This window comes from Leucopleurus acutus, assembly GCF_964270905.1.
Source record: "Leucopleurus acutus genome assembly, chromosome: 2".
Lineage (NCBI taxonomy): Eukaryota > Metazoa > Chordata > Mammalia > Artiodactyla > Delphinidae > Leucopleurus > Leucopleurus acutus.
Window position 1 is genome coordinate 60,487,848 of NC_139143.1, and position 463,819 is coordinate 60,951,666.

Genomic DNA, 463,819 nt, shown 5'->3' on the forward strand with positions numbered 1-463,819 from the left:
GTGGGGAATCATGAAACAACGCCATTTAAGAAATCTGGCTAAAAAGAATACAAAAGTGACTCCATGGAGGGGGAGGCGGTGCTCCCACCTCTCCCATTGTTGTTCCCTCTTGCTTTGTTGAATGCTGAGAATCACTTTTAAGAATTTGTGTGTTGCACGGTTGGGCTGGTTCCTTTTCTGAAGCCCTCCCTGGCTCCCTCTCCTTCAACTGCAGTCATGAGAAAGCACCGGCTTCACAGATACAAGGCTGCTGAGTGCTCGCCTCCCCTTGTGAGTGTGCGCGCGTGTGCACACGCGTGGTGTGTGCATGTGTGCAGCGGCTGTTTCCTTCTCTCCTGCCTGCTTCAGTTCAAGCCCTGAGGCCCATCTGCTGGGTGCAGTCTTAAGGGAACACCCCGTTGGCACTAAGGTGAGGGCTTAGATCTTTGCAGCCCGGATTCATGGATCCCCTCCCTGCCCGGCACTGGAGTGGGTCCCCCATTAGCTACAGAGTTTGCCTGTCTCATACTCCACAGGGTTTGGCAGCTTGGAGTTGAAAGCCCTCAGAGACGACTGGATCCTGCCCACCTCATTGTTGGCCAGTTTGAGCCGATGCCGGAGCAAGCAGGAGAAAAGGTCAAGCCGCACCTTGCCAGGTGGGGAAAGCTGGTTGACCCGGTCCCTAAGCTCGATGAGCTGCAAGAGGGCAGAGTCCTGGGAACCTTGAGTATACGGGTAGTCTAACTGGAGAATTAAGTCCCGGATGGCATCCGGGTCAAAGGGCAGGCTGTAGCCAAAGACCTGCAACGTGTTGATTTTCATGTAGCCCAAGTTCTTGGAGGGATCGGTCATCTCCAGAGGCTCGTAGTAGATCGTCTCATTGGAGCTGTCGTCCAGGGACTTGATTCGGCTCCGTAGGTAAACATGGACTGTCTCAAAGAAGGTCTTCCACCTGTTGCCCAAGGTAATAGTCCAGTTTTGGCACTGGGCAGCAGCATCCACATTAGTCCTTTCCCAGTCTGGGAAACTGCCCTCGTTCACGGGCATGAACCAGCTCTCAGAGTGGCTGCCCCCAAAGGGGTTGACGTAGATGGCCATGACAGGCTCCAGGGTGCTGTTCCTGGTGAGGCAGATCTGCAGGGACAGGGCCAGCATCACGTGCACCAGCCCGGGCTTGTACTTGTTGCTCTTCAGGGTGAGCAGCATGCGTTTCCTCCAGGAAGGGTCGAACCAGCTGCCCAGGCGCATGTCATTGCTGATGAAGATGGAATGCACCTCGATGCGGCTGTCCCACTTCTGCAGCAGGTACTTCAGCTCCAGGTCCTGCAGGTCTGTCTCCAGCCCCAGAAAGCTCTCCAGCGACTCGGCCACCTCGGGGCGGCACAAGCCCTGGGCGAGCACGTAGCCTGGGTTGCAGCTCCCACAGCGTGTGCTGTTGTCTGGGGCACAGTGGGCACAGGCGGGCCCTTCGCCCAAGGCACAAGGGATGGGGCCCTGGCAGGAGGACTGGTCGTAGGGGCAGGTGCAGCTGTGGCTCTGTTCCAGGAAGGTGCCAGGGAAGGTGCTCTCTCCACAGTAGAGGAGGGACTGGATACGGTTCCACCAGTAGGACAAAGACCTTTGGGAGGGGGGATAAAAATGAAGCACGAGTCATAGGAAGCCACACACTGCTGCTTCCCTGAGGGTGGCAGGAGATTTGACTAATAGGTGACAAGGAAGATACAAGCCCCAGGTTCTCTGAATGACAGAAACCCTACTTTACCACTTTGGGATAACCAAACAAGTTCCTTCCTCCCTCCAAGGTACCACCTCATTCCCTTATTCAAAAGCCTACAGAAGATCTGCAGCGCCTTTCGTATCCAATCTAGTTTTCAGCCTCTTAAATAAGATCTTCCAACAACTGGCTCTCCAAACTTTCCAGTGTCATGCCAACCTCTTTCCCCCTTCACAGTCTCTGTCCTTTCTAGAAACCTCCCACCAAGGACAGGACTTTTCTATGGCTGGCGCCCTCTTAAGGTTTAGACTTCAGCTCTTAGGATACCTCCTCAAAGAGGTCTTCGGCTACTCCCCTGTCCAAAGCACCGCCCAGTCCCTCTCTGTCACATCACCCCGCTTTGATGTGATTCACAGCAATGTTCATTACCAAAGTGGATTGTGTTTATTTATTGTTGACCTGTTCAGAGATGGCTTCCCTGCATATGCCGTGAAAGCAGGGACCCTGCATTATTCCCCAACATATTCTCAGAAACTAGGATTGTTCCTGGTGCCTGGTAAGCATTTCCTAACTATGTGTTGGAAAAAAAAAAAAAAAAAAAGAACCTTTCTCAAATGCCCTTGCCGGTCTGTCCTCTCACTCATATGTCCCTCGTTACCTGTGCCTCAGTTAGAAGTGCACCGCTGGGTTGCTGTGAGGGCAGCGCCCCCTCCTGGAATGCTCTGGCTCACACGTACCAGCCCACTTCCATTTCCTCCCACACAATCTGGCCAAGAGGTCCTTCTCCTGGGTGGCTTTTCTCTCTGACCTTTACTATTATTAGACCATGCCCTTGATTTACGGTCCACGAACATGCTTTTAAGCGGCTGCCACATAATAATTTTATAATTTTGATGTTCCTGTATATTTATTGTATCTTCTCAATTAACAAATATCCCTCACTGCTTAATATTAGGACATGCGAGGTGGACTTAATAAAGGCTTGTTGGATGCACGTGTGAGTGAGCGGATGGATGCATGAGGGCCTGTGACAATCCAGCCCCACTCTGTTCCCGAGGGCACAGGCCCTCAGCTCGCTTCCCTCCTATGACTCAGAGCAGAGTCACTTGTTGGAAACAATCTATTGTGTGTGTTTCTCATCATACGCAATTGGTCTGAAAGCTTTAACTCCACCCTTTTCTTTCCTAAAAGACGTACTAAAATAGAAATGAGTAAGTGAGAATTAGAGTATTATTAGAATAACATTCGAATCGACTATAATTTATATAAAAGTAAAATTAGCCTCTCTGTTTTTTTCTCTCTCTCCCACTTCAGATGCAACTCATAACTGAGAGTGACACGCAAGTATGTCAAGATAATAGGAGACTCTAACAGGCCGCGTGTGCGTCAGCATTCCCAGCTCTGCTGTGTTGGACAGGGGCCCTCCCCGGCCTCAGTGGCTGTCATGGGTGACGTGCTCTGGCTCGGGCATCTGGGGTGCTCACCTCTCCTTGGGCAGGCGGAAGCGGGGCTGCCGGTGACAGCGCTTGCAGAGGTTGAAGAGCCGGCGGACGATCCGATGGGTCTTCTTGAACAGCACTTTCAAGCTGACTCCCAGCTGCTGGTAGCGGTGCTGGAGGCTGGTGTCCATGGCCCAGAACTGGGAGATGGCTGTGGAGTTCAGGAACCTGTCGTCTGGCAGCCGCTTCAGCAGGGCCTGGAATTCCTCTGTGGGTAAGAACACGAGAGCTGAGCTGAGGGGCACCTGAATGGGTGCCCATCAGGAGGACCTCCCCCCTCCCCCCAGACCCAGCCCGCCCTTCAGTCACTGTATGAGGAAGGAGGCTTCACATCCACCCTCCCGGGCCCTTTTCTTTCTTTCTTTTCAAACAGCCTTATTCAGAGATGATTGACATACCTTAAGATACGGATTCTTTCCCAACCTTCCTGTTTCTAATATGCTTCTGAATTTCAAAACACATCTCTGTCACCACCCACAGGGCCAATGACCTTGGGATGCATCTCTCTTGCCCTTTATACCGCCTTATAATTCATGCACAATCTTCTTCAATCACACCACCACACCCTTAGGGAAGGTGTGAGGCACTCATGAAGGTGAGGGCGGACAAGACTGGCAAATGCAGACACAGAAGAGGGAGCACCCAGCTCAGAAGTCTTCTTAGAAGCCTTTCAGTCCCTGAGACCAGCCTCTTCCCTCCATGTCCTTCTCTCTGACTCTAGGACACCTTTCCTCTCTTTTGAGATTTACCTCTTGGCCAGACACCCATTCTTTCTTGAAACTAACCCGGAAGCAATGTGCTTTCTGGTTCTTAGCTCCTACTGCAAGTCTGAGTCCTCCTCAGAGCTTCCTGGGCACAATGTGTTTTCTGAATTCACGCTCAGATCTCTGTCTATGCACCTGCTTTTACTTGGAGCCTGCAGCCATCACGTCTCCTGATGGGGGTCTGGACAGTCCTCCTTCACTCACTGGCAGTAATCCCTAGTGCTGAAAGCCCAAAGTCCTTTCCCACACACTCTAGCGTTACCTAACGCATCCCACCACCATTGGTCCAATGCAGCTGGGGGGCCGGAATATGATACTCTCCTTAGCAACTGAATGCCTTGTTTAAGACCTGAGATGGCAATGCCTGGGGCCTCAGTTCATTCCGATTTCTCAAGTCCCTGGTTCTTCAGCCCCCACCCAGATGACTGGAAAAATCACACCTAGTAATGACATTAACAACTAGTAGTGCGCGCATAGTTCTTTTTATGAAACACTTAGGTATACAAAACAGCACAGAGAATAACAAGATAAACTCCCATGTGCCCACCACCTAGAGTTTGCCATTTTGCCATATTGAATTCAGATTTTTTTTTAAAAGAAATATGGCAAAGCAAATATACTTGAAGGCCCTAAACTTCCCCCTCCATCTTTATCTAGATGTAACTACTCTCTTGAATGTTTTCTTTATTACTATCATATATTTTTTAACGTTTTCTAAAAATCTATTTATCCATAAAAATATTAAGTATTGGCTAGTATGTTTTAAACATCAAATAACTAGTACTAAATATGTATTATATTTAATATGTTATTACAGTATTACATATAAATGTTATTTAAATACAATTATGTATATATAATACATAACCTTTTTCATTTGCTTTGTTTTATCCAGTATTGTTGTTTTGAGATATATCCATATAACTATTATTCATTTAATACTGAAATGTATGAGTGTATCACGCAGAGTTCTTTATACTTTATCTACATTGCCCCATATGGGCCATCCATCCACCTATTATTATCATTTTCCCTCATTTACAGATGAAGAAATGGAGGCACTGAGGAGCTTCAGGGCTAAAGCAAAGTTAGACAAAGGATCAGTAATAGCGTGTGTTAGGTCTGTCCAAGATGTTATAACAAAATACCACAGACTGGGTGGCGTATAAACAACAGAAATGTATTTTCAGAGGCCGGAAGTCCAGGATCAGGAGGCTGCTGGCAGGTTCTGCCAGAAGGCCCTCTTCTGGGTTGCAGATGGCAAAATTCTTGCTGGGTCCTCTCATGTTGGAAGAGGTAAGGGATCTCTCTGGGGCCTCTTTTATGTGAGCACTGATCCCGTGCATGAGGGCTCGGCCCTTAGGACCTAATCAAATCCCAAAGTCCCCACCTCCTAATACCATCACCTTGGGCATCAGATTTTCCACGTATGAATTTGAGGGGATACAAACATTCAAGCCATAACACGGAATAAGAACTCAAAACCAAGCCCTCTGAATCTCAGTCTCAAGGTGACATTGGTATCAGTTATACCTGCAATAAGCAATCACCAGCATGTACTCGGTGCCTCCTAGAAACATGCCGTGTGCCTCATTCATTCAACAAATATTCACTGTGCACCTCATGTGCAGGCACTGCGGAATCTGTGGCAAACAAGACAGACAAGGCCTGTGGCCTCAATTATATTTACCTTAGCTTATTAAGTCCTTGAAACGCATCACTTTGGTAGGTATTAGGTCTGTTTGCATATACAAAAAAAGAAAATGAGTTCAGACTTGGGGTGGTCATATAACCTGCTGGAGGTCACCCAGCCAGTTAAGTGGCTGAGCCAGGAGCCAAGCTGAGCGCCCCGGGTTCTTATCCCGTACCTCTCAGCCACCTCCCATTGACAGGGAGGAAATCTGGGCTGACTGACTGCTCACCTGACTCCTCAAACTGCTGGTTGTGAGTCGCCCAGGAGTCCTGGATCTGCAGCAGGCTGTCCTCCATGGCCTGGATGTCAGCGTCAGGACAGTTGCATTCTGGGAAGGTGGGGCTGCACTTGCACCAACAGTCATTCTCCTTGCAGATGAGCTCGCCCTCAGAGCTGCACGTGATGTAGCTGAGCGCAGCGGTCACGAAGCGCTCCCGCAGGTACTCGGGCAGCAGCACCTGCAGGCCTAAGGAAGGGACGAGTCGGGGAACTGCCGGGCAGGGCCAGGGAGTACTCGGTTTCCCACACCCAAGGCTGCAGGATCCCCAGCTGGGGTTCTGCTGACTTGTGCATGCTGGGCCCAAGAATGGCCACCCCAGGCCCCGATCCTGCTGAGCTGGTTGGGACACAGGGTTATTGCTGTCCCAGTGACAGATGGGGCACGTCAAAGCTCAAGGCTTAGTCAAACCCCTCACATCAGCCAAATTGAGAGCGTGCATATCATATGAACGGGCTTATTGGCTACGTGTCAGCATTTCTAGGATGGAAATGGGAAGATGTTTCAGGTAAACGAAGAGCTTATAGCCCTCGTGGGGGAAGAATCAAGGCTTGATGGGCTTTTTTTGCTCTGCCTCCAATTGCCATCCTGTTTCTAGCTTCTCTGAGGTGAGAGGCAGGCCTCCTAGGATACTTCTGAATGCTGACCCTCCTGGGCCTCCCACCTTAGCCCCGATGACCAAGGAGGCTGTCCTGCTTAGGAGGTAGGGACAAGGTGGTGTGGGTACACGGTGGCCAGGCTCTACAGCAAGCACTTTCCATATACAACTACAAGCAACACTGTGGTCATACTGAGGCTCTTGTAATGAGGAAATCCCAGTCCAGGAAAACTACAAGCAACACTGTGGTCATACTGAGGCTCTTGTAATGAGGTTCTTGTAATAAGGAAATGGTGACCTGCCCAAGTCACAGTGCCGGGAAAGTCAGCTTGGTGTCAGACCCTGTCCTTGTCCCATTGGGTCATACTGCATAACTGGGACTGGCTGCCTATCTCAGGGTTTAACCCTTAACGCGATGTGAAAGCAAGATGGCGACGGATGCCCCAAGTTCAGTTGAGCCTGGATAGATATGAATGTCTCTCAGCTCTCTTTTCTAATTAGCTGCCTCTGGTCTTGAATATAACCCACTAAATTGCTCCAAGCTTCAGTTTTCCTACCCATCTGTGGTGGATATTGGTTCACCAGCAGCAGAATAGACTCCTAGTTGGCTTCAAGCCACACAGGGCGGCTGTTGGAAGCATATCCAGAGGTGAATGAAGGACGGGCATGCCTTTGGTTGCAGCCCAGCCCGGTCGAGGTCAGACCTGCAGGAGGCTCTCCCAGCAGGGACACTGGGAGAAACTGTGCCAGGAGAGGGAGGGACGCGAGGACTTCTGGACGGGATGAGCTCCCCTTTCATCAGATATCTGCCAGCTCTTTCTTGTCACACCCTTGACCTTGTCCTTGGCAGGAAATCAGAGAGCCCAAAGTATGTAACCCAGTCTCGGCAGACCTCAGAATATAACTTAGAATTGCAGCCGTGGTAGATGTTTGTTGTTCTTGTTTGTGATCTACCTCCTGTTCTGAACTGCTGCTAAACCTTCCTTTCTTGACGATGTGCCCACAGTGGCACTTGAGCAGCCCTCCCCATGCACGCTGTCCACGTACGCTTGCTTTCAACACTCAGCCCTCTCCAAGTCCTTTCCTTTCACCTCCCCCGTTAGCTCCCTCCTCCTCCTAACATTTCCTATTGCTACAAAATAAGTGCCCCGAGCAATGTCTGCATGAGTGATGGGCTATAAAATTAAATAGCATAAACTATTCCAAATGAACCACCAGACACTCTGAACTTCAGCCCATCCAGGGACCTAAGAGAAGAGGGATGCTAATTGCATTGGGCGGCTTTAAATACAGGAGTCTTTTCCTCCTTTTTGTATGCTTCTTGATGCCTAAAGCATTGAGGGGTTACGTCTGGCTCAGGTTGCCTGGAATTTGTAATCACAGATCCTGGGTGATGGCTATCGATTTTATAATACCAAGACAATAATATCCTAAACAGAGTCCAACTCAGGCCTTAAGAAGAATGAACTTTTCCCATTGCCAAACAGCTCTGTCTGAATCAGTTTGCATGGCTCTGCCCCCAGGATGCTTGGGGGACAGACAGCAGGAGCTGAGTGCCTCCCCTTATCTCCCAGCTCCGGACCTAGGGTCGTTCCCCTTCCTTTTGCTTTTCTGTTTCTGCCTGTTCTGTCCCCAGTTAAGGCTCCTATTCTTCTCAAACTCTTCTCCTGGCTTTGATCTCCCATTGAAGACTGCAGACTAGTAACAGAAAGCAGGGAACACTCTCAGGGTAACCAATGGTCCCACAGTTTGTGTGGCTCTTAGTCAAGCTAGAGACGGTACCCCATAACCACTCTGCAAAGGCCAGCTACTCCCCAATGTGTACTTAGGATAAAGCAGAGGGTTCTTTGGACAACAAAGGAGATCGCCGACGAGATCAAGGTGTATGATGATGGATGTGCTGTTGCTGTAGGATAGTGACAGAGGTCCTGGGAAGGATGGGAGGTGGGAGGATTTGGGTGCCCAGTGGTTTGAGCAATGGTCGAGGTGTAAAGTGAACCACGTCAGAAGTTTTCTCAAAAGAGTGATGGAAAGTTGTGAAGTACAAGTTCCAGAACTAGTGGTAGTTCTTGTCTTCAGAAGGGTTTAGCCAAATGGGGCAGGCAGGACTTTTTCCTTCTGGTGATCTAAGTTGTTGTTGTTGTTGTTGTTTTTTACCGTGTATGGAAATTGTAAACACGTCACAGGGCACCTTACCGAGTAACTGCACTTTGTTCTCCGGACTCTGTACCAGGACAGAGCTGACTGAGTCCAGGTTGTCGTAGTTGCTGCAGCCCAGGGGACCGGTCCTGGTCTCCGTGACCTAGAGAAGGAAAGGCAGGGGGTGGGTTTATATAACAAGCTGAGACCTTCCCTTTGCACTTCCCTTTTCCGGTCAGCCAATCTCAGGCTCTATGTCCTGTCCTGGACCAGCCCAAGGAAAGGCATGTATCTCCCTACCCCAGGAGCATAAAGCCACTTTTTCCCTTGTTCTAAGACAGGGAGTATCAGTGGTATAGGGCTGGCGGCAGGAGTTGTACATAATTGGAAGCCTTTCAGAGGGAGCCAGAGGGAATTTGAGTCTGGGAAGAGGAAACTCAACGTAGGCAGTGGAAGCTGGAACCTTTGTGTTGGAGTTCCCCCTTCTCCTCCCCCAGAGGAAGAAAGGAGGGCAGATGAGGATGCTGTCAGCCCGCTGGCAAGCCCAGCTGCATCCACTTGATGTGATGCTCACAGGCTTTAGGGATCCCGAAGATGAAAAGCACTAGAGAAATATGAGTATTATTATTAATATTAAACATTTAAATCCCACCTCGGCACTGAGACGTCCTTAGAGAAAATCAGCCATGGGCTTACTGCATATTTTAATAAGCATATTAAATATACATAAACTCTTATAGCTATGTAATATTCCAAAACACCACAGTCATTTTAAAATATTATAAAGTTGGCCTATCGGTTTTCCCCTGATGTTTAAAGTCTAAGATGAAAAATGGGGAGCTTTAAATGCACTGAAATAATTATGTAATAAGAATGATGGGGACCCGAGGCCCTTTCTTCTCAGGATCTCCAGAGGCTTTGCCAAAAATCAATCAACCAATCAACGAGTATTTGTTGGGCAGCCACTGTTCAATTCCCTACCATTTAGCAAACCTTCATAGAGTGCCTTTCTCGGAGTTCTTCAAGGAAATGGGCCCTGAGACCTCTGACCTTCTCTCCTAGCTCCGGGCACCTCGGCTCCACAACAAGCATACAACTTGCAGTTTTCCATCCTTTTCTGCGAGTATTTAGTTAAAGCCTGGGTCCTCCACACACTAAAGGCTCTACAGAGGTAAGCTCATAGTTATTTTGCTCACGAGGTTGTCAACAGGGTGCCTGGCACATAGCAGGTACTCAATAAATTAGAGAATGTATGAGTAATCTGTTCCAGGCTTCGGGGGGTGGAGAGGTGTGCACAAAGGTGTACAAGTTATGTAGTGTGTCCTCCAGGAGGTTACACCCTGTGGGGGAGGCAGGTACATATCCAACTGACTGATACACATCCACATCGAGCAGGTGCGAAGTGCCACGAGGAGCCCTGAGGAAACCACAGCTCTAAACAAGGGAAGGAGTTGCAGAGGGGACACCAACTGAGTTGGTCTTTAAAGATGAGTAGAAAATGGACAAGAAGAGAAGGGAGGGAAAGTACTCTGAGAAAAAGAAGGGGCAGCATCCCTGGTGGTCCAGTGGTTAGGACTCTGGGTTTTCACTGCTGAGAGGCCGGGTTCAATCCCTGGTTGGGGAAAACTAAAACCAGGGATTGAATGGCACGGCCAAAAAAAAAAAAAAAAAAGAAGGGGCAGCATGATCTACAACCCATGGGCTGGAAAGTGTGTAGTGTAACTGTCTGCCGTCCTACTAGTTACCGTGGTGAATACCAAAGTGTAAGTGACATGTTTAAAGAGAATTTCGTATACTTGGTCTTAAAAAATACACATGGAAGAGAGTAATTAAGTGAGAGATGGTATGACGCAGACTAATACAGTAAAGAGAGAGACGGGAGAGAACCTTGCAGCTTAAAGCAGTCTGAGAAGGCTTCATGGAGAAGGTGACCCATAAATTGGTCTTGAAGGATGAGGAGGGGTGCGAGGGAAGGGGGGATTGGGGAGAAAAAGAGGTAACTGCAGACCAAGACCAAGGGGAAGCAAATAGACACAGTGCATGAGAGGCAGCAAGACCCGGCATGGATCGGGGACGGGATCAAGGCCATGACAGAGGCAGGAAACCTCTGCACAGTTTCCAAGTTCATCCTCCAAGATCATGCCATTTAACCTTCCCACTAACTCGGAGACAAATCCCACTCCTATCATCACTCTTCAAAGAAGGAAACCAAGGTTCTGGGAGTTACAGTACCCGAGACCACAGAGCTGCTGAGTAGCTGAAACAGGGTTTTGACTTTTTTAGTCCTCAGACTCCAGTTCAAAGCCCCGGGCCTCCTGTGAGGGCACGTCAAAGGGCTGCAGAAAATTAAAATGAGGTAAACCCATTTAGATAATATCACCCTAAAAAACAAGTGTAAACAGACCAGTTCATCCAAAGTAGTTTAGTGATCTGCCCTCTGTTCAGAATGTGAACATGGGCTAAGACAAATTGTATACACTTTAGATATTATCATCCCACATTACAGATAAGGAAACCAAGGCCAGATAGGTTAAATGATTTCTTCAAGGTCACACAGCTAGTCACCTGCAGGGCTACGATTCATTTGACTCATTCATTTATTCTTTCACTAATTTATTCATCTATTACATACTCAAAGAGAATCCAAAACTCACAGTAAGACAGCCACTACCATAAGGAGTTTACAGACAAGGAAACATGTTTCTATAATCCTGGTGCTCCACGTGAGCCTACCTCCCTCCACAGGTGGGCACTTGGTGCTGAATAATGTCTCTGTATTGAGTGAGTTGGTGAGTGGCTAGTTGTCAAACTGCAGTGGGAAGGCAGAGTCAGGCTTATGTCAAGGTAAAATCTTCTTTATCCACACAGTGCAAAAATTCCTATAAGGAGAGCTATGGCCAAGGACTAGCCCAGCTATTCTGGGGAACCCTGTCTCTCTTGGAATGGGATGGGCTGAAGGGCAGAGTGGGATGCTGAGTGTGGTATTTGGGAGATTTGCCTGTCCCCACCTCCAGGTAAGCTGGCCACCATACTGTCCTGAGTTCTGCCCTGGCTTTTCTATCCACCCACTCCTGAGTTGAACACTCACCAGCAACAGGTGAGAAAGCTACACACCTTACGCAGAAGTAGGACGACCCCCAAGGGGGCAAATATAGCACAGCCACTTTCCTCCCCTTTATCCTACCACTATGCCTACCTATCTACCACCAACCCATCTGCTTCCCAACCCCCGCCCCCGCCACCACAATCTTGTTCAATATTCTGGGGCCGGCTCTGATGCGATTTTCTGACCTTTACTTTGCTATTTCCAAAGGTCAGTTCTACAAGAGGATAATCAATTAGGTAAGTCATTGAAAGGGTGTGAGTAGCTCCACTTTGTTAATTGTGGCACAAGGACAGGAATGAAGAAGAGACAAAGACCATGATCATTTCCTGTTAGAGGAAATGACTCAAGCCAGATCTCCACGAGTGAGGAAGGCTCACTCAGGTTTTACTAGATCCCAAAGTCATTGCTCTTTCCCCTGCTACTCTGCTCTGAGCCACCTCTGTCTTCCCTAGAGAAGCAAGGAGGTGGGAAGGAGAAGGGGAGCTGGAGAGGGTCCTCTTGCAGACATTGCCTGAGCACTGACTTGATAAGCAGGAGGAGCTGAGGACCCCTGCCCCCGAGTGATGAAAGCCCCAGAGTCCCTGGCAGGTTGGAGCGGAGAACCCCGTGCCTCTTCCTGTAGAAGAGGCAGACAGCTTTGGTGGATTCTAAAGAGGGCCCCCAGAGGTAATGGAAAGTGCAGCTCACTCAGGCGCAAGCATTCAAAGAGCGCCTCAGATAAGCTTTCAGGAGAAAATAATTGTGTGCTAATTGGCCTGTTGATAGAGACAGTCCTGCCTTCAGAAAGCCCTGATGGATCTCAGGTTCATGAGCACATCCAATTTTCCATAAATGCCAGATTGTGCAAACCCTCGTTCCAGTGAGCCTGTTCGCCTCCCCCTGCCCTTAACTCCCTGGCTGCTCTTGTCCTACCTAGGGGGGCACCTGCGAAGCTAAGCTCGAGTGAAATGGGCTTCTAATTGTGAGCGATAGGGCCGGCCAGGAGAGCACGGCTGACAGTGTGTGTGATTCAAAGAGCTGCAAATTGAATCCCAGGCTGCTACAGGGAGAAATTTGGACAAGTCACTTTAAGAATGCTTGTGAGAACCACTCCCTCTTGCCATCCTGCAATCCACGTGAACTTTTATGTGGGCTCTTTTCGGGCAGCTCATGAGCATCTCAAACCCTCCTCACTAAGTCCCTCCTCAGCCTTCAATGAATCAGAGGGTGAGCTACAACTAGGAAATAGGCCCCTCCCTTCCTTCAGGGCTCCGATCCCTTCCTGGGAATTATGGACAGGATGAATATGTATTCAGCCCTTTACAGTTTTCAAAGTGTTTTCATGTGAACTATATCATTTGGTGTCACCCCCCATCCTACGGTAGAGTGAGGGGTGATATTTACAACACGTTATTCACAGTATGTATCAGCAGGTAGGACGTCACTCATCAGGAGAGGTGTCAGCCGTAGTGCCAAAGCAGGGCTCTGAGGGTCTCCAGAGTTACATTAGTCCTTTGGTTACTATTAGGGGAGATCCCGGGGTTCCAGGGGAGAGATAAAGGTGGTTAGGCTGGCACACAGCAGATTGGGTGAAGATGATTTACCAGCCTGTATGGAAGTGTTTTAATATTTTAATAACTGATGTGGTCATATCAGCTGAATATAAGCCCTGGGTACAGGTGAGTAAAACAGTTGGTAAGTCCATGTCATGGAGTTCAATAACTAACTTCCCAAGACCATAGGAATAGTAAGTATCAAGGCTGAAACCCAATCCCCGGTCTTCTCACTTGAGTAAGTTCGTCTCCCACTAAACCAGGTAACCTGCCTTCCGCTATCAGTCAGGCATTTTATTGAGTGTCTCACCGCACACCCGACACTGTGAAGGGACCTGGAACTGTATGCATGTGAAAAGAGTCCCCACTGATCTAAGCCCTGCTGTTGTGTGTGGGCAGGTGGAGATGGGCATGTAAACAGCTGCAGTCTACTGTGACAAATCCTGCAACAGAGGTATGTACTGACCAGGGTAAACCTTGCAACAGAGGGGGATGTTCAGTGGGGTCTCGGGCATGTGTTGGATAAACAAAAGGGGGCAGGGTGCCTCTTTCTCCACATTAGTGAAAAGAAGTTGCTAACAAAGGGTAGAAAGTAAGAGCACCTTTGCTTAGAGAAACAAGCAACAGGAAGATACGCTCGAGGGTCTTTCCTTCACCAAGGCTGAGCAAATGGGCAGAGCCCCTCCCCTCCACCTCACCTCCATCCAGAGCAATGACCACACTGGAAACCAGCTCAAGCCCTGAGAAGGCATGTTCAGGAGAGGGAAGTAGGTGGCAGGGGCTGCAGTACCAGCAGAGGAGTGTGAGTTCACAAGGGTGTGCTGCAGGGGACCTTGCTGTCTGGATCTGCAAACGCTGTGTGTTAAGGCAAAGAGATGGCCTCCTGTGGAACACCATTACTATCAGGACAAAACGGTCAGGTCAACCCTATCGAGGGAGCAGCACTGTGGCACAGGATGCCAACACCTCCCTTTGCTCCTTAGTCTAGGGGTGCGTCCTTGGACAGGTCACTAAACTATGTGGAGATGAGCAGAGGGGGGAGAAGACACTAAATGCCTTGTTTTTTTCATGGTTCTCTGAATTGCAACCCATGGGGAGAACCCACGGTGTTCCCAAACAGAAACAGCTACAGGTCAAGCAGCTCAGCGGAAGCTGAATAATCCTCTCTCATTCCACGTGGGACCGAGGAGTTCCGAGACGAGGCTTCCGAGGATGGTGGCCCTTCTCTGGAGGAGACGGGCAGTGGCTCTAGTTCTAGAACGTGCATCTACAGGCACTATAACAGACGTGGATTCGAGCGCCTGCCCACCTCTCACGCTGTCACCCACAGTCCTTGCTAAAGAAGTGAATCCAGTGAGCCATGGTTGAGATTACGTAAGCCCCGCTCTTTGTGTTGGCCTGAGATGAATCCTGAACCAGACTCTTTGGGGAATTTAGAACTGTGATACTGAGAGAAAAAAGAAATTTAAGAGTTGATTACGGACGCTTACAAAATTCGGAATAAATAATTATCAAGCACCTACCATGCACCAGGAACTGAGGATACTACAATGAACAAGAGGAGAGCACTGGCTGAGAGACAAAACAGATTGCGTCCAGCCAGGGCCAGAGTCAGCTTCAGAGCAAGGCAAAGCTAAAGGTGGGCTGAGGCCACCGGTGCACAGAAAGTCTAGAACAAACAGAGGAAAGAACAGGAGATGCAGGAAAATGAAGCAGAGATGAAAAAGTAGAGGCGTGTTCCAACAAGAAACAGAGCAGCCTGGGAGTGTTACTGTTCTGTCTACTGTTCTGGATTGGATCCAGTGTCTTGTTCTTAGAGACCTATGGTATCCTTCACCAGAGTTCTCTTAACAAATCATCTTGATACTGCGTCCACCTTGTTTCTTTCAACTTAACATGCTTATAGGCACTTGCACACACACTGAGAAGAGCCCAGCCCATGTGAAAAGTGGGGTCAGTGACTCATTCATTCACTCAGCAAACCTTTACTCATCATCCATAATGTGGCAGGCTCTGTACTCTCACTGGGAACCAGAGATGCCTGAGACCCAGTCCCTCCCATAAGAATCTCATAGTTTCAGAGGCTCTCATGTTAGCTAGCAATCAGTTCAAATGATAATCCGCATGAGGGAGGCATGTGTTTGAAACACTGAAGAGGAACATTTAACTACCTTGGGAGTCAGGAAAGGCTTCACGAAAGAGTTACCTTTTTGAGCCAAGCGAAGAAGGGTTAGGAAAAGCCACTCAGGTGAACAGATGAGGATTGTAAGCAAACAAGACAGCAGGTACCAGGAAGGGAGACTCAAGAGCATGGCATATCTGAACAAAGACTAGGAGGTAGACAGGACTGGCTTACATGGAATAAATGGTAAGTGAAGGGTTGAGGGGGGAAACAAGGGTTGAGAAGAGTGTAAAAGGAGCATTTGGAGCTGAAACTAAAAAGACAACAGGGACAGCAGGTCTTCAACTGCCTTCCCATTTTGTTGAGAAGAGGAATTATCCCTTTTCAAGGTCCACTTGTGCCGTGGCTCATGTCCTCTATACATTTTCTAATTTGACCTTCCCAGAAATCCTTCACGTCAGAAATTATTCTGATTGTTCAACAATTTTAGAAGGAGCAGATGGGGGCTCAGAGAAGTTTGGTAACTTGATCAAAGCCTTGCCATGAGCAGTGGTAGAGCTCAGACTCGCAGGTTCTTTCCAATGCCTCACACTGCCGCCCTGGATGGAAGGCGGTGGTTTGGGCTCTGTCCCATGTAGTCAAAAACCACTGAAGGATTTTAAGCAGGGGAATGATACGATATGACGATGGGCACTCGTGCGAGCAGCATAGATCGTGAATCAGGGAGCAGAGCTGAGAATGCAGATGGGAAGACTAGTTATGTGAGAAAATCAGGTAAGCGTGATGAGGTTCTGAATTATAGGAATGGCCGTGGGCATGACGAGGAGGCAAAGGGTAAGCTGAAGAGAACATGCAAGGGAGTGATTATAGTGATGGACCAAGAGATCTAAGTTGGGCAAAAAGACAATGAGGCCATGGAGGGATGAGAGAAAGTGAGAAGTTGGTCAGGTCAAAGGACAGGAAGGGACATTAATGGGACCATAGAGTTACTGATCCAGGCCTACCTGTCACAACTTTGACACAGTCCGCTAGAGGACTGAAGGGTGAGAGGGCTTCCACCGAGTTCTGTCTTCTTGGTAAAACCCACTCTGTGCTACTACAGTTCTTTTTACATCATTTTAAGCTGCCTAAGATACCAGCCTCCCAAATGAACCCTAGCCTGTCTGAACTTCCATCTTCCTCCTCTCTCAAGCTCTCACTCCAGACACTGGCCATCCCCCAATCTGACCCCTTTTCTTCACTTAACCTCCATCATGCTCTCTGGATCTCATGATCACTCCTCAGCAAGAACATCTATAACCTCAATCTCTTCTCAAGAGTCCGCTTCACCTTTTCATTCTAAGCACAACCTAGCGGCTCTGGAGGATGTGGTTTCCCCTGCCGTCCTCTCTAGCAGTGGCTGTCTGCCTTCCCACACCTCACACTGGCATGAAGTGAGGTGGGTCTTCCACTGTGATATCCTGAACACCGGTCCTCCTTCCTCTCCAAACATGAGGACAATCACCCACGACTCCTCCGTGTTGCCGTCTATTTTTCTTGTCACTCCCCCTCCCTCATTGAGGATTTTCAGTATTTAGCTTGCTCACCACCCTCTTTCTTACCACCACCCGGGTCTGTATCATTCCTGCTGACGTCAGCATCCATATAGGTGATCCTTTAATACCCAGCCTCCCAGTCCCCTGGCCTCCTCACCTCCTTACCTTGTCCCCTATCCAACCCCATCTTAGGCTCCCACGCCCATGGCCGTGCTCCAGAACCTGACCCTCTGTAATAGCAATATAAAGCATTACACACTTGTACCTCCTCTAGTCTCTTCCCTATAACAAGTCATCAAATCTACTGAGACTCCCAATCTTTGGACCTGGCCAACTTTTCACTTTCTATCATCCTATAATGGTCTCAGACCCCTTGATCCACCACTGTAATCACTCCTTTCTATATACTCTCAACTCCCTCACACACACACACACACACACACACACACCCCTTGGTTAAATCCAGCTCTGCATCTCTCCCATGCCTGTCTGAACAAGACGTGCTGAATGTAGCTGATGAAACTCACAACGCCGCTGACAGGCCTCATGTTGTAATTAAGACCACGAGTCTCAAATGAGTCCTTGGTGCCGCCCAACAATCCAGGCCATATATCTAGTCATCTAGTCAGTTGATGACCTTAACGCTCTGAATGACCATTTCATACATTCTTTTCTCAACAATTCCTTCTTTCATTTAGCCATGGACTTTGCTTGTTTCATCAAGGAAACGGGATAAATCAGAAGAGAACATCCGCATCGTCCCATTGCCACATCTGCCATCCCACTGCACGTGTGAGCTGTGTGCTCTGTACAGCCTCCGCCTCCAAAGCATGAAGTGTTCATGGTCCTGTGTGAGACCTGCTGCTCCACTTGTGCCTGGAATAGCAACCTCTCTCACCACCTCGATTGCTTCTGCAATTATCTCCTGTCTCTCTGCACCATCACTTTCCCCCTCTCTACTGAGTCATTTTAATCAACATACCAATATTCTGGAATATCTCCCGTTTTAAAAACAAAAACACAAGCTCCCTTGATCCCCCATCAGTCTCCAGCTATCACCTATTTTTTCTATTAGCCTTTACAGCAAGACCTTTAAAGAACTGTCTCTACTATTCTGATTCCTCACTTTGTTCTCTCTCTTGAACCTTCTCCACTCAGCCTTTTATACCCTTCATGCCACTGAAGCTACTCCTATCTAGGTTACCAGTTACCTCCATGATGCCAAGTTGAAGGTCAGTTCTCAATCTGACTGCTCAACAGTTGCCTGCTCCTTCTTTTGTGAATCACTTTCTTCACATGGCTTTGTGATCCAGCTTTGGTTCTCTTCATACCTTTATGCTCTGTCTCAGCCTCCTTTGTTGAATCCTCCTCGTTTGGCCCATTTCTGAAAATTGACGTGCTTCACAACTCAAAGCCCTGGGGCCACTTGATTAGCTGCATTCAGTCCTCGAGTGATCTCATCTCCTCCTTTCCCAAAGTTTTAAATACCAACTACATATGTGGATATATTTGTAAGCCAAACTTATATCTCCAATCATGACATTTCTCTTTAAATCCTGGTGTTGATAACCAACTGCCTGTCAGATATCTTTAGTTAGACATCTAATAGGAATGTCAAATACGATATGTCTAAAACTGAACTCTTGATTTATTTCTTTCAGATCTGCATCTCCCCCTAGTGTTATCCTCAGTTAATGAAATCACTGTTCATCAGGTTGCTCAGGCCAAAAATCTCACGGTTAATCTTGACTCCTTTCTTCCAATTTCTTAGCTAACACTCAATAGGCTCTACCATCAAAACCTGGACCTGTGAATTTCTCACCACCTGTATAGCACCAGCTTTGTCCAAGCCACCACTGTTTCTCACCTTGACCAGTGCAGTAATGACTGCATTGGTCTCCAGGATCCCTCTTTCTCCTCTCTTCCCTGATCGGTAATACCCTCATGATCCAGGCCCTGCGACCACTGGAGCCTCATCTGCCACCTTACCTCCCTTTTGACTCCTTCCAGCTACACTACCGGTGCTCCTGGATCATACCAAGCACACTCCCCCTTCAGGGCAATTGCCCTCACTCCCTGCTCTGTCTAGAATGCATTCACTCAAGATATACATGTGACTCACTCCCTTGCTTCATTCAGATCTCTGTCTGGTCTTCCCTAAAGTACCATGTCCCCATCACCCTCTATCTCCTTCCCTGACTTCATGTCTTTACACCATTAAGCCCACCTGACACTGTTCATGTATTTAATTATGTCTCCACCACTAGAATTTCAGCTTCGCGAGGGCAGGGACTTCATATGTTTTGTTCACTCTTGGATTCTCAGTATCCAGAACAGTCCCTGACACATACAGGTGTTCAATAAGGTTGGGATTGGCACACTACTATATGTAAAACAAATAATCAACAAGGACCTACTGTAGAGCACAGGGAACTATACTCAGTACTCTGTAATAAACTGTATGGGAGAAGAATCTGAACAGGAATAGATATGTGAATATGCATAACTTTGCTGCACACCTGAAACTAACACAATGTTGTGAATCAACTATACTCCAATATAAAATAAAATTTAAAAATTTAAATACTTATTGAACAAATGAATGAAAGAATGATAAAACTTCCTTGTGAGTCTTGGATGGGATGAAAGCAGGATGTGAGACAAGACTGAACCTCCTCAGCAACCTAACTTTATATTTAGAAGTAGAATATCCAGTGTTCTCAAGTATCTTCACTAGTCTTCCCTCAAACAACATGAACTGTCCTAGAAATCTTCTAGATGTCAGTAGAGAACATGGGATGAAAGTTATAGTTATTCAAGTTACAGTAACTCTTGAGCTTTTTCAACCATACATGAAATCATATCACCCCTCTGCTTGTTTTCTATTGCACTTTCTCACAGCCACGTGATCTGGCTCCAGCCTACCTCTGAATTCCATCTTGGACCAGCGTCTTTCTTGTTCATCTCACTGCAGTCACAGCAGTCTTCTCTGTGTTTCACCAAGGCACCACGCTGGTTCCTGCCTCAGGGCCTTAGCACTTACTGTTCCCCCTGCCTGAACACCCTTCCCTCGGATCTACACACAGCTGACTTCTAAGGATTCAGATCTCAGCCTCGAAGTCTAAACCCAAAGTGCCCTCCCTCGACCAATCTGGCTAATACTCACTGTTCCCCCCCCCTCTCTTACCTCAGGAAATCTGTACCTACGACTCGGTCTTTTCCTTATATCATTATCTGGAATTACTGGGCTGATGTTTTACTTGTGTATTATCTTCATCCCCCACCAGAATGTAACCTCTGGAGAGCAGGGCCCTTGTCTACCTTTCACCACAGTCCCTCGGCTGGAGCCTGCCTTAGGGTAGAAGCCACGTGACTATTTGCTGCAGAAGGAAGACACAGACCATGTTTTAGGGCTGGTTTAGGGTTGTGCCCACATCAGAAAGCTGCTTTCCCACTTCCATCAGTCAGGCCTGGCTCACTTGGAGCCATTTAACACCCAGGCCTCCCTCTGCTTTCTCTGCCTGTCTGCCCTCCCTCCCCCAGGACCTCTCAGGCCCTTACCTTGATGGCCCCTGTGGCTATCTGGATATGGTGCAGCCGTCGCAGGGTGCTCTCTCTGTCGATGAAGTAGGAGGCTGCCAGCTGGTGCAGGATCTCCAGGGACACAGCAGAGCCGTTCCCACCGCCCCCGACTATAGGGGCAATTCCTGCCACCTCTGACTTTCGGCTCAGTTTCCGCTTGTCCACAAAAATGGTCAGGGACTCTTCTCCTACAGCAAACAACATGGGTGCACTGGTGAGGCCTTCAGCTCCCTAATCCCCTACCAATAAGAATGTGAAACCCTTCGCCAGGGGAGACCGAGCTAAGAGGGAGCCCACGGCCCCTGCTGACGGACCCTTCTCATCCATGCCATGTTCAGAACAATGTCATCAGACTGCGCCACGGGATAAGGGCACCACTGCCTGGGAGGCCCTCCGCCTCCTCCCTGCTTCCGTAATCTCCCAAAGCTCATCCCCCGCCCCTCCAGCTTATCCAGTTAACATCCTCTATTGATCTCTGTCTCAGGCAATCTACCTCCATGGGGAAGATAAAATTCTCCGTCTCAAGTTGTTTATAAGAAGTCACCGTGGCTATTTCTGCTCCCTAACAGAGGGCAAAAGCCTTGCAGCTCAACCTCCCTTTTCCCCATCAAACACTCAGCGCCTACCACATGCCGGCAGCTGGCCTGAACCCTTGGAGAGTTCCTTTTGTCCATCAGACAGTGAGCTAAATGTTATAATAAATCCTGCTTTCTCCTTTCCAGGGCAGAGAGAATGCTGCCTATTCCCAGCTCTCAATTCTGCGCTGGGTCCTAGCCATAGGTTGCGCCGTCCCCTAGCCATAGGTCCCCTTCCACCTTGGCCTCCATCCAGCCCAAAGTCATTCTAATTGGTTTGGCTGGTTACCAATCTCTATAGAGTGGAAGCAGAGAGGTCAGGGACTCAGTGGACATTTACTTCTTGGCCTACGGGTCTCACTATTGTAGCCACAGCCAATATTAAGATATGGAGAAACCTCGGGGTTAGATGGCTCAGTCAAAAGAAAAGTGGGAGCACTTCTGGCAAGTGCTTAGTAGGAGTCTGTCTGTCCCCCAACCTCCTTACCCCACATCCCCTCCCCAGGAGGATGCTTATAAGCAATGTTCTGGGGTGAATTTGGATGTCAAGAGATTACACTGTTGACAAATGCACCAGAAAGAAAACGTTTCCCAGTCAATAATAGGCCAGGAAGAATAAAAGACCCAGGAAGAGTTTGAAGCTATAGTCAATGGGTCTTAAAGCTATTTTCGATGAGCTGGCAACCAATGAGTGTAGGATCGTGGTATTGCTTACCTCCGAGGGTGGCAGAAAGTAAGAAGTGAGTGCCGTACTTTTTGATCAGGTTTTCGGTGACCTGTTGCAGGTTGGGTCTCCTTCCGAGGAGGCGGATGTTCCGGATAAACTCTGGGGCAAGAGGCAATGGCAAACTAAAGAAGTCCTTCCTTTCTAGAGCCAGGCTGTTCACTTTCCAACGTGCAAACTCCCTGGAGGAAAAGTCGAGGGACAAGGAAAAGCTCACTGTATTTTGGAACAAGAGGCATAAAATCGGAAGCAGATAATGTTCTTCCTCCACTTGCAGCCCCTCATCTCCTGTCAGCATACATCTCTGCAGATGGAGGGACCACTGCCTGAAAGAGGCCCTCTGGTCTCTGATTCCCAGTCGGTAAGAAGGCCCTACCTCAGCTGACCTCCATTAGTACACGCTCCCATTGGAGAGTGGCTTATTCACCTGAAGGCAGTCATGGTAGTAGTGTAATGGGGAAAAACAAACAATGAAAATATTGGAAGTGGTTTGCTGAAATAAGATCTAGTCACAACTGCAACTCAGTGGATGAGTCACCTCATGGCCTCTGTTACCCATTTTGAAAGTCAGGAGGTGGGTTTAGAACAACAGTTCTCAAACTTTTTGGTCTCAGGACCCGATCACACTCTTAAACATGATCGAGTCCCTGTATTTAGGTGGCTTCTATCTAATGATAATTACCCCTTTAGAAATTAAAACTGAGAAAATTTAAATTTAGTTATCTATTATTTCATTTAAAGATAACAGAAATAAATCCATCATATATAACACAAATAACATATTTGTGTGACAGTCACTGTATGTTCTGGAACAAAACAGATTTAGTAAGAAGAATGGCATTGCTTTGCCTTTTGGCAAATCTCTCGAGTTTCTGGCTTAGCAGGAGAGAGCTGCATTCTCATATTTTCTTCTAAGTTCAATCTGTTGTGATAATTGTGGATATTCTTCTTCGGTACCACACGAAACTCAACAAATGTACTTTCTTAAAGGTTAATTACAGTGTGGAATCTGAAACCGTATCAATAAGCTTTCATACTCAGTTACATTAAAATCCAGCGTTCTATATTGTACTTTGAATGGATCTTTTTACTCTTTATGATTGTGTAACATCATGTATTGGTCATCCATCTGGAAAATATGGGACCACTGAGTTATTCAGATCTTCCACATTTTGACACTTTTTATTATATAATATCAAAACATCATATTTGTTAATATCCCCACAAATCTCAAGAAAAAAGTCTTTAAATATTGGAAAGCTGTCAAGCTCACGATGACAAATACAAGTTTTCCAAAATTTCAATTTTCATTTGAAAGCTTAAATTTTATCATTGGTAACAAGTACTGTCAGTTACTTTCCTCGAAGAGGCAGGCTTGCTTCATTCTTTTTTTGTTTTTTTGAGAAAATGTCTGCCAAACACTAAAATCTGAATAACCATAGATTGTTGGTTGTTCTTTCAAGAAAAATTCAGTCCCATGAAAAAAGTGGCTAGTTCAACTCACAACTCAATCACAAATGTATTTTTCTCTGAGATCATCATTCTTCAGTAACCTCAAACATGCTTTATATGTACTTTTCATCTCATCTTACAGAATATTAAAAAAGACATGTACTCATGGGTCAAGATCCAATAAAATTAATAAATTTTACTGCTTCAAGGACATTCATGAAGTTAAGCACACATGTATGTGTGTGTATGTTTAGGTACGTCATGATGAATACCTGACTACTAGTGTCATTTGGTGAGACTGCCCTTATTTAAGTTAAGATGCCAGCAGTTTCATTCACCATTGCTTTTGCACCTTTATTGCAAATGTCAGCATGGACATCCTGAAAGGAACTAAGAGGATGTACATTTTGAGAAGCTCTATTCTAGAAGATGGCAAAGTTCCCTTCTAGTTCCATCTGGAATTTTAATCTTCATGCTTTACTCCTCACTGAAATATTTGTATTTTAAAGGGTGAGATTTAAATGATCATATCCACTAGTAAAAAAGGGGTTTTCCATTGCCTCCCAAATTATACTAGTAAGGATCGGCTCCACTGCCTTAGAAAACCACAAAATGTAGTCTTCTCAACTTTCTCACCCATCCCAACTCTGCTCTTCATGACAGGGCTAAACCTTGGTCTAAACTTCCCCCAAAATCCATGAAGTACAAATGACAAGTCCACAGAAAAAAATAAAATCATTCAAAATAAATAAATAAAAATCCATGCCCATTTGAGGCTACAGAACTCCCCTATCTAATTCTAGAAACTAAGACAGAGAACGGGGGCATGTGCCAAACATTACCAGGGAAACAAAGGAAAAGGGATAACTAATAATTCAGGGTTCTGACAAATTAAAATTCCCACTGTGTGGCTTTATTTATCTAAGCAGGTAGTTCATAATAATGCATTATCTTTTATTTCCTTTGTGGAGGAAATGCTAAACTTTAAAGTACAGGGTATTTGTCAAAATATTTTCTATCCCAAATCCCACTGCAGCATAAAGAACAGTTGCTTGAACTCATTTCTTATTGGCTGGATGGCCAATCAAAGACATAGAGCAGCTTATTAAACAAACAAACAAACAAAAAACCACAAGATCCAACCATGTTCTGCATACAAGACTCACTTCAGCTTTAGGAACACATACACTGAAAGTGAAGGGATGGAAAAAGATATCCCATGCAAATGGAAACCAAAAGAAAGCTGGGGTAGCTTACTTCAGACAAAGTAGATGTAAAGCCAAAGGTCATTATATAATGATAAAGGGATCAATTCATCAAGAAAATATAACATTTATAAATATTTATGCACCCAACATAGGAGCACTGAAATATGTAAAGCAAATATTAACAGATCTGAAGGGGAAAATAGACAGTGATACAATAACAGAAGGCAGGGCTTCCCTGGTGGCGCAGTGGTTGGGAGTCTGCCTGCCGATGCAGGGGACGCGGGTTCGTGCCCCGGTCCGGGAGGATCCCGCGTGCCGTGGAGCGGCTGGGCCCGTGGGCCATGGCCGCTGAGCCTGTGCGTCCGAAGCCTGTGCTCCGCAACAGGAGAGGCCACAGCGGTGAGAGGCCCGCGTACCGCGAAAGAAAAATAAAATAAAATAACAGAAGGCAACTTCAATACCCCACTTTCAACAATGGATAGATCATCCAGACAGAAATCAGCAAAGAAACATTAGACTTAAACTATATGTTAGACCAGATGGACTATATGTTACACCAGATGGACATAACAGATATTTATAGAACATCCCATCCAGCAGCAGAATACACTTCTCAAAGGCACATGGAACATTCTCCAGGATAGATCATACGTTAGACCACAGAACAAATCTTAATAAATTTAAGAAGACTAAAATCATATCACACATCTTTTCTGACCATAATGGCATGAAACTAGAAATCAATTACAAGAAGAAAATGGGAAAATTCACAAATATATGGAGATTAAACAACATGCTCCTGAACAACCAATGGGTCAAAGGAGATATCAAAAAATAGAGACAAATGAAAATGGAAACACAAATACAAAAACCTGTGGGGTGTAGTAAAAGCAGTTCTAAGAGGGAAGATTATAGCTATAAATGCCTACATTAAGAAAAAATAAAGATCTTAAATAAACAACCTAACTTTACACCTCAAGGAACTAGAAAAGAAGAACAAACTAAGCCCAAAGTTAGTAGAAGGAAGAAAATAACAAAGATCAGAGTGAAAATAAATGACATAGACACTAAAAAGACAATAGAAAAGACCAATGGAACTAAAGGCTGTTTTTTGAAAGGTTTAAAAAAAAATAGGCAAATTGTTAGTTAGACTAAGCAAGAAAAAAAGGAAAGAAGGCTCAAATAAAATTAGAAATGAAAGAAGAGACATTACAACTGATATCACACAAAGGATCATAAGAGACTACTATGAACAATTATACACAAAATTGGACAACCTAGAGAGAATGGATACATTTCTAGAAATATATATATATATATAAAACCTACCAAGACTGAATCATGAAGAAATAGAAAATCTTAACAGTCTAATTACTAGTAAAGAGATTGAATTAATCATCAAAAACCTCCCAACAAACAAAAGTCCAGGATCAGATGGCTTCAATGGCAAATTCTACCAAACATTTAAAGAAGAATTAATACCAATCTTTCTCAAACTCTTCCAAAAAATAGAAGAGGCGGGAAACTTTCATACTCATTTTATGAAGCCACCCATACCCTTATACCAAAATCAGACAAGGACATTATAAGAAAATAAGATTACAGGCCAATATCCCTGATAAACATAGATGCAAAAATCCTCAACAAAATATTAGCAAACTGAATTCAACAGTACAATAAAAGGATATACACCTTGATCAAGTGGGATTTACTCCAGGGATGAAAGGATGGCTCAACATCAAATCAATCAATGTGATACACCACATTAACAAAACAAAGGATAAAAATCATATGATCATCTCAATAGATGTAGAAAAAGCATTTGACAAAATTCAATATCCATTTATGATAAAAACTCTCAAGAAAGTGGGTATACAGTGAACATACCTCAACATAATAAAGGCCATAAATGACAAATCCACAGATAATATCATACTTAATGGTGAAAAGCTGAAAGCTTTTTCTCTAAGATCAGGAATAAGACAACATTGCCCATTAGCACCACTTTTATCCAAGATAGTACTGGAAATACTAGCCAGAGCAATTAGGCAAGAAATAAAAGTCATCCAAATAGGAAAGGAATAAGTAAAATTGTCCCTATTTGCAGATGGCATAATATTATATATAAAAAACCCTAAAGACTCCACCAAAAACTGTTCAAACTAATAAATTCAGTAAAGATGAAGGATACAAAATAAATATACAAAAATCTGTTGCATTTCTATAAACTAATAGTGAAATATCAGAAAGAGAAATTAAGGAAACAATCCCATTTACAATTGCATCAAAAAGAATAAAATACCTAGGAATAAATTTAACCAAGGAGGTGAAAGACTTGTACACTGAAAACTGTAAGTCACTGATGAAAGAAATTAAAAAGACACAAATAAATGGAAAAATATTCCATGCTCATGAACTGGAAAAATTAGTATTGTTAAAATGTCCATATGACCCAAAGCAACCTACAGATTCATTGCAATCCCTATAAAGATTCCAATGGCATTTCTTACAAAATAGAAAAAACAATCCTAAAATTAGTATGGAACCACAAAATACTATAAATAGCCACAGCAATCCTGAGAAAGAAGAACAAAGCTGGAAGTATCATACTTCTTGCTTCAAATTATACTACAAAGCTATAGTAATCCAAACAGTATAATATTGACATAAAACAGACACATTGGTCAAAGGAACAAAAGAGCCCAGAAATAAACCCACACATATATGGTCAATTATTTTATGACAAAGAAGCCAAGAATATTCAATGGGGAATGGATAGTCTCCTTTGACATAACTGGAATGATAATGGGAAAACTGGATAACCACATGCTAAAGAATTTAACAGGACACCTATATTACATCATATAAAAAATCAACTCAAAATGGATTAAAGACTTGAACTTAAGACCTGATACTATAAATCTCCTAGAAGAAAACATAGGCAGTAAGCTCCTTGACATGAATCTTGGTGATGGTGTTTGTTTCTGGCACCAAACCCACTCTCCCTGCTTTGTTGTAGGCCACACCTAGACTTCATTAAGTAACAAAGAATTTCTGTCATATCACTTAGTTTGTTAGGGGGTGAAAAAGGCAGGTATTCTTCCATTTTCCACAGTTTCTTACAATGGTGATAGCTCCTCACTGAAAGGAAAGGCCGCTTTACCAAAGAGGTGAATCCCACTTTAATTAAATCTAATAAATAAAAATTGGTTCTCACATTGCTTGCTTAGTGCACTTCATTCAGGACTGCTGAACAGTATCTCCTACGAGAAGCTTTTTCCCTGACCATCCCATCCAAAAGAGCACACCTACCTCTGCTTCCCCACGCCCCGCTTTACATATCTTTTTAGCACTTATACTACCTGACATAATATATATTTTTAATTCTCTTTCTCTTCCATTAGAACATAAATACTATGAGGTTAGGATTGATTCTTTCTGTCTTATTCAACAGCAACAGAACAATGCTAGATGTTGTAAAACAGAACAATAGTAGATATTCAATAGATTTTTGTTGAATGATTGAGTCTCTCATTTATTTTATCTATTTAAAATAAACAACCAGGCTTCCCTGGTGGCGCAGTGGTTGAGAGTCCTCCTGCCTATGCAGGGGACGTGGGTTTGTGCCCCGGTCCGGGAAGATCCCACATGCCGCGGAGCGGCTGGGCCCGTGAGCCATGGCCGCTGAGCCTGCGTGTCCGGAGCCTGTGCTCCGCAACGGGAGAGGCCACAACAGTGAGAGGCCTGCGTAACACACACACAAAAATAAATAAATAAAATAAAATAAACAACCATTATTTCATGTCACAGCTCTCCGAATCATTTAGTTGTTTGCAAATTATTGAAACTAGATAAAAAAAGTTAGTGATGGGAATACATAGAAGCAACAACCAATTAGTGATTGATGTGAAATAAAAGCAAAGCATTCTAAGTGTATATACATATCAATGAGAAAATTAGATTTGATTTATAAAAATGTAACTTACGGGCATATTTTGTGCATTTTTTATATATAAATCAAGGCACTGAAGGTATTTTTTTATGCTTTGGTAAACTGAGTCTGAATCCCCTTCCACTGTCTTCAGTGGACATGGACAACTTCCAATGACAGTCCACGTGCCGAAGTGCCGCGAGTATGGAGCGCCCATTCAGACTCTGCTGTGCTTTACACCCCATGTTAAACATCAACAGCTCCAATCCCCTATACTAGGTCTAACAACAATTTCTGCCACACTCATAGTGTTAAAGAGCCCCAAAGAGGCAACAGTCTTGGAGTTCTGTACTTTTCCTTAGTCTTCATCTTCCTTTGTCCAACAGACTTGACATATTTGATTGTATCACAAACCAAACAAAAGTTTTGAGTGTATCTTACTCAAGTGAATGAATATACTGAAGCTCAGAAAGCTAGGTATTTTGCCTGATGTCACAAAATTACCAAGAGAGAAATTTGGGCTGTTAGAATTAGAAGAAACATTTGAATACTATTTGCCAACCTCTTTCATGTTATCATGTACATTGAAAATTCTCTGTATGTGATGCATTGGGATCAATGAATGAGGCTTCTCGGGCCTGAGGAGGCAAGCACAGGGAGTCCTGCTACCCCAGACGCTGCCCAGTCACCCCAAGGGCTGAGGGAATCAATATATGGACACCCCTATCATCCATCTGTAGCACCACCACATGCCAGCAGGCAGGGCAGGTGAGAACATCTGTTCCATTCCTCTTACATTATAAGAAAATCAGGAAACAAAGAGGGAAGTGGTTTGCCTAAAACAATATAACCATTTGGCACTAGAACCAGAACAAAATCTAGTGTCCTAACCCTATCCCAGTGCTATTAACAACAACTATGATGGTGGTGACAATAGTAACAATGAGACCCGGAGAAGTTAAGAAAATAACTTGCAAAAAGTCACACAGTGAGTGGCTGAGCTATGACCAAAACCCAGGTCAATACCATATTGCTGTTTCTATAACACTATTTTCCTTTGTGTATAGTCGATTAAGTGTATTTTATTTCATTCTAATGCTTTTTAAAAGTTTACTATCTTTCAACAAAGATATTTTCATTACCCAGAACACTGAATTCCTTTAATTATCTACACAAAACAGGAATGTACTGTATATCCAAAATGTAGTGTAACATACACACCAAAGCAAAACCTTTTTTGGATGAAGGTAGTTTCAATATACCCATTTGCAGGAGGAGAAATTAAGACCTAGACAAAAAATCAACTCCATACACAGGGTACCATGCAAGGAATCAGAGATAAAGGCCTGATTCCAGCTCCTACGGCTGCTCTGAAAATCATAACACAGAATAACAAATGACTTAGAAAATGAATGATACTGTCTTAGGAAGGTTTTTATGAGCCAGTAATAAAAAGTAATGGTTAACATTTAATGAATTCTTAGCATGTGCCAGGCATTCCAAGTATCTTGCAAGTATTAACCAATATAATATTCAAAACACCCCTATCAGAGGTAAACTATAATTATCCTCATTTTACAGACAAGGAAATCGAGGCACAAATAATTTGCCAAGTAGGTAACACCTGGTAGGTGGCAGAGTCAGGACTGAAACACAGGCTGTCTGGTCCCAGGATCCACAGTATTTACCAACGTGTTATACCACCTCCCCCGTGAAAGTCAAAGGGGCAATCACGAGTTTGTGAGTGGAAGAAAGAGTGTGTGTGTGTGTGTAAGTGAGGGGGTAGGAGAATTTCAGTGGAGAAATACACCCTCCCGAAACAAATAACCAAAACTCGCTTCCATAAACTGGTGGGGTGTCGACTCAGAATTAGGCATAAGGCCTCAGCTGGCTGCAGGAAGGTTCAGGCTCTGAGGGCACCCAGTGGTTTTCTCTTCTACTTCACTCCGTTTCCTGCCTGCCCTTTGGGGCCCTTCACTGAATCAAAATAATGGAGGAAACATCTGTGAATGGAGTTTGAGCCAGAGTGGTAAAAAAAAAAAAAAATGTGCTTAGAGAACTTATTAACCTGGTTCTTTCCAGCAACTGAAAACCTCAGAAGGCAATACTGGAAGGCAGCCTGAGCTATTCAAATAATAAATGTTCATTTCCGATTTTTCATTTAGTAGTTTTTTTTTCCATAATAAAATAATCAGGGCTCTTTTTTCCCCTAGGAAAAGGATGTTTTCTATATAACAATTATATTAACACATGCTACTTCAATTAAGCCATCATCTTTGTTTCAATTAAGACATCAAGTAAATTTTCATTTCAATTTAGCCATTTCTCCTAAAATCTTCTCCCACTGTGTTTGTTTCACAGTCAACAGTATGAGAAAGCAAACATTTTAAGCACTAGGGAAGGCCATATGGAAAGGGCCCTTAAAGCAACAGAGGTGACTACATAAAGAGCTCACAGGTTAAACCAAGGGTGACCAGAGCTCTCCAATGTGGACCCTGCCTGCCGTTAACTGAAGCACTTCAAAACGTTGCTTCAGTTAAAGGCTATAATTAACAGAAGTTTAGGCCACTTTCTATTGCATTTTCGATTAGCCTAGAGTGAATCGCAAATATTTTTGTCAAAGGATTAACATACCCATAAAATTATTAATAATCAAAACAAAGTTTAGGAAAGGTACAATCCCGATTGGAGGGTAAAATCCAGTGTGTTATTAGGAGCGAGCGTACACACCGACACCGAGAATATTGTATACATAACAAAAAATCTCTATCTGTATTCTGAAGTGATCGTAGTTATCTCTGTCCCAGACCGCTAAACACTAACAGTCCGGTTGCCAATACAGGATGCTTCTGGTTGCACGTGAGTTTAGAGATTTTCCGGAATCCAAAGGGGCCTGTGACAGGAAGGCGGGACCAAGCCCCACGCCAAGCCTCAGGCAACGGGAGCTTCAGCAGGGCTTGGGGGCCAGGCCAGCTCTGGATCTGAAGCAAAAGGGTCTCCGATTGGAATACTAAATGGCTACAAGGTGTTCCCAATTTGAAAGATGTAAATGAAAAGGAACGCCTCCACGTAGCAGCTACTGACTCTAAGGTCACCAAACCCCCTGCAGCACTGCGTTCCTCCACCATACACGAGGTCAACAAAAACTGCCACTGAGAGCCAAGAAAGACAGAAAGAGCACAGCCGGGGGCTTCCATCCAGGTGCGGTTTCCAGCAGCCACACGCTGAAGAACCACTTTTCGGGCTTGTATACTGAGAACGTTGACCCAGCCCCCTTGAAGAATCATGACCCATGAAGCTTCCCTCCCTATGAAACCTTAAGGAGGAGAGTATTTCTTTAAAAATCCATAGTTTAATCAGAAATAGAATTACAGATGTAGAAAACAAACTTATGGTTACCAAGGGGCAGTGGGGAGAGGGATAAACTGGAAGATTGGAATTGACACATACACACTACTATATATATAATAGATAACTAATAAGGACCTACGGTATAGCACAGGGAACTCTACTCAATACTCTGTAATGGCCTATATGGGAAAAGAATCTAAAAAAGAGTGAATATATGTATATGTATAACTGATTCACTTTGCTGTACACCTGAAACTCACATATAACATTATGAATCAACTGTACTCCATTAAAAATTTTTAAAAATTAAAAAAATAAAAATCCATAGTTAAAAAAACTATACCTCAGTGAGGCTGAAACCTAGTAGTAATGAACACTGCAACCTACAGTATGGGTAGTTGCACTGAGACCTTGTGCTTACAGCCAGATTACTTTTACCAACTTTCCAATAGACACGTCTTTCCCTCTCTGTGTGAGAAGCACATTTCGGCCCATTTCCCAGACCATCAATATGGTTGCCATTTGGAAAAATCACATTTCCTGTATCCTGAGTATGCAGCTTGACCCACCACGCTCCGCTGTGGCACCCCTGCAGGTTTGCACCATCCTGTCCCAGTGTCGGCGTGCCCCTGAGTGCTCAGAGCTCATTTGCTCCCCTTGAGTTAGAATCCAGCCTGGTTTACCAGGGAAGGATTCAATGCTGTCTCCAGCAGAGAAAACCAGTCATCACCTGCTCACTCAGGCAGCTGTTCTAGGAGAGGTTCTGGTACTACCTGAGAGGCTGGGGAGAAGTCGTAAGACCACCACTGAGCCCAGGATGCCCAGCTCCAGGCCCCACTTTAAACACAATGGCAGAAGGAGTGGACTGTTGTGGTCAGGAATGTTGCCCTTCTCTAGTCTTCTGATGTATTTCCAACAACCTGTGTTTTGGAGGTACCCTCCTCCAACCTTTAGTGCTGAAAGGGACTGAGCTACCATCCTCTAAAAGGTTGTTTTGATATGAACCATACTTGTAAGAAAAAAAAAATGATTTTCCTTGAAAAATGAAGGGAGACACAGGACAGGTCATTAAGTAAAATATTTAAGAACTTTGGAGCCAAAAAGATGGATTGGCCTTAGGCCAAGGACAAAAATAGGTTTCTTGTCATTTTTACTGTGACTTGACTTTGTCTATGTAAACTGTCAACCAATGACCATTGGCAAATTTCTCCCATACCAACCAGTACTAGATAAATACAAATGTCTTTGTTCTCAGAGCGCACCTTTCTCCTGGAGAGTTGTTTTTTCCCAACTAGCTTCACTCGCCAATTTGATGCAGGAGTCTCAATAAACACTAAGACTTGGACTGCTGATTTCCCTAAAGAGTTCTAGGAAAGGCACCTTCTCTTTCTTCATCTTTCTAACAATATACCTTGCATCCAGGACTAGTACTCTCTTCATAGAACTCCATCCACCAAGCTAAGACAGTACCATGTTTTCTTTTTTTTGTTGTTGTTGCGGTACGCGGGCCTCTCACTGTTGTGGCCTCTCCCGTTGCGGAGCAGAGGCTCCGGACGCGCAGGCTCAGCGGCCATGTCTCACGGGCCCAGCCGCTCCGTGGCATGTGGGATCTTCCCGGACCGGGGCACGAACCAGTGTCCCCTGCATCGGCAGGCGGACTCTCAACCACTGGGCCACCAGGGAAGCCCATAGGGCTCATATTTGCCTTAGAAAATTCACATGAAGGAGAATAGCCAAAGCCAACATATACATTGAGCGATGCCAGTTGTTTACGTCAGTGACACAGCTAAGATGGTTTCATGTTCTTGAGCTGGAAATTTTAGAGCTGAGGGATATATCATGCTTTGGCTCCTGTACAGAAGGCAGTATTTCTAGATACAGCACATCATCAGGAGATTTCCATCTCAACCAGAGATTACTATAATGCCCTTGCCTATTAGAGTCTTTACTGCTATAATGAATAAGACATGATTAACCTGAGCTGTAAAAAGAAATTATAATAAAACCATAATCTCTTATATTGGTGTAAAGCTTTCCTTTAGTTTTTTAAAAAATAATTGCACACAATTCTTACACAAGCTCGACAATTTTATCAATGCAAGGACCTCAAGAAAGAGGAAGTGGAGTTATTACTACTCAACTATGAACCTTCTAGAAGCTAACAAATGAAGAGACGGAGAAACTGAAAAAAGGGACCAAGTCTCAGCTGATCAGTGGTAGGGTCTGATGAGAACCCACACCACGCCACAAATGATTTTCTGTCTTTGTCTATGACCTGTGCTCAAGTTCAAAGGCCACTGTACACCTTTGTCATACTTCCCTGGAAATTCTTTTGCCTCGTTTACCACTGTGGCTGGGAGAAATCCCCAGGCAGAAAGGCTTTGATCCAGGAGCATTTGGGTAAAAATATCTCAGCCCCTGCAACTCCAAGAAGCACAAGAGGAGAAAGAAGGCCAGCCCTCCCCACCATGCCCCAGTGCCCCGGCCCACCCACTGGAAGAATTCAAGAAGCCTGGCATGGAGGTAATTTAGCAGCCTGCTGTGTTCTCAAACAACGGCCGGTAAACAATGATTGGCCAATTTCATTCTAATCTTCCCAATTTTGCTCTAATTAAAATCAAGCTGTAGCTTTCAAACAGTTTAATTAAGGCTGATTGGGAGAAATGGGGAGGGGTGACTCAAGCTTAAAGGAGGAGGAAGAGATCATTCTTTGGCGAATCTCATACTGCCCGACAGGCTCAGGGGCTCGGAGAGGGTGTTGAGAGCGGTGTGTTTGTACAATCAACAGGATGTACAGCAGACACACTGCAATGAAGGGCCAGTGAATCTATGAGGCCAGAAGGAACTGAAAACGGAGCTGAGACCTGTGTTTTCTGAGGCACAGAAAACCCCAGTTCTGCCCTGACCTCCCAACCTGATCCCCACAGCTCATCTTTTTAACTGTGGAGAAAATCGCTTTGTTTACTACTCTTCACCTCCCGTTGTGCTTGTCTTTGCCTAGCAAGCTGACGGCCCATGCCAGCTTCTCCCCAGCAAACATCCATGGGCTTCCCATTATCTACTCAACCCCAAGAGAATTCCCCCTCACTGGCAGTTCCTCCCATTATTCTGCAAGTTTATTCCTCTTGCAGTGAGATAGCCCTTCTGGTATTTGGGTGTACTTACTTTTTATATGGACTACTCTTCTTTTTTTTTTTTTTTGGTACATGGGCCTCCCACTGTTGTGGCCTCTCCCGCTGCGGAGCACAGGCTCCGGACGCACAGGCTCAGCGGCCATGGCTCGCGGGCCCAGCCGCTCTGCAGTATGTGGGATCTTCCCAGACCGGGGCACGAACCTGTGTCCCCTGCATTGGCAGGCGGACTCTCAACCACTGCGCCACCAGGGAAGCCCGGACTACTCTTCTTTAGATTAACTATTTTTAGTTCCTTCAATATAGTTCCCAGATCTCTAGGCCCTTATGCTTTAACTTTCTCTGCTTGCAATCTAGTTTGTCAATGTATTTCTTTTTGAAGATGACAACCACAAGTAAACACAATCCAGTAGACGTGTTCTGAGCCACCAAGAGTACCCTAGGATACAGTATCTGAACACATCAGTATCATCATAATTATCATCATAGTGTCAACTTACTGAGTCCTTATGTTGCCAGTCATGGGACTGGATGCTTTACATATTTTTCAGTCATCACCACAATCTTGCAAATGTCAGTGGGGTAGAATCCTCATTCTTACCTGTATTAGAATGCCCTTTGACATGTAACTTTGCAGTAACTTTGCAGTAACTTTGCAGTATCACTTCCTCATATGAAGGGAGCTCATTTCCCTCCCCCATTGATATTGGGCTTAGCTATGTGACATTGCTTTGGACAAAGGAACATGGACAGAAGTGACAGGTGCCAATTCTGGGCCCCCAAGTGCATGTCTCCACTCTCTCTCTCGCATCCCTGCCCTCACCATGAGAACTGTTCCCTCCATGAAGCTGTAAGATGCTGCCCTTTCAGCCTGAGACCCATAATAAGCATCGCTGGAGTAAAGACCTAATGGCCCCTGTGCAGACCCACAACCTGGAGCATAGCGAACTCAACCAACCTACAGATGCTGAGTGAGAAAAATGATCATTGTTTTAAACTACTGAGTTTTGGGGATACTTTTATATCGATAATTGTGGCAATAATTAACTGACACACTGATACACTCCACGAGCTTAAGTCTCATTTTATGGCTGAGCAAACTCAGACGGAGATAATTTAAGTGTCTTAGTCAAGGACACATGACCAACCAAAAGTAAAGACAGTCTGTGATCTTTCTACTGTACCTATTTCCTTTATTAATACACCTGAATATTGCATCCCTTTTTTGAGAGAAAAATATCCTTGGCTGACAGCAATCTCATGGTGAACCAGACCCAGCCCCCCATCTTTCCAACCCCAGATATTTTTTTTCCACAGCTAATCCAGGACTCCTATACCCTATATTTGTGAAGTCGACATTTTGAACTTAAATTTAAGGCTTTGCATTTCCCCTTTTTCTTGCATTTCCTCACTTGTGGCAGAGACTGGAAAATTGTTCTCGAAGCGATTTCATTTTCCTCCTGGGCTCACAGATGGACAGTTTTTCCCAGCTTCCTCTGCATTTAAGTGTAGCCACATGACTGAGTTTTGGCCAGTTTAATGTGAACCCAGGCCTAGCCCATAAGACTTCCCATAAAATCTTTCATGCTCTCTTTCCTTGTTTACCAGGACCCAGAGGGGAACTCTGAGGACCTAGGTGGTGACACAGTGACTGGATAGATAGAAGGGGTCTTGTTTCTGAATGACTTCATGAGGCAATCTCCTTTTAACCCTACCACAAATTGCACTGGACATAAGCAAAAAAATAAACTTGTATTAAGTCACTGAGATTTGGGAACTGTTTGTTCCAGCAGTTAGCCTACTCTGACTAATTCCACCTGGATCATGTCAATCTCATATTGCAGCCTGGCAAATAATCTTCACTCCTGACATTATAGCCTATCCGGATAAAGGTCCCTTTCAATTATCTGATTTTATTGCCTATGTGGTCAAACATCCATGCTCCCATATCTCCCCAGTTCAGTAACATTCCCATATGGGGTCTCTCTTCCTTGCTTTGTGAGTCTAGGTGGAAATGCTGTTGGTCTTGAGGTCCTGACTTTAACATTATGGGATTACGGTGTATGAGCTGTGTTCTACAGGGAAAGCACCTGTCACAGTTAGGAATTTATCTGGGACTATCTATAACTATAAAATCAATGAATAGATTAACTCCGGCTACAGCTAGGGAGAACAATATGTAGATTTTAAGTGATAAATTTGATTAATGCATGAAGATTGCAGTAGAAAGAGTTTGATAAAGTAAGGCTTCCCCTTCTTTGTTCCATCTTTCTCAATTAATCTCTCTTCATTTTCTCTTCTTCCTCAAGATTTTCCACTCTATTGTTTTCCATATTTATTCTCAGGAGACCTATCACAAGAATAAGCACCTATCTTGAAATAAACCAAATTTATTTTTTAGTTATCACCAAATAATCCTATAAAGAAATTCCTATTATTCTACCCATTTGACTGATGAGAAATAACTTGTGCAAGATCACACAGCTGGAAGTAGCAGAACTTCCATTTAAACCCACAGAGGGGACTTCCCTGGTGGCACAGTGGTTAAGAATCCGCTTGCCAATGCAAGGGACACAGGTTCGAGCCCTGGTCCAGGAAGATCCCACATGCCACAGAGCAACTAAGCCCATGAGCCACAACTACTGAGCCTGCGCTCTAGAGCCCGCGAGCCACAAGTACTGAGCCCATGTGCCACAACTACTGAAGCCCGTGCACCTAGGGCCCGTGCTTTGCAACAAGAGAAGCCATGACAATGAGAAGCCCGTGCACCGCAACGAAGAGTAGCCCCCACTCGCCGCAACTAGAGAAAGCCTGCGCGCAGCAACAAAGACCCAACGCAGCCAAAAATAAATAAATAAATTTATTTTAAAAAATAAATAAATAAGCCAACAGAGTATGATTGCAGAGGGTGGAACCTCAACCACTTGCTTTCTGCTTCATCTAATTCGGTCCCAGAACACCCTACTCTTACAGAGTGACTTCATTCTTTTATTATATCTTTACATGTGGCAGACATTTTTGCCTGGAAGAGCTCAGAGCCAAGTGAAGAGCAAATAGAGATAGGCAAATAAATAATTAATTAAATGCACAAAATAAGTTCTAAAGCAGAAATATGAACAGACTGATGGGGAACCAGAATTAGGAATAACTAACTTGCTTGCGGGAGCCAAAAAAGAAGCTATAGAGAGGTGATATTTAAACGGGTTTGAAAGGTGAGTCGGAGCTCAGATGGTAGAGAAAATGGAAAGAGCTTTGCAGGAAAACGGAATAGGACGTGGAAAGACAAGTGGGATCTAAGGAAGGCTCTGTGTCTAGGAAAATCTGGAAATGTTCACTGAGACTGGAACACAAGATAAGCAGGAAGAAATGATGGGGCATAATCAGTGGCACAAGGTCAGTATTCATGGAATATTTGTTGAAATAGTAAATGGATGGATTTAGAAGAGACTCTCATGCTAAGAAAACACATTTGGATTTTATCCTTTGGGCACAGAGGGACCAAAAGAGGATTTTAGGCAGGTTGAACTGGAGAAGAGAGAAAAGGCCAAGTGGTAAACGATGAAGCCAAGACAAGAGAGAAGAGTCTGGCTTTGAAAGGCAGTTCTGAGATGGAAGCCACATAAGGCAAATGGAAGATGGGGAAAAAGCATGAGTTACAGTGGTGGCCTGTCATGGTAGGAAGCACAGGAAAGCATATAGAAGACATAATAAGTGTCGTAGAAAACAGGATGTGTGCAGTTCTGGCTATGATTTTACCACAAACTAAGTCTAGGTGAACAAAATCAAATCATGTGGGAGGTGCAATTCTTTGAGAAGCTGAGAAAAAAGTTTTCTCAGGATTTTTTTTCTACATTTCACTTGAATGAAAAACTATATTCTCTCACGATAAATCCAGAACATATTTCCCACTTTTCTTGTAAAACTGATGCTTCAGGTTCCAAGCAGAATCACCACATATTCTGAGGTAAGCCCGTGACCTTGAACTACTATCACTCATTTTCAAGAACTGCACAGAATGCAAGAAGTTAAAGAAATCTGTGGAGAGGAAAATGCCTGGTCTGACAAACTCCAGGATGGTGAACTGACACTGATCTGTGACAAAATTCTTGAGGATTTTGAAAGGTGAGCACGCAAGCAAGCAAGCTCTCCAGGAGCCGGAACTGGTTCAGGAAGAAAACCTTATGTCAACATCAATTTCTCATTTATTATCCCTTTCTTTGTTTACCAGGACCCAGAAGAACTCTGAGGCTCTGGGTGATGACAGAGTGACTGGATAGGAGTCTTGGTTCTGAATGATTTCATGAAGATCAAAGAGGGAAAAGAGAGAGTTGGGAAAAAAGAAACAAGGACAGTTTGAGAGAGAGACTGTGAGAGGGGAAAGAGAGAGAAAAGAACATCTGGAAGGAAGTCACGGTGTGCTACTGTGTCTAAGAATAACTGCCTTCAAATGTCTGGAGACCTTTTGCAAAGAAGAGGAATTTACACTTATTCTAGAGAAACAGGAGGAAGCAGAGTGAGGACCGATAAGTGGAATTACGGAAGGAAATACTGAGATTCAATTTCATAAAGATCTGTAGAGTGTTTTGGGCTGCTGAGTGGAAGTTGGCTTCAGAGAACACGCAGAACTGGACCTGCCCAAGCCGAGGCACCTTCTTGGGGATCTGCAGAGTGGTTGTCTGCCATGGGTAGAAAATAAATGATTTTGAAGTTTCCTTCTGGAACCCTTCTGTGCTGTTGGTGGGAATGTAAATTGGTGCAGCCACTATGGAAAACAGTATAGAGGCTCCTTAAAAAACTCAAATCAGACTGCCATATGATCCAGCAATCCCACTCTTGGGCATATCTCCAGAGAAAACTCTAATTCAAAAAGATACATGCACCCCAATGTTCATAGCAGCACTATTTACAATAGCCAAGACATGGAAGCAACCTAAGTGTCCATCGACTGATGAATGGATAAAGAAGATGTGGTGTGTATATATATATATATATATATATATATATATATATACACACACACACATACATATACATACAATGGAATATTACTCAGCCATAAAAAAGAATGAAATAATGCCATTTGCAGCAACCTGGATGGACCTAGAGATTATCACACTAAGTGAAGTAAGTCAGACAGAGAAAGACAAATGTCATATGATATCACTTCTATGTAGAATCTAAAAAATGATACAAATGAACTTATATACACAACAGAAACAGACTCGCAGAAATAGAAAACATATGTTTACCAAAGGGGAAAGGTGGGCGGAAGGTATAAATTAGGAGTTTGGGATTAACATATATATACTACTATATATAAAATACATAAACAACAAGGAGTTACTATATAGCACAGGGAACAATATTAAATATCTTGTAATAAGCCATATGTAAAAGAATCTGAAAAAGAATATATATATATATATATATATATATAGAACTATAATATAATGAACTATACTTCAATAAAAAATAAAAATAAGGGTTTCCCTGGTGGCGCAGTGGTTGGGAGTCCGCCTGCCAATGCAGGGGACACGGGTTTCAGCCCTGGTCCGGGAAGATCCCACATGCTGCGGAGCAACTAAGCCCGTGTGCCACAACTACTGAGCCTGTATTCTAGAGCCCGTGAGCCACAACTACTGAAGCCCATGTGCCTAGAGTCCGTGCTCCACAACGAGAAGCCACCACAATGAGAAGCCCACGCTCCACAACGAAGAGTAGCCCCCGCTCGCTGCAACTAGAGAAAAGCCTGCATGCAGCAACAAAGACCCAACGCAGCCAAAAATAAATAAATAAAATAAATTCATTAAAAAATACAGTTTCCTTCTAATTCACAGATCCGAGCACCTTGGTGCTGTTCTGCCATCCCATGTCCCCAGGCTTCCCTGCATCCTCAGACACTGTTTTTGCAGCTCTGGCCTCTTATTCCAGGCCAACCACTAAATCTGGTGTTCTCTGATTTAGTCTCCTGGCCTACAGGCACCAGAATGGACATTGCCCTACTTAGTGGTAACAGAAGGTAAAAGAATGTATTATCAGGTATTATCAGCCTCTAGAGCCACATCTCTTCTATCAAGTCCCACCTGAGCGTGAATTTCCAGATGGCCGAGGCTGGCATTCAAGGACTTGCTTAGCCTCCCCTCCTCTCCACGTGGTCTTTATCAGACTCACACTTTAGAACATAAACAGAACGCAGCTAAGCAAAGCCTGGCTCACTGTGCTGAAGTTTACCTCTGTTACTAGTAAACCAACTACGTGACCCCTGTCGAGGGATCATTAGGTGTTTACGTGCCTCTGTGGATCCAGGAGAACTCGCTCCCCAAAGAGTCTTCCTTCCTCTTCCTCCTCCATCACCAGCATGTCCCCAGATGAGACACAGACTCTCCCAGCACACAAGGAAAATGAGAATTCTCCCAGGCACCAAGGCTAGTAATGAAGGGCTTGGGGCAGCGCTCAATCCGGCTACCTCATTTTTCTCCCACCAGTGAGACTTCTTGTTCATTCTGACTCATTCTGACGTCCAGAGCTTGCTTGTTCTTTGCAGGGAGAAGGAGAAAGAGGCACATTTCTGGGCTCAGGGGAGAGCCTGGTGTGGTGGCAGAACCAGGGAGCGTTGAACAGGTGCAGAGGGGAAAACACAGCAGGCAGAGGGAGCTGTGGCAGATCCTTGCACCCTCTCTAAGCCATGGTCCGAGTACAGCAGCCCCAATCTGCCCACCCTATACCTACAAATCCTAAAGCTGACTTGGAAGTCCCAGCCTCTAGGTCTCTTTCACTGCTTCATCTGATTCCATGATGTGCTGAGGATGCAAAGGGTAAGTAGGAGTGACCCAGAGCACGTACCAATCTTGTCGTTATATGAAACTCCAAATTTGCAAAGTAGCCCAATAAGCAGAGGTTATTTGCATCACCAAAGGTTTCTTCTTGTTGGATTAAAATATTTCTTGAAATAGAAGATATTTCCAAGTGGATGTCTGTGTTTTATAAATCAGTAGCTACCTGATCCTCAAGACAGGGACTAGAGATTGACTTAGCACTGAATTTTTATAAGCCATTGCCAGGCAAAAAAATAAGATACTGAATTTTGGAAATAGCATCAAGTGTCCCTCGAGCAGAGGATTTGATTTACAGAAATTCGATTTATGCTGCACCCTTATAGAAATACACTGGCAGTGCAAAGCCAACACACACAAAATTCTCTGTGGGTGACCTGCTTCAGGAAGGTTCATCTGTAGCTTCCTCCCACAAAGGGTTCCCCAGAACCCAAGTGCAGATGGAGAACTCTGGTGGAAACAGAGAACTACAGAGTCTTTGAGTGGGATGAGACACCTTCTAGCCCTGAGACCCATCTTCTCCATCCCAAAGGTCTGCTAGAATGCCAGAAGGAAGAGTAGGAGGGGCAGAGAGCACAGGTGGTTACAAGCAGAGGCACCATTTCTCTTGGAGCATTAAGAATCCCAGGCTCAGGGGCTTCCCTGGTGGCGAAGTGGTTGAGAGTCCGCCTGCCGATGCAGGGGACACAGGTTTGTGCCCCGGTCCAGGAAGATCCCACATGGCGCAGAGCGGCTGGGCCCGTGAGCCATGGCCGCTGAGCCTGCGCGTCCGGAGCCTGTGCTCCGCAGCGGGAGAGGCCACAACAGTGAGAGGCCCGCGTAGCGCAAAAAAAAAAAAAAAAAGAATCCCAGGCTCAGATTATGTATTTGATTCAATAATAATCATTTAATGGTCAAATCCGCTATTGTATGGGTTGAGTGCTGGCTCTTCCTCTTACCAGTTGTGCGACACCCTCTAAAACTCAGTGTCTTCATCTGTACAACATGTATACAAAGAGCATCTCCCTTGTACACGTCTCATAATAATTTTAGCATATATGTATCATATAATTATGCACTTAGTAAGATGTTGGGTATATTGTGAATACTCCATATGTATAGTCACTATTATTTATTATTGTTATTAATATGTCACAACATAGAGGAATGCTTTGCTTTCTTCTAAGTTATGCATTTGCCCTCCCAAAACAGCCTGTTTTCTTTGCCCCCTTGCTCCCATAAAGAAACTGGGGAAATTGGTGAGAGCCTGCTGCCCTGTGGTCCACACTTCACTACTGTGTAGTCAATGCCTTGAGATCCCTGCTCACAAAAAGCTTTTGTCTCTCGGACATCCACGCCCTCCAGTCAACAGGCCCTCTGAAGGTTTCCTCCCGCTCAGTTCGTGGAGCTCCATTTGAGGTCACCTGCCCAGCCCATCCACAGGATCCAGTGATGCCTTTTTCAGTTGCTTCATATAGGATTGGGCAAATCAGTCCGAAAGACCAGAAGGCTCCAGTTGTCTTTCATCTGAGTCAGGGATAGATTGTGGGGATAGAAATCTTCGTCTCAGACTCAGGTCCAAATCGTCATCTCCAGCCCAGCTCTATGGTCATAAATCTGTTCCACTTGCTTTGAGCAGCCTTGCGAGCAACACTCACCTGCTTCTAATCCTGGAGTCGAAGATGGATGCTTGGCACGGGAACCAAACTCACACCGAGCGCTTTGGTCTGCTGCACAGACCTCAGCCCACTTCCAACCACTTGCTCCCGGGGGTCTGTCTTCCTTGAGGGCAGAGCTCCCTGAGGCCTGGGCCGTGTCGCATTCACAGCTGTGTCTCCAGCACTTGGGGAGTGGCCAGCACACAGAGATAATAAACGTATGCTGACTGAATAAATGCCCCACCACATGCCACTCGCTGTTCTAAGCAATGGGGACTGAAATCATTTTCTTGTGGGAGATGTGGAAAGCCCTGAGGGGGGATAAATGTGGCAGAAGCTGAATAGAGAAAAAAATTGAGAATCCCTGACCCAGAAGAAGCTGTTCTCTTGAGGAGAAAAAAAATGAAAAGACCACGCGGCTAGCCAGTGTCCCTTTCTGCCTGCATCTGTGTCGCGACGGTTTCTAGATGAAGCCTACCTCACTCCTTTGTACATATATATGTCTCTAAGTAGCAATTCATTCATGAATAAAATTAATTATTTCTCAAAGCAAAAATTAATCCTCTTTTTCTCTGCCTGACAGACTCAAGATCTCTCTACTAAATCTCACCTGAAAACAAAACTGAACTAGCTTTCTCCCCTTGGCCTTCCTGGATTTTCCCTGCTTTTCTTGCGTGTTTTTATTTTTACATTTTCTCTTCACAGACCATCTTTGCAATCCTATTTCAAGCCAGGTGGATGACACGGAAATAGTCCTAGAACACACAGGAAAATTTGGGGCGAGAGTCATTTTGTCCTGGGGGAACGTGGGACTGACATCCTGAGAATTCATTCTGATATGGCATCCATGGACCAAATCTATCCATCAATCACTGAAAATGTGCTAAATATCTTCTTCTCCCAGAGCCTGAGATGCTACATTCCAATGTGTTTTTTCCGCTTATGTGTGCTGTCGCTCACACTGGACAGCTAAACTCCTGGAAATCAGTAGAACCTTGTTTTCTCTATCTTTTGTAGCCGTCAACAGTGCCCAGAATAATGCTTTGCACAAAGTAGATGCTTCATAAATACTTGCGAGAGGACCAAGAAAGCAAACACACGGTGTGGGAAGCTTACTCTAAATTCAATTTTTTAAGCCTAAGTGATGCTGGATTTTCAGTTGAACTAGGAGCTTTATAAGACCTCAAAGCACTGCTTACCATTTTCTCACCAGGTGCATATTCACACTCCATGTTTCCAAGGTAGAAATGCAAGGAATTGCCTTTGGTCCTACCTTCTCCAGATATGCAATTACTTTTACTTCATTTTACTCACTGCCAGTACAGGAAAATGACATGCCCTCCGGGTGAGAGGCTTTTAAAATTGCACCTTGGAAGAAATCGGTGTCTAGGAGACCCTTTTGGCATTCTGGAGTGAGAAGATATGGCAGAAACAACACAGTGGGGCAGAGCAGGTGGAGGAGGGACATTCACATGCTTCTTGGCATTTACACTGGATGCATGGGACTGGCTGCTCAGTTTCTAAAGCACACCTGGCACTCCCACAACTTGGGTTATACTGCTCCTGTGTCCACAGCACCATTCCCCAAGCTCTCCACTTGGAGATCTCCCACTCAGCCACATCAGAGTCTGGCCGATGCATCCCCTTTCATTCTGGCCTTCCTTGACCTTTCTGTGCAGAGTGACCTCGCACTTTCTCCAAATGTACTTGTCTGTGAGTTCCACCAGATCAAGAACTGTGTCCTCCCCATTCACGGTTCGTTAGCAGAATCTTGTAGAAGCATGAGCACAGAGTCGGCCTTCAATACAATGGATTGAATGAGTATTGCTCTTCTTACGCTCTTGAATCGTTCATTGTATGTTTATGTGCTCTTTCTCCTTCCTCGAAGTGAGCAGCACACTTCCTCATTCGCATAGGTCAGCGGCACTGGTGCGGATGTTTCCATGTTAAGATGCAGACAGGATGCTGCATAAGGATGAGTATCTGCAAGGCCCAATCCAAGGGCCCACACACCCTTTTGGGGCTCATCATCCAGACACTTCTGGAATAAAATTCCTTGAGTGAAGGCCTTCTGCTGGGTCTACAGCCTAGATTAGATAGTTTATGTCAGATATTCGGCTATACATTTAGCCAGCACTGAACTCTTGAGGAAAGCAAACTCTAGACGTTTGGTTCTGTCCCTCTCCCACCTCCTTACCTCTGTGGACTGAGAACTAGTACCTGGGACCAGACTACAGGCTCATCACTCCGCATTGCCTCTGATTTCACTCTGATTTGTTTTGCTCTAGTTTGTGTACTGTTCCTTTCTCGCCTTCTATTCCGACAAACTCCCTTGTCAAAATATAAACCCAGTGAGAAGGCCAGAGATCACCCAGTTTGCTTGGGTGATGGTCGTTTCTCCAGCCGAGCTCACCTTCTCCCCTGCCTGTCCCATCCACCTGAGAATCACAGCTTCCCTTGTGGTGCCCTGCAGCTGTGTGATAACACAACCTTTCTGTACCTCTGTAGCTGTAAGGAACACCTAGGAAATCACTGGGATTTACCCAGACAGACTGAGGTTGTCTTTGGTTGCCGTTTATTTATGTGGATTGTGATCTCTTAATTGGAGACGGTGCCTCTCCCAGGGTTCACTGTTTATTCAAATCAGTATTTGTTAGTCCCTGAGACATGGGCCAGATGATAAATCAGCTCTGGAGTTCCTTCTGTGATTGCTTCCACAGCTGCTCTCTGCCTCCTCACCTCTCCATCTCCCAGGAGGCACCCATAGGCTGGTTCTAGGCCCTCCAGCCTTTTCTGCTTTTAAACTTTTCTCCCAGATGCTGGATCTTACGAGTTCATGTGCCTTGGCACTAATAATTCCTAAATTTAACCTCCCATGACTACTGTTCTATTTCATTTGTAACATCTTCTGTAAATATTCTCACGACCTCAAGTGCATCATGGGGGATGCTGCCTTACCATTAAGCCTTCTGTCCTTCCCCACCCTGGTTATTCCTGCTCTCCTTCCACCTCCCAAGCACTTAGTATAATCAAGCTTTAATACTGTCATACTGTTCATGTGGGGCTCCTGTTAAAATGCAGATTCTGGGGCTTCCCTGGTGGCGCAGTCGTTGGGAGTCCGCCTGCCGATGCAGGGGACGCGGGTTCGTGCCCCGGTCCGGGAAGATCCCACTGGGTCCGTGAGCCATGGCTGCTGAGCCTGCGCGTCCGGAGCCTGTGCTCCGCAACGGGAGAGGACACGACAGTGAGAGGCCCGCGTGCCGCAAAAAAAAAAAAAAAAAAAAAAATGCAGATTCTGATTTTGTAGGTCAGGGTGAGACTTGAGGTTCTGTCATTTTTTACAAGCTCTCAGGTAATGCCAGTGCTGCCGGTCCACAGACCACACTTGGCGCAGTATGGATAAATAATTCGGTTTTGCCCTTTTCTCACTTCTTTCACATGTAAGCTATTGCCAAACCTTATTTTTCATCCTGATGAATTATAAACAGATTATCTTTTCTTAGGGTAATTGCTCTGGTGCCTGTAGAAAGGTTCTCTTGCCTTAACTGCCCTCATTCAGCACGTCATCTGATTCTACCCCAGCCTGCCCTACTGTATGTTTCCAGATGCACCTGCTAAAACACATTCCTGCTTCAACATTGCCTACCTTTGGGTACCACTCCAACCTCTTGGTTTTAAGCTATGTTCTACTTTGGTTCTCAAAATTTTCAAACTTTGCCCAGAATATGATCAGAAAATCATGATCAGAATATGATCACATATAATATGAAGATAGCTACTTATTTTTTTGGTTTGTTTTTTTCCTCCTAAAAGACTTCTAACATATCCCTAGACCCTTCTTTTCTAAAAGAGAGGCAGATGATAGAAATGGAGGTATTAGTGACTAAGGTCAATAATCTGGAATTATACCTGGCCTTGCTTTTCTCCCAACCACCATATTATACTCATTGTTCTATACGATCTCTAACTTTATCTCTTAATTTTAATTTATTCTTTCCGAGTTTTAAGTGTTTCATCATAGTGACTTGGATTTTTTCCAATCCCACGATTATCTCTCTATTAAAGCTTTAATACAAAAAGAAATTTTTAAAAAAAAGACTGCTCATTACTTTGATTTGTAGCAAAGAGAGAATGGAACATTACTGCTAGAGCGTTTTGAGAAACCATATTTACATTTGCATCAGCTCAATTGAGGTGCCTGATTAGGTTGCGTGTTGTGATGAAGATGCACTTACCAGTCAAAGGGAAGCGTGGTCTAGAGTAATGAGCAGGAGACTTCAAGTCAGGAGCTCGGAGTGCTATTTCTGGCTGTGACTGGCTTGTGACCTTGAACAAGTCCATCTCACTGCCCCGAACCCTAAAAACCCCCATCTGCCTCACAGGGCTGCTGGGAGAGGTTGATCACTTAAGGGTTTATTGTAACTGGGGGCTATAGAGTGGGGCAAAGGCAAGCAGTTGGGGGTCACAAATGGAATCCGAGACAGGATCTCTGCTCTTCCAGCTCTTACCACTAGCCTAGTAAGAGACAGTGTCTGAGAAGTGGACTGATTGCTCAGATCTTGGTCTGATAGGGCTTGAGAATATGCTGAGAGGTCGGCTAATGGAATTTAAAAGCCTGCCCAAAACTGGGTGAGATGGCCAAGGCCATCCTGTTATTTAGGAAGTTTTAACAAGAATGTTTATATTGTCTCTCTTCTCGTAATGGTGCCATCCTGAGATTGTTCAAGTTACCCCTGGGACCAGGCAGCTGGCAGTGACCAGTGCCCAGCTTCTGTAGGACATCTTAAGAAAGGTCTGCTCACTTGGCAACCCCTGACTTTATAGGAGAAAGATCATTCCCTGTGGTGACTCTAAAACATGCTGGAAATGATCCAGCTCTTTCCGGCGGTCCATAAGACCAGTAAGAGTGTGCCCCAGAAAACATGCATTCATTCTCCAGTTGAGTTCCTCTCCCAGCAGAGAGAGAGATTGAGGAATTAAGGTTAATATGCTTTAAAAAAGCAAGAGAACAATTTTTTTTTCTCCTTCTAATGTACGTTGTCAAATGCTGTCATTATCAGATGTCATCATGAAGATGGTACCCATGGCTGTCATCTCATTATAATTTTTGCATTGGTTAGTATTTGTTGAGGATACTCTAATAATAGGTAATATTTATTAAGCACCATTCTAAGTGTTTTACATCAATTCACTCATTTAATTTTCACATAAATCCATTAGGTGGGCGCTATTATTGTCCTAATTTTACAAATAAGGAAATTGGGGAACAAAGAAATTTAATAATTAACCCAACATCATACAGCTAGTAAGCTGCAGCCCCAGGATTAGGGTCCAGGTCATCTGGCTCCAGAACCTTCACTCTGAGCATCTATGCCTACGAGAATACAAACTTACGGAGAGAGCAACCATCTCTGGGGACCCATGGTTAGAGAAGCCAGAGCTATTCTAGATCAACCAGTCATCTACTCCAACAGAGAGCACATTCTGATTTCCATATAAGAATAGGTGGGGTTCAGAGCTTAATGTTAGAACCTGGTTGTGTAATTGCTATAATATGTCCACACACAGATAGAAGAGAAGAAGGATCTCTGTTCTGCTGTTAAGAGAGCTTCATGTAATTCTGTACCGAATATTCTAGCCCCATTGGAAAGTCTTATTCTCCCCCCACCACAGCTCACCTCCCTTCTTACATGGAAAGCACATATGGATACCATATGATCTCCATGTACCAAAAGCTTTCTAAAAGAATTGAATAAAAGACTAATCCTGTTCGAGACCCAATATTTCACCACAGAGCATTTCTGATATTCTCTGTAAGCTCTTTCTCCCTCTGCCCTTCTGGAAAAAATGCCCTTCTAGTTATTAGGGATGACTAGACCAGTTTTCTGTGACCTGCTCTAGTCACAGTAAACAAGGTCTTGAAGTTGCTAGAAGGAATTACCACTAGAGACAAAAGGGAAAGGGATAAGAGTGAGTTCCCTTGGGGATAATATAGAGCCCTACAAGTACCCATGGATCCACCATGTTGCTTAATAATTAAAGGCAGGACTCCCAGAATGCTCCTGGGGCAGCCGTGTGTGACCATTCTCCCATTGCGCCGCCATGGGGTCGCAAATCGCAATGCTGCATTCCTGTCAGAATGACTGGTTACTGTTTCCCCAAGTACAGGTTCATGTGCAATAACTGACCCCAGAGAAACAGAAAGGCACAGTGTAAGAGCCTGTCACATTAAATGATCAAAAAACCATTACGGGGCTTCCCTGGTGGCACAGTGGTTGGGAGTCCGCCTGCCGATGCAAGGGACACGGGTTCGTGCCCCGGTCCGGGAAGATCCCACATGCCGCAGGGCGGCTGGGCCCGTGAGCCATGGCCGCTGAGGCTGCGCGTCCAGAGCCTGTGCTCCGCAACGGGAGAGGCCACGGCAGTGAGAGGCCCGCGTACCGCAAAAAAAAAAACAAGAAACATTACGGACTGATAGAACGGTTGATGGTGCAGAAGTGATTCCGGACATTCCCCGTGGCCGGCTCTGAGCTGCTGCTAAGGCATTCAGTGGTCGCCAGCCTTGGGGCTGGGGCCTGATGACAAGAAAAACCTGTGGAGGGGTGAAAGAAACTGGTGCTTTATCGCTTCTAGTTCCTATAGCCCTTTGAAGTGAATGATGGTATTAGGATTCCCAGTCTGACATTTCAGTTCCAACATACTTCAAAAAATTTTTTTGGTGATAACAGTGCTTTTGAAAGATTTGGGATAAACAGAAAAGTTTGAGGTGAATTAAATCTTGTTTTCCAGAACTAGAGGGATTTGCTGCTTAAATACATTCTAGGGTGGATTTTCTCTTTTCCCTTTTTTTCTTTTTTTTTTTTTTTGGAGAGATGGAAAAATAAATTCTTTGATAAAGAGAAGCATCACCCTGAATTTACCTTATAGAAAATTCGTGGGGGACACAGGTCTAATTTCTTATATATTTACTGAGAGTCAAGTTAACCTCTTTTACCGGAGCAGGTGTTAGCTCAGCCACTCCCAGCGCAAGCTGGCCGCTCTCTGCCTCAGTGGCCCTGTGTGAATTTACACTACAGTCTTTGGAGGATGGCAAGAATCAGAGCCGCTGAACCGGAGAGTATGAACTGCAATCCCTTCTAATACCAGACTGGAAGAGAAATGCCTTTTGTTTCTATGGACCTCTGCACCCAGGAAGCACCAGCCCCTCAAATACCTCATCTTTCTCGTTGTCTGCATCTGCAATGTGGGAATCGTGTACCAGGAAAATGTCCCCTGTAAATGGCTGCACTTACCATTTGGGACTCTCCCAGTGCTCAATACCTTAAAACCTTATTTCTGAGACTCCGTACTAACCTAAACAGACTCAGTGGTGTTGCAGAAGAAAAACAAAAGCCTCTTAGAAACAGAAAAACATAGTTTCTTTAAATATAATTTAAGAACCCAGACTTCAGAGTCTGACTACTACGAGCTAATCCTAGCTTCACCATTTACTAGCTGTGTGCCCCTCGGCAAGTTCCTTAACTTCTCTGGACCTCAATTTCCTCATGTGTAAAAAGGGGAGAATAACTGCTCTTCCAAAAGAAGGCTATTAGAAGGATTAAATGAGTTCATGTACATAAGGCATGTAAAGGGCTAGATCCAGCAAGAGGGCCAAAACTTTTAGTATGTTCACAGGACTAGGAATGCACGTGCCCAAGGTTACCAAGAGCAACCTCTAGATGGCAAAAGAATAGGTGATTTTCTGGTTCTGTTTCTCTTTGTGCTTTTTCATTCTTTCCCTCTCTCTCTCTCATTAGAAATGAATCTGTAATCGGAAAATAAATATCTCTAATAAAAGAAAAAAATTCTAGCAAAGTTCCCAGGTTTGTCTGAAGACTATGGTCACAGTGAGGAGGAAGAGGGGGTGACACTAAGGCAGGGACTGAGAAGAAGGATGAAGGGGAAGGTTGAATTCAGGAATGCACTCAAGGGAGCCCTGAGGGTCTCCGGGTCACCTGAGGTGAGGACTTTGACGAGCCTTGTGCTTCTGAAGTGTTGGTCCAGCAGCCAGGAATTTGTACCTGGTTCATCCCTTGTCAGATGGGTCAGACAGGTCACATGTTTTACTTTCAGCTCTGATGCTCCTGAGGACAGGCCGAGGGGCAGGGACGATGCAGCCCATTTCTTTGCACAAGGCCAACTGTGGCTGTGGTGTTGACAAGGGTGAGGGCAGGCCCATCCCTGCCCCTGCGGGGCTCCCCCCACCTCTAAGGCAGGAACTGGAGCTGCCCTTCCTTCATTTGCATATCGAGTTAATTACAACTCCTAAAAGTATCTCACCCATTATTTAAAACCCGGCCCCAGCCTTCCACTCTGACCTCCTGCAGCAGCTCAGGCCGCATGCTGAATCCAAGCCGCCTGATTTGTCCTCAATTTATAAGCAGCACAACCTATAAATAGAAACCCTTTTGCTAAGTTCCCCAGGAGGCATCAGCAGGTTTTCCAGCTTGTATGTGTTTTCTTCTTTTTTTAAAAACCAACATGGCAAGCTTGTTCTCCCTGCCTGCTGGTCCTCCAGCTCTCCCCTAGTGCAGTCTGCGGCCTGCCAGCTGGCTTGGCGCCCTGCACAGACCCAGGCTGGCTTCAGTGGGACGCCCCACTCACCTGTAGATCCTGTATCTGGTGGTAAAACCCTGGCGGTAGCGCTCCACGAAGTCGGTGTACTCCTGCGTGCGGTGAAATGGGCCCCGATCTGTGAGCAGCCAGTCCAGGGGCGGCTGGCCGGCCGCGGAGGCATGATGCTCGGGGACCGCAGCGGCCGCCGTGGCCGAGACAGCCAGCACCCAACCGGGGAGGGCCAGTGCCAGCAGAGCTGCCCATGGGGCTGCCGCCACCGGCCGAAGCCCTCTAAATCGAGTGCCGCACTGCCACCTCATGCTTCTCCCAGGCGGTTGGTGTCTTCATTCTCTCGCCACACTCTCCCGCTCTGTGCCGCTCCACCAGGGCTCCTGGAACTGGGAAAGTACAACACGGAGATGTCAGTTGCACACCCTGGTCTGACCGCATGGTCCTGTGAGCATCAAATCTCCTTGGGCAGGGCCCATTCTAGAAATCCTTTATCCTAGTAACACATCTTCCTTCTAGGCATTGAGCTACGTGTTGATGTATATTTCATTTAATTCTTAAAACAATCCTACAGGAAACACCACTGTCATTTTGCCGATGAGAAGATGAGGTTTAGAGATATGAGGAAAGTTGCTTAATTTCACGCAGATTTCAAGTGAAGAAACCAGAATTTTGACCTCAGGGGGTCCAACTCTAACCTTTATACTGTGTTGCTTCCTTGTTTCCTTTGTAGACCCAACACCATCGGCTTGTCTTCCTCTCTCAAAAATGTTCACCGTGTTTCAATAATAGCCTCATAGACTGTGTGCAGCCTCTAGAGGCTTGATGTAAAGCAAAGAGAAGCCCCCTTTTTCTGATGGTGAATTGGGGGCAGAATAGTGAAGTCCCATCACTGTTATGAAGCTGGGTGAACTTGGGCAGATTACTTCCCTTCTCTGAGTTTAGTTATCCCTTACGGAAAATAAAAATGGAGAACAGTATGGTTCCTAATACTACTAAAAATAGAGCTACCATATGATCCAGCAATCCTATTCCTGGGCATATATCCAGAGACAACCATAATTTGAAAAGATACATGCATTCCAATGTTCATAGCAGCACTATTTACAATTGCCAAGACATGGAAGCAACCTAAGTATCCATTGACAGATGAATGGATAAGGAAGATGTGGCGCGCGCGCACACACACACACACACACAATGGAATATTACTCAGCCATAAAAAAGAATGAAATAATGCCATTAGCAGCAACATGGATGGACCTAGAGATTATCATACAAAGTGAAGTAAGCCAGACAGAGAAAGACAAATATGATATGATATTGCTTATACGTGGAAGCTAAAAAATAAATACAAATGAATTTATTTACAAAACAGAAATAGACCTGCAGACATAGACAACAAACTTATGGTTGTGAAAAGGGAGTAGGGGAGGTATAAATTAGGAGTTTGGGATTAACATATACACACTACTCTATGTAAAACAGATAATCAACAAGGACTTACTGTATAGCACAGGGAACTGTACTCAATACTTTGTAATAACCTATAAGGGAAAAGAATCTGAAAAAGTATACATATATACATTTTATAAATAAAAATACTTTAATATATAAATAACTGAATCACTGTGCTGTACACCTGAAAGTAACACAACATTGTAAATCAACTATACTTCAATTTAAAAAAAAACAAATGTAGGATTATACTATATTTTAAAAAAAAAGAAGAGAAAAGAAAGAGGATTGACTAGATAATAGTCAAGCTTTGGACTTCCTGCTTTGAACATCGATCTGTTCCTTTACAAAAGGCCATGCAGGGATAGAGTTACAGTGGGAAATCACCATCATCAGAGAACAGATCCGTGGACACAAGGATGGCCGTTGTGCTCTTTCTCCTCACTGTGTGGTATGGAAGCTCTCTGAGGGCAGGGCTGTGTATCCCCCTACCCTAGTTCCTGAGAGCACACAGTAGGCCTTCAGAGACGCTTCTTGAAGAAATGAATGAGTGCTTTCTTGCCCTGCCCTGCCCTCTCTGAGTTGAGGGACAGTGCCAGGAAGGGAGTAAGACTTTGGCCTTCAAGACTCCTGGCTGACTCAGTACTGTGGGGGTTCTTGCAATCGAATTCATTTCTTCAATCTTCAATGTCTAGCACATGCTATCAGAGTCTCACCCATCTCCCCTCACCAGTACCACCTTGGTCTGTGCTAGAATGACTTCCAATCCCCAACACGTGTAATCTGTGGCTCTGAGGCCTTTCTCTGGCTGCCAAAGTCCAGAGATGAGCTCCCTGTGATGAAACAAGGGGTGTCAATTCACTGGTACTTCCAGACTTCTGTAAGGCCAGGTAAAGTGGGCTTCAGCACTTGACTCACTCCCATTCCCCAGGACCCCGCGTCACTCAGGAATGGCTCCCGTTTAACAAAACCACCGACTTCCCTTGGACCAATGCAAACCCTGAAGAGGCTGCCCCACAGGCTGGGGCCAATTCTTAATCCTGGTTACTCCCAGCCTAAAAGCTGGCCTGAGTCTGACAGATCTGAGCCTCAGCATTTGTACAAGATGCTTTCAAAAGTGTTGCAGTGCCTGCTGGTAAGGATAAAGGGACAGAAGCATGGGTGCATGGACCTTCAGAGTCACTCCTCTACTATGGTTAGTAGGTACTGACCATCTACTACGCACTGGGTAATTCTTAGAAGTTTCCCCAGTTAATTCTAATTCTAATAGAAAGTTTCTACTATAAGCATTATTATTGCAAGTTTACATTTCCCTGAGACTCAGAGGTGCTGGGCTAGGAAGATGCAAAGGTAGAATATGAACCTAGATCTGGTTCCGTGTCCAGACTTTTCCAAAGAATGCTTTGCTCTCTAAGGCGCTAGAGTGGGCCCCAAGATAGACCCATACTTAATGAACTGGTGGACAGGGGGGCTGAAGGACAAATAGTGAGGCAACATCTGCCCTACCAGATCTTTAAACCTATTATAAAATTCCAGTAAGTAAGTAGGTGATACTGGCACACAAAGTGGGTGGGCAGATCAATGAAATAGAACAGCTAGCTCAGAAATAGACCTTATTATATATAAGAACTTGTGTGTGTGTGTGTGTGTGTGTGTGTGTGTGTGTGTGTGTGTGTATGCATCACAGATTAAATGGGTAGGGAGTAGACTATTTTATACATAATATTGGGAAATTAGTTCCAGATGGATTAAGAAGTTAAATATAAAAAATAAAACCATAGAAAGAAGACACATCTCCAAGTGTTTTTATAATAAGCAGGTATTACTTTTAAACTGGGGAGGGGGGAAATTCGTGCTATAAACTAAAAGGAGGAATCAGCCTTGCACATGGAGGGGTAGGCATTTATTTTTATGGGATGTAATCTGATGAGGATGCCCAAAATATTTCTCATTTAATCATCCATGCATTCGTCGCTTGAGAAACGGAAACTGAGGACTCCTGAGTGCCAGACACTCTGCTAAGTACCAACAATATGAAAGCAAGTGGTCGTTACATTGTCTGAAACACTGCCTACCATTAGCGATTAGTTCCTCTTATAAAATATTGTTCTCTTTCTAAAGGCACATTTTGGAGACTGGGGCTACTTGACAGAGCAGGTCAAGGCAGCAAACACAGTAAGGTGGACAAGCAGTGACACAGGTAGGACACTGCAGAATGCAGGTTTCTAAAATGGTCCCCAAGATTCTTGAGCCCTTCTGTGTGTGCCCTTTATAATCTCCTCCTCTTGAGTGCAGGCAGACCCTGTGAATATGATGGGAGACTCCTTCCATGATCAGGTTACTGATCAGTTGACTTTGGGTTAATCAAAAGGAAAAGTACCTTGGGTGGGCCTGGCCTAATCAGGTGAACCTCTAAAAGAAGGTGAAGTGTCAGAGAGACAGGATCTAGCTGCCCTGGAAGAAAGCAAACAGCCATGCTGTGTACAGTCTATGTGGGCCATGCAGCAAGGGATTGTGGGTGGCCTCTAGGAACTGAATACAATTCCCAGTCAACAGCCAGTAAGAAAATGGGAACCACAGTTGTACCACCCCAAGAAAACCAATTCCTTTTTATGGCTGAGTAATATTCCACTATAAAATTCCACTGTGGTATATATGTACCACATCTTCTTTATCCATTCATCTGTTGTTGGACATTTAGGTTGTTTCCATGTCCTGGCTCTTGTAAATAGTGCTGCAATGAACATTGGGGTACATGTGTCCTTTTGAATTACGGTGTTCTCAGGGTATATGCCCAGTAGTGGGATTGCTGGGTCATGTGGTAATTCTATTTTTAGTTTTTTAAGGAACCGCCATACTGTTCTCCATAGTGGCTGTATCAATTTACATTCCCACCAACAGTCCAAGAGGGTTCCCTTTTCCCCACACCCTCTCCAGCATTTATTGTTTGTAGATTTTTTGATGATGGCCATTCTGACCAGTGTGAGGTGATACATCATTGTAGGGTTTTTTTTAATTTTATTTATTTATTTATTTATTTGGGGCTATGTTGGGTCTTCGTTTCTGTGTGAGGGCTTTCTCTAGTTGCAGCAAGCGGGGGACACTCTTCATCGCGGTGCACAGGCCTCTCACTATTGTGGCCTCTCTTGTTGTGGAGCACAGGCTCCAGACACGCAGGCTCAGTAGCTGTGGCTCACGGGCCCAGTTGCTCCACAGCATGTGGGATCCTCCCAGACCAGGGCTCGAACCTGTGTCCCCTGCATTAGCAGGCAGATTCTCAACCACTGCGCCACCAGGGAAGCCCCCATCATTGTAGTTTTGATTTGTATTTTTCTAATAATTAGTGATGTTGAGCATCTTTTCACATGCCTCTTGGCCATTTCTATGTCTTCTTCGGTGAAATGTCTATGGAATATTACTCAGCCATAAAAAGGAACAAAACTGGGTCATTTGTAGAGATGTGGATGGACCTAGAGTCTGTCATACAGAGTGAAGTAAGCCAGAAAGAGAAAAACAAATATCGTATATTAACACATATATGTGGAATCTAGAAAAATGGTACAGATGAACCTATTTCCAGGGCAGGAATAGAGATGCAGAAGTAGAGAATGGACATGTGGACATGGTGGGGAAGGGAAGGGTGGGACAAGTTGGGAGATTAGGATGGAAATATATTCACTACCATGCGTAAAATAGCTAGTGGGAACAAGCTATGAAGCATAGGAAGCTCAGTGCTCCGCGACGACCTAGATAGGTGGGATGGGGGTGGGGGGGGAGGTCCAAGAGGGAGGGGATATATGTATACGTATAGCTGATTCACTTCACTGTACAGCAGAAACTAACACAACATTGTAAAGCAATTAAACTCCAATCAAAAAAAAAAAAAAAGAAAAAGAAAACCAGTTCCACCAACAGCCACATGAGCCCGGAAGAGAACTCTGAGTCCCAGATGAGAACTGCTTTCCTGACTGACACCTTGATTTCAGTCTTGTGAGACCCTGAGCAGAGGACCCAGCTAACCTGTACCTGGACTCCTGACCCACAGAAACTGTGACATGATGAATTCATACTGCTTTATGTCACTACGTTTGTGGTAATTCCTTACACAGCAATTGAAAAATAATAGACACATAAAGGACTTCGCTCCCATTCTGCACACCTTTGAGGGTTCTTGGTGATTTCTGGAAGAGACTAGCGATTATTCTCCGCATGAGAACCATACAACATCAACCCTGCCTGACCCTTCAAGGTCAAAGTCCAGGTCTCTGTTTATATGAAAAACTTCAGCTCTCATACAGAGTCAGTCTTCAAAAATACGTGATCAATCAATTCCATGCATTTCCTAGAGGCGTCACTGTGAGCCGGTGACAGTGTGTGGCCTTGGCCCAGCCACTGAGCCTCCTGGCGGCCTGTGCTGTAACACAGGGGTGGCAGCCGCCCCCTCCCCTGGTAATCGCGGGTTTCTAAGGACAGGTGAGAGCGTGTGTGTGAAAAGCTGTGTGCTCTTTGAAAGAAGCGAGCTATATTAAGTCAACGTGTGCTTCTTGTCATTCTTTGTTTGTAATTATGCTTTTTCAGGGTTCACAATGTGCTGGAACCTGCCTGGTTATAGAAGTATCAGCTTTAGAATCAAATGGTTTTGATTGCTGGGCCGGGTCTGCTGAGCACAGCAAGAACGCCTGAATTCAGTGCTGACGGCGCCTCTAAAAAACCTGGCCTCAGAATCATATGGTTTCCGTTCCACTGGTTTTTCTCAGGATCTGAAAACATTTTGACCAAAAAAAAAAGGTTTCAATATTTTCCTTAAAAAAATACCTAGAACACGTTCCTTCACCTTTAAAAAAAAACACAAAATAATTGCTGCATTGACAGTTGCATAAAAATTAGACTTTTTAAGGATGGCTTTTGGGCATTTACCGTTTATGTTCCACAAACAATATTGTTATAAATTTTGTAACAGCAACCTGTCAAGCAAATCTTAACCGTCTAGATTCTCGAGTCTTGTGCTGGTACTGTTAATATTCAGCAGGTTAAAACAATTCTCGCCTTCCCCATGATGCTTCTATGTATCCATTTTGTCCTACAACTGGTTGTGAAAGTAAATCTCTATGTTACATGTGATTGTATTAAAGTCATGGCTAAGCTAGCTCCTTGAGGAAAACAATTAGAAACTTACTTGTGAAAGCCAAATAATTTCACTTACTTAGACCCTACTCAAGACAGAGTTCTACACCTACACAAATTATAAATCAGCTTTGGCCCAAAGGTACAAGTAGAATAAGTCATGGCTTTTCCTTGGTGAGTACATTAGCTCGTATCTGTTCGTTAAGCCATGAATTCAGTGGGTTCCAGTTTTGTCAACTGAGAAAATCAGGTATAGATTAAGTCACATGAGAAGTGGGCAGCGCGGTCTTCAACAGGGGAAAGCTTGTAAGAATCACATCTCCACCAAGATTGTCACCCAGCTGAAGACTTCTGGGGACTCTTTTGTGTCCTCCTGTTGGTCTCCATCTCCATGTACGCTAGGTGTGTCAGTGGAGCAGTGAGGATCTGGGGCATCAGCTGCTCAGGTACTAAATCTTGGCAAGGGAGATAGAAGTACAGTTTCCTCTTTGAAAAATACTGTGCAGGGGAGGGGCTCCATGTTGGAGGAGTTAAGGCTATGGCTAAGCTGTTGCTAGAGGCCAGAAGAAAAGGAGAAATAGATGTGAAATTAGTATTATAATTAACAAAACTGTTAATGTTGTTAACAATTATCATGAATCAATACCAGCAGACATCATTTTCTGTTTGTGTGGTCATTACTACTTATGAACCACAGATAATAAAATGACGCTCGATCTTTGTTTCTCAAAATGTAGGATCCCCTTTTAACAGATGAGAACACTGAGGCTAGGAATAGATAAGTGAGTTGCACAAGGTCATGTGTGTCAGTGGCAGATCTGGGTCTACCTACTCTAGCTCCTATAGTATTTACACTTCACTGCACCACTTACATGATTTACAGCTATAAAAACACGCGGGCTTTGCCACTTACAAGTCACTTCCCCTGGGAGCCTCCCTTTGGTCGTCAGTAAAATGATTTAAGAGGTGAGATGATCCCCATGGTCCTGCCCAAAACAGAAATCCCTTAATTCTATGCAAATAAAAGGGGCACAAATATGAGGTGTGAGGCTCTGAGATTTTAGTCTTCTTTGGGAGGAGGCTTTGTGTTTCAGAAAGGGAGTGAAGCATAAGACAAGTGAGGGATAAAGCAGACGTTCTTGCCTGTTGGAGCAGTGACATTTATTAAGATGATTAGGCAGTGACATTAAATAAGTTTTCAAGCCATTTGAGTGGTTAATTGGCCAACTCTACTGAAGAGATGTTTTCTTGAATAAATCTGAGGGTGTCAGTAGTAAAAACTCACAGAAAGTGTTATTTGTTCTTGTCATCTACAACATCTGGACACAAAACCTCCTGTTTTGACAAGAAAGGGAGAGGAGACCAGAGACATGACAGGACATCCTGGGGTGAAGGGTAGATGGGGGTGCTATCCATTCAGATGAAAGACTTGTATTCGGCTCTCTCGTTGGGATGATCTGCCAGCCTCAACAGACCCTAACCACAGCCTCTTCATCCCTATAATATGCTCCTCGTTGCACTTCAGAGAGTTTCAGCAGTGCCCATCATTCCCCGTGTGCACCCGGGCAGATGTCACACCCCAACTGCCACTCTCCTCTCCAGGCTCTGGGATGTGACCTTCAGTGTCACCCTCAGAACTGGCCTGGACCTAGCAAGGTACACTGGATGCATTCCCCCACTGCTAGACTTAATACAGGTGAGGAATAGGGATAGCCTCCCTGCACAGAATCAGGTTAACAATGTTAAGGATGATTTGTACAAAGGTAAGCTCTATCATGATTTACTATTTACTATCATGATGACTAAATGTTCTTGCATTCATCTGAGACCTTTAAGAGGAGAGACTGGGAGAGGCTAAGGGACTTGCTGGAGACAATTCCACAAGGAAGCAGAAATGAAACTCGGATATTCCGACTCCAAAACCTATCACTCAGGTCTCCTCACCCTCCCTCACCTCTGTCCATGGAATAGTCAATCAGTTATTAAACAGTTACTACGCACCAGGACTGTACCAGGTGATGGTGGTAAATCTGATGAACAAGACAGACCCAACACTTGCCCTCATGGAGTAGCAGCAAAACATAGGACTTTAGGATCCTGTAATGAGCTTAAAACAATAATATTCTCTCTCTCTCTCCATCTCTCTCTCTCTCCATCTCTCTCTCTCTCCAACTCTCTCCATCCCTCTCTCTCTCTCTCACACACTCACACACACACACACACACACACACACACACACACACACACACACACACACACAGCTTCAGCTACATTAGATGTCATAGGCTCCACCCCCTCAGGGCCCCCAGTTTATAGGTTTCTGCTGTGTGATAACCAGCCCTTCACTCATCAAGGGCGGATCCATGTGTCAGCGGCAGAGGTTTCAGACTTGCCTGCCGGGTGTCCTTGGCACTTTCCTTGGGGTGACAAGCTAACTGACAGGCTTGCCCAGAGTCTCGTGTGATAAAGCCTGGGTCACCATGTGCAGACCAGGGTGGGCCCTGCGGCCCAGAACTTCCCTTGAGGTCACAGGGGTCTCCAGAAAGCACTGCCAATCAAACAGAATCTCGAAATGAAAAGTTGCACATTTCAAAGCCTTTAAAACCTGATCTCCATGCATATTAACCTTCCTCAAAACCGCTTCCATTATACTCCTGCATTATGAGACCCCAGCAGCTCCCTGTGGCCTGAGAACACATCTGCCCTCCTTCCTTCCCCAGGCACCAAGCCCTCCATCAGTAGCTCAGCAGTGGAGGGGTTACAAGCATAGACCATGGAGCCAGAACACCTGGCTTCTCACGTTGGCTGCACCTCCCCTGGCTCAGCTTCCTCAACTGTTTAAAAAAAAAAAAAAGGAAAGAAAAAACGACAATAATAATAGTGCCTCCTCATGGGGTTGTGGAGATTAAATGCAACATTTGTAAAGGCCCTGAAAAGTGCCTGGCCCACAGTGAGTGCTGTGTGTGTGTTCACTGTTATTTCTTCAAAGGCATCAACATGTGGGTTTTTTGTTTGTTTTGCTGCTGCTGTTGTTGTTGTTTACAGGTGAGAAGCCTGAGAAGATAAAGTCTCTGTTAAAAATGTGTCCTCATTAGGCCTCAGGGGTCTCCACAGGTCACTCCAAGTGGCCTCAGGGGTCTCCCCCCCCCCCCCCCGCCCGGGTCTCCCCCCCCCATAGATAATGACTGCAGAGGTGGGCAGTCCTTTTGCTTTTTATCTGTGGCCTCTGTCACTTGATCCTTGATACTCTGGCTATGGGCCCCACTGTTTACTCACTCCTGCCTTCCTTTTTTTTCTCCCTGAGTCTATATCTGTCTGTTACATCTTTGAGGCTCTTGTCCTCCAAGAAGCCTGTCAAAGCTAGACTCTGTGTTGATTACTTTGTTACTTTGCCTTCCTACAGCTTCTGGTCCCTGATTAATTTCCACCTGATCAGATCATGGAACTGGGGGAAGGGGTGAGATCCTAGGGATTACTTGGCCTAGTGGGTCTCAGCAACCTGGAGTGCGTGTGTGGTACGCGTCAGTGTGTGTGTGGGGGGGTGAGGTACGGAGACAAGGAAAGAGAAGAGAGGAATGATTGATACCTTGGGTTGGGGTGTATTTCTATATTTTATTATAGAATAGTTTGAAAATCCCCAAGAAGATTTTGAAGTAACTCTCCAGTGTGAGCCAGTGATAGAACCCTCTTCACATTGTTTGATAGTTGAGAAAACATAGGGCCACAGAAGTGCAGTTAGTTATTGTGAGTTATTCACGATTTGGGGGCAAAAACAAGACTTGAACCTGGGTCTCTCAATGCTAAGCCTAGAGCTCATTCCATCTTTATTTCACATGTGTCAGAGGTCAATTGAAATTTTCAGAAGCCAGAATCCATGAGTTCCAGAGTTACCATTGTCATCATCGACAATTATGTTTTGATACTAGTTATTATGTGCCAGACATTGGTCTCAAAAACTTTCCATTCATTGGCTCATTTAATTCTTGTAAAACTTTATGAGGCTGATGCTGTTATTATGCCCATTTTACAGAGGAAGAAACTCAAGAACAGAGAAGTCAATGATGTTATCCCAAGAAAGTCCTTTGGACAGTCCAAATGACCTTTTAACCTAAGATCCACAGATGTGAGTCTCATAAGGGAGCTGTGCTCACAGAAGCACAGCTGTATCCTCTAGGTCACTCCTATTTTTAAAATTTCCTATATCCTCTAGATCACTCCTATTTTTAAAATTTCCATGGATTGATGAAAAGTCTAAAAATCTTAGAGAACAAAATCAAGATGCACCTAAATTTCCTGGCTTGGACAAGGATGCTAAAGCCTTCTGCTTTGGAAGAAGCCGTGTGGCTCCTGTTTAGATGGCCTGTCAGCATGGCCTTATAAGAAGGCAATTGTATCTCCCTTGTGATGTCTTAAAAACCAGGCTTCCCTGGTGGCGCAGTGGTTGAGAGTCCGCCTGCCGATGCAGGGGACACGGGTTTGTGCCCCAGTTCGGGAAGATCCCACATGCCGCGGAGCGGCTGGGCCCGTGAGCCATGGCCGCTGAGCCTGCATGTCCGGAGCCTGTGCCCCACAACGGGAGAGGCCACAACAGTGAGAGGCCCGCGTACCGCAAAACAAAACAAAACAAAACAAAACCATAAGGTCAGGCATGTTCCTCCAACCTGGGCCTTGGTGGACAACCCACAATTGCTGGTTTCCTCTGACTTACGGTGCTCTTCCCTTAGACCCCCAAACCCAACTGAGCCTGTACCCAAGTTCCCCATCCTCTCCTTCCTGCCCAATCTCAGGGTGTCCATCTTAGGTGTAAGGGGCTTGCACCCTTGCTGGCTCCTTCACCCCCTGCTCTCAGCTCCCTACTTTCTGTCGTAGGAGACAGACCTCCAAGGATTGGCTGCCCCTTTGCGTAATTCTGAATTGTCCCACCAGCTCTTGATATATCCCTCTTTATGTACTCTGTTACCACGATTGCCTGAATCATGCCGTTTGGCCCCTGCCCCTGGCTATGCCAGTCGCTCTCCCTGGATCCAGCTACTGAAGCTGGCTTGGTCATTCCCTCCCCATCCCTGGCAGACAGCTGGTTCCACCCTCCAGAGAGGAAACCTTCTCTTTTCCTGCCTCCTTTCCACCAGGCTGGCTTCCATCGCCGAAGCCCCAGCTCACTTCCCAGCAGAGCCAGCCTCTGTATACATAGGCTAGTTTGTTTCTTTCAGGCCCGGGAAGCCGAAATAAGCCTAAGCCAATCACATGGGAAATGTCCACCGCTGTGCAGTGTGCAGCACGGAGGCAGGGCTGACGCGGAACTCTCCATCCTGACCCACAGCCCTCACAGTTACTTTTGCTCCTGGCTTTCTGCCACGCCTGTCACTGAATCTGAACTTTTAGCCCAAGCTCTGCCCTACTGGGGCCTTGGCACGGACCAGAATGTAAAATGACAATGCCCTGGGCTCTGCCAAACCGCGCAGAGCTCCAGAGATGTTACAGATGCAGCTGTGACCAGCAAACCACATTGTTTCCCGGAGTGTGTTTGTAAATATATGAGTTGCCTGACAGCCTGTGGAATTAAATATAGATGCTACATCCCAAACTCTAGCTAAAATAAACTATATGCTGCTCAATGAATGTCAATAGGTACACTGAGAATGAATCATTATCTCTTTTTGTAGCGTGGTCCAAGGAACCCATCCCTAAGTGGTTTCTCGGTTGTTTGTTTTTTGATGAAGGTGACTTTTTCTCCCACAGGTGTTTGACTGGTACTGGCGGGCAGCTGGGGGGAGGGGGGAGGCACGAGGAGACAAAGTGGGTGCAATCAGTAGGTTTGCTGTGTTGCGTGTTGTGTGTACAGTAGGGTGGCAGGTTACCAGGTAGACAGGGGAATTACTGTCAAACTTTTGAGATTGATGGCCTAAGGGCACCATTTCTAAAAGTAAGGTCTGAGGCTCACTGGTCATTTGGAAAGACTGTCTGAGGGGAAGCAAGCTTATCCAACACTGTGAGTCCTCTCTTTAGTTCTCGAGCCAAATGACTCACCTTCCCGTGCATTGATTAACACCGGTGGCCTGTATAGTACCAACCTCTTAAATTAATAATGGCAGGTTACCAGAAGCTGGTATTCCTAAAATCAGCACCCTGCAAGAGGTTACTAGGCACTCGTTCTCCTTCAGGCTTCAGCTGAGAAGGCTCATTGCCATGCAATCCTCTGTGTTGATGCAAAGCTCACCCTGCACAGATCACCAAAACCCCTACTCTGTGAGGTGGTGCAAAATGAGAGGCGCTTTGAATGTAGGGCCTGTTCAGTGTCATCCTGAGGAGTTGAGGTTTTTACTTGTGTGGATCATTTTAGTTTGTGTAATTGCCTATTTTGTTTGGTTGGTTGTTTTTGATGGTCCCCTCCAATTCTTTAACAGCAAGTTCTCTCTCCAGTAAAAGGTGGAACTGTAGACTTCGATAGACTGCAGTGACTTGGGCACTATCAGGGTATCCTTGTGCAAAAAGCTTTCAGAGACTTCAGTGGAAGAACTAGAACAATTCCTTAAAAATCTTAATTCACACTTCATTCTGGCTCACACAGCTACTGACTACCTAAACTATTTTTGAAAAATTTAGCCCTTTGTCAGATGGGGCAATAAATTTCCCACTTCCTTTCCTTTTTTTTTTTTTTTTTTGCGGTACGCGGGCCTCTCACTGCTGTGGCCTCCCCTGCCGCAGAGCACAGGCTCCAGACGCGCAGGCTCAGCGGCCATGGCTCACGGGCCCAGCCACTCCACGGCATGCAGGATCTTCCCGGACCGGGGCATGAACCCGCGTCCCCTGCATCGGCAGGCGAACTCTCAACCACTGCGCCACCAGGGAAGGCCCCCACTTCCTTTCTTTTAGGAAAGTTAATAAATATCTACTCATTATTCCAACTAATGTTTATTGGAAAAACAACATCCCATTTAGCTAGAATGTAAAATGCAGGAGGCGAACTATGGGAGAAAAGACTAGAAGGTAGTGCTTGGATTTCTTTGAAAGAAAGGAGAGTGCAAATCCTTGTTATAATTTTCTTATGGCAAGTCTTATTAGCCAAAGTCACATTAGGAAGACCCTGTGCTGACCAGGATTTGCATATGTCCACAATTCAGTGGTAACTAAGGCTCAAATCAGCAACTTCTGACTCAAAACTGAGATTAAATGATTTTCAGCCCAATTTTGAATTGTGCCATTGATTTTCAGTCCAAATCTTTGCAAAAATACTATAAAGTAACTTTGTTAAGAATTTTTAAAATTAAATCAAGTATTCCATTTCTCAAACATGGTAACAGAGAATATAGTCAACACAAAGCCAAGCATTTACTTCAGTGGGTCTCAGCTGCTGTGTGTGTGTGTGTGTGTGCGCGTGTGTGTGTGCGCGCGCGCACATGCGTGTGTGAGATTTTGACCCCAGGAGACCTTTGTCAATTTCTGGAGAAATTTTTGGTTCTAACAATTTGGAGAGGGGTGCTACTTCTAGGGGGTTAAAGCCAGGCAGCTGTTAAACATCCTATAATGCACAGAACAGCTCCCCACAGCAAATAATTCTCTGACTCCAAACATCTGTAGTGCTGAGGTTGGGAAGCTCTGACTTATGCCAACCAATTCTAATAAGCCCAGGCTCATAAAGTGTCTCTGAGTAATAGAAGATCGACTTTTTAGGTAAGTTTTTCATGTATATCTAGTTTGCCAACATTGTCATGGTGGCAAAGACCAAAATCACTCACCTTCACAGTCCCTCCTTCTAGGCCTCCTGCTTCATGCTTAATTGGTCCTTGATAACAATAACAGTCAAGCGGTACAAGTCCTATTTATTGAGTGCTTATTTCCTACTCGACGCTGTGTTTAGCACTTTACTTGCAACAGGGCGGGTATTACTGATCCCTGAACAATTAACATAAGGAAAATGAGATTCTAAGAGATTAAGAAACTTGTACAACTTCTGCTTTCCTTCTTTCTTTCCTAATTCAATCAAAAAGCCAATAGGCAGGCCTGTGTGATGGGGGCAACCTAGTAAGGGCCTGAATCCATGTGAGGTAGGTGGTTGAAAGGGGTAGCGGCCAGTGGAGTAAGGAAATTGGTTACATACAGGGGGATCTAGCCAGTAAGTAATTATACTGAGGATAACAGGTGCTAAGTTTCTCATGGTCAAGGAAATTATAAATAAGGAAAATACAAAAGCTAAAATAAACCCTGTGGCATGGCCTTGGGATTACAGGTATGAACTTGTGGTTCTAAATATAGGTAGAAAAATAGAGGGATATAGAGATGAAGAGACAGAAAGATTTTGGATTTCTTTGAAAGAAATGGATAGTGTAAATTTGTGTGTGTGTGTGTGCATGTGCTAAATACAATATGATATTCTGGATTGAATTCTGGAACAAAAAAAGATAATAGTGGAAAAACTGATGAAATCTAAGTAGTTTATAGTGTAGTTAATAGTACTCCACCAATGTTAATTTCTTAGTTTTGACATATGTTCCACAGTTACATAAAATATAAAAATTAGGGGAAGCTGCCTGAAACTAGAAATCAACCACAGAAAAAGAAATGAGAAAAAATGATTATATGGAGACTAAACAACATGCTACTAAAAAACCAATGGGTCAATGATGAAATCAAAGAGGAAATTTAAAAATACCTTGAGACAAATGACCATGAAAACACACCATACAAAATCTATGAGATGTAGCAAAAAGCAGGTCTTACAGGGAAGTTCATAGTGATACAGGCCTTCCTCAAAAAACAAGAAAAATCTCAAATAAACAACCTAACCTACCACTTAAAAAAATTAGAAAAAGAAGAACAAGCAAAACCTAAAGTCAGCAGGAGGAAGGAAATAATAAAGATCAGAGAGGAAATAAATAAAATAGAGATTAAAAAAAATCAATAAAGCCAAGAGCTGGTTCTTTGAAAGGGTAAACAAAATTGACAAACCTCTGGCCAGGCTCACCAAAAAGAAAAGAGAGAAAACCCAAATAAACAAAATAAGAAATGAAAAAGGAGGAATTCCCTGGTGGCACAGTGGTTAAGAATCTGCCTGACAATGCAGGGGACACGGGTTCAGTCCCTGGTCCAGGAAGATCCCACATGCTGCAGAGCAACTAAGCCCGTGTCCCACAAGTACTGAGCCTGCACTCTAGAGCCCGCGAGCCACAACTACTGAACCCGCACACCACAACTACTGAAGCCCGTGTGGTCTAGGGCCTGCGAGCCACAACTACTGAACCTGCATGCTGCAACTACTGAAGCCTGCATGCCTAGAGCCCATGCTCCACAACAAGAGAAGCCTGCACACCGCAACAAAGAGTAGCCCCCGCTCACCGCAACTAGAGAAAGCCCGCGCACAGCAATGAAGACCCAATGCAGCCAAAAATAAATAAAAATTTTTTTAAAAAGTAATGAAAAAGGAAACATAACAAACAATACTGCAGAAATACAAAAAGAAATCATAAGCGAATACTATGAACAATTACATGCCAACAAATTCAACAACCTAGAAGAAATGGACAAGTTTCTAGAAACATACAGTCCACCAAAACTGAACCAAGAAGAAACAGATATTTGAACAGACCGACCACTAGAAGTGAAATAGAATCTGTAATTTAAAAAAAAAAAAAAAAAAAACGCCCTACAAACAAAAGTCCAGGACCAGATGGCTTCACAGGCAAATTCTACTAAATATACAAAGAAGAACTTATACTGATCCTTCTCAAACTCTTCCAAAAGATTGAAGAGGAGGCAACACTCCCAAAGACATTTTATGAAGCCACTATCACCCTGATACCAAAACCAGATAAAAATACCACCAAAAAAGAAAATTACAGACCAATATATTTGATGAATATAGATGCAAAAATTCTCAATATTAGCAAACTGAATCCAACAACACATAAAAAAGATCATACGCCACAACCAAGTGGGATTCATCTCAAGTTCACAGGGATGGTTCAACATATGCAAATCAATCAATGTGATACATCACATCAACAAAAGAAACAACAAACAACACATGATCGTCTCAATAGATGCAGAAAAAGCACTTGACAAATTCAACATCCATTCATGATAAAAAAAACCTCTTACCAAAGTGGGTATAGAAGGAACAGACCTCAACATAATAAAAAGCTATTCATGACAAACCCACAGCCAATATAATACTCAACATACACATACATACACACACACACACATAAGCAATCTTTCCCAGTTCTGTCCACCCAAGTACATCCAGTAGAGTTCACCCTGCTTCAAACTCTTGTTTTCTCAGTCCTGTTCTCCATTAAAAGGAATCAGGGATCCTTGGAGAAATGGATGATTACAGGCCTGTGTCAGTTAAAGTATAAGATGAGTCTGGAACAATTTTGTGACAGAAACCTTGTGTGTGCTGACAAATTTTTAACAACTACATCTTTGGAGGAAAAAGTTCTGGTTGTAGCATTTGCCAGTTTCCATGGAGTAAATAAACACTCCCAATTGCTTAATTCTAAGCTACTAACTTCATGTCAGTTAGTACTTGCAAATTTCCTGAAAAATTTAGAATGGACTCTTAGAAACCAGTGTAAGCCAGCTCCAGCAAACCACTGGATTAAAAAATACCAAAGAGGGCTTCCCTGGTGGCGCAGTGGTTGAGAGTCCGCCTGCCGATGCAGGGGACACAGGTTCGTGCCCCGGTCCGGGAAGATCCCACATGCCGCGGAGCGGCTGGGCCCGTGAGCCATGGCCGCTGGGCCTGCGCGTCTGGAGCCTGTGCTCCGCAACGGGAGAGGCCACAACAGTGAGAGGCCCGTGTACCGCAAAAAAAAAAAAAAAAAAAAAAAAAAAAAACCAAAGAATGATGGGTGCATGTCAAAAGGACACAGAGCTGCCTTGAAAGCCTTCCTCTCATGAATCCTGGGACAATTAGTAATGGGTTATATTCCTTTGAATAAAATAGGAATCCAAGAAGCCATATTATATTTATATAATAAATGTAGGGAAAAAATAATAATTTCTAATTGATTATATAATTAAATAATTTAGAATAAAATTCCTAATAAATGTAGAAAAATAATTAGAAAAATCATTTATATATATTGTAGAAAAGTAAATATAGAAAATAATCATAATTTATAATTGAGATATAATTAAATAATAATTTGTAATAACTTAAACAGAAGAATGATAGCATTAGAAAATCATAATTTAGTAATTATCACCGTTATAATGCACTCAGGCAAGAAACATAAATCACTCTAAAGTAGGAGGTAAAATTTGGTGAAGAACATGGTATCTCATAGTCTCAAAACATCTCCCTTGAAAATACTTATTAATTATAGAAAGAAAAAATAACTTTACAGTGAACAAACCTGGCAGCCACCATCTCACTCAAGTGATCAAAGTCAACATCACCGGAAATTGGACAAATACAAATCACGTCCACCTGACAGAATCCAATGAGATCACAACATCACTTCCATGACATTCTGGCCAAACATTCATAACTTGAATTCAACATGAGGAAACATCAGACAGACCTGAATTAAGGGACATCCTACAAATAATAAGCCTGTAATCTTCAAAAATATTAAGGTTATGAAGGTCTGAGGAACCAATCATTCCTGATTGAAGGGCACTGGAGAGACATGACAATTTTGTACCATGTGCAATCTGGGTTGGATCTTCTGCTGTAAGAGACATTATTGGGTCAGGTGCAACCCTTGAATGGGGTCTCTGGGGAAAGGGCACATAGGAGTCCTTTGTACTCTTGTATACCTTTCCTGTAAGATTGAAATTATTGTAATGTACAAAGGAAAAATGAAAAATAAAGTTGTACATTGTTCCTCAGCTCATGCAGCCCCCACTGAACCTCTAGCTGTTCTAACTTTGACACCTATGCCATTTACCAGCCCATGATTCTAAAATACGTTTGTCTACTGAACTCAAGTAGAGATGTCTAATACATAGTTTTAAGACACACCCTCATTGTTCACAGCTTAGAAGATACAACTGGGGACTTGCTAAGGTGGCTGTATCCAGTGTTGTCCAATAAAAATATAATGCAAACTACATAAGTATTTTAAATTGATTAGCAGCTACATTCAAAAGGTAAAATAAAATAGATGCAATTAATTTTAATAATATATTTTATTTAACCTAATGACCCCAAAATATTTTCATTTGAACATGTAATTAATATGAGAAAATTATTATCAAGATATTTTAAAGTTTCTCACACCGAGTCTGAAATCTGGGGCGTATTTTACACTTACAGCACATCTCAACGTAGATACAAATTTTTCATCAGAAATACTTGATTCTGTATTTAGATTTGAAATAATTTACAGTTGAAAAAGATTCATAAACACAAGTTATTTTAAGCATACTTAAATTTTTTTTATAATAATTGGAGTATATGCGTTTTCACTTTTAAATTAATCAAAATTAGATCAAATCTGCAAACAATTTCTTAGTTGCATGAGCCACTTGTGGAGTGCCTAAGAACCACACGTGGCTAGTGGCTACCTATTGAACATGGCTGGATAGGTCCACAGTTCATCTGCTCCTGTATATCCCTGTGTACGCACATTGCTTACACTATTCCCGTAAATGCAGACACACTATAACTTTATGAGGATCAGTATACTCTTTTCTTCTGCTGCCTTAAGCATGAAGATTTTGAATGAAGCATGCTTCCACACAGCCGAAGGGATCAGGAGTCCTGGCTCCCGGCTTTCTACTTCCAACTACTAAATTAATCTCCCTTAAATCATGGCTTCTGGGAGTTCCCTGGTGGTCCAGTGGTTCAAATTTCACCTCCAGTGCAGGGGGTGCAGGTTCAATCCCTGGTAGGGGAGCTAGGATCCCACATGCCTCACGGCCAGAAAACCAAAACATAAAACAGAAGCAATATGGTAACAGATTCAATAAAGACTTAAAAAAAAAAATCATGGCTGCCTATGAACTAGAATGTAAGTGAATAAATATAGAAGGTACATAGCAGAATGGTACCACAAGGGAAGGTTCTTTACAATTGAAAAGCACTAGACAAATGTTAATCGTTCGGGTTATTTTTAATATTAGCGGCCAGAACAAGTGGACAGAAGACGTTGCTATCACAAAGACTTTGAACAAGTCAGTGAATTGGCTGTTTTGACTTCTCTATAAGTATAATAAAAGGATGCACTACCCACTTCCAACCAACCCTCACACACCTGCACTGCCAAATTAATTAGAAAATATTCACAGAATGCCTTGATCTCCTGAGAGAAAAGTGTTGCAAGTGAATTTATACTGATAATTGTTGCCAAGTGATGCAATTATGGATACATTTTATTGTCTCTGTTACGATTTTCTTTTTCCAAATTTTCTACAAGACAATGCATTAGTTTTACAATCAAAAAAAGAAAAAAAACTTTTCTAATTAAAAAAAAATGAGTGTAAGGCATTAAGAGGACTCTTCTGTCTCCGTTTTTCTCATCATCTATCCGACAGAGCAAGACCCAAGTCTTAGACGTTCTGACTTGAGAGTTTCAACCACCAATCAGAACAGCTGGTCAGACAATCCTTTCATTTCCAGCCATCTCAGCGCCTTACACTTGGTTGCTTCACTTGTGTGAGGTGGAGCTGGGGTTTAGTCGGAACAAACAGAAACGATTCATCATCACACTCATTCACAAATGTCGCTCCTTCAGCCCTCAACTGGCCCCGCCACCCTTTGATAGTCTGCCAACTCTCCAGCCTCATGCTCGCTCAGTCCTCGGCCAGGCAGCCTGTGGGGATGGCCAGGCAGCTCCTGGAACCGGCACTGGTGATTCAGCAGGACAGGGCTTTCCTTCTCACCCCATCCATCCTCAGTCTCTGCCCTAATGAGCTGCCCGAAGGCTGAAACTGCCCTCCTCACATCGCAGCTGGCATGGAGGGTCTGGGGAGCAATTACCCATGTGCTTTCTGTTCTCGCTGTCCCCTGAAGTTTCAATTAAAGATGTTCCCAGTTCTTGTGTTTTGGTTCTTTTTTTCATCCTGACTTAGAACGCTCCCCTCCCCAACAGGGCCACCCCATACTGCATTTCAGATTACCCTTGCACAATACCAAGAGACACCATTCACACCGTAATCTAAGTGAATGACTTAGACCTGCACGGTTGAGCAGAACACAACCTGTGTGGTCAGTCACATCTGGGCCCTTGCCAGGTCCTATGTTTTCTCTTAACCTCCAGAATGACGATTAAGCTTCCCCTTTTGTAACACAGCACAGTTGCACGGAAGTAGGGACCATACGCAAGAAAAGACTCAAAGGGCAAAGGAAAAAAGGTAAATTTGTCTGATCATGAAGGACATAGCTGGGTACCACGGACACACCCCAAGAGTAGAGTCCCCAGAGGTAGCTTGCCAGTATTAAAACATTTGAAGCCATGATGCAAATATAGAACGTTGTGGAGGAGGGTCCAGAGAGTCATGCGCGCGGTTTATAGACTCAGTACCTGGGAGGTATTTCTCTGAAGGGCGGTTATCAGCAGTTAGTGGGTCATACCTGCTACTACATTGGGGAGAGGGGATGGTAAGCACACTTCTTAAAATACTTATCTTCCCATTTTTGCTTGTTCAGTTTATTTCGGAGACACAAAACTATCACTCCTCAAACTGTCTCCACACAGTTCTTGAAGCTAGGTACATACAGCCCCACCCCCGAGTCCACAGACATCATTAAGCTTGGCTTCTGCAAACCCACCACAACTTTCCAATCTCCAAACCGGAGAGAATTTTTAGTACCTGTGGCGACTACTTACTGAGTAATAACTGGGTGCCAGATGTTGTGCTCATTGCCTTACAGACACTGTCTCGTTTGATCCGCAGGACAATAAACAGCGTTGTGTTCTCCTGTTATTTTCTTTTTATGGATCAGGAAATTAGGAGCTCAAGAGATTAAGTAATTTCTCAAGGTTGCAGAATTTAATGGCCAGGGTGGGCTGTCAGGATCCAGAGGCCAGGTTGCAAACCCTTGGCTCGACCCTCCTCAGCCTATTTCTCCCTCAAGGCCCCATTTCTCTGCAGTTCTGGCCACTGCCCGCCCCTCCACCTGACTTCTCTGTCCCCTTGTGTCTGTATTTCTGCCTTTTCTTCCTTCTCCTGCTTCCTCCTCCAAATGTGGCTTCCTGATCCATTCCCCTCACTTCCTGTCATCCTCCATCCATTCAGTGTGGGCCTCTTCTAAATGATACAGGTAGAGAAAAAAATCCCAGAAAGATAGCTACCACATCAGTAGCTGACATCTGGAATTCTAGACTTACAGACAGATAGGTCCCTTGTTTCATACAGGGAGCACCCGAGTCCAGGGTGTGGTTACAAAATGTAGGTTTATGTAGCCTGCTGGGGGGAGATCTGGGACTAGAATCAAGACAGGTCTTTGCTACTCAGCCCAGAGACACTTTACTGCACCCCACTCCTCTGACAAATCTATGGTTCCAACAAACCCCCAAGGGACACCATTTTCCTCACAGGACTTCCACGTGCCTGTCCTTTCATATCTGGATCCTAAGGCAACCCTTATTTTCAGCAGCCCCATTCTTCCCCTTCAAAACCTCTTCCTGCCCTGCATTTCTCCCCTCCCTTTGTCTCAGGCTCTGAGCTTTCTCTGAGCCTGTCTTCTGTCTACCTTCCCACCTGAGATCTGGGTTTTTCCAAGGTGTTAGCCACTCCGGCTCTAGGTAACATCTTTCCTTCTACAGGGTTGTTTTCAGCGGGATATAAAGGCCATTAGCAAATCAATAAGCCTTTATTTAGAAAAGGGGGAGGGAGGGACCTGGAGTTTTTAATTCAGATCTAGCAACTCCTGGGGCATTATCGAGAGTATTCTAAAATTAGGCCTTTGAAAAGCATAAGGCTGCCACGGTTGGAACTTCATAGCTTCCTGCCCATAAACAGGGGCAGCTTGCTATGGGTGGGATCATTAGCTGAAATCTCCCTCTCCTGCAGTAGTTATGTCTTCTTCTAACTGGAGTACCATATGTGATATCTATTGCTGTGGGGTTATCTGTTTCTTTTATTCTTGCCTTCTCTCTCTTCTCTCCACGCAGCTCTTTCCTGGGCTCAGCATCTGTCCTTTTTCTTCTTTCCAGGAATTTTGAATTTCCATCCATCAGTGTGTTTCTATCTAACACACCAAATACTTCTGTCAGTACATCAAGTCTCACTTGTCAGTGTTGCCACATTGAGCCTTCATAAACACATATCTTTCTGATATATTTACAGAGGTGATCCTCCAAAAGTCAGCACATGCCCTAGGACCCCTCGTGCTTTCTATCAACCTTTGGGGACTCCTATCATTGTCCTGTCCTTCCTCCTGTTCCAGTCCCACTCTCTCCAGGCTGAAAACAAAGACACAGTCCTGCGGGCAAGTGTGTGAATGGGACAAGAGTAGTGATGGTTTGACCACATACTTTAAGGCCAATGCCATGATGTCTAAAATAGCACAATTAAGATTTAACCATATTTAACACTGGAATTCTGCATTTCCTTTGATCTAGCAAGTCTACATCTAGACAATTATTTCAGATATGCACAAAGATTCAGCTACAAAGATGTTTATTGTTCGGCAACTGGGAGAGACAAAGAGCCACTTATGTTTCTAAGGTATATTAATTATCTATTACTGCGTAATAAATTATCAGAAACTTAGTGCCTGAAAACAATAAAGAACGTTCACTTTCTCACACAAATTTTGTGGGTCAGGAATTTGGGTGGTTCTGGCTCTGGGTCTCTTGTGAGGTTGTAGTCATGATGTCAGCTAGGGCTACAGGCATCTAAAGGTCTGACTTGGGACAGAGGCTCCATGTCTAAGTTGGGTTATTTTCAAGGCTGACAGGTTGGTTGGTGCTGCCTCTTGGTTGGAAGCCTCTGTTCCTTTTCATATGGACCTCTCCATGGGCAGCTTGACTATCCGCACAACACGGAAGCTGGCTTTCCTCCGAGTGAGTGATCCAAAAGAAAGCAAGGCAAAAGCTGTAATGCCTTTTATGACCTAACCTTGGAAGTCACACACCATCATTTCTGCTGTGTTTACTGCTCACATAGACCAAGCCTGATTCCCTGTGGGAGGGGGTTACACAAGGGTTTGAATACCAGAACTGAGAATCCCTGAAGACCATTTTGAAAGCTGGCTACCACAGATGGGGAAGACTTCAGCAAGAGAAGGAGTCACCAGGAATTGTTTGTACTGTGAGTCTGAGAGAAGAACAGATCTGGTCTGGCCCCGTTAGTTCTAGACTTCTTTCTCTTTGTAAGCTGTCTGCCTGCAGTCGCTATGCATTCTGCCTGTTCTATCATCCAATAAGTGAGCAGAGCAGGCTCTGCTTCTGTTGCACAGTGGTTGGTTTGGAGAGGTCGCGATGGAAGGCTTGTCTTGTCTATGCCAGATTTAGTTCCAGATCTAGGTCACATTCTCTACTCATCTCTTTCAGAAATAAAGCTGATCTTTGCCCATGTCTTATCCCTAAATTGGATCCCAACTTTTGAGTGCTTGGTTGACCCCTCACATTCACAATTATGTCTTATATTTTATAATGTTACCTTCATAATAGTGGAAAAATTAAAACAACCTAAATGTCAAATAATAGATTGCTTGAGAAAATTATGGCATATCCATACAATTCAGTATAATGTAATCATTTGAGAGTATGCTATGTAAGGATATGAAAAATAGTACAGGATATATTAAGTGACAAACACAGGCTATAAAACAGTATGCAGGTTATTATTCTGTTAAAAAATAATGTATATCTGCTGAAAAAAGAACTCCAAGGAGATAGATACATACCAATTGTAGTTACCATCGGGGTTTTGGGGGTTTATGGGGAATTAAAACTTCCTTCATTTGGGCTCATCTGTTCTTCCTAAATTTCCTACATTTTACAGTCATTACCTTTGTAATGAGGAAAACAAGAGGAAAAGTTTGCAGATGCTAGTTTGGGGATTCAATTAAAAGTAATTAAAGCTTTCTAACTCACAACTTTTACTGGGGAGAGAGTCAGGCATCTGAGTATCCCCCAGCCCACTTCCATAAGTTCACGTGACATCACTGACCATTGCCTCTTTTGTAAACATTCTCTTCTCTTGACATCCTTGACCTCACAGTCTGTTTTTACTGCTTTCTCTGTGGCCACTCCTTGTAGACTCATATTCCTACAGTTAGTCATTAAATGTTGGAGTTTCTCAAAGCCCAATGCCAGGCCTTTATCTCTTCTTAGTATATATTCTACCACTAGAACATACCACTACCCCATTCGTGGCTCCCCATGGCAGTTTACCCATAGATCATGTGAAATTCATACCTCTAGCCCAGGTCTCCATCCTGAGCTCATATGATTTCTGTACAACCTGACTGAGTATCTTAACTGGATGTCTCCTCAAAACTTCCTCAAATTCAACATCCTGAAAACCAGCCTCATGATCGTAAGTGGTTTCCTATCAGAATGAAGGGTAAAATAATACATCTAGTCTTGTGGTTCTCAATCCTGGGTGCATATTGAAATCATCTGTAAAATCTTTTTAAAAATACCAATGCCACACTACTATATATAAAATAAACAATAAGGACCTACTGTATAACATGGGGAATTATGTTCTATATCTTGTAATAACCTATGATGGAAAAAAGTATATATATATATATGACTGAATCATTTTGCTGCACACCAGAAACTAACACAATATTGTAAACCAACTATACTTCAATATGAAAATAAGAAAAAAGATACCAATGTCTGGACCCCCAAAGATTCTGGTTTTAAAAGCCTGGAGTCAGGCCCTAGAGTACTTTTTTTTAAAGCCTCCCAATGACTTTTACTGAGTGGACAGAGTTGGCGCCACTGATCTACTTATTCAAGAGAAACCGGGTAGTCATTTTCCTCTTCCTAGCCCCTTAAGTGCAAGCCACCACCAAGTTCCGTTAATTTGACCTCTCAAATAACACTCGAAGTTAAACCTTACGTCTCTGGCTTCACTGCCACCACCCTAATCTAAATCATCATCTCTCATCTAGACTTTTCAATGCACTCTGCATCAGATCTGAACATCTGTCATCTCTTTCTTCCCTCCTGTGGTGGACACACCCTAAGGTGGCCCCCAGGCCCTTGCGTAACTCCCTCCCCTTGAGTACAAGGAGGATCCGTAATTTATGTCTAACCAGTAGGATGCAGCAAAGGGGATAGGATGTCACTCCCATGATTACAGTACATGATGTAAGACTCCACATTACCAGACTTGAGACAGAGATTCTCCTGGGGCCTTGAAGAAGCAAACAGCCATGTCGTAAACTGCCTCTGCAGGGCCATGGGTCGGGGACCTGAGGGCAGCCTCCAGTTGACAGCCAGTAAGAAGCTGGGGCCCTCAGACCTACAACTGCAAGGAAATAAATTCAGTCAACAAGGACTTCCCTGGTGGCGCAGTGGTTAAGAATCCACCTGCCAATGGACATGCGTTCGAGCCCTGGTCCGGGAAAAGCCCGCATGCCAAGGAGCAACTAAGCCCATGCGCCAAAACTACTGAGCCTGTGCTCTAGAGCCCGCGAGCCACAACTACTGAGCCCACACGCCACAACTACTGAAGCCCACGTGCCTAGAGCCCGTGCTCTGCAACAAAAGAAGCCACGGCAATGACAAGCCCACGCACCACAACAAAGAGTAGCCCTCGCTCGCCGCAACTAGGGAAAGGTCGAGCACAGCAACAAAGACCCAATGCAGCCAAAAATAAATTAAAAAAATAAATTTTTTAAAAATCAAAATAAAATAATCTTTAAAAAAAATTCAGTCAACAAGCTGAAAGCACTTGGAAGTTGATTCTTCCCTAGTTGAGCTTCCAGGTGACAATGCAGCCTGATCAACACCTTGACAGCAGACTTGTGAGACCCTGAGCAGAGAACCTAAGTCATGCTCAGATTCCTGACTCATGCAAAGTATGGAATAATAAATGTGAGTTGGTTTAAGTCACTAGATTTGTGGTAGTTCGTTAGGCAGCTCCTTACTCTCAACCCCCAAACATATCAATTATTTCATGGCTTCCCATCACTCTTTAGATATATGTTTAAGAAATGATCAAACTAACCTACGAAGCTGTGAATGACCTGCCTCACCCACATCTCCAGGCTTGTATGTTCTACCCTGCTCTGTGCACTCACCATGAAGACCTTCTTAAGGACCTCCGGCCAGTCTAATGTCCTTCAACCACAGGTCATTTGCTCCTCATGTTGCCTCTGCCTTGAGGGCTCTGTTCTAGTTCTTTCTTACTCAATTCTCTTCCTTAAGGAAGCCTTCCTTGATCTCCCTGTCAGGGTCAAATTTCCGATTATAGCCACCTGCAACCTTGGGTCTCTTTTACTCATAGCACTTGCCAACTATGATTTTACACAACTGTTTGAATCATTGTTTGATCAAGGTCTGTCTCCCCTACTAGTCTTAAGTTACGTATAGGCTGCAACGTGACTCCTTTGGGCTCATCATTTATCCTCAGTACTTAGCGTATTACCTAACACGTAATAGGCACTTAAATGTGCCTTGAGTGAATGAAAAGTGAACTGGATATGGCTTCTGTTTAGAGCACTGGATCTCACTTCATCTCAACGGATCCCAATTAGATCAAGGTTTATAAGGCTGACCCTCATACCAGATTCAAGAATGGGAGTTCCAGACATGCCCTAGGCTTTGGGAAAAACCTACTACAACCAGAGAAATATTCACTCAATTTTTAGTCTTCAGGCAAACTCTTTTGAATGACAACCAACTACACGTAAGGCAATGTGTTAGTTATCATGTGTGCTGCCAAAAGGTACAATGCAAAATCTCTGACTTCCCATAACAAGGAAGGACCCACCTTAGGGTCTCAAAAGAAAGTTGAAGAAACATTCCACCTTCTCTTTTATTAAAGAAACAGTCCTTTATGATCCAATTGATGAAGTTGAAATTGCCAGAAGACTCCTGTTCAAGCCTATCCCAATTAAATAAGGGACAAATTAGGAGAAAATAATCTGAAAGTATAGATACACCATCATAAGTTTAGGCTTCCAGAACCCTTGGATGTCTAAGTTCTATTCAACACCTGTGTTACACAATATGAGGCACAATAAATATTATCTTTGTAGCTTCTATTTATTCCACAAAATATTGACTAATTGCTACAGGCAACGCACTAATCATCTGCTTCCTTAATTTACATTCTAATGGGGAAGGGTGCATTCGGGAAGCATATCAACAAATAAATACATAATATATCAGGTAGTAACAGTTCCATGAGGAAGAATAAAGCAAGGCAAGGGGATAGGGAGAAACAGTGAGGGTTGCTGTTTTGTAGAGAGTACTCAAGTAATGGGGTATTTGAGCAGACTTGAAGCAGGTGGGGTGTGAACTTAAGAGGGCATTTGGAGGATAAAAGCATGCCAGGCTTAGGTAGGAGTGAGTATAGGCAGGAGCTACAGGAATGACAAAGAGGCCGGAGTGGCTACAGGGCAGACAGGGAGTGAGAGAGTAGGAGGAAGTGAGGTCAGAGAGGTAGACGACCAGATTCTGTCAGACTCTGTAAGGACTCCAGCTGTAATGTGAATATAATAATCTGTTGTAGCAGCCTTGTTCTGGCTGCTCCGTTGACGATAGCCTCTAGGATGCCCTGGGTGGAGCAGAGAACTGGTCACAGGTCAGAACAACCAGGTAAAAGATGGTGATGGCTTGGACTAAAGTGGTAGCTGTGGAGATGGTGAAAAATGGTCAAATTCTCTCTATATTTTACATCCAGAGCCATTGGTATCTACTGATGCATTCACTGGTTGGAAGAATAAGGAAAAAAGAGGAGTCTGGTCATGCTCTAGAATTCAGTGCATTTTTTAAAAAAGAAGATATCCTTCCATCCCTTTCCTACCCTGCTTTCATGCAACAACATCAACAAAATAATCTTGGGACATGCCTGCATCCCAAATTTCTCAATCTAAACAAAATTTTTAAATCAGAATGCTAAGAAGCAATTTTTACCCTGAAAATGCTGTCATTTTTGTATCCGCCCCAAAGAAAGATGAGGCAAAGGGCTTCAGCTGGAGCGTGATGGAGAACTGTTGAATACAAGGAAATCTAGATCAGATGTTGTGAGTAACCAACTATGGTAATTAATCCTTAACAGCCCTCAATTCAATCTGCCTGGGACATTTGGGGGGGAGGGTTGGTGGCCCTCCAGTCTCTTTCTACCTCAGAGGAGATGATGGTCAAAATGATCAGATAATCTTTCTCTTTGATGGTCTCGTGCTCTGCAAAGTTGCCCTTAAAAAGGCAAACAGAATGTGTTCCAGTGCATGTGGCCAAAGTTGGGAACACAAACCACCACCTGCTGCTAACGGGTCATTGATTTTCCTCATGTTTCCTCCTGTCTCTAAGAGAATTATCATGCTGCCAAGATTAAAAGTTCATGACTTCAACGGTTTGGGAGCAATACAGTATAATAAGGGTGAAAGACCTTTACATACACTTCCTTACCCCCACCCTTACCCCCATCTTGCAATGAGAAAAATATCTAAGGGTGTTTTCTTTCTTTCCTAAGATATTACCTCAGGGATAAAAATAGAATGCTACATCCATTTGAATCTAGGTATCCATTAGATTCTAGGAGAATGCAATCAACTAAAGTGTGCATTTCATTCAACAATATCAGTCTTCTACTCCCGACCATGAATTTGTTTCTTATCCCAATATAAATTGTCAGCTTTGAACAGTTTTGAAAAGGGGTAAATAGAGAAATCAGCATTTGTAGAGCGCTCTACCATTTTCAAAGCACTTTCATACTCAGTGCCATCAAAATCTTAAAATAACCCAGTGAGGAAGGTATCATTATTCTTTACAAATGCTTTGAGGCAACAGCCGGCGGGGGCGGGGGGTGGAGGTGGTGGTGGTACACACCAAACACTTTTAAAAGAAACAACAAACGAGCAAAATGCCATCTGCCAGGTTTTTTTGCTCTTGGCGGATCTGTTATCAACAATGCTACCTGCAGGCCATCTTTGCTGGTCATCTAGGACTTGGATTCCAAACATTTTTTTCCAGTTGGCTTTGGGGATACTTTGTTCCATGGCTGGCCAGTGACATCTGCTCTGCCCCTCGGCATCCCTAGGGGCACGTGGCTCTCTCCTAGATGCTTTTCAGGGACTGAGTCCCTCCCCTGCTTGCAGGAGTTGCTGTTGGATTGACTTCACTCTGCCCACAGCAACCCACAATTTCCCCAATCTTATGGTTAAAGAAACTTCAGCTGAGAGGGCTTAAATGACTTGTTTAGAGGCACAAAGTCAGTGAGAGAGGCAGGACTGGGATTCAAACCCAGATCAAGTAGGAAACAACTTAGGAGGACTCAGTACTCTGAGGGAAGGAGTGGGCACAGAAGAGTAGAGGATGCTGTAAGGAAAGAGAGGGCGCTGGACACATGCTTTGCCCTATGCGAGTCTGCCCAGGGCCATCTCTGAGTCTGTGGGCATAAGATTAAACTATAAAAGAGTAACGATACTATTTTTAAATGGGTGAAGGGGGTCAAAAGGCTGAAAGAAAAGAAATCAATTAGTTTGTCATCTGGCATAATAAAAGATTCCCTATTAAGCGGTAAACCTAACTTTATTAAATGCTTATTTTGATAGAGCTGTTAAGTGCTTAAATAAGAAAACACCATCAGCATAGAAATAAATACAGCACAGAGATGGGGTAAACGCAGAAAGAAGAAAGTCATCGTGGTACACTGGCAACACTTTTTCCACCTAGGAATCGAGAATAGGGTAAAAACAGGGCAAGTAGCAATAGCTAGCTAGCTAATAAATAAGTAAGTACTACAGACATGTGCAGTAAAGCTGTTTTTAAAAGTGGTACTTGCAGGATACTTTGGAAGATTGTAATTTGGGGGAATACATGTGATAGTTCTTCTGTATTGTATTTAGGGAAGTATTTAAACTTAATAAAAAATAACAGTGTCACACCGACTACCCTACACTGCAGTCAGTACCCCTTAGTGGCCTATGAACTGAATTAATGAGCTATGTTAGGTCCTAAAAACACAAAAAAGGAAAATATTAGAGAGCACCCCTCCTTGTAACGGTGAGTGTTGTTTCTTGACCTGTTGGGATCAGTGGTGTGTGTGTGTGTGTGTGTGTGTGTGTGTGTGTGTGTGTGTGTGCGCGCGCGCGCGCTGTCAGCACCTGAAGTTCGTTCCATATGGTGGAAGAGTCAAAAAAGCATGAAAACCAATGGTGTACATAAATATTTAAAGATATGAAAGAGTGTAAAACATAAGATAAAATTGTAATAATAGTTGGCTAAATATGCCAGAATGTAAACATCTAAAAAGAGTATTTAGCTCAGCAGAGAAGTCCCTTAGGTACACTGTTTTATTCCAGGGATATGGCAATGACCCAAAATATTTTTGGAAGTGTTTCCAAAACCTGAAGCACATCCTTGTAAATATAATTAATGGTGGCAAATATTTGTCCTTTGAGGAAATATTTTATGTTTAAATAAAAAGTCCCTTAGAACCAAATATGATGAATAAAAGAAGACAATGAAAATGAGTGGGCTGCATTTAGGAAACTCCTGGGCTATAAACTCCTCAATAATGGAGGAGTTTAAATTTTTAAATTTTATACCTGCAGGTTCTGCCATATTGCTTGCCATATGATAAGTGACCGAAAAGTGTTTGACGAAACAATGAACAAATGAGTAGAAAACATTTTGGTATGAGTCCCAAAAGTGATATTTTAAAAAGGATACCCAAGATGTTCTAAATAGTAGAGTATCACTGGAGATAGTGATGAGCCTCTCAAGGGAATTAGAGGCTATTTGAGGGCCAGCTCTGACTGGGTAATGCAGGTCCTGATGTATATGCTTCATTCATATCCATGCGTGCTCACACACACAAAACTCATCACTTTGTAGTCGCACCTTTTCTATCCATATGCAGATATGTACAAGACATCCCTATATGTATGGAAAGAGAGTTAAATCTTCTTAGTCATGGGTAGCTGTTCAGGAGACTGGGAAAAATGAGGGCTTATGAAAATCAAAAGGGGATAGAAGGAGATTTGAGACACTAAATGGTTAGATGCAAGATTTTGCCTGCAAATTAAGAATGTATCTTATCCTTATTGCCTGATATCAGGCAAATGATTATTTCTCATCTTCTTTGTGATCCTGTCCTTGGGTATCCTGGTGAGGTGGAGTCTGGGACACAGCGCAGTGTCCTCAGTCTCGACCTGGATTCTCAGAGACATATTAGGGGAAAGAACCCCATTATCTATCCTCTTTGAATTGTGGATGACAAAACAATGGCAAAGTAAAATATCCTCTTTATGGAAAGAAGCAGGACTGAGTCATATGATACAGACAGATTTTTAGGGTGTCGCGTAGAAAATCTGCTTTCTACAACTTACCTTAAAAAATGTTATTGGATGAAACAGAAAATAAGAAAACAAAAAAAACCCTCCCATGTGTCTTCTATTGAGTAATAATGGGACATAAAGAATGTCAGTGATATTCTTTTCTGCATGGTACAAACAATAAGATACACAGCTAACCATCTCATAAGTATCACTACTACCTTCTCCATACGTCAATCTCTGTCTAGCCCTAACACCAGCATTTCTATTGCAATAGTAGCATGGAAAAATCCAGGGTCATGGACGGGGAAGAATGGGATCTGGGTTCTAGTTGCAGCTTTCAGCCATAACTAGCTCTGTGACCTTGAACAAGTTACTCCCCTGAGCTTTTGTTGCCTCCTGAATAAAATGGGGTGATTGGAATGGAAGATAGCTGGGTCTCCTTCCAGCACTGGCAGGCTAATACTTTTTAAACAGTTTCACCATGTGATGGGAAAGACATACATGCATAGAACAATTCGTTCTGTGAATGCCTCAACAGTGTGCTGAAAAGACCTCACCTTTGTTGAGGGTACATGCTGGACACAGCAAGGTTCTCACTGTTAAATTCTACCTGAGACATGGTTTAGTAGCATGGCTCAAGTTCAAGAAAGCACACACTTTCATTTCCTTCCCCATGCAAAGAGAGACTGATAAATATTTTGTTAAATTGCCCAACAAAGGGGAAACTACGAATTTCATGCAATTTTATGGTTCCTGAAGGTTCTTCTAATTGAATTACCATAGCCGCTTGTTGGGAATTCCTGGCTACGTCCCCTATAATTCCATTAGATTACCTCTGTGGATCCTATAAATGCCATTAACATAAGGCAGATATTTGCTTTCAATAAGATAACACAGATGATTTTGTTTAATTGTCTCTCTAATCCCTCCCCCTCACAGCCTGGGAAATCATTTACAATTGCTCAAATCCAGGCATTTGTTATTGCTGATCAAAACTGCTTTGGAAACATGACTGTTATTGAGGAGGTCTGGCTCCTTCCCTTCACCCATCACATGCTCTCGTCTTCAACCATGCTTTTGTCTTCCAGGTGGGTGAAAAAAACCATGTGTACTGAGATCCTCACATTGAAACGTATAGGGAGGAAGGAGAAGTGTGGCCAGAGCCTGCCCCTGTCTTCACTGCACTGCATCTGGACACAAGACTGGTCCCAGGAACAGTTTATGCCTTACAGCCCAGGTGGGTTTCTTCTTCCCAGGCTCTTCTATCCCATATGGGCAGTGGTTGGCTACTGCTGGGTAGTTACATCCACTGGAACGGGCTCACCCTACAGCCCTTGCAGGCTGGCTCTTACCACTCGGTCAAATCTTTGTTATTCTTGGACTATTCGGTCTTGGATATCCCTAAATCTAATTGGTTTTTTAAGTTATTTGGGGTCTTTGCTTGTTTACCTTATGGTCTCAGCTACCTGATAGCTTATTCATTTCTGATTATTGGCTGAGAAGAGTAAAACCTGATCTCCTTTGCCCTGTTCAATGCTCCAATGAGATATTTGTAGGAAGGCTTGGGTAAAATAAGTTTTACGTGTTTGTGAATTGCATTTATTCATGTTCTGACCCACCACTATAAATAATCCAAAGTGGAACGTAAGGTCTGGCCACTGGTAGTCATAAAAGTTGAAACTCAGTTGGACCAGGGAGATGAGTGATGTTCTCAATAAGAGTAGGGTTGGATGGGCTCATTTCCTCTCCACAAACCAACATATATACACAGACCCAGGCAGTGTAGTAAGAGAAAAGAAAATGTTAGACTGAGTTTGGGACCAGACGGCTTTCACAGTGGGTCTCTCTAATCTCATCTCTATTTCTGCAAATCACTTCCCTCTTAGACTAATCCTCTGATAATTACCGGGCCCATCCGTCCACAGCTGAAGTGGGCATGCAACAGTATACTGAGAGGCATGATGATATATGCAGTGGGCTGTCAATTAAAGAAGCCAGGTCTCTTGTCTCAGCTGCAAAAGGTTTACCCGTTCCATGTTAAAGGAGGTTCAAACTGTCAAGGAACCTCCCATCAAAAATAAGAAGTAATAGGAAATGAAGTTCGCAGGAGACCCCGATTACCTCTGCTCATAGCAGAGCAATTATTGGAACAATAATTTCTGCAACATGAAAGTGTTGAATATTTCTCTTAACTGCTGAGAAAAATATTGGGCTTTTGCTTATCAGTTTGGGATGACATGATAAGAGCTAACATTTATGGGCCAGGCGACTGTGCTAAGCTCTGAATTATCTCATTCACTCCTCACCGTAAGCCCTATGAGGAAGATACATATCTATTTTCTATATAAGGATGCTTAGATGTGTTAAGTGACTCACCCATGATCACAGAACTAGTAGAGCCCAGAACTGAAACCAAAACTGTCTGACCCTAGAGTCTGTTCTCCTAAACACCCCCTGTGTGTATCTCTTTGCCTGGGTCCAAGTAGACAGACTGGTACCCAAAGCTCACTTCTAATCCCAGGAAACTGCAGTCATTAGTGAAGAAGGAACCATCAGATGGGTCCAGTTTGCCTATAGCTGCTTCACAGGGGATCCACATGCTTATCTTGACTGACTCCCACCAGGGGAAGAAAGAGAGGAGAGAACGGGAGCCTGCCAACCGCGACAGATGGTGTGTAGGCTGTTTTGGAGATGAGAAGAGAGAGATTTTTGCTGGCTGACAAAGAACAAGGGAAAGAGATTGGAGGGAAGTGTGACATAAGCAGAAAGAGCTAAACTTGAAATATACATGGAAGAGAAGAAGATTGAGGGATGGGGACTGATCTAGGAGACAGATGGATAAATAGACTTGAAAGAACATTTTTTAAATGCCACATAACTCCAGTCTAGTGAGGAAAAGTGAGTGAGAACACACAGTAAGAAATGAGAGAAGCAAGCTTCTCTCCAAAGTGTTTCTGCAGTTTCCCCGTGGAAAGATTCAAAAGCCCTGTGAATGGTGTTCCCTCTACAAGGAGATAAGGATTCAAATTCACGTCCAGAGGAAACTTGCCCTCGTCATTCTAGTTTGGAGGTAGCCTCACAGAAGAGCAGGAGTTGGGCACATTCTGAGGAAGCTTAAGATTGTATCAGTTCCCATCCATTGCCAGCTGAGTTCCAGAAAGGGGACAATAAGGTGAAATGGAATTTCTGTTCAGCTGAAGCTTATGGATGCACTACCTGTCACCAAGCTGCAAGGACCCTCCCAAACCTCAGCTGACAGACCACTGGTGGTATGATCTGTGTCCCACATACTCACCTTTCCTCTTCCCTCCCAAGCCTAGCCTTAAATTATTTATGCAGTTGACCTAACATTAAGATGGTTTATTCATGAGGCTGCCTTAGGAGACAGGAGGTAGGCAACCTGCTTTTGTGAGGGTCTCTCTGGAGAATGGCAGCTGTACACTGTGTTACTCCATCAACCTCTATGGGGACAAAACATCTCAATGTAAAGACCTCTGTTTAAAATAATGCTCAGTGTTGCATAGGTCCCAGGTTGAGAAGCATTTATATTGATATAGTTGCTTGAAGAAAAAAAACAAGAGATTCCTCAGCACCAGACGGTGTAAGTCTGTGTTAAGGAGGACAGATCAGTACCTCTGACTGGTTGGATTTGTAACACGCCTGACAGTAATTAATTTACCATCCTGAAGGTAATTTACCGTTGTCGGCCATGGTTCTTCTCTGGAAGAGATCGGGGCAACCAAATGAATGATTCTGCTATCTCTCTACACCATTCACTGTGGACAGGGGCTTGGTCAGAGGTGGGGCTGTCTTGGGCCCTATTCTGGGAGGTTTGGTTACTAAGAAACCTGATTACTATACAGACCATGTTGACAAACAGGTCGCACCTGTCAGATAACTCTATGGCAGAAAATCCTGCTGAATGCATAAGAAAAAATATATATATATATATACTTTTTAGGTATCTTTTTTTCAGCTTTCTTAACAGCATTCTTTAGTCATTTGTTTGGCTTTTTGGAATTAAGTCTAACTGGTTTCAATTAAGATCACATAATGTATAACTGCAATTTTCAACTTGCAATAAGACTTCTAAAAATGTTTTGTCACAGTTAGGACTGCATTAAAGACATCAGTTATGTTTCTCCCTGATCCTATATCCTGACCTTTTTCGCCTCCCAAAGAATTCTCTCAAGCTACAGATTTCCCTACAATTAACTTGTGCTTTGTCCTGAGTTAGCTTAATTGAAAACATCAAGCTAAAAAACCTCAGAAAAGAGGTTTCATAAAGGTACAGGTGAAAGGGATGAGTTTTACTGCAAACTTATACACTTCAGTTTCTGCGCTTAAAAAAAACCCACAATTCTCAGGAAAGATAGGTGTGGGTTTATTTTCTATAAACAATCACTGAGTTCTTAACCTACGCATAGTAATGAGTAGGAAGCTCTGTGAACCAGCACAAACGTAAAGAATAATGTGTGCTCTAAGCGATCAACAAGGCTACCCAGGGATAAAACATACATATCTTGGAAGTTAAGAGGTAATATAAGGGGACTTCCCTGGTGGTCCAGTCGGTAAGACTCCAGGCTCCCAATGCACCAGGGGCCCAGATTTGATCCCTTGTCGGGAAACTAGATCCCACATGCATGCCACAGCTAAACATTCCGCATGCCACAACGAAGGCCAGATGCAGCCAAAATAAATAATTTTTAGAAAGAGGTAATAGAAGAGTTAAATAGGTATCAAAGAGCTATCAGACAACATATAGTAATTTCCTGCTAAGGGGAAAATCTTCAAGATATTCGTATGGCTCACTTCCTCACCTTCTTGTAATATTTGCTCAAATGTTACCTCTTCATTGAGCCTTACCCTGACTACCCCATTTAATCTTGCAACCCTCCTCTAGTGCACCTATCTCCCCTGCTATAGTTTTGCCCATAGCACTTACTACTTTCTAACAAAAAATAAACTCACTAATTTATTATGATTTTTGGTTTTTTTTCTCTCTCTCCTACAAGAATATAAGCTCCATAAGGGCAGGGATTTTAATTCTTGTCTACTTGGTTCATTGCTATATCTCTAGCTCCTAGAAAGAGTCTGGCACCTTGGAGAAACAATAAATATTTCATATATTCTCACTGTATGAGCTTGAAATTGAGTTAGATAGAATGAATATGAAACTAACGCATCATACACCATCATCAGGTGGGATCTCCCAGGGATGCAAGGATTTTTCAATGTCCACAAATCAAACAGTATGCTATACCACATTAACAAACTGAAGAGTAAAAAGCATATGATTATCTCAATAGATGCAGAAAAAGCTTTTGACAAAATTCAACATCGATCTATGAGAAAAACTCTCCAGGACTTCCCTGGTGGTGCAGTAGTTGGGAGTCTGCCTGCGGATGCAGGGGACATGGGTTCGTGCCCTGGTCTGGGAGGATCCCACATGCCGCGGAGCGGCTGGGCCCATGAGCCATGGCCGCTGGGCCTGCATGTCTGGAGCCTGTGCTCCACAACGGGAGAGGCCACAGCAGTGAGAGGCCCGCCTACCGCAAAAAAAAAAAAGAAAAAAACTCTCCAGAGAGTGGGCACAGAGGGCACGTACCTCAACATAATACAGGCCATATACGAAAAACCCAAGGCTAACAACATACTCAATGGTGAAAACCTGAAAGCATTTCATCTAAGATCAGGAACAAGACAAGGATGTCCACTTTCACCACTTTTTATTCAACATAGTTTTGGAAGTCCTAGCCACAGCAATCAGAGAAGAAAAAGAAATAAAAGGAATCCAAATTGGAAAAGAAATAAAACCATCACTGTTTGCAGATGACATGATACTATACACAGAAAATCCTAAAGATGCTATCAGAAAACTACTAGAGCTCATCAGTGAATTCAATAAAGTTGTAGGATACAATTTTACTGTGTTAATACACAGAAGAAATCTGTTGCATTTCTATATGCTAACAATGAAAATCAGAAAGAGAAATTAAGGAAGCAATCCCATTTACCCACGCATCAAAAAGAATAAAATACCTAGGAATAAACCTACCTAAGGAGGAAAAGACTCCAAAAACTATAAGACACTGATGAAAGAAATCAAACATGACACAAACAGATGGAAAGATATACCATGTTCTTGGACTGGAATAATCAATATTGTGAAAATGACTACACTACCCAAGGCAAGCTACAGATTCAATGCAATCCTTATTAAATTACCAATAGTATTTTTCACAGAACTAAAACAAAAAGTATTTAAATTTGTATGGAAACACAAAGGACCCCAAATAGCCAAAGCAATCCTGAGAAAGAAAAACAGAGCTGGAGGAATCAGGTTCCCTGAATTCAGGCTATACTGCAAAGCTGCAGTAATTAAAACAGTATTGTAGGGCTTCCCTGGTGGCGCAGTGGTTGAGAATCTGCCTGGTAATGCAGGGGACACGGGTTCGAGCCCTGGTCTGGGAGGATCCCACGTGCTGTGGAGCAACTGGGCCCGTGAGCCACAACTACTGAGCCTGCGCGTCTGGAGCCTGTGCTCCGCAACAAGAGAGGCCGCGACAGTGAGAGGCCCGCGCACCATGATGAAGAGTGGCCCCCGCTTGCCACAACTAGAGAAAGCCCTCGCACAGAAACAAAGACCCAACACAGCAAAAATAAATAAATTAATTAATAAACTCCTACCCCCAACATCTTAAAAAAAGAAAACAGTATTGTACTGGCACAAAAACAGAAACATAGATCAATGGAACAGTATAGAAAGCCCAGAAATAAAACCACACACCTATGGTCAATTAATCTTCAACTAAGGAGGCAAAAACATACAATGGGGAAAAGTCTCTTTGGCAAGTGGTGTTGGGAAAGTTGGACAGCTACATGTAAAAGAATGAAATTAGAACATTCTCTAACAGCATATACCAAAATAAACTCTAACTGGATTAAAGACCTAAATGTAAGACGAGATACTATAAAACTCTTTGAGGAAAACATAGGCAGAACACTGTGACATAAAGTGCAGCAATACCGTTTTGGATCCACCTCCTAAAGAAAATAAAAACAAAAACAAAAAATTGGACCTAATTAAACTTAAAAGCTTTTGCACACCAAAGGAAACAATTAAAAAAATGAAAACAGGGGCTTCCCTGGTGGCGCAGTGGTTGAGAGTCCTCCTGCCGATGCAGGGGACACGGGTTCGTGTCCCGGTCCGGGAAGATCCCACATGCCATGTAGCAGCTAGGCCCATAAGCCACAGCCACTGAGCCTGCGCGTCTGGAGCCTGTGCTCCGCAACGGGAGAGGCCACAGCAGTGAGAGGCCTGCGTACCGCAAAAAGAAAAGAAAGAAAAAAAAAAGAAAACACAACCCACAGAATGGGAGAAAATCAATGCAAACCATGAAACCAACAAGGGATTAATTTACAAAATACACAAACAGCTCATGCAGCTCAATAACAAAAAAACAAAAAACTCCATTGAAAAAGAGGCAGAAGATCTAAATAGATATTTCTCCAAAGAAATCATACAGATGGCCAAAAAGCACATGAAAAGATGCTCAACATCGTTAATTATTAGAGAAATACAGATCAAAACTACAATGAGATATCACCTCACTCCAGTCAGAATGGCCATCATCAAAAAGTCTACAAACAGGGGACTTTAACACCCCAATTTCACCAATGGACAGATCATCCAAAATGAAAATAAATAAGGAAACACAAGATTTAAATGACACATTAGAACAGATAGACTTATTTGATATTTATAGGACACTGCATCCAAAAACAACAGAATACACTTTCTTCTCAAGTGCTCATGGAACATTCTCCAAGACAGATCATATCTTGGGTCACAAATCAAGCCTTGGTAAAGTTAAGAAAATTCTAATCATATCAAGTGTCTTTTCTGACAACAACACTATGAAACTAGATATCAACTACAGGAAAAAAACTAAAAAATACAAACACATGGAGGCTAAACAATACACTACTAAATAACCAAGAGATCACTGAAGAAATCAAAGAGGAAATAAAAAAATACCTAGAAACAAATGACAATGAATACACAACAACCCAAAACCTATGGGATGCAGCAAAAGCAGTTCTAAGAGGGGAGTTTATAGCAATACAATTCTACCTCAGGAAACAAGAAAAAACCGAAACAAACAACCTAATCTTACACCTAAAGCAATGAGAGAAAGAAGAAGAACAACAACAACAAAATGCCAAAGTTAGCAGAAATCATAAAGCTCAGATCAGAAATCAATGAAAAAGAAATGAATGAAACAAGAGCAAAGGTCAATAAAACTAAAAGCTGGTTCTTTGAAAAGATAAACAAAATTAGCCAGACTCATCAGGGAAAAAAGGGAGAAAAGTCAAATCAAAAGAATTAGAAATGAAAAAGGAGAAGTAACAACTGACACTGCAGAAATGCAAAGGATCATGAGAGACTACTACAAGCAGCTATATGCCAATAAATTGGACAACCTGGCAGAAACGGACAAATTCTTAGAAAAGTACAACCTTCCGAGACTGAACCAGGAAGAAACAGAAAATATGAACAGACTAATCACAAGCACCGAAATTGAAACTATGATTAAAAATCTTCCAACAAACAAAAGCCCACGACCAGATGCCTTCACAGGTCAATTCTATCAAACATTTAGAGAAGAGCTAACACCTATCCTTCTCAAACTCTTCCAAAATATAGCAGAGGGAGGAACAATCCCATACTCATTCTACAAGACCACCATCACCCTGATACCAGAAGCAGACAAGGATGTCACAAAAAAAGAAAACTACAGACCAATATCACCGATGAACATAAATGAAAATATCCTCAACAAAATACCAGCAAACAGAATCCAACAGCACATTAAAAGGGTCATACACCATGATCAAGTGGGGTGTATCCCAGGAATGCAAAGATTCATCAATATACAAAAATCAATCAATGTGATACACCACATTAACAAACTGAAGGATAAAAACTACATGATAGGGCTTCTCTGGTGGCGCAGCGGTTGAGAGTCCGCCTGCCAATGCAGGGGACGCGGGTTCGTGCCCCAGTCCGGGAAGATCCCACGTGCCGCGGAGCGGCTGGGCCCGTGAGCCATGGCCGCTGAGCCTGCGCGTCCGGAGCCTGTGCTCCGCAACGGGAGAGGCCACAACAGTGAGAGGCCTGCGTACCGCAAACAAACAAACAAAAAACTACATGATAGTCTCAATAGATGCAGAAAAAGCTTTCGACAGAATTCAACACCAATTTATGATAAAAACCCTCCAGAACATAGGCACAGAGGGAATTTACCTCAACATAATAAAGACCATATATAACAAACACACAGCCAACATCATTCTCAATGGTGAAAAACTGAAACCATTTCCTCTAAGATCAGGAACTAGACAAGGTTGCCCACTCTCACCACTATTATTCAACAGAGTTCTGGAAGTTTTAGCCACAGCAATCAGAGAAGAAATAAAAGGAATCCAAATTGGAAAAGAAGAAGGAAAGCTGTCACTGTTTGCAGATGACATGACACTATATATAGGGAATCCTAAAGATGCTACCAGAAAACTAATAGAGCTAATCAATGAATTTGGTAAAGTAGCAGGATACAAAAGTAATGCACAGAAATCTCTTGCATGCCTATACACTAATGATGAAATATCTGAAAGAGAAATTAAGGAAACACTCCCATTTACCACTGCAATAAAAAGAATAAAATACCTAGGAATAAACCTACCTAGGGAGATAAAAGACCTGTATGCAGAAAAGTATAAGACACTAATGAAAGAAATTAAAGATGATACAAACAGATGGAGAGACATACGATGTTCTTGGACTGGAAGAATCAACACTGTGAAAATGACTATACTACCCAAAGCAATCTACAGATTCAGTGCAACCCCTATCAAACTACCAATGGCATTTTTCACAGAACTGGAACAAAAAATTTCACAATTTTTATGGAAACACAAAAGACCCTAAATAGCCAAAGCAATCTTGGGAAAGAAAAATGCAGCTGGAGGAATCAGGCTACCTGACTTCAGACTATACTACAAAGCTACAGTAATCAAGACAGTATGGTACTGACACAAAAACAGAAATGTAGATCAATGGAACAGGGTAGAAAGCCAAGAAAGAAACCCACGCACATATGGTCACCTTATCTTTGATAAAGGAGGTGACCTTTATCAAAGTGGAAGAATATACAATGGAGAAAAGACAGCCTCTTCAATAAGTGATGCTGGGAAAACTCGACAGCTACATGTAAAAGAACAACATTAGAACACTTCCTAACACCATACACAAAAATAAACTCAAAATATATTAAAGACCTAAATGTAAGGCCAGACACTATCAAACTCTTTGAGGAAAACATAGGCAGAACACTCTATGACATAAATCACAGCAAGATCCTTTTTGACCTACCTCCTAGAGAAATGGAAATAAAAACAAATATAAATAAATGGGACCTAATGAAACTTAAAAGCTTTTGCTGAGCAAAGGAAACCATAAACAAAACAAAAAGACAACCCTAAGAATGGAAGAAAATATTTGCAAACGAAGCAATTGACAAAGGATTAACTTCCAAAATAATACAAGCAGCTCATGCAGCTCAATATCAAAAAAACAAACAACCCAATCCAAAAATGGGCAGAAGACTTAAATAGACAGTTCTCCAAAGAGGATATACAGATTGCCAACAAACACATGAAAAGATGCTCAACATCACTAATCATTAGAGAAATACAAATCAAAACTACAATGAGGTATCACCTCACACCGGTCAGAATGGCCATTATCAAAAAATCTACTAACAGTAAGTGCTGGAGAGGGTGCGGAGAAAAGGGGACTCTCTTGCACTGTTGGTGGGAATGTAAATTGATACAGCCACTATGGAGAACAGTATGGAGGTTCCTTAAAAAACTAAAAATAAAACTACCATATGACCCAGCAATCCCACTACTCGGCATATACCCTGAGAAAACCATAATTCAAAAAGAGTCATGTACCACAATGTTCACTGCAGCTCTATTTACAATAGCCAGGACATGGAAGCAACCTAAGTGTCTGTCGACAGATCAATGGATAAAGAAGATGTGGCACATATATACAATGGAATATTACTCAGCTATAAAAAGAAACGAAATTGAGTTATTTGTAGTGAGGTGGACGGGCCTAGAGTCTGTCACACAGAGTGAAGTAAGTCAGAAAAACAAATACTATATTCTAACACAAATATATGGAATCTAAAAAAAATGGTTCTCATGAACCTAGGGGCAGGACAGGAATAAAGATGCAGATGTAGAGAATGGACTTGACACAGGGGAGGGGAAAGATAAGCTGGTACGAAATGAGAGTATAGCACTGACATATATACACTACCAAATGTGAAATAGATAGCTAGTGGGAAGCAGCTGCATAGCACAGGGAGATCAGCTCGGTGCTTTGTGACGACCCAGAGGGGTGGGATAGGGAAGATGGGAGGTAGGCACAAGAGGTTGGGGATATGGGGATATATGTATGCATATAGCTGATTCACTTTGTCATACAGCAGAAGCTAACACAACATTGTAATGCAATTATACTCCAATAAAGATGCCAAAAAACCAAAAGTCTACAAACAATAAATGCTGGGGAGGGTGTGGAGAAAAGGAAACCTTCCTACACCGTTGGTGGGAATGTAAATTTGTACAAACACTATGGAGAACAGTATCGAGGTTCCTTAACAAACTAAAAATAGAGTTACCATATGATAGAGAAACCCCACTCTTGGGCATGTATCTGGAGAAGACCATACCTCAGAAAGATACATGCACCCCGATATTCATTGTACTATTTACAATAGCCAAGACATGGAAGCAACCTAAATGTCCATCAACAGATGAATGGATAAAGATGTGATATATATACACAATGGAATATTACTCAGCCACCAAAAAGTGAAATCATGCCATTTGCAGCAGCATGGATGGACCTAGAGATTATCATACTAAATGAAGTAAGCCAGAGAAAGACATATCATATGATATCACCTATATGTGGAATCTTAAAAAATGATACAGATGAACTTATATACAAAACAGAAACAGACTCACAGACTTAGAAAACAAACTCATGGTTACCAAGGGGGAAGGGTTGGGGGGAGGGATAAATTAGGAGTTTGGCGTTAACATAGACACACTATTCTATATAAAATAGATAAGCAACAAGGACCTACTGTATAACACAGGGAACTCTACTCAATATTCTGTAAGTCTGTAATAACCTAAATGGGAAAAGAATCTGTAGAGAATAAATAAATATATATAACTGAATCACTTTGCTGTACATTTGAAACTAACACAACATTGTAAATCAACTAAACTCCAGTATAAAGTAAAATTTTTTTAAAATAAAAATAAATATAAATAAATAAATAAATGAAACTCAATGAGTTACAATACCTGCTATAAGGAACTCACAGAATATCACTAACAACAAAGATAAACAATAACAACAACATTGATAGTTGCTATTTACTGAGCACTTATTTTGGACTTGTCACTGTGCTAAGCTCATTATTTATTTTGTTTAATTTCCACAATACTCCTTTTAGATAGATATATTAACTCCATTATATTCATAAGAAAACAAAGGTTCAGAAAATTTAAATCACTGGCCCCAGATAACACAGCAGGAAAGTTGTGGGGTTGTTGGTTGTTGGGTTAGAATTTCAGCTCAAGACTCTTTCACCCCAGAATCCATAACTTTTTTTATCCTTTTAATTATAGAACTTTTCCAAACATATATAAAAGTAGAAAGAATCATGTTATGAACCCCTCTGCACGCACTGCTCAGCTTCAGCCAACAATGATAAATCCATAGCCAACTTAGTTAGAGGTCATGATCTTAACGACTTACTGTATGAAGAAATAAGTGAAACAGAAATTTTACTCCTTATGAGCAGAAGAGCAGGACTCTACACACAGGAGTGGTTAGGAAAGCCTCCAGAAGGTCCACTTTGGTTAAACTCCCCGCCTCTTCCTCCTCCTTCCCACCAGCTGATGATCCAGGCTTTATGTGAAGCCCCAGGGGATGGACTGCCCTGTCTCTGCTCTGTTCCTGACCCTGTGCTCAGGATTCATGAGGCCTGACCCAAAGGAAAATTGCATGAGGACTCATTTCGGTGGGTGTATGTGCTAAGGTTGGAAAGAAAGAACTTTCCACTAAAGCTCATAACAGTCACAGCGTTCAGAGTCCAGAGGAACAAGTTCAGAAAGGGAGACCTTTGAAGTGGCCAAGGACTAAGACCAGACATCTCTTTGGGCTTCTGGGGCTGGTGGCTGATGGTCAGCCTGGAGGCACCATAAGCATTTTGTGTTAAGAGATGGGTACACAATAACAGCAGGAAACAGCTGACTTAGGAAGTCAGAGAACTTGGGGTATAAGAGGGGTGCTGGGAAGGCTTATTTCCCAACGATCCTGAGGTGATTTTGAGCAGCTCTTTCTAAGCTCCCATGATTGGACAGCCAGTCCACAGATGTCTACCCTTTCTTTCCTCCCCTACCTTCTCCAAGTGGTTGAGAGGAAGAATCAGGGATTTGGGTTAGACAGACCTGACTTGGGTTCAGACTCTGCCTCTCCCACTTACATGACCTCAAGCTAATAAAAAACTTGTCTAAATCTCAGCTTCTATAGTTTATGTTTGTAGGGTGTGTAAAGTGATGCTTAGAACACATTAATTCTCTGGGAATCAGGGTTGGAAAATTCTTCCTCACTGTCATGTGATACTTCAGCATTCATTAATGAAGAAGATGCAGAGATCCCTAGTGAAATATGCCTATAACTAATATTATCCCTATTTTTACAAAGGAGGAAATTGAAGTAACCAGGAGTCCTGGTTGGATCGTAAGTCCCAGTGACCCACATCTCACATGCATTTTGGAAGAGAGCCAGGATCCTGAAGCCAATTCCCTCTCACTCCTCAGTTCCTTCGCACTTCCCAGGGTTATAACTTTGACTTCCCATTACGTCCACATTAACACCTTTGAAGGTCCTGACCTTTTCTCAAAGGTCTCCTAGTGTACCATGTCATCCCCAGGCCCTAACAGTACAGGAACAAGAAGCTGAACACCTTCCCTGTGCATAAGCACTGTATATACGTGTATATATACATATATGTGTATATATACATATACACACACACAATGTATGTATATATGTATATATACAGTGTATGTATATATATGTGTATGCATATATATTTGTGTGTGTGTGTGTATGTATATATATATATATATATATACACACAAATATATTTCTTATAACAATGTAGGTATCATTTGTCTCTCTTCTCCTCTCTTTCTATTAAGATTAGAAAACCAAGGGCCAAGGAGGTGAAGTAACTTGCCAAAAGCCAACATTGGAATTGTGTCATCCAGCCCAGCTTGGCCCTTCAGGGATACCTCCCATCATGCTCAGGAACAATGAGGGAGTTGAGAGTGGAGTAGAAAGACAAGGGCCAGACTACTGCATTCCATACCAAGGTGTCAGCAGGATGCTCAGATCTTCAACTCAGTTTGGGATTTGGTAGGCACAGAATTCTGCACCTAATTGCTGTCCATGAATCGTCTTTGTCAGGTTGTTTTGCTAAGCATATTCTGTCTTTAAGTACAGCAAAATCTTTCAGAGGTTCAGGTGGTCATTATAATAAATTCTCTGATGAATACGGGGCAATGATCCCAGGCCCTCATGTATAGGAGAGAATCCTCAGGCACTGAGGTAGCATGGCTCCTGAACAGGTTATGTCTGCTGGAGCTGTCATTCCTCCCGGGCATAAATTTCCAGAACCTCACTACTGAAGGAGAGGCTGATAGAGCAGTTAACAGGGTAGGCTCTAGAGGCAGACTGCCTGGGTTCAAATCCCACTGCATCACTTCCTAACTCTGGGATCTTGAGCAAATTATTAACCTCTTAGAATATCAATTTCATTTTCAGTGAATGGGAACAATAAAAGTATCTGACTTATGGCTTCTTCTGAGAAAAAAATGAGTTAGTACCTATTACAAATAAAATGTAGAGTCATGCCTGGGAACTAGCCAATGCTTAACAAATTATGGCTATTATACCAAACACATCTCCAGACTACAAGATATCCCCACGGTTAGTGATTCCCCCAGCTCCGCACTCGCTTTGTTCATTCTCTCCTTGGGCAATTTAATTAGTAGTAGATCTGGCCTGCAATATCACCTTTTCCCAGTAGGTGTTGCTCACTCCCTTATGGCAATGTTTTCCATATCAAATTAAGCAACATATTAAGTTCAGCAACAAATTAAATTTAAATAAGTTTCAAGGTCCAGGCATATTGGAAATATTTGGTTAAACAAAGTTGAAACGATTTCTTTATTGCAGAACTTTTCGGATCTTCTAACATGCATGCTACATGTATTGTAAACCTACAATTGTGTATGAGGGGATGGGTGTAAGAGCGGAAAGTACTCTGTTCCCCAACTTTTCCAAGCACAGACACTTTTATTCTACATGACACCCATTAACTACTTAAGGGACATTAAAGTTCTACCAAACCAAGTTGGGTAACATTTCATTTGGATTGCCTTAAAATGGTGTTTCTCAAAGTGTGGTCTCTATATTACCTGCTTGTTAAAATGCAGGTTTCTGAATTTCACACAAGACCTACAGAATCAGACTCTGAAATCAGGCCTGAAGATTTTGCATTTTAACAAGTTCTCCAGGTGCACATTAAATTTCGAGAACCGTGGCCTTAAAGAAAACACTTCCCTAATTTTGGAATTCTATACATTTGAAGTCCTGAATACTAAATTTCCTTAATAGGAAGAATACTTGTTAACTTCCCAGAAGCCCCTATCTTAATGAAAAGTGTAGACTGTGGTATAAATAGTGAGGTTTGTTTGTTGGTTTAATTGCATAAACAGTAAAAGTTTTCCCTGTGCTAGGTATTGTGCCAAGGAGCTGGGGATACAATGACAAAGATGACTCAGATCCTGCCTTCAAGGTGTTTACAGTCTATAATTAAGAAGGGAACTGGGGACACTTAGCATCTTGCCTGGAATCATTGTAGGGCCTTGGCCGCACTCACCTTAGTAATCGAGTTCACATAGGATACGGGGGTAGGGGGCTCCTTCTAGGAATTAAAGTAGGGAGAGGAAGAATTAATTTCTCTCTTACGTGGCTCAGTCACAAATGAAGATGTTTTTTGGTTTGTTTTTGATATCCTGGGGAAAAAATGCAGTAGGAAACAGGACAAAGGTGGCAAATGAAGCAAAGGATGAGAGTGGGAAGTAAGAGGAGAGGAAACCTAATAGCGATATGGATTAGGGGGAGGGGAAAAAAAAAACCCCAAAAACCTTGCTGACTCTGTTCAGTTTAAGGTAAGAAATAACAGGATTAGAATGTCAGATTGCTGAGTCCTGCAGACCTGAACCATAAACCTTCTCTGAGCTGTTCAGCGTTTTTCCTCTGCAGTCACTAATTAAATATTCCCTTGAAATAAAATAAAATAAAATGGCTTTTTTTATTTTGAGTCAAATAGAAGGCATATTATGAGGCTATAATGGGGCCAGGTATCTGGCTGACCTACACAGGCGCGAACGTGGGAAGGATCTACCGGAGGGACATCAGGACAATAGAGGGCTTATCTCTGTCTTAAACTTTTCATAATCACTCCTCATTTCATGTGCAACTTTTATAGCCATTTATTTTCACATGTAGTCTCTTTGTCCTAACTAGCAGTAACTGAAAATATGTGGAATTCCCCGTTGTGTTATTTATGCAGAGCTATAAGCCAGGGGATCCTAAAGGACATTATAAGTAATATTTGAAGTCTAAAAATCAGCCACGTGTTCAATGGGAAAATTGAGCAGGCAAAGCTCAGGAGTTGCCCCAAATCAGGGCGGCTCAACAGTTCAGTGTCCTCTGCACTATCCTCCTCTCTTATCCAGATAATATCTTTCTAATAAACTGTCCACATTCTTGCACATAAAGCTTGCTATATTGGTAGATGCCTCAGTCTCTTCTCACTCATTTCACGACAACACAGTGTCTGTGTCCCAAGCTCAGTCACTGATATATTTATGATCAAATATCCAGCACCTGAGGGCACAGTGAGTCCATTTTCCATTTCACTTTGCTCTCCTATGAGGAGCAGGTCTGCCACTAAATAAGAATTTAAATAACTAAAGCCCTAACAGAGCTGTCACTGGCCCTGTGTTCTTCTGTTGTTTGCCTGAGCAAAATCCATCATGACTCTATATGCATATGCCATGTGTCAACTGTGTTAAAATTAGCCAATTTTCCTAAGCACAAAAGTGGATTTTTGTCATATCACATGAACCATATATCACAGAAACAAACCAGTTTTTGTTGTGGCTTTTCTTTTCTTTCCAAAATGCATTAAGTCTTTTTAAGTCATTGCTAAATCCATTTCACTCACTGCATTTTTGAGGTACATTTAAAGAAACCAAACAGAGGAAAAAAAAAGTCTCATACAGTGCTGTCACCTGGAGAGAAATCTAGTTCATTATCAAGCCAACCACGCCTAAGAGGCTGGGTTGCTACACCTGCTTTAGGTAAGAAATACCTCATATGTATGCTGCCCTGCATTGAAAATTTGGGATAGTGCGAAAATAATTAAAATTTAAGAAAATAAGATGATAAAGAAAAACAACTGTCACTTATTGAGCACTCTCTATGTACCAGACATTATAGGAAGTGCTAATTCTCTGTTATTTCATTTCATAGTCAAAACTATCCCATGATATGAGTACAGAATATACCCATTTTACGGATGTGGAAACTGAGGCTTACATAGTAACTTGGCAAGCAACTTGTCACGGTCACATAGCTAGTACATGGCAGACCTTGCCAATGACTTGAACCCAAGTTAGTAGTCCCTGAGCCTATTCTCCCCATGACTAGGTCATCTCATCTGTAACTGAAAGCACATTAAACATCTCCAGACATGGTATTGAGGTATCAGTGGGCATCTAGGCCAATTCTTGCACTGCAGGTTTCTTAACAAAGGTTATAGGGGTGTTGTCATGGGCTCAGTTGCCTTGGGTTTCTCTCAGTCAAATAAATCCCCATTTAGCTTTGGAGAAGGAAGAGGAGGAGATGAGGTGTCTTATGTTCTCCCACCACCAGCACAAGGCACTGCTTTTAAGGACTGTGGATTAGAGCAAGCCTTTGGGAAATTCTGCTTGAGCACCTGCATAATGGCTCCGAACCTTGCTAAGATCAGGAGGGATGCAGCAAATGTACTGAATAAGCAGCTGTCGGTACGGTCCCTTTTGAGGGGCCTACAGTTCCTCTCAAGAGGGAAAAACACCAGTCTCCTGCTTGGGTTAAAATCTGTGAATTTATGTTTCGAAATGCTCAAGTGTTAATTGAGAGGGCAGCACATTAAATCATTATTAGTCATTAATACTTCAGCACAAATTAGTTGATCAGGTTACTGAGACGTGTCAAGGGCCCTGAGGAAAAGATATTTTGATGGAGGTGGTGGGGCAGGGAGGGAGGGAAGGAGGAAGGACCAAAGTATTGCTTCTAACACACACACGCACACACACACGCACGCGCACACACACACACACACACGCACGCACGCACGCACATGTCCTCCGTTGTCCCTTTGGAGCTTGCCAGACTGTACTTACAGGTAAGTGTTTTAACAAAGGTTCCAGCCACTCCTCAGCATCCTCCAGGCAGGAACCTCGCCTGCGCCTCAAGGCCGGGGGCTTGTAACACAGCCTTTTGCCTCTAGGGGTCTCCAGTGCCTCGAGGCTTCAGGAGGATGCTGACCTTGCTCTGTTATTCTGCAGGGCTCAAATCCCAAAGGGCCAAGGTTGCGGAAAGCGGAAGAGGCACGTGCGGGGAGCCCCCGAGGACCCCATCACCCACCGGAGCACTGCTCACCCACCTCCCTTGCTCCTGCCCGCCGGCGTAGTTATAATATGCTAAATGGCTGAACACCGAGTGAGGGGGAGGCAGAAATTAACTGCCCCCGCCCTCCTTAATGAGTGCTTAAGCATTCTTATACCTCAAGGGGATTCCAAGGACTTCCCTCCGCAGACCCACCCCACACACTTCCTGGAAGCCCCATCTCCAGGCTACCAGACTCCACCAGAGCGCCAATCGCCCCTGTCTCAGCCCGGGCTCACGATGCTATACAAGGCCCCCGGAGTAAGGGACAGAGCGGGGTCCCCCCTGCCCTGATGGCCAGACTCTTCCTGAGGTTGGGGCCGCGGAAGGGAAAGGACAGGACGGTGAGGGAGGACCACAGCCTGGCTCCTGGGACACCTGAGTGCCCTATGAAAGCAGAGTCATTGAAGGCCAGAGGGTCCAGAGAGAGTTTTTCTGAAAATCTCACAGCTAAGGAGTATTGGAAAAAGTAGGAAACTTTGAGAGAGGCACTGTTCCTCTCCATACATGCTTGAATAGGTTGCAGGGGTTGGTGGCAAGGCCCTGGCTCTCTAACCCATCCTATGACTGGGGTTTAAGTCCCAGCTCCACTAGTCACTCTAGCTGTGAGATCTTGGGTAATTGGCTTAACCTTTCTGTAATTTTTTCATCTTCAAAATGGGAATAATGGTATCTATCTCATAGGCAGTGGTTAGAACTGACTTAAAGATCACACAGCTGGTACATTCAGTGCCTAGCACCATACCTGACACACAGCAGGCATTTGTTCATAGGCATTGAACTTCAAGCATCTTCAATCACTGAGAACATGGAGAACAAGAGGGATTTGTCCTAGGCTCCCTGAACTTCACAGGTGTGTCGGCATTGATGAGAGTCTATTTTAAATCAATTTTAGTATGTCACCTGTTATTTAAAATGAATCACAAGCCTTGCTTTTTAAAGGAATTCTGTAGTATGGTGGTTTTCAATGTGTTTTGAACAGCCTTTAGGTTCCAAGGAGGTGTCTCAGGGACCACTTGCAGGTGAGGAAAGAGAAGCGACAGGTGAGGGAGCTCCAGGACCCCAGGCCTGCTTCAGTCAGGGAGGTCTACTTTTATCTGCTTCATATATTGGAATTCTAGGTAAGTATTTATTTGATTAGAGTCTTCTACTGCTTTTTAAAAAGGTTAGAACCACTGCTAATATACCCTTGTGTAATGCAGGGAAACCTTTCCTCCAAGCCTAAGGACACTCAACTCTTATTTGTTTTGCAAGCCTGCTCTTTTGAAAATGGAGTACACCTGTACTGAGAAAGAGGCACTGAATATTGAGAAATATTCATCCCACACATCTTAAGTACCCAATATGTGTAAAGCATTGCAATTGAAACTTTGCAGCTTTTTTGAATGCGCACCAACCTTTTGGGCCTTTTCCGGAAATACCCTGAGGGTAAGAATGCTTCCATCCCCTTCCTAGCCTATGTAGCCTAGACCTCGGAGCAGTTAACCTCACGTTGACCACAAAGGTGCCCTTTGCCCTGGACATAACCTAAGACGATGATCGCATTGAAAGCCCTGTGTCGAAGAGCATGGGCTTTGGGATCTGACAGACCTGAGTTCAAATGTGAGCTCTGCCACTTCCAAGCTGTGTGACCTCGGGTTATTTAATGTCTCTGAACTTGAATTTCTTCATCTATAAGCAGAAGATAACAACCCTTCTCAGAGGGTCATTAGGTGATTAAATGAGCAATGCCTGGAGAGCACTTAGCATGGTGCCTGGCATATGGTAACCATTGCCAGGTAGTTCTGGATGCACCGGCATCCAGCAGCAAATACCCAAGCTAGTACCTGACTCTCGCCGACCACAACTAAATGCCGTCACTGCTCTCCATGGAAGCCGGTGTCTTATGAGCTTTAATACTTGGGGACACAAAAACAGCAGCTGCCTTTTTCTGAATGTCTATTGTGTGGCGGGTACTTTGCTGTTTCTCAATCATTGCCTTTAACTGTCATGATGTATGGGGATATCCTCTCCATTTTACTAGATGGGGATACTGAAGCTCAGAGAGGTTGTGTAATGTATCCAGGGTCACACAGCTAGTGAGTGACCAAGACTAGACTGAAGCCCAAGTGTGTCTGACCCAGAAATCAGGGTACTTTTCTACCACGTAAAAACAAGCTTAGTACAGTAAAGTAGGCTTAGGATATATATTAAATAGGTATGAACTTGCCCCACCCATGTTTTATCTGCTCTCCAAATCATTTCTTTTTTTAACCTTACCAGAAATATTCATAGGGAAGATACATATGTATGTATGTGTATATATGTGGAGCGTTGCATGTGAATATACATGTGTGTATATGTATATATACATATATAAGAAAAATTACAGTGCAAACTACCATCCAGCTCAACTGTCAGCATCTCAGAAGCACCCCCAGACTATATGCCCCTCCCTGATGAAATTCCCATTTCTCCCTCCAGTCCAATTCACTTCTCATCTTGTTAAAAAATAATTTTCTTTTCCCCTTTCGCTCATGCCTCTGGGTTGTCTCCAGCCTCTTTGCTGTGCCTGTGCCTGTCGCTTCACCAAGGCTCTGAGTGACACGTCATTCATGGGAGAGAAGTGAAATAAAGTGGTTCAGCAGAGCAGGGACGCACATGCGTACGCGTGTGTCCACACCTCCTACCTCTGTGGAGAGCAGCAAACCAGACATCTCGTGAGATATGTCTTAACCCCAAAGAACAGAGGGGACAAGTGGACCGATTGGAGAGAGGTTTGCTAACATGTGGGCAATTTACTGCTCCCTAAGACATCCCCCCCCACCCCACCCCCGGGCCACTGAGTCTTGTACCTTCTGCAGTGGGGGATGATCGTCACGGCAGCTAGAACTCTGGTTACACTGAGTCCACAATTTCTCTTCTTTAGATCCCCAGGTTCTACCCCACCCTGGGATTTCTACCTTCCTCAACTGACAAATCAGTTCCAACTTAAATGTTCCCTTCTCAAAGAGACCTTCCCTGACGACCACCGCAATCACTCTCTCCTACTATACTCGATTTTGATACTTTTCTTCATATTAGTACCTGAAATTATCTCATTTGTCTACATGTTCCTCTTTATGGATATCATACTAATAAACAATATGAACTCAGGATCTAAACTGGGTTAGAACGTCAGCCACTCCACTGACTAGCTTGAACAAATTGTTTAACCTTGCTGGGCCTCCAATGCATCATCTGTCAAATGGGAATATAGGATTTATTAAAAGGGGAATCATAGAATCATTATGTGAAGGAAATGAGTTAATGTATGTAAAGCCTTCAGTATAATGCCAGACACATAAGTACTACTAAAGTGTACTTAAAGTACTACTATTATCAGCTATGTCAATAATAATCATTATGATAATTATCCTCCTATCTACCCTCTAGAATGTAAGCATTCTGACGGCAGGGCTTTTATCTGCTGTTCCCTGTAGAATATCCAATGCCTAAGAAGAGTACCTGGCACATATTCATAATATACTGAATAAATAGTTCCTGACAAATACGTCTGAGAACCCCGGTCCCAACCCTGCCTCTGAGTGCAGGACAGGGCCATATAAACAAATCACTACAATGTGGTGGCTACAGTACAAAACCAGAGTCTGAGTGAGTTGTGCAGCGGCGTAAAGGAGGAGACAATTAATTCCTTCCCAGGGTCTCAGGGAGACTTCACAGAGGAGATCACCCTTACAGTCTTAAAGCTCGATAACCCTCAGGAAACAGAAAACAGGGCAAGGGAAGGTTCTCCAGAAAAGCAACACAGCACATCTAACAGCCTCGGAATACTGAGGGAACTGCCTGTAGTTTAGGTAGCTGGGGCGAGCAGGGGGAAATGGAGAGATGCAAGGAGAAGCTGCTGGACCAGCTCGTGAAGGGTCTCCTGCTTGTGATGCTAAGAAACTTGGGTTTTATTCCAACAGTAGTGAGGAGTCATTGCAGAAGCACAGTAAAGGAAGGAGCATAATCAAATGTACCGGTTTGAAAGATCACCCCAGCTGCAACGAGGAGGCTGGGTCTCAAAAGAGGAGACAGGGAGACCAAGTACCGGGAAAGTCCAAGTGAGAGGGGTGAGAGCTGACAAGGGAGGGGAGGGTGGGGAGGAAGGATGGCTTTGAGAAATCATCAGGAGGTAGAGCTTGTCATTGGGGATTGATTGGATGTGAGGGGCTGTGTGAGAGAAAGCAGAGCACAAGACAACTGTATTTCTTCATTTTGTCACTGGGCGATTGGTTGTCCCATTAACCAAAGCAGAGAATTTGGAGAGGGGAATCATTTTATGTGTGAAATGGGTACGTAACGAGTTCACCTTTGGACATTTTAATCTTGGCGATCATCAAAGTGAAGGATGTTTTGTATGAAAGGAGGTTGACAATTGTTGAGCATCTATCGTGTGCCTGGAACTGTGTTTGGCTCCTTATGTATTTTATCTCATTTAATACTTAGAACAGCGGATCGAGAGATGGGGCATTATCATTTTTTTATAGATGATAAAACTGAGGCTCAATGAGTAACGATCCCTACTTAACATAGTGAACACCAAAGAACAGTTAAGCAGACCAGTTTGATTAAGCAAGATTGAATGAAGTTCATACAAAGAGACGGATCAGAAAATAAAGTAATAAAGGTAGTTTGGGAGCAGATCATGGAAAAATTTGAATGGAGGTATTAACCACCCCACAGGGGTGTTGTGAAAATCAGGTGAGAGACAGCTTGTAAAGCATTTTGTAAACTATAGAATGCTCACCAAATATGAGGAGTTTCGGGCTTCCCCGGTGGCGCGGTGGTTGGGAGTCCGCCTGCCGGTGCGGGGGACACGCGTTCGTGCCCCGGTCCGGGAAGATCCCACATGCCGCGGAGCGGCTGGGCCCGTGAGCCATGGCCGCTGAGCCTGCGCGTCCGGAGCCTGTGCTCCGCAGCGGGGGAGGCCACAGCAGTGAGAGGCCCGCGTACCGCAAAAAAAAAAAAAAATATATATATATATATATATATATATATATATATATGAGGAGTTCCAGTTGTGGCCAAACCTTATTGCAACAAACGGTAATAATAAGATCATAGTGATAAGTGAATTATAGAGTTCAAATCCATATTTATTAAATAAAATTCAATCATGATGTCTTCTCCCCGTTCTTCTTACTGATAGGTCCACAAAAGAATCTCTAACATATAACAGTGACTTTTCTTTCTCCCCATCACACCATCAACATGACTGGTTTGAAGAACTCTCCCAAGAAAAGATGATAATATGGTAGACATGAGAAGGAAGAGATTTGAAAGTCAAACGGACCCAGCTAATCCCAATTGGTGTGTCCTCAGACTTCGGAGTGAGACCCTAAAGATAATTAACTTGGTTATTTCTACTGTCAGGCAGAAACCAAAAATATTAGGATAAAATCCCCAGGCCTCCTACCTGATGACTGTTTGCATGTGAACTGGAAGCGGCAATGCTCCACAAATGCTTAGGGTGGGCTGAGTCACTGTTGATAAGGTCTCCATCAAATAAGCCAACTTAAGCTATCTGTGCCCTCCTTGGCTTTCGATTTCAGAAATACATGACCAGACACTCTCTGGGCTACTCACAATCCCTCCCTCCATGTTCTCTCTTTTTATATTTCTGTCTCCTCTTTTTCAAGCCTCTGTCCTTTCTCCACATTCTCTGTCACTACTCTGCAGGATTAGACCAGCACTGCCCAAAAGAAATAGAATGAGAGCCACATATATAATTTTAACTTTTCTAATAGCCACATTAGTAAAAGGAAATGGGTAAAACTAATCTTAATATATTTTATTTAACCCAATATATCCAGAATATTATCATTTTAACGTGTAATCAATATTAAAAGAAGCAGTGCTGAGATATTTGACATTCTTATCCTTTAAGCCAAGTCTTCAAAATTCAGTGTGTATTTTTACACTGACAACATGCAATCCAAGTGCTCCAAGAGCTACATGTAGCCACTGGCCACCATATGAATAGCACAGTGTGGGGCAGCGCTCAGTCCCATGAGGTGTCAGATTGCCCACCCTTCGCTCAATCCAGCATCCCAGATATATTTGCATTTCATGTGAGCTTCAGTAAAAGGAATGATGGAACTGGCTGTTGAGGATTCCATGCTATAATGATGTTCCTCAACTTTACTTCCATCTGCATGGCAGAGTGACAGTTTCCAGAGAGATCAGATGAAACCCATCCACCGCTGCCCGTAGTCTGAAGTATAACTGAGCTGCCTCTCTCTTCACTCCCAAATGGAAGAGGCTTTAGCGTACAATCACTAGCCACACGCCCGTGGGCCTGGACCTCTACCTTAGCCCCCAAATGTGGCAGCAGATACTTGTGAATAATAAAGAAAAAAGGCTTCAGTCCCACCCACCAGCTGCAGGGTCATTTAACACAGGAAACAAAGGTGACAACAAGGCCTGGGGAGAATTTTCAAGAGAAAATCCATATCCCTCAGGACTTGTCCCCAGAATGAACTCCGGGGCGAAGTAATCAAACAGACTATGTTCTTAGGGATTTTCCTCTTGACCTGAGAGCAATGATGGCATGACTTTAGGCAAGTCATTTCACTCTGCGTGCCCCACCAGAATTTTGTCCATGTCCGAAGGGGCCACCGAAGCAACCAATGACAGGTAGAGTGAATAGATGTCTCAAATCAACTGAAGACCAAGGAATAGGGTTACACCAGTCCTCTCACAGGACCTATGCTTTCCCTTGACCTTTTCTCTGGGAAACAAGGCTCACTGTTGGAGCAAAGGTGTGTGGCTGACCAGTCAAAGCCCTCTCCTGATGCCATGCAGCCCTTGGTCCTCCCTTGGTACTGCCCAGGCTGGCAGACTACCTCCCCGCTCTGCTGTTCAGCTGAGCAATCAGAGTACCTCATGGTACAGCTGCGGGCAATACCGCGCCCACCCCTTCTGCTTTTGTGGTCTCCTCCTTTGTGACTGCTACAGCATATGTTTTATTAAAAAGGAAAAGGAGGGGAGATGAGAGGTTTTGTACATGGGCACGCCAAGAATCTTAAGACTGAAAATCTTCTCCTCCATGCTAAATGCCTGAGGGCTTTGGCATTTTGCTGGCTCCATGTAAACCCCAATAGGGATATTTGGGTGGGGAAACAGGAAATGAAGGGAAATCAAGGCTCTCTCTTAGGAGATTCTGAGTCTAAAAAAAATATGAGAGAAGATTTTCTAGCGTTCTCTTGAAATTTGCCTACTTTCCCCCAATATCTTTCTTCAAAATGTTTGATATGTTGTTAAGCTCCCTGACCTTGAGCACTGTTTTTCCCATAATATATGGATTAGGCTTGAGGGTGGATAGAAGGCTTAGGTAATTTTCGGTGCCTAATGAGATGTCCAACATTTCAAAGCCCTCTGCCTGATCTGAGGGCAGCTTCCTCTAGGCCAATCCATGCTTCACGTAATTAACCCAGGTGTAAGCTGTTTCCAGGATCCAAGTGGAACAGCGGTTTAGGGCAAACCCCACGGAAACATGCAAGCCTTGAAGTTTCCAGCCTTCTCAGCTGTGCTGCAGTTAGCCTCTCTGTCAGCTGGAATCTTTTTCCCATTTCTCCCTCTCCAAACAAATCCCACCCTATCCCCCATGGCACAGCTCAAATTCTCCTTCCTTGGAATACTGATAGCTCTCATTATCTGTGCAAATCAACTGCAGATTAATTAGGTCCGCCTCAAGAGTCTCTTGTATTGAACTGCTGTTTAGAATGTATGTTGTCATTTACCTTCTTTCCAGATGTAAGCCTATTTTCCTAACTAGAATGTAAGATCATCGAGGGCAAAGACAAAGTCTTATAAGACTTTTATCCCTCACAGCCCTTAGGTCAGAGCCAGAGGCAAAGCCTGTGTCACTGCGACCTCCCATTCCTGTCAAGTACAGAACAGCTGAATCAAATCACAGTTACTAAGATTAACCCATTCCTTAGGAGGAGTCAGGTTGGTTTGGGAATGATGAGACCCACACCCTACTCCATAGGTTCCCTTAATTGCTGTGTGACCCAGAGTAAAACAGGTCATCTTTCCAAGGTCCTCTGCCCTCCTTTTTCCAAGAAGGAGGCTAAACTCATTCTAGTCTCCTTCTTAGGGTAATCAAAGATAAATGAGGCTATAAGGCCTGTGAGGATTAATGAGATGAGCTCCCGAAAATGCTCCCAACCCTTTGGAAGAGTATGCAATTATAAAATGTATACAAGGTCTTATTATCTAAGAGAAAGAGTTGAATCACCAAAAATACACAGCACAGTGGGGAAAACAAAACACTGAGTGGGAACTCTCAACACTAAGCATCCCACTCAGCAGAAAGTGCCCACGCAGATGTCTCCAGTCCCTTCTGATTACCTCTTGTTTGTGAGCTGGGGAGGGACTTTGGAGCACTGTCTCAGAGGGGATGTTTTTGGTGCGACACTCCCCAGTGGCTGGCCTGTGTCTTGGGAAAGGGCATCGGAAGGAGTTGATGATGCAGGGATGTTCTTTGCCCTCTGGCCTTTCTCAGTAAACAACCTGTTAGGAGGCCAGAAGGGAAAACCCAGAGGATGATCTTAAGGGCCTAAATGGAGAAGATGCTCCCCACCCATGAGTCTGGCCCAATGCTAGCGGAGCAGGAACCGTCCTCCCTCCCCAGCCCTTCCCTCCTTTTCTCCTTTCTTGTGGCCATACTGCAGCACACAGCACTCCATTCTGGGAGATAAAGCCAGCCCCATTTTTGGTGAGGAGGGAGAAGCAAGAGTCAGGGATGCTTCTGTCTTCTCCATGGCTGCAGAATAGCTGTTAAACCCTTTGGTGCCAGTTGCCCTCCAACAGGGAAGACCATGGTCTGACATTTGCTTCCTTTCCCTCAAACATTTCACAGTATCCAGGCTCTGTACCAGCTCAAATCATATCACTCCTCAAAGAAGCAAAGCATGCATCTTTCCCCACAATAGGCAGCAGCTAAAAAGAAGGTATATATATGTATAGCAACAGCTATGGTATTGATAAGATTTCAGGGTCATGGTGTCAGCATTGCTTGGTCATGCCCCCGCTGCTGCAAAGCAACTTATTCTGGATGGGAGGGAACTCCAGAGGGTCCTGCCTTAAACAAATAACATACACATAACTGTGGGAAGTCAAGAGGGAAAACACACAAACTCGAATATCACTTTGCTGTTGCCTGATGTCATCAGACTGCCCCCCAGGGGATTTTATAAAATACTTTAGCTGCTTGGTTAATACTGGCATTGCCCTGTATTCCAGGAGGCATGGTCAGAAAGAGTGTCCCTTCAACATGCACATGTCTGGAGAAGGACAGAGCCAGAAATACTTGACTTACAATATACCTTTTATCCTCCAGATTGCTCTGTGCTGACATATCATTGTCCCTGCTGGATAAGGCTCAGATTACGCAGCTAGAAGCCTGGCTTGTTATAATTGCTATCCTTTTAACAAAACATTTGCTCCTGCTCGGGACACCTGACTCCCAGAGCTAGGAAGAGCACACACACAGTTCTTTATGGAGGCGTCTGTGCAATCATGTTACAGCACATTAGCTTGATTATTAGTTCATATTTGGCTTAGGTCTATATACTCTGGATAAATATGTACCATGCAGGGGGACTACTTGGTGAGGAGAAAACTCCTCTGGGCTGGAAGAGCAGCTCCCAAGTTCATGTTTCTACTAGGAAGGAACACTCCAGGCATCTGGGGCCTGGGCAGAGAGCTGCACAAGCATGCTTCTTCTAGCAGCAGCCTGCTTCCTGCATACAGCTGTGAGCACAGGCACACACATATATATACACACACACATACCATAGGCAGCATTAGACTGTGTACCCAGCTGATCACAGAACCGGGGAGAGAGAGAGATCACCAGATAATCTCAGTGTGCCCCTCCTTCCAGCACAGCAATGCTCTCCCCAGTGTCTCCAGCGCACTGCCAGGTTCAACTCAATCAATGGGGTTTCTGCTACCACCCGGGGAGACTATTTGCAACCCACAGCGTTCACTCTTCAATCTGTTTTTTTTTTTTTTCTTGGTTGCCTGTGCATGGGAGAAAGAGACAGGCCTCTAGAGACATACCAGGGAGCTCTATGGACATGTGAATATAGCTCTAGGAACATGTGAATACCTGTGAACATGTGTTATCATGTATCACAACCTCCATCCCAAACATAGTGAACCGTGTACAGTTCAGTCCAGCATCTGCTGGGCATGCAGAAGTCCTTGTCATCTTCTGCAATTATGCAGTCCGATTGGATTTTCTGAAGCTAATGGGAGTTGCACTAACTTTGGGGACTTAAACCAGGCAAAAGCAGTGTAGGTCAGGCAGAGTGCCCAAGTCGTGCGGCAGCCGTGCAACACCAGGAGGCAATAATAGGACGATCTCTAGCTAAACCCCAAAGTCCACTGCTCAGCTCCACAAGACAGAAACTAAGAGGTGGGGATCATTCCCTCTGCCTGAAACTGCCAGACACCAGGGCAAGAGGGTTGTAGGAGGGCAAAACGATCCCCTTACCAAGAGACACACCAAAAATATAACGAAAAGGGAATAGAGAAAAACTACCAAAACCCTGCACTGTTACCTTGAATCCTTGCAAGAGCCCTCCTTGCTGTATCAGCTGCTCCCCAAACCTCCACCGATTGGGAGGAGACTCCTGAAAGATTCCAGGATTTTGTGCAACATCTCCAGTGGCAGCTTTCCAAAGTTTTTACTTCATGATTTCTCGTGGCTCCTTCTCATTTGGGGAAACGTGAATGCCTCCCCCTCAGCGTGTGAAAGGGAGTCGATGTCTCTTTTCAAATTCCTTGCTACCCGCTTTGCTGCTGCTGCTGCTGCCGCTGCCGCCGCCGCCGCCGCCGCCGCCGCCGTCAGACCACTTGCCTGCTGCCTTCCAGCTGAGCAGCAAGGATGCCCGGCACCCACAGCATGTTTGAAGTGGGGCTTCGACGCTGGGCCGGGGCGCACGCGGGTGGAGAGGGAAGGAAAGTACCAAACCCGACCCGGGGAATCCTCTGTCCCTCCTCCGAAGAGAAAACCAAGATCGTGCCTTCCTTCCAACTCTAAAGAGACTCACTCACCCTGTCTCTCTCCCGGAATCACTGCCTTGCACATGGGTAGAGACAGTTCCTCCTGCTTCACCGCTCCCTCGTATGCCTGCAGACCTGCCCAGGCGCTCGCCGCGCACGGCAGGTGCACATCCCTGGGCAAGTGCTAACGGGATCCTCCGAGCTTAGCGAACGGGCTGCCCGAGCAGCAGCGGGCAGAGCAGCTTCCGAGGCGAGCGGATTCCATCCCAGGCTGCAGCCCGGCGTGTCTCTGCTCCGACTCCGAGCTCCGTACCTAGGCAGTTTCACCTGCAGACTCAGACACCAGCTGAGCGTCTTAAGATAACAATGCTCCCCTGCCTGCCTCTCTCTTTCTTTCTTATGCACTTAGGTAGGCAGCCAATGGGACGCAGCGCCACACTCCCCACAAGCTCCCATTGGCTGGGCGGCTCGGCTGGGGGCGGGCTCGGGGCCTCACCGGCTGTCTCCTTTGGTTAGCTGGCTGGCGGGGCTACCAGCTCTGTTAACCCTCCCAGCTTTGCAGTAGGGACTTTTTTTGGTGTGGATAAGGGAGGCTTGGATAAATTCACGACTGGGGAGTTGGAGACTGGAAGAAGGCTGAGGAAACAGGAAGAAACTTGGGAGCTAATTACATTTTCTTCTAATCTTCCTAAGATAATCATTTGTCCCAGACCATTTTGTTTGCTTGCTTAACTAGAACTAGCAGAGATAGGGACCCATTTGAGCCATTTTCCTTCTAATCTGAGGTTTTATTCTGTTTTGTGCATTTTAGCCTCTTGGTCTTGGTCCTGAATTACTTAATTAGAAATGAGTCCCCAGGTGAGAATACTTATCTCACAGCATACTCTCTGTCTCCCTCCCTCCCTCCCTCCCTCCCTCCCTCTCTCTCTCTCTCTCTCTCTCTCTCTCTCTCTCTCTCTCTCACACACACACACACACACACACACACACACACACACACACACCCCAGAGATACAGGAGAGAGAGGCAAAAGATGGCAGGGACTCAGTGAGTACAGAGAGAAACAGATTTAGATACTCTGAACAACTAAATCAAGAAACATTCTGTCCCCAAACCAGGATTGTAAAGACAAAGGCAAAGAGAAGGACTTCAGGTTCAGGTTTCTGGGGAGAAATTTAGGGGAAAAAAATTGTCCTGCTTCCAAAAGAGTGAATTGTTTTGCCTGTGGTGTTTTCCTCCTGCATGCCTCCTTTCACTTCAGTGTGTATCAGGAAGAGGGATTGTGAATCTCCACTTGGTTTTTAAAGGAAGACTAGAGAAATCAGAACAGGAACAGCCTTGTTTCTGTGAAGCAGGTGCTGTTGCTGAGCCTGTGAATTGAGAGGAGAGAGAGAAAGAGGAAGAAAGAAGGAGACAGAGATAGAGACAGGGAGAGATGGGGAGGTGGAGAGGAAAGAGTAAAGAAAGAAAATATTAACTTTGAATCAAAGAGTGTGAAATATATTCTTAATGTCCTAATGAGGATGCGAAACTGAATTATGTCCAGCTAACTAGCATACTACACTAAATTTTGGCAGAGCATGGGAGAGTAATAGTTGAAGAAAGAATCCAATTCAACAGAAGAGCTGGGGGTGGGAGCTGGCAAAGGAATGTGACGGGTTCATACTAACTTCTACGATGGGGGAAATATGGAGAGGAAAATACAGAGTCAAAAAGGGAGAGAAGTGTTTCAATTTAGTTTATTTTAAAAATAGAGAGCAACATTAAAGATTACTTTTGTAAAGAACTAGGAAAAAGAAAAGTATGCAGAGGCTTAATGAATGCCAAAATAGTATATACATCAGGATTATCTAAAAAGCATCAGGGAGCCAGATGTTCTGAATAAATGGGGAAAATTAGAAATATTCCTCATGTATACACCCTGAGCCCCACCCATCTCTTTCACCTCCATGCCCTCCTCTGTATCTTATATAGGTTTGAACTTACCTCTCCATACTGTAGGTATCTGTTTGCCTAAGCTAACAAAACATGTCAGAGAATAGTCCTCAGGATAAAATATCTAAGTAAAATATAATAATATTTTACTAAGTAAAATAATATCCAGTGAAAGTCTAAATCTGCCGCTGTCCAACTCCTGAGTTATTTACTCCTGTGCTTCCTAGAGACAGAGGCCCCCTGAACTTGTTCCAGATGACAAGATGCCAAGTGTTGAGACTCTCATAAAAATAGTAGAAAGGAGTGGGTTGAAATGAGTAGTTGAATAAATGATTACCAATCTCGATGGAAAGAAAGATAAAATTTCCAAAACCTCTAAAGGAGAAGTAAAGGGGGTATAGAGTTGGGAAACAAGAAAACAACTTGTAAAAAGAAAAACTTGCCTCTGCTTTCTTCTCCTATGGAGTCCTAAGCCATGTAAAAAACACTTTATTGAGGTATAATAGACATCACAAAATTCCACAAGTGTACAGTTTGATAAATTTTTGCCTAAATATGCATCCATGTGGCCACCACCCACAGCATTTCCAGGAAGCTCGTCCTGACATTCTCAGTCAAAACTCCCCTCCTCATACAGATAACCACTGTTCTGACTTCTAGCACCAAAGATTAATGTTACCTGGTCTTGAAGTTCATAAATGTAGACTCTTATAGGATACACTCTTCTGTGTCTGGTTTCATTCACTTATTATGTCCGCGAGATTCACCCACGTAGTTGCATGTTTATTATTTTACTGCTGTGTAGTATTCCGTCACATGACTAAATGCTATTTACCCATTCTCCTATTGGTGCATATTTCGGTTCCTTCCATTTTTGTCTATTATGAATAAACCTGCTATGAATGATCTTCATTCTTTTGATGGATATATACAATCATTTATCCTGGATATACGCCAAAGATCATAAATCATTTAGTTTGCTTTTGGCTACTACATGGGGAAAAAAATCTCATGAAAATCTCATGAAAGAAGCCTATTTTTGGGCTTCCCTGGTGGCGCAGTGGTTGAGAGTCTGCCTGCTGATGCAGGAGACGTGGGTTCGTGCCCCGGTCCGGGAAGATGCCACATGCTGCGGAGCGGCTGGGCCCGTGAGCCATGGCCGCTGGGCCTGCGCGTCTGGAGCCTGTGCTCCGCAACGGGAGAGGGCGCAACAGTGAGAGACCCGTGTACCGCAAAAAAAAAAAAAAAAAAAAAAAAAAAAAAGAAGCCTATTTTCTTTCTGAAATAATTGAAGAGCAGATAATGGCAAAATATCACTACTGAGCACCAACTAAACGCCTAAAATGTTAAATTATTTATATACATACTCTCATTTCCTTCTCACACCTATTCTAAAAAGCATGTATTATTGTTTCTATTTTTTTAATAAGAATATTGAATGCAAGACACTGTATTGGGATATGACCCTTGGCCTCCTAATGTGGGGTGTGCGTGTGTGTGTGTGTGTGTGTGTGTGTGTGTGTGTGTGTGTAAGGGATCTGTGAGAGAAGCTATGAGAGAAGGGAGTGATGGAAGTTCTCACCACATAGATAAGGCCTGAGATTTGCCTGCAGAGAAGGGACAATCTGGAGAACAGAGTGGTGTATTCTAGGTGGACAGAATGGCGTGGGAGGAGTGAAAATGGAGAACGGGCTTTAATTCGATGGGGATGTGTATGTGTGTTGTTGGGGGAGGGGAAGGGGATAGTGTAGTAAGCAATACAGCTAAGAGAATAAATCGTATGAAACTTGGAAGAAGGTTTGAATTTCGAAACTATGGTGTTCGAACTTTATCCTGTAGGAAAAGAAAAACTTTAGAATGGCATGAGGAAAGCAAGATTTCACGAAGATCAGTCTGGTAGTTGTCTGAAGAACAGGTTAATAGCAGGGAAAGCATTCACAAGCTATTATAAGGGTCAAGGAGCAAGGCTGTTGGTACTGGAATATAGGAATTCGGACCTCAGGAGAAAACAAGTATAAGTACTTGTACTTATATTATCTGTGGCCTGTGCGATGGGCAGAGATCACTGGCCCCATTTTATTGAGGGGGACAATGAAGGTAAGAATGGTCCAGGCTCATCTCCAAATAAGTAAATTATGGAGTTGAGACTTGACTCCAAGTCTGTTGTCTCACCACATCATGTTGCCTGTACAGAAAGGTAATTATATAGATGCACACAAATTTCTCCCAGCCCCATTTAAATGTAAAACATTGTACAGAATAGATGGTCTAGTTTCTGTGAACTTCACCCTCTCCCCCATCTCTAGGTACTTAATTCCCTAAAAGAAGACCATGTGACAGTGTATGCATGTTTACAGGAATCCAGTGCCCTGACAATATATTATCTCTTTTTATTTGCATAGTCTTCTTGCTCGACCCTTTCACAGAGAAGGAGGTCTTTAAAGGCTTGAGACACCAATTCCAAGTCTTTCCAACTCAGTATACACTTTTTTTTAAAGTAACTTGATCATATCAATATACATATATATACTTAAAAAAATATATTTATTTATTTATTTTTGGCTGCATTGGGTCTTCGTTGCTGTGCACGGGCTTTCTCTAGTTGCGGCGAGCAGGGGCTACTCTTCCTTGTGGTGCGTGGGCTTCTCATTGCGGTGGCTTCTCTTGTTGTGAACCACGGGCTCTAGGCGCGCGGGCTTCAGTAGTTGTGGCACGCAAGCTCAGTAGTTGTGGCTCGCGGGCTCTAGAGCATAGGCTCAGTAGTTGTGGCCCATGGGCTTAGTTTCTCCGCGGCATGTGGGATCTTCCCAGACCAGGGCTCGAACCCTGTGTCCCCTGCAATGGCAGGCGGATTCTTAACCATTGCATCACCAGGGGAGCCTCAATATACACTTTTAAATGGACATTTGATCCATGTACTCTTTTTCTTGTAACTGTGAATAAGAAAGCAGGTAAAAATATAAGCATGTAAAAATGACTACAGATAAGCAAAGTAGATATTGACTTATTAGAAAATCAACATCAAATGGTTCACTCGGGTTTTCTAAAATGACTCAAGACACATCAGAAAATTGGGGAGAAAGATTTCAAAGCAATAGTAGATTATATGCTACTCAAAAGCAGGAACAATATTTTTCCTAGAATCTGCTGATGCTCAGTCTATCTGCTGATGCTTAGCATATGGTAGGTATGCAGATGTTTACTGAATGAATTACTGGGGGCCATTAAGTCCAACGACTATCCATGGGTACACCTAGATGTCCCATAACTGTGTAGTGGAGAAAGCCCTAGGCAAAGAAATCTTGTTTGTGGCCTTAGCTCCCCCACCCCTTCTTGGCATATTGATCTTGGGTAAAACACCTCAGTATTTCACTGTCCTCAACTTCCTCATCTGTTAAATGAGAGACTGGACTAATAGATGATCTGGTAGTTTCATGCCATTTCTCACATTCTAAGGCTAAGTGTATTTTCTTGTTATCCGCTCTGATTTTTCAATGGTAAACCTTGAGTAACTAAGTTAATACTGCTTTTTTCTGCTAGAGAGAGTAGACAAAAAAAGTATCATGGGGTCTTTCTCTCCCGCAGTATCTCCTATGAAGATGAGTTTTAGAAAGGTCATTAGCTGATAAATGGTTTTTGCAGTACTTTGCAATGCTACATGGTAATATATCTCTGGGTTAGTTCTCAGATATGTCAAATTAAAAAAACAAAACTTAACTTGTAATAAAATATTTTTGTCTTCTTTTCTGGTAAGCAGGCCTTTCACTCCTTAAACATGGCCTTAAATATGCCTCATTTTCTCTATTCCCATTCATCAACTAGAATAACCTTGTGAAATATATGGCAAAAGCTTTTAAAAATTCTTTTCAAGGACATACATTCACATATGCCAATAAATTGACACCAGCTAGAATGAGAATGAAATTGTTTCTAAAGTGGGGGTCCTCTTTGAAGAGGGTGGTACATTAAATTCCTAGAGATTAGGAGTTATTTATAACATAGTCTTACAGCACCTAGTATTTAAGTCAGCACTGAATAAATGATGTTGGAGAGGCAAACTTTTTTAAAATTGGAGTATAGTTGATCTACAGTGTTGTGTAGTTTTGGCAAACTTTTGAAATAAGTTATAGGTTATCGTGTGACAGTTCAATTAATCATCAGATACCAGCACATACAAACATCACCTTTCTATCACAGTTTACTGTCGTTATTTTGTTAAGGTATCACTGTCCAGCACTAATGGAAAGAAAATTTATGTGGGTTTTTGTTGTTAATGTTGTTGTTGTTATCCACCCTGCTCTACTCTTGATTGGGCTGGGATTGACTTGGCCCATGCCCAAGGATATTCTTTTATTCCTTTTCCATTTGTTAAGGTTGCTTAGAAACTTTGTTTTTCTCAAATTTTCTTCCAGCTCTGTTCTGTTTACTGGATTCTCTAAAACTAAAAGCTCAACATTTCTTTGAGTTAGCTCTACTTTTTCTCTCAATTATAGCATGCCCCAAATTATCTTTATATTGCTTATCATAGGTAACGTTTGTAACAGAAATGAAACTGAAGAGGCAGAGAGAAATTGCAAATAAAAGTTCGGGTCTCCTGCTTAACTGTATGCAGTACACTGGCTCTGTTCTTTGTTATTCATACCATCTATGTATATCTACATACAGAATATTTCCTTTAAATATCTCTGCAAAGTTAGTGCTGAGTAATAATACACACGTGCATTTATACCAGTACACGCTTATCCAATATACAAATCCAATTTTAGTGGGTAAAGAAGACTGGGACCACCTACATCTACAAAATAACTGGGGGCGTATTTGGATCTAGAGACCCCCATCACCTGCTCTGAGGAAGCACCTTATAAGGGGTGTGCGTGTGTGTGTGTGTGTGTGTGTGTGTGTGTGTGTGTGTGTGTGTCCTCCCCAAGGCATCTGGAAGATAATGCGAGAGGGAATATTTTGCATTGAAAAAACGGTTAAAAAAAAAAAAAGCTGTGCAGGTAGTTTATATAGCCAGGAGCGTGCTCCTGCCGAGGGATGCAAAGGAGGAGAAAGGCGGCAGCACCTGCAGCCTACTGGGGACTGACCTGATTCCCTAGAATCTTCAGCTCCCTTCCTCTTTCCTTCGACGTCCTTCCTTCTCCTTTTCTCCACTCCCCACCTCCCCCCACCCCTCTTTTCCCTTCCCTAGATAAGCAGCTCTGGGAAACAAAGAGCGCGGGCTCTCCAGGCATCAGCGCTTAAGCCCTGCACCAGGCTAGCGGCGTCTCATTCCGGGGACCAGAGCTTTCCCGGCTCCACATCTCCTCCCCAACGTCCCCCGCCTCCCGCGCTCGCTCGCTCGCTCCCTCCCGCTCGCTGCCTCCCCCACCTTCGCGGCGCTGGGAGGAAGGCGGCCGGGGCTCAAGATGGCTTTAGCCGGGCTCTGCGCCCTGCTCGCCTGCTGCTGGGGGCCGGCGGCGGTGCTGGCCACGGCCGCGGGCGACGTGGATCCTTCCAAGGAGCTGGAGTGCAAGCTGAAGAGCATCACGGTGTCGGCGCTGCCTTTCCTGCGCGAGAACGACCTGAGTATCATGCACAGCCCCTCGGCCTCCGAGCCCAAGCTCCTCTTCTCGGTACGCAACGACTTCCCGGGAGAAATGATCGTGGTGGACGACCTGGAGAACACGGAGCTGCCCTACTTCGTGCTGGGTGAGTCCCGGGGGAGGTCGAGGCGCTGGCCCGGCGCCCTCACCCCCCCCCCCACTCGGGCTCGCTCTCCACACCCACTCGCCGGCGACGTCCCCTCCCCCACTCCTACCTCCCTGGATCCGCCCCATTCCCAGACCATTCTCCACACCGACTTGCAGACTGGCGCCTCAAAGCTGGGCCTTCCACCTCCCCTCAGCCGCCCTGCCCCAAAGGAACAGGTTGCAGGAGTCTCTCTGAAACCGTTCCCAGCCTTGACCTCCCAGCTTTCATTCAGAAGCACGTTGACAGCGCACTTCTTGGCAGTTCCCAGCTCACCTCCCAGAAGCCCTTTTCCCACTCCCAGGCCACATGCTCAGTTCTTTGCTTCACACTCCCTGGGCCCCCATCTCCACCCACAGCATCCCCTGGAGGAGTTAGAAATAGGTATCCAGTGCCTACCTAGCCAGGTATGTGCAGGCCAGATTGCACTGGCTGAATCTCCAGTATTCACTCACTGAGAGCTCTTTTTCTGTCACCAGGTTGCTGAAACTCTCTGGCCTTCTTTCAGAACAGAAGTTTCCTACACCCCTGGTGTCCATCCTGGCAAGTCCTACCTCCATGCTTACATGTAACAGACACCTCCTTACAGACACCTCCACATCTCCAATTCCTTGGATGAACAAATCATCCAACTGTAGTCTGTTAACACTGGCATCTTTGTTCTCCAGCTCCCTTAGACAGATAGGCATTCCTGCACAAAGAATAGCCTCCCTGGCCAAGAAGCTCTTCCTTCCTTTGTTTATTTATTTGCATCTCTCTCTTGGTATCCCTATTTTAATTTCCTTAGGTCACAAAAACTCCTTCAGATACTGGAACTTCTACATCACTTCTAATCCACCCCTCTTTTTTCACTTCCAAGCTGCAAAGATACTGTAGTCCTGCTCCAGCATCTTGCAAAGTACCACAGGTTCATGTGACCTTGTTGACCAAAATTTCCGTCACTTCTCCATGTGCAGATCCATCTCACCCTGCTGTGCACGCCCACCATGCGATCCATTTCTTCACTGCTGCTATAAATCATTCTTATTTTGCCCAGGAGAGAATTAAAATATAACCACAAGTAAGTTTCTAGATCCAAGAAAAAAAAGTGAAAATGTCCAGGAAGCTGTTTCATCTATTGACTGCCCGACCAACTAAAGTTCACTTTGTAGGGACATGGCTTCCTGTTGGCCGTATGTAGGTTGAAACCACAAATGGAATGCTATTTCACATCCTCTTCATGCTCTTTCCTTATGAGACATAAAACATTAAGAAGTGGATGAGTAAACCCCCACTCTCCAGCCCCTGTGGAAAAACAATTTCAAAAATTGCCTGGTCCTTTGAAAAGTTGGTTCACAGTTCCTGGAGTAACAGCTCAGTAGACCCTATTAAGCCCAACCTACAGCCTTGATGGCATTATTTAGTTTTGCGTTAAAAATGTACTAATAACACAATAAAAACTGGGGCCTGGCTGGGAATGCTGACATTGTGGATACGCTGTTGATTAAAATGTGTAATTGCTGGGTTATTCGGTGGATGTAAATTTTGTGTTCAAGTCATGCTGATGTGCAAGTACAATCTGTTCATTGTCATGTGTAAGAATGAGTATAGGGAATTATATGTTTCTAAAGAGCCTATTTTGGGCTCTACATGCAGTGTTTACTGTGCATCAAGAGGGACATGTGTGATACATGAAAAAAAAAGAAGATTGGACTAACAGGTATTCAAAATTCCAGTTCCTTTTTTGCAGAATCCCAAAGCAGGGCCTAAAGCCATGATGTGGCTGCTAGGGTCCAATGTGCACAGCAAAAGCCCAGATGTTAAAGAATGGCTTTTCTGCACCTCTGTGCAAAGCTGCCCACTGCAGCACCCTGCTGGAGTTGCTATGGTAACCTCCTGCAACTTGGCATTTACACGCAGGAGCAGACACACTCTCTCGTTTCAGGGCCAGATGCATTTGCTCAATGCATTGATTGTCCCCTGCCCTCCCAGTTAATGGGGTATGTTCAGAACCAGAGATGTATTGGTACCTTCCCTTTTGGCCCAGTATTCCCAGGGGGAGTAGGAGTGAATCTCAGCTTGGGTAGCGGGGCAAAGCTGGACAGAAAGAGAAAGGAGTCCAAGTTCGTGGAAGTCAAGGGTGGTTGCTTTTGAAGTTAACTTTTGTTATCCTGGATCCTGTCACTTGTGGCCAACAGTAAGGTCTGTAGTGACTTTGATTTAGAGGTTTCTCTACTCTTACTCTAGAACCTGGTTTGCTTAATCCACCCCCTAGAGGAATTTGAATCAATCAGTCCTGGGAACTTACTGAGCATTTACTTGCTTGACATTCTTAGGTGCTTTTAGGATACAGAAGTTAAAAAAAAATAAAAGGCTTCTGCCCTCAGAGCTGTGAGTAATAACACCTGATTGTGTGGCAAGGTTGTCAAGGGCTGTAGGAATGTGGAGGAAGGAGATACTTGCATGGCAAGAGCAGACTCCATGGAAGATACGGGCTTGACTAGGGGCCTTGACCAAAATCAGATCCTTTTGTCTCCTGGATCAAGTCGTATACCTCAGTGAGGCAAACAAGTGTGTTCTCCTTCTGACTATAGCCTTCTGCAGCCTCTTATCTCTACAAGCCTGCCATGGCTTTCAGGACTCTTTCAAGACTTTGCACATGCTCTTCCCTCTGCCTAGAATGGTCTTCCCCACTCCTCCACTTGGCAGCCATTCATTCTTCTATACCCTGCACACATAGGCACCTCTCTATGAAGCCTTCCCTACCCCCACCAAAGTAGTTTGAGTTCATTCATCCCTCTTCAGTGCTCTTTGCATGGATTAAAAAAAATAAACACACGCACACACAAATGAACAAAATCAAAGATAGGTTAGATTGGGCTTGGCCTAGGAAGGGTGAAGCCATTTGAGGTCATGGAAAGGATGAGCCAAGTATGGTAGTAGGAGTGAATGTGGGACTAGCATGCCTATGGCACAGTACAGAGATTAGCCTGGTGGTCTGAGAGTACAGAGGACTCTGCCTGGCTCTGTAGGGCGGGACATGGCTCACCACTTAAAAGCCAAGCAGGGGACGGCTGACTTGACAGAGAAAGCACCGAAGCCTGACTTGCAGAGGCTATCTCAGCCTTCGAAATTGTTGTCAATTTTGCTTGTAGGGTAACTCTGAGGGGCAGTGGAGGGAGTGGCGTTATCTCCTGTTCTCTGAAGTAGGATTTGCAGATTCTGCTGAAAGGGCCATATGTAACTTTCAGTGTGTTTTGTTTGGCTACACATAGTTTTGAATTTCAATGTTCTTAGTCACGTCATGCCATCTCTAGATTGCCATACTGCCTATGAATATTGATTGTACTAAGGCTGAACCTCTTCTTTATGGTTCTTATCTGGTACCTCTTAGCCAGGTGATCTAAACCCCTGCTTTCAGAAGTGTTGTAAAACTTTCTATAATATGGGAAAATAACTGCAATTCCTAACTCAAGATATTTAGATACGTAGGCCTTATTACCCTCTCAGGAGAACATAAAATTTTGCTGAACTAGCCAATTAAAATTTCATACCTTAACTAAAATTTTGTGTCTCATCTTTGAAAACAGTAGACTTTCCTGCTTTGGTGGCGTATTTGATTTTGAGACAACTGGTTAACCTGAAGTATGGCTTCTGCACTGAAGTGTGGTTTTCTGTGCTGTGAACAGAACATATTTATCCGTCTCATCATTTTTTGAAGGGGATGCTCCTCTGTTTCAGACCCAACTATTGAGCGTGTGTAAAACTTAGTGAAGAAAGCTATTTCTCCTGTGCCTTGGAGTTTAGCTTTAGCTGACATTGATTGAAGGAGGTACACCTGAAGATAAATCAATCAGCCTGCAGAGATATAGTGAGTTCCCCCATGCAAGGTGCTATTTAAGGTGTCTGGAGCAGGCCAGTGTGGTGGTTAAAAGAACAGGCTTTGAAGACAGATCTGGTGTCAACTCCAGACTTTCCACTTATTCCAACGGTGGAGAAAAGTAAGGATGGAGAGGTTAAGTAACTTACTGAGGGTTACATAGCTGACGATGGATGGATCTGTAACTTGAACTCAGGTTAATATGACATTTAAGTCTTTCTCTTATTTGCTATTTCATAGGCCTTAAAAGTTTTCAAAATCTGTTGTTTTTCATGGTTGAATCAAAGGAGCCCTGGCAATGGTTAGAATAGGGAAAACACAGTTTGTATAAAGGAGTCCTTTTTGGTTTCTATGTAAACACCTTTTGAACATCCTATCCATCAAATGATTTCTCACATACACCTTAATACAGAAGAGGGTGAACTTCACAAGGAATATTTACCTAAGTAGGTATACTTACCTAAGCAGAATTGGGGAATTCTTACTTCATTCATAGTTTCCAGGTCTGGGTAGCCATGTGTTATGGCGTGTTATGGCACCCACAGCCATGGTGAACAAAGTAGGGTATATGGGGATTAAGATAACACGTTCAGTGCTCTTCTGAGAAGGGCCCCACAGAAATGCAAACTGGGAAGCCCAGACAGCAGGTTCTTCTGTGAGATGGAGCCATCCGGAAGGCACTGTGCTTTCAGCTTCTTGACGAAGTCCGCTGAAGTTTCTATCAGGTGATCTTATGCATGGAATTCACTGTCAGAGCCCAGTGGCACTGCTTGAATAGCAGTTACTGAGCTTTTTGATTGGCTTCAAATATAACACTAGACATAGTTTTCTACTCACCATTGAGCTTGGCCTAATAGGAAGCATCCTAGTTTTTTTCCCCACATATCCCTCCATCTCCGCATTCAAGAAGAAACTTTAAAATTTGTTTCTTTTCCTTCCTTTTGCTCTTTGCTACAGTGAGCTGTCTAGGTTAACAGCAAACAAATTCATATAGAGTGGCAGCCCCATCCAAGACATGGGAGGATGAGTAGTAGCAGCCTTAAGGTAGGGTCTTCAGCACTTATATAACTCCTACTAGCAGAATGCACTAATTTATAGCATTGAGAGGGTTGTTATATACTATTTCTCTACAGAACTGTACATTTTACATCAAAGGAATTTTAAATGCAAGAGTGAGAAATTTTACATTTCAAATGCTCTTCTAGCTATACTGATATGGTTTGAATTGAAGTTTTTCAAGGAAAAGTAAAATACAAGCTTAATTTCTTTATATATCTTTGGAGGCAAGATTGAGGTCTTGTTTTATAGAATATATATATATATATATACAAACACATATATATGTATATATATATGTATTTTTTTCTTTCTTTGTCCCTTTTCTTTTTTTTTTTTTTGCGGTACGCGGGCCTCTCACTGTTGTGGCCTCTCCCGTTGCGGAACACAGGCTCCGGACGCGCAGGCTCAGCGGCCATGGCTCACGGGCCCAGCCGCTCCACGGCATGTGGGATCTTCCCGGACCAGGGCACGAACCCGTGTCCCCTGCATCGGCAGGCGGACTCTCAACCACTGTGCCACCAGGGAAGCCCTCAGACTTGTTCTTGATGACCTTGACAGTTTTGAGGGGTACTTGTCAGGTATTTTGTAGAATGTCCCTCAATTTGGATTCTTTTTTTCTTCATTCTTTTTCTTTTTTAAATATCTTTACTGGAGTATAATTGCTTTACAATGTTGTGTTAGTTTCTGCTGTATAACAAAGTGAATCAGCTATACGTATAAACATATCCCCATATCCCCTCCCTCTTGCGTCTCCCTCCCGCCCTCCCTATCCCACCCCTCTAGGTGGTCACAAAGCACCGAGCTGATCTTTGTGCTATGCAGCTGCTTCCCACTACCTATCTATTTTACATTTGCTAGTGTATATATGTCAATGCTACTCTCTCACTTTGTCCCACTTACCCTTACCCAACCCTGTGTCCTCAAGTCCATTCTCTATGTCTGAGTCTTTTTTCCTGTCCTACCCCTAGGTTCTTCAGAACGATTTTTTAGATTCCATATATATGTGTTAGCATACGGTACTTGTTTTTCTCTTTGTGACTTACTTCACTCTGTATGACAGACTCTAGGTCCATCCACCTCACTAATAATAACTCAATTTCATTTCTTTTTATGGCTGAGTAATATTCCATTTGTATATATGTGCCACATCGTCTTTACCCATTTATCTCTCAGTGGACACTTAGGTTGCTTCCATGTCCTGGCTATTGTAAATAGAGCTGCAATGAACATTGTGGTACGTGATTCTTTTTGAATTATGGTTTTCTCAGGGTATATGCCCAGTAGTGGGATTGCTGGGTCATATGGTAATACTATTATTAGTTTTTTAAGGAACCTCCGTATTGTTCTCCATAGTGGCTGTATCAATTTACATTCCCACCAAAAATGCAACAGGGTTCCCTTTTCTCCACACCCTCTGCAGCATTTATTGTTTATAGATTTATTGATGATGGCCATTCTGACTGGTGCGAGGTGATACCTCATTGTAGTTTTGATTTGCATTTCTCTAATGATTAGTGATGTTGAGCATCCTTTCATGTGTTTGTTGGCAATCTGTATATCTTCTTTGGAGAAATGTCCATTTAGGTCTTCTGCCCATTTTTGGATTGGGTTGTTTGTTTTTTTGTTATTGAGCTGCATGAGCTGTTTGTAAATTTTGGAGATTAATCCTATGTCAGTTGCTTCATTTGCAAATATTTTCTCCCATTCTGAGGGTTGTCTTTTGGTCTTGTTTATGGTTTCCTTTGCTGTGCAAAAGCCTTTTATTTTCATTAGGTCGCATTTGTTTATTTTTGTTTTTATTTCCATTTCTCTAGGAGGTGGGTCATAAAGGATCTTGCTGTGAGGTATGTCATAGAGTGTTCTACCTATGTTTTCCTCTAAAAGTTTTATAGTGTCTGGCCTTACATTTAGGTCTTTATTCCATTTTGAGTTCATTTTTGTGTATGGTGTTAGGGAGTGTTCTAATGTCATACTTTTACATGTAGCTGTCCAGTTTTCCCAGCGCCACTTATTGAAGAGGCTCTCTTTTCCCCGTTGTATACTCTTGCCTCCTTATCAAAAATAAGCTGACCATATGTGCGTGGGTTTCTCTCTGGGCTTTCTATCCTGTTCTGTTGATCTATATTTCTGTTTTTGTGCCAGTACCATATTGTCTTGATTACTGTAGCTTTGTAGTACAGTCTGAAGTCCGGGAGCCTGATTCCTCCAGCTCCGTTTTTCTTTCTCAAGATTGCTTTGGCTATTTGGGGTCTTTTGTGTTTCTATACAAATTGTTAAGTTTTTTGTTCCAGTTCTGTGAAAACTGCCATTGGTAGTTTGATAGGGATTGCATTGAATCTGTAGATTGCTTTGGGTAGTATAGTCATTTTCACAATGTTGATTCTTCCAGTCCAAGAACATGGTATATCTCTCCATCTGTCTGTATCATCTTTAATTTCTTTCATCAATGTCTTATAGTTTTCTGCATACAGGTCATTTGTCTCCTTAGGTAAATTTATCCCTAGGTATTTTATTCTTTTTGTTGCAGTGGTAAATGGGAGTGTTTCCTTAATTTCTCTTTCAGATTTTTCATCATTAGTGTATAGGAATGCAAGAGATTTCTGTGCATTAATTTTATACCCTGCTACTTTACCAAATTCATTGATTAGCTCTAGTAATTTTCTGGTAGCATCTTTAGGATTCCCTATGTGTAGTGTCATGTCATCTGCAAACAGTGACAGCTTTCCTTCTTCTTTTCCAATTTGGATTGCTTTTATTTCTTTTTCTTCTCTGATTGCTGTGGCTAAAACTTCCAGAACTCTGTTGAATAATAGTGGTGAGAGTGGGCAACCTTGTCTTGTTCCTGATCTTAGTGGAAATGGTTTCAGTTTTTCACCACTGAGAATGATGTTGGCTGTGGGTTCTCATATATGGCCTTTATTATGTTGAGGTAGTTTCCGTCTTTGCCTACTTTCTGGAGAGTTTTTATCATAATTGGGTGTTGAATTTTGTCAGAAGCTTTTTCTACATCTCCTGAGATTATCATATGGTTTTTCTCCTTCAGTTTGTTAATATGGTGTACCACATTGATTGATTTTTGTATATTGAAGAATCCTTACACTCCTGGGATAAACCCCACTTGGTCATGGTGTATGATCCTTTTAATGTGCTGTTGGATTCTGTTTGCTAGTATTTTGTTGAGGATTTTTACATCTATGTTCATCAGTGATATTGCCCTGTAGTGTTCTTTTTTTTTTTTTTGCGGTATGCGGGCCTCTCCCATTGCGGACAACAGGCTCCGGACGCACAGGCTCCGCGGCCATGGCTCATGGGCCCAGCTGCTCCGTGGCATGTGGGATCTTCCCGGACCGGGGCACGGACCCGCATCCCCTGCATTGGCAGGTGGACTCTCAACCACTGCGCCACCAGGGAAGCCCTGTAGTTTTCTTTTTTTGTGACATCTTCATCTCGTTTTGGTATCAGGTTGATGGTGGCCTCGTAGAATGAGTTTGGGAGTGTTTCTCCCTCTGCTATATTTTCGAAGAATTTGAGAAAGATAGGTGTTAGCTCTTCTCTAAATGATGGAGTTTGCCTGTGAAGCCATCTGGTCCTGGGCTTTTGTTTTTGGAAGATTTTTCATCACAGTTTCAATTTCAGTGCTTGTGATTGGTCTGTTTATATTTTCTATTTCTTCCTGGTTCAGTCTCGGAAGGTTGTGCTTTTCTAAGCAAGTGTCCATTTCTTCCAGGTTGTCCATTTTATTGGTATATAGTTGCTTGTAATAATCTCGCATGATCCTTTGTATTTCTGCAGTGTCAGTTGTTACTTCTCCTTTTTCATTTCTAATTCTGTTGATTTGAATATTCTCCCTTTTCTTCTTGATGAGTCTGGCTAATGGTTTATCAATTTTGTTTATCTTCTCAAAGAACCAGCTTTTAGTTTTATTGACCTTTGCTATTGTTTTCTTCATTTCTTTTTCACTGACCTCTGATCTGATATTTATGCTTTCCTTCTGCTAACTTTGGGTTTTTTTGTTCTTCTTTCTCTAATTGCTTTAGGTGTAAGCTTAGGGTGTTTATGTGAGATTTTCCTTGTTTCTCGAGGTAGGATTGTATTGCTCTAAACTTCCCTCTTAGAACTGCTTTGGCTGCATCCCATATGTTTTTGGCCAACGTGTTTCTTTGCCATTTGTTTCTAGGTATTTTTTGATTTTCTCTTTGATTTTTTCAGTGACTTCTTGGTTATTTAGTAGCATATTGTTTAGTCTCCTTTTGTTTGTATTTTTTACAGTTTTCTTCCTGTAATTAATATCTCGTCTCACAGTGTTGTGGTTAGAAAAGTTACTTGATATGATATCAATTTTCCTAAATTTACGAAGGCTTGATTTGTGATCCAAGATATGATATATCTTGGAGAATGTTGCATGAGCACTTGAGCAGAAAGTGTATTCTGTTGTTTTTAATATTTTTGTGTTACTGTCAATTTTCCCTTTATGGCTTTTAGCATTTGCCTTTCTTATTGAGGTGCTCCTCTGTTGGGTGCGCAAGTATTTACAATTGTTATATCTTCTTTTTGGATTGATCCCTTGATCATTATGTAGTGTCCTTCTTTGTATCTTGTAATAGTCTTTATTTTAAAGTTGATTTTGTCTAATATGAGAATTGCTACTACAGCTCTCTTTTGATATTCATTTGCATGGAATATCTTTTTTCCATCCCCTCACTTTCAGTCCGTATGTGTCCCTAGGTCTGAAGTGGGTCTCTTGTAGACAGCATATATATGGGTCTTCTTTTTGTGTCCATTCAGCCAGTGTATGACTTTTGGTTGGAGCATTTAATCCATTTACATTTAAGGTAATTATCAATATTTATGTTCCTATTACCATTTTCTTAATTGTTTTGGGTTTGTATTGTAGGTCTTTTCCTTCTCTTGTGTTTCCTTCCTAGAGAAGTTCCTTCAGCATTTGTTGTAAAGCTGGTTTGATGGTGCTCAATTCTCTCAGTTTTTGGTTGTCTGTAAGGGTTTTAATTTCTCTGTCAAATCTGAATGAGATCCTTGCTGGGGATAGTCATCTTGGTTGTAAGTTTTTCCCTTTCATCACTTTAAATATGTCCTGCCACTCCCTTGTGGCTTGCAGAGTTTCTGCTGAAAGATCAGCTGTTAACCTTATGGGGATCCCCTTGTATATTATCTGTTGCTTTTCCCTTGCTGCTTTTAGTATTTTTTCTTTGTATTTAATTTTTGATAGTTTGATTAATATGTGTCTTGGCGTGTTTCTCCTTGGATTTATCCTGTATGGGACTCTCTGCACTTCCTGGACTTGATTGACTGTTTCCTTTCCCATATTAGGGAATTTTTCAACTATAATCTCTTCAAATATTTTCAGACCCTTTCTTTTTCTCTTCTTCTTCTGGGACTCTTATAATTCGAATGTTGGTATGTTTAATGTTGTCTCAGAGATCTCTGAGAGTGTCCTCAATTCTTTTCATTCTTTTTTCTTTATTCTGCTCTGTGGTAATTATTTCCCCTATTTTGTCTTCCAGATCACTTATCCGTTCTTCTGCCACAGTTATTCTGCTATTGATTCCTTCTAGAGAATTTTTTATTTCATTTATTGTGTTGTTCATCATTGTTTGTTTGCTCTTTTCTTCTAGGTCCTTGTTAAACGTTCCTTGTATTTTCTCCATTCTAGTTCCATGATTTTGGATCATTTTTACTCTCATTACTCTGAATTCTTTTTCAGGTAGACTGCCTATTTCCTCTACATTTGTTTGGCCTGGTGGGTTTTTACCTTGCTCCTTCATCTGCTGCATGTTTCTCTGTCTTCTCATTTTGCTTAACTGACTGTGTTTGCGGTCTCCTTTTTGCAGGTTGCAGGTTTGTAGTTCCCGTTGTTTTTGGTGTCTGCCCGTAGTGGGTAAGGTTGGTTCAGTGGGTTGTGTAGGCTTCCTGGTCGAGTGCACTGGTGCCTGTGTTCTGGTGGATGAGGCTGGATCTTGTCTTTCTGGTGGTCAGGACTCTGTCTGGTGGTGTGTTTTTGGGTGTCTGTGAACTTATTGTGATTGTAGGCTGCGTCTCTGCTAATGGGTGGGGTTGTGTTCCTGTCTTGCGAGGTGTTTGGCATGAGGCATGCAGCACTGGAGCTTTTTGGCCGTTGGGTGGAGGTGGGTCTTTGCGTTGAGACGGACATTTCTGGGAGAGCTCTCGCCGATTGATGTTACGTGGGGCCGGGAGGTCCTTGGTGGTCCAATATCCTGAACTTGGCTCTCCCACCTCAGATGCTTAGGCCTGACATCAGGCCAGAGCACCAAGACCCTGTCAGCCATACATCTCAGAAGAAAAGGGTGAAAATAAGAAGGAAAAAAAAATTAAAGAAATAATAAATAAAAAAATTAAATTATTAACATAAAAAAATAATAATACTTAAACAAAGAGCAACCAAATCAATAAACAAATCCACCAATGATAAGAAGCCCTAAGAACTAAACTAAGATAAACATAAAAATCCGAAACAAATCAGTAGCATTCGGCAAACCCCAAGTCTACAGTTGCTCCCAAAGTCCACTGCCTCAATTTCGGGACGATATGTTGTCTGTTCAGGTATTCCAGGACGCAGTGTACATCAAGTTGATTGTGGGGATTTAATCCGCTGCTCCTGAGTCTGCAGGGAGAGATTTCCCTTTCTCTTCTTTGTTTGCACAGCTCCTGGGGTTCAGCTTTGGGTTTGGCCCCACCTCTGCATGTAGGTCGCCCTCAGGCGTCTTTTCCCCACTCAGACAAGAGGGGGTTCAAGCAGTGGCTGTTTAGGGGTCTCTTGTTCCCTCAGGTCGTGGGGCAGGAGGGCTACTGTAGTCATAACTGGAATGCGGGGTGAGCCTGTGGTGGCAGAGGTTGGCGTGACGTTGCAACTGCCTGAGGCATGCTGTGTGTTCTCCCAGGGAAGTTGTCCCTGGATCACGGGCCCCTGGCAGTGGCGGGCTGCACAGGCTCCTGGAGGGGGGCAGGGGTGTGTGGATAGTGACCTGTGCTTGCACACAGGATTCTTGGTGGCTGCAGCAGCGTTAGATTTTCATGCCTGTTTCTGGGGTCCATGCTGATAGCTGTGCAGCAGTGTTAGATTTTCATGCACTTCTCTGGGGTCCGTGCTGAGATGGGCTCATGCCCGTCTCTGGAGCTCGTTTAGGCAGTGCTCTGCTTTCTGTGGGCAGACGGGGAAGGAATCCCCTCTCCTCACGTACCCCAAAACAATGGTCTGTTGCCTCTTCGGCAAGTCCAGACTTTTTCCCAGACTCCCTCCTGGCTAGCTGTGGCACACTAGCACCCTCAGGCTGTCTTCACACAGTGAACCCCAGTCCTCTCCCTGGGATCTGACCTCCGAAGCCCACGCCTCATTTCCCAGCCCCCACCTGCCCCAGTGGGTGAGCAGACAAGTGTCTCAGGCTGGTGAGTGCTGGTCGGCACCGATCCTCTGTGCGGGAAGCTCTCCGTCTTGCCCTATGCAGCCCTGTTGCTGTGTTCTCCTCCGTAGCTCCGAAGCTTCCCCCCCTCCACCCCCCCATCTCCGCCAGTGAAGGGGCTTCCTAGTGAGTGGAACCTTTTCCTCCTTCACAGCTCCCACCTAGAGGTGCAAGTCCCATCACTATTCTTTTGTTTCTCTTTTTTCTTTTTGCCCTACCCCGGTACATGGGTATTTTCTTGCCTTTGGGGAAGTCTGAGGTCTTCTGCCAGCGTTCAGTAGGTCTTCTGTAGGAGTTGTTCCACTTGTAGATGTGTCTTTGATGTATTTGTGGGGAGGAAATTTATCTGCACGTCTTAATCCTCTGCCATCTTGAAGGTCCCCCTTCCACTCGTTTTCTTAGATACTTAGTTACTTTGTAAAGATAGTTACTTAGGTCAGCATCTTTACCACCTCACCCCGCAGTGAAGTTGCTTCATGTATTTAATATACAGTTAGTGTTTTGTCACTTTCTGCATTCCATCCTGGCATCACCCAACCTCCTAAATGTTTTCTCTTAGTTTGTAAACTTCAGTGTTGGCTCTTTGTGCTCTAAAGTTTTATGGGTTTTTAACAAATACACACTGTCATATATCCAAAATTATATTATCATACAAAATAGTTGTACTGCCCTACAAAATTCTTCACTCTTTGCCTATGCCTATTCAACCCTTTCTTCATTACTCCAAACTCTGGCAACCGCTGAGCTTTTACTCTCACTATTGTTTTGCCTCTTCCAGAATGTCATGTAGTTGGAATTACACAGTATGTGGCCTTTTCAGACTTGCTGCATTCACTTAGCGTTATGCATTTAAGATTCATTCATATGTTTTTTTATGGCTTGTCAGCTCATTTGTTTTAGTGCTGAATAATATTATGTGGTGTGGATGTACCACAGTTTGTTTATCCATTCACCTGTTGAAAGACATATTGGTTGCTTCCAGTTTTTAACAATTAAGAATAATAGTGCTATAAATATTAGCATATGTCTTCTTTGTGTGCTGGCTTTTTTGTTTTGTTTTGTTTTTGGAATCTCAATGGAGAGGTTTGAGTTGATCATACACCTGAATCCAAAATATATTTTATCATAGGTCTGTGAAAGCCTTCCTCCTTCCAGTGGCTCACTTGTTTGTTTCTCTTTATCCTTACCTCCAATTTCCAGCTGCCCTTCCTCACAGGCCAACACTCTAATTTTTTCAATATGTATCTTTTTTTAAACATGTTCTTGTGAAATGTGGATAGTTTTTTGTGTGCTCATGTTATTGTTACTTTAACTAAATTTCCTCAAGGATCATTGTGAAAGTTTCTCTGGGATATACAGCAGGAGTAGAATTGCTGGTTCATAAAGATTATGTACACTTAATTTGACTAAGTACCATCAGATTGTGCTCAGAATGGCTGCCCCGGTGTACACTCTCATCAGTGGTATTTGAGAGTTCCTATATCCCCATTGTCCGGTGTGCTCATTTTTGTCAATCCACTACGTGTAAAGTGATAACTCATTGTGTGATTTCACTCTGCATTTTTAGCAGCACTTTAAAATACTAAGGCACTTATCCCCTTGATTGTAATATGAATGATAAAGAATTTGTTTTCCTCAGATGGATGTTATGTCTCTTGATTTCACCTGTATTTTTGTTTAGTTGGTTGGCTGGTTGGTTTTCCAGAAGCTTTTAGATTTTATGTGTTTTAATTATTAATTATTTATTTTTGGCTTCTACACCTTAAGTCTTAGGGGAAGTTCTTCCTCACTTTAGAGAAGTTTTTCCTCACTTTAGGATTATAAAAGGATTTATTACTTTCTGTTCTCATACTCTAGTGGTTTCATTTGTTACATTTAAATATTTGCTATATTTTGAACTTATTCTGGTGTACACTATGAGATATAACACCTTATCCAGATGTACTGTATGAAGTGCTAACGTTAGCTCCTCAGAGAGTTACTCAGATGCCTCAGTGTCATTTATTAAGTAGTTTGTGCCTTCCCCTCAGACTTGAGGCATCACCTTTGTCTTACAGTAAATTCTTTAGTATATTTAAGTTTATCTGAACTTCTGTTCTATTACTACATATAGCTATTCATGTGCCTACCGTATTGTTTTAATTATTGAAGCTCTGTAGATGTTTCAATATTTGGTAGGAGTAGTCACTTTTGCTACTATTCTTTTTCAGAATTCTCCTAAGCATTCTTCTTTTTTTTTTTAATATAAACTTTCAAAGAAGCTTGTGTAGTTCTAAATAAATAAATAAATAAATAAATACACACACACACACACACACACACACACACACACACATATATATGTATATACATATAAAACATCAAGAAAAACAAACACTAGTAATTTTTTTGCTTGAAATCCCATTAAATTAACTAAGGGGGAATTAATTAAATCCTTATAATGTTAAGTTTTTCTGTTTAAGAACTTAGTATGTCTGTATTTATTCAAGTCTTCTAGTCTGTACTTTCATAGAGTTTTAAAGGCTTTTTGCCCCCTCATCTAGTTCTTGCGCATCTCTTATTAGATTTCCTTCTAGGTATTTTATCATTTTGTGGTTTTGTAAAAGGAGTATTTTCTTTATATATATTCTCAACAATTATGTTTATATATATGAAACCTACTGATGTTTGTGTTAATTTCAACCTCCATTACCTTACTGAATCTCTAGCCATAGTAGGGTATCAGTTGCTTCTCCTGAATTTTTAGACATATTATATGCAAATACTGATAATTTTATATCCTTCCTTTAAGTTTTTTACCTCTAATTTCATTCTCACTGGTACTGGTTCTGGTACTAATTCCAATATAAGGGCAAAGAAGAATGTGAATTCACATTCAATAATGTGAATTCGTCTCTTTTCCTAACTTTAATGGCACATAACACTGCTGTCTTACAATTATGATAATGGCTTTTGGGTTAAGGTAAATAAAAATGACCATGTTAGGAAAGAATTGAGTGTTTTTTCCCTATCAAAAATGATTTTTAAAAAATTAAAAATATTTTTTTAGTATCTATAGAGATAATCATATGATTTTTCTCCTTAGATTTATTAAAAGGATAAATGGTATAAATAGACTTTCTAATGCTGAACCATCTTTGCATTCCTGAAACAACTTGTATATGGTAAATGATAAATTATGCCTTTAATATGCTGTTGGATTCTGTTTGCTAATATTTTATTATGGATATTTTGCATCAATATTCCTAAGTGAGATTAGTCATAGATTTTCTTTTTTTGTGTGTGTAATCTTTGTCAGAATTTGTCACCTATTTTACATTTGATACATTTACATTTTTTAATAAAAATAATTGTCAAGTTTCCCCTCTTCGTTTGCTCTAGCACAATTTAGATAGCACTGCAATTATCTGTAGAGTTTGTAATCTTTTTTTTTTTTTAATTTATTGATTTATGTTTGGCTGTGTTGGGTCTTCGTTTCTGTGCGAGGGCTTTCTCTAGCTGTGGCGAGCGGGGGGCCACTCTTCATCCCGGTGCGCGGGCTTCTCACTGTCGCGGCCTCTCTTTTTGCGGAGCACAGGCTCCAGATGCGCAGGCTCAGTAGTTGTGGCTCACGGGCCTAGTTGCTCCGCGGCATGTGGGATCTTCCCAGACCAGAGCTCGAACCCGTGTCCCCTGCATTGGCAGGCGGATTCTCAACCACTGCACCACCAGGGAAGCCCAGAGTTTGTAATCTTAACCACTGTACCATACAGTATGGTGAGTGTAATGACTGAATCAAGAACTGATTACTTTGTTGGTAAATAATGAACAACTAACTAAGTCAGACAGAATAATAGGGAATTCCTTCCAAAGACAATGGTGTAAGTTGAGATTCAAAGGATGGTGGGATTTAGTCTGCTAAATCGGGGGTTCTAAGTTTGGAAAAGAAATTATGACCTCTAGCCTAAGGAAACAGGAAGTAGAAAATGTAAAAACCAAAATGGGTGAAAGGATGTGCAGTATAGTTATATTTAAGTGTCACGTTTGGCACTCATGTCAAAGTTGGCAACCTTTGGTTGAAGGGGCATGAAGCTGAGTATGTAAACCGAAGAAACATCCAGTGAGTTCTTTTACTCTTGCCAGTTCCTAGGTAGTTTTTATAATTCTAAGTAGTGAGGGGAATACTCACAGGGAATCCACCATACTATATAGCTCCATGAGGCACTGTTCCCATTGAAATCTATGTACACCTAGCATCACCTAGAGTTGTGCAGTGAAAGTCTGTGTACTTTTAATGGCCTTGACTGATGACTTCAGATTGTCCTGTCATCTTCTAGGTATCTACTTTTCCTCCAAATATGAATTCTGAGAATTAAAATTCTCTCTCACTCATTTTTCCCCATCGTAATCTCATCCTGTGCCTTGGCCTTATTCTCCTTCCCATGTCCCTTCTCCGTTCCTTTCTAGCGTTCTCTGGCTGGCTCTTTTCAGTCTAGCACTAATCATCGATATAACCTGAAAAGGTGCAATGGCAAAGAGTGGCTACTTTATTGAAAAGTATCCTTCTGGACACTTTCTCAGAATGTTCCCCAGTGTGTGGGAGGAGTGGCCATTTCCTGTTTTCTTCACTGATGCTTCTATATCAAGTGTTCTTAGCCTTAGGACCATGTAGGGGCTCCAGAGTCTATGTGTATAAACGTTATGTGTAAGTGCAGTTTCTTAGAAAGTGAGTCCATAGCTTAAATCAGATTTTAAAGGGGGTACTATAAGTAGGAAACGGGTTAACCTTCTGGAACAAAGATACCTTAATAACATGACTTAAAGAAGAAAAGTTTACTCTCGGATGCTGACAGCTCCAAGGTGAGTGGTTAAGTTTGGAAGGGCAGCTGCACTCCCTGCAGTGGTTCATAAATCCAGAACCCTTTCATCTTGTTGTTCTGCCAATCTCCAAGTCGTTGTGCCACACATAAAAGCAGGCTCACCAGCATGTGTGTTTTAGCTCATACGAAGGAGAAGGGCAGAAGTCCTGGGTAACAATTTTCATAGTTTTTTTTTTTTTTTAATTTAAGCAAATGAAGCAAAAATTGTACATATCCTGTCTACTCCCATGTCATTGTTTACATGGGCCAAATCTTGGCAAATGATGCTGGGAAATACATCCTTAGCTGGGTGGCCATGTGCTCAAGTTAAATGAGAGAGAGAGACAGACAGAGGGAGAGAGGGAAGAAGAAGGAGTAGGAGGGGGAAGGGAAGGAGGAGGAGCAGGGGTGGGGAAGGAGGGCAAGGTAAGGCAAAGATTTTGGGGGACATTAGCAGTCTTTGTCACAAGGATCTCAAAGTTAACAACCACCCTTTTAGACCATACAATTCTACTCTCCTTTCAGGAAACACCTCCTTTTTAAAAAAAAAGAAAAAATCATTAATTAATTTATTTTTGCTGTGTTGGGTCTTCGTTTCTGTGCGAGGGCTTTCTCTAGTTGCGGCGAGCGGAGCCCACTCCTCATCGCGGTGCGCGGGCCTCTCACTATCGTGGCCTCTCTTGTTGCGGAGCACAAGCTCCAGACGCGCAGGCTCAGTAGTTGTGGCTCACGGGCCTAGTTGCTCCGCGGCATGTGGGATTTTCCCAGACCAGGGCTCGAACCCGTGTCCCCTGCATTAGCAGGCAGACTCTCAACCACTGCGCCACCAGGGAAGCCCCAACACCTCCTTTTTGGAAGTACACATCTTCAGGTTCATCACCTTCTGCCCCTCCTAGTTGTCTCCATGTATCAGCTTCCAGGCCTTTCACTAATGAGCTTGGCACTGCCCCTCTGGTTTTGCTCTCTTTACCCAAGGCCATATCATTAACCATGTAGACCTGGTTCAACATACCTATTCTTAAAGGACAAGCTAGTAAATATTTTAGGCTTTTCAGGCCATGTCATCTCCATTGCAACTGCTCAAATATATCTTTGTAGCAGAAAGGCAGCCATAGACAATATGTAAATAAGTGGATATGGCTGTGTTCCATTAAAACTTTATTTTTAAAAATAGGCAAGTGGCCCACAGACCACAGTTTGTCAACCCCTGATGTAGACAATGCATCCAATTTCCTACTTTATAATTCCTTGACTCCTATAACTCCATTGACCAACAAAACTCCAGTTTATTCACCCATAACTTTGGTCACAACCCCTCATCCCCAGAACTCTCCAACTCTGAAACTGGTCCTAGTCAGACCACAAATTCTTCTTTCCAGCTCTCATGCTCTCCTGTTCCCTTTGACTGATCTTTGGTCCTTTGAAATTCACCATTTCATTGATCTTTTTATTTCCCCCATGTCTATTAGAATGTTTCTGGCATCTCCTCCTTTTCCTGAAGTACCTTTTGATCAGAATCCTCAGTTTCATTGCTTCCTGTCATTATACAACATCTACCAGTTGAATGTCCAAATGTTCCCCTAAATCCACATGCTTTACTTGTATCCACAGACTGAGTGCTGAGATCTGTGTATAAATATTCCCTTTTGCATGGATTTGAGGTACTATAAATATCTAGGTTCTAATCTCAGTTTGGTCCTAAACATTGCTTATTAATTTTTATTGTTCTTGATAAACCTCTCTTTTCATTGCCCTCAGTGACCATCTCAAACCTTTAATAAGACAATTAAGCTCCCAACTTAATATCTACATCTTTACACTTAGCATAAGACCTTGCCTCATAACTTTACCTAAAATATTGAGACTGTCAAGCATACTTTCTATACACCCCAACTCTCAAATTTGTAGACCCACTTCCATACTCCTTCTTACCTTCTCATCTCCAACTTCCAGTATTTTTTGAGCAGCTGCTAAGTACCAGTCATGATACTAGGCTCTCAGGATGCAATGAGAAATAAAAAGACGCAATCCTGTCTTTATAGAACCAAGAATTCTTTCTCTTCTGGGGCCTCACTGTCTTTTTCATTCCTCTTTTGTAGAGCTTTACCTTTTTCTCCCTCTTTTTCCTAGATCTTTCCCACCAGCCTATCAATATATTCATGTTTCTCCTATCTTAAAAAAAATCATCCACTTACTTGTATACCCTCTTAGTGATGACCTTATCAGTCTCTCCCTGATCACAATGGCTTTTGGCTTCCTGTCTGCTTCACTGCATTGAAGTCGCCGTTGACCCCTTAATGTTAAATCCAAGGAATACTCTTCTATCCTTATCTTAATGGTGCACTGTTGCATTTGTCACTGCTGATCTTCACTGAATTCATCTCCTTCCTTTCTTGGGTATTGTACCAACTCTTTAGAGGTAGAGAGGTATGTTATAAAACTGAAAGAAAGCCAGTGTGGCCAGGACATGAAAGTAGAAAGAGTTTTTCCAAAATCAGCTGGTGGCAACTTCAAGAGCCTTGCTATTTCCCAGCTTACAATACTGCAGTGACTCCCAGAACCTGCTGGAGATGCTTGGGATTCTTAGCAAAGCATGAAAGGTACTCCATGATCTGGTTCCTCTATCTCTAGCACCATCTCTGATTAATAACATCCTATTAATTTGGAACTCTTCCATTGCAAGTAAGAGAAAACATAACTCAAATTGACGTAAATGATAGAAAGGATCCGTAGGCTCAGGTCAATGAAGGTGGTAACCAGGCTTCCTTCTTTTAGGACTCCAGCTGTGTGTCTCTGCAGTTCTCAAGGCTTTGGCTTCCTTGGTCAACTACATCCTTAGACTGGTAGTAAGAGAGCTGCAGCAGTTCCAGGTATCACATCCACATGGAAAAGTATGGAAAAGGGTCCAGAGGAAGAGTCAGGTTGCTTCTGAGAGTTCTCTCATAAGAGGAAGAAAGCTGTGCTCTCCCAGCAGTCTCCTGCAAACCTCTCCTTGCAATTCTTGGCATGAGTTGACTTAGGCCTCCCCAGCCCTGGATCAGTCTCTGTACCAAGAGGGATGCAATAACCGGTCAGCTTCAAGAAATCAGGGCCTATTCCTGGAGCTGGGGTCAAACTCCCAGACTGCATGGGGAGAGGGAAGTTGAGGAGGACACCTCAAAGTCACTTCAACAACTCCCCTCCACTTCCTGCTTCAGGAATGGTGACCTATCATTCTCTCTTTAAAATTTCCCCCTAATTTCTTTCAGTTTTTGGTATACATCTTTTTATTTTTTAAATTTTTTATGACATTTTATTTATTTATTTAACACCTTTACTGGAGTATAATTGCTTTACAATGTTGTGTTAGTTTCTGCTGCATAACAAAGTGAATCAGCTATATGTATACATATATCCCCATATCCCTCTCTCGCGCCTCCCTCCCACCCTCCCTATCCCACCCCTCTAGGTGGTCACAAAGCACCGAGCTGATCTCCCTCTGCTAGGTGGCTGCTCCCCACTAGCTATTTTATATTTGGTAGTGTATCTATGTCCATGCCACTCTCTCACTTCGTCCCAGCTTACCCTCCTCCTTCCCTGTGTCCTCAAGTCTATTCTCTATGTCTGCATCTTTATTCCTGTCCTGCCCCTAGGTTCTTCAGAACATTTTTTTTTTTATTTTTTAGATTTCATATATATGTGTTAGCATACGGTATTTGTTTTTCTCTTTCTGACTTACTTCACTCTGTATGACAGACTCTAGGTCCAACCAACTCACTACAAAAAGCTCAATTTCATTTCTTTTTATGGCTGAGTAATATTCCATTGTGTATATGTGCCACATCTTCTTTATCCATTCATCTGCCGACGGACACTTAGGTTGCTTCCATGTCCTGGCTATTGTAAATAGAGCTGCAATGAATATTGTGGTACATGACTCTTTGAATTATGGTTTTTTCAGGGTATATGGCCAGTAGTGGGATTGCAGGGTCATATGGTAGTTCTATTTTTAGTTTTTTAAGGAACCTCCATACTGTTCTCCATAGTGGCTGTATCAATTTACATTCCCAACAACAGTGCCAGAGGGTCCTCTTTTCTCCACACCTTCTCCAGCAATTACTGTTTATAGGTTTTTTGATAATGGTCATTCTGACCAGTGTGAGGTGATACCTCATTGTAGTTTTTTTTTTTTTTTTTTTTTTTTCCTTTTTTTTAACATCTTTATTGGAGTATAATTGCTTTACAATGGTATGTTAGTTTCAGCTTCACAACAAAATGAATCAGTTATATATATACATATATTCCCATATCTCTTCCCGCTTGCGTCTCCCTCCCTCCCACCCTCCCTATCCCACCCCTCCAGGCGGTCACAAAGCACCCAGCTGATCTCCCTGTGCTATGCGGCTACTTCCCACTAGCTATCTACCTTACGTTTGGTAGTGTATATATGTCCATGCCTCTTTATCGCTTTGTCACCGTTTACCCTTCCCCCTCCCCATAGCCTCAAGTCCATTCTCTAGTAAGTCTGTGTCTTTATTCCTGTTTCACCCCTAGGTTTTTCATGACATTTTTTTTTTTTTTAAATTCCATATATATGTGTTAGCATACGGTATTTGTCTCTCTCTTTCTGACTTACTTCACTCTGTATGACAGACTCTAGGTCTATCCACCTCATTACAAATAGCTCAATTTCGTCTCTTTTTATGGCTGAGTAATATTCCATTGTATATATGTGCCACATCTTCTTTATCCATTCATCCGATGATGGACACTTAGGTTGTTTCCATCTCTGGGCTATTGTAAATAGAGCTGCAATGAACATTTTGGTACATGACTCTTTTTGAATTATGGTTTTCTCAGGGTATATGCCCAGTAGTGGGATTGCTGGGTCATATGGTAGTTCTATTTGTAGCTTTTTAAGGAACCTCCATACTGTTCTCCACAGTGGCTGTATCAATTTACATTCCCACCAACAGTGCAAGAGGGTTCCCTTTTCTCCACACCCTCTCCAGCATTTATTGTTTCTAGATTTTTTGATGATGGCCATTCTGACTGGTGTGAGATGATATCTCATTGTAGTTTTGATTTGCATTTCTCTCATGATTAGTGATGTTGAGCATTCTTTCATGTGTTTGTTGGCACTCTGTATATCTTCTTTGGAGAAATGTCTATTTAGGTCTTCTGCCCGTTTTTGGATTGGGTTGTTTGTTTTTTTGTTATTAAGCTGCATGAGCTGCTTATAAATTTTGGAGATCAATCCTTTGTCAGTTGCTTCATTTGCAAATATTTTCTCCCATTCTGAGGGTTGTCTTTTGGTCTTCTTTATGGTTTCCTTTGCTGTGCAAAAGCTTTTAAGTTTCATTAGGTCCCATTTGTTTACTCTTGTTTTTATTTCCATTTCTCTAGGAGGTGGGTCAAAAAGGACCTTGCTGTGATTTATGTCATAGAGTGTTCTGCCTATGTTTTCCTCTAAGAGTTTGATAGTTTCTGGCCTTACATTTAGGTCTTTAATCCATTTTGAGCTTATTTTTGTGTCCGGTGTTAGGGAGTGATCTAATTTCATACTTTTACATGTAGCTGTCCAGTTTTCCCAGCACCACTTATTGAATAGGCTGTCCTTTCTCCACTGTACATTTCTGCCTCCTTTGTCAAAGATAAGGTGACCATATGTGCGTGGGTTTATCTCTGGGCTTTCTATCCTGTTCCATTGATCTATCTTTCTGTTTTTGTGCCAGTACCATACCGTCTTGATAACTGTAGCTTTGTAGTATAGTCTGAAGTCTGGGAGCCTGATTCCTCCAGTTCCTTCTTTCGTTCTCAAGATTGCTTTGGCTATTCGGGGTCTTTTGTGTTTCCATACAAATTGCAAAATTTTTTGTTCTAGTTCTGTGAAAAATGCCAGTGGTTCATTGTAGTTTTGATTTGCATTTCTCTAATGATTAGTGATGTTGAGCATCCATTCATGTGTTTGTTGGCAGTCTGTATATCTTCTTTGGAGAAATGTCTATTTAGGTCTTCTGCCCATTTTTGGATTGGGTTGTTTGTTTTTTTGATATTGAGCTGCATGAGCTGTTTGTATATTTTGGAAATTAATCCTATGTCAGTTGCTTAATTTGCAAATATTTTCTCCCATGCTTGGGGTGTCTTTTCGTCTTGCTTATGATTTCCTTTGCTGTGCAAAAGCTTGTAAGTTTCATTAGGTCCCATTTGTTTATTTTTGTTTTTATTTCCATTTCTCTAGGAGGTGGGACAAAAAGGATCTTGCTGTGATGTATGTCATAGAGTGTTCTGCCTATGTTTTCCTCTAAGAGTTTTATAGTGTCTGGCCTTACATCTAGGTCTTTGATCCATTTTGAGTTTATTTTTGTGTATTGTGTTAGGAAGTGTTCTAATGTCATTCTTTTACATGTAGCTGTCCAGTTTTCCCAGCACCACTTATTGAAGAGGATGTCTTTTCTCCATTGTATATTCTTGCCTCCTTTAACAAAGATAAGGTGACCGTATGTGTGTGGGTTTCTCTCTGGGCTTTCTATCCTGTTCCATTGATCTATATTTCTTTTTTTGTGCCAGTACCATACTGTCTTGATTACTGTAGCTTTGTAGTATAGTCTGAAGTCCAGAAGCCTGATTCCTCCAGCTCCATTTTTCTTTCTCGAGATTGCTTTGGCTATTCGGAGTCTTTTGTGTTTCCATACAAATTGTGAAATGTTTTGCTCCAGTTCTGTGAAAAATGCCTTTGGTAGTTTGATAGGGATTGCATTGAATCTGTAGATTGTTTTGGGTAGTATATTCATTTTCATAATGTTGATTCTTCCAGTCCAAGAACATGGTATATCTCTCCATCTGTCTGTATAATCTTTAATTTCTTTCATCTGTGTCTTACAGTTTTCTGCGTATAGGTCTTTTGTCTCCTTATGTAGGTTTATTCCTAGGTATTTTATTCTTTTTGTTGCAGTGGTAAATGGGAGTGTTTCCTTAATTTCTCTTTCAGATGTTTCATCATTAGCGTATAGGAATGCAAGAGATTTCTGTGCATTAATTTTGTATCCTGCTACTTTACCAAATTCATTGATTAGTTCTAGTAGTTTTCAGGTAGCATCTTCGGGATTCTCTATGTATAGTATCATGTCATCTGCAAACAGTGACAGTTTTAATTCTTTTCTGATTTGGATTCCTTTTTTTTTTTTCCTCTCTGATTGCTGTGGCTAAAACTTCCAGAACTCTGTTGAATAATAGTGGTAAGAGTGGGCAGCCTTGTCTTGTTCCTGATCTTAGTGGAAATGGTTTCAGTTTTTCACCACTAAGAACAATGTTGGCTGTGGGTTTGCCATATATGACCTTTATTATGTTGAGGTAATTTCCCTCTATTTCTACTTTCTGGAGAGTTTGTATCATAAATGGGTGTTGAATTTTGTCGAAGCTTTTTCTGCAACTATTGAGATGATCATATGTTTTTTTTCCCCTCAGTATGTTAATATGATGTATCACTTGATTGATTTGCATGTATTGAAGAAGGTTTGTGTTCCTGGGATAAACCCAACTTGATGATGGTGTATGATCCTTTTAAATGTGCTGTTGGATTCTGTTTGCTAGTATTTTGGTGAGGATTTTTGCATCTATGTTCATCAGTGATATTGGCCTGTAGTTTTCTTTCTTTGTGACGTCTTTGTCTGGTTTTGGTATGAGGTTGATGGTGGCCTCGTAGAATGAGTTTGGGAGTGTTTCTCCCTCTGCTATAGTTTGGAAGAGTTTGAGAAAGATAGGTGTTAGTTCTTCTCTAAATGTTTGATAGAATTGACCTGTGAAGCCATCTTGTCCTGGGCTTTTGTTTGTTGGAAATTTTTTCATCACAGTTTCAATTTCAGTGCTTGTGATTGGTCTGTTTATATTTTCTATTTCTTCCGGGTTCAGTCTCGGAAGGTTGTGCTTTTCTAAGCATTTTTCCATTGCTTCTAGGTTGTCCATTTTATTGGCATATAGTTGCTTGTAGTAATCTCTCATGATCCTTTGTATTTCTGCAATGTCATTTGTTACTTCTCATTTTTCATATCTATTTCTGTTTATTTGAGTCATCTCCCTTTTTTTGTTGATGAGTCTGGCTAATGGTTTATCAATTTTGTTCATCTTCTCAAAGAACCAGCTTTTAGTTTTATTGATCTTTGCTACTGTTTCCTTCATTTCTTTTTCATTGATTTCTGATCTGATCTTTATGATTTCTTTTCTTCTGCTAACTTTGGGTTTTTTTTTTTGTTCTTCCTTCTCTGATTGCTTTAGGTGTAAGGTTAGCGTTGTTTATTTGACATTTTCCTTGTTTCTTGAGGTACAATTGTATTGCTATAATCTTCCCTCCTAGAACTGCTTTTGCTTCATCCCATAGGTTTTGGGTCATCGTGTTTTCATTGTCATTTGTTTCTAGGTATTTTTAGATTTCCTCTTTGATTTCTTCAGTGATCTCTTGTTTATTTAGTAGTGTATTGTTTAGCTTCCATGTGTTTGTATTTTTTACAGTTTTTTTCCTGTTATTGATATCTAGTCTCATAGTGTTGTGGTCAGAAAAGATACTTGGTACGATTTTAATTTTCTTAAGTTTACCAAGGCTTTATTTGTGACCCAAGATATGATCTATCCTGGAGAATGTTGCATGAACACTTGAGAAGAAAATGTATGCTGTTGTTTTTGGATGGAATGTCCTATAAATATCAATTAAGTCCATTCTTTCTAATGTGTCATTTAAAGCTTGTGTTTTCTTATTTATTTTCATTTTGGATAATCTGTCCATTGGTGAAAGTGGGGTGTTAAAGTCCCTTGGTATTATTGTGTTACTGTTGATTTCCCCTTTTATGGCTGTTAGCATTTGCCTTATGTATTGAGGTGCTCCTATGTTGGGTGCATAAATATTTACAATTGTTATATCTTCTTCTTGGATCGATCCCTTGATCATTATGTAGTGTCCTTCTTTGTCTCTTGGAATACTCTTTGTTTTAAAGTCTATTTTGTCTGATGTAAGAATTGCTACTCCAGCTTTCTTTTCATTTCCACTTGCATGGAAAACCTTTTCCATCTCCTCACTTTCTGTCTGTATGTGTCCCTAGGTCTGAAGTGGGTCTCTTGTAGACAGCATATATACAGGTCTTGTTTTTGTATCCATTCAGCCATTCTACGTCTTTTGGTTGGAAAATTTAATCCATTTACATTTAAGGTAATTATCGATATGTATGTTTCTATTACCATTTTCTTAATTGTTTTGAGTTTGTTATTGTAGGTCTTTTCCTTTTCTTGTGTTCCTGCCTAGAGAAGTTCCTTTAGCATTTGTTTTAAAGCTGGTTTGGTGGTGCTGAATTCTCTTAAGTTTTGCTTGTCTGTAAAGGTTTTAATTTCTCCATCGAATCGGAATGAGATCCTTGCTGGGGAGAGTCATCTTGGTTTTAGGTTTTTCCCTTTCATCACTTTAAATATGTCCTGCCACCCTCTTCTGGCTTGCAGAGTTTCTGCTGAAAGATCAGCTGTTAACCTTATGGGGATTCCCTTGTATATTATCTTTTGCTTTTCTCTTGCTGCTTTTAATACTTTTTATTTAATTTTTGATAGTTTGATTAACATGTGTCTTGGTGTTTTTCTCCTTGGATTTATCCTGTGTGGACTCTCTGCACTTCCTGGGCTTGATTGACTATTTCCTTTCCCATATTAAGGAAGTTTTCAACTGTAATCTCTTCAAATATTTTCAGACCCTTTCTTTTTCTCTTCTTCTTATGGGACCCTTATAATTTGAATATTGGTACGTTTAATGTTATCCCTGAGGTCTCTGAGACTGTCCTGAATTCTTTTCACTCTTTTTTCTTTATTCTGCTCTGTTCTAATTATTTCCACTATTTTATCTTCCAGGTCACTTATCCGTCTTCTTCCTCAGTTATTCTGCTATTGATTCCTTCTAGAGAATTTTTAATTCCATTTATTGTGTTGTTCATCATTGTTTGTTTGCTCTTTAGTTCTTCTAGGTCCTTATTAAACATTTCTTGTATTTTCTCCATTCTATTTCCCAGATTTTGGATCATCTTTACTATCAATGCTCTGAATTCTGTTTCATGTAGACAGCCTGTTTCTTCTTCATTTGTTTGGTCTGGTGGGTTTTTACCTTGCTCCTTATCTGCTTTACATTTCTCTGTCTTCTCATTTTGTTTAACTTACTGTGTTTATGGGTCTCCCTTTTGCAGGCTGTAGGTTCATAGTTCCCATTGTTTTTGGTGTCTGCACCCAGTGGGTGAGGTTGGTTCAGTGGTTTGTGTAGGCTTCATGGTGAAGGGGAGTGGTGACTGTGTTCTGGTAGGTGGGGCTGGATCTTGTCTTTCTGGTGGGCAGGGCCACGTCTGGTGGTGTGTTTTGGGGTGTTTGTGTACTTAGTATGATTTTAGCCAGCGTCTCTGCTAGTGGGTGGGGTTGTGTTCCTGTCTTGGTAGTTGTTTGGCAGGTGGTGTCCAGGCCAGTAGCTTGCTGGCCTTTGAGTGGAGCTGGGTCTTAGCGTTGAGACTGAGATCTCTGGGAGAGCTCTCTCCAATTGACGTTACACGGGGCTGGGAGGTCTGCTGGTCCAATGTCTTGAACTCATCTCTCCCACCTCGGAGGCTCAGGCCTGACATCCGGCCGGAGCACCAAGACCCTGCTAGCCACACGGCTGCAGTAGGTTTGAGTGAGGTTGCTGGAGTAATTATCCCTCATAATGGGGATGAGTCCTGAGGAAACGGGGCAGTGCTTTTAACCAATTCTCCAAAATGACTCTGATGCTAGGTTCAAGGACTCCTGTTCTCAAGGATGATGCTTCTGTCCTGGCGGAGGATCCTCTTTTCTTTTCCTTGGTGCTGAGTGTGGTTTCACTTGTTCAGAGGCGGCCGCATGAGGCGGCCGCATGCAGAGGCCTTGCACCTGACCCTTCAGACCAGAGCTCCTGGTGAGAAATGGCTGCGCCAACACCTCGGCGCCTTCCGTATACATCTTAGGTACAACCTCGTCTTCTGTAGGTTCTTTGCCCTTTTTCTGTATTCTCATAACACTCCATGAAAACCTGTAATACACTGTCATTCTAAAATTATTTTCTTCCCGTTTGCCTATCCCATGATACGGTAAGCTCCTGAAAGGCGGACAACTTCTCAAGCAGCTCACTGTCCTCAGCTGCTAGCACAGTGCTAGTGTGGCACGCGGGATGTCCTTTGTGAATGCGTGTAAGCTTGTTTCCATTGAACTTCACCCGACTAATTCCTGAGGAGCCTTCAGGTCTAGCTCAGTGGTTCTCAAAGTGTTCCTCAGATCTTCCTGTGGATTGATGAGGTACTTTCCAGAGGCTCTTTGAAGTGAAAACTATTTTCCTCATAATATTAGGACATTACTTGTCTTTTCCCACTGAGTTGATGTTTGCATTGGTGGTGCATAAGCAGTTGTTGGAAAAACTGTTGGCACCTTAACAGGAATTAATGCAGTGACACCAGACCGTGCTAGTTGTCATTGCACTTGTCACCATACCCACAGTTTTTTAAAATCTGGTTTTACTTAGGGGTAATCTAGATGAAACGATACAAATGATTAATTTATGAAAATTGTTGCTTGAGTACATGTCCTCTTAACATTCTAACTTACAAAATGCAAAGTACACATACACCACTTCTGCTCCGAGCTGAAGTGTGATTGTTTGAGTTGGTAGCCGAACTATCTCCCTTTGTCTTGTACCACAGTTTTTGCTTAAAAGAACAAAGAAACTGTATCTATTCAGACTGGGGTATTTGTAATAGGTATTTGGCTGCCGTTTTCTTGAAAATGAACAAAGTGAGCTTGGAACATGACTGACAATATTTGTAGCCAATGATGAAGTCCAAGCTCTCAAGAGGAAAAAAAAAATATTTTAAAAACTTGTAAATGGCACAGTGAACTTGACAGCTTTCCAATACTTACAGACTCTTCTCCTGAGACTAGCACTGCTAGTGAGGAGAGATTTTGAAATTGTGTAATGAAATGTGCCAGCAGTTGGAAGATCTGTGTAAATCCATTAGCCAGTATTTTCGAAGTGACCAGTGCCTAATGTTTCAAAACCATGAAGGAGTAAGAAAAGAGTATGTTCACATTTCAACATGGGAATGGAATTTACTGAAGCATGAACACAGTGTTCAATGTATGGTTACTATTTCCCCATTGCCACTCACCTTTAAGACATTAATATTTATTGAGTTTTGGTGTAGTATCAAAGAAGAATGTCCACAATTTTCTGAAATGGCTATGAAAATACTCCTCCCTTTTTTTTTTTTTTCAGATGTTGGGGGTAGGAATTTATTTATTTATTTATTTATTTTTGCTGTGTTGGGTCTTCGTTTCTGTGCGAGGGCTTTCTCTAGTTGTGGCAAGCGGGGGCCACTCTTCATCGCGGTGCGCGGGCCTCTCACTATCGTGACCTCTCTTGTTGTGGAACACAGGCTCCAGATGTGTAGGCTCAGTAGTTGTGGCTCACGGACCCAGCTGCTCTGCGGCACGTGGGATCCTCCCAGACCAGGGCTCGAACCCGCATCCCCTGCACCGGCAGGCGGACTCTCAACCACTGCGCCACCAGGGAAGCCCCACTCCTCCCTTTTCTAACTTCATCTCTGTGTGAGGCAAGAGTTTCTTCATATACCTTAGCCAACATAACATATTGTGGTATATTCAATGCAGAAGCAGAGATGAGAATCCTGTCTTCTTAAGCTGGATATTTAAAAGAGTTGCAAGAAATGTAAGACAGTGTCACTCTTCTCACTATTTCTTTTATCGTGAAAATATTTTTTTCATGAAATATATCATTTATGTTAACATGTAGTGGGTTTCTTGTTGTTTTTAAATGTATTAATAAATATTTAAGACATTTCTCAGGCCGGCTTCAAATATGGTAAACATAGATAGGTATAACCCACATAGACAGAAGGTCTTTGTGGTTCTCAATAATTCTTAAGGATGAAAAGGGTTGCTGAGACAAGATATTTGGGAACTACTGACCTATCTCACATGGCGCCTCAACTGGGAACTGACCCTGACATCCCAGGGGAAATTAATTATCTTTCATGTGAGTACTGCAGCACTTGGTTTACATTTCTGTTACAACACTTCCTGTAGAGTAACACGTTAGTTTGTATGCCTGTTTTTTCTAGCCTATGAGCCTAGTGCTGGTGCATATCTGATACTAGTGCTTGATGAATGAATGAGTGAAATTTCCTGGGCTCCTTCTTCTATTCCAGCTGTTTCTTGTTACTGAATTTTAATGAGTATTCTGCGGCTCCTCTGGAGGGCAGGGCTTCACACACACACACACACACACACACACACACACACACACACATGCGCGCGCGCGCGCAATAACCTTTACCAATTAGATGTGCTGTGTTTGGGCCCATCCCCTTCAGCCATGTGGTGAACTTCTACAGATCAGGAAGGAAAAGTGGTTGTTTAAGAATCTCTGAATCATGGTGCCTAAAGCTGCTTTCAGAGGTGCTTTTCTTTAGCCACTTTTTTCGGTGTTTTGGATATACAGTGAGCCTGGAAGACACATTGTTTCATTACCTAAAGGTCACAGGGGAGGCTGTTTGCGAGACTATGACATTTAAAGCAACTTTGGTGTATTTCCCAGGGGTCTTGAGATGAAAGGCAAGGGGGATGCTTATTGTTCTAGAGCCATATGGAAGAGTTGAGTTACTCTAAGACAGAGACTATAAATCCAAGGCATTTTCACCTTCATTTACCACCAGAGGAACAGAGCTGAAAGTTGATTGCTCTAAGGCTGCGGGTTAAAGCAATCTAGTGAATAATCCAACTTTCTTAAATCTTGGTCCTGGACTCCTCAATCCTGGGGATTAGATAATTGGAGACTCAGAGATTTGGGGATTTAAGGCACTCTGAAACCTTCTAGATCAGAGCTTCACAAACTTTTTCATGGCAGGAGACCTCTACAAATGATGATCTCTCTATGTCTCCCTAGAGTAAATTATATGACTTCTCATGGCTAGAGGTGATGGGTTTAGGGACTGTGGCTTAACACCGGATGCCACCAGATACACTAAGGGTTGGAGGTGAACATCACAGCACATCTGTAATCCATTTGCAGCATACCAGTATGCTATGACATACCTAATGGGAAATTCTTCTCTAGTCTAATGTGTCTTCGTGGGAAGGCGTGCTAGAATCTCATTAGACCTTGTGTGGACTCCTTATGTGAAGTGAGAGATCAGTAATAACCTTCCCAAGCATCTAAAAACCGTGGTACCTCTGAATTGGACCAATTACCCCTAAACCACTGGGGCTATTATCCAGTGGATTAAAACACCTCAGAGATAACACCATACCATTGGACTCCACTCCGGCTCCTGACCTGTTTTGATCTTAGCTCTAGGTACTACTCAAATTTAGCCCAGTAATCTAGCTTAGAGGGCATGCTCCAGAATTTCTCATGACCTTATCAACAGCAAGTTATAGTCTGTGGAAACTTATAATAACCATAATTTCCACTGGGACTTGATAATGTTCTAACCAAACCTAAAGGAAAAGAAACTTGACATTTTGTTTACCTGTGGGACCTTATTCAATGTCAGCACTGCCCAATAAATGGTAACTTACTTTTCTGAAATAATGTTAGGCTTACAGAACAGTTGCAAAAATAATTCAGAGAATGCCCATATACCCTTCACTCAGTTGCTCCTAATTTACATGTTGCCCAAGTGTAATGAATGATCAAAATTAAGAAATTAGCATGGGTATTAGAATATTTTTAGGTGATACAGGGCCTATCATTTAAAAATATAACATTTCAACATATATTAGAAAATATACATATTAGAAAATAAAAGGCATATCAAACTCACAATTTCATTAATTTTGTCACAAAGATTCAGATTAAGCAAAAAGTTGATTTAAAGTAAATTTTAATTTAAAAACATGAAAGTGACGAACATTTCAGGTGGTATGTGGACATGGCAAAATTAAATTACAAAGGTATTACTTGAATGAGTGACACTTGGGACTCTATCAAAGTAAACGTGTGACTTGGAAATTTAAGAATTTACTTCCTCCTTACTATCTTAGGAGACACTCCTTGGATGCTGGCTTCCCAGGGCAGGCTTTATGTCTTCAGAGTGCCACTCCTGAGTGATTTGTGTTCTCCATCCAGTAAGCCGATGATGGCCAAGGCTAGAATAATGTCCCTGCACATGTCCATAGCAAAGCTGACTTCCCTAGAATTCTCACATTGCAATATAGATTGACGATTATGGTGGTGATGATGGAAGTTAATGTTCTTCCTAAGACTGGACATTGACAAAAACTTGGAAATGTTCGTACTAGAGGGAGATTTGAGAGGGAAATGTAAATTATCCAGTTAATGGGTTTTCCCCAGTATATATGCAAAAACTGCTTTCATCTTCAGGTCACCATGTAAATCACGGACGCCTGGCAGTTTTATGTTCTCCCAGGTTCTGTGCAGAGGTGATTACTAAGAACTCTGGAGCAGGGTAGCTATTTGAGGAGTTTAGACAGCCATGAGGGCTGTGCAGAAGGCTAGGAGGACTTGTGTTTAATCTGGGAGGGAATTTGCTGACCACATCTCTCTTCTGAAGTTCAGCCTTTCTTCCTCCCTCAGGAGTCAAAATTACTTTAAATAATTTGTCTTGAAACTCAGCCTTCCTTTTTCTGTTTCCTCCCTGCTTTCTCCCTGCTTTCGCATGCATGTTCTCATTGTTAGTGAGTGAAAGCTGGTGAGACATAGGGCTTAAAGTCCCCCAATTTCACTGTCATTATAAAAGTCAGGAATTTGCTAGATTAAATAATAGCCTCCAGATAGAGCAAAAGTGCCTTTTGTTACATGGTATACTTTGTGGATTTTTTTTTGTTTTTTAACCAGAGTCTTTCTCAAGGAAAGTAGACTCAGTCCCACTGACTTTCAGATGCCCTTGCTTTTCCCTATTTTTTTTTTTTTTTTCCTGCAGTACGCGGGCCTCTCACTGTTGTGGCCTCTCCCGTTGCGGAGCACAGGCTCTGGACGCGCAGGCTCAGCAGCCGTTGCTCACGGGCCCAGCCGCTCCGCGGCATGTGGAATCTTCCCGGACCGGGGCACGAACCTGTGTCCCCTGCATCGGCAGGTGGACGCTCAACCACTGCGCCACCAGGGAAGCCCGTTTTTCCCTATTTTATTTATTATGTAAAATCTTGGACATGAAGAGTGACAGTGATGTATAAAGTAATATTTGATTGGTAGCTGCTACTTGATGGCCCTCTGTATTTTTCTGTTTATATCTGCCTGGCTTTCCAGACCATTCCACCTCAAACTGGTCTTCCAGAGTAATACTTAGTCCTGGGGTGTTCGGGAATGACAGAAGAAGCATTCTGATTTCTAAATGTCAGGCATATGAACTGTAGTTAACTCAGTCCTCTATTTCTGCAGTGGCTCTTATTTGTTTATTACTTTGTTTTCTTATTCTTTTATTTCTTTTCCTGGATTCGCTCATCACGTAACAAGCACTGGCCCTACAAGCGTAATTTAAAAAAATACAACAGCTGTTTGACCACTGAGCCACATGCTGACCACCTTGCCTCAAATTTGTAAATTTGCTGGCAACGTGTAATTATTATTTTTATTGCCTCAAACAACAATTGCTACAGAATAAATATGACCAAAGGGAGCTGTCATCTGAGCACTTCTACATAACCATTCAAGCCGGGGTTCACGGTATAATGAGGTGCACCATCTCCTATCAGTGTCTGGTAGACACTGATACTGCCCCCTGGAAACATGAGGGGCATCCAGTAAATTGGCTTATTTATTCATATGAACTTGGCAGGTGGAAGCCACTACCCTCACGTGCACTGTCATTCCCCGCTAACCACTGACACTGACACAAACTGTTGGGTCATTTCCTACAGTCAAGTGAGACAGTATAGCACATAGTGAGACTGCTTTGGTTGTGCCCCCAGGTGCCATTTGTGACATACTTATTTTGGGAGTTGAGTGGACCCGGTGAATGTCCCCCCTTTTCTCCACCCAAGTTCAGGACCAATTGAGAAGCAGAAACAGGAGATAGGCAGTTGGTTATGAAAGTATCACCTTTATTACTGATAAAACTATGCTGGGAGACATGGCTTAGAGATGGTCAAAAGGCTTGCCTAACATTCTTTCTAGCTAAACTTTCATTCCTAAATGTCAGGCCTCCTGGGAAATAGAGCTGGCCTTGCTAAGCTTGCACGAAGTGTGGAGAGGTGAGCAGAAGTTGCACTTTTCTCCGGCCTGCAGACATCAGAAACACACAGTGAGGAGTGGCTGCCAGCTCAGCTCTTCTTCCCATGCTCCCCACTCACACAGGGAGTGCAGGGGCAGAGAGAACAGCAGTGCTACCCTGATGGAGACCTCTTACATATGGAAGCACAAATCCAGGGCAAAGGAGGCTCTCCACCATCCCAGACGCTCACTGTGCGCTGGGGCCTGCGCTGCGTGCTCAACCCCCGTGATCTCAAGCACCACAGTTCCATAACGTAAGGCAGAAACTAAGGCTCGGCAAGGGTAGTCTCCCCAAGATCACGCAGCTACAAAGTGTGAGTGCAATTCATCCTTCAGCCTATCATCACACAGCCTGTGTGTGATGACCCCAGATCCTATGCTCGTAACCACTGCACTGGAAAGTCTCAGACATTTTACACTTAATAGCACTTCTCACCTTAGCTTGTACCTGGACACAGTGCCACATGTCTCTGATTCTTGGTTTCACTATCCGCTCAATGGGGAGAACAATCCTGACTTAGAAGAAAGAACTCTTATAAGGAATAGAGAGTAAAGGATGGTTGTAGACTACAGTTAGCTGGCACACACGTGGATGCCCAAGGACTCCACATATGGAGGAAGGGTACACACTTTAGATGGGGGGAGTAGAGCGTACTCTTTGCAAAATGTTCTGTATCTGAGAGCTGCCACAAGCTGGGTGAAGGAGGTTAGCCTTGTTTCCCACAAAGTGGTAAACCGGGGCACTTGTGCTTGGGAGATTCATCTGTTTGTCCATAAAACACTTAATAAGGTGTCCACTCTGTACCAGGAGGCTTGGGGCTAAGTTAGGGGGATGCTTTGATGGGAGAGAGAATGCTCATGTGACCTGGGACGATGAGGCTCTGTACATACCCATAAAAGGAAAGGTAGTTTAAAAGATTATAATGTCCTCTCAGCTATGGTAGATTCTTGACAGACCTGTTTTCAGCTAGCTTAATTCTCATTCTTCTCAAAAACACTGTCATTGCATTTGACTGCTAAAAGAAAAACACTCTTTTATTCTACTCACAACACTTCTGACGCTAAATGGGTGGGTTTTTTCCCCCACACTAACCACTTTTCCAACTCTCCGGACACCAGCTGGGTGTCCTACCATTTAATTATGACCCTACCTACCTGGAGTTAGTGCAGACCCCACAGGTTGAGGGCTCAGTCCCATAAGACTGACTCCCACTTCGGATGCCAGTAGCAAGTCCCGGCTTGTCACCTGTGCTTCTGAACAACCAGTTATAGGTTGGGGTTTCCATAGCCCGCTCCTCAGTTTCAATAATCTGCTATAATAGCTCACAGAATTCAGGGAAACAGTTACTTACATTTGCCTGTTTATTATGAAGAATATAATAGAGGAAACAGGTGAGCATCCAGAAGAAGAGATACACAGGATGTGGTCTGGAAGGGTCCTAAGCACAGGGGCTTCTGTTCGTGTGGGGCTGTGGTACCCCTCTCTCCAGGCACACGCACATTCACTATCCACAAGCTCTTCGAATCTCCTACGTTAGGGATTTTTTTAATGGAGGCTTCACTGCATAGGCATGATTGATATTAACTCAATCTCCAGGTCCTCTCCCTCTTCCAGAGGACAGGGGTGGGGCTGAAAGTGCCAAGCATCAATCATGGCCTTGTCTTTTTAGTGACCAGTCCCCACACAGGACCCCACACAGGAGCCCACCAGGAGTTACCTCATTAGAACAGAAGATGCTGCAACACCTAGAAAATTCCAAAGGATTTAGGAGTTCTGTGTAAGATACTCCTATTACCCTCATCACTCAGGAAATTACAAGAATTTAAGGAGCTCTGGCTCGGGAACCAGTGGCAGAGACCAGCGCATCTTTCTTAATATGACACAGCCACCTTTAGCATCACCATAGTGATGGAATTCATTCATTCATTCATTTGTTCAGTTACAGGCTTAAAGGTGGCTATGGAGCCGTATATTTATGTCTCAAGATTATCCCTGATTGAGGCCAACTGGGGAAAAAATGAGCTCAGAATGACAGTGTTTGGGGGATGTTCTCACTCATTGAGTGGTTAGTGAGAATTCGCTTATTTACAATTATATTGTCTCCTTTCTGTGCCAAATGCAAACATCTCTCAGCTGTATATGGAAAACCATCCTAAAGTGATTTATTTGTAGGTGGTAAAAATACCCTGATAAAGCAGTGAAAGTACTTGGGATATTTACATGGAACAGGCCAAGGACCTGTGACTCATCCTGTTGGGAATGTTTTCTCAGTGGGGCCCGTGGAAGATAAACAAGGCTTTTCCTGGCTTTGTCATACCCTCTTGCTGTTCTCTATAGACAAAGTCCCTGGATCTCTGTTGACTTTGAAAAGTCAAGTAAAATTCTACTTGTGAAATTAGAATAATAATTACTATCAGGTGAATCTTAAAAACTCACTAGGTTTTTCCCCTATTTCCAGTAGACTTTCTGACATTCAAGATTCTGTCATTTCCACAATATCTCTGCTTCAGCAAGGCTGTGCCCTTCACTGTATCCAAAGTGCCTTGCTTGATTCAAGCTCTGAGCTTCTGTTCAGGACAGGTGCATTGGTCCTGACTTGATTCATATCATGTCTTTTTTCTGGAATATTCTTTTCTCCTTCCCTACTCCCTGAAATACTAGTTATTCTGCAAAGATCAGCATGAGTCTCTCTTTGATAAAGGCTTCCCATAATTACACTGTCTCACATAGATATTCCTCATCTCCAAAGTCCCACAGTTCTTGTTACCTAACTTGCATCATTTTATATTACTTAACTATTTGCTCTGTGTTTATTTTTCCTCCCAGCTAGATGGGAAGGCCATGTATAGGAGGTACTATTTCTTATGTGTCTTTTGTTAGAGCCCTTGGCTTTGTTGGAGCCCAGAACAATGCTCTGCTCATCAAAGATACTCAATAGTTGCAGAATAAATGCAGGAGTCCTCATTTGCTGAGATTCACTTAAGTCCTGAGCTCTTTTGGTGACTCACACTGGGAAGGGTTTTTCAATGGATTGTCCTTTTCTTTCTAGCTTTTCTGCATGGTGGAGTGGAAAGAACATAAACTTTGGTGTCAGAGAATCCAACAGTTATTCATTAAATGCCCACAGCCAAGTTTTATTCAAAAGCCCTTAAACATCGCTGCCTCATCTGCATTGTAGAGATAATACTTTTAAGAGTACAAGCAGTTACTTTTGTAGGGAAGCTGGCACAGTGTTTGGCACCGAGGAGATGCTTCTTCTTGCTACCCACTTGGACTCCACCCAGGCTGTACCTTCTCCTCTGCCTTTAATCAGGTAGTTCCCAAGTACTGGTTCTGTTCAGTGATATCCTGATTAATGATAGGTTTCTAAGGAAACTCAGCTTGGTGCAAACAAACTGACAAAAACCTCCCCTAAATCTTGTGAAGCAGAGCTGTCTGGGTGCATTAGCATGACAAAGCCACCTCAGGATACAGCTATTTGTCCCATTCCAGTTGAAGAGGGAGCCATGTTGGCTCAGTAAAATGACCTAGTGTTCTAAATATATCTGGATCCACAGCCTCTTCTTTCTATGCTTTCCTTCCTCTTTCCCCTCCTCCACAGCCAGAGGTTCCTCCATGAGTTTGCCTCCACCCCACCACAAAAACTGTGAAGGATCTGATCCAATTAATGCTCTTTGATTAACTGATTGTACTTGAATGTGAATGGGTTTTAGCCAATGTGTTACCCCAAGCAGCAGTTATATTGTAAGCCTTTTCAGTTTATGATGGTATAAGAAACTTTGTCCCATGATAAGAGATCTCCCACATTAGCAAGCAGAGAGATTTTCTCGAGAAGGAGAATTCTTCAATCCCAATATGCCAGCTCCAAGGTTGACCTTGAACATAAACCAAAATTTAGCATTTTTAAGGTGATGGGATATGTTTGTTCAGAAGAAGCATCTCTTCTTTCCCCATGGCTCTGTTCCCTCTTCTCCTGGGAAGAGTTGACCTGAGCTGGGTTCTGGAGCTTGTTCTGGTAGCTGGCAGGGACTAGACAGAGAAGTGAGTACTGGTACTGTAGGCCCCTTTCAGCATCAGAGGGTTCTATTCCCTGCCATTGTACCCTGGAAGACATGTCCTCCCTCCCCTGAGTGCGGTATCTTAACCTCATTCTAAATCCTATCCTTATCATTTTCTGTTGGAAGACCCACAGATGCACATTTTATGTTTTCCAACACACTAGATGCTATTTTAGTTAGCATTTCATTAGCAGACTTTCCACACTCTAAAAATCTTCATAAATCCCAACAGGTAGAGTGGCATGGTAGGAAGAGTATTAGGCTGTGGGGCAGGAGATCCAGGTTTACTTTGACTATACAGCCATCCTTGGTCCTCAACATTCTCCAGGCCCAGCTCTGGGTGCCGGGCAACCAGAGACAGTTAACACCAACCCTGCGCCTTCACAGACAAGTGTTCCAGCTCTGCCTTGAGGTAATAGTGACCTTGGACAAGTGCATTTGCCTCTCTGGGTTATGTGCAAAATGATGGCATGGGAGGAGGTGAATCTAACGCCCATTCCAGCTATAGATTTTATGAATCCGTGTGCAGCAGACCTGCGTCTGAGAATTAATACTTCCAAGTGATATTTTCATACTGTAACAACCCTTCTTGTCTGACATCCTTGAACTTTTTTCTTTGTCTCTTACACTATTTCTGTCTTTGTTAATAATGTCTATGGCTGAGAAACAGCCTGTGATCAGGACCTCTGCTCTTCACTATGAGGTGTTTGCTAGAATTAGAGGTAGCCTGTTCCCCTTGGTTTCTCCTTTCTGAATCATGTATCTCTCTTGATTCTTCCTCCTGTCTTCGCCAGCCCTTCGACTTGCATGTGTTATTAATACCTCTTTGTTTAGTTCCCATTAATATAATTGCTCAGCATTTGTGTTGTGCTATTTCCAATCACATCCCCATAGACTTCTTCCTTACACTTTCCTGATTAGTTTTTTCTAGTTCAGTGGTTCTCAACCAGGGGTGATTTTATCCCCCCTCCCCAAGGAACATTTGGCAATGTCTGGAGACATTCTGGATGCCACAGCTGAATGACAACTGCTACAGACATCTGGTGGTTACAGGCCAGAGATGCCGCTAAACGTCCTCCAATGTACAGGGCAACTCCTGCAACAAAGAATTGTGAGGTCCAGAATGTCAATAGTGCTGGCATTTAGAAACTCTCATATAACCATTTTTAATTCTGCAAGTGCAGGAACCAAATATGTCCATTTGCATGTGAATGGCATGCAGCATAGGACTACATAACAAGAAAGAGAGGAATTATTTATTATTGTTTGACTGACTAACCCCTGTGTTGGTAAACAGAGCCACTATGACTGCAAATTTAGTCATGTTACAATTTTGTAATTCCATCCAGGAAGGGAGGCCTGCCTAAAACCACTGTTCGATATTCCGTATAATAACTTTGACATGTCTAAAGGCTGTTCTATTGAGATACTTAACCAAATGCGTGAAGACTAAAGACCCTCAAGCAAGCCAGCTGAGATATGTTCAAAAGAGGACCCTCCACCTGAGAACAGCCACAAGGACTGCAGCAGTGACTTCTGAGGCATGGGGTGCCTGCTGTGAGTGAAACAGTGAACAAAAACCTGGAGTGGGATGGGATTTAATTTGATGACAGATTTTAGCACGGTATCAGGTCCTATTAATGGGCCACGGTGATACTTTATAAGAAGACAGGTCATGTAGCCTGGATTTGTTTTGCTTTCTTTTATAATTCTCAAGTTAGGATGGAAGACTGTCTATAAGCCCGTGGTAAAATATTCTAGAACCATGCTTGTAAAACTTTAATGTGCCTATGAATCCCCTGGAGATATTGTTAAAAGGCAGAGTATCTTTAAGTGCTCCTGGGGTGGGCACCAAGATGTCCCATTTCTAACAAGCTACAGTTATATATACTATACATATGGGCGCTGCTGGACCATGGGCACACTTGGAGTGACGAGGTTTTTAGAATGGTAAAGGCAGAAAGTACTCTGAAGGTTACTGAGTCCCACTGAACCTGTATTTCACAAATGATGAAAGTGAGGCCTGGAGTCTCTAGGGCAGGCACTTACGGAGTGTAGTGACCAGATGTCTGTGCCCAGCCCACTTCCCACGCCTTCCCCACTCTGGCCTCACTGCTCAGTCTTTGGCAAATCACCCACTGTTGCTGGGTCTTGGATTTCTCTTCTTAGAAACAAGTGGGCTGCGGTCGCTGTGAATTCTGCTGTAGCTGAGATGTCATTTCCTCCAAGCCTCTGTCATGTGGATATTGATGGTCACCACTGCTCATATCCTTTTTCCTATTGCCTCTTGCCTCTCGGGAAGGAATCTGGGGGATGCAGGAAGCAGGGCTGGATGGGCAGAAGATTGATGATGGGCTATTGGCAGGATAAACAGGTACCATTTTCATTTGGTGAGCATACCTCTTTGAGATGGGCTCTAACTTTGGTCGCAGATGAATCCTGGCACCCATCATGCTGGCTCGGCCACTACGGATGTGACGAGATGCACAGAGCTTAATGTGAACTGGTACTTCTTGCTGCTGAGACCCAGGCAACATAGCGAAAGCAGCCTCTTGTGGCAGTAAGCACAACTACCTGACCCTCTGCATGCAGCAGAGGTTCTCTTAGGACGCCAGGGAAGGCGCTTCCATTAATATTGCATTGGAGGGTGGCGAGAGAAGGGAAGGAAGGAGAGGAAGGAGAGGAGACCTGCGCCTTCATTCACTTGAACCTCTTCATTATTCATCTCCTATAATGTCTTCCCTGGCATCTTGTTGCTTTTCAGGTCATTGTTATAACTAACCACTATGGTTAGCTTTGGACATCCCTCTGGGAATTCCTAAGACATTTCTCACAACTCATTTGAAAATAATGATTCCATCTCTTCTCACAGGGTGGTCATTGTTGCTAAAGTTTCCTGTCCCTCCTGTATGCATTCTTGACACTTCTTCTTTTCATTCTATAGTAGCATCCAGTGAAGCCATTTTTAAAACTTGAGGGAAGAAAAATCAATATTTTAAGCAATAAAAATCCACTGTTTTTCACAGGATTTCTCTTTGAGGATTTTTGCAGACATCAGACCATAAATTCCCTTTGTGCCCCTTTGAAGTATTAAGAAGGGTAGCTCTTTTTATTCCATTTTGAATAATAGTAAGACTGAAACATAGCAATTTAGTGTTGGCCTAAATTCAGTCCTTGGGTTGGTGGGGAGAGGACCCACATCAGGAACAGAAGCAGGTTATCTGGTTGGAATCTAGACACCCGGTAATTCTCAACTCCAGTGAGGTTGCTCCCAGTAGTGAATTAGGCAGGACTTCAGGGGTAGGAGACCAGTGTTCTCTAACAAGATCAGAAGTGTAAGAGCTGATTAGACCCATGAGGTGGAACAGGAGTGGATAATGAGTGGTGCAGAGGTCAGAGAGGGGCAACTGCTTTCCCGGGCCCACGTTTCAGAAGCAAGAAGGCACTCAGTGAAATGAAAATGTAACCCATTTAGTGTTGATGAAATGACATTCTTATGTTTGCAATCCATTACTAATCTGAGGGTCTCAGTGCTCCTTGGAAGCGTAGAGGCCAGCTACATACACGGAATGATGAATTTTGAAGGTGTTAGAGCGATAGATTGGAATTTGTGGATCCAGACATTGGTACCCTCATTTCTGCGACTCTTATCTGTAATCAATAAATGCTTTCAAGGCACATTCCCTGGGTGGCTACAGCGGGCTCAGCATAGGTGCAGATGATTTTGTCCCTCTAGCATCTGGTACATAGCAGGTCCTCAGAATAAGTGTTGAGTAAATCAATATATGAATAAATTAGTGTATAAACTAAAGCAAGTGGACCTATTCCTTACCCTCACGCAGCTTTCAGAAGTGTGTAGTCTGTAGAGAATTGGTCACATTCTTGTGTCTCACTTTCCCTACCTCAAAAATAAAAATAAACTAGACCTTTACAGGGCTAACCTGTGAACTTGTCCATCTGGATAACTAGAAATGCTTACCTACAAATTACCGTTAGATATTTAAGTCTTTACATTAGCTGGCCTGCAGATAGAATAGTGGCTTTCATCTTTGTTCTGACGGTATTCGACGTGCAAGTAATGTTAATCACAAGAGATAGCCCTGTTCCTGTCCCACCATTATGCCTTGACCATCTCTATCCTTGCTTTCCTATCACCAGTTAGAGGGAAGAGAGAGGCAATGATGAGATATTTGGATCATTGGGCATTCATGCTTACACAGCACATGGATTTTGTCCCATGCATTCTGTTAGGTAGAGGAGAAATGTTTCAGTCTCAAAAAACAAACTAATATTTTTTTGAGGTGACAGAATTTTGTGGACAGAGAAGAGCTTGGGCTTTGTATCCAGACAGACCCTGTGTTGAATTCTATCTATGGGTGATTGCTATCCAGTTACTTAACTTCTCTAAGCCTAGGTTTTCTTTGGACGGTGGGGAAGTTTAGAAACTGTAAACCGCCTAGCACATAATTGTTGATGAATAGCTCTTTTTCTTTTGATTATTACTTAGGTCAATTACTGAGGTATCTGTGCAGATACCGCAGTTGGACAACTAAGGTGATGTACATGATTAAAAACAAGATTCAATAGGATGGGTCCATGTGTTCCTGACTCTAGGATATGAGGGCCACTCTAAAAGTGATCTTTCAGAGTAGACTGTGGGATCAACTGTGCTTTATGAACTAACCTGAAATGATTCTTTTGCCGGAGAATCTGCCCCAAGCCAGGTGACACATAGAGGGAGAATACCAACACTGGAACATCTCCCTCATCTTTTTACCCCTTCTCACTCTGGGTATAGATATCCATTAACACCTATAATCCTACTTGGAATCTGCAGAAGCGAACATACGCGATTCCAGGTCTTACAATGAAGAGCTTTGTTGGCATTGTAGCAGTTACACCTGTTAAACACAGGCGGTTCGCTCAGCAAGTGCTAGAACAGATACCAAGGCAGGGTACTGGGTGGTTTGCAGAGAGGAGATACATTAGCTTTGTTTTTCCATCAGGGCCTTTGGAGTCCAGGGACCCAGCTGTACCCCAGCTTATACTTGGGCCTCGGTGAAATTCTTGCTTATTGCTTCCAGCCTCTTATTTTGAATATTTTGTTGAAAGTATGATCTTAATGAGGAACCGGACCCCTGTTGCTTGTATACCTGCACTTTCCTTCTGATGAATGAGCTTAGGAGATTTGGGGGTCAGCAGGAGGCATGTAGGGATTCAGCCCCGGAATCACAAAGCCATGTGAAGAAAGCTGCAGGATGGGGAAAGCAGACTGTCACCATCCTTCTTTGGTGACTTCATTTGCTCCTTGATCATCTCTCCTTGGTGATGATTAAATCCGAATGGAAGATAGTAATTTTTAGCTTGAAAGAAGTGAGTCTTCTTAGCCAAGGTAAGAATCATATTTCCTACTCCTGAGGGAAAGGAGCTGGATATTTTTACTTATCTTTATTTGTTTGCATGTTTTAAGAAATGCAATACTCTCCCTACCTCCGTCAATTATAAAGGTAATATATGTTCGCAGCATTTGTGTCAGAAAAAACCAGAAAAGCATATCGAAGAAAAATCGCTCGTAACCTCATCAACCAGGTAACCCTGTTGACATGGAGACATAGTTCCTTCCTCTTAAGCATAGTTTTTACCTACTTGAAATACTATTGTACACATAATTTAAAATCTTGGGTTTTCATCTGAAACTTTAAACAAATCCTATATTATCAAAATCTAAAAATACTAACTTTATAAATTCTGAGAATGCAGTGGATGGATATAGATGGTTTACTATTAAATTCTCAGTGCCTAGCAAATAAATGTTTGTTGAATAAAATGAACGATGATATTCTAACCATATGGATGTTCGGTTTTCTACTGAATGATATTCACGTTTCCAATTTGTTTGCTTTTAAACATAACGCTGCAGTTAACGTGCTCGGTATAATAAACTTCTTTTGTGCTTCTAATGATTTTCTTCTGACAGTTTCCCAGAAGTGTAATTATACACTCGGTCAAAAGGATATGAGCATTCTTAAAGTTCTTGGAACATATTACCAAATTGCTTTCCAGAAAGGTTGCATTAATTTATACTTCCACAAGAGGTATGTGAGAGGCACATTTCACCGTACCCGAGGCGGATAGCGAGTTAGCAGACACCAAGGACCACTCAGGCAGCTCCACCCATCTAAGAGGATGGACAAGAACAACTTCTGGTGAATTGAGGGGAAGGTGTTTTTAAATAGGATCTGAAGAGTGAAATGTGTCATGTACTTGGACTAAAAAATCCAATAAGTGCAAAATGGGGCTCAGAGTAGAGAAAAAACATTAAAGGAAAACTAAAATACGTAGCTTTCTTCTGCTCAAGGGACCTAACTGCCAGGCCCTGCAAGTCTCAGAGAGGAGGCTCCATGCTAGGATCTAACAGTAACCTTGTCCGCCTTCACCACTCAGTGTCAAACAGTTTAACATGGACCGGGCTCGCGCCAAACTCTCTGGGTGACACTAATCCCTGATTTAATTACCCTTGACAGTGTGTGATGGGCCTTAACGAGCTAGGATCCCTAATGAGCTGCATCTTGGAGTTTTAGAGCACTACCTGAAGGGTGTGGCTCTCACCCAGGCTAACTCTGGCTCCCATCTCAGGGACCTCAATGCAAGTGACAGGGCAGCATCTGGTGACCTGCAGAGTAATGCTTCGAAGTGGGGAGGTGACACATGATATTTTCCTGGCCCTAAATCATTAGCAGGTAAGTACCGCAGGGACAGTTTTAAGAGTGTAGGCATTATGTGGGTGCATGCCATTTTCCCTGCCAAGCGGTCATCTTCCTGAGGACAAGGACCATTTTGCTTTTGTGCTGCTCATTACAAGTCTCCTTATTGACAGGGCTGGGTGGGAGGGCGTGCCTGCCGGTTACTCTGGAGGGATATCCTAACCTTATAACCAGGGTTACATAAACCGCCCTATCCAGCAAGATTTAGCCCTGGTCTTCTTTGTTAACCATGGCAAGATTACTAGTTTGAAAAAGGAACTTCAATAAGAAGAAACATTAGAAAGAGAAACAGTCAAATGAATTCGGAAAAGTAGATGAGTTTGCAAAGTAAGGTTTAGCCATGAATGAGACTGTCTGTTCACAAGCTCTATGACCTCGGGACAAAGCAGCATAGATCCTTTCCAGCAACCTGCTTCTTTGTCTGCTGGGATCCTCAGATCCTACAAAAGCTGTTCTTCAGTCTTATTTCTGCATGTTTCATCTCCCTAACCTGTGCGCCTGTCTTTAAACTGATTTTTAATTTGATGTTGAAGCTACAATTATCTCTTTCATTCACGTCTGGTCCCCAACATCCAGGATGTAAATTTCTCCCGTGGAATTCAGACCAACTTGTTCTGTGAACTCAATGATTATACAGCCCTGGAAATTATACCCTCATCCCTTACACGTGCTTACGGGGATTTTAAGTATTTCCTGAAGCTCACTCATTATTTTGTTTCCCCAGTAAGATTAATCCTATCATCTGGTGAAATGAGGCATCTTCATCTACTGGTCTTAAAGCCTGATAGTGGCACCATCTTTCCTTGGAGCTCGTTTTGCACTTTTGACAAACAGGGGCTGATTCTTTCTCTGTTCTTACACTCACAGTTCTTTTTTGACTGTTTATCGTATTCCTGTTTCATGCTGATGGGAAATTCCAACCTTTATATTATATTCAGAACAGAGACAAGTGAGTGCTAGGTCCTAAGGTCAGTGGCTGATGCAGACTTCACTGCGTTGGGTTGCTAGTTCTACCCACTTCTCCAGTTTCTCTTCAATCAATTCTATAAAATTAAACAACTCTTTCCCTCAGTGCCCAAAAGGGCCCTTTTGATTCTTGTCTGATACCTAAAGAGTATAAACATACTGTTGAAATCACAGAGGAAAGAGAAGAGTCATTTTTTTACACGTTTCTTCTAGATTTTAATTTAGAGCTGCTTATAAGATCTTGTATTTTGTGCATACACGTACAAGCAGACATGTACCAACTTCAAAAATAGCAGTGGTACTGTGAGTTCCCCAAACTAAGGAAAATAATGTTTTCCAATTTGCAGGCCTTTTAAAAGTAACTTATTTGACGTTTGAAAGCAATATATGATAATCTGAGGGCAAAAATTGAACTCTCTAATAATATTTGACTTTTAGAATTTTGGTTCAATTAAGCAAACATTAAACGTGGTTTGCAGTTTTTGAATTTGGAAAGGCCAGTCCCAGGCATAGAATTCCTACTGTGCATAATAAGAAAATTTGGGGTGAGTATAACTTAACAGATTCAAGAATCTCCGGAGAGGCTTGTATAAAGACGGAAATGGATGCCTTTTTGTTTTCTTTTTATATTGTACTTCCAAGTTATGACTCCTCTTCAGAATTGTATTATTTGCTCAAATTCATCTAATGGCAAAATACTATGTGAATAGCCTTAAATTCTTGTGTAGGGCTGCAACTAAGAAGTGCTGAAGGCCCCTAAACCATTTTTGCTGTTCAATTAAATGTTACATTTGTATTATTATATTTTTTTATTAGAACTTGATCGTTGCTTCACCAGGGCATTACGAGTTACTATTTGTAAAGAAATTGCATCTCTCTAGAATAAAGGTCATTTTCTGTTGGTGCATAAGTTGACGTGAAAAATTACAACTACAGCAAACATTTATGTTTTGGATCATATGCGTACAGGATGTGGTTGACCTGACAAACTGTTTAAATAAATCATCAAAATGGGCTCCGTCCATCCACAGCTTTGAAAGAACTTGAGAGTGGAATTGTAAAACTGGGGACCAGATATGTCAGATGGCTCCTGTGTGAGCAGCCTGATTTACTGCATTGCCTGGGTAACTGTCAGGGATGCCCCAGGGATATGCAGAAGGGGTCTCTGGGCCCTCACATTCCTTCTACTGCAAGAAAGAGGTGAAGTGATTATAAAGAGAGGGTCATTGAATGGATACAAAGTCATATCCAGAGTTGAAGGACAGTATGGTGGTTAGGATCTTGGGTTTCAGACCCAGATGCAGTGGGTCAGATGTGCCGAAGATGTTTGATTGTGGGGAAGGCATTGGGTGTGGGCAGAATGGCAGAAAACACTATGACATGGGTGAAGAATAGGCTTAGATATCAGGGAGACGATAAATGGGTGTTTCTTGAAATAAAAAGCATTAACTGTGGGGTCTTCTAGAAAAAAAACACTTCAAAAATTTTAACATTTTAATATTTAAAAATTCATTAATTCATTAATCTCTTTATTTGGCTGCGTTGGGTCTTCGTTGCTGCACACAGGCTTTCTCTGGTTGTGGCGAGCGGGGGCTACTCTTCTTTGTGGTGCGCGGGCTTCTCATTGTGGTGGCTTCTCTTGTTGCAAAGCATGGGCTCTAGGCACGCAGGCTTCAGTAGTTGTGGCACGTGGGCTCAGTAGTTGTGGCTCATGGGCTCTAGAGTGCAGGCTAAGTAGTTGTGGCACACGGGCTTAGTTGCTCCGCGGCATGTGGGATCTTCCCAGACCAGGGCTTGAACCTGTGTCCCCTGCATTGGCAGGTGGATTCTTAACCACTGTGCCACCAGGGAAGTCCCCTACGTTTTAATATTTTTATAGAAGGTATCGAGACCATAATGAAATTTGTTTAGTGTGCAATCGACATTAAAGCCTTCCACACATAGGAATGTCAAGCCAGTAGAAATACATTTCAGAATATCAGAGAAGATTTAGATGAGGGAATTGAAAGGTAACTTCCGTAAAAACTGAAAGCTTCTTTCTTTGCTGCCCACGTAATTATGGCCTACCTGCACAAGGTTTGTCTGATGCTTCCAAGGATTGTTTACCCCTCTTGATGCCTTTGATGCCTGTTGTATATGCTATTTATTTGACATGGGGCATATGCTAGCTTTAAAATGTTATTTACCTTTTTTTGTATATATGTTGAACCTCCAATCACATTGTCTTTTTCCTTGTGGTATGGTATCACTAGAACCTATCACAAAGGCCAGAATCCACTAGATCCTTAATAAACCATTAGTGGTGTTCTTGATGATTACCTTAGTTCAGATTCCCTAGAAAACAGGGCCTTAGGACCAAGTTCTAGAAAACAAGGCCTTAGGACCAAGTTCTGCTGCTTTATTTGCAAGGCAAGGACCACAAAAGTAAGGAGAAGGGGAATGAGAAAGGGAAGAATAAGAAGAGATGTGAGATGATGCATTACCATAATGGCTGCTGCTTCATGACACCAGCGAGAAGACATAGCAGATCACTTGGCACACACTTTTGGCTCTGCCAAATGGGAAATCTTTGGACACAGCTGTACCACACCCTGGAGCAGTGCATGGAAGGGAGGAAGGAGAGATTATTTATCTGCCTGGCTCCTTCCCATCTTCTATTTTTCATTGGTCAAAGTCTGCACCAGAGGAGTTAACTCCCCTGTGCTTCTGAGTTGCATCAGCTGGCCCCTGCAGTGGCCACTCAGAAAGCCAGATCTCATACCCTGAGGTGTGCTGCCCCATCTGAGCTGGAAGTTGCAAGAGATGCCAAGACTCAAGGGGTCCAGCGGCGTAGCCTGGTTGTATGTCCCTAGCCAAGGTGGAAGTCCGTCACTCCCAGGCAGTAACTGGTTGGTTCCAAACTGGTTAAGGTCAATTCATCTGCCACAAAGACAGCTGGGGTGGAGCAAACAGCTGAGGGTCTCGGAGACAGGTGCGGCCAAGGGAGTCAGATGAAGTTAATAAGATATATCTGATAGGATGATGATGATGATGATGATGATAAAGAAACACCACCAGCAAGAAATGGAGACAAGAAAGCACCAGAAGAGATCAACAAGAATGAACAAACAAGTAGAAGCAATATTTAATGTAAGGATAGGTTCAACACCCTTCCATTTAGAAAGGTGAAAGACAAGAGAAGTTCTAATTATATGAACATAGATTTGTTCACAGCATCTTGGAATATGACAAATAAGGGGCATCCCTTGAAGCTTGAAGGAGAGACTTAATTTGGGAGAAATGAAAGGGGGTATTGTTATGACTTAATATAGTTGGTAGTAAACACAATAGACGGTATTATCCTCAGAGGTGTTACTGCCAGAAAATACAAACTGGTTGAAGAATACTTTAGGTAAATTTATATTTTATGGAGCCATAATCGGCTACTAGGTGGAAATCAAGAGTGTTTAGGGTACTAGCCCTAACCTTTTGAGATTGAGATCACAAAAGACAGTAACGTCCTTCCTTTAATATATTTGGCGTCACTTTCAATGACTGAATCCTGGTCTCAGTGGATCATTGGTCTGAGCCAGTATAAAGTGTCTTACGTATCTATTTTTATCACTAATATCCATAGTAATTTCAGGGACTTTTTGCCTTGGGGGAGAAGTGGAGGGTGCATCAGAACTGTTGTCTTCAAATCTAGGTAAGCATCCTACATTCCTGTAGAGGCACAATGTTCACTTTTAGGATTACTCTGCCTTTGTCAATACTCAGTCTTTTTTTTTTTTAAATAAATAAATCTATTTATTTATTTTTGGCTGCCTTGGGTCTTCATTGCTGTGCGTGGGCTTTCTCTAGTTGCGGCGAGCGGGGGCTTCTCTTCATTGCGGTGTGAGTGCTTCTCACTGCAGTGGCTTCTCTTGTTGCAGAGCACGGGCTCTAGGCGCATGGGCTTCAGTAGTTGTGGCACGTAGTCTCAGTACTTGTGTCTCACGGGCTCTAGAGCACAGGCTCAGTAGCTGTGGCGCACGGGCTTAGTTGCTCCGTGGCATGTGGGATCTTCCCAGACCAGGGCTCGAACCCGTGTCCCCTGCATTGGCGGGCAGATTCCTAACCACTGCGCCACCAGGGAAGTCCCCAATACTCAGTCTTTTAGCATTTAATTCTCCTCTACAAACCAGTGGGGAATTAAATGGGCAATCAATCCACTTGATCTTTGCATCGTCATCTGAAACACAAATATAATAAACGACATTAGTTTCATCATACTCATCCTGAACTCTAGTTCTTTGCTTAAGTTAATCTCTGTACTTGGATTTTTCTCTCTCTCTGTTTATCCAAGTCCGTGCACTGAAAGGCTTAGGCCAATTCCCATTTCTCCATAAAACCTCTGACCACTTCATTCCTCATGGCCTTTCACTGCTTTAAATCATATGACATTTATTATCTTTATCATAAATACTCAGCTTTAGGCTCTTCTGAATTGGTTGCTAATCACTTTGTACATAAATCCCCTTGCTCTAACTAGATTTTAAGCCCTTTTGAGAGCAGGAGTGAGGTCGCCTGGTACTCTCAGGTAGGCCCCACATGGAGCACAATGCCCGGCACTTAGTTGTTGCTTGGTGAACACTTGCTGGGTAGCAGGTTGGCAGGTGAGAAGAGTGTGTGTGTGCTGCCATCCAGACAGACTCGGGACAGTGGGCAGCTCACTGTAGCTCCAGGTGAAAACGCTTCCTCATTGCTTTGGATAATGAAAGCAGTCCTTCATTTTCACTGAGAGTAATAAAAGTTACTGCCCCTTTCAGTGGTGCTAACTCACTCCCATTACTCCCCCTCCTCTATCAAAACATGCCAGGGTTGGGCTTCCCTGGTGGCGCAGTGGTTGAGAGTCTGCCTGCCGATGCAAGTGACACGGGTTTGTGCCCCGGTCCGGGAAGATCCCACATGCCGCGGAGCTGCTGGGCCCGTGAGCCATGGCCGCTGAGCCTGCGCGTCCGTGGCCTGTGCTCTGCAACAAGAGGCCGCGATAGTGAGAGGCCCGCGCATCGCGATGAAGAGTGGCCCCCACTTGCCACAATTAGAGAAAGCCCTCCCACAGAAACGAAGACCGAACACAGCAAAAAAAAAAAAAAAAAAAAAAAAGCCAGGGAATCCTAAAGACCTTCTAATTGATAATAAAGAGAACTTGTACCCGATTTTAAAAAAAGAATTTGCCTTCCCTGCCTTTGTCCTCTTGTTCCTCTGGGCAGTGGCTTCTGTGGTAGCTGTTAGCAAAATGCTTCAGGCGATATATATCAGCTAGAGAAATCCCTCATTACTACATTCCTCCCAAGCTCAAATCTGAGACGGTACTACCGAGTTTAGCCAAAGCAACATCAAGCTCACACTCACACCTTCACCAAATCTGTGATGGGGTCTCGAGAGCCTTCATCTTTTTTCTTTTGGAGTGAATTTGGAGCGAGGGGATCCATCTGCAATAGGAGGCAGAGGAAAGACTGAAGTGAGAATGACTTGAACAGTTTGGCCTGGAACATGCCATTGCACTTCTATCAGCCCCAGTTTCATTATCTCCCAGATGCTTCTTGTGAGGATGGAGTGAGATGAAACCACGTAAATGCAGGGCAAGTGAGGAGAGTTGGGGCTCCACTGGCAGGTTGAGCCTCCTACCCAGGATTCTGGCTACCTGCTTTAAGCTCATGTGTCCATCTGGCAGGGAAAAGATGATGAACTATGCCCTATGCTTCTTAGAAAGAGGACGGTGGTTTACTTGGAAGGAAGAGTCAAGCCCACAGTGGGAAGCAGCTCTTAAAGCCCTGAGATAACCAGATATGTGGCTGCAAGGCTTCCTTGAAAACGTCTCTATCGGAGAGAATAAAATTAAATGCCCTTAAATCAAACCTTTTACACAATGGACCTGTCCCTTCCTAGGCAAGATGGAAACAGACTCGCAACTCTGGGGCTTAATTCTCTTACTTCTCGTCTCCTCACTGATCAGCCACTGAGTTTGGTTTCCTGCCTGGGGTTAGCTCACAGGGGGATGCTGAGGCCTCCTGAAGGCTTGGCCATGCCAGTTGCTTGCTGCATCACTGACCAAGATGTCATCAGCTCACAGAGCCAGGGTGGGTAAGATGCAGCTTGAAATGGATAGCTGCTGTCGAGAAAGTCTGACGTCAAGAACCCTGAACTCTTAACGCAAAGGAAGAAGTAGCCCATGGGCCACTGGGAGCCACTGGGTTGGGATGAGGAAGATGGGGTGGGAATGTGAGGGTCTACCTTCCGTGCTCTGTGATCACTATCTCTGGGATGCTGGCTTAGGGTTGTGTATCTTGGAGCCTCTGTTGCCTATCTCGTCTGTAAAAAGGGAAAAATAGTACCTACCCTACTTCCTCTCTGGGGTTCTGATGAGGAGCACATGTTCCAACATATAGGCAAGAACTCAGTAAAGCACAAAAGGTGTTGGGCAGTTGCTGGATAGTAATTGTCATTAGTGGAAATGAAAGTCCAATAATGATTATTATTTGGTCAGTTTTTCTCCTTTGCTGTAAATGAATGCTTTGAAAATTTTAGTGCACATTTGTGTTGGCGTTCCATATTTCCCACTGACTGTTGAAATGAAGCTGTATCATGTACCGTGAGGGTTTGCTTAGGACCACTGACAATGCTTTCTATTCAGCATATACTGGTTTCCTTGACTCCCTCTATGAAATCTTGCAGAAGAATGTTTCTTCACTCCCAGCTGGTAACTGACCCTATGGTCAAGTCCAGTTGCATGTGGTTATGTGTGGTTTTAAAATAAGTGAGGCAGAGACTACTGCACTGGGCATTCCCTGAGATGTTGAGAGGTGTCCTGGCCTTGAAGCTGGGGGCTAGCGCTCCAAGGAGTACTTCAGCCATGGTCATCCCTAGAAGGAAGAAGGGGGAGGAGGTCCAGAAGAGGCAATGCAGTTTAGTGTTTTGATTCTCAGTATCTCATTGGATCTTCTGTCTCAGCCTTTCCCATAATTTATTGCAAGCAGCTTGAGAAGACCTTTTAGATCCTGGGCATTTCTGCCTCCTGTTCCTTGCAATAAGGAGGATAATTCCTGTCACCTCCCTTGCGGGAATGCAGTGAATCTGATGAGTTAGGTAATGTCTGGACAGAGCGCTGGCCCCTGTGAAGTAAGAAGGAGTGTAGGGTGGCCAAAAGCAAAAAAAAAAAGAAAAAAAAAAAAAACGAACAAAAAAACCCCCAAGGGGTGACATGAGTGGTCAGATCACCAGGATGACGAGTGTGGCCCTAGCCTGACCAGCAGGCGTCTGAGCTGAACGTGGGGTTGGGGGCTGGTGAGGGGTGGGATAGGCAGAGAGAGATGGGAGTGTTCCCACTTGACTCCTTAAAAGTCTTCTCTCTAGCACCCTTGACCTTGCAAGTTGAGGCTCGGCCCTGCTGCCACATTTTAGCACCAATCAAGTGCTTCTGAGCTGCTGTTGGTACGCTCTAGTGTCCCTGGATATTATGACTAATTGGGTTGAAGCAAAGACAGCTCCACTCTCTGAGTTTCGCTTTGAGTGGCATCGTGCTCTGCCTCTTGAAGAATAGGCGAGACGTGGCTCCTGTCACTTCTGGTCCCCATCTCCCTCCTACTCCAAGCTTCTGGCTGTCCATATTAACTCACGGGGCCTTCTCTCAGTCCCTCTGTAACACAGGGCTTACCCTCACCACCTCCTCATTGCAGCTTGTTTTAAAACCACTTTGGCTCAAGGAGAATGGGATTTGGCCGGTAACAGTAGGGTTCCCATCGATCTCTTTTTTAACCCAATAACCCCAAAGTGCTCCAGGTAGCAGCGGTACTTCTTTCTCTCAGCTTTTATGCTTCTGCTCGAGCCAAGAAATGAAACTGCTAGCTCTGTGCTAAGTGGGTCGAGAGGTCCTCTCGTTTGCTTGCATCTGCTTCAACCCTGTCGACAGTATCTGTGAGCTGTTCTGTTCCACCAAAAGGGAACCATTCCCGTTCTCCCCCAGCTTCAAACTTGACATGTTTAACCTCCCTCCCGGGTGAAATCTGGGTCCTCACCACAAAACCCAGACTCTTGAAAGGACATGCAGAATATACGCCATAGCCTGTCTTTCCACCTAATGTCAAGGCCTCTCGGATGTGAAAGCTAATAGAAGCTTTGGAAGAGCTGGAGGAAGGGAAGGAGACAGAGGCGGAAACTCTAACTTTCACAGAGCATTTCTTTTCTGCTACGAGTAGTAAAATGGTATCTCCCTGAATTTTCACCCCAAACCTCATAAAATGTCAGAGTGGGCAGGTGAGAAACTTGCGGCTCAGAGGAGATAGCATCTGGCCCACCATCACATGGCCATCGCACTGCACACCCAGGTCCATCTGACCTCAAGGACCGTGTTTCTCCAAAATGCCCTTTTCCTGACTTCAGGGTCACCTGGGCTCATCCTTTCATTTCCCTGCTGAGCAAACAGGGTGGGTATCACCTGTTCAGGGTCACTGGCCTTTTTTTAAGGAGCATATATCTCTCGATCTTTTACCCGGTGTCCTTCCTATAAGGCACCTAGAGCTCCCTTCACCTCTGCAGGATTAGGAGGATGGCTGGTGGCCCTATCTCTGAGTCGTGACCGAAATCTGAAGGTCCTCATAAAGCTCACATGTGGTTTACATAGCGTGTAAGGTCAACGCCGATGTCTGACACTGGCAAGGCCGCTCCTTACATGAAGAAGACAGCAGCAGCAGTGACAATAATAAACTAAACCAAAACCAAACAAAACCATGATCACAGGACAGATTGGTGTTAGATCTGCTGAGCTCAGTTCAGAAGAGGGAGAGGGGTCCTTGCTAAGGATCCCTACCAGGAGGCAGGAGCCTGTGCCCGGGAACTGTCTTCATCCGGTACAGCTGGAACACATCGTCCGGTCAGGTGGAAGCCCTCTTTCTCACGGCTGGACACTTCTAATGGATGGGCTTCTCCCATCGAATTCCTGCAGCTAAGAGGAAAGCTAAGGCAGGCACCAACTTAGAAAAACTGAGAGGCAGAGCCTGTGTGAGTGAGATAAGAAGGGTGAAACTCATTGTAGAAGGAAGTGCTGTCTTTCTGCAATGGAGGGCCCTCCTGTATCTGGGAGTCATGAATATTGCATCAAAATAATAAGCTTATTTAAGAAAAGGAAAAAGAAACCCAGGAGCTGAGAGAATTAAATAACTCCTGGGAACTAGCCTTAGGAAGGTCTTTTCAGTTTGACTGTGGAAGTAAGTTTCTGTCGGGGTTTTTGCCTTGGATTTTTAGCTTTGTGTGAATCCGGATCAAGAAAACCCCTTTGGGATGCCTGAGTGGGGGAGGAGAAAGCCCTTTGTGGAAAGATGGTGGGCGGGTGACTTCTTAAGCAGTGGGCCTCGAGGGCACTGTCAGGCTTCTCAATGCCTGGTTTCCATACCATCTTTATGTAAAATTTCCCAGTGTTTAAATTTCATCCGGGTAGTTGAGAATGTTTTAAGGTGATTGTTTGAATGTTTTAAGGTAATTGTTGCAACTCAGCATTTTAATACTTCGATTAAATATCAAGGCATCACACAAACATACTTCTAGAGCACTTTCCAGCACAAGATCAGAGATAGGAGCTCCGCTGCTGCTCCATTTTCCAGCTCTGAGGCCATGTTGCTGCTTCTTTTGGTGTAAAGTAGAGCAAATAAACATCAGCAAAACACTACTGCTTTCTGGTGCCACATAGAACAGGGAGGAGGAGGTCGTTTCCTGGATGACTTAACAAGTTTTTGACCATGGCTCTCTAATGGACTGCAACAAGGTTCCTGGCTTCTGTGCGAGGGAAAGGGTTCTTTCAACAGTTCCCTGCCACATCTGCCCTATTAATTTCCCTGCCATTTCAGGACTGAGGGGTAGCTTCTGCTTGATGATAGACAACAAGAAGATGCAGGTTGTTAATGCACATACTTGGGGGAGTTCTTTGTGATATTGAGAATGAGGCAAAGTGGAAGGAGGAGCAAGAATAACAACAAAAGGCAGAAGGAAAGGTAAAGGAAGCACAGAGGCATTAAAACTAGTCCGGAGCTGAACCTGCATTGTTCTGTGTGGGCAAGGCCATTCCAGGAATATATGGAGTTATAGGAGAACTGGCTCCCAGACTTAGCTGGTTTCAGCTTTCAAGTTGTTCAAATGAGTAGAAGGTTTGGGAGACAAGAAGGAGAGAAGGAGGGGGAACCAAAATACCCTTTGCATTTCTGCAGCTTCATTTGAGTTGAGAAGGGCTCTTTAGCCAGAGCCTCCAACCCCAACCTTGTTTCCATGGCAACCCACTTGCAGCCTGCAAAGCTGTGACAGCCCACTCTGGAGCTAGTGTTGCCGAACCAGAAAATGGAATGGGAGAAGTTTGGTTTCCTGGATTATTAACATTAAATATATTCACATAGAGGTATGTAGGAATCTGTATTCAGTAGTGAATGCCATTTTTCTTCCTTGACCTGAAACATGAATTCTTTGCATTTATTTAGCATTTACTAGGCACCAGCACTGGGTAGGTTCTGGGGATAATGTGGTGAATAAGAAATAGCCTTTGACATTGATGAGGCTACCATCCCAGGAGATCTGTGGCATTCAGCATTTACGTTCTGGGTGTTGCACCAGCGCAGAAGAGGGCATAGCTAACTTTGATAGGGGTTAGGAAGGCTTCTCAGTGATGACAGTCAAGAACTGACAAAGAAGTGAGGAGGAGTTTTCCAGGTGGAGAGTGAGAAGAAGGGAATTCCTGTGGGAATAATATCTATTAAGTAAGAAATAAAGCAAATTATGATTTTGTTTCTTGACAGGTCTTTGACACCCCCCCCCCATCCTCCATTAGATTCTGCCCTCTCTGGAGCTTCTGCCCACCAGCTGTTGGGTTCTGGCTACAGCATTACTACTTTGGGTTGATTTAAAGCCTGTGGGCTGACAGAATTTCCCAATCTTTCATGGGGCTCACTCATACACTTACTTTAAGGGAAAAATGCATTTCTAGCATTATGTAGAAAGATAATACTGGTAAACCAAATGACATGAGGGGCGTAGAGGGTGGTTAGGGCTAATTTTTAAAGACAGCTTATAATGATCTCTTTGAAAACTCTTTTGTTTGGGGATTAGAATACTTTCTCCCTAAGACATCCCACCATTAGTTTGACTCTCTGTGTAATGACTTTTTTAAAGAGAGACATACCTGTTCTGAACTACTTTAGTGGTCTTTAACTAGCTGGTTTCTTTATGCTCCTAGAGATATACTAATTTGCATACTGACACCAAGAATATAAATATAAATTACTTCTCTCAGAGCGCTGGAGAACAAGGCTCACCTCAGTAATATTCCACAGAGCCCCTGTAGGATCAGTGCCAGTCATCCTGTGAACACTCCGTGCATATTAATTGGTGATAATTGAAAAATAACACCCATCATCCTTAAAGAAGAAAATCACCTCAACTGATGGCACTTTTATCCAAAGATTATTTTATTACCTAGATTCACTAAATAATCAGATTGTCATTATCACACGCAATATTACCACAGTACTAATATATATTTAGTCTTGTATTCATTCATTCAACAGCTATGTTCAACACAATGTGGTGGGGATATAAATAGGAAAAATAACAAGTCCTATTCTGAAGAATCTTACAATTTACTGTGTTTATGGAAGGGAGGGTGGAGATGTATAAATAAATGTAATACAGAACAAAATGAAGTAGTTGCTGGGTATGTGTATGTGTGTATATATATGTGTGTGTATATAATGATATATATATATATATATAGAGAGAGAGAGAGAGAGAGAGAGAGAGAGAGAGAGATCTAGCACTGTGCCTCACAACACGTTTTGTAAGTGTAAAATGATTGATAGGATAAATAAACATACTGTAAACGTTCATAAAATAAATGATTCATTTTAATGGGTGTCCACGGCTTTCAGGACAGAAAGGCTTTATAGAGAGAATAACATCTGTGTAGAATTTCAAAGAATGAGGGCTATTTTGTAGGTATGGAGGAGAAGGGCAATCTAGGCTGAGGAAACAGCCTGGGCAAAGGCTGGGAGGTGGGCTATGATGGGTGTGCCTGGAAAACGGTGAATGGTCCAGTGAGGAGGGATACAGTGTGAGACACCTGGAAATCAGGCACTTGGCTTTGGAGAACCTTGAACACCATCATGCCTCAAAGTTTGGATTTTCTTTTTGTGGTGGGGGGTGGAGTAGCCAGTGAAGATGTTTGAGGAGGGAATTGATGCTGTATGCTTATTGCTTATTGTCTGTGTGCTCTCAGTAGAACACAGCCTCCACCAGGTGAGGCTTGTCTACTTCGTTCACTCATACACCCCATGGGCTAACCCAGGCCTGGCACACAGCGGATCTTCAGTAGATAGCTGGTGAATGGGATTCTACCAGGGCTTTAAGAATTTGTTTCTGGGCCTGATGAAAACGTTAGGAAACGGGAAGGATTTCAGGAAGGAGATGCAAGGTAGAAGCTTTTCCAGAAGCTCAAATGAACACCTACGAGACTGAAGCTGAGAGTGACATGAGAAGGGATAACAGCTGTGAATGGGGAGCTGAGGAAAGCACCAGAGAATTTGGTCACTGAGTGAATGTGAGGGTGCGGGTCAAATATGTCCCCTGTATGATTAAAAATAAACAGCTGGCTAGGACTGCCATTAACCAAGACTGAGAACTCCGAGGGAGGAGTTGCCCCCAAGTTGAGGGTGGGGAGAAGCTGAGAAGAGAAAGACAATGGCTTTGCTTTTGGAAAAGTTGAATTTGAGGTGCACTTGGGAAATTCATGTGGACACTCAAAGGGACAATTGGGGAGTGGAGCTCAGTTTGGGACAGGAGGACTGGAGTGAAGGATGTGGGAGTCATTAGGATAAAGGTAACAATGAAAATGCAGACAGTAGGGGCCCTGGGTCTCTGGGGAGGGCATGGAGAGCAAGGCTGACAAGGATGGGACACAGAATCTGAGGAAGACTTGCTTTGCATAGGTAGGAAATTCAAAAGCTTGAGAATTGGGAAGTCAGGACTAAATTAGGAAAATGGAGAGTCAAAGAAGTCAGGAGAGTGTTTTCTGATTGAGAATGTGACCAAATAACTGAGTCTGGTCGAAAATGATGCAGGGTGAAGACTGTAAGAGCCCACTGGGTTAGATAGTCAAGAGCTACTAGTCATGTCAGTAGAATGATGGAGGCGAAACATTACAGAAAGATGAAAATGTTGGCTGACAAAATGGAGCACAAATGCAGAGTGCTTCTTTATGAAATTTGGTAGTGAATGAAAATAAGGAGGAGGGTTTGGCTTCAGAGGAAATTAGAGTTGAGGAAAGACATTTTTTTTATGAAGGAAAGTGAGCTCATGAAGAGGGAAGCTTTTACGTAACAACTTAACAATAAACTCTTAGTTGTTTCTATAATATAGGAAAAGTATTTTGATTTTGAGAAAAGTAGCATAAGACACCTTTCATCTACACGTAAAATACAGTAATGCATCTGAGCACAGTTTTAATGTGATAGTGTCAAGCACGATACATAAAGATGATGTTTCGTCTTACTAATAATGATCCATTTATCGGTCTCAAATTTTATCTATGGAAAGAGGGCTTCTTTCTGTAAATGCTGTGAGGTTGAAGAGATGGTGACATCATGGTCGGTTGGTCCCTGTCTCACCATTTCCTCCAAGGAGGAAAATCAGGTCAGAGAGAGTGAGAACTCGGTAGTCCTAGATTTGGGTTTCACCGAAGCGTTAGGAGTTCTAGGCGTTGAGGTAATTTGGAAGGTCATTGGATCTTTCACCTTGTCCTCCAGAAGATTTCCATGAAAAGCATTTCAGAATTATAACGTCCTGCTCAATGTTAATGTGCCTGGGACCTACAGTAGTAGTGGTACTAGTTTATATGGGAAAGGAGCTCATGGAATTTTATGTGATTGCTTTGTTTTGACCAGGTATAGAGTAGAGTTAGCATAGAAACAAATGGAAAAACATTTCCCCCCTTTTTTTCTTAACCAAATAATATAGCCAAATAGAAGCAAGTAAATTTTTTTATCCCTTTCCTGAAAGTTGAAGAATTTATCTTGTCCTGTGTCTTCAGAGTAATAGGAAAGAACTACTGTTATAGAAACATGAAGTTGGCTGAAATGTGAGCAGGAAGGATTCTACACATTTCAAGGCCCTCTTCATACCAGAATCTCACAACCACCATGATTGGATTAACCTGGGTATCTGGATATATCATTGAATGGAAAACCACACTGGCAATACAAAAATGCTTAGATTTTTTTTCAAAAAAAAAATCTTTCAAAAACAGGACTAAAAGAAACTGCACATAAATGATGAAAGCGACATTGATGCAAGTGCACTGAGAAATAGAAGTGGGCAAAATATCTGAGTAGCGGAGTGGTTGAATAAACTATGCCTCTCTAAATTCATCGTGTGCAGTATTTAGCATTTCAGAAACATGGAGGAAACCCAATTACGATGTTCCACGGAAAATCCAGGACACAAATCTCTATGTAGTAGGACACAAGTTTTATAAAAGTGAATGCTGCACATATAGATATATTTGCACAGAAAAAGGCCTGAAGGAATATTATACCCCAGAAATGGTATTGATAGTTATCTATGGGGATAGGATTATGAATAATAATTATTTTGCTCTTTATATTTTAGGTACTTTCCAAATTTTATATAATGAGGTTACTTTATTTTTATAATTATAAAAATTGTTTATACCTGAACTTCAGTCTCACAAAAGTGTAACTGCATATGTGTTTCCCCATATGTGTCTTTCCATTTCATTTTCACCAGGATAGGGTCTGGATTTGGGGGGCCTAAATTTATAACCCCTGTGGCCTTGTGTGTATATATATATATATATATATTTTTTTTTTTTTTTTTTTTTTTTTTGCTGTATGCGGGCCTCTCGCTGTTGTGGCCTCTCCCGTTGCAGAGCACAGGCTCCAGACGCGCAGGCTCAGCGGCCATGGCTCATGGGCCCAGCCGCTCTGCGGCATGTGGGATCTTCCCGGACCGGGGCACGAACCCGCGTCCCCTGCATTGGCAGGCGGACTCTCAACCACTGCGCCACCAGGGAAGCCCCTTGTGTTTATATTCAAACCTCAGTATGAATCAGAACAGGCTCTGTTTAGACTCTGGACTGGGGCAAATCAGAACTGACGTGTTTACCAGATATTTCCCTGTGGGTGAAATGGGTGGGCATCAAGATTGGGGAGATGCTGGTGTTACCCCTGGTCTGTTGGGCATGGAAGGGGCTGCCACGCCTCCTCTTCTCCCTCATCTCCCCCCTCCTGTGCCCTTACTCTTATTCCTCCATCTCCTCCCCTTCCTCCTCTCCCTCCTCCTTTCCATTCTCCCTCTCCTCCATTCTTTCCTCCTCCACCTCTTTTCACGGGCTCTGCTTCTCTGCTGGCCAAGTGCTCCATTGCTGTGTTTGAACCACATGCACTGGAAGATAAAGAGCTGGCTCAGGAAAAGTTCATGGGCATCATTTATAAAATGCACCAGGAACCAGAAGAAAGGCAAAAACGAGCATTTTGACTGTGGCCAACCAAATCAGGCCATGTAAAAACTTGATTTAAAAAATGTATGCTTGGGCTTCCCTGGTGGCGGAGCGGCTGGGCCCGTGAGCCGTGGCCGCTGAGCCTGCGCGTCTGGAGCCTGTGCTCTGCAACGGGAGAGGCCACAACAGTGAGAGGCCCACGTACCGCAAAAAAAAAAAAAAAAAAAAAAAAAAAGTATGCTTGTGGTAATGAAACTGTTGTGCATTTGTTTTTGTTTTTGTTTTTTTACATTTATTTATTTATTTATTTTTGGCTGTGTTGGGTCTTCGTTCTGCACACGGGCTTTCTCTAGTTGCGGCGAGCGGGGGCCACTGTTCCTTGCGGTGCACAGGGTTACTCATTGCGGTGGCTTCTCTTGTTGTGGAGCACGGGCTCTAGGTGTGCGGGCTTCAGTAGTTGTGGCACGTGGCCTCTAGAGCGCAGGCTCAGTAGTTGTGGCGCCTGGGCTTAGTTGCTCCGTGGCACGTGGGATCTTCTCAGACCAGGGCTCAAACCCGTGTCCCCTGCACTGGCAGGCGGATTCTTAACCACTTCGCCACTAGGGAAGCCCGCGCATCTTGACGGTGGTGGTGTATATGTGAAACTACACGTGATAAAACTGCATGGGATAACACACACACACACACACACACACACACACACACACACACACACGAGTATAAAACAGGAATTCTGAATAAGATCAGTGCTTTGTATCAGTGTCAATATCCTGACTGTGATACTGTGATACTGTACTATAGTTTTGCAAGATGTTACCATTGGGGGAAATTGAGTAAAGGACATGTGCTATCTCTCTGTATTATTTCTTACAACAGCATGTCATGCTATAGTTATCTCAAAATAAAAAGTTCAATTAAAAAATAAAAAGTATGTGTTAGCCATTCATGTCTTGTAAGAGCCATTGTCCACATGGCTCAAGATTCTGCTCTGATAGTAAGAACAAAGGGTTTTAAACAAATATCCATTACAAAATTATTATGCATTAGGCACTATGCTAACTAAGCACTTTGCATTGTCTTTTAAGAAGTTCATCAACCTTATGATGGGTATTATTATCCTTACGTGACATATAAGGAAACTGAGGCTCAAAACATTAAGTAACTTGCCATACTCTCCCAGCTAGTAATTGCGAACTAAGGAACCAACCCAGGTGGTCTGGCTCCAAAGCATACACACTTCATCCCTAAGCTATACTCTCTTTGTGTTCTATCAGGTAGAACGTTTGCCTTGAATGATATTTAACTCAGGTAGGTAGGGGGTGTCTTGTCTCTTCCCAGACATCATTTCTTGGCATCGATCTTTTGGGGCTGTTGCCCTAAGAGTTTATTTAAATACTTACTACACTTATTTATATGACCAATTTTACTATCTCTAGTTTACTATATCAATTTTACTATCAAGTTTATTCCCTGCTATGTAGAGAGTTATGTGTTTTTAAATGGAACTCGCTCTCTTAGGTTTCTTTGAGAAACTCCCCGCTCCCTTTCCACCCACTATTGTGGAGATGAGGTGGGGCTTGTCTATACACTCTGTTAATGCAGGGTATGCTGTGGAATATGGATGAACCCTGTAGCCGGAACTAGGAGAGTGCGGCTAGGTTGGGAGGGCCTGAAAACTGGTATCAGGGCGGAGCTCAGATTCTGGAACAAGGGTGGTGGTTGAGCACATGTGAATGAGAGCAAAGAAGTGAGTTTAAACCAGGTAGGTGCATGGGAAGTGGGGAGACAGAAAAAATAAAGACACACACAAGGCTAGCTCCAGAACTGGCACGTTCAAAGGAAACAAGATGGTAGCAGAGGAAGGTATGGAAGAGAACACATCCAAGGTCAAGAGGATGACAGGGGAAACTATCTTTCCAGCTGGAATTGTCGTGTATGCTTCCCACGGGAAACAGCCAGTTTCAGAACATGAATGGCAACACGTGTCACCCAGCTGGCCCTGGCTCTCTTAAGACTTTACTCACTGAACCTTGAATGTCCTAATATTATATGTGATCTTCTTTAGTTCTGGGGAGAAAATGGCCTCTTTGCTGCCACATGGAAGCTGGAAACAGCCCTGGGTGTTGACGGCCTGGTTTGGAGCAAGCGCAGTGGTTATGACTTTTTTTCTCCTATGGCGAACTGACTGCCGCCTGCCACTCAAAGCCTGAACTTGTGATAAAGAGGCAGTTTCCAAGCCATCGCTGGGAAGAGGCTGCGTGTGTGCAGAGAAGGCTGGAGGGAGGGGAGGGCTGCAGGCTTCTTGCGTGTCTCTTTTCATGGGATGCTGTTATGGGCTTGGGAAAGAATTGGTTGGTTAGTTAAAGTTAGCTCTACAAAGATTGCCTTAGAAAGAAAATGAAAGAGAACCTTCATAACCAGTCACAGGGGAGAGAGGTCATTGCAGAGAGGAGCAGGAGATGATGTAGGGAAAAAAATTAATGAGCCAAGCACTAGGCATGATAACAGACTGACTTGAAAAGGGGAAAAGAGAAAAGGATTCTGGGCTGCCCCGGGACTGTCTAAGCTGCATCAAAAGTAGAGATAAAAGGTAACGCAGCTATCTTATTAGAATAGGGGGATGTCTGCACCTTATGCTTTTCTTCTCCACCCCCCTTCCCAGGCTGAATCTCAAACCCAAGGGCATTAGGGATGTGAGATGAAGAGAATAGAGCTGTCTGTTTGGGAGGAAGCAGAATCCACGCATTGTGGCAATATTGACTGAGCGCAGTTTGAAGCCATTTCGCGCATTGGACCTCATTACCCGCGTCTGCCTTTGAGTCAATGTCCCTAGTCTGGTTATCGCCTGGGTGGCACCCACCCCTGCCGGACACAGGTGAATGCAAAGTGTCCTCAAGGAACTCTTTCCTGGTGAGCAGGGCCTCAGCTGGCCTGCAGAGGAGGCATGGCGGGTAGAGGCGAGCAGTTCTGGAAACAGCTGGTGTGTGTGTCATCAACAGAGTCCTTTGATGTGAAAGATTACCTACACAAAAGCCACTGTCAGCTGCAAAAACATGGTAATAAGTATTTTTTTTTTCCTGATGAAATAAAGCAATTACCGCAGACTAGGCAACACCTAAGTGACCCCAGTGGTAACCAGAGCAATTTGCTGTGAAGTTGGTTTTCACTGAAATAGAGAACATTTCATGGAAGCAGCCTTGACGCCTGACTGCAGACGTGGAGGAGGGTCGTCGCTTGCCATTGGGCTCCTATAAGGGAGGGAGAGAGGGGACAGGGGAACAGGAGTGGAATGTAAAGCAGAGCAGAGGAACACGGTAAACGGTTGCAAAACAACTTTGTACCAAACACCTCCAAGTGGCCAGCCCCACCACTGGTTGAGGGCTGTACCCGCTGTGGATGTGGGCCTGTCACATGGTATCCTGCTCACTTGAGAACTGCCGCAGCCACAGGAGACGTAGCAGAATTCTACCTGACAAATGGAACGGCTTATGCTTTGTGGAATCCTTCCTTTGCTGAGCCATTGACCAGATGTTGGTAGAACTGAGGTGAGGGCTTGGGGTGATACACGTGGGGAACGCTTAACCTCTCATCCCAGTCTTTTATGTGCTCCCACTCTCTATCTTAGCATCTGTAGCAGAGAAGATCACCATCCCATCACTTAGAGCACTGACTGAATACTTTAGAAAGCACAAAGTTTCACTGAAGCCATCTAGCAGAAGAGTGCCCTGTTTGGGGATACACTTGTAGGGATTGTTTTGTAAATACCTCATCATTTCTACCCTTAAGAGTGGTGGCAGACCAGCATCATCAGCATCAGCTGGGGGCCTTTCAGAAATGCAGATTCTAAGGCTCCAGTGAACTAAACATGCGACTTAACAAACTGCCGGGGGGTTCCTATGCGCACTGAAGACTAAGAAGCACTGCCTTAGCTGTCTTCAGTGCTGTTTCTCTCCACGGCTTTATGGTGGAGCAAGCCTGGTCTAGGGACTTAGCCCTATATCCAAACCTTAGCTCCTTTACTTAATGACATTGACCAATGACATTGACCATTGACCGTTATATCTCTCCAGTATAAAATCATGCCAGGGTGGTTGTGAGAATTCAGTGAACTAATTCATGTCAAGTGGCTTGCAATGAAAATGAATTAACAAACAGTTTTCCTACTACCAAGTCTTCTTGTTAAAGAACATTTGAGTGAAATACCCTGTCCCCTGTTCCTAAAAAGCTAGCTTTTATCGCAACTGGTGTTTTCAAGTGTTACATAGAGTTTCACTTTGCTTGATCGATCTTATTGCTCTCAAACTTAGCCAGGCTTTCACAGCAATCTTCTTCTAAATCATGTCTACTTCATAATTAAAGACAAGATACTGGCTTATTTTCTGGTCTGTTGAGCCCATATTGGAAGCAATCTGGAGTCAGAGGACCTTTCACATTTCCTTTTCTCTAACACGGACAGTGGTATACCTGCTTGGGCTTTGGGCTGTGACAGTCTTGGGTCCGGACTGTAGTTCTGCCATGCACTAAAGTATGACTTGGAGGAGTTATCTACTCTCTGTGAACTTATGTATAATCGAACATGGATCTAAAAAATCCTATCTAATAGGGTCATTGTAAAGAGTAAGTGAGACGCAAGAGGGAAGAGATATGGGAACATATGTATATGTATAACTGATTCACTTTGTTATAAAGCAGAAACGAACACACCATTGTAAAGCAATTATACTCCAATAAAGGTGTAAAAAAAAAAAGAGTAAGTGAGAATCTATATACATTGAAAGCACAGAACCTTATGCATAGTAGGTGCTCATGCATATTTATTTCCTCCTGCTTTGTATCTAGAAATAACTCTAACCATTTCTGGGGGGTGGTGATCAAAACTAATATTTACTCTAGAACATCACTGGAAAAGGAAGGTTTGCCTGTCAGGGACACCTGCATAATTTTTGATCCTCTATTACTCACTGGCCATTTCAGAATCAGAGTTAATGTTATGTTAGACACTCCAGCCAAAAGGGTATAATGATGAATTGGTCTTATGACTCGTTTTAATAAATGAACCTTGAAATGTTACATATTTTTACACTTAGGAACTCATTCTAACTTAGTCCTCATTTGATTTTTATAACTTATTTTAAAGTTCTCTTTGTATGTTATCTTTCCTCCATAAGTCTTGTGATGGCCTTTGGCCAAAAGAAATAAAATTATGACCTAGTAACACGTGTTACAATATATGGTTCAAATTTACCTACCAACTTTGAGTTCTCAAAATACTAGACTTCAATGAGAAAGAATCAAATATTAATGCGTTTTATAGGTAGATGAATAAGGGAGGGAAAGGATGGAGAAGGGAGGGCAAATAACAAGTGGATGATAATAAGTAGTGTAAGAGGAAAATATTCACAAGTATAATTAAAGATAAAAGATGCCTTCAGCTGAGCTTTTCAAGGAAGTGGAAAAATCAGTGAGTCTGAGAAACTTGGCCGGGCTATCTAATTTAATAGTTTGGAAATTGGAAAGATGAAAGCTCTTCTACCAAAAGTGGTTAAAACAGTGGGGAGAATCATATAATATTATGAAACGAAGGAACCATGAGAGTTCAAGTCTGTTTTCTTATCTTGAGTCATGCCTACACTTAGTGCCAGACAGATGAGAACCCATTTCTGCTTTTTAAACAATGTTAGAGGAAGATATTTTATGGTCTCTTGATTCTAATTAGCATTCCGGAATTTTGAAAGTTTTAAACAATTTCCGGTCACAGAGAGCTTTTCCTGAAATCTAACCTAAGTCTCACATTTCTTGCTCAGTAGTGATTTTTATAGACAGTTTACTGCTAAGCAGTGGCGTTTGAAAATGCCATCCTAGAGCACTTTCACATCCAAAGCAGTGAAGTTGTCTGTCCCTTGGGATAGTGTATGTGTGCATGTGTGTGTGTATGTGAAACACAATTTATCTCCTTTAAAACCACTTTGAGGGTTTTATCAGGTGTGTCTCAAACATCTTCTAACAATGTGTCACAAATGTAACATTGGTGATTTTATGCACACTTTCCTAGTAAGTATTTATATTCCTCTACTATTTCCTGAACAAATGAGTTTCTTAGATTACCTATTTTCTGCAAGCTTCAAGTAGATGCTTTTAAATGTAGCATACTGTATTTGAAAAATCAATATTCATAATTTAAAGAATTTCACTTAGGTCTGTTCTCAATCTTAGTTTTTACCCAACTGATGAGGCCTGACATCCTCTATCTATTCCAGATGTTCTTTGGGGTCAAATAACCCCACGCTCTGTTGAATTTCTTCCCATTTTTTGTATGCTGTTCTGTCTCCTTTTCTTGCTTATCCTCCCCTACCTCACCTGAAAATCACAGTTCTCCAGGACTCAGCCTTAGACCTTCTGCCTGTTCTCCAGAGGTGATCTCATTTATTCTCTTGGTTTCCATTGGTACCTAAATGCCTACAACTGCTAATCTATTCCTCCAGTCCAGCTGGTCTTCTGAACTCAAAAGCCGTATGTATAGTATTTGTATAGGTACTGAAAGTTAACATGCCCCAAACTGGATTCCCCATTTCTCCCTTTACCTTCCATCCCTCTTCCTTCTGTTTTCCCCACCCCAATAAATGGCACTGCCCATTATTTACAATAGCCAAAAGGTGGAGAGGACCCAAGTTCCCATCAAGAGATAAATGGATAAATAAAATGTGCCATGTACATGTAATGGAATATTATTTAGCCTAAAAAAGAAGGAAATTCTGACACGTGCTACAACGTGGATACCCTTGAGGACATTATGCTGTGTGAAATAAGCCAGTCACAAAGGACAAATACTGTGCAACGCCATTGATATGAGGACAAATACTGTGCAATGCCATTGATAGGAGGTAGCTAGAGTATTCAGATTGATAGAAACAGAAAGTAGAGTGGTCACTGCTAGGGGCTGAGAGGAGCAGGGAATGGGAAGGGAGGGTAACTGTTTAATGGATACAGAAGTTTGCTTGGGGAAGAGGAGGACAATTCTGGAGATGGATGATGGTGATGATTGTACAACAATGTGAATGTACTTAATGCCCCAGAAATGTCCACTTAAAAATAGTTAAGAGGTTAAATTTCATGCTGTATGTATCTCACTGCAAATTTTAAAACGACAAAAAAATGTAATGGAACACGTTGAAAGACACCACATAAAACAATCAGCCAAACCCAGAATGTGGAACGTACACGAGTTTCACTAAAAAATCAAAGGCATACGCGGGCCCGTGGCTCAAAGGCATGAGCCATGGCCGCTGAGCCTGCGCGTCCGGAGCCTGTGCTCCGCAACGGGAGAGGCCACAACAGTGAGAGCGCGTCCTGCAAAAAAAAAAAAAAAAAAAAAAAATCAAAGGCATAAAAAAAGGAAGAGGGAAGTACTATTATGGAATAAAGGAGACCTAAGAGACAAAAATAAATTAATTTATAGAAATGAGTAAAAAACAATACCTTCCATCTAGGCTCTTAAGCCAGGAACCTAGAAGTCATGCTGGAATCTTTTCGCCCCGTGTGTCCATTTATGTTTGCACACATGCGCTGTGCTTACAGAAACCCCCTTGGTTCTCACTTTGAAGCAAGCAAGCTCCAAAGGAGTTGGATAAGGGAGACATTTTTATGTTTTAAAGTTGAAGGGAAGACTTTACAAAGTAGGTGAGCCTGCTAAGGGCCTTGAATGCTGGGTGATACAGAATTACTTAAGAACTGGTTGTTGGAGATGAGATTCTAGATAGAGGGACAAGATGCGGTAGGAATAAGCTTGACATCTGAGTGGCAGTGATGGATGTGGAGCTGCAGGAAAGCCGTTTTGCCTGACCAGGCTGGTCATGCTTACTTCTTGTAGAGTTGGGCCCTCTGGAGTGGTGTGGGCCAAGGGCCACTCAGTGCAGTTGCATTTGGTTTTGTAGATAGTCAAATGCGTGTACACATTTGACATTTGATGTAAAGGAGTCAGAGAGAAATGAGATCATATCTAATTCTGGAAGCTTCTGGAAAATAGGGGTCATACTATACAAATAAATGGGGGACCTGAAGAAGTTGATTGTGAAAGGACAGATCTTATAGGGAAAAAGGTGGCTTATGCAATCAACTCTGTACTTTAGGGAGAAGGGAAGGAGAGGGGACACTTTTAGGAGATGACTTACCTTCTAAGGCTGTTTTCGCAGATGCAGGCCAGATGAGCATCTAAAGGGATGTTGCTATGACAAGACACAACTAGGATGTACTTGATAGTGAATCTGGATTGAAATGCAGTGGAAACCCCATTCTGAGAATTAGGATTCCTTAACAGATGAGGGGTAAGCTTGCTATTAAACATGTTAAGAGCATGTTTCTTATGTGTGACATCTAAGTGTGATGGAACATGGCCCTTATTAAACTTGTCACACCCTCTTTCCCCTGGACCATTCTTAGATTTTAAGTTCCCTCCCCTATGATAGGTTAATTCTCCTTTCCTTTCTTTCTTTCTTTTTTTTTTTTTTTAGCGGTATGCGGGCCTCTCACTGTTGTGGCCTCTCCCTTTGTGGAGCACAGGCTCCGGACGTGCAGGCTCAGCGGCCATGGCTCACGGGCCTAGCTGCTCCACGGCACGTGGGATCCTCCCGGACCGGGGCACGAACCCGTGTCCCCTGCATTGGCAGGCGGACTCTCAACCACTGCCCCACCAGGGAAGCCCCTCCTTTCTTTCTTTGAACCAACAGTTTTGTCTAAATCTATCAATCAGGGTCCCAGCAGAAAACAAGTTATATACTCCAACTGAGTCTTACAGAATTTACTAAGGGATTATTTAAAAGGTACAAAAAGGAATAGTGCAGTATGCAGACGCTATTAACATCAAAGTGTTGTGACCAGCCTTAGGCCTGAAGGGGAAGAGAAGGAGGCAGTTACTAGAACTCAGAGATGGTGAGGGTTGTTGGGACAGAGCTGTGACGTCCACTGAGGGACACGGCCAGCCCAAGGCTGGCCCCTGGGGAATCTCACCCTTCTTTATCCCTCTGTTCTCACACAGGTCAGCCTCCCTGGGCACAGAGCAAGATGAAGAAAAGCGGGTGGTGTATCAGAGCAGCAAATGGAATATTTCTATTGGGTTTCCATGCAGATCTCTTGTCATCTCTTCTTTAGTGTTGCAACTTTATTCTGAGCACAATTTAAAAACTTTTTACCCTTTCATAATTTTGCTTTTATATTATCATATGTACTTACTTATTCATTGAAATTTCAAAATGGAGTCTTTTATAGGTAGGTCAGGCCTGCCAGTCTTAACCTGAGCTATAAGCCCCCCCCAGAACTTCTCAATATGTAATGCACTCAGGAATAGCCAGCTTCTAATGTTGATTCAGACTCAGGAAGTCTGGGGAGGGACCTGAGAGTCTTCATTTCTAACACGTTCCCAAGTGATATCCATGCAGCTGGTCCATGGACCACATTTTGAGGAGCCAGGTACTGCATGATTTGAAAATGGCCTTCAGATAAACTACCAGCTACCTCAAATTGGTTAGGTGAGGTAGTGGAAGGGTCCACCTTTCCACTGATGGCCTGCCATCTGCTACTTCATTATTTCTTGGCTTTGCCACCAGTTCCCAGAATTCACGTGGACCATGTACTTCTCTAAGTCTCAACACGTCTGCCTTCTATATGGGATTTAATGCTGCTCCTTTTCCTGGATTTGCGAGGGAATGATGACAGCAAATTACTATGATTATCTTCTGCGAATGGTGTTTTATAAGACCTGTTATCTGCCTCACTGTTGCTGTCATTTGAACACCATGCAGCTAGATGCTTACCTGAGCCAAAAAAGCTGATGATGTTTTGGTGACTGCATCAGTGAGTTGCAGAAAATGAGGAGTCTATAATTTTAGGGTAAGCTTCCCTTTAACAGGGTAAGGTATCACAGACTAAACTTTTGCTGTATCTTAACATATCTTACAAAACAAGTGACCAGTTTATCAGAGGCTGAAGATGTACACAGAGTGAGGAAAGTATAGGAAAAGGCTGAGGGACTTGTTCCTCTGAATTTTATTTCAAACAGTAAGCTGGTAGGTCAGTAAGTGGAACTCTGAAAGCCAGACCGAGGGAAGTTACAAGATGGGATAGAGAGGGGGTTCACTCTGGGATAGCATGAATGCCGTGGGGCCTTGTGTCTGTGGACTCAGATAGCAGTGAGGCCAGTGGAACTAAAAATATGGGAAGTGAAAGTGGAAAAGAGGAATACAAAGGATGAATCTCTGTCGTAATCAGTTGCAAAAAGCAACAACATTTAAGAAAATAGCTATTTTAATGTAAATAATATAAATTACTATTCATTGAGTGCTTTCAGTATGGCCAGTTCTCTACATACATTCTTTCAGATCCTCCTGCCAACTCTGAAGAGTAGCATAATTAAAAGCCCAGACTCTAAACTGCTTGGGTTTAAATCTGGTGTGAACCAATTCCTAGAAATCTGGCATTTTGAAGCGTTTAACCTTCCTGTGCTGCATGTTTTTTACACGGTGAAATGGACATGAAAATAGTAACAATCTTGTAGGGTTCTCTCCAGGAATAAAGGACTTGATAAGTGCAAATTATTCAGAACAATGCTGGCATAGACTAATCTGTCAATCGGTGCTAACAATAATTATTAGCATCTCATTGAGTTTGACTGCTTGCTTAAATGTGAGTTCTTTCCATGAAGCCAAGTTGTCTCTTCCAGTTTATAGTGGGATGACCATGTTAGTTATGGTGGAGAGGGAGTCATTTATTTTTCTTTTTTAACATCTTTAATGGAGTATAATTGCTTTACAATGGTGTGTTAGTTTCTGCTTTATAACAAAATGAATCAGCTATACTTACACATATATCCCCATATCTCCTCCCTCTTGCGTCTCCCTTCCACCCCCTCCCTATCCCACCCCTCTAGGTGTTCACAAAGCACCGAGCTGATCTCCCTGTGCTATGCAGCTGCTTCCCACTAGCTATCTGTTTTACATTTGGTAGTGTATATAAGTCCATGCCACTCTCTCACTTTGTCCCAGCTAACCCTTCCCCCTCCCTGTATGCTCAAGTCCATTCTCTATGTCTGCATCTTTATTCCTGTGCTGCCCCTAGGTTCTTAAGAACCATTTGTTTTTGTTTTTTAGATTACATATATATGTGTTAACATACAGTATTTGTTTTTCTCTATCTGACTTACTTCACTCTGTATGACAGACTCTAGGTCCATCCACCTCACCACAAATAACTCAATTTCGTTTCTTTTTATGGCTGAGTAATATTCTATTGTATATATGTGCCACATCTTCTTTATCCATTCATCTGTTGATGGACACTTAGGTTGCTTCCATGTCCTGGCTACTGTAAATAGAGCTGCAATGAACATTTTGGTACATGACTCTTTTTGAATTATGGTTTTCTCAGGGTATATGCCCAGTAGTGGGATTGTTGGGTCATATGGTAGTTCTATTTGTAGTTTTTTAAGGAACCTCCGTACTGTTCTCCATAGTGGCTGTATCAATTTACATTCCCACCAACAGTGCAAGAGGGTTCCCTTTTCTCCACACCCTCTCCAGCATTTATTGTCTCTAGGTTTTTTCTTTTTTTTTTTTTTTTTTGCAGTACGCAGGCCTCTCAGTGTTGTGGCCTCTCCTGCTGCAGAGCGCAGGCCCCGGACGCACAGGCTCAGGGGCCATGGCTCACAGGCCCAGCTGCTCCACAGCATATGGGATCTTCCTGGACCGGGGCATGAACCCGTGTCCCCTGCATTGGCAGGCGGACTCTCAACCACTGCGCCATCAGGGAAGCGCTCTAGGTTTTTTGATGATGGCCATTCTGACCAGTGTGAGATGGTATCTCATTGTAGTTTTGATTTGCATGTCTCTAATGATTAATGATGTTGAGCATTCTTTCATGCGTTTGTTGGCACTCTGTATATCTTCTTTGGAGAAATGTCTATTTAGGTCTTCTGCCCATTTTTGGATTGGGTTGTTTGTTTTTTTGATACTGAGCTGCATGAGCTCTTTGTAAATTTTGGAGATTAATCCTTTGTCCATTGCTTCATTTGCAAATATTTTCTCCCAACTGAGGCTTGTCTTTTGGTCTTGTTTATGGTTTCCTTCGCTGTGCAAAAGCTCTTGTGCAAAAGCTCTTAAGTTTCATTAGGTCCCATTTGTTTATTTTTGTCTTTATTTCCATTTCTCTAAGAGGTGGGTCAAAAAGGATCTTGCTGTGATTTATGTCACTGAGTGTTCTGCCTATGTTTTCCTCTAAGAGTTCGATAGTGTCTGGCCTTACATGTAGGTATTTGATCCATTTTGAGTTCATTTTTGTGTATGGTGTTAGGGAGTGTTCTAATTTCACACTTTTACACGTACCTGTCCAGTTTTCCCAGCACCACTTATTAAAGAGGCTGTCTTTTCTCCACTGTATATTCTTGCCGCCTTTATCAAAGATAAGGTGACCATATGTGCGTGGGTTTATCTCTGGGCTTTCTATCCTGTTCCATTGATCTATATTTCTGTTTTTGTGCCAATACCATACTGTCTTGATTACTGTAGCTTTGTAGTATAGTCTGAAGTCATACTGATTCCTCCAGCTCCATTTTTTGTTCTCAAGATTGCTTTGGCTATTTGGGGTCTTTTGTGTTTCCATACAAATTGTGAAATTTTTTGTTCTAGTTCTGTGAAAAATGCCAGTGGTAGTTTGATAGGGATTGCATTGAATCTGTAGATTGCTTTGGGTGGTAGAGTCATTTTCACAATGTTGATTCTTCCAATCCGAGAACATGGTATATCTCTCCATCTATTTTTATCATCTTTAATTTCTTTCATCAGTGTCTTATAATTTTCTACATACAGGTCTTTTGTCTCCTTAGGTAGGTTTATTCCTAGATATTTTATTCTTTTTGTTGCAATGGTAAATGGGAGTGTTTTCTTAATTTCACTTTCAGATTTTTCATCATTAGTGTATAAGAATGCCAGAGATTTCTGTGCATTAATTTTGTATCCTGCTACTTTACCAAATTCATTGATTATCTCTTGTAGTTTTCTGGTAGCATCTTTAGGATTCTCTGTGTATAGTATCACGTCATCTACAAACAGTAACAGCTTTACTTCTTCTTTTCCGATTTGGATTCCTTTTATTTCTTTTTCTCTCTGATTGCTGTGGCTCAAACTTCCAAAACTATGTTGAATAATAGTGGTGAGAGTGGACAATATTGTATTGTTCCTGATCTTAGTGGAAATGGTTTCAGTTTTCACCATTGAGAATGATGTTGGCTGAGGGTTTTTTCATATATGGCCTTTATTATGTTGAGGTCAAGTTCCCTCTATGCCTACTTTCTGGAGGGTTTTTATCATCAGTGGATGTTGAATTTTGTCGAAAGCTTTTTCTGCATCTATTGAGATAATCATATGGTTTTTCTCCTTCAGTTGGTCAATATGGTGTATCACGTTGATTGATTTGCATATATTGAAGAATCCTTGAATTTCTGGGATAAACCCCACTTGATCATGGTGTATGATCCTTTTAATGTGCTGTTGGATTGTTTGCTAGTAGTTTGTTGAGGATTTTTGCACCTATGTTCATCAGTGATACTGGCCTGTAGTTTTCTTTTTCTGTGACATCTTTGTCTGGTTTTGATATCGGGGTGATGATGGCCTCATAGAATGAGTTTGGGAGTGTTTCTCCCTCTGCTATATTTTGGAAGATTTTGTGAAGGATAGGTGTTAGTTCTTCTCTGAATGTTTGATAGAATTCGCCTGTGAAGGCATCTGGTCCTGGGCTTTTGTTTGTTGGAAGATTTTTAATCAGAGTCTCAATTTCAGTCTTGTGATTGGTCTGTTTATATTTTCTATTTCTTCCTGGTTCAGTCTTGGGAGGTTGTGCTTTTCTAAAAATTTGTCCATTTTTTCCAGGTTGTGCATTTTATTGGCATATAGTTGCTTGTAGTAATCTCTCATGATCCTTTGTATTTTTGCAGTGTCTGTTGTGACTTCTTTTTCATTTCTAATTCTATTGATTTGAGTCTTCTCCCGTTTTTTCTTGATGAGTCTAGCTAATGGTTTATCAATTTTTTTTACCTTCTCAAAGAACCAGCTTTTAGTTTTATTGATCTTTGCTACTGTTGTCATCATTTCTATTTTCATTTATTTCTGATCTGATCATATGATTTCTTTCCTTCTGCTAACTTTGGGGTTTTTTTGTTCTTCTTTAATTGCTTTAGGTGTAAGGTTATGTTGTTTATTTCAGATGCTTCTTGTTTCTTGAGGTAGGATTGTATTGCTATAAACTTACCTCTTAGAACTGATTTTGCTGCATCCCATAGGTTTTGGGTTGTCGTGTATTCATTGTCATTTGTTTGTAGGTATGTTTTGATTTCCTCTTTGATTTCTTCAATGATCTCTTGGTTATTTAGTAGTGTATTGTTTAGCCTCCATGTGTTTGTAGTTTTTACAGATTTTGTCCTGTAATTGATATCTAGTCTCATAGTGTTGTGGTCAGAAAAGATACTTGATACAATATCAATTTTCTTAAATTTACCAAGGCTTGATTTGTGACCCAAGTTATGATCTCTCCTGGAGAATGTTCTATGAGCACTTGAGAAGAAAGTGTATTCTGTTGTTTTTGGATGGAATGTCCTATAATTATCATTTAAGTCCATCTTGTTTAATGTGTCATTTAAAGCTTGTGTTTCCTTATTTATTTTCATTTTGGATGATCTGTCCATTGGTGAAAGTGAGGTGTTAAAGTCCCCTACTATTATTGTGTTACTGTCGATTTCCCCTTTTATGGCTGTTAGCATTTGCCTTATTTATTGAGGTGCTCCTATGTTGGGTGCATGAATATTTACAGTTGTTATATATTCTTCTTGGATTGATCCCTTGATCATTATGTAGTGTCCTTCTTTGTCTCTTGGAATACTCTTTGTTTTAAAGTCTGTTTTGTCTGATATGAGATTTGCTACTTCAGCTTTCTTTTGATTTGCATGGAATATCTTTATCCATCCCCTCACTTTCAGTCTGTATGTGTCCCTAGGTCTGAAGTTGGTCTCTTGTAGACAGCATATATACAGGTCTTGTTTTTGTATCCATTCAGCCAGTCTATGTCTCTTGGTTAGAGCATTTAATCCATTTACATTTAAGGTAATTATTAATATGTATGTTCCTATTACCATTTTCTTAATTGTTTTTGGTTTGTTATTGTAGGTCTTTTCCTTTTCTTGTATTCCTACCTAGAGAAGTTCCTTTAGCATTTGTTGTAAAGCTGGTTTGGTGGTGCTGAATTCTCTTAACTTTTGCTTGTCTGCAAAGGTTTTAATTTCTCCGTGAAATCAGAATGAGATCCTTGCTGGGGAGAGTCATCTTGGTTTTAGGTTTTTCCCTTTCATCACTTTAAATATGTCCTGCCACTCCCTTGTGGCTTGCAGAGTTTCTGCTGAAGGATCAGCTGTTAACCTTATGGGGATTCCCTTGTATGTTATTTGTTGTTTTTCCCTTGCTGCCTTTAATAATTTTTCTTTGTATTTAATTTTTGATAGTTTAATTAACCTGTATGTTGGCATTTTTCTCCTTGGATTTATTCTGTATGGGACTCTCTGTGCGTCCTGGATTTGATTGACTATTTCCTTTCCCATATTAGGGATATTTTCAACTACAATCTCTTCAAATATTTTCTCATTCCCTTTCTTTTTCTCTTATCCTTCTGGGACTCCTATAATTCAAATGTTGGTGTGTTTAATGTTTTCCCAGAGTTCTCTAAGACTGTCCTCAATTCTTTTCATTCTTTTTTTTTAATTCTGCTCTGCTGTAGTTATTTCCACTATTTTATCTTCCACGTCACTTATCCGTTCTTCTGCCTCAGTTATTCTGCTATTGATCCCTTCTTAGAGAATTTTTAATTTCATTTATTGTGTTGTTCGTAATTGTTTGTTTGCTCTTTAGTTCTTCTAGGTCCTTGTTAAATGTTTCTTGTACTTTTCCATTCTATTTTCAAGATTTTGGATCATCTTTACTATCATTACTCTGAATTCTTTGTCAGGTAGACTGCCTATTTCCTCTTCATTTGTTAGGTCTGGTGGGTTTTTACCTTGCTCCTTCCTCTGCTGTGTTTCTCTGTCTTCTCATTTTGCTTAACTTACTGTGTTAGGGGTCTCCTTTTCACAGCCTGTAGGTTCGTAGTTCCCGTTGTTTATGGTGTCCGTGGCTAAGGTTGGTTCAGTCGGTTGTGTAGGCTTCCTGGTGGAGGGGACTGATGCCTGTGTTCTGGTGGATGAGGCTGGATCTTGTCTTTCTGGTGGGCAGGACCACATCCAGTGGTGTGTTTGGGGGTGTCTGTGATCTTATTATCATTTTAGGCAGCCTCTCTGCTAATGGGTGGGGTTGTGTCCTGTCTTGCTAGCTGTTTGGCATAGGGTGTCCAGCACTGTAGCTTGCTGGTCATAGAGTGGAGCTGGGTCTTAGCGTTGAGATGGTGATCTCTGGGAGAGTTTTCACTGATATTACGTGGAGCCGGGAGGTCTTTGGTGTACCAGTGTCCTGCACTTGGCTCTCCCACCTCAGAGGCACAGGCCTGACACCCGGCCGGATCACCAAGACGCTGTCTGCCGCACGGCTTAGAATAAAAGGGAGAAAAAAAGAAAGAAAGAGAGAAAAAAATAAAAGAAAAGAAAGTTATTAAAATAAAAAATTTTTAATAATTGTTAAAAATTAAAAAAATTAAAAAGTAATTAAAAAAAAGAAAGAAAGAGCAACCAAACCAAAGAACAAATCCAGCAATGATAACAAGCGCTAAAAACTATACTAAAAAACAAAGAAAAAAAAAGAAAAAAAAGAAAAAAGAAGAAAAAAAATAAAAAATAATAAAAATAAAAAAAATAAAAAAAATGTTCTAGAACCCTAGGACAAATGGTAAAAGCAAAGCTATACAGACAAAATAACACAACAAAGCATACACATACACACTCAGAAAAAGAGAAAAAGGAAAAAAAAAGCTATATATATATAAAAAAAGAGAGCAAGAAAATCAATAAACGAAGCTACCAGTGATTATAAACTCTAAATACTAAACTAAGATAAACATAAAAGAAAAAAAATTCGATGCGGAAAGCACCCCCAAGTTTACAGTTGCTCCCAACGTCCACCACCTCAATTTTGGGATGATTTGTTGTCTACTCAGGTATTATACAGATGCAGGGTGCATCAAGTTGATTGTGGAGATTTAATCCGTTGCTCCTGATGCAGCACGGAGAGATTTCCCTTTCTCTTCTTTGTTTGCACAGCTCCTGGGTTTCAGCTTTGGATTTAGACCCGCCTCTGCGTGTAGGTTGCCTGAGGGCATCTGTTCCCTGCCCAGAGAGGACGGGGTTAAAGGAGCAGCTGACTTGTGGGCTCTGCCTCACTCAGGCCGCGGGGAGGGAGGGGTACGGAGTGTGGGGCGAGCCTGCGGCGGCAGAGGCTGGCGTGACGTTGCAGCAGCCTGAGGCGCCCCGTGTGTTCTCCCGGGGAAGTTGTCCCTGGATCACGGAACCCTGGCAGTGGCGGGCTGCACAGGCTCCTGTGAGGGGAGGTGTGGATAGTGACCTGTGCTCGCACACAGGCTTCTTGGTGGCTGCAGCAGCAGCCTTAGCGTTTCCATGCCCGTCTCTGCGGTCTGCCTGATAGCTGCAACTAGCGCCCACCTTGAGCTCATTTAGGCGGTGCTCTGAATCCCCTCTCCTTGCACGCCCCAAAACAATGGTCTCTTGCCTCTTAGGCAGGTCCAGAGTCTTTCCTGCACTCCTTCCTGGCTAGCTGTGGCGCACTAGCCCACTTTAGGCTCTGTTTACGTAGCCAACCCCAGTCCCTGGGGTCTAACCTCCGAAGCCGGAGCCTCAGCTCCCAGCCCCCGCCCGCCCCGGCGGGGGAGCAGACAAGCCTCTCGTGCTGGTGAGTGCTGGTCGGCACTGATCCTCTGTACGGGAATCTCTCCGCTTTGCCCTCGGCACCCCTGTTGCTGCGCTCTCCTCCGGGGCTCTGAAACTTCCCCCCACCCCGGTCTCCGCCAGTGAAGGGGCTTCCTAGTGTGTGGAAGCTTTTCCTCCTTCACAGCTCCCTCCCAGAGGTGCAGGTCATGTTCCTATTCTTTTCTCTGTTTTTTCTTTTTTCTTTTGCCCTACCCAGGCACGTGGGGAGTTTCTTGCCTTTTGAGAAGTCTGAGGTCTTCTGCCAGCGTTCGGTAGGTGTTCTGTAGGAGTTGTTCCACGTGTAGATGCATTTCTGATGTATTTGTGGGGAGGAAGGTGATCTCCACATTTTACTCTGCCATCTTGAAGGTCTCCCCGAGAGGGAGTGTTAACAGTGTCAAAATACCCACTGGATATTTTCCCTTTATGTTTACGGCATAATAAGCGTCTATCTATAAAGAATATGGGGAAAATGATTTGAGAATGTAAAACATAGTGATCATGATTCTTTAGTGATTCTCGGGAGCTAAGGCAAAGGAAATCCATGCTTGCAGTGGTATATCAAGGCTCTCAGTTTGTGGCACAGTTCTTTTAGGGAATGAAAAGGAACTAAACCCTGTTATGGAACTATTTAGTCCTTGAATCAGGAAGGTATTTCAGATGAGTTCTGTGAGACTCAAAAGGTAATTATTTACCAAGTATCCAGTGTAACATCAAGTATTGGCTAAGTCCCATACAAGCATATTATTTAATCCTCTCTCACTCCTTCATGGTAGCTAAATATTGTCACATAATCCCCCATCAGTGAGGAAATGATGGGCCTGGAATTCCTAAGTGACTTCCTGATCAAGGGCAAACAGCAAGTTGGAGAGGGAACCACCGCTTGTCTCCATAGCCAGTGGGCCTCCATTCTGCCTATTAACTCTGTGAGCCAGGCTAAGTAGTCGAAGAGCAATGCGCATTTGGGAAAGAAGAAACTCATGTCAAAATGACCCCGGACAAAAGGTAGTGGTGATCAAGAAGGGATAAAGATAAGGCCCAGGGGAGTGCTATTTCACAGTTGGAAAGCTGGGGAAGACGCGGGCATTGCCTCATCTAAATCTTTTCATCGTACAGAATACCTAGACCTCCAGGTCATGTGCAGTTAGCGTCAGCATGGAGACAAGAGCCCCTTCCTGGACTAACATTCATTCCACACTCTCCTCATAAAGTGCAGTTGCTTTTGCTGGGAATGAGAGGCTGTCAGTATAAGCGTCTGTGGCACCCTTTTAGTAGGAAATAGTTAAACTGGGGAAAATCATACCTTTTAATTATTGAAATCCTTTATTGATGCTGAGACATTGTTTGGTGAACATACATGGAGAATATTCATAGATATTATATATTACTAAAGCTCCCTCTTATTGACTTCTGCAACACAACATAAACACGCAGAGCCCAATAAAACATGACTTTGTCTTAACAGCATTATGAATAAATTATTAAGAACTTTTTTTCTTCTGCAGTAATTTTACTAGTTTGTTTTTTTTTTTTAAATAAAATCAAACCTTCTATAGGACTGTAATTAAAAGTAAAAGAACATGCAGCAGTTTTTAGCCATAATCCTCAGGAGACTAATAAAGAACTGTCAAAACTCAGACGAAAGAATATCCTCTGTTTGCTGAGGGCCTCCTTGAGAATGGCTTTCAAGGGGGCCATAACCGCTGTGATTGCTTACGCATCTCACCAACTGTGGCTGAAGTCTGTGCTGGAGAACTTGCCCAGAATGGCTGCTGCACCATGCTTGTTGGATGCCAATGGATGTTGCCAAGGTGAAGGAGTGGGTCTTCTTTTTTCTGCATTATTCTCATCTAGCACAAGCCTGGCCCATAGCAGGGCCTCTTCAAATGCTTATTGGATCAGTTACTGTACTACAGGCCATACCCTTTAACTACAAAGCTAGGTACCATAGTTTGGATTTCCTACTGAGTCGGCCTGGGGATCTGCTCAGAGCTAGTATACACAGTGAATAACTGTGATGAGAGATGGAGGACCCAGTTTAATGAGCAAGGGCTCCTGTCTCAGCCAGACCTATATTTTAGTGATGGCGGCACTGTCTTAACGCAAGTTACTTTGTCACTTTGACCCTCATTTCTTGAAAAATGATAATACCCACTTTTCAGGGGCTGGTGAGAGGACTGTGTGATAAACATGTAAAATGACCTAACTCAGAGCCTGGGAGCTTGTTCTTAGTATTCACCTGTGCTTGCCACCAGGTGGAAGCCCTGGAGGAGAGCCACCTGACCAGGAGCCAGCTATTAAGTCTGATTTATCTATTGCTTTACTACTCTTGCATACCCATCGAGTACCTGCTGCTCCATCCCTGTAGCTCAGTGTATCCCCTTCTCTGTTCTCACGTTAGATCAGTTTTAATTGAGTCTCTGTGGCTGCTGTCTCTGGTGTGGGTTCAGTCAACTCTCCCAGTGCCCAGTCCGGCCAACCCTGCCAGAGAGCTTGCAGAGGACCAATGTCCATCCTGTGATTTTGTATGCAAGGGCAGGGCTACTGTAGGTCACTTTTAGCCTGGCCAATTTCACTCCGATTTTTCTTCTGATTTCTTCATTTAGTCCCCAGATATATCTCCGCATCATCCATTTGCTTTTGTGTCTCATTATGAGCTAGGGGGTCACTCTCAAACCTTCTCTGTTGGGAGGTGAGAACATGTGTGATCTGTGCAAGACCGACACCAATCTGCATTGTTCAAGGCTCCCTGTATTGGAGGTCACTCAGCACCCAAACAGTGCTTCTCTCTGCAGATATAAGCTGGTTCTTTTAACACCTTTGAGGACAGGTAGGAGTTCTTATCATCCTTTTGCAGTGTGGAGAAGCTGAGGTAGGGAGAGTCAGATGTTTATTCTGGGTCATAGCATCAGCTGTGATGGTCAGGGAATAGCTTGCAGGGGACGCCTGCTCCTAGTTGGAGTTGATACCTCAAAGCAATACAGCTGGTTTACGGTTTCTCTGAAGTCTTTTGGGGTGGCACCATTGGTTTCTTCCTCTTTGGATGTTGGCCCATTCTGTAGTGCTAGGAGTGATTTTTTCTTGAGTCTAAAGGAAGTTAGACACATTGAACGTGGATACCTAAACTTTGAGGCCTGCCTTTTGGAAGGTACCCACACCTTGGATACCATCATTTCTGAAAGAATATTGGGCTTGATTGAGAAAGTGTTTTAACCCAGTGATGACAATTATTAAAAACTTATACCTTCACTACCCCTGCTATTTAAGACTGTTTTTCAGGCAAAAGGGTGGTTGTGTTTTTTCTTGGAATTTCTTGGAATTTCTTGGAATACTCCCTGGTGTTAGGATAGACTTAAAGCAGAGTTGAAAAGAACCCTTTGGTTCTTTTCTCTAGGGAATGCAGACATTTTGTCAAAGGGCTATTGACCTCTATAGAAACTGTGCTATATGAAAACAGCCTGAGGAGTCAGTGGTCCCAAATTTGAATCTCTCTTCCCTTATTTAGTAGCAGCATAACTTGCATAGGCTTCATCCTCTCTCAGAGTCTGTTTCCTTCTCTGTAAAATGAGGCCAATAGTACCTGCCTTTGAAAGCTATTGTGAGAATTATATAAATGCCTAACACTGTATTGGCTCATAATAAGTACTGCGGACGCACAGGCTCAGCGGCCATGGCTCACGGGCCCAGCCGCTCTGCGGCATGTGGGATCTTCCCGGACCGGGGCACGAACCCGTGTCCCCTGCATCGGCAGGGGGACTCTCAACCACTGCGCCACCAGGGAAGCCCGGTGCAGTCATTCTTTATCTTACTGATGGCACATCGCTTCTACTAATGTGTCACTCTCGCCCTATCATGTTTTTATAGGAAAATGTTTAGGGTTTCAGACTTTTTAAATGACATATACATAAACTCATATGAACTTACAGATCATAAGCGTATAGGTCAATGCATTTAAACAAAGATAGCGACCCTGTATAACCAGGACCCTGATCACGAAAGCAAACAGAGTTAGCACCCTCCCCCAAATCCTCCTTGTGCCCCTTTCAGTCACCACCACCACCCCCGCCAAGGGGAAGCATTAACTGGATTTGTAACACCATAGATTAATAGGATCACTTTTAAATTTTATATAACAGAATCATACAGTGCAAACTTTTCCCGTAGGTGGCTTCTTTTACTCTACAATATGTTTTTGTAAAAATCTGTTTCGTGTTACTGAGACTAGCTGTAGTTTACCCACTATCACTGCAAAGTGGTATTCCATTGTGTGATTATATCACAATGTGTTTATCCATCCTATTTTTGATGGCCATTTGAGTAGCTTCCAGTTTGGGGCTATTTTGAATAGGGCTGCTATGAACATTCTTGTGCATGTCTTTTGACTCATATAGAAATGCATTTTAGTCAGGTATATACCGATGAGTGGAATTTCCGGTGTATAGTGCATGCAAGTGCCTAGCTTTCATAGCTGCTGTCAAATAGTTCTCCAAAGCTGGGTTTTTGGTTTTTAAAAGACAAAGTCATATTAGTGGTAACAAGACCAACCTTGCATCAGTAATCATCTTATACTTAGAAATGGAATCATCTTGCTAAAGCTGTACTTTATGTGCTACTCATAAATGGAATTTCAATACCCAGTTCTATCGCATATTAGTTGTCCTTACCTAGGAGTAATAATGGTCTTCTCTCATCCTGGACTCCTGAAGGCAAAACATTTTCCATGCAGGTACCAACCTTTCTCCGGATGTGAAAGCTTCAGCTTGTTCATTTTTATGGTACAATAAAAGCCCACTTTAAAAAAATTGGCCAGCAGGGGATTAGGGTATCAGTAGAAAAATTCTATGTGTATGCAGTTGCTAAGTTATCTTTATCCTGCTTGTTCTGTCCTGGAAGTGTATTACTAGGAGCTGTCAGTTGTCTTAAATGTTTTAATGAATAATACTTAGTTGCCTAAGGCTTTTTTAAAGCAAAGTACATAGATTTGTTTTAAATGCAGAGGGAGATGGAAAATAATAGATGTTCTGCCTTAACAAAAGCATCACCAAATGCCAGCTAACTGACCTCATTTCCCTGTTTCCAGCACAGTGAAATTTCATTATCATCATCATCTTTATTAACTAATTTTTATTATCAGTCTGTAAAACACTAAGGGGTTTATAGTAGAGTGAAGTGAAATGGAACATGTGTTGAAATTGGAATTAGGTACCTGGGAACAAGTCTGTCTGCCATTTACTAGTTCTGTATCTTTGGGACAATCACTTAACTTCTTCTACCTCAGCTTCCACAATTTTAAAAAGGAAGGGTTAGATTCCAAGACATGTAAGAATCTTTCCAGCTTTAGAAATCCTGTGATTCGAATTTTAATCAATTTGGGTAAGTTGATCGAAATGCATACAACCAAATTTTTTCTTGTAATTAAATATATTATTATCATTATTTTTACTTTCATAGCTTAAGAAGATAGATGCCCATGCTTTTCTGAGTTCAATGACTTTCACATGGACTTTCTTAAATAAATAAGATGAGAATGCTTGTCCTAAGTGAATTAAGGACAACAGTAAGAATCCTTCTACTTCCCAGTTATAGTTTCCTTCAAATTGCTCTTTCTTTATTTAGTAAAGAGGGAAGTGGAGCAGAGGAGGGGGAAATCCACTGGGCAATAATATTGGCAAAACATTGAACTGTCCCAACCTCAAATATCTTCTTAGTTTTTATTTAATATTAGTATTTATTTATTTAGAAAAATATACATTAAGCACCAGCTATTTGTCAGGGACTTAAGATCTAGAAATAGGTTAACAGAAACTCACACAGTCAATGAAAACCTGCACAGTCAATGAAAGTCTCTTGTGTCTGAAAATACAACAGATCTGATATTTTGCATGATTTTCCCTTTTAAAATAACAAAATAATGGAATCTACTATGTATGTTCATTGTGGAAAATTTCAGACCTGATTTTTTTTTTTTAACAGCCTGTACACATCATAAAATCTAAGCTAGGACTTTAAAGGAAGATTATATATTGATTTATTCTTTTCTACCTGCATGTTTTGCCCTGGAATATAATTATATTGAAAGGCTGGTAAGAATGATGTTTTTGGAGAAAAAGAGTACATAAAAATCAGCTTTGGAGTTTTTTAACATAATACTTTGTGTTTAATTTTTAATTATGGAGGCATAAGAGATTATATCCAGTGTGTTGAGAATTGATATTGCTTAATGGAAACGTTTTCTTCCCTACTATTATATATATTATTCATAGAAAAAAGTGGTCTTTTATGAAAGGGCGGCTGGTCCTTTAAGAGAGGAACTTCCTCAGAGTAGCTGCTAACAGTGGTTTTGATTTGCTGCCCAACATTCACTTACAGGCTCATTTAACATTAATAGGTGATCTCCGTTCACTTCATGACCTCTTGGAACCTAAATCACAGACAGGGTCATTTAAGAGATTTGGGGAGAGTAGACAGCCAGTTAGGAACTTTGGGGAGCTCCGGCTAGAAAAGAATCTTTATACAAATGAATACTTAACTATATCAAGTTGGAGCCCATCAAGTCCCAGGCGCCGCAGCTGCACCTGGAGTACAGCTTCTAAGCGCAGCTCAGCGCCGCAGAGGGCATGCGCCAGGTCTACTACTTCGGCCTGTGAGGGAAGTACTACAACGCCACGGAGCTGGAGCTGCTCGGGTCTGGCCTGGAGGACCTGTTCCACTCCTGCAACCAGAAGTTGACGCTCAAAACGGTGCTTAGGATCGCAATCCAGCTGGTCAGGCGCATCAAGTACATGCACACCAAGGGCCTCACCTACCGGGACGTGAAGCCCGAGAACTTCCTGGCTGGGCTGTCGGGCACGTCATCCACAATCATCGACTGACTCCGGCCTAGCCAAGGAGTCCATCAACCCCGAGACCAAGAAGCACATCCCGTACTGCGAGCACGACGTGCTACATAAGCCTCAACACACCTGGGCAAGGACCAGAGCCGTTGTGATGACCTGGAGGCGCTGGGCTACGTGCTTCCTGTGCGACAGCCTGCGCGGGCAGAGGCTCAAGGAGTGCCAGCGGAAGATCCGGGACGCCAAGCGGGCCACGCCCACCGAGAGCCTCCCCGAGAGGTTCCCGGAGATGGCCACGTACCAGTGCTACGGGCGGCGCCTGGACTTCTTCGAGAAGCTGAACTCTGACTACCTGCACAAGTTCTTCACTACCTCTGACCGCAGCAGCTTTGTGTTTGGTTACCAGTCCGACTGGGCCGGGAAGCCCCGGCCCACGCCTATGGCACGGTCCACACCAGCCTGCCCTCGCAGCCTCAGGCTCGGGACAAAGCCTTGCTACACAGCAAAAACCAGGCACTGAACTCCATCCACGGGGAGCTGAATGCCGACGACACCACCTCTGGCCCCATCACAGTCCCTGCAGACGTGGAGGTGGCTGACGACACCAAGTGCTGCTGTTTCCTTCAGAGGAGAAAGAGAAAATCGCTGGAGCCACGCAAGTGACCCTGGAGCGGTGGTCCCTGAATCCTCTCGCTGCAGCCCCTCGGGGCCAGCTTGGCCATGGCCATGTGGCCGCAGCCGGACGCAGACCGCCAGGCCGGGAGAGCTGCCCTCCCCACGTGGGATCACTTTACATGAGACTTTGGACGAGATTCCTTACACCTGTGTCTAGTCCGCCCTTCCAAGAGCATTAGCTATTTAAAACAAGAAGAAAAGAAAACTCCAGCGGCCGCTCTGTCTTGCGTCTCCGCCAGTGTCTGCTGAGTAAGTAGTGCAGCCGCCGGCCCCGTTAGTGCCATAAAGTGCAGCTTCTCTCCCTCTATCTGGAGGCCGTTTTCTCCTGGGGTCGCTGTGGGACGTTGCTGCCAGAGGTGAGCCCGCTCTGGGCCTCCCCAGGCCAAAGGGGAAGGCTGGGTGAGGGCGGCCCCCAGCCGAAATGCTGCTCCAAAGCCTGGGCCGGCAGGTGTGGCCGGCGGGGAGTTCCTGCGCACCTACCCCAGCCGCTGCCCCAGGGCCAAGACCTCTGGGCGGCCAACACTGGGCCCCTTGGGTGGTGCCAGGTGTGCCTGGTTGTCTTGTGTTGGCTCGGCGCTGCCGGCCGAGCAGTGGGAGGTAAGCCAGTCCCAGACCCACAGTCCCAGACCCACAGTGGGCCCGGTCCCAGACCCACAGTGGGCCCGGTCCGAGCGGTCAGCGTGGTCTCCCGGAGGCCAGAGTGCTGCGCGGTCCGAGCAACTGGGGGCGTTCCCTGCGGCGTGTGCATCTAGGTCTTGCCTTACAAAGTGTACAGAAATGGCACTTCGTTTCTCTGATGCTTCCTGGAGGCCACAGAATTTAGGGGCTTTTTGAAAAAAATAAAGGAAAATGAAACCAAAATAATATTAATAATAATAATGATTATCATGCAGGCTTTGCTAAGTGCCAGGCGCTGTATTATTTCATCTTTATGACAAATCTTCGATAGAGGTATCATTACTAGAGCCAGTTTTAGGTGAGGAAATTGAGGCTTAGGTTTATTAAATGAGTTGTGTAGAGACACACAGCTGATAGATGATGAGTTTAGGATTTAAACCATAGTCTAACCCCAAAGACTGTGTTCATGGGAGCTGCAGTTGTTACGGGTGAACCTATGTGGAGACATTTCTGTATGAAATAAGGTGGAGGTGTTTGGCAGTTGGGAAAAAAAAATAGTTATGGGACTTTTCTTGGAAAATATCACGGCATTTTCCCAGTGGTGGTGTTGATTGGAGAACTGATACTGATGAGCAAAAATTATAGGAGTTTTGTCAAGACTGGGGACGAGTGAGGAAACTGTTAAGATCTCTGCATGAGTTGTTCTAAACTGGGTTTACTTTTAGAAGTTAGCTATATTGGACTTGAGGTGCTTAAGCAGGCTTTGGGTATCTGGGATTCATGCATCTGAATGACATCCAAGTTTTCTCTCAAAGCTAGTGTTCAAAGAGAGAGTGTGTCATAGACGTGCAAAAATTACTGCTGTGGTCTTGTTAGTGGGTTGATCTGCAAGAAGCAGCAAGAGTAAAAACACTTATTGATCTTTGTTCTTATTTCATAAGATCATTTTGGCTATCAGGATCCTTGTGATTCCACATGAATTTTAGGATTTTTTTCCTATTTCTGCAAAATATGCCATTGGAATTTTTCATAGGCATTGGATTGAATCTGTAGATCACTTTAGATAGTATGGACATTTTAACAATATTGAGTCTTTCAATCCATGCACAGGGATGTGTTTCCATTTAGACTTCGAAACAATACGAAGCTGTGCTAATCAAAACAGTATGATATTGGCACAATGGCAGACATATAGACCAATGGAACAGAATAGAGAGTCTAGAACTAGATCCAAGCACACACTGTCAAATTATCTTTAACAAGATTGCCAAGACTACACAATAGGGAAAGAATAATTTCTTTAATAAATGGTGTTGGGAAACCTGGATATCCACGTACAGAAGAATGAAGTTGGACCTTTATGTTAAAAATCAACTCAGGGGCTTCCCTGGTGGCGCAGTGGTTGAGAGTCCGCCTGCCGATGCAGGGGACATGGGTTTGTGCCCCGGTCCGGGAAGATCCCACATGCTGCGGAGCGACTGGGCCCATGAGCCATGGCCGCTGAGCCTGCGCGTGTGGAGCCTGTGCTCTGCAATGGGAGAGGCCACAACAGTGAGAGGCCCGCGTACCACAAAAAACAAACGAAAAAAATCAACTCAGAATGGATTAAATACTTAAGCATAAGACCTGAAACTATAAAACTTCTTGAAGAAAACAGAGGGAAAATCTTCGTAAGATTGGTGTTGGCAATCATTTTTTGGATATGACATCAAAAACACAGGCAACGAAAGCAAAAGTGGACAAGTGGGACTACATCAAACTGAAGAGCTTCTTTTAAAAATATATATATTTATTTATTTTTGTCTACGTCAGGTCTTAGTTGCGGCACGCGGGATCTTTCATTGTGGTGCATGGGCTCTTTGTTACAGGACGCAGGCTTCTCTCTAGTTGTGGCACATGGGCTTCTCTCTAGTTGAGGTCTGTGGGCTCAGTAGTTGTGGCATACAGGCTTATTTGCCCTGCAGCATGTGGGATCTTAGTTCCCCGATCAGGGATCAAACCCGTGTGCCCTGCCTTGGAAGGTGGATTCTTAACCACTGGACCAGCAGGGAAGTCCCTCAAACTGAAAAGCTTCTGTACAGCAAAGAAAACAATCAACAGAGTGAAAAGGCAACCTATGGAATGGGAAAAAATATTTGCAAACCATATTATGATAAGAGGTTAATAGCCAGTATATTAAGGAACTCCAATGTTAAAACCAAATAACTTCATTTAAAAATGTGCTAAGAACTTGAATAGACATTTCTCCAAGGCACACAAATGGTCAACAAGTTTATGAAAGATGCTCAACATAATTAATCATCAGAGAATTGCAGATCATGAGCTATCACTTCACACCTGTTAAGATAGCTATCATAAAAAAACAGGAAATAGTGAGCATTGGTAACACTGTGGAGAAATTCAAACTTTTATACACTGTGGGAATGTAAAATGGTACAGCCACTGTGGAAAACATTATGAAGTTTCCTCAAAAAATTAAAAGTAGAACTACTATATAAAATAATCCAGCAATCCCACTTCTGGGTATTTATCTAAAATAATTGAAAACAGGATCTTGAAGAGATATTTGCGTTTCCATGTTCATTGCAGCATTATTAATAATAGCAAAGATATGGGACAATCTAAATGTCCATTGATGAAAAAATGAAAATAATCCATCACTGAAGGACAAATAGTGCATAGTTCCACTTACATGAGGTATCCAAAGTAGTAAAACTCAGAGAAACAGAAAGTAGAATGGTGGATGCCAGGGACCAGAGGGAGGAAGAAATGGGAAGATGCTTTTCCATGGGTACAGAGTTTCAGTAATACAAGATGAAAAAATTTTAGAGCTCTGTTGTGCAGCAGTGTGTATGTAGTTAACAGTACTGTACTGTACACTTAAAAATTTGTTAAGAAGGTAGATTTCATGTGAATTGTGCGCCCCCCCCCCCCGTAAAAGCAAACATTGAGAATGAAAATACATATCGAGAATGTGAGAAGGATGAAAAGAGAAGGCAGGGACTTCCCTGGTGGCGCAGTGGTTGAGAGTCCGCCTGCTGATGCAGGGGACACAGGTTTGTGTCCCGGTCCAGGAAGATCCCACATGCTGCAGAGCGGCTAGGCCCGTGAGCCATGGCCGCTGAGCCTGCGCGTCTGGAGCCTGTGCTCCGCAGCGGGAGAGGCCACAACAGTGAGAGGCTCGCGTACTGCCAAAAAAAAAAAAAAAAAAAAAAAAAAATTAAAAAAAATAAAAAGAGAAGGCAGTGGGCTTGAGATTATGGGCATTTGAATTGGCAAAGTCCAGGGCAAGGATCTAGAGGAAGAAGGGCAGTTGGATTTTACTCAGAAGACAATCATGTGCTCAGGCAGCCTGTCTTCATTTAAAACCACCTGTGTGCATTTATAGTGCATTATATTCATTTGAGAGGCAGGATTATACAGTGGCTAAGGACATGCAGTTTGGTGTCAGACTGACCTGGGTTTGAGTCTTGGCTCCTCTGATTATGAATTGAAATTTTCTTAACTTCTCTCAGCCTTGCTGTTCTCATCTGTATAGCAGAGAACAATATCTATTTCAACTGAGAAGATTAAGTGAGGTAATTTGTGTAGTGATCTCAACTGAAAATTGTGATGATTTTTTTTTCAGCAAGGAGGCAGCATTAGTACATAAGGCTGGAGGCTGAAAGTTCGTGAGATTTCAGGCAAGGATATTTCTACAAGGCAGGCTCTCTTGGGAGCTGATGTCAGTATCAGTATTTGTATGCAGATCTGTACCCAAAACATAAACCCCAGAATATAAACCTTCAATGAAATTCAGAGACCTAACAGTCCTATATACAAACACACAGCTTGAAAAGTCAGCTTTCACATACAATTAAGAAAAAAATTGAACTTTAAAAAATAAAACTGTTAGTCGTTAATCTATGGGAAAAGTTGAAATCTCTCCTTTTCTTTGTTGATGTTTCTTTCATTTTTTGATGAAATCTCCCCACGCTGTCATCTTTCAACCATCTAGGTCCCATTCAGAAGCAGGGAGAGCTCTGGCAGAGCCAGTGTCGTGGGTGTGTGCAGGGTCTTTTTTTGCTTGTTTGTCATTGTTGCTTCCTGGGCTTGCTCTTCCGAAAAGGGCAAGTGGGACATCTCAGAGTATTAACTTACCAGACAGGGGTTATTAAATGATATGAATGTGGTTGCCATAGGATTTTGCAATTCTTCTAAGTTGGTAATAACTGTTTTAAAGGAATAGGTAAGAGAGGATTTCCTTAAGTCATCAGGTGGTGTCCTGCCTGTGCCCGGAATGGCCTAAGTCACTGTTCTTCTGGTAGCTCTAAGTTGATGGATGTCATATATGGTATTCTGACACTGAGTGTTAAAATAAGTGCCCTTTAGACTTCAGCAAAATATTTGGCAAGGTCTTCCACATGAGCTTTCCAGACTTGATGGAAGGAGAAGGCAGAATGCTGCTCCAAGTAAGCAGATTCATATGTGGTTGTAATTTGATAGTGGATTCTAATCATATTTTTTATTCAGTCATTCATTCAGTGTCAACAGATATTTAGTCAGAGCTTTACCATGTGTCAGACCCTTTTCTAGGTACTGAGAATGTACTAGTGACCAAAGGAGACAAAGCTCCTGCCTTCATGGAACTTATATTCTAGTGCCGCAGGGCTCTTTCCTTAGACCCGTCTTGTTCAACATTTCTGTAATTGATTTCTGTAACATTCAGAAACATGTTTGTCCTACGAAGCCACAGTAATAAAGACAGTGCACTACTGGCATAAGGCTAGACATATAAAAATGGAATGGAATTGAGAGTACAGAAATAAACCCTTATATTTGTAGGCAATTTATTTTTGACAAGGGTGCCAAGACAATTCAATGAGGAAAGTGGTGCTGGTACAACTACACAACTGCATATCCATGCAAAAGAATGATGTTGAACCCTTACCTCACACCATATGCAAAAAATAACTCAAAGTGGATTTAATATATAAATGTAAGAGCTAAGACTATAAAAGCCTTAGAAGAAAATAAGTGTAAGTCTTTGTGATCTTAGGTTAGGCAATGCATCTTAACTGTGGCACTGAAAGCACAAGCAACAAAGGAAAAAATTAGATAAATTGGGCTTCATCAAAATTTGAAACTTTTGTGTTTCAAAGAATGGCATCAGGAAATTGAAAATACAACCCACAGAGTAAGAGTAAATATTTGCAAATCATGTATCTGATAAAATACCCAAAATACTTTAAAAAATCATGTATCTAAAATATATAAAGAACTCCTACAACTCAATAATAAAAAGACTAATGATCCAACTAAAAATTGGGCTAAGATTTGAATAGACATTCTCCAAAGATATCCACGTGGTCAGAAAGCCCATGAAATGGGCTAATGCTGAATAGCATTAGTCTTTAGGGAGCTACAAATAAAAACCACAGTGAAATACCACTTCATAGCTCTAGGATAGATATAATCAAAACCAAACAATAATAAGTGTTGACAAGGATGTGGAGAAGTCAGAACCCTCATACACTGCTGGTGGGAATGTAAAATCGTTCAGCTGATGTGGAAAATGATTTGGCATTTCTTCAAAAGAGCTAAACATAGAGTTACCATATGACCCAGCCATTCCACTTTTAGGTATATACTCAAGAGAATTGAAAACATCTGTCCACAAAAAACTTCCACATGAATGTTCATAGCAGCATTAGTTATAGCATTCAAAAATGGAAACAATTCAAGTGTATGTTAACTGAAGAATGAATAGACAAAGTGTGCTGAATCCATACAATATACTAGTATTTGGCCGTAGAAATAAAGTACTGATAAATGCTACAACATGGATGCATCTTAAAAAACATGATTCTAAGTGAAGGAAGCCACACACAAAAGACCATATATTATATGAATCCATTTCTATGAGATGTCCATAACAGGCAACTACGTAGAGACAGAAATTCATGATTGCCAGAGGATGGAGGGAGGAGGGATGGGGACTGCTAATGGGAATAGAGTTTCTTTTTAGGCTAATGAAAATTTTCTGGAATTAGGTAGTAGTGATGGTTGTATAACTTTGCAAATATTAAAAATCGCTAGATTGTACAATATAAAAGGGTGGATTTTATGGTATGTGAATTATATCAATCAAAATGCTTATAATTATAGGTTACATGAAACTAGCAAGGGGAATATTTGCATTGGATGGCAAAAATGGCAAAGTCTATACTCAGAAGAATCTTGACAGATTGGAAAGATGGGCTGAATCTGAAAAGGTAAAATTTAGAAGGAATAAACATGAGTCTTAAAACTGCATTTAAGAAAAACAATAACAGCCCTATAAAATAATTCCAGGCTTTAGTTCACAGAGAGCCTGTTGTGAGTCAGCAGAATGTCACATCCTAAAAGGTTAATGTAAAGTTTGCAGCATTAACAGAAGTGTAGTTACTCCAGTGGGATATTAACATCATTTTTTTTTTTGAGCTGGTCAAATGACACCCAGACTTTTGAGGTCAGTTCTGGTCGTTGTGATTCAGGAAATATCTAGTTCAGTGGGTGAATCTAGCCCAAATACATATTATATTTGGCTTTCACGAAGTCTGTGTTCTCATTTGAAGGCATTTTGGTAAGATGGGCCTCTTACCACCAGCCCTATCACTCCTTCATTACCACAAGTAGGGCCAGACTCATACATGTATTTTACCCACATCCTCCTTATTAACATTTGAATTTAGCCCCTCTCTCCACCCACTCTTGAAAACAAAGGCATGTAAAAAGGATGGTAAAGGCGTCCCAAGACATGTTGAAAGGATAAGGAACAATTGAATGAACTATTATGCTTCATCAGAAAAAGATCTGGGAACCATGGGAGCAGACTTCAAATATCTGAAGGTCTTTCATGTAGATGTGGGAAAAGACTAATGAATACAAGGGATTGATGGGTTGAGGCTTCAGAGAAGGAGATGTTTTGACTCAAAGTAGAGAGCATTTCAACTGAGCTCCCTGTGGATGGGTGGTCTTTATTCAAAGGTGGAGGGTTGGTTGAGCTTTGTTGGCACAAGCTGGATGACCATTTAAATGGATATAGGATCTAGATGACTTTTGTAATCTCTTCTAGTTTTAAGATTTCATCATGATGCTAATTATCTGTCAAGCCACCCTGCTGGTTTATCTATTAGACATTCTACCAAGGGACTGCAAACATAAGACTGTCTCATGGATCTTTGTCCTTTAGGAAGCTCACAGTCTAGAAGGAATTATAAGAATACCAACACCATGTGTTGTATTGTATTATATTGTATTGAATTGTGTTGTTTGTATTGCAATGATGATGGTGATGATTGAGGAGTGTGTGTGTGTGTGTGTGTGTGTGTGGTGTGTTTCGCAAGTGTGTACATTTATGCTCATGTGAGCAGGGCTAAACTAATACGTGAGCCACTAGTGCTTTTGGTGTCAGAAGTGAAGAGGATGCCCTATTTTTATTAAACAAAATAAGAGCTTCACTCAGCCACTGACTAATAACACCCTGGGAAAGGTGACTGTTTTCAGTGACTTCTAATTTCTATTTCAGTGTCTGATTGCAAGGTCTTTGCTAAGGGTCAGTTTTGATGGAGTTTGTAGGGTTGTAGAAGAACCTCAGCCAGTACTGGGGAGAGTGTGATATGCAGGTGGAGAGCCGGGCTTGGGCTGGGTGGTGCAGGGAGGGCGAGTGAGAATAAAGATACAACTCTTTCTGCATGTGTCTCTGTGTGAGTTATGAGTGTGTGTGAGAGAGGGTGGTGTGGGTAGGTATATGTATCCTGTGGGGTATCAGGTAAGGCTTCTACCGTTCTATGAACTGGACTCTGGAAATTGAGGGGTACTTGTATTCATTGATCTTATTTGCCTCAAACATTTTCAGCGTATAGTGTCCTTCTGGTGCCTCTTTCTCTGAATCTGTCTCTCTCCTTCCAGGCATAGCTATGGAACAAAGATTAATTAATACATTAACTAAATTGTACAAATGGCTTTAACTGCCCTCCATAGGAGCTTTTGTTATTGGAAGGGTCAAATCTGGTCCCATTCAGAAGCAATCCAGAAACACTCATGGAGCCCTCAGGGACCCCCAGGTGGTGTGAGCTTCCCCACTGAGCAGGAAGACTCTTTTTCTTTTTTTGAATTTTATTTTATTTTTTTATACAGCAGGTTCTTATTAGTCATCCATTTTATACACAGCAGTGTATACATGTCAATCCCAATCTCCCAAGTCATCCCACCGCCACCACCCCCCCGCCACTTTCCCCCCTTGGTGTCCATACGTTTGTTCTCTACATCTGTGTCTCTGTTTCTGAGCATGAAGACTCTTGACATCAAACAAAGTACAGAGATCTGGGAGCTCCATGCCTCCGCATTGATGAGATTAGGCAGGGGCTCCTGGGTAACCTCCTCTGCTTTTGAGAAGGACTGGCTGTGCTGGTTACGTAAACCAAGAAAAATCACCATCCTCTCTTGCTGGCTCACTGCCCATTATCCCTCTCATAGACGGGAGGGGTGTGTGGTGGGGGGAGAGAGAAGAGACAACATGCAGTAATTTGGCCAGTTCTGACTCTGGGCCAGACAAAGCAGTTCATATCCAACAAGTATTGCTGGTTTCTAAACCTTAATGGAAGAATTTTGATGTGTTGATTACCCTGTTTTGTTGAGGAAGGAAGGAAGAAGGAAGAGAAGGAAGAAGGCGGGAGGGAAGAAATACTCCACATGTGCTTGTATATAGTTACATGAGCTTGGAGAATGGTGTGCAAAGATATATTCTGAACTTTAATGTTAGTTACTTCCGGGCGTGGGATTGCAAGGCAGACGGGCAGAAGTTTCGCTTCAAAAGCTTCTCAGTTGTTTGACGTCTTAGAATGAGCATGCTACATTTTAAGCGAGAAATGTTTAAAATAATTTTTTAAATAGGTAATATCAACAGAGTGTAGGATTTTTCAGAAAAATTAAAGTAGCACCTCTTGCTTTGTTGTTAACTCCCAAACACATGTATTTTTCCCTTGTGAATGTCCTGTCTGCCTTTTTGATTTTACCGATGGTGACACTAGCTACATTCAGTGAAGTGGCTAATCAGGCATGTGGCGAATGTCACAGCTGTTCCAACTTCTCTATGTCTTTGGCTTATCGGCCTGATTCCCAAGCTCAAGAAAACGGCCTCTGTTTTGCCCCTTATGACATGGCTGGACACTTAGGAGTGAATATTATTCAACTCTGGCAATGGAAGTTTCTCTTGGCTTCTCGGTGGTGGCAGAAGCAGAGGCAGGCCAGCATCTCCATGGGAAGTAGTAGGAAGCCTTCCATTCTCTTTAGGTGCTTAAGCAGATTTCCAGTTCAATTCTGTCACATCTGAGGGGTTCAGATATCTTTTCAAAACCCAAGCCTTTAAGCTTGTACTAAACTGAAACTCTGAGGCACATGAGGTTGGTTCCTCATCACTATGACTGGAGTTGAAGATTGAAAAAGATGAGGTGATAATAATACCTTACAGATATATAACTTCTTTAAGCAAAGCTCTTTGCAAACAGCTCAGCAAACCCCAGGACTGACAGCCCAGCTCGGCCAGTGCTGAAATGCAGCTGTGCCCTGAACAAAGCCACCTCCAGGGTCAGGAAGCCACCTTCAGAGAGACCTTATCTCCCAGCTTCGCTTGGAGAGGTGAAAATGAAGACTGTATCTACCAGCAGCGGCAGGGACACTTTTTTGAAGCAAAATGTAATTACCAGAGTAGGAGCTGGCCTCGAAAGTGGGGATTAACACTCCCCCACTCCCACCAGCATCTTGGGCTCTCTGAACAGCTCCAGCAAGATTTGGGGTTTTATGCTTCCATCCGAAAGTTTGAAACACGGTTGAGGACTGCAGACCACAGAGACATTGATTCATTGCAACGAGGGGAAAGGATTTAGCAGTATTTCTTGTAAGCCTAGGCAGCTGAAGATGGAGGTGGGGATCAGAGGAGATTCACAGGGTCTGAAGGTTGAAAAAGAGGCCATGCTCACCTCCAAATAATAAATACCATTCGGTCTCCTGCTGAATGGGCAGAATTCCACATACGACTTGCTGAGCGCACTGCTGAGGGTGGCTGACTCCTCACGGTCAGCATCCCAGGTCCTGTTTCTTTACTCTTGTACCTCAAGAACATCCCTGAAAGATGCTTTTCTCTTCTGGGCAAGTCTCTCATGCAACCAGCTTAGGAGTTTGAAAATTGGTGTTTTCTGTTTTGTCCTGGTCAGGAACCCTGATGACTTCATGCAAGTCACTGCCCCTCTTGGTGCCTGATTCTTCACTTGCAGCACAGAGAGGTTGTACCAAATCAGGATCTTTACAAATGGTGTCTCCCAGAGTCCTAGGGATTTTCACTAACAGGCTTCAGCTGCCATCAGGAGGGTGGGAAGATGGAAATGATGGGACTCTGAGCCCATTATCCCTGCTGGGATGAGAACCATTCTTCTTTTATCTCTGTTGACATAGTAAGCGTCTCTTTAAAGGTTTCTTTTGAAGAAAGAGTTATGCTGTTGAAAACATTTTGAGAATAGATGCTATTTTCTAGTTCTCTCTGGCTATAATAGTCTGTGCCCATGCAAATCGCTTTGGCAGTTTTACAAACCAAACACCCAGAGTATTCATATTAGGTGCCATAGAAGATACCTAACGATCTCTGGTGTCAAAATAAAAGCTATTATTTTCTTTTCATTAAAAACTATCAATCATACTAAAGATGAGAAGAAACACACAGAACATATGAAGAAGAAATTTAGAATCTCCCATACCCCCACTCTCCAGGGACGAACTGTAAACATTAGTTACATGTTTTGCCAACTTTCTATTCATATAAAATTCTTTTTGGAAAACTGAGCTCATATTTTACACAATTTAAAAAGAGTTTAAAAACATTATTTGACCTTATATTGTAAGTGATTTGCCACATCATTAAATGTTCTTTGAAACATGATGGTTAATTGTATTTAGTATTACATAGTATTTCATCATATGTCCATACCATCATTTATCCATCCCTTTTCTCATGCTGAGCATCTAGATGGATTCCAGTGTCTGCAAGTTAAATGCTAAGAGGAACATTTTTGTAATAATTTTTTTCCACCATATATGTATTTAAGGTTAAGGCTTTTTCCCTTCTTGAAATTTATATTTATGTTTAAAACTAGTTGACATGAAAAGAAAGCTAAAGGTGGAGAAAGTGGTTGGTTGAATGATCCATGATACTACAGAGAAGATACCACTAGAGAGACAAGAAGGAGGAAAGAAAAACACTAGGAGAAGATGTGTGTGGAGGAAGGGGAGGGTTTCTCTGCTATTATGCAAGACCAGGACATCTGACAACCTCAGTAATAACAGAAAAGTCTTTTGTCAGATCATTATTGAGTGAAAAAATATTCCATTTCTGAGGAACACAAAATCAGCTGTGGAGAACCCCTCCTCCCCCGCCCCTAAGGAGCATCGTGAGGACCTTGAATAAGAACCACAATGGAGAGTGAAACAACCTGGTTGCTGATTTTGACATTGCCATGAACTTGGGCAGGTGACCAAACTCTGTTACTTCATCATTTAATGAGGGAATTCCAGTAGGTCAGTCATTTCCTGTGAAAGACACCAGCCCACCTAGAAGCCAGTGAGAGAGTAAAGGGTACCTACAAGGTATTTGCAGTCTTTGTTAAGAACCTGATAGAAACTTTGCCCTTGCTATTGAAGAAAAAGATAAAGAGAAAACCAGGGAAACTCATTCCATGCCTCCTGTGCCAATGATTCTGTGAACCAGGCTTTTTATCTCTACCACCTCTCGTAAAAATCCTCGGAAGCAGGGATTTTGCAGGTGCCCTTTACTGCCTTAGCTGCATTTTATAGGTGAGGAATCTAAGGCTAATACCAGTTAAGTAGCCTGTCCAGGATCATAGGGCTAGTAAGTGGCAAAGCACGATTCAAATTCATACTGCCTGTTTTCAAAACCTATGCTCTTGCAACTGGGCCATATGACCCCAGTTATCTATGTCTTTGAATAAAAAGAGAAAAAATAAATTATTACTCAATAAATAAGCTTGGTAAACAGGAAGAAAAATATGATACAAGGTTCCATATCAGATTTTTAAAAAATGAAAGGAAGGGAAGGAAAGAGGGATGGAGGGAGGGAGAGAAAAAAAGAAAGCCTTAGAAACTCGGGACTATTTCATCTCTAAGTTCTCCAACATATACAACCAAATGCTATTCTTTCATATCTTTTCGGTGTCAAGGAGCATGAGAAATCCTTTGGTCCAATCACTTTGTTTTGTAGATAAGAAACTAGGCTCCAGAAAAAGGTCATTGACTTGTTCAATATCATGTGGATGGTTAAAAGCAGAACTGAATTAGGAACCAAAGTTATCTCTGATCACATAAGACAAGTATTTCTAACACTAAACACAGTGCGTGGCATGGATTAGTACCAGTCATTCAATGAAGATCATTCCTTTTGCTTACCCTCTGCTGTCCCATCCCTTTCCTGTGTTCATGCCTTTTTTCATTCAGCCATCACTTGCTGTGACCAAGCCATGTACTCAAGAGGTTCTTGGCCCAGGTAGAAGTTCATAGAGTCTTATGCTCGTGCTCTTCTGCTCACACCCTATATCATTTGGGGAAAAACTGGATATTAATGGGTTAAGGAGTAAAAGAGAGAATGAGTAGAGAAAATAAATTCATAGGCTTAATTTTCTAAGGGTTAAGCAATTAATGAAAGGACAAATAATCCATAAGAAAAGTCAAAATCAAGATCAGAAGCTTTTCTTCTTCTGGAGGAGATGGAGGTGAGGATGACTTTTACCATTATTTTAGATGAAGGAGGAAGAAATACTGGGAAGGTAGATTGCAGGTAAAACGGACAGGAGAGTAGAACAAAATCTTTAGAGGTAGCAAGTGAGGGAGAAGTTGAGGGCCCAGGGAGAGGGGTTGAACTTTGAGAAGAAAAAGAATAGCTTTCCTTCTAGGCTGGAAGGGATATGAAAGGAAAAGTGAAGATAGGAAGAGTTCTGAAGTAAAGGACGGGAAAATTAATGGAGTTCACCTCTCCTGCAGATGGACTGGGATGGGGATAATAGGTTTGAGTTACGAAAACAGGTCTTGGGCTCAGAATGTACCCAGTCTTGAGATTTTTATTTGGGAGGGACATACCCTCTGGCACCTTTGTGATTGGGAAGATCCATAAACTGTACAAAAGAGCTTCCATAGCAGCCTCTGCTTTTAGTGGGAGACATGCAGGGCCTGGAATTGTGGTAGAGCAAAATTAGCTGGTTCTCTTGTCCTTGGTGGTCATTTGCCTTTCTTTCTTCCTGAGTGAAAATGGTGACGCCTCCAACCATTCACTCCCTGATGGCTTCAGAAGTATGACCGGGAGAACTTCACTCCTGTCGTGATGGGGAACTGGAGAAGTGCTGTGCTTTGCAGTCAGAGGCATATGGTACTGCAGAGGCAGTGGCCACGTATCTGCAGATACCATTACAAGGCTCCAACCTACAGCTACTTTCCATCTCCAAAGAAGACAGAGATGAAAGGAACAGGTTTAAGTGACAGCAACAGGGGGATTGACTCTGACAAAAGAAGAAAAACATCTTAGTAAGGTAGGATAAGTATGCTGTGGAGAGGATTTGGAGGATGTAGAACATATATCCCTAGAAACCTCCAGGCCCTTATTTGTCTGGATACCTGGGATATAGAAGAGCTTCCTGCAGAGGTTTGGTCCAGGTGGGACCAAGACTCCCTTACAGTTCTGTATTTCATTTATAATCTTGGTAGCCTGACCGCAGGTGGTGATCGCTGACAGTGGTCCACTTAGGAGACCATGTTGACAATTGAGGATTTGGGGAAGAGCTCCACAAAAAACATGGGAGAAAGAACTCTTCTATTGTTTTCCTGATATATAATGGGCCTTTGCAGGAGGAAACTATTTTATTCCAGGGGTTAGAAACCTAATGCCTCATCACAGTTTATACAGGGAAAGCCCAGTGGATGATTTTTTTTTTTTTTCTTTTTGTGGTACGCGGGCCTCTCACTGTTGTGGCCTCTCCCGTTGCGGAGCAGAGGCTCCGGATGCGCAGGCTCAGCGGCCATGGCTCACGGGCCCAGCCGCTCCGCGGCATGTGGGATCCTCCCGGACTGGGGCACAAACCCGTGTCCCCTGCATCGGCAGGCGGACTCTCAACCACTGTGCCACCAGGGAAGCCCCCCCCCCCCAGTGGATGATTTTCATTCATTTCTAACTTTACACTTGGAATTCTTAATTTTTAATACCTAAAAACCATGTTTTTACTTTTAAAGGTGAGATGAAACATTTTTTCCTCCATGGCACTTGACCTAATTTGGCATAGAGGAAAGAATGATGCTTTTGGACCTACAGATTTCCTACAAGAATTTTAGAAAATGCAGAGGGTTGTCATCTTCTGATATTGGGTGGTGCCAGAGAGAGGACGATAGATCGATCACTAGTGTTGAATCTGTATGTGATCGGCAATACATTTTATACTCTGCCCAGACAACCAAAAACATACGGCCCTGGACTCACATAATAAGGAAAATATACTGATCCATGGCCAGTTGTTGTCATCAGGTCACTAAACCTATTTCTCCAGATATAAAATGAGACTATCTTGCCTCACAGTACAAATGTAATAAAATCTAGTAATGCAGCCATGAAAATAAGCACTGGCCCATAACCCAAGGGCTTAAGAAGTCAAGGCTAAGGAGAAATGGGCAGTATACAAAAAATAAATTGAATTTCCCCCTCTTTATCTTGAGTTTAATAGGAATTTGGGTGTATTTTCCACAGAGAACATCTACATGTGCTTTATGCAGGCAGGAGATGGAAAAATAGGAAATATGGTACATTGATAAGTGGAAGAGTAGGTAAAATTATAAATGGGGATTTGGCCAATGAAAATGTTATGGTCCCAATAATTCAGAATCTGCTAGCGAGTAATGAAGTACCCATACCTTAGGCCAACCTGTAGTGGCAGAGTTCCCTCCAGTATCAGGAGGGACAGTAGTAAAGGGAAGCCAGGAGTGTTTAACACAAGGTGCTGGTGTTATTCTTTTGGTTTGTATCAAAAACACCTACCCTGAACAACTGAGGAGTGGGAGGGAAATACATGCTATGGTGGCTCCTTTGAAGGGACGAGAAGGGTCACGTCCTGGCACTGAGATTGGCCCTGGTTCTCGCTTGCCTTTTCTTCTGCTCCAAAGTCTCCCTGCTGTACTCTTTGTATGCATGTCCTTATGACAGAAAGATCAAGGGGCCACTTCAGAGGAGCTTAAGCTTCAAACAGTCTTTTCCAAAAATAACAAAGGTGGAAGGAAGGAAGAACCCTCTGTGAGTGAAAGCTGGAGCCAAATAAAAAGGCATGAAATGAGGCATTGTGGAGGTGAAAGGCACCTGAGAGAGCCCAGAAGCCCATCCCTCTCACTTAACAGGAGAGGAAACTGAGGTCCAGAGAAGCCTTTTCCTTAAAGGACAGTTGTCCCTGGTCTCATCCTTGGCCCTTGACCTTTACACACTGCAGACTCGTAGGTGAATTCATCCATTCACATGGCTTCCCCTTAGCGTCACTTGTACATGACCACAGAGGAGATATTCCCATGTGCTTCTGATGTGTCCATGCACCTGTCTATGGGGCATTTCTACCTGGAGGTCCAATATGTAATTCAAACTCGGCATGTCTGAACCATCACTCCCCAGCAAACCTGCTTGCCATCCCATGTTGCCTCTCTGGGTGAATGGTGTAAACCTCACACTGGCCTTTCAGAATTGTTCACATGTCCTCCCTTCCTCTTGTCCCCACATCCAAGCAGTGATTCACTCTGTTAATTCCTTCCCTTCCATTACTCTCCTGCCTTTTCCTGCTTCTCCTTTCTACAGGGCAAGCCCTTAACCCCTCTTAGCTTGAAGACGGCAGTAGTTGATCTCCCTGACTTTGATCTCAGCCCTTCTGGTCTTTGCATTCCACAAGCACCTTTTTTATTTATTTATTTATTTTAATTTCTTTTTTTATTTTTGGCTGTGTTGGGTCTTCATTGCTGCGAGCTGGCTTTCTCTAGTTGCGGCGAGCGGGGGCTACTCTTGGTTGCGGTGCACGGGCTTCCCACTGCGGTGGCTTCTCTTGTTGCGGAGCACAGGCTCTAGACGTGCGGGCTTCAGTAGTTGTGGCACGCGGGCTCAGTAGTTGTGGCTCGCGGGCCCTAGAGCGCAGGCTCAGTAGTTGTGGCGCACGGGCTTAGTTGTTCTGCGGCATGTGACCAGAGACATGTGACCAGGGATCAAACCCGTGTCCCCTGCATGGGCAGGCGGATTCTTAACCACTGAGCCACCAGGGAAGTCCCCACAAGCACCTTTTTAAAAGCCCAAACCAGGTCTTGTCTTTCCACTCCCTTTTGCCTGGAGGATAAATTTCAAACTCTTAAGCATGCCACACAGTGTCCTCTGTAGTGTGACCTCCAGTGAGCTCTTCAGCGTAGCACAGCCTGCCAAGTGCCATCCTGACGTTATAGGAGGGTGCCATGCTATTATTACACGGCTCTATATCATGGCGTAGCTTCCCCTCACCTCATGCACTCTGCCGGGATAACCACACTTATCTTTAAGCTCAGTGCAGATATCATCTTTTAAACCATGCTGATGCCCTCTCCTTAGGAAGAGTGGACCACTCTTTCCTTATACCCTCACTCCATCCTGTGTATACTTCTCCCACGGCCCTGTTATTGCATTCTTAGTTGTTGTTGTTTCCCCTGCCCATTCTAGTATGTAAACTCCTTTTGGGCAGGTTTATTCATAGTTGTAAACTTTAGCCTTTGGCATGAAGGTAGGACTCAGTAAAATACTTTTAAAAAAGAATGTATGAATGAATGAAAGTGCACACAGCCCACTAGTGATCCAGTCAAGTGATAAATCCCTGGTTTTCCTTCTTCAGTTCATGTTTTCCCTACTACGTATTATAAAGTCTTGGTAATGAAACGTGGCATTGACACATGAATCGAAAGATCAATGGAGCATGCTGCCCAGGGAGAAGACCCGGGCATTTAAAGTGGTACCATCAATGTATTTTCTCTACAAAATTGATCTTATTTTCAAGTTGAAATGTTAGAACCCACAAACTAATTAGAAATAAGTGAAGACGAGTCTTCAATTTCTAGACTTTGTCATCTTTCTCTTGCGGCTCAATTACAGTTTAATTGTCCAAGAAAAAAAAATAGACAGGAAAGGTGCACACATGTATTGAGTGCCTGCTATACACGTCACATATAGTTTCATTTAATCCTCATACAGTCTTTGAAGTGTGTATTATTATCTACATTTTACAAATGAAGATACAGAAACTCTGAGGTATGTAACTTGCCTAGAATCACGTGACTAGCAAATGTCAGAGTTGGGAGTCTAATCACGTCTGATTCTAAAGTCCATTCTCTTTCCCCTTCACTACGTTTCCTCCCTAGGGAAACAGAACAGAATTAGGGACATAAAATCTCAAGAAGTTTCACTAAAAGACATTCCTCTGTGACTCCAATAACAAATTGGACTGAAGAGACAGGAGCTGTGAACCCTAACTCTTATCCTGTTGCATGGTATGATTTTGAGAAAGTCCATTAATCTCTTATATCCCATCTCTTTATAGTCACAAATATGGGACACAGAGTTTCCTCATCAGTCACGCAATTAATAAAAAAGTTACTTCATAAATGAATTTGTGTCATTTGCTACAGAAATGCACTTGATGCAATTACTAACCATAAAAGTGACCTTATTTCTACAAGAAACTAGTATTGGTCTAAAGGAGATAAGACAGCTGGTCTAGTGAAAATTAAGCAGTGGATAAAAAATTGATTCCCTTTTTATTTAATTTTATATCAAGTCTTTTTTGGGATGTGTGATGCCAATATTCTTTTACCCCTGGTGATAGGGCAGAACATGGAGAAGTGAAGAGATGCTTAAGAGGAGAATAGGAAGGATAGTGGGAGTGTGGCTGCTGAACGTTTTACCTGCCAAATTGATTTTTTTCCCTAAGTCTAATAACTCCAAGGTGGCAATTGACATTTTTGCTTGAGCATTAAACACATATCATTCACAGCATTTAGTGGACCTCAACAGTTACTGCCTATTGACAGAACTTGAATTTTGACAGTGCTTTATACCGTGCAGAGAGTCTAAAATTAAATATACTGGACAGAGCAATAGAGAAAATATTCAAAGTAGAAGCATCTTAGAATATTAAAAAAAATATTTCCAATTTTTTTTCTGGATTTTGAGAGGCAGTATAACGGAAGGAGCCTTGGTCTGAGATTCTTTCTCTGGATTTCTGTGGGCTAATGCTCTGTGTTACCTTGGGCAAAATACTTAACTCTCTGAGCTTTTGTTATATTTTAAATGGGGGTGTGGCATTTATGCCCTTGAAGGATTGGGCATCTGTAAGATGAGGACAGTATGTCTAAGTTCCTTTGTAGTAATTATGTCTCTAGGTTTTATGATGGCTGGGATACTCAGTTTGGTTCCCAGGCACCTTTAGAGCATACCTGGTAATATGGCAGCAGGGAAGCAGTAGAAGGGAAATGGGGCCCAGACACTGAAAAACAATGGGAAAATGGTGACTCGGTCTTTTCCTTAAAATCGTGATATTTCTTTCAAAATAGAGCCCTAAATAGATTTTTAAACTGGAAGGGAGAATTAACCTGAACTTCTAGAGGCTAAATTCCTGAAGGATGAAACTCTTTGAGACATTTTTATAATAACCCCCATGACTAAGGGACAGGAAAGCTGGGAGAGACCCAGCTCGGCTCCAACAATTGGCCTTACAAATTGCCCCACACCCCATGCTGCCATTCTTTTGGGACCTGGGAAAGACACCAGGTCCTTCACCAAGGATCTGTCATTTTTACAGTCAGAATACTCTCTCAGACATTCAATCCACTCTTTCCTTGTTTTATAAAAAGTCCAACCTTTGTACACCTAATATGATTTAGTCCTGGTTTCATTTCCTGAATCTTTGTGTTGCTTTTTTCTTCCTGGATCTCATGTTCAGTGCTGCCAGTTTCTTTGTCCCTGCAGGTGCAGACAAATTAGCATAAAGAGTAAGTTGCAGAATTGGAAAACAGCAAATTTGATTTCAAAGGCTATTTCAGACTGAGGTCCATTTGGTGGCATTAGGAGCAAAACTAATAAACAAACCAGACTTTTTTCCACCCAAATTGATTTTTTTTTTCCTTGACAGTATCCCTTTAGAAGTAGAGTATTTTATCAAAATCTGATTTTAGCTGTCATGTATAGTGCTTTTTTGTTGTTTCCTTTCTCATTATTTCTGACTGTTAAGTTATGTGGGTTGGCAAAGGAATATCTTTTCTTTTATAATAAAGAAGAAGGCATTGCCTTTCCAGTGTCATTATCTGCCGTCACGTTTCACAGCCTTACAGCAAGCAGCATATTGTGGTTTGCCATTGTGCCATCATGACTCCCATTTTGCAGATGGAAACAAAATTACAAAGAGACTTCAGAGCCATAGCTAGACTCTGAAAAGACACAATTCTGAAGAAACCGGGGCTCCCTTTACTCTTTCACTGTCTAAACAAACATTTTTTAGGACTTCTCTCATAAAGAGTTATATGTATTTACCTGTTGTTCTGGGGGAAAAAAGAGCCTTCTATGAGCTGTGACAGGTGATCAGAGGAGGCTCGGGCTAGGTGCTGTGATCAAGGCCATCTAGTGAGGGGCCAGCGTTTGGAATTCTCAGCGCATTCCAGATCCTCTGAAGGGTATCACATCTCAGTGGGTAGGCTCCTTTGATTGTAAGGCACAGTAACTCACGTTACTCAGTGATGGGGGTGGTCCTTGTTAGGACTCCCTTTTGTCAGCAGGAGGCAGTGACCTCGAAGTGTTGAAGGAACTGGAGCCATGCTCCTCCCAGGCCTCAAGGCAGGTGGACCCGGATCCAAGATGGCACTTGGGGCTCAGTGAAGGGCTTTGGGGTCTTCCCTGTGTTGTCCTGCATGAATGTGCCTCAGTTCCTTCTCTTCCCCCTGCCACCTTAACTAGCATTTCCCTCTGTGCTCAGTGTCTTTCCTCTACCTCAGAGCTTTGCATACTCATGTGTTTTCTGTTTCTTCATCTATCCAGCTTGAAGTGACCCTTACGGCCCAGACTCCCCATCTGTGCTTTCACTGTGCATCTCTCTGAGTTCTGCTTCTGCTGATTTAGGCCTGATTCCTTCCGCGTTCCCTATTTCAGATTCCTAAGAGTGAGGATCTGATTAGCTCAAGTTCTTGTGCTGAGCCGCTTCGTGAGTTCCTGCCCAGTCTATGGACAGGCTGCCCTTGGGCGAGGTGCCCACCCTCAGGGGCTCCTGTGGAAAGCAGGGCCTGAGGAAGGGGCTGTGGAGGGAGGGGCAGCTTCCTGTGGAAGGAGCAGTGGGCAAGCGCTAGGATTGGCATGCCTAGTGACTGGCCTACCCATCTTTCCTAAACCTTCCTAATACTACTCCTCACCCTGAAGGCGTTAGCAGCCTATGAGGAATGACTGGCAATTAATTTCTAGGAGCTAAAATGTTTTCAAGGTCAGAAAAGGAGAAATCATTAAAGTGGCCGAAGCTCCAAGACACTCTATTAAGAGCTTTGCATTTATGACTTAATTCCTTGCTCACGACAGCTTTCCGAAGTAAATATCATAAGCCTTATTGGGCTTAAATAACCTGTTCAAGACAAACCAGTACGAAGTAGAAAGGTTGATATTCAAACCCGGTCTGTCTGACTGCAAAATCAGGCCTGCAAATCATACTCCTTGCACATCGAACCCCACGTCTCCTTCGACTAGAGTTTTCTTCACCTGAGTCAAATCCAGCATCTATGAAATAGTTTGATTGGAATTGGAGCCCCCGCAAGAGAGCGTCTAAGGCTGAGCTGGATGGAGGGGATGAGCTTTGGGGGCGGGGACTGAGCCCGCACTCCTGGAGGGCAGCGTTGGAGCCACAGCCCCGCCCCCAGGTCCTTTCACGCCCCCGTTGCCGAGAGCGCGCATGCGGAAGCCTCCTGTGAGTTACATTAACACAGATCCATCATTAATATGACAAATAGGCGCACCTGCAGACTTAATTGCTTCCATTTTCTTGAGTCACTGATAGGTTTATGGCCTCCCTCAATTCCAGTAAAACCGCAGCAATCTAGATGGGACGAAAAAGTGTCTTCCTCCAATCAATCTCTTTGAACAGTCCCAGACTCCAGCCCTGATGACAGACTTTCTCTCTAGACAGGGTAATTAAAGAGGCCGAGACGGCTATTTTCAAAAGTCCCTTCATCTTAGTTTTATCATTTGTAACACAGTCCTCGAAACTTAGACGGGAAACATCTTTCCTTCTCCCATCCCTCCCCAAATGACTGACCCTCCATGTTGGCAAAGGCTGTATTTTCCCCTCCATTCGTCTCACTCCAGAGGCCAGTCAGCTGGGCTTTCCGCTTCCCTCCTGTGAGGAGAGTGGATGTGGTGAGGGGTTTCCATTGCAGTTTAGGGATCCCTCACCTAAGATTGAAAGATCTGCCCAGAAAAAGAAAAGCCATCTTTACACCAGAAGCGTTTTTTCCCCCACCAAATCCAGGTCTGGCTGTTCATGAAAAAACAAAGCTAACACAAAGGATATAAATGATCTCTTAAACGACTGAAGAAACCTCTCACAAAGAAAACAAAGCTCCCTAGTATATGTTTTGTACTAATGGAATAATTTAAGTATCAAAATTGAAAACAAAAAAGGCAAGGATTTGGAAAACTCTAATAGGTTATTATGTATGAAAAATGCACGCTAAATAGAAATTAATTGACCAAAAATAGACTTTTATAACCATCAAGCATATAAGAGATCCCCCACAAGATGTAAAGAAATGATGCCAGTCTGAAAAACCCTAAATTCTCTCATGATTGTAGGAGGGGGAAATGATAAAATTAACTGATGGAATGACTTTTTTATATTGAAGAATTTGTGATTTTTCATCAAGCATGTTACTTCCTGAAATGTAAGTACTAAAACAAGTAATATTGAGTACAAAGAGTACCCCAAACTGGGTAACAAGAATAGTTAAATTACTGGTGCTACCTGAGATACACCCATGCGTCCTGAAGAACTTCAGAGATGAAGTTAGGGAAAGTGGTACAAAATATCTAGTTCCACCTGTTCTGGCAGGCCTTCCCAGTTTGTACGGACTCTGAGCCCTTACTGGGGGCAAACCCCTAAAGTTGATGCTGCTGGATGAGATCTGTAAATACTTCTACATAATTGAACCTAGCATGCATGGAAGAGGTAGGCACAGTGGTGGGGGGAGACATGGTAACCGTGGGAATCTATAAAGGAAAATCAAGTCCGAATGATCACTGCTCTGTAGAGGTACCATTCATGTTGATCAAAGGGATCTACTTAGATTTTCAAAAAGCTCTGGCAGGTTCTACCTTTGAAATCTATTTTTTAAAATGGTAAGTTACTACCGTATTTGTTGGGCATGGAGCCTTAGTTAGGAAAGCAGTATAAAAGTCTTCGTACATGGTTTAGATGATACTTTATATACTAGGAAGTCAAATTGATGGAGACAAACTGCAAGAAGAGCAGTAGAATCTACATAGAGGACAGAAAAGAGGGTGGTGATTTTCATGTCATCAACTTCAAGGTAATGTTCTCCCAGATACAGGCTCTAGCTATAGTTATAAAATATAAAATAAAAGGCTCTCTGTCATTTCATTAATGATTCAGGAAAATAACCTAGAGTTCATTAAAATCATTCTCTGACAACATTGACCCGATATGCTACCCTGGCTGAAAAAGAGGAACAAAATGGCATCATGAAGGGCATGGAAGACACAACAGCACTCTACAGTTAAGTAGAGTGATTTTTTACCAGGAATAAAAGAAGTTATTCCTGTTGCTAATCTTTAATGATCATAATATTAATAATAACTACAACTCTTATTTCTCATATTTCAAAGCATTCCCATGTGCATTTTCACTTTTATGGCCCTGTGAGGTAGATATTTGTATTTCCATTTTTTGAAAGATCGAGAAACTGAGGCATTTAGATTTCAGGTACAGGACCCTTGTCTCAGACTTAGGTTTTCTGATATTAGAATCCTTCCTATTTCAGCTATGCTGTGTTACCCCCCTCCAGAGAATGCATTTAATGAACCCAGAGAGAGTGCACAGAAAGGCAGCTGTAGTGGTCAGCAGGAAGTGGGTGTGGTTGTATGAAGGAAGAAGAAAAAACCTGACACGTGCTGGACACAACAGCCAAATAAGAATGAAAGAGATAAGAATGAGTCTGTGGATACAAAGACTAAGAGAAGAATGTGCCCATATTTATTACATAAAGTATATGTGACCTTGTTCACCAAACATTCAACTGCTAGGACTCAAAGCTGTATCTGAAACCCAAAGAAGGTGAGTGTAGGGCAAATGAAAGGAAGTTCCACTTCACTGAGAAGGTATTATTCATAGAGAACTTATTTTCCAGTGTGTGGTACAATCAGAAAATATAGATGCCGTAAACAAAACAAAAAAGATACTGAAAATTTCATGAATGAAAAAGACATAATTGCTAAGGAGCTCAGATCAGCTTTACGGCTGATGTCAGAGAGGATATATGCCCCTGACACAGAATTGCCTTCCAGCTCTGTGCCTTTCTGGCCATAGGCTGAGAGCTAGGTGGAAAAGCTATCAGCTATCCCTAAGTTCCTGTCTTTGTGTCCTGACTTAAGTCTAATCATCCAGTCACTTGTATTCACAATATAATGGCTTGATCGTGAAACATAGCTGTATTCCTTTACAGTGTGTTCTTGCAGAAACAGAAGCAGAAAACCCAGCACTTCTTTTCTTTCTGCAAAACTCCACTAGCATTGCTTTAGTTAGACCCTCTGATTAATGAGCGAGTGCTACTAAGTAGAGAATGGAAATGTCAGTGCCACCTGTTAATTTCCTGATCTTTGGTGCTGGTAGGGTATGCTAGGATCAGCTAAGGAGGAGAACTAACCATGGGAGGTCACCTTGCAGTGGAAATATGTGTGGAGAGCTACTGAAAATTAAAAATTAAACTCCAGAAGAAATGTAATGTCCATTAAGATATGAGAATAGTGACAAGGCTAGGGCAGAAAACCAAGAGAAAAGGGGCCAGGAACACATAGTGAGCAAGTAGGTTGATTAGAAATTAGTTTTATAACAGGGGCTATATATTAGGGTGTTTCATAGGGAAGAGGCAGGAAAGTACAGTGTTTCAGAACCCAGAATCTGGAGCTAGACATCCTGTTTGAACCCAGTCTTCTCCACTTGCTAAATGTGCGATGCTAGGCAAGTTACATAACCTTTCTGTACGTCAGCCCTCTTACAGGTGATTGTTATCCAACTCATAATGACTGTGAAGGTGAAATGAGTTAATGTATTCAAAAGTCCTTAGGTAGCACCTGTCATGTTGTACATACTTCATAAGCATTTGCCATATTGTATATTGGGTTAATAGACAGTCTGTGTTTAGGGATTGATGTTGTTCATGCACCCAGGTAATGCTTTCCACTCTTGATTTGACCAAGGTCAAAAAAAAAAAAAGAACTATAGACAGATTATCAGTTCATGCATCACCACTCCCCATTCTCACGACCATGGTCAGTGATACCAAGGACACTGCCTCATTTATGTCCTACCACAGTGGTCAAGGGGGGCAATAGTTGAAGTCGATTTGTTGGCCTGTATGTTGATGATCCCACGCTGGACCTATCTCTCACTAAGTGGCAAGTGGAAAGGGTGAGGCTTCAGGAAGAGTGTGTTCCTTTTCTAGAGTCACAATGCTAACGTCATATGATCAGTTACCTAACCTCTTTGTGCTTCACTTTCCTAATCTGGGGATAATAATAGTACCTACCTTATCAGCTGTCAAGTAGCTTAATGAGAATGTATGTGTTTAGCCCATTACCTACCACATAGTTAGTGCTCAATAAAAGTTAGCTTTTATTGTTTTGAAAAATAGTAATAATCATCAGTTGTCCTACTTTATCTTGTCAAATTCATAACATCACTGATCATAACATCATAACCTGATCATAACATCACTGAGAAATTTATGAACACTAAACTTGGCCTGTGCAAAGCATAAATATAAACTCATAACAGAGATGGGAAAAAGAGGAAAACATCCTTGGCACTATGAAGTGCATATGATTATCTGAATACAGAGATTCAGACACACACTGCAGAGCAGGGCCCGGCACAGAGAGGAGCCGGAGGAATACGGGAGGCGTGAAGAGTGGTGCTACTGACCAATGCAAAATGGCAGACCTGTTTTCTCAAATACATCCTTCGTGAAGAATGCATGGCTCCCACTTCTCACTGCCAGCCCCATAATGGGTGTTTTGTGTGGAAGGCCTGTAGAGGAGGGAGGGCTTTAGAATTAAGATAGAGTAGGGAGAGGGCTATAATAAAGAGGAGGAGAAAAGTAGAAAGATGTTAGCAACTGGTACTGTCAATGTACTGTACGTTATTCCCAGCTGAGCAGCAACATATTTTAGCAATCAAGTGGCCTTGTATTTCTTGTATATCATTATCTTTCACCCAGCAGGGACTAGATGGCTAGATTAATATTTCCATGGAGATATCTGTCTGGCAGGTCACTTAGAGTTCATCTTGACCTCTTTTGAAAGAAGCATTTACACGATAGCCTGCAGAAATGGGCCCAAGAGAGTCTTCAGACCAGTAGCTGGAATCCAGTAAGAAACAGATCTGATCCTCCGGGGGAGTCTGTCACAGGGAAATCACATCAGATTGTCATGTGATTTGTACACTAGTGTGAATTGGTTAATAACTCAATTTCATTCTCAGGTCTATAAGCCCAAACTTCAAACTGCTGACAGTGTTTACTATTGATACATATCTTCTGTATATCTAATTCATTAAGCTGACATACAAGCACAGTGGTTCATGAGTTCTCAGGATAAATAAACATCGCTTTGGTAGACAGCATAGGTTGGTAGGAGCACTGTGCTAGGAATCAGAAGGCTGGATTTTTTTTGTTTTTTTTTGTGGTATGTGGGCCTCTCACTGTTGTGGCCTCTCCCGTTGCGGAGCACAGGCTCCGGACGCGCAGGCTCAGCGGCCATGGCTCACGGGCCCAGCCGCTCTGCGGCATGTGGGATCTTCCTGGACCGGGGCACGAACCCGTGTCCCCTGCGTCGGCAGGCAGGCTCCCAGCCACTGCGCCACCAGGGAAGCCCCCAGAAGGCTGGATTTGATCCCTCTTACCTCCATCATTTTAGCTCTAATCCTTGAGATCACCAGTTACCCTCTTTGGCCTTCGATCCTAATTCTGTAAAACCTACCACAGAGGACTGCTGAATGAAAAGAGAAGGGGCCTCATAAGAAAGGTCTTTGTAAGTTGAAACACAGTGATTAGAATAGGAATTTTCTATGTGCTGCAGTCTGTAGAATTCCCTCCCACTCCCCTTTCTCAGGCTGAATAACACAACAGAGACACGGATGATTATTACCACTTCCCAGCTTCACTTCGTAGGAACTTAAGGTTCAGCCCCCCACTATGGTAATTGCAGATCGTAGGAAGATAAAAAATAAAACCAGAGAATTTCAGTATGAGAAGAGGCTTTAGAAGCTACTCTGACCCTCGTTTCCTGTAGGAGAAAGTGGTTTAGAGAGAAGAGCCTAGATAGATGACTGGCCACCCAGCTTCGGAATCCCCGCCTACATGTGTGCAAGAAGGCCGAGCTCACGGTCAGCGAGGTGAGCTCACAGGTCTGTAGGAATGGGACAGAAAGCTTTGTCCACCAGGGGGAAGGTGAGAATGGAAGGTTCCATTTGAGTGGCACCTCTAGGTGTTTATGATAACAAGCACTTATACAAATTAATCTGCAGAAAAGGACTCAGTTTACCCCTGAAGGAAGCTCAGCTGTTATTTTTAACACCATTTCTATTTGGTCCTTCCCTCTTCCTTGAGCACAGTCATCATGAAGCCGAATCTGGCCTCTGTACCCCAACACCAAATTAATGCTCTGAGACAGAGTTTGGGGTAAAGTAGAAAAGAATAGCTTCATTGCTTTGCCAGGCAAAGGGGGTCACAGTGGGCTAATACCCTCGAAACTGTGTCCCAACCTGGAGGCGGTAATGAGAAGTTTTATAGTAATGGTTCAAAGAGGGTGTGATCAGCTCGTGGACATTCTTCTGATGGGTTGGTGGTGAGGTAAGTGGGAGTCAGCATCATCAACCTTCTGGTTCCAGCTGGTCTGGGATCTAGGTGCTTGTGGGGAGCTTATCATTACCTTTTCCCACCTGGTGGGGCTTCTACTACCTGCAAAACAGCTTAAAGATATTGTTCTGTGTATCCCTTGAGGGGCAACCGGGCCCCTGCCCCAAGGCTGCACTATTGTTTCTTTTGACTGTTCCTTTGTCTTTGCCTCCTCTCCCTTCCCTAATTAGCAACTGTTTGAACCTGCTAGTTAGAACGCAGGGAAGGTCATGGAGGATGAATGAAGCCTATTTCCTGTAATCAAGAAATGGGGGACACAGAAAGGATTTTGTGCCCAGGAGCCCCAGAGGGTCCTGCACAGTGTCAGCCAGTCCCATGTCCGTCTGGGATGACCTGCCCATTTTAATTACTGAGTGTCTTGCTAAGTGCCTTATAGCAAGCTCAGCCGAGTTGGCCTTGCAGGCCAGCCTTGAATGAACATGGAAAGCATGGCATCATCCGTGAAAGCCCCTGTGGCCAGACCTTAAAGCAAAGATACTTTAAGTGAGGTTTCCTCAGAGGTGTCTAAGGAATGTTCAATTTGTTAAGGAGCATTAGAGAGATAAACAAATATGACTTGGCCAGGTTCCTCACTGGAAGTGAGCTGATTCTTCATGGTTCCTGGACTTCGGAAGACTTTTAAGCAGCTTGTGACAGTTAGAATTACCCTTTGCTTAGCTCTGTCAAAGATTATTGCTCACTTTTGGAATTTATGTGAGTGATACTAACAATGACAACAAAACCCCCACAGTGTTAATAATGACAGTGATATTGATTGGCATTCATTGTATGCCAGATATTGCTAAGCACTTCACTTCTGTTATCCTGGGGTTGAGATGCGCAAGATGAGAGAATGGGAATTGAAGTAGTGGAAAAGACCAATAACCTTGAAGCCAAAACAGCTAGGAATTTTTCCCCCCTAATTTTAGTATTTACTTACTGGGTGAACTTGGTCAAGTAGTTTGACTTTTCTGGAGCTCCTTATTTGTAAAATGGAAATATAAATACCCACATTAAAGGGTCATTAAAGATTAAGTTAGTTCATGAATGTTGAAAGGGCTTCTTAGCAGAGGCCAGCACATATGTACATCATTACTGTTGAGTTGAATCATAGATGATAGGAACAGAAATACAAGTGGGTGAGAACTAATTAGAAATGGAGATGAATCAAGACAGTTTAGGGCAAGCAGTGGGCTAGTCTCCTTTTGGAAGTCATTTATAGGTGATATTTTGTCATTATCGTTTTCTTTTCCCATCCATTTTATAAGATGAGAACCGGTGAGGGGACCTCACTGTTCGAGATCAGAGAATTATAGCAAATACTAAACTCTTTGTTAATAAAAGACTAGAGTACGAGAGAGGACTCGGAATGAACAGAGCTCTCACTGGATCTACTAGGCAGTTTCCTTGCAATCACCCTACAACCAGTGTCCTGGTTTTCCCAGACCCATGTGTCCATCTTGCTTCCAACGCCACACTACAGGGAAGTGGCCCCCAAGGACTTGCAAAGCTCAAATCAGAATTTCAATTGTGAAACCACAGGCTTCAAAATGACTTATTCTCGTTACAATGTATGAAATGATCTGTAAATACATATTTTAACTTTACCGAGTTTAAAGACTATTACACATCTTACTTGATGTCAGATTTTGTTAAGTACGTGCTGTTATCTGAATTTACAAAGGTCAGTCAGATGGCAGTGGAGAATAGAATTAGATATATTTAAAAATCTTCTTCGTACATCTGTAGCTCAGATAACCCTGCCTTTTTCAAAGAGCTTTGGGCTTTTTTTCCCTTTCAAATGAGACTTTAATGAGTATCATGTGGATAAACTCTTTGCAGAGGTTTGAAAAGATCCAGAGAAAAACTGTTGTAGGAACAAGCAAACCATTTTGGATAAAATCATAAGCCATTTGAACGTCTCATCTCTCTGGTTGTGTCAGAATGTTTTGGCTGCATTTTCACCCCACAGGAATGTTTTCATCTCCATGGCTAGGTAAATAGAATGTGCGCAGAGTTGCTCCATTGCTATTCATGCCAGCACAGAGTAGCACAGAGTGACCTACTTCCAGCAGCATCCGTAGAATGCTTCGCTGCTTTTCATCAAGTCTGATTTACAAAACCACCGTCCGCTTTCCACTGCCCCTCCCCCACCCACCACCAGAGACAACATACTATGGACTCTACGAGTCGTTATTTCTTTCTTTCATCACTCCTGCTTTTGGTATCAGTTTATTTCAGTCCATTGTAAACCTCTTCAGAAGACAGAGAAGTGGGTGGGTAAGCAGCTTTAAAGGAAGCTGACATTTCTGATTTTTAGAATATAGCTCTATAGAGGGATATTTGTGGGGCTGCAGAGAGAAATCAGGTGAAATTTTCTTATTTAGACTACCTTGTTCACATAAACACATAGAGTAAAAACTCATCGGAGACCCTTTGCAGACATCTTGATTCTTTCTTATTGGGGACTGCTGATTGGAGTTTCCATAGGTCACTATCATGAGTTGCAATACAGCCAATCTATAAGTTGGCAGGCTGAACTAAGCTGGAAGCATCCCAGAGTCCAAGAGGAAAGTCTGATCTGGAAAAATCTTCCAGAGACTTTTATCCAATTGGCATGCAGAAACTTAGACTGTACCTGATTTGGAGTCTAACTAGAGCCAGTGTCACTGAATACCATGGTTAGAGCAGGGTGAGTGGTTCTTAGAGACCTTCTAGTCCCATCATTTCAAGATGAGAAAAGTGGGCTCCAGGGAAATTATAGCAGCCTCATTCTCCTGCCCTCCCACCCCAATCCAAAGCTCTCTTTAACCTGCCATTCCGTTTCTTATCATTGGATCATGAATGATTTGAGGCTCTCTTCCTTTTGCCATTGAGAAGAAATGTCACCAAGCAGAGGAAATAGGAATTCAGTTATCCTTCTGGTCACAAGTGGAAATTTCTATTCCAAATCTTAGAAAATCAAAAAGGTTTGAATTACTTGGAAAAGTAACATCCTGTTCTTCTGTTGGGTGAGAGATTCTTGAAATCTTAAGCCATTTTGCTATAAAGCTTTTGCTCACATAGTTGTGTGTGGTGGGGCAGAGGAGTGAGAATGAGATGAGAAGTAGCAGCTCCACGGCCAACTGTGAGTTTAATAGAAGAACCACAAAGAGAGTTCCATTTCCAGTTGGATTCTGAACATCTTCACAAAAGAATTACCTAGCTGTACTATCTCCCATTTGGTTGTTCACTTAGCCACGCCTACATAGGCACAAACTTCAGGCAAGCCTTTGGTGAGCTGGTGGACTTCAGGGTCAGCAGGGCGCCTTATTTTATGTGGCTATCATTCTGTGATGTGGGATTGCATCACCAGAACTCCATACCAGATGGCAAGAGGTGTGGAGGCCCAGCCAACGCAGCCTATGGGACCTTGTTTCTCTGCCTAGTTTCCTGTCCTCACTTCTCCCGACTTTGTCCTTTCTCTCTGCATCCCTCTCCTTTGTCTGCTTTTCATCTGTCCCTCATCTTTCTTCACAGATGGCCAGGACACTAATGCATGGCTTTCATTATGTTTATGGAACAAGTTGGGGTCTTTAGAGGCTGCTGTTCCAGAGACATTAAAGACTTCGGTCACGTTTGATACCAGAGTAAAGATTTACAGGATAATTAGTGATCCTCTACTGTTATTAACCCCTGACTTAAGCAGGTTGTTTTCTTACAAAGGTGTTGAAAATTAATGCCACTTTTAATAGTTTTAGTTGGAAGACCATAATGAGACCATGTGGGAAACTAGACCTACCATCAATATCTTTCAAACTCTGAAATGGGGATTTGAGGCGGGGGGGAGTAAAAAAGAATGGAAGAAAAGGGGGTAATTCTATCACAGGCCTACCTTTGGTCACCTTAATGATAGTCACTGATGGACAAGACTCATTTGTTATTCTTAGTTTGGGATAACTAGCTTATCGCTACTAAAGTTCTGCGCTTAATCCTGGTGGCACAGGGAAACTCAGAATGACAGCTGAGATAGCATAGGGTGGATGGGTGACTAGATTCTATTTTTAGAGATGTTCCCTTTCCCTTGTAATTATTTCATAAAGAATATGAGGCTTTTCACAATACCACACTTAATAGAATTGAAAAAACGATCAAGCAAAACTAATAACCCGTAGACATTCCTCCTCCAATCCCCTAATGGCAGGGAATTTCATGGCTGTGCATTTTATTTGTCTTCCAATTGATCCAGTTCTTTTCTAACTCTGCTCTGGGGAACCCCCTCAGAAGCCATATTAGATTTGGTTTGGAGGAAGGGTTTTTAAGATTAACAGTGAGTTTGAAAATCCTGATCTAAGCAGGGTCTTCTAATAGTCAGCAATGGCCATCAGGGGGTGTCACCCTCAATCTTGAAAGACTGCAGGGTCAGTTCATCAGGTGCCCTCAACATGAGGCTAAGAATTGACAAGTTAATGCTTCCTTCTGACTTGACCTCAACACCTGGGCCACCTCATTACTACACAACTGGATTTAGCTTGAAACTCAGCCTTGCCAGGTGTGGGAAAGGGGCCCAGAATACCAGGACTAACCTAAGCTACTCTAAGTTCTTTAACGAATTAAAGGATCTTTGAGAATTTCCCTAGTTCAAATCCACATTTGACTTTCAATTGCCAGATTCTTTGAAAGAAGACATCATGCACCTGGTCCTCAGTGAAGTTGTCCTTTGGGGAAATTCTGATTCTGAGATGATGTGTCTTAGCAGGTCAGTTCAGGGACTCTCAGCATGCGGGGTTGCCTAAAGAAGAACCAGGGATTTTTGGAGCAAGTTTTGGGTGTCCTAAGCTAACCCCACAAAAAGACAGTGCTGCAAGCTCACAGCACACAAGCTAACAGAACAATGACTAAGGCCAATTTAAAAGTGATTTCATCTCACTCTCCTTCTCTCTGCCTTTCCCCATCCCAGGTTATTCTGTAGTGTGACTTTCCCTGCCCAGGGTTCCATCTTCCTGGTTCTCTATTGCATCCAGAAGTTCCAAGGTTTCTTTCTTAGAATCCACATATCTGTATCAGCATGAATAAGAACCTTTCTCACCAGCCTGAGGTCCAGTCTGAAGATGGGCCTGGCCTCTAACGACTCTAATCGAGTCATCTCTAACCTGTCCACTCTGTGCTCAGAGGGAGGGAAGAGGTAGAGTGCAGGTTGGACTGGAGCGAGGATTTGACACTGCTTGGTACATTGAAATCATTGCCTTTCTAGGTGGTCACATGAAGCACACCCTTTGGATTTAGAATTGTGGAACGGCAAGTTACAAAAGGATCTTAAAATTCATCAATACAGCTCCTCCGTATACAGATGAGAAAATTCAAAGCCAGGCATTCCATTCAAGGTTACTCTAGACCGAGGTCTCCTGAGTTCCAGTTTAGTATCGTGTTTCCTGCAGAATATAGGATCGGAGTTACACTGGGCCTGTGATTGAGTCTAGTCTATCTGCTACTCTTTCTGGGTCCTCTTCATCTTTCTACTCATGGCTTTATTCATTCCTCTGCTTAATAAAACCACGGATGACTTTCCATTAGCTCTGAACTCCTTAAAACTGGCATTCACAACTTTTACAGTTGACACCAATCTGGATTTTCAGCCCAGTCCTCTACTCCTCCTCTCCATATCCTCACTCTGCAGCATAACCAGACCTCCCGCAACTCTGCAAACACGCATCATCCTGCTGTTCCTTTACACAGTTACACACACTGTTTTCTTCATCTCGAATTGACCCCCAACATTTCTTCCCATTTTATCCCTTTCCAAGGGTATATGCCCAGCCAAGTACCACCCTCTCACCCAGCAGTGCTATTACGGTTTAGAGTACTTATTCATGGCTCTGTCTTCATTTTCTTACTAGACCAAAAGCTCCTTGAGAGTAGAAACCATGTAGCACAACTTGCTAAATGTGGCAAATAGAGTGTGCTCCAAGGATCGTTGTGTATTCAAGAATAAATGGCTGGGACTTTCCTGGTGGTCCAGTGGTTAAGAATCCACCTTCCAATGCAGGGGTTGCAGGTCCGATCCCTGGTTGGGGAACTAAGATCCCACATGCAGCGGAGCAACTAAGCCCGTGCCACAACTACTGAGCATGCGAGCCACAACTAGAGAGCCTGTGTGCTGCAACTACAGAGCCCACATGCTCTGGAGCCTGCATGACACAACTAGAGAGAAGCCAGCACGCTGCAACAAAGAGCCTGCGCACTGCGGCGAAAGATCCTGCATGCCGCAAAGACGATCCCGTGTGCCGCAGCTAAGACCTGACGCAGCCAGATATAAAATAAATAAATAAATAACTATTTTTAAAAAGAGTTCTCATTACAAGGGAAAAAAACATATATTATAAAAAAAAGAATGAATGGCATCCTGGTTTCTGTAAATTTCGGGCATTCCAGAATTTTGGAGGTGCTGAGATCTGTGAGGTTAACAGAGGGTAAGAATGGGACAAATGGAATGCTAAAAGTAAGGGCAGCCTTACCTTTCTGGAGATCTCAGCCCCACAGTGTGGTGATGGCTGTGGTGCTCGTGCCACCTGTGGTATATTGAGATCTGACCGTGCAGGCTCCTGTTGGCACCTGTTTTATTCAGTACACTGGCAAAGGCTCTGTTTGAGCCTCGTCCACAGCCCTCAGGAGGTCTTGGACTAAAGTAACTTATTTGATCACCTCCCACATTTGCTCCTTGGGAGTCCCAGGTCAGGCTTGCATTGGTAAAGCAATTTCTGAGCACTTATTCTTCTTGAGATATTCTGCTGACATCCAGACCAACGTGATTACACTGATGTTCCAAGCTCTGATCTCAGCCCCACTGCGATGAAATTCACAAGACATTTACTGTGCTCTGTGTGATTTTTCATTGGTTGACCCAGGCCAGATATAGCATAAGTAAGTAAGTTCCTAGTTTAGCATTTTAGCTCTCCTGTGTCAGATCTTGCCAGGAGAGGGGAAAAAAGCCAAGGAGGAAACTATCATTCTGTAATTATCTTCAACCTAAAAAGCGACAGACACCTTCACTGGCAGGCATGGCACCCTCCTTCCTTCACCCTTTCCCCTCTATGATGATTCTGGTCCAGGCAGAATCAGGATATCATTTTCCAAAGGAATTTGCCATGAATAACCCATAGATAGGTTCAGAGGGCTGGGCTGGAAGCCAAGGCTAGAGATTCTGTGCTCTCAGCCCACCTCCCCATACCCCCACTGCACCCGTTCTTTCCTTAGTACCATCGCTCCTAGAACCTTGGAGCAGGCGTCCTTCCTTCTCAGAAACAGTCCTGGCTGCCAGTGGGTACAGGGTTTCTTCTGGGGCTGATTAAAAGGTTCTGGAATTAGAATGGTGATGGTTGCACAACTTTGTGAATATACTAAAACCCACTGAATTGTATATATTGAAAGGGTGAATTTTATGGTATGTGAATTATATTTCAGTTGTAAAAGAACTCATGGAATACTAAGGCTTTGTGCAAAAAATTTAAATACTGCGGCACAAAAATTCCTGAAAGACCCCATGGGCTTTCAATTGCTTCCTCTCTTTATGCATGTTCGAAGGTCATGTCCTCTGATGCCTGTGTTGGAGGTGGAGGGGATCTGATAGAAATTCATTCATCTGTCTTAGTCCCTGTTCTGTGTCAGGCTGGGGTGCCTTTGGTCTGGGTATTTACTTGTCTCTGCTTCCACAGTTAAAACAGGGGTAATGAGCCTGACCTCCTCGATGAGGGTCTCCTGGGAAACAGAAAGCCAGTTTGTTGAGTGCTTTAGAGGTATGAGGTGCTGGATTCCTCTTGAATAGTTACAGGAAGGGCTAAAGTGGGACCTGACGTGTGGAATAGAGCAGGTGCAGGCAAGAGGCTGGACGTGTGTTGCTCTAGGTGATTTAATTGTGCCATTAGGTGCTCTATTAGGAGCTGTCGCTGCTTGTGATTTTTATGTCTGTGATGAGAAGGGGATGGAGTTTGGTTTCTACTGCAACGTCAGGAAATGGACTTGGGAGAGAAGGGTGTGTTTCCCAGGAAGAATCTTCCCAGTGCTTTGATGTGGAGCCTTGATGAGTGGTTAGAAAGAGTGAGTGCTGTCGAGCAGGGTTTGTGATCGCAGGACTTGTGATGAAGTGTCATGCAGCAGCCGCGGGTCTATGCAGACACCCTTGGAGGTGCGCCGAAGAGTTTCTGTTCACCTGGAAGTCTGTAAAGACCCCTTAGAGGAAAGATGAACTTGGGAAGCTTTTGTCACTGCCTCACTTAACAAATGGAGCTGTGCCTGGGGAAAGCCAGGACCAGGCTGCAGGGGAGCCTTTTGCATACCCTCTGCCCACCGCAGCTTCCTAGATGCTTGTGCCGGTCACTTCCAGAGCATGAACAGCTTACCAACCCAACAGGATGACTAAGTCCTTCAGGCAATTAGGGAGAGAAGCTAAGAATGAAGGGGACCCTGAGCACCTTGTTTTTGCTGCACCCTCATCCTCCTGTACACTCCAAAATTTATTCTCCTCCCTGGAGGAGAGGTAGGATGGTAGGATGAGCTAGGGAATCATCATAGGCTGATGACCTGTGGCTCATGAATCCTTCTCACTGACCTTCCCTGAGAGGACCAGCCAGTATTCTTCATCTTCCTCCTCCTCCTACGTATTCTTCTATCAATGTCTGAATGTCCGTTCCCCACTTCGCTATCTATTATAGGAAGTCCGCTCACACTTCAAGGCCCAAAACTATAGGATCTTTTGCTTCTGGCAATGCTACTCTCCTCCCATCTTCCACCCTCTACCCAAGCAAGATTACTCCTTCCTTCTTCTGTTTCCACAAAACTTTTATGCACGTGGTGTAACACTTTACACATTCATTCACAGTGGATGGCTTTGGAGAACTTGTTGAGAGCCTCATTTAGATTAGTCTCTCAGTGCCTAGAACAGTGCCTGGTGCGTACATAATACATGCCCAATGTGTGTCTGTTAAATAAATTAATGAATAACTATATAAGTAAATAAATACAGCAGAACATCATTTGTATACTCCCACAAAGAATGAAAGATATTTATAAACTGTATAAATATTTAAAATTGCTTTCCTCTTTATGATTGTGGTAACTTGATGAGAATACTATTCTAAACAGATCTTACTATATCTTCTTTCCGTGTATTGAATTGTTTAGTCAAAGGTGATAAGTTTTGGGAGAAGAAGCCATGCCTTTCAAAAAAAGATGAAATTTGACAAAGCCATGCTCTGCCAAAGTATGTTCAGCAGAATATGAGTTTCCGAGGATGATAATAGTTGTTAAGGAAAAAATGATCTTAGGGCCACATGAAGCTCAAGAAAGCTGGATTAATCAGGTTCTTTCTGTTGTGGGATGTCTCAAAGCTTCGATCTGATATTGCTTAGGAATATTAGAGAAAGGGACACATAACAGTATGCTTCTGCAGCACCGCTTAACACCTACAGTATGAAGTACATAGTAGGTTTTGGTATATTGTTATTTATTTGCTGATGATATTTCAGTGCCTGAAAGCAGGTGAGTGCGTATGTCTGTGGTAAGGGCCTGCTTCTTCACAGCCCTCTCATGTGTACCACCTTTGCTCTGCAAAAATGAAGAGGACTGTTAAAGGGAATTAAAACATTACTCCTGCCAAAGCAAGCATCAGACATCTCCAGTGGACTATGCAGCACATGACGGTGGTTTTAGAAATAACCTGTCAGCTCCAGTGGCTCTGCAGTAACCTCCCAGGACTCTCCTGTAAGTGCCAGTTCCCTGCACAGTAATTACCAACTCTCTCCTTGGCAGACGCACTGGCGTCTCCGAGTAATTTCTAGGGAACTCACACTTTCAAATTTACAAGAGGCAAAGAATCTTCTATTTACCTCAAGAGGTCATCAGGGTATTCAAACTGTACTAAGTAAAGGATGCTATTGATCATAGAAATATGGGGAAGAACTTGAAATTTTACCTTTGTATTTTTCTCAGTGGGTGAGAGGCTGGGCCACTAGTTTATGGTGCAAAGACTGATGGGGGGATAATTCTCTTCATCTCAGGGCCTCTTCCCTTTCTTGAGATTTGGAGCAGCAGTAAGCCTGACTTAACTATAGTTAGAAACCCTTTGTTGTCTTCATCTGACACTGGCTAATTGGTACCAATATCTAAGAAGGAGACGAAAAGGAGATTCGGACTGGTCCAGTTGGAATTCTGACCTCTGCCTTTGGTGTTTGTCCTCTAGAGATCTCAGGGAACACGGAGGACATCCCTCTGGTGCGCTGGAGGCAGCAGTGGCTGGAGAATGGCACTCTACTTTTTCACATCCACCACCAAGACGGTGCCCCAAGCCTCCCTGGACAAGACCCAACCGAAGAGCCCCAGCGTGAGTCGGCAGAAGAGGAGCTGAGAATCCTCCACATCTCAGTCATGGTAAGAGCAGCACAACTGTAGCCTCTCAGGCTATGGCTTGTACTTCCTTGACATTAAGAGTCTGGGTGCTGTAGACAGAGCTCTGTAGGACCCAGCTCCACAGTCTGATCGTTGATCTTGTTAATAAGTACATTTCCCATTTATGGGAAATATCTCCACCTGTGGTGTAAGTAAAAATTGCAGTTACTTCTGTACCACCATTACCCGACTGTTCTAAGAACATGCCTAGACGGGGAGTGACTTCTACAAACCAGAGACGGTGTCAGATGGGGGTAGTGGATTGTCTTAGAAAGGAATTATTCAATTAGATCAGAATATCTTGTAACAGTTTCTCCATAAATGTTTGCTGAGGGGCTGAATTGCCAAGCTGCTCGCTGCTACCGAGCCCTCTTCCGATGGGAGAAAAATCAGACCTGGCTTTCTCTCCTCTTACAATAAAGGGTGTGCCAGTGGATACTTGCCTTTCTCTCTAGCCCATCTCAGAAACATCACCATCAACATCGCTTCTAAGATATCCCTTCTGAAAATTAGGGAATTTTTCCTAAAATTCTAGGAACTTGTGTTTCAGGATTTCACTAGGAAGTAAGTGCCACGGCGGCAGGCACGGGCTTTGTTTGGCACTGCTTTGCTCATTGGTGTGTCTTCAACTCCTAGAGTAATGCATTCACATAGCTAATGCTTAATTATAATTATTTGTGGAATAAATGAATGCATTTCCCAGTAGAAGTGGAACGTGCCTGATTCACTTGGTATTTTTATTAGTAAAATCGGTACATCACCTGCTCCTGGGGTAGCTTGAAAGCAGGTTGAGACTTGACTGATTATCTGCGGACTATATGTATGGGAGGGGATGGGCTCTTTCACTGTTAGGAAATTCAACAGAGTACCAAACGAGGTCTTGATCTAAACTTTAATGAATCTATTACTCTGGTACCATCACTATGTGCTGTTTAGTTTTGTGTATTAGATTGGGGAAAACTGAGCACGTTTTAGATGTATTAAATTTTTCATTATCTAAATATTTGGCATGGAAAATATCCCTATAAAATCTCTGATAAAATCTCAGACTGCAAGCCTTCTATTTCTTCCTCAGCCAGTGTCTCCATGAATAAGTGACTTGATAGATTACCTGCGTATGCACAGCTGCTCTACTTTGTTTAAACTATGTGGTTGAGAAAAGAGTCCTTGAATAGCAAATAGGAAAACTTCAGTGTCCAGATATGCCAAAAAGTGAGCAGGTAAATCAGATTACTGTGCCTCACATTTACAAATTAATTGGGGTTTATAACATTAGGGTTAGAGTACTTGTGCATCCTTAGTCAAAGACCACTGTTTCTTCTCTCAGGGAAGCTTGTCTTCTTCAACGTAGCTTGTAGTTTCCAGATTGTGGTGAGATCGGGCAGACCTGCAGAATCAGCCCTGGCATTGCTTGGGGTGACAGATGCAGGGGTCACATTGTTTTTGTCTTTATCATGTGGTCTGATTGGAAAGAAGGGTACAATGGTGGACTTTCCACCAGCTATCCACATCCTCCCATCAATGTGGGAAGCGGTTATTGTGATGGATAGTTTTTGTTTTCTTCTGGTCCAAGACCATTTCAAAGGTCCAGTCTTTGTAACACCACAGAAATGTTTAGGGTAAAGAGAACTGTAAAGAGATTCCCAGGAACTAACGTTGGGAGTGGCTGTGTCTGAAAGAAAGACCCTGAGTGTAAGAGGTTAAGGCAGGCGAGGTGTCAGAAGGTGTGTTTAGTGGGGGTTGGGGAAGTGGTGTGGGCATCTGTGGGAGGACAGTCCAAAGACTGTCCTGGTTGCTACATGATATCTTCAGTGTAGCAAGGACCCCATCTTCTATGCTCAGCATGAGGTGCTCCAATAGATTCTCCAGAGAAGTGTGTGTGTATGCATGTGTATGTGTGTGCTTGTTTGTGGGGATGGGGGGCTGATCAGGGATGCCAAAGAATGTGAGGAAATAGATGGGGTCCCCAAAACGTAATAACCCTTACAAGAAGCCCTACATTGCTAATGCTTTTTGTTCAGCCCCGCTGGGCAGGAATTAATGGGAAGTGGACACTGAACTGGAAAGAGAACAAAAGTCAGCCTTAAACCTGGGATTCTTTGAGCTCTTTCCTTCGTATGCTACTGGTTACCCATGGCAGACCAACTATGATGTTAAGTTTTCCAAATGAAATGGGAGAGATTACTCCTTCAGCTTGACTTTAGTTTATTCTATGTTATTTTCAACTAAGCTGAAGGGGGCAGAGGTTCAAAGGGCTTGAGTAAGGGGTAAGGGTGGGCAAGTCTGGCATTTGTCGCTGGCTTGCCCTCTTGGATGTGGATGGGTCCACATCTCCATGAAAAATTCAGGAAAGCCTGTGGCTTCTGCAGGAGCACAGGGCCCCCGAGGTGAACTGAAGATATAAGTACTCCCTCCCATCCTTGCCAAGATGGTGTGGTCAGTGGAGCCTCCTGCCGCCCCTCTTGCCATCCCGCCTACCTCCATTCCTAGTGCATCCACCCTCAGACACTGTCTCTCCTATCCTTTACATTCTATTCTAGAAACAGTTTCAAAGTTTGAAATTTTGTATCTGCCCTCAACTTAGAAATCAAGCCTGAAGGTATCCTGTTTGAAGATGTCGTTCCCAGAGTCTCTGATGGTTTCTTCTTAAGAGACACAGGGATTGGTAGACTTTATATGATACACTTTATGCCATATCTTTTGGAAGTAGGTAGGCAGCCATTTGAGTCACCTGGAATGACAACATTATAAATGTTAGAAGATAGCAAAATCCTTTGACTAGTAACAGTATTGGGCAGCGAAATGCACTTAAATGAAGTCTTATTACCCAAACCCTGTTAGTTATGAAATAACAATAGCAGGGCTATTTTTCATTAACTATAACAATCAATACTGATGCAGTTTTTAGTTGGATCCAAATAGCATAATTCAAAAAAGAGAAAACTTAAGGTTATCAAAACATGAATATTAAAAAAACAAAAACAAAAAAACATGAATATACCCAACCATTTCTCTTTTGTTAAGAAAATGTATATTTAAAAGCTTAACTAATAATCCGAAATATTTCTGGTATGTGCAGAGGGAATTAATGGTTCTCTGAACACCTTGAAGTTTACATTTCTTTCATTTTGTATTTACACTTTTCTCATCCATATAGCCTCAGGGCAGAGACTGCCGTTTGTTTTTATATTTTGCATTTACTGTGTTTTATTTACACACAAAGTGTCAATATAAGTAATGAGAGAATGAGATATAGAGGAAAACCCTTTTTTTGTATCCTTTTGACATTGTATGGATGAAAATTGGTAAGTTCTCTCTTACACTGTGCCCAGTATATACATACCATCAGCAAAATCGTGGGCTTACAGAAAACCAATACCTCAGCTAGGAACTTGGCAATTTAAAACTTTAAAAAACCTTTTGCTTTTCTTATTTTTCAGTCACATCCTAAAATTTTTGAATTATTTTTTCCAAAGAAGTACTATTTCTTCCTTACAGAGAATAATTGGATTTCCTTCCTGAAATCTTATATTACTGCTTTGAGGGTCACATGATGTATTTTAACCTCCTGCATGATTCAGATGTGGCTGAAGAGATTTATTTCGAATTTTGCAAGATAATTGACGTTTAAAACTACAAAAGTACACAAGGATTCTCTTTTGCAAACTCTCGAACAAGTGAAAGCAAAATCATCAAATGAAAATTGCTATGTGAGCTTAAACCAGAAGTCAAGGAATTCTTCAGTTATAAGCAAATTTTTTACTCCATTGAAGGTCAAGTTTTAATATGACTTTACATTAGACGGTCAGACTGTGTGGATTTAAATTTCCATATTGTCCTTTTGCTAATTTACCATGTGATCTACATTTTTCTTTTTAAAGTACACAAAAGAATTTAATGGTACATAATATAATTTTAATGGATTATCTACTTATTTCATCATTGTAATTAAAGATGGCAGTGTTAATAGACTTCCTATATGCATATGGGTTGGTTAAGTGTATATATATATATATATATAATATATATATATTTTTTGTGGTACGCGGGCCTCTCACTGTTGTGGCCTCTCCCGTTGCGGAGCACAGGCTCCGGACGCGCAGGCTCAGCGGCCATGGCTCACGGGCCCAGCCGCTCCGCGGCATGTGGGATCTTCCCGGACCGGGGCATGAACCCGTGTCCCCTGCATCAGCAGGCGGACTCTCAACCACTGCGCCACCAGGGAAGCCCTGGTTAAGTATATTTTTCACAGCAAGTAGCCTTTCAAAAATGCTTCAGTTAGTAAAAAAAAAAAAAAAAAAAAAAAGCTTCAGTTTGATATATATGTATGTATATTAGTGATAACTAATATATGTTTTATATATATATATATATATATATTAGTGATAACTCCCATTGGTAGATGATAATATTTTTTGTAGTTCAGCCTTCTTAGGCACAGTTCACAAATGAGGAAAAAAATAATCTTTGAGCATTTGTCTATCCCTCTGAGAGTTTTATGAAGATAACCCATCAATGAATCCTGGGTGCTACGCAAGACCACTAGCTCCGGCTGTGTGGAGCCCATTGGCCAGTGTCTGCAGGTTCCTGTGGCTTCCAACTGCTGGCTCCTCAGGGGTCCCCAGGCTCCTCATTGCTGGGAGCCCCAGGTGAGCCCATGGCGCATAGTTCTCTTTGGGGAGAAAAAATGTAGGAAACAAGGTTCAGGATGTTCCATTCTGGGGAGGTCACACTTGGGGCTGAGTTAGTGCAAAGCCCACAGAACACACGTATGGGGGACCCTAAGATTGTGCTTCCAGAACTGCAGACAACTTTGTGCCCAAGGACCCATCCTTGCTCTTACTTGAGCATCCTTACTCAAGTTCAGTTCAGCTGCCAAAGCGTCACATATTACTTGCTTGAATCTGTCTTCATTTCACTCCTAAAGCTCAGCCATTTCTAGGGCAGAGAAGAGCAGTTCTAAGCATGTTCATTGCTATGTGCCACCAAGACTGTCCGGTACTTATTAGGTGCACGTGGGCATAGGAGAGAGGGCTAGATACTTTTTCTTTCAGTACCTTTTACCTTCAACAAATCTGTTACAAAAAATTTGTTAGCAAATTCATTCATCAGAATCACTTTTTCTGTACCTTTGGAAGGTACAGAAAGACAGGTCCTGATTCAGTCCAGGGAGCTTATCTAGGAACTCAAGCCATCCATCATGGGACTAGATTGACCTATTGGCCATACTGTCCACCTACCAAAGCCATCTTTGTGTTCTTGGCCTTCCATGAGGAAAATGGGTGGGCAGTTCCTAAAATAGCAAGACCCCTAAAAACAAAACCCCTTTGTTCTTGGGTTGTCTCTGACTGTCTGATGTGCGACAGACTGGAGATGCCAGGGTCCATTTGAAGCCTATTCCAAGTACTGAGGGAGAGTTGGCTTGCAAACCTCCTCTATCTGGCACCATGGTTTGGTTGTGCATCTCTTGTCAACATGCATTAGGTGCAGGTACATGTGAATCCATTAGCCATTTCAATTGATCAGCTATTCCATCTTGCTGGCTGCCCCCCCCCATTCCTGTAGAGTGGGAACTGGGGTGTAGTGGAAGGAAACACTGCATTTAGTTGGAAGGTGGTCTTCAGATCTGGCTTTACCACTTTATGTAATCTGCTGTCCTTTTGGGAAGCTTCATTACCTCATCTGTGAGATGTATGCATTGGTTAGCCTTTTTCGCTTTAAAGAATGGAGATCTACTGAGACCTTCTTTGTAATGGAGTTTTACTATAGAAATTCATATGGAGGTAAGGGAGACAGAAATCCTCTGATTTAAAAAAAAAAATCTAAAAAGCAGAATTTCATGAAGCCTGGAACAGGTAGGTTGTGCAGGATCCAAGTCATCTTGTCAGCCCCCAGCCTCAGCACTTTGTGGTTTGGCTTTTTGCACCTGTTTCTGTTACTTTTGTGGCCATAATGAGAAACTTTGTCCAGTCTACTCTGTAAATGTTTTCCCCATTTTGCCACTTTTATAAAATGTTTGTACTATCCATTCACTCGTCAAGTCACCTCACTTATGACCTCACCTGACTGCTCTCAGCTTTACAAGGTTTCCAGTTTTGTCCCTGCGGCTGCCAGCTTCCCTACTTCCCCCCACCCTTTTTCTAACTCAGGGAACGGACCTCACTAGTTACCATAGTTGGACCTCACTAGTTACCATAGTTCCTGTATGTTACCATAGTTGGACCTCACTAGTTACCATAGTTCCTGTATGTTCAGAGACTTTCCTATCAAATTATCCCATAGGTAGATGTAACCTTAACCAGCCTTCTTCTGTTGGCTATAGTTATGGGGAGGTTGGCTTAGGTGACACAGAAAATGGTCACTCCTGCTCCAGGGACAGCTTGGAACCACTTCCTTTAGTAGAGGCTGATAAGTCATGAGTCCATGATTCACTTGTTTGATACAGTGGGCAACTACAATCTAACTTGTAGAGGTGTTAGGAGGATCGAAAGATTTCATCACCACCATCACATCATCATCACAGTCTTAATTTTGCACTTACTATGTACTTCCTATCTAAGTACTTTCAATATACATTAGCTTATTTTTTATTCGTATCACAACAGCATGAGGTAGAGTTTGTTATTATCTCATTTTACAAACGAAGGGACTGAGGGCCAGACAAGCTAAGAAAGTTACCTGAAGTCAAACAACCCTAAAGGTGCAGAGCCAGGATTTGAATTGAGGCAGTTGTCAGAGTCTGTATACTCTAAGAAGCAACCAGCTCATATCCTAGCCCATAGTGAGCGCCCAAGATGTATTTATTACATGTCCTTTTACCGGCTTTGGTTGTTTTGTCAACTTTTGTTTGCTGAGACTCAACTGACGTGTGTCCCCACTGTTACTTCACAGCCACTAACTCTTTGAGCACTAGGACCCACAACCAAGGTGGCATGCAGATCTGTCTTTCTGTGGCTACACCAGGAAGCTAACCCCAGAATTTGAGAGTCTGTTCAGCTCAGCTGACCCCACCTACTAACCTTGGCTGCAACCACTCTGCCTCACAGCTGACAGTGGGTTGATTGGCAGAGAAGGGAGGAGGGAAGTTGGGGACTTCCAACTCCAAAATTGTGAAAGTCATGTAACAGTAAACTTAGGCTTCTTCATATACATACTTTCACACTTTTGCAGTAAATTTCTAGAAACCAAAAAAGCATTTTAAAAACATCATTGACCTATCATTGATTTTAAAAAATCATTGACTCATTCATTCATTTAGTTATTGATTCTTTCATTCAATGATATGTCAGGCTTCAGGTACTTTTTTAACTATTAAGGAAATAGAAAACTAATAAGACAAGATTCTGCTTTCAAGGAACATTCAATCATATTATTAACACTTAATGTTTGAGGATGGCCTTTGGCAGAACTGAGTATCAAGCGGTTCCCTGTTCCATTCCATTCTTTGTGTCCTCCTTACAATTCTATTCTTCTCTTTCCTGAAGCTCCTAGAGGCCTTCAGTTACCCGCATTTCTCCAGACAGCAAGGAAAATAGCTAAGAGGCCAAATTTTCACAAGGATGCTAATGTCTTTTAACAACTTGATGTAATATTCTGTTCAGCAATTTAGCTCACTTGATACAGATGCCAACAATTTACTTTTAAGTACTTAGTTCCAAAAATCCCTGAAGATCTTTTTGAAATAAAGAGTCATAATCTCTGTGGAGTTTAAATCAATATTAGGAAGTGGTAATATTCGTAGTAATGAAGCTATCCGTTCACTCGCTGTGTCCCAGACAACGTATGGGATTATTTTCATGAATAATATCAATCAATTTCCATAGCAGCTTTGTGAAATAGTATTAAATCTCCCATTTTTCGGATGTGAACACTGAGGCGTAGAGGAAGTAAATCACAGACCGAATTTCACATAGGTGGAGCCAGAATTCCAGGCAAGTATATCTGACTTCAGACTTCACTCTGCTGTAAGACTGCAGCTTGGCGGCATGAGGGTTGGCTGGCTTCTCCAGTTTTGTAGGCTGTGGAACAAATGTGCTTCTTCTGGCTAGCACAGCAGAAACCCTTTGGTTGATGAAGGTTAGGAGGGCACATAGAGAAATGGGCAAGATACTGTCATGGTGGAGTCTCTGAGTCACTTCAAAAAGTGAAGAGCTAGACTGGGCAGCAGGATCAAGCATTACAGAAGCCTGGGGTTGGATCTGAGCAGAGGTCATTGAGAAGCCAAGAAGCCACTGGATACTATAAGTTCTATGGTATAGTACTTTAGTTCTATGGTCTAGCTATGGTAGTTTATAGCAGTGGCTTTGCTATCAGAGAGACCAAATTAAATCCTCATTCTGCCGCTTACTACACTTTCTAGTGGCTTTGGAAGAATTGCTCAGTCTGTCTAAACTCACTTTTCTTATCTGTAAAATGGGAATGATAATAGATTCTACCTCATAGGACTGTTATGCTGATTAAATGAGGTGATTCTTATTAAGCACTTCCTACAGTGCCTGGCCCGTGGGAGGTGCCTAGTAAATATTGCCTAGGTAAACTCTTGGGGTGCCATGTAAGCTGGATGTAACAATTTCTGTGTGCAGTGTGTTACCCAGGGGCCTGCTACCTTAGGGAGCCAGGAAAGCAGGTGGGATCATAGCAACATCTTACAGGAGTCCTAGAGGGGTTTTGCTCAGGGAAAAGACTGAGGCAATTAGGGACATCAGGGCCACAGAAGGTGCCCATTACAAAGCTGGGATGTGGTCATGGACATCCAGGGCATTGTTAAGTCACTTTTATTGTTTAACAGGGTTTCCTAGCAGCTATCCTGTGGTTTAGGATGGTAATCTCAGCTCCAAACTTCCCTGGAAGAACTTCATTAATTAACTAATTTTTTTTATCAAACCAAATGACGTCATTATGGGAATTCCTTTTCTGCCCAGGTATCCACAGATACAAAGATTGTTATTACATTCACAAGAGAAAAAAGAAGGCATATAATGATGGGTGATATTCAGGGTCAGCATTGGTGGAAAAACTCAGATTCTTATTCTTAATGCTGTTATATTTCCTCCAGATCATGCTGTCTTCTCTCACCTTCTGCCCCTCCCTAAAGCTTTGGGATTCTCTCACAGACCTGAAGTTTGTCCTTAAATATGACCTCAAACCCACACCCATGGGCCTTGGTTGGAGACAAACTAGATTTAGGTAGAGTAGATCGAGCTAGCTGGGCCCACAGAGAGACCTCTAGCATGGACAATGGCAGGAGATTAGGCCAAGGATCTGTAAAGGGCCAAATGGTAAACATTTTCAGCTTTGCAGCGCATTTAAGCTTTGTTGCAACTATCTATCTCTTGCCATTATAGTGCCAAAGCAGCCATACACAGTATATGAATGCATGGATGTGGCTGTGTTCCATAAAACTTTATTTGTAAAAACAGACAGTGGGCCACATTTAGCCTAGAGGCCATAGTTTAGTGACCCTGATCTAGTACATTCTCCTCATTTTGTCTACAGAGCCCAAACAGAGACTAGACTCTAACAACTTGGTAGAAGTTATAGGGTTCTATTTGCAATGTAAAAGATAATAGTTTGCTAGTTTTTATTAGACTCCCGTAGATTGATTATAATTGTCACCTAAGGAAGGCACTGATAAAGACTGTTCTTGCTAAAATTCAAGGCATATGGTATTTACAAGTTCAGGTGAAATGCACTCACATTAACCTCTCTTGAGAGGTATTGATGGGTTTAGTGAAGACAAACGTTGATGAAAACAAAAATGTGCTTAGACTTGACAAAAGAAATATAAACAGGATACCGATTAGCAGACATGCTGTCTTCTCTTTCCTGTGGCTCCTGCTTGGTTTCAACGTTGCCATACACAGTAGACTTATATGAAATGCCTGTTCATGTTAGAATATCTCCTTAAAGCAAAATACCTGATATAAATGTACATGGGGTATGGAAGTAGAATTGTGCTTCCAGACACATCACCATCAAGTTGGTGACACGGAAGGACTTTACGAGTTGGTGGTGGCTTTCTGCCTTGCTGAGGAGGCTGAGGGTGGACAAAGCATTTTAAGACCTCGTCTCATAAAATCAGCTGTGACTCTTTCAAGTATCAGCTCAAGTTTATTCAAAGTCTTGCCTACGTGAGAGGCTGATGTCAGGAGCCCTCCTCAATGTTGCATAGGGGCCCCCACGGTACATCCGGGGCGGTTGGGAGCCTCTTAATACTGCCCTGCTATTTATGAATTCTCCTGACACCTCTATCACTGCTGCTGACGTCCATAAATAGCAACAGAGATGAGTCAAGGAGCCTTCTAACTTGGGATGAATCAGATGCTCTGTTGATACATTGGACTGTGCCTGACAGTACAAGTGCTTCATGGAACAGTATCTGGAGCCTTCTGGGCTCTGGCTCCCAGTCCCACCGTTTGCTTTACGTGAACCTAAGGTGACTTCTGCTGCTCCAGCACCATAAAGAAGGCAGAGCTGTATGAGATCCCTACAGGAGATCTGATACCAAATGTTTATGAAAGGATTCAACCTTTTGTTTTCTCCCTCCTTCTCTCTTGTCTGAGGAAAAGATGGAAGGCTTTGGGATTAAGACACAAAAGTATTTTGGATTTATGAGTGAACATGTCAGGATTTGGCATTTATGGGCCTTAGACACATTATTACAGAGTGAGGTAAGTTGCCACACAGAACAAACTCAGACGTGCTCTGCATCCCAGCAGTGACGTTAAAGCATCTCTCTTTGATTCTCTTATTTATTCCCGAAATTTCATGGAGTCTATGCATCCAGGTCACCATCCTCAGGCTTTCCACTGGCTGTGTCAGTCCCCAGCCCCACTCGCCTCTGCTGATCAGCGAGAGCAGCCCCCAGCATCTAAGGCCTCCAGCCTCTCCAGGTCACAATCGCCTTCCTGTGACTCCACCTGGAGTTGGGATGGGGCAGCATCCACATGTCCCAGCCAGGGCTTCCATGGCAGAGTGGTGCAGGCTGAGAGCCTAGCTGTACTCATACAGACTGTGTTTCCTTTTTCTCTCCTCAACAGTGATTAAAGCTCGGTCGAGGAGACGAGCAGCCTCATGTTGGATAAGACCACTGAATTAGAAGTCAGGAGGCGTTCACTATAGTTCTTTTCCCCAGAAGAGTCTGTGAAACCTTAGGCAAGCTCCTTCACCGTCCTGAGCCACAGTTTTCTTATCTGTATATGAATGTTTTCAAAACTTTAGGCATTCAGGTTTTTTGCCAAATTTTTATACAATCTGTGTTAGTGTTTTCAGAATATTTTTATTTAAATTGACTGTCTTTTTCAGTTTGAAGTTATTTTAGCTTTATCTCAGATGAAAATGCCAACAAAATCATAGGTTTGAAGTAATAGTTAATTATTTCAATATAGGTTAGGAAAAATAAAATTTTATGAAGTAAATAAAAATGTTTCATACATTTACCAGCCATTAGCATGCCATCGACCAGGAGCATTGGATGGGTTGTGTGTACTCTGCCTCGGGAATCCCAGCCTAGATGCCCTTCAAGATGCCTCCAGATCTCACTTCCTAGGAATATGACAGTGAAGGACAGATGGGACACTAACAATCCCTGGTTAAAACAGACCTGAGGGTAGTATATCGAGGAACTTGATTCCATCCCCTGCAGCAACTCTGCTCTTCTTTTTTCCATTTATGAGCATGAGATCATGGTCTGTGGGGAAAAGGGTGGGCTTCTGTGCCTATAGGTTGGGTTGATGGTGGCAGTTCTGCCCTGGGAGGGATCTGTCACTTCCCACGGCGCTGATCTGTTGGAAGGAGTTTGGTGGCTGTGAGCCCTTGCCTGTGGCCCACTGGGATCTCTCTGCAGGCACTCTGAGATTTTGCTGAACTGCTGGCCCAGGGCCCCTGTGCTCAGCCAGCTCTGCTTTTCACAGTCCCCAGGGAGTCTCCCTACACATGTCCCCACCTTTGCTGGCAGGAAGTGCTCCAGGATGGAGTGGCCTCCGGACCACGTGAGGGATCAGGTCATAGGAAGGGCCCACAGCCTCCAGCTTGGGGGACTTGGTAAGGGGAAATGTCCCACAGAGCACTGTGGAATCACCTCTGGAGGACTTTGGGTGCTCTAAGAAGAGGATGTTTATCCTCCTACCTAAAATGCCTTCAGCGAAGCCAGAGGTGGCGTGATTCCTGGCAAGCACAGATGAGCCAGTGTTTTTTTTTTTTTTTTTTTTTAATTAATTAATTTATTTATTTTTGGCTGCATTGGGTCTCCGTTGCTGCCCCGCGGGCTCTCTCTAGCTGCGGCGAGCATGGGCCACTCCTTGTTCTGGTGCGATAGCTTCTCATTGCGGCGGTCTCTCCCGTTGTGGAGCACGGGCCCCAGGCGCGCGGGCCGCAGCAGCCGCGGCTGGTGGGCTCTAGAGCGCAGGCTCAGTAGTTGTGGCGCACAGGCTTAGTTGCTCCGCGGCATGTGGGATCCTCCCGGACCAGGGATCAAACCCGTGTCCCCCTGCATTGGCAGGCGGATTCCCAACCACTGCACCACCAGGGAAGTCCCCTGAGCCAGTGGTTTTATATTTCTTCCTCACCTGACTGCTTCAGTTGCCCTGTGTGCTCTGTTCTCAGGACAGCAGTTAGGAGGAAAAGTCTGTTTTAGAAGGAAAACTCCTGACAGGATAATGAACTCTGCCTTGCCGACTAACAGTGAAGGCACTTAACAGGGCACCTTCCCCTCCTGGTGGGTCCCGCTGGTTCTCGGCACAGCACTCGACAAGGACAAGGCAATGCCAGACTTCCATCAGGAACCAGGAATGTGAGGTCCTCTCTGAGGCACTGGACATTCAGCTGCTTTCCTCTTCCTCGCTTCCCTCTCCTACATGCTTTTTGTGAGTTCCTTTGCCTCTTTGCTCAAGTTTGGATTCGATGTTCATTTTTGCCTAGTTTTATCTAATGGAAAAAGTTAGAGTGGGAAGTGGGCTGTGTAACTATTTCTGTGAGCACATTCAAAGGGCTATTTCTACATCCAGACATTTTTCACCAGCATTCATGCTACGTGCTGCCTTACCCAGAAAATATCATTTCAGCTCACTAGGGTTGCAGAGGAGAAAGACCGTTATTTCACTTACGAATCATCCACACAGATAGTGCATTTTATTATCTGGGAACAGAAGGATCTCAGTCTTCCTATTCATTCTTTTGCCCAGGATCCCCCTTTCTGCACTCTCCTGTTCAGTGTCCCTGTACCTGTCATGGCCATGGCATTGCCCCTTGTGCCTTCCACTCCTCTCCCTGTGTATGTGTTCAAATCCTACCTATCTTTTACGTCCTCCCTCAAACATCTCCCCGTGGCCACCTTCCCCAATCTCTCCACCAGAGACCATGCCTTCTTCTTGGTTTCCTATGGCCAGGCCATCAGGGAAGATTTCTCTGAGCCTCGCTCATGGCTGGTGTCTATTTCTACCCAGTGTGTTAGTATTTTGATGAGTCTTTTCTTCTCTACTAGGTTCCTAAATGGCAGGATCTGGTCTAAGTCTGATTCATCTTTATATTTCTTACAGCTACCAGCACAGCACTTCACACAAGAAACATCCCCAGTTGGTGTTTGTGGAATGAATATTATTTGTTTGTATCATGTTTTTCCCCCCTTGGTCCTTACATCTGTCTCTTTCTCCAGCCCTGGCTTCTCTCCCTCAAGCTTCTGACTTACAGATCTATCTGTCTGGATGTCCCACGTGCACTCCGAACAACACAGAACAGATGAAATGTAGCATGTATCTTCCCCACCACCCTCTCCACTTCCTGTGTTCTCTCCTCGCTTGGTGCAAGGACCATCAGCATTGTTACCCAGGTCAGATCCCCTTTCCTCCCTCTCTGTCCTCATTCAATCCAGCACCAAGCTCTGCTCATTTGATTTTCTGAAAGTCTCTAGAATCCCTCTCTTCCTTCCCTCCCTACCACCACTGCTGATGCAGGCCCCCATCACCTCTCAGCTGACTGCTGCGTGGGTTTTCCACCTGTTCACGCTGCCTTCTGATACCATCCCCTCAAAACTCCCCTCTCACTACCACCGGGCTGTTCCTAGTAAAATCCAGCTTCGACAATGTCACCTTCCTGGTAAAATGCCTTGAGTAGTTCCTCACTCTGAAGGGTAAATTCCAAAATGTTGAACCTCTCATGATCTGACCCTTCTCTTCCATCACTCCTTAGTGTCCACTCTCCATTCTAGGCACACTGACCAGCTCAGTCATCTTTCCTGGACCTCCCTTGCTATTTAGTTCATCTGTGATTTCACTAGTGCCATACTTTTGGTGTAAAATGTCTTTTGTCTCCTCCCAGTGGGGTCGCTTTTAATGCCTCTTTAAAATTAGTCCATAGGGCTTCCCTGGTGGCGCAGTGGTTGAGAGTCCGCCTGCCGATGCAGGGGACACGCGTTCGTGCCCCGGTCTGGGAAGATCCCACATGCCACGGAGTGGCTGGGCCCGTGAGCCATGGCCACTGAGCCTGCACGTCCAGAGCCTGTGCTCCGCAACGGGAGAGGCCACAACAGTGAGAGGCCCGTGTACTGCAAAAAAAAAAAAAAATTAGTCCATGACTTTGCCTAGGAGGCATCCCTGGGCCCCTTCCCTCTAGGGTGGGTGCCTGCCAGTGCACACTCTGGTGCATATTCCTGCCCTAGCCCTCATCCCTGCAGGAGCCTGCCTTCACTGAGTGTGATCTCCTAGCTAGGAGGGATCGTGTATCTCTGTATCCCAGCCAAGGGCCTGGCCGAAAGAGACTCTGGGAATGAACAGACGACCCTGTGGGGAAGGCCGAGCAAGTCTGCCACCATAGAAAGCTGAGGCTCAAAGAGGCCAAAGGGCCGAATGATTGGTGAGTGGCACTGCTGGGACTGGGGCCCAGGTGCTCAGTCAGGGCCTCTTCCTCTGTTGCAAGGCCTGTGGTGGAATGTTCTGCTCAGGGCTCCTCTCTGGTCGTTGGGGTCCCTTTCTCTCCGCTAAACCCTCACCTCTCTTCCTCTCTCTGCGTAGTCGTGGAAAGGGAACTTAGGGAAGACTGACACACGCACCAGAGCTGGCCAGGTCACGAGGCCATCTCTCTCTATATATCTACATTAAAATTTGGTTTAATTGACACTAAGCAAAATCACTGTGAAAGATCTTCAGAGTGAGAACTTCAGCAGTGAGTGTATTACATGGCATGACATGAGGACCGAGGTGGTACCACCTGGTGTTATACAATGAAGAGGCCTCTCCCAGGACCTGCAGACTCGACAGTCCCTGACCCAGACTTCTGGGCAAAGCCAGGCTCCCAGGAATAAAAAAATCTGGGTTTTTTTTTTTTTCCCTGTCCTCAGTGGCTGTGTTCATACCTCTGCAGTTTGCAGCCACAGTGCCGTGACCCCATCAATTGTAAAGTGTGCCAAGTGAATCTGATACTAATCATAGGTAAAGTGCTGAAATTTGTGACTGGTTTCCTTTTATTCCATTAGAGTGGAGTCAATGTTATAAATGACCTGTAATAAGGTCATTCTCACTCAACTTGTATTCTGGTATGGCTTCTTGACTGAGAGAGAAAAAAATGGAGTGACAGCTGGTGCTGGGAGTACATCAAACCCTTGGTGTGCCTGTGGGATCTCCCCAGGGTACAGCCCGCATTTGTCGTGGTGTGGTGGCAGAGAAAACTGTTCACATTGTTGGTCCTGACAGTGTTTGACCCTCTTGCTAAGCCAGATTTAATTTCTCCAACTACAGAATGGAGTGAACGAGAACTTCTCCATCCTACCTGCAGTCACTCTGCAGAACTAGACATGCAAATGTAAATATATATACACACATAAATACAAATAATGCTTATATTAATAAAAACAAAAATTAAGACTTTAGTTTCTAAGAAAAGGAACTTTTTTACACTATTCTTTTTGTAAAACACACATACCGTTCTTCCTATAATTAGGTGCTAAACCGATGTTTTAAAATGTGATAACAAATGTCTTTGACATCTCTGATGATGAGACTGTATTCATGCAGAGCTCTGTGGAGGACACAAGAACAGTCAGATCACAGGTCAGTTCGTTTTACTAGAAACGCATCTCTGTCAGCTTAAACGAGCCCTCTGCCATCTCACAATGGCTTGCTAATGGTACAGAAAGATACAAGCTAGAATGAAGTTGGGTAGGTAGAAGCCATCACGCTTTCTGAAAACACAGCTAATATCCTCTGGTTGATGGGTCTGTAGCGTGGACCTCCCATTCCTCACTCCCTTGGGGTGAGGAGGCAGACCCCCTACTGTAGCTGACTCCTTCCTGGGAGGTTCTGCAGCCAAGGGAGCCCCTCAGAGTTGGCCATGGAGCCAGCTGAGGAGAGCGAAGAGGGCTTCCAGATGGAAGCCTTAATTCTGAGCCGACAGTGTGGATATCCTGCTATTTGTGCTTCATCAGCTTTGCCAAGCCAGCTGAACGTGCCTCCCTGTAATTAATCAAGCAGTGAGCTATTTGCGGTGGGTCAGTTCTGCGCTGGGCCCTGCATTAAGGCTGGGACTGTAGAAAGTTTTAAAGCCATGGTCTCTGCCTGCAAGTCTAGTCAGAGCTATGATATGGGAAACAGCAGAATCAGGGATTAAAGATTAATTAAGAAAAGCTCTTATATGCTTTAAAAATTGGGAGCGAATGCCATGTCTGAGAATTGGAGTAATCAAAGTAGGTTTCAGGAAGGAGGGGAACTTATGCTGGGACTTATAAGGGTGTGAAGAACTGAGGTAGAAGGAGGGTGAGGAAGGACGTGTCGGGGAAGGGAGAGGGCAGAGGCGCAGAGATGGGCATAGACAACCCTGTCACCCTATCCTGTTCTCTCTCTGCCCCTCTCTCCCTTACAATTGAACTGAATGTGAAGAGTAGAAAAAAACCTAAATCACTCCTATCAAAAAGTAGAAAAGTGAAACCTCGTGGATGCCATGATCTGCACTAAGTCGTAATGATGTTGCAGGCTGGCTGGGAACAACTTCCACGAGGTCAGGAAAACATACCTGCCCCTGGAACAGGATTATGCATTTGCTGGGGGGATGATGTCTGCCTCATTCAGTCGTCTTGGAAGCGCAAACCCCCGACTGTCTTTGTATCATGTGAGCGTCTCTGGCCAGATCAGGCTGACCTGTGGATGCACTCTGCGTGATCAAGCTGTTGATCAGTAAATCAAAACAATAGCAGAGTTAGGCCTTTTGTCACTTTCCATGGGTGGGATGGGGCAGAGCTGGGTCTAACTTCCAGCTTCCCTTTGCTGTGGCCCGTCTTTGCGGGCAAGCACTGGGCTTGCATGCAAGGTCCTGGGGTGTATAACTAGCATCTGGCCGGGAACAAAGGGAGCTGTGGTCAGCTAGTGAAGAAATCAAGCTTACAGGTGACAGGTTCTCTACTTCACCTCATCACCTCTCCCTCCAAAGCCCCGATATAAGAAAGAAGTCCTGGAAAACCAGAAGAACAAAGCTGACAGCACGCAGAGACGGGTGGGTGGGAGGCCAGCGAGGGAGGAGGCAGGGCAGGGAGTTGTTGTGTGTGCATGTGTTTTAAATTAATGATGGGAAGGATTTGAAGACTTGTACAATGACTTTGCCAGGGAAAATGTAATTAGCTGAAGACAACATGCTGCTGATGTTGGAACCGGTGGTTTAATGAAGCCTCCTGCCCTAATGAGAACGTCAGTGTCTTGCTCGGAGATTGCCGTCACAAACAGGGCCTCTTCTCCAGATTTTGTGCTTGATTAGTTCCAGAGAAAAATTGAATTGTAATAATTTTTTTTTTTTTAACAGGGAGAAACAAGAGCCACAGCACTTAGTGTATGGCCCAAGAGCAGACTCTTGACTGTCAATCTTCCCTCCCACTCCCCTCTTTGGTGTCAGACAAAGCTTGCTGGCAAGGAGTGAGGGGCTTGGAGGGAATCTTAGCATGTGAAACACTAATTATGTTCGTAGGTCAGCGTCTCCCCCAGTCCTTAATTCCCTTGCCTGTTCCTTTGCTACAGTTCTTCAGCTCTATTATGCATATTACTTGGTGCCAAGATTGAGTCACAGCTGGAGTGTTACAAGAGATGTGACCATGGATGCCCGTTATTCTCCTTAGCAAGGTGGGTCAGATAAGTTACAGGTTAGAAGAGCTTTATGAGCAGAAAGCCATGAATAAGAGTTTTGCTAACCTCTGTATTCGATCAGCATTAAATGACTTGCATTGGGAGTAACCATTATCATTGTTAGGGCCCTAATGCAAAACATGACCTGCAGGGTTTCTCCTACCTTTTCCGAATCTGTTGGCCAGCAGTCTTTTGGGTGACCTGACTGATGCAGGTTCTAATTTCCCTGAAAGTGTTCAAGTCCCACATTTTCTCCCCAGCCTATCTTCTACATGTGTTGTTGTATTATGGAACACATGTAGCGTTCCTCTTAGGGCTCTGACCCCAGAACAAGGGCTTACAGGCAGCAAAGAGACCTGAGTTTATGTGCAAGTGTGGCAGGCTATTCTCAAGGAGATAGTTGAGCATCTGTGCCTGTTGACCCTAAAGGCATTTGATTTCACTTAGAAAACATCCACCCAAGAACAGATATCTCCGTAAGTTTTCTCTTCCCATGTCTAAACGACCGCCCAGTAAGTCTGGCCGCCCTTGGCACAATTAAATTATTGCTTGAAATTATGCACTTGGTCAACCCAGTGATTACATTAACTGATCAGCTTAATTGAAGAAGATTGGGGGCATCTGGGGCAGGCAGTGAAGACAGTATTGAGTGTAGACATTTGAGAATCCTTACCTGCATAACCCTAAGAGTTAGATATAGGAGCAAGACCACCAGGGCTTAATTTGGAGAATATGGGAAGTTGGGGAATTGCAGCCCAGGCTACAGTGGTGGGCTCCTTTCTACTCAACGAGGTCATAAAACAACATTGTTAAGATCAGTGGTTGGGTCTTCGTTTGAGCAAATTATGTAGCCCCTCTGATCTCCTGTTTCTTCACCTAAAAAATGGAAATGGTAATTCCTACTACTTATATTTATTGGTAGGATTAAATAAAATGATAATGGTAGTTCACCATTCACTGTGTTTGGCACACGGTATATACTTTACAAATGGTAGTTATTATTTCTCTTCCATTGTGCCGATACTATAGGAATAAGGCAGTGTGTCTGTAGAATTGCAGAATGAGGCAAGAATTCAGGGGAGGAATTAAGCATATGTAATGGGATTGCTATAGGAGCTGAGAAATGCTTTTGTAGTGGTATGTAGCCTCCGAAATCTTTGCAAAGCTAACGGTCAGCTCTGTAGGATTGTCACCTCTCCCAGTACAGACACTGTGCCATTGGAGGTTCTACTGTGAAAGAAAACCCTGGCAGGGCTTCTGAATACTTGACTAGACCCTGCCACAGCAGACCTCATGGCAATCATAATGATAAAGTTGGACCTCTGTTTGTGGGACAGAAATATGGTCAAGGCCCGCACCTGTGTGAAGGGCCTTCCACCTGTCCCCTCGCAGGCATCTCCTGGATTATGCAGCCTTTAAAGGTTCATCTCAGTTTTTAGCTGGGGAGGAAAAAAGACCTTTAAAAAAAAAAAAAGACCTGGTTCAGAGAGTGATATTGATGAATATGTGCCCAAATCAGGGAAATCTTGACATCTTGACACTCTCTCCGTTTTATTCCCAACTTTTTTCATCTGAAGTCATTGGAATTTCCACAGGTCATTGGAATCCCCACAGGGGTCCTGTACAATGTCTGCCCTCAGTTGGTTTTCACTTGCTCAGCGCCAGCTGCTGCCCACAGAGCTGTTAGGTCTCTGAGACCTCCTCTCTTCCCCTTGGGCTGGGCTACCTGACGTTTGGGGAGATGGGAGGAAGAGGGTTTAACAACTCCATTATGTTCAGAGAGAAAGAGGGTTAAAGTCTAATGGTCATTAGCATATACCGTGCCAGCTGCCTCTTCTGTTACTTGTTCAATAATTCCCTTAATGCTTGGTCCTAATGGAGCAGATTATTGTTATTATTTTACTTCATTGAGATCACCTACTGCATAAAAACAAAGAGGAAAGGGGGAAAATAACGTGGCCAAGAATAGGCATGGAGCATTATCCAGCTGGAGATATTTATTTATTGGCTTCATGCTTGGCTTGTGAAGTTCTGAAGGGCTGGTGCACATGGCCCGTGGAGGGAGCCTGTCTCACGCAGCTCTGCCCATGGGTTGCTGAGACAGCGACCTGGCGTGCTTTTGCTTCCGTGTGGACCCGTTTATCTCCCAGCCTGCCTGTCATGCACAATGTACACATTTGTGCACGTGCATGCACGCACATACCCACACGATGGGTCACACGTGGGGCCAGCCTCTTAACATAGCACTGATTGCGGTCCCATCCATAATGTCTGACTAAGCAGCAGCATCTCTCAGAAATTTTCTAAGTCTACATCTAGAGGGAGTGGAGGACCTCAGCTTTGCCTCTGTTGCCTGATTCCTCGTGGCTCTCTCACTCTGCAACAATCTAGGCCAGTCTTTGGAATTAGGGGATCCAGTAGGGTAGCCTTGGGCCCGGAAAAGCCAGCCGTGGCAAGCTGCTTCTGTCACCCTGCTTCGTCCAGCTCCACTCGACCTCAGCCTTCTCATTAAGGCAAACGGCAGGTTCCCCAAGGTACTAGTGATCAGAGAGCTCTGAGCTCCTTATGCACAAATGTACTCCCTTGCTTTTACTTTGGGACAGCAAAGTCAAGCCTCAGAGGTAAGAAAAATCCCAAGAACTAAAAAAGCAGCTCTATAAAAAGAACCTGAAAGAGGACAACTTGAAATAGCCCAGGCTGGCTCCAGCATGCTAGGCTCTAGCCACTTTCCCTGCAGAGCTGCAGGCTCTCATTAGCTGAAACTCCTGAAGCCTCACAGAGGAGTTGAAGACAAACTTCCCAGATTAAAGAAGAAAGACAGTGATCAAACCTAACAGAATCAAAACTTTTAGACCTGGGAAAATAAAAAAAAAAAAATTAAAAGCTATAAAGTTGAGTTTCCTCTTGAGAAGAACTTCATGCTCATAGCCTCCTTGGGTTGGGAGGGCCCTCTGAGGTCAAACTGCCTAACCTAGGGAGCTCTTGATCTTAGAGTTTTTCTCTTGCTTATATATGGAAGGTTGCCTGGTCCCTATCTTTACCCCCCAGATGGCATTTTAATGAGAGCTCTTGGGGGGACATCCTATGTCTTCCCTACGCTTTGGATATTTGGACTTAGAACGGTGGGAATGGGTTCTGAAGCATCTCATGGCAGCAGGCTCCAGTGAGAGGCTGACCAGGCAGGGCAGGTCTGTCCCCTGCCAGTGGGATGTGCAATTCATGTCAGAAGCCCCAGAGGAATGTTGAAGCCTCTTAATTAACATGGTGGCCTGTGGCAACTGGAAAGCATTTCCACACGATTAAAGACTTCAGCAAACCCCCAAGGGGAGGTAATGTTCCTAATAATTTATAAATTGCACCCACTACTTAATAGGCTTAACCTGTAGCTTTTGTCTTCCATTTGGGAAGGAGATGGGCAGAGGATAATGGATTTCTATTCACCAGCCACCACAGAAAAGAGAATTTGCCAGAAGAGCAAACCGAGGGGCTTTCTCTTCTAGTTTAGGGACTCCTGGCAGTAAAAGGATCCTCAAGGTCAAGAATGTGTTAATACAATTTCAATGACATCTTCTGATTTCCAAGGCCTATTGTGCCTTTGGGGAAGCGGGTGGGTCTGCTTATCAGGGCTGCATTGGCTAAGCTGGAGTTGATAGCCTGCCTCTGAAGGATCAGTTCCTTGGTCTGTAGTTGCTGGCATTACTGGGCAAGAAGAGCTCACAAATATTTTTTCCATAATTAGTTTACCAGTTGAGAGCTGTTTCTAGTTTGACAGGTATCAGTGTTATAATCAGGAAGTTTCCAATTTGCAAGAGTCAGTGCATTTCTTTTAATCACTTCATTTGATAGATGAAGGCCTGGGGTAGGTTCATAGAGGCTGTGCAACTTGCACAAAGTTGTTCTGGTTAGCTCTGCTATTTTATGGGTGACCTACCTGCTATTAGAAACTTACTGTAGTTTTCCACGGGGCTCAGAGAAACGTAGGATTGGATGGGACCTTGAAAATCATCTCTTCACCTCATCCATTCCCTACCCCTGGGATATTTGGATCTAGATTAGAAAGTGAGCAGCATTGCCATATGGGCTTACACAGTTTTTCTCCTCTTGGTCTGCCTTCTTTGAAAGCTGGAGAGAGATAGAAATGATCACTGTCATATGTGAGACAGGGCATTTGCCCTAGACCTTTGGGCTTTGTTATTGGGGAAAAATAGGTGACAGGCCACCAAACTCGTCTGTTTTATTCTTAGCTTTTAACCACCATTTAATTCCTTTAGGAATAGAATTTGAATTCAGTGTGTCCAGTGCCTTGAGGGATCATTAATTATGTCTCCGATTCACTCTTCTGGTTACTCCTAGGGCAGAGCTAAGCTTTGACATGTGAGTGGATTGATTGTCTGCAGCCACTTGACAGATGGTAGCCGGAAACATAATCTCAGCTTTTCCGCTTCTCTGCCAAGGGTTCGCAAAACCCAGGTGACTCCCTAAACTTTGGTGAAATTTGATAAATCTGGATTCTTTTTGTTGGGATTTGCCCATCATATGGCACTGATTTGGGATAATGGAAGGGTTTTACTGGCCCCTGACGTTATAGGTTATACCTAGAGTATAACCTCCAGTCCAAATATCTTTACCTATCACAGTTTCTTCTGTTATAAGAAAAGAAGTTATGGCAGGCTATTTCCAGTCCTTGTGATCTGTTTTTTTGTTTGTTTGTTTGTTTGTTTTGTTTTTGTGATCTGTTTTTATCTTCCTTTTGTGCCTATGTTTACCTTTAAAAACCAAATTATAGAGATTATTTTCTCTAACTCAAAGGTAAACCCCATGAGATCAGGACCTATTCCTTTATTATTCACTGCAGTATCTGCATAACAGTGACCATAAGAAAAATGCCTCTCTAAAGTGAGTAAATATCTGTTGAATGATTGAGTCATGAATCGAATGGATGAGTCACGTAAGCAACTGACATATAAGCTTTGCTTGGAGACACACAGATGATGTCCCTATTGAAAGACACTCAAAGTTGACCTCCCCTTCTTCCCTCCCTCCCTCCCTTCCTCTTTTCCTCCCCCCTCCCGCCCTCCCTCCTTTCCTCCCTCCCTTTCCACCCTTCCTTCCACAGTTATTGAACACTTAACTTCATGGAAGGCACTACTAGGATTGACCCTGGAACTTAGCATCCTCTGCTCTCATGAAGTCTATAATCTAGTAGATGAGATCAACAAGTAAATCAGAGATAAAAGTACTTGTGGTTAGTTATGTGGAAGGGTTCTATGGGTGGTTCAGTGATATAGGGAAGAATTGGCTGAGGTTATGTCACTGAACTGACTTCAAAGGACAAGTAAGGGTTAGCTAAGGGAGTGAGGAATGACCCAGACCCAGGATGAATACACATGTCAGATAATGAGACAGTCTTGTGGTTGGCCTGCATGACTGGGATGAGCATAAAAGGGAAATCTGCCTAGAACTTTCTATCCCTGAACAATCACCATCAGTGCTATATAAAACATTGTTACATAAATATTACAAAATCTGCGAATTATCTGACAAACCTCATACTACTCTCTCAGGTAAGTGCCCAAATTGTCAGTTTCATGAGAAAATAAAAGCTGATTTCATTTGTTTGATCTCTGTTAAAGCCAGCAGAAATGATTTATTGATTTTTTTAAAGGAAAATATATTTTTAAATACCACTTTTTGCAAGCATCTTATTAATAGATGTGGAGATTTCATATACCCCAAACATACTTGTAGATACAAAAATTTTAACAGTTTTGAGGAAAATCAATAGAATAATCAGAAAACTCATGAAAAGATGAATAAAGAGCAAAAAATTACATATCTTGCTGTCAGTGTTATTTTTTTAATGTTCAAAGTTTGCATTTTGTTACTTCTCACTTGGGTCCAGATGTACCTTAATGGGTTTTCTGTTTGTTTTGTTTTGCCATAAAAATTCAAGTTAACACATAAATGAAGCACATACTCTGAACACAGCTAGGGTAGTGCAGAAGCTCAAAGCAAGGTGTAGGTGTAGGAAGAACTCCTGTGCACTTCTGTAAAGCCTGGGAGATCACATTGCCCACTGCGTTTGTCAGTATGCTCATGTTCACATGCCAGGTGGAAGTCTATTTGAATGGGGCTGAATGCTTAGAGGAAGTTTGTTCCTCCCAACAAACTTCCTTTCCTTTTTTAATTTTTATTAAATATAGTTGGTTTACACTGTTGTATTAGCTTCAGGTGTAGTAAAGTGATTCAGTTGAGTATATATTATTTCAGATTCTCTCCCATTATAGGTTATTATAAGATATTGAATATAGTTCCCTATGCTATACAGTAGGGCCTTGTTGTTTATCTGTTTTATATATAGTAGTTTGTATCTGCTAATCCCAAACTCTTAATTTATCACTCCCCCCCTTTCCCCTTTGGTAACTATAAGTTTACCAACGAATTTTCTTTTGTCAGACAAGAACTCGCCTTGCTCTTTTTCACTTGATTATTAGGAAGCTCCTAGCCCTTCTTGGCCTAGGCTTTCTTTCCATTCATCTGCCACCTCTTGGTTTCATTAGGTTATTTGAAAGAAAAATCCTAGAGCCTCTGTGAGTTTCACTGAAACTGCTTAAAATCTCCAATGGAAGTAGAAGGGTTAAAAGTAATGGTAACATCAAAGAACGGTGGTTTATCACAGGAATGCAAAAGCAGTCGAATTTGACCACTGGATTTGAGTCCTCACCATAGACGGAACATTATCAAAGTGGCTACACCCATGCCTTTTCCCAGTATAGTGGAGGCCCTGTACATAAAGTTCTCCTACCTACTCCCTCCTCACTGGATAGAGCAGATAAGCAGTCCAGAGGTATTTGTGTGTAGTGATTTTACAAATTATTATTACAGCATATTATTATTATTAAATAATATTACAAATTAATATCATATAACTTATGTATATTATTATTTCGATAGTAGTCCACAACTAGTAAGTCATAACAAAGCGTTGTGACATCTGCCATCATTTTGGGTTATAGACGCAGAGAGACTATTCCACAGTTTGAGTGCCTGAGAATGTTTTTCCATATGCCTGTGCTGTTTCACCTAATGGCTGGAGCTCATTATTGGTAACTGATTATTAAAAAACTGAGGTCATCTGGAGTCAGTGACTCTAAGCAGACGGAATGTTTTGCTAAAGCAATACTAGAGCTGCTAAATGAACTGGCTTAGCCAAACAAAAACTTGTATTCTAGCTCCCTATGAGTTGTTATTTTTTTAAAAAAATTAGCATAAAATATTGCTAATTGAGTGTCTAGGCCCCTACATGGTAAAGGGGACTTTAGATGAACCTAACAAAACAGTACCATGAAAAGAGCAGTGGAAGAGGATCTGGGTGTAGAACCGGTTCTACACTGTCTAGTTCTGTAGTTTCTCTGGGCCTTCATTTCTTCAGAAGAGGAGGGGCTGAGTCTAAAGATTTTCACTGGATCTCACAGTTGAGAGGGAACACAGATTTCTCTGTCGAAATTCAACTAAACTGAGAGTCTAATGGTATCCTCCAGGCATGTAGTGGTGTGTGAGGCACAGTCTTATTTTAGCACAGAGACCTTGAAATGCATCTGCTGTCTTTGCCCTGCCTACTAACCTTGAGTAGGACGCTTGAGTGGGTGCTTGTGCAAGGTCCTTTGTTTACGATCGTGTCTCTTTGTCAGCTAGATGTGCACTTTGAGTAGTTTCTCTTTTTCCTTCGAAAGGTGAGGATGGATTCAGGCGGAATTACCCATATTCTCCTACTCTATCCTTTTAAAATTCATGAGATAGATGCCAGGGTGTACATGTCTCCAGTGAGCGAAGCTCACTCGGGGTGACCGCAGCCTAGTGGTTAAGAAGGTAGGCTCTGGAGTGGGAGTCATTTTGGCCCCATTCCAGTCCTACGATTCATTTGCTGTGTGACCCTGGACAAGTTATTCGGCCTCTGTGCCCTAGCCTTTTCAAATGTAAAATGGGGAAATAGTTGACCCTCCCTCTCAGAGTGTAGAGCATTTGGGGCAAATGTCTGATACAAAGTAAAAGCCCCATTAACAGACCACTGTCGTTGCTTTATTCCTGTGTAATAAGCGGCATGAACCTATGGCCTGGATCTTATCACAACCCCGTTGTGAGCAACTGAAAGGAGAATCAGAGAGGAAGAGTGGAAGGGGCGCCTGAAGACCTCTCTGCGAGCGGGAAGGATGGTGCTTAAACCATTCCCGGGAGGTGGATGTTTATGCTCCCCTTACAGCTCTTTAGGGAATAAAATTACCTCGAGCTTTCACTTGCCTGATTCAATGTCTGACAACTTCCCTGGCTCGGGAAGTTATTCTTTCTGTGTGGCTTAATTACCTATTGTTGCAGTTTCAGTTTGGGATGAAGGAAAGTTAGTGGGTCTGACTCTGAGATAAAGGGTCTGCCGAAAAACCACTGGGTTGGACTCAAACACTCATTCTCAGCAAACGGGTGCAGGGCTCAGGGGCTCTCTGTGCACATCTGCAGGGCGGCCAGGAGGGAGGGACCATGGGCGGCAGGGGCGGCACTTATCAGGGACCTAGAATGCTTGGCTCTGGACTCCCACCCCCACTGTAACCTGAGCAGCTTCATATTCATGCTTTCTCTGTACTTGCTTGAGAGATTTCACCAGGAGAAAGGGTTATGCAGATAAAAGAAAAATTTGAAAACCTGGAGGCCAGTGTATGTCTCCAAAAAGCCACCCGACATGACAGGTCACTTGACAGCTGACTCGGTTACTTCTTGTCTCAGCTCCTCTGAGCTGCCTGTTGGAAAGCAGCAGCATCCTGTGTGTGAGTGCGTGTGCACGTGCTCACAGTGATGGTGGGAGAGGGAGGATAAATGGGAAAATTTACAGGGAGTGGAACTTTATAAATCTAAGATATAATTATTATGAGACCGGAAAAAGCCCCCTCTAATATACTCAAGGGAATCATCTTGACCCAGCCTTGTGTGGGGGAGCCCCTGGGAATTAATAGAGGGTTTTCACCTCTAGCCTATATGATGGAGTGACAGTGATTGTAGCCCAAGATGGAGAGCAGAACCATTTGGCACGTGCCCACCTAATGAAATAGGTTCCGAGGGGTATTGACCAAAACAAAGGGAGTGAATACAGATTGTGCACGGGACGATTTATGCCCACTGAGTGCTGTGCAGCAATGGGCTTGTAAGCCCTTCCCGCCAAACACTGCCCTGGGCACACGTTAAGGCGAGGCGTTCAGCCTCGCTGAGCACTGCATCCTCGTCTCTGACGGACAACTTAGTTGTGTTCAGGCTTTTAAGTAATGGCCTCGGAGGCCTTGGAGCACCGGAAGGTTCAGAAGGAAACTCCTCTGCCAGCCTGAGTCCAGGACAACATGGGTCTCAGTCCCTTCTCTTGAGCTTAGCAAGAATGGGAACATCGCTCAGGACTGTGTGAGTGGGAGAAGGCTGTCTCCTAAAGCAGCAGTGACCCCAAAAGTCATGTTCAAATGATGAGATTTCTCTGCACACTTGGTTGTAAGTTCCTGATGGATGTAAACTTCTCTTCGGATGGGTCTCTGGTTTTCTCCTGCTCGGGCAATTACTCTGATGGAGACATTTAAGGTTAGGCTGACAGCCTTGACTCCCTGTGATACAATCTATTAGATGTGTTACCTAACTTAGTACTTACACCACCCTGTGAGGGTAAGCGGTATCTTTTCCATTATACAGATGAAGAATCTGTGGTATCTTCTCTCTTATACAGAATCTGAGGTCTCGAATTTAGAGGACTTGCTGATGGTTGGTGGAGGCAGAGTTAGAATCTATATATGAATGATTTTAAGATATGAAAGAGGAAGAAACCAGATGCCATCCCACTGCTAAAAATTGGCCTGAAACCAGCTTTACATATAGCATATCTGCCTTAAAAAACCCTCTCTCTTATTTCTGCAGCTGAAATTACACACACACACACACACACACACACACACACACACACAATCACAAAGACTTCTTTCTTCTTCAAATTGTTTGCTAAGCCAGAAGCAACCGTGGATCACTTGAAATGATGCACTAATCATCCCAGTTCCATTTTTCTTTCACCCTGATCACCGATCACAGCAGACTGTCCCTTTACTGCTGAGTGACGCTTGCTATAAGCACTTACTGCACCTAAGTGAATGAATGAATTAATGGGTGAGTGATGGATGGTAACAGCGGGAGGGGTGAGGCCCCTTGGTGGGATGAGCTCACCCATCTTCCTGCATCCACCTGCTGTCCTCTCTTCCTAGGGTGGCATGATAGCGCTGCTGCTGTCCATCTTGTGCCTCGTGATGATCCTGTACACTCGCCGGCGCTGGTGCAAGCGCCGCCGGGTCCCCCAGCCCCAGAAGAGTGCCAGCGCTGAGGCTGCCAATGAGATTCACTACATTCCTTCTGTGCTGATCGGCGGGCACGGGCGGGAGAGTCTGCGCAATGCCCGCGTGCAGGGCCACAACTCCAGCGGCACCCTGAGCATCCGGGAGACACCCATCCTGGATGGCTACGAGTACGACATCACTGACCTGCGCCACCACCTGCAGAGGGAGTGCATGAACGGAGGGGAGGACTTCGCCAGCCAGGTTACCCGCACCCTCGACTCCCTGCAGGGCTGTAACGAGAAGGCAGGGATGGACCTCACGCCAGGTGGGTGCCTCGGTCCTTGTCTCAGGGCACTAGAGAGTGGGTAGGGAACAGCTGTTTTCTAATTTCATGGCTGGTTGTCATACATAATGGGATGTGCCAGTGCCCTTTCCCAGGTGGGCAAGAAGCGTAAGCATTTTCCTGAGATGATGGGAGCCGTTTTCTAATATACGAAATCAGAAGAACAAGGGTGAATTGGATCCCTCTCCACTTCCACTTTGCACTGGAAGTAGAGGTACTTTTACATCCAACAGAAGAGTGGGTTAGAGCTTTTTCATATATAATGAGCACTCCTCGGGAAAATAGGGATGTAGCAGAAAAGATCAACGTGCGTGTGTGACATTTTTGTATATGGTATGTTTGTGTGGGCAATTCAATTTTCCATTGAAGTGGAGGGGACAGAGGTATCTTTCTTTTCTATGACTCCTGAGACTTTGGCCTGGGGTGTTTTAGTTGTGTTGTCTTGCCCATACCTCTGTGGTCTTTACAAGGGATGTACCTCTTCAAAGAAAATAAAGGAATACGATCAAACTGTTTGACCTCAGATGCTTTGTGCATCTATGAGACACTGGGTGGAAGAGACTTGGAGCTAATGTGGCTGAACAAGACCAGAGTCGGTCAAATGCAGAGAGGAAATGACTGTACTTTTCATTTATAGCCTATCTCTCATACTGCTGTAAATGACAACTATCTGTAGATAAAACCCCAAGACAATGATCCTTCAAGGAACTGCCCAATTATCTTTGAAGAAGACATTTTTGAAACTGAATATTGCTTAAGGTATGCGGACTTTCTGTGGGGCTTGAAATCACATCATAGAGGTTTCCATTCTGCTTGTTATCTAGAGAAGATCCTATGACTAGGCATGTCTTAATAAGGTGTAAAGTCTAGACATTCCTTGAGACTAGGGGATGTGTCTTCAATATCTCATATATTCCCTAGCACCTGCCATAGTGCTAAGCCCACCAAGTAGCCATGTGATTAGAGACTCAGGGAGCAGGCAGATAGCACAAATATGTGAGAGAGCTGGATGTCAACAACAGGGAACGGAGCAGACTGGGATGAGAGAGAGGGGGCAGGTTCCGCCTGAATGCGCTCAAATTCAAATTTCTGTGAAACTCTGTGCTGACCAAAGGAAAGAAATCTCACCGAACAGCCACACGTGGTGACCCTATCAATACAGAATTGGTTGAATTGGATTTCCTTTCTTCACCCCTTCTCTCGTAACTCTGTAGTCCCCTAGAAATCAAAAAGAAGCATTTCAGTCTCTGCCAGTCTCTCACTTTAAAGCTTTCATATTTCAGTTTCTGTGAAACCCCATGTACTTGGTTCATGCAGATTTCCTTGCTCTCACTTTCTTTGGCCTTTTAAAGTTTCTGCCTTGGCCTTTCCTTATACAGGAAGCGACAATGCCAAGCTGTCGCTGATGAACAAGTATAAAGATAACATCATTGCTACCAGCCCCGTGGACTCCAACCACCAGCAGGCCACTCTGCTTTCTCACACCTCCAGTAGCCAGAGAAAGAGGATCAACAACAAAGCAAGAGGTACCCGCGTCTGGTGTTAGGGCTTGAAGGTGGCTTCCTTAATACCAGCAGAGGCAGGGCCGTTAATATCCTTGACCCCCACTCTCAGGCATCGCTAGAGGGGCTGTGTTTGGTCGCAGTCTTTCTACAGGCCTGTTGTGTGTTACTTAACCAACAAATTTAAATGTATACACACCTTTTGACCAAGTAATTTTAGCAATGAGAATTTATACTTAGTAAATAATAATTGGACAAGTATGCAAAGATGTGTGTAAAAGGCTGTTCATCCCAACATTGTTTAAAAGAGCAAAAAATTGGAAGTAGCTTAAATGTCCGTCAGTGGGGAATTGCTTAACTACCTGCACATCTGTCTCCCGGCCAGTGGCTTAAGATGATACTATAGATCTATATTTGTTCATATGGAAAGTTGCCCACCCATCTACTCAATGGGGAAAAATTAGGTTATAAAATAGAAGGTACAGCAGAATGCCCTTTTTAAGGGGAACTTAAAAAACCTTTATCTGCTTCTGTATCAGGAAAAAGATGGAGAGTGTATCATCAAATGTTAACAGAGTCTTTCTCTGACTTGGAGGATTTAGAGGACATCAGCGTTGTTCCTTTTAAACATGTGGGGGTCTTTTGTTTGTTCTTTTCTCTCTTTTTCACATTGAATATATATTAATCCTAGAACCAGTTAAAAAATACAATATAGACATTAAGACATACAGCCATATGCCCCTTAGGACATAATTCCAGCCTCTATCAACCAGAATCATGACGTGTAATGAGGGAAATTTCCCTTTCTTCCTTTTCCACGTACCGTCCACGATGGTCCTCTCCGGCAGGTGGCTCTCCTCAGTAGGAGCATGGGCTGGGTGGATGTAGGGCTCTAGTGATGGCTGTCATATCGAGGTCTCCTTCTCCAATAAATCTGTGTATCAGGAAGCTCCAATCCCTGTGGCTACTCCTCCCAGATTGTCAGTCACCCTGCTCGTGTTTTCCCCTTGAACTTGCCCAATGATTTGGTGTCATGAAGACAAAACTGAAGACACTGTTTTTGCCCTTGTCTTTTCATTACAGCTGGTTCCGCCTTCCTGAACCCTGAAGGGGATTCTAGCACAGAGGCAGAAAATGACCCCCAGCTGACCTTTTACACTGACCCCTCGCGGAGCCGAAGGCGCAGTAGAGGTAGGAAGGATAGAGGGGCAAAGTGGGGTGAGAGGGGCCATGGGGCGGGGAAGGCAGGGAGCTACAGAGGTGCTGGGTCAGGGAGGGGGCTCTGTGGACCAAAGCCAGTGTCCGCAGGAAGAATTCTTGGACCAAACTTGGTGTTTCCTCCTAAGGAAGAAAGAAGAGCCTAGAGTGGAAAATTTCAGAGAATCATCTCTCCCAGATAATGGCACTCTCAAACAAGTTTCCAAGTTGTTTGAAAGGCTATTTCTTGGTCAGAAGACTCTCAATTCCTTCTGGAAGCCTCGGGAGTCATATTTTGCTGTTTAGACACAGGAAATAAAGTTGATAAAGTGTGTTATACGTGAAAAAATAGACAGTATATTTACCCTCGCTTACCCAGCCATCCTGGGATTGAGTGAGGCAGAGCTTGGGGGGTGGGGTTAGTTGAGGAACGATCTGTGGCCTGAAAAACATGTGTAGTGGTTTTTGACCTTTAATCCCCTGCCCAGCAGAATCACAGGACTCCCAGGGCCCAAGTCCCCTCCCTTCTCCTAGCAGGGCCCAGGTTGGTTTGTTCATTCTTCTCAGTGTTGATAGAGTTGTCCTTTCACGCAGCCACGGTCTGTGACTCTCCACCCTGATGTTCAGTGGCTTCAGGCATGGCTATTGCAGCTGTGGCTACCAGTGCCTATGACTTTGTGGGCTCACCATCGTTACTGAGGGAGGTCTGTGTTCAGGCACCAAAAAAGCTTCAGCATTTACTTGCTGTGTGATACTGGATAAAGACAACAACTTCTCTGAGCCTCAGTTTCCTCACATATTAAATGGGTTAACAATACCTCACGCGTAGGGCTTAATTATATTAAAATGTGCCTTTTTGGTGACTGGCAAGGCACTATGAGATCTCTATTGTGTTGCTGTTAGAACTCTCCACAGTGCAGCCTTGGGTTTCTACAGCACTTCATCTTAAAGAATTTTAGACAGGGGCCCGTCGAGATACAATGGAGGGTATTTGAGTGATGTCATCTTGTGTGATAGTCAGTAACATTTTCCCCAGCCAATAATCAACCAGTACCGCCCCCCCCCCCCCCCAAAGACACCTACCTTTTGGCTGTCTCCCACCTCCATCTGAGTTCTTGACGTACTGAGGAATTCTTCCCAGAGATTGAAGGAAGCCCTGTTAATTCCTCAGTTCCAGTTCTGCAGGCTCTGCTGCTATCAGTACAAAAGTTCTTCCCACCACTTTTCTCAAGAGATCAGTGGGGCTCTGGGTTGCCTAATGTCTGGTGCCCCAGTATCCCTGAGGTGAGACTGTTGACTCTTGATGTTCATTACATATTTATATACAGCAGAGAGTCGTCCTAGGCCCATCCACCCTAGGCCACAGCAAAGCAGGGTGGGTTCTGCTTTAATAAAATCCCGTGTAAGAAAATCTATAGTAATGAATTAGAATGAGTTCCTTTGCAACATAAAATTGTTACTTTTAAATACCAAGGTCTCCTAGTATATCAACTGTTTATTGCTTTTAACTAGACTGTAAGCTTCTTACGGATGGGCTTTTCTAATTTATTTTTCCAAAGTGCCTAGTGAGGGATTTTGCCTGTAATAGATGCTTGCCGGTGTTTGTTGAATTGAACTGGATACATCAATCAGGCCAGCAGGAAATTTTATAACCCACCTGTCATGGGTCAGGCTTTGTGATCAGTAGTAGAAACATGAAAACATGGCACAGTGATAAGACTTAATTTAATAATATAAATAAAGTAAAATGAGTACTCAGAAGAGAGAACAGTTAATTCTACCTGGCAGCAAAAGGAGGCAAAAAGGGAGAAAATGATTAGACTTGGATTATATACAATGCATAGAATTTCTTGAAAGAGGAAAATCTAGGGGAAGGGCATTTCAGTAGAGGAAAAGAGCAGATACAAAGCCTTGAAGGCACAAAAGAACATGGCATTTTCAAGCAAGTAAAAGGAGTTCAATGTGGTAGTTGTAATCCAGGATTTGAATATGTAGGCACACAGGGATAGGAGGGATGGGGCTGGATAACAGGCTAGAGGACCAGTGCACGCACGATGTTAATGGGTTTGCACTTGGTTCTGTAGGTCAAAGGGGACCGCTGGAAATTTTGAAGTCAGGTAGAGATTCTGGATGATGGGTTGATGATGCAGAAGGACCAGAGAGACAAGAGGCAGAGCAGCAAGTCATTTTGCCATCACAGGAGAGCAAGTGCCTGTAAACAGTGACTACACTGTGTGAGAAGGGCTGTAACAGCAGGGTGCACAAGGGCGGGAGGAACAGCAAGGAATGAGTGAGAATCGGTTCTTGAAGGTTTCAGGGAAGTGTTTACAGGGAGATATTGTTTGAGCTGAGACTTGAGGAGTAGGTGCATACCAGGCTGACAAGGTGACAAAATGGCATTCTGTGGAGGAGGAAATAGTATGTGCAGTCACAGGGACATAAACAATAATTGTCTAGTCAGAGAGCAGGAAATAGTTTACTAGAATAAAGCTTCTGGGGCAGCCTGTGGTCTGCTTCGGAAATAAGGCTGGAAGATCAGGAGATCTCCCTTGACTGAAGGACTTAGACCTGACACTTCAGTTGGAGTCATTGAAGGTTCTTTAAAGAGCAAAGCCCTGGTCTGCTCTGCTTTGTGAACGATCCCTCTGAGGCAGCGTGGAGGATAGGTGAGAGCAGGGGGAAGTTGAGGCAGGGAGACTGGGTGGATGGCTGTTGCCATAGTCCAGGGGTGAGATGATAGACCAAGGTAGGGATGCAGAGGATGGAGCAAGAGAAATTTGGGGCACAAAATGAAAAAAGATTTAATGGCATTGGTGGGGGGGTGGGGGTGGCTTATGAAAGAAGAGGGAAGAGATAGACATGATGGCGTATGGGGGCTTGAGGAACCAAGTAGACGGCAGTGCCATTCGCTGGGCAGTGGAAATGGTAGGGAGAGCAGGGTTGGAAGGAGGGTGCAGAGCCCAGTTTTGGATATCGCATTTGAGGGCCTGAGGGTCATTCGGGTGGCGGATCTGGGCGCTGCTCAGGCCTGGTATGGGCTGGAGGAAGAAATGTGTAAGTGTGGGAAATAGACTGTGTTGAAAGGGTACTAACATGAATAGAAAATCTCCAGGTAGCAAGGGACAGGGGATCCAGAGGCCACCTGCCACCCTGCAATCACTCCCTCCCAGCTATTGCCAACACACCCACTCAGGGGACCTGCTCCCAGAAAAGATGTGTGCCACCATAGACCACATCTTTTCCCGTGTTCCTGAGACGACAATTGCAAAGACTCCACTGGACCCAGAGATTGAATAGTGAATTGTCTAGGGGCTGTAACCTCACTGGATCTGTGTGTTGATTCCAGCTCCCCTCCTTAGTAGCTGCTTGACCCTGGACATGCCCTATAGCCTCTCTAACGCACTGTTTCTGTGGGAGCTGCCTCATCAGGCTGTCATCGTTAAATGATATGCCCAGGTGTGAGGCACGTAAGACACCTGATATGTCAGGTGTAAGGTGCCTGACAGGTAATTACACTTATTCATAAGTGTTAACTATCACTATAAGGTTAATCTCTTTGAGACTTATTTTCCTTATCTATAAAGTGGGTAGGTACTGTACAGACTCATAGATTTATCGTAAGGAAGCAAATGTTTAAAATAATGTATGTAAAACACTTAGCACATTGTCAGCCGTAATAGATGCCTTTCATTGCTATCAATAATAAATATTAACACAGACTGTAAGAAAATTCCAAAGTATTCATACATTTTGTCGGCAGCTTGCTTTGCTTTCTTGCTTTCCCACATCTGTTCTGTTTCCATGTGAAAGGTCCCTCTTCTTACTCCATTTTATCCTGTCCACCAAAACCAAACAAACACCCCCAAAACCTCCCTTCTTAGCCCTGTCCCCAGCTACTTGGAAGTGTTTCTTATCCCTCAGCTTTCATATTTTCTCCCTAAGCTTCCATTTATAACCTTACCCCAAGGACTGCAGGACTGGGGAGAGCCTTCTGGTGTGACAATATCTTCTACTTGTATAGAGCAGACGTTCCTTGTTTTCCTCCTTCCAAGCCCTGGACTCTCACCCACAGAGTAGGTGAGAGGTAGTTTGAACCCCAGGAGTGGAGAAGCTGGTTGGTGAGAGCGCCCTCTGTGGAAAGCCATGGGAAGTGCAGGGAGTTCCAGCGTAGGGTAAAAGCATTCCCACCACCCTTGGGCAAGAGGTTGGAGCCCTGCCAGGCGAGTAGAGGGGGACAGTGCCCTCCTTTATGATTTCTCTTGTGACCTGGCCCAGGAGGCATGCAGAAGACTTGCTCACAGCTGACCATTGTTGACTCTGAGTGTTGACAGTGTTGACACCAGTGGCCCAGTCCCCTCTGACACCAGGCGATGACATGGTGTTCCATGAGGGTGAAAGTCACTGAGCTCACGCACTAGACACATTTCCCACCTGGGCTGGGTTTGCCAGCTGCCTCCCCTGTTTTCCAGGTTGAGCAGCAAAAGGCCGAGATGGCCCTTCACTACCGAGATTTTTCCCATCAAGTGTCTTGCTTTTGCCTTATTTTCAGTGGGCTCTCCCCGAAGTCCTGTGAATAAGACCACCTTGACCTTGATCAGCATCACCAGCTGCGTGATCGGCCTTGTGTGTTCCTCTCACGTCAGCTGCCCTCTCGTTGTCAAAATCACCCTGCACGTCCCCGAGCACCTGATCGCTGATGGTAAGTCCACCTCTGAGGATGCCACCTCTGCCCCTCCCCCGAGAAGAATGTTTCAGGGTGGGCAGGGAAAATATAGACAAGCCAGGGAGCCCTGTTACCTATTAGTGAGGAAAAAATAAACCTGGATAAGAAAGACTTAGGACAAAGTTAGATCGTCCACTGATGAAATCAGAAAGCAGGTTAAAAAAAAAAAAAAAGAACAGATCACCTCCTCCTTTCTATGCCCATTTCCCATTTCTGTTTGTTTTTAATTAAGCACCTGTCTTTGTGGATAAATGCAGGGCACACTGGCTATAGGTACATAGACACCAAGATTCTCTTAGCCTTTGAATGGGGAAAAGCTAAGTGGAGTAGTAGAATGTTTAAGCGTTAGCCACGTTTCCGTTTGATACACCTGGTGAGAAATTCCTAATTGCAGTAACTTGCTATGAGCCTAGAACTCTGAAGCAATAATTTACTTTCATCCAGGGGGACCCTGATATAATGAGGGAATAATATACATTCTGAGAGTCCCTGAATTAGTTAAGCCCAGAGCACCTAATTGACTTGTTAATGTCTGTTCTCTTGGTTGCCGTAAGGCTGAAAACAGGTGGGGACTGTCTGGAGTGTTAGAGGGCCTGCTATTTATTTTCATGGCAACTGAAGACAGGCAGCAGGTCTCCGTTCCTTGGACGACTGCCAGGGTCTGATGGAGCCGTGCCACGGCCATCACAGAGCTGCTCTGTCCCTGTATCCCTTGGGTCCACACTAGTAGACATGGGATGGGACAAGGCAGCAGGGGATGATATGGCGGGAGATCCAAGTGTTGGCCGAGTCTCCATCCGCTGATCCCTTGCTCTGTGACTCGTGGCTGGCCAGGATTGGTAGAAGTAATGACCTCGGGTGGGGGCTAATCTGCAGAGCATCGCTCAGCCTGTCTTCAGTAATGTGTGTGTGTGCTGTGGGCACACACGGGCATGCCTCCTCTCTCTCCCCCTGCAGGGAGCCGCTTCATCTTGCTGGAGGGGAGCCAGCTGGATGCCAGCGACTGGCTGAACCCTGCCCAAGTGGTTCTCTTCTCTCAGCAGAACTCCAGTGGGCCCTGGGCCATGGACCTTTGTGCCCGGCGGCTCCTGGACCCCTGTGAACACCAGTGTGACCCCGAAACTGGTAGGCGGGAGCACCGGGCAGAGGGTAACTGTCAGAGTTCATGCCTCTTGCAACTACCCCTCAAAATCCAGGCCATCCCTCCCAACTGACCCATTACCCCTGGGAGCCGAGACTGTGCAAGCTGGCAGCATGTGGGTGAGCCCCTGAGCTCGCTGGCTTAAAATGTGAGGTCATCTTCTGGCAGAAGCCTTGGAAGCCTCCTAACTGTAGCCCCAAGCCAGACAGATCAGCTCGCTGTGACCTCCACAGACCATGTGCCCTCCAGTCAGGGGATATCAGCCAAGGGGGCTAAACTTTTATGCATGTTTATTGTAGAAAATATGGGGGGCTTCCCTGGTGGCGCAGTGGTTAGGAATCCGCCTGCCAATGCAGGGGACATGGGTTTGAGCCCTGGTTTGGGAAGATCCCACGTGCTGCAGAGCAGCTAGGCCCGTGCGCCACAACTATTGAGCCTGCGCTCTAGAGCCCGCGCACCTAGAGCCGGTGCTCCATGATGAGAGAGGCCACCGCAATGAGAGGCCCGCGCACGGCAATGAAGAGTAGCCCCCGCTCACCGCAAATGAAAAAAAAAGCCCACGTGCAGCAACGAAGACCCAATGCAGCCAAAAATAAATAAATTAATTAATTTAAAAAAAATGGGAAAATTAGAAAAGCTTATAGAAGAAAATGATAATCATCTATAATTCTATCTCCTGCAGAAATAATTTAAAAAATTTAATGTCTTTCCTCCCTTCCGATCTTTTATCTATGCCTGATTCTTAGAGGCTTGTAAGCACACCAAGTCCAGTAGAGTTTTCTTGATTTTTTTCACTTAACATTCTATCATGGGAATTTTCCAGAACCACTAAATAATCCTCAATAACGTAATTCTAATGGCCATTTGGTGTTCCACTGTATGTCTATATCATAGCTCCTATTTAAATAGTCCCCTATTATTTGACATGTAAGACGCATTAAATTTTAAATTTTTATGAACACTACTAAAATGAATATCTTTCCACATAAATGTAGGGCATGTTTGAAGTTATTTTATTCAGATAAGTCTCAGAAGAGAGATTACTGGGTGAAAGGGTATAGCCATCTTTCAGGCTGTTATATTTTCTAGGGGGGCTGGGGCTGCTCTGAGAGAAGGGGTTTGAATTCATACACAGCGTGTACTGGGGTGCTCTCAGTGCTTCTTGAGCTCCAAGGAGTATGGCTCCTTCATCCCAGGTTGCTTTGCCCTTTCATTGTAGAAGGGGTTCCTCTATGGTAGTCTTTATAAAGACCTATTTCCAGTAGGTTCAGTACCACAGATAGCTCCTTCCCAGAGGAGTGGTAAGATGCCTAAGAAGCAAGGAAGGGGAGGTACTGATGTCTAAGATCCCCAAGTGAAACATTGCTGGAGTCTAGGGCCAGCTTTTCCAGCTCTCTCTACCTCACTTACAGCCCCCCTCCTCCACACTCTCTCTCTCTCTCTCTCTCTCTCTCTCTCTCTCTCTCTCTCTCACACACACACACACACACACACACAGATGCATCATTTTAAGGTGCCGGGGTAGAAGGATATTAGTAGAGGTTGACTCCAAGAGATCTAGCTGTTACTTGTGTTACAGTCCATTGCTGTAGCTCTCTGGGGGAGTAACAGGTAACTGCAACATCAAAAGTTCACCTTCATAGGTCTAAAAGTTGTTGTTACGTGGGCCCATCACAGAGATTCTAGGTCCCCCTATGAAGGAGAAAGTACAGCATTTTAAACATATGATGTCTAAGACTGTGCTTACTTGCTGCTCCTCCCACGCTGTCAGGCAAACACCAAACTAGACAGATGGGCCGTGCACCATGCCCAAAAGCCAGTGGGCTCGGGAGAGAAAAGCAGGCTCGTCTCAGAGGTGGGGCCTCTCCATGCAACTGAGCTATTCTCTGGTCCCCTCTGACTTGGATTAGGAGACCCTGGACCTCCTCACTTGTTAAACTCGCTTCTGAGAGAAGCGTGATCTCCAGAGGGCCTTGGAAGCTTCACCTGAGGTTTTTAAAGAACAGGAAGCACTTTGAATTACAGGTGGAAAGAGGGATTGGTGTTTTAAGCTTGGAGGGTCTTAGAGATAAACTCCTCCTTCCTTTAGGTCAATGCTCAAATTCCCCAAGAAGTTACACGACTTGCCCGAAGCCCCACAGCTACCTAAGGCAGAGTCGGTGTTCTGTCTACCATGAAATCAGAGCAGAAGTGGGATTGTAAAGGGTTGCTTAATTCCCCCGGGCAGGTCAGAGCCAACGTATTTGTCGCTGTGACACTATTCAAGCAATCACCGTTGCTAAGCATCACTGTTTCCTGAGCCAGAAGCTGAAGAACCTGCTTGTCCATAGCAAAGCTCCCATCACCTCTTCAATCCCTCCTGGATGTCTCATTTCTAATCCTTACTGAAAATGACTTTGGGAAGCCCCTCCCCTGCTAATGGCTTCCCAGTGTCTGTGACAATTAATGAATTTCCAACTGGAAAGCCAGGGAGAGAGGTTAAAAATAAGAACCCACCACAGAACTAAGGTGCGACATCTTCATTCCGGGGTAGCCGCTGAGAAATGATACTGCAGGGACTTCCATTTTCGTTAATGCTGGGATTGGAAACCCTCCCCCTTCCTGCCCTGCTTCTGTCTGTGCCTGGGATGATGTGGCCATCCCACGTGCTCGTCAGTAAGAAACTTTATCGCCTCCCACACTCCATCCTAAAGCCTTTCTCCAAAGAGCTGAGTGTGGGCATTGGCTGCAAGTCAAGTCGACGTTATTTTTGCAGTCCTCCAGCTAACTCACTTGGAAATGTCATGGTGTTGGGACATGTGCTTTCCCAGCCATGCCGAGGGGTCTGCCCACATGGATGGGTGGAACTGTGCAAGTGCACGTGTATACTTTTTCACACATGCAAACAAACACACAAACAGGCACTCAGTCACTGCAAAGGAGCACCCTCCAGTGCCTGAAGCTCTCCTCAGGCATCCTTCCAACGTGTTTCAAACTTAAGCGTGTGTTTACTCGTCACCTGCACAGAGGTCCAGAGTACCAGGTATGGTATGAGGCTAAATGGGCCCCCGAAGATATTCACGACCTAATCCCCAGAACCTGTGAAAATGTCACGTTACCTGGCAAAGAGGAATTCAAGTTGCGTATGGTATTAAGGTTGCTAGACAACTGATCTTAAAATAAGGGGAGTATCTGGATTAACCAGGTGGGCCCAACGTAATCACAAGCGTGCTTAACAGTGGAAGAGAGGGGCAGAAGAGGCCAGAGTGATACGACATGAAAAGGACTCCACCAGCCATTGCTGGATTTGAAGGTTGAGGAACCAGTGAATGTGGGCATCCTCCAGAAGGTGGAAAAGGCAAGGAAACAGATTCTCCCCTCAAGTCTCCAGAAAGGAACATAGCGCTACAGACATCTTGTTTTTAGCCCAGTGAGACTCATATCAGATTTCTGACCAGCAGAACTGCAAGATAATATATTTCTGTTGTTTTAAACCACTGAGTTGGTGATAATTTTTTATGGCAGCTATAGAAAACTAACAGACTAGGGAAGGAGAAAAAGGACAGAAGAAAAATAAGCATTGTTATTGTTATGCCCTCTTTATATCAGTCACCCTGGCACAGTTTATAGAAGGTGGCTGCCCAAACCTTCTGCAGATGTGTCAGGAATCTACGGAAGGACTGGAGCTGGAAGAGACTTGAGACCATTTTCCACTCCAGCCTCCCTTTTGCATTCTAGCAACGTGCTATCTGGGAGGGACGTAATGTACCTAAAGCCCTTAGCCCGGAAGCCCTCTGCCAACTGCACACTGACAGCCTCTCTCAGATCATCCTAGGTTAGTAACCCTGGGCGTGTCTCTGGTCACTTGGGGCTAACAGCAAACCACTGAAATTGTAATGCTTAATGCCCGGATGGATCCAGCCAGGGGTTGACTTTTCCTGTACTTTCTAAGGGTTTTTGTGGTGGTTGTGTGTTGGCTTGTTTTCTGAGGGCAACACAGACTAACTGGCCTCAGCAACTTCTCTTTCTTCTGCATTCCTGGCCTTTATTCCGCCATATGGGCAGCTGTGGAGGCTTCACACACCTGCTTGATTTCACAGCCCCCTTCAGTTCTGGCCACAGACCCTCACTGCCCTTTTCAAGATATGTAGCTTTTATGAGTCTGCAAGGAGCATGCACTTCCAAGCTAAATCAAGTTTTAATCACCATCCAGGATGGTCACTGAAATTCCTTCTGTCCCAGATCTTTCCATAGGCTGGCCCCAACCATGAAGAAATGTGTAAAATCTGGTGAGGGGCATTGGACCAGTTTTCCAGACTCACTCTAGCCCTCCTCCCCTTTCCTTACTCTGAATAAGGGCCTCTCTCTCTCCCTGTAGTCTTCCCTGGTTTTTAGAACCTAGTTAGGTGGGGTAGCACAGCTCCCATTTTGTTCCTGCCACCTGGATTGCCCACTCATCCCAAACTCTCTTTTGTGCCTCAATTAAAGCACCTCCCTTCAAGGTGTACTTTTGGCCTATTTCCCTCTGTCTGCCCTCCCGGAGTCGTGTGGGGTTGTTTGACTCTGAGCCTACCTCTTGCCTGATGTCTGCCCAGGAGAGGAGACCAGGCAATTAGATATTATTCAAGCCCAGATGTCTGACAAAGATTTCCCTTTTTGGATGAAGCGTACCCAATTGACTTTAATAAAAGTCAACTGCTACCTGAAGGATGGAGGTGATCAGGACTTTTGGCCTTGATCTGTAGTTATGTCACGAAGAACTTGTGGTGAGCCCAGTCATGTCTGAGGAGCCCTAGCTTCAAGGTCTTTCTTCAATCGTTCGATGAGATTTGTGCCCCATCCATCTATGGAATGGGAAATGACTGGAAGGCACTGCGTGTCAGCATCTGCCTTCAGGGTACCAAGCACAGATCCAGTGTAGGCATCTCCAGGCCCTGCACAGATCATCTCTTGGGTGGGCTTCTACTCTCTGGCAGCGTAGTTGTCTGTGAGTGCCTCCTGCAGGGCACGCTCCATCCCAGTTGGGCACTTCTCTGTGGCCGTGACACGTCTCTCTGTTGGATTCCTATGAACACCACCACAGAGTCGGCACGTCATGTGTTCCCTGCCATCTGTCACAGCAGATGCAGAGACTGTAACACTTCTAGCTTAGGAGGGCATCCAACACCCTTGTGGGGTCTTTAAAATTCACAGCTAACAGTCAGAGCCTGTGCTTGCACGAAACCCCTCTTAAAGTCAAGATTTAGCAGTTGGTTGCCATAGCAACTTCCCTCATCAAGTCTGAACTCCTTTCAACGTAGATGGCCAGACTGGTTTTTAGGAGGAATACAGAAGAGGGAAGTTTGGTGAGTTCCGGAAATGAGGATGATTTAAGAGACGAATTTTGGAAATCCTCAAACTCTAACATGATATGTTTGAAAAATGTCTCTGTTGCTCTGACTCCGGGCTGCGTATAACATTATATGGAGGAAAGCTTTACTTGTTGTCAGTAGTGTGTCCCCACATAGTAATGAATGATGGAAATCTCATCAGGGGATAATGACTGTGAAGGCAATTTGAGAAAGGTAAACGTGCTCTACAAATGGTAGGTATTGCCGGCATTAGGAAAATCAAGCTCTGCTCGAGCTCTGAGTTGTTACTGCATTTATTTTTACATGTGTTGTGGTAACTAGATATCAGGTGTGGAAGGTGGACTACCTTTTTTGTCAAAGCCATCCAGTTAAGAACATTGTAAGAGTCAGACTGATGGGTTTGACAACCTCTTGAGATTCCTTCCTGTTTTGTAATATCATATCCATGCCTAATGTCCACAAGGAAATTGAAAGATGATCTCCTTAAGGGCGAATCATTTCTGGGTCCTTGACCCATTAGTTGGCTTGATATTGGCACCTTGGGGAAAGGTGGTGGTGATGGTATCTATAAATTTGGGACACACTCTTTAATTAATTTGTTTATTTTCCATTACACAGTATTTATAAAAGGTCTCCTCAAATATAGGGAAAACTAGCTTGTTCCTGCTCTTGTGAAGCTTATAGCCTAGAGTCCATGCTTTCTTTGGAACTGATACGGTATGAAGCCTGGCTCCTGGTACTTCGCTTCTTTTGCCCTCCTCTGGTCCTTGCCCTTGTTATCTTTCCTTCTATCAGAGAAACAGCCTTCACCTGAAAGCCTTATCATCAGCTACCGAATTTTCCGCTGTGTTTTCCTATGTTCGACTCCCAGCTCCCAGACCGCTCCTAGATACAGCTCAGCACCACTGAAGCCAATAAGTTTCACCCTATTGTGAATCTAGCCTGCAAGGAAGCTTGAGTTTGTCATCCAGGAGGCAAAATACTGATCTAACACTCCCTGTGGATCCCTCACAAACTAAGTTACTCATTTCTACTCCACTCCTCAGCACCTTGACTGAGCAGGTGTTGGAGAGGAAGACGAGTGTTATCTGTTAGTGAGACCCTGATGGACAGTAGCTTATAGGTCAGTCTCAACAAGAACGGATGCACTTAGATCCTAACAAAAACTTCTTGCTCAGAGCCTACCCAGTTCTTGCCCCCATAACTGTGAGGCCCCTTCACTTCATTTTTACTGTTTTTTATCTTTGAAAAGAGAAAATAGCTCTCAAAGGTATTATTCCATCTATATCCTTTTTGAGTGTTTCTTCCCAGGAAGATAAAGAAACCTTATCCTTTGTCTCCCTAGGGTCTGGCACCTTTGTAACTTCCAAATTTTAGAAAGTCACACTCTGTTCTTTAACTACCTGTAAATTAAATAACCAGCCAGTGAAAAAGACAGTACCGGGGCTTCAGTGGAACTGGTTTCAGCAGCTTAGGGATATGTAGCATCGCCTAAGGAATTATTAATATAAGGAAGCAGTTACAATTTTCTTCGAAGTCAGACTAAGTAGAGCAATGCTTCTTAATCTTTTGGGGGTCTTGGATTTGCTTATAAATCTGATGAATGTTATGGAGGCCTGCTGAGGAAAGATGCACATACACATATGTACAGTTTCACATACGACTCCAGAGGGGTCGTGGACCTCTTGGTACACTGTTGAAGTAAGTAATGATAATGAAACATAGCGATACCCTAAACAAACATAGATGATTCTTCTGTTTATCAGCACCAAGGTAATGCGCCATTTTCACTTAAAAATAAAAACCCAGAGTTCTTATAAGACTGTGATAGGTATAAGTGGCCTCCTCTAAATACAGCAGTTGTTCTTGGGCTAGCTGCATGGCCTGGTTGGGAAAAAAGGTCTGGAGTCAGACAGACATAGGTTCAAATATTAACTCTGCCATTTAAATCTGTCTCTAGATCCCGTAATTCTTCTGAGCCTCGATTTCCCTCATCAGGATAGCATGGCTAATCATATGTACTTTTCAAATTTCTTAGAAACACTTGATGAAATAACTCACTTATGTGGTCCTCAAACATGTGTTGATCATCTAATATGTGTCTTGCAGTATACTGGCCACTGAGAAAATAACAATGAAGGAGTCCCTTTGCTCAAGGAGTTCTTGGACTTTGTGTCTGTAGAGCACATGTAATAGGTGCTTTGTAAACGTTAGTGTCCTCAACTAGTGAAAGTTATCACGTAGTGAAAATGGAGAGATTGGTGGTGTGTTCCTTCACGTGGGCAGTGGAGATGGGCATGTGTGGCATAATAGGATTTATGGTCTCATCCGTGCCAGTGTTAGTTTGATGTGATCATTTCATATTAATTTTCTCCAACACAGACATGTTAATCAATTTCTTCTTGTTTCTTTTTCTTCTTCCTCACCCTGCTTCTAAGGGGAATGCCTCTGCTACGAGGGTTACATGAAGGATCCAGTGCACAAGCATCTTTGCATTCGGAATGAATGGGGAACCAACCAAGGGTAAGTGAGGGGATGGCGAGTTAGCCAGTTCCCGGACGTCACCGCTCCCTCATGCGGACGTGACGTGGAGCAATTGTGTGGAGAGGGACAGAGCTAAAGGGTGGTTCTATTCTGAACAGCAAACAGATGAACGTGTCACTGTGCGTTTCCATGTTTACACCATCCCAGTGGTGTCCATCTCATCTTCCTCTCCATTTACGAGTTCAGAGGTGATGCCTCTGACTCGCAGCCCCAGGCCTCCAGCTGGGATCTGGGAATCAAGCTGTCCCTCTCTTCCTTTTCACACCGCCATCAGCCACGAGAATTCCACAGATAGAACTTAGCTGATGATTTTGTTGGAGACACGTGAAGTCGCACACACTCCAGTGTAGCTCTCCCAGAGCTCAACGAGCTTTGCAAGACTGATATGAGTGGAAACTTGTTTTCACCAGTACTGTCAGAGAGGGTGAAATGCAACGACTCAGGGAGTGCTTGGCATTGAGTCAAAGGATTTTCACCTGATCTCCAATTACCATTTCTTGTAAGATCTTTGCTTTTCCCCAAGCACAGACAACTGGGATAAAATAGTTACCTTGTCTATTGCTTTATATTTTATTCATTTTACTTTTTTTGAATTTTTTCATGGAGAAAAAATATACATAAGATAAAAATGATCATTTTCACCATTCTTAGGTGTACAGTTCAGTGGCATTAAGCACATTCACACTGTTGCACCACCATCACCACTATCCATCTTCTATTGCCTTTTTTTTTTTCTTTCCGGTATGCGGGCCTCTCACTGTTGTGGCCTCTCCCGTTGCGGAGCACAGGCTCCGGACGCGCAGGCTCAGCGGCCATGGCTCACAGGCCCAGCCACTCCGCGGCATGTGGGATCTTCCCAGACCGGGGCACGAACCCGCGTCGCCTGCATCAGCAGGCGGACTCTCAACCACTGCGCCACCAGGGAAGCCCTTCTATTGCCTTTTAAAAGCAACTTCCTACTTTGTTTTGGGTGCTGAGAGATTACTGTCTGCCTTGGCTGGGTTGTGGAGGAGGGTGTGAGAAGACAGGGATCAATGAATGCTAACTAATAATAGCAATCAATGGGACAGGGGAAACTAGAAAGAAATCAAGGCAAAAGCCACCTCAGGGCTTCCCTGGTGGTGCAGTGGTTGAGAGTCCGCCTGCCGATGCAGGGGACATGGGTTCGTGCCCCGGTCTGGGAAGATCCCACATGCCGTGGAGCGGCTGGGCCCGTGAGCCATGGCCGCTGAGCCTGCGCTCCGCAATGGGAGAGGCCACAACAGTGAGTGGCCCGCATACCGGAAAAAAAAAAAAAAAGCCATCTCGGAGTGATTGCTTAGACTGCAGAGTGGAAATGTGTTTGTAGCCTGGCAAGGTGGAGAAAAGAAATCACCGTCCCTTCCCACGGCACCAAGGAGGACTCCTAGCCCTGAGTTCGATGCTCAACCTCCTCTCTATGATTCGGAGGAGCCCAAGCCTAGAATACTGAATGTGGTTCTGGACTCTCAAAGCAATAAATAGGGAGAAAAATGGGTGAGAGTTTGGAGAAGAGCAATAAAAATGATTGCAGAGCCCAAAGGAGTGATTTATGATGAAGGGGAAGAAGAACCCCACTCAGAGAACTTGACCAGCTGATAACTAGGTCATGGAATGATAGATGCCTGCAGATGTTCGAAGAGGGCAGATGTGCTGGAACAGGTTGAAGTTGAGGGATAAGGACAAGAGAGAATGAAGTTAAGGAAAGGAAATCTGAGTCACAGGTCAGAAAACTTGGGGGAAGTCAAAACGCCATGAAATTTTTCTGTTAGTGAAAATGAAGGATGGCTCCGTTGTTCCACTGAATCTGTGATCTTATCAGGGAGGCAGTCCACAAAGTGTAGAGGAAGATGTTTGGAGAAGGGTAAATGCATATGAGGTGGCCGGTTGTTGAAAGATTGGTGGGAAGGGCAGAGAACTTGGCTTATAGATGCCAAGTGGAGTTTGAGTAAAGAGTGCCATTTGCTATGGTTATGTAAAGTCAGTTCAGTCCCCTTACGCTCTGCCCTCTGACATGTTTGCATAGTTGCCAAGGAGCCAAGATTTTAGCTTATGTGCTGGCCGAAAATCTCAGTTGACTGTGATTCATATTGAGTAAAATATTGGAAAAGGTGATGGATAACCAGCTCTCTGTCTCTTAGCCTGCATACCTGCTGCTGAAGTAAACAATGACAAAAAATCATTTCACTTTTGTGCCCTGAATGATCCAGGCTGGCTCTCTGCAGTGATTGGATTTGGTGGCTAATCGCTCAAGCCTCCACATCCCTTGCCTTGTAGACAGATCATGTGACGATGGGCCTGACTTCACTGGGTAATTGCACAAGGCTTCATCATTCCCTCTGGCTGTGTGTAGAGACAGTCTTGGATGTAGACAAGAGCCTCCAGGGAAATGGTGGAGGCCCCACGTTGGTGTCATTTAAAATAAGACAGGCTAGAGCCCTGAGTTAGAGACTGACAGGAACATTAGCCCCAGGAAACAGACAAGGAGACCTAATCTATCATTTCCATCTCTAATTTCCATTATTCTCTGATCATCACTGTCTATAAGGTCTCATTTTGGACACTAACAAAATAATGGAGCAACTGTTAGGAGGGGAAAAAAAGTGACTGTCATGAGAATAATGGAACCAGGAGTGATAAGCAGCATGTTTACATGTATATAAAAATGTGCCAGACAAAGGACTGCATCTTCCTCATAAAATGACAAGATAAATGAAAAGTAGAACATTCATACATCTTGATTTAAATCAGGGATCGGATGCCACGTTTCTTTAAATGATTCTTACAAAATTAATGAAAATTGATTTGAACGTGAAGACTGTCACTTGAAAAGTACAGATTGCTAACTAATGACACGTACTGGGGTATTATGGAAAAATCAGTGGCTGGCCTGATCTTCCTGAATGTTTTATTTAATGGTCCGGGAGGGAGAGGTGAACAGCTTGTGTGGGTGTTTATGTTTGTCACTTAGTATTCTATATTGCATACATTAAAGTAGCTGAACATGCTTTTGAAGTCGAACAACCCAATCCTAGGCCAGTGAAAGTTAAAATGAATTCCCTTGTGAAAATCTAGGTTAATGTACCAGGACAGAAGTATCAACAAGCAGTCGTGACTTTCAGACAAGGAAGAAAATTGGTCAAGGACATTAATACAAAAAATTACAAATGGATGATTCTGGGAGACAGAGGAGTTATACCTGCAGCTTTATCCAGACTCTGCTTTGTGCTTCAGTTTACCTGGACCTGTATGTGTGCATGTGTGTGTGATGTGTGTGTGTGTATGTGTACATGAGTGAGCTGGTTTATTTATAGAAATCCTCTCCCCACCCTACTCCTTCATCTACTCTCTCACTCATTCATGTTTTCAGCAGATATTCACTGTATTACCCATCGTGGCCCAGGATAAAGTAGGTTGCTAATTATAAGAAAATGTTATCTCTGCTCTGGAAGAACTAATAGTCTAGAATAGATAGATGGGCACCTAACAAGAAAATTACAATGAATTTTAAAACCTATTAAAATAAAGGTTTGAGCAAAGTTCAGTGGGATTACAGTTTGACTCATGTGACATCTAAGGATCTGGAATAGGATTTCATGAGGAAGTTAGATCTTGAACTGTTCTATTTAACAGGTCACGAAGGTAATTCTAGACAGAAAGAACAGCATATGCCAAGGCATGGAGGCTTAAGAAGCATGGTTTTTCCAGGAATGGCAAACAAATAACTCAGGGTAGCTCACGGGTGCAGTTTATAGAGACAGGAGAAGAGGCTGATAAGGTGGGTAGAGACTAGATCTTAAAGAGCTCTTGCTTACTAAGGCTTTGAACCTTAAAGCTCCATGTGTACACCCCTGGAATTGTCAGCAGGAGGTGTCTGTATATGTGGAGGGCTGTTCCGTCACTACACATTATTTTTCTGGACCCTTCAAAAGAAATTAAAACGATCCTAAAAAGAAAACAAAAACCAACACAAACGCACAAAAAAAACCCCTCTCAAGACTAAGGTTTTATTTATCTGGATCCTGCGAATAAAGCAGCCTTAAAATTATCCTGTAGATAAAAGTTTTGAAGACCAGACAGCAAAGAGTGACAGAAAATTGGGGACCATAGGTACAAGACATGTGAATCGAGGGGGTTGCAGCCATTTTTGGGGACTCTGGTTTTGCCAGAAATGCCCAAGGAGAAGGGAGGCTAGTTGAGAAATTCGTGTGTGAATCTTGGTGATAAAGCCAGCCACTGTAGTTTACCCAGGTGACAGGATTCAGGGTGGCAGGTTGTAAAATCACTGAACTCATTACAAAAGAGGCTCTGATTCACTAAAAGTAAAAATAGCTTCAAAAAGATTTAAACAAAGTCATGGATGACAGACTTCTAATGAGTTATTAAAAGAACATAGGATGCTTGAGGTTACATCCTTGGTCTCTGAGGTTGGCAACAAAATCAATCATTGCCTGCCCCAGCACCCTTGGTGACCCAGGTGCCCAGCAGAGGACCCGGGATGGAAGGATCCCGCCCTAGTGCAGGGCTTCACCACATCTCTGTCTAACCTGTGTGAATCCACAGCTGCTCAGCCTCCCAACCCTGTGGCTTCATAGACACAGCCAGGGACTGTTAGTGTCTCTATGTGATATTTGTCTGCTAGGACAACAAGGACAAATTAAAAAATTTCACAGATAAGAAATGAAACCAATAAATGAGGGTGGAGGAGGCAAGAGAGGTGATTTACATGAAAATATTAGAAGAGAAAAAACAAATTTATTTAGTTACTTTGGAGATTATTAAGAAAGGCTCTAATAATGTTTTTTGTTAAATTAAGAGTATACCCAGTGGCCTCTAGATACATTTTTCAGAACACCACAGTCAGATTAAATTCATGCATTTGAAGATTCCCGGTAAATAACAGACTGATTTCTTATTCTGGCATCTCAGATACAGAGGGCAATACCAAGGAGATTCCCCACTAGAGAACATATTACTAGATTTCAGTGCTGAAGAATGGTGATAGAGTCATAATTTATGAGATGGGAAAAGACCAGCTGTGGAAATGAACAGGTGTTTCTCCAAGGTTTTAGAAGCTGTTGTCAGGAATAATCCTGCTCATCAGAGCACTTGTTTCACTGCCTGCTCAGGAGGCAACATACTTACCTACTTACCATGACATCCCCCCCAGACTAGTACATGTGTGTGCTTGTGCCTGCGCGTGCACGCACACACACACACACTCGTACATAGCCCGTGCCACCTTAATATGGCCTTTCCATTGTCCCAGGTTTGTACTGTGCTTTCTCTTCCTACAGCTCATCCCTGCTACTCACCCTCCCAGGGATCCCTGCTTAGGGATTCTAAATCTGTATAAGGAACAAATGCCCCACACCATAGAATCCAGTTTCCTTTTCAAGCCAAGAATGGGGACCATGTTTGTCATGGTTGGCCTCAGCCCCTCGGTCTTGCTCCAAAGCGTCCTTGACAGAAGGCAGTTTTATTAGGATCTGTCTGAATGATGCCATCCTAAACATTTCCCTAGAGACCACTCACAGAAAAATGACCACAGCCCACTAGAGAGGATGCCTTTGCCTCTGAGTTCTAGGTGTTAGCAGAGACCAACCTGCACTGATGATTCCAAAGGATCTAAAACCCATTCTCAGCTTCTGGCCACCTAAAGCTGAGCCAGAACAGTCTCTCAGCTGTCTGACCATCAACGTGCAAATGCTGGACCATTGTATGGCAGTGACTAGAATGCTAGGGGGTAGCTCTGATTCCCAGCCCAGGTCTTGGGCAGTGTCTGGCCTTCTTTGACCTTCCCAGAGTCTCGTCAGAAGTGGCTCAGATGGAGTCAGACAGTCCTGCGTGACATTTGACATTTCCTGACTTGCATTTGTCCGTTTCTAGCTCATCGTCTGGCTTTTATTTCCCCACCCCCATGCCTGTCTCTGTATCAGTGATGCCCTGTTCACCTTCCTCCAACCCCTCAGACAAGATTTGCAGGCCAGCCTGCTGCTGCTCTTTTATCTCTGGGCGCCCTCCTCCCCTTCCCTCCAGCCCCAACCTCGTTGTCTGTGCCCAGCTCCTGTCATTGCCATGCCAAGCACAAACGGGATTATCCTCCCATTAGCTCTCCTTTTATTGTCCTTTTTTCTCTGTGTGTGCGCGTGTGCGTGCGTGCGCGTGTGCGTGCGTGTGTGGCTCTGATTACCTCTCACTTATTCACTTATTCCTAGCAAGGGTTTCCAGTGGTTTTATTTGGCCCTCTGTTTCTCATTCTTCTTTTCTTCCCTCCCTTTTCCTTTACTTCCATCTGCTCCACTTCCCCCAGGAATCAGTGGAAATGTGGCTGTCCTTTCTCCCACCTATTTCAGTGTCAAACAGGTCATCTTAGCTCTTAGTATTAAACCTAAAGTTCCTAGTTCCTTCTCTCGCTAGAAACTCTGCTGTAACCGGATTCTAGCTGAAATATTGCCCTGTAGAAAGAAGGAGAACTGAGCCCCTCTGGGTGAGCAGGCAGGAACTGAGTGGTTGAAAGTGGATCTCCACCTACCAGGACCTCCTCAGATGGGCTTAACGGGGTCAAGTCCCCTCAGTTGTCTTGGGGGACCCTGCACCTCATTCTTAGGGATTTTTCTCAAGTGGAAACATGTTTAATTTGACCCATTTTCACAAAAGGCGTGTGGTCAGTCAGCTGAGTACAGCCATATGCTTTGTACATTGCAGGTAGACATCTAGCACAAAGAGCAGCTGAGGGGTGAAACCTCGCCCCTGCAGGCCCAGGCAAGCAAACTCTGAGACGCAGGGGGCATTTGTCCTGGTGTGCGCCTTTTTCTCATTTGCACAAATGCAGTTGAGGAGCTAGAGCTGCCCCTGGCCGGGGTTGTTTTAGGTGATGCCCTTTGCTCCCCTCTTAGAGGCAACTGTAACCTTGGTTACTCAAGATGATAAGAGAGCAAAATACGCCTAATAATTGACTCCCTGATGCCAGTTCATGGAGCAAATACTTAAGAATCATCTGGGGAGCTAATACTGATTTCCGATTGCTACCCCAAGAGATATATTAATTTCATGGGTCTGGGAGAGGGCCCAGTCTTTGTACAGATGGAAAGCTCCCCCCAAATGCTTCTGCAGCCCAGCCAGACTTAAGAGGCCCTTCCTAAGCAAGGTGTGGAGTCCCCACATCCCCACCAGGAAGGCATCCTGTGGGGGTGCACCAGTGCACCATCCCCTCTGATGAAAAGGATGGGTTTGTAGACTAGTGGCTGAGTGCATCCTAAAGGATTCTTGTGTTTTACTGTTGGGGAGATAGAGGGCCAGAGAGGTGAAGAAACTTGCTCAAGGTCACATAGCTGGTGGCCAAGCTTTATAGTGACAGGTGGGTATTGGAGATAAATCAGTTGGGTAAATACTGATTTCAGAGAGAGCCAGTGTGATAAGCGTGTGACATTCTGGAAGTCATCAGCTGTGGATGAGAGGTGGGCATTCCCCACCTGCTTCTCTGCATCCTCCTCCCCAGGGCACCGAGGGGACTCAGCTTCATCCCACCCTTCCCCACATGACAAGTGTCTGCAGTCCCCCTACAGTACTACCTACCCCCTGGAGGAGAGTGAAACATCCACGGTGTTCTCTCTGACTAGTCCAGTCACGGTACCAAGAGACTCATTTTAAACAGTACCGGAGGCAGGAACACTCATATTTCCTCCAGTATGACCACCAGGGTGAAAAAATCAACCTCGATTTACCCTCCCATCTGCTCGAGAATGGAAGATAAATTGTTTCAATTTTATAGAAATGAATGTTTTATGTTTGGCCCAGGCTTTCCAGAGAGTGTCCTGAATTTATATATTCTACTGACTGCATGGATGTTTTCTACTAGGAATGCTCCCTGGACCTGCAGCTCCTTTGGGTTTCAGTCTAAGAATACTAGGTTTGAGAGTGCTGTCATCTTCCCTGGCTTCGGGCATCTTGGCTCTTTATCTTTTTTTTTTTCTTTAAAGTAAATAGAAAAAAATCCACTCATTATCCCATGCTCAGAGAAAACTACCATTACCATTTTGTCATATTTCTTCCCAGTTTCTTTTTCTATGCATCAAAAGTTTTGCTTTCCACTGCCCCCCTTAATTTTTAATGCATTTTTGGTCTCTTTCGTTATTTAACAATGAGCATTCATTACTTTTGTAACCACAAAATTGGGGGGAAATTTCAGAAGGAAGCTTTAAAAGTGTCTTTGTTGTATATTATTTTTCTCAAAACGTTTTCTCTGGGGAAGTTATTCTTAATATCTATCTGAAAAGCCTCATTTGAAAACCTGGTTTTGGAGGAAAGAAGAAAGTGGCTCAGGGTCTAGCGTTCAGGTCAGATTCCTCTAATGTAAACATCTCTGTAAGTTTTTGTATAACAAAGGGCTGGATGAACACCAAGAAGTGACCCTCGAATTCAGCACGATATTTAATGCAGTACAACTTCAATGTCACTGAAGATTTTGAGCAGTCGCTCAGATAATGCTGATTAACTGCTGCCGTTTATTAAGCGTATAATGCTGGGCTCAGTGTTGTTGTTGTTGTTTTTTTAATATCATCACTAATCTTGATAAAAAGCCTCCAAACTGGTTAAGAGGTGAGCAGTTAGTAGTGTTTATTCCACCTGCAGTTTCTGTGAAAACAATTTCAGTAAAAGTCATCTTAAGGTTTATTCTTCCTAGATAAGTACTTTGAATTCTGCTTCGAACATTCACACTACAATTATTTTTTCCTAAGTTTTAACTTTATATAATCTCAGGAATTGGAGAGCAAACATTTTGTCATGGTTTTTATTTTATCTTTTTTTTTTTAAATAAAAGGAATGCATATAATTCATAGAAAATCAAAAAAAAAAAAAAAAAAAGAAAGAAAAGAAAGTCACCCACAGAGCAGTAGAAAAAAGACAATCCAAGCCACCTGAAGTGGCATCCCCTGGAGGGAACTCATTCTGAACTCTTTTGTTTGTTTCGGGATAATCTTTTTTTTTTTAACAAAAATCACACTATATTGTTATATCTCTTGCTTTTTAAAATATATATATTCATATATACACATACGTATATATGTATGTTTATGTAATGAGAAAGGTGCCTATTATTATGTGAGGCTCAGCAGTATGGTGACCAGGGTCACAGTGGTGAACAGAATTGCCTGATGCCAACATCTAGGCTCTTTTCATTAGACCATGACGCTACTCAACAATTGGAATAATCTTTTCCTTCCCTGGCACTCTTCTTCCCATCAAGTTTATTAACCTTTCCACACGGTTTTCCACACTGAGAGTAACATGGTTGGCTTAAGGAGAGAGAGCCTGGAAACCAGGCTTTCCAGCTGAGGTTGGCTTTTGGATCTAAGATCTTTGGATGGAGGAGAGTCCCCAGATTTCTGTTGTGTAGGACTGTGAAGGGAGGCCGTGGACAGCTGTTCAATGCCCCAGTGCTGCACTAGCCCAATTAGCCCCGGAGGTGGAGGATTTCCGTGTGGCTGCCCAGACCACAGTGCCCGGCACGGACTTCCTCCAATCCTGACGTACAAGCAGAGACTCCCTTGCTTATAACCAAATGAGAAATATGACTTTATTTATGTCTGTATTTATTTTTTTATTGAAGTATAGTTGATTCACAATATCATACTAGTTTCAGGTGCACAACATAGTGGTTCAATATTTTTATAGATTACACTCCATTCAGAGTTATTATAAAACATTGCCGTGCATCCCTGTTTGTATAGTAGTTTGTACCTCTTAATCCCCTACCCCTGTCTCGCTCCTACCCGCTTCCCTCTCCCAGCTGGTAACCACTAGTTTGTTCTGTATATCCGTGAGTCTGTTTAGGCCTTGTTATATTCCTTCCACATGAGACGGATGACTTTAAATGGAGTGAGTGCTCACCGTGGTGGGATGGTCACAAATGGGAACATATTCCACACTGAGAGAAGCCTACCTGGAGTTAAATTAACATCAAAGCCAGTGAGCCGTAGTACTTTGCATGCCTGGTATTATAACACTCCCCACGCTCTACCCTTCAGGGGCAGTAGTAATAGTCGTGATACTAATATAGTAATAATAATAGCTGACACATATAGTTCTTGGGGTGCATCAGCCAGCCCTCTAAGTTCTTTTCATGTACCAACAAATTTATTTCTCATTTCAACACTATGAGTAGAAACTATTGTTTTCCCCATTTTACTGGTGACCTGTTGAGTATTGCAGCAATATTGAAAGTCTCATTGGCAAGAAAAGAGAATCTCGGTCCCTAAGGAGAACTTTCTGTTGCCAAACCCCTCAAGGGCTACTGTTCTGAGAGTCTCAAAATGAAAGCAGGGGAGAGGCTACAATTCGGCCTTGAGGCTCTGGGGACAGGGGATCCTTGAGTCGATGCCTTGATTAAAACAATGACAAGTATGTAGTCTGTAGTTAAGTATCTCTTCCAGAATGATGTAGAGTCCTAGGGAAAGTGACGTGTCACTAGAGGGACCTAGCTGGAGGCCTAAACACAGTAAACGCTCTAGGCAGGTAACTGTTGGGACCAGACACCTGTTACTGAGTAGCTCTGTGCTCTGGCCAGTGTAAAACCACAACTGCGGATTCAAATCAAGGTGGCCCATTGTAGCAGAGGCCATGGCACACTCTTCACCGTGGACCCTATGCAGGCATTGCATTTGCCCGTTTACTGGCACAAATGTGGGAGACTAAAACACCTAGGCAAGTCCTTGCTATTGGCAGAGATTCCAGAGCCTTTGCCCGATGGGTCAGGAGTGAGATCTTCACGTTTGAAGGATGGGGCCATCCATTTTATTCAGACTACTTGGCCTGGAAAGAAGGTAGTCTGGGATATGTTCAGAGGTTCTTCTTTCCAGGTATAGTCTTAAATATTGTCAACCAGACTTCACTTAATAGCCTTGGTCAAATGATCTCATCTTAACCAGGAGGCTGGGGATACCTCACTTCCTAGAGAGTTTATGTTCACCTGCTCATATTTTTATCTGTATGGGAGGCAGCATAGCACAATGGGAAGAGCACAGAGTTGCAGACAGACAGGCTTGAGCTCAAATCTCATTTCTTCTACTAAAAGCACTCAATTTTTGGCTAGCTTCATAACTTTTGAGGCTCAATTTCTTTTTCAGTGAAAATAAGAATGTTGCACTCAATGATGTTACATAAAATATGTAAGCACTTAAATAAGTGATGGCGTCAAGTATCCCATTGATGATGTTTTGCATTGGTCATAGCCTCGTTGATGTTCTATGAACTGCCTGCAAATGATGAGATCTTAACGTCAATTCGGCAAGTTGGGTTTAGAGGAATCCACCTCTAGAATATAAATTCCACGAAGGCATAAACAATGTCTCTTATCTATCATTGCATTGTCAGACCCTAACACACTGCTTGGCACATAGTAGGTACTCAATAAATATTTGTAAGATAAATAAAGGCATGTGGTCATCTTTGGGCAAGACATCCACAGACTTCTGCTTTCTGAACCTAACTGTATCTTTAGACTCTCTTATGAAAGTGGTGACTCACCTCCGTAATTTCAGGAAGTAGGAGTAAGAATATCAGCTGAATCGCTCACAGTTCTCTATACACTCAGAGCTGGGAGCCCACCTCAAGGTCATATCATCTCACCTGCCACCTGGTATAGGAATCCCTCCTACAGCCTTTCTAGCAGACGGCCACCTGAATGCTATCAGTGAAGAAGGCTATGTTCTTGGAAAAGGCAGCTCATACCGTTGTTGTAATGCAGATTCTTAGACAGCTATCCTTCAGGCTAAGCCAAAATATGTTTTCCTGTAACTTCGATCCGTGTGGTCAGCTCTGTCCTTTGGAACAATAAAGAATATGTTGATTTCTTTCTTCTGTGCTCGGGACTGCTAGCTTATATGGTGCCTTTGTGTGGATTAGAAAAATGTGCTTATCTGTTGCAGAGTGTGGGGTGGATGGATGCCTGTGAACAACTGGGACCACCATATATGGTCTGGCTACACGTTCATGTTATCCCATGTATTAGCTATCCCTGCTATTTCGTGTTATCTGTGAATCTAATTAACATAGCTTCAGTGACCTTCTTCAGGTAACTGATGAAATTGTTAAAGAGAACACCACCAAGCCCTGCTCCCATCAGAGACTTTCTTGCAGGTTGACCTTGACCCCTTACTCGAAACTTGTTGGTTACATGTGTTCAATTACACAGAAATTCATCAGCTGTATAATCATTCAACCTTCATATTTCCATCTAATCCATGTAAAAGATTTTGTCAAGTGTCTGGCCCAGAATGGGTGCTCAATACATTTTCTAAGTCAGGGAATGAATGCCTTTCTGAAATCAGGGCAGATGACTTCTGTGCTGCCCTTTGAAATGCTGACCTAGAGATGCCATCAAAAATGGTCATGAGCCTAGCTTGGGACACCCCGCTTGTTAGTGAATCCAGTCTAGCTCTTAGACATTTTGGCATTCTTGTTTTTTTTTTTAATTGATCCATCCTCTTTCTCTAAAGAGCCCGAAGCTGCTGAAAATTTGCTTCCACACTTGTGGCTCTTAGACCATCTATTCCTCCAGGCCATGCAGTTGTATCTCATTAAGAGTCTTGCCTCACAAGGAGTTCCAGCGATGTGACTCTCAACAATTTCCTACCTGATAAGTGAAGGTAAAGGTCATAGTAAGAGCTAATATTTACTGAGAGTTTACACTGTGCCTGGCACATTTCTAAGAGCTTCTATATTTTAATCTTAACACAGCTCTTTGAAGCTCTCCCTTTTTACAGATGGGGAGACTGAGGCACCAAGAAGCTTGGTAACTTAGCCAAAGCTTGCACCATAGTAAGTGCCATACTTGGCATTCAAACCTAGGCAGTCTGTCTGGAGTCCGTGCATTATAGCTCACAGGGTGCTGCCTGACAAGGAAAGGATTTACTCTATGAACAAGCAGATTTGTGGGCAGCAGATGCCCCCTTTTCTGGTGTCTTGCCCCATCCTCCCCACTCCCTTCTCTGAAGTAATGTGAGTCAGGCAGCTGAGCTGGCTGCAGGCACGATGGTCAGGATCACCCTCCACCCCATGTTCTCAGTTCTCCAGTTTGGGGGATTGAGCTAGTGTCACCATCTTCTCTCCGCCGTCAGCCACTTAATGGGCTTTTCCTCCCAGGTCCCAGAAACATTTGCTCTTCGAAAGCCTGTGGAGAGGTGGAGCTTAGCCCAGAGGAATGAGCCACTTTAGGCGTCAATGAAGTACATGTAGAGAGGTACTTGGGGTGCTCCACCCGAGCAAGGGGAGGGGGTCAGTGCATCATGGGCTCCTTCCGTGGGTCAGGCTCTCTTCCAGGTGCTTTATATCTGTGACCTCATTTAAATGATAATAGGGAGTCTCACTGATCGCTTTCTATGTGAAGGCATCATCTGTAGATGCTTTGTGCGTGTTCACAGCATCCTTTCCTCACACTGTGCAGATGAGGAAGCAGTGGCACAGAGGATTCAATCACTTGCTCAGAGAACACAGTAGCAGTGGAAGGAGAAGGGATGAACCCGGAAGTCTGATTCTCAGTCCAGGCCCTCAGTGGGATGCATGAGGATGAGTCTGGCCACCATAGAGCCTCTCAGGATAGGTCTCTCCTAGCTCTCAAGGCTCCCAGCATTTGTTTCCAGCCTGACTGAACTGCTTGCTCTTGATCACACTGACCTTTTACTTTATCTTCTCCCTACTTTTGCTCAGGACATCTCTTCCCCTGCAGTTCTCTCCTTCCAATGCCCCTCCCCATTCCCAGTCTCCCGGGTGCAGCCCAAATTCCTGCTCCTTTATAGAGCTTTCCCTATTCTCCAATATGAAGCCACCCCTTCATCCTTTGGGCTGCCTCAGGCCTGTAACTCTCTCTTGTGGCCACTGGCACATGGGGCCTTGTTTATATCCCTAGGCTTGTCTTGACTCCTTGTAGACAATAAGACTTGTAGCGCAAGGGCTTAATTTTGAGTCTCATTCTCAGGTACAGAGTCTTGCATGTAGTAGGTGCTCAATAAAAATTAAATAGTTGCTGTTCGTGAGATTCCAAGCATTATGAGAAATGAACTAATAGAGAAGATACAGTAAGTCTCCTACATACAAACGAGTTCCATGCTGAGAGCATGTTCATAATTTGTAAAGTCCAACAAAGTTACCCAACTAACCCTGTCAGCTATATAGTACTGTACTGTAATAGGTTTATAATACTTTTCACACAAATAATACATAAAAAATCCCTACAAAAATAAAGAAAACATTTTTAATCTTACAGTACAATACCTTGAAAAGTATTGCAGCTGGCATACAGGGGCACGTTCGCATCTTTGAAAGTTTGCAACTTGAAGGTTCGTATGTAAGGGGCTTACTGTTTGGAGGCAGGAAGGAGATGACCTTGAGATCACTCACAACACATCACTTCTACTGAGGACTTCCTTTGTGCTGGACACCCTATTCCAGGCTCACAATAGTCCTATAAGGTCCAACCCACTAGGAGCTTAAATACATTAGGAATTGAGCCCGTAGGACATCATTGTTAAAACTATACAAGCAGACCACCTGAGTCTCAATCCCGGCTCTACACTTACTGGCTCTACCCACTTCCCTTGGTCAAACTGCTTAAGTCCTCTGTACCGCAGCTTCCTCCCCTGTGAACCAGGCGTGATCATAGTACCTACCTCATAGGGTTGTAGTAAGAGGTGAACGACAGAACCATGGAAAGCAAGAGTAGAGGGTGTTGGTAATGCCAGGTGGCAAAGGGGATCAGATGGCCCTTCCTCCGGGAGTCAGAGAATCTAGCAGCAGGTATCATAATACCTGCCAGGGGAATGGTTTCAGGAGGGAAGTCCTGCGTCCATTTTTTAAAATCTTTCCATTTTGACCACTGGCCAGGCTGGGTCTCTTTGTTTGGTTTGATTTGAACTTTTCTCTTCCTCTCTGCTAGCATCAGTGCATCGTGAAGACGCACTCCTGTTCTTCAAAAGCTTTGTCTCTCCCTTCCCCAAATTGTGCTTTCCACCGGGCAGAGGAGGGTGTGGTTGAGCGCAGCAGCCTAAACTCAAGCCTCTTGCCTAATTACACTGCAGTCAGATTTTCCACGCAAGCCCCTATCGTGGCAGGATGCCCTCTTTGAAGTCATTAGTCTTCACAGCAGGGAGAGCACATCATCAAAGATTCCATTTCCCAGCAACCCTTGCTGTGTGCCCTTGCTCACCAGAGGATTGCAGAGGGAGAGAGAGAAGAGCCTACAAGTGCATTAAGTCCGCTGTTCTCTCCTCTGGCCCTGGACCACGATCCCTTTGAACTGAAGCCCAGGGAGAGGGCTGGTGATGCTATCACAAAACCTCTCCCTGTTCTTTCAGTTTTAACCAATTTAAGAATTAAACTTGCTAGGGCCAGGGATATGAAATGTAGGACATGGTTAAGGTTCCAATCTATAATCTAAGGCCCTATGGGATGGGGGTTGGGAAGGTAACAAAAGTGGCTCTGAAGCTGTAGGCACTTAGCATGTACTTGATACTGACTATGAAGAATCTGCTGTGAAGTTAAAATTCTGTGTGTGCGTGCGTGTGTGTGCGAAAGACGTATGGAGAGAGAGAGGGAGAGAGAGAGAGAGAGATCCTGGACTTTGGTTACAGAAACCTGGATTTGTATCCTGGCCTTGCCTGTCACTTGTCACTTACCTGGGCAGCCTCTTAATTTCTGACTTTCAGTCTCTTAATCCCTTGGAAGTTCAGTGACGATTGTGAATGAAATAATGTTTAACAGAGCCATTCACTTAAACCCAGATCTTAGATTTCTGCATGAACCTGGGCCTGAGGTTTCAGCACTGAAGTCCCAGGGCTGTGACCAGAATAACCCGCTCCGTGTTTGGAAGGTCAGTTGGTGGAGCTCCATGAAGGAATTCATAAGGGGAGCATCTGAGTGCAGATCTCTGGGGGCCTTGCTGAGGACCACGGGATGCCCCTGGTGGGCTCCAGCTTCTCCTGTTCACCACTGTAACATTTGTCCAAAGGCCCATCGCACACACACGGCCTCACCTGCACCCCTGCTCTTTCAGGCCAGCACTTTATCTCTCACCTGGACCACATGATAGCCTCCCTGCCCCCTGACTTGGCCTCACATCCTTCCTTTTCAGTCACCAAAAAGATCCATGTGAATGAGCTGTTCATCTTACACCCTGCCTAAAGCCTGCCCACGAAACCCATGGCCCTACAGGATAAATTTGGGCCTTTCTAAGGTGGCCTACAGGCTCTTTCCGACCTGATTCGCGCCAACCCCTTCAGTTCAGCATCTCCAACTATTCTCTGCCCAGAATTTTAGGTTCCAGTGACATCGAATCTGTTGTAGAGCCTATGTGTGCACCATGCTGTACCACATGTCTGTGTATTTGCTTAGGGGGTGTGCTGTGCCTGGAATGGCTTTTCTTACCTCAATTCCTAACTTCCAAACTTCCCTGCCTACTTCCTGCTTACTATTTAAGTCTGCATCCGGATGGGCCCCCCCGAGATATCTATCTGACGCTACCCAGTCTTCACAAAGCGACCCTCGTCTGTGATCCCCAGGTATTATCTCTGCCATTGTTTTCACACCATAATTATCATGATCTGATAAACCTAATCATCTGTTCATGTATCTGCCTTGGCCCCTACTATCCTAGCTTGTAAGTTCCTCAAGTTCAGGGTTGTGTTTTATTCATCTTTGTAACCCTCTAACATTTCCTGTCACATTCAGTATTAAGCTCTGAATAAATGTTGGTTGAATGAATAAGTGAATGGTTGTATATGAAGTTATACATGCAAGTTCTTTGCAAACCTTTGCATGATTTTCTCAGTGTATTTCTTGGTGTAGGTCTCTTCAGGAACAAAAGAGAAATTGGCTTATTTATATTTAATATTTGGCATAGTGTTCCTTTCTGAGTTAACTCATCGATCTTCCCAGTGCCACTAAAGTAGGGTACATCCATAATTTATTCATTTGAAAAACATTTACCAATGACCTTCCATGTCTCTGGGATTGTGTTAAGTGCCTGGAAAAAAGAGATGAATACTAATAGTCAACAATCATGTAGGGCTTATTATATGCTAGGCGCTGTTCAAAACATTTAGTATTAACTCATTTAATCCTCACAACTTTATGCAGTAGGTACTATTACTATATACCCTCAGTTTGCAGTTGAAGAAATTGAAGAATGTAGACCATCCTAGCTTGAGCACCCTAGAAACAAAGCATATGTGCTAAGGTTTTATAGGAAGGCACAATGCCAGGGTAGCAAGAGGGAGGGGAAAAGATAATTGAGGCAGAGAGAGAAGAAAAACAAATGCAAGATAGTGCACTAGTAAGCTGGCCACTTCTAGTAAGCTGGCCACTTCTAAGCTTTAGAAGAAGCCAGCTTTTGGACACACAGGATGTAGCATAGATAAGCGTTATGGAAATCTATACCTCTGAACAGTCCATGGGGGTAGAGGATAGGCAGGAATGGAGAAGAATTTATCTGCTGGTTCTTTCCAATCTGCTGGTTTTCATGGACAGGGATGTTAACTTCAAAATCTACAATATTAGAATGTATGGAACCTATGCTTCCACCGCCCTCACACACACACACACACACACGCACACTCACACTTGTTACCACCCAGGTGAGGCTCTGACAGGGGTCAGCCTCAAGTGAGGAAGTGAGGATTCTCTGTCAGAATTATGATGAACATTTACATTCAGCATAGGTCAGTGCATAATGTGCAGGAAGCACAGGATACGAGAGATTGAAATATAGGAAAATTGGAGGCTGACTATAAATACAGTCTGTTGAATGAATGAATGAGTCGAGATGAATAGAAGAATGAAAAGGAAGCATCCTGACGAATGACTTAGGTCCAGTGGAGGAAAATAGAGTAGTCCTGAAATGGTCTGACTGATAACCAGAGCATTAGTACACAAGTGGGCTGATGACTAGCACCATGAAAAGAAGTCAAGCTAACGGGGTCCCCAGTGACCTAGGTTAGGCCTAGGTGTGTGCTGGTGAGATGGATGTAGCCAGATTTTATAGCAGGTGCTTTTCTAAGAGGAGAGTGTTCCTGGGAGAGTTACTAGCTTTTTCTTTTTTTTTAAAAAGCCATGTTGACAGGGCTTCCCTGGTGGTGCAGTAGTTGAGAGTCCACCTGCCGATGCAGGGGACACGGGTTCGTGCCCCGGTCCGGGAAGATCCCATATGCCGCAGAGAGGCTGGGCCCGTGAGCCATGGCCGCTGAGCCTGCGTGTCCGGAGCCTGCGCTCCGCAACGGGAGAGGCCCGGGTACTGAAAAAAAAAAAAAGAAAAAAAAAAAAAAACCATGTTGACAAACGGCTTGTACAATTCTTTTTTTTTTAAGAAGATGTTGCGGGTAGGAGTTTATTAATTAATTAATTAATTTTTGCTGTGTTGGGTCTTCGTTTCTGTGCGAGGGCTTTCTCTAGTTGTGGCAAGCGGGGGCCATTCTTCATCGCGGTGCGTGGGCCTCTCACTGTCGCGGCCTCTCCTGTTGCGAAGCACAGGCTCCAAGCGCGCAGGCTCAGTGGTTGTGGCTCACGGGCCCCGTTGCTCAGCGGCATGTGGGATCTTCCCAGACCAGGGCTCAAACCCGTGTCCCCTGCATTGGCAGGCAGATTCTCAACCACTGCGCCACCAGGGAAGCCCTGAGTTACTAGCTTTTTTATGGTTTTTTTTTTTTTTAGTTTGATTTATTTGGGGGGGATGGGAGGGTTAAGGGTAAATACTATCCTGCCCCTATTTACCTCCAATTTCTATTCCAAAAAGCCTTCCCAAAACACTTGCTTTTGTTCTGCTCCTCATCTCTGCTATAGTAGATTTAAAAGATTCTTCCTTGAGATTCAACAGCACCAGCAGATAGCCAAATAAGAGCTCAATTCAGTATAACCCCTGGTCTGGGAAACTCCTTAAGGACAGAGGCTGTACCTTTTTTGTCTTGTCTTTTTTGTGTTTGTGACACCAGGCCCTCTTAGTCACACAGTAAGTGCTCAATAGACATTAAATCAATGACAGCATCAATGAACAAATAGTGCCAGATGGTTGATAGTTCCACTGTAATCACTTTCTGAGAGGAGAGAGTAACAGGAATTTTTCTTGACCTTCTGAGTGTCTGTCTACTCCTGTATCCATCCCCAAAGTAATAGCCGATGATAGGGACTGCAACCAAGATCATCTTAGAAGAGATGCCAAATCTCACTGGAAAGAGAAGGGAGACACGAGTTTCTTTTGCCATTTCATTCTAGACAGTTGAGAAGGATCATATCTGATCCTCGTCTAGACTTTTCATTTCAGGAGCCACTGGGTCCAACTTGGGGTCCTTAATGAGTTTGAAAGTAGAATTCTCATTCTCCAAGGTCATCTTTGTAACTCTCTTTCACAGTGTTCAAGGTATACGTTTTTTTCTTAAATGCAGTATTCAGCCCAAGAGTTCACTTCTCCCATTTTCTTCCAGCGCTTCCAGACCTATATTTAACACATGGGGAAGCAATGAATCTGAATGAGATCAACTTCAATTCACGTTCCTAGATCCAGTTTAGATGCTAAAGGAATGTTGCAATTGGTAGCAGAGTAGCTGCCATTTGTTGAGTCCCTACTCTGTGCTTACTGTAACTTTACTTACACTTAACTTTCCTGATTCCCCAACTACACCCTGAAGAATTTGGGGCACCACAGCGATCTTACAGGGGAGCTGTGAGATATTTTAAGTTGTCAAGGGAAACACAGGGATATCCGACAGAGACCACACAAAGTATTTCAATTTTATGGGTATTGTTTTTTTCAAATGACTACTAAGTTGTTAGGATGTGAATACTTATTAAGTTGTTTGGACCTGACCACTAATAAATGAAACTAGTAGATCTTTCTTTGGACTTAGGGGAGTCACTTTGGGTGCTATGAGTTGGGCAAGTTTGGGAACTTCTGTTTACTTCGTACAGTAAGGTCCCCAGTAAGGTTGGCAATATTTTCTCAAGTTTACCTCTGAGGACACTAAGGGTCAGAAGAATCAAGTAAATTACTACAAGGTCAAATGGCTTGTAAGCAGTGGAGCAGATTTGAACCCAACACTGCCAGATTCTGAAGCCCATGTGCCTCCACAAAGTTGCTCTACTACAGAGTTAATGAAGATGAGATCTTAGACTGTCCAAGCTAAAACAGGCTTCGACAGGAATCCAGCCCAACTCGCAGTCTGGCCCAATCACACAATGGATTAGTAATAGAATTCAGTCTGGGGATCTGGTCTCCTGACTCTTCTGCGTATTTCCTCTCTCTTCCCAGCTTTGGACAACCACCCATTATCCTTCTCCAGTTTTCATGACCAAAATGTTGAAGATGCTTTATTTCCCTAAAGCACAGAGAAATGAGGGACTTTGGGGAACAGTACTGAGATTCATTATGGCGGCAAAGCGTTTGGCCTACAGGGAGAGAGCAAAAGAATGATCATGCAATGTATGATTTACGTTAAGCAAACATAAATGGGATGTGGCATCAACTATTAATATATAAGTGGTATAAATGTTACAGAAAAGGGCAGAGAAGTTATTCAGGAGACATAACTAGGAAATGGGTGAGAAGGAGAAGGAAAAATTTAGGCTGAAGGTATGATGCTTATACTTATTAGCTGGTGTGAGGAGGAGAGAGAGGAAGGCTCTGTCGCCTGATTTATGTAAACCTTGCGGAAAATGCCCGAGGGGACGACTACACTGACCCCCAGGGATTATCTAGATAGTCTTTCCTATGGGCAATTTTTATGATTCTTTAACAGCTGTAGTTTTTCGTGTGTCTTCTACTGTGTTCTTTACCCTTTCTATATTTTCCCTTCCTGTTCATTTCCAGCCATTCCACGCACTTCTTTCCATATTTCTTTTTTTCTTTTACTTCTTTTTGCCCCCTCATCCTCCGAGTCACTTTTGATTTGCTTTTTGTCCTCTCTGGTTGTTCTCCCCCTGCCCATCTTCCACCTCGTCTTTCTCTGGTACCTGGCACATTCCAGGTTTCCAGGCCATTGCTCTTCCCATCTCTTCTTCCAGAATAGGAAATGAATTTGCCACTCTGACAAAGAGAACAAAAGCTGAAAGTCCGTGCCAAAGTTACAAGACAGCATTTTCTCTTTGAAGGGAGTTTTAATTTTAAAAGGAAAAAAAAGTGCAGCCTCTTCTCCCTCCCCCTGCTGCGCCTTCACTGCTTTCTGGGCTGTGAGCATCAGCTGAGGGACAGCCAGATAAAAAGCCCCTCCTTGGTTCGGATCATCTCCGTTCCTGTTCCCTCCCAGCCTCAGATCCTTTTCACTGCATTTTTTGGAAATCCAGGCAGAAAATGGTAGTATTAGCATTTTTAATAAAGAAGCTGGAGGAGAGAGAGGCAGCTCAAGAAAGCTGAAGGAGGGGCCGACGCCCGAATCCACTGACAGTTAAAACTCCCTTTGTGGAGCCAGAGAGAACTCAGGACGGGGGCAGGGGAAGGAGGACAAGAGAAGTAGTAGTTTTAGGAGAATCATTCAGGCTGATATAATTGGAGCTGTGAGCACAAGCAGACACAGTTGGGAGGTGGGAAATTGCTGTGCTGGACTGAGTCTGGCTCAACTTGATACTGAGGCCGGCATTGTGAAATGTTTTCTAATTTAGCCCATTTTCTCTGTCTTCCTGGAATGAGCCATTATTCCTCCATTACTGGCAAAAATCATGGTCCTGGCTAATCTCTTCTCTCCTTTTCTCTTCTTCCTCCTCTCCCTGTGCTCTGCAGGAAGGGAGAAGAAATAAACAGGAGGGAAGGGGTCACCCACATCCTTGATTTAGAAAAAGAAAGTTCACCTCGGAGACCCAGAGTGGCTGACATCATCTTCCCCATTTCATTTTTCTAAGGAAACAAATGCAAAAGTTTAATGGAGTTGCTAGGTTTTTGTTTTGTGCGTGAGGCCATTGTACCTCGGCAGGCTGAAGCTTAATTGGCTCTTTTCCCACCATTGAAAAGGAGAAAAAAATATCTCCTTGGCAGAGGTTACTGTTCTCTAAAGAGAGTGGCAGTGATTAGGTCTAATGCCTTTGACAGCTGGATGAAAAGTTGCTAAATAAGAATGAATCGAATGCCTAAACCTGGAGTCAATCAGAAGGTAACACAAATCCTAGAGATCAAAAGGAACCTTCTTGTCAAAGTGTTTTTCCCCCATCACACTTAAAACTCTATGTGAGTAAAATAGTGGCAAATCTGCTTTACTTCCCCAAATCCAATTCGGCAGAGGGCCAGGGCAAAGTCAAAATCAGAGGCATACCCCTTCTTACCCCTGGGTTTCAGCATATTAAGTGCTTAAGACCTCTCTGTTGGTGAAGTGTCAACGCAAATAATTGTAGACATAGCAGACGCTTAGACATGATGCTAATCCCATTGTTCAGAGCCTTGCAATTTTAACAAAAGAGGAGCTATCCCAGCCAATGTTCCTTACACATGAAATCAATCATTTTGGCCTCATCTGAACAAACAAAAGAATGTGTGTATTTGTGTAAACACTGAGTTGCATCTGGGCTCTACATCTTCATGCTGCATCTTGATTTCCTTCATCAGTGACATTCCTCTTGTCCTTGCGCTTAGGGCCATGACCCGGTACTAGGTGCCAGGCATATAAATATACATATCAGTATCAACTACAGCTCTGGAAATTTTCCACAATCTTTAAACCAAAATAACTTTGAAGAGTGCAGAGAGGCAAATGGGACTGACTCTTAGGTCCCTTCAAGGAATAGATGCTGCCTCCCAGCTTCACAGCCATGGGTAGAAGTAACATCAGTTGGAGACTCTCAAAAACATTTAGGTTTGGAGAGAATATAGGCTTATATCCAGACCAAGGTTTTTTTTTTTTTTTTTGCTGTATGCGGGCCTCTCACTGTTGTGGCCTCTCCCGTTGCGGAGCACAGGCTCCAGACGCGCAGGCTCAGCAGCCACGGCTCACGGACCCAGCCGCTCCGCGGCATGTGGGATCTTCCCAGACCCGGGCACGAACCCGTATCCCCTGCATCGGCAGGCGGACTCTCAACCACTGCGCCACCAGGGAAGCCCAGAACCAAGTTATTTTGAAGGAGTAGGGAATTAATTTGGAAATTGCTTTGTTACTATACCTAAGGATGAGAGTTCATTTTCTTTTCATATCTATTAATTTGCAAATAACCTGAAGTGAAACCTTGGCCTTCAGCTCTCCCCACATTAGAACTGTCGTGGACAAAGGTCAAACATTTAAGCATCTGAAAGGGAAGCCAAAACCTCCAGGAAGAGGTGTTGGCAGGGTCCTTGGTTCCCTTCTGTTACTAGATCGTCTGTCCTTTTACCCTGGGTGATCCTCCCTCTCCCAGTATCTCAAACATGATCTATGTGCTTGTGTTTTCCAAATCTGTCTCTCCTGCCCGAATCTCTCTTCTTGGTTTCAGGCCTCCATTTCCAACTGTTTTCTGGATATTTGCTCATGGATTTCCTACAAGTATCTCAAATTAACTTGTCCAGAATTGAACACCAAACCCAATCCCACCCTGATACCTGGCTCCAACTCCCACAGTTTTTGGCCTGGGTAAATAGCATCATCCATCAATCAGTCTCCCAGACGAGAAACTTGGGGGCCATTCTCCCCCTAAATCCCCCACAATTACCTCTCCTTTCTCCCGTTCACACACACCCTGTTAGCCACCAAATCCTCTTTGCTCTTCTCAGATATGCCTCTCAAACGCAGTGGTTCCTTTCTACTCCCAAAGCTTTTGCCTTACTCTTGGACAATCCATAGACTTTGACAATCTCTAATATCCTTGCTCACTGCTCTCAATGCCATTAGGCTCACCTTTTGGGAGGAAGAGAAGGAAAGAGCCAGGAATTAGAGGATGTGCGTGGTGGGGAAGGGACCATGGGCAGAGTCCAGGGGAGGAGGGGGAAAAGCACTCGGCCTGTTCAGGAAATAGTGGGTGTGATGGGGCTGTGGAACCTGATAGGAGAGGCATGGAGGATACGTGGGGAAAGTAAGGCAGTGGCCAGGGGCTTTGGATTCCCAACAAGGAGTCTGGGTTTTACCTGGAGGAAATGGGAAGCTGGTAGAGTGTATTTTGAGTAAGGGAGGGGGTGATGAAGATGGTATTTCAGGAAGGCACGACAGGCATTAGCTCAGGGACCTGCAAACAACTGCCCTCAAGCCAAAGCTGGCCTGCCACCTGTTTTTGTAAATGAAGTTTTATTGGAACGCAGTGGTACTCATTTGTTTGTGTATTGTCCATGGCTGCTTTCCTGCTACAAAGGCAGAGTTGAGTAGTTATAACAGGGACCATATGGCTGCAAAGCCAAAAATATATACTGTCTGGCCCTCCACAGAAAGTGTTTGGTTATTCCTGCATTAGATCAGGGTTTCTCAACCTCAGCACTGTTGATGTTTGGGACCGGATAATTCCTTGTTGCCAGGGGGCTGTCCTGTGTGTTGCAGGATGTTTAATAATATCTCTGACCTCCACCTACTACATACACGTAGCACCCTTACCCCCAGATGTGACGATCAAAAGTGTCTCCGGACATTACCCAGTCAGGAAAGGGGTCAACACCTCCCCCTATTAGATTATGGTGAAGCCAGCAGTATTGGAGACAATTTAACAGGTAGTTACAACAGGTAAGGATGATGATGATAGTTACAGCAAACCCTTACATCGTGCTTGCCGTGCGCCTGCCACTATAAGTACTTTCCATGTATTAATTCATTTAATCTTTTCAACAATCCTGTGAGGTGGGTACTGTTTTATCATTAGTCTCTTGTAGGGGGAATATAGTTACTATCGTTTTACATATGAGGAAATTAGATCAGAGTAAAGTGATTTTTTTCAAGGTCACCCAGCTAATAAGTGGCAAGCCAGTTTTGAGCTCAGGTGGTCTGGCTCCTGAATTCACGTGCTTAACCATGAGACTATACTGAGTGACACAAAAAATAATGGATCTGTCCTGATAGCTTGATGGACGTGGAATTGGTTAGAAAATAGGCATTTTGAACTATTGCCTTCTCCCCACTTCCAAACTATTTTTATTTCACTCTAACCTCAGACAGCTGGGGCATCTCTTCAGGTATCTCTGCACCTTTAAGGTGTTACCCCCAGCTACCCTCTTCCTCCCCGCCACCATACACTGCACACATAGAAATGTCCCTGAGTCAGGCATGATACACATGGTTTGAATTGTCAAAATGGCCATGGTTGCCTTTGTCCGGGTGTTAATATTGTTCATCATTCTACCACATTTTTAAAGTAGTGAATTCGTGTCCACTCTTAGGAAGTGACTACAACACCTTTCCTGTGGTTCGGCATCGTCTTTATTTCTTGTTTGTACCTAGCAACTGTTCTGTCATCTTCCTGGTTATTCTGTCTGTGGAGAGTGCAGACATTGTGTAGACAAATGGGTGGGAGATGAGTCTGGGAAAATGAAATAAGCTGGAAGCCGTGTATAAAAGAAGACAGTCCTTCTAGGGACAAAGGGGCAAGTTTGAGCATCAGCTTCAGAGGCAGTGCTGGGAAGCAGATCTCCACTGCTGCCTCTGGAATTTGCCATCCAGTACTCTCTGCTCACGGGCTGAGTGTATCAGGGATTCCAGGTGAGTGTTGGGTCGTCCACCTCTGCAGTGAGAACAGAAAATGCTGTCTCCCTCGGGCATGGTAGATCCTCTTTTATTTAGAAGATGACCTACATGGAAAGAAAAAAAAAATACCCCGTGTGTGTGTGTGTGTGTGTGTGTGTGTGTGTGTGTGTGTGTGTGTGTGTGTGTGTGTGTGTGTGTGTTGGAGTGAGGGTGGCAATAAAATAGCTAGGTCTCAAGATAGCAGTATGGAAGTAAATTAGCCCAGCTAATGGAGGACAGGGGTTGAATACTGTACCCCAACAGGACAGGTGGGTGGATGAGTGGTCAGTACCTGTCCAGATAGAGGGTTTCTTGGCACCTGGAACTTTGGGCAGAGGAATGAGGTGCACGGAAGAAATCAACGCTCACAAGCTGCTTCCTTGGCTTTGGGCTCCCTGGGTCCCAGGGAGCTGCCTGATATCAACAAGCAGCACAGGGCAACAATGAAAGCAGGATCCTGCCATCCTAATGGCCTAAGGGCCTTCTCATCCTCTCCATCCAGGCCAGACTCCTTGGTAGATCAGCTACAGTTCCTTTATAACTGCCAAAGTGTATCAGGGGTGTGTGACGGTCAAGAGCAGGAACACACAGCAGAAGCAAGAGGCTGCAGTGATCTTGAGAACTGGGAGTGGGGGAAATGAGGACGGGGTGTGAGGAGAGAAGCATGAGGAAGCAGGGGCAGCAGGGCAGCCCCGCGTGGAGCAGCTTTGCAGAAGAGTGGGGAAAGCGGACAGGATTCTGCAGGATGATGGAGGGGGGCTCTGGGTCTTGCTTTCTGAGATGTCCTTGCCCCAGGAAAAGTCACTTTTCATGCTATGTAGGCCTTGTTTTACCCCTCAGAGGGGAAAGTGAGAGAGGGCCTGTTGTGCATGGTGAACAGGTGATTTCTCTCGGCTGGACAGGTGGTCAGAGCACCAAAGTCCCTAGACTTGAGGCAGAAGATGAGACCTTACAGAAGGCGAGGGCACAAAGGTCCTTTCTCACCAGTGCCTGGAAGCTGGACTTGAGGCCCGGGTGGAGGGGAGGGGTGTGCAGCCTGTAGCAGGTCAGCTTTCCCCCATGCAGACTCCAGGGCAGGATTTGCAGGCTGGGGGAGTTCTCCTCGGGAACAGCAACTCAGAGGGAGGCAGCGAGAGAAGCGGATTGGGCAGAGGGAGAAAGTCATCTGCCTGGCAGTGACAACGGAGGCCTCGGCCCGTCCCAGGGGAACTCTGGAGCTGGGACGGCCCTTCAGAGGTGTCCCAAATTGAGGCAAGGGGATCGGGGCTTTGCCCTCTCCACATGGACCGGTCACTGGATGTGGGCTGCCCTGAAGAGGGAGGCCTACATTAGGCAAAGCAGCTTCCCACAGAGGGTGTCCGCTGAGGTCCATCTGCAGCCACACTCGCATGCCTAGGGCATGAGTGCCTGGGTCCTGAAAGAAGCAGCATATGGGTGGCGCCCCAGAGCATCCTCAGCAGCAGTGGCATAGTGGTGAGAATGTGGGTGTCCTCATCAGCATCTGCCCCAGGTGCCAAACTCACGGGGAGTGAGAGCTCTCACCTGCGCCATGGCAAGGTGGTTTTGCACAGTCAGTGGGATCAGGGTGTCCAGGCAAGTGTTTGGGGTGGGTGGAGGCATGTGTGAATCCTGCTCTGTGGTACCCTGGTTTGGTCAATCATAGATTTCAAGGTTTAGGTCTAGGCAGCTCAGTGACAACCTAAACAGTGTCAGATGAGAGTGACCAGAGGCTGGTCAGCCAGTTGGTAGGCTGGGTAAAGCGCCCGGAGGTGTTCAGTCTAGAGCAGGAGAAGCGAAGGGAGGACATGGTGACAGCTGCAGCAAGAAAGTTAGACGGGTGCTGTTTTGCCCCAGAAAGGCAGACCCAAGACTAACAGGTACAGATGAGAAGGAAGCAGATTTTAATTCAAATAAGAAAAATGTTGAATGCTTAACACCATCTCAAAATCCTCTGAAATCTCTGAAATTTGGGAGCCGAGGCTCACAATGGCTCAGTGGATGCATGGTAGTGGCTTTGCAGTGAGGGATGTGGTCTCAAAGTCCTGTGAGTTTATGATCTTCTCAAGCCCAGCCTTTCCCTGGAGGCTGTAATCGTCTCGACAACATTTCCCAGAGGATCTGGCCTCTCGGTCTTCAGTGTGATGGTGACCTCACCACCTACCAGGCAATGATTTTCACTTCTGGCTGGTTTTAATGGAGGTGAAGTCCTCCCATTTCCTTCTCCCCAGAGCAGGGTTGACCATCCCCCATCCCTTAAATTGGAGGGAGAGGAAATCAAATGCCAAACACTGCAGAAGGGCACTTTCGAACACTCCTTTCTCCTTGCTGCCTGCACGGAGCAATCACTGAGCCTGGCCTTTGTTCCTGGCACCTGGACCAGCAGTGTGGAGGGAGAATAAAGGCCCCATCTTGGAGAATGCTAAAAGAGTCAAGAAATAGCAGAGCTTTCACGGTATCAATGAGTAAGGAGGACAGCCTCTGCTGTTGTCTTTCCCTATCTGGCCTCTGACTGGGCCCTTACAATCACCGGACTTCCTGAAGTCTCCACTTGCAGTGGGCTTGACAGTTTGGATTAGGTTCCAGCTGGAACATTCTGCAGCAGCCCAGTCTGAGTGTGGCAGGCCCAGCAGCTGTCATTTGTAGGAGTGCATTTGAGGCTGGTGGGAGATGCAGGAGGGACAGCCATGGGGATCTGAAACCTTTTGCGAGTCCAGAGGCCTGAGGCTGCTTGACCACAGTGCCCAAGGCCAAGGTCAGAGTGAATACTTTGAAGGCTTTGAGAGAGAGAGAAAGAGGCCCATGTGTGCAGCACAAGGGCACTGAGGTGCAAAAGGCAGAGAACGTGTCTTGAGCTGATGAGTGAGTTGCCTTCAGCAAACCTGGTCTGTGAGAGAAAACATCCTCAAACCCAAAATCAGAAAAAGTTTTGAGAGAGAACAGCAAAGAAAAAAGAAAAAATCTGAATTTTAACCATGTCTGTGAACATTTTTCATAGGAAAGGTAAGGGCAGTGAGTACAGAATGAGTTAATGCTGCCAAAAGGATTAAGAGGAATAAAAATGGTGTTTACAAATATACCAGGGAAAAAGAACACTTGGGAAAAATAGGTCCATAAGTAAGTAAAGGGGATCCAAATCTACTGCGAGTCTAACAAGACTGAGGAGCTGAATTGCTTTTTTCCTATCTGTCTTTTACTTGAAAAGTAACAAGAAAATTTGAGGAGTTGTCATGATTTTCAGTGGGAGGCCATAACTATGAGCCCAGCGAGAAAGCCAGGGCCACTGCAGGGAGTTCTTCAGACGCTTCCCATGACCCTGGACGACCCAGAGCCTCAGCCTGGCATGCGTGCTGCTTCCTGACCTGCCACCTACCAGCCCAGTTAAAGCCTCATCCCAGGCTTTAACTTCCGTGGCCCTTGTGCATCTGCCCCATTGAACCACTTGCATTATCCAAGCAAACCACATTCTTAGGTGCTCTCCCCTTCCTGCACTGGAACGCCCCCTCAGTCACCATCCAACTTCATCCACTGCAGCATCACCACTGCCCTTCACCTCCCCAGTGGCCTACCTGGAAAGTCAAACCTCTTCTCTTTTCCAGTCTCCCTTTCCAAGTCCCACCTCAATCATCAACTCTGTGGCTTTCCCCTTCTTCCCCTCAGCTTTGCCTTGTACTTTTCTGAACCTCCATTACTCACTTCTCTTACATTACATAAAAATGTGCATGTATATGCTTCTCCCTCTAGACTATGAACTCCTATGTCCTGGGCCAGGTCTTCTAACTCTGTGTGCCTGGGTGTCTATCTCTGTGTCAGGAAAAAAGCAGGACTATTGTTCTCTTACCCAGGCTGCACATTAGAATCTTGTTGAGTCTATTAAAACACACCCATGGCCATGCCCCATATCAAACCCATGAAATCAGACATCTCAGGGGGTTGAACCTGGCCTCCGTATAGGTTAAAAGCTCCCAGGTGATTCTGATGCCCAGTGAGGGTTCATACCACTAGTACAAGGTTTCAAAATGTGATTCCCAGACCAGCAGCGTCAGTATCACCTGTGAACTTGTTAGAAATGTGCATTCTCCAGCCAACCGCAGACAGCCCACCCTACTGAATCGGAAACTCTGAGGCGTGGTTCAGCAGTTCGCATTTTGGCGAGCCCGCCAGGGGGGTTCTGATGCACACTGAAGGTTGAGAACAACTGTTGTGCTAGGTGCAGGCTGATCAACAATCACTGAGTGGGATCGTTGAAGTATTCACCCTGAGGTTTGCGTGGCCTTCGTTACTTCCCAGAGTAGGTGCAGTTGATAAAGGTTTTGGAATCTTGTTTTCTGTCTTCCTTTTATTTCTTCCTCACAGAAATCAATTAATAACCAACCCTACGTAACTTACAGGACTTTTCTGTGCATTGGCCAGCCCCCTGGAGAAGGAAATTTGCAGAGACTCTGCCTCACACTTCTTTGGGGCACTATACGTCCTTTTATACAGTGGACTCTTGAACAACGTAGGTTTGAACTACACAAGTCCATTAATACCCCAACTTTTTTCGATAGTAGTTACCACGGTACTATACGATGCAGCTCACGGAGGAGCCACAGATACAGAGGGCCCGGAGCGGGGACAGTGTCAGCATCCCTAACACCCACGCTGTTCAAGGTTCAACTGAAATTGAATTCTGTGCACTCAGGCCACTTCCATCCTTCTGCTGACCTGACCTTCCAGTTACCTCCTAACTTCCTACTTCTCAAGACCCTTTTTATTTGGCACAGCAAAACAGAACAGATCTTCACCTTTTCGCCTCTCAGGACCTCATTCCTACCCAGCTTGAACAATTCAAAGTCAGTGTATCCCAAACTGAGCTCTTAATTTAAACTCTTTCCTCTTTCAGGGCCTCTCACTATCGCGGTCTCTCTTGTTGCGGAGCACAGGCTCCAGACGCGCAGGGTCAGTAATTGTGGCTCACGGGCCCAGTTGCTCCGCAGCATGTGGGATCCTCCCAGACCAGGGCTCGAACCCGTGTCCCCTGCATTGGCAGGCAGGGTCTCAACCACTGCGCCACCAGGGAAGCCCAAATTTCTATTTTCTTAATCTCACTTAGAACTGTCCCCTCTCCTCTGACTGCTTCCTTCATTCTGGCGCTTCTCATTTCTCATGGGGATTACTCCCCGAGCCTGCTAACCACTCCTCCTGCCTCTCCTGCTTAAATTCCTTCAGCAGCGCTCTGTTACCTTTCAGGATAAAATTCCAAATTCTTCCCTATCAGGCTCTGCTCTGCCCTGACCTCTGGCCTCATATTCAGTGCTTGTCTCCTGGCTGCTGGGCTCCAGGGGAAGAGATCCACCTGCTGTGCTAATCTCTGACTGAAGGCGGGACTTTGTCTCCCTGTGGACTGCATTTCCCCACATTTTTGTCAAATCAGTTCATACTGATCCTTCAAAATTGGACCTTCTCTGCAAATCATTCTTTGGCCCCCAGGTATGGATACCTTTCCCCTGTGGATCCATAACACCCCAAATACCCCTCCATTGAGTACATTTTACTGAGAGAAGTGTGTGTGTTCCCTAGGGCCGCCATATAAAATGCCCCAAACTGGGTGGCTCAAAGCAGCAGAAATGTATTGTCTCAGTTCTGGAGGCCACAAGTCTGAAATCAAGGTGTTGGCAGGGTCACGCTCCCTCTGAAGATCCCTTGCTTGCCTCTTCCAGCTTCTAGTAGCCACAGACGTTCCTTGACTTGCAACTGCATCACTCCAATCTCTGCCTCTCTCTTTTACATGGTGTTCTCTCTGTGTGTCTGTGTCTTCACCGGGTCTCCTTCTTATAAAAACATCCAACTGAATGGAGTAGGGACCCACTTTACTCCAGTATGACCTCATGTTAACTAATTACATCTGCAAGGACCCGATTTCCAAATAAGGTCACATTTTGAAGAACTGAGGCTTAGGGCTTTAACATAACTTTTGTGGGGGACACAATTCCACCCATATCACCAAGTATGATAATAATCCATTGATTTATCTGGTTCTTTCATTAGGCCGTGGGTCCTTTTGGAAAAGGGCTGTGTCTTACTTGACTTCATTTCCCCAATGATGAGTGTGGTATTTGACACCTAGTAAACCCTTAGTAATTGTTGGCTGACTGCATGAACAAGGAAACATGTATGTTAATTGTCCTTATAACAGGCGTCTCAGTTTCTTCTAATTCTTCTCTACGTTAGGGGATTACCAGCAAGGCCTCTCCTTGATGGCATTATATTTGAAAAGCATCCAGGCATGAAGCTTTTGAGCTCCGAAGTTCGCCACAGCCTCCCAGCTTCTCCTTGCCCCACTGCAGCCTCCCCACTGTTTGCCTCACTCTTTGACTTCATTTTTCAAAATCCATCAAATCCATTGTCTCTTTCCTTGCTCCAACCAGCCTGGATGCCATGCAAACCCATTTATAAGAATACATTCTTAGCCACCCCCAAATCCTTGTCCTTTTTATTTTCTGCCACTTCTCCCTGGCCCTTTCCAACCTTTATAAGAGCTTTCCATTTGCTTCTCTGCTGCTCTGGGGCTTGCTAGAGCTAGGGAAGATCCCGTAGAAACCTGCTCATGGGTATTCTTTCTGTAATTCCAACCGGGGACTCACAGCAGCATCACAGTCCTCCTTCCCATCTCTTGTCATGGGCCAGAAACCTTTTCACTCTCCTCAAGTACCCAGTTCTGTCCTGGGCCCTGGCCCTCAGCACATAACCTCAGCCCTAACTTAAGCCGTGTGACACAGACTCCCTTTCCTTCCTTCCATCTTACTTTCAGTCTCTCCTCGTCTTTACCCTCTCTCACTCCTGTCTTTGAAATGGATGTGTTCTTCTCAGTGCCAAAGCTAAATTCCCCACCTTAATTCATCATTCCAGCTCTTCTTACTTTCTAGACAGCCTTGCTCCCCAGATGACTGTTTCTTGCATATACTATTATACCCAGACACCTTCTATCCCTTATTCAAATGTCAAATGATCCCTTGACCCTATTATCTCTCCCTATGGTTTTTCTCATTTACTTTCACTACCTAAATTTCATAAGGAAAATATCAGCATATTTTATCTTTGCTTTTATTGTCAGTTAATTTCATGAAGACTTGATGCTAGTGTTATAATTATTACCTTGAAACTTTAAACTGAGCTTGGCAATCTCTCTTTCTATTCCTCTCTTCCACACACAGACACAGGCCCCCCGTCCCCCCCCCACACACACGCTTGCTTATTTATAATTACCAAAATCATTCATTAAAGTTTTTTTCTTGAGGGTTTACTGTGTGTTGGGTTCTGCCAAGAGTTGCAGATACCATGAGGAAACCCTCATGGGGTAAACACTCTAATGAGGAAGATACTAGAACAAACAAGAAAACAAACACGTCACAAAGTACTTACATGTTGTGAAAAGTCCAGGGAAGGAAAAGAGAGGGTTAACCAAGAGTGACTAAAGTGAGGGGAGGAGATGGGTAACTTAAAATCTGAGGTCTCTGAAGCTGTGTTTCAGTTGAAACTAAGAGATGAGAAAGCACCAGCCAGATCAGGGTGAGGAGTAAGGCTTTGTAGGGCTAGCATATCCTCGTTGGTCCTGGGGAAGCAAAAAGCCCTGGCCCCCTGTAGGAGCTGTCGGGCTCATGACTGGCACAGCAAGCAGGGAGAGAGGCTGTGCATGACATTGGGGAGGTAGGCAGGGATCAGGTCACGCAGGGGAGCTTTGAGGGCAGGACAGGAATTTAAAGGATGAGAATGACAGGATCAGATTTGTATCTAAAGATCGCCTCACCCAGGGCTTAACCCTCCCCTTCTCAGACAGGCCCTCCTTGACCATAAACACCCAAGGACCACACTCCTTTCTTTGGAGCACTCACATCACTAATGATTGTATATTCATTAGTATGAACGCATGACGCAGATTCTCACCATCTTCGCTTTTGTTCACCTCTGTATCCCCAGAACACAGAGCTTGACCGTCCCGGCTGCTGAGTACATATGTGCTGAATAAATGGATGAATGAGTGAATGGATGCGTGATCGTACTTCATCTATCTTCTGTGTCATTTTTGGCAATGTAACCTCTCTGAGCTTCAGTGATCTTATCTGTGAAATAGAGGTAAACGGGGATAGTAAATGATTGATCAGTCGTCCCGTTATTACTATCTCTCCTCCTCCCATGGCCTCTGTTTTCACTCTCATTCTCCCTGTGTACTTCCCTCTTTTTAAAATACCAGCCCAGCTTGTCTAGCTACCTACTCCGCATCCCGCCAGATGCTCACAGTTAAAACTCAGCCTTTTGCATCCTACCTCCTCATCTCTGCCTTGGAGTTCAGATGTGTCCTCATCTCATTAACCCTTCCAGCCAGTGCAGCTCAGCGACTCTCCTTTAGGAGAGTCCTCTGCAGCACCAGGGAGGATGATACTCACTGAGGTCGTGGCAAGGGCTTTGGCGTCTGAGAGTGCTAGGCTGGAGCTTGGACTCTGCCAAGTGTTAGTTAACTTTCCTAAGCCTCACTCTCCCCATCTATCAAATGGGAATACTATAATGCCTACGCCTCAGGGTTTTTATGAGAACTAAGTAAAATAATAAATGTAAAACACTTGACTCGTTGACTACTAGTAAATGTACAATAAATAATGGTTCTTACTTGCTTTATCGTAAAAACTGACAAACCAAATGCCACAAATTGTTTACTTATCATTCTTATGCCATTAGGCCATGGTCCCAGACAGGGACCTGCCTTTCATCCCTGTATCCCAGCACTCTCCATTGCATCTGGCTCATCAGAGGTGCAGAATAACTGCTTGAGGAATGGCTCACTACGTTAATGAAGTCCTTGATGGCAGAGAATGTGTATTAATCGTTTCTGTGTCCCTTGACAGTGTTTAGCAGTGCAATAATATTTTTCAAGTAAATAAATAAATGAATGAGGGATTGAGTTAATAGTGAACTTGCTAAATAACATGTTGAATGGAAACAACTTAGTAGCTAGGAAAGGACTTTGGGGGAAGGGTAAAAGCACTCATACTAGATAGGAGTCCTTGGTGGATATTGTGATTCTCTCCTGGTTCCCTGGTCTATTTACATTGTCAATTTCCCCTCACATAAAATCATAGAAATGGAGGAAGCTGTCTCTTCTCCTGCACATCCTCTGCCTCTCATCTGTCACCCTCCTCTTGTGTTAATGCTGTTCACTCTCCTACCTTCTCGCCGGAATTGAGGGGGTGCGTCTGTGGGGGAGGAGGGAGTCCCAGGTTTGCACCCTCCTTTTACGGGGAGGACACACTCAGCAGTGAATAGGTGTTGAGCTGTTTTTCTTGTGCAGGGATGGATTTGCACAGATCCATCACTAAGCTCGCGTCCTGTTCATTTGTGAGCAAAGATGGGTGTCCAGGGATACCTGGTACAGGCTTTGCCCATGGACAGGAGTAAGTGAGACTAACAAGCTTTCAGGAGGATTGAATTTGAGACCCTGGCTGCATTAGCCCTGGGTGAAAATCAACTGAGCCTTTAGATGCAGAGTCCAGAGAAAAATGGGGGATGGAAACTTACATTTAGAAAGTAACAACTGTGTGTCAGTCATTGTCCTGGAACTGTATTTATTCATTCATTTATTCTTCTGCCGTCCTGTAAGTAACAGGCAGTTATTATTATCACCATTTCACAGGAAAAGACAGAGAGACTTGGAAAGGTTAAATATCTGGTCAGCTTCACACAGCTGGCAAGGAACTCAAATCCAGACCTTGGACTCAAAGGGAGATGTGACTCCAGAGCCCACCCGCACAATCTGAGCCGCAGTGAGGCTTTTCTGGGGTGATTTACATGAACTACTAAAGGCACAGAGGTGTCTGCAAGGGGGACCCTGCTGTCAGTGGCTGTTCTGCGGAACTGCTTTCAGTGTCCACAGCAGCTGCCACGGGGTTAAGAGAGGTGGCAGAGAGTAACTGTGAGTCCTACCAGCCATCTGCCCACCCCTCCCCCAGCCCCCAAAGGACATGTTGCAGTAGCTATGGCAGTGTGTGTGTGTTTGTGAATGAGTGTGTGTGTGTGTGTGTGTGTGTGTGTGTGGCATGTACATAGACACTCGTATGTATATATGTATGTATGTGTGGGGGTACATCTGTACCTGTGGATGCATTTATAAACATGAAAATCTCAATTCTGTATAATACTGTTTTAATGAAAATGATCCACTAAAATCAAAATGACTGACAACAAAAAAAAACAAATGCACATCTTATATAATTGTAATGAAATTTGGGATATCTTAATTCATCAATAAAGGGGACAGAAGGGAACTCAATGTGCTTCATCCCTCATTATTATTCAGGAATTTTAAAACTGGGTTCCAGTGAATCCTTAGGCTAGATTGTAATTTCCATTTTTATGGCAATCATATTGTATAGAAGACCGAACTCATCCGTAAAGATTGACTGAGGGTGTGAGTAGACATATGTTAGGTCGGCAATTCTCAACATATTGTGAGCTTTAGAATCAGCTGCCTAACTTAAAGAATACTGATGCTTGGCCACACCCTAGATAGGTGGATGAGAGCAACTAAAGTTTGAGAACTATTGTGCCCCTGTGTGGTGTGAATCTAATGTACCCCAACCTTTGAGAACCATTCCGCTATAGCACTTACGAGAGATGCAGGGATAAAGTAGGTTCAGTAGCTATGTCAGTGCAAGGACATTTAAAGAGGAAGACAGATAAACAGGTGACTTTAATACAAGGTGTAGGGAGGCAAGGTGTAGGGCAAAGTATGGGCTCTGTGATCCATGATAACACTCACCAGTGCCCTTGCTGGTTGAGTGACCTTAGACAACTGACTTAACCGTGCTGAACCTTACTTTGCAACCTGAGGATAATAACTGTACAGCTGTGTGGCTCTCCAGGTGGTAGTGAAAGGGTGTGCCAATGTGTGTGTGGCACTGAGCATGTGACTGCCTGGAACATGGTCAGTGGTCAGTGAGTGGCAGCTACTCTTTCCAGCTTTTTCTGACCCACCCAAGATTTCTTCCTTCTGCTTTATATAATCCTTGATCCCAGAATATACAGGGAAACTGCAAGTTCCTGGGCCAGCTTTCCCATCTGAGGACAGATGGACTGTGCCTTCTAGGATGCCCCTTGAGTCTACTGAAGCAGGCGCTTATCCTTTCTGCCCATAAGACAGGTGACAGGGATCAAGGTAGCAATGGGTCCTGCCTAACTGGGGTCCATGCCTATGCTTCCTCACTGCTCTCATTCTATGACATGCTTCGTGTTGACAAAAAGGTTAAGTGTGGATTCTGTATTTGTATGTACACGTGTATATGTAAGTGTATTAGCATTCTGCAGAGAAACAAAACCAATAGGATGTAGAATATGAAGAAAGATGTATTTTAAGGAACTGGCTCATGCAATTATGGAAGCCGACAAGTCCCCAAATCTGCAGTCAGCAATCAGGAGACCCAGGAGACCCAGCTGTGTAGTTGGGTGTGAGTCCAGAGGCCTGAGACCCAGGAGGATTGATGATGTAGCTCCAGTCTGAAGGCCGGCAGGCTCAAGACCCAAGAAAAGTCAGTGTTTAAGTTTGAGTCCAAAGGCAGAAAAAGTGGATGTCTCAGTTGGAAGACCATCAGGCAGGAAGAATTCTCTCTTACTCAGGGGAGGGTGAGCCTTCTTATTCTATTCAGGTCTTCAACTGATTGAATGTGACCCACCCACATTAGGGAGGGCAATCTGCTTTACTCAGTCTACCAATTTAAATCTTAATCTCATTCAAACACCCTCACAGACATACCCAGAATAATGTTTGACCACATATCTAGACTGACCCTGTGGCCCAGTCAAGTTGACACATAAAATTAACCATCATAATGTGTGTATTTGTCTTCATTGCCACTTTTTGGGGCCAAGGTTGTATCCCTGAATTCCAAACTTGTGGGGGGAAAGTTATAACATTTGTTTATGACTGTCATTTTCAAGATCATTTTGTATACTTCTAAAATTTCTTTGAGCAAAACCCTTTTCAAGATTTAGAACCAGCATTCCAGATAATATGTGTGTAATAACAACCAAATTTATTCAGGACTTACTATATCCAAGGTTATTAGTTTTTGCAGATATTAGATCATTTAATCCTGTGTAGTTGATAAGGTGGGTACTATTATTATCCCATTTTATAGGTGAGAAAACTGAGCCACAGAGAGACAGGGACTGTGTTAGTTTTTCAGTGTTCTATCATTAAATGAGATAACATGTTAAGCACACACACAAGCACGCATACACAAAACATAGAGCAAAACTGCAAAAATAAAGTTGATTAAAAAAATGAAAAATCAAAGATTATGAAGTATCTAAAATTTATTTATACACACTTTGTTCAACAGTGTAAAGTTTGTGTGGAGTATGCTGTAGCTCATGATTCCCATTCTGCATATGGAGAAACAGAGGCTCTCGGGCAGTCTTACTTGCTTGAGGTCATAATAGCAGAAGGGGATTTGAACTTGTAACTTCCATCTAGTGCTCCTCTCCTTATATCCCATTGCCTGTAGTTGTCAAAGTGTGAGTTAGAATGGACGTATTCCAGACAGGAGCACAAACTGTTCCGGCCTAATTACTGGAAGGAGGGCCAAGTAGTGGGCACAGGAGCAGGTAGGAGGATGGATGTTATGAGGACAGCATTTAATCTGACTGCCTCTGTTTTCTCAATTACGCAGGAAGCAGATCATTAGCTGAGGGCAAGGATGGGGGAGGAGTCATTAGCTGAGGGCAAGGATGGGGGAGGAGGTGTTGGAGGTGTGAGGAGAAAGAAGCAGCTATGAGATAATGATCTTGAGAGTGGGAGAGACAACAGACGAGGAAAATGTAGTCTGACCGGTAGGCAGTATGCAGAGCCCACTTGAGGTCACTGGTGTCGGATTTAAAGGGAGACCAATCGGTGTGGTTGCCAGTGGCATTCATGTGTGCAAACACAGAAATGGAGCCACGGGGTCATCGAGTTTAACCAGTGTCAGAGTGTTTCAGACAAGTACAATGAAGCAATGAAGGGCAAGAGAGTTGAGGTTACATGAAAGGGTGATTACAATAATGGATCACAGAATTTAATTTGAGTAAAGAGGGAAGCGGGTGCGTGAGGTGGGTGAGGGTCGATGAAACGGTGGTTGGATGAATGGATTTTAAGGCTCAGGTGGATAGAAAATATTCTGTGGCTTTAGGAGGAATGAACTGGGAGGGTAGGAGGTGACAGTCAGATATTGGGATTCTTGAAACTGTGACCAAGGAAGGGTTGCAGATATTGGTAATCTAGTCTATGAGCATGGGAGTGAGGGTGGGGACAGGATCATCTGAGGAGAAAAGTCAAGGAAATGAGTGGTTTGAGAATTGAAAGGATCATCTTAGTGGCTACTGAAGTCACCAAAAATTATGAAGTGAGCCAGGCTCTGAACTGTGGAGGGTAGATGGGGGCAGGGTGGTGTTGGCATGACTGGAGCAAAAGGAGGAAATGGATAGGATGGTCTGATGGCAGGAATTAATGACCTTAACCAAGGACATGGGGTTAGTAAGTGGCAGAGCCAGGTTTTAAACCTACTGAGTCTGGCTCCATAGTCACATTCCTGGCTGCTTTGCTAGTTACTGACAAATATGTTACTTTTCTGCATAAAAACTTCGAAATGAATTTGTTTATCTATTAATAGACAGTAAATAATGAATAAAATCACACCAATATTTAACTTTTCTTTACATGAGATTTACACGCTTAAAGATAACACACGTTTGTAAAATACAGCCTGTCATCACGATTTAGTTTTAAAATGTGAAGTTAGAAATGCATTTCTATTTACCAAATGGGAATGTTAATTATAATGGACAATACTAATATTTGCTGAGTTTGTTCTGTGTGGCGGGCACTGTGTAAAGTATATACCTGCTTGCTTAACTCTAGGTACTATTTTAATCACATTTTATAGATGAAGACACTGAAAGAAATTGAGGGACTTACCAGGCAATGGACTGCCTCACCCAGGACTCAAATCCGGATCTGTCCAACCCTCAACCTCATTTGCAGTGTGGTCTAGTTCTTTCCTGAGTACCTGCTATGTGATGGTTCTATGCTGGACAGCGAGGATATGGCAAAGATGATGACAGAGTCCTTTATATATGATGAAGGGAACATATTAACTAAATATATAGCATATTAGTTATAGATTCTATAAAGGAAAGTGCAGGGTGCGTTATATAACAAGGGAACGTAACCTAGTCTGGAGCGGAAGGTCTATTTTGGGAAGTAATTTTTAGTCCAGAATTAACGAACAGTATAAATTAAATAAGTAAATGAGAGGGAAAAAATCCAGGTAAAGAAACAACATCTACCAAGGCCTTCGGGCCCTAAAGTGTCCTATGGAAACTGTGGACATCATTATTCTTATCATTTAACTTCTGAGAAAGCCATGGGTTTACCAGACAATCTAGGAATCAGCCATTCCAGTACTTATTCCTCCCAGAACTGGTGCTGATTGTGAAGACAGTAGCACATAATAATCTCCTCATTTTATCATTAGGGTAAATTGAGGTGTGGAGTGTTTCAGCCAACTGCATAGCTGGAAAAGTCATTTTTACCAGTTTTCCTTTTATCTTTTCTCCTGTATCTCTCTCAAACTACCTTTTTTCAGAAGCTTTTTAAAAATGAAACTCTATTCTCTCTTTGTGTCACCGCCCTCTCCTTGCAAATGCGTTTACCTAGTTAAGAAAAGGAACATTTGCTCAAAAGCTCTCGCATTGCACATGGATATGGCATCCTGTACCCGGACCCCAAAGTATTGTGACTAGCTGCGGGGGAGCTTTGGAACCATGCTTCCACCAGAAACTTAGCCTAATGTGGCCAGAAGCAAGCTTAAAAGGATGTGCTTTCATTTAACTATGGACAAATTATTTTCATTTGTAAAATGATCTCTTTAGCGATGGGTGGAAGAATATATGAGTTCAGAAGAAGCTCCTAGTTTTCGAAAGCCCATCATGAAATGCCTTTTTCATCATTGCCTCCAGCTGAAACATTCTCTCCCTACACTGAACTGTTCTGCACATACATACATGCATACATACATACATACATAGGTACATGTATTCTCTCTCACACTCTCTATCCCCCCACCTATTTTATATCTATCTGTCTATCATCTATCTATCTGTCATCTGTCTATCATCTGTATCTCTTCCTTCTCAACTCACCCCCAGGTGATAAGTCTTATGTCCCCCACAAGGAAGCCCATCACCAGACAATGCTGACCAGAAACTTCCGAGTTCCCTTTCCAAGTGCCACTGTTAGGTGGAAAGCTGGGACTAGCATTTAATCAAAAAGCAGATTTTAAAATACTCTCGTCCAGAGCAGAAGTGGTGCCTTTCTGCCCTGGGAGCGCCGTTGTGAAGGGATCATTCCATCAGGCTGGCCGTGCAGGAGTCCACTCACTCAGTTGGGTCTAGGTTACACAGTGGAAGGAATGCCCAAGCAACCAGTCAAATCAATTCAAGTCAAGGCCACAACCAACTTCTGGCCTAACCCCACAACTAAAGGAAACAACACTGTGACCGCTGATGTGTCTTGAGAAAGAGGAGCGAGAATTGAGGAGAGAAACTGAAAGCTTAGAAATTGCCGGTGCTTAAGGAAGACTCTGCATAAACTGAGGGTATTGTGTGAGACGGGCAGGAAAGAAAAGGCAAATAAGAGATTACTAATAGCTCTGAGCATACACAACTTGCAGGTGTGTCCTGCCGGCTGCTGTGTTTCTGTTACACTGGGGCTCCTCTGTGGCACAGATTATGTCCCTGCTCGAGGCAATGGATCCCAGATGGTTCCGGTGCTGGCCCGTGAGGCCCCTGAATCTAGGCCATCTGCTGCCCACACAGGAGGAAGATCTTCAGGGTGTTGATTTGTCAGACTGAAGATACTAACAAACAAACAAGCTCTATTCTGACTTCCGATGCTGCTAATTTTCCTAAACCAACATGTGACTGGGTTGCCCGAGCAGGACAGAGAATATTCAAGACCACGTTACCTAAGTTGGAGTCAGAAGACTGACGTTTCCTTCCAACTGCGGTGTTCAGTCTCCTGCCCAGCATGTGGCCTGACACTACCATCCTTGGGCTCCTCGATGGGTGGTCTTTCCACAAAACTAACATTGGCACAGTCTGCTCGGTAATGCCACCCCCTCCTGATGGAGGCCACGCTCTTGCCACCACAAGCAGATGGAAGCTGAGGTGGAAATGATTGTTTCGTTTGACATTCACCCTCCTCCCCACTCTAGTCCTGAAAACCAAGTGGGAGTTCCAGCTACTTAGATGCCTCTACTTCCCGGGTCCCAGAGACTGGTCCAGGTTCCTCATCTGATCTAAGATAGATCAAGCAGTTCTTCCACAGATTAGTTTTTCCTAATGAGGAGGGGTAGTGTCTCTCTGTGGTCTGAGCCTGTAAAGACATCCGCTGGAGCCTGTGGGAGGCCAAGTCTCCACCATGTGCGTAAGACATTTTCAAAAAATGGTCCTGTAGAGTGAGACATAGAGCCAAGAGAGGAGAGGGACAATTATAAGGGCATCTAGACCCTGTTGCCAGGCATCCCCAAGGCAGCTTCCATCTGAGCCTGGATATAGGTCTATATCCTCAATAATGGGCCTCTTTTTGGTGAGGCCAATTCAATTTTTTTACTTGGACTCACACCCAGAAAGCCCTAATGCAGAGGCGTCTTCCTCTTTCAGTTGGTCTCAGCTCCAAGTATTTTCAGCACTTTCAGGTCCAGCTCTTCATCACTTTGCCCCTGCCTTTTCCTAGGTGGCCCCCTGTGGCCTCTCCACTCACCTGCATCAAGCTCCCCTCTGCTACGCTGCCACGCGTCGCCAACACCTGGCCCTCCCGGTGCCCAGGGTGAGTGATCTGCCACTGCCACGACCACTTAGCTTATCTCCAACAAACCCATTCCTCCTCCCTTTTACTCATCCTCTGCTATTTGTCTGGCATATGTATGTTTCTTCAGAAAGACGGTAGATTCCTTCGACAGCAAGAATCTCTTTATCCCGGCTCCTGTTGCCTAGTATCACAGTTCACACACAATAGGCCCTCCATAAATATTTGCTAAATAAATCAAATAAGAATCCCCATCTCCCTGACACATCATCCCTGACTTGTGGGAAGGAAATAAGTCAATTCTTTTTTCCTCCTTTGCTGAAGCAGTTCGAAGACTCTCCACCTTCCCTCGCCATTTCACAATGTGCTCTTCCCCTCTCTCTGCATTTCATGTCAGTCCTGCAGCGTCCCTGCCCTGTGAAGTGGGCCCCAGTGGGAGGTGCGAGTCTTCCCGCACTCATTGTTATCTCCTCTCCAGCTGCCGCAGATACATTTACGATGGGAGTTAAAGCCTGGTGTTGCATTGTGTTTGCACCTTAGGGGAAGACACCTCTTCCTCATTAGAAATTTGGGAATCTCCTTTTTATAGTATTTATATTGGATTCAGGCAACTAGTATATTTAACTTATTTAACAAATGCTTACATGGCACTTACTGAATGTCAGGCTCTGTTCTGAACACTTTAACCATAGTAACTAGTTCCTTCTAATGACAACCTTGCCAGGTAGATAAAATTATTACCCTCAGCCTCATTTCACAGATGAGGAAATGGGGACACAGAATAATTAAGGGACTTGCCCAAGGTCCCACAGCAATTGCTAGCTAAGCTGGAATTCGAATAGTCAGGCTGGCTCCAGAACCCACGTCCTACCCACTGGGTCCTGCTGCCTATCAGTGATCAGGGCAGAGTCCAGACCACACATCTGAGCTGGCTTTCTTCACACTCAGGCCTCTCGAGAGCAGGGAGTCTCTTTGACGTGACTACCTAGCAACATGTCAACGTGTGCTTGCTTAATCAATGTTTCTGGGCTTATCGATTCACTACCTATGGCCTGAATACAGGTTTATTTATGTTATTCTATGCAGTTAATTGTTCACATTGTAATCAACGCTTGTCCTGAAATTTGGTTCCTCAAGATATATTTTCAAACAACCGAGGAACCACGCCAAGAATTAACTCTAATTACACATTGCACCCATTTTGAGTACTAGAGATGACTTGAAGGCAAAACGTGTGTTATTTAAAATTATTAAACTGATAGTAAATAAAATGTCATTTTGCCCAAAAGAGAGATTAGGTTGCAGCTCCCTTTTCTTTTTTTATTGCCCTCTCTAGGTGTCTAGGATCAGACAAGATATTTTTTTCTCCTGATTTTTAGTCTTTTTCTTGAATTAGTACATATTTTTTAGCTGCTCACAAGCCACCACTCACTGTTCAGCAAAAAAAAATCAGATTCAAACCCCAGAACAGAACAAACATGAAAAACACACGGGCTATTTATTTGATGTAGGGGTGATTCATAGTACAGTGTTTGGGTACTGTTTGGAGCCAATGCTAGTTGCCTCAGGGTATTTCTAAATTGAATTCCAGGAATAAAGTGTTTATAAATAGTGAGCATCGAAAAGAAATGTATTCATCCCAGCCACTCCCTTAAGGAGTCCCAATGGCCTCCCCTTGGAACTACCAACTCGTTCAAGTAGTTAATTGGTTAGCTGGTTGGGTTAAGTTGGTGGTTCTCAACCCTATCAGACCCAACACCCTATTTTATGACAAATAAACTTAACCTTTTTTATAATCCTTAAATGAAATTCATATATAATAAAATCTAAATACACACAAGTAAATATATATATATCTTAATAGTAATTAAGAGAAATGCTAAGATATAATTTATAATGATATAACTATCTTAATGTATAAATTCTCTGCAATATTACAATGGAAGAAATAATAAAGTTGACAGACATTTGCGTCTAATGTAGATTCACCAAAATATAATATGTAAAGTAATATGCAATACACGATATATGTAAGAGCAGTTAGACTGAAACAGTCATGCTGTATTGGTGATTCAAAGACCATGAGCAGCATTGTAGACAATGATGTGATTTTCCAAAACTATGAACAAATCTTGGTAAAATTCCTATATAATAGTGTATACTCTTCTCTTAATTTACATGGTAGTTATGCACCTAGACAATTCGTCTTGTATTAAAACAGTACAAGCTGCTTTGTTGCTTGTATGTAAATGGAGTTAGCATCTAGGCTCAGATAATTATAAGCAGGTTTTTTCTACATAAATGTGCAGCAAGACATTCAGAAGTTTGCAGGACACGGGGGAATTTTTTTGTTGTGCAGGGCTATTCTGAGCACTGCTGTATTCTAGCCTTCAGACCTGCCTTCTAAATGCCAGTAATGTCCTGCAATCATTGTGTCATTCAAGGGCAGCTGCCCTAAATTTCCCCAAATACTCTCTATTGGTGACACCACCCTCATTGACAACCACTGGGTCAATTCCTAGTATTAGATTTAGTCCCAAATAATTATGTCAATTTATTCTCCTGACTTTTTGTAGTCCTTGAAAACCAAAGGCATGTCTACAGTAAAATCCTCAGTAATTAGGTTATTGGGTTGGTGTGATTGGGTTATACTGGAGACTGTATGTTCCATGAGAGCAAGGGCCCAGTTCACCCCATGTGCACAATATCTAGTATCTGCACAAGGCCGGGCTTTATATGTCTTGCTTGAAGGAGTAAATAATTTTGAGGTTGGCCATCTGGGTTAGTGAAGAGATATATACTATTGAAAAGGAATAGATTTGTTACTTTCAAGTACATGTGACGTCCAGATGCTCACTAGAGAGACCCGTATTTAAGTCTTATTCAAAAATACCATTTCAGTTGTTTCTGATTGAATGAGTGACATTATAATGATTGAAACCATCTGGAAGCTGTCAAAGACCCAGAACCTTCATGTCATTTTGAGGGAAAGGGGGCATGTTGAGGACCCCACATGAACTGTGACCTTGGCCTAAAAGGTTTGCTTCATCTTCACAGTGGTCTGTGAAGCAGCTATTAGCAAATCTGTTTTTACAAGTGATGAAATTAGACTCAACAAGGCAAATAATCTGCCCAAAGGTAGACAGTTGGCTCAACAGCAGAACAGAGTTGGAACTCAGAACTGTCTGATTCCAGAGGCTTCATCTTTCCAAGAAATCATACTGCTTCTCTTTCCTCAGTGAAGCAAAGCTAAGTGTCTGTTAAATCTATTGGGTTGGCCAAAAAGTTCGTTTGGGTTTCTCCATAACATCTTACGGACATTATTATAATTTTACTCTGTACAGAGTTCCAGCTGTCATGTCTATTAAATTCCACTTTTCCTAGTGGGTCAGTGATTTTTGCATTGATCCTGTTCTTGGTTGGGTTCCAGCATTCCAGGTCTTGTAAGCTCACTTTAGTGGGATTCTTGAGGGACTGTGTCCTCTTTGTCTTTGGGTCTCCAGAACCTGGGATGGTAACTGGCACAGAGTAGACATTCAGGGAGTGTTTGTTGGTTGACTTTAATTGCATGCCATTTCTCCTTTCAGGCCTTGGCCTTATACAATATTTCAGCGAGGCTTTGACCTGGTTTTGGGAGAACAACCTTCTGATAAAATATTCAGGTAAGTTGTTGTCTAGGGACTTGCTTATATATCTCTGCAAGCCCCATGTCCCACTTCCCACTGAACTTTCTTTCCTAGTGGTAATTTATAAAATGGGGAACACTTTTAGTCATTCTGCCCTCCTAGTAACAGCAGCGTTTGCCCTCCTTCATCCAGTGACATCATGGAGGATGTTGAGGCCGGACAGATTCTGTTGGCGTCCTGGCTTCCTTCCTTGCCTGCTCTGTGACCCCCAGTCATTTACTTAACCTCTTGGAGCCCCCAGTTTCCACATTTGTTAAACAGAGCTTCATTACATGCCTTGCTGTATTGTTGTGAGGAGTATATGAGATAATGCAGGGAAAGCCCCTGGCACAGAACAAGCAACTAATGTTAGTTTTTGCCTCTTCATTTTGCATCTAATTTGCACCTTTCTCATAAAGACTTAAGTTGTTCAGAATTAATCCCTCCCATCCCTACCTCCCTCCTTTCTCAGCTATACCTCAGTATCATTCTCTTTAATCTCCCACCCTTCTGAACCAATTGGATGTTTCTAGTCCCTCCCAAATTTCTGCCTACACACCTGGGAATGGTACATATTAGAAAAGTCAGCAAGCAGAGGAAGAATTTGGGTGCCAGCCATGAACTAGGAGATTTTCATAAAGTTTAATTCACACCAGACCTTAGCTGGAACACAAGTGTATTTCCAAGCTAAGATCTTATCATCCGTTTCTTCAGTCTGTCAATCTATTTTTCACTTAACGTGCATCAACTGAGTACCCCCTAAGTGCCAGAGATTGTGCTTGTGCAGGAGGTATGGACACGAATACCTCTCCCTTCACAAGCAAGCCCTCTGGGAGAGGAAGTAAATAGTCCTTCCCGAGTGTTTGATGTCAAAGGGGGCATTAAGCGACTGCATAGCCATACTGGAGGAATGGTGAGCGAATGGAAAACTTGCTTCCTTTTGTTCACTGCACTCGTACACTGTGAGGAGTCTCGCCTGTTCACTGCCGTCCTTCCGCACCCCTTCCCCAGACCCTCTCTGTCAGCCGGTCCTGGCCTTGGTGTTCATTTTGCTCCTGCATTTGCCTCCTGGAGCTGGCTTCTCTGCCTCAGCTTCTCCTTCTCCTCCCTGCTGCCTTGGATGCGCTGGGCTCTGCCACTGCCGTGCTCTCCTAAGGCACGCTCCTAGCTAGAGCGCCGATTCACAGAGCCACTTCCTCACAGAGCCCTCCCTTGCCCTTTTCTCTCCTGATGTGATATCTCTCCGGGGATGGGCTGGGTCATGTTAATGACATTGGCCACAGGCTGCTTTTGAGGATTTGTGCTGCAAGGGGTGTAGCTGTATTCCTTAGACTATGACTCGGGCATTTAAACTTTCCAACAATGATGTATTATTTGGCAAACTTTTTTCTCCCTTTTTCCTGCTGCTGGTCTGTTGGAACTTATGAAGGGTGATAAAGATAAGGCAGATGGAGAGCCTGGTGGAGTTCTATTAACATGGATAAGTTCCCTCTCCCCTAAAGGTCCGAAACTAACACTTTGAAAAACCAAGCCCTTAATGAAATTGCTTTTAGAGTAGAACCAGCTCAAAAAATGTGTTTCCATCCCCACAAGCATCATTTGTTCTTTTCAAGTTTGTTAAGTAGCAACTAGATGTGATACCCAGTCACTACAGAGGGGATCACATGTGTGGTTTGACCCATGCAGTCACCTATCTCAGAAGCCAGTGGGTTAATCAATAAGTGTTTAAACATTTTGATCCCTAACATAACAGTAACTAGTCTCTCAGATGAAAACACCAGATCATGACCTCCTTATTTCAGGTACTAAGAATTTTAATGAGAACCTTCTGTGATCTGAGTCAACCAACTGCCAATGGCCAGTCTGGAAAATTCTATGACCTGGTCAGTGACTGCAGTTTCTTAAAGGAGCTAAATGACTATTTACTTGCTACTCTGTTCACTTATGATTTAGAGTCTTGATAAATTCCAAGCCACTGCATATTTCCCTGGACTGTGGAATAAAATTTAAATTCTGACATTCAAATCTTTCCACAATTGAATGTCAATGTACAACTCCCTCTTAATGAGCTGCTCTTCTCCTATAGAACCTTCCATTCATAGTCAAATCTACCTTCTAACTGATCCACTGCCCCTGACAACTTGCATATTTCCCACTCTGCACATCTGCTCAGACTCCCTCCTCTATGCATATTCTTCTACTATAAACACTACCCATTGCCATGGTCTAGACCCAGTTTCAGCTAAACTCAACATCTATTGAGCACCTACTATTGCAAGGTACTGTTCAAGATGATGTAGATATGACCAAACAAATGTGACCAAGATAGTCCCTGACGTCAAGGAATTTACAGTCTCATCTAAGAATTGTTCTCCAGCCATGGCCCTCCATGAGAATCTCCAGTGAGTGGATAAGACTCTGGGCTTCCAAGGCAGGGGCCACGAGTTCAATCCCTGGTCGGGGAGCTAGGATCCCACATGCCATCTGGTGTGGCAAAAAAAAAAAAAATTACCAATGATCTTACCCAGAATAAACCAATTAATTCAAAAGTTCTGGGAGGTGGGACCAGGGCATGAGTGTTTTTAAAAACACCACAGTAATTCTAATCTGTACCCAGGATTGGGAAACACTGGTCTGAAGCTTCTCCAATCCATTGCATCAATCCACAATGACTTCCTCCTTCCAAATTTGTATATATACTAGCTTTAATATTTATTTGTCAATTATTTATTTCATGTTGATTTTTAATTTGCCTATTTGCTTCTCCAATGAAATGGTTGTCTTCCTGAAGGGCGGGGAAATACCCTATATGGTTTTTGTTTTTTTTTTCGGTATGCGGGCCTCTCACTGTTGCGGCCTCTCCCCCTGCGGAGCACAGGCTCCGGACGCGCAGGCTCAGCGGCCATGGCTCCCAGGCCCAGCCACTCCGCGGCATGTGGGATCCTCCCAGACCAGGGCATTGATCCCGTGTCCCCTGCATCAGCAGGCGGACTCTCAACCACTGCGCCACCAGGGAAGCCCACCCTATATGGTTTTAAATATTTAATATCTAACATACCATTTTAAACATAATTGGTCTTCAATAAATAACTGTAGATGATCATGTCAGGTATTTCCTAGCCAGAATAGGAGAAAACCTTGATACCTAATCTAACCTTGGTAATCTGTAATCCCAAAGAACCTGGGAAGGGCCCAAGCTAGACTCAAAGGGTCCAAGGGAACCCTGAATCTCCAGAATGAGTCTCCTCACCCAACTCAGCCTGATACTGAAGATGTTCTTTCTGTGGTAGCTAGGATCACTCCATTCCACTAGGCCCTCTCGTGGCAGGGGTGAGTACAGACCAAATTTTTCTCTCAGAGACCTTCCTCCTGAATGCGTACCTGCATCCTTTGGAATAATACCTCATTCTGGCATGGCTTGCCCTAGGAGAGGGTGGAGATGCCAGGCTAAGAGCCATTTATCAGTTTTCCCACATTCTATTTCATGCCAAGCCACGATGAGAGCACAGGCTTTTTCTGTCCAGTGCTTTCTGGCAAGCGCTTGCTTCTGGACAGAAATTTCCAGCTCTAGTTCAAAAGGGCCATGTGCAGGACTCAGCCCACAGCTGAGCCATTAGCTGCAGTGGTCACCACCAGCTGTCACGCGAGGAGGCCCAACCTGGGAAAGCATTTCAGATATTCACCCAACTTCTCTTCGGTGGCTTTTTGAAGTTGTTCCTGCCAAATCTGCATGGATGGGGGATAGATGAGATTTTAGGACGCAGCTTTCCTCTGACAGTTTGTTCTATATTTAGTTTTTGGAGTCACTCAGTAGATTTTGCAGATAAAAGAAAACTTTAGAATTTCATACGCATGAGCCAACATGGGCTGGAAAGCGGCTCTGAGCAACACTCTGAGAATCAGACCCACCCCCCTCCTTCCCACTTATGGAGAGGCGACCTTGGGGAGGTTGCAAAACTTCTTAAAATGTTGGTTGATGGCTTGGTAAAATGGAACCAAATGACTAACCTCAGAGGGCTGTTGTGAGGATAAATGAGGCAACTCTAAGAGCACCTGCCTTTAGAAAGTTCTCAATAAAGGTTAGTCTCTACCCACACCTGCCTTTGCTTCTCCTACAAGGTTTCTCACCTTGACCCTACCAGAGGGTGAAGGTTTTCTTGTTAACTTGGTAGAGTGTCATGTTTCAGAAGTTTCTGTGCTCTGAGGAAGTTCTTTATCCTATCAAACCCAGATCCATCTCAAACATCAAATGTGTTCAAACCCAGAGGTTAACCCATATCCTGTTTTAAATGAAGAATAATTTTCACCACCATTTCTATCTTTAAATTGGAAAATTGGGATTATCTCCCCTAGCAGCCTGTTCGAACTAAAGAGCATAGCTAAATCTCCTTGTCGAGCCGTCAATAAATATTTATGGAGTGACATTCCTGTGTCAGAAATTATGTTTGGCAGTGGGGATACAAGATGACAAAGAACCATCCTCTGCCTCCCAAGAGAGCACATTCTTATGAATGGTGATGGACACATGAAAAGATGAGTGCAGATCAACATCTCAGGGGTGACAAGGCACCGTGTGCACGTATGCAGAAGAGAGTCCCTTACTCAGCCTAAGAGCATGAAGGCCCTGGAGGGCTTTCAGGAAGAGATGCGACCTTAACTGAGTCTTAAAATGAGTGGGAGTGCGGCAAAGGAGAGAGGAAAGAAAATTCAGAAGAAAGGACTTTTAAGAGCAAAGGCAAAGAGGCGAGAAAATGAGGACGACTTTTGGAGTTACGGTCAGATTGCATTGTAGGAACACAGAGTTTGAAGCAGGGCTTGGTGAAAGAAGAAGCTGAAGTGTGACATCTTCGGAGATGTGGACTGTGTTCTGTGGGTCTGGGTGCCCTTAAACAGTGTCAGTTGGAGAAAGATGTGGTTTGCATTTCCTTTCGAAAGATTACTGCATGCAGAGGAGGAAGGGAAAACTGAGATGGATGGACATGGATCTCTCTCCCAAAAGAAATATGCTAGAACTGCCAACCGTCTTCTAAAATCTGCTACAGAAATTATAAGCTACAGGTCACAGATCTGTTGCTCTGCATCAATGCAAAACTTGTCATTTTAAAACTGAAATAGAAAACAAAACCTCCTGTCTATGTCCAAATAAACCGCCTTCTCCCTGGTACCCTTCAATATTGCATATGTCCTCTCTGAAACAGTGTATTATGCGTAACATTAGTGGTGTGCCCACCCCAGCCTGCCTGTTAGAGTCTTCCTGTCTTAACAACGCCCATTACAAAACTCACTTAAATGCTGTTGCTTTCAAACCACATTCTCCCTTAAGTCCCAGGTTCCAGGCACCTTGGGGCAATCACCTGCCCTGAATTGGCTCCTTAATCTTGCCAGGTGATAGTGTGTGTGTGTGTGTGTGTATGTGTGGGAACTGGCATGCCTTCAATTTCACCAGCTGCTTCACAGAAGAGTGGGTGGTGGGTTTCCTCTTCTGTCCCCCTAGTAATGGGTCTCCCTCACCTGGTGGAGACCCCTCCTGCACTGACCTAGCCCTACCCTAGCCTCCTGTTCCTGTGGGCATGGAGAGTCGAGTGCCTCCTTCAGAGCAAAAAGGATCTCTGCTATTTCAGTGCTGCTTAATGCAGAGGTTTGCTCCACAGGTCCAGGAAGTAGGGGACTGAGAGTACTGCTGGGAATGAGGGAGGAATCTCCCCAATCCTGGCCACGTCCCACTTGCTCAGTGGTTTTGCCTCTCCCCTGGGTGCCTGCTTTCTCTTCTTTCAGCTGCTCTGTTACCCAGGTCTGTTGTTCAGGGAGTGGATGAAAATCACAGGACTGGGCTGCTTATAACTCATGAGCCTTGGTCAGTGGGGATTCTCTGTGGCCCGCGTCCTGGAGAGGGCTACACGTCTCATAAAAGATCTCATGTCATCAGTCTGGTTTCCTAGCATCTCAGGCAACCTGGGGAGTGGAGAGGGGAGTGTGCAGGTTAGGGGAAAGGAGAGGGAGTCTGAAGTGGTGCTCTGTGACCAGCTTGCTAATGGAGCCGGTGCTGGTTCCGTTTAATTGTACGCATCCTTCCATTGTTCCTCCCTGCACTTTAAGCGGGAAGGGGACGCCAGACTGCCACAGCCTCGTGCTATCCCACCCACACTGGCTTTTATCCCAGGGACTATTTTTGACTGTGAACACAGAGGATTTGAATGCCTTTGAAATAAAATGAATGAATAAATAAACAAATAATCTCTCATGGTTTCCTTAAGCTCTCCCGTGAAACGCTGATTGATTCCTTTATTCCTTTTAGCCCTTGTTATAAGAGAGAAGAAAAATCTTCCCTGTCTCCTGCGGGTTAGGCGTTAGCTAGGGGTGTGGGTAGGAGTGCGGAGGATACATCTGGGCCTACCTTCTTCATCCCTCTTCTCTCCTCCTGGGAGGCTCCTGGCTTCAGTCATTTCCACTGCCATCCCATAGAAGCCAGAAAAAGGGAGCTTTTCTTCTTTCTTTTCCTTGGTAGGGCTCCTCCAGGCACAGAGAGAAACCGTCGCTACCACTGTGGGTGTGCAATGTGGGGGATGGGAATGGTGGGAGGCCGGTACATCTTTCCAATTAAAATGCTTCCAATTATATCTGACTTAAGATCGGGGAAGCCCAGTTTCAAATCTGAAGGAAACTGGAACTTGGTGGCTTATGATATGGAAAAAAAAAGACACTTTTTTAACAGCGGGCAAGTGGATGCCATCATCAGTTCTCCAACCGGCTGGACACGTGAGCAGAGGTAGGCCTCTCTGCCTGCCTCAGACTCGATCATCTCATCCATAAAATGACAACAAGCTCTCCTTTTTGGAGAGGACTACGAGGGTTAAGAAGGAAGCAGCTGAAGGTAGAGTGCCAGGTCCTCCAGTGGGGTGCTTACCCCGCCAGTCATAACCAGCTGGTGTTGGGTGTCTCTGCAGATTCACCTACACCCTCGGGGAGGGCATGTGGTTGCCCCTCAGCAAGAGCTTTGTGATTCCACCAGCTGAACTGGCCATCAACCCCTCAGCAAAGTGTAAGACAGACATGACAGTGATGGAGGACGCTGTGGAGGTCAGGTGAGTCCAGCCTCGGGACGCTGAGGCCCACAATGGGTTTGGGAGGCTGAGTGGGAAACTACCTGAACGCCCAAGGTGCTGGGAAGGGAATCAAGACAAGTTGGAAGGAGAAGTTGGCAGGCCGCCTTCCAATTCCCCAGATGCAGTGCCAGGATCTACGCTACCTGGGTCAATATTGCACACCCCAAGCCTCACGCACCGAGAGAGGTCATAAAATTAGAGTTGATAAGCACTTCCCACAGGCCCTCAGGACTGACAGGCAATAAAGTGTTAATTTCCTTGCCTGAGTTGAGACCACCTTCTTTGACCAGGAGTTACAGCCTTGGCTTATTTCCCAGAGATGGAGAATGTCCATAATTTGTTCGTTCAAGGCTCAGAGTATGGTTGATCTTTAATATTTGTAAGAGAGAGTAAGACATGATCTGATTGGCCAGACAGCAACGTGGAATGTGAGGCTACCTGTTGCACCTGGCGTCCCCTGGCCTCCTCCTACCTCCTGCTCTTTCTCCCTACAGAGAGGAGCTGATGACCTCATCCTCCTTTGACAGCCTGGAGGTCCTCTTAGATTCCTTTGGACCAGTCCGTGATTGCAGCAAGGATAATGGGGGCTGCAGTAAGAACTTCCGTTGCATCTCAGATCGCAAGCTGGACTCCACTGGTTGCGTGGTATGTCTGCCCTGTCGAGCTTGTAATTTCAGGAAGAGGGGCCACAGGATAAGACACAATGCAGTTAGAGTTGAAAGCATACTGTGAGTAAAAGAGAGGGTCAAGTTGATTCCTCCCTAGTTGTAACTACTGTCTAGTCTACACTATGGATTTTCTTTGGACAGAGATGAGGTATTTATGGGGCACCTACTGTGTGTCCTATAACTGTCCTAGGAAAATGTCATGAACTATATAGCATGGCTCTTTCTTGCCAGTCTCGCGCTCTAGTTGGTGAGGGATCCCCTCAAACAATTTGAGAACGAATTAACTGCTTAATAGTATAATATTGACTCTAGTAGGAAATAGACTGCATTTACTATAGTAGGAAATTCTAGAAGAAACCTACCTTTGCCAAGAATCAAATTACATTGACTATAATAGGAAATTTTAGAAGACACATACCTGAGGCCAGAATGATGAAAGAAGTGAGTTATGCCAGGAATGGTAGAGAAAAAATAGAAATAGGTCCTCTTTGAGACCATAGCAACGAAGTCCTGCTTCCCCAAATGTGGTTTTCTACTTTATCGGCTATATGGACTTCCGCTACGTGTAAACTACGTGATGCTATGAACTAGAAAGACTATTTGGGTTAGAGTGGACCAAGCTATCTCCCATGCCATGGATATGAAGATTGATGGACCCACGCAGGTAAATGGAGGCAGGAGCAGATGGGCAAGGCTTCAGCTCCCGGGGCCTTTATATTAGTCATTTTCATGCCCATCAACACTTATTGTCAGGTTTCAGCCTTCCCTTCTTTTGAGGGTGGAATGATGCAATCCTGACAGAGAGGAGAGGGAACAGGGCAGAGAAGAAAGACAGGAAAGCCATACACAAAGTTGGCATAAAGGAGAGGAAGAGGTGATTCACTGAGACACGTTGTTATGCAGGGTTTCCGGGCAGAGCTGGGAGCTTCCAGCTCTGGAGACGATATGGAGCCTCATCTTGCTTCCCAGTCTGACAGCTGTGCTCTTGTAAAGGGGCCCAGAGCAGGGGCAAGCTGTGAGGATGCTGGGGCCAATTCCATCTTTCACACCCCCTACTTCCCTGTCTCTGAGCACCTGTCCAGGGAGCTATTCTCCATCAAAGATGGATATGTACCTGGGTCCAGAGTGTGACTCTCTCAGCCCAAAGGCCTCCCCACACTTTCACAGATTGGGCAGCAGTTGGCAGGAGCCTGATTCCTCTGAGAAGGGACAGAAGAGAAAGAAAAGAAAATGGAAAGAGAGAGGGCTGAGGGGCAGGGAGGCAGAGGACCTGGCCGGTCCATCAAAAGGAAGGGAAGACAGAACAGAGAGGACTACCAGGAAAACACAAAGAAAAGTGCTCTTTAGGTCGTGTCTTCCAAAGGCAGCCAGGAGGTGAGTCGATGTCCCAGGTGCTCCCCTTCCTATAGCTAGTCTGCTTTCAGATGTCTTACGCAATGAGCTTCCCAACCAGCTCCCCCAGGAGACAATTTCACTGTCTAATGGAGTTCCCAGCTGAGACACATTTTTTAAAAACTCTTCAACCTGCATGTCTTCATCCAGATTTCAACCTTTCCTTCCTTGCTGCTCTCTCGGGTGGGTCATTATAAGTACTGAAACACTGTGTGTGCACACATGTAAACATCCCTCCCCTACCACCCTCATACGAGTTTGAGCATGCCCGCACATGCACACACGTGCACATGGATATATTCCCCGTGTCTTCCCACTTCTCTGCCCTTTCTCTGAGCCCCTCAGGGTTTGCCTTCTGTTGGTGATCCCAGCCCCTTTTAGTTGGCATATTGCCGTGCTGATGTATTCTTGTACTTTTAAGACCGTGCTCTGTGAGACGGAGCTTGCAGGAATAGTTCCGATGAATATGCATTTGCAACAAGGCCGCTGCATTTGTGAATCGGAGCCACTGCAGAAGTCACCCAATTATACCAGCACTTGGCATTAGCATAAGACTTTGAAGTCACTGGCCCATGTGGCTCTTGGAGGGAGAAGGGGGCCGGGCCCATTCAACCGACTGTTTCTCATTGGCTGGGAAGCACGGGATCCCTGAGGCAGGAGGACTGGGGCTTGAGAGCTGACGGGCCACCTCATAATCTTGTGACCCTACTGAGAAAAACTTGACGTTGCGCCTGATCTGATTCCACTGGGCATCAGTACCATCCCGCAGCCTTGGTGCGTTAGCCCAGGGCTTCCATGTCATCTGGAGGAGGACCAGGGACAAGGGCATCAGCTGCAGCACCTGCAGTGTGGAGAGAATCGGGCACCCTTCCTCCTTCCATCCACATCAACCCTGACATTCAGTTCTCTGAGTGTCGAACTGAAAGGCTTCCCTGGAAAGGCATATGCTTATGAAAGAAGAGGAGGCACTCAGAGCACGCTGGCCCTTAGTGAACCTGGGAGAGGGACAGAGATGCGGGAAGAGACAGGTTCGACCGCATATTTTCCTGACTAAGTTCAAGCCAGACAGGTGGGCTTGGTCCACATCAGCTGCCTAACCTTCCTTCTTTCTAGGAAGGCGGGGCACGTCTCTCTGTTATGCATGGACTCCCACAGGGTTAATTGCTACCCAATTAATTGCCCTGTTATTTATGTAGTCTCTGGGGACAGGAAACAAATACCTGTGAAAGGCATAGCCCTGTACCAGCCTCAGTCATTCCGTTCCAAACCAGACCACTCTCCAATGGCGGGATTGCTGAACGTTTAGATGATTCCTGGAGCAGAGGTCCGCCCCCCACCGCGGACAACAGGTCTTACTCCTACCCATTGTCCTTACTGTGCCAGGGTGGGAGCAGTGGTCCCCACCTGCACAGCACAGGAGTGCCCGTTCTCTGTTCTGTGGAGCCCCAGGGGGTCCTGCAGAGTCCATGTGTTAGTGACCTATTGCTGCTGTAACAAATTACCACAGGTTTGATGGCCTAAAACAACAGCCATTTTATTATCTTACAGCTCAGTAGGTGAGAATCCAATTCCGTGTCCCTGGGCTAACAAGAAGGTGTCAGCAGGGCTGCCTTCCTTTCTAGCGGCTCTGTTCCTGGTCTTTTCCAGCTTCTAGAGGCTGCCCGCATTTTTGGGGCTCATGGTCCCCTTCCTCCATCTTTAAAGCCAGCTGTATTGCATTTTCCTGACCATTCTTCTGTAGGACATCTTCTCTCTCTTCTCTTCTGTCCTCCCTCTTCCACTTTTAAGGAGTCTTGTGATTACATTGAGCTCAGCTGGTTAACCCAGGCTCATCTGCTCATCTCAAGAGCCTTAACTTGATCTGCAAAGCCCCTTTCGTCACAGGTTCCAGGGATTATGTCGCAGGCATCCTTGGTGCCATCAGTGGGAGACAGCAGTGGGAACTGGAGGAGCCTGGGTGGGTAGGACTCTAGTCTCCTCTCTCCCAGCTTTAACCAGAGCCTCTCGATTCTTACCAAGCCTACCTATTGAGGTTTAATATAAAACCGTATTTGAAGTTTGAAAATGATTTCCAACACTGTAAAACTATTTTTAAAAAATTATAAAAATGGAAAGCCTGTGCTCTAATGCTTCTTCCTTATCTTCACACTCATCCTGACAGTGACCCCCGCAGAATGCCTTCTGCTATGTGAGGTGTCTGCACATCCTTCGGTGAGCAGACTGTGGCCTCGGAAGGTGAGAGGTCTGCTGTCCTGCTTTCTCACGTATTGAACACGTGACCTTCCTTGCCAGAGCATTACGCTCTAATGAGCACTGAATTACCCAGCGACCCTGCCGCCCTTCTGTCCACTTGCTGTCCACAATGGTTTCCCACAGAATGTGTCATTTCACCTCTACCGGAGCGCAGATGTGCGGAGACCATCACAGATGACCGTCTCTCGTTCTCTCTGTAGGACAGTAAGCAGAAGGCTATGCCTCAGAAGCTTTCAGAGAAGCGGGGGCAGGAAGCTGAAATAGAAATTTAATTCCATCAGACTTTTCCCCCCTGCTCCTGCATGGCTTGGGCTTACATGTCAAAGCCCATCAAACAGCCGGGGAAATCATTATTTATGAAAAGAGTAAGACTGCCGTGTTGTAAAAAAGAACCTATTTCGAGTAGGAATTATGGTTGCATGTCTTATGAATCATCCAGGTAAGGCAAGGCAGGCTCAGCTGTAGAAGGTTGTTCCTCTTCTCCCAGGGGCCCTGAATACACTCCTGTGTCCATCAGTCATATGCATCTGCCAGCAGAGCCTCCACCTCATAACCTGGAACTGAGGTGTGTGTGTCTCAGGCTGAGTAAGATTTGACTAGACTCCTAAGTAATGAATCAACCAAAAATCGTTGGTAGAAACAGAGGGGAAAGACAGTGAAGAAAAGGAATTGAATGGCGAGAATCGTTTAAATCGCATTAGCACATTATGCTTTAGACCAGTGATAAGTCAAGAAGCCATGAGCATCACATGAAAGATGATTAACCCTGTGTGTTTTAGGGGTCACTGAAATACGAGCTCATATATTAGACTTTCTTGATGGGTAAGGGTTGTTGCCATAATACATGGAGTTTTCTTCCTGGGACTGCTAAATGTAACCTATGCAAAGAGGGGTTAATGTCTGACCTTGGGGCTCAATCCTGAGCAAACAGTTCTCTTTTAAGGAAGAAGTGAAGGGATTGTCCACAAGCTGGGAGAAGAGAATGGCCAGCACTTGCAGAGGGAAACTACAAGCTCCTCCTGGAGGCCAGATTTCTCTCCTGACAACTGGTCTCTAGCTGCAAATACTTCTAGGAAGAGGCCATGATTTGGAGCGTATAGTTTCTTTGTGTTTAGATATAGATTTTGAGGAGCTCAACATGTGACTATAACAGCACATGAAACATTCAGGCAAAAACAAAAGCAAATTTATACCGTGGGAAACTTGACTGGTTAGACTCCTTGGGGATGGGAGTTCTGGTTCAGCAAGGGTTAAGAAGAAAACTCTATTTTTGGTTTCAGCTTCCTTTTTTTGAAATCTTTCAAAAATGTTTTACTCTGAACTGCAGCCCAAGTAAGTTACAGTGCAGTAAAGATAATTGCATCTCTTTTAGTGATTGAGGATCTTGTCTTGCTTTCAAGGTCATTGCTCTGGACAGTTTGCAGTGTTTTGTCCTATAAATATATGCACCCATAATACAGTGTGTGTGTGTGTGTGTGTGTGTGTGTGAAGAGAAGGGGAGAGAGAGAATATTAGGCTGGATCTAGAAATCCATAATTGATTCCAGAATGTACTCAAGGAATTGCCTAAGACAGCTGAACAAACAAACAACAGATCTATGGGATTGCTTTATTTTGTTGACACATTGACTTTATTCTTTAGCAATTCCAAAGATCCAGCTTTTCTCACGCTTGAGAAGCAGTATGCCAGAGTGGAAGGGACACAAATGAACACTGGGGTCAGATAGAACTAGGTCCAAATTCTGATTCTGCCATTTTCCACCTCTGTGACCTTAAACAAGTTACTACTAATCTTTCTGAGTCTAAGTCTGTTCACTTATAAAATAAGGGGGAAAAAGTCTAATTGTGAGATTGAAGATAATTTATGTAGATTGTCCTGCACATGGAATTGCTTAATTCCCAATAGCTGTTATTATTATTTTTAGCTTTACTTAAGAGAAAAGAAATCCAACTTGGACAAGGCAGCTGTCTTCTTTCCAAATCTCCTACAAAAGGGTAAACATCAGGTGGTCCAATCTGGCACAGCGTTGGTTATCTAGACACCAGGGCCAGACAAGATGTGGATGTGCTGGGTTTGGGGGTTCTGGAACAAAGCCTGCTCGGGTTTCATTCGGTGACGTCTTTGTCGATCATCACGCCTGATGGGGCATTCTGAAAAGAAAGCAGGTGGTTGAGGCGATGGGGAGTGCTGGCTAGTGACTGAGATGGCTAAGCTGGTACCAGGGTTGAAACCACGTGAGGTGGGATAACAGAAGCGCTGGCTTTGTCTCTACTTTGATGGCTCTTCTCAAGCTTTATAGAAGGAAAAAAGAACTCATGGCAACCAGTGCAGCCCATTTAATTCCAGTCAAACTTCTGTGTTTCAGTACCCACCATGTCCCTGCCTGGGCAGCTTCACAGCGGTGAAGCCAGCTCCCTTCTGGTCGCACATCTGGCCTAACAGCTGGGTGGCCAAGAAAGTGGGTGCGTGGAGGAGGCTAAAGAAACGTGGGGTGCAATCCTCAGCAGCTGCCTCATTGGCTCGTTTACCATCATCTGAAACATCTGGGTGTGTACAGCATGAGGCAGCCCTTGGAAACATCCTTAAACGCTGTCACCTTCCAGCACTCCAGCTGGCTCCCTGGGGAGAAAGGGGATGGACCAGGCTGAGAGCCTGGCAGGCTCATGGTGGGGGGGCATTTGTTTGGGAAATTGCAGAATTAGTGTCAGCAAACAGTGCCCATCCTGCTGTGATCTTCAGTTGGGAAGCATGGAGAGAGGGGAGGTGGGTTTTCAGAGGCACACCTGTGACAGCTCCAGGCTACTAGGCCAAGGTGCTTGGCAACCAGGAGCTAGAGCCAGACAGGCAGCAGCGCAGGAGAGGAGGTGTTTAACACCGTTCTACCGAGTTTTAAAAGGCCTTTTTTTGCTGTTTGGTTTTAGTTTTGGAAGAGTGTTTTAGCTAGCTGACAGTAGGTGTATAGCAGTCACTAAAATCAGGTCAGATCTACACAGACCCCCAGCTGTGCCCCATATAAGCTGCTGGACCCTGGGCAAGTTATCTATCCCCTTCCAGCCTGTTGGAAGGAATCAGCAGCAATGTAAATGTAGAGTATTTTTTTGCATTGGCTTTTAGATGGAATCCAGTGCAGTAAGAAGTTCATGCGTTAATTGGCAGTGTTAACAGTTTCCAGGTCTATTAAATGAGGATAATACAGGGTGCTGTGAGACGAATACCTAAAGCACATAGGCTAGCGCCCGGCTACTAGTAAGTGTGAGAGGAAATACCTAAAGCACATAGCCTAGCCCCCGGCTACTAGTAAGTGTTCAGTCAACAGTGACTGTTGTGGGAGAACCTGATTGTGCTGTGAGCTGGTGATGGTGCAGCCTGCCAAGGTTTCAGGTGCGGTCCTGCCGTGATCAGCCATGTGACGTTAGGGAGGTCAAGCTTTCTGCGCCACCGTTTCTTCATGTGTAAAATGAGGATGATGAGCCCGCTTACCTCATGGGATGCTGTGAGGGTTGCGTGAGTAAGACGCAGGAATATTAGACACTGCCTGGCTCGTCGTGGATCCCCTGTGAGGGTTCCAATTGCTCGCCGAGCCTTTTCATCTTGCCTGGGACCTGACTGATTATTTCTTCCTGCATTATCTCTTCTGCTGTCATTCTTGGGTAGTTTATTGAGGACGTGGTGGTACAGAAAAGCTCAGCGTTTTACACTGAGTGTCCAGGGAACTGGGATAAAGCCCAAACCCAAGTATGGCACCTGTGGGTGCTCATGTAGCAGGTACCCTGGTCTGCATCTTCCTCAGGGCATCCTTGAGGTGGGAAGGTCATGAGTACCGCCACGCTCACTAGGAGAGAGTGGCTCCGTCCAAGGTCACAGAGAAAGTCCACTTCCTGCTGCCGGCTGGCAGCCCTGGCTCAGTCCGCTTCCTCCAACATTGCCATCTGGTACCAATGTTGACAAAGTGCTTTGGACGTCAAAAATAAAGTCCTATTAATCCTAAGTCCAAACAGCAGCACCCCCTTCCCCTAGCCCAAAGGCGTCTCTTCTAATGCATTTTAATTCAGGCCCATCACTTCCGCTCTCCTGCCCGTCTGAGGCCCAACTGGGAGGCCAGCACACCTCGGCACTGTCTTGCTGCAATGCTCCCTTCCAGCCTGCTGGTAGGAATCAGCTTTAATGCAAATGTGTGTGATCTGTGCCCAGAGAGAAGAAGCGAGATGTCAAAAAAGGTCACTTGCTTTTATAGGGAGTCCAGCATAGTGGGAAACTCGTGCATTACTTACCAATGTTGATGGTTTCAAGGCTGAATGCTAAAAATAGGCATCAGTGGTTACACTCTGGTTCCCAGAGCACCCAGGTCCCGGGTTCACCCACCTGTGTGGATGCTTTCTGATTGTGCCAGTGCCCATCCGGACTCAGCCCCATGAAGGACAGCTCTGGTTGCTATGACCGCCACATCGGGGTGGACTGCTCTGATGGCTTCAACGGTGGCTGTGAGCAGCTGTGTCTGCAGCAGATGGCGCCCTTCCCGGATGACCCCGCTGTGTACAACATCCTCATGTTCTGCGGGTGAGTTGAACTGCCCATGAGGCCAACCGGCTTACTGGGATGAGGGACTTTCAGGAAAGTAAACTGATGTGAACTCGTCACTCTAGGCCAGCCCTTAGGCTCTGAGGAAAGAGCCTTCAGGACTGGAAAAGGGGTATTTTTAAGGTCAGAGTTGGAAGGACCCTTAGGGGAAATCTAGTGTCACCACTGAAAATGAGGAAACTGACCTAGGGGTTTACCTAAATCATTGCCTGCTTACACCAGAATTTCCAAACTGTGTTTGTGGTGCTATGTTAATTGTTTTGTGACAAAAGGATTCCACGGTCCAAAAGCTTGGGAAAGATTGTGTGAAACTAATCAATTATCAAAGAAGGGACATGCTGGATTGTTGCCGAAAGCCAGTGCCTGCTGCATAATCATGAGAAGATTATTCAGTGGACTAATAATGTTATTTTATTGTATTTCATTTTATTTTCTTTCTTTGCAAGTGGCAATTTTCCTGTTTAGTTTCTTGTAAAATCCCATTCCATAAATGGAAGCTTGATCTCAATTTTAAAGTCTCTATAATGTCATCATTATGGTTGACCCACTTCAATTAATGAGGTAAATTCAGCCAAAGTTGCATAGAATTTATTTATTTAATAAACATATATTTGAGCACCCACTTTGTGCAGACAACCTAGTTAGGTGTCAGATATAGGAGACACAGTAGGATGTGAGATCTGGTCTCCTCTCTCTCAAAGGAGTTTATGATGGGATGTGCGGCCACGAGCACAAAGGAGAATGGGGGAGATGGCAGTGTGAGAGGGCAAGTTGTCAAGTTGCTCAGGATGGACTAAGAAGGAGCCAGCCAAATTTAAAATTCTTTCCAGAAACACTGTGTTATGGCTCAAGGAAGGAACCACTTTATCTTGTCCCAGACCTCAGCTGGTGCCATAAAGTCCTTTGTGGGTCTCAAATCAGGTCTGTTGCCTGGACTAATACAGTAGGTCCCTAACTGGACTTTCTTTCCTATTTCATCAGAATTTGGTACCCATGTACCTTTAGCACTCTCCAAGCCGCTATATATAGCCTGCCAAAAGAAGTCCTTGATTTGAGGTTCTTTAGAAAGACCAAATCACATGCACTTATAATTAAAGAGCTCTGCTCACACTTGTTCACACGATATGTAAATGGTGAATGGGGAAAACAAAGTTACATTAACATAGGCTTCATTTGTACCTCTGCTAATGACGATAGCAGCATTTAATGAGCACCTACTATAGGCTAGGCACAACATAAGTTCTTTGAGTTCAGTATCTCACTTAATCTTCTCAGTAACCCAACAAAGCAGCTACTGTTTTTCTCACTTTTACAGATGTGGAGTTCAATCAGCTAATTCAAGGTAACCCAGTAAAGGGCGGCGTAATTGCCATGATAATATTGCTTCTCACCACTTAAAACTATGATAATTTGTTCCTCTATATAGAACAGAGTTCTTTATCTTATTGCAACAATTACTATAGATAGCAATAAATGATGTGTTCTAATGTCATGAACATCTATAAATTCCAAATTTGGTATGTTTCTAAGGAGAGACCCAAATTAAATCAATATGCTTTTAAAATGACAGCTTTATCAAAGCCGTTCTTACTTGAACGAACAAATAATGTTCTTCTCACTATAACTACAAATAAAGTCCAATTAATGACTTACGGGTTATTGACCCATATCTACCAACATCAGTATTGCTCTTCCATTAGAGTAGCTGCACATGTTTAATGGGGAGGATATCAAGGAGGTGTCCACACAACATGCCCTAACATCTCTTTAGTTCAGGAATGCTACTCTGAATTAAGGGGGAGTTAATCTTATGTTTGGATATATTCAAACAGAGCACAGCAGCAAGATGATCGATCTTCTTAATTTCTTAGCTGACTTGTCACAGGACCAGGTTAGAAGGTTATTAATTTCTTAAGCACAGTGTCATTCTTTTTGCTGCCTAATTACCCTCCAAACAAATGCAGGGTCTGGCCATGTAGATTGTTCTGGAGAAAGACTCTAGAATACTTTGTATTTAAATGTGTTAACTCATTTATAAGCTTATATCCAGTGATTCTTACTCAGACCTATCTGGGAAATCCTACATTTATTAGAGGAGAAAGAACTGCAAAGCTCTGGAAGCACTTATCCGCGAAGGAAAGGTGAGAGGCTCTGTATGATCACATAATGCAAGAAGACTCGGTTTATAGACCTAAGAAACTGAGTTATATAGGGGACAAAATCAAATCAGGATACTCATAATCTTTGGCTATCCAACATTCTCCCAAGGCATTTTTTCCCAATCTGTTGGGTTGCGTTGGCTGCATGGCTCATTGATGGAATAACTTCTTATCTTGAGCTTTCCACCATGCTAGGTGCATCGAGGATTACAAGCTTGGTGTGGATGGACGCTCTTGCCAGCTCATCGCAGAGACCTGTCCAGAGGGAGGTGACTGTGGGGAAAGCAGAGAGCTCCCCATGAACCAGACCCTCTTTGGGGAGATGTTCTTTGGTTACAACAACCATTCCAAGGAAGTGGCTGCTGGACAGGTGCTGAAAGGAACGTTCAGGTGAACCCCACGTCCATAGCACTGGTTATTCAGGGCTGTTGATGGGTCTCTTCTCTGATGGGCCTTAAAGTCAGCATAAAGTCTTGTATCTTGGATCCAGGTAACTGTGACCCTAAAAGGATAGGTTATTTTCTCTCCCCTGGTCTTTACTAGGTTCACACTTCTCCTTCCAGAACCCAAGAACCCTGAACAGTAAAGTGTTAAAATAAATTTTTACCTTGCCCAGGCAGAGACTACAAGATTTTCCATGGAAGCCACCACAAAATGCTCAGGTTCTATCATCCCTCTGAGTCTTGGCGAATGAGTCAATCTAGCATAGGTCCTCAGTATGGTCCAAGAATCCCTGAGGGTCCCTGAGATCCTCTCAGGGGATATTCAAAGTGCTCCCTTTTCCAACTACAGAGAGGATGGGTTTCCTTCATATACTTCAATCCAAACAATATATTGCAATAAGTTGAATGCAGAGGTGAGAATTCAGCTGTCTTCTATGAAATCAGACATTTAAAAAACTTGCAAAAAATGTAAAATAATGCCACTTGTCTCATCATTTTTCAAGACGTTAATATTTAATGGATTTATTATTGTCATCTAAAAATATATCAATAAATATTTTTTAATTTTTTCTTTCAATTTCTAATATGGTAAATGTTGATAGATATAATCTACATAAACAAAAGCTACTTGGGGCCTTCAGTTATTTTTAAGAGTGTAAAGGGGGTCTTGAGAACAAAATGTTTCAAACCACTGACTTAGAATATTTCTAGGAAATTCTCCATTTGACCCCTGTCCCTAATCTATCTTAGGTTATTTGAATACATCATCCTCAGAATCCATGCATTTCAGGAGATGATGGTGGTGATGATGATGATGATGATGATGATGATGATGATGTTGAAAGTGTTATAATATGGACCAGCAGTTGATAGCAAGCTAGGTCTGGACTCTTACAGGCAAACTGATAGTAAACTTTCGAGGTATTTTTTGGAGTCAGTTGTGTTTTCTGTTACAGACAGTAGACTTTACTAAAATTTCCCCTTTTAGCCTGGGACCTCATTTGCCAGTGGCAAGCAGTGAGGTGTCATAATGAATATTGTGGTGGCTTCATTTGCCCAGATCTTCTGGAGAGGGGATCAGGGAGTAGGGACTGGTGTGGGATGGGGGGAAGAGTATTCTCGATCTTGTAAGTAGACCTTTTCAGCTGGTTTATTTCTCATCTCCCTCAGCCCTTGCCCTACTTCTCACACTCATGTCTTGCTCCAGACATGTACCTTGAGTGGTGTCCAGGGTGAGGGGAAGTTTTTGGTCCATTGTGGGTTGAGACATAGATCGCTCACCAAAGAGTGGCGTTCACTTGAACACTCAGAGATGAACGTCGGCCTCTGTTTCCAGGCAAAACAACTTTGCTCGAGGTTTAGACCAGCAACTGCCAGATGGTCTTGTGGTGGCCACTGTCCCCCTGGAGAATCAGTGCCTGGAGGAAATCTCAGAACCAACCCCGGACCCAGACTTCTTGACTGGTGAGTGTGCCACACACCTTACTTAACTGGCAGAAACAAACAAGCAGCTCCCTGTGATGCTGTGAGCTCAAGACGCTTGACCTTGCTTATTTTGGTTTCAAAGCCAGTGATTTTCTTGATATGTGATAAAAGCTCAGTCCTAAAACTGAACACTGGTAGGATTATTTGTCAGTGAAACGGCCAATATTATCACATAATTCTCTGTAAAATGGCCATAATAATACCTTTCCCTGCTAGTCTTATTGGGATGCTTTGAAAACAAATGAAATAATAGATATGTAAGAGTTCAGAGTTCTCGGTGGATTAGAGGAAGTGACTAGGTCACAGCAGAGGTAGAAAGAAGGTAGATTGCTTAGAGCCTAAATATCTGTCATTGGTTCCCCGGCAAGTGCTTCTGGAGCAGTGTGAGAGAGTAGAGAAGGCTAGAGCTTTGTTGTGAAACCACCCTGGGTTTGACTCCTGGCTCTGCTACTTTCTAGCTGTGTGACATTAGACAATACAGTCTCTTGGGGTCTCATGGCCCCCATCATAAGATGGGGATCATAACACCTGTCACTCAATGTTGCTTGGAGCCCAACGGCACTCTTCTCCTCGGCTCACTGTGGAACGAAGGTATGGGCTGATTGGGAGAGGCAGGAATACTAGGGGTCGTTTCTCCTTTCTGTGCCACTAAAGACCGCCAGTTAGCACCTCCTGGACCAAAGAAGGCATTTCAGAGTGTTCCAGGGACCCTTAAGAGGCAGCCAACCGGGAACTCAGCATCACTTACTAGGAGTCTCGACATCAGCTCTTCCATTGTCAGCTTTGTTCATTTCTCCATTACTCCTCTCCCTTCTTCATTCTATGTCTTCCTTATTCTAGACCCTTCTCCCCTTTATTTTCCCCTTTTCTGAAGAATAGCTTGAACTGAGTGTAAGCCTTTTTCAGATATCAAGTTATGTCCGAAAATTTCATTTAGACCAGAATGGGGTTAGAAGTAGGTCTGTCTGAGTTAGTATAGCACAGTGAGCACTAGCTTAGGCTCTGAATCCTGACAGCTAAGCTCAGGTCTTCACTGGCTGTGTGATCTTGGACAAGTGACTTACCTTCTCCATGGCTCAGTTTTTTACCTGTAAACATGGATATTATAGTATTATCTTTCTTATAGGATTAGTATGAGGAATAAATATTCATGAAGTTCTAAAAACAGTTCCCGATACATACTGAGATGTATGTTTATTAAATATATAAATATACCAAGGAAGAAAGAAAATATGAACATTCAAACTACCAAACTGCGCTTTCCTTATAGAAGAAGGAAAGGGAGCAAGGGAGAAAACAATTAGATATATTCTGGACCAGAAATAAATCTCATCGAAATAAGCTGCCTTCTGAAAGATCACACACACACATACACACACACAAACCTGAAAAAAGTAAAGTGCACCTCTGGGTGTGTCCTGAAAGCCTACGTCTCTAGTGTTTGGCAATCTGGCTTTCTTGTTTCCATGTCATTGGCTGAGAAACACTTGCTGGGTGTGTGTAAAATGCCTTGTAAAGGAGGTGTGAGATGGTGCACAGAAGCAGGACAGGCTCCACACTGCCAATAAACTACCTGGCTTCTGCTTAAAGGGTCACCAGGGCAACTCTCTCACACATTAGAACTTACATGGAAGTGAGATTTCAGTTGTCAGGCTGGGAAGACACAGAGTAGTCCTGGATGCTACCTGAGCTTTTTGGGGAGGATAGATCTGAGAAGCATCAGAAAAACATGTGCCTGGGGCTTCCCTAGTGGCGCAGTGGTTGAGAGTCCGCCTGCCGATGCAGGGGACACGGGTTCGTGCCCCGGTCCGGGAGGATCCCACATGCCGGGGAGCAGCTGGGCCCGTGAGCCATGGCCGCTGAGCCTGCGTATCTGGAGCCTGTGCTCCGCAATGGGAGAGGCCACAACAGTGAGAGGCCTGCGTACCGCAAAAAAAAAAAAAAAAGAAGAAAAAGAAAAAGAAAAACATGTGCCTGAATCTCCATCTTTGGAAATAAGAAAAAGATCCAAACTTTGTTCAAATCCACAAGAGAAACTTCTTTCTTCCCTGTGCCTCTCCTGATTTGGTATATCAGAGGCAAAAGGAGTGGAAGGATGTCCTGGTGGGACCTTTCCTTTTTCATGGTCTTGAGACAGTGACATTCCTAAAAGTACAGAGAGAACTTTTCTTGACCTGCTAGTTTTCTACCCAGCCTTTCTTTTTAATGTATTTTGATTAAGAAGTGATACCAGTTAGTCCAAGAGCAGGTATTTCCTTTGATGTAAGAAGGAATCAGTCTTGTTTTTCAAAGCCCAGAATAACTAGAAGAATCAGTTAGAGATGGTTGACCACTTTTCTTCCATATTTATTTCCTAGTTCTGGTAACGTTTTAATTATATCTTTCTTGAGAGTCATACAGAGAATGTCATATCATGCTGCACTATGTGCTATTATAGGTCACAGTCCCCATAAACCTACAAGCTTAAAAGGTTTTTGGGCGAAAGTGATCTTCAGGTTCTTCTATATCAGCATTTTCAAGCATGTTTTTTTCATGAAAAACCAGCCCTCCGCTCATAAATAGGTTCTATCTTCAAATAATTTGGAAGTAGCATCTACCTCTCAGCAATCTGCAGCACCTGAGCATGGAACAGATTCCAAGAAGTCCTGCACTAAAGAAATACCTTTTACTTTACTTAGCCCAGCAATTCCCAAATCTATTTAACTAGAGAATCCTTTTACACATAACAGCTATTTCGAGCTTTCAGAATTATTGGCTTAAAGAATGTACTGGAAATTTTCTGATGTATGTGTTTTATCTTGCCGATTACCTTCTTCCTTACCAAAACAGTTAAGAACTCTTATGCTTTACAAGCCTTTTTGGTGTTATAAGTTGTGTGGAAATAAATGAAGACCAACAAAATGAAAACAGGTGAAGGCTATTTACACACAGCAAGGGAGTCAGCCACCATCACTTGCATTTTGGCAGAGACTGAGAGGCAGGCAGAGAAGTAGGAAAGCTTCAGAGTGGAAAAAAGGGAGGGCTTCAGATATGCCCTGATAGGCATGTAAGCTGTTGGCAGGTGATCCAACTAACCAGGAGTGAGGTATTCTTAGGTAAATGTTTAGGAGACCTATTTGACTTTCTCTGGTGGAACCTAACTTGGAAGCAAGAACAAAAATTAGGGAAGCTGTCAGTTATTAATCAAGTCCTGGTGAGTTTGGCCTGATTGTTACAGGGGTTATTATTTGGCTTCCTGAACTAGAAGAGATGGTGGTCTGACTTCCTACAAGTCTGACTTAGAGACGGTAGATTAGCTTCTTGGGCTGGTTGCTGTAGATAATAGGGTGGTTTGCTGGGCTGGTTGCTGCAGATTGTGGGTCAGAGTTCTGTTTTTACATGCGGTCTGGCCATCATCCATTTGTATTTTCAGTCTCTCAGCTGAGAAAAAAAAGAGTCCAGAGGCAGATCAAGGAGGAAGAGGAGGCTGCTGGTCACATTCATGGGTCCGATGGGCGCCATAATCACGGAATCTTAAACATCCCCTTGACATTTCAATAAAATAACAGGAGAAAACTAACTTTCTTTTCTTTTCTTTTCTTTCTTTCTTTCTTTCTTTCTTTCTTTCTTTCTTTCTTTCTTTTCTTTCTTTCTTCCTTCCTTCCTTCCTTCCTTCCTTCCTTTCTTTCTTCCTCCCTCCTTCCCTCCCTCCCTTCCTCCCTCCCTTTCTTGTTTCCTTCCTCCCTTCTTCTTTCTCTATTCTTTCTTTCTTTCCTACCTTGCCTGCCTGCTTGCTTTCCTTCTTTCCTCCCTTCTTTCTTTGTTTCTTTCTTTGTTTCTTTCTTTCTTTCTTTTTCTATCACGTAGGTCTATCCAGTCATTCTTTTTTCAAGCATATGTAGGGAAAAATATGTTCTTTCTTGAGAAAACAGATACTTTGTTTGGAAAAAAAGTCATTCACAAATGTATCACAAATAATAATAAAATGAAATAAAAAACTGGGACTAACCGCATTGCAAGGGCACACCGAGAAACAATCCTATGACTCAGCAAGAAAATAGATATTTTTAAATATCCCTTTACTTTTAACTAATGGAAATATTATCTGTAAGTGGGCACAGAACAACATTTCCCGAGAATTAACAGTTATATAACTGTTTCCCTGACTATGGTGTAGCATAAAGGCACTCAGTAGAATTGTTGTTTAGCAGTGAAGTAATGGAGTTTGGTTGTTTGGCTTATCCTGGGCGAATGTGGGACACTGTCATCCCTGCCCACTGCCAACACCCGTGCTTCTTTTATTTTCCCTTCCCTCTACTGACCTGAACTAAGGCCTGGGAATTTATAACAAAAACGTCAGTTAACAAATGTCAAGTTCACACAATTAGAAGTGATGAGAGAGAGGTAGGGAGGAGGGTGACAACATTATGAAAACCATGTATGTATATGATGTTTTAGCTTTTCTCAATGTGCTTTTATACCCGTAACTTTATTTTGTCCTGACAACCTACCTGTAAAGTAGGCAGGATGAATACTATCATCCCCACTTTTCAGATACGAAAACTGAAAGAAAGGAGTTGCCTAGCCCCAAGTCACACAGCTGGTTGGAATCACAGAATTGAAAAGGAAACAAGGGGTCATCTGAGCTAAGCCGCTCACTTCACAGATGCAACAACTGAGAATCGCAAGGTCCCCTGGGCAGGTAGCCAGAGAGGAAGCTCAGGCCAGTTGATTGGCAGGCAGAAACTGCCCCCTTCGGCAGCATGGGTGCCTTAGAACTCCCGCCTCCTGATTTCCTGCCCTTTTCTTTTCCTGCCTAGGAAACAAGTCCATTAAAGGGAATGTTTCCTGATATATTGAAAAATCTTTATCGGGCTTGCTATCTTTTTATTAATAGAGTTTCTGAAATAACAGCAAGCTGATGAGCTAGCATCACTAGAGAATGCATACTACGTAGAACAGTTTTACAAAACATGCACATTATAACTCGAATGGAACGTACCTTGGAGGTATGTGACTGGAGTCTTAAACTTGTAAAGTTAGAATTTCCTTCATACGCTTTTACAATTGACATAAAGGCGAAAAGCCAGCGTATGCAGAAGTATGACTGCCGTCACAAAGCTTAATGCCCTAAAAGAAGAGCATATGAAAGGAAAATTGCTGAAAACCTTCTTTTAGTTTCAAGTAACTTATCTTTGATTACCTGAGATCAGATTTAAGCAATTGATTCAGTAAGCACCTCTTCTGACCTTTTTTCCTGTTTTTCTACCGATTATTATTCCCATATGATTCACACAGAAATGGAAATTTGGCAATCACTCAGCTAATTTGATCAGAGTTGACAAGCAGCTAATTAATCCTACCTACTCTTCATCCAGTTTAGGCACTAAATTAGTTGATTTAGCCTGAAGGAAGCATGGGTCAAAATGGCAGGATAATTCACTACATATGTATTATTGCCATTGTATTTACACACACACGCTCGCTATCTATCTAAATTTATCATATATGTGGCCATTATATTTGCATATGTACATATATACGCACACATGTGCATACATCAGGCATAGAAATGAAGCCAAAATTGGTGCTCTAAACTTAGCAAGGTGATTTTTTAATTTCCTGTGGCCTAATTATTTTGTTTCTGTAGCATTTTATATTTATAGTAATGGCTAGAATTCAAGTAGAGTGCCATTCTTTCTACAAGGTGTTCAAGCAAGAACAGCTCATTACAACATCACTAAGAGGCTACAAGGATATATTTATTGAGAATGACCTTGGATAAGTAACTTGGCTTCCCGGAGCCTCAGTTTTCCCATCTGTAAAATAGGGACCACAAATAAAGTGCCTATCATGTGTCTAGCACATAGATGACACTCAGTATAGGGCCCATTCCTGCCCCTTACTAACTTAGTCATGCTGACACTGTCCCTCCTGGTAAAGACGAAACAAGCATTATCAGCTTCAGAGTAATTAAAACTTAGATACGGAACACAAATCAGTTAAGTGGGACACAGAAATCGATGTTATCAGGAACTTGAGCTGAGTCAATTATTGCAGCTATTAAAGAGTGTAAAAACCTGTGTGTTACAGTAAGCCCAGAGTGTCACATGAGTTTATTAAGGGAGTATTGTAGTAGAATAGTTACGAACCCTGTTCTGGTCTCAGACACATCTGGAACTTTATCCTGGCTCTCCCTGGTGGCCTAGGGCCCTTGTGCAAACTCCTGTCTAAGCTTCAGTTTTCTCATTTATAAGATGCAGACAATAACACCTAGTTTACAAGGATCATATGACTATATACAAAGTGCTTAGCCGAATGCCTGGTACAGAGTATAGGTTCAATAAGTGATAGCTGTTGTTTCTATGATTCCAGAAATTTTCTCCAAAATTTTCTCCAAAAGCATCCAAAAATGCTTTCTCATTTCCTCACAATTACACCCCCTAAGCCAGTAGACTTGGGACTTGAGAATCCACTACATGCATTGAGTCCGCATTTCCTCTGTCCCTAGGGATGGTGAACTTCAGTGAGGTGTCCGGATACCCCGTCCTGCAGCACTGGAAGGTCCGCTCTGTGATGTACCACATCAAACTCAAACAAGTGACCATCTCTCAGGGTGAGCACAGCTGCAAGCCATCCCTCCCACCTGCTCCTGGGGTGTGGCATTCCTTCCCAAGGGCACAAGCCTTTTATCAATGTTGAAGATGCCATCCAAAATGTAGCCACTCCACGAGATCTATAACCTAGTCACTCGATTCACCCTTCAGGGCAAATGGCTGGAATCGGATCATTTTCTTAGCATAGATTAAATTGCAAGTCTTATCTTGGATAATAGAAGAGATGGAAAGGGCAAGGCGGGAACCACTGGAGATAAATTTAAACACTTATTTTATCATATTTCCTGGAGTCACCCAGCGTATAGAGAGGATATGCGAAAGCAAACTTTTTATAAATTGACAGAATAAAACTTTCCAAGTGCAAAGAGTATACTTTACTATACCTTAGAGGTTCTATATGATGCAAGAAATAAGGGAAAGAGAGCAAGAAAGAGGAAGGGGAGTGGAAAAATAGAAAATAGCTATGGTTCCTAAAAGCAAGTAAGTAAGATAGATGGATAGATAGATAGATGAATGTAGATTTATCTACATCTATGTTTTATATATATAAAGATATGTATATATATATCTTTATATCTAATAAGTTAAGGAGTAGTGAACTCTGAACTTAGGATAAATTGTTCCAAAACAGAAAAATGAGGCACCTTGTATAAGTATTCTTCAAATCTTAGTGATAAATAGAGAGTTGTGAAGAGAAGTGAGACATATACTAGAGAAAGAAGAGGCATTAAGGATATAGAACATCTCCAAAGTACACAAAGGGACTCAGAACTTTTTATTTTCTATCACGAAAGAGTTCTTGGCAAGAAGGGTTTGGGATGTGGCTATTACTGAAGTGAGCTCTGCTGGTGCAGAAAACACTTGGAACGAGCAAAGTTACTCGTCATCCTAGAAAAATACGGCAGTATTTTTCACATACTCAGTTTGCACGCAGCACAGGTGCTATGCATATCAGGGGTTAACAATCACATATCTCTGCTGCCACGTGCTTTTAAAAGCCACACATGGCATCATGGACGATGTGGACCTCTGCACTTGGGGTCTCAAGCCTGGGCCGGGCTCTGCCTTGTCCTGATAGGACACAGGTGTGTCAAAAAGAAGGCTGTACAAAGTTGGTCAGGTAGAGAAGGTATTGGATTTGGAAAATTTGTCATAGGTTATCTTTCTGACAAATATGAATCTCTTAAACAGGGAAGGCAAATCCAAGGAGATTTGTCTGGGGAGGAGGCAAACAGGTTCCTTCCTCCATTTGCCATTTCAAAGTCTTTATACTTTTGATTTTCTTAAATAAGTGTAAGCAGTGTTTTAGTGGCTTTCCTTATCTTTCTTCTTCCATTATCTTCCCATACCCATTTCTCTGCATGAAGGCAGCATCCTGAAAACTTTTTTGGTCACTACCCACAGTTACAGCACAGTTTACACCGTGACCTTGTGCACAGGCATGTCCCCACATACACACCACAGAAGGTTCATGAAGCCATACTTCATCTTCCCAAGTGAAATGTTCTCTGCTGGTATTTGCGTTTCTATTTTAGACTGTGCTATTCTTTTTCATTTTTTAAATGCTATTATTTGAGCTCACTAAATTGATTTAATGTCATGACTTGTGATTTGAAACAAAAAACTTTGACTTAAGCAGGGAGGTAGTGGAGATTTGATAATGTTATACTTAACTTGCACGAAGTTAACAACATAACTAACTGGGTGGAAGAAATATTCTTTTAGGAACTGAAATGTCTGATTTAGCTACCTGGAAGTACCTGGTAGCTCCAGCCAGCTCTCCAACATCACTTTGGGCCACATGACACTTGCACATTGAGGCTGGATGGCCTGGGAATCCAGATACCCATATTGTAAGTCCTCACTCTTTTTCTTGGGTGACCTTTCTCCATAGCCCTCAGCAATGCTCTCCACTCCCTAGACGGGGCTACATCTCGTGGGGATTTTGTAGCCTTGTTGGACCAGTTTGGCAACCATTACATCCAGGAAGCTATCTACGGCTTTGAGGAATCCTGCTCTATCTGGTACCCAAACAAGCAGGTCCAGCGGCGACTCTGGCTGGAATACGAAGACATCAGCAAAGGTGAGTGACATGCTCGTCAGCAAGTTCTACTCCCTGTGCAAGTCCTGGCTGCCTAGGTACATCCATAGGACCAAAAATAAGGAGTCTGTAGGTGAAGGACTAATTCAGATTTGCCTCGATGTCCTTGCCCACCTTTTAAATTGCCAAGGTTTGGTTGCTAAAACCAGATGTCAAAATGGGAGTATTTGGGGAAACTTTATATGCAGGAGGGGGTCCAAACTGTATGACCACTGAGCGGGTTATCATAGAGGGGGTCTTCTAAAGGGCTTACCAGCCACCATGCATCCTGTTACCATAGCACGGGCAAAATACTAGACGGTTCTTATGGAGTGGGGGAGAAAAGGAGAGCGTTTCAGCCTCCCCCACCACTCCCTGCCTCCGGCAATCCCATCCTACACTGGCTGGCAACCCCTTCCGGTAATTGCATAGTAAACCCCTTCTCACTCCATCCTGCCCTGTGTTTAGGGGCAATTTTCCTACTGCTCTGTGCTGTGAGGAAATCTCCGTTGCCCCAGGTGTTTGTGTAGCTCTGGATAACAGCCTCCCAAATAAATCTTGGTCCACTGTTTGATGGCAAGTTAGTATTCAGTCCAAGTAAGTATAAGAAATTGGAATTTCTGGGACCCTTTGAATCACCTTCTGATGTAGGAGGAGTACTGGCTGGTAAATTTGTGTTCTGATCAACCAAGACTGGTTTAGAATTGCCATTCATGGAATTTCTTCTTCTGAGCTTATCCTCATGGCATTCTGATGAGCTCAAATTATGGATGTGTGAGTTGCTAAAGGGCAAGTGATGAAATTAGCACAGTGAAAACTCAAGAAGTAGGTCATCCTAAGATTTAATGATCAAGGGTCCCTCTGAGACTAGGGACCCCCTGCTGTCATCAGTGCTACAGTGGGAGAAAATATGCTCCCGTGGCTGAGATGCCCTTGGTTCTCTGAGCTCCATACAGATTTCTATTTTGTCTTGAGGCATGAGAGCCCCTCTTCTGACTGGGAGCTTTCTTCCAAAAGAAGCAAGAGGCTTGTACCTGGACTGCAGGCTTCCCCCCAGGTCCTGATTCCTCTAAGCTCAAAGAGACAACCGCAGGCTTCTTGTATCCCTTCAAACTTCAGCATCTTAAAATTGTTCTGATTCCAGTTTGCCAAGAAGGAGTATAATGTAAGCACATTTCGATAAGACCAGTTCCAGCTGGCAAAACTTTGTTATGTTTCCATGCCAGAGCCTAGCGATTGAACCAAAGGACTAAAGCCTCCTCTATTTCTGTTTGCCAGTGGTTCAGGGATTGCCAGGCTCTAGGACTGCTGGGAGATGCGAGTCTGACCTTCCTCAGAACTCCTGGTTCTGCCTCTTGCGTCTATCCTGAGCATTGTAGTATCCTTAAGGTTAAATGCGAAGCCCAGGAGGGAACTTTGTCCATGGCCTTGGCACTATGCCCTATCCCTCTCCATTCTTACACACAGGAACCAATTTTGTCACAGTCCAACTGTTGGCTTTAGTTCTCATAAATATGATGTATATCACCCTTTGCTTGTTATTGATATTAAAAGATATTCAGATATTTTAGTATGTTTATTTTGATCTCTTGCAGTTGTCCATGTATACCTGGCCCCCAGCTGACTCCTGTATCTTACCTCTGTGTCATAGAGTTTATCTCTCTTATTGTTGGATGTGATTCTTACCCATAAATATTTTTCTTCTCCCTGCGCACTAACTTCTTTTTATTCCCAAAGCACGAAGCATGCTACTGATTAAGGATTATAAGTGCATAAGACAAAGGAAGATTTTCTTCTGCTTTTCTGCACTCTGGAGAGGATTGCTCCGGAGTGGAATTTATACACTAGTGGTGACAAGTGTTCTGAGAGGGCTATACCTACCATGGCATAAAAGTGACACCTTTTTAGACTCGAGTCCTTTAATTATATGTTCTTGCCTATTCTAACTTTAAAAACTTTCCAGTGAAAAGGGGTTTTGTGTTCTTTGCTTTTGTACCTATGATTAGATACCTAAAATTGCTTATGGATTGAATAGGACAGAGGTTTATCGGGGTGAAATGAAATGGAAAGATCACAGGACTGAAAGGCTGGGACTCTAGAATCTGCCAGGTGACTTGTGTTTAGTCAATCAACTATAGGCATCTCCCCTGTAAAGCCTTCTGTAGTTTCTTCCAGCTCTGACAGTTTATGGATCCTAGAAGTCCCCTTTATGTGAGAGGCTTTCTCAGGTGACACATTTGAGTAAAAGACTTTCCTCTTCTTTCTACAAATCACTACACAACTTCTTGAGGGTAGGTTCTATGCCTTATTCAACTTTGAAATCCCAGGGTCCAGCACAGAGCCGGGCACATGACAGTCCCTCAGCAAGTGTTTGTTATTGTTGAGGTTGTTGTTAGTGATGGCAGTTGGGGTTGTCTCGGTGGGAACGGTGGTTAAAAGCTCTTCTGATGTGGTGACTTCCCACGTGGGTTTTATCATAGACACATAAAACGCTTTAGGTACGCCTGACTGATAAGAACTCAGAGATGGGTATTTTTGAACAGATCTTCAGGAGGCAGCCTTGTATTCAACAGCCACTTATTCGTCGTACAACCACTATATGGTTTGGTCAGACCATTATGTAGGAGCACCTGTCTTAAGATAAGTGTGACTGGAGCCCATGAATAACATATTTCCATTTCTCACGGTCTAAGATTAGCCTCTCTTCTTTTTCTTTTACAGAGCAAATAAAGACTATCTGAATTGAAATTTCCAACCTCACTCTCTCTAATTCTAAACTGACTTCCATCTTTTCTCATCATCCTTTGCCCTTGTGCCTCAGGAAATGCAGTGAGTTCCTCCTCTTCAGGCGAATCTCTCCACCTGTACACTTGCTTCCTTCCCTTTCTGCTTCCTCTTAGTCCTCACTCATTCATTAGCCTCCTCTTTTTTCATCTCTGCAACCTCTTCAGCCGCAATTATCCCTTCGCCAACCTTCTATTTTCCAAAAAATAATATTTTTATAAATATGCAACTCTTTTACCACTGTTTCCTTTCAACATGTCACCATCAAATTTCTTGAGTAAGTAGTTTATACATCTTTTCTCTACTTCCTCAACTTCTTTTCACTCTTCCAGTAATTGCTTTCAGCCCCGCCACCCTTACAGAACTTGCTCTGGAGAAGGAAAAAAAAGACTTTATAGGCGGAGGTTCATTTTTCTATTCTGTGACCATTTCATCTATCTCAGCTAAAGAATTTGTCCCTTTTGGCCAGGTCCGCCTTCTTGCAAATCCTCTCCCTTTGTGTCTCTGATGCTATTCTGTCCAGATTCTCTTCATAAGTCTTTGACCTTTATTTCTCATTCTTTTTTGCCCTCACTCCTCTAAAGAAATCGCTTACATTTTGGTCATTTTCTAGGATTTCACCCTTAATGTTCATTTCTTCTTCACTGTTGCTGGGTGATTCTCTTTTGTATCTACCTCGACCCACATCTCAAATCCTTCCCTTCTCCCTGAAATTCAAAAGCTCATTTGTCTGTGAGTGTTTACCATTTCTACCTGGATATTCTGTAGGCACCTCAATGATCAGCATCTCTTTTCTCTGTATCTGCTAGTAGATTCATGAACCACATTGATGGGTCAAAATATAAAGTGAGGGGTCTTTTATATTCTCCTCCACCCTCCACATTCAACCATTTACAAGTTCTGTTCTTTTTACCCCCTAAATATTTCTTCAGCAGGTGTCTTCTCGTCCATTTCTCAAAATTGTATGAGTTTACAGTATCAGTTCTCATAAGAAATATTGAAATAGCATCCTCAGGTGCCTTCTTCAGTTTCCTGCCACTCTCGTCCATTCTGCATTTCACTATCTGTTATCTTTTTAAAATGCCCCTTAACGACATGACTCTTGAGCTTGGAGCCCGTCACTAATGCCCTACTGCCTTCTCAGCATGAACATGGCTTCACTCCCTGTATTAGTTTCCCATGGCTGCTGTAACAAATGACTACAAACTTGGTGGCTTAAAACAACATAAATTTATTTCCTGAAAGTTCTGGGGCCAGAGATCCAAAATCAGTTTCACTGGTCTAAGCTCAAGGTACTAGTGGGGCTGGAGGATCCTTCTAGAGGCTCTAGGAGAGAACCCCTTTTTTGCCCTTTCCAGCTCACAGTGGCCTCCTGTATTCCTTGGCTTGTGGCCCCTTTCTCCATCTTCAAAGTGCATCACTCCAATGTCTGAGTCACATGGTCTTCTCTCTGACTCTTTCTGCCTCCTCACGTAAGGACCCTTTTGATTACATTGAGTCCACCAGATAATGCAGGATAATCTCCCCATCTCAAGAGTCTTAATTTAAGCATATCTGTACACTCTCTTTTGCCAGGCACAGGTAACATTCATAGGTTCTAGAAATTAGGACCTGGGCATCTTTGGGAGCAAATATTCAGCCTACCACACCCTCTACCCTCTCTGGCTGCTGCATCACTGACCATTGCCTACCCCGAGCATTCCTCCACTCTGATGACACAAGACTGCTTGCTATCAGTCCAAAACCCTTGCATTTGATTCCAGACAGTTTAAGGCCTCAGAGTCTCCCTTCCTGCTCCAGTCTGAGGCCAGAGGTATGTGCTCTAAAGTCTCCACAATTACTCGTCCCACTCAGAAATTTTCTCTTGGGCCCTCTCTTGCCCACCCGGCCCCCTGACCCTGCTCCATTCCCTGGTGTCTGTTCCTTTGCCTCATTTCTGGATGGATCTTATTCTCTTCTTAGGCCCTTAGGATCAGCAGATCAGTCTTCCTGGCTATGATTTCTGTTTCTTGCTTGTGTCTTTTAATCGCCCCCTTCAGCTCTATAAATTGTCATCTGCAATTAAATGATACCTTGACCCAGTGTCAGGCCCCAACTCTGGGTCCAGGGTCAAGGTTCCCACTGGTTCAGAAGAGGAGATTGAGCCTTTCCACACTTCTGAGCCTACCTAACCTTGTCCTCTATCTACCCCTTTTCTACCATCACCTTTCTACTCTTCAAGAGCCAGTTCTAACATCACCACTTCCACCAAGCCTTCCTTCTAGTCAGAATTCTTTGCTTCCTGTTTCATGCTTTTGGAGCTCCTTATATATATCCTTTGACAGCACTCTTGACATTTCCCTGTATTGTCATTTCCCTGTATGACTGTCTCCCATGATAATAGACTTGGCAGCATGTACCATATTTCCCTCCTTTTTGTAATTTAAAAAGTTTATTTAAAAAATGCAAAATGTGTAAAACAGAATAAAGTGAAAAATACATCTTCCTCTCACTCTTATCTCCCAGCCATCTAGTTCCACTCCCCAGAGGCAACCAGGCAACTGTTACTACAGTTTACTGTCTATCTATCCAGATATATTCTATTCCTAGCTATGTGGAAGTGAGCAAAGAAAGTTGCAGAAAAGTAGATATATTAGGGTCTTGTCTGTTTTCAAAATGTTATATATAAATATATGCATATACACATCTATATAAGTATAATCTTTAGCCTCTCTCTCACTATCTATGTATATTTAGATATGTGTGTGTGTATGTATGTACACACAAGTTATCTGTTTGTTTCAAGATTAGGGATATGGTATAGGGTAGGGGCTTTTATTTTTTGTACTAAAAACTTCTGTGTTGCTCTTCCTACAATAAGCATGTGCCACTTCTTTAATAAAACTTTTTTAACACTGAAAAATATATTCTGAAAAGTTTCTGTTATCTAAAGACTTAGAAAGTTAACTGGAAAAAAACAAATCACACAATTGTATCTACAAAGAGCTGAACTTTGGATAGAAATCTGGGAGGAAGTGCAAAACAATAGGATCATTTCTTACCAATCTTTGAGTCTTCACCCCTGACACAGGGCCTGGCATATTGTTAGCATCTGTTGTACTGTTTGTTGAACGAATAGATCCTTTATTTTGTTCTTACTTCAGAAGAAAGCAGTAAAAAGAGCCACAGATCTGTAGATTCCAGAGAAGTGACCAAAATTTGAACCTTCTTCAAATAAGAACTTCCAAGGGCTTAATTTTAATCCTCAACCTGACACACTAAAGCTCAGTACATTTTCTTTCTCTCTTTCTTTCTTTTTTTTTTTTTTCTTTTTTTTGGTACTCCATTCAGGAGTGGATTTCCTCAGATCTTTCTTCCTTCTCTTTTCCAATATCACTTTCATTGCTACATTAGATCTGACCTTTGCCATAGCTTTTCCTCGCCGTTGCTTTTGGGGCATATCACTGGGGTTATCTGGGTTGACAATTGGCAATAAGCAAGCTCTTCCTTTCTGTTGTACCTTGTAGTCCATAATCCACTGGGGGTTGGGGCATAATCCACAGCGGGTTGGTTGGTTGGTTTCCAGCCAGTTGCTTCCTTTCCATGGGGAAAGCTAAGAAGAATAGCTTCCTCTTCTTCCAAGACACAAGTTGAGAGTTTGTCCCTTAAGGGGACCCTCTAGCTCTGAGAAGTCTTAAGTTAGATTAGAATCAAAGAAAGAAGTAAGCCACCTGGATGGCATTGTATTTCTACCACACAGGATGCCACGTTTTCTATTTTTCATCAGTTATTTTTTGGGAGGACAGAGCCCGAGAAAGACTCAGTTGGCTCCTCTGCCCAGGATAGTGAACAGATTTCTTCCATGGCTGAAGCAAAAACAATAGCTGAAGCAGCCATCAGCCTCTGATCCAGTCTGTGAGTGCTGGTCAGCAGAGACCTAGTCTTGTGTATTTGATGCCAATGAAGAGTAATAACTTAAGTGTGTATAATGCTTTCTGTTTTACGACCCCAGGGTTGCAAACCAGCTGCAAAGGCTCTCTTTATGCACATTTACGACGACAAAGTTAGCACACAAGTGGCAAAGCGATTATGGCATACAGCTATTTTCTTTCAATGATTAATTAATTCATTCAACAAACGTTTGCTGAGGGCCTGCTACATGCAAAACCCTGAAGTGAGCAGAGAGGAGGTTTAGAGAAGACATCTGTTCTATGGCATTCCCAGGCAGACAGGCCTGATGAAGATGCCACTGATGCTGAACCGGGTGGTATCATAAACAGAGGCTTCCAAGAGGATCTGAGCTTTTCTAAACATATGTGTGAGGATTTATTTTGAGTCTTCAAGTCCCCAGGCTCTGATGCAGAGTCCGGAGTAAAGTGGATCTGTAGGTTGAGGGAAGAAGTTACCAAAATAATATTACCAAACAGCCTGTTACATAAGTGTTCTCATTTAATCCTCAAACATACACATCACTTAAGTCTTACGTTCCCTATTTATAGATAAGAAAATAAAGCCTCAGAGAGCTTAAATAACTTGCATGTGGTCACCTAAGCAGTAAGTGGCAGAGTGAGGATAAGAATGCCTTCACCTACTGAGATACATTGCAAATGGCAGCTTGCTGTTTTGCCTGCCAGTGGCACAAGAAGAGATGAAGGTGGGAAGATGAGTGGGCCAAATGGAAGTAGGATCAAGATGGAATTGAAGCCAGGTGACTGGTCTAAAGTGACCACTACAGGGCCAGATGTCAACCATGGTTAGACTTCAGGAAGGATCCACTGTCTTTCATCTTGAGTTTTCAGGATTTTTGGTTATTTGTTGTGGGTTTTTTTTGGCCATGATATATGATGATGACCCAGTTTCTGGAGGAGTTTTTGTTTTTCTGTACAGCCGTGCTTTTCAGAATTTAATATGCCTATGTATCACCTGGGATGTTGTTGAAATGGTGATTCTGATTCAGTGAGTCTGGGTGGGGCCTGAGATTCTGCACGTCTAACAAGCTCTTGGATGACACCAGAGCTGCTAGTCTGAGGACGACATTCTGAATAGCAAAGCTAGATTCTCTCCTCAAAGACCAACAGGGAGTGGGTTTCCCCATCATCCCTGCTCTTCCTGTCCAGTGCAGGAACTTCAACACGGGAGCCATGGCACGGTGGCCTCCAGGGCTGTGTCCTGGTATCATCTCCACAGTGGAGAGTCTCACAGAAAGGAGGACAAGCCTGAATGGTTTTCACTTTAGGCCAGGACTTTTCTCTGATTAAGCCATTGATCATTAGGCTTGTATGCAGAATTGAACAGTCTTAAGCCCTCAGGCACTGAAGGGAATTGGAAACATGCCAACGATCAGGATTAAAGGTGATAAGCTGTTTTTTAAAAAAAACTCTGTGCTGTAGGCAACACTGTCCTCATCTTACTATCTCAAACATTCTATTTTTTAAAATAGTATTCAAGAGGTCCCCATTTTTTCCTCTCAAAACCAAAAATTATTGGAGTTTCATATTTTTACCTGGCTATTATTATTTTAGTTGATGGGACAATTCTGGTGGTGATGTCAAACTTCTTTCATATAATGATGGGCCTGACAGTAGTGACATCTTGTCCATAATGTACAATTTAGTAGTTGATCATATAGTTTTCTGGATTATTCTCTCCTCCAAATATGTAAGTTTTGCCTTAACAGTTTGATGGATTGCTTCCGGAGAGTGGGCTCATTCATTCATTTATTCAGTTCCTTCTATATCTAAGCACTGGTGTAGGCACTGGTCCAATAATGGTGAATGATGCAGAAAATCTTCCTGCTTCTGTGGAGCTTCTATCTTAGTGAAGAGAGAAAGAAAGTGGCAAGTGACAAATGAAAGCAATAATTCTAGATAGTGACATATACTATGAAGAAACTAAAATCAGGGGGTGTAATAGAGGGTGACTGGAGGATGGGTGGGGGAGCTGATTAAGATGGCAGGCACAGGGCACTTCCCTGGTGGTCCAGTGGTTAAGACTCCATGCTTCTATTGCATGGGGCACAGGTTCAATCCCTGATCCTGCATGCCGAGAGGCAAAAAAAAAAAACAAAGATGGCAGGCACAGAGAAGGCCTCAATGATGGTAATGAAGGGGTGAGTTTGAGCTGAGACCTGGCAGACAAGACAGAGCACACAAAGATCGGGGGGCCGAACAGTCCAGGTAGGGGACATAGCAAATGCAAAAGCTTCATAATTTTTTGAATTCTCATAGCTTCTAGCATCAGGTAGGGCGTACAGAAGTTAGCTGGTAAATATCAGACTGTTAACCAACATGACTGAGAAGAAAGAGGCCTGGATTCTCTGGTGGAATATGGAGAGAAGAAGCTTTACTTCTAGCCAGACTTGTTCTGTTTCCTAGATTCAGCAAGCTAAGCTGGGATCAATTTGTTTAGCCCATCGTCTTTTATCCAACATTTAGCTCAATGCTCAGGTGGGCTGGCCATGGTGCTCTCGCCCCAAGAGAAATAAGCATATGGCGACAGGCTTACGAGTCCAATACATATACCTACCATGACTTTTATCTCGGTCTTAAGCCATGGTCTCCATACCAAAACTAATAGTTTATGTCTGCACAAGAAAATATGTTGGGAAAAAATTACAGGATAAATGGTGAGGCAATGGGAAATCCTGCAGCAAATGTGGAAATCTGAACTTGATATCACTTGGGCTTCCCGCATCTTTTGGGATGGGTGCCTGTGTCTTAAGTGGTAATATGTCTATATTGTCCATCCAACTCTAAGGCAGCATGTTGAGGGAAAGAGCACTGGATGGGGAGTCAGGAGATCTGGGTTATTGGTCTCAGTTGAACCGTTAGTCAGCCAGCTGACCGTGGGTAAATTACTTAGCCCTCTTCAAAATCATCTTCCCATCTGTATAATCACTAACTTGAATTAGATTATACTTAAAGTTTCTTCTACTTTTGGTGTTCTGTGACTTCTACATATTCAGCAAATGATTTCTACTTCTCATAACACAATGCAACATTTAATAATGCCTGGCTCAAGGATAAATAGGCTAACTCAACTGATATTGCAATGGAAGGAGTAATGCAGCTGTTTATAGTGAGGATTTAGATTCAGATTGGCATCAGAATTTTTATTGAGAAGTTTAATTAGTGGCTGTGAGCCTCAGTTTCCATGTCTGTAAAATAGGGCTATTGCTACTTAGCTTACAAGTAAGGATCGTGTAAGGGTCGAATACAATAATTATTTATGAAACACAATGTCTAGCATACTGTAACTGTTCAGTGCATTGTGACATATTATTATGACTATTATTAGCACTAGCATTATTTCAGTGAGATTTGCGGTTCAGTTCACTATTTTTGCACAAAATAGCTGCTGATCAAAATGTCAAGGAGATGTCAGTAAAACTGGGTAAATTTTTTCTTCACAGAAACACTGATGTATATTTTAGAAGTCACAGATCACTAATTAGGCTAGTGGAACAGGGGGCGTCAAACCAAAATTACAAAAATTAAGACCAGAATCACATCTTTTGGCTGCTCTTTTCAGTCCCAGTTATAGCTCCTTTGCTAAGAAAAGACCAGGAAATAAGCACCACCCATATTAGAAGGATTTTTTTTTTTGGTGGGGTAAGGGAGGCTATAAGAATGTGCTCTCTGTGGAAAAGAATCCCTGGGGACGTTTTTTTGATAAGCAGCCTGGGTGTTACTGCTTTTTAAATGCAAAGCAGCTGTCAGGTGCATTCTCCAAAGGGGGAAAATTCATGCAAACGTCCAGCTGTACTATCCTTCCCTGTTACCTGTAACTCAAAGCCTGTGCCATCTGGTTCTGCTGCCTGCATACAGATGTGGACTCTGATCCCTCTTGTGCCCCAGAGGTGGGACCCTGGCCCTAGTAACAACCCAGGTTCCAACATAAGTGGATGTTGAGGTAGAAAGATAACTGGTTAGTAGTTTTTGGGTTTTTGTTAGGCTACTGTCTCCTCCTGTTTTCCATGAATAATCTGCTTTAGAGGAACACTCTTGTATTCTCAGAGTCCTGAGGAGGTCACCAGCTTCTGGAAGGTAAGGGATGTCTCTAGCAAATCTCTGAGGTCACTGCCTATTCCTACCCCATCTTTTTTTTTTTTTTTTTTTTTTGTGGTACGCGGGCCTCTCACTGCCGTGGCCTCTCCCACCGCGGAGCACAGGCTCCGGACGCGCAGGCTCAGCGGCCATGGCTCACGGGCGCAGCCGCTCCATGGCATGCGGGATCCCCCCAGACCGGGGCACGAACCTGCGTCCCCCGCATCGGCAGGCGGACTCCCAACCACTGCGCCACCAGGGAAGCCCCCTACCCCATCTTTTGCAATACATAACGCCGTGCACCGAATCTAGCAGGCAATCAATAAATATTGGTTGAATGAATAAATGAGCAAATACCATACTTTTCTCTCCGCCTTTTCCTCTTCCAATGGAAATGGCAGCATATTGTCCAGGACAGCATCTCCTCAAACACCATCCCCTTCAACCCCCCGGCACCAGCCCACCCGCTCATCATCCCTCTTCCATAGCCACAGGACTGATTGTTTTGTGTGGGGGACATTATCCACTTGCCCCCCGACCCCGGAATTACGTCATGTCCTGGGATTTGGCATTAGAAAAATAGACTAGTCTTTAAAACCAAGTGATCGGGCTTCCCTGGTGGCGCAGTGGTTGGGAGTCTGCCTGCCGACACAGGGGACGTGGGTTCGTGCCCCGGTCCGGGAAGATCCCACATGCCGCGGAGCGGCTGGGCCCGTGAGCCATGGCCGCTGAGCCTACGTGTCCGGAGCCTGTGCTCCGCAACGGGAGAGGCCACAACAGTGAGAGGCCCGCGTACCAAAAAAAAAAAAAAAAAAAACAAAAGAAAACAAAAACCAAGTGATCAGCGACTGGGATTACATACTAGGAACTGGGGTAAATCCATGTGTGGACCTCCAGTTTGCAATCGTTATTTCAAGTTTCTGGCTACCAGTTAATGTTGTAGGAGCCAACAATAATCTTTCTTTTACCACCTTTCCTATAATGGCTTTTTAAAAAATATAGCAAGTAGGAAAGTTTTCTTTGTAGGGAGGGAGGGGGTAAGGGAGTATGTGTTAGGTGTAACATGCAACTTGTGTTTAAACTGAAACACAAGACATAAAACTACTGTGACTTAAACCAACACATCAACAAACCCCTTTCATCTAAGCTTACCCATTTGGCCACTAACCATTTCTGATTCATTCCTAGTTTCCATGCCTCTGTTGTTAAGAGACAGCCTCCCTGAATCTCATGGAACTCTTTGGAAGTTGGCTCAATTATTAAAAGATGTAAATTAAGAGGAAAAATTAAAAATACATGAGAAAAAACTAATGTCAAGGAAATCAGCAAAAAATGGATTAGGTAGGTAATTAATTTAGAAAAAAAAAATGAGAGTAGTTGACATCGTTTTCAAGCCTGGCCCCAACTGCCAGCTACACTACAAAATGCAGCTGATTAATGTTACAACAGTCAAAGGATCCAGAATACATCATTTCTGTCTCTGTTACTGATGAGAGGAAGATGGTTTTCCAATCAGATCAACTTCCCTCTAAAAAATTCCCAAGTGTACTTTGACATTATTGCTGTTAATTTTGCTGCCAGCAGAGTCAGGGACACGTAGACCTCAATTGGCAGCACCTTGAGGGAAGGCTGTGAGTTCTGCAAGGTAATGATGTTTAAGCATTCATTCAGAAATGTGTATTGTTTACTGTAGATCAGGTGCTGTGCTGGGCATCAGGAATATGATGGGTAATAAAAGAAGGCTCCTAACCCACTGTGGGATTCTAGATGTTGAGGTGTAAAGCATAACTCTGTCCTTTGCCAGCCTCATCTCACATCTTCTCTCCTTGCAATTGGCTAGTCAGTATCTATGGGACAGCATGGTTGAACCCTCTGGGGGACCCACGAAAGAGGCAAAGAAGGTCACTACGAGGTCCGGAACATACTTTCCACCTTGAGAGTTCATCCCACTCCTTGGAAAGTTTCTCAGGGGGCAGGTCTCAGCATATCCCGTCAACTACTGAAGTGCCCATACTGAAGGTGGCTGCTGCCCCCAGGAGCAATCTGTGAGACACGGAAGAGGGGGAGCAGAGGGGCACACGTGGAGAGCTTTAGGTGAAGACCCCTTGCACCACCAACAATTCCTGGGGCGAGGGGCTGTTGGACCAGGTTGGGCCATCGCTGGGTCACGTGTGGTGGCCACACCACTGCCTTGCTGCTTCGTGCAGGGCTGTTTGTAGACTACCTGTGCTCTGGTGACTGCCCACTGAGGCCAGAGAGGGGACCGTACCTGCCTAAACAGAGTTCATGGCCTGGGGCTCCAGGAAGTGGTCACACCGATCTCCCCTTAAAGCCTGACATGATTAGAAAGGAATAGATAGCTTGGCTAAGTCATAACCACACAAGGCCCGTCCACCTGGTTAAGTCTGGCAGGGGACAGGGTTCATTCCACATAGTTAGAATGTAACACCACAGAAGCCCTCAGTTTGGAGCAACTGCAAACATCAAGCAGGTTCAAAAGACTTAATTTTTCTTTGGCCGATTAATAAAAAAAATAACACAGAAAGAAAGAAAAAGAAAGGTAGAAAGAAGCGTTTCTCCAGCGCAATTTTTCAATAAATCCGCCAGTTAAAATATGTGCTTTGTAGGTGAAATGTGAGTGCCAGTGACAGGGAAAAACAGCCTAATCGGGTAAACCAACATCCTGGACTCCCTTGACATTTTTTTGTTTCCTTGGGGTTTTTCTTTAATCAGTTGATTCCACAGAGGCAGCTTATAAGGCCACTCTTTGCCTGTGCCTCTGTTGCCCACCTTGACTGCTGTGGTCCCTCCTGTAAATTTATTACAAGTCCAGTCGATTACCATGGTAATTGGTTCTATTTATATTGATGTGTTTGGGGCATTTACGGCTTTATGTATTTTTATTTGGTCTTCTTGTTTTGCCTTCTCCCTTAGAGAGCAGGGACTCTGCCCACTTCTTTGCGTCTCCGCATAGCTGTTGCCTTAGACTCTGCTCGCAGCGTGTTCACGATCAATATTGATCACAGTAACGTGGATGTAGATAATCAGGAGACGCCAGCCCCCAAGCTTTACTAATCGCTGCATCCTTTTACAGAGCTGGGTAGAAAGAAGAAGTGTTCTTTCTTTTTTTTTTTTTTTTGCAGTACGCGGGCCTCTCACTGTTGTGGCCTCTCCCGTTACGGAGCACAGGCTCCGGACGCGCAGGCTCAGCGGCCATGGCTCACGGGCCCAGCCGCTCTGCGGCATGTGGGATCTTCCCGGACCGGGGCACGAACCCGTGTCCCCTGCATCGGCAGGCGGACTCTCAACCGCTGCGCCACCAGGGAAGCCCAAGAAGTGTTATTTCTTGAGAATTTCCACAATATCTCCCTTCAAGGGTAATTCATGTGTTGGGCCCTGTATAGATCATGCATTCTGCATTTGTTGGGCTGATAAAGATCATTAATGATCTACAGATACACGTAAAAGCAAATTGAAACCAAAGAAAAGCTCTCTTATAATTCAATCAACCATTTTAAAGCATGGTTGATGATGGAATGATGGAAAAATGGGATGATGATTCAGTGTGTATTTATTGAGTTTCTACTTTGTGTAGGCGTTGGGCAATCATCACTGTAGAAGGAACATGATCCCTGCTCTGCTCTCACGGAGAAGACATGGATGAGACAATATAAACAAGTAAATAAAGAATAAACAAAATACTAGAAACTTTGGGTAATAAGGGTAATGAAGAGGGTGCTGTGATAAAGGATGACAGGGTCAGTATCCTCTTTAGAAAGGGTCATCAGGGAGGGTATGAGTGGTGTTTATGTTGAAATGTGGAGGATGAGCTGGAGAAAAGGCATCCCAGGAAGGGGGGAGTGGCCAGTGCAAAGTCCTGAGGTGGGGAAGCCCAGTGGGATTGCAGCCTAGGGAGTGAGGAAACCATGGCCTGGCTGGAGCTGGAAAGGACAAGGATGGCCATGCAGAGTCACGGAGGCAACTGCCCCGTGACTCTGCATGACCTATATGTTAGGATCCGTCCTGCACTGGGTGGAGAATAGCTTCAAGGGAGGCCAGAGTGGACACAAGGACACCAGTTAAGGACCTAAAGCAGGAACCCTGGCAGTGGACATGGAGAGGAAAGAACAGGGTAAGGTTTATTTGTGGAATAGAGAAACTTGAAGACAGGGTGGAGGAGGGGAAGAGGAGTGGAGATAATTCCTAGATATTCGCTTGAGCAACTGATTATGCTGGAGCACCATTTACAAACTGAGGGGCAATGGGATGGAAGAGGTTGGGGGATGGTGGGGAATCTAGAGCATCATGCAGACTTTGAGTTTCCATGGAGACAGCCAAGTGGAGGAGTCAAGGAGCCAGTTAGATGTGCAGGTCTGGAGCTTAGAAGGGAGGTCAGTGCTAGAGATGCCAATCTGAGCCTGCAGAGTTCAACCAGCTCATCCCGGACGAGCTCACTCAGGGAGGAAGACGGAGAAGAGAGAAGAGAAGTGGGCCCAGGCCCAAGCTCTGAGTTGCTCCCACACGTAGAGGCCGAGCAGAGGTGGCAGGTTGCGGGGGAGCTCAGCAAAGGAGACCGTGAGGGAGCAGCCGGGAGGTGGGAGAATCAGAAGAAGGCTGTGGTGAAGAGGGCAGTGGGCGGCTGTCTTGTCCTGCTGAGTGAGATTTGTAGGTCAGACATCATTGCCTTAGAGCAGTGTTCCTTTAGAGAATCCTAAAATATTGTAACTGCAAAGGCCCTGGTAATATATGTGCAGAAACTTACAATTATTAGTATTTTTCATATATCTCATACTTCTCACCACCCTATGAAGTGCGGAGGTAGGTTATACGTTATGACCTTGTCTGGTGAAGGGTCTTGGTGAGCTGTGCTCAGTCACAATGGCTTCACGTTGAATTGTAAAGCCCTGAAAGGCACTTTGCAAAGCAGAGCTCTGTCCCTTGGGGTATCTTCAGAGCGAGCGTGTTGTCCCAGGTCCTTGGGATGCTGAGCGGTGGAACCATTCCCCATGCAGGACGTCTGCCCGCAGACCATGTGCTCTTGCCGGATGCCCCCGCTCCTCCCACTGGCAGACCTGTACCTCTAATTCCAAGGGGAGGAGCTGAGGCCCACAGTGTGAAGACACTAGTCTGTGGTCACACAGAGAGTGGCAGAACCAGAAGGAACCCAGGCTTGATCATTCATCATCCTTGTCTCACAGATCTGTGCATTGCTTTCTGCCCGTGCTAAAAACCGGAAGGGCTCGGGACGCTTGTTCCACTGCCTGGGTACATCTCTTTGAATTTTGGATCATCCCACAAGGCTGTCCCAGGATAAACACCCCCTCCCTGAGACTGTCCACTCTTAACAGTTTTATTATTACCAGGCGTTGTCAACCTAATAGCGAACAAAATAAAATCCTTACTCTGCCCAGCTTACCTTGCTATCCCAGTCCTGGGGAGAGAATTCCATTCCACAACTTAAGAAACACTCACTAAGTACCTACTGCCAAAAGTGTATTGAATCCCAGGTCCTATGCTAAGTGTCCGGAATATGCTGATGAATAAGAGCTGGGCCCTGCGCTGGAGCTGTTCATAAACTATGTGGGAGGGTGTCCAGTAAACCAGAAATTACAATATAGTGTGATAAGGACTCTAAGAGACTGGAGAACAGTCAGCACGGAAGATGGGCTCCTAGCCCGTAGGATTGAGAAAACCTTCCCGGCGGAAGTGTTGCCTGGACAAAGAGATGGAGGGTGGGTGGCATTGACCGGCAGCCTCTGAAGAAAGGGTATTCTAAGTAGGAAAAGGCAAGGCACATAAACACGGGGAATGAGAAAACGTGAGGGGGAGCTGGGGTGGGGAGGCAGGTATAAAGGTCCCACTGGCCAAGCCCTATCCTCCTACTTCTAACTTAGAGCGGTTTGAAGGACCTACTTATATCTTAATGTGGTTTAGGAGTTATTGAAGGATTTCGGCAGAGAAAGGATATGTTCCTATTGTGCTTAGAAGCTTACATCTGGACAGTATGGAGGGTGACTGGGAGACGTGAAAACTAGAGATAGGTTGACCAGTCAGGACAATTTTGGAGTAGACTGGATGGGAACTGCTGAGGGTCTGGAGTAAGGGGGAGGAAATGTCAAGTGTAGGATGGACGTGACAATACTTTTGGAAATATCCCTAATAGGTGACTCTTTGGATGTGGAGAGTGAGGATGCAGTAAGCCATGGCAAGGCCCAGCCCTGGAAGTTTCCTAGGTAGGCATAAATGGAAAACCTGTGGCTCCTGTGGTGAGTTCCCCAATCATGGAACAGCAAGAATTGAAAACTCTTTAGTCCAGACATTAAACGGAGCTGACGTGGATTGCTGAGCAGCAGAACTTTTGCTGTTCATGATAGTACGTGCTGGATGGATGGATGGATGCCGACATGGCAGAGGATGCCAAAGGCAGCAAACTCACCTTTCTGGGGTGTCCATCCTAGCAGCATCTCCCTTTTTAGGGGCTCCTGAACTGCAGGCATGCCTCGCTGAGATGCAAGGGTGGAATGGGAAACCTACGTACTCACCTGCGTCCTTATCTCACTAACAGCCTGCCCTTTGGCTGGAACCCCAAGTAGAAGCACCTTGAACCCAGCTCAAAGCATGATGCCAACAATTCCTTGAACCCAGCCCAGACTCAGTAGTCTGGCCGAGTGTAGGGGAAAAGGGTCAACGGTGATCTTCATGATCTCTGGGTTTCAGATACAAGTTAGTCCATCCACCGCAGTAAAAATCAAAATGGTTTTTTCCCTGAAAGCCATTTGGGCGGAGATGAACTAGGGCCATGGGTGAAAGATGGAGAATGAGTTGGGCGGGGAGGATTCAGGTTTCTAAAACACGCCAGTGCTTTCCTGCAGCAGCTAGAAGTCATATTTCTGTAAACACTCAGATCCTTGCCATCCCGAGCATATGTTTCCTTGTTATCTTTTAATTGGTTTTTATCTAAATTTAACACCAAGCAGTTTGTGATGGCGGCAACTGCGAGCATTAGTGTGGTACATGTCAATTCCAGGGCCGTGTGAGATGTCAGGACCTCATCCGTGCCCTCCCTCTCCTCCCCGCATCACACCAGCCCATATTAAGAAGCTGGAAATTGCTCCTCGTGCCCTTTCCTTTCTGTGTTGTCATGTTTATAGATGTCAGGTTCTGGGGAACAAAGGGAGAGGAGTAATCTAAAATCCGAATGATACCACCGGAAGCTGTGTATAGCAGCAGGTGAATGCCAACAGATTGCAGGCTGGTATCAGCAGGCCCGTGATGCATGAAATCCTGCATCCCAGGAAAGGACTTCAGAAATTGTCGAAAGCAACTCAGCAAAATGCAGTAATCAGGTGTTTCCAAGAAAGCCGGGGAAGTCTATTTCCAAAGATCTTGTATATCTATGATGTGGAAGGAAGCAGGATGCAACGGGAGAAGGAGGATTTGGAGTTAAGAGACTCGGTGGCTGAGTGATTTTAAGACAAATCCTCATCTGCAAAGCAGGATAATGAGAATATTGCAGAGGATTGTCAGGACCAAGAGTGTCAAGGCTGGCAGAGCCTCTGGCCCATAGTAGGTCCTCAATAACGTAACCATTAGGAGATTTTCCAGGATGGGCTATAGCACACTAGTCCCACAGATTTTCTACCAGACGTGAATTCCATGTTCAGATTATTTTTGACAACACTGCCTGCTATATTTCCTTCTTGGAGATGTGCAATACATACGAGAATTTTTTTCTTTTTTTGGCTACATTGAGTCTTCGTTGCGGCATGCGGGATCATTCGCTGCGGTGCACGGGCTGCTCTCTAGTTGTGGTGTGCGGGTTTTCTCTCTCTAGTGATGCGCAGGCTCCAGGGCGTGTGGGCTCTGTAGTTGAGGCGCGAAGGCTCGGTAGTTGTGGCACACGGGCTTAGTTGCCCCTCGGCATGTGGGATCTTAGTTTCCTGATCAAGGATCGAACCTATGTCCCCTGCATTGGAAGGCGGATTCTTTACCACTGGACTACCGGGGAAGTCCCTACATGTGAGCATTTTAAAGGCTTTTTGAAGATTCACCAAAAACCTGTGTAACTTTTACTCAGGTTGCCCCCTCACGTTAGAGCTTGAAAATCTTTTTGTCTGCCTATTTGTTATTTTGAGTAATGCTATCAGCAGATCCTAAAAACAAGTTCTATGAGATCTACTTAGAAAAATCCTGAGTTTTTAGTTATGCTGCTTCTGATAAGGGAGAAGCTTTCCCTTGAAATTCCTCTCTCCAGATCTGGCACCAAATCCTCTTGTTTCTTCTGAAATACTCCCCCAGTTTACCCCTCATTCCCTGCACACGATTTTCACCCCAGTCTGACCCCCCAGACCTCCACGCCTGCATTGTTACTACAGCCCCCTGGCTAGTCGTGTGGTCTCTAGTTTCTCGTTCATTCAAACATTCGTTCATTCATTCACTCAGTCTGCATTTCACCACCTGACTCATCTTCCTTGGCTGTTTTCGTCCTTTGTGCTATTTCCTGTTTAGCTCTAGCAAAGGCTGGCTCCTAACTGTTGCTTCAAGCCTTAAATCCCTGGTCTGCTTCTTCAGGGACCCATTCAATATGGCCCTATGCTATCTAGGTAACTGTATTGCTCATTATTTTTCCAGTTAAAACCTCTGTGTCACAGAGTTAAGTTCTTTAATGGCCTCCTTGGCTACCTTCACCTCTATTTTTTTTTTTTTTCACCTTACTGCCCTTACCCTGATAATCTACATTGTCCTAACTACCTGGTCAGCTCCTCCCGTTCTTCCAAACATAGTCTTTCATGAAGCCTTCTGGGACTTCTCCGGCCTCAGTGATAACCCCTCTTCTCTTCTTACAGTCTCAGCCATGTGATAGAGGACTGGTTGGATACCCTGGAGTCAGACAGACGTGGGTGTAAGTTCCACGTCTTCTAGTGAGCACGCTATGAACTTGGGCAAAGTAATTAACCTCTCTGTTGCTCAATTTTGTCATCTCTAAAATAGGGACAATTTCAGCCCCAGCCACGAAGGCCAATATGGAGAACTGACCTCAGTGTTAACTCTTACCTGGAGATTAAGAAATCAAGTCATCCCTTCATGTTCTACAAGATGGCTTGCTGCAAAGAACCGTCCTTCCCCCTGAGACTTACAAGACTCCCAGATCCCTCAAAATTCCCATTCTTTGTCGTATAAATGATTAGCTGAACTGCTTGTCCCCACTGATCATTCAAAACAAAGTGCTTGTTAATCAGACTTTGGTTAAACTTCCTTCCTTCCTCCAGGCTCTTGAACTGTAGCCCACCTTCAGCTTGAGCCAGTATACAGCCCCTCCTGAGAAGGGGCTGGCCTCATACCACCTCCCCACATGTGGTTCTGTCTAGCTTTGTTTACTTCTCTCTATAAAAGAAAAACTCTTTTTTTCTAACTTTCGAGATGCTGGCAGACCTCATCAGAGCATTCTCCCAATTATAATTGTCTCCCCCTATTATTACAGTAGTCTCCCAGCCATGTCTTGCAATAGTCTTTTTGAATAAGGCACTCCCTACTAAGTCTAGATTTGCTTTTTACTTGACAGAATACATGGAAAGTGTTCCACAGAGTGCCAAGATGTGTAATAGAGAGCAGCTGCTATTCTTGTAATTACTATTATTATTATGTCTTGTTATCTTGCTATCCCAGATAGATTGCAAATTCTTTGAGGTCAGTCTCATACCTTAGAGCTCTCCACAGTACCTAACACAATCCTGGGTACATAACAGAAAGATCTGGGTATAGATCTTTAGTAGACGTATACTGACTAACTAATGAATCTGTCATTGAATCTGGAAGCCGACAACCCAGTGTGATCCTACATTTGTGAACAATTCCACAGACAGTGTAAAGGATACTTTACCTCTGTGTGGAGAAAGAAGGTGACCAAATAAGGATTGAGACTCCACCTGGGGTCACCTTAACAAGTGATGAGAGACTGTGGCAATTCCTGTTTCCTTTCATCTTCTCTAGCTCATAAAATTGCTTTTAAACAGTAGACAGTAAAGAAACCATGTAAGATAGAATCGTTGCTCGAAATGATGAGGAGAGAAAGAAAGAGGGAAGTTAGCAACTCGGAGAGAATTATGTCTCCAAGCTTCTCATTACCTGCAGGGCCAAACAACACCTTCCATATGTGGCTCTGGGCAACCATGGGTGGGAGTGGGAGTGGGGAGGTTGGAACAAATGCTAGAAGGCTGTTCTCTTTTCTTCAAATATGGGAGAATATTATATTCTGGACAGTAGATGTTATTAAACATTATACCCATGCCCTGCATGACTTGTGAAAATAGGGAATGTGGTGATAACAGAGATGTAAAATGGGTTTACTATGAGTCAGCCATGATAGCAAACCTCATATTCATTGCTTAAAGTATTTTTATGTTTAAATGCCCCTGGCCAAAGAAAACCTATTCATTTCACCATTCCCATGCGTTCCTTACCATCACTGGGAGACAGTATGGCCTAGTGGTTAAAAGCAAGGTTTTTGAAATCTGTATAACCTTAGTTCTCTAAGCTTCACTTTGGATATCTAGCAAAGATACAGAGCAAGGTGTAAGGATTCAATGAGATCAAGTATAACAAAGCATTAAATTTATAGTGAGAACACCATAGATCAGGGGTCAGCAAATATGACCAGCAGGCATATCTGGCCTGCTACCTGTGATTGGATGGCCCACAAGCTAAGAATGATTTCTCTTTAAATAAATGGAAAATAATAATAAAAAGGAAAATAATATTTTATGACATGTGAAAATTATATAGAATTTAAATTTCAGTATCCACAAATAACATTTTATTGGAACAAAACCGTAAGTATTCATTTACGTATTGTCTGTGGCTGCTTTCACACTCAAAGGCATAATTGAGTAGCCCGCAAAGACTGAAATATTTACTATCTGACCCTTTACCGAAAAATGTGCCGATTCCTGCCATAAGTGGTCAGTAGCTCTTGTTATTAAGGACGCTGTTATCCCTCAAGGCCAAGCCCAACAGCTCCCTCCTCAGTGAAGCCTCCCCTGATCTAACTGTCCTGATATTATCTGGTCTTTATTTGATCCTTTAAAAAAAAAAATAGCACTTAAATTCTGTATGTCTGTCTTATCGCCTCTATAAGGTAATATACATCCTTTGAATGTAGGGATTACCCATAATTCATTTTGGTATATTCAGAAGACTTGAACAGTACCTTGTAAACAGATATTCAGTAACTTAGTATTTGCTCTATTGAATTGAGTTCCAGTTTGGGTCTTCTGATTTTGCTTGATGTCAACCAACTTTGCGATGGAAAGAAAGTCCTGGGAGTCTGAAGACAGAAGCATAAAAAGGGTCTAAAAAGATGTACAGTCAAAAAAATAAATAATGGTAACAACCTTGAAATGAGTACTTACCACTATACACACAAAATTTCAGCACCGGTTACTTGTTGACAACATTGGATTCCTACTGTCTCTGAAAATACAAAATTAGATGTGCCTCAGGGATTTGGAGAAATTAAAGATGAATTTTCTTATCTATCATTTTAAAACGGTCCCAGTCTCTCAGCTTTCTTGACACCCTTTAAATTCCTGGCATTGGGAGAGAGGTTGTATTTTGTTAGGGGGGTGTGTGTGCATGCATGCACGTGCACATAAGGACAGATATTCTTTCCATTTTGTTCCTTTATTCATTTGGCATTAGACTAGAATAAAGACAAATATCCAAATTATCCTCCAGTAGACTTGTTACCGTAGGAATGAAAATTAGATACAAGATCCTATAGTGGTAAGCTTTAGAAACAGATAGAATTCATGACTTAATATATCTGAAGTGGCTTATTTTCTGTATTTCGCTGTGGGTTTTGATTCCAGATTGATACAAGGGAAAGATACCCCTGGGATCTTGCTGATACCTAGGAGGGATTTGCTTTTACTCTTTTCTGTGAAAATAAGAAAGAATCTAAAAATCCTAGCACTCTTTTAGTACTAACACCTAAGTATTGTAAATAATTATTCAAGACGTGGAGTGGAGGTCCTGAAATACTACCATTTATAAACCATCCACTCCATGCAAGCACCATCCAAATAGCATTGCGTTTCCGGGAGAAATATTTTGTAACTTGAAAGGTTGGTTTGGGAGATCAAAATTTAATCTTATGCCACTCGTGTAGCATTTTTATTTGAATTAGTTAAAACTCAGCATGGTCAACAGCATCTTTTCTGCCCCTTTCCCCCCTAATATTAATTAAAGAATCACCCAATTCCCAGAGAAATTGGTTGCAGCCTTGAGGGTCCCCTTGGGACGGTAGAGATCGCGTCACTCTGAACAGGCTTGCCGTCAAGAGCAAGGATGCCTGACAGACAACCAACAACATCTTTTGATTGATGTCATGCATCAAACCTGTACGTGGAAGCCTGTTGTCATAAACGAATTATAAATTTAATGGCATCTCTTCCTTCCCACTTTCCCATCCCGTGGGGCTCTTGGGGACTTTGTGACTCCAGTACTGAAGCCAGTGACTCAGACATATTCTGTCTCTGCTACCTCCTGCCAGCTCAGTCAGGTACCTCGGGACTGTCAGAGGTCTGGACCAAGTAATGGCTTTCTTAGCCTCATTTTGGGGGGCAAGTGTTGGAACCCTTCCTCAATCCTAGTTTTGTTTCCCCACAATGTGAGGGACTTCTGATCCCTTTACTATATAGGAACTGACTTTATAGCCACCTTGGTGGGTTAAGTTCCTGCAGACTTGAAGGCTGCTACTTTAGTCCCTGTTACTGAGTATTCTTGAGTATTCTGCTATCTCTAGCCCATAGGGATCCTCGGTTGGTTTTTGTTTTGTTTTGTTTTTCTTGAGCGTCAATTTAAAAGAAATCATTATGTATTTATTGAGTACCTGTTGGGTGCCAAGACTGCTAGGTGATGGAGTAATGATGGTGAACAATGGCTGCCATTGAAAGCTAAGATACCAGAGGCCGTGCTGAAGGGCTTTGCCTTTATTATCCCATTTAATCTCAGAACAGTTCTATGAGATGAGATAAGTTCTGTTATAAACCCATTTTACGGATAAGGAAACTTCAGCTCAAAGTGGTGAGGCATTATGATAACTCTCTGAGCTCAGAATTTGAACATGGGTCTTTGCCAGTTGTGGTGGGAGCCTGGGATATGACATGCTCACAGCATCCGCCTCTGGTGCTTACCCTGAGACCAGAAGGACTGCTGCACCCCTCTCTGGCCTTCCCCTTCATTTCCAGGACCAGACATCTGCTTTCCCGCTTTGACTGGTGGTCCAACCTCAAGGGTCCCAGAGACTAGCCTCCTCATAGCCCATGTCCTAATACACCATTGGGTCTGGGAGCTTCTGCTGGCTCGGTGGCTGAGTGGGGCCATGTCTGGCTGGCTGGCTGGCTGCTGGGGCTGTGCCTGTTGCTGTTCCGTGTAAATCACTGTCCAGTCATTTCTTTATGGAAAAAAACAAACCATGAGTGTGCATGAGAGAGAGTTAGACATTATAGGAGACCTTGGCTTTAATGGGGAAAGAGACAAGATGGTTATCTTTATTGGTTATCGTAACTGCCAGCTGGGCCCTGCTACATGAATAAGAGCTTCCTTCTTCCTTGGCAGGGCCCCACGCAGAAACCACAAAGTTATGTCTTTTTAACATTTATAATTATTTTAGTATCTACTATAATTACAAGAATTCAGGGAAGTAACTGATTTTACATTACTTCCCTGGGTTGAACGTCATTACTTCCCTGGGTTGAACGTCATGATTTTACATTACTTCCCTGGGTTGAACGTCATGATTAAGTTTTCCTTATGGCATTTGAGTGAGATGAGTTAAAGGTGGAATTTGTTAATATATACACACCTTTTAATCGTTGTCTGAAGGGAGAGTATGAGGTCTGGCTTCTACAATTGCCCCTCATTTTTTCGTCCCCCTGCATGGAACTGTCTGCATAGGTGTTCCCTCCTTTTCACTTTCCATAAAATCCTTTATGAGATGAACATGCATGATTGAGTAGGTCTAGTTTTGATCAAGAGTATAAAAGTTTTCTGACCTTCGTTATTACGCACCTAAAGTAAGGCTGACCACACAGTGCTTTTTTCTAGCAAAATCCAGCATGCAGGGGGACCATAGAAGGCCAGTTGGAATCTACTCCTTGTGGCGACACCCTTCCCAGGGCCAGCATGTGGTCCTCTTGGCTGGGGAGGACGCTTGGTTACTTTTGGAACAGCTCAGGCCATTGTCATCAGAGTCTGAATCAGTAGTTTTCAAATTAGGCTGCTTGTACCCTGGGGCTCTGAGAAGATGCTTGAATGGCTCCATAAACAATACAGTTGTTTATTTTTACCACACAGTAATGATGTTCAGTGCCTAAGGAGTCTCTTCCTGACTTGCATCTCTTTTACGTACTCGGGTTAGTTGTAGAATTTTTAAAAAGTGTTCTCACGATATTTATAAAATAAATTACTCTTGGTGACCTCCAACATGTTATCTGAAGTCAGAATCATTTGGTGTGCCTGGTAACATGTATATCCCCCACTCCACCCTGCTGATTTAAGGAAATACTGAGAACATCAGGTCACAGGATAATAGACGTTTAACATTTAGTACTGTCTATATGACTCCACTGGAAGCTCACGTCTAGTTTCTCCTGGACTTTTCTCTTTGCTGATCTTAATTTGTATCCTTTGACTGTAATAAACCATGAACACAAGAATAAAAAAAAAAAAAAGGGGGGGGGGACGTGGAACTCATTCTTCTGAAATGCTCCCCTGCTGTGACATCCCTGACAAGCGGCTGTCTGGCATCTACAAGAACCCTGCTGCTAGCCAATGCTCGTCATCTCCAAGGCTGCTCATCCTACTTGGTATCAGTTATAAATTAATATAAAAATTGTCCTTGAAGGAATCAAGAGGCTTCCAGGAATTTAGCCTCCCCACCCTCAGGCGTAGGTTTCAAAACTTCCTCCTATGTGTACCCAAAGCCTGTCTTCCATGCCTCTAATATCACTCCCTGTCGTATCATTGTCTCCTTTTCCATCTACTCCTCCCACCATGCACACTGGAAAATGAGCTTTCTTTTTTCTTATTTGTCTGTGTACATTAGCACTGAGTACTGTACCTGACACATAGTAGCACTCAATGAAAATTTGTGATTCAGTCAACTCACCTCCCTCTCACTTAATAAGATCCCTCCCTTGGATCTCCGTTCTGCCCTCTGAGATACACAGAACTCATGAGCTCCCTCTTCCACATGACAACCCTTCAGATATTTACAGAGAGCACTGCTAAGTCTGCTTCCAAGTCTCCTTGTATCCATTCTAACTGCCCCGATTCCTTCAGCCAGTGTTCATATGACACTGTCTCCAGGTGCCCCGGAATCCTGACTGCCTGGCCTTTCATTGGAGTCTCTCCGCACCTGTGACTCTCAATCCTAAACCAGCTCAAGGCATGTGGCTTGACAAGGCACTGTCTCTCTCCATCACCTTGGTCACTGCACTTTCTTAATACAATCTAAGATATTCATGGGCTTCGCAGCCATGCTCCATTCATTGCCATCCTCTTCATCTTGTAAACCCTTGCTCTCCCATGCATCCGGCTCTTTCCACCATTTACAAATGGTGTTGCAACCAGGCTGAGCCACTGAATGGCCCACACAAACCAGTGTGGGTTGAAGCTCTGGGTGAAACCCCACCTTATAATGAGAGTTTCATTAAGTTTGGACAGGCAGCTGCAGAGACCAGAGAGTCTGATAAGAGAGGGCACAGGTTACTGGGAGATGAAAAGAGCCTCGTCCACTCAGTGCATTTTAAACTCAAGAGGACCAAGAGGTGTGGGACTTGCGTGGAATCCAAAATCGCCATCAGGAGCCACAGTGTATTTGAGCTCAGGGCTCCCAGGAGCAGGAGAGCAGCATAAATTTCAGTGAGGCAAAGCTAAGTGGTAATGGACTTTAAGTCTTCTCATACATAGTTAATTTGCAGAATAAATTGGTCAGGGCAACAAAAGGATTTAACACCCAAATTCATTTGCAAAACAGAAGGTAGATGAGCATCGAGAGGAAAATGGAGACCGGTACAACATTCCCTTGCCGGTTGGAGTAGCAGTATTATTGAATAATATTTTTATTAAAAATTTCTAGACCATTTGGTAGTTAAAGGTATTTATGAGTGAGTCCTTGCAGCACCCAGCAAGGCATCAGATCTCTTGCTGTGGAGCCACACAAGCCCCGAAGACTCCCGCCTGCCCCGGTACCTCAGGTTAGCATCCCGAACACACACACACACACACACACACACACACACACACACACACACACACACACACACACACACACACACACACACACACACACACACACACACACACACACACACACACACTCTCTGTACACAGTGGACTGCCGAGTTTTTGTAATGTGGAGGCAAGGCAAGTCATGGTCATATGTCAGTTTTACCCATTCCAGACACACCCCGGACTGTGCTCCTCTTGTCCAGGTTTGCAGCGAGAAAGAAAAGAGGGGACGAGGTAGGAGCTGGAGCCAGTAGGAGAAGAGATGGGATCAGTGGAGTCACAAAGAGAATGTTGCTGGGCTGATGGTCCTGGCAAAGCTAAAGGCGCTCATGGGCACCCCCAGCTGAGAAATAACGCCCCGTGGTGAACAAAGGGAATCATCAATTTCACTCTGTGGATATGGCCAGAAGCTCACAGAGGCCCCCAGTGGAGCCCTCAACATTGGCAGAGGCCAAAGCTGGTGCAGGGAGCTCCCTGTTCTCTATACTCTCTCTGTTTCTATTAGTTTTCTCCCTCTACTTGACCCCGGGCTATTCCCCTGTGTTTTTCTGGCTCCTTCTTGGGGAGCACCAGGAAGGAGGGAAGGCACCGGCCCCTGAGTGGTCTGGGGGTGCACACTTGGCTCCTCATCTCAGCCTTCCAGACTGGAAAACAAGACTGGGGGAAAAAGCCTTTAATCTCCAGACAGGGGCACAGAAAGTTCTTCCTGGTGGCCCCGCTGAGCTTGCCCACTCCTCATGTGGTCTTTCTGCTAATGGAGAGTTGAAAATAACTAATCCCGCAGGTGTTCCTCATTTTCACCTCTCTCCCAGCCTCGTCCTCCCTCCCACTCCCTCTCTCCATGCTGCTCTGTCTGTAGAGAATCAGCAGGGATAATCTACTGCAGCTCTGCACATCCGGAAGGCTGTGACTCTGAATCTCTTATGTCAGATTTGTTTGTTTATTTATTTATTTATGCTGGTTTGGAAAAAGCTTTAATGCAATGGATAGTTATTGGAATAATAACTACAATAAATTTAGTATCAAGCCAAGAAGATATTAACTTTTTTTTTAACTATCTTTACCATTTGGAATCACAAGTTGAATTTTCAAAAAATAAAGAAAATGGATAAAAAAATGATACCATGCATTGTAAGCTATAAGATGTGGTGTTATCATCAATAATCTTCATATTGATAATTGTACTTTAAAAAAAAATGCCTGGCAATGATCATCCATTTCACAGAGAAGTCTACTCCATGATGGAGTTTGGAAAGGCAAGAACAATGAGTTAAGGGGACAACCTCTGTGGCCCAGGTCCCTTTGGCCTGTTCTCCTCTTCTCTACCAGGAGGAGGTACATGAGAATCATCAGCTGGCCTGTGGATGAGATGGGGGACTCTGATGCCATTGAGATTTAGCCAAAGTACAGGGCTTCAGGGCTGGTTCTTGATCCTCTGAGGCCTTGGGGGCCATCTTCAGTCTGGCTACACAGCTGCGGCTGGGCTGGGGACGCTGATGGAGCTGGAAACTTCTTCCCTCTTCCCATTGTGCTGGGAGGAGGTCAAAGGGATGGATGGCCAGCCCCCAAATGGCCAGCCAATGCATCGTCACTGGCTGTGGGGCAGGGCAGGGCTGACTGTCAGTGTCACAGTGTTAGAGGCTATGGCTGCTCCAGTGGGTTGGATAGTGTCCCCCCAAAATCAATGTCCATCTGGAACCTCACATTGTGACCTTATTTGGAAATAGGGTCTTTGCTGATGTAATTTGGATGAGGTTATCCTGGATTTAGGGTGGGCCTTGTGTCTTTATAAGAGAAGGCAGAGGGAGATTTGGACACACACACACAGAGAAGAGGGCCAGGTAACACTTGAGGCCAAGATTGGAGTGATGCGACTATAAGCCAAGAAACACCAAGGATTGCCAGGAGCCACCAGAAGCTAGAAGAGGCAGGAAGGATCCTCCCCTAGAGCCTTCAGAGGGACTGTGGTCCTGCCGACATCATGGCTTTCGACTTTAACCCCCAGAACTGGAGAAATAAATTTTTGTTGTTTTAAGCCACTCATGTGGTGTCATTTGTTATGGCAGCCTTAGGAAACGAAACAGGAAAGATTTGATATGAACGAAAACCTTGGCCATCCACCGAGAGTCACGTGAGAGGCATTTGGTGAATAAAGATATGAGACTATAACAGGCAAATGAAAAACCGGAATCATATAAACATTATAAATGTGGGTGTTACAAAAATAAGCTCAAAATGGATTAAAGACCTAAATGTAAGGCCAGAAACTATCAAACTCTTAGAGGAAAACATAGAACACTCTATGACATAAATCACAGCAAGATCCTTTTTGACCCACCTCCTAGAGAAATGGAAATAAAAACGAAAATAAACAAATGGGACCTAATGAAACTTCAAAGCTTTTGCACAGCGAAGGAAACCATAAACAAGACCAAGAGACAACCCTCAGAATGGGAGAAAATATTTGCAAATGAAGCAACTGACAAAGGATTAATCTCCACAATTTATAAGCAGCTCATGCAGCTCAGTAACAAAAAAACAAACAACCCAATCCAAAAATGGGCAGAAGACCTAAATAGACATTTCTCCAAAAAAGATGTACAGACTGCCAACAAACACATGAAAGAATGCTCAACATCACTAATCATTAGAGAAATGCAAATCAAAAGTACAATGAGATATCATCTCCCACCGGTCAGAATGGGCATCATCAAAAAATCTACGAACAATAAATGCTGGACAAGGTGTGGAGAAAAGGGAACACTCCTGCACTGCTGGTGGGAATGTGAATTGATACAGCCACTATGGAGAACAGTATGGAGGTTCCTTAAAAAGCTAAAAATAGAACTACCATATGACCCAGCAATCCCACTACTGGGCATATACCCTGAGAAAGCCATAATTCAAAAAGAGTCATGTACCACAGTGTTCATTGCAGCTCTATTTACAATAGCCAGAACATGGAAGCAACCTAAGTGTTCATTTACAGATGAATGGATAAAGAAGATGTGGCACATGTATACAATGGAATATTACTCAGGCATAAAAAGAAATTGAGCTATTTTTAATGAGGTGGATGGACCTAGAGTCTGTCCTACAGAGTGAAGTAAGTCAAAAAGAGAAAGACAAATACCATATGCTAACACATATATATGGAATTTAAGAAAAAAAAATGTCATGAAGAACCTAGGGGTAAGACAGGAATAGAGACACAGACCTACTAGAGAATGGACTTGAGGATATGGGGAGGGGGAAGGGGAAGCTGTGACAAAGCGAGAGAGTGGCATGGACATATATACACTACCAAACGTAAAACAGATAGCTAGTGGGAAGCAGCCGCATAGCACAGGGAGATCAGCTCAGTGCTTCGTGACCACCTAGAGGGGTGGGATAGGGAGGGTGGGAGGGAGGGAGATGCAAGAGGGAGGAGATATGGGGACATATGTATATGTATAGCTGATTCACTTTGTTATAAAGCAGAAACTAACACCACTGTAAAGCAATTATACTCCAATAAAGAGGTTAATAAATAAATTAATAAATAAATGTGGGTGTTAGACAATGCACACACACATTTATTACAATTTGTGATAGGGAGTACCTGCAGAGTACCAGGTGCTGGGCTCTAGGGATGCAGGGATGAGCATGTCCCACCCTGGAAGTGAGTGGGATGGACAAGACATAAAACTCAACTCAGTCTGTTACAGTGTGGTAGGTACCCCTCTGGACACACACAGGCACTAAGTACCTTCTGCTAGGGATGATGGGAGCAGAGTGGCATATATATATATATATAGAAGGATGGAAGGTAGGGAAGAAAGAAAAGAGGGGAGGGAGGGAGGAAGGAAGGAGGGAAGAAAGAAAAGAGAGGTGGGGAGGGAGGGAGGAAGGGAGAGAAAGAAAGAGAGAGAAAGAAAGGAAAAGGGAAAGAAAGACATTTTTAGGGTGTGTTGGGACAACAATTATATCCACCAGGTCTCCCACAGCCCACAGACGTGTGCACTAAGTGCTCTGTGCACGTGCTTCCGGACAGTCCCTGTGAGCCACTCAGGCTTCCTGGCCTGGCCTGTATGATGAATCCTAATGAGGCTTTGGGTTGCAGCCTTGAGGAATTACAGGCAGTCAGAGTAGAAAGAGCTAAAAACCTTTTGCTTCTTTCCATCCCTGTGTGTTTGTTGAACGCTTATCAAGTGCGGGGCCTGGGTGAGAGCCACGACGCTCCAGCAAAACAGAGGCAGCTTCTTGCCCACTGGGGACGAGCAGTCTAGCTGATTAGAAGAGCTCATTTTTGTAGTAAAAGCTTTAGGGCTTCCCAGGAATTCTTGGATTTTATTTTTGTTCCTCTTGAGACGCATGGGCTGTTTAGAGATGCATATTCAGGCATCTTTAAAGTGGTGGTTGCATCACTGGGCTGTCTTTATATTTTCCTTTTCACACTAAGTTTAAGATTGAAAAGAGGTCACTTTTTTTTTTTTTTAGCACTTGGGGTCACTGCTGGACAAAGGCTGTCTTTGCGTTTTTATTGATTCCCTGGTAGAGGCTGCTCTCCTGCTATTTCTTGGACTCAACCTCTCATCCCAAAAGGAACATCACTATTACTGACCAAAAAGAGGCTGACGGAGGCTTTGGCCAATTTGTCAATTTGTTACGAAATTAAACCTGTTCCCACATCAAAGCTGACTAAGAGCTTTTGGCAAGGACAAAGCACTGCAGCTACACCAAAACCTCAGCTTCACATGAACCTGCTGAACCAGGAGCCTCAACCAGGCAATTATTTGTTTGACAACATGCCTATGAAGAGGGGGGCAATCTTCAGAAAATGTAACCTTACGTTATTGATCCACTTTTTAAGAGCTGTTTGGGGACGAGATACCATTTTCTTTCTGTCCCCTACAGCTTCCACATCTGCATGGTCATAATTGATGAACAAAATCATCACCTGCAGGTGCCTTGGGGAAAGGTTTAATTCTGTTTGGTAGGCAATGCTTCATGAGTGTGGCAGAAAATTGGAAAACAACATTTTTAGAGAAGAAAAATGTCAACGAGAACTGGAGGAAAACTAAGCATTTTCTGCTAAGTACCAGTTAAAGAAAACATTTAATTTTCCAGAAGCCACCTTTTCTTGAACATCCCGTTAATGGTGCTTTGCTGAGGTGCCCAGTGGGTATTTGATGACCACTGACTATTACACTGGACTTCACCACACCCAGACATGCTGTTCATGCTTATAACAAAGACCATCTGATCTATTTCCAGAAATTTCTTGAAGGAATACCTTAAACTTGAAGAAACCTTCAAATTTCTTGAAGAACTAGAGCTGAAGTGTACACTAACTTTAATTTTTTTTGGTTTACATTACATCCCTGTATCTTATTTATTTTATACTTAGTAGTTTGTACCTCTTAATGTAACTTTAATTTCAGAACACAAAGGATACATCCTGACGAAGGATTTTTGTCTTTTAATTGTGGATTTATTTGTAAGAAAGGACAAGAGTATAAACTCTCTGGAATTGGGACTGTTTTCGAACATGTTGGATAGTTGTCTAGTATTTAATCCCAAAAGAAAGATTTGCTTCCTCTGAGCTAATGGGTAGTGATGAATGTGTAGTGGGAAAGGTGGATGGGCTCCAGTGTGCAGGCTGAGACTGGGCAGAGTAGAAAAAGTGCAGAAGGCATGGTTCTCTGTGACTGTCCTTGGGGTCTAGAATGCCTCTCTCTCTTGCTGTCACACTGCCTTGTTTGCTGGTGAAGTGGTCCACACAATGTTGAATCCCAGTACAATGCTATCGCTCAGCTCTCAGAGCTGCCTAGAACCCCACAGCAATGTACCTCCACCTCAGCTACTGGTACCCATGGCCCCACAGGCCCAGGACACCAGTCTGGCCTTTTGACACATTGTGACATTAGTGACCACAACTTTCTCACATTTTCTAGTCGCAGGAGAACCACTGTCTGCTCTTCAGCGCCACAGTCGGCTACCCCTTTTCTTAAGCGTAAATCCTTAAGTCCCAAGGTGATTGCCCAGTGCACATTAATAACCTCTGAGATATGTGTGTATACTTCCAAATTTGCAAAATGTATTTTTGCAATATTATCTCAAATCTTTGTAACTAGATTATCTCTGACCAATTCCCGTTTGTACATGAAAGTAGTGGAACTCACTCTGAGTTGATGTCTCTTTCGAAGAAAACTAGAAAATCTCAAAAGAACCCAGGACAGCAAGGTGAGAAATGAAATTAAACCCAGCCTGTCTAGTTAGTACCTGCAGAACACAGGGAGTAGTCACTTTGTATACAAGTCATTATAAATGATTTATTAGTTGGACAAACATTTGTAGGCATTCCATAAATATTTGTTTAATGAATTGTCAAATGCATTAGTTACATTACATGTTAGGCACTGTGGGATATTATAGTGGCGAACAAGACATAATTTCGTCCTTCAAGGAGCCAATCATTTGATGGTGTGGCTGGCAGCAGTGTAGATAAGTAGACAGGCATTGTGAGAATCATTAATTTTAGAGAGTACTCACTATGTCCCAGCTCCGCTAAACTCTCTGCATGGATTTTATCAATGCATTGTTACCACAGCCTTACTAAATCAGTTATTATTATCATCTCCATTTTATATATGAGAAAGCCCAGGCACAGAAAGGTTAAGAAACCGCCCCCAAGTTACACAGCTAACAAGTGGTAAGGTCAGAAATCAAGCCCAGGCAGTCTGACTCAGACCTTGCAGAGAAGTGGATGGCTTGGGGGAGGTAAAGTACATAGATTTAAGATTGATTGGGAGAGCAAGAAGGAACCCACAAAGAAGCCAGGATTTCTGGCTCGAGCAATAGGGAAATTGATGCCCTTTCCTGAGCAAGGACCTATGGAAGGAGGAGCAGGTTGCTGGGAGGGTGTGGAGACATGAGGACTGCACTTTGGGACACGTTGAGTTTGAGGTGCCTGTTGAACATTCAGATGGATTTTCAAGCAAGCATCTTAAGTTCTATTATACTTGGGGAAGCAATCCCAGCTAGAAATGTAGCTTTGGCTGTCGTCAGATAACGTTTTCTTTTCTTTCTACTTGATTGCTTGAAGCTTTGGTAAGGGGCTAGAGACTATTTACAGATGCGTTGGCTTTATTCTTTATGTTTGACTTGTTTTTAAAATTTAAATCTATGGTCATGACTTACTATATTCACTCCCCTTTTCCCTCCAAAAAAAAAATATATATATATCCATGGATATATAGATAGACACAGATAGAAAGAGATATGGAAATGGATATATACACCTAAACCAGGGAAAGGAGTTTCAAATATGAAGAAGACACAATCCCTGCCCCCAGAGCACCCGTTAGCTCCCATTGAGGTGTAGAGAGAAGTGGCCAGGTCACGCCCTATCCACTTGTCCCTGATTATGAATCCATCGTATTGTATTTTGGTCAGATCTCAGAAAGTGTGTCTCATGGCAGGTCTAGGAGTTGAATTTAAGGCCATCCAGAGCGACCTGACCCTCTCTGTTTACAGACATAACTAAACACCGTAAGAGGCTGATTTGGCCCTGGGTGCATGGGTGGAAATGTGAATTCGGGTAACCTCAGGATTTCTGGTGTGAACAGGAGTAGACTGGGGTGGGGGAAGGTCATGGAAATCAGGGTGTCCGTGGGCTTCAGGGTGCAGTTCACTGTGGCTGGGCTTCATTTACCCCACGTCAAGCTTTCTTTCCTGTGGGTCCTAAGCTGTCTCCAAAAGCTGGGATCTGACAAGTTTGCATTTGATTTTTTTTTTGGCTGCCTAATGAACTGCCTCTGTAGTTCTAGCTGTGATGTCATTAGCATCTCATTGCCTTGGGCACCGACTCAGGAGAGAGATTCTTAAGCAGTCCCAGAATCCTACAGGAATGGTACCAATTTACTTCATAACAACTAATTCACCTTCATGACCTGTCAGTTTCCAGCAGCAGAGCATACCCTGCATGAGGATGGTCAGTCACTTTTATCATCCTCCTGTGCTCCTGAGTCTAGGTGGGTCAATATGTACATGCCTAAGGCCACAGGCACATCCACAAAGAGATTTTGAACACTGAGGATGCCAATAATCTCATAGCACAGTATTCTATTGGGGAAATTCATCCACTATGTGCTGTAGGATACAGATTTAGCCTAAAGCAAATGGCATTTATTTATAGCAAACTGTATTTGCAGAATGCTTTGCAGTTTTGGGGTTGTTAACGACATTCCAGGTTGGCTGTTCTTCTACTTGTAAGAAAGCTAAGTGTGATGAGGACCCCACAGCCTCCCCTGAGAGCAGTAGGGTGAATTTTGCAAACGGGGCTGAGTGGGGGGGAGCACACTTGGGTATTCTTGGTCAGAAGTTACCTTTGTCAGTTATATTCTTTTAAGACCTTAATTGTAGCTTATTTTTGTCCAGAAACTGTGTATTTGTTGAAATAGATTAAGAAACAAGATAGTGTCTCAAATTACTAGAGCATTTCTACCCAGGATCTAGAGGGCAGAAGAGAGACAAAGTAAGAAAGGACTGTCATCGGAGTGGACATAGAAGAAGGTGGCCATTGAACCATAAGGAAATAAGGCAGAGACTCTTCCCTCCACTCTCCACACACAGACCTCGCCACCACCCACTCCAACACTGAGCTGGGGTTTAAAAGCAAATGTCAAAGCTCAGACTCTCCTGAAGCTTTTAGGTTTGAACTCTTCCTCCCCACAGACACGTTGATTATTGGTACTCTCTTTGGGCAAAGGGAGATTTATCTGGGCTTTCACCACTGGACTCCATCATTTTAAGGAGTATTTCCCGATCGTATCTTTAATGGCGCATGGAAAATGCATTTTCTTTTTGAAAAATCTCTCTCATACACACACATCTATTCTTCGCTGGAGCCTGAATAGATGGCTTTGGGGAGTTAGCTGCTCATTACTTCTGTGTAAATCTCGCTCCTCTCTAGACAGCTCCATCCTGCATGATGAGGGGACCAGAGGGGCAATTCGTCTTGGCCTCCAGCAGGGCCTGCTCTGTATGGGCCTGAATATTATCAGGAGAAGGAAAATACAATTCTGATGAAAACAAGAGTTTGGTGGCCTCTCACCATCTTCCTCTGTAAACCCCTTCCTGTGCTTCTCTACGTCCTAATCTTACACCAATCCAGGGCTGAAGGATACTGAAGGGGATTCGTTGCATCTTGATTTTAATTGGGAGAGCCAGAAGACGGAAGCAAGGGGAGCAGCCCCTCAAATGTTTACAGCGATTACAAGCCTTAATGATGCAGCGCTGGAGGGCAGGGAGGCTGTCACTCAGCTCGACTGCGTTTGGGGTTGCAGTGCCCTCTCGTGGCCCAATTTGTCTGTCAGATGGTGCACCCTAAGTGATGAATGGGCAGGGGTTGTATGTCTTATATACGGATATGTATGTAGGGTGTGGGGGTAGTTTCTGGGTGTTTGGGGAGTGAAAGTGAGAGAAAAGAAATCTGGGGGCATATTATTTCCCCCTTTAAGTAAACTATACTCCATGTGAAGGATATGGAGGGATATATATATATATATATATATATATATATATTTTTTTTTTTTTTTTTTTTTTTCCGGTACGCAGGCCTCTCTCTGCTGTGGCCTCTCCCGTTGCAGAGCACAGGCTCCGGACGCGCAGGCTCAGCGCCCATGGCTCACGGGCTTAGTTGCTCCGCGGCATGTGGGATCTTCCCGGACCGGGGTACGAACCCGCGTCCCCTGCATCAGTAGGCGGACTCTCAGCCACTGCGCCACCAGGGAAGCCTCTGGAGGGGGATTTTTATTTTCCCTTTAGAGTTTTATTTTCCCTTCCTTGTGTCTCTCACAATTATGTCTCTCACTCTATATTTTTCTCCTTAGGATAAGTTTTATGGATTTGTTTTACTCAGCTTTTTATTATTTGATTGAAAGGAAATTGTACCATGACCTTTTTTTTTTTTTTAAAGTAGCCAGGTGTTATTTTTCCGTAAGTTTATTTTCTGTGGTACCACAGTGGCCACACCGGATTGATCACGCCTTTTCTTTCCTCTCACAGAAGTCATTTTAGAGCTGATATCACCATCTCGTGGTCATTTCATAGAAATGCTTCTCGCAGCCTCTTTGTTGAATACTTTCTCAACCAGGAGGTTGAGATGACATGTGGATGGATAATGAAATGCTTGTGGGGGTCAGGAGGGCCAGCAAGAGACCCTCCAGCTCCCCGGCAAGGCTTGCACAGTGAAATGTTTTTGAATCTTATCTTGAAAAGAAGCATGGTCTCTTTACTGATTTTTTTTTTTTTCATTTACTTTCTCTATGAACGAGGGCCTGTTTTTCTAGAAATCACATCATAGTTGCAAAGCTCTCACCCCACCCCTACTTATCACAGCCCAGTTCATACAGCCCGTTGAAGAAGATTGGAGGCCTGGCCAGGGGCTGGGTGAGGAGAGTCCTGCCAGGTCGTGGCCGCTTTACGAACCCTCCCAGTGGGGTTCACTGAGTTTCATGAGCCTGAATGTCAATCAAGATGTACACGTGGCTTGGACTTGACTCTGGGGCTAGCTGGTGTGGGCTTCTGGACTTCCAATTGGAGGCCATCATTCTTGGTTTTGGTGTGTGCTGTTATGCAGTTCTCTTATAACCTAGCAAGGGCTTGAGCTCAATCTTTGATCCGTTATTAAACAAAAGGCACGTGTGAAATTATATTCCATATTTATAGTTTCTAAGTGAGCCTTTGCCTTTGCACACAGAAGGAATCTGGTGTCAATGGAGCTGCTGGTAAAAATGTCTCACCTGCACAGTGATGATGCTCATGTGGGAAACAACAGTGCTGAAATGCCCCTGGACACTTCGAAACGGTCTTACATTACATCGCGAACAAGGGGAGAATAACAGTGCTCCCTGAGCCCCATCAGAGGGAACTCTGCTATGAAGTCATATCTCACAATTACCTTCTGGAACCACTTTGCAAATCCTTCCAACCAGTTTCCCCAAAGATCTGGTCCCTCAAGCTCGGCACTCTTGATGAGCCTGAGAACCAGAAGGAACATTCTGTGTCTGCCTGTTGTTTCCAAAAGCCCAGCCATCTCCCTGAAATTGTTTCATGTTCGGGCATACAACTGTGCACAAAGGACCAGGGATCTCCTAAGGAACCCAAAGCTTTTTGTTAGCAGATTCTACTTCCATCTTTCTTTAGACTTAATAAATTAAATGAAAAATTATGAAGGCTTGGAAGAGAAATGTCAAGCAATGCTTTCTTCCATAGGGAAGAACTCTTCTGGTAAGCATTTCCAATGTTTGTCACCAAAAAGAAATCAAGAGCTTCCCCAAATACCTTTTACTCATCAATCAAGGGCAATGTGGACCCATCTTTCAGGCTTTGTAGTGCAAATCTTTTTGAAAAAGTCAAACTTCCTTCTGTATCTTTAATACATTGATTAATAATGAAGCAGAGAAGTCCTGTTATTCCCTCTGACTTAACGGCTTTAGGATCAGACAAGACTGGATTTAAATTTCAGATCTCACTCTATACTAGCTGTGTGATCTTGAGGCTCTTGGCCTCACTTTCCTCATCTATAAAATGGGTGTAATGATAGAACTCATGCGGAGAGTTGTTATAGGGGTTAAGGGAGATCTTTAACAGATCTCACTTTCACTGTACAGACTTGATAAATCTTACTGATAGTTATGATTAAAACTGTGATGATGGTGCTTCAACATGCACTAGCCATTGTGTTTGGTGCTCTAAAAATAGCTGGCTATTTATGACCAATGCTAGAGGTAGGTATTATTAATATCTTCATTTTTGGGTGAAGAAAATGATTCATAGAATAATCACTGCTATTATTGTTTGTATTATTGATGACAGCCATAAATCCAGCACAGATACAGCAGAAGCATCCATCTGAAAGGATCCGTGATTCTCAGAAAGGAAGAAAGGAAGAAAACCTGGTCTCACATTTGGAAGGGTCATTTCCAGCTGTGTGGGTTTCTGGGAGGATGGGTTCCCCACATGGAGTGGGATAACAGCATCACATTCTTACCCCTCAGAGTCATTTTCTGACCTCTCAAGGACTTGAGTCTAGCACTCAGGGGCCACGAGGCCATGCAAGTCCCTGCTCTTTCACCCCCCTCACTGTTCCTTTTTATTTTGTGTCTGCCAGGCAACTCCCCATCCGACGAGTCAGAGGAGCGGGAAAGAGACCCCAAGGTGCTGACATTCCCAGAATACATTGCCAGCTTGTCAGAGTCTGGCACCAAGCGCATGGCGGCTGGAGTCCGCATGGAGTGCCAGAGCAAGGGACGGTGCCCCTCGTCCTGCCCCCTGTGTCATGTGACATCCAGCCCTGACACCCCTGCCGAGCCAGTTCTGCTGGAGGTGACCAGAGCAGCCCCCATCTATGAACTGGTCACCAACAACCAGACGCAGAGGGTAAGAGGCCTGGGACTCGGGGTTCAAGGTGGCATCAGCAGCAACAAAGGGCTTTCCAAGTGGCCTGAGGGGGCGACAGGGTCAGCTGAGCTCAACGCTACAATATGGAGAGTGAGCCTTTTCGTTTAACTACTCCAGCCACCTAATTTGCTTAGATTTGCATTTTTGCATATTAAATCAAATCAGTGCATCTGCAACACCCATGGTGATGACTCAGGAGTTACCGCTTGGCATTTGTACAGGTCTTTGAGCAACAAGGGCTGGAAGGAGGAAGGGAGATAAGGAGGCATAGCAATCACAGTCACCAAAGCTTTGTTCAGAAAGCCTCAGGGGGTGGTCGTGGGAGAGGACTCAGCAGTACCACCCCCTTGTTGGCCCGGCAGGTGGGCCCGCTCCCCTAACTGATCCAGGACTGGGTCAGCTAGGCTAGAAGGAGCACATTAGGTGCAGATCCCCAAGGGAAGAATCTGCCCACCTTAGTCTGGAGGGGGTTGGTTTTCTGCCCATCACTCTGACTCTTAAGAACAAAACTCCACGTCCATGCAGATCTTTCTGCCTTATATGATGCAGCTGGGTCATGACATTTCCCAGCCACTCCTCTTTTTCCTCTGCCCCTCCCTTTCCCAAGGTGCTAGCAGGAAATGAATGGACCCAAAAGGGTAAGCTAAATAAATGCAGCAGAGGCAGTGACTTACCTCATTTCCTAGCTCTCTGATCTTCTCAAGGACGTTAAGAACAGAGCGGGTCAAAACACAGACAACAATGACAAAAATAGAAAACACAAAAGCTCAGGGTGGGGGACTTCTGAGACTAGGCAAAGCCACTTTGGGGAAGAGATATAGTAGAGTCACAGCAGTGAGCTGCTTGCCTGCCTGAGAGGTGTGTCTCTGCAGGTGGGGTGATAATTGCTTTCTCTTTTCTCTTTCAAGGGACACCTGGTGCATCACAGTTTGTTTCATAGGTGATGCTCAAACCAACAGGAGGGATTTTGCATGTGTGTGTGTTTCTCTCTCCTCTCTGCCTCTGCTACAGAGACTTCACTGAGTGTTTGAAAATAAGGTTTTTCACAGGAACAAAAAAGATAAATTTTTCCTTTGGCCTGAAAATTTCTCTTCACTCTGATAGAAGTGACTATGGGAAGAGAAGTGGGAGAGAAGAGACCACTGGAGGTGGGCTTGAAAGGATGATGAGAAGGAGGGGCTTGTGTCACCATGGAAACCCCAAAACTGCAGTGCTTTTAATCCAATGCCCAGCCCTCCCCTTACATGTCCCACTCTGTCTTCTGTGAGCACCCAAGGCTGCTTCTCTGAGCACCCCAGGAGCTCCTGTGCACTTGCCTGGGAGCAGCAGAATCAGGGAGCTCACGCATAGAACCATCCTATGGGACATGGGCATGCGAAGCTGCAGACAGGGAAGAGCTTGGCGGGAGAGGGGGGCCTGGAGCCCCTGCTTCCTGTCAGGCCAGTACCAGCAGAATGAGGAAGCTGAAGGAAGTTTTGTCTTTAGCATTGCCCCTCTCTGTCTCCCTGCACTGGTCTTGGGAGAGTGGTTGAGAGATACCTCCCCTCTGGCCATATTTTGAACCTTTAATTTCTAAACACATAGAAAGGTGGCCTGAGCAGGAGTTCAGTCACCATATCTTCTCTCTTCTTCCTTTGACATTGTCTGTGTCCACCATTCCCTCCACTCCTCTGCTTTTCTTTCTAATTGTGCCCTTTCTACGAAGGAATAGAGATGAGGAATGATGAAGCAAAGGACCAGTGGAGGGGAGCTAAGTCCTGGCATTGGTAACTCGCTGTGTTCCTATCCCTACCTGTCAGGTAGATCTTCAGGCCAGTTTTCCAACCTCTTGGCCTCACTGTCTTCCTTCTGTCGGACTAAATAATCTCCAATGCCATATTTCAGTCTAGTCTGTGATTGCAATTTAGAAACAAGTAGATCAAACCATATGACAAACCAGGTGTGTCAAACCCAACCAACTTGAAGTCACCACCTTCCACCCTAAACTATACCTGCTTGTGCTTCCACTTCAGTGAACGGCATTCTTTTCTACCAAGTTGCCCAAACTGGAGACCAAGGATGCTTCCTAGACCTTTCTTGTCCCTAACATCTAATCCATCATCTAGGGCCACAAATATCTCAAATCCGTCCTCTTTTTATTATACCCCCTGTCACAGCCTAACTATTTCGGTCATCTATTGTAATATCAGGCCACCACCTTCTTGTTACAGTACCTTCTTACTGGTTTCCCTGTTAGACCAGTCAGAGTCATCTAACTAATTAGTCTTAAGGCTGATATGAACTTCTGATCATATAGCAGCAAGGTAATTCAGTGGCTCTGCAGAATCTATTGAATAAATCTACAGTCCTTAGCACATCATTACAAGGGCAGTTCACGCTCCGATTTTGTCTTCGCTTACATGGTTAGTCTGTACCCACTCTATACTTTATGCTTTATCCTCCAAAATTTAACTCCTTGTACCTCCTTAAACAAAACGCGTTTTCTCCCACGCATCTGGCCCTTCAGACTTGCAACTCTTTCTCCCGGAAGTGCCTTTTCCCACATTACTGCCACTGGCAAACTCTTCACTGTTACTTCCAAGTTTCAGCTCAAACATGACTCTCCCTTACACTCCCAGGCCATCCCGATGTTCCTTCGTGTAGCTCCCACTGTATACGTGCATACATCTTTTAAAGCATGTATCACCTACTATCCTAGTGTTTATATAGTTGTTCACCCTCCTCTAGACTGTGAGAAACTTTCTCTTCTATGGAATCCCAGTGCCCAGCAGTGGTCACACATAGTTGGCATTCTGCAGAATGAATGAACGAAGTGATGAATAAATGGACAAATGAATGGATAGATGAACTTGGCTTGAAAGTTCAGCTCCTTGGACTTCCCTGGTGGCGCAGTGGTTAAGAATCCGCCTGCCAATGCAAGGGACATGGGGTTTGAGCCCTGGCCCGGGAAGATCCCACATGCCTCGGAGCAACTAAGCCTGTGCTCCACAACTACTGAACCTGCGCTCTAGAGCCCACAAGCCACAACTACTGAGCCCGTGTGCCACAACTACTGAAGCCTGTGTGCCTAGAGCCTGTGCTCCACAACAAGAGAAGCCACCACGGTAAGAAGCCCACGCACAGCAAGGAAGAGTAGCCCCCACTCGCCACAACTAGAGAAAACCTACGCGCAGCAACGAAGACCCAATGCAGCCAAAAATAAAAATAAATAAAATAAATAAATTTATATATTAAAAAAAAGTTCAGCTGCTTTCCTTAGAGAAAAATTGGAAAATTCGATTTCTTTTCTGGAATCAGGATTAAATCTAATAACAAACAAGGATTCCTATGGAATGCCTGGCACATTGTAGGTACTAAGAAAAATGTAGTTTTCCCTTCTCTTCTTTCCCCAAAGCGTTCCTTCTTGTTTCCTCTCTTGTACCCTCATCCTACCTACACAGTTACCTCTCGCCCAGGATTTAGAGAGTAGGAACTCTCAGCGAATGGTCTGAAACGGCATTTAGAATGTTTGTCATCATGTGTATTGTCATCAATAACTTTGGAAGGAAAATCTGATCGGGTTGCTCCCCTGTTTGAAACACTTTGATGGTTTCCTGTTGCTCTTAGAATGTGACACCCACCCCCACATGGTGTCCTAAGGACTTTGTAATCAGCCGGCCACCCTCTCACTTTCTTAGCATCTCTTTGCCCCTGCCCCCGCTCTGTCTCTTACAGCAAGATGAACTTTTTCTCAGTTGATTTTAGAAGTCAGGTTTCTTGCAGGCTAAAGTCTTCTTAATATTGGTTTTTCTACCTGGAATACTTCCCCAAGCTTTGTGACCGGATTACTCTTGACCTATCCCTCCAAGCTCATGGAGGCCTTCCCAAACTCCTCTGTGAAATTGGCCCCCTCCTTGTCCCTTCTGCCACCATTTCACCCTTTTCTGGAGCCCTTATCACAGTTCTGGTTATTTATATAACTTCTGTTTGTTTATTATTTAGCTGTAAGACTTAATGCAAGCAGGGGCCATATATATCTTATGCACTGTATCCTTAATGCTTAGGACAGGAAATCGTTCCTACAGGTACTTAGCCAATAATAGTTGACTGAAGACTGTAGGGCAGCAGCCATGATGTCTTCTTTACTCTGCTCATCTCAAAGGATGTCTGTTTTCCTAGTTAAAGAAAATACACCTTTTGATTTGAATTTGGTTTAGTCAGGTAAAGCATAAAGTGAGCACCTACTGTGAACTGGTATTCATCTTGGGAGCTGGTGGATACTATGTTAATCAAGAGAGCTTGATGTTTCCATCAAGCCTGAGATGTAAAATCCGTCCTGTTACCCATTTACTAACCTGTGACCGTGAGCAAGTTACCTAACCTTTTGGACTCTAAGTGTCCTCCACTGTGAATCATGATAACTGTCTAACATGGAGCTCAAATTAAATTGTTACTGAACCAAACTCGGGTCTGCTCACCCACGCACAGTAAAGCCAATCTACTGACACCAGATTGTGGTGAAGGAAAATGCAGTGTTTATTGTAAAGGGCCAATACAAGGAGGACAGGTGGCTTGTGCTCTAAAACCCCAAACTCCCCAAAGGCTTTCAGGAAAACAATTTTAAAGCCCAGGTGAGGGAGAGGGGTTGCAGAGTGTGTGATCAACTTGTGCACAGTTCTCTGATTGGTTGATGGTGTGGTAACAGGCCAGTGTCGCAAGGGTTAACATTATCAGTCCTTAGGCCCCAGGAGGCCTGAGGGCTACTTGCTCATGGTCATCAAGCAGTTAACATCTTCCATTTGCTGGGGGGGGGGGGGGGGTTCACATCTGTAAAACAACTCAGGAAATGTGCATCAGATACTATTATCTAGGCACTTCAGAGAGGAGCTAAAGCAGAGGTATGGGGGAAGGGTCTGCCCCCAGAAGGCTCCATAGGGTCTGCTCCCTTACAAAAGTGTTAGCATTTAAAGGGCTTTGTCTCCTTAGGTAGGTTTATTCCTAGGTATTTTATTCTTTTTGTTGCAATGGTAAATGAGAGTGTTTCCTTAATTTCTCTTTCAGATTTTTCATCATTAGTGTATAGGAATGCAAGAGATTTCTGTGCATTAATTTTGTATCCTGCTACTTTACCAAATTCATTGACTAGCTCTAGTAGTTTTCTGGTAACATCTTTGGGATTCTCTATGTACAGTATCATATCATGTGCAAACACTGACAGTTTTACTTCTTCTTTTCTGATTTGGATTCTTTTTATTTCTTTTTCTTCTCTGATTGCTGTGGTTAAACTTCCAAAACTATGTTGAATAATAGTGGTGAGAGTGGGCAACCTTTTCTTGTTCCTGATCTTAGTAGAAATGGATTCAGTTTTTCACCACTGAGAACGATGTTGGCTATGGGTTTGTCATATATGGCCTTTATTATGTTGAGGTAAGTTCCCTCTATGCCTACTTTCTGGAGAGTTTTTACCATACATGGGTGTTGAATTTTGTCGAAAGCTTTTTCTGCAACTATTGAGATGATCATATGTTTTTTCTCCTTCAGTTTGTTAATATGGTGTATCACATTGATTGATTTGTGTATATTGAAGAATCCTTGCTTTCCTGGGATAAACCCCACTTGATCATGGTGTATGATCCTTTTAATGTGCTGTTGGATTCTGTTTGCTAGTATTTCGTTGAGGATTTTTGCATCTAGGTTCATCAGTGATATTGGTCTGTAGTTTTCTTTTTTGTGACATCTTTGTCTGGTTTTGGTATCAAGGTGATGGTGGCCTCGTAGAATGATTTTGGGAGTGTTCCTCCCTCTGCTATATTTTGGAAGAGTTTGAGAAGGATGGGTGTTTGCTCGTCTCTAAATGTTTGATAGAATTTGCCTGTGAATCCGTCTGCTCCTGGGCTTTTGTTTGTTGGAAGATTTTTCATCACAGTCTCAATTTCAGTGCTTGTGATTGGTTTGTTTATATTTTCTATTTCTTCCTAGTTCAGTCTCGGGAAGTTGTGCTTTTCTAAGAATTTGTCCATTTCTTCCAGGTTGTCCATTTTTATTGGCATATAGTTGCTTGTAGTAATCTCTCCTGAGCCTTTGTATTTCTGCAATGTCAGTTGTTACTTCTCCTTTGACAAAAGACCTATATGCAGAAAACTATAAGACACTGATGATGGAAATTAAAGATGATACAAACAGATGGAGAGATATACCATGTTCTTGGACTGGAAGAATCAACATTATGAAAATGACTATACTACCCAAAGCAATCTGCAGATTCAGTGCAATCCCTATCAAACTACCAGTGGCATTTTTCATAGAACTAGAACAAAAAATTTCACAATTTGTATGGAAACACAAAAGACCCCGAATAGCCAAAGCAATCTTGAGAAAGAAAAATGGAGCTGGAGGAATCAGGCTCCCTGACTTCAGACTATACTACAAAGCTACAGTAATCAAGACAGTATGGTACTGGCACAAAAACAGAAATATAGATCAATGGAACAGGATAGAAAGCCCTAGATAAACCCACATACATGTGGTCACCTTATCTTTGATGAAAGAGGCAAGAGTATACAATGGAGAAAAGACAGCCTCTTCAATAAATGGTGCTGGGAAAACTGGACAGCTACATGAAAAAGAATGAAATTAGAACACTCCCTAACACCATACACAAAAATAAACTCAAAATGGATTAAAGACCTAAATGTAAGGTCAGACACTATAAAACTCTTAGAAGAAAACATAGGCAGAACACTCTATGACATACATCACAGCAAGATCCTTTTTGACCCACCTCCTAGAGAAATGGAAATAATAACAAAAATAAACAAATGGGACCTAATGAAACTTAAAAGCTTTTACACAGCAAAGGAAGCCATAAATGAGACAAAAAGACAACCCTCAGAATGGGAGAAAATATTTGCAAATGAAGCAACTGACAAAGGATTAATCTCCACAATTTATAAGCAGCTCATGCAGCTCAATAACAAAATGACAAACAACCCAATCCAAAAATGGGCAGAAGACCTAAATAGACATTTCTCCACAGAAGATATACAGATTGCCAATAAACACATGAAAGGATGCTCAACATCACTAATTATTAGAGAAATGCAAATCAAAACTCTGATGAGGTATCATCTCACACCAGTCAGAATGACCATCATCAAAAAATCTACGAACAATAAATGCTGGAGAGGGTGTGGAGAAAAGGGAACCCTCCTGCACTGCTGGTGGGAATGTAAATTGATACAGCCACTATGGAGAACAGTATGGAGATTCCTTAAAAAACTAAAAATAGAACTACCCTATGATCCAGCAATCCCACTACTGGGCATATACCCTGAGAAAACCATAATTCAAGAAGAGTCATGCACCACAATGTTCATTGCAGCTCTATTTACAATAGCCAAGACATGGAAGCAACCTAAGTGTCCATTGACAGATGAATGGGTAAAGAAGATGTGGCACATGTATACAATGGAATATTAGCCATAAAAAGAAAACGAAATTGAGTTATTTATAGTGAGGTGGATGGACCTAGAGACTGTCATACAGAGTGAAGTAAGTCAGAAAGAGAAAAACAAATACTGTATGCTAACACATATATATGGAATCTAAAATAAAAATTGGTTCTGATGAACCTAGGGGCAGGAGAGGAATAAAGATGCAGATGTAGAGAATGGACTTGAGGACATGGGGAGGGGGAAGGGTAAGCTGGGATGAAGTGAGAGAGTGGCATGGACATATATACACTACCAAATGTAAAATAGATAGCTAGTGGGAAGCTGCCACATAGCACAGGGAGATCAGCTCGGTGCTTTGTGACCACCTAGAAGGGTAGGGTAGCGAGGGTGGGAGGGAGGGAGATTCAAGAGGGAGGAGATATGGGGATATATGTATACGTATAACTGATTCACTTTGTTATCCAGCAGAAACTAACACACCATTGTAAAGCAATTATACTCCAATAAAGATGTTTAAAAAAATAGGGAAAAAATAAATTAAGGGCTTTGTAAATTCTAAAGCTCTACACAAATCATAGTGATAACAGAGAATCCCTGCTCCCTTGAGGCTCCCAATCCAAGGAGGGGGTGTCAGTATGGACTTTATGTCATCTCTTCTAACCTGGGATGGATGGGACATAGGATACTGGCTTTGGACTTGGACATGTTGATTTTTGTAGGATTATCTCTTCTTTTTCTTATCGTCTTCTCTTTTTTTCTTTCTTTTAATTGTTTGGCCTAGAACTTTCCAGGATAGCTGTTTCATTTCTCTAATTTATCCATTATGTGTGGGTGTGGTGAGGATGAAACAGAGGGAAGAGAATCAGAGGAAAAGCAGAGGCTGCAGAGGTTGAGTTGACCTGGAGAGAAAGCCCTGAGCTTGCCCTGCGGCTGTCTCAGGCTCTCCCCAACTCTGGGCTGGGGTTGAGGCAGCAGGGCCTCACACAGGGCTCAGTGCCTGTCAGGACCCAGTTCCTCACCAGGGACTTGCCCCTCTCATAAGTTCTCTTCCCTCAGTGATCTAATTTTATCTTGTCCTTTAATTGAATAGTGAATATCTGCTGTGAAACCACTGTATGTAAAGAATTACTCTAGGTTCTATGTTATTAACAAGCTTCCACACAAGACGCAACCCTTTCATTCAAAGACAATAACAATTGCTGTTATTTATTGATGGCTAACATGTACTATTTACATACAACTAATGTGTGCATAGCATAGGCACTATGCCATGCCCTTTGGCATGTGTTTATTTCATCTAATTGTCACAACATCCTTATAAGGAAAGTGCTGTTTTTGTCCCACTTTACCATTGAGGAGCCTGAGTTTATGTAATTTGCCCAAGGTCACATGGCAGTGGTTGGCAGAGCTGGAGTTCTCACCTAGAGGGGCTGCCCCAGAGCACAGCTCTTAGCCTGTGTGTCACGTGGTTTCTACCTTCTACGAGGAAAGAGAGGGCTAATGCATAATCACAACCCAAAGCAGAACTGCATAAATATTGTAAGTGAGATACCAAGCATGCTGAAGGAATGCAGAGGAAATACTGGGGCAGGGTGAAGAGCGCAGAGAAGGATGCTCGGAGAGGCATCTGAGAAAAGGCTGAGTGCCTCTGGCCCGGGGGAGAGTGGTCAAGACCGGCCCTGCTGAGCATATGGGGAAGAGGTCATGTCTCTAGAGCCCTAGGTGTGGAATGATGGTGTGGAATGGGAGGGAGGGAGATGCGAGGTGGAATCAGACTTGATTCCAAGATGACAGCCCTCAACCACAGGGATGAACTATTATGCTAATGAGACAGAGACACCGTACGGGGTCCTACAGGGTCCAGGCTTCCCAGAAACACTCTTCTGGGGTAGAAGTAAATGGAGACGTGGTGCTACAGGCTGCTGACTGGAGTTATTTAGGGCCAAGCAGAGCCCTGATGCTCTGTCTCATTACTCTGGGGACCCAGCCCTGGCTCCCTGATGCTTACTCTTTTCTCTGCCCTCTCTTGCAGCTCTTGCTGGAGGCCACCATGAGCTCCCTCTGGTGCTCCGGGACCGGAGATGTCATCGAGGACTGGTGTCGATGTGACCCCACTGCTTTCGGAACTGATGGACTCCCTGCCTGTGCGCCTCTCCCACAGCCCGTGTACGATTCCCTTTCTCGGCCTTTCTCTTGCTTGTGTGCCTCGCCATTTTTCTGCAAACATATGTTAAAGAGTGTCTACTCTTTTCCAAGCCATGGGCTGGGTACTGGGGAACAGAAAGAAAAATATGGTGCAGTACCTGCCTTAGGGGCGCTTTCAGTCTTCTAGGGAGGCAAGTGAACCAATTTAACAGTGGCAGAAATGGTAGGATAAGAGTTATATGAGACATTTAAAGACAGTGTGGAAAGGGAACAGTCAAGTCTGAATTTGAAGAATAGTGAAGGCTTCATAAAGGACATAGCACTTGAATTTCTCCCCAAAGGTGGAGAAAGCAGGAGAGCATGGCTAGAAGAAAAGAGGGGTAAATGTAATGTTGCCGTGGAGGAAGGTAGAGGTCAGTAATAAGACCCAGGACAGCAACACACTTACGGGGTGTCGGGCACAGTGTGAAGCAGTTAGGTACTGTTATCACCACCACCACCCCCTTTAATAGACAGGGAAATGGATTCAGATGGACTGAATAGTTTTTCCACGGTCATAGAGCAGGAAGCAGGGCCACAGGTAAGGGACCGTGATCTTACCCATAATAGTATAGTACACAGAGGATACAACTCAGAGATGACTTTGGGTAGAACCAGCAGGGTTTGGTGACTGATTGACTGTGGGAGTGAGAAGGAAGGAAAAGTGGAGAATGGACTTAAGACTTATGACCTCAGTGGCCGGGACGATGAACAGGCTACAGCTGAGAAAAGAAGCGTCCCAGGATAAGCAGGCTCGAGGAGGAGGTTGGCTCCCTTTGGACCTGCCTGAGAATTAGAGTGGGGCAGTCCTGTAGAGATAGTCAGCGGTCATGAGGAAAGATGATCTGGGGCCCTACAACAAAGTAAACACTCGAGATGAGAAGATTGAACTCAGCCCCAAAGAAATGAGACACGGGACCACAGCTATGAGAAAGGATGCTCCAGAATGACTGTCATCTGGGAGGAGCAGAGGGCCAGGGATGTGCATTAAGGGGCGTCTGCATTTGAGGGGTGAACAAAGTACAGAGGGCTGCAAAGGTGGCTGAAAATGAACATGTCCAGTTTTCATACACTCAGAGGAAGGCTGAACAGAACTGGCTGAACTCACGTAAAGGGCAGGAAACCCTGCTGGCCTCGAATGTGGCATCTGCCATGGGCGTGAAGCACAGAAATGTTGTGTCTAATAAAGAGGGATGGTAGGACGAGCTGGAGGAGCCTGGACTGGTAAGGCAAAGAGAGCCCAGAGGGAGGATCCTGACTCAGTGACTGGAGGGCTGAGTAAGCAGGAGCCAAATGGCAGGAGGAGACCAGCAAGTGAGAGGCTGGTCTGTGTGCATACTGCTGTCTGGTCTGTTCCGTGAAAGTGTGGGTGGGCCTTAAAGGGCCAGGACTGAGCAGGAAGAACATTGAGAAGGAGGAGAGCACAGTGGTACAGGGCCATCACAAGCCAATGTCTTCCTTTGTCTACAGGCCTTCTGTGTGGGCCATTTAGACACGCCAGCCATTGGCTTCTTGCTCTTTACAGCCATGACTTAGATCTCTCAGCCCGAAAGAGAGTCAAGCTCATCATTAGTGAAAGGTCTTTCTTTTGGCAGAAAGGGAACTCTAGAAGATGGTGCTTGTAGACTGATTCGCCAGCTAAGAGAGCTACCTTTGACACACAACACTAAATCAGGTGGATGCCAGATCTAGCCATTGGCGTCCTAGGACTGGTTTCATTTCAAAATCTGCATTTACTAAATGTCATAGCAAAAGAGATCTAATTGGGCTAAATTTCCATAAACAGGAACATCTACAAAGGACTTCACTTTTCTTGTCAACTCTAATCACTTCTTCCAGCAGCAAACCGTAATTTCTTGAATTTTTATTGGTAGTTGGATATAGGAATGCACTCTAGTTTTACACAAGCCTGTTTAAATCATACACACTCCTATTTCTCAGTAGAGGCCAGCCTCAGTCCATGTTTTCATGGAATCTGAGTTCTCAGTAAGGCTTAGTTACTTACTTAAGCTTCCTAATGCTTTTTTCTTCAAAATAGCCCTCTGCATATGATTCTAATTAATGAATATCTGCACTGTTTTGGGTCTGTTCCATCTTTAATGTTATAGGCAAACTATGCACTCCTTCATAGTAAGCCACTAAAGAGCATGTGGTTTGTGTTTATTTTCCCACCAGTTGAATTCCTTACTGTTGCTCCCACAGCTTCCCATGATGTCTTGTTAAAGTTCTTATCACACATTATTACAATCACATGCATAATTTGTGTGTTGGTCTAGTGACCACTCCATAAAAGAAGGGGCTGGAGTTGGCTTTTGCACCAGTGCCTCTTCAGCACCGAGCACATTCTTTTAAGTAGTGGGTGCTTAATAAATATTTGTTGAATTGAAGTTGAGCATTGCTTTGATGGGATCCATCCACAGTACCTTGCCTGGGGATCCTTGAGACCAATGACACATCTGGTGAGCTGAGTGGAGGCTAGAGGACCAGGATTATGGGTGGTCATGAGATATGGGAGCGAAGGTTGGCAATAAATGGCAGAGACTCATGTAAGGGAGGGAGACTGGCGTGAGACAAACAGGGAAAACTCCCTAAAGCCAGTGGTCTAGGAAGAAACGGGACAAGAAGCAAGTGGGAAACCTAACACACACACGTGAAGTCAGAACAAGGCAGAGAGTTGAAATCTCCTGGATCATTAGAAGATCCGTGCCAATGAATGTTAATAGTGTTTGAGTCTCTACAATAGTGTTTATTGAGTCTCTACAAGTATAAAGAGTTATGAGATGGCAGAGTGGTCAAAATGGACAATTTACATGACACAAGGAGACAATGAATTGGGAAAAGCAAGGAAAGACCATAGAGTCTGGAATCAGGATATTCATAGAAACCCAAGAGTAAAGACAGAAACTGAAATCAGAACCTGAGTGTGCAGACGTAGGACAACGCCCTGAGGAGAACTTGACATGTGTCCAACTTTCTCTGGCCCAGTAGAGCCCCCTATGAGCATTACCTGCAAACTGAGCGCACGTTAATACCCGTAGCAAGAGGGGAAGCCAGGGTTCCGCCAGCAGGGCAATCCTGTGATGTTCTCGAAGCTGAGCTGACTGTCCTTCTTAATGCAGAGCTCTCCCAGACATCACCTATAGTGGGCCTTGGTATGAGCATTATAGGCACATTTTCTTATTTTTCAAGAGCAAACCCAGAAAGTACATTTTCAAGCCCTATAAAGTGCTACTCCAAAGGCCCCATCCACTAACCCTGTAAAATGCAGGCATCCATTCATCTTTGACTCACCTGCTTATTTATTTATTTACAAATATATGTTGAGTTCCCAATTTGTGACAGGCACTTAGATGAACAATATATAGACTTTAAGGATCTTCAAGAATCTTTATTTTACAGTGAAGGAGACACACCCTCAAAGAAATCATCCTAGTGGTTGGTTAAGAAAGGTTAGAAAAAAGAGTTTACGCTATAATAATAATTGAGAAGGTGGCCAGTAGTGGTATTGGGGCTGGGCCCCCATTTCATGTTTCTTGCTGTCTGCACTCAGGCTCAGACTCTCCACGGTTCATGAGCCCAGCAGCACCCTCGTGGTCCTGGAATGGGAACACTCAGAGCCTCCAATCGGGGTGCAGATTGTAGATTACCTCATCCGTCAAGAAAAGGTCACTGACAGGATGGACCACTCCAAGGTGGAGACAGGTGAGCATCTCCCACTTCACAGGCTCATCTTGATCCAGGGTGGCAAAGAGAAAAGAAAAGGAAAATGTCCTGCCTCCTGGCTTTGCCCTGGGTCCCCAGGCAATGTAGGAGGAGCAGGGAGAAGCAGCGGCCATCCTTTCCATTTGAGAGTTTTTGCATGGTGAGCATCTGACAAAGTCTTGTTTTAATTTTGTTTTTGTTTATGAAAGAGGTGTCCATTTCATTGTCTCTAGGCACACAAAGAAACAACAATACAGTACACTAGTTATCCTAGCCCATAATTAGGAAACAATTCTGTGTTAACCACTGCCATGATTACAGAAAAAAGTTTCTTTGCTAATAACCCCAGCTCCCCGCCCCATCCAGGCAAAAGCATGTAGAAACAGATGTGCTTATTACCCCACGTCTTGTCCTAAAGCAAACCTTGCTTCTCAGGTACAGCTAGAAGAGAGATGTCTTAAAGGAGTGGAAACACCCCATGAAAAATGTTTCATGCCTTAGTATTTCACTGTCTACACATAGGGAAAGGTGAAGGTAAATCATTCCTAAAACTGACGCATGAGGATGGGCACCAGCAGGGTGGTAGCATCCACAGTGTAGTGCAGGGTAAATAGCTTCTGGTGAAACTATCACTGTGGCTTGGAAACATATGCACTGCCTTTGGGCATGGAGAGCTGGCTACGGCTTCTTCCGAGGCTCTTTCCTGATGCGCACAGGTACTGCAAAGGTCTGGCAATGACCATTGACCAGAACGGCTGTTTTCTGCCCAAGACAAGAACATGTCATGAAAGAGCTCGCAGATGTGCTACGTACATCTTGCCTTGGTTGTCTCAGCTAACTCTGGACAGATGGCTCCAAACTGATGAAATATGAAACAGAAAAGACCATTCCTTCTGGGTCTCTTTGCCCTGCTAGGAAGATGAGAAGACCAGGGACCGAGTGATTTTAATGTTAAGTTCTAACGGAGTCAGTCCCAACCCGGTGTTGCTTGGCCATGCCTGTTTCTCATGCCTTTTCCATTCCTTCCCCTCTGGGCAGAAACGGTGCTGAGCTTTGTTGACGACATCATCTCCGGAGCGAAGTCTCCTTGTGCGATGCCCTCTCAGGTCCCGGACAAGCAGCTCACCACCATCTCTCTGATCATACAATGCCTGGAACCTGACACCATCTACATGTGAGTGACAGACACCTGTCTAGTTATTGCTTACCCTGAATGCCCCCCAGACTTTTAGCTGGTTCCTTTTAGCTACTTGAGTTCCTTTAGAGACTTCGAAAAACATGAGTGTCTCAAGTCTTGTCTCAATCAGCATTATAGAGAACCTTCTCGGTACTGGAGGGGGAGGACCAAGAAAGATAATATAGTCCCATCCTAGTTTGCATCCTAGTTTGCAACATATAAACAACTAACGTTAACATCAGGCAGATTGAAATTAAAGCTAGATGTAAAAGAGCAAGGAACCTGTTGTAGAAAAGAAAGAAGTGATTCTTTCTGACTAGAGAGGACGTTATCTGAATTAGGTTGTGTAGAATTTCAGTAGGAAGCATAATGTTGGAAAAGGCACACTGGGTGAGCGGCGAGTAGACAGCAGGGTAGAAGCAGATAGTGAATAAAGGGGATAGAAGAAAGTGAGCTTGGGAAAATAGAGTGAATGCTGTTAAGTCAGAGGAGATGATTAATTTTGTTTTGTAGGAAAGGAGTAGAATACCAAGAATTCTGCTCTAGCGGCATTGAAATAGATAGTTTATAGAGGTGAGAGATGGTCTTTCTTCAAAGAAAGTACAGCGAGCTCCTGTATTGTGGCACATGGAACAGCTCTATTCTTTCTGGTGCTCTTCCCCGTTTCCCTCGGTGCTCTGGGAACAACAGTAAAGTATTCGCGAAGCAGACATAAAAGATACCAAGAGAGGAGAGATAGTGATGGAATCTAAGTCATGACGGGAAAATTGCGGGGTGGGGGGCGAAGGCAGAATTCATAGCGATGTAGTTCTGGGACTCTTTGACCCCATCAGTATGAAAAGCATTTAACGGTTTACAGATGAGGTCACGGGAACAGAGTCAGGGTTTCTGGAATAAATCATTTCCATTTCCATAGTGGAAGAGTTCAAAGATGAAAAGCACTAGAAATGTGAGTGGCATGGATTGCAAGATGAACTTAGATGCTCAGGCTGAATACCTTCAGTACAGGAAGGAGATGTAACCAAGGGGCCAGGCTGATGAAAGTAAAACACATAAAGACAAGTGGTATTCTGGAGGGGTTGGAAAATACAGAGAGACATAAATGATAATAGTAGGACAAAGGAAAGTCTACTTAGGATTCTCATCAGCTGGCCTGAGATTTGGGCAGTCTGGCCCTTCATTAGGAGGGGAACAGGTAAAAGGAACAAAGATTTGGGAACATGGAACACCTAACCCGCTGTAAATGCCTCAAACTCAGTGAAACTGGAATTACCATTTATAATGAGGGCCCACTAATTCCTGTCACTAAGTAACAAACGTTAATTAGGAATTTCAAAGTTCCTACAAGCACGAGGCTGGCATGGTTGTCCGTTAGGCGTGCCAGCCCTTACCCACTCTGGGACCCTCCTCATATGGGCCTTGGTCTGGCTACATCTCACAGACACCCGAGGCCGATGGCTTCTCCCACTCTGCTATCCTAGGTGAGCTTCTAGTGTCTCCCTCTTAAGTCTTGTAAAACACAAACGTTCTGTCAAGATTGATTACTGAAGAAATTAAGAGACAGTGCACTGGGCAGAGGGGAAAAACAGCCAGTGTCCACTAGGTGGCGCTGCAGATCATGTGCAGAGAGCATGCAGGCGGGCCTGGGAGAGACGTTCCTCCTTGCAGAGCCATCCAGTGGACCAGAGCTTCAGTCCCTGGTGCAAGGACAGGAGCCCTGCGTTAAAGAGTTGAGAACACATGGGCCCCAAACCTGATTTTGTTTCTAACCACTAAGTGATTAAGCAGAACACTGAACGTTTCTGCAACTATGTTTTCTTATCTGTAATATGGAGGAAGGCAGCCTTCATTTACGGAGGGTTCACTACGTGTAGGTGCTTCTGGGAACCACCACCCCCGACCCTGTGAGATTAGGGTTATTGTTCCCATTTTATAGATGAGGAAACTGAGGTTCAGCAACACTGAGTAACTTCCTCAGAATCACACAGCTTGTTGTCTGGGTGTGGCGGGTGGTTAAGAATTGAATCAAGGTTTGCATTCTCTTATCTGCGTCTCACTCCCCAGCCAGTCCAGGCTACTGGAAGGATCGAGCATGATCTTATAACTCACGTGCAAGCATAGAGCTGGCTCTTCACCCGGCGTCCACGGAGGCAGAATGGCCTTTCAGTATAGATGGCTTACTTTGTCATCCTGTGCACTTTAATGCATTGGAAAAGCATTATTCTGAGAAGGGTCGACTGTACAAAAACAGTTAAGAATCCCTGGTTAAAAGAGATCTTAAAGTGTGTCTGGTACTCTATCTTCATTTTACAGATGAGGAAACTGAGGCCAGAGTGGGGAAGTGACTCCCCGGCCTTGTAGCCTACCACACCCCACCACAGCGTGCGCTCACAGCAGAGCCGCTGCCTTAGGGGGCATGAGACAACGAACAGATAATTCAGAATAAGGGAGTGGATTTGGAGCCATCCGTAGAAACCACCACACCTGGAGGGGGGCAAGTGTGAAAGTCGCAGACAGAGACAGTCAGCCCCTGGCAGGAGGCCCAAGGATACTCCATGCACTTCAAGTTTCAGTCCTTTAAAACATCAGCCCTGGAGCCAGAGCAGGGCTGCGTTGGTTCACACACACGCACACACACACGATATACATGTTGTCACACAGGCTCTAACAACAGGCTGAACAGTCCCAGCAGCCAGGCAGAGGTGGAAAGGGCCCGGGAGCTTTGGACGAGACAGTGAAGGGACTTACACATTATCCCTCTGGATTGGGAGCAGGGCTTATCTCTTCTGTCCAGTAATTCCGGCTATAATCCTCTTACTATCCTACGAGTGTCCAGGGTGGAAATGATGCTGCTGACTGTAAACGGAGGACCTTCCTGAAATAACTGCACACGACATTTCCACACGAAACGCGTAGAGTGTTCCCCAGGCTTGCTTCAGTAGTAAAAATAATCTGACTACTCCTCAGGGTCCCTCCTGGACCGAGGGAGCCGGGACCGCTGAGGATGGGTTTTTAGGTCAGGCATCCTCTCTACTTAGAAGGATGTGGGAAGACTTTCGTTTCCTAATAAACGTAAGGGCTTTGCTATTAAAAATGGTAAGGACTTAGGACCCTAAATTTTGTTACTAATTGCCCGGTGAGAATAATGAGAATTAATTACAGCCCACACAATTTCATCCCAGCCCAAGATCCAGTAGAGTTAGTGGGAACTCACAGCAGGGTTGAGCACAAAGCAAACTCCGAGGAGTGGGACAAGCGGGAGGGGTGAGGATTAACTGCGTCCCAGGCACTGAGAGAGAGCGCCCATCTGACAGCCACTTTGGTACCTGAAGCTTAGGACATTTCTCAGGGAATTTCTCCAGGGAAATTGCTAAAAATTAAAGGTTCAAGGTTAAATAAGGGTGCGCTACAAAAGGCGGCTGGAACCTACCATAGACAGTCTAGGGCAGGTGACCCCTAAGCTTGTACATATCCAGGCAGACAGCATCATGTAGCCCATGTAGCAAGATGCCAGCCCTGACCTGGAGTCCCAAGGCGATGCTCGGGGCCCTGGGAGGCGGATGGGAAAAGATGAAGCAGGGCCGTCTTACAGAGGACAGGGCAGCAGGCAGTCTGGATCTCAGGCGGGCGGGCTCAGGAGTGTGGGCTCAGACACCCAGTTGCGGAGGGACCAGTGAAGGAAGAGAGCACAGAGGTGAGAACCGGGGCCCTGGGCCTGGCTCACACTAGCAGCCCTGTGACTTTGCCAGTGTCTGGGCAACAAACAGGGCTTCCTATCTCCTGACTCTGATGAGAAGGGGCAGCCAGAAGTGGGATCAGGGCAGAGTCTGCAACAAAGATCAAGCGACCCACCTCTGAGCAGGGAGACGGAATTCCTACATGTCAGGGGCCCTGTCGTCAGGATCTCCGGTGAGAGAGATTCCCGCTCCATGAAGGGTACATGAGGGTGAGGGGGAATTCACCCATCTGGGAACCCCTGATCATGAGGTGCAGGTCTGCAGTCTGCCCTGGGCACCTCTGGGCCCATCTCTGAGAAACAGCTCAAGGTGGTCTGGAGCAGAAGGGCAGAGGAGGGAGTTGAGACCTGGCCTGAGACCGGCTTGTGGGATACGACTGGGAAATGGAGCAGTGCCAGACAGGGTAGAGCGGACATGCTGGCTTCAGGTTTGGTGGCCTCAGTCACATTTCTAGAAATAGTAGCAAATAGTAGCAAAAGGCTGATCAGGTGTGTACATGGGGGGTGGGGAATGATGAAGAATTCCAGGGGCTGCCATTGCTCGGGATCCAGGCAGCCCAGTGTGTGAGGCTGGATGCAAAGGGCTCACGCAGACCTAGGAGGGGAGGGATGGTGACGGGGGAGAAGCCAGTCCCTGGATTTCGGATCAGGGTGGGAGAGGGGTTTAGTACTAGGTAAGGTGGTAGATCTGAGCCAAGTAGCAAGACAAGAAGCAGAGGACAGTAGGACGGACAGAGACACCTTGTGCACGTAAGATGAGAAAGCCAAGCACCTGGTCCTTGTCCGACGGACAGCAAGGAGGCTGGGCGGTCCCGCGGGAGCGCACGGGCAGGTCTGCACCCAGCCGGGCCAGCACATCCAGTGGGATGTGATTCCAGCATGAGACTGGAGAAGGCAGAGGGAGGGAAGACAACACATCAGGACACACAGGTTCTTAACGCTGACCGTTTCCTGGGCTTCTCTGTGGGGAGGCAGTCGTAGATGCAAGGCTGTCTTTTCTCTGCTGAGAGAAACTTATACTTCCTGACAGAATCATTAGGCAATTTCCATTCCTTTTCTACCTCATCGGTTCAGCTGTCTGAGGCTCATTTACCTTAACATGTACCTGGCCCCTCTGTCGTGGGGCATCTTTCTTCTCACATCTCTTCCTCCCTGTAGCTCTGCCAGGAGGAAAGAAAATCCAGACTCGCCAATAAATGCAGCCTCCCATGGCGACACAGCAAAAGAGAAAGAGACAAGAAAAGCGCATTAATGACTTGCTTTAGACTCACTGGATTAGCTGTTAGAGGCCCCGGGCACCGACACCAGAGGTTATCTTCATGGTTATATTCAAATTCCTGTCTGAGTAGCAGAACCTGGCGTCGCTCTTTCCTCTCCATCGAATTCCATCACCTAAGGGGGAAATTTTACATTCAGCCTTTGATGGCCGGGTCTTCATCCTCTTCCTGATGTGTGTATGTGTGTGTGTGTGTGTGTGTGTGTGTGTTGAAGGGTGGAGGGGGCTCTTAGAACCACATCTTCTCGTTGCCAGGGGTAGCATAAGGTTTCCACTCTGGACTCCTGGTCCACGGCGGGGAGCATCTAAGTGGGTCAGAAGGAACTGCATGCAGGAGATAGAGCCCCTAGTCACAGGCACGTCAGGAACCCCCAGCTCTGGCGTTTTCACTTCTGATTTAAAGAGGAGAATAGTCCTCAGTGCTCGGCATAAAAGCCTCAACTGGGTACAAGATGGACAGAACAGAATTAATGTAATTTATGCAATGTCACTGAGCTCCAGGTACTGCGCTAGGTCTTCCTGTGCTTTATTATCTCATTTAATCATCACAGTGACCTACAAGCAGTTTTATTATCAGCTCCATTTCACAGAATAGGGAAAGTAAAGCTCAGAGGAGTTAACTAACAACTCCACATGGCAGGGAGTGGAGGCTTCAGACCCACTTCAGACCATCTGTTTCCACAGATACATGCTCTTTCCCTCAGCTTGGTGGTTGTCAGAATGGAACTGGCATCAGAATCACCTGGAAGGCTTGTCATAGCACAGATCTTTGTCGCCACCCCTAGAGTTTCTGATTCAGTAGGTCTGGCATGGGGCATGAGAATGGCCATTACTATCAACTTCCCCGGTGATGCTACTGGTCTGGGGACCCCACTATGAGAACCACTGCTCTATGCCGTGATGCTTGCCATGAGGTAATATCCTCAAGACAGCAAATGACAGCCCAAGGCCTACCAGGAAGCAGCAAGAGGCTCTAGACTGCACACTTTATGACCTGGTGATGGCAGTAAGTGCATGGCAGCGTGGCGAGAGCAGCCAGGGGCAAACCCGCCCGTCCAGTAAGGCTTGGCTGTCAGCTGGACCGCAGGTTCTCTCTGTTAATGCTACCCTCCCCTCCCTGCCAGGTTCACCCTGTGGGGAGTGGACAACACAGGACGACGCTCCAGGCCAAGTGACGTGATCGTGAAGACCCCTTGCCCAGTGGTGGATGATGTCAAAGCCCAAGGTAAGAGACACTGAGGCCAGCAGAGTCTGCAGAGGGATGCTCCAGGGACCTCCCCTCGCCATGGGGAAAGGGGGAGCAAGAGAGTCAAACAGAACAACCTGGAGTTCAGCAGGGAAGGGGGAGAATTCAAGGCTCAGGACAGGAGCATCTCCTTTCCAGGAACTCCTCAACCTCTGCCTCTGGCGGAAATCTGCATTGCATCCCGTTATTCCACATAGTCTGTAAGTCAGAGAGCCAGTAGGAGGTACTGGTGAAAGCCCCAGACACACATGGCGATGCACCAAGTGCTTAGGTACATGGTACCAGGTGCTTTAGTACCTGTGACCTCTGCCCTCAGAATGCTGATCGGATAACTTACTCTCTTCATCTTTTTTGGTACACATCTGAAAGATTAGCATAGGAAGGCTACAGATTTAGAATTAATTGCTGTATCACTCCCTCCCTACCAAAGATGTGCATAGGAAGGCTACAGATTTAGAATTAATTGCTATATCACTCCCTCCCTACCAAAGATGTGTCAAAATCTTCATTCTATATTTTAGAGTTGTTATGGACCAGTTCTTTGGTAAAGAATTGTCCCTCTTCAGTGGACCAGAATGAGCCCCTGTCAATTAGGAAGAGTTTGTTTTCAGTCAACATCCATTACACGAATAGCACACTTCTCGCTGCTGCTTCTCCTCATGAAGCTGCCTGGAGGTCTTGATATCATCACTTGCTCTAAGGCTTATTACATCCCCTCCACAACCGGAATTTAACTCTCTTGGGCACCACTTCTGTGGGGCTCTGGCACTAGTTAAAGTGATCTGATCAACTAGTAATTTCTATTAACAGTTGGACAGCTAATGGACCGATAGCATACGCACATTAACAGAGATGGTGACTGATGCTAGAAGTTTAGGTTGTGCAAGTTTTAATAAGAGAAATGCTGGCATGTGGTACCCCTCAAATCACCTTAACTGTGGCTCCTGACTCCAGCTGTATGAAGTTGGCCGTGGGTTGGCACAATCCCACAATGTTCAAAGGGTGATTCAAAGTCACGGTGGGTAGAGAGACCTAGACCTACCTTAATTAAAATCACTGATGCTGTAGCACTTTACACCTTCTGAAAGGACTTTCATTTATTGCCTCATTTAACGTGCATGGCATGTTAAAGGCACTGTTATTTTCAACACAGAAATCTGATCACATAACGCCTCTTCTTACAACTCTTTAATGGATTGCCATTCCTCTTGTGATGAAGATCAAAATATGTAACAGGCATATTAGGACTTAAATGGAGGGACCCTTGCCCACTTCACCAGCCTCTTCTTGCCCACACTCCCTATCAATCTCTGTATTTCCTGAAGCCTCACTGCCTTTCTCAGTTCCTCCAACACACCATTTCCATTTCCAACACGGAGCCTTTGCACGTGTTAGTCTCACTACCTCAGATACTCTCCAGTTCCACCCCTTTCACTGATTAACTCCTCTCAGCCTGCAGATCTCAGAGCAAGTGTCCTTCCTCAGTACGGAAGGGGCCCAGGGCCACTGCTAGATGCCCTCATAGTACCATGTTTCTTTCTTTCAGAACATTTATCTCAGTTTGTTATTATAATGCCTTGTTCAATATCTATTTACCTCATTAGACAGTGAGTTCCATGAGAGCAGAGTTCTGGTCTCTGTTTGCCTATGATTATGTCCCTAACACTTAGAAAGGAGCATGGTGACTGACTCATTCCAGGAAACGTAGACTCTGGAGTCAGACCACCCAGGGTCAAATTTCTGCTCTACCATCTAACTACTTGACCTTGAGCAGGTTACTTCACCTTGTGCCTCAGTTTACTACTCTGTAAAATGGGGTGGGGCATAATGGTACCCTAGATAATAAGTTTCTAGTGAGAGTTAAATTAGTGAATTTATGTACAGTGTTTTTAAGTGCCTGTCCAGTAGTAAGTATTCAGTAAATATTAAGGAGTATACATTGTGGGATTGTGTCCCTCATGGTCAACCTGATACAACTGGAGTCAGGAGCCATGAACAAGATGATTTTCAGGCTACTAGCACATCAGCTTAGACACAATATTTCTCTTATTGAAACTTTCCCAACCTAAACTTCCAGCATCAGTCAGTGTCTCTGTTAAGATCGTTAACCATGCCTAGAGTTTGTTCTCGAGTAGGAACTCAATAAACATTTATTTATTTATGTACTTATTTATTTTTATTGGAGGATAATTGCTTTACAATGATGTGTTAGTTTCTGCTGTACAGCAAAGTGAATCAGCTATATGTATACATATATCCCCTCCCTCTTGGACGTCCCACCCCCCTAATCCCACCCATCTAGGTCATCACGGAGCACCAAGCTGAGCTTCCTGTGCTTTATAGCAGGTTCCCACTATCTTTCGATTTTACGCATGGTAGTGTATGTATGTCAATCCTAATCTCCCAATTTGTCCCACCCTCCCCTTCCCCCCCGTGTCCACATGTCCATTCTCTTTGTCTGTCTCTCTATTCCTGCCCTGCAAATAGGTTCACCTGTACCATTTTTCTAGATTCCACATATATGCGTTACTATATGATTTTTTTTCTCTTTCTGACTTACTTCACTCTGTATAACAGACTCTAGGTCCATCTACAACTCTACAAATGACCCTATTTCATTCCTTTTTATGGCTGGGTAATATTCCATTGTATATATATGTACCACATCTTCTTTATCCATTCATCTGTCATTGGACATTATGTTGTTTCCATGTCCTGGCTATTGTAAATAGAGCTGCAGTGAACATTGAGATACATGTGTCCTTTTGAATTATGGTTTTTTCAGGGTATATGCCCAATAGTGTTATTGCTGGGTCATATGGTAGTTCTATTTTTAGTTTTTTAAGGAACTTCCATACTGTTCTCCATAGTGGCTGTATCAATTTACATTCCCACCAACAGTGTATGAGGATTCCCTTTTCTCCACACCCTCTCCAGCATTTATTGTTTGTAGATTTTTTGATGATGGCCATTCTGACCTGTGTGAGGTGATACCTCATTGTAGTTTTGATTTGCATTTCTCTAATAATTAGTGATATTGAGCATCTTTCTATGTGCCTCTTGGCCATCTGTATGTCTTCTTTGGAGAGAGGTCTGTTTAGGTCTTCTGCCCTTTTTTTTTTTTTTTTTGCGGTACACGGGCCTCTCCCTGCTGTGGCCTCTCCCGTTGCGGAGCACAGGCTCCAGATGCGCAGGCTCAGCGGCCATGGCTCACGGGCCCAGCCGCTCCACGGCATGTGGGATCTTCCCGGACCGGGGCACGAACCCGTGTCCTCTTCATCGGCAGGCGGACTCTCAACCACTGCGCCACCAGGGAAGCCCTTCTGCCCATTTTTTGATTGGGTTGTTTTGTTTTTTATATTGAGCTCCATGAACTGTTTGAATATTCTGGAGATTAATCCTTTGTCCATTGCTTCATTTGCAAATATTTTCTCTCACTCTGGGGGTTGTCTTTTTGTCTAGTTTATGGTTTCCTTTTACAGTTTGCATGGAAACACAAAAGACCCCAGATAGCCAAAGCAATCTTGAGAAAGAAAAACAGAGCTGGAGGAATCAGGCTCCCTGACTGCAAACTATACTACCAAGCTCAGTAATCAAGACAGTATGGTACTGGCACAAAAACAGAAATATAGATCAATGGAACAGGATAGAAAGCCCAGAGAGAAACCCACGCACCTATGGTCACCTAATCTATGACAAAGGAGGCAAAAATATACAATGGAGAAAAGACAACCTCTTCAATAAGTGGTGCTGGGAAAACTGGACAGCTACATGTAAAAGAATGAAATTAGAACACTCCCTAACACCATACACAAGAATAAACTCAAAATGGATTAAAGACCTAAATGTAAGACCGGACACTATAAAACTCTTAGAGGAAAACGTAGGAAAACACTCTTTGACATAAACCACAGCAAGATCTTTTTTGACCCACCTCCTCGAGTAAAGAAAATAAAAACAAAAATAAACAAATGGGACCTAACTAAATTTAATAAATATTTACTGAATGAATAGACTATTGCCCCCATCTTATAGATGTAGACACTGAGATTTGGAGAAGAGTAAGTAAGCTGAGCAGGGTCACAAAGCTAGCATCTTACAGGGCCTGTGCTCAGACTCATTATTTGACATCAATCCCTATTTTGCTTGCAATGTTAAATTAGATATTTAGAGGATTATTATGTAAAAGACTGAAAACCTTTCTTTGTCTCTCAATACTGATGAAGAAAAGACATATCAATACATAAAAAAATAGTGTTCAATTTATATAGCAAAATAATTCTCCTTCTCAGGATTATTGGTGTCCACTGAGATGTTATAGTAGAATGGAGACCCTTAGTATAAGACAAATGTGCTTCTCTCTGGAGTGAGTGTTGCCTGGTTTGTAGGGTATGGACTGAATGACTTTTGAAGGTCTCTGAAATCCCTTGATGATGAAAGCAGAGTCTGGGGTTGAAAACACCTAGATGAGAGACTGGGAAGGACCCAAGTTACCCTTATTTCATCATCTGTTGATTTCTTACTCCAAGCCAGAGTAAGAACAGGTGTTGAGAAGGTGTCCCAGCTATTTCCGTTTTGGAGAACTTGCTGATGTCCTCACCAGCAGTGGTAGGCACCTTGGACTTGTTTGCTGAATAGGCAGCAGGCTGGTTGGACATCCGTGGGGTGAATAGCACGTAGGAGAGATGCCAGACAGTGCCACCTGCAGGAATAGATGGATAGAAGCAACTCGGGCATAAAGAGTGGCCAGCAAAGAATAATCTGCCCAGGAGAGACCGCTATACTATTTCTCTGTGGGGCTTCTTTGTGTTAATCTCGTCCCCAAAGCATATCCAGATGTGCTTCTGACCATTTGTGCTCCCTGATGAAGAAGACTTTCTGAAATCCCAGCAGACCAGCTGGGAGCACGGAAGCAACTTAATGCTGAGAGAATGAAATAACATTCCCAGGTCCCGTTATCCTTCAGCCAGAGAGGAGTCCTGTACGGGGCACATGTGGAGATTAATGAGTTAGACTAATTGAGGACATCCTTGCAAATTAATACAGGCCTGGCCGTTATGCCAAAAAACATAAGCTTTGCCTCCTTCAAACCCAGATGGCGATCATAAATAGAGCTCACTTGGGTTGAGTTTACAACTAGTGACAAATGGGAATTACCTTTTAAGTGACCCAGAGCATGACCTCAGCTCCTAATTATCTAGCAGGAAGCCAGACCCTATTTCTTTTTTTTTTTAATCTTATTTTATTTATTTTTTTATACAACAGGTTCTTATTAGTCATCAATTTTATACACATCAGTGTGTACATGTCAGTCCAGACCCTATTTCTTATATGATCATTTTCCTAAACTAGATACTTTCTATGAAGAATTTTACTGCCTTATGACAGTAAAGTCACTGAGCAAGGAAGTTTCTACCAATGTTTTACTGAAAACACCCTTTTCCCAGCAGGAAAGGCTAGTCAGTAATAAGGTCAACCTAGTCTCTAGGTTGGGGCATGACCTTCAAGGGTTCTTCATGTGGCTTCACTAAGTGAAGGCTAGTTCTCATTCATCTTTCCTCCAATATCCATCCTCCTTTCCTGATGCCAAACATAAATCCTATCCATTTCTTCATTTGCTTCTTCCACAGTCATTTATTAATTAATACCACAATCTGGTGTTCGATGCTAAAGAAACAAAAAGAACTAGACTCAGAATCTATTTTCAAGAACTTTATAATCAGATTTCATGAATTTATCAAATCAGACAACTTATCTTAAGCCCTTACTAAATAGCTGGTCTAGGCATTGGGGGCAAAATTCCCCTGCCTCATGGAGATTATATTTAAGCAGGGGTGACAAAGCAAAAAAGTAGCAAAATAAGTAATATTTCAGATAGTGACATACGTTATGGAGACATATAAGCAGGGAAATGGTTTAGGAAGGCAGGGGGTAGAATTTCAACTAGAGTGGGCTGAGAGGAAGGAGAAGGAGGAAAGCACACAGATATCTGGAGGTGGTCCATTCCAATAGAGGAGCCGCGGTGCAGACATCCTTGGCGTGTTTGAAGAAGAGAAAGGAGGTTCCTCTGGTGAGAAAGATGATGAGAAGGAAAGGAACAGGAGAGGAGCTCTGAGAGGCTGTGGGGAAGATCCTGTAATGCTTGGTCATCAGAGTACGCAATGGGATTCTGCTAGGGACTGGGATGGGAAGCCCTGGAAAACTTTGGGCAGAAGAATGACATGATCAGACTTAATGTTACAGGATCGTTCTGTCTACTTTGTTGAGCATGGACTCCAAATATTGGGTCCAAGGTGGAAGTGGGAAGACTGATTAGAAGGCTATGGCAATACAGAGGAAAGATGATATTGTTTTAAACTAGAATGATCAGGATATAGGTGATGAGAAGTGGTCCAATTCTAAATTATTTTGATGGTAGAACTAAAAGGATTTGCTAAATGGATTGGATGTGGAGCATGAGAGAAAGAAGAGTTCTTCCAGCCTTATCCTATATTGTGAAAAGCGATGTATAGAGGTGTGTCCAAAGTGCTTAGCTGAAGCAAGACCACCTAGGTCAGCTAAGCAAGACCACCTAGTTCAACTGCTTGTGATTTGTCCCTGGCAGACCCTAGCAGCCTATGTGAAGGTAAAGGAAAAGCAGAAGATGGAGCAAGCTACTTCAGGACACTAGCAGTGGGCCACGTAGATCAGGTTAAGTAGAAAAGGATGTAAATACAGGACTGATGCCTGGAGTGAACGAAGATGTCAAAGGACTTGGGGTTTCTGTCATTGAAGAACAGATTTGGTAGCAATAAGAAGTATAGGAACCATGAAAAGAGGTTGTGTTCACAGTACATATGTGATATTTGGATTTATTATTTCAGAGATGGAGAAGTTCTCAGCCCAGTGATTGGCTTTGATGATGGGGGAGTCTCTAGACTTAAGCAGGCCTTTCATTTTGGCAGTGAAGTCACCCAAAATGGTGATAAGAAATGAGGTGGAGAAGATAACAAGATGCTAGATGCTGCCATGTCTGGAGAAGCATAGTTAGGAAGTGAGTGGTGGGAAATAGAAAGAGACAGGTAAGGTTTTAAAGTGGACGGACTTTTACATATATTGAGAGAAAACATTGTTTTCGGGGAGGCGGCTCTTTTCTGGTGTATGAGAAGGATCCCTCAATACTGGAGAAGGTGTCATGCAGGTTTCAGCCAACGCAGGGGTATGGAGGGAAGGAAGAGTGCGTTCCAAGGTCAAGGGTGAACGGAGAGTTGGTTGCCACGTAACAGTGTTGGTCCCAGAGGAAGTAAGAAAGTTTTGAGAGAATGAGTATAGAACAGTGGTGCTCAAAGTGTGGTCCAGACAAGCAACATCAACCTCACCTTGGAACTTGTTAGATGTGCCAGTTCTCAGGTTCCAGCTGAGACCTACTAGATCAGGAACTCCAGTGGGAACCAGAAATCTGTGCTTTCACAAGCCTTCCAGCTTGTGAATCAAGTTTAATTCTCAAGTTTGAGAATCATTGGTGTGAAGGAAGCACAGAGCAGCATGGGGAGAGAAGGGTAGGGGAGAGGACAGACAGACTTGGAGGATGGGGGAAAGGGGCTTTGCAATTTGGACAGTGCTTAGAATGACAAAAATATAAAGCCAGTTGGGATTCATTGTCCTCAAGTTTTCACGTGGAATTCTATGGTCAGTTACTTCAGTGTGGGGACAGACTGGGGTTTCAGGTAGCTCCCCCCGAAATAATGTAAATGATGACTTAGGACCTCCGTTCAGGAGGCTTTTGTTACAGCAGCCAAGGAAGCCATTGGCAGAAGGTATAGGTGCTTCCCAGGATTCTTATTTCATAGGAAAAAGAGCACCCACTGCTGGGGGATAAGAAAGCTCCCTTCTGCCCCTGGAGTCACTCCTCTCATTTAAATAAGACTATTTCCCCACTCTTGGACTCTTGTGTTTCAGCCTCTCTCTGTGTCATGGCATTGGGAAAAGCATGATCTAGTAGAGAACCAGTAACAGGAATTTTAAAAAATAATATCTGCTATTGCCCAACTCTCCCCCTCACTCACTTCCAGACACCATGGCTTATTGCTGCTTTCAGGTCTGCTGCCCACCATAGCTGGGGGGGCCTCCGTGCTGGCATTTCCTCTCCCTCCTATGCTGTGCCCCAGATATCCTCACAGATCGTTCTCTCCCCTCCTCCAAGCCATGGCTTGAATGTCATCTTTTCAGTGACACTCCTCTATTTAAAATTGCAATGCCCCATGCAGCACTCCCAATGCTCCTTCTCCTGTTTTACTTTTCCCCACTTTCTAGCACACTGTATATTACTTATTTATTATGTGTATTGCTTAGCTGAATGTGTCCTACCACCAGACTGTAAGGGTCATAGGATGAGGACTTTTTGTCAAAGTTTCTCCCTGGTGTAGCCAAATACCTAGAAAAATGTCAAGCACGTGGTAAGCACTCAGTAAAAATATTTACGGAATGAATTAATGAATAAAAGTATACTTGCTTTGTCCAGACATCATGCTAAAGAAATGCTTTACATTCGATATCACTCTTAGCCTCACAATAACCTTGGAAGATATGTGTTATTAACCATCACTGAACAGACAAGGAAACTAAAAACCAGAGAGGTTAAGTAACATGTCCAAGGCCACACAGCTAGTGTAGTGGAGCCCAACTCCATATGATGTCATGGTGCCTATTCCTTTTTTTTTTTTTTTAACATCTTTATTGGAGTATAATTGCTTTACAATGGTGTGTTAGTTTCTGCTTTATAACAAAGTGAATCAGTTATACATATACATATGTTCCCATATCTCTTCCCTCTTACGTCTCCCTCCCTCCCACCCTCCCTATCCCACCCCTCTAGGTGGTCACAAAGCACCGAGCTGATCTCCCTGTGCTATGCGGCTGCTTCCCACTAGCTATCTATTGTACGTTTGGTAGTGTATGTATGTCCATGCCACTCTCTCACTTTGTCACAGCTTCCCCTTCCCCCTCCCCATATCCTCAAGTCCATTCTCTAGTAGGTCTGTGTCTTTATTCCCGTCTTACCCCTAGTTTCTTCGTGACCTTTTTCTTTTTTCTTAGATTTCATATATATGTGTTAGCATACGGTATTTGTTTTTCTCTTTCTGACTTACTTCACTCTGTATAACAGACTCTAGGTCCATCCACCTCACTACAAATTACTCAATTTCGTTTCTTTTTATGGCTGAGTAATATTCCACTGTATATATGTGCCACATCTTCTTTATCCATTCATCTGTTGATGGACACTATTAGGTTGTTTCCGTGTCCTGACTATTGTAAATAGAGCTGCAATGAACATTGTGGTGCATGACTCTTTTTTGAATTATGGTTTGCTCAGGGTATATGCCCAGTAGTGGGATTGCTGGGTCGTATGGTAGTTCTATTTGTAGTTTTTTAAGGAACCTCCATACTGTTCCCCATAGTGGCTGTATCAATTTACATTCCCCATGGTGCCTATTCTTAACCATACTTTTGGATCTGAAGCCTTCAGTCCCAGCCCTGTTCATTTATTCTGAGGCCCGAGAGATATTGGCTCCCTTCTCTTTTTTTTTTTTTTTTTGTGATGAAGCTGTGTATGTAGACACCCTGCCATCTCTTCACCTGCATTTTAACTATTCCTGAACACCATGCATGTCAAAGAAAAGGAAGACAGATACCTGTTTTGGAAAACTCGAGACTTCTGTGAAGCTGAAAGCTGGGTTAAATGATAACCAAAAGTATCTTATAGTCTAACTTTCTTTGAGTTAGTGAATTCTTGAGATGCTGTGAAAGCTTATGAAATAGTATCCATAAATTCCCTCATTGGAGATAGGAGGGGCCAGAAACATTTGGTCTCCAGGAGCCTAGCGCGTAGATTTTTCTGAATATAATATCCCATTTACCAATGAAGGCTTTTAAGCACACCCTGGTGTTAGATTATCTTGGTTTTAGGAGATTTATGGTAGAAACTGGGACTATCCCGCCTGGTCTCAGGCACAAATGCTTCTGCTAACGGGAAGCATTAGCCTACTCTAGCTGGATATTACTATCGTGTTAGGAGAATAGTAAATATGCCAGAAAACACCTTCTCAGTCATCACTGTTGCTCAGCAGACTGTCACAACCAGGGCCTTAGGCCTGTGATGCTATGTCCCATCACTGGAAATAAGAACAGATTGACAGCAGTAAAAGGATAAGAGAAGGGACCCCTGGGCTTCCCTGGGGGCGCAGTGGTTGAGAGTCCGCCTGCCGGTGCAGGGGACACGGGTTCGTACCCCGGTCCGGGAGGATCCCACATGCCGCGGAGCGGCTGGACCCGTGAGCCATGGCCGCTGAGCCTGCGCGTCCGGAGCCTGTGCTCCGCAATGGGAGGCCACAACAGTGAGAGGCCCGCGTACCACAAAAAAAAAAAAAAAAAAAAGAGAGAAGGAACCCTGAACCTCCCTGTCTGGGCTCTGGTCTATTCACCTGCGTTTCTGCACTGCTGGTCATTCTTCTCTAAGTACGTACTCCCTGCCTCCCAGTGAACAAGCACAGCTCTTAGAATAGTCCTTCTGCTTCTTTCCATTTCTGCTCCAGAAATGACAGACTCCCTGCATATCTACTAGGACTCTCTCTTACTTGGAATTTATGGGCCAGCCAGGGCAATGTCCTCTACCAGAAATAGTCACCCCAGAAAGCATCCCCCAAGACCCTGCCTCCTGTATCTTAAATTGGTTAAACACTACCATCCCCTGAGCAGGTGCAAAAGAGCAATGGAAGATAGAGTTTTAAAGCTTGACTCCAGCCCACACTGGCTATATGACCTTGGGCAGGTAACCTGGCCTCATTTGTAGCACAAAGACATTCAGATTCATTGTGCAGTGCTGGTATGAGGATTAGAATTCACACATGTAAAGTTCTTGGCAATCAGTAGGATGTTAATACATAAATACCAGAGCTCTTTATATTCTATATAATTTTTATTTATATTCTTTATATTCTATATAATAAATACCAGAGATCTTTATAGTCTAAATCACTGTCCACTTTATCTCTTGATCTTATTTTAACAACCTGAGAATTTTAAAGTCCTGAAAATCTGAATGGATTTCTCAGCTGAAATTATTTTTATTGCAGCTTAAAGATGCTTGTTACAAGGGTTTAATTGCTAAAGGGTTGGTACAACCCAGGTCTGGAGATATATCACCAGAAACCCTCCACCAAAGTGGATTCAAATGACTGCCAAGGTCATAAATTTCACTCACTTAGCTAACATTTTTTGATCTATTATTTTGTCTGGCCTTATTCTTGCCACTCAGGCCACTGGGGAAGTGAGGTCTGGCTCCTGTTTTCATAGGCAATGGGCAAGATAGACAAAAAGGGAAATTATTGCAATGCTTGGGCAGAGTAGAGGTAGAAATTTTATTCATTCCAACCCAGGAAACTCTTAAAATGATGACTCAGTCATCGCCAGCAGCCTTGAATTCACTTGGAGTAGTGACAAGGGATCAGGCAGGGCCTTTAGGCTGACAGGGGGTCAAGTGGGCAAAGTCTGGCTTAGAAGCCTGTAGACTTAGTCTCTTCATCCCCAGATTTAACACTGGATCTGAGAAAAAGCTCTCCAGATCTCAGTTCCCAGCTGTTTAGAAAGAAAATGTCAACAAATCTCCTTTCTGACAGGTTTAATGAGAAAATACTTAATGATAAAGTGCTTTGAGCTCCACAGGAAAAAATGCCAAGGCTACACAAATTCATTGCCCCTTTGCCACATCACCAAGTTCAATCTTAGCAATGTATACCCTGGAGGCAGAAATATAAGAGGTATAAATTAAGCCAAAAGATCACTCGTTTGGAACTGCAGAATGCACTGGATTCAACGTACATGTCAGCACAGATCTGCAAGCTTGCCTTCTTACCTGTCTGGGTGGCCCTAGCTAAAAGACCCGCATTCCTGCAGTCCAGGGGCTAGGTTGCTCTTGGCACTGTGGCTACTCCAGGTTCTTCACGTTGCTGGAGGCGTAACCTGACAGTTCCTGACCTCATCTCTGAGCCGAAGGCTGCTCCCCGCTGCCCAGGGCTGCCCCATTGCTTTTGCAGGACTCACTTTGTACCCAAGCATGCAGCCTAGAGGTGCAGGGGAGTTAATGCCTCCTGGGGGCAAATGTGAAAAGTCCCCATGGACCAATCCTGAATGGGAGCTGGATATAAAGTCTTCTTCTGTTCTTCCCCAGATGGACCAGTGAGGATCCAATAGCTTCATACATCCTCTCCTGCGAAACATAGCCATCAGCTCCTTAGAGCATTTTCTTATATTCACTCTGCCTCCTTTCTTGCCTCATTTCTCTCTATCCTCCGTCCTGCTTCTCTGGGAATGCATTTGCCAGTACAGTATCAATCTATGCGCTCTTGCCTCAGGCTCTGTATTATTAGGAAACATGGGTGAAGACAAAGAATATTATCACCTAAGTTGACCTTAGAGAGATTCTATTTGAAGCCTTTCATTGTATAGAAGAGAAAACTGAAACCTGATAGGGCAGTAGGTTCAGTATTCTTTGAGTAATATCACTCACACACACACACACACACACACACACACACGCATGTATATATACACACACATATACATGCATATACACACCTATGTGCCTGTATTTATAATCATTTATGTATATGTGTATATATATATATATACACACACACATACGTGTGTGTATATATATATGTATATGTGTGTGTGTGTGTGTGTGTGTATATATATATATATATATATATATATATATATATATATGTATGTATAATCTTACTTATTGGCCTTTTCTCCCATCCTCAGAAATAGCAGACAAGATCTACAATCTCTTCAATGGCTATACCAGTGGGAAGGAGCAGCAGACCGCCTACAACACCCTCCTGGACCTGGGTTCCCCCACTCTCCATCGAGTCCTCTACCACTATAACCAGCATTACGAGAGTTTTGGAGAATTCACCTGGCGGTGTGAGGATGAATTAGGCCCCAGGTAAGCAGTAAACTTCATTATCTCTTTTAAAGACCTCAGCTTTTTGAAATTTTGTACCTCTTCCACTATAATACTGCCTTCATGAATTTGCAGATATCCTGGGTGAGCTTAGCTGCTGTAAGTCCTGTGCTTCTAGACAGCTCAGTTCATACTGATTAGTTATGGATAAGCTGTATCTATGCTGTATTTAAGTCAAGCCATGAATGCATTTCCTGAACTCTGAAAAAACCTTTGCCCTTGAGTTGTTTTACCCGCTCCTTATCATGCTGACACAGCATTCCAAAGGCTAAACTGTAGGAGCCCAAAGCTTAGTCTTTCGAAAGAAAATTAGGAATTTTATTGAAGAGGTTATCCAAAAATATTTACCGCATACGAACTTTACATATGTTATGTGCATTATACAGACGTATTTCGAGCTAAATTCTACATTCTCTTGAAAGGCAGAATGGGGGTAGCCAATGACCCATCTTGACATCTAACCTGGCCAAAGTTAGGATAATGTAGTGTTTGCCAACTTGCCCTGGCCCCAAGGCTACAACTTCCTAATACTCAGTACTCCTGCTTTTAGGTTATATAGCCCAGATAGAGTTCTTGGAAAGAGAGGAATGGGAAGAATGCATAGAGATAACACCTTTCCTTTGTTCCATTCAACATGGCTGTGTATTGCTGCTCTGAGAAGAGAAGATTTCTCTAGAAATACTAAGATTTTCAGATAAACACAGTGAAGAGGCTTTTCACGTGGAATGTCTCCAAACTTATATGTCCCCAAACTATTTAGGAGTTCATAAAGAAAAAAAAATAGGGGAAGGAAGGGAGGGAGGGAGAGAAGGAAAGAAAGAAGAGAAAGAAAGAGAGGAAAAAAATAAATGAAGAAAATCAATACAGTAGGATCCTCTGGCACTCAGAATTCTTGCTGTCCTGCCAAAAGGGATCAATAAAAGTATCCCCCGAAAGTCATCCCATTTGTCTGATATCTGATCAATTGCAAAGGAGACTTAGTCTCAGGACGCCTCATATGACCTGAATTTATAAACTTTTCTAGAAGACCATTGTACAGGACATCCCCCGCCCACTACCTATTTTCTTACTTTTGAAGAAAGGAGAAAATATAGGATTACCTTCCTAAAATAAAATGATTTTATGTGTAAGGTCAGGAAGAATCTTTCTGCATTCCATAAATTATTTCCCGAAGTTTATAAAGGTTGGTTATTCTTGGGCAAACAGATGCCATGGCTATGGACAGGACACAGAGGGAAATATATAAGGGGGCTTTAATTTGCTCTGTCTCAAGTTTGGTAAAAAGCAAACCCTGGGTTAGAAGGTAGATATATATTAAGAAATAGCCTCCCTGCTCCATACCTTACCGTCACTCCTGTCCTTATTATTACTCATACCTAATATCATCCCCTCTCTCCAGCTCTCTCCCCAATTCCCTTCATGCTCTCTCCTCCCTCCTTCTGACATTTATTGAGTACATATATGCAGTTCTTTGTCAAGGAGCATAAATGTCACAATTTGAATAGCACTAACATTGCATACATCATCTTGACTGCCAGGGGAATTTGGACTGCTTTTAAAATTTCTCTCTTGTAACTCAAGAGTCAGAAGGAAAATTGGTTAATGAAGAAAGTGCGCAGGGGAAAAAAATGCCGATCTCATTGTAAAGTAAGGCCTGCTGCTGACTTGACACTGTCTTCTCAAAAAGAGAAGACTCTCAGGAGTCTTCCCAGGAGACTCTTTCATGTGTAATACTGGTTTTTTAAGGCTATATATTAGGGGGGAAAATTGTAGTTTCATTAGCTTGTGGAAAATCAAGTTTCGCTTTTCAGCGTCATGGATCTGGGGGAGAACCACAGGAAACAAGAAGTCTCCTGCCTTGAGATACTTCACCACTTTGGAGTTAGTTGTGAGAATAAATAGAAAAGGGTCAGAGGGTACATACGCCCTGCAAGCAAGCAGAAAGTATTCCCTTGCTTCAGTTAAATCCAATTCCATTAAAATTCATGGAAGCCTCCATGAGAGTCGAAATACCTTGAGGACAGCCTTGGTCGCATTGCTCTCAAGAAAGAAGAAGGCTCTGAGACGGTCAAGGACATACCCAAATTAATTATTATCTTTTTTTAAAAAGGGAGCAATGAAAATAGCCACAAAAAACTCCATGGGCTAATTAAATCCATTTGTTTGAAAGGATGGCTAGGATGTGTTCCTTTATCCATTTCTTCAAGATGAGGCAGATGCTGCCCTTTACTCTTTCTTCTCTCCCGCTTCGTCCACATCCCAAGAATGTGTCAACAGCTAATGACATGCAGCAGGATAGATTAAGAGGAAGGCCACCAAAGTCCCTGTTGATGACGACTTTTGGAAAGCCTGCTTGGCCAAACGGCAGAGGCTGATGGGCAGAGAAGAGGCAATCTGCATAAGGTGTGACTTAGTCGGCAGAGTGTTTGTTTGATCTTCTCTGACCCACCATTGCAGTGGGAGAAAACTTGACTGGCCTCCGATGACCTCACACTCTCTGGGTCCCTTGACTTTGCTGCCACAGCTCAACACCTTGCTTCCAACGTCCGTCATCCCCGCCCGTCTCTCGCTTGCCCTCCTGGGAATGCGGTGAGCTCACCCCTTGTGATGCTCGTAGCCAGGACGGAAGAAGAGGCATGAAATGAATGTGCTTCTTGTTCTTGGGAGCTCATTCTAAACTTGGTGAAGAAGCTTCCAGTTTCTGGAAAGAATTGTTGATTGAATTAGAAAAGAGATGCTTCCTCACGTGTGAAGTGAGCCTAGCAGTTGATAAATACTGTAAGGGGTCCTGTTCATTGAACTTTCCGGAACAGATTTTAGAGCCTTACATGGGCTTGTTGGAATAAGAGACTATTCTTTTCATGGGTCTCTGGTCACCCATGGTTTTTTGAAGAAGGGAAAGAACACAGCTAAATGAGGGGATCCCCGTTCCTTCACTTATCCTAAGTGTTCAGAGTCAAAGCCAGTGCGGGCTGAGAACTGTCCATCAGGCAGTCCCATCTCTAACACCAGAAGTGGACGCCAAGAAGAGGCCGTACACCGGTGAGGTAGATCCTGGCGACAGCCCGCTTCCCCAAGCTATGCGCAGGGGGTCTCACACCCTATTCTTGGCCCAGTGGGATCACTCCTTTACAGTGTGTGTGAACTTGGGGAGACCTTGCCCTCCTCTTCCCATTCTCTCAGGGATCTGCAACAGCTCAGGTGCCCTCTCTTCACCTCGTCTTCTTCCCACTCTTTGGATGGGGTCTCAGGGGTCTCAATGGCACTAGCCTCCTGACTTTCCGAGGGAGATTGCAGAGCAGAGCAGGAGCTCACCTGGGGGTTAACTAGGTGCTGCGTGCCACTGAGAGTCTGCATTTTCCCAAAGAATGACCCTATGCACAGTCCATATGCACTGAGGGCACTATTGTTCGTGCCCTTATTACACTATAATTACCTTCATACAGGCATAATGAGTTACACTTGATATCCCCCAAAGTGCAATATATTGGCGGCTTCTACTCAGTTCAGAAATACCCTTGAAAAGGGAAACATCCAGTCAAGCACATTATTTATCATTTAATGGTGATAAATTACTGGCTTTAAAGTAAATTGATCTGATTTGTCAGCTCTATGATTTGAAAAGAGCATAAATCCCCACTAAAGTATGTCATTTTCTCTTCCTTATTTGTCCTGATTGCATTTTGTTTCTTTGTTTCCATTTTGGTGCCCTACTTTGCTCGTCCGTCCTTATTAATTAATTATTTCATTCATTCATTCATTCTTCCATTCATTCATTCATTTTCTTGACAAGTATTTATGGAGGTTCAACCCCTCTTCTAAGTGCCAACCATGGAACAGTAAGCAAAATAAACGGGGCTCTTCCCTCTTGAAGTTTAAAGTCTCACACTGTTTACCTTTCCTGCCTTCTCTTCTTTCTAACCTAAGCATCCTCCATGCTTGATCCGTAGGAAAGCTGGCCTCATCCTTTCTCAGCTTGGGGATCTCAGCAATTGGTGCAATGGACTCCTTCAGGAACCCAAGATAAGCTTGCGACGCAGCTCCCTTAAGTACCTGGGCTGCCGCTACAGCGAGATCAAGCCCTACGGACTTGACTGGTCAGAGCTTAGCCGGGACCTTAGGAAGACGTGTGAGGAGCAGACCCTGAGCATCCCTTACAACGATTATGGGGACAGCAAAGACATCTAGCGCCATGATGCCAGAGAGCAGCTGCCAGAGGAAGCAGGAGAGAGGAGGGGAAATGTCTGGGTTGGTGTGTGGATTTTTAATGTTTTTAAGGGAACGTTCAAACCTCCACAGGCAACATCTAAACTAGGGAGAAGGTGATCCTTGCTTCCTGCAGAACTTCTCGGGTATCATGTTCTCCATCTGTGTGGTCAGTAAGCCTGCTAGCCAGGGCTTCCTAAATTTCTTCTTAGGGAATTACTTTGGGGCTTGTTTTGCGGTTAATTTGTTTTGTTCATTTTTTGTCCAAGAGGTTCATCAGAATGCTCGGGTTCTGCCATGCTTCTCATGAAAGGGCCTGTGCTCACTGAGTTCCTATGTCCCTTGCACCTGGGGACAGAGATGAGGCCAGAAAGTTGTAGAGTGGCCTCAGACCCCAGCCTCAGATGTCCTAGGGAAGCTCTCACACTAAGAGCCTAAGCTCTGCTCACAGAGAACAACAGCAAGAAAACTGGGAAGGTGGCCCCTGTGTAGGTCTCATGGTTTCTGCCCCCGGCCTTCCGATTGCTATCTTCACACTGCAAAGGTGAACTTCGCCTCCATTATGGGCCCCGGTCGGCCTCCTGGATTTTTAAGGGAATTAAATCTCCTTCTGGAAGAACTCTGCCTTCTCCTCTGAACAATATATCTTTAAGAGGCAATAAAATGCTACCTGTCTAATGCACCTGCAGAGCAGTCTACCTGGGAGTCTGGTTAGCAGTCCATGTTCTTGAAAAAGAAATGTAGTTTCTTCTTTTAAAAAGCTCCTGTACCTCCAGGGTGAACTTCTGCAGACCAGTAGTGCACGTCGCATGCCCGGATTCTCTGTGGTGTCTGCGCCGCTTACCTTGCACAGATCTGTCCTGGCTGATGTATGCTCTGGTCAGGACGGGTCAAGGCCTCCATGTCAGTGTTTTAGTGAACTCAAGTTATTACCCATCACAAAACACTTCCGTCCATTCTCCCCTTTGCCAAATTTGCTTAGTTATGTTGCTAGTTTTGCAAATCATTTCTCTGGGTGAGGATTCCACTTTCACCCCCCATCTAGTTGCCAGGAGCAGCAGAGGTTCTGTGTAGGTGAGCTCCCCTGACCACAGGTAAGGGCCAGGCCACTGCTTCTGCCCCGCTCCCCGAGCACTGGCACTGGCACAAGTGGGGACCTGGCCAACGGGAAGTCCAGCCTCTCAGAAAGAGCTCTGCAGGGCCCTGTGGACCAGCAATGGCCTTAATTGTCCTCACACATCTCAGAGGCCTGAACACACACATTCAGCCACCCTGCCTTTGACCAGGGCTCCTCATTTGGAAACACAAGAGAAAGGTCAGGAAGGAGATGCAGAATCTATAAGGCCTGTCATCGAGCCCTACTGAATATTTTCTAAGTGGTTAGAATGACAGAGCTTGTTTATTGAGTGCTTACTGTGTGCCAGACGCTGCTCTAAGCGCTTTACCTATCGCTGAATTCTAGCAACAGCTCGTTTCTTACCTACCTGAGCCACCATTTGAATTCAGGCTGTCGGACTCCAGAGCACAGGATTGTAACCCCTCGCCCTCCTCAGCTCTGCTTTCCACGTTGCCTGGACGCGCAGCTCTCCCTGGCCCCTGCCTCCGTGGCACAGATATGCCTGCAGTGCATTGCAGTGGGAGGAGGGCACAGTGCATCCTAACCCTGCAGCCGGGGCATCCTTTGGGACCACGGATCTGCAGCACAAGCCTTCTCCCCGCCAGTGCCTGAGAGTGAGCCTGTGGCAGGGCTGCAAGCACAGGTGACCTCACGCCCCTCTCTGCATCTTTCTGCAGAAAGATGGAAAGACAGTATATCGACTCTGGAATGCAGCCCCCTCAGTTCCAGAACGAAGGCTGGCAGAAAACTGAGACCCACCTGGGGTCAATGCCGGGCGGTGGGTGAAATGCCTCAGAAGCCAGCGTCTCACCTTGACCGAAGAGGAAGGGGTACAGGAGGCAGCAGTGGGACCCCAGCCAGTGGGGCGGGGCCTTGGTGAGAGCTGGTTTTGCCACTGCCACTCCTTTATTCAAGTCTGTACAGAAAGCTGGATCTGCACAGCAGAGGACCAGGACCTTGGGCCAGAGAGCGGGGCTGGGGAGTGGCATCAGGGACACCGTTCCCTGATGTGTTCCCTCCTCTGTGTTATTAAAATAAAGCACGCTCACGCTTTCCCCCCCTCTCCTCCTGTCTCCCCCCAGGTCCATCCTCATCTTTGTCTGCTTCTCCTGCCTGATACCCTTCCTCCTTAGCCCCGTCCTTCTCCCTCCGTGACCCTCTCCCTCCTTCAGTGTGCCCTGTGCCCTCCACACATACACACAGTATGTGCACACATGCACACACAACACACACTCTACACAGTATATACACACACTACCCACACAAAACACACACTACCCACACTGTACACACTCGACAGAGTATATACACATATTACACACACCAGACACATGCACACACTACACACACACTACATGTGCACACACTACACACACACTCTACAAACTCTGCACAGTGTATACACATACTACACACACACAACACACACACTACACACTCTACACACAGTATATACACATACTACATGCACAGTATACACACTGTACCTATGTACACACACACACACTATAGACTACACATTTACACACTACACACATACAAACTATAGGCACACACACTATACACATACAGACTGTGTGCACACACCCTATATGTACACTATACACACTACACATAGGCACACACACCACACACACACTACATACTACACGCAGCCACAGATGTACACACTACACACACACACACACTCTACATCCACAGTGTATACACGCACACTACACACACGCTGTACACACACAACACACACTATACACCCTACACAGAATATACACACACACAATATACAGACACACACTATACACAGTCTACACACACACTACAGACACACACATTACATACACAAACTACACACACACACTCTATACACACACATACACACTGTACACACAATCTCTATGCCTGGGTCCCACCTACCTTCAAGTTAAAAATAAGGCCAATATGAATGGAGTAGGAGAGAGTGCTCGGGCCCCCTGAGGATTTCACTCGAGGATTTTGCCCAAGGAAGGCAAGCTCGCTCACACCCTGACAACGCTGCCCACAGTTTGACTGCAGGAACCCATTCTGACTAGAAGGGTGACGGACGGGGCCACTATTAAACCTCAACTTTCCAAGCTGCCAAACAGGTCTTAAGGGAGTTGCTTATACCCACCAACACTCTGCCAGCCCTGGGATCCCACGAGGCCACTGGTGTTTCCTCCTGAATGGACATGGCCCACTGTAATAGCACTAGACCTTTAACGGAGTGTGCGGTTGTCTTCCGTGGAGTTTGGTCCGTTCATTACTTTCAGTTAATCGCACTTCTTGATATTTGAAAATGTTCTATTAAAAAACTGAGTGTGAAAAAAAACCACTTTACTACTATAGAAGGAAGGGAGAGTATAGTGTGACCAACTTCAGGTATAGCAGTATTGTTTAAAAGAGAATCATTGTACGATTATACAAATGGAATAATCAACTAAATAATAAACAAAGCTGTCAGTAAGTGTCGGGTGTGTGGATGTTACCGGTGTCTTTTAATAATCGGAGTGATCTGGTTAGACCAACTGGGGAATTATTAAAGCTTTAGATGTTATACTTTAGATTCTGTTGATACATACATAGGTCTTATAGCCCATCATCTTAAGTAGAAAAAAACTTAAATCCTTCACAGCAAATTATAAGCTTATTGTTAGGTACTAGCTATTCTCATCTTCTTTCTACCATCGCCAAATAATTAGCCAATGAAATGTATTTATTGCACATCTGCTGCATTTCAGACACTGTGCGTGGTGCGGGAGATACACTGGGTGGTAGGACAAGCTTGTTCTCCGTCACCGAGAATGGCATTTTATAGGGAAAGTTAGACATTGAACCCATCATTGCAAGGGTGACAAGAACTATGACAGAGACATACAGGACTCTATGGGAGTTGCTGAAATTTGTATGTTGGGCATCTAAGAATAATGTTGCAAAAGGCCCTGCCTGACACATTCTTATCTTGCATTCTGTAGAGGCATTTGGGAGAGGCTGGCTATTATGAACTGTAGCTCAGAACCTCCATCTTTTCTGCCCCCTCTCTACAATGTAACTTTAAATAGATGTTATCTGTGCTGCCACCAGCGCATGTGATTCCCTTTAAATTCTTCAATAGCCAGCTATTCAGTGCCTAGGCGCTAGTTGGCCCTCTTGAAAAGTAACCGTGACAGTTCTGGTCTGTGCGCGCAAGTGAGAATTATTAAAAGAAGACAGACTGGCAGTTTTCAAAGACGGCCCCATAAATTCTTCGACACGCCTCCCAACTAGAATGGTGTTCTACTGCCTCTGCCCTTGAATCTGGGCAGGTTGATGACTGTTTTGACCAATAGATGAGAATGGAAGTGAAACTCTCTGACTTCCAAGTCTGAGTCATAAAAGGCCTTGGGGCTTCTGCCTTTTTCTCTGGAACTCTTACTCTTGGAGAAGAAATCTGAGGCCACCGTGCTGGGGCCACCATGCTGGAGACGTCACATGTAAGCACTCTGGGCCACTGTCCCAGCTGAGCCCAGCCTTCCAGACATTCCAGCTAAGGCACCAGACACATGAATGAAGCTGTCTTGGCCCCTCGAGACCCGTCCCTCTGCCAGCTGCACACCACCCAGCGACCTCTATCAATGTCACATGGAAGAGGAGAATCACCTGCCAAGCCCCGCCTGAATTCCTGGCCCTGAAAATTATGCAACACAATAAAATGGTTATTGCTTTAAGCCACTGTGGGGATTGGTCTGCTAAATAAAGGGGATCGGATGAGAGCTCCACGGTGTCTATTCCACCCAGCCAGTGACGGAGCATCTAAGTTTCTGTCCCGGGTGTGAATTCACCGTGAAAAGAAGAGGTGATTTTCCCCGGGCTGGGCTACGTAAGCATAACGTCCCTCTCACCACCTTGCAGCAGTGAATCTCTGCTGCAACAGAGAAGAGCAAAACAGAAGACTGGATGCTTCACCCCAACACCTCTCAGAGGGCGAACCTCAGGAACTTAGTGGAAGCCCTGGGAAGGGGGACAGTTGTTCCAGGGCCAGCAAAAAAAAAAAAAAAAAAAAAGAGAGAGAAAGGAGAAGACAATGGGGGACAAAATAGGAATATTAGAAGAGAAGGGTTTCTTCTAATTATTTTGCTTTTCTGCCCCTTTGCATTTGGAACCTCCTGGATGTGAACGTGTACATCCCACACTTAAAGTGTGCCAGGCACCGTGCTAAACACTTTAACTGCAGGCTCATCCTCCATCTTCATGCAGTTCTGTGAACTGGATACTCTCAGAAAAGAGGAAGCAGAATCTCAGAGATTTTATATAACTTGCCCCAGTTCACAGTGAAGTAGAAGTAAGGCCTCTCAACCAAGGGCTGTCTGACTCTAACCATTACACCATCCTGCCTCCGCCATTCATGAGCTGGCTTCTTATTGAGTTTCCTAGAAAGGGAAAAACTCCCACTGAGATTTTTTACACATCACTGGCTGGTTACCCTATGTCAGACCATAAAAGAGAATGTGGCTGGATCAATACAAACCTACCACGATTAGGAAAACAACTCAGGGTGCATAGCTTGTTTCCAAGCTTGTTTGCTTGTCTGTTTGGCTTGGTTTGGGATTTGTTTGGCTTGTTTTTTGTCTGTCCCGTGAGGATAATGCAGAGTCGAAAAACCGTGACTCGAGCTCTATCTGTTGAACGTAGCCTTGTGTTGGCTTTTCATGGTTCTTTTGCCCTGTTCTCTGCATGCATCCTTGGTAACACCCGATACTTGAGTGAGATCTTGGGAAACAAAAACCTCCTGCCCTTCAGGACAGCATAGCTTGTCATGTTGATCCAGGACCCAGCCTGATTTTGATAACCTACTGGCTCCCAGCCCTGTTTCCATCACCACCTCCTTTCTCATTGTCATTTCAAGTGAACCAATGAATGAGCAGCTTAGTGTCAAATGAAACCTCAGTGTTATATAGAACAGCTGACAATTTCTCTTGATACATGTGGGACTCCAGGCTTTGGCTCATGTCTGCACTATTCTAAAGTGAGGGGAAAAAAAACCCCTCTTTGTGCCAGGGCTTTGCAGTGTGTGCTGTAATTGAATTGATTCCTGTAGGAATGCACAGGTTTTGATATCTTGTTTCTTCACCAAAACTGCCTTTTCTTAGAGTTTATGAATATGTCTGTTCACACAGCGCTACCCGTTAGTGTAATTGATTTCTTACTACCTCTCCCAGGAAGAAAACCTCAGCCATATTCTGCGCTTAATAATTAGGAGCAACTTCCTTTGTTCAGAAAAATTCAAATGTCAGGTAACCCTGAGGCCTTTGCTGTCCAACGAGTCAGACAGTGTTCTGTGACCTACTGGCTTAGAGATGAAACCGTCTCCTGCCATGTCCTTGTGGTGTCCCGGGACCTAAGAGCCTGTCGATAAGACAAGGTTGGACCTGCCTTCACCGCCATTTTGCCCCAGTGACTGTTGAGTGTAACTTGGTAATGCCCATACTACTCAAAAGCCAACTGCCTCTTTGTCCTCAGATCCACTCCCCAGCCTTCTGCTGCTCTGCTCTGTGTCACAGAGAGCTGGCTCTTGCAAGCTACATTTTCCACACAGCCTTGCCAACAGGCTTCCAGCCCGTGGGACAATGGCAGGCACTTGTGGAAGATTGGAGGACAGGGAGAGGAAGGAAACCAGTGTATTTCTTCCTCTCTCTGACTGGATGGTGTCGTTAGCATCTTCTTTGTGGTTCCAGCTGCCTCTCTGGCCTCAGAACTCCTCCAGCAAACTCCTGCCATGCTTTCAGCTCCCTTTAGGTGGCTCCAAGTCCTGAGTTTTAGTAACACGGTCTTATCTCCTCAAAGCAGGAGCTTCCCGCCGTTGCCAATCTTGGGGTTGGCCCACGATTTTTCACATGCCCTTTCTGTTATTCCAAAGCCTTTCTAATTAGTTTTCCATTTTGAATTTTCTCTATTGAATTATCTAAAATGTGTTCTGCTTTCCTGACTGGGTCTTAACTAATACGTACTTCAAACTAAAAATTATTACATATCATATGACATAAAAGTTTTATAACTCTTTAGGATCTGAATGACAATCTGGAACGTAAATTCTGATGACAAAAGTAAAGAAATTTCCATAAACTTGAAGATAGATCGCAAGGATGGCGAATGGGTTTTCACTCGAGTGCTAAATTTGATCAAGTGTAGTGGCTGCCTGTGATTTTTTTTTTCTTTTTTTTTTTTGGCTGCGTTGGGTCTTTGTTGCTGCGCGCAGGCTTTCTCTAGTTGCAGTGAGTGGGGGCTACTCTTCGTTGCGGTGCGCGGGCTTCTCATTGCAGTGGCTTCTCTTGTTGCGGAGCACGGGCTCTAGGCTTACGGGCTTCAGTAGTTGCAGCACGCAGGCTCAGTAGTTGCAGCACGTGGGCTCAGTAGTCGCAGCACACGGGCCCTAGAGCACGTGGGCTTCAGTAGTTGTGGTGCACGGGCTCAGTAGTTGTGGTGCGTGGGCTCTAGGGCACGCGAGCTCATTAGTTGTGGCTCATGGGCTCTAGAGCACAGGCTCAGTAGTTGTGGCACACAGGCTTAGTTGCTCCGCGGCATGTGGGATCCTCCCAGTTCAGGGATAAAACCCACATCCCCTGCATTGGCAGGCAGATTCCCAACTACTACACCACGAGGGAAGTCCCACTGCCTGTGATTTGAAAAGGATTCTGAGACTGGATCTGTATCTGGCCAGAAAGAGTGGTGAGATGAGTGATGAATGCCTAATAACATGGATATGGAAATGCTGAATGGCAAAATGTGTGCCATGCATTTGTCTTCCCTAACTTATAGAAAAAGAATAGACACAGAATACCTAAAATCAGGACTATACAGGAAGATCACTTATGTATGCACCGTAATATAATAATGTCATATAGCTTATGACATATACAAAAGTGAATATAGGTTCATTGTGCAGTGATAATGGAAATAGAGTGAGAACAAAACACACATTTCTGAAACCTCTGGCCCCATTACTATGTGATCACTTTCACAGCATTTTATTTATGTTTTCTGAACTGTCTTTTTTCATTTCTAAATTTTTATTTATTTATTTATTTTGCGGTACGCGGGCCTCTCACTGTTGTGCCTCTCCCGTTGCGGAGCGCAGGCTCCGGACATGCAGGCTCAGCGGCCATGGCTCACGGGCCCAGCCGCTCCACGGCATGTGGGATCCTCCCGGACCGGGGCACGAACCCGTGTCCCCTGCATCGGCAGGCGGACTCTCAACCACTGCGCCACCAGGGAAGCCCTTTCATTTCTAAATCTGTATTTTAAGATAGTGTTAATGGTGTTAATTTGGTATCTTAGGTGGCAGGAAACAAAGGATTTCAAAGTCTCCATCTGTTTCTGCCTCTTGAACAGTGTGTCTGTGAAGATGCAGTCAAGATTTCCACAGAGAGAATTTAATGTAGGGAATTGGTTAAAAGATACTAGAGGAGCAAAAGAGCAAGACTATTTGAAATACTGAGATAACACAGAGGTATGAATAATTGCAGGAAGCAGCCACCCCTCTTGGACTCAGAGAACAAAGGGAGGAAACAGAAAGTAGGTTTCCTCAAGGAGAGGCCATTTGCTTGGTGATGGAGTTTCTTTGTGAGAACATAATAGAGCTGGTCCTTCAAGGGCACAAAGATGACAGAGACTAGAACCAACTGCTGCTGCCACGGTAAAGAGCCATTACATGAAACTGACAAAAAAGAACAAGTTTGCAGTGTTTCAACAGCAGCATCACAAAGCAGAGGACAAGAGGGTGGGTTTGAGCTGAGAGACAGTAGCTTAATAACTGGCACAAGTGGCCCGGAGATTAAGTGAGATAATGCTTTGGAGGCGCTTAGCACAATGCCTGGAACACACCTAGTAAGTGCTCCCCAGTATTGGTGCTCCCTGGCTGTCTTTACTGTTCTTAGACACTGAAATGGAGCCACATGTGCCACAGCCATTTATCCTTTCCCAGTAGCTTTCTCTTGACAACATGATAGGGTAGCAAGAAAACGTGTTTCAAGTTTATACTATGCATTCTTTTTTCCCTATGGTTTTTTTTAGGTAACACTGGTTTATAACATTACACGTTTCATGTGTACAACATTATATTTCAACTTCTGTATATACTACAACGTGCTGTCTTTGAAACTGAACTTTCTCTAAGAGGTGTTACCATTTTATGTGAGATTTGTCACTGAAGACGTTGTTTTTAATAGCGAGTAACACTGATTGATTGCTTCTTATGTGCCAGGCACCAGCTAATCACTCTGACATGGCTTCTCTTGTCTAATTCTCCCAACAAGCCTGTGGACAGATACTGTTCATATCTACATTCTACAGATGAGGAAGGTTGGAAATCTTAAGTAACTGTCCCAAGGCCGTAAGGTAGGTAAGTGTGGGAGCCAGAGTGCACCCTTTTTACTGCTCTCCGATGCTGCAGTGTGTCCCACCTAAATCACCCCGGGATTTGGAACCTACGTGACATCAACAGGGTGATTCAACTAAACCAACAGCAAAACTTGACTGAACATGTTTTTTTGGTCTGTTGTTTCTCTTTGTTTTGTTTTGCCGATGGGGGGGTCGGGGTTTCCTTGTATGCAGCAGAACCGACAAACGAGACTCGGCGATCTTTACACGTCCACGTCTTGCTGCTGCTTCCTGGTATTCAGCACAGCGTCAGTCCCTGCTGTGGAGAAGGCGTGGCTAGGGAGCTGGGCCTATGCACTTTCAAGGATTCTTGTGACGCGAGTTTATTGGCATGCATGGAAATGGAATTCCTCCCATGTCTGATCTCACTGACTTTTGTGTCTCTCCTGGCGTAAAAGTCATTCCCACCCTCCAGCCCGGTCGTATTCTCAGGCAGACCGTTCCAACGACGCAGATGTCTCTACAGTTCTAGAACGGAAGCGTTCAACCACACCCATGGATCTACTGTGTCTACACCGCGGTAACCCCTGACCAAGGTCAGTCTAAAGCACCTCAGGTCTCTGGACCTTCCTCACTCTCGGGTGTCAGACAGGGGAAGATGTTTTGATCCTCACCCTGTAGCTTCCATGTCCCTTGGCGACTAGGAAGGAATCTGAAGAGACCCACAGTAGAGGTGTTGGCGATGGAGCCGACTGGTGTGGGGCAAGGAGAGGGGAACATAAAGAAAGGGCATTTGGCTGCCACAGCAATACCAGCAGACACGCAAAGGAGAGGGTGTAGCCCAGAACTCAACAAAGTGCCACTGGGTTTGAGCAGCCGCTGGAATGTCTGAGGGGAGCTTCACTCCTCCCCACAGAGCCTGGGCTGAGGCCACGAGCAAGGAGCGCCCTAGCTCTCAGGACTCCTCAGGACGAAGACGGGCACGGAAAAGACGAGCTGACTTCCCAGGTGTGGGTTTTCCTCTCCCCCGGGCACAGAACGGGGACCTCCCAGAAGAAATTTGGAAAACGCCACAAAAAGCCAAGAGAGACTTGATCTACAAATTATTGTGTTTTCCCCCAAAATTCTGAGCTGGACATTCTTCAGGGAATGAGCAGGCACTTGGAAAGTTCTTCCCCGCAAAAGTTCACTCTGTCTTTTCCTTTGCTGCCTGCCCTTCTCCAGCGTGGTATTCTCATTGTGCGCATGGACCCGGGATCTCAAAACCCTCACGGTTGGATCAAGCAGAAGACAGATCCGTGGTGTGTGTTAGCCACGGGAATGGGCAGCAGTGGGTTGAAGAGGCGAGTCTGGAAAGACGCTGGCGCCGGGAGAGAGAAGACCACAAGGACAGTGAGGGGGTGGGACTGGCATGACTTGAAGAGCTGGTGTTGGGGAGCACACAAGAGCCTGAGGTCAAGGCGGGGTCTGTGTCTGAGCCCAGCGCTTAGATGAGGCTCCACGAGCCAGGAGATTCATAAAATCCTGATAATAATGAGGTAGTGTGGACAACTGCTGGCCAAGTTGTTTATGAGGAAGGAGGCCTGGAACTCCCTTCTAGAGCCTGGAAAAGATATTGCCAGAATCTGATCTTGCCTTCACCTCCAGGTCTTGCCAGACTCAACCCTTCTCCAGATTCAACTCTTTCCTGTCCGATTTCCTCTTCCCCGAAGCCTTAACTAGCTCAGAGGAAACTCTTGTCTGAGCTATAGCATGAATGGAACCTGGAAACAAGTGGTGAGATTTTCAGTACACCTGAAATGGTAATAGGAAGGTACAGGGCGCTTCAATGAAAAAGAAGGAAGGAAATTCTTTCACTAATAAATATTTATTATTAATAAGTATTTACTGAACTCCAGCCGTGCTATGGGAAAGAAACTCACACGGAACACTTTGTATACCAAGTGCTTTCAAGGGTTACTAAGGTTACCCTATCGAGTGCTCATAATAGCCCTGCAAATATAAACTCATCCCCACTTTATAAACGGGCCCTAAAAGACTCATCTGCCCACCATCTCCTTGAACTGGGAGTCCACACTAGGTCTTCAGTCTGAGGTCTGTACTCTCCGAATGATCAAGATGAATACATGAATGCCTACAATTTCTACCAAAATTTACTTTGAGACGGTCAAGTCCTGATGCCTTGGTACCTCCAGGAATGTCATTTACATCTAGAGGAAACCTTGTTACTCTCCCCAAGCCATGATCCTTGCCTGGGCCCCTCTTTACTTCGTGAAGGTAAATTGTCTAAAACTACAATTAGCATGGGTGGATCCAGTTTGCTTATTCGTGAGTATGCTCCCCAGGCAGAGCCCCAGGACATGCTCTGGCATCAACATGACCCTCTAAAATTGTGAGTAAATTACATTTCTTGATGACATAGTTTAAACAATTTTTTCCTCCCCTTAATACTTGGAATCAGGGTCACATTCTAACTATTTAATCTGGGGCCTCGAACTGGCACATAGCATGGCTTTAAATGAAATTATATTTAAAACATAGCCAAAGGTTCATAGAACACTTAATTGCATGTGAGCATGTGAGTGTGTGTATATGGGTGTGTGTGTGTATATGGGTGTGTGTGTGTATGTGTGTGTGTGTGTGTGTGTGTGTGTGTGTGTGTGTGAGAGAGAGAGAGAGGAATACCCATTAGAATAATTCACATCCCAGGCCAGAAAGTATGTGGAAACTCAAAAGCCAGCCAATCACCATCCCCACTACTCTGTTCCTCCTGTACCAGGGATACTTCTATTGATCTCGGGTAGTAATACTTCTAATCACCATTTTAAAAGTGCCTCCATGGGGACTTCCCCGGTGGCGCAGTGGTTAAGAATCCGCCTGCCAATGCAGGGGACACGGGTCCGAGCCCTGGTCCACGAAGATCCCACATGCCACGGAGCAACTAAGCCTGTGTGCCACAGCTACTGAGCCTGTGCTCTAGAGCCTGCATGCCACAACTACTGAAGCCCACATGCCTAGAGCCCATGTTCCACAACAAGAGAAGCCACCGCAATGAGAAGCCCGCATACCGCAATGAAGAGTATTCCCCGCTCGCCGCAACTAGAGAAAGCCCGTGTGCAGCAACGAAGACCCAACGCAACCAAAAATAAATAAATAAATTTATAAAAAAGAGGAAGAAAAAAGTGCCTCCATGGAAGGCACTTCATGATTATCGTAGTAAGCCTGCATGAAAATTCTCTAAGTTAGGAATTATCATTCCATTTTACAGATGGGAAAGTTGAGTCTTAAGCCATTAAATAACTTGCTCAAGGTCAATTCACTTCGTCTCAGGTCAGGTTGTCTCTTAGATTCTCAATCTTGCCTAATCGACAGTTGCTACTTCTTCCTAATCCATGTGGACTACACATCTAAAACCAAAGTGTGCACATCTTAGCTGAGCTAAAGCACACCTCAACATAAAACTGACCGACACACCCTGACTTCAATGGTCAGCTTCAAAATGAGTCATTTTGAAACTATGCACTCACAACCCAGTCTTCTGTGTTGGCCCTGTGTCATCCTTGCTCAGACTATTGTTAAAGAACCAGTCAAAGCATAAAACTCGAGTGTCCACAGACCCACCCACCCACCTCCAACCCCAAACGCAACATCTTCTTTTCTTTTGATTCTCACATTCCCAGAATCAGGATTGGGATTCAATTCAGCAAATTTTAAGGTTTTATTCAGGCAAGGCACTGTGCAAGGCAGTGTCAGAGATCCAAAATCAAGTAAGATGGTGTTTGTAGGGCCACAATGTAGAGATGTAAAGTGCTGTCTCGCCCGAGGCTGCCTGGTCCAGGGGGTGAATATGGCCAGAAATCCAGCCCGTGCTATACGTTTCAAGCCATGCTCTCTGACATTGGTTTGCTTTCACTCAGATGAAGGGGAGCTTTTTTTTTCATTTCTCAGAAAAGGTATCGCATGGTCTCGTGGAGCCCTGAGTTCACCTGGCTTCGAAGAGTTTACGATTGAATAGGAGGGAAAGACAAGAACACAGATAACAAAACATCAGTCCATCAGGTTGCTGATCCTGGGGGAGGACAATACGGAGCCATGGACACAGTAAATCTCATCGGATGGGGGAGGAAGCACAGCTTCACGGAACTGGAGGACACGAGAGGGGACTGGGAAATGAGCAGCTTTGGGGCATGTGGAGATGGAGGGAGGGCATCCAGGTCCGGGATTAGCACAAGCAGAAGCAGGAGCCTCAGGGGCTGTGGGCGCATCCTCTCTGACTGGAAGGCGGGGGCAGGGGGTGGTGTGGGGCCGGGGAGGACCACTAGTTCGGAAGCAGCGGGAAGCCAGTGTAACAGGTTGGCTGTGCTGAGAGTGGTTTGATCCTTCAGGACAGGCAGACACCGTGAGCTCCTTTCCCTGAGTCCCGGGTGACCTGACGAGAGGCGTGCTACAGGAGGAATGATGTGGAAGCCTCGTGCCAACGGACTGCTGGGGAAGAGACAGGAGAAGGGACCTGGCTTGGTGACGTTACCATGGCAGTTGAGGATGTGATGGCAGCCCAAGCGGGGGTGAGAGGAAGGCAAACCGAAAGGAGGAGGATGGATGTGAGAGCAAGCACAGGCGATGGATTATGTGCAGGTGCAGAGAAACTGGTGTGGGGAACAATTTCCCTCCAAGGAAAAGCCAGAGAGTCCTTACCGCGGCTAAGGAGACCCTCTGTGACCCTCCCCATCCCCCAGCCCTCTCTGCCCTCACCTGCATCCCTCGCTCTGCTCTTCTGCAGACAACACTAAGCTCTCTCCCACCTCACTTCTGCTGCTCCCTGTTCTGGCTCACTCTCCCCCCAGGTATTCACAGGGCAGCTGACTTCCTGCTATTGAGAAGTATTCACAGACCTTCCCTATAGAAACTAGCACTTACCCACCCCGGACCCCCTTTACCCCACTTACTGCACCTTAGTTTTCTTTGTAGCACTCTTCACTGTATAGTCTGTCTCCACCAATGTCTTTCCAAATAAGGAGCTTAGTTTTGTTCACTGCCGTATCCCTAGCACCTGGCACAGAATAGGTGCTCAATAAGTATTTATTGATATCACCAGCTATTTGGGTATTTTTTTGCTTCATTCAAGTCAGAACAGTCCAGATATAAAATGTGTAGCCCTGGGAGACAGTGATTTCCTTAATACTAGACTGATTCACAGGTAGGCAGGACAACCCATGGTAGGAAATGTTATGTGAATAATTCAGTCTCTTGGAGACCCTTTCAAGCCTGAGAACCTATAAATCTAAGTACTGTGCTTTATGTGTGTGGTTTCCCCAGAGAGGGAGCATTCTGTCAGAGCATGGAGGGTTAATGCATAGACCCTAGAACCAGACTCCGAGGGTCTAAATCAGGGCTCTGCCACTTATTAGCTGTGCCACCTTGGGCATTTCTGTACCTCTCTGAATACTTCTCATGTCTCATCTTTTTTTTTTTTTTTTTTTTTTAATCTTTTTTTGTGGTACGCGGGCCTCTCACTGTCGTGGCCTCTCCCGTTGCGGAGCACAGGCTCCGGACGCGCAGGCTCAGCGGCCGTGGCTCACGGGCCCAGCCGCTCCGCGGCACGTGGGATCCTCCCGGACCGGGGCACGAACCCGCGTCCCCTGCATCGGCAGGCGGACTCTCAACCACTGCGCCACCAGGGAAGCCCTCATGTCTCATTTTTAAGTGTTTTACTGCTCCTCAGTCATGGTCTGACTTCTCAAAGTTAAGGTCCCTTTAGCAGGTTACCTGGCAAAGTAGAGAAGTCAAGAGCAGTGTTGAGTTCATGAGCACTATTTCCTAGGACATTTGCAGGAATTGTAGGAACTCTCTTACGGATCATTCTAAAGGTTATTGATTCGCTACCAACAAAATCATTCTTTGGAAATTATTTGTGTCCTAACACAACTTGGCTTTACTATTCAGAAAGCACTCCGAACTGCACATGTCGAGTTGTGATATGGGAACTTTCTTGAGCTCTGATAGCCTTTTGTGAGATTTAAATATGTGACTTCTCAGAGTACAAATATTTTTTACAAAGCAGCTGCCTTCAGATGGCAGTTATCTCCTGGAGAGGAAAGGCAAATTGCTACAACATGATTGGCAGTCATTAAAAAGTCAATACTCTCCTTTTATGTATTTATTCTCTGCATTTGAATAAGTGACTTTTGTGTGGACAGAAACAAGGCAAAGGAAGCTTGTCTATATTAAATTATCCTGAGAAGAAAATTTGATTTGAAGAACACTAGCAAATTGTAGTTGGTCTGTACTATCTTTCAGGGCTTGGGAATATTTTTATTATACTGATTTGGAATGTTAACCAGATTTGACTTGTAGATCCTTTTAGGAATGGACTCTGGGGCGCGGCTGGGCCCGTGAGCCGTGGCCGCTGGGCCTGCGCATCCGGAGCCTGTGCTCCGCAACGGGAGGGGCCACAGCAGTGAGTGGCCCGCGTACCGCAAAAAAAAAAAAGAATGGACTCTGGGGCTTCCCTGGTGGCGCAGTGGTTGAGAGTCCGCCTGCCGATGCAGGAGACACGGGTTCGTGCCCCAGTCTGGGAGGATTCCACATGCCGCAGAGTGGCTGGGCCCGTGAGCCATGGCCGGAGCCTGTGCTCCACAACAGGAGAGGCCACAACAGTGACAGGCCCGCGTATCGCAAAAAAAAAAGAATGAACTCTGCCATTGTCACACCAGTTCTTACTAACACTGGCAATGTAACCCGAGGATCTAGTGGCAGGATCAAGGGGAAAACAAACAAAAAAAGGCATCATCAGCAAATCACGCACACTTGGAAACAATCATTATGTTCGAATGAGTCTTAACTTTGTTCCAAATACCCAGGGCATGTGTAGGTTTTATGGGTGTGGACGTATATTACAAGATACAAGATTCTCATCACCATCCTTTTTTCTGAGCCAACCGTTGGGCAAACGGAAATGTTATCGGTCCAGAACCAGTGGTCTTCTTGGGGTGACATAAAAAGAGATGACCCAAAGCCAGATCGAGAGATGCCCTGGAGTTATAATTTATAAGTGAAAAGCCATATTACCCTCCGGCCATCCTGAGCCCCTCAACATCTGATTGGCTGGAATCTTAGAGTAGTGAGTCTCCCAGCTGACGGGTGACTCATCATGTCATTTAAGTTTGTCAGTCAATGGAAACCAGAGGTCCAAAGTCTCTCTCCAGGACTCTCCCTGGGGAAACTATTAGGGAGAAGGCAGCCTTGCCAGATGTCTCAGTCCAGCTGGCCTAATGGGCATGTGCAGGGCATCTCCTTATACTCAGGGCCTGGCATGAGCAGAGGGCCCTGGAACGATTCTCTAGGTTTGCTGTCAGTTTTCTTACCATCAGCTACTAAGAAAGCCACCGGTAAACCAATGAGCACCTTGAAATATAAACAAGTAAAAAGACATTTAACTTTCCCATTTCAGCTGGGAAAATCTGAGTTCATTCTGGGTCTAGTGGGCTGGACTTCATGTAGTGGAAAGTACATCACATTTGGAGACAGAAAAGTTGGATTCCCATCCCAACCTGCACTTAGTAATATGAACTTAAATTTTTCTTTTTTTCTTTTTTTTTTTTTTTTTGCGGTACGCGGGCCTCTCACTGTTGTGGCCTCTCCCGTTGCGGAGCACAGGCTCCGGACGCGCAGGCTCAGCGGCCATGGCTCACGGGCCCAGCCGCTCTGTAGCATGTGAGATCCTCCTGGACCGGGGCACGAACCCGTGTCCCCTGCATCGGCAGGCGGACTCTCAACCACTGCGCCACCAGGGAAGCCCTCTATCTGGCTTTTAAACTGATTTTATCAAAAAGCAAAGACATGCTCTTTCTTCAGAAGCTTACTCCTCCTGGCTTCCCTTTTCTGTCAGTGATGATAACCTTTATGGGTATAAAGATAACGCAGAGTCATTGTCTTTGACATCTCTCTCCACTTCTCCTTTGCCTTTTCCCATCCTATGAACCATCATTTTTCTTTTCCTTCTTTTATCTATCTTGGTGTCTCACAGAACCAGGCTTGACTCTAGTGCCAGGCATATGACCTTAAGGAACTTTCTTTACACACTGACACTTGGTGTCCACATCTGTGAAATGAAATAGTGGAAGTTGCAGATCTGTCTGTGAGGATTAAATCAGATTGCCTTTGCCAAATGCAGGGCACATGTGAGCTGAGTTCTCCCTTCTAGCTAAGTTGGATGCCCCAGGGACGTCTGCTATCACCCAGCCTTTTCCCCTTCCTGCTTCCATAGAGTCAACCCTGTTCTTCACTTTGCCTGGACTCTTCTCTCCCCCTTTCCCATTTCTGCCTATCAAGCTCGTATGCATCCTTCATGGACCATCTTTCAAATACTCCCTGCCTTTGGCATCCAGAGGTGACGCTACTGCCTCTGGACTGTAAATGATTCTTGCATTTTATTCCTACAACTCATGAGGCACTTGGCATGACTACTGTGTACTCTGCTTTTGTATATGTCATCTCTTCTTGTGAACTTTCATGTTTATCTTCCTTATGCATACCATTTACTTAATAAATAGTTTTCAAGTGACTGAAAAGAATCATCGGTTAATCAATGATGGATGTCCAGACCTGAAACGAGCAAATGAAGTGCTCTAGCAATTTGGAAGTGATGGAATGATTTAAACGAAGAATAAGACACCAAAGACACTTCCCATTTTGTGTGCTGATTTTTTAATGAATATTTCATAATCTTACAAAATAACTGGCTGTAGCTGTTTTACCTTACAATACAGTAGATAGCTCCTTTCACTGTGTTCCCAATCAAGCCAGCCCCTTGGGATGCTAACTGACACACTCAATAGTGATCTCACAGAGGAGAGGACATGCCAAATCCAATGCCTTGTAATGGGGGGGAAGGAAAAGAGAGAATCAAGAATAGCTCTTTACTTTCATGTACAAGTTTGTCAGCTGACCATTCTCCCCACTCTGCCCTCTCATCTCTCTAGTTGGAAACTGTCACACTAATCATCAGAGTCATCCAGCCCTAGGCAACCTGGACCCCAGCGCTCCTAGTTACTGGGAAAAAGAAGAAGCAGAGAAGTGATTTTGGAACAAGGAAACAAATGGAAGAGCCTCTGGGAGAGGCCCTCTGTGGCCCCATGTATGGGGAAGAGCAGCAGAATGCAGACCACCACATGCAGTGAGTGTGAGTTAATATCCACTGGGGATTTGTGACCGTGGTGTCTTAGAGCTTCAACTTTATTAGTGACCTGAGGAGCTCGAAGCACTAGGCTCCAGGGACAAAGGCTGGAAGAACCTGCCATCTATGAATGGCCAGGACTGACTTGGGCTGGGCAGCCTGTAGCCTGAAAGGCTTTCCACACACCCCCCAGAACCCTCCTCTCACCTTCCCAGGGTAGCGATGGAGTGCAGATGTTGCCAACAGAGAATGAAATATTTTAAAATGAAGTACGAAAGAGAAATGTTCTCACTGTAACTCCTGTGGGAAGACTGAGCCCAGATCCATGCTGGCATGAACCACAGGCTCCGTATTCCTGGGGCTTGGGGGTGGGAGGAGGTGGGGGGGGGGTGGGGGTGGA

At 43.9% G+C, this 463,819-nt stretch overlaps 2 protein-coding genes across 3 annotated transcripts; one reads left to right on the plus strand and one right to left on the minus strand.

Moving 5' to 3' along the window:
• Positions 1 to 480: 480 nt before the first annotated feature.
• BRINP2 (BMP/retinoic acid inducible neural specific 2) lies at positions 481 to 52,297 on the minus strand (the record flags this gene model as incomplete). Its single annotated transcript, XM_082834166.1, has 7 exons — positions 481 to 1,597; positions 3,178 to 3,400; positions 5,879 to 6,115; positions 8,721 to 8,826; positions 20,520 to 20,728; positions 21,831 to 22,021; positions 52,026 to 52,297. 7 exons carry the CDS (start codon positions 52,295 to 52,297, stop codon positions 481 to 483), a joined length of 2,355 nt encoding a protein of 784 aa, XP_082690292.1.
• A 68,972-nt stretch (positions 52,298 to 121,269) lies between these two features.
• Positions 121,270 to 444,739, plus strand: ASTN1 (astrotactin 1; the record flags this gene model as incomplete). Of its 2 annotated transcripts, none has more annotated exons than XM_082865541.1 (23): positions 121,270 to 121,552; positions 246,867 to 247,054; positions 275,445 to 275,838; positions 277,236 to 277,382; positions 278,442 to 278,549; positions 283,105 to 283,254; positions 284,236 to 284,427; positions 292,188 to 292,272; positions 338,406 to 338,480; positions 345,428 to 345,565; positions 346,081 to 346,231; positions 354,290 to 354,456; positions 356,832 to 357,026; positions 358,416 to 358,543; positions 365,055 to 365,159; positions 367,055 to 367,243; positions 406,499 to 406,767; positions 416,254 to 416,387; positions 419,956 to 420,107; positions 421,146 to 421,281; positions 427,421 to 427,521; positions 440,350 to 440,533; positions 444,502 to 444,739. In XM_082865541.1, the coding sequence occupies 23 exons, from the start codon at positions 121,270 to 121,272 to the stop codon at positions 444,737 to 444,739; spliced, it is 3,909 nt and encodes a 1,302-aa protein (XP_082721667.1). The 2 variants fall into 2 exon arrangements, with proteins under 2 accessions (XP_082721667.1, XP_082721668.1); XM_082865542.1 differs by having other exon boundaries at positions 284,236 to 284,403.
• Positions 444,740 to 463,819: the final 19,080 nt, after the last annotated feature.